At 45.0% G+C, this 500,309-nt stretch overlaps 8 protein-coding genes, 7 long non-coding RNA genes and 1 pseudogene across 42 annotated transcripts; 8 read left to right on the top strand and 8 right to left on the bottom strand.

Annotated features, from left to right (window-relative positions):
- Positions 1-4,841: 4,841 nt before the first annotated feature.
- Positions 4,842-39,321, bottom strand: MAP2K7 (mitogen-activated protein kinase kinase 7). Of its 4 annotated transcripts, XR_013836188.1 has the most exons (13): positions 39,126-39,318; positions 31,761-31,808; positions 19,880-20,030; positions 18,943-19,009; positions 18,688-18,801; positions 18,244-18,363; positions 18,016-18,123; positions 16,636-16,815; positions 15,778-15,858; positions 15,146-15,288; positions 14,178-14,223; positions 6,645-13,781; positions 4,842-6,601 (listed from the first exon to the last, which is right to left on the bottom strand). XR_013836188.1 is itself a non-coding variant. In XM_079967039.1 (12 exons), exons 1-12 carry the CDS (start codon positions 39,247-39,249, stop codon positions 13,644-13,646), a joined length of 1,320 nt encoding a protein of 439 aa, XP_079823165.1. In that variant the 5' UTR covers positions 39,250-39,318; the 3' UTR covers positions 4,842-13,643. The 4 variants fall into 4 exon arrangements, 3 of the variants coding, with proteins under 3 accessions (XP_079823165.1, XP_079823166.1, XP_079823167.1); XM_079967039.1 differs by having other exon boundaries at positions 4,842-13,781; XM_079967040.1 differs by lacking the exon at positions 31,761-31,808 and having other exon boundaries at positions 4,842-13,781; positions 39,126-39,321.
- Positions 39,322-42,600: 3,279 nt separating this feature from the next.
- Positions 42,601-49,769, bottom strand: LOC307211288 (volume-regulated anion channel subunit LRRC8D pseudogene; annotated as a pseudogene). 4 transcript variants are annotated; one of them, XR_013843966.1, is made up of 3 exons: positions 49,008-49,769; positions 47,173-47,349; positions 42,601-44,427 (listed from the first exon to the last, which is right to left on the bottom strand). The product of XR_013843966.1 is annotated as a volume-regulated anion channel subunit LRRC8D pseudogene (transcript). The 4 variants fall into 4 exon arrangements; XR_013843969.1 differs by lacking the exon at positions 49,008-49,769 and adding an exon at positions 47,788-47,819; XR_013843967.1 differs by lacking the exons at positions 47,173-47,349; positions 49,008-49,769 and adding an exon at positions 47,879-47,940 and having other exon boundaries at positions 42,601-44,298.
- On the top strand, positions 48,198-48,759 carry LOC307211290. The gene is made up of 2 exons (XR_013836374.1): positions 48,198-48,296; positions 48,440-48,759. It is a non-coding gene; the product is annotated as an uncharacterized lncRNA (long non-coding RNA).
- Positions 49,770-53,678: 3,909 nt separating the features above from the next.
- Positions 53,679-64,618, bottom strand: LOC307210610 (volume-regulated anion channel subunit LRRC8E-like). 5 transcript variants are annotated; one of them, XM_079966611.1, is made up of 3 exons: positions 64,452-64,618; positions 57,402-57,540; positions 53,679-56,239 (listed from the first exon to the last, which is right to left on the bottom strand). In XM_079966611.1, exons 2-3 carry the CDS (start codon positions 57,537-57,539, stop codon positions 53,987-53,989), a joined length of 2,391 nt encoding a protein of 796 aa, XP_079822737.1. In that variant the 5' UTR covers position 57,540; positions 64,452-64,618; the 3' UTR covers positions 53,679-53,986. The 5 variants fall into 5 exon arrangements, with proteins under 5 accessions (XP_079822737.1, XP_079822734.1, XP_079822736.1 ...); XM_079966608.1 differs by having other exon boundaries at positions 57,402-57,544; positions 64,452-64,587; XM_079966610.1 differs by lacking the exon at positions 64,452-64,618 and adding an exon at positions 64,215-64,360 and having other exon boundaries at positions 57,402-57,544.
- On the top strand, positions 58,839-59,638 carry LOC307210611. The gene is made up of 2 exons (XR_013836076.1): positions 58,839-59,336; positions 59,502-59,638. It is a non-coding gene; the product is annotated as an uncharacterized lncRNA (long non-coding RNA).
- Positions 64,619-84,259: 19,641 nt separating the features above from the next.
- Positions 84,260-93,224, top strand: LOC307211279 (CCN family member 1-like). The gene is made up of 5 exons (XM_079967769.1): positions 84,260-84,519; positions 85,360-85,576; positions 88,341-88,667; positions 91,040-91,245; positions 91,720-93,224. The coding sequence occupies exons 1-5, from the start codon at positions 84,469-84,471 to the stop codon at positions 92,026-92,028; spliced, it is 1,110 nt and encodes a 369-aa protein (XP_079823895.1). The 5' UTR covers positions 84,260-84,468; the 3' UTR covers positions 92,029-93,224.
- Positions 93,225-98,464: 5,240 nt separating this feature from the next.
- LOC307211280 lies at positions 98,465-99,931 on the bottom strand. Its single transcript, XR_013836366.1, has 2 exons — positions 99,811-99,931; positions 98,465-99,086 (listed from the first exon to the last, which is right to left on the bottom strand). It is a non-coding gene; the product is annotated as an uncharacterized lncRNA (long non-coding RNA).
- On the top strand, positions 99,084-116,572 carry PRR36 (proline rich 36). 7 transcript variants are annotated; one of them, XM_079967762.1, is made up of 6 exons: positions 99,084-99,752; positions 105,445-105,949; positions 106,467-106,548; positions 108,088-108,254; positions 109,368-112,076; positions 114,238-116,571. In XM_079967762.1, the coding sequence occupies exons 2-6, from the start codon at positions 105,529-105,531 to the stop codon at positions 114,648-114,650; spliced, it is 3,792 nt and encodes a 1,263-aa protein (XP_079823888.1). In that variant the 5' UTR covers positions 99,084-99,752; positions 105,445-105,528; the 3' UTR covers positions 114,651-116,571. The 7 variants fall into 7 exon arrangements, with proteins under 7 accessions (XP_079823888.1, XP_079823891.1, XP_079823892.1 ...); XM_079967765.1 differs by lacking the exon at positions 99,084-99,752 and adding an exon at positions 99,891-100,053 and having other exon boundaries at positions 108,088-108,170; positions 114,238-116,572; XM_079967766.1 differs by lacking the exon at positions 99,084-99,752 and adding an exon at positions 99,894-100,053 and having other exon boundaries at positions 106,467-106,521; positions 108,088-108,170.
- Positions 116,573-120,983: 4,411 nt separating this feature from the next.
- SAMD1 (sterile alpha motif domain containing 1) lies at positions 120,984-129,507 on the bottom strand. The gene is made up of 5 exons (XM_079966452.1): positions 128,612-129,507; positions 126,499-126,877; positions 125,956-126,046; positions 124,719-124,827; positions 120,984-123,589 (listed from the first exon to the last, which is right to left on the bottom strand). Exons 1-5 carry the CDS (start codon positions 129,362-129,364, stop codon positions 123,431-123,433), a joined length of 1,491 nt encoding a protein of 496 aa, XP_079822578.1. The 5' UTR covers positions 129,365-129,507; the 3' UTR covers positions 120,984-123,430.
- Positions 129,508-136,278: 6,771 nt separating this feature from the next.
- Positions 136,279-197,174, bottom strand: PRKACA (protein kinase cAMP-activated catalytic subunit alpha). Of its 5 annotated transcripts, none has more exons than XM_079966154.1 (10): positions 196,998-197,174; positions 149,966-150,027; positions 147,986-148,114; positions 147,789-147,887; positions 145,604-145,686; positions 144,318-144,444; positions 143,692-143,787; positions 143,423-143,545; positions 140,308-140,472; positions 136,279-138,330 (listed from the first exon to the last, which is right to left on the bottom strand). In XM_079966154.1, the coding sequence occupies exons 1-10, from the start codon at positions 197,041-197,043 to the stop codon at positions 138,205-138,207; spliced, it is 1,056 nt and encodes a 351-aa protein (XP_079822280.1). In that variant the 5' UTR covers positions 197,044-197,174; the 3' UTR covers positions 136,279-138,204. The 5 variants fall into 5 exon arrangements, with proteins under 5 accessions (XP_079822280.1, XP_079822283.1, XP_079822281.1 ...); XM_079966157.1 differs by lacking the exon at positions 196,998-197,174 and adding an exon at positions 183,382-183,477; XM_079966155.1 differs by lacking the exon at positions 196,998-197,174 and adding an exon at positions 183,148-183,175.
- LOC307210437 lies at positions 164,252-173,238 on the top strand. The gene is made up of 3 exons (XR_013836001.1): positions 164,252-164,372; positions 165,826-166,257; positions 168,676-173,238. It is a non-coding gene; the product is annotated as an uncharacterized lncRNA (long non-coding RNA).
- Positions 183,238-187,173, top strand: LOC307210446. The gene is made up of 3 exons (XR_013836013.1): positions 183,238-183,332; positions 184,211-185,922; positions 186,345-187,173. It is a non-coding gene; the product is annotated as an uncharacterized lncRNA (long non-coding RNA).
- Positions 197,175-208,081: 10,907 nt separating the features above from the next.
- On the bottom strand, positions 208,082-216,032 carry ASF1B (anti-silencing function 1B histone chaperone). Its single transcript, XM_079966295.1, has 4 exons — positions 215,817-216,032; positions 211,889-212,004; positions 210,263-210,439; positions 208,082-209,184 (listed from the first exon to the last, which is right to left on the bottom strand). Exons 1-4 carry the CDS (start codon positions 215,923-215,925, stop codon positions 208,987-208,989), a joined length of 600 nt encoding a protein of 199 aa, XP_079822421.1. The 5' UTR covers positions 215,926-216,032; the 3' UTR covers positions 208,082-208,986.
- A 133-nt stretch (positions 216,033-216,165) lies between these two features.
- On the top strand, positions 216,166-338,013 carry LOC307210432. Of its 3 annotated transcripts, XR_013835995.1 has the most exons (5): positions 216,166-216,503; positions 218,327-218,430; positions 241,503-241,975; positions 245,250-245,406; positions 315,407-316,042. It is a non-coding gene; the product is annotated as an uncharacterized lncRNA (long non-coding RNA). The 3 variants fall into 3 exon arrangements; XR_013835994.1 differs by lacking the exons at positions 245,250-245,406; positions 315,407-316,042 and adding an exon at positions 337,835-338,013; XR_013835996.1 differs by lacking the exons at positions 245,250-245,406; positions 315,407-316,042 and having other exon boundaries at positions 241,503-243,045.
- Positions 325,682-348,836, bottom strand: LOC307210444. Its single transcript, XR_013836011.1, has 4 exons — positions 348,623-348,836; positions 333,249-333,439; positions 328,753-328,828; positions 325,682-325,950 (listed from the first exon to the last, which is right to left on the bottom strand). It is a non-coding gene; the product is annotated as an uncharacterized lncRNA (long non-coding RNA).
- Positions 348,837-349,510: 674 nt separating this feature from the next.
- Positions 349,511-480,262, top strand: ADGRL1 (adhesion G protein-coupled receptor L1). 5 transcript variants are annotated; one of them, XM_079965876.1, is made up of 24 exons: positions 349,511-350,133; positions 413,741-413,886; positions 423,724-423,940; positions 432,322-432,431; positions 444,470-444,484; positions 452,244-453,044; positions 454,758-455,072; positions 455,600-455,703; positions 455,828-456,013; positions 457,286-457,324; positions 458,709-458,892; positions 460,875-460,997; positions 461,135-461,340; positions 461,649-461,819; positions 462,225-462,434; positions 463,059-463,279; positions 463,996-464,062; positions 464,830-464,921; positions 467,218-467,386; positions 469,435-469,563; positions 469,706-469,802; positions 470,196-470,324; positions 470,818-470,835; positions 472,592-480,262. In XM_079965876.1, the coding sequence occupies exons 2-24, from the start codon at positions 413,817-413,819 to the stop codon at positions 473,368-473,370; spliced, it is 4,452 nt and encodes a 1,483-aa protein (XP_079822002.1). In that variant the 5' UTR covers positions 349,511-350,133; positions 413,741-413,816; the 3' UTR covers positions 473,371-480,262. The 5 variants fall into 5 exon arrangements, with proteins under 5 accessions (XP_079822002.1, XP_079822001.1, XP_079822005.1 ...); XM_079965875.1 differs by having other exon boundaries at positions 444,467-444,484; XM_079965879.1 differs by having other exon boundaries at positions 444,467-444,484; positions 470,818-470,866; positions 472,592-472,807.
- The last annotated feature ends 20,047 nt before the right edge of the window (positions 480,263-500,309 follow it).

The following is a 500,309-nucleotide window of genomic DNA, read 5'->3' as shown; positions in this document are numbered from 1 at the left end:
CCCTTAGCCTGGTTATGGCGGGATATAAATAATAATAATAATTATCATCATCCCCATCATCCTACAACTGAATATAGAACATAAAACATTTTCCAGATGAGAACCTACAGTAAGTGTTGCAGACTCCTCAGACACCCAAAGTTAAGTAGCCTCATGGCTTTTCAAGACTGGCCCGAGGGTGCTCCCACAGGGGCTCACCTGATCCCTGCCACTTCAAAGGGGGTCAAAACTCCTATTAACTTTTTACTGGCCATGTCTGTTCTTGGGGGAATCACGGTATGGATTACTCCCTGAGACCTGCGGGTTTAGGGCAGTACCGGTATATAAATTTGATTAATAATAAATTCAACACCTTTAGAGAAAAGAATTTCACAGGAACTTCCTTGCCTTTGAAAACTCAGTAACCCAAAACTGGTTAGTTTGCATACAATCATTTTATATTAGACTAGAAATCCCATGTTATGATTTGTTTCACTCCCTCCCCCTCTATCTCATCCATGGAATTTCTCTCTCTCTTATAAACTTTGTTTACTACTCGTACATAAGAATGTGGCATAGTCATTTCTGGAAAGTATGTCTGAGTGAGCAGAGTTCTCTACTGCAGAGGTGTTTAATTATGGAAGATTAAACGTCAAGCCAGCCCTGCTTTTTATTATTGAGGTTCATAGCCTCTCTTCCCTCCCCCCACCCCCACCCCCAAATTGGCCATGGAGTCTCTCTATTCCTTCCTTTCTTGCAAAAACAGTTGTCAGTCCCTCCTTGCCAATGCCTGATACACTTCTGGGTCCGCGGATGGGTGGGGCTACATTGGCCTTTGCCTTTTCATTTGCATACATGGAAGGGAAGGAGGGAAGGGAAGGAGAAAATATTAAGTCAGACAGAAAGCAGAGAGTTGACCTAAATTGCTGGACAATACAGTGGTAGTGGAACAGAGGAAGTTTTGTGGCGTCTCATACAGGGTGGCATACACAGCATACATTTAAAGCACATAACTCTTCCCCCAAATAATCTTAGGAACTGCAGTTTAAGGGAACTGGGTATTGTAATAAAGGTAAAGGTAAAGGTACCCCTGCCCGTACGGGCCAGTCTTGACAGACTCTGGGGTTGTGCGCCCATCTCACTTAAGAGGCCAGGGGCCAGCGATGTCCGGAGACACTTCCGGGTCACGTGGCCAGCGTGACATCGCTGCTCTGGCGAGCCAGAGCCGCACACGGAAACGCCGTTTACCTTCCCGCTGGTAAGCGGTCCCTATTTATCTACTTGCACCCGGAGGTGCTTTCGAACTGCTAGGTTGGCAGGCGCTGGGACCGAGCAGCGGGAGCACACCCCGCCGCAGGGATTCAAACCGCCGACCTTTCGATCGGCAAGCCCTAGGCGCTGAGGCTTTAACCCACAGCGCCACCTGCGTCCCCGGGTATTGTAATACCGAGGAATAAACTAGAGTTCCCAAGATATATATGTCATATAACTAACATGCTAAGAACACAAGGCTCTGGGTCTTAAAAGTATTGTGAAGGTGTAACAAATTACTACTATATTATCTTTGATTGTAAATGGTGGAGTGCAACATGTTAACTGGACCTTTGTACCTTTGCAAAGTTATGGGCTAAACGGAGCTGCGCTCCAAGGTTATTTTTCAAAAGCAAACTTGAGAATGGGACCATCTGAACTGCTCACATGGAAGTGCACGGAAGCAGGTGTGTTCAAAGCCCAGGTACTTATTTAAAGCTCTTATTCTTAACATCTGTGTCCTGAATAACGAATCCAAGATGGTGGGAACCAAAGCAGAGTGACCAAGAAACAAGAGGGAGGTTGAGCGTGCTCGGCTGAAATCTGCAGATGTACAAAAATATCCTTTACATATAAAATCTAAAGGGGATCCCCTCTTCCCCATCAGTACTTAGCTCAGTGAGGACAAAGCGTGCTCCCTTGTTGTCAGATGGAAATGAAAAATGTGAAATATATGCGAGGAGCAAAGAAAGGCATATCCTGGAGGGAGGGCAAAGCTGACTGGCTAGCTGGAAGTGTGAACAAGAGAGCTCATGTTAGGAAGGAGAGAGCGCGCCATGTGGCACACAATCCAGAGTAAGGAGTTCTGCTTGCGCAATGGAACAGTCTCCTCTCCTCCTCCTGCCTGCTGTTCTGGAGGTTCTAGAGGAGTGGGGCAAAGCCCTGTTGTACTAGTGACAAGTCCTTGCACTGGCTTTTGCTAGCATAATTGAATCTGTATCATGTGATCAAGGTCTTCCTGTCCTGAGTCCATTCAGCCTAGCATCCTTCTGCCTACAAGAATCAGATCCTAATAAACGGATGATCTGGCTCAGTAGGGCAGCTTGTGTTGTCTTCAATAATATGTGGTTCAGACTGTTACTAAATCAGATACATTAGCCTCGCCACAAATTGTAAACGTTTTAACATACAGTACTGCATTTATGTTAAAACAGTCTTCAAAGAGCCCAGAGAGGAATTTTAGTCTAAATGGGAAAACAAACAAGGGTTTTAGCAAACCACAAGCTAAACTGGAGTCAGAGTTCAATGCAGTGGCTAAAAAGACAAGCGTTTCCAAATGGGTTGAGATTCTCTTTTTTGAAGAAAAAAACGACAAGCAAATGGATCTGTACATTGGAGGTTTATTTGTATTTTTTTTAAACCTGGGGGGATGTTGTTTTAAAATCTATTTTGTTTTTACTGTATGACTGCAAACTGCCTTGAGGCTTATCTGAAAGTAATAATGCAACCCTAGGCTGCATCAACAGGAGTTTCGGTGTCCCATTCAGGAGTAATGGCACTATTCTAGAATGCTTTGGTCAGTTCACCTGAGGAACAGGGCGCTACAATTTAAGAAAGAGGGCAATAAAGATGATGAGTGAGCCTGAGACCAAGGCTGATGAGGGAAGGTTGAAGGAGCTGGTTTAGCTGTGTGGGGCAGAGTGGACATTACGTATTTGACAGGTTGCCACATAGATGGAGCAGGTTTGTTGCTCCAGAGGGTGTGACCCAAAACAATGGGTTTAAATTACAAACATTAGGAAGAATGTCCTGAACTGTTTTGACAGTGGACTGCCTCAGAAGGTGGACTCTCATCCATTACAGAATTTAAAGCAGTTTTTACGCTATCTCAGATGCTGCTGTTGTGGGTTCCCTTCATCAGCACTAAATGCACTTTGATGCTCTTCCAGCTCTTTGATTCTAGCACCCGGTGCAGTAGGTAAAGCTGAGAAACCAATCCTTCTTGAAAGTGTTCTAAGTGAGCTTCACAGCTGAGCAGGGATTTGACTCCAAGTCAAGAACAGAAAAGAAAAAGGATAAGAGAGGAAGGCTGTGATAGGAAGACGTAGCAACTGTAAAAGGCCCAGATAGGAGAAATGAAATAACTGGCTGGTTTGAAAAGAAAGCTGAAGGATGATGGGGGAAGAAATTATAGGAGATGGGTAAAAATACTTTGAGAAGAATGTGGAGGTGGGGAGGGGAAGACATAAAATAATAAGCTTTCTGCATTTTGATTCTGATTCAGCAAATTCTGCCTAAAATGGGCAGGCTGAGTCACAAAACCTCCAGAGCAAATGTACTGAACTTGAGGAAAGATGAGCTCCTAGTCACACAAAAAATGCTTCAGCAAAGAATTTAGTCAATTTTCTAACATGGATTAGGTATCAGTAAAAACCATCACCAGTAATTATCAAACTCTGCTTCCATTTTGTGAGTGGTTCTGCTGCTGCATCACTGTTTGCCTCAGCAATTTTCAGCTGTCTCAACATAAGGCAAATTGACTATCCATGATTTTGGCTTTACGCACCATCCCCAGAACATAACCCCCATGTAAGTTGAGTCTCACCTCTATGACAATTTTAGCATTTTTACTCTACATGTTAAACAAATGCAGGGAACAGGCCAACAGGTCACCGTTTCCCAAGTTTATGACAGATGTCATGTGGCAAATGTATTCAGCACATTACATTCCAATAGTCCATTTGCATGATTTAATGTTGCACCCAGAAACTGCTACGTTAGTTTTAATTGTAAACTGCTTGGAGGCCTCTGTACAGCCCAAAGACCAAATATGATTTTCCCTCCATCTTCAAATTATGTTTCCCTTCTTCTTTGAAAGACAAAACAGATATTGCTCAAATTAATGCATTCACCATTTGCTACTCTCTTCTGCTTGTTACAAAGTTACACATTTTGTGTTTTCATATTGTAAACTGCCCTGTGATCTTTGGGTGAAGGACAGTATAGAAATTTTATTAATTAATAATAATACTTACTTATTCCAAGCTTCAAGTTTGTCAGATAACTCAGCACTTCCTACCTGTGAAATATCAGTCTTTTAGATCAGGAGTGGGAAGCCTTTATTAGCTTGTGGGTCACATCATTCCCTCCTGGGCGACCTTTGGGGATGGGCAGCAGAGACAATGGGCAGAGGCAAAATGTGGGTGGAACAACAAATGTGAACTTTACCTTTGGACAGTAGGCTAGCTTCCACATATATATGCAGCTCCTCTCTGTCCTTCATTCATGCAAGAGGGGCTATAAGAATTCAAGGACACATTTCAGACAGTCAAAAACTAGTAGAGGAGGATGAGAAGCTGGGCCGGAGTGTGTGTGGACTGGGGAGAGTCCCGAAGGCCAAAGAGGGAGACCTGGAGACTCCCCTTAGCCTCAGGTTCTCCCCTTAGCCTCAGGTTCTCCACCCATTTTAAACCATGATGGAGTCATCTCCCTTAAGGTTGCCGGGATGCCCTTCTTGTTGATTGCAAGTACAAAATGATTCATGACTTAGAAATTCATTCTGGGGAAGGAAGCTGCTTTAAAATTGTGCATGAAATGGAAAGAAACAGACATTTAGGGAAAGAGAGTTTTATTTTTAAGCTTCTATGAGGGTTTTTACAAACAGAGTAAAAAAAAAAGCTTTTCAAAAGTAAGCAAGAATGTCATTTACCTTATACTATTGTAGGTATGTTTCTAAATCCAAAAGTTCCACTAAAATGGATCAGACTGGCCTCACTGCTTGGAGGCAGGCAACTACTTCTGACAAGCTGTTTGGACTGCTGACAGGGAGGTGGGGTGCTGACTAGGAAAAGGAAAGTCTCTGCTCTAAAATTTGGTGCATGCCAAGTAGTGGGCAGTGAAATTTAGGACAGTGAAATCGCACTGAGAGGTGACTAGCAAACCATAACTGGAAATAAGTGACACTGAACTGTCCTATGTTGCTGGACTGAACCTACAAGGATGGGTCCCATAGGGCACAGAAAGGAGTGTTTCACAAAGACTCTTGAAGACACCCCAGGGAGATACTATTCTCTTATTATCTTTTAAAATCCAAGGTACAACTGATATTTTAAAAAGGGATTTCTCAGCATGTAGGGAAAGCAATGAGCTCAGCAAATTGTCCACTCACCCCCAAAACTGGCCAGAGGGCCTAGGGCACTCTAAGCCTGAAATCATTTAAATTTAAATCATAAATCAGAACATTCCTCTTCTGAGACAAACTCCAGTACTTACTTTATTGGAATTTACTCAACATGTTTATCCCTGGGATAAGCCATTTCCATGCTTTCTGAACGTCATTATAACATCTAGCATACTAAGCCACATTAAACTTTTTCTTGCCTGTGACAAATGGCTCTGGGAACAACTGCTGGTGCTGGTGGGAAAAAACCCTCCAACAAGATAAAGAGGATCCATTAACCAGACATTAAACTGGAAGTAAGTAAGGAGAGCTACTAATAAAATGGCCTGCTGTGGGGATAGGAAGGAGATGTAAAAACTCTACAAACTTCCAAACAAATAGCTGAAATACTTTGGTATATAGAGCATTACTTTCTTTTTAAAATGGTTTGGTTTACAGCACCAATGTGAAACTAGAGCCAAATTATTTTTTTTAAAAAAATTAAGAACCACTCTACAGGTAAGTATATATATATGGTGACAATTTTGTTGTTTCTAAGAAGCTCCCCTTAAGCAGGATAAACAAAACAGGACTTCTCTCCAGACCTGATCCCAAAGTTCTCAGAGATAACCATTTCTCCAAACTTCACTGTGTGAGTGTACAAACCATCTCTAAAACTAGGATGTGACAGAAACAAGTAATGTGAACTGTCTCTCCTAAGTCCCCTTCCTCTACCTACAGGCACACCCCATCAGTTCATGTCGCATGCCAATTCCTGTGCTACCATTCTGAAATATTGTGTTCTTGTATTTGGGCAAAATCCACTACAGCTACAGAGGAACAGTATTTTCTCTCTACTTGGGAATAAAACTCAATATTGGCAGGGTGTCTGCAAGTTCTCCAACTCATCTCCTGGTCAATCTTCCTATTTTACAGGGCTATAAATTCTCATGTTTTTGACTGCAACTCTTGTGAATCAGGTGTTTGGAAAATAACCTAGAACAGCTTGATCTACATTAGAAAAAAAAATTCTTAAAAGGTAACTGACTAGCATTTGTTCTAAATTAAAATTCCGAAGCCAGCAGGCAAGCATAAATATTCAACTTATCAGCTTAATTATCATTATCATTTTAAAGCAAATTTCATGAATTCTTCAACACAGAGTTTGGTCAATCTGCATAATCATGATTCTCTTGATTTCCAGCCTCAGTCCTTCTTCCAATATTACCTATGAGCAACTTCACCGACTCTTAGCCTTATGATATTGAATCCTGGGAATTTTAAAGTTACATGATTCCAAGACTTCGCGTGCCCAACCACAGCCCGAGCATTTCAAGTCCCTTAGAGAAGAATCAAGCACTGGAATTAATTTGGACTGTGGTCTGCAACCTGAAATTAAATCTGTTTGTGATGCTCCATTCCTCCACTTTGAGAAAACAGTCTACTCACCAAATACTATAAATGAAAAATACACCCTCCATAAGAAGTCAAAGAAAGGGAAGTTTTAAAAAATAAATTAAACACACACACACACAGTTCCCTGTGGGCAATAAATAAATGTGCACAAAAGTGTAGCTTTGAATACTTGGAACTAACATGAGGGAGGTTGGTTGAGCAAGCAAAGCTAAACTGCTGGCCGTCTGAAACCTTCTGACTGCTCACATGAGTACAGCATTGTCCTGGTGGATGTCCATGATACAAAGCTTCCAGGTGTTTCCATGACGCCGATTTCAGTATAACAGGTCAGCAAAGGAAGATACAGCATTGGAGAAGATACAGCAAATTGGCTACTAGTTCTATGGTGGCTGCAACTCAAGTCAATTTGGCTGCCACCACTCAGTAGCTCTGCTCTCAAACCCCTCTATGAAACTTTGGATCATGCCCTTTTTAATGAAAAGGCAGCAAAGCAAAAGTTTGGTGGCTACAAAAAACAAAATACAAAAACAAAATCAAGCAGCCCCTAAAGCTTAAGGTGTTCAGGCAGTCCTGAATCAAGACAAGTGACCAAATTTACAAGTAATCCAAAGTTAAAGTCCCTTTCTGTATAAGATAGAAGTTACTTCTATTTACTTTAACATGCAAATTTATAATATATGGTATATAGAGAATATAGTGAAATGCTAATGTCTAGAATATAACCATCTACCCAGCTAGTCTCTGCCTTACCTTTGGCATGATTTTTTTTTTTTACAGTTTTGTTTGTTTTAAAATCCCCCATTTGAATTGCATGCACCACACGCTGCACACCTGTGCCCCACCCACCCCAATATCCCCACACACTTTAAGAGCAGATGTCAGGCAGGCGATTGTAAACATTTAGCCATCCAGATTAAAAATAACATTAACAAAGATTTGTTCTAAATTAATACATTAAAAAAATAATTTAAAAAATGCAATAAAACTGCATTTTTTTCCTCAATTTTTCTTGAAAAGACATCCCGTGTTTTTGAACGTTTGAAAAAACCTTTAACGTTTCCCAAACCTATCCCACCCCTGTATGCTCCCCCCACCATGGCAAGCTAAATTATAACCTTCTTTTGAGAATGGAAAACACCCTTCCACATTTGAGAGTTAGGCAATCTCCTGATAAGAGGTTATTCTTGCTTTCTCTTGAAGTAAAGGGAAGATGAACCAGGCTCTTCAAGAGGTCAATTGTTTTTGGGTGGTCTGCCGTGTCTGAGAGCTTCAAGTCCAAAGGGAAATAGAATACTGTATCCAAACTCATTTCTTGAAAGGGACAAATGTGCAATTTTTTAAAGTGAACCCAGAAGCTTTCCGCTTCAAATGCTGAACAACAATCTAATAATTCTGAACCTGTGTAAATATTATGTTTTATAAACACTTCGGCCATGTTCTCCATCAGGATAAATTTTCAGTTCATGAAAAATATTTTCAATTTTGAATTTTAACCTTAATTGACATTTGCACAACTTCTATTTTTTTTATAACAAAAAAAATCTGATTTAGTTCTGGGACTTTACCAAGTCATTGTACTGTGTTTCATCTAATAGTCATTTTATAAATACTCAAGTACATACTTCACTATGTACTGAAGTACTTGCATGCAAACAGTCTAATTCCCTTGAAGACCCTTGCTGGTATCTTATGCCTTGCTAAGACAAGAACACAAACTCAGACACCTGGAGAAATCTCTTGGTATCTCTTCTAGCTACTGCTCTGCTGTACATATGATGAAATGTGCAGGAAAAATCTCATACGTCACATTTCCAAACATGTAGGCAAATTTATTTCACAACTTTGTGGGAGGAGCACTTCTAAACCTTGACGTCTTGAGGCACTAGAGAAAGGAGAGCCAAAAGATTTATATATTTATTTAATGGCTGGAACAAGCTTCCAGATGGAAAGTTAAAACAGCGCAAGGCTGAAGTTACTTATTTTAAGCAACTTTTTTTTTTTAAGGGCTCTTTTCTTAAATTCCAAGTTCACAAGATACAACACAAATGTTCAATAAATATCCACTAAAAAAATCAACGGACAAAATAGCTTTTCAGGAGTTACATTACAGGAGGCACTTATTCATAGGACCTGACAGTTCCATCACTTGGAATCTCAAACGGAATAAAGCTTTTAGGAGCAGCAAAGCAGATACCTACAAATTCTTAAACACCAAGAAGAAACAAAACCCAAAAGCCATCTTTAAAGAGAAAAATCTCATCGTTGCAAAGCCAATCCCATCATTAGGGGCACCTGCTTTCCATTAGCACTAGAAAACCCAGTGCTCTAATAACATTCTTGTACTCTCAACTATCTTCTTCCAACCAATGCTTCTTGATTTAAGATTTCCAGGGCCTAGCCAGCCACTAAAGATTAGGGCTGTGGTGCACGTCTAACCAATTCATGCTGGCAATGGCTAATAAAAAAGTTTTGAGAGGCTCTGTGCTCTAAAGCTAAACCATGGTTTTTAGGTCAAGCCAGAAGGTAGATCCACTCCTAGTTCCACTTTTAGATATCAGCCACTTTGGAAAGGTACCAGCGCCAGTTGTCATACTATGTATCACCAGTTCTCTGCCAACTAGTATACTTCATTTGCTAAAGTACATTTCATAGAAGTCCAATGGAAGAACAGGTTGTAGAGCCAAAAGGAGGGCACACCCAGCTTTTAGGACAAGACAATAAAACGGCTCCCATTGGACTGCTTCTACTAACCCTTTCTATTTATCTCTTTCCCACACCTTCTGTACTTCCCAGTACATTCCGCACATTAACTTGACATCCAATTTAAACACCACTTTCTTCTACACGCAGCCCAGTGCCGTTCTCAACTTGCACGTGCTGTTCTTCCACCTGGATCTCGAGTCCAACTTTTCACACTTCCAATATCTCCTCTGTTCCCTCACCTGCGCCAGCATTCTCTACCCAAGGTGCTTCACTTCCCCGACAAAACACGCCCAGACCTTTGATGACTACCAGCCTACTTTCCAAGATGAATTCTCAAAAGTGGTGATTAACTCCGCAATTGCTGGACTGTGCAAAAGCAAGCAGAAGGGTGAGGGCCTATCACTGAGATAGACGGGCCACCCTGATCATCCATGGAGAAGACTACTGCAACTGGTCCTAGTGGTCACCAGGGCTTTAGTTCTCCTATGAGTTTCTCATTATATCTTTCAGACACTCTACTCCTTCTCTAGGCAGTTCAATATTTTGACAGTGTACTGCTCTTCTTGTCATCTTGTGGAAGATGCCCTAGAAAGCATGCTTTACTCTTCTCCAAACCACTTTTTGTGTGCAAGTGACATCTCAAATCTGCATCTTTATGGGATCATTCTTGTATCAATTTGAAGTTGGGAGGCCTGAACAATTCCTAACCAAAACACATTTCTGTGGCAAAATGATCTCCTATGCCCTTCACCCCGACAGATGATATCTCCAAGTAGTCTTAATATGAGCTTTCTTGTTATTTTGCTCAAAGGAAACACAAAACTGCATTTCTACTATGTTTGTCCTCTACCCAAAGAGCTTCCAATATGGCAAAAAGATCTTGCTATTGAAAATAACAAAGTCTTTTGCCTATGCGGAACCACCCATTTATTTATTTTTTTGAAAAGCACGACTCAATATCTTGAAATCAAAACCATGTCTGGATGTACATTACTGACTCTCTAAATCAAAGTTTAGGAAGTCAGCAAACATCAGGCATGCATTCTCCTCCTTTACCCCCACCCTGTGTTGGTGCAGAGATCCTGGTTAGTTTCAGCTGCAATTCCCCATTGTGTCTGAATTGGCAAACTGTTATTTTACTAACCAGGATCAAACCATGGTTTATTATTACTGCTAGAGAACTGTAACAGCTCAGTTTACTATTTCAGATCCAATGGGAAACTGTAGTTTACTCTAACAAGATCAGATTACTAATGGGAAAGGTAAGTGTGTGAGTTTGTTGTTTGTTCCTGGTTCTCAAACTATGGTTTAGCACACTATTTTCAAGCTACTTTCAAACTGTGGCATAATGTCTTTGGAACACTCAGATTTTCTTAAAATTCTGGAGAGTTTAGGAAGACATCATAGCCAAAGTTCACAGAAGAGGCTAAATAAACATCTTGCTGAAGCCTCCACAATACTAAAGGAATTCATCTTGGAGGCTAGCATCTCTTAAACATGCACTGCAGCACCACCTTCTGTTTTTCATTAGACACCCACAGGTAAACTTCATTGCTTTTCCTACTCCACTTCCATAAAACCATTAATATTCACTCACTGTTTGGACGCATCTTAAATCAGAAACTTGCTTTCTCTGCTCACTGCCCTTTAGTTTTCACCAGCTCTTCACTTCCAACTTTCTCTCATACAGCAAATGTCTTTTCATATAATACACTCCATCCATTTTCTTTTAGGCACAAAACCACCTACTCATAAAGCCTGTGTGCAAATGAAATTGCCTTCCTTCATATTCCGAAAAATGCTGCCACATTAACAGTCACTACTGAGGTCAGCAGAATAACTGAACTTCCACAGTGTGTTGTAACGATGTCCCAGTCACAAGGAATGAAAACCTCCACCCTCTCAGGAAATGAACTCTCCGTGTCCTCCAAGCTCTTTGGTAACTTGCCTCATTTTGTTAGCAACTATCCACTCTAAAAATCTAATCAGTCACAGAAAACACCCACCTACTTCTTCACAAGTCAAGCAAGTGCACTGCCCCATTTTCAAAGGACCCTCTTGGTCTGGTCTGACTTTCTGGCAGGTTGTCCAGCACCCCCAAGCACTTTGTAGGACATGCCTGGACATGGATTATGCTATAACTGCTCCTCCCTCCACTAATTCTGCCACTGAATGTACCTAATTTTGGCTCCCCTTGGAAACATAATACAATATAGGAGATCCCCTTGGAAACAGCCAGAATATAGATGGAATCATGTCTCAAGGAGTTGTACTAAGCAGACAGCCCAGCATCATCAATGACCACAGGAGCATCTCCTTTTCAGGACATCCCAAGTACTGTTATGACTTTAGTCTAAAACTTCTGTGTGCGTGTGTGTGTGTGTGTTGGGTTTATGAAGTTGATCTATACATCTAGTATAGTATGGCATCTGACAGTGCAGTGCACCATCATGCCTGCACCACAAGTAACCACACTAACCCAAATATCCATAGGATTGAGACAAGAGCTAAGATTATGGTACTCTAACCTTTGCTAGCAAGAGAAAGCAGGAATAAGCCTCACCTTCAGGTTAACAGTCAGAGCTTCAGGACTGTGCTTTAACCTCTGGACTACCTGAAATGCAATTGTTATTGGCAGAATTGACTCAAGAAGAAAACCACAATTCATTCCCAAAGTCTCTGACCACCGCTCATTCCCAAGGCTGATGGTGGCAATTGTTGCCCCTAAAGGTTTATATGACAACTTCAGTGACCCAGAGACCTTGGTGCCTACAGCATGGCCCCAACACTTTGGGAATGCCTGTCAATTAGAGTTGACTGGAATTCTGTCCCTTCTGGCTTCTTATCCTGTTAAAAACACTAGCAGAAAAAAAGCTTTATTCTGAAAGAGTAGGATTGAGGAGGGTGCTCAGCCTTCATCCTCCAAGCCTTTTGGATAATTTAGAATCCCGCCTCTGAGATTCCATGAAGTCTGAGCATCTAGACAGACAGTGCAGATTCTAGCCCATGATTTCCAAAGAGCAAACTCTGACCAATTCTCAACTGGAGATACACACTTGTGACCAGTTAAGAATCGAGTCAATTAAGTCCACAATAGGGCATAAATGTGTTTCTATTTAAATATATTAAAGAATCCCTAAGACACAGCAATAAGAATCATTTGGGCTGAATCTTTTTTTAAAAATGGCTTTCTTGATGCCAGGATTATCTTTTAAGTTCTGCTTTTCCTTTTCTTAAATACTGGAAGAAAATGAACAAGCATTTATCCTAGCACCAAACACACACTTTGGTAAATAAAACACCACTGACAAAACTTTGTTCACGCTCAAAACAAAAGATAGGAACCCCTGAGTTCAAAAAGAATTGAAGAGGGAAAAAAATCACTTTAACTGAGCTACTCTTGGATGAGAATAATTCTCAAACCTACACTTTCCTGTCTACCTAAGCCCTAAGAAAAAATGAAACCAAGACAACAGCAACAGCTAAGCTCAGAATCTAAAGCAGCAGACGACCCATCTACGTCCAGCCCCATTCCCCCTCAGCAAATACAATCCCAAAAACACAAATGAAAAAACAAAAAACAAAAACAGACATTAATAACGCAGGGATGGGTGAATGGGTGCAGCAGGCGGCCCGCAGCACCACAAGTCCAAACTTAATAAATAAGTGGTAAAAAAAATATCTTCTTTTTCCTTTTGTGTGTTTTGTGTCTGTTCACAGTGTGTGAGCAAGGGTCACTGTTGAGCCTCCAGACAAGGTAGAGAGAGACAAGCAGGGAGCAGCTGTCACTTCGTGGCAACTCCGGATGGCAGGCGCTCTATCACAGAAAGATAACAAGCACAGGCTGGAAAAGGCCTTGTATTCTTGGGCTGCCTGGTGCCAGAAATGCCAAAGGCTCTAGAACACACCCACATTCCAGAAAGACCAGACAGCCACCCCATCTCTTCATGGCAATACTGAAGGAAAAGACAACATGGGCCAGGGTGATTTGAGCAGGTGAAGCAAACAATTCATGCCACTGAAGAGTTGCTGCTGTGAGGGCAGGTGTCTGTTGTGGTGCTCTCTCCTCTTGCCCCACCTTGCAAGCTCTGTCTGCCAAGGGGTCCTTCCTTGGCACAATAGCCACTCTACATGGCTACCTGGTGAAGAATGGCAGGTGGTGCTGGCTAAGGATGCTACTCGTGCGGGGTGACTCTGTCTTAGCCATGACATCTTTGAACCAGGACGCCACATCCACTTCCAGTGTCTCATAACGCTTGATGAAGTTATGTTCCTGCAAAGGAACAGGCAAAACGAGATGGAAAATAAGCAAGGGAGTCACACCACCTGTGTTATTTCTACAGAGCTGTGAGCAACAGTTGTCAGCTATAGCTAAGCAACAAGGAGGATACACAACAGCAACAAACATGAGCAGGGAAAAATCTGACCAAAGTCAAATAAAAAAGTAAAAGAACTTTCCCTCTCCTTTAAAGAAACTATGTGGAGAAAAGAAAGGATGTCACTTTATTAATCTCAGCTTCCGTGCCAGTTGGCACAAACTAGTTCCAGTAAATGTTACTGGTTATTTCTAAACTTTAAGGGTTGGCAGAAGCACCCACTGTGGCCTTTTTCCAAGCCCTGGGGGATTTTTTAAAATATTCACAATGAAAGAGGTGTGACCAATACTTACAAGTAGCTTGTTGTACTTTGGTCTCTTCCTGTGATCTTTAGTAAGGCTAGAAATAACATAAACACACATTCAAAACACAGGATCCAATTTATTTTATGGAGCAACCAACACAGCATGTTTCCACTACCTGATGCATAATGGATCTTTGCAAACAGAGCTCATATTGACATAGGTCTACTCTAAGTTTCAAACTCTCTCAGCCAAACAGGATGAAGTCCATTATCCTGCCGTACCAATAATCTTTCAGGGTCAACTTCCTATGCCCAGTATCCTATGGCAGTTTGCAACAATCTTACATGGGGTTGTCTGATGGAATCCAGGAGTGGCAAGTTGGACACATAAGCTCAAAGTTAACTGGAACAAAACAATCACTATCAGAAGTTGATTTTCTGTTTGAACATTTGTGGAAGTGTCAATGCCAGTTGCAAGGAGTGCAATTCATTTACAGCTGCCTAATTGTTGGAAGGAATGGAAACAAGGAAAGATGGGGAAATGTAACTAACTTACGACATGTTACTTTTTATTTCCGTGGCAATGAAGGACTTCTTACACCTTTAGAACCGGTACATCAGACACAGAAAAGAGGTAAGAGCCAGGAATGTGTAGACAATAAGAGGTCATACACAACGATGTGCTAGCCCAGAATTTAAGCACAGCTGTCCTGGAGGCAGATATGGGATTTCCTTTCTAGGTGGAAATCACCAGCACAGGTTGAGTTCTTTCTTTAGAAGAGCATGGTACCAGTTTGAACAAGCAGAACAGTTCCAATTCTCTTTTACATACGCTATTAATAGTACTGAAGATGGGGTGTCCTAGAATTAACATTAGCCAATATCTGAGAAAGCAACTGGTGTGCAAGAGTTCAGCAGGAAAGTGAGGAACCAGCTGGAACTGCAGGGCTTCCTGTCTATGTAAGAAATGTTGAAGCAGCCGCTCTACATAACATGAATTTAAGGCACTTCACTCACCAGTCTTTCACAAAGGACTGGAAATCCACAGAAAATCCCATGTTGTTTGGGAGAAGGGGAGGATCTTCCTGCAACACCTTGGTGAGGACTTCAAAATCTGTTTTACAGTTCTTGTAGGGGAACTGACCTGTAGCCAGCTCAACCTGCATTAGGGGTGGTAGAGAAATGAAAAATAAGGGATTAAAAACAGAAATAATCTAAAAAGCATAATTATCATCAGCATCTCTTCAATGATGCTTCAGTGATGTATATGCCACTATTTGCAGTTACAACAAAAGTAAATAGATAAAAATCCATACAAACAACACAATTCTAAATGATTGTACAGAAAGAGACGAGAGCAAGAAAGGGAAGAAATGTAGAACAGAATGATCACTTGGCTTATCCAGCCTCAATAGTAGAGACAAAAATGGGGTTCAGGATAGCCAGAATTCAGCCTCCTTTGAATCAGTTAACTCCATTAAAAAAAACTGAAGAAAAGAGAAGAAAAACTCACCCCAAAGCTTATTGCTGTTTATGTCATGTATTAAGGACTGCATACATTAAAGGATGATTGAGATATGATCCAGAACTTGAAGATCCCAACAAGGGTACACAAATTTCCTTAAAAATGGGGAGCAGGTTTTACTTACCAGAGAGATGCCCAGGCTCCAAACATCTGCACGGATATCATAATCTGGTTTTGAGGGATCAGGGGGATCTATTCTCTCAGGCTGGAAACAAAAAGATTATTACAAATTCAGTCAAAAATAAAACCTCTTTGCCACTGGTCTCTTTATCTGCACCTAGCAAGATTCCCCTAATTACAGAAGCCAAACCATGGGTGGAATTCAATGCAGCACGAAGTGGGTGTGGGTGTGCACAGAATGAATGCCACTCACACAGCAAGACTTCCCCCATCCTCCTAAACCTGTTCTGTGGGTTCCCTCAACCTTCCAGAGCAGATTTAGGGGGAAGCACATGGGTAAATGGGGAGAGGAGGGAGAGTCTCACTGCATGGGTGGGCCTTGTTCCGTGCACACAAAAACTTAGCTGAATCCCACTGGATGTTGCTAAGACAAAATTGCAGGCTGTTTTGATACCGTAACAGCATCTGCATAATAGTTGCCATAGAGTTTCCCAAAAGCTCAGGCCAAATCTAGTGACAACTTTCTACAGTAAAATGCAAGCGATGGAATTCTTAGTCCTGCAGAGAAGTTATCGTGACACATGGTGCATTTCAACGGCTGCAACAAAGTGGGTCTGGCCTAGAGCACTGCTAGGATGAGAGACTGCTAGGGATCATACCCAACCCATGCAAAGCAGCTTGGAGGAAGAATGACATAAAAGTTTAACAAATAAAGAGTATTTAATTAAATCATACACAAGCTATTCTGAGCAATTTGTAGGAAGAGCAACATACAATGTCACTTTTTTTTTTTTTTGCTCAGTTCCATCACAGCACAGCAAGATTCCTGCTGCTGTTCTCTCACCATCTGCCCATCTCTTACCGCCATATATGCTGCGCAACCAGCACTCCGGGTTTTGGCTTTCGAGTCCACCAGCCTCCCACTGATCCCGAAGTCACACAATTTGATTTGCCCCCTCTCATCCAACAAGATATTTGAAGGCTTCACATCTCTATGGATGACACCATGCTTCTCTTTCAGATAGTAGAGCGCTTTGACAATCTGAAAGCAACACATCGGAAACAATGCGGAAGAATTAATTGTTGCTCACTATAAGGAAAACAACTCAGAACTAGTCTAGAACTCATGATACCCTTTTATCAACGTGCCTGTAAAAACATGTTGCTGCTTAGAGAACAAAGGTTATGCACTCAGCAATCAGTCTGAGGCTTTCGTGATACTTGGAAAAGATAGTTTCAGCTATCTGGGGCAAAACGTCTTGTATACACAACAACTTGTGAGGAGACAGCGTTACAGCACAGCCCTTCAGTCATGCAGATTACCAAACAGTTTTCAGGGATACCACTGGGGGAAAAGAAAGGTGGCATGTTCATGAACTGTTGTTACTATTGAAATGCTGTTACTATTCTTGGCATCCTAAGGTGAGATATTGGGCTTCATATTTTCAGTGGGGTGTGATAATACTTCAGACTCTTCAACCGAGCCCTAGATTTTATCACAACTCATTATGCAGCATCAAGAGGGGGGACATGGCAAAAAGGAAATCAAAACAACCGCGCAGAACAGAGCGCCCAGTCCTGGGTTCCAAATTTTGCCAAAATCCGCCCAACAGTGCAGTCACTATTTAAAAAATCTTATTCCCTCTGCTGTCCACAACAGCATTTTGCTCCAAGCAGGGAAGCTTAGCTCATTTTTGTGTGCCAAAAGAGAAACAGATGTGTGAGGCTCAAGTAAATGGAGAATGGTATATAAAATAACAAATAACAAGTGGAAAATGATTGCTGTGCCTTCAAAAACTGCAGAAAATGCAGCTGAAAAAGAATAATACCTGGATGCCATATGCAGGAAGGAGTTTGAAGCACAACATATCTCCTTAAAAGCCATGATCATGGAAACCTGGAAGCAATTAATGGCTCCTCTGTGTCATAGACAAAACAAGCCAGGTTCTAGCTTGTCATGTTGTGTGGACCTGGACTCATGGCTTGTTTCCCAAGAATAAACCTTTGTTACCACTCATCAGTTTGGAGGAAACAAGCCATGAGCCCAAGTCCAGGCGACATGACAGACCAGATATATAGCTTGTTTTATCTGTGAATCTGCCACAGCTGGAGCAAGGAAGGAGTACTATTAAGTAGCCTATACCAGCATGCTATTCGTTCCATGTTTAGCATGACATGTGAACTGGGCCAATGTCTAGATGGGGGAAATGTGAGATCTAAATGTAAAAAGAAAAAACCTCACCGCCACAGTCATCTTTCCCAAGATCCTCTCAGGGATAGGCCCTTGGATTCGTTTTTTCAGCTTCTCTGCACATGTGCCCATTAGCTCCATGGCTATAAAAACATCAGTCTAAGGGATGGGGGGGGAGTAAAAAAAAAGTAAAAATTAAGGTTATTATGATGTGGCTGTTCTAAATACATTGAAAAATACAGACGGACTTGAGAAAACAGTAGCATCGTCTTCATTTACATTTGTGATGAAAGTTCCAAAGCACTGAACAATGTAAGGACAGTCATGACTCTTCAGCACCACATCCAGGTCCATCAGAATCCTCTTGTTCTCCTCTTTGTTACCAGAACGACGCATTTGCTGAACAGAGAAGAGAATGGAAATTAGGAGCAGAAGTGGAAAGAGCCAAAAGAGTCGCGGGTGATAATGCTTTGACCCACAAAGGGCCTCATGGCCCTTAACTGTTTTATGATTAATTCACACAGCATCACTACTTTCCATCAAAGAAAGTTAAGGCCCCCTTAATCCTGCCCAACTGGATTCTCTCTCAACAGCTGACACAGGAACCAAATAATCTGTGGCACCTAAGAGTTTCACCAGCAATGAACCTTCTAGAAGTCCAACTCTGCCATTTCCTTTCATCTTAAGCTATCTTCCACTCAATACCCAGTAGATCTACCTCACCTTCACAGCTATGATGTGTCCAGTCTTCTTGAAACGCATTTTCCACACCTGTCCACACGTCCCACTTCCAATCTCACCCAGATTTTCTAGGTCATTGATTTCTGCTTGGTATCTCTGTGAGAAGATGAGAACATAGAGAAGCTACTCATCAATCCATTTTATATTGAAAAGGGTAGGGAGTTGCTTTTGGTTAATTCTTAATATACATCAGGCTTCAATATATTTCGAACTGCTGCACCTCTCAAGTCAGCTCACCTGCCCTCCGATGGTCAAGTAACCCGTTTGCTTCATAATTTCCTGCAGTTTCTGATCAATCTCTATACTAGAAAGGGAAAGAGAAAAAAGGAAAAATATTGTGTTTGCTTCCATTTAGCCATGGCACACAAATATCTCAGACCCTTCTCTCTGCAGAAACGGGCTCCATCTCTATGGAGAACCACACATTCTCTTCTCAACAAGGGCATCTAGACAGCCCTACAAACTAGTAGATCTCCATCATGAGAGAATTTCTAATATGAATTCAAAGCCAGCAACTCACAAGTCAATTACATAACAAGACACCTCAATCTGCAGATCAGAACAGTGCAGGTTAAATCATGAGTTTTTATTACCTGGTGAAACCCAAAAAAGCAGCAGGTCTTCTACTAACTCCCAGGGCCATTACTGTATCTTTTTGTGTGCATGCTATAAATCACTCATTTAGCAGACAAACTTAGCACGTTAATTCACAAACAGGAGAGTTTAAACTTTGCATGGGCTGCTACTGATATTACATGATATTACAAAAAAAAAATGCAACTCAAGGCAACTAGGGGTTATGAAAGTTCCATATCTACCTAACAAAGATGGTTTGAGACAGGAGCCCTTTTCAAAAGCTCTGCCTCTTACATCAAAAGAACAGTGTGAAGCAGCTGTTTAGACTGTGGCAATAGCAATAAGCAACAAGATTAAAGTGCCTAGAGAACATTCAGTTCCCCAACACGCTATTATCCACGGCTGTACAGGCACAAGGACAGCAAACGCTTCATGTATTGTGCGCAGACCTGTCTGATCAAATGGCAAGCACAACATAAAACCTTTGCTCCAAATTGCTTCCCTTTCTCAAAACAAGTTGGTCCCTCCTGTCTCAATACAGCAGTGAAGATGAGCACAGCACACCAGAACCTGCCTCATTTGCTCTAGTTCTGCTTACCTCTCCATGCTCTTGTTCATGTGGAAGGGGGGCTGAGGAGGCAGGCCCAGAAAGTTTCGGGGGCGTGACGGATGAGTGTGATGATGCTGGGGCGAGCTGTCCAAAGAGGTGGAGCGGCTACTTCCATCGTTGGCTAAGGGAAGCTGCAATGCTGAGAGGAGAGGAGAGGAAAAGTCAGGCAGGGAGGCTTCAATGCATGGGCTCCAGGTTCAAGCTAGGTTCCTTTGCAGCCCAAGCCCACAATGTTTCTTGTCTTGAAGGCAGGGGTGCTAGAAAACCAGCCTGTGGTTCCAATAAAAAGTCAGTTGTTACCTTGACTTTTGAGGTGTCAGCTTAGCCCTACTGTACTCCCAAGGTGTTCTAAAATCCCATCTTCTCAAATCTGTGTGGAAGCCACAGCATTTAACTGCACCATCCTGGGGATAGCTCTATCTGGGCACAATGAACAGGGTCTTCCCCTGTTTTCCTGAGAGGATGGCCAGGCTTCACTCATATGAGGATCCATGCAGCAAGTTAAACTGGATTGTTGGTGCCTATGCATATATTAAAACAGTTGGCATCTGTTGACTGGGAATAAGCCATAAACTGGCATATTCATGTTACATTGGTAGGCACCAGTGACCTGCCTGGTAGGCAGATCAATGACTGTGTGGATATTATACTGGCAAGTTGTTTGCAGGCTTAATCTGGGCCTAGAACCAGGAGGGAGAGTATGTGTGGTTTAAAATTAAATCCATTTTTAGAAAGAACCTGCTTCTGGAACTAAAGATAAAGCCTAGTTTCTCTGCCCAGGGGCTTGTGCAGTGAGTGTGATGTGAGATAGCACCAAGAACTTTCTTCCTGCTTGGTCTTAGCACAAGCATATTTAGACAGAGGTCTCTGCTAAGCCTGAAGAGAGCTTTCTAAGGGCAACTATCCATTTTTGAACAAATCTAAAAGAGGGGATTCTTCAGGGCACCTAGATCAAGAAACTGCTGTATCCTGGGAATAGCACAGGCAAGCAGAAGTCATGCTGCACAGGTTTTAGAAACATCTGTTAGTAGCTGAATGGTTACATCTAATCTTTCCAGCACAATGTGTACAATTATTTGATACTGCAATTCTTCCCATAACCTTTCATATTTTACCTGGTTTCCTGTGTCTACATAGGTTTTAATCCAAAAATAGGAAGACACAGCGAGGCACACAGCCAGAGTACAACAATTCTACACAGACATCCCAACTCACCTCCACTTAGCTCAGAGGCTAAGCAGTGCATCATGAGATCAAGCAAAGTTGCAACTCATATTCTTGGTGATATGGCTTATTTCTAAAAATGGGAATAGGAGTGTCCCTTAAATCAACGAGTGAATAAGTCGTAGTGCTGGAGTGGGGAAGCTGTGACCCTCCAGAAGCCGGAATCCAACCTGCATCATCCTTGATCAATGGCCATGCTGGCGGGAGGTGGGAATTCAACAACGTCTAGCAGGACGCAAGTTCCCCACCCCGGCCTCAGTGGATTTGCTTGCTCATTTGAAAAATAAAAAGCTCAGCCACACACAACTTCCTTCATCAACACTTCTATCCCCTCCAAGGTTGCAAATATTAAGGTGGGAGAGGCAGAAAGAAAAGTGCTGCTACTGTCAGTTAGTTATGATAGGTTGCCGGTACTAAAGTGGATTCTCAAGTATCAGTTTCCTGATACTTGGGCAGAAGTGATGATTTCAGGCAGGAATTATGTTTCAGAAGAATTGTGCCAGGTTCTATACAAAATACTTAACAAGTGAACCCACTCTCAATGCTTGGGCAGCCCCCAACTTCCACTTCGAGAGCAGCTGCATCAGCCATGAATAACAGATCAACGTGCAATGCAACATGCTAGCTAGAATTCTGTCCTGGGATCTAAAGAGGTATAATAGTTCATAGCGAGGCAGTAAAATGTTTTGACTGCTTTTCTTTGAACAACTAATTCTCACAAAAGTCACAAACTGCTCTTGAAATTCTTCTCAGCTTCAAAAATAATGTCTCGTATGGCATGGGGAAAGAGAGGAGCTGCTGTTTGAAGAAAGCAAGTAAGAAGTCCCCATGGACTCTCCTGGCCTCAAGACTGAGACTGCATAAAATAGGAATACTTTTTAAAATATAAACAATGAAGCTCTATTAAGATAACAAAATGTACGTCTTCTGCTAAAAGAGCTCCCTTTATATTGCATCTATAATCCTTACAACTGTTATGTAAGGTAGATCAGTATAACAGGTGGAGAAAGGGATACTGAGGCTAGCCAAAAGAGGTCATGAAGTGAGATTGTAACAAGGGATGTCTTAACACTCAGATGAGCTTATTCTTGATATGTTTCATTGTAATGTGCAGTGCGGTCCACGCTACAAAGATTTACAGGATGACAACATCTTGGAGACAGACCCCCCCCCCAATTGAAGAGTAAGGGGTTTTAAAATTGTGGTTCATCTCAATTAGTACCAGTTCATGGAAACTACTAAAGGTGATACTTGCTTCTCTTGCAAGTGACCACAAAATGCTTGTACATAATCCCTTGGGGCAGAGAATAGGAGCAAACCAATGGAGTACAGGTCATCTGAATTCAAATCCAAAAAGGAAGCTTCCTCAGCTAGAAAATGAATTAAGGAGAGCTGACTATTTCTGAAATATGTATATATTTAAAGGCATAATCATTTTTATTGCTAAGGACAAGAGAATTCTAAAATGGCCAGTGCAGGATTTTTAAATTCCCTGAAAAGGAGCTTCTAGTTAGTATAACCTGAAAACAAAGAAAGAAAATACAGGAAATGGATGAAAATTTCTGCAAGGTTGACAAAAAGCACAAGGCGCCAGATTCAGCTAAATGATCTCACTAGCAGAAGTCCATGCAAATGCTTCCACCACACAACCGAGTTTCCCCCAATGCCCACCCAGTGGCTGGGATGGGGTGGGCTGAGATGTTCTAGAGACTCCCCAGAATGACACAGGGGGAGTGTAGAGGTTGTTTCATCAAACAAGCGGAACTGCTTGCACCGATAGAGCTCAGCGCTACCTTGAATTTCTCTAAACTTATTCAATTACCAGAAAGGCACAGATTAAAGCATTAATTACAATGTATGCAATAAATACAACATAGAGGAAATAGTATGGGTTTTATTAAGGTTTTCTGTTGCGACAGTAAAACAAATTTCTAATGAGAAGTTTGGAGGATGTGTTGGTAGGACTGGTTCTGTGGGCAAAGGAGCAAAATAATCTAATGGTGCTTCAATTTCCATCCAAGGACTGGGGTATATAGGTGGGTCCTAACTAGCTAAGTCTTAGAAGCAGCTAACTAGCTGAGGCCTAGTTTTCACAAATAGCAGATCAAGTCTGGCAGATCAATGGTAGAAATGTAAGTGTCATCATACAAACATCTGTTCTCCAGGTTGTCTCCACCTGGCAGGTATGAAAGGCATTAACCTATTTGCTTATTTTAGGGGATAAAAACTATTTAAAAGAGGTAGAAATGTTATTGCTGCAAAAATGGGTGATTCAACTCTGATGAAGTCTCAAACACTATTGAATTACATTAATTTAAGAAACCATTATTTAATGTGATATTCTTTCCTGGTCTCTCATAGTTTTCAGAAACACTGCAGTCTTGCTCATGGAACAGCTATGTTGTATTAAAGCTCAGGTTTGGCAACAATTTTTCATAAAGTTTTCAATGGCATAGGCTTTAGATTTAAAGGAGCCACACATAGCATTTCAAAAAACCTTTTTCAGCACCATAACATATCTTTGGTTTGCCCTGAGAGCTATGGAAAAGTTTCCTCAGAAACAATGTAAAGAATAAAAAAACTCATCATGAGTTTATTCCTTTAACTGGCTTTTTCATTCTTTTTATAATTTGGCTTTTCTTCCCACACCAGTGTGCATAGGTTAAATAAAGGGTATATTACTTTGCAAGTGACTTCATAAGCAAAGTGCTACAGCAATTAGTGAAGTTAACAGAATTCCGCATTGAGACGACAGCGCATCCATTTTGAAAATCAACACTACAAAAATGAACAGAGATTGGTCTTAAGCTCATTAAAAACCCATCTGGTAGGATCCATGTCATTTCAAAGTTTTCTTGGAACATATGCTGATATTCAACATTAGTCATGCTCAGAACAGACCTTCTCAAATAAATGGACTCTGGGTTGGACATAGGTGCTTATCACTATAGTATTTTAAGCCTCCGCAGTTCAAATCCGTCAAACACTTTTGACTGCCATGTAAATATGTACACCATTTCTGTAGATAGTTTCGGGCAATATTCTGTTTATAAGTTAAAGAATCAGGGACAATTTTTTGATTTAGAATTACATTTTGTATCTGTTTCTTTTACTACAACATTTTTTATGAGTACCTTAGGGTTCTGAAAGAGCAAGGGTTCTGAAAGGGGCCAAAATACCAAAAGGGTGAGTCAGGATTATGTCTACAACAAAAATGACTGCAGTTATAAGCAAATGATAATTTTCAAAGATTTTTCTGGATAGAAAATCATCATTTCACCAAGTCCCACACTGAGCAGACATTTACAAATGTCATAAGAGCTACAATCTCAAAAGTTTTCTTCTGGCTTCACTTGGTTTTTGTTTTTTTTCAGTCTTACCTCTCCAATGGTTCTCTACTGCATGCTTTTATAGAAGTGGTTTGGGGCTTCCTACTATTGGGAACACTTTGATTTGTCAAGCACAGATAGGATTGTGCCTATACCAACTGCAAGCAGTAGATTAAAGTTGCTTAAGAATCTCTATTAACAAAAGCAAGCCAGTGACCAATGAAGCAGTATAATTTAACCCTGGAGGGAGTGAAACCTATAAAGTGAAAATAATACCTTAATAAGAGTATTGTGATGGACAAACACTGCAAAGTTTATTGGCAAAGAAGCAGCAGTTTTGCCATTTAAAAATGTGTTCCAGAAGCCTCTACAGCAGCGGTAGCAAACGCAGTGCTCTCCAAATGCTGTTTGACTCAAACTCCCACCAGCCCAGCTGGCTTGGCTAATGGTCAGATAAGATGGGAATTCAAGTCCAGCAACATATGGAGGGCAACATGTTGGGTACCCCTGCTCTACAGAATTCATTGCTGTTTTCTCCTGCCTCCTTAGGAACATAATGGTTCTTATACAGTCAGTCTCATGGGACTAAACCAGTTTGGCAGTGAGTAATTCTATTTGGGAATATGGTTTGCCAAAAAACTGCATTTCAGCTGCCTTGACACACACACAATTATCTAGGCTGATACGAGTTTTTGTACCAGGCTGACTTATATCTGAATCATATGTGCCATATCTAGCACAATGCAACTGTGCTTGCTTGGCCCCTGTTAGTGGGTCTGAACTATGTGATATGCCTCTCCTGACTGAAGCAAGAGGAGTAGCATATATTAATCTGGGGGTTTGTTCATATGTCATAAGACAGACAGAAGTGGCAGCTTCCACTCCCCCCCCCCAATTCAACTGTAACTTGGGATTTGTTTATCTCTGAGATCTGCAGGTTCCACATTACTGAAGTCTTGAACTTCTTCTTATACCCTTCTATATAACATAATAAAGTGTTTTCAGAACCAGTAGCAGAATCACGTTTGTTGAAGTAAAGAGAAAGAGAGGCAGCTATCATGAAAGGACACCAGCTTCCCTCTGGTTTCGCCATCTTTAATGGACAGTCAGGATGCTTCTGCAAACAGAAAAGGGCTTAATCTTCTTGGATTAAGCACGTGCTTTCTTTGATGTGCAGTTTGAAAGGTAAGCATATGAACCAAAGTTTCAACTGAACTGCCCAGACTAGCATGGTCCCATTGGATGGGGCCCTCTGGAGAGCAGCAGAGAATTCTGCCTGGAAGCTGATGGGCATGAAGAAGGTAGAGGATTATCAATCATGCTGCACCGAACAGGATAAAGGGTATACTCTCTTAATCCTAGATATCAATATACCAATTCAGCAACCCAGAAACGTTAATGCTTGTGAAAATACTGTATGGCAAATCTAGCTGCTATTCTCCCCATCACACCCTACTGCACTGCACACCTCCCCCTTGCATCCAAATATAGTAATAGTCTGTAAAGGAGAAATCCATTCTTATAACACGCTCCCCGCTCAAGCTCTCAATCGAAGAAGCCTGCATGCTACACTACAGCTTGATCATGCAAACCTGTCAGCCTCTGTCTGCCAAAAGGAGAAAATCATGCTGCAGAAATGGTCAATCAATCCAGTACAGCACTGGAAAAGGTTACATTAAAGGGGAAGAAAACGGTTGTAGTGGGAAGAACAGGACATGGAAGAAAGCCAAAACAGAAGCAGAGCAAAGCAGGAAGGTTCAGTTGATGGGCATAAGCAGGTACTGCACACAGAATGGAAGCAGAGGAAAAGAGAAACACTAGTTAGGCTGCTGACATTGGAGTATTCACCAGATACTTCAGATGATGTGGTTTGCCAGCTATGGGGCATAACCCTACATGGCCATTTCAGACCAGCACTGACGGAATTCAACATGAACTCTACTTTGAACAACAATGGCTAGGAACAGGGAGGCAGAAGTGCAGGCAGAGCAGACTTGCACATTTTGCAAGCTTCATAAATCAGCTTAAATTACTGTAATGGTGATAGCCAAGCTAAAAGGACAACCTAGTTCCAGCTGCTGGCATGCCCATACAAGGCTTTTCTTTAAACCAGCAATTTAACCAGAGTTGAAACCAGGCTCAATGTACCAATCATATTAAATGTGATAGAAACTTGTACCAGATGTATTTGAAAAATAGATCTCTTGTGTTAAGGGCAAATTCCCAACTTATTATTTTTAGTCATGGAAATTATTATTCTTGCAAATCACCTCTAAACTGAGACTGCTGATAGAGCTTATATACCTGACTGCTCAGGAAAGGCACCTGGAGTTTCATGGCATAATAATGTTTTCTTTTGCTTAAACTTCCCACATTGCAGCTTTAAGGCATTCCCCTAAAGCCAGTTCAAATAGCTCCATTTTGTCTCTGCTTGTGAGCCACTAGTTACTTTAAACCAGGAAGCGGTGGATTTAATGTGATTTAATATTCTGATTAAGAATGCATGAAATAACCACACATGTGATAAAGGGTTAAAATTAAATTGTCATAAACTAGGAAATTAAGTCCCTGATGCTTCTAGAGAATGAGTTACAAAGTTAGTATTACTGATATGTTCTCAGTGAAATATGTCTATCTATGCAATAATAAATAAAAAGTCCTGCATTTTAGCAAAGAGATTTCCATCAAAAATTGAAACTAATGGAAATCAAATTTCTAAAGCCACAATCCTGCTGGGTTAGGTGGGGGAAATATATCTGACCTTCAGAAGTATTAGAAAGATAACTGTGAAATCTTCATATTTCCAAAAATATTTGGTTATATTTAATTATGCTCTGTGTCAGTCCCCATGCCTTTAATTTTAAAAACCCAGTCAATATTCATAGGTTTAGCACTTGTTCAAAATCTGAAGTTAAACCAAATACTTTCACCACCCTGGAAGTTCAAGGCTCACAAACCATGTAGTCACTTCTAAGATCACTTTCTCTCAAGAGATGATGAAATGAAGCCACATACAAATGTATTTCAGCTATCCAGACAAACTGGCATTCTTCTGAACATACATTCTTCATGGGCCATGGAGATAGGCTGCCTTTTTATGGAAGGTACTTTAGAGACAGTGATTTATATCCAATGTTAGTCATATCACTGAAATTAATGGATTTGACCAACTTAAGGTGACCAATTTCAATGGTTCTAAGTAAATGGATAAAACTCAATCACTTAGATCCTGTTTCTTCCTGGCATATACTGAATTAATCCTGTGCCAGGCAAATTACAGATATGATTATGAGTGAGGTTCAAGGAACGCCAACCACCCACACAGGGAATGAGAATGAAGACTAGACTTAACACTTCCTTTTAGCTTTCTATTTGAATGTGTATTTTTTTAAAAAAAAAAATTTACAAAGAAAAATAGGCCTGGCAACGGAAGTGACAAAAGGAAGAAAGCATGTTATCTCAAGGGTTGTTTTTTTTTACTTCTAGTGACTAAAAAGACCTTCATGTGGTAGCATGTGGTAGCATTGCAGAGTCACAAATACAGTGAAGCATCATTGGTCTGTTACATTTCTGCGAAGGAGTGATTTTTTGCTATATAAGGCCAAGCTGGTCTCTATATAAGCAAGTAATCTTGAATTCTGTGCTTAATTTTCTTTAAAAAATACAATCTAGAGTTCATCCCTGTGAAATAATGTATGCAAATAAAGTCAAGTGGCATAATTTGTCATCATTACTCAATTTGTATGGATTTTTTTTTTCATTTGGGGATATTTGAAATTGTTTATTCTCCAATGGTTGTGATGTGGACAGTAGGCAGGACTTCCATAACAATGGGAGGCAAAGCTTCTTTTCACACAAGGAGACTTTAAAAACAATATTGCCTAGAAGGGCCATTTTAATAATGTCTACCTCCAACCTGCCGTTCTGCTGCTGGACTGCAAGTGCTTCTCTATCTTTCCCCCCCAAAGACAAAAATCTATAGGCCTTTCATAACTCAGGCCTCTTGTGATTGAGAAGACAAGCTAAGCAGACAAAGGCCAAGACAGCATTTGAATGAAAAAGCTAACTAGAGCATGACACAGAATCATCTGTAGAGGGATAAGAGCAGTTTCAGGTTGCAGAAACTGCAAGCTGAGAAATGTGGGCCTCCGTCTTTGTGGTCTGGAAACTTTCCTTCCATAACAAAGCACAAAAATGGTTTTATTTTAATTCTAGCAGCTGCATTCTATCTTCCTAATCTCCCCATCCTCCAAAACCTGGTCATTTTTAACACCAAGCATTCTACTACCTATTCCAAATGAAATGGCTGGGAAACTCAGCCAGATGGGTGGAGTATAAATAAAATTATTATTATTATTATTATTATTATTATTATTATTATTATTATTATTAAATGCAGAATGCTGTCCCACAGAACAGAATGCAGAACTTATGGCTCTCCAGATGTTCCTGGACCACAACACCTACCATCCCTCACCACTGGCCATGCTGGTTGGGGCTCATTAGAATCCAACAAGATCCCCCAACCCTGGCTTAGAAAGTGGTTGTACAGCAGTACTTAGTGAAATAACTCAAGCCTATATTGTTGCCTGCATCCCAAAATGCATATAGCTTATATGCCTTCTCATTTCTACCTTAATGAAAAGAATAAAGATTCTGAATATCCATTTTAAAACAAATAGTCCATTAATCATTGGAGAAGTGTACCAGAGAGGAAAAGTAGCATTGCACCATTTAAACTGCAAAATGTCTCACTCACTATCCAGCAATATGATCCATGAATTCCTTTGGAATTCAAGCAGCAAGCTACCATGTTCCTCTTTGACTACATTTTCCCAGAAAGAAGACATGGAAGTGTACCATTTACAGAAAAATCCTAGGCATGTCTACTTTTAAAGTCCCAGTGGTCTCTCACATGTAGAATTTCAGGTAGCAACATGTTTTTTTGAGACACAGCTAATGTATTTTATACAGGTAGTTGCCAATCCTATATATTTGCAAGTGTCACCTAAGTTTCTCCATCTGCCAATTCAATAGACAGCTTACAAAATAATGTTTGTGGGATTGTTCTTTGCCATTAGACTTCTAGGCAATAAAATGCACAGTGGTTATATTTTCTATACAGCCACAATAGAAAAAAAACAATTCAAAGTTAAAGCTGGAATCTTCCCATTCACTCAAATATAAGAGAAATTAACTAAAATTAAGTTTTCCAATAAATAATTGAAAAAAATGAAGCCAAAAAGTTGGAGCTGAGATGGGATTTTGTGGCAGTACCTGATCAGGTGTGCAGACTCAAGTGAAACTAACCCACCTTGCTCGCAAGCTGCTCTGGTTGCATAGTTAACCTTGGTCAACAATGAGTTGCCTGTACCATGTGCACTTCAGATGGCTGCCATGAACTGGCAAGTCAAGAGTAACACATGCTTAAACCTAATAATCATACAAACTACCAATTTGCTGCTTTCAGAAGAAAGTGTTAGAATAATAACTACTTGAAAATGGAAGGGTAAGAAATTCTGCTGGATGGCAGCTGCAAAGAACAAGTGGCATAGCACAAAAGCACAGGTAAGAGCTAGTGGTAGGCAAGACTGGAAAGCATTGGAAGGTAATCTAATGAAACACATTCCCATCCTGAAAGGCTTCAAAGCACTGTAAGGCAAGCACCCACTAGATAAAATGGCAGACTGGTCTCTGTACTACTCAAAGACTGCTGCCTCTAGGGTAGAAAAACAATGCAGTAGCTATTTCACAATGCACAGCTAAAGTAGCTCAGGGTAGAAGGTGAAGAAACCCATTTGCATAAACTAAAGAAAACACTTGGCATGATAAGCTATGCCAAGGCTGTGACTTTAACATTTACAGTGCAACCCTCTTCATGTACTACCATGGACTCGTCCAATCTGCCATGGATGCTTTGGTTGAGATTCCTGCATTGCAAGGGGTTGGACGAGATAACCCTCAGGCTCCTTTCCAACTCTACAGTTTTTGATCCTATGATTCTATAAGCACCAATATGCCCAGAACCTAATTAATTCATTAATCTTAGTAAGAGATATTGCTACAGCAATATCAACAGTACAGCATCCTTTTAACTTCCAGAGCATAATTTTAACATCCAGAAGATCAAGGACAGCTCTCTGTATGAGGCAGGGAAGATTCCAGCACCATGCAACAGCAGCAACTAAAAAATGAGAAACTAGCTTTATTTCTGCTGTAGACTCCCACCCCATATCATGTAGGCTATGGCATTAGATCTGTGCTTCACTGAATTTTATTAACTGTTTAATGGATGTTCTTAAAACAATAAAATAAAGCTCTCTCTCACCTGACCTTATATTATCCAATTACAGCTTATTTAGGTAGCAATTATATATTTACAGCACACATCTCCAAAACATGTGCAATAAAAGCCCCAGTGAATTGTCTGAAATAGCTCATTTAGGTCCATCTCTGAAGCTTAGCATATTTGGGACCAATAGATACCTAGACAGGAATCTGCATGGAAAACCTGTTAATAGTAATCAAAATTATTTTGGGGGAAAGAGGCATACAAAGGTAACAAATACATATAAATATATGCCCTCCTGAGATTATATCAGAAACATAGTCTGGCACCGTTGTGGGATGCAACAGACACTACTAGGAGCTTCATAGAAATCTGAGCCCTGCTCAACTCTAAGGAAGGCTACTCTGTTCCCATCTTAAAATCCCTACAGCAGCTGCGCTTGACTAAAAGAACAGTCTTGACTTTCTGCCCTAAAGCAAACTAGTGTGCAACAGCACTGACAGTCTGCTACTGGGTTCTACCTCAGAGGCAATTGCACATCACAAAGAGCAGAGCCTGCTTAATTTTGCTGTATGCAGGTTGACATTTCGACATTGCCTTTCCACTCAGGAAAATCTAAGGAAATGTATGGCAATATGAATTTCTGCCATTTGCCACTTGAGGGCTCTGGCACATTAAAGTGGAAGGTGGAAGATAGAAAGTGGAAAATATCAGAGTGAAAATTTAATGGTTACCTGTCTTCAGAAAGTGCTTTGACATCATCAGGAAAGGAAGGTGCTAAGCAACTACTGCAGCTGTGGACAATCAAAACATGTTTTCATGCATGGCCTTACATACCGCTTTGCCTAGCCAGTCTTGGCAAGTAAGGCAAGATCAATAGCAAAGGAGAATACGAAAGTGGGGAAGGAAGCAGGGTCAGACACACACTTGGAAGAGAAGCAGACAAGTGGCAATTCTATGCAGTTGAAGGAAGCATTAAATAAATGATGCAAGAAATCCAAGCTGCGATGATAAAAAGTTCTGGTACCTGCACGTTGGGATGGAGCGGGAGCAGGGCTTAGAGTGATCACAATAACTGGATTGGGAAAAGGAAGAAAAAAACACGATAAATCACAACAGAAACAATCAAATCATCAAAATGAAAATAACTCATATTCAAATCAATTTCAGGATAAAGAGTGGAGGTGGCAAGAAACCAACAAAGGGGACAGACAAGGTGAAAATGTGATGCGTCAAACAGTAAGGAATCAATTCCACAGGTTTCACATCCCTAGCGCTTCTAACATGAAAAACAGCTATGGTTCTTGTTCTGCTAGTCAACAATTCCCTTGCACAGCAGTGTTCTGGTCAATGGCCTTCCTTCCTTCCAGAAAGCAAAACCCATTCACTATGGCGTCATCAACAATCTAGCTCAGTGCTTCACAATCATAGATATACATGAAATGTACTTAAAGTACCCAGGGGCAAAGCTCTAATTTTTCAAAGTCAGCATCAAATGTCTATGTTCCAAGATTGCACCTGGCTGACTATATTATGTGCATCAAACTCCACTTCTTTTAGGCACCAATGCCGTTCAAATATTTCATATTCCTAGATGCCTAGGAAACCTTTTATCTGTGATGTTCCAAGGTCTGATCACAGTATAAAGACTTACTTTAAAGACCATGATCTTGCTATACTCTCAAAATGACGTTTACTAACAGCATTTTAAACCATAAGAGGTGACTAGGATAATCTAATGACGATAACATAAATTATGCTCCTTGATTCTATTTATGTTAAACAGACCTCTCATAAGCAACATCTCACCTTATTCAAAACCTTATGCCCCTGCAACTCATGAAATATTTTCTACTTTAAGGTATCAAAACGTTCTAGTTTTTACCCAAGTGCTCAGATGCTAATAACTTCTCTTCATTTCCCCTTGAAAATTGCTTTCTAAAAGACTTCCACGCCAACTGATGCACGTAATTTCTTTTTTGTTATAAAATATGCCCATTCTCTAAGAAAAAATAAAAGGTAAAAAAAAATTCACAAAGTTTTTAGTTGATCCCCAAGAAGTAGAAGCAGAAATGATTGCTCCTGCTTTTGAAAGCTAAAAAACAACTTTTGAAAGTTAAAAAACAACTGATAAAAACAGTATCTTCTGCTAACAGCCTCTACCTCAGGGATGAAGGACCTGGAGTCCTCCAGAAGTTAATAGACTTCCAACTCCCATGAGACCCAGACAGCACTGCCAATTGTCAGGGGTGATGGGAACTGGATTCCAACAACCTCTGTAGGGCCTTAGGCTCCCCACCCATACTCTAGCTTATCAAAGGAAAACCACCACTCTCTGAACCATCACCTTATTTATTCTTTCATTCTGTTGGACCACCACTACATGCCCTGAAAGGGAACAAGATCTGAAACAGGATATGAACTCCTTGCTTTGGTTCATGGTAACACATGGAGGTTCATTAACTGGCTTACTGATATACATAATGTTATAAGCAATATGAACAGCAAACAAAGTACACCTGCTCATAACATCAAATCATATACATACAATGAAAAGCTCTCTGGTGTTGCTTCTTGAAGACTGAGGCATAAGACAGTGGTTTTCAATCAGTGTGCCATGGCACCCTGGGGTGCCTTGAATGATGTTCAGGGGTGCCATGGGCAATACTGGCCTCTGTCCCTCTTTCCCTCCCTTCATCTGATGCTTTCTCACATCTCTGCCTCACAAGGTCTGCACAGCTGTTTGTTGCAGCAGCCTTGGCTACAAGCTCCCAGGTGAATGGTGTGTCTGGAGCTGACCAGGGCGTGCTTCCCAGGCCCCTGTGGGACAGTGAGAGGAGGCACCTCTCTTTGGGGCAGGGGAGGCAGCTCAGAGACCAGGGGCAGCAGCTGCAGATGCCCAGAGGACTCCCATGGGGAGAAGAGAGGAGGCTGAGGGAGCCCTCCACAAGGGAGCTGCCGGCTCGGCAGGCAAGGGATGACATAACTGGGCTCCTGAGCCCCACAGGGGTATCACACAAAGAATGTAGTTGGTCAAGGGAGCCATGGACCAAAATGGTTGAAAAACTGTGCCATAAGGATTACTTGGTAGGACTTCTGTCACAATGAAATCAATTTTATAACCTACCAATGATGGCATCATTCACATTAAAAACCTAGGTGTACTTCCAAATATATTCTCTTGGACTTTTATACTCTTCAAAACCAGTTCAAGCCACCATTTATTGTGAATATTAATTGTAAATGTATAAGAAATCCCAATTTCCACTCTGTTTTTGCAAGTAAGAGCCTGAATAAACAAGAACTGATCCTCACCATCTTAATAAAATAAATCAAGAAGCCATGTCTCATCATTTTACGTTCTCCCTCATTTTAGTCATGGGTTCACTAAGAGACACTGGGAAGCAAATCTCTCTAAACTACAGCCCCTTTCTTAAAAGTGGTACATACAACTTTATAGAGTTGCTATGATCACATTATCACTGAAAAGTGTTTTTACACAAGAGCATTGTTACAAGAATTATAAGTATGAGAAGTCTATACCAATGTAGCAACTTGTCAAAATTCTACTTGCCTCATGCTAATAATTTTAAAAGATGTCTTAAATTGTCATTATTAAGTTAAAATGGATTAACATGATCTGCTTTAAAAGAGTTAATTTCAGCAAGGCAACTTTCGAACACTCCATTTTCATCATGTTCATTTACATCTGGCATATAAGCACCCAACAGCACAAACCAGAAGTCACACATATTCTACAAGAAACTACTATTAACAGCTTCTTACAAAAAGCCTGCAATTATGAAGACATGGCCACATAAGTCATTCTCAAATTTCATTCTCTAAAAGGATACCCACATGCAAGTCTATACCAATGTAGCAACTTGTCAAAATTCTACTTGCCTCATGCTAATAATTTTAAAAGATGTCTTAAATTGTCATTATTAAGTTAAAATGGATTAACATGATCTGCTTTAAAAGAGTTAATTTCAGCAAGGCAACTTTCGAACACTCCATTTTCATCATGTTCATTTACATCTGGCATATAAGCACCCAACAGCACAAACCAGAAGTCACACATATTCTACAAGAAACTACTATTAACAGCTTCTTACAAAAAGCCTGCAATTATGAAGACATGGCCACATAAGTCATTCTCAAATTTCATTCTCTAAAAGGTTACCCACATGCAAAATGAGATGTGATAGCCTGAAATGTGAATCAAAGTGCAGTGTAGAATTCAGGAGTTTTATATCAGAAGCTTGAGAGTACGGCAAAAAACATCAAGTACATAATAGCTTTTTGTTGCCTTTGTGGACTACCCAGAACAAAACAGAAAAGTCACCTTCAATAAAAACTTTTTATTCTGCATAAAGCATACTGAAAGACTCACATTACACTTAAGTTTGAGGCTAGTGTGTAAAACAAAAATCCTGGAGGTGCATCTGGATTCTCCATAAAGCATATTTGAACTTTTGTTTCTCCTTTTAATCTCTCACCTACACTACCCTTGTCTCATTCCACTAGAGAAACCAAGTGTATGTCTTGTCCTTTTTAAATGAATACAAAACCTCCTCTACCTCTACGATCTGGTAAATTAGATTTTCTCTGTTAGATAGCTATGGATCATCCGACAAAGTAGGAAGGATACAGACCTTGGTTCTAGTTCCACTATACCATATAAGAAGGTAGCATCTATTCTTACTGAAGAAATGCTTCTTAATTAGGAAAGGACCATGACTCTTGTCACTCTTGTGAAATATTTTGTAAACATTCTTAAAGTTAATGGGGTACATTATTAGGCATTCATGAACACTATCTCCCTCACACAAATGTGTGAAAAGTAAGCATACAAGATTTCAGAAAGACAGAATATGAACTAAACAGAAGTACATTGAATAAATATTTAGAAAGCCTAGATCAGAAATGGTTGTTCAACTGGGTGGGGGGGTTAGTTCAATGACTCTCCCCATGTGGTCAAAGTTAAGGAGTTTGCAGACTTTTGCCTTCCTTTCCTCCCTCCCGTTAAACCCCTCTCCTGCATTGTTAGCCAGCTGCTTTTCCGCACACCCCTCTCGTGCTCCTTGTCCCTTCTGTGTTTTTCCTTCCCTCCCCACTTAAAACGTGGTTACAAAGCACGGATCCACATGGATCCTCAGGATCTTTGCATTGGGTCACCCCAAATTCACCATCAGATCACATAGCATGTCCATGGCTACAGCCTGCACCAAAAAAATCACGCACCCACTGTTCCCTAGGGCCACAATGGTGCAAAAACGTGGTTACAAACGTGGTTACAAAGCACAGATCCACATGGGTTCTCAGGATTTTTGCATTGGGCTACCCCAAACTCACCATCAAATCACATGTCTGTGGCCACAGCATGAAGCTCAAAAATGATACATCCACTGTTTCATTCAGAATTTTTTTTTCTTGTTTTCCTCCTCTAAAAACTATGTGCGTGTTATGGTCAGGTGCGTGTTATAGAGCGAAAAATACGGTAATTACTTCCCACACCACCAGGATATGAAACAACCACATTCCAATTTCAATCTCGGCAGAGATCATGTAATACAAGGACCAGAAAACAGAAGAGAATCCCATTCTGTCTCTGGCCAGGACAGCAGGGCCACTGGGAACCTGCACCCCCTGCCTCACAGGAAGTAAGGCAAAAGGGAGACTAGTCTGGCCCCATTCATCAGCCAGAGAATGAGCAGCTGCCGGAATTTGCTTCCTCCCTCCCCCTTGCTTCTAGAAAGAACACTCAACTTCAATTGCCAGTTGCCCTGAGACTAGAGAGCTGATGAAAAGCAAGCTCTGGTCCCATCCAGCAGCTGCTAGATTGTATGTGTGAATTGGGGGTGGGGGGTTGTATTGTTACCTCCTGCTTGTAAGTTGCCTTGAAAATTGTTTGATTGAAAGGTGGGACATAAACCATCAAAATTAATAAATAAGCATCCACTCACATGATGTTTGTTTGTGCACATTATCATGGCACTGCAGGTCCAGACAGTGTTGAAATAGCTCCCATGCTCCAGAGGTAATTCAACTTTAAAAGCAGTGAGGAACAGATGAACTTCACATTTTTCCTCCTCTAACTGACTTTAAAGGGAAATCTTCTCCCATTCTCAGTGACATAGCTACTTCTGGATTCTGCTCCAGCAGCAGACAAATGCACGCAGTAGAGGCAAATGTAGGGACAGAGACATCCCAGGCAATATACTGAATGGGGCAGAGTCTACCTACCTGCACAGGTAAGAGCCCTGTGTCTGCACCAAAACTTTGAGCTGTGCATGCTTAAGTCTCAGTTGTTATAATGTTATAATTGGAGATTTGCTCCAACCATAGAATGACTATCAGAGGTACTCTGATCAACATATTAAGCCATTGGCTTGTCAGAAAAAAATTATGATTTAGATTTGTTGTTCATTTCACTCTTGCCCTGGCAATTTCACCTTGGCCACACAGGTAAGTGCCTTATTCACAGAGACAGACTATACAGCTAGAATAATCTACTGCCAAACGATTAGAAATCTGATTTTAAAATATTCTAAATCTTTTCAATGTCACTATCATTGTAATATACATTCTATGTTGCTTATGACAAACTTATACATGTTATCAACACACTTTCTAATATTTTGTCCTGTGTGCCAAGTTAACAAGTAGCAATACAATACAATTACAGGGGGAAATCCTTCAGTGGTACAAAAAATTATTAATTCCATGTTAAATTTCAGCTCTGTATCTCAAAATATGGGTCAAACAGCTATAGTAAGCATAAAAACTTGGGCTGTTGGTTGATCATGAAAATTTTAGCCTGTTCAAAACCAGTAGCTCAAGTTTGTAGGTTTTGATCCATACTCTACTCTACTGACTGAGCTTTTCTGGCTGTGAACAACCCTGACAACTTTATTAAAGGGAGGCCTATAAATATGCCAAATAAGTAAGTTCCTCCCTCAGCTCTCTTCTCAAGTGAATATATTCACATTTTGCCATCAGTGATTCCTAAACTGCATGCATGTGTCATGAGAGAGGCTGAAGTGTGTCTTGAAAGAATTAAGTCACCATATTGGATGCCTACACCTGTCTATATCCCTCAGCATATGGAGGCTACAGGTAAGTCCTTGCCATAGTCCATTGTACAACTGGCAAGTGCTTGGTCTTCCTAGAAACACCAATGAAGATAACTAAACAGAAACAGTAAACCAAGATGCACTATTAACTAGACTATGACACAAGAAGGGTCCCTGACACACATCTGAGTATAGGGTGAAAGATGCATTCAATTTTAATCCAAGATGGGGTGGGGAAACCATATGAGTTTTGGAAGCACTGCTATATACACAATATGGAACTTTCCTGTATTTAAGTTAGAACTTAATAAAGAGCACTTGTGAGCTTCTTTGTTTACAAAAAGATACTAGTCCAGCAAATGACAGGAACCTGATCTAGAGATGCATACACTTGGGGACTTTTCTGAGCACAGCATACCAATATTTCATAGTATTCCTAACCCACCCCTCCTCCCTCTCCACTGCAGGGTGTGAGCAGTTGCTTAGACTTCCCTAACTTTAAAAACATAGTTATAATGTGGCAACTGGGGGATCCTAAATCCACTTTTACTTCCTCCAGTATAACAGTTACAGCACAACTCCTTGTATATCAATTTTTCTAATCAGAATACAGTACATGGTAACTCCTCTTGGCCCCATGAAAGCAACTCTGAGCTCTAAGTACTGTCCTCATTTTTAAATAAAATCTCAAAGAACCACGGTCCACTAAAGCCATCACATCATATGCTCAACACACAGGTGGTTTCCCACCCCCAGGAAGATCGATTAACCTAAGGTCCCCAATGACCTCCTGTCGGTGCCCCCTACTGCTACACTCATTTCTTCTCCTTCCACCCTGAGTCCTCCTATAAAAACCCACACGCAGATCATGGCCCGGGCACTAGGTCCCAGGTCCCAACTCTGTTCCCTACATGTTTCTTCCTTCTCGAACTCTTCCCCGCCCCCCACGCCCACGCCTTCCTCCAAGTCCCTTCCCCACTGGATTCTTTACCTTTCCCCTGGGTCTTCTTTCTCCCTGCCCCGGTGTGTCCTGGCCTTGGGCCTCCGCCTCCCCCAGGCTCCGTGGTAAACAAGAGCCCCCTTGTTTCCGCGCCCCGGGTTTCCCGACCCCTTCGCTTCTCCGGGAGGACCTTTCCCTACCGGCCCCTCTCCGGGGCAGCTCGGCTCTTCCCATCCCCGCCCGCATCCCTCCGGCCCCGGGGCTCCTGCCCAGGCGGGCCCGTGTCAGTCGCCCAAGCGGGGGGGGGGGGGCTTCCGCGGAGCCTCCCCTGCGCCGCCGCCGCCGCCCCCGTTTCCCCCCTCAAAGCCTCCCTTACTAGGCCGAGTCCGGGCCGGACTGATGTCCAGGTTGAGGTCGATGCGCCTCCGGGCCTCCCTGTTCTCCTGCTTCAGCTTGGCCTCCAAGCGGGACAGTTTCTGCTCCAGCGAGGACGCCGCCATCTTCCCCCCCTCCCCCGGAGCCGCCGACGCTGCCGCCACCGCGCAGCCAGAATACACAAACACCGCAGTGCGCACGCGCCGAAAGGACCAACCAGGCCACCATATTATCATCCTCCTCCTCCTCCGCCCACCGCAAAGGCACGGCTTCACTTTTGCCCGCTGTGCTTGTTTTGCCTCGCGGCTTTTCCTCGCTCGCGCATGCGCGAGGGCACCAAAACGCTGCCCGAGCTCAGTATCAGCGCCGCCGCGCCGTCAATGATATTTTGGACGTTCTCCTCGCCAATATTCGTGCATCTCCACTCAGCTTTGATGGGGACTAGGGAGCATGTCTGGGAGTCATGACGGGTCGGAGGGCTGTTAGAAGATGCTGCCCGGTTGCTCAGTCAATAGAACCTGAGGCTCTTAATCTCAGGGTCCTGGGTGCAAGTTCCGCGGGGAGCAAAATATTACGGCAGGGGTTGGAGTAGATGACCCTCTGGATCGAACTCTACAGTTCTGTGATTCTATGGCACGTACCTCTCACACTTGAAGACCAGCCGGAGCTGAACTGCTCCAAATATGGAAGAGCATTTTTTCCTGCCTGCGCTTGGGTTTCCTTTGTGCTTCTTTATAATTTGTGTACTTGTTGCATTTATATGCCGCCTTTTCTCCCGTCTTTCTCTCCCCAACCCCCCGCCTGCACTATTCTGGGGTTCTCCCCACACTCCGGAGCAGGATGCATTGCACTGCAGGGCATTGCACTAGTGGGAGCTGTCGCACTGGCTTCTGCTAGGTCCGACCTGTTGAATCAAATATGAAACTAGGAAGCGCAGATACGGAACCAATGGAACCAGCTACAACCTCATGAAAGGCCGCTGGGAATCATAGTTTGCTAAGTTTTTTATAAGGTTGTCTATTTCTTGGTATTGTGGAGTACCCATAATAGAATGTTTGCAGGGACATCCAGTGTAACAGAGTACAGGTCTGGGAGTCGAAAGCGCTGGGCTTATATTCCTTAGAGTTGCTGTGGATCTGTTTCCCATCTAAAGTATGAACTGCAGACTTTTAAGGGTCTGGTGCAAACATAAGAAGAGCCTTCTGGCCCATCTAATCCAACATTCTGTTCTCACAGTGGCCACCCAGACGCCTGTTGGAAACTCACAAGGAGGACAAGGGCACTCTCCCTGCCTGTGGTTTCCAGCAGCTGGTACTGTATTCAGAAGTATTTTGTCTCCAGCAGTGGAGGCACAGCTAGTAGCCATTATGGCTAGTAGCCACTGACAGCATCCTCCATGAATCTGTCTAATCCTCTTCAAAAGCTGTCCAACATTTTGTCCATCACTGCCTCCTGTTTCATAGTTTAACTATGCACTGCATGAAGAAGTACATGGGAAAGCATGTTATGAGATAGCAGCTACCAAAGTACAGAGCAAAGCAAGCCTTTATTACATTCTCTTAGATGGTGATCAAGTTAGGGTTTAAGAAGAAAACTGCATGTATATACATGCACACACGCCTCCATCCTAAGACACACACATCTTTAATTTTAAATATATGCCTTCTACTTCAGGGGTGGGGAACCTCGGACCCTCCAGATGATGGATTCCAACTCCCATCACCATCAGCTGACATTACTAAGGATCAAGGGTGATAGGACATGTAGTCTAGAAATGTGTGGAGAAGGACCATGGGTTCCCCACACCTTACCTACTTGATTCTTACCTACATAAAAATACATATACAGATTGTATCAGAAGGAAATGTAGAATCCTTACAGACTCTTAGAATTTTTCTGTGGAAGGTGCAATGCTGGCGGGTGGGGGGGGCAAGATGCGTTAATTAGTTTTACGTACTGGTTTTCCTTTGACTTTCCTGCCATGGTCTGTCACCTCTAATTCAGATAACATCACCTGTGTGACTTTAGCTATAGTTAAGGATGTTTTGCCTTCAGCCAGAACATTCTGATAATATAGGTTTCTTCCAGCAAAATGCAAACCATAACGGGCCATTTCATTTCTATGGGAGTACAGTACTTTTTGTCTTCTGAGTTCCACTGTGTTGCTCCTTTCTATTTTTGGCATTCTTCTTTGTTTGTGTTTAAAATAAGGGACATTGTCCTGAATTGTTTTTGGAACTGGAGACACCACAGAGCTGTCTCATTTAACTAGAGACTAGTAAGATTACTTTGTGAGCTCGCTCTCCCAGCTTATCCACACTTCCTCTCATCCTGCTGCTAAAGAGCAGATTTTCAATTGGAAAGGAGCGGGGCAAGGGGGAAACTGCTTGGACCCATGCCTTGAAAGTGTGGGTCATGCAGAAATCTGCAGGAAACTACTTGGACCCATGCTTTCTATGCATGACATAAGTGAAAATGTGGACTAACCCTTTGTCAGTCTGCTTCCCAGTTAAGAAGACAACAATCCTATATCCACTCACTTTAGGAAGCCCCATTAACCACAATAGAACTTCTGCATAGGCATGTATAGGATTGTACTGTAAATCATTGTTTCTGACTGCAGGGCTACGAGGCCTCTCCTTTTTTATATAGGTTTTGGTATTTTTTATTCTTGCTGTAAGAAACACCTCTTTTCTTATGTCAGTGCCTCATTGACACATTTTTCATATATCTTTAAAGTGTCATTCCTCTAAGACAGGCAGGAAAGGGAGGTGCAGGAGGACATATCTTCTTTGTTTTGGCAGAAGGGCTTGTTGAACCCACACTTGTTTCATTAACATATGAGCGGCTTGGAAATAGAATCATAGAATTATACGGTTGGAAGGGACCTCAAGGGTCATCTAGTCCAACCTCCCGCAATGCAGGAATCCTGCCCAGAGCCGTCCCAAACTTCTGGTTAACAGCCAGGCACACTGATGGCCCATTGTGCCATCATATGACTAATATTCTCCTTTGGTTTCAGAAAGTGGATCACTTCACTACCTACAACTCCTTACACTCTTAAATTGAAACTAGAGTCCTGCAATTCTTTTTTTTACAAACGAACAAACATTGAAAAGATCATTTGGAGAAAATGTTCCAGTTCTATACATTAATTTGTATGTGCTCATATGTTTACTTTCAGCATAGCTCAGGGAAATCATGCCAGCTCAAATCTGCTTCTCTGTTAATATCCCAGGGCTAGAACAGATGTAATAAATGCTACAGCAATCCTATGCATATTTACTCAAAAGTATGTCCCTATTGGACTTATTCCCAGGTCAGTGTATTATTTGTTGTTGTTGTTGTTTTAAGCAGAAATACAGAAGAGGCTTTGGTTTCTATTGAAGTTTTCCCATTATTGGTGCCAATTCCTTGATCCCCCCCCCCAAAAAAAACACAGAGAGAGAGAGAGCGCTGTTATTTACCCCAGGGAGGAAAGTTCACAGGCAATGCAGGTACCTGTTGTTTTTATTTCAGAGCAGCTAATAAAAACTACTGCATTAAAACAGAAACGAAAGTTAAAGGATCCAGTTGTAAATTTGCCTTATCTTCAGCTCTCAGTTAATCAGAATATCAGAGGCTCCTTAAACTGGATCAGACTATTGATCTGTCTAGGTCAGTATTACTGACCGGCTGCAGTTCTCCATGGTTTCAGACAGGAGCCTTTCCTAGCCCTAACTGGAGATGCCAACAATTGAACCCAGGATCTTTTGCATACAAATCCCATGCTTAACTATTGAGCTGTACCCCTTCTTCTATATTCATATCCATATGAAATCCATATTCATAATCCCAGCCCAACAAGGACAGGTCTGAACAGTGCATCTTTCATCTTGCCAAAGTTGGTAGAGAGATACTGGTGGAGACCCCTGAGAGAGACAGACCCAGGTTGTAATGTCAGGAAATGTGATGTGGAATACTGTGGGCCTTCTTAGGTCAGTGGGGCCCATCTTGACCAATGCGGATTGAGAAAGGTTAGTATACCTATTTTTCTGGCTGGGACTGTTTGCAAGCTTCAGGACTTCCATTTCACAGAAGAGGGCCCTAGATAGCCTGGCAGCTTGTGAAGCCTTAGTTCTCTGATGCCCTTGAGTATCAATGCACATGCAGCTGCAGCGCTTCAATACTTGCCTTGTGTTCAAGGCCCACATCCAGCAAAGAGCTCTTGCTCATGGCTGAGAGGAAGATGGCAAACCGCCAGGAGTATAGTTGGTCGCACTGATCAGCCATGTGCAGGAGGAAAGCAAAGTCGTTGTAGACATCTGGGATGCCAAGAAAGTGACTGTCTTCTCGCATTTGCTTAAAGGAATACTTCTGCAGCGGCTGCCGCAGCAACCACACCAGTGGATAAGCCCCCACCACCCCATAGAGGAATACCAAGAACAGGTAGGTCACCATCAACTTCTGCAGAATGAAAGCCAAGCTATGGTTACAGAGGAAAACAGAGTAGCCGGTGAGGTTCTCTGTGTCCAGCCAGCAAACATGTTCAAAGGAGATGGCTCCTATGCAGTTGGAGGTGTAGCTCAGCACAGTTAGGATCTTGGCAACTTTGAAGATTGTTTGTCCCATGTAGACCATATAAATCAAGCTGGCACCTTCAACATGTGCCCTGAATCTGCAGATCTTCTCAAAGAGTGCCCGGCCCTGCTCCCTCTCCTTCCAGTCAAGGATAGGAGAGGATGAAGGGGAAATAAATTGTTCTTGACACCCTCTAGTATCCGTGGTTTTGGGTAGGTCTAGGGAATTCTGGCAGACCATTTCAGAGACGGCCTTGATGGTCCAAGGTGACTCGAAGCATTTCATGAGGATGGCTAAGAAGTGTTCGATCTTTGAGGACGTCTTAGGGTACCTGAACCAGAAGTTGCTGCTTGCCATTAAAATCAGTGAGTTGACAAGTGCTAGGTAAGGAAAATACTTGGAGAACCAAGGCAAAGCATTCTGATAGCAGACATGGTTTATGTACAGGTACTGCTGGTAGTCAAGGTTGATTGGGCGTCCACTGTTCTCAGTAGAAAACTCTTCACTGGTGGCACTGCCCATAGCTCCAGGCTTGAGCATAGCTGCTGTGGTCTCATTTAGCTTGTAATTCAGAGGCAAGCAGGTCATATGGTCAACAGAAATCAGCAGAGTACCTGAGAGGAGAGAGACCATCAGCATCGCTACTACCAAGTAGTCCATCAGGACATCCCACCAAGGCTTTAGAGTCTGGAACCGAGTGTGGGCATCACCGAGGAAGGTCACTTCTGTCAGGTTAAACATCACTAGAAGCAAATGGTAAGTGGGAATTGAGTAACATCCTTGGCTATTGCACTGAAACAAAGTCTGCTTGTTTAGCACATTTAGCTAGTTCTCTCTCTCTCTCTCTCTATATATATATATATACCTAAACTGTGAGCAATACAAAGTTACACGGAACAATATAAAAAGTTAAACATTAAAACTGTTCAGCGATAAATGACTAAAATACAGAACTGGTCACACTTCAAGGAAGGCTTAGTTAAACAGAAATGTGTTTGAAATTATAAAACAGAAGGCACTTGCATAATGCACATTGGGAGGGAGTTCCATCATTTTGATGCTGCCACACTGAATGCTCCTCTCCTGGTAGTTGTACAGCGGGCATTGTGTGGCACTATTGATAGCACTGTCATTGATGAACCAAGTGGTCAGGCATAACCCAAACTTAGAGACAGTACAGTTATGGCAAGGCTTTCCATACTAGGAATGGCTTGCCTTAACCTGTTGAGTTTCTGCCTGCCATACAGCTGCCAAAGACACAAGAACCTGTTTCCTGAGTGTCAACCATAAACCAAAGTCTAGGCTGCCATCCTGCACCCACTTACCTGGGTGGTAGCCCTAGTAAACACTAAGAGACCTTAGGGAAGATGCATCCTGGCTGCTACGGGGAAAAGAAGGGCAAACTAAAGAGAATCCAAAGACTAGAAATAAGACAGACAGAAACAGGAAAAGTGTGCTAAAGGACAGGGGAAAACATTAGCTCTTTAGGATCCCAGGGATTCCTAATGCCTGGTGTCTAAGCAACACATTTATCAATCACAGCTTCATTCGTTGGTTAAAAGCATTGACAGGCAGCAGCCCCCATCTTGCAGAAATCACTTAGAAGGGTACCTGTATGTTTTGCTTCATAACTTTCCTGGAAGGCTAGAGCCTTACTTTTTTAAAAAAGAAAAAGATGAAAGCTCATAATCTGTCCTCCCCCACCCAGGGACACCAATGTGGTCAGCAGGGCATCTGTGGATGCTGAGTTGGAACTGCCATTCCAATTGTGAAAAAATAATTATCTAGGGCAGGGAGGGATTTGTTGCCCTCCAGTTGTCACTGGTCTTAGGCTGGATCTAGACACATTAAAAAAGTGTTTCAGGAAAACGCGTTGTAAAACAACATAGCGGGAAAGCATGTTGGCTAAAGACAGAATTCCACAGTGCTATCTGGTGTCACAGTGTTATAACGCATATAAAACACTTTTTCCTTACTAATGTAGCTGCGTCCTCAAGCTCCTATCAACCTTTGCCACTGAGGAGTCTGCAACAACATCTGGAGAGCCACAGGTTTCCCACCCCTGACCTATGGACTATTAATTTTTTTAAAATAACCCTGCTTTTTTACTGCTATTGTGGCTTCCTTGTTATTGTTTTTAACATTGCATTTTAGTTTGTTTTTGTTATTATTTTATCCTGCATGCTGTCTTGATTATGCTTTTGGCGCAGAAAGCAGGATTTATATACCTAATTGAATAATAAGAATAATTGCAATGAGATGGAGTCGCTTGAAAAATATTCAATACGTTTTTTAAAAAAAATTCTAAGAATATAATTCATATAGCCATCTGCCGAGATGCTCACCAAGCAAGACCTATCTCCAAGTCATGAATAGCAACAACACTTCCTTACTCACAGTTTTCTCCTTAGATCCGGTAACCAGACTTCGCTTTGTGGAAAGCGGAAAGATGGAAAAATGCCTTAAGGCCATACAGAGGGTGGTTTACTCTGTGGCGTTTAGGCAAGTTTCCATTTCCCCTTCTTTGTCTTCCACGTCCTACAGTGGATCAGGCAAGTGGGAAATGGCCTAGGCTTAATGATATCCTACTCTGAGTAGATGGAAGAATTACTGTTACTTGAAGTTGAAAAGCAGAGATACCAATAAGTGATTTGCACATTTGTGCTAAAAGTTGTTTGTGAGAGGATCTAATCCTGGTGTCTCTGAAAGAAGCTGTTGCTTTAGATTCCAATTCCTTTTGGTTGTTGCTGCTGAAAATGTTGTTGTTTGTCCACGATATTCGGGGCTCCTCCAGAGAACCAGTTTATTCAACATTCATCCTGATATGCTTGCACAAAGCTTACACAATAATTGGACAATGTCTGATCTTCATTGAGCATTTGTTCTGATTTGTTTATGGGGTAGTTATACGAAAAAGAGTATTTATCTTATATTCACCCTTATTTGCGTGCAGGGTGTTTACGTGTCATTGAACCACCGTTAGACCTGCAAGTATAGGGTGTTGTACAAAATTAAATAATAATAATAATAATAATAATAATAATAATAATAATAATAATAATTCACTCATCCCACACTTTTGAATGCATTTCCCCTTCACTTTGCAAACTGCGAAAAGTCCATTGTTGTTTATTTAAAATGGATTTGTGACACTAGGATGACAGAGGGTTGCAATCCACTTTAATTGTGCAAACCTAAAGTTCCAGGATGTGTTTGTATTCCTCCCACAAAATATAAACAGTTTGGGGGCACTCTAAAACGTCCACCAACAAAACACATGCACTCCCAGACACTTAGCCTTGAAACAGAACCACTTCACTGTTGCTAGATCTGCAGCAGGCTGTCCTTAAATATCATTTAGAAGGGTGGTTTTAGCATGCACAGACACAAGCATTTTTTTGGCTGTGGTTATAACACTGGTCGTGGGTTACATGCCAACCTTCTCTCCCTCTCTGACTTCCTTATCCCATTTGGCATCAATTCCTCACCTGCAGGCGGTTCTAGAACTCTTCATGCACAACCTCTGCTCTTTTCTCTCCTGTCTGCAAGGATCTTCCTCTCCCAGACCCTCTCCTTTGCTTGTGCATTAAGCCTGCACACCACACTGTACTCAGTGCAAGAGGCTTTATTCCGTTTCCATGGCAGCTCCAGGCAGGACGAAAGGACTGGAGGAAGGAGGAGGGAAGCAAAACTCGTTGCTCGGGATTCATTTGCTTGCAAAGGGATTGCTACCAGTTGTGACAAACTCCCTCACTCACACTTCTTATTCTGTCTTCTGTAACTCACTGTGGAAAAATGTGAGAGAGGGGGGAAGGAAGGAAGGAAGGAAGGAAGGAAGGAAGGAAGGAAGGGGCGAAGCTAAGACCACTAAACCACTAGAGAACTTCTCACTTACAAAACATAGTTCCCTGCCTTCATTTTCTCTTCATAACAACCCTGTGAGGTAGGGAAGGCTGATAATAACAGCCATAAGGTCATCAGGGGTGGGTGGAGTGGCTTGAGCAAGAAATCTGTTCCCGCATTACACAACTGTGAAATAAAGAGGCTAAAAGGTTTTCAGAATGAATCAAGGACTAACTGAAACTTTGAAGAATGTGACGCACATGGAAACTCTAGCCACACAGGAGAAAGGGAAGGGCACACAAGTTGATACAGGTCAGTTTAAGATCCAGGTATCCCTGGTGTAATACCAACATGATAGCCATCACAGCATACTGGCTCTTGTAGGCTGCAAGCTCTCTGGAGGCAGAGCCCTGTTACACTGTGTGTGCATAAACCAGGATTCCCAGCAGACTGGTGTCTTAATCTCTGCAGCACCAGGACTCTGCTTTAACTGCATGTTGGGCAGGCTGAACTCTGCTTCAACTACATGTAATACTGGTCTACCTGAGCATTCAGTCAGGTGACCCTCAAAGGCCAATCCCTGCCCACTAGGCCCAATAAAGCCTTAGCCCCAGTCTGAAGGACTCTTCTCTGGTGTGATGCCTGCACCCTAAGCTACTGTCCCTGTTTTGGACCACCCACTTGTTCTTGCTCAGCTCCCTCAGCTTCTCTAGGTCCCATAACAAGACCTGAAACCTGACTGACTCATGTCTTTTGCATGTATCAGCTGGTGGGTCCCGCCCTTTCTGATGTGTGGTCAGAGTTGGCACAGATGCAATATATTTTGGTCAAGGTTTCATGTACTGTATTCCTTGATTCAGTTTTGCAAAATCTCTCATTAAAGTTGCATTATTTTTCACTTGTGCAATACAGAAATATAATCACCCACTCTACCCACATACAGCTTTGTAAGACCTGACACAGCCGAACAATGTGGTTGGTTGCAATCCCAGAAGTCTGTATGCTGTGAAGGAGGCTTAATTCCATATTAGGAATGGACAGTGCCCACCTATTTATTTATTCCCTTTAAAAATGTATAACCTTCCCTTCCAAAAGGAAGTCTGCAGCTAACTGATCGCAAAGGAGAGCAAATCGCAGTTGTGCATAGGCTGAGTCTTCAGTGGGGTTTGAAGAATCAGCTATTTGACTTATACCTGAAAAACCTTGTCTAGTAGAGTTTGAACACCCACCACTTTCACAAATAAAAGTGAATTTTATGATTGCTCTTTGAGGTGCTTGAATAATTTTAACCACTAGGTGGCATTAGGCTCCAACACACAGCCAATGAACCTAGTGACGTAGCACATAAATGTTTAAGCTGCAACAGTCTTCTGTGTTTTCCTACACAGGACCGCCATGTAATCCAAACAAGTATTTGGGGACCTATTCATTCATTCATTCCATACATTTGTATGGTGGTAGTGCTGCTGTTGTGACCCACCTTAGATCAGGCAACCTAGTAGTGCGTCCCCAATCCACCAGTTGAAGGGCCTCTGATCGAAGAGAGAATATAAATCTGTCGGGTATCCAATACTGGCACAAGTAGCTACTGGAGCAAATGATCCAGTCCGACATCTAATCCATCATGTCTGGACCCTTTCAGTCATTGCCCATATCAAAGGCAGCGGATGTACATAGTGACAATCCCAACAATTTATGACAGACTCCTCTGTGGTGCAGGGCAGTGTTTTCCCAAACTCCTTGCCTGAAACCTAAGGTGGTGTACTGCTTAGATGATAATTTATTACATTTGTATACTGCCCTTTGCCCATATATCTCAGAACAGTTCACAACCTAAAAATACAATATGAAAGCACAAAATACATGATAAAAACAAGAACAAAAAACCCCACAAACCAATAACCCCACTCACCCCCTCCCACACACAATTTTTAAAGGGGTACAAGATGTCAATCAGCCCAAGGTCTGGTTGGAGAGGAACATTTTTGCTTGGCATCTAAAGGTGTATAATGAAGGCACCAGTTGAACCTCCCAGGGGAACTTCAGACCTGGGCAGGGAGGGAGAGATGCAGGCCCTTCACACCTCTCCCTAGGCCATGCCTCCTCCTGAGGCCACACCCTTCATTGGCCCTCAGGCGTCTGGTTGGAATGTGACCTTGAACTGTGCTTCTCGCTTGCCTGGCTTACTCCCGGGTGCTGGGGTTAGGATTGCAGCCTCGTGGTGAGGCATCTAATCATAAGCCTGCATTTTTATTAAAGCTTATATGTTTAATCAGGGCCTGTATCTTAAAAAGCTTAATGATTTTCAAATATTTTATGCCAGGAGACCAGTTGCTTAAAAACCTTGGCAAGATATTTTTACTCCTAGACAAGGGGCCCCCCTGATTTATAGCAGAAAACAATTCTCAAAGTCGTAAAAACGGAATTACAGGCTGACAGCCAAGGTTACACTGACCCTACAAATTAAGGGTGGATAAATAGTAAAATGAGCCATATCTTCTTCCTAAGGTTAAAGAAGGTCAAGAGCAGTGAAAAAGCATCTAGCTGGCAGAAACAGAACATTTTCTGGGAAGACTTTTCAAAAGCTGTTTGTTTCTTAAACTAAGATCCTTTTAAGATTTCTTTTCCTTTTAAAAGGTTATTTATGTATTAAATATATTAGCTTAAATATAATTATGCAAAGGATTTAAGAAATGCTAGATTCTTATTTCATATAGTTGTAAGAGTTGTAACTATCCTGAAATTAAGTCAGGCACCAGCCCCCCCTTGCCAGACAGAAGACGCCAATCGAGCGCTCTTGATATATGGTTGTCAGGCCTTTTGTTTAGAAACCTTCAAATGAAGGAGATCTCTCAATGTTGATGTGAACTCAATCCTTGACATGCATAAGATAAAAATTCAAGATTAATTATCTGTTTTGGAAGGCAATAGGGCAAGGAGGGCAAGAGGTGAGCTGGTAATTAAGATTCCTTGTTGAGACACATGTAAGATATATTACTACTTATTTGTCATTTATAGATAGAAGAATATATAGCTTTTTGATTTCCATAAAAGGGCAAGAAGGAAATGGGTGTATCTTTTGTGATTGGCTCTAGCAAACAGCCAATAGGAATTTCAACCAGGCTGATTGGACAGAGGCAGCCACAGGAGGAGCAAGGGGGCTGGATTAAGGAAATATAAGTGCTGGCCAGAATGGCAAGAGGCCAGGCCAGAGCTTGGTAACCATATACCACTGTGCCTCATATTTATTTGTCTGACAAATAAATTACTATTTTAATTTCTCTATTGCTGCGTTGAATATTTCATTCCAGCTAAGCGTTAACCACAAGCAGGGTGCTACAGTGGTCTCTGCTCAAATGTATAGGTCATCTTCCGAGGCCCATCTCTAAGTGTTTCAACCTATTTAGGTTAGACTGGTGGTGATCAGAGAAAGGGACTTTTCAGTGGTGGCACCACATTTATGGAATGTCCTCTCTAGGAAGCCCAGCTGGCACTTTATATCCTTTTAGTACCAAGTACATGGGAACATAGGATTCTACCTTGTACCAAGTAGGGCTCTTTGTCCATCTAGCCCAGTAATGTTTACTTTGAGCAGCGGCTCAAGTAGGTGAATCTTTCCTATCACCTGTTATCCTTCACCTGGAGACTGAGGTGGCCTTTTGCATGTGCTTTACCACTAAGTTATGCCTCCTACCCAATTAACTGAAGATCTCTTACACTGACTCTGGCCTTTTACAATGTTTTACATCTGTTTTAATTCTGCTGGCATATCTTCTACCCCCCCCCCATGTTATTTAAGTATTTTAAGTACAGTGGTACCTCAGGTTAAAGACGCTTCAGGTTACTGACGCTTCAGGTTACAGACTCCGCTAACCCAGAAATAGTACCTTGAGTTAAGAACTTTGCTTCAGGTTGAGAACAGAAATCACACAACGGCGGCACGGCGGCAGTGAAAGGCCCCATTAGCTAAAGTGGTGCTTTAGGTTAAGAACAGTTTCAGGTTAAGAACGGACCTCTGAAACGAATTAAGTTCTTAACCTGAGGTACCACTGTAAATGCATTTTGCCAGGAAAACAAAAATGTGAACTGCCAAATAATTACTTTGGTGCATGCTCATGTATACACCAGGCCTCCCCCCACAGAGTTAACACCATCAGTGTTATTCGTGCCACTAAAGCATGTTCCTGCACAATAGGCCTGTTTTACAACCTTGCTGCAGAACAGCCTCTTCCAATTTCCTGGCCTCAGAAGCACTCCCAAAATGCAGCTATGTTGGTTGGTTTCTCCCAGTGAGTCACATAGCAGGTTCTCCTTCCCACCCATTGCTTCACATTCCCACCCATCTCCTCCTCCTCCTCCAACCACCATGGCATGAGAAATGAGGCCTATTGTGCCATTCCCAGGTATGAAGCATTGGCTGGCTGGTTGCCTGGTTGCCCCAGTGTAGGGCACAGCTTGCTCCTGTCAAAACCAAGGCTCAGCAGCTGAGTCCCAAGGACTGCTGCTAAGAGTGCAAATAGATATGGCTGTCTCCTTGCCACTTTTCTATTTGGTCTTATGAATGTTGACTCAAGTGCAAGTGGGATTTATTCCCGTTATATGTGCACAGGACTTCAGCCCTCGTTGTTCAGCAGGCTCTGAATTTAGGACTTCATTAACCAAAACAATAATTACCAGGGACTACTGCAACCTCTCCCTTATTGTGCAAGTTCCCTCAAGCAACTAGTTCTCAACAAATGGAAGGTAAAATCATTATCCAACCACCTCTATATATTCAATCTGGCAGAAGACATATGAACTAAACTATTTCGGACCAGATTGTGAGGTTTCTAAGGACAAAGCAACTCTATGAGCAAAGACAAGTGGGGGGTTAGGAACATTACACACACACACACACACACACACACACAAAAGAGAGAGAGAGAGAGAGAGAGAGGGAGCGCTAGCACAGCATCTGCTAAAAGTGTGCACTATTGTTTCTTATTGCCATGCATTTCAGCTCTCTTATTTTTAATAAACTTTTTCTAAACATACTTTAACTGGATATGAAGCAGTCTGCTGCCAACAGGTAGGATTCTGAGGCCAGCTTTGGGTTGCTTTGCCATTGAGGAAGCAGGGTCCCTTTTCCAATGGCTTTTACACGCCCCAAAGTGCTCTGCAATCAGGTAAAGCAGGAAGAGAAGGCCAGGCTATGGCAGGCCCAAAAGAGTCTGCTTGTGTCTCACGAGATTATAAGAGAGCTGAGACCCAAAGGGACGAAACAGAAGCAAGCCCAAGCCACCTGGGAAATCAGCTCAGCCAACGTGAACCAAAGGCGGCGGCGGCGGCGGCGGCGGCGGGGGGGGGGGGGTCCCACATCTCCTTCATGTGCTAAGCAAAAGGCACTTACCTGCCTTGATTACAGAAAATGGGTAGAAAGAATATCTGTGCTTATAGGAGAAGTGAGAAAGCGACTTCTCTAATTGAACCTATGCTACGATTGGAATATGTGGAGAACTGATTAAAGGCTCCAGGGGGAAATGAGGTGGCTTTTCATGAGTGGTAGTGAGGATGGGTTTTCACAGTGCAGTATTCCTCCTCTCTTCCATGTGTGGTGCTCACTGAAATTACATGAGAAAGTAATGAGAGAGGAAGTGAGTTCTGAAGAGGATCTGAGGTGCTGGGCTCTCCTAGCCTGAAGTGGGAAGAGATCTGAACAGCCAGAAAGTTCAGCTCTAGCACTCAAGCAGAACTGATAAACCAATGTAACCCTGACTGGCAAAAACAGAAATCAGAAGGGATTAAGGTATCCATGCATATGTACACAGACACACACAAACATAAGAAGATTCCTTACAGTCAGTGGTATGTGAAGGCATTGTGCTCTGGCCGTCCAGTGGTAAGGAACAGAGCCGTTCTTTGAACAAAGAAGTAAAGGGAATTAGGCTATTTCCCTGTCGAAGAGTTGCCTGTCCCTAATTCCCCACCCCATGATATATAGAAACTGCAGAAAAGAAAGTTTTCTAATAAGCTCAAAAGATGGGCTTTGTAAGCTACAGGCCTGCGAGCTGAACACATTGATGAGGAGAAGGGAACAGAGATAGGAGTTTTGAACAAAACAATCCCGCAAAGCCCCAGGGCATTTCACAAAGATACAACAGTACACAACACATGTACAAAAATAGCTATAATTATGATTTGGTCAGGTGTAGCTGTGCTTCCGCCCCTACCCCAATGGATAATTCCTGTGGTCTTATCCATTCAGAAAACAGGGTTGTTTATTTTTTTAAAAGTCGCTTTCTACTTTTGCTCTTTGTCTTTTCAATTCCTTTGCTCCCTTATTAGGGTGAAAAGTTCCCACTCCCTCCTTGGTTCCAGCTGAAGACAGAACTTCAGCCAGCTCCCCCATTCAGTCCATGCTTGGACTCAATGGGGCCAACACATGAGAGGACACCCCTGTCCCCTTTATCATTCTCCTCATCACTGATCCTCCATTTTCTCCCTAATTTCCAAAGGCAACGCCTCATAAAGACTGCTCTCCACCAGCAGGCCACTCCGTTTGAGCACTGGGCACTGGCCAATCTCCAAGGGAAGGGCCTGAAGGGGGTTTCCTCTCAAGTCTAGTGTGGAGAGCAAAGGCAGCCAACTCACACGGTCAGAGAGGCGATGCAGTTTGTTGTGTCCTACTTTGAGAACCCTGAGCTGCTTGCAGAAGAAGATTTCGTTTGGCAGTGCCTCTAAGGAGTTGTGAGAAATGGCAAAATGCTGAAGGCTCTGCAGGACTCCCATCCCGGGAGGGATGACCTGGATATTGTTATAGGAAAGGTCCAAAGTGTGCAGCCTAGAACACTGGAATAGTTGGGAAGGGAGGACCTCAATGCGGTTATGGCTGAGGTCAAGCTGCTCTAGGGTCTTGAGCTTGCGGAAGTGTTCAGGAATGCTAGAAATGTGGTTGTGCCAAAGTTTGAGGCACACCAGTTTGCGGCAATGCTGGAAGCTGATGATCTCCGCAATGGACTGCAACTGGTTATCCTTGAGGTCCAACTGCTGCATGTTCACCAGGCTGAAAACAGCATGGGGGATGCGTTCCAGGTTGCAGTTTATCAGCTCCACTTCTTGCACAGAGAAGAGCTTCTTGAGGTTGTTGAGGGTCACTAGCTTAGTCCCATCATTGTAGATCCTGAGCTTCTGCAGATGGGCGGCAACGTCAGACACGCTGGGTGGCAGTTTTGAGATGTTGCTGTGCAGAGTCAAGGTCTTCAGATTCCTCAGCTCACGCAGGTTCTCCAGAGTTCCTGCCCGGCCCATCTCTGGACTGAAAAGTCCCGAGATGTGCAACTCTTCCAAGCCTCTCAAGTTGTAGGTCCATAGTGGTATATCCTTAATGTCATCAAACTTCACAGTCATTACCTTCAGCTGTTCGCGGAAGAACATAAGAGAAGTGAAAGAGAGCTTGACGGGAGAGTTGATCAGTGTGAGCTCCTGGAGCTGGGCCAGCTGAGTCACTGAGGGTGGGAATGTCACATCTTTGAGGAGCTCCAGCTTCAGGGACTGCAGCTCATTCAGCTCAAAGGTGGTGTCAGGCAACCCTGGTAGCATGAAGAGATGGAGCTCCAGCCGGCCTTGGGCGTTGGTTTGCAGCTTCTGCCGCAGTTTGTCCACCGTCCACTCATGACTGAGGTTGATCTGCTTGAGTCTGAACTCGCTGACCTCGGAAAGGAAGACAGCAAAGCGCTTGGAGTAGAGGGAATCATACTGGTCAATGAGGTGGAGCATGAAAGCAAAGTCGTTCTTGACGTCAGGAATGTCACTGATGCCTGTCTCGTTGCGTGCAAATTGAAAGGAGTACTCTTTCAGCGGCCGGTGAAACAGCCAGTAGAGCGTGTAGAGACACGTCATGCCGTATATGCCAAGGAAGCAGATGTAGCAGATGGCCAGTTTGGAGAAGAGGTGGGCTTTGGTGTGGTTGCAGCAGAAATGGTCATAGCCTGTCATGTCCTCCATCCTGACAGTGCATGGCACAATGAAGCTGATATTGGAAACCAAGGCTGCATTGTAGGCAATGATGACGAGAAACTTGAAGACTTTGAGAACGGTTTGGCGGATATACATGGTGTAAAGGATGTCTCCCTTTTCAACGTGGAGCCGGAACTTCTTCACCTTTTCAAAGAGAGCCTTGGCCTGCTCCCCTTCCTTTTTGTCCAATAGGCTAACCGGGGAGGACTCTGAAACCTTCTTTTCTGACACCGATCCCCCGGGGGGGTTGAGTTCAGCTGTCTCGCTGGGAGCACTGCTTTTCCTCCTCCGGTACCCCTTCTCTAAGAATGCATTTTCCTGGTTATCCCCAGAGACTTCAGAGATGGCTCGAGTAGTCCAGGGCGAGTCAAAGCACTTGCTCAGGATGGAGATAAAATGCTCAATCTTGGAGCTGGTCCCAGGAAACTTGAACCAGAACGAGGTGCACGCCATGAAGATGAGGGTGTGGATAACCACGAGGTATGGGAAGTATTTGGCGTACCAATGGAGGGCCGTCTCATAGCACATCTGATTGATGTAGCTGTACTGTTGGAGGTCTAGGTTGTTCTTCAATCCATTCATTCGCTGGTTGGCTGAGGGTCCTATTGGCTCTGAGGCATTGGCTCTCTTTTTCGTGAAATCTTCACAAGATGCACCAGTGAAAGTTGTGCCATCAGGCACATGGTTGGGAAGGCAGATAATCTTATCTTGTGTCACCTGTCACATCAGGTTAGGAAAGAGAAGAGAGGAACATGATATAAAACAGAGGCTGGTGGCAGAATGCAACAGTTTATATCAGGTGGGGATGAACAAGGAAAGCCTTGAAGTGGCTGAATGGACTGTACCTCTTCATATAAATATATATATTTTTAAGTCCCTGCAGGTAGAAAACTAGCATAGCAAGGAGTGGGCTGGTCTAGAACAGCTCTTTCTGATGTGCTGGTTTCACTTTTAAGGAGTTTTTGTTCTACATGTTATTTAGAAAGGCATCCTCCCCCAACTGTAGTCTGAAATGATAAAGTCTAATATCTAATACTGCTTCATGTGTAGTCAAAATGGACCTAATTTAAATGAATTGATAATCTAGTCTTAATACTAAAGGGACCAAGGGGAAAATCTGCGCCTGTATAAATCTGCTAATAACTCATCTGCATGCATTTTCTATGCTGTGTCAGCTATAGGGCTGCGTTTTCAATACGGATTACGGAATGAGGGGGTTGTATGAGACATGTCTTATCTTTCCTTCTCAAGGATCTAAGGAGTGTTATGATAAAGCATTGGCAAGAGAAGGTGAAGTCATGGCACAGAGGTCCTTCCCAGCCCTACTATGGTATCTATCACCTAATACTTCATGCCCTTTCTGTAACACAGGATAGAATCTTAAAAGTTGTGGCTCCCATACCTTTCTTTTCTGTACTAGGGCTGCATGAATCCAGTGTACTCAGTACTCAATCCCTCATCTCTGCCACATTTGGAGAACAGAGCCTCCCTGCCTACATTACTGAGGCTGCACAGTGCTAGGCCACCACCCCTTACAAGTGGTTGGCTGCAGAGAATCCAGCCCCCCAGGCTGTAGACCAGAAGTCGACCATTTCTGTGCTAGTTTCGTTTCCACCCTTGCCCAGACTGCCCCCAAACATTTAGAGCCTCTTCTCTTCTCCCACAGGCAGTGGAACATCACCCCAAGATTCCAATGATTCCAAGATTCCAATTCTCCTTCCTTGGAGGTTTTTAAGCAGACGTTGGATGGCCATCTTTCATGGATGCTCTAGCTGAGACGCCTGCATTGCAAGGGTCCTTTCCAACTCTACAATTCTCTGATTCTATGACACCATGGCTGCATCTAGGCAATGCGTGGGCTCCCCCCATACTCACTCACCTGCAAAGTGCAGCCAAAAACTCCTATCATCAGCATGGCTATGGTGATGTACTCGGCCAACACATCCCACCATGGCTTGAGAACCTTGAAAGCAGGCTGCTGGTCTGTGAACTGCTTGAATTCGGCCACCGGGATCATACTGCCTGCCAAAAGACAGTGAAGGATTAGAACAGTTTAGACAGTGAAGGATTAGAACAGTCACTTCTCACTTTTAGCAATGCTCATGGGATGGCTGCAGGGCCTATAATCTCTCCCTGTTCTTGCACAACCTAGGTGTCCTTTGTCCGACATACATACACCACTGGGACAATACCATGTACATGAAGAGGGAGCTGCCTTCTAGATTGGTGCCTGCCCTAAAACACTTTAATAGCCAGTGTTTACACCGGACAGAAAACATAGCCAAATTAGGCAGATTCTGGCATCTACTGCAGTAGCATCTCTAGGCCCATAAGGACCCCTTGCAGTGCTTTGACATGCTACTTCCTCTTTCATGGGCCAGCATCCACATCTTGCAGAGAGGCAGCTTATCTCAAAGACCAAGAAAACCCATTGTTCCTATATGGCTGACACACCCAGGACCAAAGCAGGGCAAGGCAGGGCTACCTGGTCAGAAACATTGCTGCAGAGGGGACTCACCCAAGGATTCAAGAAACTGCCATTCCTCACTTGTGTTTGCTAACATATTTAAATACACAGGGAAAATAGAAAAATACAGATAGCAACGCTGGCAACCTAACAGTCTCCCAAAGTGATGATGCTTATAGATTTTATTGTGGTAGTTTGACGTACAAGCCTATGGGGAAGCAATTTTTTATTTTTAGGACAGGTTTTTTTTGTAGAGTCTGGTATTAAGAGTTGAACAAGAGAGGTATATTCATAGTTTGGACCCTGGTCTTGGGGATGGAAGGACCAGACTCAGGGCCACATGCATCTGCCTGGTATATGATGCCACTGGGAATATAATGCCCAATAGTGTCACACTGGAATAAAGGGATCAGTGTTGTCTATTCAGATGATCCCACTATGCTACCAATTATACTGCCTTCTATGCAAGATTCTCAGAGATCTAAATGCGCAGCCATGCCTTCTTCATCGAGGAGGGCAAGACCTACTCACTCACCCAAATAGAGTACTCATGGTGAAGATGGATCTGGCTTCCAACACCACCAGGAGAAAACTAATCTTTGAATGGACTGGTGTAGATATGGCAATCTCCTTGCTATAGCTTATGCAAAGTTCCTTTGTCTCCTCTCTTTTGGTTTAGGATGGGATGGCAGAGTCTGAGTCAGGAGTTACATGTGTATCTGTCCTCTGGATGACACCTTCTGCAGAAACCCTAAAAGAGCAACCTTCACAGCTACATTCCTGCCCAGCACCTAGACTCTGGCACCATAGAACAGAGCAGTCTCTGAGATTCTGGTTGCTATAGTAGTGCTCTCGCTACACTGGCCTGGCCAGAGATGTTGGAGGAGCAGCATGGAATGTGCCAAGGAGAACCAAGGACGTGGGAATGCTAATCCTGCCTCTAAAGTCTAGTGCTGCCTCAGCCCTACCAAAATCCAGAAGGAAGATACTCTTTAGCAGTTTGATCAGAGGGTGCGATCTCTTTTCATCCCCCTTTCTGTTTATCTAATGACCCCCAACATTGACTTCTCTTCTCTTGGTAAGCATGTAGGATCTGCCTCTGATGGTCCTTGATTGCTCTGTGCTAGTCATTCTATCGAAGAGGAACATAAACAGAAACTGCATGGGCAAAATTCAGAACAGCAGAGGGCAGCATGGCAGCAGACTGAGTATCCATGGAGTCTGGTGGTCCCTGAACGGCTTCATCAGTTTCATCACACATTAACTGTGTGTAGATGGCTGTGGCTTCTCAGTACAATTGCAGGTTCCCAACAAATGTGCAAACAGTGAAATGTGTATATATGAAAGGTCAGCATGAAGTTTAGGTGTTGGTTAACTAGGGGCGGGGGAACCATGTAGGGGAAACATACTGTGCTTAGTACGGTACGGAAATTTTCTATATATTTTTTTCATAACAATAATAATTGTTAATTACAATAATAATTGTGTTGTGAATCACCCTTCCTCCAACAGAGCCCAGAGTGATGTACAACAAAGGATAAACAACAGAATTACATCAATGATGAAAACAAATACAGAGTTAAAAGCAGCCAACTGATGTTTCCACCTCCATCTCCAGTTCTGAAACATTGCACTACTGTACATTGATACATATGCCTCAGATGTTTGATTTATCACCATCTACATCTCATCTTCATCAAGCAGGATTCATCCAACTTGACTGATGAAGTTATAGTTCCAAAGTAAATAACACTTTAGAAAAAGAGTGAAAAATATGCTTCTCTCTAGACTCACCCCATACCAACATTTCCTTAATCTAAATCAGACTCCCAAAGCTATGTGGTTTAAGGGATGTCAAATTGGACCAGGATAGATTGACCACTGTCATCCATGTACTGGTAACCCCCCCCCCCCGACTGGATTGCTGCAATACAGTCTCTGTAGGGCTTGACTGTTCACTGGGACCAAGACTATCACCATCATGTTATGCTACTGCAGAAAGAATTGCACTGGCTGCTGATTAGTTACTAAGATAAATTCAAACTGTTGATTTGGGTATACAGGTTGAGACTAGGATACCTAAATGATACTCTCACCTCTTGTATACCCAGCTGGTCATTGCACTCTGAAAGGGATGGGCTGTTCCATATGATAGAGGAGTCTGGCTTTTAGTATGGAGGTACCTACTCTTTGGAATTCCGTCCCATTTACACATCAGGCAGGCGCTGTCTCTATGGTATTTGCAGCGTCCATTGCAGACCTTCCTTTTATTAACAAGCCTTTTAAGTGGAGATCTTTTGTATTAGATTTGAAATCATTTTTTTTGTTTTTCTTGTGAATTTTTCCCCACTGTGAAATCACTTATCAAGAGATTTTATAGGAAACAATAAATGGAAATGAATAAATAAATGTAGTAGACTCGCTTTGACTCTACAGAGTCAGCCAAATGGTTTAACTGAGACAGGCCTGGCAGCAACTGGCAAAAAAGTCCCCCAGATCAAAGTCAATTTTGATGGTGGAAGGGCACTTCCACAAAGAGACTATTGAAAGCGAAAAAAGGTGTTGGTTTCCATTATCCTTCCCAGCCTTCCAAGAGTTGTAAAACTTGTTTTCTCACTGCTACTAACCTGTTACAAAAGATCATTGGGTGCAATTTACTAAGACGCTCCTCACGGGCAAGTGCAATGATTAACAAGAGGGGTGTTGTTATTGACTGCACCAGGGGAGACCCCAAAATCACCCCAAGGAAAGGGCAACCAGGATGACCAAGTGGCTTGGAGCAACTTCCACATGAGAAAAGCTTACAACATTTGAGGCTTTTTAGTTTCAAAAAAAGTCAAGTAAGCAGGGGACGTGCTAGATAGAATTAGATATGGAGTCGAGAAAACAGAAGTTATTCCTCCCTCTCGCATATACTAGAACCCAGAGACATTCAATGAAGCTGAATGTCAGAAGATTCAGAACAAAGGAAAGCTCTTCTTCGTGCAGTGTGTAGCTAAACTGTGGAATTTGCTCCCACAAGATTGAGGGTTGGCCACCAATTTGGATAGACAAATTTGTGGACGTTCTGCCTCCCCTGTCGAAGGCAACATGCCTCTGCATACTTGTTTGTGGGAAACACAGGCAGGGAAGTTCTCTTGCAGGATTCCCATGGGCATCTGGTTGGCCAATGTGATGCTGGGGAAGATGAATCTTTGGCCAGAACCAATATCCCTCCATGATAGATCATTGGTGCTGTTCCCCAACGTCAATTTGACTCCTTTTGCTGAGAGCTGGCTCATGCCCTTTCTTAGCTTCTTCCATAAGAACATGTCTGAACAGCTGAAACAGACACAGTCTGCATAAGGTTCTGGTTTCTATGAGCACCAAACCAGCCAGGTAATTATCTCTGAAGGTTACCATTCAGAGGAAGCAGCCAAGGGAAAAAGAAGCAGGAGGGGGTGAACAGAGGGCAAATCCAGCAATTTGAATAATCAAGCTTTTAATGGGACTTGTAAAATGTTCTGAAAGTAATGGAACTTATATAAAAGTTAATGTTATGAGTAGTAATTTTCCATAGAAAGATCTCTTGGAACAGAAATAGCTTCAGGGCGTCCTAGCTACCAGCTCTTCTGCTTCTGTCTCCGCCCAGTTTAAGGAAAAGAAGTTTTTTTAAAACAACAACAACAATATGCTTTGGTTCCCAAACTACCTGCCTTCCATGCTAATCTCAGATGGCATATACCTTCCAAAAAAAGAGAGTGGAGCACCCAGGAATTCTGCCTTCCAAATCATTTCCCATACCTGCTAATCCCTCTGCCTCCTCCTGCTCCTTTCACACGCCACCTTTCATACTCTCTCCACTAAAATACATCCCATTATTTATTTCATTTCACCTTTTTTTTTTTAAAGAAAAAAGCCCCTTGGCGTAAAGCGGGGGTGGGGAGCCTCATGCCTGCAGGCCAAATGCAACCCTTGAGCCCTCTCTATATGGCCCTTGGGACTCTATCCAGACCACACTTCTCACTATCCCTTCTTCACAGGAACGGCCTCTCCCCATATTAAACCATCCCGGACTCTGTGTTCATCATCTGAGGCCCTTCTTCGTACACCTCATCCACACATGAGGTCCAGAAGGTGGAGCAGGCCTTTTCTGCAGTGGCTCCCCGTTTGTGGAATACTCTCCCCAGGGAGGATCACCTGGGCCTTCATTACATATTTTTAGGCACCAGGAGAAAACGATACTCTTCAGCCAGGCCTTTGGCTGATTAATATCCTATAGCCTTTCAAATGTATCTGCGGGAAGGGGGTTGTTTTGGTTTAAAAATTTTTACTATGTTTTATCATGAATTTTATTATGTGAACCACCCTGAGATCTTTTGATGAAGGGAGGTATAGAAATTTATTAAAGAAATAAATAAATCACACTTTGAGGGGTTTTGCCTGGCTGGAATGTGTCCTTGAACTCTGATAATGCCTCCTGCCTGTGTGGATAAAAGGAAGGAATGGAGGGAAGGAAGGAATGGAGGGAAGGAAGGAAGGGAGGGTCTGCAGGTGCCTAGAGAGCGAGAGTAAATCAAGATGTGTTATAATTAGGGAGGTTCTGTGCCAGACTGACTGTACAAGTCCTTATCCCCCTACTTCCAGTCCAGACTAAATACTTTCTAAATTACAGTCACTCCAGCGGCTGTGTGTCTACGTATTATCTTCGTCAAAGTGGAAACAAAACAAGAGGTACATCAAGCTGTGGTTTCATTGTCTCAAGCTGCAGACATTTAAAGCACACCCACCCAGAGAATCCTAGGAAGCACACCCACCCAGAGAATCCTAGGAACTATATAATAGTTTGCTAAGGGTGCTAGGAAATGTAGCTCAGTGTAAGCTACATTTCCCATGATTCTTTTTTGTAGGGGGAGGGGTGCTTTAAATGCACGGTGTGTAAATGTGTATGCAGCCTTTGAATACACAACTGCGTGTGAATAAGCAGCTCCCAAGCTCTGTCAAATTATCTGAAGAGTCTCCCAGAAATAGGCAGGTAACACTGAAAGGAATCAGGGAGCAGGAACTGCTAGCCAACTCCCCCCTGCAATTATTTATCTTTCCTATCAACTAGTTTTCCTTGCTGTTCTCCCCACCCACTCCTTGGAAAAAACAGCATGTAAGTAGAGACAAAGCAATGAGTACCTGCTTTAGAACGCTAGAAAGTTCAAGACTATTTTTCACCCAAGGAGCATAAAATTTAGTTGGGGTTGGTGGGACCTAGTTCTCCCCTTACTCCCCTCACCCCTGCAGTTTGAGAGACAGAGAGAGAGAGCGCTCCTGTATTTAAAGATTTTGGAAAACTCTAGTTACTTTAAGCCATGGTAGTTCTAAAAGTTCCCCACCACAGGCAGCCCATTTGCAATGGTTACATTTGGGTAGAGATGCACCATAGCATATTTAAAGCACATGGCTTCCCCTGAATAATCCTGCAGACTGTTGTTTACCTCTTACAAGCTACAGTTCCCAAGAAGCTGTGTATTTTAAAAGTATGGGGCCAAAACAGTGGATACAATTAAAGAAGCATAGAATTGTCATCTAGTTCAACACAACTGGATCACACTAAAAGTCCATCTGGTCCAGCGTCCTGTTCTCACAGCCCATGGGAAGCCCACCAACAGGCGCTGGTCTCAATGCCCACCCCCCCCCCCCCTCACCCTTGCTCAATCCCTTGCTTTCAGCGATGGCTACCACCATCCCCCCAGGCTCACCAAGCCCCTTTCCAGCGCCAGGGCTCATCCCTGGAGGCTGTGATGTAATATTAAGGAAGGAAGGCCCCCTTGTGCATGCGCAGGGTGCCATTCCAGCCGGACCAAATGTAGTTTGGGGGGGGGAGCTTCCTAAACTCGGAAGCTACAAACTGAGCAAGTTGAGGAGATCTCTTCTTCCAACGTTCCTTCATTTTCGAGGAGTAGATCCCACTAGCGCCCCCCCCGCACTTTCCCACTCCATCGGACAAAAGCCTGCTAATCTTGCCCCCACAGTTTACCCGAGGGCAAAACGCGCGCTCACAGGGTAGCGCGCATGCACAGCATCTCCAGGCACCGTCGGTGCGCGCGCCAGGCTCCCGTTGCTGTCGGGGGTCTAGACTCAGGCATCGCCTCGTCGGGAATGGAAAACTCATCCACACTCTGGGAACGGCCGGGCCGCGTTAAGGCTACATACTCGCTTTCTTGCCCCCAAGGTGGGAGCGGGGGGGAGCAATACCTCTTGCGGCAAAGTCAGGGTGGGCCGCCCGCCGTAAGTGCGCTGCCTAGGAAGTTCCACGAGGAGCCATGTGGGGATCCTTCCAGGTAAGCACGCCGGCTCTGGCCGGATCTATAGTCCCCCTCCGCGGCCACACTTTCGAGGAAGTGAATGGGACACGCTTCGGTCCCTTTATGGGTCGATCCCGCCTCTCCCTAAAACCGACGTCCCAGCCTGCGTAAAGACGCGCACACTCACCGACGGTTCCCACCAGCCGCTTGCCTGGAGTTTGTAGGCTCTCGCTGGCTGCCCCGGCCGCCCGGAAGCACCTGAGCCGGCTTCCTTGTGGCCACCTGCGCTAGGAGGCAGCGGCCCTTGCTGGCTTCTCCGGCGCCGGCGGCGATGTCGGCCGGTACAAGTGGCGCCCTCCTCCAGTGTTGCCGTGCCCGTCCCTCCCCAGGCGCCCGGCGCTCCCGCCTCCCTGCCCATTCCCTTGAGCTGGCTTGGGGAAGGGAGGGAACCTCGCGCAGGGCGCCGCCGCCCAGCCAAGCACCGAGCGAGAGGAATCCGCCCCGACGGCCCACGCGAAGCGAGGAAGAGCAGCCCGAGACGGGCCCAGGCCGGGAACCACCCACTGGAGGGTTGCCATTTCCAGCTCCTCTCACGCTGCCTTGGAACCTCCCTCAAGGATCGCTGGACGTCTGAAGCAGATTCAGGATGCGGGGCGGGCGGTGTTGGGACCTGGTGGGTTCTGATGGACGGCTGACCCCAAGTGGTGACTGCCAAGTCATGTGGATGTGACAAAATGCAACAAAAGGGTTGGCTAACTCATGGCCTCTTGACTCCTTCCACAGTCAAGGAGGAAGTGAGATGACATCTCAGCAAGATCCAAAGTGCATCAGCCTGGTCACCACTTGTGGTGGTGGCTTTGCCCTTCTCTGTTTATCTCAAACCACTCTAAGACTATAGTCCTAACCACACACCCCCTCACAACCTGACTGGGATTAAACATAGCAGAACGTCTTTTGGAGTGAACACGGGGCTCGCCCACCCATGAGGCAAGGTCAGGCGATGGCCTCAGGCGGCAGGATCCACAAGCAGCAGACCTGGCCTCCCAAAAATGCATTGCCCGCTGCTGCCGCCGCCGCCGCCGCCGCCACAATGGCATCAACCACTGTGGTGCACTCCTTGGAGGATAGAACTGCAGAATCCCCAACAATAGCACATCTACATCTACAGTGGCCTTTTAGCAAACAGGAGGTGATGTTCCTGATGTTCCTGATGCAGATCTTTATTCCCATCATAGAGTTGGCAGGGGCCCTGAGTTCACCCCCTGCAATACAGGAATATGCAGCTATTTCTTATGGGGACTAAACCTGTAACCTTGGTGTTACCAGCACCACACTCTAGTCAGCTGAGCTATCCTTGTCAATGTCCACTTACTTCTTGTTCCCTTGGGGGAGGAGGCATGCCATTTTGTGGTTTGCCTCAGGTGCCAAAATGTTTTCGGCTGCCCTGATTGAACACATCTGGGATTGCTGTGCTGGAGTAGACACACAGGAGTGTAAGAGCACCTGTGTCGCTCAGCCTCTCGTGACTGGATGACCAGGCCCCTGAAAGTGTGACCAGGAATGCTAGCTTTCGATTGACGTTGGAGAAAGACTGAGTTGAGAAATAAGACCAAGGGTACATATTGATATCGGAATGTGTTAGATAAAATGTAAAGAAATATACAGTGGTACCTCAGGTTACATACACTTCAGGTTACAGACTCCACTAACCCAGAAATATTACCTTGGGTTAAGAACTTTGCTTCAGGATGAGAACAGAAATCGTGCGTCAGCGGCGGTGCGGCAGCAGCAGGAGGCCCCATTAGCTAAAGTGGTGCTTCAGGTTAAGAACAGTTTCAGATTAAGAACAGACCTCCAGAACGAATTAAGTACTTAACCCAAGGTACCACTATACAATAATAAGAGTACATTTATTTGTAAAAAAGTAATATACAACGGGATAGACAGGAAATCCAAAGTGTTGGTACATATATGATTTTGGAATAGTTTTTTTGTCCTTGTTGCTTTTCTTAGGTATATAAACTTTGTATACATGCTGAAAATTATATTATAATAAGCCTTGTGATGTAATATAATATTTACCAATGTAACATAAGAACATTATTAAATAAATAAAACTCAAAAAAAGAAAGTGTGACCAGGAGCACCGAGCAAGTTAACCGTTTCCACTAAAGAATATTGCAGCTGTGCTGATGCAGTGGTGGCTGCCAGTATTGTCTGATCTTAGGCAGTGCCTAAGTCATGAACAAAACTCATCATCCAGTGCTGCCCTCACCAAGTGATGAACTAAACTGAAATCACTCGGAGGTGATGAAAATATGTTGTCATTGTTGGAGTTTATTTCTGTTCTGCCTTTTGGCCAAAAAAGCGTGCCCCCCCCCAGCCCAGGGTTCACACACACACACACACAAATGCAAATTTTGTACCATCTCTGTGATAGTTGAAGGACTTTCCATGTGATTGTGTGATGAATGTGGCTTCACAGCAGATGCATACAATCCTTTTTCTCTGCTGTGATCCCTTTTCCCCTGTCATGAGGTGAAGCTTTGGAGGAGTCGCCTGGCACTAGAGATCCATGTAGGTATTGCTGTTGCAAAAAAAACTAGATTGCGCATTCTTTGCAAATCTCCACAATCAGGGCAGAACCAAACTAGTGTTGGCCCACAACTGTGTTGGAAGACCTTGGAAGTTGAGAGTTCTCTTTCTGGTGAGACAAATGATTGTACGAATCTAGCCTTCGGTTTCCCAGCTGGGAGATGTGCTGCTTCCATGCAGAGCACGTCAAAAAGGCCCCAGTGATCACACCATTTTAAGTCTTGTCACCATTTAAAACCAGGCCCTTGGTGTCTACCTGTGCTTCTTAGCCCCAGGCTGGAGATGCTTTTACACACCTGTGATGATATGGATCTTGGTCTCATATCTCTGCAGGTCTTTTTCTGCTTGGACAAAAAGCCTTCTCATTCAGTGCCAGCAGCATTTCCCTCCCCTGGAGCAAGGTGCTGTGCCTTAGCATACAAAGGCACCAGCCATTGAGTCATTCTGGACACAGTCTGTGGCAGGGGCTACCCAGAGATCATTCGGTGCTGCTGAAAAATGCAGCTGCCTCTGGGGTCAGGCTCCTCCGCTTCAGCCAATGTCCAAGTGGGAGGCAAGGAAAAATAATCCCCTCTCCAGCCCTTACGTAAAATGTTTGTGGCAAGCTTGTAGACAAACCCTGTGCTAAATTCTGCCCTTTGGTGAGTGGAGGAAAGCAGCCTATAAAAGGCGGTTATTATGTTCTCAAGAAAGCTGATCGTTAGGACTCTGAATGGGCTCAAAGCCTTTCATTGTCTGGGGGGAAATTCAACCGACCCTGATCTACCTCTAAACAGACGTACTCAGGTTGTCTGTGGTGTTTTGCAGCTCTGGTTGGAATAGACCATTTCTTCTTGACAGCAATATGTGTGTGGGCTGGGGAGCTGGGCCCTGTGTTGTTGCCAGTTTTCCCCTCGCAAGAGTCTAAACAGTGCAGCTGTGTATGAAGGCCTGGATCCCAGAGCCTGGAAGCAACTGGCAGGTAAATGAAAGGAAGCCAGCCTGCCACCAAAGCTCCAGAACATTGAGAAATGTGGCAGCTTGTTTCTGCTTCCTCGCTCCCTCTGTTTGGCTTTGGAATTACCGAACCTTGCCTCTTGTTTGATGCTGATCATTTTCCCAAGGAAGAAGTTTAGCACTGGGTAATTTTTCCTGCTAAGTCTGAGAGTTCCTACTGGTCTGGCATAACTCCACCACCCTGGATGGACCCGATTTGGTATAAGCAGGGGCATATCTACTAGGAATGAAGTTTAAGCTTCAGGGGCCCCCTAATCCTAGAGGGGCCCCATAAGCGTCCTTATTCATGCATGTATATAACATTTCCCTATTTTTAACCCCCCCCCCATTAACTAAAGTGGTGCTTCAGGTTAAGAACAGTTTCAGGTTAAGAACGGACCTCTAGAACAAATTAAGTTCTTACCCCGAGGGACCACTGTATTGGAGTGGGGTGGAAACTAAAGGCTGGAGGTTATAAGCATTGTCCAGAAACCATTACATATCACACCATTAGCTACAGCAGCCATCAAAGCAACATGCCAATATGCCAAGAACAATTCTGATGGAAAAGGACGGGTCACATTGGGTAGGCATACGTTGACCCAATACTGAGCCCTTGCCAGAAGTACCATTTTTTTCTGAATGACAAGCACTTGCCAAGATCTATCTGTCCATCACCAGAAATTCATTTCACAAAGGGGTGGGGAACCCTGTTAAGCCCAAGGGCTGCATTCCTGCCTGGGCAACCTTCCAGGGACCACATGCCAGCGGTGGGTGGGGCTGGGGCAAAATGGGTCAGAGCCACCAATGTAGCATTTCCCTCTGTACAGCAGGCTAGTTTCTACTCACAATCCTATGCCTTTCTTTGTCCTCCACCCAGGCAAGCAAGAGGCATTATCAGAGTTCAATGACATATCCTAGGCAGGCAAAAGCACTTGAAGTGGGAAGCAGGACAATTGGGGGGTAGGTCATAAATACAAGTGGTACCAAAGTCACATGGTCGTGATTGCCATAACTGTGGCTGAAAGTCAGGAGAAGGAATGACAACCGTTCACCCTTGCCCAAGGATATAGGCAAGGTTCCCAGGGGGCAACCTGGGCATCCTTAACTACAAACTCAGCACTGTGGGTTAAACCACAGAGCCTAGGACTTGCCAATCAGAAGGTAAGTGGTTCGAATCCCCACGACGGGGTGAGCTCCTGTTGCTCGGTCCCTGCTCCTGCCAACCTAGCAGTTCAAAAGCACGTCAAAGTGCAAGTAGATAAATAGGGAAGGTAAACGGCATTTCCGTGCGCTGCTCTGGTTCACCAGAAGCGGCTTAGTCATGCTGGCCATATGACCTGGAAGCTGTACGCCGGCTCCCTCTGCCAATAAAGCGAGATGAGCACCACAACCCCAGAGTTGGCCACGACTGGACCTAACGGTCAGGGGTCCCTTTACCCTTTACCTTTACAGGTGAATGCATGCTCCAGTGACAGGCCTCTTTGGGACTGCAAGTGATGAGATGCAGGAGATGCATGATCTGAGCCTCCTAATTTATTCATTTTTTTACCTAAAAAGAGGTGGGTCCAAATTTGATTGGAGCAGTGGTGGTGGGAGAGAGGAGCTTAAATCTGCCCCTTGTGCTTCCCTAATCAAAATTGCCCTCCCACAATGCTGTTTGCTCTGCAGAAGGAAAAGCAGGGACACCTGCATGTGCCTCTCTTTCGCTCCCCTGCTGCAGAGCTAAGACCAGCTTTGGGATGGGGGAACTTAGATCTAGGAAATGGCATGGGGGAAGGATTAACTCCTCCAGTACACTCTGTAACTGCTTTGAGGTAAGAAAAAGGGAAATGCTGGGAGACTCAGTCAAGGATCTCCAGCACCTCATTTGTTTTGGTCCTTTGTTTGACCCTCCACTGGCCTCTTGAAGTCTGCATTCATCTCCTTCTGGTTGGTTTCAGTTACACAACAGATGGATCTTGCCAACACACTTGCCTTTGCCCAAATACCGTCTGCTTAGCCTGCAGACTCCAACCTGATAAACAGTGTTGTTGTAGGTAGTAATTTCTAAGCCTGGGGCAAGTTCTCAGGCCTACACACCAGGAACTGGCACCAGGACAAGTTAAGAAACACTATGGACTTTTATGGGATATTGCAGCTGAGCTTCCAAATTTCCAACAGCTCAGACAGACTGTCCCTGTTCTGGAAAAAACCTGCAGGTCACTGCCATCCATTGTCGTGTGTCTCCAGCCACATTAGCAGGATTAGGAGCATAGCAAGTGGTCTTATATACAGTCAGACCAATGACGCATCTTGTTCAGTATTGTCTACTTTGACTAACAACAGTATGCCACAGTTTCTGACAGGAGTTCAATACTCACAATTGCCTCGTTGGGGCAAGACCTACTGGGAAGAATTGCTGTGATTACTAGGCCTGCACTGTTTTGGTTTCTTTGGCTAAAGAGTTAACAGATACCAGATGTTTTGTTGCTGAACTACTCCTAACTCGAGCTCTTGACAGCTTGGTGGACCAATAGTCCAGACTGTTGTGAGGGAGCTTCATTTGTATGTCTCAGATTGATCTAAGTGGCTACCCTCTTCCGCTGCCCCTTCTGTGTGAGGTTTCCCACATTTGTGAAAGGACGGGCACACCCTCTCCAATCAGGCTACTGAAAGTGTATGGCTGAACAGCTGCCCTGGGACAGAGACCATAGAACATACAAAGAGATTAGCAGGGCTTAATACACACTCTGAAAGGTCCTTCATTACTGGGGGTGGTGGGGTGCATTTGAAGTTGACCTCCCGTATTTTGCTCTGAGCAGGCCTAGCCTAACCACAGTCACAAATAATAATAATAATAATAATAATAATAATAATAATAATAATAATAAATTTTATTTATATCCCGCCCTCCCCAGCCGAAGCTGGGCTCAGGGTGGCTAACAACAATCAAAATAATCCAATGATTCTAAAAACATTCCATTATAAAAATTAATTAAAATCAAATTTATGGCAACCAATAAGCAAAATTCTGTGCAGATTGCCAGAGGAGGGGGGTCAGGCTGCGCCCGGACCAAAGGCCTGGTGGAACAGCTTTGTTTTTCAGGCCCTGCGGAAAGATGTCAAGTCCCGCAGGGCCCTTGTCTCTTGTGACAGAGCGTTCCACCAGGTTGGAACCGCAGCCGAAAAAGCCCTGGCTCTAGTTGAGGCCAGCCTAACCTTTCTGTGGCCTGGGACCTTTCTGTGGCCTGGGACCTTTCTGTGGCCTGGGACCTGAGATGTTTTTATTTGCAGACCGTAAGTTCCTCTGTGGGACATACCAGGAGAGGCGGTCCCGTAGGTACGAGGGTCCTAGGCCGTATAGGGCTTTAAAGGTTAAAACCAGCACCTTAAACCTGATCCTGTACTCAAAATCCTTTGGTAACCTCAGTCCACATTGGATTTGTCTGCTTCTTGCACAGTGTTTGTTTGTTTGCTTGCTTGAAATTGGCATCCTTTTTTTTTCTCCTTTGAAGAAATCCAAGCAGCTAACACCAAAAATAGAAAGTACAACAAACAACAGCATAACAGATAAGCAAAAATAAATGTGCTGCAAAAACAAAAGCAGTGAGCACAGCACTTCATGGCAGTAGAAAAAACACAGCATTCAGCCTTCCCTGGCAGCCTACCCACCCCTAAAAGTCCCCCTGCTGTATTTATGCTCTTTATCTTAAAACTATTTTATCAAGATTGTCCTGTTTTTGAGGCCTTTTAAAGCATGTGATTGATTGATTGATTGATTGATTGATTGATTGATTGACTGCTTGATTGGGTGATTCAATCAATCAACTGAAATAGTCCAGAGAAAGGAAAGCTGATTCAATCAACTAAAGCAGTCCAGTGAATGACTAGCTGTCTCTCTGGGTTGCTGTAGGGCTATTTTTTATCTTCTGAGAAACCAGCAGTGGCTTTTTTTACTGCTGTTTTCTACACAGGAGATTAGGCTCAGGATGCATCTCTACGCAGAAGGAAGTGCCATTGTGTTCAATGGAACTTACTCCTAGGAAAGTGGTTATAGGATTGCAGCCTAAAGGCCATGCTGGACATTTGCCAGTAACCATCTAGATCTGACTTCCACACTCAGCACCACTGCCAGGCACGATTTCTTGTTGCAGCCCTAAGCTCTGGCGATAACAAAATAAAAATTGCTTTGATATCATTGTTCAAAGAATTACTGTTGGAAACAACAGCACACCAAAAAGCCAGGGTTGGAGAAAGGTCAGCAGCAGTCTTGGTGTCAGACTGCTACTGTTCACAAGGGAACACGCCTGAGTCTTGCACTCCTCTCCCTCAGAAATAGTCTCCAAAAATCCTCCTTTTATCTATAAACCACATCCAACCAAGGTGGCGGAAGGAATAGCTCCCTGAAAATGTATTTATTGCTAAACTCATATGTCTGTCCTCAGATCACTTATGTAACCCTTCAGATGTTGCTAAACTACAACTCGCATCCACTCCAGTCATTAGAGTGAATGGTCAGGGGCAATGGGAGTTGTCCCAGAAAACCACAGGTTCCCTATCCCTTATGTAGCTATTGTTCACTAGAGTGAGTCAGGGAACCTTGCCTTACCTGCTAAAGGTAACCCCCCCCAAGCCCCACTACCAGTGGGAAGGTAAACAGTGTTTCTGTGCACTCTGGCACTTGTCACAGTGTTCCGTCCCTTGGCTTGAAGCAAGATGAGCACTGCACCCCATAGTCACCTTTGACTGGACTTAACCATCCATGGGTCCTTTACCTTTACCAAAGTAGAGTCTGGGATAGACAACAGTGTGTGAATGTTTCTGAATGTCCCAGAATGGCCAGCCCCTGTTCCTTTCTGGGAGCTAATCAAGAGAGGTTTCTTGATGCAAATCTCTCTGGAATGCTTGGAATGCGACAGCCATCAGAATCTGGAGAAAGTGACAAATCCCACCCTTCTCTAGTTAAAAGGAGGGGGAAGAAGGGGCAGGGGTGTGGGTGCAGGCAAGAGACGCAGACTTTGGGCACTCCGGTTTGCTGAAGCTTACTGGGAATGGTAACTCTACAGTGCCCAGGATTATTTGAGGGGGGAAATGTGCTATAAAGGTACAGTACAGGGAGTACACAGTAGTAGAAAGAGAGTTGTGAGCTGAAGACTGGAAGCATCTCTGGGGATCTGAGGCAGCAGATCGGCCTGTTAGGAGCACCTGCTGCTTGCCTCCACTTATGTTCTACTTGTACAAACCAAATATTACAAGAGCACCATAAGCCTCCAGCGTTCTTTTTGCTCTGAAGGAAACTGAAACCAATTGAGTGCTGCCCTTAGAACGCTCTCCTACTTGGGCAAGTTGGAAGCAACAAGGCACATGACTAATCCCTGCTGATCTCACCACTTTGAAGTGCATCCACGCTGTCTGCACCGCTGAGGCGCAGGGGTCAACATTGGCTCGAAAAGCAGAAGAAGAAGAGTTTGGATTTGATATCCCACTTTATCACTACCCTAAGGAGTCTCAAAGTGGCTCACAACCTCCTTTCCCTTCCTCCCCCACAACAAACACTCTGTGAGGTGAGTGGGGCTGAGATACTTCAAAGAAGTGTGACTGGCCCTAGGTCACCCAGCAGCTGCATGTGGAGGAGCGGGGAATCGAACCCAGTTCACCAGATTACGAGTCTACCGCTCTTAACTACTACACCACACTGGCTCTCGTCCATAAGAGAGGGAGCCTTTTCAGGCACAGCCCCTGTACATCTTCCAGTGTGTTTCCACTACCATGAGCTTGATTGCTTTTAAAATGCAATCAGGCAGGCAGGAGTGTTGCTAGGTACTTAAAGGACCCAGGGCCCATGATACATATTTGCATATGCTAATTTATACTCAGAGATGCCTGGTGGTAAATTAAGATAATGGCTGGCTAGGATCTCACCAGCACAGCCTTTTGCAGCATGCTCAGCTGCTCTAGAAAAAAAGTAAAAATGCTTTTTATTTCCACAGGGGATCCAGGGACCACTGCCAGAGAAGCAGAGCTCGGGTTCTCCAGGACCACCCTATAAAAGAGCTCCTGACTTCAGTTAGATGCTAGTTCCAGGTAAGGCTCCTTTGACTGGCTCATCATAGGGCTCTATTATCAGGAAATGTTGGGGCTAGAATCAGGATCTCTTTGCAGCCTTTCTAGGTGGACGGCAACTCCAACCATCACTGCTCATTGGTTATCTTGGCATCTGGAGGGCCACAGGTGCCCCAAGGCTGGACCATGGGCTTCTAGGTCTGCCCTGAGCAATAGCAGTATCTGAGCAATGGCAGGATCTGCTGGTTTGGAGTCCTGGATCCCACTCTGTGTCTGCTTGAGGGCCAGCTCTGACACCGATGCAGGCATCCCTGAGCTCCTTGGAAGATGTGTGGGATGTCAGGACAATAAATAAATACAAGAGAAGAGGAGGTTCCCCTACTTCCACATTTTCAAGACTCAACTAGGACCAAAAGACACTGTTGCTAAAATGCTGCAGACTGACTCTTTTGCAGCATCAGCAAGAATTATGCATGGCAGCGAACGAAAATAATTTGCTAGATCTTTGAAAGTGAAATGGCAGGAGAAATTGTGAGGCTTAGCAGTCTTGGCTCAGCTGACAGCTCATTAGCCCTTCAGAGAAGGAAAGGGTGGTGTGGGAACATTCAGAAGAAACGGACTGTGTTTTATGACTTATGTCAAACGGCTCTTCAATTAGTGCCAAACCAGTCTCTCCATCTGGATATATTATGACTTTACGATATTAATGGCACCTTATCCTCACTAATGGCACTTTATTATTCCTTCCTGGTTGTAGTTTTTGTATTTGTCTGTGGATTTGGTTTATCTTAATCGTCATTCCTAAGTGCAGTCTTTTTTATTTGCTTACTGTCTACATTTATATCCTACAATTCCTCCAACAAACTCAAAGTGACATCCCAAGGTTGCCATTTTATCCTCACTACAGGCCTGCGAGGCAGTTAGACTGAATGATAATGACTGACCCAAAGAAAGCTTCATGGTCTGCGATTTGAATCTCCCAGGTGGTCCTCTCCAGTTGTACCAAAAGGCCACAGTGGCCCATGGTCTTGTCTTTTCTTCCCTCCCCTCCTGTCCCCTCCCCTTGTTTCTCCCTCTCCTGTTATTTTCCCACTGCCTGATTTCAACTGGGAGCCCCTTGGGAGCAGGGACCTGTTTATATTGCCTATGTAATGCTGTAAGGCAGCCTTCCCCAGTCTGGTGCCCTAAATATGTTTTGGACTACAATTCTCATTACCCCTGACCATTAGCCATACTGGCTGGGGCTGATGGGAGTCATAGTCCAAAATATCTAGAGGGCAACAGGTATGGGTAGGCTGCTATAAGGCATCATGCAAACTGATGTCATAAATAATAACTTTTTAAAAATGTTGGCTCTTCTGGATTCTAAAATTATATTGTTATCTGTACAGTGCTCAGGTACCCTCTGAATGTAGAGCAGTTTACAAACTCTGAAATAAAATAATTATTTTATAGCATGCTCTTCTAAAAATTTGCATTTTTAAAATTGCTACTTATCCTCTGAGCCTGACTAGCTGAAGATCAACACCATTCTCTTTTTCAAAGGCACGGAAGGAGCTATCCTTGCAACCCTTGCAACCCAGAAAACAAATAAAACAATTGAGTCATTCAGCATAAGGAGCTATCCTTGTCCTCTGCTGGTAGGAATGTTGGTCAGAAGGAGAGAGAGGTTCTCAAGTGCATATACAAAAAGGTGCTCCGTTCACACTTACCTGCGAGTGATAACCTCTGCCTCAGATTAGTGTGGTCTGCATTTACTTAAAGGTAAAGGTAAAGGTACCCCTGCCCATACGGGCCAGTCTTGACAGACTCTGGGGTTGTGCGCCCATCTCACTTAAGAGGCCAGGGGCCAGCGCTGTCCGGAGACACTTCCGGGTCACGTGGCCAGCGTGACATCGCTGCTCTGGCCAGAGCCAGAGCCAGAGCCGCACACGGAAACGCCGTTTACCTTCCCGCTGGTAAGCGGTCCCTATTTATCTACTTGCACCCGGAGGTGCTTTCGAACTGCTAGGTTGGCAGGCGCTGGGACCGAGCAGCGGGAGCGCACCCCGCCGCAGGGATTCGAACCGCCGACCTTTCGATCGGCAAGCCCTAGGCACTGAGGCTTTAACCCACAGCGCCAACTGCTTAGTAGTGTGGAAAAGGCTCTCTGCTCCTACTCAGAAGAACTCATTTATTATTATGACTCAGGGCTAAGCGCTAAAAATATGTTCTGGGACAAAACAAACTGTTGTTGTTGTTGTTGATGATTTATTTACATGTGTCATTTTATCCAAATAAGGGCAAAATTAAAAATGTATCATTGTCTAGCACTGGAAGGAGGAGGAGGAGGAGAAGTCATGCAGCAGGAACACTCCCAGATGGTTTATTTAAACTTAACCAGGTGGGTAACTCTTAAGAGGCAGCTCAATATATATGTGTGGTACAATCCTTTCAAGAAAGCAAGAAAGGAATCATTCCTAAAAATGTAGAAGTTCTAAAATAACAAATTTCCCCTCATGTGGAATGCTTACACATCAAGGAAATGGACTAAGCTGGCTCCTCATGTTTCCTCCCTGCGGAGACTCATTGAAAGTGACTCTGGAGGATGGCTGGTTTGTGTGTACAAGCTCACTATGATTGTTGTCATAGGTGACTTACATTGGTGCCACTATAAATTGATGAGGGTCGATCCACATGGCAAACTGGCCCACTCAGGACTGGCTTTCTGTGTGGAGCTGCTTGCATATGGAGGAAGTTTCAAGCATGGTTTACCCAAACTTCCTGCTCCATAACAGGAAGGGCCGGTCTGAACTGGCCACTACAGTAACATGTACAAAGTACCATTCCTTTATTGCAAGCCAGTGTGGTGTAGTGGTTAAGAGCGGTAGACTCGTAATCTGGTGAACTGGGTTCGATTCCCCGCTCCTCCACATGCAGCTGCTGGGTGACCTTGGGCCAGTCACACTTCTTTGAAGTCTCTCAGCCCCACTCACCTCACAGAGTGTTTGTTGTGGGGGAGGAAGGGAAAGGAGGTTGTGAGCCGCTTTGAGACTCCTTAGGGTAGTGATAAAGTGGGATATCAAATCCAAGTCCTCCTCCTCCTCCCTTTACCATTCCCTAGGCCAGGTGTGGGGAAATCTGGCCCTCCAGGCATCATCAAACTACAACTCCCATCAGCCCCAATGGCCAGGGATTATGGGAGTTGTAGTTCAGCAACACCAGGCACGCCAATGGTTCCCCACACCTGACCTAGGCTAAAGCTGAATAGTGCAAGGAGCATTTGGAGTCAAGATTGCTGGCTTTGATCCCCAGTCTTTGCAGGAGAGCAATGCCTCATGGGTCATGGACCGAGAACCCGATATCCACTTTGGAGTGGGCAGTGAGCACTGTAGTAATTAACGTTCCAATGGACAGGGATACAGAACCTCTGAAAGGAGAGGCCCAATTCTGCCAGTGTTTGTAGTGTTGTCCCGAGTGCCACTCTGTTATTAATAGGCTGCATGTTTATCAGGGCTGTTTTGGCAGGTAGGGATCGGGTGACCAGCCTGTGCTGACTTGCTGCCTGATGCCAAGGAGCTGGTAATTAGATCCTTGGGCCAAGCTCCCAACATGCCCCATTTTTATCCTGTTCGTAGGAAACCCCCAAACACAAACACCACGTGCACTTTTAAAATAATGATTATTGGAACCCAAGCCCTCAAGGACAAAACAGAACTGGGCCCTGTGCAGTGATGCCACTAAACACTGGTGATGTGAGAATAAGCCAAACTGAACCCAATGGGAGGGATCTTTCCCTCCAAGTCTTGCTGCGTAGAAACGAGGTTACCCCTTGCTGTTGGCCCCTGGCTCCAAACTTTCACCCAATTCCTGGTCCTTGGGCATTTAAATATCTGGAATCCATTGCCACAGCATAGCTAAGGGAGGCTGGGAGCAAGAAAATGGTGCCCCTCCTGAAACCTGTCCTGCTGCTGCATCACATTTTATCAATTGAGACTATTAGTGCAAAGAGGGCAATGTCTCAGCAACTTCAGCCAGCTGCCACCTGCCTCCTGTTTTACTTGCAACCAGTCCAAAGGGTGGCCCTGGCTGTCACCTTCCTCCCCCTTAGTTTCAGTGTTACCCTTGCAGAACACAGCCGTGAGGAGGATGGAGCTCTGCCTATCATTGGCTGAGGCGCCACCTGCTGGTGGTCTTCCTGCTTTCCGCCCCCTGCCACTGCATTTTATGCTGCTTCTGGCCCTGCCTGGGTTCTGCCTCGCTGACCTTGCTGCTCCATCCTGCTGCAGCCCCCTGTGATCCAGCCTGAAGGAAGGCCTTCTCCCTGGTGTTGGCTCCCTGTGCCTCCTCACATCCTTGGGGATGCTCAGACGCCCTGCTCAAGCTGCCCAGGTCGGCGTTCTTAGTGCTGACTTGCTGCCCCTTCCATTCCGCAGGAGTGATGATGTTTGCACATAGGCGCGTGTGCACACGCACACACCACGGAGGAGGTGCCAGTGACCAGCAGGGTTGGTGGAAAGGGAATTGCTTGCACACAGGCTCCTTTGTCCAGCAGGGGCTTTTGCCACAGAGGAAGCTGCCTGAGGGTTCAGCAAGCATCCCAGGAATCTCACAGCACACATAGTCTGGTTGGTGTGTGTGTGTGTGTGTGTGTGAGAGAGAGAGAGAGTGAGAGAGAGAGAGAGAGAGATGAAATGGTGAGAGAGGATGGAGAATGCAGTTTGCTTCCTTTTTCTATAATACCTGTTTATTTTCCATGAAGCTTCATGAAAGCATCAGGCCATTTCCCCTCCTAATGTGAAGCTCTGCAACCACGTCTAAGTGTGAACTTGGGGCTCGCCACTCTCCAGATTCTAAGTGTGCAGCCTGATCAGTCCCCAGACATGGCATTCTTCTGGGAGGGCTTAAACGTAGCTGATCAATGTTGAACTCTCAGAGAGACCCCATTTGCACTCAAGGCAGATTGGCATTGGAACCCTGACCTCATCTGCCCTCCCAGAGGCAGGCAGATTTCTCTCCAGAGCCCTGCCCCAATCTCTCTCTCCAGATTCCCAGACTCCCCCAGAAATATTTTGGGACTTGCACACTGTGCAGAGGCAGGACACCCGGCATTTGCTGGTATTCTGAACCATGACAACAGCCAACACTCTGCTTGAAAGCAAAAACAGCAAAAACAACAACAACAACAACAACAACTAAATGTATCTGAAGAAGTGTGCATGAACACGAAAGCTCATACCAGTAACAAACTTAGTTGGTCTCTAAGGTGCTACTGGAAGGAATGTTTGTTTGTTTGTTTGTTTGTTTGTTTCAACTAAATGTATGTACTTGATGAGCTGCAGGGTTATTAAGGATAGAGCAGTTCCTAGAGAAGTGAAAAAGAACTGTACGTAATGAAACACAGTTTATGTCACAACACCCCAGGCACGCCTAACAGGTTTAATTTAAGGGGGTGGAATATTTCAGTGTACCTTATATACCAGACACTGTGAGAGGGATGTTGTTCGTAACTCTTGAACATCTGGTAATGCCTTTCTGCATCTTAACAAGATTAAATATTTTAACTAGACTATTAAGAGCCATCTTAACTAAAATGAATATTTATATTTCTTTTAACTTATTATGTGCCTGGTTATCTTCCCGGATAAACACCTTTCTCTCTCTTTTCTAGGATACTTTTGCCCTGTCTTCTTTAGACAATCCAGCCCTGGGTTGGGGAACCGCAGGCACAAATGCAGTCTGCCAGGCCACCCTCTCTCTCTCTCTCTCTCTCTCTCTCTCTGTGTGTGTGTGTGTGTCCCTTGGCATTCTCCGCAAATCATACTCCCTCTCCAGCCCTGCTTCATACCCTACATGCATGTTTTTGCCTGACTGGGGTGTATCCCTGAACTTTGTCGATGCCTTTTGGTTGCTTGGATGGAAGATAAGGTAAAGGGACCCTGACCATTAGGTCCAGTTGTGGCCGACTCTGGGGTTGCGGCGCTCATCTCGCTTTACTGGCCGAGGGAGCTGGCGTACAGCTTCCGGGTCATGTGGCCAGCATGACTAAGCTGCTTCTGGCGAACCAGAGCAGCACATGGAAACGCCGTGTACCTTCCCGCCGGAGCGGTACCTATTTATCTACTTGCACTTTGACGTGCTTTTGAACTGCTAGGTGGGCAGGAGCTGGGACCGAGCAACGGGAGCTCACCCCGTCGCGGGGATTCGAACCGCCGACCTTCTGATCGGCAGGCTCTGTGGTTTAACCCACAGCGCCACCTGCATCCCATGGATGGAAGATAGCAGCTAGCAAAAGTTACCTAGCAAAAGGTAAAAGTTGCATCCATTTGCATCTGGTCCTGCCCATCATTGGTATGTGGACTCCAGAAGATTGCCGTGATGGGAATGCAGCCCAACCCTGAAAAGGGTTCCCTACTCCTGCTCTAGCCTAAACCCATGTAAATTTTCAACGACTGATTTCTACCCTACATATATAATATTCATCAGAAGTACAGGCAGTACATAAGAATGGGAAGTATCAGCCTTAGGCTGTTTCTAGGTGCTGCAGTGTCTGTATGAACCAGGTATCATTACCTGCTTGAAAATCAGTATGCAGTATGGTGGCAGCAGCTCCCCTGAGCACAGTGCCAGTGTCAAACCTGGTTAGTCTGCTCTTGCACCCTAAAACCCATGCCAGCCCTGGGCTTTCCTTGGATAAGTACTTCTTTCTTCAAAACATGCACATGCCACCTTTTAGCAATGGTTTCAAAGCAGTTTGCAAACCTTAAAGCAACAAATAAAAGGACAATAAATGCATGCAAAGTAACCAGCAAACATAAACACAGTTAAAATTCAGAGCTTAAAATACTTAATATAACAAAAAGGAAATGTTTTAAAATGCTTAGGTGATTTGTTTATTTTTAATAGAAGTATTTGCTTGTGGCCTAAAAGACAGCAAAGTTGACAGCAAACATACATCTTTGGAGAGGGCATTGCATGGCTGGGGCACCATTATGCCACCTAAAACCCCACCTCCTTTTTGTCACAACCCCCATCTCTTGATGGAGGTGGTAATTGGAAAAGGGCATTGACCAAGCATCCTAGCAGGCAAGCAGATTGGTGTAAAAGGAGATCCCGCTTGAAGTACTTGAGTCCCAAACCATTTATGGCTTTGAAGGTAAGCATCCCAGGTTTAAAATGGACATGCAAGTTAATAGGTACGTATAACATTATGCAGCTGAGTGGGCAACTGCTGTAGGGTGGTCTGGTGAAAAAAGAGAACAGTCTTCCTTGCACCTTTTCATAGCTGTGTGGCAGAGGGAATTTCAGTAAGTTTACCTGGGCGCCGCAAGAAATTTCTTTTTCTATGCAACTATTAACGATGCAGAAGCCCTGTTCTCTTTTGCTTCTGGCCCCCCTCAATGGGGGAAATTCTATGAAAGGCAGGTGGGCAGAGAGAATCCGCAACACATTTCCTAGCATCAGAAGAATCCTGCTGGATCAGAACAAAGGCCCACCTTGTCCAGCATCCTGTTCCCACAGTGACCAACCATATGCCATTGCAAAAGCACTGTCCCCTGAGAAAGATGGGCAGGGAGAAAGTGACAAATAGGATTTCAGACATAGAAATGAAGCAAACACACTGATTCTAATTGGACATGGCTTTGCTTGCTTGTTGACTCCAGAAGGGAATTTTGGGTATTTTATAAGGTTAAAAACTGGCCAGGCCCTAGGTAACATGATGGTTGTAGTACTACTGGTCCATGGCAGAGACCTCCTTGTCAAGCCTTTCCCCAAAGAGTCAGACATGGCAGCTGGGACATGGAGCTGTCCAAGCAGGCTAGTGCTGGATCTTTGATCCTCTCCTTTCTCTTCTGAAGTTTGTGCCATACTCGTGGGACGTGCCTGGTGCCACCTGATAATTTTTAGAAACCATAAAATATTGTGATTTTTAAATGAATTTGTGAATTTGGACCCATCATGAGAGAAATTGGGCAATGTCACATCAAAGTCACATTTGGTGGTGATATCTCAAGAGGCAGCCGAACCTGTGCCAAGAAAGAGGTGACATCATCCCAAAGCCATGTTTTGGTCCACCACCTTGATTCAGAATGGTACCCAGCACTCATATATTGATGATGACTCCCCAATCAATCACTTTCTCTGTGATTTTTTGGCACCTTTTCAGTTTCCCAGGGTTTTAAACTGGGAGTATTTGAATCGACTGATATTTTTCCAGAGCTGTAGATCTGTTCCAAACTTTTAATGTTACTGTGTTTTTCTCTATGGTGTTTTACTCTAAGTTGCTGGTTTTTAAATGCTGGAATTCACATACTGTTTTATTGCTCTGTATTTATTAATTTGACATATTATGTTATTTTTGTAAGCTACCTGAAGAACGCTGCTATTGGCAGTGTACACCACAAGGTTAGAGTGTTGGACTATGATAACCTGGGTGACCTGGGTTTGAATTCCCACTCATCCATCAATCTCACTGGGTGACCTTGGGGTGGTCATTGCTTCTCAGCCTATCCTATACCACAGGGTTGTTGTGAGGATAAAATGGGGGGGGGGGCGTGTACACTTCCTCAAGCTCCTTGGAGGAGAAGCAGGCATATAGATGTAATAAATAAATAAATGTGCCATTAATAAAGTAATGTCAAGTTATAAGAAAGTAAGTAAGTAATGAGCACACATGTGTGAGCATGCCCTCAGACTCTCAATAGAAGGTGGAACATTGTACAGACCACATCTTAAGCTAGCAGACTTGTCGCAGTTGGAGCTCCCTGTGTTCCAGGGATTCTTACCCTGCCATCAGTTAAGTTAAAACTAGCTGGAAGGTGTATAACTCAGACCCACCCAACTGGGGCCCCTTTGTGGCTCAGCTGGGGTCCTCAGAACAGCCAGTTTTGTCATTCTAATTCTAGCCTGCCCTTTGCAGAGATATTAATGGACACCGGTTCCTGTATGTAAGTAAGGGAAAGATCAGTCAGTGGGGGTGGTTGGGGGTGGAATACCCTGTATTTGGTGCACGGAATAACTTTCAGGGCTGTGTGAATAGTTATCAGCCTGGCAGCCACAGTATGTGGCCAATAAATCTAACAGATTGTAGTGGGGGAGGTGAATTTATTGCTTTTACTTGTTTCCTTTGGGAAACGGCTCTAGTGAACTCACAACACCTTCCACGTAAGTGGAGAAGGCTTACTTCAAATCTATCAGCAGGTATAGTATGAAGATCTACCATGAAAAAATGATGGCTGGACCCTCAACATTAGAGGTAGTGGGGATCCTATCATATTATTTACAAGGATGGCTGATTTGCCCAAACTTTGGCCCCATTAATGTCTGCGAGGCACTGTTGGTTTATGGTAAGTGGAAATCACAATCTCTTATTAGCTCCAATATAGCCAGGCTCAATGATGTCAGTTTTGCCTCTGTTTCAGTAGAATGAATGTAATTTACTTGAAAGCAGATTTAGCCCCATGCAATATCAGAATCAGTTTAATATTTCAAGGTAAATCATTCATTCTCAAAACTCTTTTGCAGATCTTCAGTACTTTTGTTTAAAAAGGCAAACCAGGACATGATGCCCCAATTATAAAATGTGATAAAGGATGAAATTTAACTTACACTATTTTGCAAAGATGTTTGATTAGGTACATATCCCATCCCTTCTCTAAGGAGCTAAGGAGAGGATGCTTTCCCCGAGCCCCCCCCCCCCCCACTTTATCTTCCTCAGCCCTTATCTGGTGGTGCTTGTTTCCCTCTCTGATGCCACTTTGGTACAATTTAATGATTTTACAATTTCAGGATGAATATTGTGTGTGCCCACTCCGAAGTCTCGTTGATTTCAAAGGCGCTTACTCCCAAGTAAATGGATCACGCGCTTAGCCACATTCTGGTCCCCCAGAAAGACCCCACCCATTTGTCTCTCTCTGGTTTCGTGGGCCTTTGATCTGCCCTTGTGTCGGATCAGAGGCGGCGCTGGCCAAGCAAACGCTGGCTTCCTTCTGCTTATTTTCCTTCGCCCGTGATTTTTTCCTTCGCTCTAATTTGTTTTTTTGCATGTCAGGAATGACTGTGGCCGCGGCTGCTCCTCATACTGGTATGCCTGTGCACTGATGTGCCCTATGGGAGCAGGAGCCTTATTCAGCAGTCTCCATAAAAGCGCTACTCTGCTTAGCGGAACACCCTGGCCCGCGCGAGACTACGCGCGCATCGCCTCGGAATGCACTAGCCTTCTAATTTTATGAATGACTCTATTCATTCAGCCCCTCCCACCTTTCCAAAGCCCCTCCCCTGGAATGTTTGGAAGTGCGCCACCGTTGCTATTGGCCGGCGAGGAGGTTCCTATTGGCTCCCAGCCCGGTAGGTGGGAGGGGCCCCGGGGAAATATAAATACAGAAACAACGTAGTTGCTTTGTAGGTATTGAAAGTTGCGCAAAAAGGGGTGTGCGGAGAGCTTACAGAGCCGAAGGATCCTGGGGACAATTTTGCAGCTGCTCTGCGATCCACTGGCTGTCTCCTCCGGATCGCCCGAGAGTTAGTTTCTCGAGTCGTTTTATTTTATTTTATTTCATCTCCTTTGGTGTTTTTGCTCCCTTTCTGGCGTCTCCTCCCATCCGACAGCAATGAGGCGGGCTGTCCTGTTTAGCGCTGCTTTCCTGCTCTGTATCTCCCTGGTGAGTAGCTCTTGCTTAGCCACCTCATTCTCTTCCGCTTAGGCAAGTGAAACGTGCGCGCAAGGTTGTTGACGATGACAACAGGCAGGGGTGACCAAGCACCAGGCAGCGAGAATCATTTGGGGAGGGGGCGTTTCATCAAATGCTAGCGAGCTCTTGCTAAACTCTGGATTCCAGTTCCTTGCTGCCCCCCCCCCCCCCCCGTGTGTGAGAGACTTTCTAATGCTTAAATCTGGCGAGCCTGTCCAGAGTGGACGAGCTCAGGAATAGAACCTTACCGAGCATTAAGGTGAGTTTTTTAAATTTCCGCCCCTGTGGACTCCTGGGAGCTGCAACTCCGCCGCCGCTTTAGCCCCGGTGCCTCTGTGGCGGGGCTGCTTTGATGGTGGTGGCAGGGATTTTATTACGGAGATTTATTTGGGATGGAGGGGACGGGCACGTTGCTAGGGGAGGCCGAGAATGCCGGGACTCCGTGGCATGTAGCGCCATCTAGGAAACTATTTTGGTGTGGCCTTTAAAATAAATACATAGCAGGCGGCCAGGCGAAGGTTAAGATCCGCGCGTCCCCAAAGATCCCACAAGCGCCGCAAGCTGTAAGAGAGGAGGAGGGCCCTGATCCGGAGCTTCAGCGCCCCAACTTGCCCGCGGAGTGCTCCTCTCGGCCAGCTTCCGCCTTTTCTACCTCCCTGGGGTAGCTCAGTCGGTAGAGCAGTAGATTTTTCATCTCAGGGTCATGGATTTGAGCCCCCTGTTGGGCAAAAAGGACCCCTGCATTGCAGGGGGTTGGACTAGATGACTCTGGTGGTCCCGTCCAGTTCTAGGGTTCCTCTCTCGTTGCAGGTGGCCTCCCGCTGCCCCGCCACGTGCCGATGCCCCCCTGGCGGCCCGCCTCGCTGCCCCCCCGGAATCAGCCTGGTGCTGGACGACTGCGGCTGCTGCCAAGTGTGCGCCCGGCAGCTCAACGAGGACTGCGACCAGCTCTCGCCCTGCGACCCCCACAAGGGCCTGGAGTGCAATTTTGGGGCCGACCCCTTGGCGAATCGGGGCATCTGTTGGGGTAAGAGAGGCGAAAGGACGGAGCGGAGGAGAGCTTTGATCTGTTCGTTTGTGGGGCTGGCTGGAGTCATAATGTATCAGTGATCATAAAATGATAACTTTTGAAATGGTTTTGTAAACCTACCTTGCACTGTGAAAAAAACACAGTATGCTGCTGCTGCTGCTGCTGCTACTACTACTACTACTACTACTACTAAATAGAATTTTTTATTTTAAGTTTCTATCTGGTTTATAAATGCTTTAAATGAATGAATCAATTTATTTCGGTCACTGAACAGAGTGCATGCTTTAAATAAATACAAAATAAACCATGCTTCCTGCTACTTAATCCTTTCGATGGTCATGATGATAATTTCAGTTGAGTGTTTTTGTGCTTGCTGATTACCTTTTGTGTGTGTGTGTATTTTATGTGAACTCTGCAAGAATGTGCTTTGAAATCATTACTGCGATTTTAAGTTGATTTCATACCCAGTGTGCTGGGTGTTGACCAGCAAACAACTATGTTGGGCAGTGACATGTTATGTACTAAACTGGCACCTAATCACAAACTGGCACATAATTTAATGAAGGAGGAAGGAGCAAGGGCTTCTCCTCCAGCCTAGTCAGGCACATTCTCTCTTGGGGCTAGACTAGGAAAGGATTTCCTGTTGATGTACATATTCTGCTTTGGCAATCATATCAGGGATGACTGGTCCCCGTGTCCCAGGTGTGTTTTCTTTTAAGAGGATCAAAGTCCGGAAGGGTTGGGCAGAGCCACCGTGAGGGCTGGTGAAGGTAATTTGCAGATGTAGCAAAATACGTTCTCTCTTATCCAACCTCCCTCTAGTGACGGATGTAGTTGTGGAATCCATCGTGGCATTGCCATGACGATAGAAAGGTTAATGGAAATTGTGTGTGAAGAGGCACAAAACATTGGACAGGAGTGTGTGTGGAGAGACAGTTGCGCAAATATTTTTGTTCCTGAAGCATTTTGAGAAAGCCAGTCTCTTGATCAAGGGTTTCCTTCAGTGCTTCTTGGAAAATTTGCTTGGGGCAACGTCTGTTGCTGGTCACCTAAGTAAGGCGAGAGTTGCCCCAAGCAAAATATTTGTGCAGCTTTTTCATGCTTGTTTGTTCCTATGACTGTTTTTTATCCTCCCTCTCTCTGTGTGTGCTTGCTTTAAAATGGCATGAGCTCAAGAGTTGGAGAGAAGTGACTTTGTAATCCAGCCTTCACCAAGCTAGTGCCCTCCAGATGTTTTGAAGCACAGCTCCCATCAACACCAGCTGTAGTCTAGAACAGTGTTTCCCAACCTTGTGCCTCCAGCTGTTTTTGGACTACAGTTCCCATCATCCCTTGCCACTGGTCTTGCTAGTCAGGGATGATGGGAGTTGTAGTTCAAAAACAGCTGGAGGTACAAGGTTGGGAAACACTGGTCTAGAACATCTGCCAGGTTGGAGAAGACTGGTGTGGCCTTGCAGGCACATAAGGGGTGAAAGAGCTCTCTGAGGGCAGCTGGGCAACGATGGGACTCTTGAGTTGTGGCTCCGCTTGGTTGTTGCTCCCCTCCTCTATCTTCTCTCATGGATGTGGTGAGCATTTTTTTCAGGGTCAGCCAGCCACTCACTCTTTCTTTCCCAGTGGGATAGAAAACCAGATTTGCAGACTAGGAGGAGGGGAGTTCCTTGGCAGTTTCTACACCAGGTATTTTGCTCCCTTCTAGGTAGCAGGTTTATGATGCTCACACAAGAGCACACTTGCTTTTGGAAACATTGAAGGTCCTAGTAGATCTGTATTAGCATTCATCTTGTGGCTCCACGTATGCAAGCTACATGTTACCTCTCTCTCTCTCTCTCTGAGCTGGGAGGCGATGCTGGAGGGCAACACTGTTCCCATGAGAAAGCATGCTTTCCCCACTCCTTCCTCGAGACTACTTCAATTCTGTACATTTACCAGGGTCACGGTTGTGTCTGGGACCACCTGTTTCCCTGTATGTCTGAGCACTGCCCCTTGCTGGAAAGTGTGAGAAATAAGATCTTCGTTCAGGAGCACACATGCTAAGAAGAGAGCAAGGAGCAAGTGAAAAGTTGTCTAAATAGTTGCAGGGGAGTAAGGTGAAGGGCACATCTCTGTGGGCCAGGGGGAAGCAGGAGGCTCTCCAGGCGTGGCTCAGGCCTTTGCAACCCGATCTCAGTCCATGTGAGCTCTTCGCATCCTGTTTTCACATGGCTATTTAAAGCTCCAAACACTCTCTTCTTGTTGACGTGGCCCCTAAAAACCTAGTTCTGCAGAGGAGTGTATTTCTCTTACTTACGACGCTGGCAGGTTAAGTCCTGCTGTTTTTCACATTCACAGACTCCAGGGATGAGGCTTGCTGTTATGTAGCTCACTCCCAGGTTGGCCTGAAGTTGCAGATGAGGGAAGCAGGAAGTGATCTCAGAGTCCTCTCCCACCCTATCACCTCTTGGCTATTTTTAAAAATTATCTGGTCTCCCATCATTGATCTGTGGTAACCATGGATGCCAATCCCTAACTAGACACCAGTTTAGGTGAATGGAGGATTTTGTGTTGCTGGGATGAATGTCAGGGACCATTTGCCCTTTAGCACTTATTTCAAAGGATCTCTGAAACTGTTGCCCCCGTGCAATTCCATGATGACTTTTTGAAACCGATCCAGATTCCTGTAGCTGGGTCCTCTCTTACAGGGACCTTACAGTCAGCATCACTTTTTCATTTTTAATCCAACTTCTGAAACTGAATAACACATACCTTTCTACCTCCTCAGCAAAGCAAGAAGGCCGGACCTGCGAATACAACGGCCGCATCTACCAGAACGGGGAGAATTTCCAGCCCAGCTGCAAACACCAGTGCACTTGCATCGACGGGGCTGTGGGTTGCCAGCCGCTCTGCCCGCTAGAGCTGCCCCTGGCCTCCCTGGGCTGCCCTGGCCCCAAACTCCTAAAGGTGCCTGGCCAGTGCTGCAAGAAGTTTGTGTGCAGCAAAGGACCCAAGAAGTACGGAGGGGTCACCTTTGAGTACAACACCAATGGCGACTCCAGTGACAACGAGCTCATCTATGTGGGCAAAGGTGGACACTGGAAAAACCTACCAGGTGAGGGCAGAGCTGTTGCGACTGGAGGAGCAGGAATGTTATTCAGCTTCTGCCTGTATTTATACCGAGAGGCTTGTGGTACCTTAAAGACCTAACACGCCTGTTGTGGCATAAGTTGTCATGGACTACAGCAGGGATGAGGAGGCTCAGGCCCCAGGGCTGAATAAGCCCCGCCCCCACTCCCTTGGGACTTTCCCTAGGCCACACCCCCTTACCGAGCGCACCCCCTATCCCCAGGTGACACCACTGCTTCGCTAGCCTGGCTTTGTAAGCTTCCCGGGTCGTCTTGGCAGGCTAGTGTGTGTCTCTGAAAATGCCTCAAGCTTGCATGCGTGGACCGAGAGGAGCGTGTGAGCGAATCTAGAAACTAGTGCACTGTCTGAGTTAAATTTTGCACTGATTGCTCGGCTCCCTTTGCCTCTTGCCCCACCCACCCCTTCAACACTTGAAGGTTGTCCAGATGGGAATGTGGCCTTCCTGCTAATGCATGACGAGACTGGAGTCCACCTGGAAGGGTTTCTTTTGCAACAACAGACTAACATGGCTGCTCCTTTGGAAATCCTTAGAATGGAAGGCATCCCTTTATACTGGATGCTTTCCATTGTATTAAGTCACTCTAGTGCTTGCACAAGAATACAGAGTCTGTGTGAGGATAGTCTTGGGCACTATATTTGTGGTTCTTGCTAAATTTGGTGTGCATCGCAATTTAAACAATTGCTTTGAGAACCTGAATATATGTAGTTATGAGGTGATTTATGGCTGTAGGGAGTCTCCACCACCCCAGTTTAGAACAATAGGCACCTTTGGACCAAAAAAACCTGCTTTATGAGCTGTGCAGCAGTGTGTTTCATGTGCCCCATGGGAAATGGAGGAGCAAAGTAAGATGAAGCTTCCAGCCATTGCTAGTGAGACTGCATCTGTCAGAGGCATTCCCTTGTAGGATGATGTACTGTAGGATGTCATACCAGGATGTTTATTAGCAGGCCGCATTGCAAGGCTTGAAAGTCATCTGCTTACTGTGTGGCATTGCTCTTTGATGACAAGCTGCTCCTTAAACCTCTTTGGGGCACCATCTCACCCATGAAACCTCCTTGCACTATCAATTTCTAGGTCCGTTTCTCACACCGGCTAGTGGCGATGTAGCTACCTTCTCTGTTGACAGCAATCTAGTGGCTTTGCTACTAGCTCTCTAGTTGGAATCCTGAAATTTCCTCCTGCCTCCAAGTATCTTGGTGTCTTCCCTTCCTACTACTTGGGCCTCATGCGGTCTGTGCACCAAGGCACTGAGGGAAAGGTTGCGCCTTGAGAAGAACTGCATAAGATGCAGCTGGCCAAGTTTATAACTGTTTTGCTCCAAGGGCGGGAAATGGAAAGCTGGCACTGTGTTGTGTGGAAGCGGCATCTAAACAGGGTGGAGACACAGAACATAAATAGGGGTAAGAGTGGGAGTCAGCCTTTGCCCTTTCAGGATCTATATCTGATGCTCCCGAGGGGCAGGAAATGTGATCCTTCACTTGCATTTGCTTTGGTTCCCAGTTGCTATTTCGGCTAAGCATGGCAGTGGCTGCATAAGAGAGGGACCGAAAAGCATTAAATCTGTCTGAGAGGGATCGTTCACACAATCTCCTGTATCACTCTTGCTCCCAAGTGATGGTTGGTCGGGATGCCACTACTCCTGCATATTTTGTTTTGTGGTTTCATGGCAAAAGAGGAATGCAGGCATTTCCTTCCCAGAAGACAAGAGTTTGCACCTACTAGGAATTTATTCTACAGATGCCAGTTTAGTCTAAATGGAGTTGATGGGTTCTCAGTTGCCAGAGTCCCGAACAGCCTCCACATCCCCCCCTCCACACCCTCTTCCCTCCATTTCCCCCCCTACAAACTCATTTCCCATGTTTCTTGCCCAACATGTGGCCTTGCCTCTTTCTGTAGTTGCCATTTTGAATGGTGTGGCTGCCATGGAGGCTTACGAAGAATCCAGCTGAGTCATCTTGACTCAGCATGATGGCCAGCTAGATGCCTCTGGGAAGCTCATCTACAGGACAAGGAGACAATTGCCTTCTGCTGTTGTCCATCAATGCCTGCCTTCCATTTGTGGAAGACACAGGAAACCTGTGGCTCCCCAGGTGCTGCTGGACTCCAACTCCCATCATTCCCAGCCAGCATGGCCAGTAGCTGGGGATGATTGGAACTGTAGTCTAGTAACATCCAGAGAACAGAAAGACGTGTTCCATATCTCTTAAGGAACTTAATCCTTTTCAATCTCATTTTATGCTTGGCCAATGTGTGTAGCTGCTGGCAGTACATTGCTCACCGTTCCCTTTGGGTTCAGAATGACAGTGCAGTAACTGAGATTCCCTTCTCTTCCCCAGCATGGAGGCCATTCTTCCAAAGCCACGTGGCAAAGCAACAGCACAAGTGCTTGGCTCAGACTACGGACTGGTCGCCGTGCTCCAAGAGCTGCGGCTTCGGCATCTCCACCCGCGTCACCAGCGACAACCCAAAGTGCAAACTGATCAAAGAGACCCGGCTGTGTCAGATCAGGCCTTGCGGGAAACCTGATTTTTCCAAACTAAAGGTGAGGGTTGGGAAGGTGGGAAGAGGGCGAGCAGGGAATAGGGGAGGGCACTGCTCACCACAGAAGCCCAGCATCTGGGACACGAGAGCTGAGTCTGCCTGCACTCCCAACCATTCAAAATGGCAAGTTTTGGAGAATGGGAGAGCCTAACAGGAGGGATTAGGGCCCAAGATGGTGAGATGTTCTGCTCCAGGCTTACGTTACAGGAATGGTGTCTGTGGGGCTAAGAGGTGTGTGCTTGTTTACTAGAAAGAAGAATAGCTCAGCTGGTTACAGCATGGTGCTGATAAAGTCAGGGTTGCAAGTTTGATCCCCCATATTCCTGCAACTGTCCCATATTCCCTTCCAACTCTACAATTCTATTATTCTATTCCATGACTCTGGGTTCTCCAGCTGTATGCTTTGTGTGCATACAGCTTTCCTGGGCTGTATTCTTTTGCACACAGTGCAAATACTTTCCTCTCCTCTTTTCAGAAGGGCAAGAAGTGCTTGCGGACACACAAAGTGCGTGAGCCGGTGAGGTTCAGCTATGCCGGCTGCAAGAGCCCCCGCCGTTACCAGCCCAGCTACTGCGGGTCCTGCTTGGATGGCCGCTGCTGTGTCCCTCTGCGCACTCGCACCCTGAGCGTGCCCTTCCATTGCCCGGATGGGAGCTCCTTCTCCAAGAACGTCATGATGATCCACACTTGCCAGTGCAGCCCGGCTCATTGCCCACTCCTCAGCGAACCTGCCATGGGGCCCCGGTACCAGCTCAATGGGGATATTCACAAATTCCTGGAGTGATGGAGCCCGCTACCCTTGGGAACCGAGTCGACCCATCTCCAGTGACTCTGGATCACCCCTATGGACTTGAGGCCCCTCTGCCTGATGTCAGGAGAAAACAGGACATCCTAAACCTGCCCTGCTTCCATGAATGCAAATGCGACTAAAATTAGGAAAGGCAACATGGATTTTGGAGGTGCACTAGTTCCTCAGTATATGGGCTGATTACATTGTGCCGTGCCTGGGAGTCTGGAGATCTAGCGATTTGAGGAATGGATCTCATGTCGCTGGGTTCAATCTCTCCATTCAGCCCAGTCAGGCTCAGGCTGGAACTGGGCCTTAGGCAACCAAATGGGAGAGTCAAACAAGGAGATCTCCACATTGCAGCCACCTTTAGGGCTCCACAGTCCATGATTTGGTCACAGTGCTGGAAGGAAGGAGGAAGCACAGCCCTTGCGCACTAGGGATAGCTGTAAATTCTCTTGTTTGATTTGCCAAATCCCAAGATGGACAGCTCTGATATCCTTAAGGTCCTTTGACTGAAAAGAGCAGAGGAGGACGCAAGGCAGATAACCCACAGCTGGACTGGATTGGGGTGAGGGGGAGTCAGATCTGCCCTGGATGCCTCCCTAAGAGCCTACAGTCCTTAGATTGAAATCTGGCAATGGAGCCTCAAGACAGCCCCACAAATAATGAATTAGGAAGAGTTTCGGTACAGAGTTCAAATTAATGGTCAGTAGAGGAAGGCACGGTGGAGTGGCGGTGCTCACTTGACCTCCAGGCAACTGAGTTGCTACTATGGGTGGAGGGGGCAAGGCAGTGGGGAGGTCACCATGGTGCAAATGCAGAGGCAGACCGGTACTCCTGGTGTGTTTGCACTGCACTGACCTCCTCGCTGCCTCACCCCTCCCCTTCCAGGTAAGCAGAAGCAACTCAGCTACCCAGAGGTCAGGTGATTGCTGCCACTCTACCATGCTGGCTGCTGCTGCTGCTGATTTTGCTTTTTTAACCCTGTGAATTATTGAGAAAATGGCCAAACAAGGGTTGACAGGGACCTGCTTCCCCTTCACTGCCTGCTGTTTGCACCTGTGCTATTTCCTTCCTTGTCTGCCTCAGTTGGAAACCTTTGCTTCCCAGTCTGTCCTCCTTTGAACAGAAGGGCTGCCTTGCCTCCTGCTCACAGCACACCCTGGTGGTGAGATGGTTTCCTGGAGAGAGAAACCTGTTGGCAACGACAATGCAGAAAGCGAAGGGCATATCCGTGCACATTTGGCTTCTTGCTCCAGTTTGTGCTGTTTCCCAGCTCATCCTTCTGCATGTTGCCAAACTGTTATTCAAACTTGGATGGGGGGGGGGAATTTAAAAATTAAAATGTGGGGAAAATTAGAGTAAACACACACATTGCAGACTGGAAACAGACACCCCCCCCCCAAAAAAGAGGGAGGGCTGAGAATTGAAGGAGATTTTCTGTGTTATTTCAAAAACCAACAGACCCTGTTTATGCAGATGTGATGGTAGCAGAAGGGAAACACTTTATCAAATCACTTTCTTCCTTTGAAAATCACTTTCTTCCTTTGAAAATCAGCATCTGCTTCCAGACTAAGATATGCTGATTTATGGAACGGTCATTTGTAAAAGGCAATCCCCCATTTGGGGAGACACTCCTCTCCAGCAATTCTGTCACACCATGGCTAAGCTTAAAGAGCATCTCCTCCTAGATTTATTGAAGCACTTTTTAATGATAATTAATCATGTTCCCTATATGTTCCTGGTGAGCAGCAACAGGGATCGTCAGAGAATAAGGGGGCAATGTTGGAACAGATACAGTATTAAACTGTTAAGTCTTTCTTGTCCTGTTGAGGAAAACTATATTTATGAGCGCAGCAAAGTAGGCTTGGCTACAAATAAGGAGATTTTATTTTATTTACCTTTTTTGCATAAATATTATAGCTTCAACGCTGGTTTGGAGTGTCGGCTATTTAGCTTCATAATGAAGCCTTCCTTGCTTTGCATCTTGTAAGCAGAGCTTTGATTCCACTCTCCCTCTTGGATCTTAAAAGTTGCTAGAATGAAATGTGTGTCATTTCATTCTGGTGTTTGTGCCTCTTTCTGTTGTCTTGGAGGTTTTGGTGTAGGAAAATCATGACACTGCCCTTGCAAAAGGGCTTGATATAAAATGTTCAAGGGGTGTGTGATAGGTAACCTTGGTTGCTTTCCATTTCTGCAGCCATCACCCTTGAACTCTGTTCTTCCTAATGTAGGAGGAAATCGGATTTGCAAAACCAGCAGGACCTGACCTTAGTTGAAACTGAGGGGTTCTTGTTATTTTCAAAATGTATTCTTGGGCTCTCAGTTATGATTTTAAGGCTACAATCTCTATGCACATTTTCTTGAGAGTTTGGCTCACTGAACTGATTGGGTCTTACTTCTAAGTAAACATGCACAAGCCTTCTTCATGAGATACTAGTGACCATATTTATCACATCCTCATTATTAGCAGCTGACATATATTTATTGTTTAAGTACCAGTTGTGCCAAATGTCTTAATGGTTTCTTTTTACAGGTGAACCAATTTAGTAGATATGGGGAATGCAGTAGATTTTATATAGTTCGCCTTCAGTGTTACTTTAAACATTCTCAGCCCACTGCCATTCCACCATTTTTACCAGACACTTCAATGGAGCAACAGAAGACTATACATATACATATTACATCTGACTAAGACTGAATGGTGGGAGGCAGGGTTTCAAATACTATAGGGCAGAGGTTTTCAACCTTTTTGAGTCCACGGCTTCCTTGACCAACTACATTCTTTCTGTGGCTCCCCTGTGGGGCTCAGGAGCCCAGCCTGCAGAGCTGGCAGCCTCTCACACTTTTTCAAACATCCTCCTTTGTGGAGTGTTCCCTCAGCCTCCTCTCCCCTCTCTCCTTGGGAGTCCTCTGGGCAGCTGCTGCTGCTGTCCCTGGTCTCTGAGCTGCCCCCACTCCCCCAAAGAGAGGTGCCTCCCAGAGGCACCATTTGTCTGTGGAGCTTATAGCCTGGGCTGCTGCAACAAACAGCTGTGCAAGCCTTTGGGAGGCAGAGACACAAGAGGGCATCAGAGGAGGGTGGGAAGGAAAGAGGGGCAGAGGCCAGTGTTGTCCGTGGCACCCCTGACCATCATTCAAGGCACCCCAGGGTGCCATGGCACACTGGTTGAAAACAACTGCTATAGGGAATCAACATGAGCTGATTTACAGTAAATGGGAACAGTGGCGGATCTTGGTGTTTCAAATTTAAACGGTCAGGATCCGCCCGCTCCCCACCTCTGGCGCCACCGAACCGGTTGTGCTCTCCTAGATCTGCTTTTAATAGGAATGCTGATCTGAAAACATTCAAACCAAATTCACCAAAGGTGAATGCTAAATGCTATCCACTCCAATAACCCTACAAGGATATAAATACAAAACATCATGAAAATCACCAGCATACAACATCCCCTGAAGATATTTGGATTCTAGTAGGTCCCAAAATGAATAAGTTAGCAATATGTCATTATTTTGCAAGGGGGTGGAATGAGAAATATGCCATTAATACTCATGTTAACAGAAAGATGGTAAGATACAGATGATGCTAGCATTGTTCTGCACTGGTTAAATCTCATTTTAAGGATACAAATGAACGCCAGAAGCTTCTATACACAGAGTCAGACCACTTGGCCTTGTATTTGCTAGCTGGACTGACACCAGCTGTCCTGGATTTCAGAGAGGAGTTCATAACTGTACAACAAGCTTCAAGACCTGGGAAGAGACTTACCTTGGGTCACAGTGCCTGTAGGGCAGGAGAGGCGACCTTACAGCAGTGTGACTTTACTGCCATCTAGAGGCCACCTTCTCTGTAAAAGCCAGGCTGGCTGCCTGAACCATGCATGGAATGTGGTTTTTAGAGTAAGAGATCAAAACCTCTTACTTTTAGACCAGCTTTTACAAATAGGAGAGGGGTAAAGTAATTTAGCTATGTCTCCTCAAACAATGACAATCCAATTCTTGTCTTCTGGAATTAGCATATTCATTGACTATGTCACACAAAATCCGTGAGAAGTGTCACCTTTGGGGTTATGAATTTTCTGTTTTTAAATGTTTAAAAAGAGGTATCTTATGGGGCCAGAACCAGCAACCAGATCTCTAAAAGATGTCATGAAAATACGCTAATAATAATAATGGTTCATTGTATCCACTGCAGCACAAGTCCATTGAAACTGGGGATGGGACAGGACGGGGATGGGGATGGGTTAGGAGGGTAGAGTTTATTTTTCCGGTTTCCAACAATGGCTTGCTCCCTGCTCCAGCCTAGAAGTCTTTCCATTATGTTGTTGTACACCACCCTAATCTCCCCGTGACACTTACCCAGGGTTCGGTTTCCTTGGAGTGTGGCACAGCGGAGGCTATGGTGCATAATTGATTTACACTTCTATACAACCTAAGCCTACAATGGAGGGGTTCACAGCATTGACACCCCAAAAGGGTCTTGCTTCTCCCATAGCCACAGCCTTGGATTGCAAGAGAAATCAGGCATCACTCTGACCCTCTGCCTTACCAGCCTGCTGCCTTGCTTCCATCTTCCAACTCACATAACTTCACTCTCAACTCTGACCCTCTTCTTTAACTTCCAGCCAGTGGAGGGAGGAGACCCACCCATTTGCCCTCTGGTGCTGAGCCACTTCTGTTCCATCGGTAGCCCAGTACCTAGTCTGTCACCTCACCAGGAAGCTAGCCTAGCTTTTCCAGGAATTAGAATCCTTGATTAGATTTCAACACTTGCAGGGGCCAGGGGTTAGAAGGGCCTCGGCTTACAGCCTACCTCCTCCAAAACTCTTAACGCTATGCAACTTAGCAAACACAAGAGAGAGTGCTTAAGTCTGCAACAGCCGGCTGCTTCACTGGACTGCACTATATAATCTATGCCACCGTTTCCCAAGCTGAAAACACATAAAATAAATTGTGGGATTTGGGACAGTTGCAAATCAGTACTCAAAATGGTAATCAACAATTCTGAGTGTTATTGCCGTCCCTCATCAAAATCTCAAAGCTCTTTGGCTCATTAAAGACTTCAGTCTGTGAGTGGAAAGAGGTTGCTGTTCATTGATCTCCCTTACTGGAGTGTAATGGCTGGAGTAGGAGTGAAATGATCTGATCCAGCCTGCAGAAGAGTGTACAGCTGAATACACTGCCAATTTGCCAGCTCTATCTATGCTGATCCTTGGAGAGGCAGATTGGAGAGGAGGCAGAGGTGGTGATGAATAGATTGAGTCCAGTGTCCCTCTTCCCCAAACAAAAATTAGAGCCAGCAGGACTGGAGGAGCACTAACCATGTCGCTGGGGGGAATAGATGTGTGTATTTTTAAGCACAGCAGCACATGTGCAACTTCCTGGTGCATGCAGAAATATCTGATTCAGGCCCTGGTGCCTGGTTAGGGTGGGGTGGTGGAACCTCCATATGGCCTATAAAGAATTAACCAGGTATAGCAGCCATATGTGATGAATGTCTCTCTCCTTATCCATTATTGTTGTTGTGATTTTTCTTAAATAATCATATTAGAGCTATTTCATTGTGCAAAGTGCTTTCCAGTTCTTCTCCTCCTCTGCTGTTTCTCCCAATTCATCTAATGAATAGTGGGCTTTATTTTAAAGAGATCTATGTATTAAAATGAAAAGGTTCAGTGGTTTTGTATTTTGCAGATACATGCAAATATGGAAATCTTTGTTTGGTTTTTATAAAATTAAACAATTATTACATAAGACAAGTCTGATCCAGGCTAAGTTCTGGGGGACTAATAAAGGGACTTCAGGGTGGTGGTGATTAATGAGCACAGCTGACAGTGAAGGAGAGATTCTGGATGCAGAAAGAGCCAACACACACAGCCATTACGAGTGTTGATGAACTGAGATTCGTCTCCAGTCCTGTTGAATTCTGTACGTGGTAAACAAAAAATTAAAAAACACAGAGATTAGAGGCAAGCAAGAAGCACCCACCTCTGGAATTAGCTGCCACTCTGAAGGCCAGGACAACTCTTCCCATAATCATCCTCACTACTCCTTGTCGGCTAAGGAAAGATGGAGACCACTTCATCAGGCCTTTCTGCAATGCACCATGCAGCATCTAACTCAAGAGCTGCAGCCTGCAAATACAATCCAAATTAGTTTGTCCACCATCAGTGAAGAAGGCCCTAAGGCAAGTTGTAGGTCTGAGCAAACATGAAAGAAAGATCCTGGACATGGGGGTGGACAGTGCTAGATAATATAGTGCTATATTAAGTGTTGCGTTTTCAGCTGATTTTGGAAAGCAGCCCTCAGAAGTAGCATGATGTAAAATACAGCAGGGTGTGTAAGCCACTTGGACTCTGCTGCCACAAAGCACATAGGCTGATGACATGTTGATTAAAAGCAAAGCAAAGCAAAAAACAACAACCAGAAAAACTTGTGGCACCTTGAAGAGACTCCAATTTATTGCAGCATAAGACTTGGTGGACTAGAGCCCAGTTCATCAAACATATATTCACATATATGTCTATAGAGAAAACAATTGTGAACTGGACCAAAAGGTCATGAAATACAAGAGACCACGAGACAGAAATTCCTGATCTGAATACATAGGATTAAACTTACTGTACTCATAAATTCTAATCCAGCAATTTCACACTGGAGTCCTCGTAAAAGTTTTTGCTGTTGTTAAATGCTGTTGACTTTCAGGTCGGCAGCAGTGTGTCCTGAGAAAATGAAATATCTTCCCACTAGCTTATGCGGCCTTAAAAAAAAAATGTAAGCATTGTGCCCATTTATTCTTAACTGTGGGTCCTTGCTTATTTGTCCTATACAGACACTAGGAAGGCATTGTTGGCACAGCTGATACCATACGATATTTCAAAAAGTAAAAACCAGGACACCTCAAAAGTTGTTGAGGAAACCACCAAAATTGTTGGGCTTTTTTAAAGGAACAGTTTGGGTTGGTTCCTTTGACAAAATGTTGTGTTCAGTTGCTTTTTCTTCTAGGTCTGTCCTGTAGTAGATCACTCCAGCCTTTCCAATTTTGTCTCTTCATTCTGTGGATATTATAGTTTTTAGAACGCCTGAGGCAAATCTTTCAGATGAGATCACTGTCTGAGGAACTGGAACAAATTCTTGTTTCAGAGGGCTACAGTACAGATGATGGATGGGGAGACTGTGGCCCTCGGGAATATCCTCATGGTGCAGAAACGGGAAAGGGCAGCAGCAGGCAAGTAAAGCTGTGCAGGCCTGGCTGGTGCTCCTGTCAGTACCACTGCCAGACAGTGAGCCTGCTTGGGGATGGGGAGGGTGGGCCAGCCCGGTCTGCCAGGAGGGCCCACTAAGGGCCCCTTTGACCCAGGCAGGGCCCTGCCACCCCGGGTCGGTCCCCGCTCGAACAACTCTTTTCAGTAAAACCAGTTCACACGTTCAGGTCAGGAGGGGGATATATCCGCGCACGTGTGAACCAGCCCCGTGTGTCCTCTTCTAACAGTAGCAGGCTCGCTATCAGCGCTGCGGCAGGCGGAGGGTTAACGCTCCCCCCCCCCCCGCGGCTGAATTACTATTAACCAGCTGCCACATGGGCGGGGGCGGGGCGGGGGCCATAATAGCTGCCGGCGGCGCAGCCGAAGACACAATTGATCCGCGCAGCGCCAGCCTCTCCCCGCGAGAGTGACATCATCCCTTCCAAACCCCAACCGGCGCTGCCATTGGCTGGCCAGGTAATTGAGAGGGGCATTTCTGCTCTCCCTCCCGCCCCGCCCCTTTCCCCATGCCTACTTTGTGCGTCTCTGGCGCTGCTGCCGCCGCCGCCTCCTCCACTCCGCCTTCCTTCGCGCCCTCCGGCCACACACGCCCAGGGCAGGCGCCGCCGCCGCCGCCGGCAGCAGCACCAGCGACGCCCAGGCCAGCCGGCAGCATCCCCTGCACGGAGACAAAAGCCCCCCAGGGCTCCTTCGCCTGCTGGAGCGGCCGAGGAACGGTTGGCTCGGCTTCCCGGCGCGCCGCGAGCGAGCGAGCGAGGTAACAGCCGTCGAGGGGGCGCCGGGAGTTCCGGCGGCGGGCGGCCCCTGGCCGGAGCTTTGGGAACTGCGCGCGGAGCGGAGAGGGTCGGGGCGGCCCTCCTCTCCCCCCACGGCTGGGCAGGGCGGGTTGCTTCTCTTCTCTTCGCCCGGTTTCCCACGTGCTGGGGGGGTCAGCTTATTTGGGGGAAGCGGCGTGTGGGGCTCCGGTGCACATGGCGCCGGCAGGTGCAAAGCGGAGCGAGCGAACAGCCCTGATCTGGGGGGCGGGGCGGGGTGTTGGCTTTTTTGTTAGGCTGGGCAGTTTTTGAATGGATCCTCCCGGCCAAAGGGAAGACTGGGAGCTGGATCCCAGGCTCTGCTCTGGGCTTCGTGAAGCCTTCGGGGCAGAATCTGCTGTGTTAGCCTGTTAGCCCCGTCCGCTCTCCATCTCCGACCAACTCGTCACCCTCGGAGAGGGAAGCTGCACACTGCATTTGCTGTACCCGTTGGTGGCTATTCTTGTTGTTGCACTTTCTCTGGGTGCAGTAAGCAGGGCATTTTTTCCTTTTTTAAAAAAGGCGTGATGTGAAAGGGTTTTTCCCCAGCAAGCTGATTGAAGCGAGCTAAGGCTACAAGTGCATTAAAAGCGTCGGTACTGAAAAAGCGAGGTTTATATTATATATAAACAAACAAAAACACAAAGCCTCCATAATGTCAGGGGCCACAGGGGGAAGTGGCTCCCATCCCTAAAAAGTCTCGCATGAAACCAGGAGGGACCAATTCCTACGATGTGCAGGCCTTTTCCTTTGTTAAGGGAGGGATTTGCAGTGGTGATGAGCTACCAGCTCGTATGAACACACAGCCCCACCCTGTGCTTCTTTGTGAGAGTGAATAGGCTTTCCCTGGTATTGCTGGATGAATCCATTTAAAAGATAAAATGAAATTGAGGCTGCCTTTTTGCAGGAAAGGCAAACTGAACCAAATCTCTCTCAGCTGGTTATTGGAAGAACAAATGTCAACTATCTCACCGTTCATAGGGTCCCATGTAGTTGACAGTGGACAAAGGGGTTCCTTTCTCCCCCTCCGTCACAGTATACATTTAAAGGAGCCTGTCTCTAAAATGGAGGAAAAAAGTTTGTATTAAGGCTTTGTACTCAACAGAAATAGCCTTCCCCCCCCCCCCCGAATTAGCTCCTCTCTAGGAAAGAGGCTACCCTTCCAGGAAGAATCCCACAGGAAATAAAGTAAAAAAAATGGGGGTGGGGGAATCCAGGTGACCTAGTGACTTTTAGATGGATGGCTGAGAGATGCAGAAATGGGCTAGTCTAGAGCATAGGTTGGCAAACTAGGGGCCAGATCTGGCCCAATCGCCTTCTAAATCCAGGCTGCGGACAGTCTGGTGTGTTTTTACGTGAGTAGAATGTGTGCTTTTATTTAAAATGCATCTCTGGGTTATTTGTGGGGCATAGGAATTCGTTCATTTTTTCTAAAATATAGTCCGGCCCCCCACAAGACCTAAGGGACAGTGGACCGGCGCCCTGCTGAAAGCTTGCTGACCCCAGCTCTAGAGGAAAGGCAAAGCCTTTTTGGGATTGAGATGAATGAATAAAACCCTTTAGGGCAAGGTATATGGACCATTTGCTACTGAAAGGATGTTGCTTCAGAAGTGTGCAAAGGAAGGGCAGTGCATGAACACTGAAGGATAAGGAAAATCACTGGTGAGGTAAAGTTCTTCAGTTATAAGATGGAAATAAGTTTGGGGAGTATGCATCAAATCAGGTGAGTTTTTAAATGGGAGAGATGTCTGCTAATCTAATCACCTACCTAACCTAACAGGGACGCGGATGGCGCTGTGGGTTAAACCACAGAGCCTAGGACTTGCCGATGAGAAGGTCAGCGGTTCGAATCCCCACGACGGGGTGACCTCCCCTGCTCCTGCCAACCTAGCAGTTCAAAAGCACGTCAAAGTGCAAGTAGATAAATAGGTACTGCTCCGGCAGGAAGGTAAATGGTGTTTCCGTGCGCTGCTCTGGTTCGCCAGAAGTGGCTTAGTCATGCTGGCCTCATGACCCGGAAGCTGTACGTCGGCTCCCTCGGCCAATAAAGCGAGATGAGCGCCGCAACCCCAGAGTTGGCCATGATTGGACCTAATGGTCAGGGGTCCCTTTACCTTTACCTAACCTAACAGGAAGCAGAAGTCATGGATGATTGTGTTGGGGGGAAGATAATGGATTGGGGTAGCTAAGCAGAGGTAACTGTGTCTTTACACACTGATGCTTCTAGAGCCATCTCCCTGGTAACTTACTTTGTGTAATTAAAGCAGATCGGCAAGGTTGTAGCTGGGGAATGTAATGGCCATCTCCAAAACCAGAAGAGAAATTATAGGCTTGCTAGCAGAGCTCTTCCTCCTGGGACAATAATTGGAACAAACAAAAAAACAAAAGTGAATGGGTGACTGTTGGAATGATCTAACTCTCTTGCTTTGGGGGCAGGTGTGATGGGGGTGGAGGGGCTGCAGCTCCCTTGCACTTCTTATGGCTTCAAGGAAAGAGCAGAGGGGGGAGGGTTGAGTGTCTAATGTAGCTGGAAAGTTTGAGAGAATGTGCAGCAGCATTCAAGGGCTAGAAAAGAAGCAGGTTTTCCCATGGGCCTGCCTTGGGCTCAGATGTGGACTGAAACATATGCTTTGCAGCTTTGGGTGATGCAGAATTATAAACATGCCAGGATGTTGCGGTGGGTTATAAACAACCAAACAAGATATTTGAGACAACTGAAAGGTACTCATGGTGGGCAGTAGAAGGGTGGGGGAAAAGTGTAAATACAATTTGGGGCAGGGTGTGTGTAAGAGAGATTTCAGAGTTCAACTGTAGCATGAACAACACTTAGCTCTGCTGGGTTTTAAAATGTCAAGTTGTATTCATTAACAAAACAATATGGAAAATAAAAATTAGAGGTTGGTTATGACTTATAAGTTAAATGGCTAGCTTCTGTGATACTCCAAGGAACTGCATATGCAGTATATGCATATATAAGGGGATTTGGAGGGTACACACTTTCAGCAAGCAGAAAGTGAAACTGAAACTTGACCATGCAGGAGACAAGAAGGTCAGGAGAAACCAAAGTACAGTATTAAAACAAAATGACCTCTTAAGATAATAACAGGGTGGGAGGGCAAAAGTTTCCTATCAGAACTGTTTGGCAATAGCTGATATTGACTGGGAAGGTTATTTACATGGAGAGGTGTTGTGTCAAGTGTGACTTAAGGGGTTGGTCCCATAAAGTTCATTCTTGTTGCATTGAACAAATGTGCTTTTTGCAAATATGGTGCTGTTTGTGCATCTTTCTCTCCCACATCAAACAATGGGTTAAAAGTTAACCATTCTTTTCAGCATAGGAGTGGCTAAATGTCCTGGATGTTCAGTTAGGGCTTTAAAACAACCAGCTGAATAAGCAAATATGGGTGAAGACTCTACCCATCGCTCCCTCATTGCCTTGTGCTCTAAGAGCAGAATGGAAATGACCCTGGGAACTGCCTTTGTGATCTAATAGCTGTCAGCAGTCATTGAAGCTTTCTGCATATGGCTTCTCTAGAGTGGGCAGAAGGTAATGTGATCTGCTGGTGGACCATTGGGTGCCCTAGGATATAGGTGGAAGAGCCTCCCAAGTCAGTGGGTGACTTGAGACCTATCTAACTAAGTCAGCTCTGCCAGCTCATGGGCAGCGGGCAAAGTATTCTGTGACACTTATTGCCTGGGAAGACTGTGTAGAGGCTGCCAAGGGCCAGTTAGTCTTTTACTTCCTGCACAGGAAAATAGATCATTGGTAGTGTCAACTTTGGACCACGTGGCTTGGCAGCCCTCCCCTTGTCTTCTGCCCTCTCCCCTGGAAAGGAGTGCTATCATTTGTAGCCTCTGCAGCCACAGTTCATCACACTTCTGCTCATGTGCAAAATTACCACTGGCAACAAGGCTTGGTTGGTCCCAAACCTGCTGTGCAAACTGCATCAGGTGCACCCAAGGTTCTCATAAGGGGAACTCTCCTGACCTGGTGCCCTCCAGTTGCTTTCGGCTTCAGCTAGCGTGATGTGCTGGCAGGGGTTGATTTGTTGGCGGAGGCTGCTCTCGTCAAATCAGCCCAAGATTCAGTGCATGGCAGTTGGATTAGGCCTTCAGCTCTTTTGTATGCTACGTGCCAATCCTGGATAATCAATGTGGATAAACCTTGCATTTTAAATAGGCTCCAAGCAAGTGTGTGTAAGAGTGAGGCATTTTCTGAAACAAATTTGAATCTTCTGTTTTGCTGTTCACCTTGTCTCAGAGGCACTTCAACTTTCCCTGTAAAGTTTTGAGTCTCTCCTCAGTTTAGAGGCAGGAATTGAACTGTCTTCAACAAATCCCTTAAAAAAACAAACCCACCCTCCAATGCCAAGACATGTTTAAAATAACTTCCTCTCTTTGGTCATACTGAAAAGGGTTTCGATAGGAGATCTAATTATCTAATAGTATGGCTCTGAGCTGCCTTGGTTTTGCGGCGTAGGATTTATTGTTGAATATAAATTTCAGCTACAGTAGTGGTTGTAAATTTTGTAGTGATCTTTTAAATGCCTTGACAGTCCATTGGATGCCATCTGGGAAGGGTCCTCCTTTCAAGTTATACTCTGTCTTGGCCTGTCCCTGCCAGCTACTCTTCCACTGATAAGTCAGTTGGGGAGGCATAGGGAGCAGAGCATGGTGAGGAATATCAGGTTCTGCTTCTGCTGGTGGATTTGGTTTTCTTTCTCACCACATCCCCCAAGCTTGACTGCTCTGTGGTTTAGATGGAACACTTTTTCTTCTTTTCTTTTTTTGCTGGGAGTGACGGATCCCTTGTTGCAAAGTAGACAGCTAAAATAGTTGCCAGCCATGGGGAAATGCTGCTCTCTGGGTGGCAATGTTCCTGATTTGTCAATTTGCTCTACAAAGGGGACTGCACAGTGGCAGAAATAGGGCCAATCTAATGAACAACACAACATTGGCCTTGTGACTCTAAGGTGGATCATAGCAACGCAACTGTTGCTTGACTGATCTGACTTACCAGTAAGACAAGGCAGCTGCCACTATGACTTGGGCATCCCTAGAAAATTAGTTTCGTACTGCGTGGATTTTCATGCTTTTCCTTGCAGTCCACCAACGTAGAATCCACCTCTCTGAAAGCTTTTGGCAACAAGCTGCAGATAGCTTCACGTGACTAGATGGCCACATAAGAATGCTTTTGTTTATATAGTCAGTGCTGGCTTTTTGCATCCGAAGCAGCTAGGTTCAACTTGCTGAACTAACGGGATGTGAGAGTCATCTGCAATACTACTCACAATCCCTGCAGAGCTTCATTGGGGTGGGGTTCCACACAAAGTGTTGGTGGTCCTCTTTTTCAGGTCGCAGGTGAAAACGGAGCCCTGCACCTGGCCTAGCGGTTCAGAGAGCTACAGACAGCCTGCCCAGTGCCAGTTGGTGTGAAGATGGATGACAATGGCGCTGCTAGCGGAGACCCAGCTCCACGGCTGAATGGCGTGGCAACGGCCAGTAAAGGAGCCCGGGCTGCCTGTCCACCTGCAGCAAAGCAAACACCCAGCAGGAGCCCTCGGGCTCCAGTGCAGGTCCCTGGCAGGAAGCAGCCAGGAGCCACTACAAGTCGTCCTCCTACAGTTCCTTGCGGCGCCCCCAGAATGCTCAGCAATGGAGCAGCCAGGAAGCCCCCCGTGTTGCAGACGAAGCAGCCAGTGGCCAAGGCCAGTGCTGCCACCAACTTGTCTGCTAAGGGGGCAGTGAAAAAGGTCATGGGGGACAGACCCAGCGGGCCAAAGACTTCAGAAAGGATCGGTCAGGAGAAGGAGGTACAGCAGAAACCCACAAAAGTGGAAACGCAGGTGACGGCTTCAGGTATGGATTGCCAGCCTAACTCTTCAGCAGGGGGTTATTAAAGCTGTGCTAAGCCCCTTAAGACATTGCATGGCACCTTTGAGGCTTGTTCCTAGACATACTTGTCTAAAGAAGGCTGTGATCTGGGCCAGGTTCTCTCAAACACAGCTTAACTCAATGGTAACTTCCCATATACCCTCCCTCCCCAAATTGTGCCAAATTTTGGGAACAACATGGAACTATGCGGCTAACTGAAGGGTCCTTCCTCCCTGCCCCCACCTAAAACCCCCTAGTAATCCCTCCCCCCCCCCCAGGTTTCCACTTGTATACCTTGCAAATATGTGCACAGGCCTGGCTGTGATAATCACTCACCATATACTCAAACCTGGTAGAGAAATGAGGTTCCAGGAGCCTTCCCTGTTCTGCTGGCGACCTGATAGCTCTTTCATGCTTATCCAGCTAGGGTCTTCTGATAGTTTGTTCTGTGCTTTAATCAGCTGTTTGCTTAAGGCAAGTATCTTCTTTGCTCTTTCTGTAGCACCAAAGGCAACTTCCATGAAAGTCAAGAAACCTGAACAGACAAAGCCCCCCAGGTATGGAACGGAGGAGCGCAGGGAGCTGTGAGTCAGACCGCTAGTCCATTCACCTCAGCATTGCCAACACTGACTGGCAGCATCAGTTCAGGGTCGCAGGGAGGGATCTTTTCCAGCCCTGCCTGGAGATGCTGGGTATGGTACCTAATACAGTACGTGCAAAGCATGTACTTCTGTCCCAGAGGCAGTCCTAGGAGGCAGGCCAGGCTGAGAGGGTGACTGACCTGAGTCCAGCACTGTCCATGGGCACCACAGTAGCTATTTGTCATCCTAGTGCAGGTGTGGGCAACCTTTGGCCCTCTGGACGTTGCTGAACTACAACTCCCACCATCCCTGACCGTTGGCCATGCTCGCTGGGCCTGATGGGAGTTGTAGTTCAGCAACACTGAAGGGCCCAAAGGACTCGTGTCCTAGTGAGTGGATGCAGCCCTGCTTCTGTTAGAAGGAAGTAAGAGAACTGAGGTGCAGAGGACAGTGGGATGTGGGTCTGTAAAGTGATGAGTGATTGGCGGGGGGGGCTGCCAGCTTCTTGAACACCACCATAGCAACGACAAAAAACGTGCACCTCCCACTTAACGATGCATCCCATAGATGACCACATGTACTGTTTTTGTGGATCTGCTGTGAGTCCTACCTCTGCAGTCTCTGAATAGGGTGCACTTAGTAACAGTGCTGCACCTGAACCAACTCGACCGAAGTGTAGTTTCCATTCTGATTAAGGAAAATGTGGCCCACAATCGCCTTGTGTACAGTGCTTCCCCCACTGCACACTGGAGCAGGCAGTTCTCTGCTAAAAGCAATGGTTACTGAAGCAGTATTTTGAACTGTGCTGGCAAGTACTGCAGAGGCTGCCCTGCCTAGAGTAAATACCAGTTTTGGTGATGTGCCACACTTTACAAAAAAGGAATCAGTTTAATCATCTTCACTCTGCCACCTCTTCAGAAATGAGTGGTCCTCTTAAGGCAAATCTACAGGCAGAATTTTGCCCCATCGACTTCCTTTGGGGCAGTCTGTATGGTGTACCAGAAAGAAAGCAGTGGGCAGAGAATAGCAGTTGTAGAGGTAAATTTACCTACTTTTAATTTGCTTTTATGCATTTCCTCTTTTAATCTTGGAAATGCCTGGAGGCAAGGCCTGGAGAGTCGGGGGTGGGGATATTCTCCAGGAAGGTTCTGCGTTTCCCCAGGGCTCTGATTTGCATGTTGTAAACAAGTGGAGGAATGGGAAGCACAGCTAATTTTATGTTTCCTCTCCTCCCCCCCCCCCCCGCCCCACTTGCTTTGAGGATCTGAAGCTGCTTCAGGCCCAAGGAGCGGCTAGAACGGAAGAAGTGATCTGATTTTTGTAATCTATTTTTTATAGCTTTCTCACTGGAACACTTCTCTTGACGGCTGGCATTTGTCAGGGATAACCTTGCCACTCTAGTCACAGCTAATTGCCAAAGACTTGGAAGTGCTGGCATTTGTGCCAACGCACCAGCATGCTGGCACCAATGGCCTCTGTGAGTTCGAAAGGCTTGAGCTACAGTCTCTCTCCCCTGCATAATCTTGTTGCTTTCTGTTTCAGAACTTGGTTGCCAGGGACCAAGAATTCAACTGCATCAGCCCTAAACAGACCACCAGCCAATAGCACCGCAGCCAACGGCAAAGGTGTGGGGAAACCTAAGCAGGCAGTGCCAGCTGCTGGTCAAGCTGTAGTAGCGCAGCAGAAAAGCAGTCCGGCTACACAAAGAGGTATATGTGAAGATATGTAGGTCCTATGTGGCTTATGGGAAGCCTTCCATAGCATAATGCAGAAAGGGAAAAGTTCCACTTTCTGTGGAATCTTGGACATGTATAGTTGGGGGGTAACAAGGAATTGAGGAAATCTTCACAAGAGTACACAGCATATATGCATCTCATGAAGTGGGCTCAAGTCTATGGGCTTTTCCACACTTCCCCTTGTCCTGCTTTGTTAACCCGGGGGAAACCCCTCTTTAGCGCTGTCGGTGCAAACAGCAATCAGGTTTTCTTCAGATTGCTATTTGTTCCTATTCCAAGCTAAAGAGGGGAAACTGCTCAGACCCATGCTTTCTAGGCATGGGACAAGTAGGCATCATCACTTTTGCTGCATCAGACTAACACAGCTTCCCCTCTGGAAATTGAGACCATTTATATAGCACTTCTATACACCCGCGTAACAGTATCTAGTTTCAATCCTCTGAAGATAGGTTGGCATTTCCATGTTGCATGCCTCCAGCTGAAAGCTGCTTGCTGAAGCCCACCTAGTGAGTTCATAGCAGAAGTGATATTTTAGTTAGGGGCTTTCTGAGAGTGAGAGCTGCCACCTTAGTTGGGGGACTATACATTCCACCGGCCTTCCTCAACCTGGTGCCCTCCAGAGGTTGTTGCACTTCAACTCCCATTGGCACTAGGCAGCACAACCAGTGATCCAACACGGTGGGAGTTGCAGTTCAACATCAGATGGGCACTAGGTTGGGGAATCCTGCATTGCATATCTGCATTAAACTATAGCTAATGGTGCCTTATTTCAAAGGGGGTTTGAGGTGACCCAAATTCTGGCTCCATAAGGCAAGGGATGCAGCAGTTGGAGATCCCTTTAGGGTAGGGAGTGGTGCATAGCGAAGCATTGCTAGTGATGGTACTGTGGCTTTTATGTTGTTTGGTATGAAACCAGTTGGCAGGTATAAAATGGGTAAATGTTTATGGCTTTGGAGCAGAATTGCAGCTGCCATGAGAATCAGACCTTCGGCTGCTTAAATCTTCCAGCATGCATTGACGCATGTTGTGAGAGGCTCAGCTTTGGCAATCACTGCAATGGACTTAAAATACTATTTCTCATTCCAGATGCTTCCAGAGCTGTCGCGACCTCAAAGGCCAAGCCTTCAAGATCAAACCCTGCTGTGAAGATGCCGCCTGCCCCCTCCAGGCACCCCAAACTCCCAAGCTCCAAATCTCAGTCCGAGCAAAACCTCGGGCAAAGGAATGCGGCCGCCCTTCCGAATACCAAGCTTTCCTCGAAGAAGTTCTCGGAGTCCACTAAGCCCAGAACTCCTGCCAAGGCGGCTGGTGGGACTTTGCATCCGCCCACGCCACAAAGAGCGGCTGCCTCTGCTTCCAAGGCTTCTCCTGCCGGGGGCAGTCCAGGCAAGAAGCCCCCCAAGAAAGATGCCCTTCCTAGCCAAGAGCAGGCCCCCTCTCCAAAGAAGGTCCAGAAGGCCAAGGAAGGGCATGCCATGGTGGTCACTGGTGAAGCAGAAAGCATCTCCATAGAGGAGGCAGGGCCCATAGAGCAATTAGACCCTGCAGCAGAGGTAGAGACTGTTTCCTTGCTAGACTCCCAAGAGGCAGTGTCTGAGACCTTCAGGGTGGAAGCAGTGGCGACTGAGCAGTTGGAGCCAGGGGGCTTGGAAGGGGAAGACTGGGCTGCATATCCCAGCATGAAAGTGCTAACTCCAGCCGCTCTTGAGGCACCCCTGTCCTCGCTTGATCAGGAAGATGTGACGGTCTCTTCCACTCCCACCGAGACGCATCCAGCGGTCCTTGTGGCGCCTCTGGCTTCGTCTAGCCCACAAGATGTGACGGTCTCTTCCTCTCCCACTGAGACGCATCCAGCAGTCCTCGAGGCACCTCTGGTCTCTCTGCCTCCGCAAGATGTGTATCATGACGAGATACATGATTTGGCCGCCTCTGAGGTCCTGAATGTCCCTGGTGGCGAAATACTGGGCTTGCAGGCAGCTTGCACTTACGAACCATCCCTTCCTGTTGATTCGGGGCTTGCTTCCCAAACTTCAACGCTGGAATCTTCCCAGACTAGGCAGGCAGGCACAGACTCTGAGTACTTAGAGGAGCAAGTCTTTCCGCGCCTTGATGTTCCAGTGGCTGTTGAGCAGCCGCACTTACTGCTTGAGGCAGAAGAGCCTTGTGAAGGCATAAGCCACCTCTCGTCACCTGGCACCCAGGTGTCCACTGGGGAAGGTGTCCCCATGCCAAGCTGTGTAGAAGGATTTCATTCTCCCAGGTCCTTGGTTTCAGATTTTGGGTTGCTTGAAGAGGCCCAAACTGCCAAACCTCTGGCACAGACAGCAGAAGCCCCAGAGGTGTCTGTCCTCACAGCGGAGCAGCCCTCCTCGTTCAGCCAGGCAAGTCCTCCCCCGGAAACTATGGCAGAGCCTTGGGCAGCCGAACATGAAGTGGATGAGGTCCTAAGCCTGCCTCGTAGCCCAGAGGTGGAGCGGCAGGTGGACAGGGCCCCACTGGAGGCAGAGACTGAGAGGCTGAGGAGAAGCCCGCTAGAGCTTGCAGCTGAATGTGGTGACGTAACACAGGAAGTGGTCACTTCTCCACAGGCTCCACACACAGCTGCCATTTATACTGAAGATGAACTCCTGCAGTCTCCGCATGCAGCAGAACCTTCTGTAATTGGTGAGTTTGTTCAGGACCAGGCCCCAGTCTCTCTCCAGACCCCTGAAAGCTTGCTTCCCACAGAATTTGTTGGAGAGCCTTCTGTAGCCCACACCGACCCGTGCAGTTGTTTGGGTGGACACCCCGCAGTTGGAGGCCCTGTGGATGATGGTGGTGGTGATGATCCATTGCTCCTGGAAATGTGTGTGGGTAACCTGAACCAAGAGGAGGCTCCTGCGGGGGAAGCTCCAGGCTTCTGGCCCCATCTCTCAGGGGAGCTCTCTCCGAGCGGTGTGGCTCAGGTGTTGGTGCACAAACCCCAGACCCTGCCCCTGAAGAGCCTTGAGCTGCTGCAGGAGCCTCCCGCCCAGCTCCCCGAGCTCCCAGACTTGCTGCTGAGTAGCACAGTGCTGACCACGAGCCCGTCTCCGGAGAGGGGAGGCTCCTCTTCAAAGTCCAGCACTTTAAGTGGACCCGATTTGGCAGGCAAGAGCAGCAGCGAGACCAGCACCCCCGAGGAACTGCTGGACTATGACAGCAGCTCCGGGGTGGAGTCCAAGTCGGAGGAGAAACTGGAGCAGACCTGCCACCAGCTCCTGAGCCCCCTGGAGGACCTGCCCGGCGAGCTGGACCTGGGCATCCACATGGAGAAGGGAGACGATGAGGCGGAGACCCTGCCTGCTGACGAAGTCCTTGGCGACCCGCCCACTGAGCCCACCGTGTCCTCCGAGGAGGAAGCCGAGCTGGACGCTGATCTCCTGAAGGACCCGGGCTTCGCCAAAACAGCCGTGTGCCTGTCGACTTCTTTCCCGGGCAAGCCGTCCTTGCCCCACTCCGTGGAGGAGTCTGACGAGCCGGGCTCCGGCGACGCTGGCACTGAGACCCCGGCCTCCACCAACTCTGCCGCCTCTTGCGACGTCTTTGGCGCCTTCCACCTCCACTCCACCGACAGCTGTGGGAAGAGCCCCGGCCTCTCTTCCCTCGAGAGCGAAGAGGGCAGCAAGGACCAGCTCCCCAAAGAGACCGGCAGCAAGGCCCCCGTGGATTGGGAGCAGCATTCCTTGCAGGCCTCGCCAGCTCCCCAGAAGACGCCTGGAGGGCAGGGGGAAGAGTCATCCCAGCCTTCCGCTGCCACTTATAGCTTGGCTGCAGGTAACGTATAGAGGAAACCTGCCTTGTCTGTGTCAAAAGTGCCAACCTGTGGTATCTCAATGTGCAATAGTACCCTGTAGGGAAGGAAGACGGCCCCTCTCCTTCCATGTGCACCTGTTCCATCTGTGTTTCTAGCCAAACAGGCATACTTTTTTTTGTCTCTTTGTGTTTGATACCTCTCCCCCCCCCCAAATCTCGACAACCCCTTTTCTTCGCGGGAAACTGTGTGTATTTTAGCGTGTTTTCTGAGAAGGGTAAACTTCTTAGTCTTGATATGTTGAATAAAGCATCACTTTGTCTATCTGATCTGGCCTGTCTTGTTTTTCCAGGAGATCTGTTCCCTACCATTTTGAGGTGGGGGGGTTGGGGGCTTGGAGAGAGTGGAGAGCCCTAACTGAACGCGGCTGTAAGTGGCTTTGCTTCCGAGATCTCGCCAGGGACAGTCCACGTATTTTTCAAAGTTGCTCAGGTGTTAGGGACGCAGTGTGGAGCCCTGTCATTGAGAGCTGCCTCTTGTGTGCTCAAGTAGCCCAGAAACCTTGGTTGGTTTTGCACATGAACTGGGGCAAATCTGACTGGCATATTGGCAGCAGTGAATCATGGGAATATTTTGCAGAGCTGGGTAGAATTTTAATCCATCAAGGTCAATACACTTTCCTAGCCTTGTTCAGCAGCCCTTGAGCCTAGTAGTTGCTTCCTAGTGACCCTGGAGCCTCCCTGTTCCTTGAAGGTTATTTTCCTTTATGGGATCCCATCACTGTTTGCTTCTCTCTCATGAACTGGATGAAGCCCTGCCAAAAAAAGGCTCTGCAGAGCATTTGGTGGGTAGGGGTTATACTTATGGCAATCTTCAGACTAGTCTTGCAGGCAGCTCCCCTAAAGTGAGTCTCACCTTATCAAATATAAGAGGAATTGAAATTTGAGCAGGCCTCTTCTAATGCAGCTAGCAGGGAGGAGAGCTTTCTAGAAATGGGACTGAATACCATGGAAGAGGGAAAAACCCACTCTGCTGCTCCAGAGGCCTGGACTAGACCTAAGGCTTAAGTAACAGGAGAAACCTGTTGATGGCAAGGACCAGTTAGGCAGCTAACCCAATTATCTAGGGGGATGGAGGTCTTTGAGCAGAAGCTAGGCAGCCCTCTGCTGGAGATGTTTTAGCTCAGAAATTCCAGCATCAAGCAGGGGATTCTATGGTCCATGAGGACCCACCCCCCCACTATAGTCCTATGAAGTTGGCTAAGGCAACTGATCTAGGCAAACCAGCTTTGTTATAGTTGTAATCTTGGAATATGATACCTTAACCTTGTGACCTTCCGTAGGGTGGTAGGAAGAGCATAGGTTGATCTCTTTAGAAGCGATAGGTGTAGTGAAATGGGGGAGTGTTCAAACTAATTGCCATTCTAGAGGGAGCAAAATATGTTGAAATCCTACTGGACTAAGCAAGGTCACATGCCAAAAGATACTGTACTTGGGTCCCCAGTAAGAATGATTGGGTGTTCTGTTTTGTCAAAAGAGAATGGCAGAGCTGACTGGCAACTTAACTACAACTTCCTTGATGGATACATCTTTCTGCTGCTGGTTGGCTTTTTAAGTAAAATGGTAAACCAGGACTCGCGAAAGTATAGACGCTGTTGAGAAGAAATAACTCTGATTTAAGAACTAGCTTAAGTTTTATAAAGCCAATGAAGTTCTTAAGAATTAATTGCCCACCTGCCCAACCTGTCATCTTGAGAAACTTGGGAGTGGCTGTCTGACAGGGACCATGAGTGAATGGGGAGTTGCTTGGGAATCCCAAAAGGCAACCCTAGCCAGGTCCCCATGCAGTTCCTACAGCTGTTGTATGTCCATTAAGCTGGCCCCATATCTGGATGGGACAATACTAGAGGGAGACAAAGTAGGGGACCTGAACAAAAGGGTTCTGCACAGCCCAGGCATTGCAGTGGTGGTGGGTTCAGTCAATAGATAACGGCAACCTTTGAAGGCAGCTCTTGCCAGACTGAGAAGCATCTCAGGTTTTCTTTTTAAAAAGAAAGAAGTAAACCCAGGCTCTCTTCCCCTGCTCTCCTGTTGTGTTCTTCTTGTCTGTTACTTCCTCTTTGTTCGTCACCACCCCACCTTGAGGGCCACTCTTTCCAACCCAAGCTCCTTGCCCTGTTTGTAGGTGACAATGGGGCTGGCCTGCCCTTCCCCTGGGGACCCTGTCCGTCAGAGATCCTCTCCACTATCTATGAAGTGGAAAGTGGCGCTGAGACTCCTGGCCCGGAGGAAGAGGACGGGAGCCGCCATTTGCGCGCTGCGTCCCGAGACCAGGCTCTCCACCTAGGAAGCATCCAGGCCACAATGGTGCAGCAGCTGATCAGCCGGACACTGCTCTTCTCAGCGGAGGCCCCTTCCGGGGCAGCTGGTGGGAAGGGGGCGCTGAGCAGCGAAGCAGAGATTGGCAAGTGGACCGAACTGATCTCTCCTCTGGATGAATCGCGCGCCAGCATCACTTCTGTGACGAGCTTCTCCCCAGAGGACATGTCATCCCCGCACGGGGACTGGACTGTGGTGGAGGTGGAGACCTTCCACTGAATTTGTTTCCTTGGAAATGGAAAGTTTCCCTTGGGCATTTTGACTTGTTTCCCCACAACACCCTTCCCCTTAGGTACGATCCAGCCGTTCCTGTAGAGACTTCAGAACCTAGTGTTAGCCAACTGCGGGGGTGTTCCTCCTCCCCTTCTGATCTCTTGGGCAGCTAATGAGAAACACTATCTGAGATGATTGCTCTATTGGCTTTTACTGTAGCTTAGCCACTGTTTTTGCCACTTGCCAGAAAGTGCAAATTCACTTTTGAGCTGCTTTTAGCTCATTGGACCCCCTCTACATTTTGTTTGGGTTTTCAGTGATATGGGGCAGCTTCTACACTTGAGATAGGCCTGTGCAACTTCGCCTGGTAAGTGCTGGGGGGGGGAGACCACACCCCTCTGCTTTTGGTTGACATAGCAATACTTTCTCTACTTGCCTGGGGGCTTCCCCCAGCCATAGATAAGCAACTGTCTGATACAGCTACTGATGTGGCCTTGGAGTTCCACATGGATTTATTGGCAATTAATGGCTACAAAGGCTGGCAGACGTTTTCTAGGTTGGCAGAAAGTGTTCACGTGCCTCATTTCTCATAGCTGACTACAGATACAGGGAACCCTTCTAAAGCAAACTGCTTGCTCTTGGGAGAAAGGCATTTCTACCTCTTTCCCCTGAAAGAGCAACACATGAAATTGCCCCTCCAATGACATAAGGGGGGGGGAGCATCTACAAGTGAGGAGGAACTGCTCTGTCTTTAGGCATTTCTGTACTTTTCAGGAGCGGGTCATGCCCCAAGTTTCAAAGTGTGTGTGTTTGGTGGGAGGGCTTGTGCTGGTATGTGGTTTGCCATCTTAAGTGCCCATCAACTTGGTTTTTTTTACATAGACATCTGTACCCTGTCCAGGGGAAAGGATAATGAGAATCTCTTTGGGAATTGTTTGGTACAGGGTGTCTTCTTCCTGGGAGCTTGAACCCAAAGTTCAGCAGTATAGAGAAGTGGACAAGATTGCAATGCCAATGCCTGTGCTATCCTGTCTCTCAATATTGGCACAACAGTAGCAACCTGCAGGTTTCCTATGGTGCTTTGCCATGCCCAGGGATTTCCTTTCTTTGATGATGGACAAATGCAATTGACACTTTTTACTGTGGGACTCTGCTGTAACAGACTTTAATGGCGATGAAACACTGCATCTTTTTTTTTTTCTAGTAAAGGCCTAGCATTTGCTGGTATTAAGTGGGACAAAATTACCGCCTTTACCCCACATGCCAGTTGTGGGACACCCATGTCCCATCACAGGGATTTAAAGAATAAAAAAAATTCTCCTTCACCTCCGCATACTTGGGCACGTAGCACAGGACCACTTGCTAGAGAAACTCTTGAGCAGTGCAGAGGTAGAGATGCCTTTGACGCGTTACTTTCCTCCATTTCTGCCTGCTACAATGGAGATGGCAGAATTTAGGATTCTTGAGTCAATTACCTTGAGAGATTAGTGCTGCTTGGGAAATGTTACATGAGATGGAGAAGCTTGTTTTCTAGGTAGGGATAAGGCGCCCATGTTGGTTAGCCCTGCCTTGTGGGACTGAAAGTGCCCAGGCATTATGAATTGCTATGGCGGGAAGTAGCCCAACTGCGAAACCTATCGTCTGCATGACAATATGGTCCTTCTCTTCCATGCCTTCAGAAATGGTTTTCCTCTTGGCAACTCTTGTCCATGCAGCTACATGTGCCTTGAATGCAGGGTTTGGGGGGTATCTCTTACAACTCGATGGAACTGTAGCTTTTTGTGTAGTGATATCATTGGAAATGGAGCCTTATTAACTGTAACAAGGTGTGTGGTTTCCCGCCCCCCCTCCTGAAGTTTGCATGTGTGTGACTGCTTTTGTAATGTAGCACATTGTTGGTGATAAATTATGAGAGATTTTTCTTAGTTTCTTAAAATAAAGATGAACTTGAGTTTCCGCTGTTGTGTCCATGTTTCAAAATGGGGGGGGGGGGCTTATATGTTCAGGATGTAATATATTTATTTCCTCAAAATAGGTTTCAGTTCTAATACAATTTTGCGCTTGTGGTGAATTGCTTTCTTCATCTTCCCTAAAACTCTTTCCCTAGCAACTTCACCTTAATATTGGTGCCTAGACTGGTTCCTTGGATGACATGCTGCAATGCAGTTCCATATCAGGCCTGAATCCTGTATCCAGCTCCAAATTCTACATTTGCAGTGTACATTTAAAAGACTTGCATATACTGGACAATGGTTTGGGGTCCTGCATTATGGGTACAAATTGCTTCAAAATTAGGTACCAATTCAGGCCTGGATAAGAGATTTAACCATTTGAACTGCTAGCTCTGTACTCTTCGCCTACCCTTATGAAGCATGGGACAGGTGGCATCTTCCTTCTGTTAATGGAACGCTCTATTATTGTAACCACAACAAAATTGGTTGTCGGTAATGATGGTTAGCCGGTTCTTCTGTGTGCTCAAGTAAAACTACAAAGTAGAAGCTGCTGGCACAGTTCTGCTGTGTCTATTATGTCATCAAAAGGATATGGATAGGCTTTAAAAGATGCAGTCTGCACACAGTGGGCAACACCAATACATTCATCTCTAGCCCCTGTACCTTAAAGCTTGGCTGACAGGTGCAGCTGCAGTTTGCGTACTGAAAGAGACTTTTATTTAAGAGCTCGCAACTGTTCCTGCTGTAGTTCACAGAATGATTTGCTGTAGCAAAATGACGTAAAGGGATGCGTGTTTACCTTTTAAGTCCCAATGACTTAAGTGGCACCCTCAGGCTTTTACTCAGGAAATATTTGGTGGAAGTCAACATCACTCTTTCAGCTGTTTGGATAGAATCATTTCCCTCTCCTCCTGTGTACTATTCTTGGAGTTCTTCTGATGCACACACACCTTGCCAAAATAACCAATTTTTGGGTGTGACATGGTGTGCAGGGGCAAGCTTGTGTGGTGCTTCTGCTGAGGGGCTGGTTAGGTAAATCCCGTCCATTGAAATTTATCAACCAATCTTAGAGCACACCCATTGGAATTAATGACTGTGACTGAGTGACATGTTGGAATGGCACACTAAAGGTAAAGGTAAAGGTACCCCTGCCCGTACGGGCCAGTCTTGACAGACTCTGGGGTTGTGCGCCCATCTCACTTAAGAGGCCAGGGGCCAGCGCTGTCTGGAGACACTTCCGGGTCACGTGGCCAGCGTGACATCGCTGCTCTGGCCAGAGCCAGAGCCAGAGCAGCACACGGAAACGCCGTTTACCTTCCCGCTGGTAAGCGGTCCCTATTTATCTACTTGCACCCGGAGGTGCTTTCGAACTGCTAGGTTGGCAGGCGCTGGGCCGAGCAGCGGGAGCGCACCCCGCCGCAGGGATTCGAACCGCCGACGTTTCGATCGGCAAGCCCTAGGCGCTGAGGCTTTAACCCACAGCGCCACCTGCGCCACTAAGCGGTCTCAAAAGTGTCCTAGCAGCATATATTTTCCCTTGAGTTCCTGTGCAGATTCTCCAACCTACCTACATCCAAAGCAATATTATTAAAAATAAAAAATGCTATACCAAGTATGCAGTTCTATTTGTAAGGTGTCTATCATAGCCTGCTTTCCATAATTTGTATTTGTGCAGCTGGGCCCCCTATACCTTACCCTAAAAAAATTGGTTGTAGCAGGATTTCCCCCAGACTTAGTTCTATTTTATTTTTTTGCTTTTTTGCCATTCCCAAGACCCACACAAACTATTATTTTGTTCCAAGGAATACAGGCTTTGCCTGGGCAAGGAGTCCTGTTATGGTTGCTTGCCATGCAAAAAGTCCAGTTCAGCATCTTATAAACAGATGCAAGCTTAGTGGATTGATCAAATGGACCCTCTAATGGGAGCCAGGAGTTATTATCCTTTAAACCAAAAGCCTCTGATCTTCCCTCACCCCATTCCCATCCTCAATATGCAGTTATGTTACTGAAGTCCAGCACAAAGCGCAGCATGCAATCACTTCTAAGGAAGAACGGAATAATAATTGTGAACTCGACAGTGACCTAATCTGGAACTCCCTACAGTGGCTACCAAGTTGAAAGCAACGAAGGATCAGCACAATGGGAATTCAAAGTCCTTTACTATTTTTTACTGAAGCAGAATCTTTCCTTACACACAGTTATCAGCCACAGAGCTGTTGCTTTCATTGTAAATCTTCTTGGAGGAGGGGGGGGGGAATCAATCCTAATTTATTATCTACTCCCAAAGGTACATTGAAGTCAGAATGAGGAACATAAAGACTTCCATGGCCTCAGACAGAGTTCATCCACTTCAGCATCCTGTTTTTGAGAGTGGCTAGACTGCCAGCTGGCTGTCAGAGGTAGACTGCCTCTGAATCAGGTGTGTCCATTTAGTTTATCATGGCAAACAGCTAGTGCTAGACCCTGCACTGGGGCCAGTGGCCATCACGTCATGGTCTGTTTGTCAGGGGCGGAAGCAAGGCCTGTATGTAGGGAAGAGATGGACTCTTGCCACAACACACACAATTTATCCCTCCCCTCTTCCATTTAATTATAAAGCTTCAAGTATTTTGGCCTTTCCTCAAAGTATTTCAGATACTTCATTGCTTTGGTTGCCTTTTTGTGTGTGTTTATGCTGCAGGACAATGCATCAGGGCCCACCATTAGCCACGAGGTTAAATATTCATAGCTAAACAGGAGCAGCACATTATTGTTTTAAAAGATCAACTTCTGGTTGTAAGCACCACAAACGTTGATACTTCTAGTATGCCAGTCCTGAATGAATTTGTTCTGTAGGGATGTTCATCGTTGACAACCCAGCTGCTTTTGGGTTAGTCTCAATTTAAATGCCACATAGTGCTGAAAGTAACTAACAACCCTGTACTCAGCTGTAGGTTCTACTCACTTTGACTGAGCTTATCCCACAGTAAGCAGGTATAGAACTACAGCCTAAGGATCCTCAGAGTGTAAGAGCATCTGTAGGGCCTAAGATGCTGGTGCTGCATTACGGCTTCCATCCTTCCTGGCCATGCTGGCTGGAAGCCCAACTTCTGGAGGGCCACAGGTCCTCCATCCATTTTAAGTCAAGGCAGCACATTTGGAAACAGAACAGAGGACATCCGAGGCATCCGTACTTATAGCTCAACCACTTGTAGTCCCAAAGTTGGACAGTTGCATCCCATGTTAATCAGCAAATGCTAGTTGCAATCACTTATTCAGAGGGAAATCTGAAGAATTAATAGGAAAGCTGCAAAGTCCGTTAGAAGCATGTATTTTCTTAATTATCCTCTCTCCACTTCTTTCAGGTGGGTATGTGGGCTTGGATTGCATCACCATTTTCAAGGAGAAGCCCATGAAATATCAAGAATTTCCATGATATTTCAACCATACATCCAAGGCATCACTGACCAGCAGTTTGAGGAATGACCACTTTGCCAGAGGCCTAGTTGGTGAAATGGCCCTAGAATATTTCCCACTCCCTGCACCCGCATTCGCTTTTCACCACCTGTGACATTGTTTCTGCAGCAACATTGGGTGCTAGACCACCCCTGCACCATGATTGAAATTAGAATTTTAAGCAAGTTTAGGGAAGTGTCTGTGATTCAGTCTCTGAATAGGTTAAGTAACTGTTATGTATTCAATTCAGGTAGAGCAGAGCTTTCCAAACTCTGTGTAGCGACACCTTAGTGTGTTAATGTGTTGTGCAAACGCTCCCCGCTCTTCCCGGTGCTGGAAAAGGGTTAGTTTAACCTCTGGTTTGCTACCAAAACTAAATTACTGTGTCATGAAATGATGCATGTCTAAAAAGTGTGTCGCCAACATGAAAAGTTTGGAAAGCTCTGAGGTAGAGGGAGCCAGGTGCGAAGTCTCGCATTGAACTGGGTGCCTGTGATTCTGCAGCCCAGTCCATCCCAAACCTCCGGTTTCAGCTTCACATCCAAACTAGATTTCAAATAAAGGTTGAGATGAAACTTCGTTGGAACTGAGAGTCACCCAAAGTGATGGAGCACTTATTTGACCAGCTGTAGGATTAAAATACTATTTCTCCTCATTAGAATGGTCCAAATTAATTCCTAGCCTTTAAGTGTTTAACTTCCAGTAGCTAGATTAGCCTAGATCAACATAAAAGACTGTGCAATATGTCGTGTCCACCTTTACCAAGGAAACTTCGCCTTTGGATTTTGTAGATGTTGAATTAGTAAACACAGCACCTCAGCACAGCCTTAGCCAAGGCCATTCCCCCTGCACAAATTTCCAAAACCTGTATGTTACAACCTGGGCCCATTGCCAACCAGCTTAAGCCTAGATCCCAAAGCACAAATCTGTTGTTTTTTTTTAAAAAAAAAAAAACACACCACACAACCAGCCAGCACCTTATCTGTGTTTTCATCAGCACACGGTCATGTATATCAGCCCTTAAACTGTACTACAGTATATCTAGGAAGTTAGGATCCTAAAGCCCCTTTCCGTCTTGTCTCTTCCTTGAACTACCCTCTGCACTGACAGGCAACACAACCTTGTCCCAACCAAGCCTCAACACTGCTTGGCTTTGTCCATTCCAATCTACACCTTTCCACTGTGGATTATTAATGTCCTCTCCTCTTTCCACCCTGGCCAGTGTCAATAACAAAGAAGTAAACGGGCAGCCCAATTCTGTAGCCCTACTCTGTTCCCAAAAGGACAGCACAAAGAGTTGGAAAAATCACTCCCACTGTTGAGTCATCTAAATTGGTTCCTAAAGCATTTCACCTCCTATGGCAGCTCTTTTGACAACTGGTGGCCAATAAACAGAATACATATTAGAACCCAAAACTCTTGTTGTTTTTTTATTCCCAGCTCTGGACAAAATAGTAGGGTCTAGTGCAATAGGGGGCAACATGCAGCCGGTATGTAAGCCCCTGAGGCACTTTTGTGCTACAACATTGAGAACCTCTGCTTTCAAAGTTCAAACAATAGGTTTCTAGCCCTCATGGTTCCAAATAAAATTTTGAGAACATAAATTCAGTGTGCTCCTGTCTAGCTGTGCATTCCTTTAGGCATGCATGTTGGGTTGTGTCTCGAGCTACGTACGCTTCTCTGTTTCTGAGTCACAACTAAACAGGGTAGCTACTGTCTATCCACTGATCCTCAAACTGTACTAAGGGCCTGCCTACATTCCAAATTTAAACCAGTTTCAACCCTCATCTGCCACGGCTCTAAAACAACAAATTCTAGGAAGTGTCGTTCTGTAAAAGGGTCTAAGATACTACAAGAGTTCTCTCAGCAGCCTCACCAAAAGGTTTCCATTCCTACAGTTCTTTACAGAAAGCCGTGACAGTGAAACGAGTTTCAAACTGTTTTGTGAAACGGATACTTACTAAGCAACTGGGGTACTCAAGAGGTGTGCCCTGAAAAATCACCAAAAAAGCTCAGATTTTGTGTTTCTGCCATAGCTAGATCCTCTCCATTTGATGTGCACAAAGAGCCAATTTCACTGTAGTCTTTTTTACCACCTCCTCTTGCCTTTACAGTATACCTTTGCGGGCTTGGCCTGCTTTAACAAGAGGAGATCCTTTCTTAAGGCAACAAAACCCACCACCCCATTTTTCGTAACTGAGAACAGGGCTGCGGACCATTTCCTTTCCTTGCTCTTTTCAGTCCCCAAACTGTTTGCTCCACTTATATTATCTGCTATAGAAGCATCAGCTAAGCTACCTGGTTGTGAATATACACAGACAACGAGTCATCTGCCTCTGCCACTGCAAAGAGGCCTTCCCTAAACCCTAAGTGTTTCATTTTAGACCTCCTGGTGATGGTGCAAATGTTACCGCACTTTTTACCCCAGTTGATTATAGCATTGAAAATTGAGCCAGAACTCCAGAGTTCTGCTCCCATCCCTGGACTAGTCAGAATACATCCCATAAACTGCTTAGCAACACCACTAGGTGACATCACCACCCTCAAATAAAAAAGGAGAGAAAAAGAGAGCAGAACTTAGGACTTCCACCTCTTTTTACACATACTTTTGTCCTTTAGACACATGTTCATTTTAGGTGATCCAATACCCCTTCCAGAAGGCTAACAAGTCTGGGAATACTAAACCAATTGGGGTTTTTTCCAGTTTAAATATTTATATTTTTTTAAAAAAATGGGAAGAAAGAAATAATAAAAAGCAGTTGACTCTGGGCAACGACCATGAAAACTGGAAGAAAAGCCTACCCAAACAGAAAAGAGAATAAAAAGATATTTGATTAAAACCTCCTGACACCTTCAGCAGGCTCTATCTTTGTCTTCTTGAGAACAGCAACAAAGGGAGGGGGAGCAGGTAGGACCATCAAGTGCTACTGTGGTTGCTGTTGTTGTGGTGGTAAAGGGGAAGGGGAAAGGGGGAATGCTGAAGCACAAATTATCTCAATTAAACTGCGGCTGGGAAGAGGAACAAAAACCACATCTTTCCACCCTTTCCCAAGAACAGACAATGCACTATGGTAAGTAAAATGCTGGGGTAAGTAACACAGACAGGTTGGGAGAAGGGTGGGATTTGTTTTTTTGCAGCCCTCCCTCCCTGTCTTTCCTATCTCTGGACAATCAGGGTAGAGAAGCCGCAAAGCCTGGGTCATCATTTCTGTCCTCCCCACCATTTTCACAAAAATCTGGCCAAAGTTCTTCTTCCCCTTCCCACACAGCTGCTTCTCTTTGTTTTCATGGAGGCAGAGAAAGGCTGAAATGACTTGAGACTGTAGCGGTTGGCAGAGTCCCCGTTCACTTCTCCCCACCCAAGCTCTCCACACCCTTCGCGAGCTGTGCCCGTCCTCCTCAGCCCATGAAGGAGTCGCCCTCGTCCTCCTCAAAGTGGCACTGCTGCAGCACCTTGATGTGGTACTCGTAGATCTTGAGAGCAGGCCCCAGGCGGATGGAGAGGCCGGTCAGGACATCGGTGCGCTGCATCAGCAGAAGAGACTTCCCATCGATCTCCTGCAGCGGGAGCAACAGAGGCACAAAACATCAGGGCATTTAGGGCACAGGGACTCCCCCCATTAAGAGACGGAATATAGATCACACACACTTCTTTTAAGAAAGCAATAGTAGAGATCTGTATTAAGAAGGAATCCCCCTCCTCAGTGAACCGGGGGGGAAGAAGGAAAGTGTTCTATAAATCTGGACGAGCTTCCAGGTTGAGAAATGGATTTGATTGAATTTATGCACATTTTTTTGCCTATCTTGAATGCTTAGTCCTTCCCCATCCTTTTAACACATATTTAAGCATTATCAATTACGATTCATGCCACTGGTTTAACACCAGGCCATCAACCCATTAGGCCTCCAACACAAGTCACCAGGAAATGCCCATCCTAGGCAGAATTTCATATTTTGAAATAGTCACAAGAGTATTTTTCAGTCTTTTCTATCTGAACACAGTGCATAGGAAGCATGATGACACCACTCTCTGTTGAGCTTAGGTGGCAACAGGGCCTATGGAAAGGTGGCTTGAAGGTGCAGATGTCCATAGACAGCATGCAGCTCACAAGGTGGGATGCTTCTAGGTGCAGATCCCTGAAGAGGGAAGCCTGACTTTGGCCTTGGTTGAGCCCATTGACAGCTGTAATTGGACCAGGCAGAGAGCGTTGATTATAAGAGGAGAGAGGGCTGAAGGAGCCAAATCCCATACTAAGGGAAAGAGGCCCATGCTGGATGCTTCCTATGAACATAAACACACATTCAAATAGGATTGCTGAGCTCTAGTAACTTTATTTTTCCTTAAGCGAATAGCCAGTCGGAAGCAATGGTGGGGGGTGGGGGTGGAGTGGCAATATGGATAACTGAAACAGATCTCTAATCATTGGCAAGCACCTCTGTTATTTGCAAGGCAGGTTTTTTAGCATGCAAGAAAACCCCATGGTGACTGCTGCTTTGATGTACAATCATATGCACCCTGGCTCGTGTTTTACATTTGACAAAGAGCCCCTAAGCAACTAGGAATACATGCAAGTCCCTACCCTGTTAAACATTCAGTGCCCATGCCATTCAGGGCCTTCTATTTCACTAAGAGTTCCGCTTGAGAATTAATCCCCAAATCTTTCACTTGGTATCCCAAGGTTCTCACCTGTTCTTGAAAGGCAGATGCTTGCTCAGCAAAACCAGCTTCTGTGAAATAATCCACAACATCACTCACAGTCCATTCCACTGGGTCAGAAGGCTTCTCCTTCACTGAGCTACGAGGAGGAGAGAGAGAGAAAAGAGAATTCATATCCCAGGCATCCAATGGCCTCCTGCTCCACAATGTGAAGGGGACTTCTCACCAGGAGTTAAATAGAAGAGAGTGCATGCATGGATCCAGAATGGGCAGGGGGTGGCAGATCATAAAAAGAACCCAAATTGAGCAAGAGACAAGTTTTTCTGTACTGGGCCACCCAAACCCCACCCCAGTAATTTATTATGTGTATTTTTAAACCACCCTTCAAATATACTGCGGGAAGGGGAGGGGTTACAAGAATAAAACAAAATGTGAATAATAAAGTAAGTCAAATGCCGCAAAATGACAGAGAGCAAGAACTTCATCTCAGAAGCTTGGGTAAATAAAAAGACACCTGCTTGGAGCTGAAAGGAAAAATAGCATCTTGTCAGGGAAACATCTTTGGGCAGAAGATGTTCCATCACTTGCTGGGGATCCACCAGCAAAAATAAACTTTCTCTGGTTGCCACCCACCTCACCTCAGTCAGTGAGGCCTATCTGGAGACAGATGGCCCTTCAAGTTCCCTTTGAACAGGACCCACTAATGGAATGGAAGCCAGTGCAGCCACATAGCACAGGCAAAACATGATCCTAACCCCCAGTCCCAGGCAGCAATCAAGCAGCTGTACTCTATACGAACTGCAGCTTCTGAACAGTTTCCCAAGGCAGCTCTATAGACAGTGCATTCCAGCAGTCTATCTTGGAGGTTCCCAGAACATGGATGACAGAGGCCAGGCTAACAGGAAGCCTATCCCAGCAAACAGGAAGGCACCAGTATGGCATCATGGTCACACGAATATGGCAATGTGAAAAGCAGCCTAATGAGGACGTCTAAGTATTTCAACCCCACTGTGCCTGCTTTGGAATCTGAAAGGCAGCAGCAACTCATTTCCTCCAATGAAGGAGGGAGGCATCTGAAGAAAGCCCTTCTAGATGCAGTCAGCCTTTACTCACTGCTGAATACGTCTTGTCTGTTCCTTTTCTAGATTCCCCTAAATAGGTGGTGGCACTGATGGCAGGGGACTCAAGTGTTCTCTCCTTACAGAGGGCCATAGGTGAACTAGCTGTCATTAAACAAATGGGTTTTTAGTGCCCACTCAAAACTTACGTGCAGCTGAAGGGTCTCCCATCTGCCTGGATGCCAGGTCTCCCAGGGGATGAGGGCACAGAGGGCTCAGTACCTGCAACAGCTGGTGACACTGGGAGAAAGTAAGAGAGAGGGAGAAAAAAAACACACAAATGGGAATGGGCCTGGTTCTCTTACAAAGCAGAGCTGGTGAATGAATTTGTGTGTGTGTGTGTGTGTGCCTGGAGCCCTTCTGAGGAAGAACAAGAAGCCAGTTTTAATTCCCATGGCACAAACACCTGAGAGCCAAAGCCATCTTCCCACAATCCGACCCCCCACTCCTCATCCACCCATAATACTACTGACCTGGCCTAGGGCTCCTAGGCATAATTCTCAATAGTGAGTTGCACAACGACCCCAGGGGTCTATTTACACTGGAAAAACCTGTGCAATAATCTTATCACCATCTCCAATGGTTCCTCCATTAGGATCTTTTGCCATATCCCTCTAGGGCCTGGGTCTCCCAAGAAAAGTCAAGCTTAGCCAACTATTCCCCCGCCCTCTCGCCCACCCTATACCCTATACCTGCTCTGTCTGGCTGCTGATAGGCGCTGCCATCTTTCTTGCTGCCCCCCAGATGGTGACAGGCACTTTCTCCAGGCCAAGAGGCCTTTGTATGACATTGCTCATTTCCTTCATGGTGGGGACGCTCTGATCCTTTGTTCAAGGGCTGCTCCTCGAGGGAGCGCAGGTCTCTGGTGAGGGCACTGCTGGGTGGGATCTCTTTCCCACCATGCTTGCTGTCCTTACAGTCCCCGTTCACCTGGCCTATCCCAGGTCTGCTGTAGTTGCTGGCCTCATAATCTTGTGCCACCTCTGAACCTTCAGACATGGTGGAGGCTTCATCCTCTTCTTCCTCCTCCTCCTCTTCTTCTTCTTCACCTTTGACCTCCTCACCTGCCTTCTGCAAACATAAAAAGAATACATATATATATTTACAAATCCAGGCCCTGCTTCCACAGCACCCCAGACGAATCACCCCTGTGTCTAACTCTCCAGGCTTACTCAATGTTGGTGCCTCAAGTTCCTTGTTTCACTTTTATTGACTTTACAGTACTGTCCGACACATAATTGTTGTTAATGGTGCTTACTTCCAGGCTAAGGGTGTGGCCTTTTGCTATATCCTATGCCAACTTTTATGGGAGTTAAGTACCACTGACCTCTGTGGCTGTTACTTCTGTCTAGACATAAACAGGATTGCACACTTTGACAACTAACCCAATCTACTTCCAAGTTACAATGTAATTTTACTCAGAGCCATTTCTTGTAATCCTGCTTCAGTTTCCCTTATTTGTTCAAAATGAGTTACTGTACAGTGGTACCTCAGGTTACATACACTTCAGGTTACATATGCTTCAGGTTACAGACTCCGCTAACCCAGAAATAGTGCTTCAGGTTAAGAACTTTGCTTCAGGATGAGAACAGAAATCGTGCTCCGGCAGCGTGGCAGCAGCAGGAGGCCCCATTAGCTAAAGTGGTGCTTCAGGCTAAGTACGGACCTCCGGAACAAATTAAGTACTTAACCCGAGGTACCACTGTACTTGGAACCAGCGGTGTTGCTAGTCTTGGTAAAGGCCTCCAAAGTACTACCGCAAAATGCTCAGAGGCTCTTTGAAACACAGCAGGAGCCTTCTAATCCAAGAAGAGATGGAATCAAACTTCAGCCACACCATCCCTCCACTTGGCTTTGTTGGGCGGATCCGCCTAGATTTATGGAAATCTATTGCCATCCTTGTAGCAGAAAACTTGCCAAAAATAAGAGAGAACCAAAAGGGGCTTCTTTTTACTGGACTGTAATTGTATTCTACCCTTGATAATTGCTCTGATCCTTACTGGATTGGGTTACATTCCAGAGCTGGTCACCCTCCTGACCAACACCACATGATTTCTCCTTTTCTGCTCCCCCCTCCGCTCCCCGCTTGCATTCGCTGCCTTACTACTCCCACCACATCCCGACCTTATTTGGAGGTTACAGAACCCTTTAGGTCAAGCACAAACTGACTCTTTGTTCTGTGTTTATACGGAGCCTGGCACGGCCTGAGTTTGGCGGGGGGGGCGGCGAGGTCAGAGAAGGGGCCACTGTCCAGGGCCCGTCGTGCATCCTCAACGCCGCACAAATGTCACCGGAGGGCCAGGCGCGCAGGTGAGCGGAGCCCCTCCGCACGCCCGGGGGTGGTTCTTACCCGCTCCCCAACTCGGCCCCGCAAGTTCCCCGCGGACCAGGCGGAGTTGTGCCATCCAGCGGCGGCCTTTCCGCTCACCTTCCCACAATACTTCGGAACTGCACGGGAGAATGTCGCCCCGTCGAAGCCCAGGCACCAATCGTGGCGCCCCCTCCCGTGCCAAAGCGATTTGATTGGGCGCTGCCCATAACTCTTCCTCCCAGACACACGCACACCTGCGCGAGCGCCCGCTGACAACATTCGGGGGGCTGGGCGCCGTCTGCCCTCCCCGAAAGCGGCTCCTCTCCGGCGCCCGCCCCCCCCCCCCGCGCCCAGTATTCGGGCGCCCCCTGCGCGCGCACTCCTCCGCTAGGTCCGTTTCCGTCCTGGGGAAGCTCACCTGTTCCCCTCAGCCCGTGCGCCCCCGCCGCCCCGCCCCCACCCCTCCCCCCGCGCGCGCCGCGGCAGCCCCTCACCTTGTTCCTGTAAGCCCTGGCGCTGGGCGCCCGGGCCTGCGCGCCTCTCTCCGCCCTGGGCAAGGCGACGCTGTTGCCGCTGCCGCCCCCGCCCCCGCCGCCACCCAAGCGGGTCCTCTCCAGCCGCTCCTCTTGGAGCAGCCCCTGCGCTCGGCCTCGAGTCACTCGGCCGCCCCCCGGCGCGGCGCCGTCGCCGCCCAAGTAGCGCACAATCTCTCGCAGGCTGACGGGGGAGGGCTCCTCCGGGGCGGGGGCAGGCGGCGGCGGTCGCTCCCGGCCGGTCCGACGAGGAGGCGGCGGCTGCGGCGGTGGCGGCGGAGGTGGCGGCGGCGGCGGCGGCGCGGCTGGCTCCGCGCGGGGCGCTGCACGCTGGGAGGACCGGGGCGTCGCGGTGGCGGCGGCGGCGGCGGCGGCGGCGGGAGCGCTGGGCGGGGAAGTGCGGGCCGGCCGCTGCGGGGCCGCGGGGCTGGCGGCGGGCGTTCCGCCTCGCCGAGGCGGCTGGACCCGCGCAGCGTTGCGGTACGAGATGCTTCCCTTGTAGCTGACGCGGAGCACGGCGCGCTGCTGGATGAGCTTCTCCAGCTCGGCGCGGGTGCGCTCCGGCTCCGGGCCGTGCCGCCGGCGCACCATGCGGCAGATGCGCTCCAGGTCCGGGCGCGCCTTGCGCGAGCGCAGCGAGTCGATGGTGTCCAAGATCCACTCCTGGTAGCGCGGCGCCTCCTGGCCCGGGGGCGGCGGCGGGGGCCCGGCCATGGTGTGGCCGCCTCCCCCGGGGCTTCGCTGCCCCCGTGCGCCGCTCCGCCTTGGCCTCAGCTCTTGCCCGCGCGGCGCCAACTAGACCCTCCGCCCGGCAGGCGCTGCTGCTGCTGGAAGCGGCGGCGCGCGGGCTGGTCCGGGCAGCACGAGCTCCTCCCTCCCCTTCCCCCAGCCGCACGCGCCGCCGCCTCCACCACCGCCCGAGCGGGACCCGCAGCCGCTTAAGGAGGCGCTGTTGCCTCCCGTAGCCTCCCTACACTTGGCGGCTTAAGGTGGAGCAGGAGAATTCGCAGCGTCCCCTTAGCGGCCGCGCCGGCTGGAAAGGGCGCTCTCTGGCCGCCTCAGGCAGAAGTCAGCAGCAGGAATCCGGCGAGTACATAATTCTTTTTTAAAAAACAAAAACTCGCTGGCTGTTCCATTTATAGCAGCAGGAGTTTCAGCGGCGGATTTCAGCGGAAAGTGGAATGGAAGTTTTCCCCTCAGCCTGCAAGGCTTAGCTTTCCTCTCAAACGCCCGTCTTCATTTGCCCAATTTACGAACCTGACCTCCTCCTAGTCCACATTTATTCACTCAAAACTACAGCGGTCAGCGTCCACGCCCTTGCTTAATCCCGATCGCTGAAGGTTTGTCCGGCCTGCCCCTGTACACTTGCATTTCCTGACTACAGCAAATAAATATGAGCGCTCAAATATGGAAGGAGATCAGAACCTCTATGTTTTGCTTTGTGTTTTTTTTTAAAGGCGGCTGTAAGAGAGGAAAAATGTCCCTCCCAGCCACCACTCCTTCACTTCCTATGACATTTGCTTTTGCAGCCCTAGGCTACACCATTAAGGTTTCAGTTCTGTGCACAGAAAAGCAAGCTCCACTGAGCATAGTGAGACTTGCATCCAAGTAAATACACAGAGGTCAGACTGAACTGAACTCTTGCGGTTGTCACAACCAGTTGTCCTCTGGTCACACTAGGATGTCCTGCTGTAAACTCTCACAGTCTTGGGTACCCTCCTCCGACTTTTTCTCATACACTAGAAATGTTAGAAAGGAGGCCCTTAGATTTCACAATATGTTGCATTTTGATTACTGTACTCTTCTTTTTGGCCAGGACCCCAGAGTTTATGATGCGATGACATAACAAAACATAAGCTGCTAAAACATAGTTTAAGAGGATAAGTAGGATCAGAAAGGGGAAGCTTGTACCTGTTTCTATTATGGTTAAGCAATTAATTGTAACAGTTGGATTCCCCCCTCCCCACAGCCCCAGAAGTCAGAATCTAAGCAATGCTAGGAATACTGACTATTGAATTTCAAAAAGATGATACAGGAAATCTGCAGTAGAGTGACTGAGGCCTTGAGTATATTTTCTCTGTACTGATGTACTGTAGGGCTGTGAAATTTTCACAAGATGCCAAAGGCTAGCACACCACACTGTTCATTTATTTGTGAACACGAGTTGCACTAAAGCATATCCATAGTAAATAGTGTGGTAGTTACTGTTCACGTAAAAGTCAGCAGTGCACATCAGCACCACCAACTTAAGCTATGTCTGGTTGAAGTCAGTGCTATTGTCCATCTTCTCTACCTGCTAATTACTCAAGTCCTGACCAAGCTGGGCCAATCTTCATCACAGTCACTCTGCGGCTAAGCTACTACCACCCCTTGGGTAGTGCTAGCTTGCAGAGGAAGGGCAGTGCTGCAAAATGTTGTGTACGCTCCACTTTTCAAGCTGTAGGCCCTTGCACAAAAGGGGAGCTACTACCAGGCATAGGGGAACCCCAAGATTTGTAGCAATACAAAAAAAAAAAAAATGGTGGAAAAAACCCAATGGAAGGAAATCTCAAAGCAGACCAATGAGAACAGCATGCTCAGGAGCCAGAGACTGACTATCTGGTTTGAGGGAGGGAGTGGTTGGAATATTTAATAGCAGCACTCAGCACTGCATCATATTGTTGCAGCTCCAACTTCTATATATATTTCCAACAATACATCGCAATAGCATGGCCAAGAATTAGAATACAGAGGCTACGTAAATAGGAGCAGGCTCGGTGAGAGATGCGTTGAATGTCTATGCAGAGTGCAGCAACCTACTGAACTATATATAATAATAATAATAATAATAATTATTTATTATTTGTACCCCGCCCATCTGGCTGGGTTTCCCCAGCCACTCTGGGCGGCTTCCAACAAGGATGAAAAATACACTAAAATGTCACATATTAAAAACTTCCCTGAACAGGGCTGCCTTCAGATGTCTTCTGAATGTCAGGTAGTTGTTTATTGCTTTGACATCTGATGGGAGGGCATTTCACAGGGTGGGCGCCACTACCGAGAAGGCCCTCTGCCTGGTTCCCTGTAACTTGACCTCTCGCAGTGAGGGAACCGCCAGAAGGCCCTCGGAGCTGGACCTCAGTGTCCGGGCAGAACGATGGGGGAGGAGACGCTCCTTCAGGTATACTGGACCAAGGCCATTTAGGGCTTTAAAGGTCAGCACCAACACTTTGAATTGTGCTCGGAAACGTACTGGGAGCCAATGTAGGTCTTTCAAGACCGGTGTTATATGGTCTCGGCGGCCGCTCCCAGTCACCAGTCTAGCTGCCGCATTCTGGATTAGTTGTAGTTTCCGGGTCACCTTCAAAGGTAGCCCCACGTAGAGCGCATTGCAGTAGTCCAAGCGGGAGATAACCAGAGCATGTACCACTCTGGCGAGACAGTCCGCAGGCAGATAGGGTCTCAGCCTACGTACCAGATGGAGCTGGTAAATAGCTGCCCTGGATACAGATTTGACCTGTGCCTCCATGGACAGCTGTGAGTCCAAAATGACTCCCAGGCTGCGCACCTGGTCCTTCAGGGGCACAGTTACCCCATTCAGGACCAGGGAATCTTCCACACCTGCCCGCCTCCTGTCCCCCAAAAACAGTACTTCTGTCTTGTCAGGATTCAACCTCAATCTGTTAGCCGCCATCCATCCTCCAACCGCTTCCAGACACTCACACAGGACCTTCACCGCCCTCACTGGTTCTGATTTAAAAGAGAGGTAGAGCTGGGTATCATCTGCATACTGATGAACACCCAGCCCAAACCTCCTGATGATCTCTCCCAGTGGCTGCATGTAAATGTTGAAAAGCATGGGGGAGAGGACAGAACCCTGAGGCACCCCACAAGTGAGAGCCCAGGGGTCTGAACACTCATCCCCCACCACCACTTTCTGAACACGGCCCAGGAGGAAGGAGCGGAACCACTGTATAACAGTGCCCCCAGCTCCCAGCCCCTCAAGACGGTCCAGAAGGATGTTATGGTCGATGGTATCAAACGCCGCTGAGAGATCCAGCAGAACTAGGAAACAGCTCTCACCTTTGTCCCTAGCCCGCCGGAGATCATCAACCAGTGCGACCAAGGCAGTTTCAGTCCCATGATGAGGCCTGAATCCCGACTGGAAGGGATCCAAATGGTAGATGAGTTCCTGCAGTACACTGACCATCATAAGAGAAATACAGTAGTGATCTGCTTTATGCCTGGGGCAGGAGCCAGAAGAGGGAAAAAGTGAATAAGGGATCCTACAGAACAGAATCCCTTCCTTGTTGATTCTGGGGGAGAACAAAAGCATCTGCTTTGTATGTAGGTCCCAGATGCAATCCTTGGTGGCTTAAGGTAGGACTGGGGGGAAACCTTGCATCAAAAACCCGAGAGCCACTGCCAGCCAGTGCAGACTAAGCTGGATAGACCAATGATCTGACTCAGAATCAGGTAGCTTTCTATGGCCCCAAAAGCAAAATGGATAGTATAAATTGAACAGCCATGCTAAGTTGCCATGAGTTTTAACACTGCACTATGGACTACTTCTATAAGTTGAGGACAGCTGATAAGGATATGTTAAGATCAAGTGGGTAGCTTTCATGAGTTATATTCCTAGCTCCCACATATTGCAATTAGGGCAGAATAACAGGGTTTTGTGTCTTCATAGGCTGTACCTGTTTAACTCAATACTTTCCCCAGTGCTAATCCTGTGAGAATTTCCAGTCCACCTCAAATCATAGTTTTCCCAGTTATGGCACAGGTAGCACGATTAAGCAGTGATGTTGACTGTGGGAAGCAGTGGCTTTGATCCACCCCCATTACTGATGGGAAAGAGGCACTGGAAAGGGAAGCAATATGCCCATGTTCACAAGCTGAGTCAGTGAGAGGAAGTGGTCAGGAATGAACTGCCTTCATGCCATCTCTTTTTCAAGCCCTCCTCCCTTCCAGAGGTGGGAATAAAGCACTGTAGCTTTCAGTATGTTTTGAAACTACCAGTCCACTTTTTTACTTTAAAACTCCCAGTGTGTCAAACGAATGATCTTTTCCAAACCGAAGCATTTGTGCCCTCCAGAGAGATTTCAAGAGCAACCGCCTTGAAAAATTGCAGTAGCATTTTTGTTACTCTTAACATCTCTCATTTGTGGTTTTCCTTAAAACACCAAGGTTCAAGAATTCCAGTATTTGCTGGCAAGCAAATGCAAGGTTTCCAGGCATCCTGAACAGAGACAAGAGTATGCCAAATGTAGCATTCCTCTTGAGTATACAACTTTAACATATATACACATCAGTTATCTAAATCTTATGTAAAAAGGATATTATGCAAGTCAAATGGCCTGAAGACTGCACACATACAGATTAATCCAACTTGGAAGATACCTAAACAGCTGATACATTGAAATTGGGGTATGATTCCTTACATAGGGCAACGGAGCCTGTCTTACGTGACAGGAAAAGGGGCAAGTTGTGTTAACAAGCCTGTGTTTGAGAGATTTAACTTTGTGCTTCTGGGTTTTCAACATTCTCTAGTGTTATAGTGTCTTTTGTACCAACTTTCTTGCATAGCAGCCATGAGTTGTATGTGGACCTATTGAGAGGCCGCATGGTGTCAGACTGCTCCGAGAAGCTGCAAGAATTGTAGGCAGGCTCACTGGCCTACAACTTCTGCACCCTGTTAGCTTCAGAACGCTGGGGATCACTGTTAACCAAGTGCTACCCTCCTGAGCAAGACTTTGCTCATCACCAGATGTGGCCTCCTTGCCTGACCACATCATGAAGAGAAAAAAGTGCTCAAACAATGGAGACCAGATAGGGTATCAGAAGGCAATTTAAGAGGGAGACAGGTACGTTTGAGAGATGAAAAGTGGTTTGAGAAGGGTTTCAGTTCCCATGTGTACACACACACACATTTTCGTCCCACTGCCATCTCTGGTCAAAAAGATTTTGCAGTTTTTGAAAGTAATACCACAGCTATTAACCGGAGGTGAAAGTGGAATTCCTCTTCCAAACTGTCATCAACATTGGGGGAATGTGAAGTGAACAAACTACAGTGTATCTGGGTTTAGCTAAGAAAATTAAAAAAGGAACCAAAAAGGATCTCATAGCTGTTTTCATCTCCAAAGTCTTACCTCTATATGAACTGGGAAAGCAGCTAGCATGCTTCAAATCAAGTTGCATCCCTTTGCTGTTCAGTCCCTAATGCTTGTTATTCTCAGAATGACCCATTCACTTTTAGAACAGTTCACCCTAGTTTTCCAGTGCACCTCATTCCATCACTTCACTTGAGCAGACATCTCTTTAGAAGCCAACTTCAGTCGAACTAGAACAAGAAAGGAGTCTTGTAGCAGCATTAGAAACTGCTCTAGCATCCTAGCTAGCTAATGCAACACAAATAAGTTAGTTTGTAATGTGCCACAAGCTACTGGTAGGCTGTCACTTTTTCAAGCCAAGCCTGAAAATATGTACATAGAGAAAGCAAAATTTAAATTAAAGAAAAGAGTGACATCATAGCCAACTACAGTTGCCATGCATTTTGCTGAAAAAGTTCTTTTAACTATGGCCATAAGCAGAGACCCCAAAAGCAAAACACAAATGTCCAGAGACCTTGCAGTACCTCTGGAGATTAAGACAATTAGTTTTCTCATAGACTGTTGATAATGGTTGATCTCTTACAAGAACGGGAATGTCTGTGTACCATTAAAGTGGTTTATATTTTGTCTGCCCAACTTTCAATGGCCTTGAATGGATGGACTTTGTACAACACTATAGTTCATTACGTAACTCAACATGTGACATTTATTTCATATACAAATAGTGTATTCTTTTGTAATCTGCAGGGTAGGAGCTTTCTATGAATATCCACATTCTATGGCTACATATCTATCTATCTATCTATCTATCTATCTATCTATCTATCTATCTATCTATCATCTATCTATCTATCTTCTATCTATATATATATTAACACACAGGTCCAGTGAATCTGGCAATTGTGGAATCCTGGTGTAAACTTTAGGTAACAGACACATGATCCCATTTTCACAGCTATTTGATAATCTTAACTTTCCATCTTTAAGATGCTAGCAGAATTCCCACAAACTAAAAATTAAATAGACTCAAAATATCACTTATATTGCTATTGCATTATTGATTGGCTAGTAAGTTAAAACTAGCTAATCCATTTTGTTAGCTGACCTCCTTAAAGTTGATCAGGACAGACAATACCCTCAGTCTATGTACGGTACCTTCAGGCATGGCAATTAAACCGTAGGTAAAGAATCTCACTGTGTCAGTGGCAAATGTGAGCACACATACTGCTCTCTAAGAATATATATTCCATAACTTCCCATCCAGTGCCATCATTTAGCACCTGTCATTTCGAAGGCCAAGTACTGTCTCCTGTATTAGCGTTCAAACGTCTCAATGTCATCACAGCCCTTTCCTTTTTCCTCTTCTCCACACCACCCTGTCTTAAGTCATGCTTCAGAAATAAAAGTTCAGGTTTTTTTTAAACAAAACTTTATTGGTAATAGTTTCAAATATGTTTACAACAAAGCACACTGTTAAAGAGGAAGTAGGGTTTGTTTTTTTCTCAGTGAAACAAGTTTTGTTGGATTACATAGAAGTGTTTTTTTCTGAGGCAGGGAGCTGGTGGGTATTTTAACTCCCGCTGTCTCCCCAACCCAACATAGAAGAGGCCAATGAGCTATTGGTGGGAAGAGGACGACGAGGAGTTGGAGGGGCAAAGCTTGCCTGCTCCTGACAGCGCTTCTGTATGTGTTATATGTCATCTATCAATCTAAAGAAGACTGCTTTGCTCCCCAGCCACAGAAAGAAAACAAAAGAAAACTAAACTGGTGAATATAGAGTGTGTTTGGAGTGGGGTAGGTGAAGACAGAACACAAAGAGGCATTGCATTGGAAAGGGAGGGGGAGGAAAGAGTCGGAACAAATTAAATGGAGAGAAATGGGCTCCCCCTCCTCATCTTTGAGTCACAGCTCCCTCCGCATCCATGAGAAAAGACTCTAATAAAACAGATGCCACCTCTCATTCCCTGTCAGAACTGCAGGTCAAAATGGAATGGGCCTTCCCAACACTTTCGTTTCTGAGCCCCTACCCCACCTCCGTTTACACCGGGATTTACATTTTCCACTCCCTCCTTAGCGTCTTAACATTAAAAAAAAGCACATAGCAGGCCGATGGAGCCCTTAAGGACCGGTGCGATGGAGTTTCCACCAACAGACTGGAAACATCCTTGTATTACAAAAACAGATGTCGGAGGTTTGAGTTGGGAAGGGTAGGATCCCAGCAGCCAATGTATTTTGCCTGCGACGGTCAAGCTCTATCTACATGGACTTTCTCCCACCCTGATGGCTCACCAAATGGGAGAAGCCCCTTTGAACCATGGCAACTAGCTAGAGTCTATCTGATGTTTCACAGGGTGGACTAGATCCTGCTTGTTTCTTTTCTGTTCAGGCAGATGCTTGAAGAGTTGCCTGAAGTGGGGAAACTCATGTTGGGACATTTGGATTGGAGGGTGGTGGTGATGGGGAGACTAGGGGAGGGAGAGAGAGAGAGAGAGAGAGAAGGGGTGTGTGCACATTTAAGAAAGACAAATTGAGACAAGCTTCTTTCTCTCAGTATGCCTTTGCCAGCTGGCAACCAGTCACTGCTCCCTCCTACAGGTGTGAAAACTATTGCCCCCTTCTTTCCCCCAAAATAGGGAGACAAAGATTGGAAATAAAGTGTTTTTCTATCCAAAAAACACACACAAATTCTTCATGCTAAAACTCAGTTGTTTTTACAGAGTTAAAATTCTGGCTGAATTTAATTTAACGGTGCGGGAGACAGAGCGTATAAAAAAGCACTGTGCCCTGCCTAGACTTTTAAAACCCTTTTTTATAAAGCCAGTCAACTATTTCTTTAAACTTTTTATTTAAAGATAATAAAAGGGGCCTGGAAAGGGGGGGGGACTGATAAAAGGACAGGAGTTGTCCCATAGGGGAAGGCGAGAGGGTGGGGCCATTAACCTGTTCAGTGCTGGTCTAAACACCAAAGTGCTGTGTGGATGTGGTTATTTCTTGCCCTAACCACCCCCCCTTCCAGAAATTCTTGCAATGCCCCATGAACCAGACCTTTCATAGGGGGTGATGAATGGCAGATATATCCCCTTTCCCCTAAAAAAATAAAAATAAAATAAAGCCACCAATAAACCAGGGACTGTCCAATTAGGGTTTGTGTGTGGTAGTGGTGGGGAGGGGGGTTGGAGTCAATATGAGGAGGAAGGGAATTTGTTTAAAACCTGCCTGAGAGTGGCTGGGAGCCACCTTACAGCTTTCAGTGGGAGGTGGATGGATGGCACTCTGACTGCTGCCTTTTCCACAGCTTCAAAATGAACTCCCCCTTTCTCTCTTCTGCCCAAACAGATTCAGGTGAACCCCAACACTCTCCCACCTCCCCAAATTAACATATAGGCAAGGAACTCTGGCCCTTGGGGCTGATCAAATCCAGCCCTTCCTTTTCCTGGGCACACAAAGCAAGGGGGACTGGCCCTAAAATTCTGCAAACTCCTTGGCGCACTTCTCACTGATGGACACCCGGATCTCCTCTTCCTCGTAGTCGTCAAAGTTACTTGTGTCGCCGGGGCCTTTGCACTTTGGTATAAAGGGAGCTTCCACCTGTGGAGGGGACAAAGCGAGGAGTTATTAGGGGTCGTGTCTGCATGGGTTTAGGAGAGAGAAATGATACCATTCGCTGTGAAATTGGGCTCCCTGCAGGGTTATTGGTTTAAGCCTTCTCAGTTTAACCAGAAACAAAAATAGGTGGGCAAATATATATATAGAGAGAGAACACATGTCATACAGGGGAACCTCAGGGTTGGGGGGCAAATGTACTCCTCTCTGACCTGTGGGACCCTTCACAGACCACACACACCTCCCTGGCCCCACTTGCCTGACTGGAATAGGGCCTTGGGCTCTGGTAATACCTCTTGCTTGCCTGGATGGAAGGCAGAGGGTGTGTGGGTGTGTGCGCGCAAGCATCTGTAGAAAGGAGCCTATTGCACGATAAAATTCACATCCACTGCTTTGCTCACTTTGGCTTCTGGCTTCACCCACCATCAGCATGTGGTCCCTGGAAGGCTGCCCAAAAGGGAATGTGGCCCTTGGGTACAGCTGAGCCTATTCCACAGGCAAGGAGAGGAACATGAGCTCTTCCTCACTCATAGCTTGAGCCCGCTAAAGGGCAAGCCAGATATGCCTGTGCATTTTAATCAGGTCCTTGACTGCTTATCTCTCAGGTGGGGCTGAAATCTACTTTCTGAGTATCAAAAATGAGTTGGCAGGAGAGGGGAACAAAACTTTCCCCTTCTTTACCTTGCCACACTTGGGTTACTTTAATCTCCTTTCCCTTTATCCCACTCTACTTCCAATACTGGAACTGGTTTGGGGGGAAATAATCTCAAAGCAGCATTATACACCTATAGGCGTGAGGCAAAAATGTTCCTTTTTAACCAGGCCTTTGATTGATTTGATTGACATCCTATGCCCTTTTAAAATGTGGTATTTTTTTGTTTCGTTGGGGTGTGTTTATTGGGTTGTTGTTTTTATTTTGCTAATGTGTTTTGTGAACCACCCTGAGACCTCTGGATATAGGGCGGTATATAAATTCAATAAATAATAAAAAATTATAATTATAATAAAACAAAAAGGAAAAGGGTGGATGGAGTAGCCCTTGATTCCCTTCCTTGTATGCCCACCCTGACATAAAACATGGCTCTCTCCACACCTGCATGTTACAGGCAAATGGGCAGGTACAGACTGAACAAAAACACACGTCTTGTTTGGCCCTGAATCAGGCCCACCCAAAATGGAAGCTGTACCTACTGACCCCTGCCTTGCTGCTCAGCTTCCTCCTCTCAGCAGAGATGCATTTAATTGGGCCTGCTATTTTCCCCCAGTTTAGGAGGAACTGAAACTTATAACCTTCATCTCCAGAATATTTGCAAATTAGGTAGGCAGCAGAACTAAGAGTGAACACGGTCAACGACATCATCCTATCCTGCCTCCCTTCAGCTTTTTCATACAAAGGGGTTTCTCAGGCTTGCCCGCTCCTCATGTTCTATGGGCAATTACTTTCATTTGGCCATTAGCAGATCCTATACCAGGAGTGGCACTCCAAACTGTGCTGGATTCAAACTCCTGACCAGCAAGGTGGGAACTGGAGTCTGACAACATCTGGAAGGCTGCAGGCTTATACCAAGGAAAGAGAAGACATGATGATTTCCAACGCAGCTGCAACAGTGGATTTAACTAGATCCTGGGATCTTTTCACAGATAACTAATAATCACAATATATCCCGAGATCCCATATCATTAATATTGGGCCTGCAAGTTCCACTGAAGTGTAAGAACTGCTTCACCAGGAGGTGAGATAAGCTTTGTGGGGGGGGGGCTCTCTTGTTCGTGAGCTATACGCTTCAAAAAGGTGATACATGTGTTCGGATGGCTTTGTGTACCAGCACTACACACCCACAGTGAGTTGGCATTACTTCTCTGGCAGTGTGATAGTGGAAACCTTTGCTTTGGAAATAAGGCTGTGGGCTGCTACCACAAGCCGCCCCCCTCTTCTGACTGCACCCTCCTACTTCTCCTTACCTTCCGTTGGTAGATGGCAATCCAATCGGTAGTAGCAAACCACTTGTGGTTCTTGATGTCATTGACTCCATTTTTGAGGTTGCCAAAGCGTTTGGTGAGGTCTACCTGGAGCAAGTTACGCAACAGGTCCTTCAGGTCTGAGCTGAAGTGAGACGGGAAGCGAACCTGGGTGCAAGGAGGCAGAAGCCAAGAGCAGGTTAATCTCTCTGCCTTCCAGGAGAAATCTGACAGCCGCAGGGAAAGGGCAGGAAGTGAGATTCATTGTGCTCTGCAGCCAAAGCACTAATTCACCATATGTCTGCAATTGCAACATCTACCACAAAACTGGGGCCTTGGGAAGTTGCACCCATGCCCTGCTTGAGGACTTCCCATATGAATCTGGTTGGCCCCTGTGAGAACAGAATCTAGCAGGCTCTTCTTATGTCCTTAAATGTTAACACTGCACATTCCCACAAATCCTAGAATTTATTCTAACAAGAACTTCTAGCTGCCACAGAGACAGAGATGTGCATATTCTTCTGGAAACACTCTAAACACAAGAGGGACAGAAGGAGGGCTTTTACTAACACACTTGGAACGCTTGCCTCTCTCTCTCTTTAAACTGATTTATAACTTCTGAATTTTAAAAAAATTGTCTGACTGGCTTGGCACAGGAACTGCTGAAAGAGAGAAATTCACATGCACACACAAATGTACAAGTGATGCAATGTCCCCTGGACTACTTTTTAAAAACTGAAAACAATTTAAGAAGCAGTTTGGCAAAAGAAGTTGACAGCAAGAAAACCCTTAAAAACAATACAGGTGCTCTTTGTGCTTGCTTCTCAACAATGTATCTCACCTAAATGAAATTCAGGGTAGCTAGTGGGTTTGAAGATCTTCAATCAGAACCCCTAGGAGCAAATGCCCTAAGAAAAAAGCACTGGCAAAGTGGCTATATTTATTTTATTTGTGTATTAAATTTGTATACCACCCTTCATCCAAAGATCTCAGGGCATATATGTGGTTACTGTAACCTACATTTTGTTCTACCACAGAAAGATATTAGATAGATAAAAAGGTAGAATGTTATCAGGCAGAGATTAGTAGGGATGTGGTGCTATGTTATGCACATATTTACACCATAGTTTTTAAAGGGGCTTAAGGCATTAGGCAATGTGATTCTATGAAGCAATGAGGATCCCCAAGCAATGCTCTTAGGGTGGTGGAAACAGATGAATCAGTTTGAAAAAATCTGGCTCAAATCTGTAGTGTAGACGTGCCCTATATTTAAGTACATTTAATGTACCAGTTTAAATGTAAGAGTAGAATTTTATACAAGCTTCACCAAGATCAAATGTAAGTATCACAGAGTCTGGCTTAGCCTCTTCTCTTAGTATTGTGAAAGGAGCTACTTCTACCCAGATTCCCTTTCTCTTTTAAGCAGAGCACCTAATCTTGATTAATGGTTACTTGCTATTCATTCTGCTGAGATCTGTGCTAGACTGTCATCATGACCAACCATGTTTAACTCTCAGTCATTATTACTTGGATGACTTATCTAAGTAAAAGCCCACCTCACAGAGGTGCACAAGTATCGTCAGTTTCTTTTGCAGAGAACCAAACCTGATCAAGCGCATAACATTTTGACTATGTTTTTTATATGCAACCTTAGCTGAGCTGTCCTGATGCAATAACCTATCACAAACAAGGTTCTGGGAGCTTTTATATTAATTCAACTAGTTAATAGTAATGCCTCATGTCCAACTGTGATACTAAGTGCTAATAATAGTAATAATGATGATGATGATGATGATGATGATGATGATAATAATAATAATAATAATAATAATAATAGTATCACAGCAATCTTAACAAGGACAAATCATTTGCTGAAGGACATTGTGGGGATCCATAACACACCTGCACAAATTTCAAATCCAAAGTAAACTGCGGTCAGTGCCATAGAATAACTGTTATCCACAATGCATGTTTATTCGTCAACAATTAGTTGACTCAATAGAAGATCTTAGGTGTTACTGAGAAAGGCCGGGTCAGTACAGCTCCTGGCCTAATAGCCTGACTCAAACGGCAACTTAATACTGATTATTTTAGCATTAACCACCTGAGAAATCAAAGTTGGCAAGTAGGGCCCAGTGAAAATTCTTAGGATAAATGGCAGGGAAGGGATAAAAGGACAGCTGGACTCAAAGAGAGCATGCATGTTCTGGAGCAGCAGAACAAGAGCAAGCCCCAGCCATCTGAAAGCTAGCATGCACATATATCCACTGATCTCCATTACTTTCGTTTAGTTTTCTTGGGTGGGGGAGATGTTCCTTTGACATCACACATTTTCCTGCAAAGCTCTTCCAACACTGCCCTGCTACACCTCACTCCTTTAGGCCATGTTACAAATTCTAAGAGCAATATTCTGACAACTCACAGCATTGCAGTTACAGAGAGCTTGAGTTGCATGTCTCCCCCTTTCTGCAGTTTTACTCTGTTTAACTTATAAAACTCCACTTTGTGCTTTTCTGATCTTTTTTGTGCTGCTTAGTCTCACATTACTCTAGGAGTCTCACCTGGGAGAACTGCCAAGTATTACAGACACTAGAATTCTAGACTCAGAAAATCCATATTCCACTTAGCCTGTAGAATTCTTCAACTAATTTCTTCTTCACACTGAAGACTAGAGCCTTACGTTTGTTTAAAGTATACGAAATTTGAGACTCAGTATTCAAATGAAGCCAACAGATCTGCCCCTTTCCTCAAAATAAGGTCAGACTATGAATATAACTGCAGCCATCTAGATTTCCAGACATTTGTTCCTGTGGTGAAAGCTGCAAGCAGCACCAAAAAATAGCTGGAAGATTTGCCAAGAAAATACAGAGGGGGTTTCCGTTCACAGTCTGCTGAATTCCACCTACTCCAACATTTATTTGGCAGGTAAACACAGCAGGTCCATGCTTCACCGAACATTATAAATGTATGCACTGTATACTGTGAGCTATTTGGAAATTTCTAACACGCCTTCTAGGGAAGTACTGCATTCCCTCCATGGGCAAGATGGTCTACATATTGTAATATATATTTGTAATATCCTGTACCCAGCATGCAAGCCTCTATGCTGAAATATTACCTTCCCAGAGACAATCTTCTCATATATCTGAATGGGCTGGTCTGCAAAAAATGGGGGGTAGCCGGCTGCCATTTCATAGATGAGGACACCCAGGGCCCACCAGTCCACAGCTTTGTTATAACCCTGAAACAGGAAAGCAGGCTCAGATCACAAACACCAAGGATGATCGGCACTTAATTGCAGTGTACTGCAAGATATTGAGATGAACACAGTCTTCTTTCTGGGCTGAACGAGGCCCAAAACACTGTTCCTGAGTACAGGTGTCTCACCTTGCTCAGAATGATTTCAGGAGCCAGGTATTCTGGAGTCCCACAAAGGGTCCATGTTCGGCCTTTCACTCGTTTGGCAAAGCCAAAATCTGTCACCTGGGGGTAAGAGAAAATTAACAAAGCTGAGTTCTCCACACCAATAGGGTCAGCAGCACAAAGGAAGTGATGGAGGCTTGCACAAACCCCAGCACATGGAGAGGTGATGTTTCGGGTGGAATAAGAGAGAAGATTTTGTTTCCAAAGGTAAGTATTACTTTCTAAACAGCAACTGCTCGTAATGAATGTTTTCTAACATGCTCCCCACTCGCCACCAAAATAGGAAAAGTGCATCTGGTGGTTTGGAGCACATTTGTTTGAGCAGGTACCACGGGGGGACGGGGGACGGGGGGGACTTCCTGATATTCAAAGAACAAATGATAGAAAGAGGTGCACCTTTAGATTTTATGTCAACTTCAAAATTTCCTAAGAAGTTACTTATGCTTGTCAAAATTCAGTCCTTTCTTAAAAAAACTAATTGTTGCAGATATTTGGGGAAAGAAACAGTATTCTTAGACATACTGACAAGGAGAGGAATTCTCAAAATGCTGTGCGGCAGAATCTCACAGAATGGATGGAAGCAGCATTACCTCAATGTAGCCCTGCTGGTCGATGAGGAGGTTCTCAGGCTTCAAGTCTCGATAGATGAGATCTAGTGAGTGCAGGTACTCAAAAGTCAGCACTATCTGAGCGGCATAAAACCGGGCATGAGGTTCACTGCAACAAAAGGGGCAAGAGCTTTTTCATAGGCCACCTCCAAGACATGCCAGCTGAGTCTTCACCTTCACTGATCCCCATAAACCAGGGATGGAGAACCTGTGGCCCTCCAGAGCACTGCTGGGTTGGGCTCCAACTCCCATCAGCCCCAACCAGCTCAGTCAGGGATGATGGGAGCTGTACTCTCAGCAAAAGGGCTCAGGTTTCCACCCCTGTCACAAACCAATACTATAAGACCAGATCTCTCCCCTGTTCCCCGTTCAACAGGACCTTGAGTCTTCAGCTGGAAGTTATCTCACATATTTCACTCATGCTCTCCCTGCCCCACCTATGGCTGAACACATGCAGAATCTCTTCCCTTATTCTGACCATGTTCTTATGTAGGTGTAATCATTGCAACAATCCTGGAAGGTAAGTCATTACTATTTACTCTCCGTGTTGCAGATGGTGGGGCTGAGGCTGTGAGACAGAACTTTGCGTAATGCCATGTAGTTGAGTTCATGGCAGAGGCACCATTCGGACTGGGGGCTTCCTGGTCCGTCGCTCAGTCTCAGTGCTATGCCAGTTCTAGACTGTTCTACAAGATGGCAGCTTATCTGAAGCACACATAACTACAGAGTTAAATGAGAGCATGTTAACAAGCATCCCGCTTTCCATACAGTAAATGGATACAAAGCAAGATAGAAGCATGTTCTATGGTGGTAGCTTCTATACTGAAGTCTCCGCTAACAATCCTCTGATGAAAAGCACTCCGCTCATATGGTCCTGTCAAGCCAGGTCACCCCTTGCCCCTTAGTGTTAAAGAGAATAATCAGGAACTCAGTGTCATTGCCACCACACTCTGATAGGAATGATCTGCTCTTTGCAAGTCACCAGCTTCACATCCAGGAGGATGGGAATTAATGTCAAAGCAAATGCAGCTTCTGTCCTATCATTAGACTTTTTTCTAAACTGCATATTCTTTACCCCAGAAGTTAGGGCTTGCTGGAAGGGGAAGATATCCTCCACTCAACTTTAAAGTGCAGAACAAGAGAAACCTAGTTCTTTCCTGGTTCCTTTCCCCTGTTCTAACCCAGGAAGCCCACCCAACTCTCAGCTCTTCTGTTCCCACAACTGAGAGCATCATCCCAACCTTACAAGGACAGGGGAGCACACTCACCTGAACCTGCCAATCCGTCGTAGGTGGGAGAACATCTCACCACCTGGGATGTATTCCATCACCATGTACAGATTTGAGTTATCCTGTAATCAAGGGCAGAAACAACTCAGGGTCCTGGCCAGCACTGCTTTGCACCCACCCCAACCTTGTATGTTCAGGGCCACAGCTCTCCAATTTATTTACTTCTATTGCCTTTCTGCAGTGATGCTTGCACCAGCGTACTCACACATCCATAGGAGCACTCTAGAACAGGAACTGGGTTTGCTGTTGGGCTGGGAGAAAGGACTATATACACCACAGAATTCAAGTTCCTGCCAATTTCCTTTAAAAAAAATGAAGTATCTTGCCCTTGCAGTTGCAGATAAAAAACCAAAATGTTGATACAGTGCCTACAGACTAGATGGTGGTGAAGGAACAGGTCACAGCATTTCAGATCAGTACTTCATTCCTTCACATGGCTACACTTTCCTAACTGCCCCCAATTCCAATCTTCACGTTTGTTCCCTAGTCCATCGCTCTCTACCACCATTGCCTTGCTTCCCGCTCAATAAATGCAAGTTCTTTAAAATCTGAATGTATACAAGTTCCTTGTCCTCTAGTCCCCATTCATTTGCACAACTTATTTGCACAACGATCATATAGTTTTGCTTGGTGCAAAACTGTTTCTATAGCAGAGTGTTTTGGTTTTAGTGCTATGTTCTGTTCAGAGTCTTTTCCTGCCATCACCTTAAAAAAAAAGGCAACAACTTCAAAAGTAGCTGTTACTAAGGTGAACTCAAACCTCTTTGTACCTGGTCATGTAGGATAGGACTAATAATGACCGCTAGTCATGATAACTATAGTAACTCCACTATGGGGTTCATAAACAAAAGAATGTTGTGCTCAGATCCTGTTTGTGGCTCCCCATAGGCACCTGGTTGGCTAGTATGGACTGTTGGGCAGAATGCTGGACTAGATGGGCTTTTGGGCTGATCCAGCAAGGATCTTCTTGTAGACTTACAGAATTACTCTCACTACCAAGGGAATGAATTATACACACAGTCTAACACCAACCAACTTGGAAGCAAGTCCTACTAACATCAATGGGACTTACTGCCGAGGAAATAGTATTTAGAATTAAGATACTTTTTTTTTTAAAACCCCCAAAGTCTGCAGCTGAAACAATCTCTGCAAGGTAGCATGAATGTATTTATTCAGGCTTTATTCTGATTGAGAGGTAAGCTTTTGACACGGCATTGTCAAAGGCTGCTATAGCAGAGGGGAAATGGGAAGGAACCTATGAGACAGCAGTAGAGGCCTCCTCTTCTGGTTGAGCTTTCAAACAGCCACTGTGTCCATGGTTTTAGGTTACAGCCACAAAGGGTATATAAACATGCATATTTCCTTCAAAGCAGATTTTTTAAAAATGGTTCTGCCCTTTGTGGCAATAGGTAGGACTCAATGGCTTTTTATATCCTTTCTATGTAGCTGAGGTGAACGGAAGCCTGCAAAACCTTGATTTAGAGCTGCATTAATAGACAAGGCACAGTTGCCTTGTCACATAGTCCAGACTTACATGCTCCCTATAGCACTTTCACCTTGACTTAAAAGTAAATCCTGAATTCAACGAGGCTTACTTCTAGGTAAGTGGTGTTAGGATTGCAGCCTTACTTACTGTATTTATATGAGGCAACCCAGTAAGATTGTTCTCTGGGTAACTCAAACACAAAATGATAAAATACTGTTGGCTTTATTAAACATTTTGTATGCTTATAGTGCCCACTTGTTTACTTGCCCAAAACTCCACCAACACCAGAAAGAGCTAGGACAAAACAAAATATTGAAGGCCTATCATAAGGAAGAGTTTTGAGGGCCTATCATGACAACGTGTGCTCTAGCCCAGGAGATCCACCTACCCAGGCTGCTCCCAAAGGGGAAGCACACTGTACCTACTGTACCAGCACAGAAAGTATCCAGCCAGCTGGGCTTGCCTGCAATGGTGGATGCTCAGCTAGCCACAAGCCCAGACAGGGGCAAAAAGATTAGCTGGGTGCTATGGTAAAGTGGTTAGCTTCCCTTAAGTATCTGGTTGGCCACTGTGTGCCTTTGATCTGATGCAGCAGAGCAAGTATCCAAAGGACCAGAAAGCAAGAGAATGAATATTTAGGCAGGGGGTGGGGAGAGAGAGTGCAAAGACATCCTTTACCTTAAAAGAATACTCTAGCCTGACAAGGAATGGGAAGTTCACAGCCTGGAGAATGCGCTTTTCATTGAGGGTGTGCTCGATCTGCTTCAGCTTAACAACCTGCGAGACAGAAAGGAAGTCAACCAGAGTCAGTTGGGCCTCCCTCTTGCCAACCTCAGGCACCAACTCCCAGAACTCAACGACAGGCTCAAACTCACTTTCTGCTTGTCAAGGATCTTCATGGCAAAGTAATTCCCGGTCTCCTTGTGCTTCACGAGCATCACCCGCCCAAAAGAGCCTGTACCCAGGGTCTTGAGCCGGTCGAAGTGATCCAGGCTGGACGTATTCTGAAGAAGGATTTTGAAAATAATAATATAAAAAGCAGAGGAAGACAATCTGTCAAGGACACCAGGCTCTAGTCATCAGATTTTGGGGACCCTTAAGTGGCCGTGAGAGTTCAAAATGATGGCTTACTAGTTTCATTTTAAAGATAACCCTTCAGGCAGTACCATGTCTTCCCATGCCATATTAAAGCAGCAACTGTTATTGAAGAGGATCATCCCTGTAGCGTGCCAACTCTTCTCCCTGAAACTTGCAGCGTTCTTGGGGTTTGAGACACAGATAGCTTTTTACCACAAGAGGGCGCAAAAGGCAAGAGTTTTTAGAGAGAAAGACATACAATCCTCCTGCATACTGAACAGCAAGAAAATCAAACTCAATCCACAAAAAGGACTGTACATACACCCAACACTCACTACACTATCTGTAATAACCTAGAAACTAGCAGCAACAGGTTAAGCCTTAGAGCCTGACAAAAAAAACAGTAATATCCCCAAATATCACACTTATTGCAAAATACAACCAGATGTAATGACACCTTTATGTAGGGGGCAGCAAATGGAACAAGCCAAAACAGCGAGAGCATCCAAATTTCCGGGCCAATTTACACAGTCATTTTATTGCCATGAAGCAGTTATTTTGGCAGTCACCTTCTGGGAGTTATTTGCTGAAAAGCTAAAGCATCAGACCTGTTAGTTGAGCAGTGAGGTATTCATCAGATATTGCAGGGAAGAAAATACCTTATTCAGCTAGAGGGAGATTGCATTCCCCTTTCTGTAATATGGTCTGCTAACACCAAAGAGTATATGTGATAGGTGAAGGGCTTCTGAGCCTTGCTTAGTAATTTGGAAAGATCTTGACTATTTGTTCCTTGTCATGCAAGCAACCCGGGCACTGGCAAACCTTACTGTCAGACACATCTTCCAAAGTGTCTTAGAACTACAAAAGGTAAACTAATGCAAAGCTGACTCTCTTCCTGTGTTTCCATCTTGGACACCTCACTCTCCCCCTGTATTGTACCCCTGCAAAATTATTCCTAGAAAAGGGGCAATTCCAGAATAACCTGGGGACTGAAACACCTGTCTCAGCGCCTATTTCTTCAGCAGGATAATTTAGGATGCCCACCAGCATCAAGACTTTTGCCTTTGGTGTAACTAGCAATAACAAAGGTTTGGCAAGATCCTTCCAAAGCCTTGTTTTAAAAAGTTACACTGGTCACATTTTATACACATAAAAAACAAGTGAATGCAGACCTAAATGGGCTTCCACACAGTCAGTACAGGAGAGCCAGAGTGATCAGAGTGTCAGACCTGGACCCAGCACACCAGGGTTCATATCCCCACTCAGCCATGAAGCTCAATGGGCCAGTTGCAGTTTCTCAGCCTAACCTACCTTACAGGACTGCTGTGAGGATAAAATGGGGAGAACTATGGACTAATGAATTTAATATAAAGGCAGTCGTTTCAATGCATGCAGCACACTATAGCATTCAAGTTAGGCAGTGTATCCCTTACTTAAATGCAACACCAGTTGTGTGAAACGGTACACACATATTCTGAGCTTAAACTGTACACATGTATTGTGTGAAACTGTACACATGTATTCTTGAAACCCTGGTCTGTTTTCTTTCCAGCACATCAAAAGGAGGCAGGGTACACGGGAGCGATTTAAACCGTGTGCACCAACACACATGCACATTCCTGCGAAGCCATAAGTTGTCTAACTCTGGCTGATGGCTGCATGCAAACCAGGTCAGTTTCAAATCAGGCCTAAGAGCTTAGAAGCAACAAGACCCAGGCTGCTATGGCTAGATAAAGGAAGGAAGGCAAAATATCAAGACGAGAAGAGAGGTGTCATACCTGCAACGGGTTCTCCCATTTCTTGAGGAACTCTTCTTTGGCTTTGGCAAGAAACTCCTTCACTGTAAGTAAGCAGAGGCAGAGAAAGAGCATTGACAAGAGAGCATGTTGCCTGAAGGCTTGAGCTGCTGAACACTCCTTAGGAGTCAAAGAGGCTATGTTGGGAAACAGGAGTCCCCTTCAAGTCTGCCAGCTCTCATTTCTTTGATGGGTCTATTTGCTGAATCACCAGGAACGGAGGATGCATTCCCAGCAGGAAGGCCAGAAAGGGGAAGACAACACCTTTCAACAAGTCGGATTCCCAAGGAGCAAACATTCCCTGGAGGGCAGAGAGCAGACACACAGCCCCCTCTTTTAGGCTCAGCCATGAGACTCTAGATGAGAAATGGCCAACTGCTGGCCTGTGGAAATATGCACAATCAATATCTGAGAAGTCTGTGTTACCACTGGAGCCCTAAATCCAGCCTGGAGAATACAGTAGCAACCGGTCACCTCTGCTAAAGATCACGGCTGCTCAGCTTTAGCTCTGTCACCATGTTGCTTATTTTGGGGGCCAACCTGTGCCCAATCCTTGCAAGTCACAGACAACTTTGGGCCACATTGGGACCTCCAGCCTTTTAAAGCAAGAGCAGGGAATAAGTAAACCCATGAAAAAGGAAGGCAGGCCCCACTCTCTCCACATCCATGCCACTCATTTGCAAGGCTTTTGAGGAGTCATACAGATGTGAAATTCAATGCTGCACCATGACAAACGCTCTGCCTATACAAGGATTTCCACTTGCCAGATGGAACCATCTCCCTCCCTCTCCTCCATGCTGTTCTGGGGGTACCCCAACCTTTTCGAGACAATTTCAGGGTGCATGTGGGAGAGGGGGAAGCCCTGTTGCACATACAGAAGCCATTGTGCAGAAATAATACCTCGGGTTAAGAACTTTGCTTCAGGATGAGAACAGAAATCGTGCTCCGGCGGTGCAGCAGCAGCAGGAGGCCCCATTAGCTAAAGTGGTCTTCAGGTTAAGGACAGTTTCAGGTTAAGAACGGACCTCCGGAACGAATTAAGTACTTAACCCGAGGTACCACTGTATGTCCCATCTGTTTGCATGCACACATTTTCTCCTCAGTTTCCAACTCAGAAGGTGCTCTGCAAGTTTCAAAAATACACACACACCACTAGAGACTTTTAAGACTGGCAGTTCCATGTACTGGCAGCTTCTCCCCTTCTTAGCAGCTTCTCCCCTTCAAAAAGGTTCTCATGCCACAACCCCCAAACTTATTTTTGAAAGAGACATTTAGGAGCTGTGGAATGAAATTCTGAGAAGAATCTGGGGAAGCATGGGCCCTTCTGGATTTCAGCCAATAATGTCAATCATGAGAGGTAAAGTGGAATCATTCAAGACTCAGAGACTCTAAAGTTTCCCAGTCACAGGTGAGCTACTCATGGTTAAAGCACCTGCCATGTGCTGAGACAGTGACTGAAACATGGGGGAGAGGGGACCTGTGGCCCTCCAGATGCTGCTGGACTGCAATTCCCACCTTCTCACTAGCTGAAGCTGGAATAGACATTTAGAGAGCCACACATCCACCAGCACTGAACTAAGGGCTCCCAATATCATCCTGACTACAAACCAACTGATGACCTGTATGCAGACACCAGCAGCCATGGCATGGACACTGCATACCTTGTGTTCTATAATGTACAAAAGATCAGATCCAACCTGGAAGGTAGTCTTGTGTCTAAGAGAAACTACCTGGTGCTCCAACACATTCCATGTATCCAAAGCAGGAAGGCTACCACGTAGATAGTTGTACACTCTCTAAATTGCATAATCAGGTTTTTTGAAGCTACGGGTATGTAATGGCACCAAGCACAATGACAAAGAGGGTTCTTGAGAGCAGAAAATTCACAGAACCAAGGAAATGCTCCATGTCCAAACAGGTTTGGGGCTGAAAAACCCATCTACTGCCGACAGAAACATGTCAAATATAGCTGCAGATGAGAACACCCAACTGGACGTGACTGCCTCAAATTAGACAGTTTCTAGCAGTCATGGCCACAAAGGAAAGATAAAGCTTAGGAAGGTGGATTCAATGTCTTCTAAAGGATCTAGAGGTAAACAGGTAAATGAGAGAGAGAATTACCCTTAACTCATCCTAATCATTCACCTGTATCCCATGAACCCCATCCTTTTCTCTCTACTCCAGCTGCACAATAGAAATAATACCCCATGCTGTTACCACTTGTGCGGGTTCTGAAGACAATTGGAGTCATAATCTAATCAGTTAATTAAATAAATTTGGCTGATTAAAAGTGATCAAATAATTATATGCTAATTCTGTGTATTATGCAAGCTGAACATCATCCAAGTTTAGTTTTGGTTTTTTTTGTCATGATATAAACTAGAGTTTTGGGGACTCTGGCAGAGGATATTTCCAGAAGTAGCTCAGGGCTGGGCTTTAGAAAGCAGAATTGGCATACTAAACTCCCTCTTCCAGCTTCTCCATCTATGTAACACAGCGTTCTGCCAACACCAAAAGGTTGTGTTCACTGGCAAAGCAGTACTGCTTGATTAACTAGGAAGGGGCTGGGTGCATTCTTAGACTGGTACCCCTTGCTGAGCTGGGAAGGAACCCCAAACAATTTTCACACCCCCACTTTCTAAAGGGTTGCCTCGCTCCTGGAATGTTTTCTGAGAGGGGCAACCATGATGATGAAGAGCCTGGAAACCAAACCCTTTGGGGGAAGGTTGAAGGAGTCAGTGAATTTTACATCCTGGAGAACAGACTACCAAGAGGCAATGCAATAGCCCTCTGTTACATAGATGGAGCAACTTTGTTTTCTGTTGTTCCAGAAGATAGCACCTGAATTAATGGGTTTAGATTACAAGAAAAAGGATTTGATTTAGACCAAACATCAGGAAGAACTTCCTGATGGCATAACATGTTCAACAGTAAAGCAGACTGCTTTGGAAGGGGTAGATGACTTTCATTAAGGCCTTTTCAGTGGTGGCTCCCTGTTGTGAAATGCTATCCCCAGGGAGGCATGCATGGTGCCATCTTTATCTATATTTAGACTTTTCTCTTCACCCAGGCTTTGGGTCCTTAAAATGGGGGGGGGGGGATTGTGGCCTCTTTTCATGTTGGCTGGGAATCTATCAGACCTGCCTTTTAATTGTATTGCTGTGTTTTTTGTTATTGTTTTCAATGGAAGTTTCTTCGGGTCACTCTGTGAGAAAAACAACTAAATATCAGCATCAAGAACAGTAGGCTGGCTGGCCACCTATCAACAATACTGCAGTTGGCAGTTGCCACCTCTATGAGTCTATGAAACAACAACCTTACAAACTAAGCCCTCAAGATCCCATCATCCACTGGGGCCAAGCACAGCATATACAGCCATACATTGGAAGCCAAACGGAATCCATTCCGGAAGTCCGTTCAACTTCCAAAACACTCAACAACCAAGGCGCGGCTTCCGATTAGCTGCAGGAGCTTCCTGCACGCAATCGGAACCCGCGGAACCTACATCAGATGTTCGGCTTCCTAAGAACATTCGCAAACCAGAAGACTCACTTCCGGGTTTGCAGGGTTCGGGAGCCAAAAGATTCGAGTTTCAAAGCATTTGGGATCCAAGGTACGACTGTATCTGCATAAAGCAAAGAGAAGCAGAAAAGGCCGAGCAAGCACTCCTCAGCCAGGGTAAATTTGCTGAACAGTTCGCTACCATCTAAAGAAATGGAGCCTGACTACAGATTCCAGGGATCCTGGCTCCCAGTTCAGAATGTGAAGTCTGCCCCTGCATCCACCAGAAAAAGCTCATTTTCAGTTCCCCCCTCCCATCATGGAGATGCAGCTTCTCCTGGCATGAGATCAGAAGACAGTAAAATGGAGGAGCCCCTGAAACAAGGTTGCTTTGCACCAGCCTCTTATTTCCTACAGGAGAGGTACCTGACACAAAGGGAACATGGCCAGGCGCGGTCTGGGGATGCTTTCATAGCATCCTCCCACTCCAAACCTTCACAGCAATCCTCCCACCCAATTCCTTCATGCTGCAGCACAGAGCGGCTGGATTTCCCCGAGACACGCACACAAACAGACGTGGAGCTGCAGCTCAGCCTGTCTGACCTACTTTCCCTTTGTCTCCTGCTTTATCCACATTACTTACAGAGCGCCACCAGCTTACACCTTCCTGCACAGATCCCAGCCCCCTCCCCACTCCTCAAGGAGATTTCTTTTGCCACGTAAGAAAATTCTGGCAGCTCTTCCCCCCTTCCTAGGGCCATCTCAGCATTCTATTTTAGCTCCATGGGCCCCCCTCCAAAAAGGGGCAGCAATCACCCCTCCCCATCTCCAGAACACTGACCTCTTCCATAAGCCATGAGGGACCCCCGACAGCGACAGAGCACCACAGGCCTTAAGGCCAGGCTGAGCACTATGATCTCATCTAACCTCAGGCCGTCAGTCGCTCCTGCGTCATGCCCAAGAGCCTCCAACTGCACTCTAAACCATCAACCCTGTCTTGAGGTCTAGGCAAAGGGAGGGAACAATTCTGCATTCTTGATGGCTGCTCTGTTCTCCAGACAGAGGCCTGGTTCACACAGAACACTAAACCATGGTTTGTTAAAACAAGCCATGAGTTGTCTCACAGATGAGCAAGCAAACCATGGCTTGTTTTTCTCCAAAGTTTGGTTCAATTTTCAGCTGCTCTCAACTCATGCCTTTGTAGTTCAGTGAGCATCTGGGGTGGGGAGGCCAAACAAACCATGGTTAAGGAAGGGTGTTTGGCTTGGTGAGAGTTGCAAAACTTAATTACAACAAACTAAGGGTCATAAACCAGCAACGAACCACAGCTTCAGATCATGGTTTGTTAGCAGTAAACAAACCATAGTCAAGCCACTAGGCCGACTTTGCACAAAACACTAAGCCGTGGTTTCATAAACCATAGTTTAATAAACCTTGGTTTAGTGTTAGGTTCAGAGTGTGGTTTAGGGGCTGGGAGTTTATTTTGCCTGAAAGTGAGCCCTGAACGTTCGCCTGGCTCCATAATGAAGCTGATATCCCCTAGCAATATGGGCTTCCAAGTTATGGCACACAAAACTCAAGACATTGCATTGCAATTCAAACATGTGCATTTACATGCCAAATCAGAGAAAGATGCAATACTGTCTCATCAATATGTATATTTCAAATAAGAGAAACTGTGGTTTAAAAAACCACTTTGGCTAAAATTTAGATAGGCCACCAGGAACAGGAAAAAAATTCCTTAAGACAACCTCTCATTCTTGGGTTACCAGATGGTGTTGGACCACATGTCTCATCATCACTGGCTGCTGTACAATTTCTTGCCCAGTGAACTTGCATCATTCCTCAAGGGCCTCAAGGGCCATGCGTAGGCAAACTAAGGCCCGGGGGCCAGATCCGGCCCAATCGCCTTCTAAATCCGGCCCACGGACAGTCCAGGAATCAGTGTGTTTTTACAGGAGTAGAATGTGTCCTTTTATTTAAAATGTATCTCTGGGTTATTTGTGGGGGCCTGCCTGGTGTTTTTACAGGAGTACAATGTGTGCTTTTATTTAAAATGCATCTTTGGGTTATTTGTGGGGCATAGGAATTCACACAAGCAACATAACTTAATTCACAAGGCTGCTGGGAGGAAAAAACTGATAATCCCACATACGTTACCTTGAGTTCCTTGGAAAAACGTAATACAAGTGTGAAAGTGCAAGTAATTGTTTGTTCCTCTTGTTGGATGTTGGCAACAATAATCTTGCAGGATCAGAATTCTAGGTTCATCAAGTATAGTATATGGTCTCTAACCAGGACCAACCACATACCCCTGGAAAATTGATAACTAGGACATGATTTCAATAATCATCCTCTGTCTGTTCGCTGCCTCTGGTAAGGAAAGATATAGTGCATCTGCAAACCATGACCTACAGCCATTGATAGACCCATCTATGGGAACTAAACCTATTCCAGTTGACAGTGACAATGACAGTGTTAGTGGCCTTCCAAACTGTGGGATGAATTCCATAAGTTGAAAACAGTGCTTGCTTTAATTTGTCCTGAACTTGCTGTCAAAGTATTAGAGAACTTCAAACTCCATTGTTTTGGTTTCTTTCAAACCATTCCTAATTTTGTGAACTAAATAAGTGTGCGGCCTAAACCTCTCTTCGAAGGAAGTCCCACCCACCTGAATATCTTTAGCCACCCATTTCTTTACTTTCCTCCCCTTCTGTGATCTCTTGTTCAAAACCAGGCCACTAGAACTCCATTGGCATTCCAAGCACAGCCATACCAGAGTCTCATCCTGGCGTACTTGCCATTTCATTTTCAGCCCCTTTTTATAGTAATTCCCAGTATCAGATTTGCTTTTCCTCCACTGTGCCAGCACACTGAGATGACGTCACTGCGCTTTCTACCATGACCCCAAGACCTCGCTGGCAGTAGTGACAGCTCATTTAGATCCCATCAGTGTCTGTGCAGGAGTTTGTGTATCCCAATGTGGAACACGAGGCGCTCGCTCACTCTGAAGCTCACCTGCCATTCTGCAGTGCTTCTGAATCATCCAGCTTGAAGAGTGCCTTTGAAGAAATGCTCACACCATTTTGTAGATTTCTTTTTTTAAGAAACAAAAAGTTATTGGGAGTCTGAGCACTCCCCTACAGTACAAGGCAGGCGTGGGCATGTTCAGCTAGCCCTATTTTTAACCCAACAAGCTCTACCCACATTTTCTTCATCTCCCACACTAATGGCCCCTATCATTTCATGAAATTTCGTCTAGCGGCTTATTTGATAGATTTGCTTTAAACCATTATTTGAACTCCATGCAGCGGAGGCCTTCTGTGCTGGAACGCACATCTAATAAATGTTTTCTAAGTAGTAGAAGCTGTCTTGTGCCAAAATCAGCCCACTGGCCCATCTTGCTCAGCAATGCCTGCAACACTTGACTGCCAGCAACTCCACAGGGTGGCAGGTGAGACACTTTTTCAACCTTGCTAGCGGTACAAGCAATTGAATTTGGGACCTTCAATGCAGAAAGAAGTATATGCTCTGCCACTGAGCTATGGCCCTTTCCAAAGACAGCTGTTCCCTCCCCCTCTATTACAGACCCAACACGAAGAACTGTATTCTGTGGCCATGGTACCTGTCAGGGAACTGCCATCGGAGCCAGAGGGAGAGGGAGGGCTCCGGAGGGATTCCGGAGAGCGCCCCAGGAGGGAGAGAAGCAGCCCATCTTCTGGGGAAGGAAATCAGCGTAGCACCAGTGGAGAAGGGGGGCAGATGGGGGAATCGGCGAGGTGGCTTCATGACTCCTCACCGGGGACCGGCGAGGAGAGCATGGGTCCTCCGCTGCCCACGCCCTCCCTGCGCAGGAGGCTTCCGCGCAGGGAGAGTAGGCAGAGATTAGGCGTCAAAGAGCTTCTTTGCTGGAAGAAGTTCAAGAAACGCCCACTGACGGATTCTGCCAGCGATTGAGACAGCCACGGGTGAGTGGCTGTCCGGACAGAAAGGGTTCACTCAGGCAACCCAGCCAGGTGTGGAGCCGATTTACACACGAGCAACCCCTAGAACCATCACAGTACCCAAAGCCTGAGTTGAGAAGGCTGGGGAAGAGCAGATTCAGCTTTCCTTTCTGAAGCACTCTCACTGACCAGAATGCTTTGAAGCAGGTTTGCAAAAGGCAGCAGCATTCTGGTAAGTTTTGTGGCCCTCCAGGTGTCCCTAGGCTCCAGTTCCCATAAGCCTGAGCCAGAATGGTCAGGAACAGTCAAGAATGATGGGAGATGTAGGTCAGCATTTTACAATCTTTTTGCTAGATCTGAAAAACAAAGGAATGGGCTTCACCTTTTCTCAATTTTAATGTATCTGGCACGCCTTTGGATTTAATTCAGCTACTTGGGCATCCAGAAAAAATAATTCTAAATGTTCAGGGTTCCACATACCCTGAAACAGGAGGCCAGCAATACTATTCAAGATTCACATATTTTTGCTTTCCCACATGTTATAAACATTCCCTGAGCCTGCTATAAAATGCTAACTTGCCCAGGGTTCAGGGCTGGTTGCCAGTCCTGAATCCAAGCGTTTATTGAAATCTATGTATGCATGTGTGTATATATTGCTTCTGGGAGGACAGCACTCACAAATATGGAGTGCAGGCACCTTTTGCTGCCAAGGCAGCCATTTGGTGCTGGTACCCACAGCACTTTTATCAAGAAATGAGTACGAGCACCTTTTTTAGATTATTATTACCAAAATAGAGGAATATATAGGGTGAAAATATTTTAGCCTCATGGCATGCATCCCCCAACCTCCCCCTCTGTTTGCCACTTTTAACTGACACCATCATTCTATGGCTCAACAGCCTGCAGCCATAGACATAATTGCTAGACTAACACAGCATGCCCAACTTCCAATCTGACCCACTTTTTCCATCCTCCAGGGCAGAACTAAGAGCTGCTCACATAAAACAATGAAGGAAACCCAGGATTTTAACATTGCTGTAAATGGACAGCAACAGCAGCACGGACCCCACCCTGGCTCCCAACCCCCTCCCAGAAGAGGCTAGCAGCAAAAAGACAGCACCTCTTACTTTTGGGGTGCAACATGAACCTAGAATTTCCCTCTTCAGACAGAGATGAACTGCACCAGTAAATAGTCTATTTTTCTGTTTGTCACTGACATTCCAAAGGTCTTAAAATGCCCACAATGCTTTTTTCTCTTTTCAAAAAGTTGTTCTCTCTTTCAGCTCACAAACTTACACACCTCTGCATGTCTCCCAGAGAGTCCTCTGAGTATGCAGAAATCATTACTTTATTTTTGGGTGCCCCTTGCTTCCTTTAAGAGGGTTCCCTTCATGAGATCTGGAGTGCATACTGAGGGGCTGCGGAATCAGTTAAAGTGGGCCATTCATAAGCCTCAGCCAATATGGTTAATGGTCTGGGATTATGGGAGTTAGAGTCCAGCAACTTCTGGGGGACACAGGCTCCCCAGCCCAGCTTTAGGGCTTCAGAAAATTTCTGTTGCAGATTAAGATACCCAATATATGTGTGAAAACATCCTTTCTATGACCACTAGAGGGCTCTTCTACCTTTCTTGTAATAGGTTTCTTACGCTAGCTGCTGTGAGAGACAGTATACTGTATACAAGACTGGGTTGGCTCAAGGGGGTTGGATTCTCCAGCCATTTCCCTTCCTAATTATGCTCCCCTCCCCACACATCTTCAACCACTGCTGCAGCCAGAATTGCAGATGACAACCGAACAAGAAAATGGTTGGCTGAACAGAAGCAACAAGGGGGAAAGAGCAGAAACACACCATTTGCCTCATTACGACAAAGCCCCAGGTGTTAAAAGCATCTCTTGCCACAGAAATAACTCTCCATTACACCATTTGAGCTGAGAGCACCCCTTAAACAGTGAACCCGATGAAGGCATTTTCTATTCACATTGGCTTGGTCAGACTCCATGAATCCAGCTTATGGAACTAATCGACCATGTCCAATTGCACAAGAGCCTCACAGACTGACCTGTGCCAAGATAAACACCAGAGCATAGGGGACTAATAGAGATGCAGCCCTAGTAATCTTTCAAAGCCTCCGGTATCTCCTTCTTCTCCCACTGTATCCAAAACACAACTACTAGGCTGCATTGCTGGCAGATAAACTGAGCACAGGGCACTCAAGCAACATGGGCAGGCACTCTGTTTAACAGCGCCGATCTCCACCATGCACGCTTTCGTCCTCAAAGAGTTTTCCCATCAGGCTTATTCACCACGCAGAAGCTGCTCTCACTAGACACACAAATTCACCTCTTTTCTCTCTGCACTTTGGAGATCAGCAAAGCAACAGCCAAGGTGGAGCACCTTCTCCGACAGAGGGGCACCTCGAGAAAAGCTGCAGGAGCTGAAAGTTCAGTGCTAATCCACATGAAATACAATTTGCATATGATTTTCATGAGCATGGCAAATTAGAGCATCGTATGATGGACGTGCTGTATTTATTTTTTTAAAAAAAAAACTTATTTTGTGCTTCCTATGGAGAAGGCCACCTCCAAATGCTATTTTAGCTGCTCTGCAGCTTAGGTCGCAGTCCTCTCACAAAATACTTGGTGGAAATGCTTATGATTAAGCTGCATATAAACGCCTTAAGAATAAACAAATGGAAGGGAATACAAAAGAAAATCTGCACTAGGGAATAAAAGCCCCAGTGTTATTTACGGAACGCATTTTGTGGAACCACACATGCTTCAAATAATTGTTGGTATGACACCATTTGCATTCCCAGGCAGATGGTATCTTCTGCATGGAATAAAAACAAGGTCCAGGCTGCTCAAGGAGATGAACTGCACTCCCTATCAGAAGGGAAGCTGAAGTAACTGTAGGTTACTAGGCATTCTGGCCATACAAGGGGGAAAGACTACAGGCAATAAACGTGTGCACAAATGCATATACATGCAGTGCCAGGAAATAAATAAAAAAATTCAAAGCAGGAAATAGTGGGAGAGAGCTGAACAGTCCTTGTTGCTTGTGAGGAGACCCTCCCCAGAGCCTGAAAAAGACATCAGTGACGGCGGAGGAAGCCCCAAAGAGACCCGAGCACACAGCCTCCCTCCCTAACAGCTGATGGGTGGGGTACTGCAGCCGCCAACACCACCACTACTTGCCTGCGTGTCCTCCAGCCTCCAACCAGCCCCAGAGCTGATATTTCAGTCTACATTGTAGAGAGAGCTGGAGAGCAGGGAAAAGCAGGCGTTCAGAGGCTTTTTAGAGGGTGCTCCCCACTTACACGATTTTTGCTTATGTCTGTGGGCCCTGAAACATAATCCCTGCCTAAGGGGGGGACGGGACACCTGTATAGCAAGAGGGCACATGCGACTGAGAAACCTCTGGGCCTCCAGATATTGCTCACCTCCAGCTCCCATTGTCCCTTACCATTGGCCATGCTGGCTGGGGCTGATGCGAGTCAAAAGTCCAAGAACAGCTGGAGGGCCCCAGGTTCCCCACCCCTGCTTTACATGCAGAAGGCTCCAGGCTCAATCTCTAGTATCTCCAAGTAGGTTGAGAAAGGCCTGTCTGAAATCCTGGAAAGGTGCTCCCAGTCAGTATAGACTAGAGATGGGAACCTGTGGACATCCATGTTGTTGGGCTACAACTCTCATCATCCCTGGTCATTGGTCATGCCAGCTGGGACTGATGGAAGATGGAGTCCAACATCTAGAGGGCCAGAGGGACTCCATCCCTAAATTAGATTGACCAATTGTCTGCTTTGGTGGAAGGTAGCTACCTGTGTTCCTGACACACATACACTAGCCTCCCATTAGGAACTTCTGGTTGGGCCCAGACAAAAATCCCCATCTTCCAGAAGTTAAATTTCAATTGGAAGGGGTAGGACCTTTCCAGCAGGTTTGGAATGAGTTCCCAGAAGAAGTGTGGCAATGATTTTCACGGTTACATTTTAGAAATGCAAGGAAAACATCTTTTTGCAGGACTGTTGGGAAGCAGTCTGCGTGGGATTCTTATTTGTACTGATCTGCTGCATCTGAACATTGCCACCTCAATGTTCCTCATTTAATGTTTTACTGGTTTTGTTTCACCACTTTATCACTCTGGGTCTTTTCAGCATTAATTTAGATATGAAATTAGAATTTAATCTCGCTCCTGCACTGCTAGCAACTGGAGACGGAAACCAATATATTCTCCAACACAAGGGGCCTCCCTCCTCACAAGGTTTCCAAAACAACAACAAAAAAGCATCATCATTTGGCTAACAAGTCTCTTGAGGGGCAAGTGTTGGCTTTGGTGCGTAACTTGTATGTTATCTCAGAGGGATCTTAAACATCCTAAGAGCCTTGGCCATAGGCAAGCACAGGCCAGCCAGATGTTATCAATACACTGCCTTGCATTCTCCTGTCTTTTTCAGTGGCTATACAGGAACAGACGCCATTGTAATCTCTCTACTATAGAAAACAAGTCAGCAAAAGGATGGGATACAGACTAGCAGATTTAGGGCAGATCCATGCCATACCCTTGAAGAACAACCAACACACAGTTAAAGCACATAACTTCCTCCGAGGAATCCTGGAATATGTAGTTGAAGGTACTGGGGGGGGGGGAGAAACAGAGTTCCCATGATTCTTTCGGGAAAGTCATGTGCTTTAAATATGTGTTGGGATGTATGGTGTGCATGTGGCCTTAATTTCAAGGCCAAGTGCAGGTAATCTGGTTCCATAACCTCACCCCCTCAACCCTTCTAAGAAATATCCTATGACCAGTAAACCAATGCCTGCAATTGGAATCAACCATGGGACAGATTTATGCAAATTTCATTTTGGTTGTGATACTCTTGAGGATGTGAAATATTTATTTTTTTATTTCTTATTACATTTATATCTCACTCTTCTTCCAAGGAGCTCAGGGCATCATACGCAATTCTATTATCCCACTTCCTCCAATTATACTAACATAAGTTGTGAGCAGATTAGGCCAAGAGTCACTGATCCAAGGGCACCCAGTGGGTTTCATAGCTGAGTGGGGATTAGAACCCAGGGTCTGCCCAGTCGAAGTTCAATACAGTAACACTACATCACAATGACTCTATTTTTTATTGGGGGCTGAAACAGGAAGTCTCATGACATCTCAGCTCAGCCATGACATCTGTGAACATGGTCCTAATAAGTGACAGGACAGTGTTTCTGAGAAAAAGCATGGTGCAGTTTATTCACCAATAGGCTGCCCCTCACCCTATAACTGAGACTGTAGTGACCAGGTCAGAAGGTGTAACAACAGATATTAATAGGGGGAGAAAGAAAGGCCTCTAGAGAAGACCAGTGGTCAAAGTGAGCAGGCATAGGTTTCCAGGGGAAAATGTTTTTACCTGCCATTTGTCACTGAAAGCCAAATTAGATGTAACACTTAAATGCACCATTAGGAAGCCAGTCAGTTAAAAAAAAATATAGAGGGAAGTTTAACCTTTTCCTCCTACCCCACAAATGATGAGCCTTCTTCACCCTTGCCATTCCCATGAGTTTGGAATACTGATAAAATGTTAGAATTCCAGGAAACAAGAAAATCTGCTTCATGACAGCAGAAGACTCATCCATATCCTTAGTGTTTAGCAGAATCTAAACAGCTATTTCTGATACTTCATCACAACCTTGAGGGCTAGACATTTTATTTAAATACAATCATGCCCAATGGACTGGGTGAAAGTTATCAGAATGTGCTTTAGATGGCTTGTCAGCAAGGAGACATTCTTGAGCATGTTGATCCTTAGATTTCTCCTAATTGACCCTCCTTACTCTTTATGATGCCAACACCTTTGATTTTTGAGGCTTTGAATCTACTACTTAGAATAAACTGGCAGATTCTTCCTTCATATAAGCATTTAAAACAGCAATTAGGATGGTAATAGCAGCAAGAAAGCTCAGCTCAAACTATGACGTGCTGCAAATTCATAAAGCAAAAATGGTACCCTTAGAGAGAAAACAGCAGCTCTGAGCATCTTTTGTTCAACGCTCAAGGTTCTTTAACTGGAAATAAAAGGGGATAAATTCTGGAGTTAGTGGAAACATAATTCATCAGGAATAACTCCCCCAAGGCTAACCATTTAAATAGTTTCTACATATGTCTATGACAGTCAGAGCTGATTTGTTGTAGGGGCTGCATGTGAGTACAAACCCATCTGCTCAAAAATTTACTGTGCCACATTCAGCGTCACAGATAGATCCATGTGTGTCTTTGTCTTTAGAGCCCTTTTCTCACCATACATTCCTTGAAAGAAGCAGCTGTCTACTAAACACAGGGAGCGAGGGAGAAAGCAGACAGCAGTCCGTTCACCCACCCAGGACCCCGTGGTTCCTTACCATCCATTCGGTGGCCCTCAACCCCAAGGGTCCACCTGGTGACCTGGCTGTTTCCGTAGCTGCAACCATACAGTTAAAAGGTCAAAACGGGTGGCGGGGAAGGGCTGACCCGACGGCTCATGGGGGACTTTGCCCCCGGTGGCAAAAGCAAACACGGCCCCCGCCTGGAGCTCAACTTCTCCTGGAAGCGAAAAAGAGTCCCCAGCCAGCAAAGGGCTGAGCGCAGCTCCAGGGCACGCCTGTTTCGCCTTCTCTCCCTTTCCTTCGACTGCATCAGTGTAGGCCACCGTTATAGCCAGCAGGAGTGATCTACCATAGCACCTGGAAAGGCTCCTCTGGAACACCTGCTGCTTATTCAGACACAGCAGGCTCCGCCTTCAAGATCCACCATACACGGAGCTCCTGAGATTCCAAGTGGAGCAGCGAGGCTTGAACTAGACCATGCCAACGTGGCCTCTGCCTAGAGATGAGGTCGAGTCATCACAGATGCTGTGCAAACCATTTCCCCCCCAGTGTAACACTTCCCCGAAGTCCAGAAACAACTGTTCTGTAAGTGGGACAGCTGGTTACGAAACAATGCTGGGGGGGGGGAGAAGGGGGGCAGAGGATCACATGATGGCAATGCAAAGAGAAAGAGAGGAGGAGGTGGCGAGGAAGATACTGCCAGTCACCAAAGGCAGCTCATTCACAAGCCTATCACAAAAGGCTGCCGTAGATCCTCCCCCCATGCCCTGCAAACTGACCCAAGCCAAGACCAGCCTGCATTATTAGGCAACTTGTGTTTTTGCTTGTTTTCAAGTGGTGCCTATACATCTCTTTTCTATTCCTCAAGAGGGGCAAGGAAGCAGAGAAAGTAAAAGCCCAGGTCTCCAGCTGGTGCCGAGAGAAACCCTTTCTTTTGTTCCCTCGGAATGAAAACATTTTATCAGCCCAGCCGTAAGATTTTCATTCTGCCATTAGTGATCTCAGTTCCACCTTGAGCTCCTGCTTCACTCACCCTCATTACTTGTTAGGTTTTTACTTTGATGTGTGTGAGTGAAGTGCCATGCGGCTGCTGAAAAAGAGAGGAAGCCCCAAAGATTGAAAAGGAATCGCTTCTTAACCCAGCCACCCCAGAGCAGATCCTAAAAACAAACAAACACCAGAACAGAAAGCAAGTTCAAGCACATGCTTGCCAAGAACAGATAGCCCTGTGTCTCTTTTCATTAATAGAAACAGGTTAACACAGGCTTAAAGTAACCTATACAAGAGCAGCTCCTAATCCGAAATAAAATACCAAGGGATGAGAGGAGAGTGGCTTGTTTACATGGCCTGCAGGTGATGACCAGTGAGATAATAAGGCATGACAGCTACACCGCAATTGCCAATTTACTAGAAGATTAAGCATATGCAGCTATCCAGCACAGGACTCTCTCGAGGTGGTGGCCCAACAGAAGTAGCTAGAGATAAGTAGCAGGACTCACGTGGAAATACGAAGTAGAATGAAATCTACAACATAGACACACACACATATATATTTGAGGGGATAAAAGGAGTCCTATCCTGCACAAGTACAATGAAATGCCAGAAGGCCCAAGGCTTCACATTGCTCCCTCAAGTCAGAGCTGGACTAATTTCTCAAGAGAAAAGCAGTACAGTGATTTCAGAAGGAATGACAGCCCGGTAGCTGAGCTAAAGATAACCTCCATACAGAGGATGCTCAAAGATCAGCCCAACCTTCTCAGAGCGTCTCATAAGCAAGAATGGATCAAAAGCAACCCCCCCCCCCCAGCTTTTGCTTTTCGGGCATCAGCTGGCTGAGTCTGCCTCAGAATTTTGTAATAGCCCCTGTGAAGAGCATCCAATGGTTTCTGGCAGCATATGGGAGGGAGGCTCTGTCTGAAAGTGCCAGGTTGTGAATGTGTCTGAAGGAATGATGGCCAGCAGGCTCCGAGAATACTGGAAGGGAGGGAGATACCGTCAAACAACTGATGGCGTCAGTCCTTGGTTTTCTTCATTTCAGGAGCACTTCTTACTGAAGTCTGTTCAATGGGAAGGTGACTACCCAACTGGACAATTTTTAATTTATATATTTCTACTGCATCAGACCAACACTTACCTGAATCTAGAACCATGGAAGGCACCACATTAAGCCGCATGAAATGCAAATCCATCAACCTCACAAGGTATCTGAAGAAGTCTGCATGCACATGAAAGCTCATACCAAGAACAAACTTAGTTGGTCTCTAAGGTGCTACTGGACAATTTTTTTATTTTTTAAATATATTTCTACCCCACTTTCAGACATGGCAAACATCCTCCCAACCTTCAGACGCACATGGAAATGTTTCACCTGTAAAGTAGTGCAAAGGACTACAGTTGGAGGCAAAACAGCATGGTATACTTCTTGATGGATCAGACTACCCTAGAAGGCCAATTACCAACAGGTTCCAAGGTGAGTAATGGTTTCCTTTAGTGCTGCAGGCACAGTTACATATTTTTTAAACCTATTTGGTCTGAAATTGTTTGAGCCCTACATGCCATCTTTTTTAGATCTTATGATCTCCAAAAGGGGGGGGGGAATCATGACCATGCCTACCATGTAACAAGGTAGAGTTCTGCTGTATGTGGCACCAAAGGGACAGTGATGAAGAGATGGATGAAGGCAAGAATCTGTGCCTGAATAGGTGGCAAAGACATTTTAAAATGCTGACCCTAGTAGACATAATTCGGGCTCTACTTGAGGCAGCAAAATGCCTAGGGGTGGCACAAAAGAGATTCCCAGAAGACCCCAAGAATGCCACACCAAATGATGACTTGCAATCATGGAGAACACAGGTGTTCCAGACAGCTGCATATCTCATAACAGAACTCCCTTTCTCTAAGGGTCAGAGAGTAGAAGCAATGCAAGATGTCCCCATTTGCACCATCAGTCAGAGGCAGATATTAAGGTAGGTTGACTTCCTTTCAACTTTGTTTTGGAGGTCCCATTTCCTGCCCTGATCATATTAGGAAAGAACATCAGGCTTTGATTGCTATCATAGATTCTCCTTTCAAAACATTTTTCCAGCCAACACTTTTCAAAAAGCTAATGCTCTTTTTGAAGCTTTCAGCTGTTAAACATTCATTGCTATTCTGCTGCCCTTCCTCTTCCTATTTCAGGATCATGGACTTCAGCAGTTCATAGTTACTTTCTTTTACATAGCCAACTGTTTTCACAGACTCCAACATTTCCTTCCTATTAGTCAGATTCTGATCTAAAAATAGCATGTCCCTCATTGTTTCCTCAACTTTCTGAAGGAGAAGTTTGTTGAGAACAAGTAGGAACCCTGTTTATGTATTCCATTTAAAATATGGCAAAAGTGCTTTTGTACTTCTACTTGATATGGAATTTTTTTGCTAGTGCAGTCCAGTCCTGGGAGCAGCCAACGTGGAAGCTTACATGCTCAGTGGAGGAATCTGGAGTTTTGCTGTGGCTCTCGTTGTCTTGATTCTCTCCTCTCAGCAGCCACCAAACCCTTTCTATCATAATACTGCTCCCTTTCTCACTTAAGATTGGACACTGTTTTTTCCTCGTGAATTTCATTCTCTTGCATTTCCAAAATCTATGGCTCTTGGGCAGGTGTATCAATAAGAAACAATGACACCATTCAACACTGGCATTCAAGCTGCCAGTCCCTGGCTCACTTCCAGAATAGTCACCAGTTGGCGTTCTATGCACACAGATCCCATTCTGTGCTTGTGGGCAGTGGCAGGGGGCAGAGTCTCCACAAAGCACATTCACTGCTTTAGCACTGGCTATGATCATCTGCTTGTATGCAGCTCATTAAAAAAATAATAATAATAATAGAGCCCATAGAGCACAAGTCTCTTGTTAGGGCCCTTCAATTTTTTTTTTAATGCAACGAGTATGCAGTTGCAACTCATGTCATGTGCAGTTGAGATGCCTTTCTCAGAAGCTGCGCTTCTGTTCCAAGAGTTACTGCACTTTGCCAGTGATGGCACTTACTATTTATGCCTGGGAAAAGCAATTCTTCCCGTGCATAGGAGTCTTTGGTGCTATTACTACTGTGTGCAATGGGGCTGAGCAAATGCTACCAGCACCTGCCACTGGATAGGTGCAGTGTTGTAAGTGACCATTCCATTCCTACCTCCCACCCAGTCCCGCTATAATATTCCTACCTTTATGGCTGAAAGATTTCTGCCATACAGTTGCTTTTAAATTATACTCCATTTTTCAAGGAAGGCCAGGGAGTAGCATATATGGTTCTCCCTGCTCCCTCAGCTTTTATCCTCCTAAGTACCCTGTAAGGTAAGTTAAGCAGGAAGAGCTACTGTCTCAGGACAACCCATTGAGCTTCATGGTTCAGCAGTGACTTGAACCTGGGTCTTGTTCCCTCCTGAGCAGCTTTCCAAGAGCTGTATTCCAGAGAGGAAGCAGGACCAGAAGCAATAAGTAGGTGGAGCGACAGATGCAGCCCTTACTACCTTTGTATAGTAGGTTGCATTCTGACCATGCAGAAGCCACATCATGCAGAAGCTGACCATGCAAAAGTACACATCTCTCCATCCCAACGAGGAAGTGGGATCATCACAGTTCAAGGATGCATTCCAGCCAACAAAAGCACTTAAGAAAGGCGTGAAGCAGGGCTGGTGAGATGTGTGGACTGAGAAGGAGAGGCAAGGGGTTTGAGAGGGTGGTGGCTTCTCAAATCTAGCTAATCAATCTTTCTTCTGGCCAAGTTTTGCTACCAATGCTGTTTTGGTCACCATAAAGAATTTGTGTGAGAGAGAGGAGGGAGGTGTGGGGTAGCTTTGATTATATATTTTTATAGTAATATACTTAATTATATCCCACTCTTTTTCCTGACAGGACTCAAGGTGGCTTACAGGTTAAAAACAAGAACCACTGATACTCCTGGACATCTCACTGGCTCTTCATACCATCTCTCTTGGTATACTTCTAGATCTGTTATCGGACATGTGATAAGAGATACCACTCTCTTCTAGTTCTTTTTCCACTTGACTGGCTGATTCCAGAAGATGTTGGAGGATCCTTCTTGTTTCTCGTGCTGTTTAACATCTAAATGGCATAGCTGAGGAAAATCATCCAGGAATTTGGAGTCAGGTGCCATCAAAATGCTGAAAACACCTAGTTATTTTTCTCCTTTTAAATCTATTCCAGTGAAGTAGTAGATGTTGTGAGCAGCTGCCTGACGGACGAATAAAATGTAGCCCAATTCAAAAAAGACAAAAGTTTTGTTGGTAGGTGGTACAATGATCAAAGAGTTTGTAATTTGCCCTTTTGCAATACTACCTCAAAGATGAGGTTCAAAGACAGGCAATGTTAAGTGCTCAAGTCCTCAACTAGGCAGGCAAAAATTATTGACAGTAGCAAATGCAGTCCAGGGAAGTTGCTTTAGGAAGTAGGTGACAAAAGTGGATGACAACAGACTGCCCCTCTATTGCTGTGCTTATAAGACCCTAAAGCAAAGCATCAAAATTACAAAATTAAGGCAAGAAGCTCATTGGGAACATCTTCCACTAAGTTATATGTGCAGAATGAAGACATTTTAGATACTGGAGGAGGTACCTTGAGACATATTGCAAGAACAAAAAGTATCAAAGCAGAAAGGAGCGAGCGCAATTTCTGCTGAATTCTTCAGTGCCTTCAAAACAGAATTATGTAATAATTATGAGTGTACAGGTGCAGTCAGAATAATTTAACACAGCACCCAGAGAAAAAAGGTTGAGCACTCATCTCTCTTTAATTCTGAAGCCTTTATCTCAGCTACAGGTTGCTTTAATACCAGTCTGTCAGGTTCTGTAAGAGGCCCACCTACAGGAGAGAGACACTGGTTTTCTACCCTTCAACCACAATGCCCCAGTGGTCTAGAAGATGAAGGACAAAGTAGTTTTGCCAGAGGCCCAGAACACAGTGACCCTAATCAATTTCCCTGGTAATAGATTGAATAGCCAGTCACGTCCCTAACACGGCTGCGCTCAATAGGAAACTGCAGCCGATTCAGGCCAAGAACCAAAATTAGCAGGCAAGCAGTGAGTCAAACAGCACCTCCCACCAGCTATTGTTTAGCGCTTGCCCATCAGCTATTGCAGAGCCGAGGGTGCCAGCCCAACTTAGGCTTCAAAGTGGCATTCTATTCCACAGTGTTGTGAACTTGCCATAGCATAAGATAAGGAAGGTACAAAGGAAAGGGGGCGGGGAGAGGGAGAGAAAAAGCAGCAATGCCTTCTTGCACTGTGATTTAACGAGATAACCATTCAATGCATGTACCAATCACATTTCTCCTGCAACACTAGATGCACAATTGCCATGAGAATAATATGCAGTCCTTGCATCAACCAGGCCACACGGAGAAGTGGGGTTGCTGCTGCTTTATGCCTTGTCTTCAAGAGAGGCGAACTAATCTTTCAAGTTGTCCTAGAGCCTAAAGCACAGTGAGAGAAATCAATATTCTTAAATCAACAGTACCAAGACCTAGGAAGCAAAGGACCAGACCACTTGAACATATTTACACTTGGGAACATAATTCATCTCACTGAATGCGTACATCACAAATCTTGCAGGAATTTCTCATAAACAGCTCTACCTAGCTGCCAACCTTTCCAAGTCTGCACTGGTTTTAACTATGCATCTGACTGTTACTGAGGGAAGGGAATCCCTGGGAATAGAGACAACATGTGCTGCCCAAATTACAAGTCCCTTTGACATCTGTTCTATATAACTGGCATGGGAAGGCTTTGGTGGGCTTTAGGAGACCTGGAGAAGCAACTGGTCCTGCTAACACTAAGCTTGCAGGAGTGATCAACATAGGAAGTCTGCCACGTTTCAGCCAGGAGTACCAATAACTCATAGTCGATCCTTGTTTAAATGAAATTGGCCAGCCAAACTAGCTCTAAGGGTGCAGATGCTTAAGGCCTAAAATTTCACTGACAGATGCACTCTATGCATCTTCCCCAGTGGGTGGATGCCAGGTGGTTGACAAGTAACATACTTGTTTATTGTTGCTTAGGCATTTAGGGTTGCCAAGCTAATATAAGCTCAAAGACAGTCACATTTAAACCTGGATTTGAAAAGGGCAAGGTAGGCAAGCAAATCCAGTCAACAGTTCTGGAGAAGATGACACAAATCTAGAGGACACCTTGTTTGAAAGGACATCTCTGAAAAACAGAAACAAATTTTTCAGTGCTTAGCAGGGTAGACAAAACCCACCCTGATTTAACTAGCATGCTTTCTTTATGAGGATTTAATAAACATGAAATACAGGGATCACTGAGAGATCCAGAGAAATCTAATCCTACTGCAGAGTTGCTTAATTAGTTAATTCAAATGAAACTATGCAGGAAGCTAAATAGCCACCAATCATTCATGACGTTACCCTGTATTTTTATACTCTAGGCCAGGGGTGGGCTGGAGATACTCTACTAACAGATCCCCAAGGGATTTATAGTAGATTATTAAAAAACTAAGGATTAGAAATCCTTGCCAATGGCAGCAACAAAATGACCCCCTACTGTCTTACATTATACTGTTGAAATGAACTGCTCCAATTGGCTTGTCAATTTTGGAAACATCGGAGGAGATCGGAAGCACTTCACATTTCCCAAGTGCTCTGATCTTGAAATAAATAAAAAACCAAAAGAAGACAGAGCTGATGGCAGATGCGCATTACAGGTAATGGCCTTGCTGTGTGTTAGATTGGGTGGATTGGCTGATGCAAAGGGACCAGCCCTGCAGTGACCTTCTGGTCTTCAGGAACCCAGAGAGTTGTGCAGTGTTAGCTGGAGTTCTGATTTATTATCTGCCTGGCTAAAAAGAGGCAGGGTGTTGTGTGGTGAGCACCCTCTCTGGAGCAGGCCGAACTCTGGCAAAAGCCTGGGGTTCCTCACAAGAGGGTTCAAGGCAACTGAGCATGAAAACTAATCAGCAGCTAGTGAAAATCATGTAGAATCAGCATTCATATACATTCATTACAGATTCAAAGTGCCTTGCATTCTGGCAGCAACTAATTGAGGTTTCCAAACACTTTTGAAAGGCAGCCCCACATAAACAGTTAGAGCACTATCATCTAAAGGTCACTAGAGGAGGATGAATGACTGTGGCAAGATTCCCCTGTGTCAGGGAGGATGGTAGCTGTTGCACCTGGTGATACCGGGAAAAGGCACCCCCTCACCAACTGCAGAAACAGGACCCAGAGCATCCCCAAACTAAGCACCTGCACTTTCACACTTTCCACTCATAACAGGCTGCAAAACCAATCTCATATCACATGGTCCAACTACCAACAGTACCTCTTCTGTCTGAATTATGTTTCCCCTCATTGCACCCTATCCAGTCCATCACAGATATCAGACAGCGATTCAGCCTTTCAACTATCTTACAGGAACAAATGAAAATGAGAGACAGGTGGCTGTCATCTGCATACTGATAACTCCACAGCCAAAATCTACAAATGACCTCTGTCAGCAGTTTCATGTAAATGTTGAACAGAATCTACATGTGTATTGTATATGATAAATAGTTCCAAAATGTGCTACTGGTGGTTTTGAACACTCTCCTTCATGTGCAACACACTCAGATGCAGTATGGAGGAGGTGTCAATGCCAAAAGATTAAAGGGGCCAAAGAAGAATCTGGCATCAGATGTTCTACAAGCTTCTATTTTAGACCAAGCAGCATTGCCAAAACATTGTGACAGTTTTGTTTAAACATACTTGAGGATCCAAGAAAAGACTGCATTCACTCCCTTTTGCCTTAGATGAAGGAGTAATGTGTGGTCCAGACAGAACAATAGAAGACCTACCATCTATTTACAACCCATCACCCTAGAGGTAGACAACACCATGAATTAAGATACAGCCAGTGACAGAAATAGAATATGACATCACATCAAGTCAACAACAAAAGCTACAATCCTGACTGGTAGTGGCAGCAAAGAGGAAAAAGCAACAATCATCAGCCCATGACTTTCACTCACAACTCTGTCAACCTCAGACTGAAATTCCCTATGTCAACAACTCTGACCACACATTTTAACCAAAACAGCTAAAGTGACAACATCAGTTGGAGAGGCCAGAGGAAAAACTGTCAAAATGGGAAGAAAGTTTTGAAACACACACAGGCAAAGAGAATTTGCTTCTTAATAATGACCTTTGCCAACAACTTCCCAAAAAGTTGCAATTCTTCCCCCAAAATGTGGGAGAACATCCAGGAACGCTCCAGCTATCCTTTCTCTAGGTCAGGGATGGGGAACTTGTGCCCCGCCAACGTTACTAGACTACAACTCACATCATCCCTTCCTACTGGCTATTTGGGCCAGGGTTGATAGAAGCAGAAGCCCAACGACTTTGGGAGAGTTACAGGCTCCCCACCTCTACTCTGTGCAATAGTCACTTGCAGAGTTAGAGCTTGTAAAGATGATAACAAATAGTAAGAAGTTGCAGTGGGCTTTTGAGAACCGATGGGGCTTCTCTAAGGCCAAAATCAAAGCCACACACCAAGCAGCTGTGGCCTCATTAAAGTTGAGCACCCTAAACTTTAGCTTAGCCTGAGGAAAGAGGTAGTCAACAGTCATAGCCAGAATGGCTGTCAGAGCTAAGGCTATAGCCACTTGCAGGCTTCTCTGAAAAATATCAGAGCCCTATTTCAGATTCCAGTTACACACTTAACCACAAGCATACGCATGCACCAAGAGGCACAGAACAGCAGCAGTTCTGGAGCAGAGCCTCGGGGGAACCCACCGATTCTGGCACCCCTGGAAACCGTGCTCCCTTGTCAACTCACTCTGCTCATTCCAGGCTGCCGTGTGCTCAGATTCATAGGCTGCCTCCCCAACGTTCGGTGCCCCAGCATCACTCCGTGGCCCCCAGTAAAAGATCCGCCCTGCCAGACTCTCCAGTTTCTGTAGCGCCGACATCTTACACCCTTTGTCCTTGCTGGAGTTTTGAGAGTTCACCTCAGCTCCATGGCTCATGTTTCTCTTTTATTTTATCACCCGTTCTTTTCCTCTGCCCCAGCTCTGCTCTTGGAGCAAACACAGCCAAGCAGCTCAATCAGGATCCAGGAGGGCACTCTCTTCAGTCATTGCTATTTGCCAACAGGTAGAGGCAGCGGCACTGCTTTTCCTGTCCCGCCACAGGAAGAGAGGGGTAAAGGCAGCAACTGGAGAACAGACACAGTCCCAGATTCAGCAGAGCTCTTAACATTCCCCTCCAACTGATTTACACAGGCATTTGGCTTGAGCCGACTGCTCTCGACTTCCATCAAACCCACCTCCCTGGACCATAGCATTCATGTCAGTTCAGCAACAAGTCTGGGGCAGCCATCCATATCAGGTTTTCCCAAGCCCCCACGCTAAGGTTCAGAAAGGCTCCAAGACAGTTCATTCCATATTCTCTCTGTTTAGAAAGAAATACAGGGAGCCTGGTCACTTACACAGCTGATCAGAGGGTGAACAGCAGGCAGATTTGATTAATACAGAGGGAGGAAGGCCTGCCAGATCAGCAGTAGCAAGGACTATGCAATGAGGCTTAAAATAGCTCACAAATTCTCCGAATCTCTTTTGCCCTCAGGGCTGAAGGTAGGGCAAATAAGGAAATTGTCAGGTAGGGAAGCCCTATTATCTTCCAAAACAAGGTGATTCTTTAACAGAAAGAAGAAACAACTGAAGGAGAGAGGGAGACTGAGATAGAATCATAGAATTGTAGAGTTGGAAGGGACCAAGATGTTCAGATAACTTGATGAAACTAGAGCACGCCAAAGCAAACCTCTGATGCTGTAGATGGAATAAGACAAGGTGTGGCCCCCCAAAACTCAAAGTAGGATCTCATTCAAGCCCATATCCCCTTGGATGCTCCATGTTCTGGAGATAGAAATCACTCTTTCTAAGCACTAATACAACATTCCAAGGGTGAACATTCATTTGCAGAATGGCAGTCCTCATAACTTCTGGATTCTATTGCTAAGCAGCCCCCAAAAGCTCATATTCTCTGAATGAAGCAAAAGATTACTGCACAGTCCAGAGTGTGTGGATAAACATGGGAAGAGAAACCAGAAATCTTGCTTCTAAAACTTTGTCCTTCTCTCAAGGTTAAGAAGCCTTTCTTAGGCAAGGCCATCCAGAACAGAGAAGAATGGAGGTAAGGAAAAGGAAAGAAGAAAAAATACAGGGTGATGTCTCTTCCTCATAGGACTGCTTGCCAAAGAGCTTTAAAAATATTAGATGTCACAGTGGATCTCCAAAGAACAACCAAGTCATAAGGGACAGGAAGGAGTTATTGCTTTAGCCCCCCAAAGCTACGCAGGACGTAAGTGACCAACCGGCCAACCAAGTGCATCCACAGAAAAAGCTGGGTCCAAAACTGGAAGCTGAATTCAGAGTCGCCTTCCCACATACTCTGAGGACTACGGGGTTCAGTTTCCATATCGTTGTTTCCAGACGACAGCCTTGTTCTCTACGCCTTCAGCACAGATCCAGACTCAGGCTGCATAGTTCATTCTGCCTGTGCTGCAACTCTCCATTGTCCCTCAAAGCAGAGCTGGCTCTTGATTCAGAGACTGTCTGCAGGGCAAGCAGAGCAAGCAGTGTGGCAGGGTAGCTTGCGGTATTGTTTCAGGAAAAGCCCCAAAGGAACAGCCTTGAAGTGGGAAGAAGAAGAGAAGAGGCTGGGCATGGTGCCAGCTTTGTACAAAGTCCTTAAAGGAGCAGGCTACCAACTTTGCATCTTCTGCACTAATGTTCAGCAAAACATGCACACAAAGGTTGTCCATGAGGAAACTACCCTCCACCTTTGTCCATTCTCTTTGCTGAAACTGCTGAGATGCACCAGCTTAAGGACTGAAACTCTGAACTATTAACTAAGAATGCAAAGAGGATCTGCATTTCATAAAAGTTCAGAAAGCCTCTCTGCAGGCCAACACTTTATCATCATACAGATCACAAAGCAAGAACATAGTCACTTCCTCTGAGAGCAGTCAGATTTGACTACTGCCAAAGACAGCTTACTGAACTAGGTAGACTAATGATGCACCCAGGAAGAACAACTTCTCACATGGCTGGAAAATGCTTCAAACTGAGTATTAAGCATGCCATTTTTTGAAATCCAAACAATTATTCTAGACCCGACTTACAGAAAAGACAAAAGTTCACAACAACTACTGTTCATACTGCAAATCCATTGGGTGCATGTTAACGCATCTCTAGCAGAAAAACAAAGGAAATAATGACTCTTCTTCACAGTACAACAATTCAGCTGAATCAATCCAGATCAAATACATCAGTGTGATATGTAGCAGAAGTAGAGCAAACAATTTCCTTCCTAGACTGACTTGTAGGCAGTAGTAGAAACCAAGTACTTAGAGCAGGGTAGACCTACTAACTGCAGACAAGTTGCCAGGTTTCCAAGCTCTCAAGAAGTTAAGAATCTTAATTTGTGGCATTAAAAAACAAACAGGTTCTCACCTTTGAAGACACAGAAAGGGTTAAACATTGTGCAGGTGAGGCTTCATTAGATCAGGTGATTTTTATTTATTTATTTATTTGTCATCCCAGGAGGCAAATCTCTGATGGCTTCAGCACAAAAGCTTAAAATATTTTTTAATGAGCATGCTGGAATAAATGCAACCAGCCACAGCAGCAGAAAGCAATGGTTGTGTAAGACATGGAATGGCACACCAAGAGGACAGGTGGAAGAGTCCTTGAGGTGCTCTGCCCTCCTCAGCAATTTCCGTGCCTCTGACTTAGCAGGGTTACCCTTCAATACTACAAGCAGATATGCAACCAGATGAAGAAGACCTACTGTATTTTTCCATGTATAAGACTAGGTTTCCCCCCCAAAAAAAATAATGTCAAAAATTAGGGGGCGTCTTATACTGTACACAGATACATCTCCCCCCATTTTCTTAAATCTGAGTCCCCCAAAATAGGGGGCATCTTATACATGGGGCGTCTTATAGACGGAAAAATACTGTAACTGGAAAGGCTAAGTGAATGGACAGTTTAGGATGACAGCAAGTGGTCTGTACAAGTAAATTCTGTGCCCATAATACCTTTACCATAATACTGCTACATCAAAGTTCTCATCAGTTTTTGCCACATACAATTGTGCGAAGGGGAGAAAGGTGCTGTATCCTACCTCCAGGATCAGAGGTGGCACACCTCTGTATACCAGTTGCTGGAGGGCACATATCCTACCTCCTCCCAATATCTGGTATCTGGTTGGCCATGGTGGGAAACAAGATGCTAAATCATATCAGCTTTTGATTGGATCAAGCAGGGCTCTTCTTATATCATTAGCTACTTGGGGGTCAACCCCTGCCCCCCCCCCCAATTTGGCAGAACTATTGTAGCGTAATATAAACTACCAACTAAAGGACAATTAATGCCTTCTTAATTACACACATTTTGAAGCCCAAAGAGAACATTTAGATGCTGGTACAGATAGATGTGCCATTAAAATTAGGGCTGTACAAGATGCCTTTCACACAGTTAGCAATTGCATTAATGGCCCTTTTAAAATAGGAACTTAGTAGGCTCAGGGATTCAGTATGAATTGGCAGGAGAACAGGGAGCTTTAACCTCTTACTGCTGCTGCAATCCTTATCTGGATTGGGAGTTCCACACCTGCCATTTGCAGTGGAAGAAAAGCTTCCAGATTACACATGGACAAGTCTTCAGTTGCTCAGAGGTGGCCACTGGCAAGCAAAATTCAGGATACTACTTCATAGACTCTGAACATGGGGTCAACCTGTCCTGGGGCAATGCACCTTGGGAACAAGCAAAATCAAACTGTGCTACCATCAGCTTTGTTTCTCAGAAATGGAACACGTCTTTCTTTTGAAGTCTGAATATATCACCTCATCACTATATATCTTTCAAATGTACCAAATTGATAGGTAATGGAACCAATTTTCTCATTATGTAAACTCAATACCAGAATGTACTTAGTGGCATCCTCTTCCAACTGCACCTATTGGACTGTCACAACACTCTTTAGAACTGGATCTCAGAACTTGCGAGTAAGATACAGAAGCCCTCCCCCCCCCCTTTTCAGAAAGGAAAGTGAATATTTGGGACTTGAGGATATTTCAGACTTTTCTTTCTTGGCACACTCTGCCAGCAGATTCTTTTGACAGAGCTCTTTCTGTTCTTTGCTACCTTACAATGAACCCAATTTCGTATGTCAGATATTGGGAGTGTATAATCGGTTAAGCTGACTCCCTGGGAACTTGGGTCACCCTAATTGGCTGAAAGAATCATCTGGTACGATACGACTCCCTGCCATTCCAAGCAGCCTGGAATACTTCACTAAGAATGAAAGTGGTTAGAAACATGAAGCTCCGACACAGAAGCTACAAACGAAACACTGAGGAATGCTTCTCAGTTAAAACATGCCAGGCAATATTATTTAATTTGACATATTTAACACTGCCTCTTAACTAGAATGATTCATAAGAGGGCTCACAATGTGCAAAAGTCATGCATTAAAGCCACAGTAAAGAGCAATAGGTAGCAAATAAAAACCAGATAATGACCTGCATCAGAATTAGTTAAAACAAAGATGGTTGGGGAAGCTGAATCTTTTAATTTCTGCTAACAGACTGTGGTTAACTACTGGCCATTCCTTTCCCTACATTTCAGTAATTGCTGGTGGTGTAAACTGATGTAAATCAATTAGGTAGCACTGACCACCTGAATTTTGATGTGTGAGTTGTACCACTCACCAGATAGAGTGAGATATGCAACAATTAGTGCTTTTAGAGGGCGGGCTTCTGCACATTTGTTATTATTTATAAAATACTAGTAGATGGAGTCCTCCATTAATTGGTAAGCACAAAATATAAGTGGTTACCAATGGAGGTTGCAGAAATGGCAAGAGCGGAAACATGCTTATACATGCTGTGCACATTATTATACTTAACTAAAATGTGAAAGTCAGCTATGTCCCTTTAGTTCATTATCCATTCCCAGCACTTTAACAAGTTTGCTGCCGAGAGCCACAGTTTTCACCGTAAAATCCTCCAGTTATGTTTGTCTGCATATTTTCTGTCTTATGTATTTTCATAAACAAGTCTTAAATCACACCTGAAAACTTTAATGAGAGAAAGGAAGGAGAATTGGTGAATAGTCTTTGTTTTTAAAACAAATGCAATAAAGCATTGCAATAATGTTTTAAAAATGGCTTTTGAATTCAAAATGCCAAACCACTACCAAATAATGAGTTATGCTCACTGGAAAATATTGTTTAGAAACTATTGGCAGAGTTTTATCCTGATGTTTGCAGCATCAGTGTATCAATGTTTAGAATGAGACATCAAGAGATATACCATCAAGCCAAAGAGCAACACTTTAGAATTGGAGCACCACACTTAGAGAGTTCCATACCCGCTAATGTAACATGATATCAGGGTTTGCATAGTTAATGCAAGCTTGCCAGTAAGCCCAAGCTACTCAGGAAAGCTAGGCTTTGTCTGTGTGAAGTCTCCAAACAGCTTTTTTTTAAAAAATAAATGTCAGAATTTTAATTCCCCCCCTCCTCCGTTTGCTGACAGCAATGTAATCAAGAGGTATTCTGTGAAAAATAAGGGCCTCTCAGACTCATCCAACACAAGGCACAGAACAACACTGAACTACAACAACCCTGATAGCAGATCACAAAGGGTGGTGATCCCATTACACACCTTCCCCACAAAAAAAGGCAAAACTTCACAGCAACATCATTTTTTTCTTCCACAAATCTGAACCCCACAATGAGGATATCACACATTCTCACGCACATTTTCCACAGCCAGGCTGGACAAGTTGGTTTCATTCTCAATACAGCTGGCAGGTATAAAGCATAAAATAGTAGTATTGTCAACCAGCAGCTAAATTCACCAATGCTGTCCATCCTTCTGACTGTTCCCTGTTCCAAAATGCTGAACCCAGCATACCAGTCTAAAGCAGGACTACAACTCCCATCTTTGCCGACCACAGGTCATGCTGACTGCAGCAGATGGGAGTCCAACAAAAGGTGGTAGACCAGAAATCAACTTGACCTAAAGGCTTTGTGTAACAAAACAGTACAGCTCAGTGCAATATGGTGACCTCTACACAACAAGTACAAGTCAGAATAAGCTGCACCTTAGGTACTCACACCGGGTGACGCTGTGGGTAAAACCTCAGTGCCTAGGACTTGCCGATCGCATGGTCGGCAGTTCGAATCCCCGCGGCGGGGTGAGCTCCCGTCTTTTGGTCCCAGCTCCTGCCCACCTAGCAGTTCAAAAGCACACCTAAGTGCAAGTAGATAAATAGGTACCGCTTTATAGCGGGAAGGTAAACGGCGTTTCCAGTGCTGCACTGGTGCTGGCTCGCCAGAGCAGCTTCGTCACACTGGCCACGTGACCCGGAAGTGTCTCCGGACAGCGCTGGCCCCTGGCCTCTTAAGTGAGATGAGTGCACAACCCTAGAGTCTGTCAAGACTGGCCCGTACGGGCAGGGGTACCTTTACCTTTACCTTTTACCTTAGGTACTCACACATCTACATGTAATGGGGCCTGGATGTATATTGTTTTCACAATGTGTATACACACACATATGCCCCCCCACACACACTTCCTATAGATAGTGCTTTAGGTATGAAGAAGAGCAAGAAAAGACATGGCCATTATGTTTGCTGGCTGATCAGCTGAAATCCATTCCTCTCTCAAAGTGGCTCCTTGCTCTGTGAACAGGATTGCAAAGGAGAGAATGAAGATACCAATATAGCTCTTGCAACTATCAGTTGGGATTTGAAAGTGATCCTTCTTTGCAGCCTCAACCTTACATGGCTTTGTAAAGTTTATCTAGATGTAAACTGGAAGATTTATCTACATGTTAAGGATTTCTCATTGCATCAAGCAGGCTTACTTCCAAAGTACACATTGTTAGGATCTGACTGTTTGCGATATTTTAGCACCTCGCTACACATAATGCATTGCTAATGAGTGTTCCACTTTCTGAAACCTTATTCCCTTATATGTACCTCACACCCTCTCTCGCCATATACCGTAGCTCTAAAGCCACAGGTTTGCTCTCAAGAGGCACATGTATGTGCTAAGAGCTTTGCAAAAGGAGATCTCCAACAACATGACTATTTTCTGGCATAGTAACACATATTACAACTCCAACATTAGCACTTCCACACATTCTAGCACACTGAGGCAACTTCTGAGATTACCCGCATCTCTTATGCTCGTGTCTTTTGTGATTAATGCAGAAACAGATAATCTTATCTGCAAAAGGTATCATCAACCATTTTCTCTTTCCCAAACCAAGTAATAACTGAACAAAGAGCACAGAGCACAAACGGTACACTTTGCCAACAATTACAAGTGGCATACACACCCCATGGTTCTTCTCATTAATTGGTAACAAGAGATGCTCGAATCATACATTCTGAAACTGGCAAACCAATCAGCATTATACCGTCTTTAGAAACCATGTGCAACACCCCCCTCTGGTGGCTGGACCACAGGGAATGGTGCTGGGCCACATCTCTCTCTCAAAACTCTTTTCTGTGGCCAAGTGTCCCTTGAACTTTTCCATTCATCTGAAGTACTTCGCAGATGGTGGATCAGATCACGAACTGGAAGCAGCACAGTTGGAATTAAGTAATGCTTCTCAACCTTTTACCTCTCAACCTATGTTAAAAAGAATAAAGAGTAAGCACTGAAGGGTGCATAAAGCCTTCCACTCAGCACTCTATTCATACGTTGGCTGTTGGAAGCTGAATGCACACCAAGCCAAGCAATACAGCTGCATCACAAGGTACCCATTCATTTGAAGTGAACCCCGATGAGTCTGCTTCTGAAAGCAAACAAGTACATCACATGGAAAGTTACATGAGTGGGTCACATATACTCTACTGCAGTTAAGCCTGTAAAAGCAAAATTCAGTTAGCTGGTGACTCTTCCATGTAATGATCATCTGCTACAAACAATACAAGTATGACTGACTGGTGACCCCAGTTAAAGATTTTCAGTATGGCCCTGATGCTGAACAAAATCAAGAATTTTGCTTGTGTGATCTTTTGGGTTCTCTCCTGGCCATTAAAAAAATAAATAAATCTCCACACTGCACAACCATAGCAAAGGAGCTGAGATTAAGATGTATAACAAAAAGAAAAAAAACTTATGAAAGTCTGACTTTCCAGAAGTATTCCACCTTTATATAATTTTGTTTGCTTTGTTTTTTCTTTGCACACATCCTAAACAAAACTCACTAGAAGATAAAATGGATTCCTTTTTCAAGAGTAACAGCACTTTCCCTATTTTCACTGCTTGCATCATAAACGATCTATTCCTTCATTTATATAACCTTCATGCCTTCCCAAGATTCCCATTCCAGTCTGCCAAAGACACCACTAACATTATTTTCCATTCTAGAAAAGCCTAATTCTACATTACACACATCATCGGAACAGAGCTCAAACTTCACAGCCTACTTCTGCATAGCACCAGAGTACTACTTTCCCTATATGGAGAATTAGCAAAGTATTCTATGCTTAACGTAAGAAACACTGAACTTCTCCAGTTCCCCCCAATTCTTAGAAAAGGCATCCCTCTCAACAGCATTTTAACTATAACACACCTACCTCTTTGTAGCATCTCAATATGAAGTTTGGGTTTCAATCAGAACATTTATGTACAATCATAATTTAATCAATAAGCTCTGGGACCATCAACCAGCCCTAACAAATAATGCTCTCTCTTAATAATTCAACATAGGAATCCAAAGTGTGGACATTCCCTCTGTTAGCCACTTGCCACGCTCCACTCTAAAGAACTCAGTCCCACAGTAACCACAGATTTTTAGGGCCTTGTACAAACTGTCCCAACAGAAATAAAAATCCTCTTCCTCAAGGAACGTAAACCTGAATTACTACCAGTTCTGACCTGCAGCAGTGCAAACCTGCAAGAGGCCAAGACAGGGAAAGATGACCAGATGGGATTATGTTAAGTTAAGACCGAACAGCATGTTATAATCAAAGGGCCTACCTTTTCTTAAATTATCAGCCTGCAGAAGCCAGACGGTACAGCTAAGTACATCAAAGCCATTCTTCACCTTCCCAAGTCCCTCAATCGGGCCCAAACGAAAGCCACCTCACATTAAGAGTGGGAAATCTCTCTACTTCTCAGCTCCACCGATCCTGTCACATTCCCCCCCCTCCGCCCGGGGTGAAGACCGGGGCTGCCTGTCCCTAGACAAAACCACAACACCTCCTCCTTGGACCCCCGAGAGGGCTGGCATCATAGACTCAGAGCCTCTTCTTCTCCCCGGGCTACCCAGCCTATTACTCCCCCTCACCTCCGACCTCCATCTTGCCAGTCTGGAGTGTGGCTTCTCTTCCCCTATGGCTCCCCAGAAGGCCCAATCCATACTACAGCTTTGCCAGCTCTCTGGGAGACCGGCTCCAAGGGGCAGAGAGAGAGGGGGGTGGAGTGAAACAGCCCACTTAAAAGACCTAAAGCCAGACCCTGTAAAGAACAAGAGTAAGGATCAAACCCTTCCGAGGCCCAGGAGCCTGCCTTTGGCACATACTTTTAAGAAACGCAAACGGAGCACATCAGGCCCCGGGCCTGCCTGGTCTGATCTCCAGTGATCTCCTGTAGAACTGGGAGGGCGTGGCCAGAGCAGAACCCTCAGCACACAGGCCTGCTGCCCCGCGCCCGATTGGCTGTTTCGCTTCGTTCAAGTTTGTATAACAAATCAAAACTAGGTGACAGAACACAGTTATAATAATAATACTTTATTATTCATACCCTGTCTGTCTGGCTGGGTTTCCCCAGCCACTCTGGGATGCTCCCAACAGAATATTAAAAACACGATAAAAGATCAAACACCGAAAACTTCCCTAAACAGGGCTGCCTTCAGATGTCTTCTAAACGTCAGAGAATTGTTTATTCCCTTGACATTTTGATGAGAGTGTGTTCCACAGGGCGGGCGCCACTACCGAGAAGGCGCTCTGCCTGGTTCCCTGTAACCTTACTTCTTGCAGTGAGGGAACCGACAGAAGGCCCTCGAAGCTGGACCTCAGTGTCCAGTCTGAACAATGGGGGTGGAGACGCTCCTTCAGGTATACTTCAGTTATAATGGCCCTCCGTACTCCCCAACTTCACCAGCTTCCGGGCAGTGGACTAGGGGGACTAGGCTAGTCCCCTAAATGTTCCCGGTAAATTAGAGTATTAAAGCATTCAAGTCTGGTGCCTCCTCCTCAAAGCCCAGGAGACTTCTGCCCCCCCCCCCCCGGCAACCATCCTCACAAGGTGGTGTTTCTGATCCAAAGTGTTCCCCTACAAAAAAATGTCACTTCACGTCACTGCTTCCTTGTTTAGAATTCATGTCTTTATAAAACTCATTCTTCTTTTAGTTTTTCTCTACAGGATTCTCTTATGTTGTTCCATCAGGGTATGGGAGCCTCCATCCACAGCAAGGTCATCTTCTCCAGCTGAAGTACAAAGAAGTATGCATGGCCACAACACCCAGTTTTGTAGAGATGCAGTGGATAACATTATTTTGTAGACCCTTTTCACTAGTGTAGGAAATAAATGGCCACCAAATGGCACAAAAAACATCCATTTTTTTCCTTTTCGTTCAGCACCATTAAACTACAGTATATGTTATTGTGTCAGCTATAGCTAAACTCCACGCTATGTTTGGGCAATGGACAGTGTAGTGTAATGGTTAGAATGTCCAGGCTACAGAAACCTAAGTTCAAACCCCCATTCAGCCATGAAGCTTGATGAGTGACCTTGGGCTAGTGACCAAGTTGTTGTGAAGATAACAGGGAGGGCTGGGTAAAGAAAGGAGGACTATGTACATTGTTTTGAGCTCCTTAGAGAAGTAGAAAATAAATGTAATAAATAAATACAACAGCAAAGCTCTTAATGGGGGTAGATTGCTGACAATATATTACATCCGTTTTCAAACATTTGCATGCATTGCCAGTGTGCTTCTAAGCACACATCAAAGTATATATTTGATATTTAAAGCCCTGAACCAAAGTTATCAGAGGCATACCACCACTATTATGTGCATGGGGACACTGGAAAAGCAATGTTTAACAGTTCCCTTGTTTGTGGCAGGAGGATGAGGGGTACGCTTTGGAACACTATTCCTAAGGAATGCATTTAATGAACTCTTGCATCAGCTTTCAAAAGTATAATGTTTAAGATCCTTTTAGGAGGGTGTTTGGGTTAGAGGCATGTCCAATGGTTGCATTTTCTCTTTGCTCTTAATGATTTGTGTTTTCTTTTTCTTTTTTTAAAATTCTGTCAACTGAAATGACTTTTGAAGTCTAAACAAGCAAGGCTAAAAGCTGCTAAATAAATAGCAAACACACAAGACCGGGTACTGTATTTGTAGTTTCCAATCTTCCATGTACGAGAAATTCATCAGGAAAGAGCCAAAACCCAATCACTGTATCGTGCTACAATAAGGCTCTGGCCTGTAAGTCTTATCTAACCTGATCAATACAATTATTAGCCATTACTCCTTTGCAAAAACGTTACAAGTGGAATGGCTCACAACACAATCCCACACTTGAACCACAGGGCAACAGAAGGTTAAACTTCAAGTTTGTTCTCCTAACTAGAATTGCCAGAAAACATTCCACAGGCCAGGCACTGATAGTCTTAAATGCATCATGGCTGAAGAACGTGCCTGATCTGGTCTGTGGATGCCCAAACCACTCTCCTATTCCTGCCAAAACTACAAATGCACTAATTTGTAATACTCCCTCACTTATCCACCAAGGTTTACAGCATGCTACAAGTTAGCAAGAGGCAGTAGTCACTCAAGCCAGCTTGTCATTGTCATTTAGACAGCTTCTGTCTCCATTTAAACATAATAGGGTTCTCTTGAGCAATATGTCCAATCTCCCCCCCCCCTTTTTTGTAATTTAGTAGACAGACCCCTTTACTGTCTTCGGTCTAAAATCACCTCTTGATTAACCTACTAACAAACAGAACAGGTTGATCAGGAAACGAATCATTCTGGTCAATGATTTCAGTACTCAGGGTCAATGCTCAGTTTTACACATTAAAACTGGAAGGGAAGGGACGTTGCTACTGCAGCCACCAGGTTTAAAATAATCATGAGAATATAATGTAAGTAACATCATACACCTGTACATTTGTCTTCCTCTGCATCCTAAAGAAGCTAGGAACAAACATTTCTCACCTCCTTTGCACCCCTTTCAAAGCAACCTAACAAAAATCAAACTGGTAGATGTTTGCTACCAGAGAATATAACAGTTAACAGTTATTGGGTGCTCTTGCCTACAGTGCAATTTAAGCTGGTCCAAAAATTTGACCAGAATGTTTTAGGGGTGTCCTAGGCCACTTTGGGGACATCCATAGAGCCTAGTATGGGCCTCAAACCTTATGCTTGACCCCTTGCTTTAGTTGGCACTGCGAATCAAACAGTTACAGAGAAAGGCTCACAGAGTCACCAAGTCATGGCACTGCTAATTGTACATGAACCTCTACAGTGACCCACAGCAGCATATGAGAAAATAAGCAAGCTAGATCTTCTTGAAATTTCAGTTTATTTTGCTGCCTTCCTAATTCAAAAGCCAGCAACAAGGGCAGGGCTAAGAGATATAGAAAGCAACTGCAGGAAATGTTCCGTGTTTCTGTTCCATACATTTTAAAATATAATCTAAAATACTTGGAGCAACTAACAAATCAGGATAAGATCTAGCTGATATAAGAATAAGAAGAGTTCTGCTGGATCAGACCACAGACCTATCTAGTCCAGCATCCTATTCTCAAAGGGGCCACTCAGACCTACAGGAAGTCAACAACCAGGTCATGATCCTAACAGCAATTTCTCCCCTCGTGCTTCCTGACAAACAGTATTCAGAAGCACATCACCTCTGACACGTGAGATTATACACAGCCACCATGACCAGGAGCCTTAAAGTTGGTGACCATCACATTTGTGACAGCATGTAGTTTAACTATGCCCTGCATGAAGATATACTTCCTTTTGTGTGCCCTGGCACTTCCAACATTCAACATCTAGTTCTATTTTTATGAAGGGGAGGAAAACTTCTCTATCAATTTTCTCCACATCGTACTGTTAGATCAGTTTACAGATAGATACAGATTGTGGAAATTTGATGGATGCTCCCTCTGCACCAAGACCACAAGGCAACAGGATTAGGTCCATGCCTGAGAAAAAAAGATAAAAGGAGCTTGGCATGGAGGCAGTGGAAGAGTCAAGCGTGTCTCTTAGGCAGTCAACCCAGGAGAAAGGGAGCATGAAGCTAGTAGCACAAAGACAAAAAACATTTCCCAAATCAGAAGCAGGACTTATAAACTGTATAACTCCACCCCATTGCCAACCCTCTCATTTTACACCTCTCCCACACCCAACCCCTCACAACTGGCTCAACCCCCACCCACAAAATTGCCAAAAAAACGCCAAAGAAACTTCCCCCTATCTCCCTACTTCTGCTTCATTTGCAGATTTCCTTCCGGCAGCAGCAGGGAGAGGGCCTCTTCATTCTCCTGCCCTGCCGCCTTTGCAGATGGTAACAGAGGGAGCTCAGCAAGGCCTGCCTGGGTGGCCAACTCTGCCAAATTTACCTGCCTGGGCCGCTGACCTGTTTCCTCTACACACACCCATATTGTGGTAGCAATGACAGAGCGTGTAGGAAGGCTTGCCTGGGCTGCCCACCTGCCCATTTCACTGGTCTGCTTGCTCGTGCTGCAGGCCTGAGCTGCTGGCTTTCTGCCTTCCCTCCACCCCAGGATGGCAGTGGCAACAACAGTGGGAGCACAGGAAGGCCTGCCTGTGGTATGTGAATGCCTGTACTCGTCTGTGTGATAAGGGATGAGTGCAAATATAGTAGAGAGAGATGTGGCAGGTTGTTGCATTTACTGATCCTTGGAAATTACCCACCTGGTGACTAACCTGTCTGCAACACTTCAGAAAGCAACACAGAATCTTGGAGGAAGTGACAAGGAGAACAGCACTTAAGGGCTTGGGCTACCAAATCTTGAAGGAGCCCCTACGCCCCTTAACGGCAGCAATCCAAACAGAAACTCAGCAGGTGACTCCAGCAAGATTCCGCTGCTGGATACCCGCTTGTCACAGTCATTAAAGCCATAGGAATCCTGCCAGAAACACGTGCTGACTACCCTACACAGGAGAATGAAATGGGCAGCACTTTGCTTTTAAGACGTTTCAAGCAACTTAAGAGCTGGCTAATATCTAAATGCTATGTATTATGAAGCATTTGCACACTAAAAAAATCAAAGCCAATTAAGTGTGAAATCATCCCTGGATTCTACAAAGGAATGTACAAAAGGTTGCTCAGCGTTCATACTCCAGTTTTTTAAGGCAGTAAATTACTCTTTAAACACATTTTAAACCAGCCATCTTGATTGCAAAGAGTGGATTTTTACACTGATCAATGAGTGCTTACAGGTGCAGCAGGGACCCAATTCATGTAAGCAATTTGAATTCTGACTTACGGGGTTGTAGTAATTTCTTGATGCTTTTGAATTATGGTGCTGGAGGAGACTCTTGAGAGTCCCATGGACTGCAAGAAGATCAAACCTATCCATTCTGAAGGAAATCAGCCCTGAGTGCTCACTGGAAGGACAGATCGTGAAGCTGAGGCTCCAATACTTTGGCCACCTCATGAGAAGAGAAGACTCCCTGGAAAAGACCCTGATTTGGGAAAGATGGAGGGCACAAGGAGAAGGGGACGACAGAGGACGAGATGGTTGGATAGTGTCTTCGAAGCTACAAACATGAGTCGGACCAAACTGCGGGAGGCAGTGGAAGACAGAAGTGCCTGGCGTGCTCTGGTCCATGGGGTCACGAAGAGTCGGACACGACTAAACGACTAAACAACAACAACAGTAATTTCTTGAAGATCATTCATGATCTACACATGATGGACACATTGTGTGAAACAGCTACATGCACCTATGCACATGGGAAGGAACGGCCTTGGTTGACTCCCCAGATGTGTACATGCTATGAAACAGATGCTTAGACACTTCAAAATTATGTAGCCAAAGTTCCACCACTTGAACCTTTACTCTGTGAGGTATGAAGTGTTCCCGACACTGTGCTACTCATACAAATGAACAGTTGTTGCTTCCTTATTAGCCTTTACCTACCATACCACCTCTTCATAAAAAATAACCCCCCTTGGCATATTTGCCACCCCACCCTTCAGCTCCAAAGCGCACAAAACTTTCAAAGTCCATTATTGGCTTTGTAAGCTCAGGTTTGACCTCATTTTACCAAAAGTTCCTGCTAGTTTACTCTGATCTTTAATAGAGTTCCAATTTCTCATCTTAATCATCAGTGCGAGCTCACACTTTTAACCTACCAAGAACCCTAAAACATCTGGGATCTCATGCACATCAAACTCTTCCTTGAAGACAGCTTCAGTCACATAACTGGGAGAACCTAATGAGGAGAGCAAGAACTGCTTGGGCTTGTTCGAAACCTTGGAAGAACGGAGTGCCAATTACATGGGCAAGGAAACAGTTTCATATTTTTATAGTGTACACAGATAAAGGTTTCTTACATTTTCCTCTCCTGTCTGCATCTTCTGAAGAAACTTCTTACGGTAATCACAGCTTACTCCTAACACCTTTCCCCAACTCCAGGGAGTTCTTTTGCTACTTGCTGCGGTTACAGCCAGCAGTGGATTTGATTTCTTGGCTGATCTTAAATTATCTCTGGTTTTATAATTTGTTTTATTGTCACTTGAAGGTTGCAGCAGGCCCCGGAGGCCCTTTTGAGGGTGAGAAGACATATAAGTAAACAAAATTTAACCACAAAACCAATGCATATTCTCTAAGTTTTAGTATGTTTTCAGGTGTTCATATTCTTCACCCAAACTGCAGGCTCCCTAGAAGCAAAAGAAGTTTTTTGTGTTGTTTTTTAAAAAATCAGATTAACACATGCTGATAGGAGTTTTTTTCACTGGGTTGGAAGCCCCAACTCCCTCCACTTTATATATGGTAGAGAGATCATAGGCAAATCAAATCACTTTCACAAAAGCCAAGTCACACATCTGCAGAGTGAGATGAACCAACTCAATTTCTAATACCAGCTAGATTTTAAGCCTTTGCCAACCTGGTGCCCTCCAGATGTTTGGGGCTACAATTCACAACAGCTTCTGCCAGTATAGCCAATGCTGGAAGCTATAGTTCGAAATACCTGGATGGCACCAGGTTGGAAAAAAGCTGCTTTAAACAACTAAGCTGTCAATCAGCAGTTCTGCCTTTAGTGTAGTTATGCGGAACGAACAGGAAAGTGCAGCTTTTAAAAGGGGGCTTAGATTTCCCCAGACTAGAAGTTAAGGAACCTACTTTTAATATAGTCCCATCAGTGTTGATGGCAACGAACAGAATAATGAGCAGAAAACAGATCCCAGCCCCAAGGACCTTACAGCCTAACAGAAAGATGAGAGACAGAAGAGGAAACCTACCTTTAACTGTGGACATACCTCACGGCTGCTTGTACTGCCCTCTGCAGTCCCCAGCGCCTGCCCTGGAGGCCCCTTGGAACAGCATAGCAGATGCAGGAGGAAGTACGAATTTACAAAAAAAATAATCACCTCACCACCTTTCTGATCAAATAAAGCAGACTCCTCCATTGCCCCAGAGGCTGAACTGGATACAACCCTGTTTATTGGAAGCCCAGATGATCTACGTCTGCCACCATTCTCCAGCAGAAATGTTTCTGAATCACAATTACTATTATCTGTACTGTATTAACAGACTGCACCAAAAACATATGGCTTTGTGTTTGGAGAAACTAAGATGCAACTAGATTCAGGTAGGTAGCCGTGTTGGTCTGACACAGTCAAAATAAATAAAAAAAATTAAAAAATAATCCAGTAGCACCTTAGAGACCAACTAAGTTTGTTCTGGGTATAAGCTTTCGTGTGCATGCACACTTCTTCAGATACCAAGAAGTGTGCATGCACACGAAAGCTTATACCCAGAACAAACTTAGTTGGTCTCTAAGGTGCTACGCGGGGACGCAGGTGGCGCTGTGGGTTAAAGCCTCAGCGCCTAGGACTTGCCGATCAAAAGGTCGGCGGTTCAAATCCCTGCGGCGGGGTGCGCTCCCGCTGCTCGGTCCCAGCGCCTGCCAACCTAGCAGTTCGAAAGCACCTCCGGGTGCAAGTAGATAAATAGGGACCGCTTACCAGCGGGAAAGTAAACGGCGTTTCCGTGTGCGGCTCTGGCTCGCCAGAGCAGCGATGTCACGCTGGCCACGTGACCCGGAAGTGTCTCCGGACAGCGCTGGCCCCTGGCCTCTTAAGTGAGATGGGCGCACAACCCCAGAGTCTGTCAAGACTGGCCCGTACGGGCAGGGGTACCTTTACCTTTACCTTTAAGGTGCTACTGGACTATTTTTTAAGATGCAACTAAAAGAGTTCAGTTTACCAATCCATGGGTTCTCCGTACATTTCATTTATATTTACTTACCATACCAACAGCGTGTCAGCCACAGCTTTGATGCCCATATAGCCACATTTTCTTTGACCAAAAAATTGACAAGCGTTTTGGACCAGAATACCTCAAGTATTCTGTAAGTATTTGTCTGTAAGTAACCCCTATTGCACTCCAATCCACATTTGAGAGCCGTCTCAGGAAGCCAAGTCAACTCACGTTTGGCAGGTGGCTACAAACAGCAGGGCCTATTTGCATTTTTCCAGATCTGTTGGCTAGCCTCTTAAAATCCATTCATCATTTGCACTGAATGATTAATTCAGAAAGGTGAAGCTGACAGGAATTGGCGTCCAACAAGATATGGATGTCCACACCTAAGGCACCTCTGTTTTAAACAGACAGTTGCAGAGCTGGAAAGAACCTCCATGTAATGTTGCACAATCCCTACTCAGTCACCAAGTTCCCTGGGCTTGGGCACTGCCTCTCAACTTAAACCTACCTCACAAGGTTGTTGTGAGGACAAACTGAGAAGGGGAAGAATCAGGTACTCCACCTTGAACTTATTGGAGGAAAGGTAGGCTGTAGTAGTTGTTATCTAGTTTCAACTTTAAAACCGCCAATGAAAGAGAATCACAATAATTAAGTCATCAGGTTTTTTTAAAAAGGCTACATAAATACAAGAATTGTTCCCCTTCTGAGTTCATTGGAGTAGGCAGGAAGTTTACTTGACCCATCTATCTTCCAGAAACGCCATAATAGACATTTTACACAGAGCCTAGCAGCCAAGCACAGGCATCTGGATGTCCCATTTAATAAAAAGAAACAGTGCTTCTATTAAGTGCACTTCACATAAAAGCTTCACATACATTATATTGGATTAATTGTTTAATTAAAGCTGTGCTCTGTTTAATTGAAGTCGTGCTTTGTTTTCCTTTTTAATCCTGCCAGAAATGAGAGCTGGGAGTAAAATTTATCAGCACAGTTTCTTTGTGGATCAAACAACAAATCTGCAAAGAAGTTCCATGCATCAGCAATAGAGGCACAGGTCTAATGTTGCGTCTGCTCCTCAGATCTGTTGAAAGCAACAAAAGGGGACAGATTGGACTAGAAAGCTGCAAGGGAGCCCACCTCCAACTGCTGCACATATACCAGGAGAGCTGCAGGCAGAAGCAGATGCAAAGTCCCACTACTTAAACCTTACTGCTTGGATATCATGTGGATAGTGTGCTAAAGTTCCTATTTAACAATTAATAATTACTATTTGTTCCCTTTAAATTTCTTTCATTTGCTAAGTGGATTATTCTCTGCAGAAAATAATGATCCACAGAGCATATTTCTACAACAAGCATGTGTTCAGGAGCCTTGAAGTTTTTTTTACCTAATGGAGCTCATATAATGCATGCTGTTACTTGAGAAAATGGCCTTTGTAATATTTAATAACTGCCAATAAATCATTTGTTGCAAAGGCTAGGAAATAGCTTTTTGACTAGATGACAACTAAGGGATTGGATCTTCTGGACAGAACCCAGAAGGGACCTACAACTAATTAGAAACACAAAATTTCCCCCTTGGTACTTACTCTTGAAAAAAGAGCATTTTAGAGCCAGTATCTGAAATTTCACCAGTTTCCTTAAATGTCTTTATTGAGCTGCGTTTCCAAGTGATGCCCAAAACAGTCTTGGATGGCAACTACAACAAGGTCTTGTATACAGACTTTGTATTTATGGTCAGGTGGGAGACATCACTTATTATCTGTTAGCCTGCCCCTTATAGAGAGGGCCAAGAGATGGCTTTCTGAAACCTTTGTTCACACAAGCAAGCAGGCACACACTGTTGTTTCTTTTGAGTGACAATAATAGCTCCATAACATGCAGAATGGCCCTCTATACACTGGCTGCAAAAAAAAAAGGGGGAGAAAAAAGGAGTTAAGATAAAATTGCTATAAATTGTGGTGGTGCTTCAGACGTGTAATCTGAAATCAAGCTGGATTTGAGGTTGTTTGTGTATCTGGGAACTTGTCTTTCTTACATGATGGATGCTGGTAAATTGGATTTTTAAAAGGCAAAATATTAGAATTGGAGTTCTGAGAGAGATACAAGGGAAACTCTGTGTTTCAGGAACTTGGCAGTCTTTTTGTATTATGAATATATGTTCTGTATTATTGCATGAATACTATCATGGGCTTTGGCTACAGCCATCAATTTATGAACTTGAACTTTATTAGATGACATGCATGCATGCATGTGATGATCAGGCTAAACTTTTGAAGGATGTTTAGAATTCAATCACAGCTACTCAAGACAATTTTAAGGAAAGTGTCCTTAAATTTTCCCTATCTTGACTTAAAAAACTCCACTTCGAAGTACCATGATCACAATAGAAGGGCAAGGTATACATTTACCTAAATAAAAATAACTTAAGAGTCAGAACTATGCATGATTCCACATACTCCAATATGGTGTAGTATTTCGATTGCTGATAAATCCACGTTTTAAATATATAACAGTAGGTTTCAGTCCTTCAGTTAATATTTACAAATGTGCTTTTGAAAGAACCAGTGATCATCGAAGCCATGTACAAGTACCTATGAATCTTGCACTTCATGTTACCCTATGTCACTCATGTCACTCATTTACCTGTGCTTCCCTTCCAGGATATATTCTAAATTCCACAAAATAATATAAATATATTTAGAATCAAACATAAATATAGACATATTTCTACAAGATAAGTGTATCTGCACAAAATATTAATTTGCACAACTTATTTTTAATACACAATGTTGAGTTCTCTTGCTTTGGCAATAGCTATCTTTGTGGTTAATAAAAACAGAATCAGGCTTTTGATGTTCAGGAAGTCCAAAATACTGGTCCATCTCATTCTTAGTACAGAGTCCCTAAATTTCTGGATACTTTTTTTAATGTATTTTTTATTAAAGGTTTCTTGGTTTACAAAAGTATGTGCAACGTCTCTTTTTTCAAGTTACATTTTCTACAGATCAGTTTCATTTGTTGCGACATTAGTGTTACATTAGGAAGAAAAAGGGGGAAGAGGTGGAGGGGACCATGGAGGGTGGGGATGGGGTCAGGTGGCGATGTTTCTATTTAATTTAATGTATGTGTGGGGTTTTGTGTCAGCGTCGCTTGTGTGGGTTCTCTTTACTATTCACTTGTGTTCCTCTAGTGGTGAGAGGTTGGGGTTGCCCTAGGGTGTGGTTGTTTGTTTGTGATTGGTTGTGGTGAACTTTGTTTGCATGTATGAGTGGGGTGGGTGTTTTTGGATCAGGTTAGTTATATTGCTTCGTAGGCTGTTGGTGGATTCTTGTCGTTGTCTTGTTGGGCAATCCCTGGATACTGTTAACAGCTGTTAACAGACAATGAATGAAGTGCTGAGAACAATGAATACAATGGTGCCGCAAGTTTGTTCGTCTTGTGATTTTTTCATCTTGCGAAGCACGGACTTTGGAAAAGCTTCAAAAATCACCAAAGTCTTCAAAAACCTCAAAAAAGGCTACCACACCCCGTGCTATGAGTTGCTCCTTGAAGTGAATGCAGTTTTAAGAAAAAGGAAACAAACTTGCAAGACAAAGGAAACCAACTTGCAAGACGTTTTCGTCTTGCGAAGCAAGACCATAGGGAAATCCGTCTTGCGAAGCAACTCAAAAAATGAAAAACTCTTTCGTTTTGCGAGTTTTTCGTCTTACGAGGCATTCGTCTTGCGAGGTACCACTGTACATTAAAACACTGTAAGGCAGTGATGCAGGAGTAGGAATTAGTACACTTGCTATGTGCCCTGCCCTTTCCTCTTTCTACAGGGATCATTAAAAGCCACAGATATAATCCTGCCATACTGCTACTAAGTGTAATAATCTCTTTGGGAAAGGGTCAGCCTCAGTCTAAACAGTAATGGGATTTTGATCACAGAGTAAAACAAGCTGGGAAGGGAAGAGAGTAATAATGGGCAAGAAGTCAAGGTTCCTGAATCCTATCCACAACTCTGGGAAGGGATTTGTGAGTACATGCTGGGACAAGGACTGAGTCCACACAGAGCAGAAGTCTGAGAGCTCTCTTATAACCTTCTGTGTCAAGCCCTGGCACTTCCTTTGCAATTTTCATACATCCCCCCCCCTATACTTTCTCTGTCTTTTGAGGGAGCCTTTAAGGATCGACAATTCCATGTTCAAAAAATAATACTAGCACCTAAAAATCCTGAGTCCTGCAGTGTAACTTTGATTCATATTTTTTATCTGTAACTGAGCTTGGCCAAGTCCAGCTGTTAAAGATGCTGGTATACAAAACAAGGCTGTGAGATGCATTAGTCCCAAAGAAACATGACCTGAATTCTCCAGTGCAGAAGAAAAGGCCGAGTTTTGCACACCCACTGCTTGGATGCAATGTGGCAGGTAAAACTCACACTTAATTGAACAGGCTTGCATGCCACAAGCTCCCAAAGAAGACAGGTAAAATGAAAGAACCCCCAAGGGGTGTGTGTGTGTAGTTTTAAATAGTTTTCATGAGGTCCTATTCCAGCATTAATTCTTTGACTGTTCTGCAAGTCTGCCGCCAGCTACAAAATCCTGCCTTCCACTTCCTCGAAAGCAATCCAAGCAGACCTCTCTGTTTTCCATCTAGGTACGCTACAAACATACTTCCTGCTTTGTTGCTAGTCTTTCCATCTGAGGCCCTGCCTGACCAGTTTGCAGTTCCATTCTGCAGCTTCCTTTGGGGGGTGGGGCGTAGCGGACACATCCGTCTGTCTCTGCTGAATTAAGTAGCCTTCCATTTGTGTTTTAACAGGGCGAGCTGTCTATTGAACAGGAACCTGTCATACCTGCCTAAAAGCAATAGCAAAGTGTTAGCTTCATTGCACATATTCGGTACCAGCCACTGTTAACTAAGCAGCCTCAGATAAAAGAGAAAATGCTACGCTTCATATTTAAATCTGTTTGATATATCTGGGGAGGATAACTAACCTACAAGTTACAAACAAAGTCAACACAAACTGGTTTTTAGTGCACAGGCACGACCAGAGGCAGTGTTGCCAGAGGCAGAAAACCCCAACTCGCCAATTTATCTATTTTTTAAAAAACCCGGTTTTCCATGCTAGAAACCCTCTTCCCCGAATAAACACACACGTGGACCCAAATCGGACAAAGCGCTAAAAGTAATGCTCATGGGAGGGGAAGGCGAACGGGAAGAATGGGTTGTGCTGGGAAGCCAGGACAAGGGGACACACTCCATGTGGAGGCAGCGCACTCGCAGGCTCCCAGGGGAAGCAGGGCGGGGGCGCCGGAGAGCGCGGCAGGCAGACCGGCCGGATCGGCCCCCAAGTCCCCCGGCAGCACCGGCCAGCCAGGTGTCCCACAAACGAGGCACGGAGGGGCCGGCCGCCACCCCGCACTCCGGATAAGCCTGGCACGGCAGGCTGAGGCAAAGGCCTGGCTGGGGAAACACCCCCCCCCCTCCCGGCCCGGGGTACCTGGTGTGAAGGCAGGGGGGGCAAGGCGGTGTCCTGCCCCGCGAGCGGGCTTCACGGGCGGCGACGCCCCCGCTGCTCCTCCACTCTCCGGAACCGGCTGCCCGCAAACCCCAGAACACTCCCCGCTCCGGGAGGGAAGAGGGAGGTCCGGCGCCAATTCCTGCCTCGGCTTCTCCCAGACTGCGGCCCCCGCTCCCCACACCCGGCTTCCTCCCGCCGCCGCCGCCGCCGCGCACTCACCGCTCTCAATCTCGCCGCCCTTCTTGGCCGTGGCCGCGTTGCCCATGGCCAGGCGGGGGCCGGGCTGGGGCTTGGGCTGGGCCCGCGGGGAGGGGGCGCTCTCCCCGCTCGCTCGGTGCAGGCGGCAGGAGGCTCCGGCTGGGCCCAGCCAGGCCCAATCCCCCCCTCCCCTGCCAGACCGGGGTCGCCTCCGCCCCCTTCTCCCCTGGCGGCAGTAGCAGCGGCGGCGGCGGCGGCGGCGCCACCTCCCCGCGCGTGCGCCATTGGCTAGCCTGCGCGGCTGCCGCCAGCCGATTGGTCCCGTCGCCGAAGCCCCGGTCGCAATTGGCCCGCGGACCGTGACGGCTTCCTCTCGCGCGCCCGCCCTCCTTCTTGCGCAAAAAGTGTCGGGTTGAAGCCGAAGGCTTTCACCGGCTTCTGTGATTGGCTAACGGAAGATTTATAGTCCCACCCTTCTGGTGTGGATCCGCTAATTGGCTAGGCCAGGAGATGGGGCTCAGGGTTCTATTATTAGAATATTTAGATTTTCCTAATTCCGAAGGTCCATTGTAAAGGGAGGAGGAGGAGGAGCAGCAGTAAAACGCGTCTCCGGAGGAAGCGGGGAGAGCGCGAAAACCGGGCGCGGGGTTTGATGCTTCCAGTGGGAATTTAAAAGAGAAATAAATAATAGAGGGATTCCATTGTGCAGCGAGCATAGGGGTTCGCTGTTGCGCAAAGCTATTGTCCTCGGTTGACCAGTATGGAATAAATTCATTTTTGAGGGGCGGGAGCCTGACAAAGCGATGCTCGGATAAGAATGGGCGTTCAGCTGAGCTTGTGCTCACCAGCTTGCTTTGTGTACCTAGACTAACGTTTGACAGTCCTTGACTACCCCTTTGTTCATGCACTTCGGTTAATGTATGAATATAGACTGACTGACTGCCATCTTTTGAATGAATGGAGACGTTTATGCTTGTTATTGATTAACCCGGAGCGCTCTCTGATGTCGGCTGCTTACCACGCCCATAAACTCGGACTGGAGGGTGGGAGGAAACAGTGCATTTGTGCCTTCTATGTCTCTAGCTACGTGAGCGTGTAAAACAATGGCTGGGTAAAGTGAATTCAGAGGGTTCTCCGTCTAGTTTGGCCCTAATTTATCTACATTTCCGTAGGATGACAGGATTTTCCAAATCTTGGCTGAAGTTGCGGGGGGGGGGGCTCAGAGCTTATATAACGAGCTGAACTTATGTAATAAATCTGATGCCCGAAGTATTATTGATAGTTGTTCATTTTGTGACATACACAGTCTGCGGGTTTTTCCTGGGTTTTTCCGGAGCACGTTGTGTAACCAACGTAAACGTTATGAAGAGTCTAGGCTACATTTCCACTTCACTGTTTGTTTGGCAATTGTTAACAGCCCTGGAGGCAATGTAGGACATGGCTGTCACCATGACAAATGCTTCTTAAATACTAATACAGTTATTATTTATTATGATAGCCTTAAAATGCCACAAGATTCTTCTTTGTTTTTGCTGCAATAAACTATCCCATCTCTCTCTCTGGAAGTTACAATAGACAGTTAACACAGTACTGTACCACTAAACTGCTAGGCATTATCCAGACTGCAGAAGAGCACATAACCTAAGAACCTCAGAGATTTTACAGGGCTTTACTATTCACTAAGGGTATGTGTATGTTAAAGACTGGTACTGGAAGATGAAAAAGCAAGACAAATACAAGGCACAATAATTTTCTGTTCTTTTTAAGTGCCTTTAAGGTAAAGGTAAAGAGACCCCTGACCATTAGGTCCAGTTGTGGCCGACTCTGGGGTTGCGGCGCTCATCTCGCTTTATTGGCCAAGGGAGCCAGCATACAGCTTCCAGGTCATGTGGCCAGCATGACTAAGCTGCTTCTGGCGAACCAGAGCAGCACACGAAAACGCCATTTACCTTCCCGCTGGAGCGGTACCTATTTATCTACTTGCACTTTGACGTTCTTTTGAACTGCTAGTTGGGCAGGAGCAGGGATTGAGCAACGGGAGCTCACCCCGTCGTGGGGATTCGAACCGCTGACCTTCTGATCGGCAAGTCCTAGGCTCTGTGGTTTAACCCTTTAAGTGTCTCTAAGAGTGAACTATTACTGTTTCAAGTGTCTCAGTAGCAATAACTAATACAGTAGTCATGACCAATACTTTTTCATGTTTTACTCAATTTCTCCTTAATGCTTTACCCTGATACACACATATTAAAATCATACTTGGTTGGAAGGGATGTCAAAGTTCACTTTGTCCAAGACAACCAGGCCAAACCAGTAAGGAAATCCACCTTCATAGTATCCCTGATAGTTGACCTACCTCAGCTTAAAAACTTCTTACTAGATTTCCTTATACAGCAAAGTTATTCTCTCCAGGACGTGACTGACAACTGGACGCTCAAAAGTAGCAGTTTTATCAACTCTTATGAAAGGGATAAAATATGGCATTTAATTTTAGCTATTTTGGCTGCATGAGCATAGGCCTTATTAGTTTGATTTTGAGCACAAAGACAGAGATCAGATTAGGTCAATAATGAACACATCTGAAATCTGAACACTGAAAACCAATCACGTTTTAACAAATTAGTGCATTTCAAGTACTTATGAATATACAGCATTTTCAAATAGGATGCTAATTTCAAATTTGAAGCTACCAGTTCAAATTAATAAAATTAATCAAACGCTACTATTAAAAATGTGAATAGCTTTAAGTATTTGTCTCAGCTTTGCATTTTTGTACTTCTTCCAACCTCTCCTCTGCTGGGTAAACATGAGGACTGTGTCAAATATTACATTTCTTTTTTTAAAAAAATTATATTTATTACTTTTAAAGCTTACAAAAAAGAAAGAAAAGAAAAAAGACCGGAGAAATAAAACAAGAAAATGAGAATACAATACAATATATAAACAATACAAAACACAACCTTAACACATTAAACTAAACACAATAAACAAAACAAAACAAAAACAATTTAAAAGCATACATCATACGTTTTCCATACGCTATCTTTCATTCCCTTGTTTCATCGACCTCCTCTCACCTCCCTTTTTGTATTCCACTTCTATTAATTGTTTCAGCAATTCCTTTCCATCTTCTCTATTTTCTGTCATATAAATGTCTTAACATATTTTTAATCTTATTTCCATTAAAACTAATATACATATTTAAGCTTAACTCCTTGTAACATTTCTACTAAGGCCATAAAATTTCAGTCCAACATTTTTCTATCACTCATTAATTTTACAGTATTTCTATATACAGACTTTAAATTTTTCAATCCTCTTCCACCATCTCCTCTCCCCGGTCTCGGACTCTGCCAGTCACTTCCGTCAACTTCATACAGTCCATCAACCTGGAGATCTTATGTCCGAGGCTCTTAACTCTTTTCCAAGTCCCTTCTGCAGGTCTTCTTCATATTCTTTGATGCTATAGAGCAGATCTCGGGGAAACTCCAGCCTAACAATATTTTTATTCCTTCTTGACAGATCAGCCAGATTTCCATAGTTAAAGCTAAGATCCATAAAGTATTTCAGGACATGTTTCAAGATTCCTCCAAGTCCAAAGGCCCCCAGAACTCCAGTCTCCTCCTGACCCAAGTCCATGTCCCAAAAGTCAGTTAATCCCTGCATGGAGGGATTTTCCAGCTTTCCTTCTCCAGTCCAGGCCGGGCTCCAATCCTCAAAATCTGACTTTTTCTAGGTTCAATCATAAAAGGCCTCAACTTATAGTCCTCAATTTGCCTCTGTAAGGCTGAGGCTCCCACTTGTATTACTTTAGGTTCGACACCACAACTTTCTTCTTCTCCTTCTCCACAATTTGTTCTGCTGAAGTAAATCCCTGTACCAAATCCTGAATAATTTCTGTATTGGTGCTCACTTTTTGTCCTAGATTAATCACTTTTTGTCCCAAGTTATCAATTTTAGTAGTCATAACATCAGTCTTCTTGTGAAGCTGTTCCAACAAATAGCTTATCTTACAAAATGCATTCACTAAGGCTTCTCCTGTCAACATTCTTAAATGATCCAAGGTCAATCCCTGATTCTCACAGTTCTTATCCTGCAGCTGGAGATTCCCCAGCTCCACTCTTGTAACAGTTTCCAAAGCTCCCTCTAGAGGGAAACAGTCTCCACTTGTATCAATCCTTTCAAGCACAGTTCAAAAAATAAAGTTAGTTTCAATTTTCAGTTACTTTTCCTCCTTTTTAAACGCAGAAGAGGACAATGGAAACAATATATTTCTCTTATTTAACTAACTGTCAACATGTTTTATTCACAGTCAATGAACTCTCCCAAAACGTCAATCTACTGGCATTCCGTTTCCAGGTTCAGAGCAGTGGTAATTTAATTTTTATCACTCTCTCCTGCAGGCTTACACGATCCAAAATTTCCCCCCTCTTCTCCTGCTTCCAAGGGGGGTTTAATGATTTTAATCGATGGAAGTTTAATCCTTTACATAAGGGTTTCCAAGACCTTAGCTTGCAACTTCTTTGCTTCAATCTATTTACAAAAGGGGAAGGCAGACTTCCTGTTTGAAACCTTCCCGTTTCGGTACCAAATTAAGACTTTTGTAAATCCAATTTTCCGTTCTACTCACGGGTAGCTGTTTAAAGTCAAATTGTCCACAGGAAAAAGTCAGCGCTCTCCGGCAACAGCAATGCGGCCGTGAAAAAAGCAGTCAATTCGAAGCACCACGCCACTCACCCCACGTCGCTCCGGATCCCCAAAACTGGGTTTCCCCACGAGCAGGGGAGGCGCAAAGGGTGCCAGCCGAATCCCACGTTCACAAGCTTCTCCCGCCTGTGATTTTAGTGGGTCTCCGCCTTCACCGTGGCGGTCAGACCCTGATTTCCACGGAGCAAGTTCCTCCCGATCGGAGGAACTCCGCCATTGCCGGAGGCGCCAACCCGGAAGTCCAAATATTACATTTCCATGGTGGGGGTGGGCGTGAGTGGGGGAAGACCAACAGTAGGTAGAGCCAGAATCCATGACAGGCAGAGCAAACTACTGTAGTTATAATTCTGCCCTCTTCCTCCTCCCTACTGAGTTGTCCAAGAGTAATGCTGAAACTAAGGCAGAGGAAGCCCACCAGCAGTGCCACCCCCTGGCAGCGGTGCCCCAGCAGCAGTGCCCCATTTGCCCTAATAGATAAGCTTCTACTACTCAAATTTTAAAAATGTGTGCAGGGAAACAGTAAGAAAATAGCTTCAGGTAGTGTATTTGAAATACTGGAAGAGTTTGGTACCTGTTTGAGGTGGGTGAATTTCAGAGTGCAGTTCTACACACTACAGATTCAAATCAGTTTCCATACCTATTTAGCACTGATTTTTTCTCATTAGGAAACTCTCAGTGGGTTTGGAGAGCTCTAACAAAGGGTCCCCAACACACTCACTGGGGTGCAATCCTCCAGATTATTTGCAGGGGCTCACGATAGTTACACTGGATGCAAACTGATTTGTAGTGTTTAGAGAGCCATACCAAGTATTACCCAAACCTTACTGCTTTGATTTTACAAACACATGTATTGTTGGTTCACGGGGGTGGGGGAGAGGTATCAATGGAGAATTTCTGGATGCCAATATCCAAGTTTGGGGAAAATACTGTTTGGTGAGAGAAATTCGGCAGAGATTTAAAATCACAGAATATGCAGCAAACTAAAGCATGGAAATAGAGGCTATAAAACTTTAAAAGTGCATTCCAAAAAATTCGCCTTGAAAAGTTTATTTCCAAAGTTTCCCTCTTCCCCTGGCGTAGGAAAAATACCATGCATTTGGTAAATTAAAAAATGGTTTACTTACAAATTATTCAAAGGTCAGATTCATGTGCTTCAGAAAGGGTTGCACAGGCAGAAAAACTTGTCTTAGTCACAAAGTGGTGAAAGTTCCTAAATTATTGGTATAGAAACTCCATAATGGCTTGTGAGAGCTATGCAGTCTGAGCTGGAGCAGCCAGCTCAAACTTCTTTACATGCTGAGCTTCTCAGGTCAACTGGAGAATAATACGCTTGATTACCCAAAGTAAGGGAAGTGGGCATGGCTAAGCCTGGCAGGACAGCTTACTCTATGGTATTAACCCATTCATGCATTAATTAGACTTAAACATATTGGTTATAACAGGCTGGTTATCCTACTTGTATAACATAAATAGCACCCCAGAGAACTTCACAAGCAGCACGCGATGTTATAATTTCTGCTTTCCTTTTGCCTACCTACATCAATAACTGTGCATATATTATGGAATCTTAAGGGTGAAGAGTGTCTGATGAGCAAATGGAGCCCAGATGGTAATAAACAGGCCAGTCTGGCTAGATCTCCTCTTTGAGCTCACATGATGATTTCTCCTTGTAATATGATGTCAAAGAGAGAAAAACGAGGCAGAGTTTGCTTAGAAGAAGATGTGGCTCCTGCCGTGGACTCTGCCAAAGAGCAGATGAAGCAAATTGCAGTGGTGGGGCCATGCACTGATGTAGTAAATAAGCATCTGATTAAAAGGGAGAAGGATGTACCTTCAGCCCACAGCAGACTATGAAACTTGGATTGGTGCCACCAGCTTTATTTCCCTGTGGACAGGAGATTAAACAAAGCACAACAAAGGCAGCTATTGTGCAGCTGTAAGGTTCCCTTCTGTTGTTGTGAAATATCTGGATCGTGGAGCAGTATACGTGTTATGTGAACAGTTGGTGCCAGGAAGTGAGGACAGTATTTGAGTTTGGGGTATTTCTGAGACCACAGGGAACCTTCCAGCCTCAAATTCAGTGCAGCACAGCACAAGCACAGAACAGCACAGCAGGAAGAAACAGCTCTGGTTAATGCTCCCCTTCAAGGGCTAGGGGTTACCTTCAGAAGGGCACATGGAAATATAAGTAAAAGCTGTTCAAACCTGCTTTGCCACCCTTTTCAAGGGGAGGGCAGCCTATGCAGCTGAAATGACTCCAAGATGTATCTACAGCATTATTACAATTTCTAGAGGAGTAGATGCATGCATCTGTTGCAGCAAGAGTAGCAGGGAGTCCTGTGGCACCTTAGAGACGCAGTTATTACGAAATAAACTTTCATGGTCTACAGTCCACTTCAGATACATGAAGGGTCATCCTGAGTTGCAAGCACATATATATGGCTGAGGTTGGTGGGGGTGGTGCAGTGAAATCAGAAGAAAACACAGAAAAATGCAGTGTATGTAACAGCAACAATCAACCACACACAAAAAGTCATGTTGGTAACATCCTGGCATTGGTAAACCAATCACATGCTGTGTGATAAAAAACCAGTCCACAACTGATAGTGCCAAACCTCTTGACGTATTGTAATGCAGTGCTTATATGTTGCAGTCTCCCTTGAGTTCAGATACAATGCACCCTTGGGAGTTTGAACTGTTCCCCCAAAGGGGGAAACATCTGCAATCTACTCAAGTTCAAGGAGATTGGGTCTTAGTAAGCCTGCTAGGGTTACTAAACATCAAAAAAAGGAAGAGAAGAGTCCAGATTCCCACAGGTCACCTGGCTGCATATTTGCCCATCAGAGAAAACCACATCATCCCTGTCCTTAAGCACTATTAGGGCTGAACATTACTTGGCTTTTTCTTGGTATTGTGGTTGCAGCTGATAGACTGGAGTAAGTATGCAAAATAAGTTTATTTGCAATAAGCTCTCAATGCTCCCCTCCACATCTTCCTCAACCTCATCCCAACATGCAACTGGAATAGTACTTTTTCATATATAGTTTTCAAATCCTCTTGTGCCAAGAGGGGAGTTTCATTTAGACACAGCTTAAAGCAAAGGTGACCTTGAAAAGGATTTTAAAGATCCCTTTCTCCTTTTCTTTGACAAGGAAAGAAGGTATGATAAGAGTGTTTCTTGCTGAGGTTCTTATCCCTCAGGAGAACACAAATATAGGGAAAGCCCCCACGCCTTTTCTGTTGTCAAGACTATTGGCAAGGCTGAGCTCGTTCTGCCTCCCCCTCCAGGACTGAGAACAGTATTTGAGTTACATTGGCACAGAATATTAAAACTATAAGTAGTGCAAATCAAGAAATCCCTGTTATGTATCAGAAGGCAACCTAAAGGAGTATTTTTGCACTGTTTCCTAAAGAAAAATCAGGAAACTAAGGGGTTCCAAAGTTGTGGGTCTCCATCAGGCCCAACTCATATACAGTGGAACCTTGGTTGTCGAACGTCTCCATTGACAAACGTTTCAGCTTTCGAACGCCGAAAACCTGGAAGTAACTGCTTCAGTTTTCGAATGATTTTTGGAAGCCGAACGTGCCACGCAGCTTCTGTTTTGAGTTTCCCTATTGTACTGAGGCTTCTGCTTTCAGTTTTTGGTTTTCGAACGTTTTGGAAGTTGAACGGTCTTCCGGAACAGATTACATTCAAAAACCGAGGTTCCACTATATATTCTTTAATGAGGTTCTTGTATGGGGACTGTTGACATCTGTCTTTCTGAAGAGACAATGGCAGAGTGGGCCATGGGGGTAAATTTAAGCCATTGGAGAGTTATAGTGCCTGCTATGGCTAGAGAGATCAATACAGCAGAGACATGTTTATTGAAGGTGTCTGGTTTTGCTGGTGCAGATGCACCATGGCGTTCTTTCTCTCTGCACTCCTCCCAGCGGTTATCTCTTCTCTGGTCATTGCTGTGGACACATGCCCTGTCTTTGTGTCCAGGCACTGCGGTCATCTGCAAGGGATGGGGACTACACTGCCTCATTTTCACATAGGAACAGCACCAATATGCAGTTGTGTGAAGTTCCGTATTACAAGGATGGTCCAGTTTCTTAAAAACTTAATTTGATGTCTCTGGGCAGAAAATATAGCCTTAACAGGTAGGCGGATAATGTAATTATATAAGGTTTCCCCCCCCCCCCACCTACAACGGGCAGCTGGAATGTTTAGGCAAAGCTGAGAGCTGTACACTACCCATTTGTACTGAATAAAGGGGGAGAGCTCCATGCAAGCTCTTATTCCTCTTTAGCTTGCGTTCTTGGATTTCATGCCTTCCAAGGAACCTTCCAAGGACTGTGCCAGCTTACCTGAGCAAGATCCACCAGTCAATACTTTTTTATTGCTTTGACAAAAACTAAACCACTTCCATCCTTCACATAGGAAACCTTGCTGTTGTGATGCCTAGGAACACTCAGGTCCCAGGTTTACTGAGCTTTGTTATACTCAGCTTCTTGAATCGCATCCAACAGCAAATTGAAGTCACCCCACACTGCAGTGCACAAGTAAAATTGGTTTTCTATACCCAGCTTTAGCAACTGAGCAGATTGCCTTTTAGATTAGCTGAAGTTTATAAATGAGCTAAAATTAACTCGAGTTTTGAAGCTGTGAGAGTAGTGGCAGGCAAGAGGGATCCTTGAATCTGTGCAAGAGGTAACATTCCTGCCATGTTTGGCCCAAGAATTTGAGAAAGGACCACAGATACAAGCTCCTTAAAATGGAGGTTGTACTGGTGGCCAGAAGCAGGAAATAGAATATGAAATGGAACACACAATATTAGGGAAATAACAGACTGGGGGGAAAGTGACACGAAAAAGCGACAGCACATTTTAAGCAGCAGCATTATTAACACTTTTTTTTGCAGGATTTGTACTGGCAGTCTATCTGCTGCAGGACCATTTTCAAGGTTCTGGTTATCAGCATTTCACCCCCCCCCTTTTTTTGCAGTTTTAAAGATATGTTGTAAATCACCTGGACACACATGTAAAAGGTGTTTAATAAACAAAGTGCAGCCAGCTTTACAAGAATGGGTTGGGGCAAGTGAAGGGTCCTCCGGGAAAATCCTGGAACGTCTATGGCCCAGAGTGTTTACACAGAGAGATTCTTCAAGGATCAGTCTCATTCTTCTAACCTAAGCACCCCAGCTCGCACATTTGTTTTCATCTAAGTTTTGATCCGTGAATAATTATTGCTTATGTAACTCCCTGCAGAAAGCAGCGTGACTAAGATAAGTTTCCACCAATTGCCACAACTGTAGTGGTGCCAAAAAAAAAAAAAAACCTTTAACTGAACTTCATAGTATTGGTGCAGCACCACTGGTTCACAAGCTACTTTTAACCACACTGCCACAGACATATACATGCTGAGTAATGATCACGTTGAAAACCTTTCAGCAGTGAAAAATGAATGTATTTAAATCAGTTAAAATGAGTCAACCAACCCTAAAAATTCCAACTTCAGTCTACTTGATAATCCATTGACTTGAGGTAAGCCAATTACCCTGATCTGGAATTTGGGAACACCGGGCATGTTTTACTTGACACACAAGAGAATCTCTGCAGTTCAATGGCTACTCATATTTCAAGCCATTCTGAAAGGGGTGCTTTGTAGCAGGTACTTTCTTTATGAGGCAAGATCTAGTGGTGGTCCAGGGCAGGACACTGTAGTGTTTTGCTTATATTTAAGTATGCCATTATAACATTTGAGCGAACATTTTATTCTGGCACTTTTCCCCTGGAGTGATACTTTTGTCATCTTTGCATTACTATCTTTTACATGCTATATTACCGTTTTACTGTTTTTCTATTTTCTGGGGCATTGGTTTGAGTCTCCTTGGGCAGGGAGGACTCACTCACACACTAGAATATGGTTTGGCATCATATCTGATCTAAACCTACCACAAGTTATTTTATAAAATAAAAAAATTGATACTAACCTATGACACTATATTAACTGAAAATAGTAATCTGGTTGTGTCGATCATCAGGGGTGGTATCCAACTTGCTCTTTCCATCAGCATAAAGATTTACACTTGCACAAGTGTTGTGCCCTGCACCCTCCCTAATTCTGGTCCAGAGGATCAGGGAAACCCCCAGGACAGATTTAGGGGGCATGACGTGGTGTATTGCAGTAGGTTGGACTAGATGACCCTCAGGATCTATTCCAACTCTACAATTCTAAGTCTTACAGATCTTTAACACTGCATACAACTATATTTTGCCACTCCTGCTTTAAGGAAGCAAATTCTACCTACATATTCTTTTAACCTCGCCAAAATGAGTAGTCTCTTGCAGTAAAATCTTTAATAAGGTTCTCTCGGTATTCAACCAACTATATACCACTTAAGAATTCACAAAACAGTTTATTCCAAAAAGTTTTATTGGTCAGACATACAACGCAAAAATGTTTTAAACACCTATATGCTGTGTTCATCTCTAAAATACCAGGGAGAGAAATAGAGAGATCAAGTATCAGGGCAGGTAATAACAGAAAAGAAGGGTGTGCGACTGGAGGCAGGCCAGGAAAAAAAACAACAAGTGCAGGCCTTTTGAAGAAAGGCATGTTTCTTCTGTGGAGGGATTTGTAAACTTAGCCACTGTCTAAAGGAGTTGATGCAATTCCTGCTCACTGTGGCCTTGGGCAGATTTTGGGTAAGTGGTAGAAAGAAGGCCAACTGGTGCAAGCTAAAAGAGGGAGCTCTTAAAAGCAGTGCTGGGACCCTTGTGCAAATAGGTAAATTGTACAGCTTAAATCTCATCATCCATCACCTTTTACTAAGCACAGATTGTAAAATTGGGACAGGCTTATCAACTCCTGAGAGGCATCAAGACCTGACTGTAATTGCTAGCTATTCTGCCAGCAGCAACTCATCAAGACTTAGCTGTGTCGCAACAGAAAACTGTCCTGAAAAGAATGTACCCACTATGCTAGATTCCCAGGAAATGGGTGCTCAAAATAACAAGGAAGCTCCCATTGCTCAGCCTTCTGGAGACCTGGAACAAAGGAGGGAAACACAGGGTTCTTGTTTATGCAGCTAGACTAGGTCAAGGGTTAGTGGCAGGAGGATCCAAGTATCAATGAAGAAATACTATGACAGAACAGACCTGTAGATCTGTTACAAACCCCAACACGAAAAGGACTCTGAATTGTCAATCTCCATAGACATATCAGTTGCTTCATTATCCCAAATCCCTCCTACATTTCCCACAAAAACTTATCAGCTGCTCTTCACTGCGCAGGGTCCTCAACATTATTGTGTTTGGATCACATACAGTCCATGGAATTCTCTGGTTGCAGACCCATGGAATGGACCAAGCCTTTGATGTAGACACAGCTAGGAGGCAGGAAGCTATCAGGTTCTGGGTCTACATTTTCAATATTGTCCATCTGGTCTCTAGGACCATCCCAATTGATGTGGAAACGGGTGACTCTGGGGTTGGATGCCAAGATATTCCTCTGTAGCTGGAAGTAAGAAAAACAGGGGCCAAAGTTACATAGGTTTATGTTTGGATCAACTTTCTAGGCTGACAGCTACTCAATTCCTGCAGCAATATCAAGAAAGGAGAGGAGTAACAGAAGTAAAAAATGGTTTTAAAAGTTAACACTATTTTATTTTATGACAACATGGAGAGAAAATTTATATCTGGGTGTAATCCTTCCAATTCTATTTCACATTGGTAATCCTTACTTTTTGACATGTACAGGGGACCTACTTACCTTGCACATTGGGTTTCAAAATGGCAAACAAGACTTGAACCAAACTCTATAGTCCGTAGGCTCTTAGAATCTGCTGCTGTGACTCAGTAACCCCAATTTTCTTTCAATGCTTTGAATCCCTTTGTCAGAGCACAAACCTTCCCAGGAGGGAATCATCAATGTCCCCTCAACTCACGGAGCCGAGTAGGTACCTCACTAAACATATTAATCTTCTTTTTGAGATTTAAAGCTCCCTCAAACTACTCTGCTGCAGCCACATCAATCAGCACATAATATGATGAAGATGCAATTACAAACAAGGTTTTACCTGTAGCAGGCCATTATCACTACTGTATTCTACAATAGTGTATTTAAGTTGTGTTATAACCCCTAGAAAAAAATCAAAGCTCCATTCTATATCCCAAGGGCTGCCCACTTCACAGCTTTCTGGTCAAAATGCACTGTCTTATTCAGAATGCAGGCAATAAATTAATACTGAGCTGAACTCATTGTATAAATTTCTGCTTCATATTGTCATCCCAAAAAAAATCTACCCTCCCCCAGTATAGCATTTTCCAACACTGCAAAGTGACTGGGTCTCAAAGGCTACTACTCTGGCCTTGCAAGGATTTTGTACTGCCCAAAAGAAATGGGAACCGCCAGACTGGGGGCCAAATACAACCCCCCCTGTCTCTCTATCTGGACTCTCCCCAAGCCACACCCCTCACTTGCCTTGCTTTGCATCCTGTTAAGGGTTCCCCAATCCAAATTCCCAAGGCAAGGACATGGCCTTCATGAAGGCCAAGAAGATGGACAAGCTGCTTTTATCAGATCAGTGTCTCACCTGGGAGAAGTCTGGCTTGAGGGGTGGGTTTTCTCTTAGCTCAGGATCCATATATTCATTGTTGACATAGTATCCAATGCGGATGAATTCTTGGCCCAGATAGGTACAAGTGATAAGTATTACTGTAACTCCCACAGCATCACTTTCAGGGATTAGATCAGGGTTGGGGGCATTGGCCTGCAGAGAAAACGGCAAAACAAGGTAAGTGACATTTTCATCTTGCCTGTCTTTAAAAGAAAACTCAGGACAGCATGCTTGAGGCATTTCCATTTCATCCTCATTGCAATTCTTGAAGAATATTAAAACTTTAAATTACCCATTCAGTTTCTGGGCTGAGTGGAGATTTGAACCTAGGTCTGCCTGGTCCAATCTTGAATGACAATACTACAGAGTCCTCATTCAAGATCCACTGAAGTGTATATAACCAGGAATGGGCTTATGTTGGTGAAACAAAGTGATACAGTTATAGAAGAAATGCCAACAGACTGGAGTTCATAATCAAGGCTTTTTTTATTTCTCTCGGTGTTGTGCAACAACAAAGACAAGCAACAAAAATATGTAGTCTCAGAAAACCAAGCAAAAGATTCAGGTAATTATCCTCATGTCAGTTCACCATGATTGTAAAATTATTTTGGAGAAAGAAAGCTAGACTACAGGTGGTAGAAAGGCCAAGGATGGAGTTATACTTCAGCACAAATTGAAAGCAAGTAAGCAATGCAGTTGCAGTTCCAAAGCCAGTGAACTGGGCCACTAATTTAATCAACCTCCATCTTAGTTTCGTGTTCTAACAAGAATTGCTATCCTGAAAGCACTGGCTAACTATGTCGTTAAGAGTTGTACCATCCCAGAATGCAGCAATGCCCTGTAATTACTACAGTAATGTTATCAGCACAGGTCAAAGAGCCACATTTTTTTTTTCTTGAGCAAAAAGGATTTGAGACTTTGATATTAACACATTTATGTGTTTATATCAGGAGCAGCAATTCATTTTCAATAATCACTGTTTTCCCCTAAAGGGTGGAAAAGCATTTAATCATCACCTCCACCAAAATGAAACAGCCTTCTCAAGCTGCAATTCCCCGCAAACACCAAGTAACACTGGAATACACTGCAGGGCTGTCATATGCCACTCTCTCTCCATCTCCTCATATTAGTATAGCAACACCAGGTGACTTTTCATGACTAATGTAGCCCATGTTTTCTCAACCTAAATAACACTCTAGCCACACACAATATGGATATGCTAATGATGGACTTTATTTGCATGGTGCTTTAAAAAAATGTTGACATACTCAGAAAAGCATCATTTAAAAAAAAAAAGAACTTAATTCAAAGTTAGAACACAAACTCCTCTACTTTACAGCTACCTTTTAATTTTGGTGGACATGCTATTGCCCAGTTATAGGTAACTGAGAAATCCAGATTTTAGTGCATTTTTTCCAGGTAACAATCACTTCTCTATTAGGGAAAATGAAAATTAAAAAAGCTTAAAAATGAAACAGGAGGTCCCTTTCCAATGAATCTGTCAATCTTTCTCCATTGTCTGACTTTAAAGAGAAAAATCTAGAGATTGGAGCCTTAGGCTGATCTTTCCTATCCTTCTCCAAGAGATAGCTCTAAACTTACTTCAAACACAAACATATGCCTCCCAGCTGGAACAGGTCCCACCAGCACTGAGTCAAGAACTTGGTCATATTCCTCACTCTCTGCAGAGCCCACATAGATGATCTTCCACTCCAAATCTGAAAGGTAAAAGCAACAAGGATCAGTTGGCAAGAGTGTGGGCACCAGAATCCTAGACGTATTGAGGCAAATTTCCCTTCATCTTCAGAAAGCCAATTGAAATACACCATTAGCACCAGTGTTTAGAGAATGTGTACACCAGTTCAAGCGCAGGGCTGAATAACCTCTATTGTTTTCCAGTGTCTCAAAAAAACCTTTTTATATCCACAATTCATATTGTTAAACAATGATGGGAAAATTTTGGGTGAATATTGATGTAATGTTTGCAAAGCAATGGGCTCAATCTGGAAGCACTCTCACAGCATTCAGTACAGATGCCTCTCTCTCTCCAGGTCAAGGTCTGCAAATCTGCCATTTAAGTCAGCAGTGGGCATCACTCATAATCGCATCAAGATTCCTCACCACAATCCTTGGAGCAGCTTAGTAAAAAGTTTATTTTACATTGTTTCTTTTCTTTTTTTAAAAGAGGTGCAGATGCAATTAAATGCAAATATACAAATAGAGTTTTAAATTCTTTTTCTTTAGAAAAGCCAGATAGCTTTCCTGCATAGGGGAGGAGCAAACTGCAAAGGTTCCCACCATGGGTGAAGAATCTGCTATGCAAAATCAGCTGTAACTTCCAGTTAGCTATTATGTCTGTCTTGAAACTTTATGGATCATCTCATTAGACAAAAGTCAGAAAATATTGTGCACAATCTGCTATGATAGACCACTGGTGCAGCTATGAAGGCTAGTAGTTCTCTCACATGGAACAGTAATGCTAATTAACAAGAACTTGTATCCAATGATGTGAGGTCATGAATAAATAAAGTCCACTGTTCCACATTTTTGTGCCAAAAACAATGCAAGTCAAAAGGGATGTTAGCAAACGGAGCAATCATCAGGAGCAACAACAAACTATAGGGAGCTGTGAGGAATGTGCAAAAGTATCCCCATTTGCTCACCAGAAATCCCTCTTTGCTGTCCTGGCTTCTTGCTAAGAAAGAACTCTTAACAGGAGATTAGAATCTGAAATAGGAAGTTGAGCCTATGCTGCAGCTCACTCTCATGTGTCTTCTTCTACAAACTTTACTACTTTGCAGGTAGCGCTTTTTTGGCATCTGTCCACAAAGGTTATTAAATTTAGAAAACTTGCAGCTGCTCCTAAGTTGGAAAGGCCATACACATCCTGCCCCAAAGTAAAGGATCTCACTGTGATTTTCTGTACCTCCATTTCTCCCCAATCTCAACACTCTTAAGAGAAGTCTGGTCTTAATAATGTATGTGAAGGCCCTATGCTTTATTTTAAAAAAGCAATGACAAAACTTTGCATGATGTATAAGTTACGTGAAACTTATCCCTGAGGGAACCAGGACAGTCAACATCCCCCACTACAGCCCTGACATTAAAACATGCCCCTCTGCCAATCCTGCTCTGCTCAGCTGACTCCCTGCTTGCAACTTCTGAAGCTTCACCAAGCACTGCCCAAACACTTTCAAATATATCTTTTCCAGCTGTAAGGCTAGACATTCAGTTTTTCTAATAAAAACTGCAATTCCCAGAATACTGAACTATGCACCCAATACCAAATTTCATGGTTGTACAGAAAAACAGTGGAATCAAAATAACAGCATGTGAAATGATAAGAAAGGTGAGAATAAGATGCTCACCTATATTTTATGGCAGTGTTCCCCTTCTTGAATGCTATTCCCCAAGTTTATGCATCATTTCTGCATGATACGCTACTCTATTTTAAAAGCCTGACTTACAATTTTTCTCTGTGGAGAGGGCCATAATTTAGTAAGCTCTTGATTTGCACTTGTGCCTGCTGCTCATAAGAAAATCAGTAGCCTAAAAGTAAGGTTAAGGAAATGACACACCTTGTTAACCTGATTTCTCACAATGTCCCACAATGAAATTTTTAGCCCACTCCTACCCTGGGACAGAAGCAGCAACTTTCCATCAAAACCATCCTGAATCAAGTCAAACTTGCTTCACACAATCCAATGTAGTGGAAGATCACCAAGGAGTAGAAGTCAGGAAGGCAGTGATTTTCAATTTAACAATCCAGAATCCACAATAAAAAGGAATAGTAGGGGAAGAGACTGGTATGGTCCTAAGGAGTTGGCAGAATGATACCACAGAGTAAAGGGACTTTGGCATTCTCTCAGAAGAACAGTTGATAGGGCCAGAGCCAATGACAGGTAGTCAACTTATTCTAGTTTTGCCCCCATGTTCATCCTTGTTGAGTACTGAAATGGTAACAGATTAAGGAGGAGCAAGATGATAACCAATGCCACTGCCTGGATAGGATGTAAGTGGCAGGTGGGGGTTAGCTGAGGGCAGGTTGAGTTTAGTGGGCCACTGCCCCATTTGACCTAACAGACCAGCCTTCATGATTTTCCACTAGACCACTGCAGCATCTAGTGAAGAATTATTAAACACCATAAGAAATTGATGAGAACAATAAACATTCAACTGAAATTGAAAGAATTCAGATAGGAAGTTACCAACTCTATAGAGTACAACTCCTAGTTTTGCTATGTTACTGACTGCCAATGAATGCCTACGAAGGCATAGCTTTTAACCATGTGCATCTCCCAGGCTTACTATTGGCTAATGACCAGCTGTATTCCCACTATGGCATTCAAGAAAATCTTCCTATAGGAACAAATAGAGAGCCTATGATTTATTGGAGAGAAAGATTATGGGCACTCATTCCAGAGCGCTCTGCTGATCTCAACAAGCAGCTACATCATTGAGGTCAGGACATGGCTTGTGCTGGGGCTTCCAACAGTGTATAACAACCCCCACCCCAAAACAGCCAATGCGGCAACCTAAGGCTCATGGGCCGGATGCGGCCCAATTGCCTTCTAAATACGGCCCGTGGATGGTCTGGGAATCAGCGTGTTTTTACATGAGTAGAATGTGTGCTTTTATTTAAAATGCATCTCTGGGTTATTTGTGGGGCACAGGAATTCGTTCATTTCCCCCTACAAAAAAACATTCTGGCACACATGTTCTGAGGGACGGTGGACAGGCCCATGGCTGAAAAAGGTTGATGACCCCCGATTTAAATCCTACCTTTACCCCAAGGAGCTAAATGAGACATGAATAGCTTTCCCCCTCAACCCACTTCTAAAAACCCTGTGATGTAGGTTAGATGCCAAGCTCAAGGTCACCCAGGGAGCTGCCTGGCTGAGTAAGGATTTGAACCGTGGTCTCCTCAGCCCAAACCCCCACCCAGCCCAAACCCCCACCCCACAATGGCTCTTTGCCCAGACCAACAATATTGCCGGCTGGGGCTTCCTGGCAGAGGCCAAGGCCTCATTCAGCAGAATGGTCAGAAGGACACCCCACATCCGGTGGCATTTTGAAGCGTGCGTGTGTGTGTGTATTTATATGGGTGTATACACACACACACAAATATACACACACACACAAATATACACACACACACAACATCTCAAGAGCAGCCTCTCCCCAATTAAGCTGCTAAGTCTCTGCAGGCCAAAAACTTAAGGCACCAAGTTCATAAAAGCTGTATTTTTATTTTTAAAGGTAGTTAGAAGGTATAGCGCCCACGTAGCAGCCCCTGTGTGGAGAGCCGGGTCCAGGCTGGCAAAATAAAGCCATAGCGGAAGCCCCGGGAGGGGAGGCGCGCGTGCGGGGGGGGGGCACAGCCCTGCCATGCTGGGCGGAGGGGAGGGGGCTCCCGGGCGTCGGTTGCGGGCGACCGCCCCGTGCGCCGGAACCTGCCTCGGGCTGAGGGTCGGTTGGGGAACGAGGCTCCTGGCGCGGGAGCTTCTCCCCCCCCCCCCCGCGTACTCACCGTGAGGCAACGCCTCCCCGCACTCGAATTGGACCTGGAAGCGGAGCGGGTGGCCGAAGGGGCTCGGGTTCTCCAGCAACGAAACTCCCAGGACAGACACCCGCGCCATGACAGAGCTCTTCTTTTTCCCCCGCCCGCCTTGCCTGCTTCCTTCTCCCTCTCAAGCCCAAACGCCGAAAGCCCACTCCCCGCGCGCAGCCGGCTTAACGACGGAACGGCCGAGCCACCAATCCCCGCGCGGCGATCGGAGGCGCCTCAGCCAACCCCGGAGCTTCGCGCCTCGGCTCCCCCGCCTACTCCTCGCGCGCGGCCACGCCCACCACTCCCTCCGCCAATCCGCCTTCCCGACTCTGTCCCTGGCGGGAGCTAAATCTAAACAATAAGCGTTCGAGTCTTCCTCCCTCCGCTCCCCTCCCCTCGCGCGCGCTGACCTTCGTCGCCCACCGCCAATCAGCGCGCGTTCTGCCTGTTCCGTTCTGCGCGCTCAAAATGCGCAGGCGGCCAATTGGTGCCTTCTGGCGAGCTATTAAGGGACCAGAGCCAACGAGGAATTCGAAAGACGGGCGAGGAAACGTTATTTGGCAAGCCTAAAAGTCTCACGTCACGTGCAGATCAGTTTTAACGTTGTACACTGGCTTAATAAATGAAATCCCTGCAGAGTTTCGAAGAACGTTCAGCAAATCTGAGGTGAAGCTTCTGCAACTAGCTTCTGTCTCCCTCTTTTCGTCTAGACAGAACAGGAAGGCCCCTAGGTGGAAGAACTTAGTCGACAGAAGGAATGTTACATTTAAAGTACATGGCTTCCCGCAGAGAATCCTGAGAGCTGTAGTTTCCCCCATTAAAACAAAAAGTAAAGGTAAAGGATCCCTGACAGTTATGTCCAGTTGCGAACGACTCTGAGGTTGCGGCGCTCATCTCGCTTTACTGGCCGGCGTTTGTCTGCAAAGTTTTTCCGGGTCATGTGGCCAGCATGACTAAGCCACCTTTAGTCATGGCGCAATAGAACACCAAAACCAGAGCAGCACACTGAAGTGCCGTTTACCTTTCCCTCCGGACAAGTACCTGTTTATCTACTTGCACTTTTTGGCGTGCTTTCGAACTGCTAGGTTGGCAGGAGCTGGGACACAGTGGCAAGCCCTAGGCTCAGTGATTTAGACCACAGCACCACCCATGTCCCTTAGTTTTCCCCATTACAGATATACAGTTCCCAGCATCCGTAAACTACAGTTCCCAGAATTCTTTGAAGAAAGCCATAGATCTTAAATGTATGATGTGGAGTGGCCCCCGGGGGAAGGCGGGATATGCTACCCTAAAACAAGGCAAGGTAACATCTTTATAAGCTGCTCTGCTTCTTTATCAGTATATGAGCAGCACCATTTCTCTGGCTGTATCTTCACTGCCACCAGTGCCCCCCACGACTTATTGTTAACCCTCAACTTTTCCTTAACCCTTGTCTTTTCAGTAATTGCAATACCTTTTTTTTTTTTTGCAGAATCGCATCATATCTGTGTTAGGCACAGCCGCTGCTAGTACCAAATATACACAAAATTGCTGTGCAGCATATTTATAAATGGCATATACAATATTTTGATGAGAAATAGCTCGGTAGCCACAAGTTGATTATCACGGTTATGGACTGTCTGGATGCAGAGGAGGGGTGGGAGGTGCCACCAGCTGGGGAGCTCCCAAAGGAACCCCCATGCGAAGAAAGCTCAGAGCCAGGGGATTGGTGGTGGGATGATGATGAGTGGTCAGAGGGAGAAGAGGGGGCAGTCTGGGAGATGTCAGAAACTGAAGAGGCAACAGGGTTTGGTGAGCAGGAAGAAGCTATGGCAGAGGGCAGTCCAGAATCAGAGGCAGAATTAGAGGCTGGAGAGGAGTGGGGACAGGCTGAAGAAGCCAGGGGGTCTCTCCCTTCTGCTGTGACCGGCTCACCTTCCCGCTGGTTTCCCAGAACACGCAGAGAAATGAAGAGGGCAGAGCAAAGAGAGACAAGACAATCCTGAGATTGCTTGGGAGGGATCTGGGGGAGGAAGATTCTTAGGGAATGGTGGGGAGGCGGGGACCCGCAGTCCTTGCAACTACCTCATTGGGGCAAGATCTCAGAGCCGTAGCTAGGTGATCTTGCGCCCCTGGCAGAACTGTCCAGATTGCGCCCCCAGCCACTGACAAATTGCTCTTCTTTCCGCCCCTCCTCCAACCCACCTACCCCATTCAATTCACCCTTGCGGGGCCCCACCTTGCCACCCCCTAGCTATGGCCCTGCAAGACCTACTGGAGTTGCTGTGATCGCTAGGCCAACACTGTTTTGGTTTCTTTGAATAAAGAGTTAATTTCACTGACACTGGGTGTTTTATTGCTGATCTGTTCCTGACAAGTATAGCAAGTTTGTATTTAAGTTTGTTGGTAGTACAAACTTAACATTGCCTTGCTATACTTGATAGTTAACTTATGGCTGTTGAATTATTAGTTTAAGGCTGTGTACACATTAATGTTTGCTCTGATTCTAGTGAGCTCCCATGGCTGACATTTGAAGCTACAATGTGTGTCGCAGGTGTGAAGCAACCAAGCTGATAATGTGCATCAGGTGACGACAATCCCCACCCTCTCTCTGGTATGTACAGCAACATAAAATGTGACTTAAACTGTGAGGTGTATGTGTGATCTCACTATGTTTTAAGATACTAATGTGTATATAGCCTAAGTCAGGGGTAGAGAACCTGTGCCCCTCCAAATCAGCCCCTACTAGCATGGACAATGGTCAGGGATAATGGGAGTTGTAGTCCAACAGCACGTGGCAGGCCACAGATTTCTTCACCTATGGTTCAAACGATGGTTTGGGATTTCGGGATTGCACTTGCGAGTTCTTGTTAGCCAGGAATGAAGTGATTATGCAAGGCCACTGAGTATGTTGCTTTCCTTGACTTCAATGTTAGTTTGAGGTACAAAAGTGTCCCTCAGAAATACCGAAAACCCTCCAAACAGTGTGTACATGCCTAGATGGCATAGACAGTGGCAAAGGTGCTAGGGTTGTCAACTGTCACCCATATGGGGTTGCTATAGCTAATTCCACAAAGGGTGGAATTGCAGCATAGCTCTAAAGCAATTGTTCTGTCATTGCAAGAATTTCTGTTTGTGCAATGGAAGATTCTCTCATGGGCCCTCTAAATCTATGCTAGGGGTTCTCCCAACTCTCTAGAGCAAAAATCCTTGTGCTGGTGTAACTCAGTGTATTCTTAAGCCTTACGGGTTGTATTCTACTATCTGCATCATTTTATGAAAAAGCTGGCTGCTTTTCAGCTGTAGATGGACTTTATGTGGGACATGGAGACAAAACATGGTCTTGTGAAATTACACAGCCCAACATCAGATTCATTTGGGTTGCTGTCCCCTGCGTTCACAGTATCAGAGCACCAAGACATTCTGATCTGGGTGCTTACCGTAGTGGCACACTAGCACGGCAAAAGTCAGTACAGGGGAACCTGACTTAAAGGTGACAGCACCCATCTGCTGTAACTGTAAGGACAGATTTAAATCAGGCCTAAGAAAGAGCAGTTTAATCTCAAAACGCAACTACACCTCAACAAGATATGAGGTCTGCTTGTGCAGTGTGGGTCACTGTCTGCTGCCTAAATTCCCTGATCAGCATTTGGACAAATCACTATGAATCCCTCATCCCCTTCTTTGCACCAACAGTTGCATTTCTGGCTAGAAGCATGCAGTACAATATAGCAATATTACAGTTTTGCTAGCAAAACAGATTTGTAGATAAAGGTCTATGGAGCCTATGGAGTTAAATGTATATACAGTGGTACCTCAGGTTACAGATGCTTCAGGTTGCAGTCTCTGCTAACTCAGAAATAGTACCTCGGATTAAGAACTTTGCTTCAGGATAGGACCAGAAATCGTGCTTCAGCGGCGTGGCGGCGGTGGGAGGCCCCATTAGCTAAAATGGTACCTCAGGTTAAGAGCAGTTTCAAGTTAAGAATGGACCTCCAGAACGAATTAAGTTCTTAACCCGAGGTACCACTGTATTGTATACAAATGGGGTTTGGGCCTCCTTACCACTTAATCTGATGTTCAGTTGAGTACATCCATGAGCGTTGATTTCAGTGGGCATAAATACAGTATGCCTGTGTGCATATGATTCAACCCTGGAGGTTTTAATAGACCAACAGCTGCACATGGCCTTGTGCTCAGGCACTCTATACCTTCTTAATCCCAGCTGCAGCTTCACTCTCAAGCTCCATCTGCCGACATTCAAACATGGAGGGAGATCAACACTTATCCATACTAGGTTTGCCAACTTCTGTGCTATGCAGGTGGGGAGGAATTGTTCAGGACAACCTATGTATTTGTGTTCTACCCCCTGCCCCCAGATCTGCCTTTTACCATAATGTAGGGCTGTTGAGAGGCATTCTTGCAAGTTTTAGCCTACACCTATCCCTGTTTTCTCCAAAACAAGTTAAAGTGATCTCAATTAGATTTCCTTCCAGGTAAGTAAGCTAAGGAAATCTATTCACCATCATCCATCATCCCTTATGTCCCTGATGGGTTAACACACTTATTGCATCTCAGCTGTCAAACCTGCCAGAGCCAATGCTTTGGCTCCCAGCTACTGGCTGGTTGGAATGGCAATGAAGTCAGTATCCTGGTCCCACCAGCAGAGAGCAGGAGTCATCCTTATCTGAGCTGCAGTACTTATGCTGATGAATCTGGGCTGGGAGTGACTTGGTTAGGGGGCAGAACAGTGGAAGGGCTCCCAGAAGTTCCCAGTTGGCTCAGATTAAGATCGACCTAGCATAAGACATGTGGCAACCGATATCCATCCACATATACAGAAACCTTTGTGTATGCATACATGTGTATTGCCACGTGCATTAAAAATGCAACTATGCAGCAGAGAAAAGTAAGCCTTTCCTCTGGGTACCCCAGCAGATTATTTTTGCTGCACACCCACACAGTTCCACACATGCACGCCCAAAGGAAACAGCATGAAAATAAGCCTCCCATATGCACAAACCCTTTCTCTCACCGAGACATTTGCATCCTCCCATGGTGTGCTCCTATTATATTAATGGTAGAAATAATCACGCTTATCTCTAGAGTAACCTTGAGATTCCAGTGTAGTGTTTGTCATAGTAATGATCATAATTGTTATGTTATTTATATAGCCCCCCACCTATGCCAATTGGTGCCTGGGGAGCTTAATATCAAAATTCAACAATAAAATACAACAAGGCCACACTAGAAATCTATATTTTTATATATAAAAACGTTTTTGGGGTTTTTTTTAATAAAGAGAGAGCATGTGACGAGACATATGGTTCAAATCCCTCACATCCCTGCAAAGCTGCTTGTGGCTAAAAGCCCGTCAAGAGAGAGAAACCACAGGCTTGTAATGTCTGCAGGTAAGTGGTTAGATAGCAGATGGTCTACACCAATTAATATCTGACCACAAACGAGAGAGTAGCATGTTAGGAAGCTCCTAGGCATCCGTGCATCCCCCCCACATGCCCAGTACAGCTACATAAAGCACTCCCACCCCAGCACACTTGAACAGCAGAATATTAAAGCACACATCTTGAAGGCTGAAGCTGCAATCCAGTACAGAGCTGAGTGTTCTCAAGGTGTGCCTAAATTGTGACCCATGTGACTCTGCCTACCTCCAGCAAGTCGTATCTCGGCTACCAGTAAGAGAAGTAACAGGGGTTCCTGCTTGTGTGTGCTAGATGTTGTGTGGTGCAAGTCAGACTTCCTTAGCAACATCCACTATAGTGCTGGAGACTAGAGAAAGGGGAAGAAAGAGTGGGAGAGGGTAAGGAAGGAACTAATGGAAGGGAGGCTGAGGAAGTAACAGCATAAAGAATGTGACAAAGAGCTGGAGAGGAATGTGCATGGGGGAGGTCTCTCTCTGCAAAAACATGGCATTAGACTAAAAGTAGAACAGAAGCTATGTTCCTTGGAATTCACAGCTCTCTGGCAGCAAGCAACAGAAAACCCCTAATTCTCAGAGTATTAAGTAAACAAGGAAAATAACAATGAAAGTCCTTGGAAGGAATCCATCCCAATATGATGGATTAATAGAGGTCTTGGAGGAGAGATGTTTTCCCTTCCCAGTTACTGATCCCTACCCCATCATTTAATATGTACATTTAAGATAGGCACTCACCATGGGCATTGCTAACTGACCAATCACTGACCAATCACATCGGTTCTGTCCCCCTAACAAAATTTCTGGCTACGCCCAAGGCACTCACCAAAGGCACATTAACTGCCGTACAAACCCTCAAATCTACAAGTGGCAGGACATGCAGACAAGGCGTCAAGGAAACACCAAGAAATAGTCACGTACAGTGCTTCAGGGTTTCAAGTACTTTGGAACTGCAAGAAAGAGATGTCTGAAGCAATTTGGAAAGAACTGATTGAATTTTCATTCTGCAATGGAATTGAAATATAGCAAAAGGGACTGTGAAGTGAAAGATGAAACCCAAAGCCCAGCTCTTCCCAGACTACAGTCCAACTTGTCCTTGCTCAGAAGCACAGCGTTCCCACACCTTGGCAGAGGCCCCTTTATGTGGTATAATTAGCCACAGCCTTGCAACACAATCAGATTGTTGGTTTCACTAATAGCCTGGAATTATGTCAATTTGGAGCCATTTCGGAAAGATCCGTGAGAGCAGGGGAAATGTTAATAAGGAGCCTGCACTGTTGCTAATGGACTACAGGGGGGAGGGCTGTGTGATGGCCCATCTACATCTGGGACTTGATAACATGCAATGTTCTTGGTGGTGAAAACTAGAAGCACAGGCCCATCAGGTGACCTAGGAATCTCCCAATATGTTAATGAAGATTTATGAATAAACAGAATCCTTGTACGGTGGTACCTTGGTTCTCAAACTTAATCTGTTCCGGAATTCTGTTCCAAAACCAAAGCATTCCAAAACCAAGGCGTGCTTTCCCATAGAAAGTAATGCAAAATGGATTAATCTATTCCAGACTTTTAAAAACAACCCCTAAAACAGCAGTTTAACATGAATTTTACTAACGAGTCCATTGAGCCATAAAATGAAAGCAATAAACAATGTACTGCAGTCACACTATCAGTAGCTAAACTGGGTTCCACACTGTCAAAAAAACAAAACAAAGAAGCCGCAAAAACGCAAAATAAATAGCAAAAGTAGACAGACCTCAGCGTAACACTCAAAACGGAGCACATTCGGCTTCCAAAAAAAGTTCGCAAACCGGAACATTTACTTCTGGGTTTGCAGTGTTTGGGTTCCAAGTTGTTTGAGTACCAAGGCGTTTGAGAACCACGGTACCACTGTATGAATCTTTCCCAGCAGAAGCACCACCTAGGAGAGGCTCAGTGAGAAGCACTACCTCGGAGAGGGGTGACCAACAAGGCGTTATCTGGATGTCCCATCATCCCTCACCATTGGTCACACTGCCTGGGACAGATGGGACTTGGAGTCCAACAGGCTCTAGAGTGCCCTGCATTAGCTACCCTATCTTAGAAAACAAGGTTCACTTGAAAGTTGCCCCAGCCCAGGGTGGACTTCATTTGGCCTCAATGAACCTCATGGAGAAGCGCTTTTAGCCAACCTTTAAGAAACAGAGGCGAGCAGCTGTGGATTGTATCCTGCAGACTTGGTTCCAAACCCTTTCACCAAGCAGCTAGAACCAGTTCACCACCAGAACATGGAACATTCCCCGTCCTCTTTCCAGACGAGTAGCAATTGCTGCATGAAGATAAACATTTCCTCTCGGGGTGCCCAGTGCTCTGAACAAACAGAAATGACCACTGATCTAGTTGGTTGTAAAAAGGCACCAGAACCCAGCACCAGCCTTTCAGTTGCTGTTCCAATGCCATCTAATCTCCTGCGATTCCATCTTCGGGCTGCCAGTTCCAGCTCATTGATGCCCTTGCCTTCTGCAGATGAGCCCAGCAGTGTGTCTCCAAGCTACAAGTCCCCACCTACAATCTTCCTGACATCTCAGCCATGGCCTCGCTAGATTCCTGCGAGATCTGGCAGTGTCGAAGGGAGAAAAATATCCTCAGATAGCCTGTTATTAGGAGAGGACCATTACACTGCAGCAAGAAGCAGAAATGAATTTAATGAGATGGGGCTGTTGCTACAGCTGTGCAGGATCCCACTTTTTAGGCTGCGTCTCCAGTCTATGGGCACCAGATGACAGCGCTCTGCCACAGCCCCAGCTCCTTGGCTGACACGGACTCTTCTCTCCTTGATGTGCTAAAATCTCAGAAGGGGCACTTGATTCAGGAGGTCTTCAGGTTTCACATTTCAGACTTGGGTGCACCCCTTTAGATGTTTGGTGGCAGCTGTATTTGACCGGGTTTCTCCTTGACTGTTCTTGCTGATGTAAAAAGTCGAAGCATAAGAAGCTCCTGGGGCAACCGATGAAGAGGCAAAACCCAGTTTCCATGGTCGAACACAAGAGGGTGCTGCTGAGACACTCTGGGAAACAAGGAGACGGGTGGGAGGAAAGCATCTCTCCATATCAATTTATTTATTTATTTTTTAGTGAAAGCCTCCGCTTTGTGGTCTTCTTATTGAGAAATTACCACGTTTCCTGTGGGAAATTGGAAGATGGGCGAAGATTTTCTTTATTTCACACACCAGGGCTGTTTTCCAATAATAAACTTGCAGACTTGGAAGACAATCAACGCTCTCCCCGCCCCCCCATTCCTTCCACTTTAATAATTCTTGCTATATTCCTTTAATTTTGATGTTTTAAATGTGTAACTGAATCCCCGCTGAGCGCTCTCTGCACAATATTTAAAATATATATCACTAAGCGCCAACATGGAGGCTCACATTGCATAATGACGAACAGTCACCCATATTATCAGCACACACCATATACATCCAGCAGGGCAGATCTTTGCCAGGGGCACATCCAGCACATGGGAAAGGTCATGGCTTCCTCCAAAGAATACTTTGTTTAGGGTGCTAAAAAGTGCACCTCAGTGGGGGTAAACTACAGTTCCCAATATTCTTTGCGGCGGGGTGTGTGCTTTAAATCTATGGTGTGGGTGTGGCCATAAGGAACTGCTGTGTGTATGTGACCTCTGGGTATGAGGTGCCTTCCCCACCATTGCCCCAGCTTCATTTTACGTCAATTGGTTCTCCTTCCTCTGTTCCTGTGCTCTTCTTTGTGCCGTCTGAAACAGGTATAGACAACAGACAAAAGGCATATATGGGGTGTTATCTCTGTGAGGAAATCTGCAGGAACTTCATGGGGTCCAGTCTTCTGTGTGCCTGTCTGTTTACTTATCCTCACAAGGAAGTGCCTCAGCCTGCTCTTTGAAGGGGGCAAACCTGCAAGTACAATGGTTCTCCTCATGTCACAAGAAACATTCCCTTTCATGGGGGACTGAGGGCCAAAGAATCCTGTGATACTTTCTCAACAAGGTTTTCAATCAGTCAGTCAAACAAACAAACAAACAAAAAAACAAATAGCAGAGGCTGCATCCGCACCATACATTTAAAGCCCATTGCTTCACTGAAAGAATCCTGGGGACTGTATTTCACTCCTCACAGAGCTGCAATTCCCAGCACCCTTCACAAGCTACAGTTGCCAGGATTCTTTGGGAGAAGCCGCATGCTTTAAATATGCTTCAAGTGTGCTTTAAATGTTGGGTGAGGTTGGTTACAGAGTCCCCAGTTCAAATCTGACCCTTATCATGAACTCAGCAGGTGGTCTTCTGCAAAATACTATCTGTCATCCTCATCACTTTCTATAATGCAGGGATAATAATCCCAGTTTACTTTTCAAGGTTGACCTAAGCCTTACTGAGATAATATATGTGAAGCATTGTCAGCCTTCCAAAATGCTATATAAATGCTAGGTATTATTGTTAGTAGTAGTCATATATCTTGGGAAGTACCAGATATAGGCAGTACCTTAGGCCTCCTGAAGCCTAGAATGACCCTCCAGACATGAAACAGTACGTGTGCTTGGCTCGTGGTCATTGCTCCATACTTTGTTGACAGAAGTAACAGGCTGGGTTTTTGAAAATGGGCCAAGCACCATATGGTGGTGCTGCTGCTTCAATCTGGGCCAGGACCAATATTTTTCTTCCAGATTGCTGGCTCAGTGGATTTTTTCTAAGCAGGGTGCACCAGCTACTCGGTATACCTTGCATGTCCCTGAATTTGTTGTCAGCTTTGGAGGGCAACCAGGCTGCGATCCTATACCTGCTTACCTAGGACTTAACTTCTGAGAAGACACGCTTAGGATTGTGCTGTCATTGTGAAGTGTGGTGCACCTCCTCTCCTCTATCTTATATGCAGTTGTGAAGGCAATTTGGGGCAATGGTCTAGCATAAGGCAAACAAACATTAAAATGAAATTGCTATTTTATCTCTCATGGAGACATGAGACTGAGTTGCACAGAGCTTTGAAGCAATGCATCCGGCAGCTCTTAGATGCTCACCAAAAGGGTTCCATTAAGAAACGTAGCCCACTTTATGAGGTGCGGCACCTGTGCACATCACTCTACAAGAAGGCTGGGCTTGAGGGACATCTCCTTGGGGCAAAGAGAACCCGGAAAGGCAAGATGGTGCTCCTAAGGAGTCGGGTGGAGGGAGGGAGAACAAGGACTTGCACCGTCTGTGCCTTAATGCTGTGCTCTAGCCCCTAGGCCATCCCACCATTTTCATCAGATAATAGCAGCAGTGACTTATTCCCCGTCTGACAGAAGATTGACCCTTTCAGCTCAGCCTCCCCGTGGGTTTAACTCCTTCCAAATAGCCCACGGCCAGGCTCGCTCCGTAGGCAGCGGGGGATGCCCCCCTCCCCTCTGCTATGCAGACGGGTGTGCGGGAATTGGCTGCACAGCTGCCTGGCAGGGAAGGAGCCAGCTCGTCTGGCATCGATTAGGTTTCATGTGAAGCTTTCAGACCCTGGGTAACTTCCCGGGGAGCTGGGAGGAAAGAAGGGGAGACCATGGTTCTGGGGGGGGGGGTTAGCTGGGGTTTAGGCTGGAGAGAATCCCAGAATTCGGGTGGGGGGGAGGAGGAATGGGGCAGGATAGGGCAGGGTGGGAAATACCCCGTGGAAGTGCCAGCTGACAAAGGAGGGAATTAAACCAGTCAAAACAGTTCAAGTGCCAGATCACAGAAGACCAAGTCCAGAGTGGGGACTTACTAGGAACAGGGGCAACGTACCACAAAGATACCTGGCTCATTTTTGGTTTATTCCAGCATCTTTTGTAAGGGGTCGGGGCTTAGGCCTGGGTGGAACACACACACACACCCCACACACTCGGGCCCCCACACATTGGAAGCCCCTCTTACCACATGAAAACAGCCCTTCCTTTCAGAATTGAGAGGAAGGCAATCCATACATTCAGTGGCACTTCTTGCCATCTTTTAAGTCTAGCACTGAAAATAAATCCTGAGGCAGATTCCCGGCAAAAATGAAGTGCTCTTTAGTACCCTGGCCTGTCTTTGAGCCTGCTTAATTCATGATTTGGTGCCAGGCAGCTCTGTAGAACTCATGTATCTCCTAAAGCCTCCATTTTCAGCATCCACCTGGTTTGTTACAACCTTTTTAATGAGACAATTTATACAGTTCCTGCACAGCTGAGGGAAACCTCTCCTAATTTTCAGACCACAGAGCACCTCTTTATGTCAAACCCAGACAAGATGGCTTTGCCGTAGCTCCCTTTTCTCATTTACCCTTTCTCTTTGTTTCCTTTTGGGGGTTGGTTAAAGTGTGGCAGGACGCTGCCACTGGTTTGTACTTTTCACTGCATAAGGTTGGTTGAAATATTTTGAGTCGGGATTGGGAATTGCCCAGATTATTGCTGACTTCAGTTTTCTCTTCTTCCTCTCTCATAAGAACTTTCCAATCAGTTGAAAATGCATGAGTCTTTTTATATATATATATATATATATATATATATATTAATTACTATATCCATACTACCTCTAGACCAGCTCTATATCTTATCTTTATAAGCATCATTGTGATAGGGTTTCCATATTTCAAACAGTGAAAATCCAGACAGAAAAGTTTTTGAGGGTTTTTTTGGGCAAAGTTGTTGATATGGGGGAAAGGGCAAAGGGTTTTTTTTTTTTTTTTTTTTGAGTTTTGCCCAAAGCTGTTGTCATGAGCTGCCATACATCCAGATTTTCCTGGACATTTTGCCGATTTCCACACAGACACTGCTAGAGACAGTAGTATTCCGGATATGTCTGGGAAATTCCAAATGGCAACCCTACATTGTGAGAGGATGGCCATATTCCTCTTCTGTGCTTTACTTTGTTTTGAAAACATGAATGCGCCCCTCTGCTGGAAAGACACATTGCCTCCTAAGACCCAAAATAATTAATTAAATAATTTCTATATATTTCCAATATTGAACGAATGAACAAGTTTACAACATGGTAAGGGCATCATGGAAAAGGCAAGAGGCACTAGAGATGACGCAAACTAGATTCCATAGACGCCCACCATGACATTTGAATAACCACCTTCCATGCAGCAGTTACAATCGAGTGGATGTGTTGGTTGGAAGTGGGGGGGAAGCCATATTTTCATACTAATCAGACATTGACATTTGCATGCTGTGAATATGCATTTTGTCTGCAACAGAAGCACTACTTTGAGGGAAGACATTTAGATCTCAGGCACCAAATGAGACTAACAACTGTCTATTTACTGAGCAAAATAAAGACTGGCTGGGATTACTCCCAGTGACTATCATTCAGTTTGGATTGTTGTCTCTGCTTTGTTAGGAGATTGCTTGACCTCGGCAACTCTTGGGTTCCAAAGGATGACAGACCAATTTGCATTCCACCTCTCCTCTGTCAGGAGTCTTTGGGTCACACAGGAGAGTTGACTGGCAATATCGGACCCTGTGCCCATTCCAGCTGCCAGCTGGCAGGGAATGGCCAGTGGAGACTGGGCAGATGCTTCAGCTAGCCACCCCCTTGTGGTCCCCATTCAATTTGTAGCTCCTTGGCAAGTGTGCAGATGTTTTTCTAAGCAATAATGTCACGGAAACCTTCAAACACCTGGATCCACAAGTGCACAAGGAGCTTCATGATCTGTTAGTCATTAGCAGTTCATCTCTTGGGCTGGCCTTCACATGGTTTAATATTGTGAAGTTGTTGGCATTTTCAGAAAGCTCCAATTTTTCAACTTAGAGGTGCTGATATCTTAAAGAAGGCTGCATTACAACACTGAAAATCTATTGACAACTCAAGCAACAGTTCTTGATCATTGACACTATGTGGGTCCTTGTGATAGTTTTTTCTCATGCTAACTGTGCTGTAACAACATCTCTTTACTACCAGTCGACACAAACTGCCTCTAGTAGTTCCCTTCAATGAATGGTCCAATCTGTGGAAATGCAATAGTCTTGCCTAGATTATTTGACCTGTGGGCCCCCCCCCCCCCGACACCTGAACAGGGCCAAGAGCTCAGAACCAACTTTACAACTCAGTGGGACTTACTTCTGATTAAACCTGTTAAACCAGGTAGCAAAGCCCAGTCTGTGCACCCACATTTTATTTTATGCTTCCTTTCCACAGTTCAAACCATGCTCAAGACAGCTTATAATATGAAAAAATACATAGCCGCAACATAACAAAAATAGTCCTAAACAATAAATTAAATAGCAAAAAAATACACAACCGTATTAAACAATTTCCATGTAAGCCACAAGGTCTAAAATAACAATACATAAAACCAACAGCAATAACAGCAACCCCACCACCACTGCCCCCCCCAAACAAAACCCCAGCCCATGTTGTTCCCTAGGATTCTCATACAAAGCATCTCTAATTTAGCAGTTCATATGAACTCAGCACCTCCAGTGCAGCACGTAAACCAATCACAATGCAATTAAAAATGTACATTTATTTCTAAATGTCCTGGAGATTCTAAGTGGAAACAAAGGAGACAACAGGAAGCAAAGACGTCATAAAGAGTGTATCTTTTCCAAATATAATTGTATCTAAGTTTACTCCCATATTGATTTCAATGGTAACTATTTCACCTTTGATTCATTTACATTTCCAATCCAATGTAATTACGCCTGATTTGCATTGCTTTCATCTTCCCTGCATTTCATGCCGGTAAAAGATGTTGCAGTTTACTAACACTCCATTGACCCTCACTATCTATTTTTACTGCAGTTGTGCAAATCTGTGTGGCTTCTTGTGGCAAGAAGATATCTTCATTAGATGATATTCCCATGGAAAAAGAAACCTCCTGGGGAATCACAAAATCTCCATAAGGCCCCAGAGCAGGTTACAGCAATTTAAGAATATTAAAAACAGTTTAGATGGCTCAGATGGCTTTAAAGGGGGGTTATTTTGACAAATTCATGGAGGGCATGGCTACTAGCCATCACAACTGCTCTGTATTAGCTCAAGTATCGGAGGCAGTAGTCCTCTGAGCATCAGTGCTGCAGATCATGTGTGAGAGAACAATATTGCCCTCTTGTCCTATTTATGAGCTTCCCATAGGGATCTCCACTTGGCCAGTGCTGGAAGCAGGACAATGGAATAGATGGGCATTTGGCTTGATCCAGCAGCTAGGCTCTTCTTAAATTCTTACATTAAAAACTTATTGTTGGCAGCACACAGTTTATGCCCAACAGAGCTGCTGGATTTTCTATGAACCCACCCAGTTTCTGAAATCTGGTAGAGAAACCCTCTTAACAGCCCCATGTCCACCTAGTGTGTGATATGTGTTAACATGAGAGAAGGTATTAGCAATCACAGCACCCCATGGATTGCCTCTTCAGAGATTTGGCTGGTGCCAACCCTGCTGGGCTTTTAGATGCCTATTGAAGGCCTATTTATTTATCCAAGCCATTGGTTAAGATTGAACATTGAGGAGACCCCAGTATTCTGCAGTTTTCCAGTGGTTAGTTTTATATCTAGGATTTTTAATGAAGAGCAAGCCAAAAGTGCTTGAAATAACCACCATTTATGCTACAGCTGATAGCAGCGAACTACTTGATAAATGGTCACTCAGGAGTCATTTTCTATACTGTATCTAGGATTGCACCCTTAGTCCCTACTTGTAGGGTTTGTCCCCTACTGTGTGTAGTCCTACTGTGCAGAGCGGAGTCAGGTGAACTGCCCTATCTATTGCTGCCAGCGCAAGGATTAGCACGACAAGTTAAAACTCTAGTTTATGGATGATACCGAACTCCCAAAGCTTTCGTTTTCTACAGACATCCTTATCAGTGTCTAAAGCAACCCAGCTTATTTCTTCTCGTGGTTACTTCAGCGTTCAGGTTCTCCTAGGCTTCTATCAGCTAAATTGCAGTTGAAAACCAGAATAATTGAAATGAAAGCCTAGAAGGAACTTGCATTTATCGGGACTTCTAGACTTGCTCCTTGGTATGCATCAATTAAACAGCGAGATTGCTGGGAGGAAAATCTAACAGAAGTAGGCCAAAGTAATGCCAGAAGGACATTTACTGCCCTACGCTACTAAATAAGACCATCTATGCCTTTGGAGGGACAGTATTCAGAAAAGCCATACACCCAGAAACCCTTTGTATTTGTGGTGCTAATTGTACCGAAGATTTACCACTTAGCGCTGCAGCACCATTTTGATCAGAAAAGGCTTCCTTGAGCCAATTCTATGTTAAACCCTGTACTCGGGAAAAAATAAAGTTACAGTTGCATGGAAGAGAGCGTACATTCTAATTGTTACAAACTGGTACCGACTCAATGTTGGGATTTAACAAACATTTTCACACATACCTGAAAAACATCCCCTTCGCCCTTTCTGGCAATTTTTCACACTCCTTTGCAAACGAATGTAAAACCTCTCCCTTGGTCCACGCAGGATGTGCCCTTGGAGGAAATTCTAACATAACCCTCACAGAAGAGCAGTGTTGCATGGTTCAAGGTGTGGTATGCCGTATCACTAGGACAGATGAACACAAACATATTCTTACCACAGGTAGTGGGTGCCCCTTGGTGTGTTCAGGCACTGCAAGACTTACTCAAGGGCCAAGAGGGTCCACTGGCAGAGAGGTCAACTGTAGATGGAGCCAGAGCCAATGGCAGGCAGAGTCAACTATTTCTGGTTGGGCCCCCATCCTCCCACTTGCTGAATTCTATAATGGCAAGACTGAGAGTAAGGAGAAGCAAGGTGATAGCCAGTGCTACCTTTTGGGCAGGATCTAAGTAAGAAAGCAGGCAGGAAGGCAGGCAGGCGGGGATTGGCTAAGGGCAGAATGAGTTGGGTGGGGCAGTGCCCCATTTGCCCCAATAGACCAACCTTCATTGGTCATGAGGAACTGCCCAATAAGGGAGCTCAAGTGAAGTTGCATGGGCTTTATGAACATAGTTACATGCTCTGTTCATGGTAGATGTACTAAAGGAAAGGCAGAAATAAGCTGGTGAGGTATGAGGCTGGACTGATAAGGTATTTAGTGCTGGACCAGCTGCTGTGTGCTTTTGCTTCTGTGGCTTGTACCTGTACAACATTCTAGGAAAAGGTAAGAAGCAACATGGCAGGTTCAAGGGACATGGAGGCAAGGAAGAGGAAGTGCAGAATTCCAGGGCGATGTAGAAGGCAAATAAATGAATCCAACAGGTTCTCGAGTGGTGGGAGGTGGGCAAAGCCAAACCCGATTGACGACACTTTATAAACCAGCCCTAAGACAGGGGTATTGGCTATACAGCTGCAAATAAAATGTTTAAAGTGTGTTTTAAGTGCAATATACAATGTGACACTAGATGGTGATGGTGAGCCTTACTGAAAATTCAATGTGTTTTTAAAAACGCTTTAAAAAAGCATTTTCAGAACGGTTTTTATATGTGTGTAGATTCCACCAGGGTGATATGACAGATAACCCCACACATCACAGAGAAAATGTTTCACTCTGCATCACAGAATTGTAGTCAGAAGAGACCCTAAGAGTGAGCTAGTCCAACCCCTGCCATGCAGGAATAAAGGAGGAGTGTTTTGTGTAACATAATCGGATGTCCATCAACAATGTTGTAACCGATGTATTGCTAACGTATTGTATTATTTGTGTAATAAAATGCAAAATGTGTGATAAAGCTGTAATGCAGATGCAGTTAAAATATAATTTAATTAGAGTGCAGCTCCGATCCATTCAAATCAGTGGCGGTTTCATCATTCACTCCAGCAAGATGTGGGTTGCTCTCCTTTTTTGACAAACAGTGCCCCCAGTCTTTTCCCGCATTTCCCCCCATGGATGGGCCAAGTTCTATGATCCAGCGATTAAGTGGTTGATGGGTCTGGCTTCCCTCTCCTACTGTCATTCCATCTCATTTCTCTCCCCCCCCCCCCATTTAGATATTCCTTTCTTCAAGAAACCTTGACTCTCAGCAGGAAAAAAATAGCAAAGCAAAAGCAGCATCCCCTCAGCAGAAGCGTTTAATGACAGCCTGCATTGTGCGTAATGAACCACCCTGCCTGTCTTCCTACTTTGCCCATTTGTGCACACTCTTATTTGGGAGTGGGGGAGGGGGGAGAACTACCAGGAATGGCAAGCCACAAATCATGTTTTTAAAAACCCTGAAATTCTGGGGGTGGGGGGGGGAAGCAGAAATAGGTTTTTGGATGGCCCATAAACATATATTTTCTAGTTTTCTACTGCAACTTTACATAGAAAACATCAAAAACCAAGCAGGGGGGAAAACCCTGAGAAGAAAACTCCTAAATTTTATCTATGTGATGCTGGTGATTTTAGGCATCATAAAATCTCAATAGTTCCATGCACACATTGTATACATTATTATTATTATAACTATTAATATATATACCACATTATTATTATTAGTTTATATACCACTTCCAATCAGTTTGCAAGTTCATAAACCAGTTGCACAAATGTTAAAATAGAAACACCCATAATTTAAACAAACAATAGAACAATACCATTACAACCATTAAAACCATGTATAATTTCATCAGCTCCATTCTGGGCAAGCTGATCAGAGGCTTTAGGCGCAGCAACTACTTATGGTGCTTGTTAAGACACTGTTGTGCCCTGCTAAAAGCACAAGAAGTACCCAGGCAACTTTCTCCCAAGGATACCCCTGTGCTAACTGCTTGGCTTAGTCCAGTCTCATGATTATCCCTGCTGCCAGAATAGTAATTAACCTTTACACCCTTGGCAACGGTGTATTACATTGACAAGTGCACGGAATGGACAGTATCCCATACAACCTAATTCCTTAATGCAGCAGTGTAAGGGGAAAATAATACAGGAATGTGCATCATGTAGTATTGTGCAGTTCATATTAAAGACTTATATACCTTCACTCTTGGGAACGGTGTATGTACGTTCTCAATGCACAGACATACACTCTTGCAATGGCACATGCAAATGTGCATTTTGTATTATGCTTTGTGCAAATACTTCATTTGGTGCTTTGTAGATAGATTGTGTCAAGAGACAGCAAACAAAGAAACACTATATGGAAAATTACATATTCAAGAACATTTATTCCGTACATAAAACACTTTCTGACACATAATTACTCTTACTTTGTACGCACAAAGTATAGCTCATGGCATATGTGCGTGTGCACACACACACACAACAAAATATGCCATTGCTGATCAATACAAGCACACATACACAAATAATAACTAGGATACATGTAGTTACAGATAAAATATTCAGCTGTACAGGCATGGTATGCCCAGAGTACACAGGAATAAATGCACATGGTAAAATATAAAACACAGCTCTGCCAACAGATGCATATACCCTGGCTGTGTACTACATAGCTACTTCATCTCCCCTTCATCTCTCTCCACTCCAACGCAGTTGTCCCAGAAATGGTGAGGTGTAGATAAATATTTTATCTTTCTTTTTGTTTGACAGCTGAGTAGGAATTTGTCAAAGTTTGAATTTTAATGTGAAAAGAATATTCTGAAATGCATCTAATTTAAAGAGGCAGCTTCAGGTGTAGGTGGCAACAGAACCCAGGAGCTTAGATTCACAGGGGCTAAGCTACAATGTGTGTGTGCGTGTGTGCGTGTGTGTGTGTGTGTGTGTGCGTGCATTACACACATACACACATGCAAACACACACAGGTCAGTAGAACGCTTATCACAGATGTAACAGAACATCATGTAACAGAACCATTTTCACTTTAAGAGAAACTGTCCCAAGCATTCAGTCTAGGAGTTTATCCATTTATGCCCCAGAATAATCGCACAGCAACAGGTGAGTCACTAGGAAAAATTCACATCCACTCAGTCAAGGGATGCAGTAGTTGCTACTTCATTGCAATAACATGAGTAAAGAGCAAAGCAGCTTCTCATCAAATGTACATTCAGTGACCACGTGCACGAAGATGAAATTAAATAGAGCAGCCCAAACCTTTTGAAGGGAAGAACAGCTTTGAAGAACACACAATGAAGAAATAACAACAACAAGCAATTATAATTAATTGATTGATTAATAAAAACTGCAAGTGATCAACGAACAGTTGGCGGGAGTGGGTAAAGCCAAGAATTCGCTCTGTTCTCAGGGAGAAGCAGGCGGCTGGAATGCCTGCTTTACAATCTGTGTGAATTGTGAGGGACTGGTTGGAGGAACAGGGGGTGCTGAGCCAGGATCCCCAACCATAGTCATTAAAGGGACATCCTCACTTTTTGCTTTTTCTGGGGCTGCAAGTGACCCATAAAGTAAGTGGTGGCAGAATCTACCAGATAGGAAAACACTGCAGGTCTGTTGCAGTGGGGCAAGGAAGTGGGAGAGAGTCTCTTTCTTGAGCATTCCCACTTCTATACAATCCCTACCTGACTCTGCACAAAATAAAGAGGGCACTGCACTGCAACCTTCTGCCAAATAAGGAAGGAGATAGCATGCTAAAACCCAGGGGACTGAACCTGAGATTCACAGCATGTGATTCCATTCCTTGCAACGTACACCTGGTCATATTTTGCGGGAACACCTTTTATAATTTCCACTCTCGTGATGTTGGGATGGTGGCCTTGGTACAGAATTTTGCATTGCCTTGTTATGACCTTGTAAATCCACAGCTAAGCTTCTCAGGTCGGAATGATCATCTAGCTAAGAATCAGAGATCACAATTTAGTAGCAGTGTTGTTTTTTTAAAAAAGGTTGAAGTGCGGAAGATACTTGTCTAAGGAAAATATTTGTACTAAGCTAATAACAGTTCCTTTGTTCTTTGAGACAAGAAGTTTGCCAGCTACAGCAGAAGCTAGAAAGCATAAAAACCCAGACTCTTCGCTTGTGTACATGTTAAGTTCCCATAATGGGTCAAACAGGAGCTATAGGTGAAATTTTCACTGTGTGTGTATGTGTGAGTGAGTGAGTGAGTGAGTGAGTGAGTGAGTGAGTGAGTGAGTGACGGGACAGTGCTGGAAGTAAGGGGGGTCACCTCCCTGCTTCCCCATGCTTCAGTCTCTTGAGTCTGAATTTAAGGGATGGTGAGGCTATTATATGCTAAATTCTTAATGCGGGTAGTCAGACCAGGGAGCTCCAGTGTCACACCTAATTGAGTAATCAGTGTGAAATGCATTTCACAATTCTCATCTGAGTACTGTGGTTTACTATTGCATTTTTTATTGGTATACAAAGTCTGTGGCTTTTGTGACTTCCATTCTTTAATTGCTGAAAACCAAATTTGCCACCTTAGTGATCTCACTGTGTTGGCCTATTGTGACATGGGACCCAACATTGCCATGATATATTTGCAGCACGATTCTCTGTCACAAATAGAATGAAGTAGCCATTATAAAGCAATGGAAGTTCTTTCCCTGTCCTGCTAATCTTTTACCTGAAATCTGGAGTGCTACAGAGAGCAGTCACTCTGCTTTTTATGCTGAGCAGCTACCAATATTTTAAAATGTCTCTACAACTGGGAACAATGCCACAATTCTCTTGTCATGTGGTCAAGGAACAGTCACTGAGAAGAATTTTAAAGGGCCCCACACAGACCCATTCTCTACACAGAAATAATTGCATTCCAGTAGAGACCCACTATGGTGGGGACATTACTCAGTAACGTAAGCAGCATAATGATTAATTCAGTTCTGGCTTAGTGTGCAACAAATTTCCTTGTGAATTCTCAAGAAATCAATTGATTTTGCTGTATGCTAAAATATATACAAATATAGTTCCCTAAAGAAGAATTGCACTATCTGAGAATAGCAGATTGCTTGTTGGCCAACATCAACTTATTAATAGAGTAGCAGCAACCATCAAAACTAACCACCTAACGACTAGGGATGGTGGTGATAGTCAATTCAGTTTGCATTAAAGGTAAACCTTCCTAATCTGCACTTGGGCCAGGTTTTAACTCAGTTGTTGCATGTATGGAACGAGGTCCATTCACTCAACCATATTCCCCAAATCTGTTCTGGAGGGTTTGGGGAAACCCCTGAACAGGTTTAGGGGGCAGGCAGGGGACATGTGAGCGGTGGGGGAAGGTCTTGCTGCATGAGCAGACCTCGTTCTGTGCATGTATACCCCACTTAGTTCTACACTGAGTTCCACCCCAAACACAGCCATTCTTCAAAACTTGAAATGCTCCTTATTTTGCAATGCAGTTTTCCACCCAAGTAATGTGTACAGAAATGTATAGACTAAGTATGCATAAAAATGCACAGTGAAAATAACATATGTACAAAAAATTAGGGGAACTGGTTTGCAATTTCCCCCAAAATTATATTAGACAAATTGTATTATATTAGACAAATTATATTATATTAGACAAATTATATTATATTAGACAAATTATATTATATTAGACAAATTATATTATATTATATTAGACAAAATTCCATTAAAAATGTGTAGGTTAGGAGAAATTTTCAGTAAAATGCTGATGAATTCTCATGAAAATTCTCATTTAGAAAAATGCAAACTGATATGGAAAAGTGGGGACCTGAACTTAAGAGTGAAAAAATGATAAACTGAAAGAAGCTGAAGTTGATAGGAGTTGGCTCCTATGGAGCAGGGAAATAGGGGTTCAGATGGTCCCTAAGATATGCTGGACCTAAGTTGTTCAGGGCTTTGTAAATTAATTCAAGGACCTTGAACCTGGCTCAGTAGTAAATGGGTGACCTTGAACCTGGCTCAGTAGTGTGCAGATATTCTACACTAGCTGAAGCTTCTGCACTGGCCTCAAGGGCAGCCGTACATAGAGCACATTGCAGTAATCTAATCTCTCAGCCTGGTCTAAGGTAAAGTATAGGATACTTCAGTTAAACTCTTGAAATGCATCAGATTTCTATACATATCTGAGTTTCACAAATTGCCTTAACATTTTCCCCTCTGGCAAAGAGATCTATTCTTCACTTAATCCAGGAATGACAAACTTGTGGCCCTATAAGGCTTTAAATGTACCAATTTTGAAAAGGGTGTTATTAATTGAAAGATTCAGGCTGTCTGATTATTATAAGATTAATAGAATTAATAAAAGCTAATGCTGAATAGGTAACAGGGCATAAGCTGACAATGGAAGATTCCTGGAATTATTAAGAGCTGATATCTATAGCATCACAGTTGTTCAGAAAGAAGTGAGAAATTGCCCAGTACAAAAATTGGAAAGAATTGCTTGTCAGAGGGTTCTGATTTTTGGACAAGACGTAGGACATTTTATTTTAAGTGACCCAGTTGAAAAGGGTGGTGGTTCTGAAAAGGCATGCTAAAACATGAAAATAGGTGATAGCTAGTTTTGGACCATCAGTAGACTCCTGGTGGATCATGAAAGAAAGGTTTACACCAGGGGTTGTCAACCTGGTCCCTACCGTCCACTAGTGGGCGTTTCAGGATTCTAGGTGGGCAGTAGGGGGTTCTACGGCACAAGCTGAATCCTCCTTCCATTGAGCACTGGTGGGCGGTAAGGAAATTTTACCATCAAGAAAGATGCGTTAGTGGGCAGTAGGCATAAAAACGTTGACTACCCCTGGTTTACACGGTATCATAGATATGAATTGTCCAAGCATGAAACATAAAAACTTGGCATCATTGAAACTGGACCTAAATTAGTTTTTTGAAACTACCTTTTTGAAACCTTTTTAAAACTACCGTATAAAGGCTATACTATTCTCTTCTAATTGAGGAGCCCCACCTCCAGGGGTGTAAAATAGGGCTGCCATATGTCCAGATTTTCCCGGATATTGCTGGGATTTCAAAGGATTTCAACAACTTTTGGGGTGTCCTGGTTTTTACCTTTTGAAATATGGCAACCCTGGAAATATTCTTCTGACTGAGGGAAGTCCCACCTTCAGAGCTGTCTTCCTCAACTTTCAAGCTTTGAGACAGGTTTGGGGTGTTGCTTTCAGGGAGCACCAAGGGGGCACTAAGGGGGAAGAAGGGGGTAAGCCCTTTTGTGCAAGCGGAAGGTCTCACACAGGGCTTGTGCTGATGGGGTTCCTTAAATGAATCCCACCCAATAGCTTTAATCCCTGACAACCCTCCAGATGTTGTTTGGTTCTGGCTCCTATTGTCCTCAGCCAGCATGGCCAGTCCTCAGGGATGAATGGAGCTGTAGTCCAGGAACATCTGCAAGGCCACAGGTCTCTCAATCCCACTTTAATCCATTCTGGTATATAAACATTTCTTACTCCATTAATAATTTGATTATTTCAAAGTGCTAGAAAGAGCAGTGCTAAGCTGTTCAGTGCCATTTTCAGGGCTCAGAGGTGCCATTATTTTCACTTCTACTGTCAAGTAATTTACTACGTGGAGGGGAAACAACAACATAACATGAGTCAATGTGAAAACACAACATAAATGTCAAGCTATGCAGTAAGCTCTGGTATTACAGTTTGCAGTCATTAAGCTACAAATCACATATCAACACTGTGTTTTATGCATCTTTGTTTCACTACAATTATATGTCCTGGGAAGCAACTGACAAGATTGAGCATACTGCAAAATAACAGGTGTGCAGTCCTCACACATGACAATTTACATACCAATAGCTTGTTTCCCTGTATGGAAGTGCCAGGGTCAGTATCACAATGCTGTTGGAATCAGGATTGGATTGGCAGGTGGTGACACAAGAGTAAGAAGAAGAAATTGGGGTGGGGGCTAAATGGTGGGAACCTGAGTCAGAGGAATGGGGAATATTCCCTTTTCACCCTAACTTCAGCCACTTCAGAAGGGGGAGTGGGGGTGCTGGCTCTGCTCCCCTCCACACTTTCCTGCCCAGCAGAGAGCCTCAGAGGAGGCTAGGGAGGGCTTGGAACAGCCAAGGGAAGAGGAGGATCTGGAGGCAGCAGTAACTAAACAGGAGCCTGAAAAGGGAGGTTCAGTTTTGTCACCTTGGACCAGTGACTGCCTTCTCAGATGGGAGCAGACTCCCCTCCCCTCAAAGGCGTGTGCATTTGCAATCCTGACATTTGCACAAAGTCAGCGAGTTTCACATCTAGGCACACCACATCTTTAAAAGCTGTTGGAACTTCTTCATTGTTTCCATCCAGTTCTGAACTTCTGGCCCCTGTTCTTCACCTCCTAAACCAAGACGCCTGAGCCTTGTGTCTGCTACTGAGCATGTACCATGATTTGCCCGAATAAATATCTATTTCTTACTTACAAGTAAAAGTCTCTGCTTGTGTGTTTGGGTTGGGAAAGATACCTGTTTTTCGGTTTGCAGATTGTTTCAAGGAGTGTGAATTAGATAGTTTCTCATTAAAATGCAAACAAAATTGAATTTCTCCTCCATCCCTACATCCATGGGGTGTATGGCAACTTCAGGTGGGTTTCTGGACCTATCCTTTGAACTACGGTATTTATTCTGAAGAGGGACATGATCAAGGGAGCTGACACAGCTTCTTACAATGGGAGAAGGTACCTGCCATGAATAAGCCCCCAGCTCCACTGTGCCAGAGGTCCATCGGGACTGCTTTGAATATTTTACAACTTCCTTGAATTATTAACTATACGTTACTGACTTAATTGAGGGGGGAGTGGCTACGGTACCCTCAGGACATGTTGGTGGGGGGTCTTGAAGACAGCTAATGTGTCTGAGGCCCATGAATAAAGGATGGCAGTGCTGTGTGATGAGGTGTTGGTGATGGCCCCACTTCCCCCATGCTAGGAGGGAATTGGGACAGGGAACCAAAAGGGCAAGGAGACACCAGCTGCTGTGACAGAGGAGAATGGAGCTATATCAAGCCATCTGCTTCCTCCCTCTTTCTGTGATGCAATTAGATATTTGGTTCAATGGTGGGGAAGGGAGAGAACTCCTGAATATGTTAGCTGATGGATTTGAAATGGTGGTGAGGTGCATATGTGTGTGTGTTTGTGAAGAGAGGAACCAAAGCGCACCACAGGAGGCCATTGTCCTTTGTTTCAACTTTGGTATTGTGCTTCACCTCTCAGATGTGAGTTCGATGCTCAGTTTGGGGAAATGAAGGAGGCACAGCTTGAGTCTTGCAGTCTATGGAGAGTCGTGGATTTTGTCCCTCAGAGACACTTTCGCTTCATGGTTTCATCACAGAGAGGGAATATATATCTGTGCCTATCTGCCCCAATGAATCACTTTTGGGGTTCTAAGTGCTGAGGGGGTGGGTGGGTCTTGAATGACAGCCTCCTTAATCTCTTGCATCACAAGCATTCTGGGCCTTTATCCAGTCAGTCAGGCTAGGCTCCATGCCGCAAGGGTGACCTCTACACTGCAGCGCTGTCTTGAGTACTCTCTGCTTGCCCCACAGCCTGAAGATTGTCTGCTGACCTCCCAAAGCAATGGAGAGGCACCGTGCCCTATAAATCCCTTCCCTTTGGTTTGGGCTAGTCCGGCAGCCTGAGCAGCTTGTCGTACTGAGTAGCAATGCAGGACCCCCTCAAAGACGCCTCATCACACCTCTCCAGACTGGTATTTGACCTCCAGCCTGCCCGTAACTATGTCTTCTGCTCCCTCCAGCCCTTAGTTTCCTGATAACCTTGTCCGGTTCGTGACCTTCAGCCTATTCAGGATTAGGCCTTCCTCCTCTGGCTCATGTGGCCTCTGTCAGAACCTTTCCCTGTGGCAGCCTGTCACAAGCTAGGCCTCAAGCCTGACATTTCCCAGTTCCTGGATGCGACAGCTGATGAAGAAGCACACTTTTAACCCAATAACATCTACTGACTTTTCTCCCAGAGAAGATTTAATAAGAGATTTGATCCGGTTTTACAAGGACCAAAGCGGGTGAGTACGAGAGGAAGCTTCTGCTGGAAGATGGCTCTGCGACATGGGTGGGAGAATCCATTGGCTGGGGAGAATTGGCTGCTCGACAGAGGGGAATTAACCAGACCAGTTCTGAAATGTCAGAACAAACTCTCTGTTCAACGTCTGGAAGATTAGTATTGTGCAAATGAATAGGTGGATTTTGCAAACTTTGCCACGAAAGGTGGAAGGTCCTCCATCTTTACCGAAAAGAGATGGTATTGAAATTTCTGCCTTGGATCTTTCTTTCTTTCTTTCTTTCTTTCTTTCTTTCTTTCTTTCTTTCTTTCTTTCTTATAGGAAGGCAGGATAGAATTGTCAAAAATAACTGCAATGTGTTATATATTGGTGGGTGGGGGGTAAGGAAAACAAATGTATGAATACAAAATAAGGAGGGCTGTTTAAGCTGTAGTTCTGTTCTACTAAAAACAACAACACAAAAACCTCTAAGGGGTTACAGCGGATCATAAGAGCATCTCTCCACTACCCTGCGGCCACCCTGGAGCTCCTGAAACTTCACTGCCACCACGCTGCACCATCCCAGTCCCTGCGAGCCCAGCACCACTTCTGCTGGGAAGACATCAGTGATTGCCCCCCTCCCAGCTACTGCTGTGTTTCAGACATAGGGAAATAAATTGCAATAGACTTGAAGAGTATGCAAAGGTAATACAGAAATGTTTCGGAATGCATGATATCCAAGGAAATGCTGAGGGAATATGGCATTTTTGGCTTAGGAACAATACTTCAAATACTTCAGGGTGCTCAATGGATTCCATGTACATTATGCTAGCAATCATTCTCTGCATTCAAACAGAGTTCTCAATTGTCTCCAACAGGGATGCATGAGAACTTCAGTTTGGTCTACGTACTATTCTTTGAAATTCATACTTCTCCAGATTTTGTGATGCAACTTTCCAACCAAAATATGCACGAATATGCATATGTGAAAGTGTGTATGTTAGTGGAAATAACATACAAAAATGCATTATATTTGGGGAGAGAAATTGCTTGCAAAAATGTTTATATTAGGAAAAATGCATACAAAATGTATATATTGGGAGAAATGCTCGATAAAATGCTGATGAACTTTTGTAAGAACTTTAAAAGAAATCAATTGATGTGGAAGTGTGGTGGACTGAAGATAGGAAAAATAAGAAACCAACTCTAATGCATTCACCCCTAGTAGTCTGCTTAAGAAAATAAAATTATTATATTTATTATTCAAGGTCAACAGCAGCCAGAGCATGTGTGCTGTGAAGTAATTACGGCAACGTGCGGTACTGATTTTGGGCACCCACAGTGGGGGGCCCAAATTGGCACCCCTGCCTGGGACACAGTGCCCTGTAAAGCTAGAGGCAAGACCAAGGCCACATCCACACCATACATTTAAAGCACAATTATACCTCCTTAACAAGTGTGGCATCCCCAAAAGAATCCTAGGAACTAGTTAGTTAAGGGTGCTGAGAGATGTTAGGAGACCCAGTTCCCCTCACAATAGGGGTTTCCTAACACCTCTGATCACCCTTAACAAACTTCCGTTCTTAGGGTTCCTTGAGGAAAACTATGACTGTGGTATAATAGTGTTTTATATTTATATATGGTGTTTTATATGGTGCAGATGTAGCCTGACTAATAGGTAGGGTCTAAGTCAAATATCAAATGACTGGATGGCTCCAATATCAGCCTGAAGTCTACTGAGAGCTGAAATATTGCCATCTGGATGTATGTACTGTAGCCTCGACCTCCCTGGATTTGATCAGCCTCTGCTTTTGAGCAAGGCTGGCATCCCTGCTACTGCCTCAGAATCTGGCATGGTGGTGAACACAGGATGCCCAGAACTAAAGGAATTTCCATAGAGGATTCATCTACATTTTGGTTGTTGGCAATATAACATTATCGGAACAGGAGGTAGAGAAGACATGGCTCCTTGGAATTTATCCTCTCCTCCTCTATGTCTGAGAAAGTTTTTGTAACAGGGGTTGCTTCTGTGGCTGCTTCCTGAGATGGCCCAGTGAGAGGATCCCCCTTATTATGATGGTCCCTGATGTCCTAGGATTCCTCTTCTGATGCAGATGCAACATGATGACAAGATTCTGGAAGACAAGATGAAAGCAAGTGCTCCCCAGTTGCATTTTGTGCACAGCCACCAGCCAGGAGAATGCATCATGACATTTGGCTGTTAATATGCAATAAAACAATCTTTGTAAATTTCATTAAAATTGGGTTAAGATAAAAATATGCCAGACAGAACACAGCCAATAGAACCTTAATTGGCTCCTTCCCAGAGGAGAGCTGTGCTCCATTTTCAGTGTTTTTGCCACCAGGACCTACAGAAACAACCACAGTTCTTGTGGCTCCAGAGAAGAACTGTGGCCATGGAGACCCTCCCAAAGGCCACCCCCACAAACACCTCCTGTCCTGAAGCCAATGAAACTTGGCTGCTTATGTATCCATTTTGAAAGCCTATCAATATCTTCCACTGGCCTAGAATGGTTGGTTGTTTATCAGGAAAACTGAAAAATCCATCCTGACAACTGTAATGTTTACACATCTGCTCCAGGTCATCTGGTTGTGTGTTTTATTATATTTTTCATTAGAGGAGAGTAAGAAGGGAGGGACTTTTCATGGAAACTTCAGACAGTAGAAAAACATTCCACTTTCATCAACTAAAGGGGGGTGTTTGCCCATTCAGAGTGAGGACAGTATTGATCCAGGAAGGATTGTTGTTTGGCTTTCTGAGATCATCATTTAGCCAAATCTGATTGGCTGTAGAGCATTTTAATATCATATTCGCCATGTGGTCCCTGATTGGTTGGGATTGCCCATATGACTATTCCTAGCAAGAAGACCCCCCACAAAATGGTGCTGAAATAGCAATAGGCTGTGAAAGCAGCACAGTGCACAAGGTGCATATTTGCTTCATTTGGGTGTTTCCCCCTAAGAAAATGTTTTATGTCCCTGTAATCACCACTCTGCTCTGGAGAATGAAACAGCTTAACATCTGGCTGAGCCCTGTTTTTAATATGCCATAATCTAGAGCCATTCTAGATCATATGTTAGCAATCGCTCAATCTCTCTCTAGCTATAGGCAGGGTCTTGCCATGAAACAATGCAAGATGCTGGTTGACTCCGGTCTACATTTATAATTAGTGCTGGACCTTTTTTCATTAAAACCTATGCATTTCCATTGACTACCTCTCTGAATCTTCCTGGGTCCATGAGGTACGCATAACCAACCCAAATCTCTTTTGCCCAGGGGGAAGAAAAGTGTCGCTAGCTATGCCCTTGTTTGCCAAGTCCCTCCACATGGCCAGTTCATTTCTTAAACTGTGGTAAAGGCGGATGGAGAAAAACACAACTGAGGACAGTAGAGAAGAACTATATCCTATGTATTGGATATGATGTGATACCAGGTAAGCCAAAAGAGCCTTTTGTCTTTTTGAACTTGCACATCACACTGTTATTTCATATTTAGTCTGTGATCCGCTGTCCTCAGTAGCACTGATATTCCCCAAATGAGGTCAACACACTGTTCTGGCAGGCGCTGCAGACAAAAGGTGAGAGACAATCTCTGCCTCAAAGAGCTTTCTGAGCCTGTGTAGAGACAGACGGGAAAAGAGCTAGGGATTGAGCCCAGGTGACCTACCTGTCAGCTCAATAACTGGTGGGTGAGGAGGAGAGACTGAAGGAAAGTCAGGTGCAAGAGGGAAGGTCCCCTGCAAGGAGAGTCGATGGCCAAGAAGAAGAAGAGAAAACACTCGGCAAACACATAACAGCATTTTAAGGCATGCGCCTGTTTTGGCTTCAGGTATAATATTGTCAGTCCAGAGTGTGGCTTCCTGCTGGCTAAAAAGAGATAAAGAGAGGCTCTCCAGCTGCTTGATCCTGCCATGCCAGCCCGGAGAATTTTTATTTTTAAAAAATCACATCATAAGCCACTATTAAAATCATTCAAATGGAATAATACTAAAAATGGGCTGCTTTCCTTGGCTTCAGAGAGCTGCATAAATACGGAGCAAAATCCAGACTAAGTTCAGCGTGTTTCAGTCCTGTTGATTTTAATGAGAGAAGATTTTAATGAGAGAAGAGCATATTCTTGACTTTGTCCTATTGAAATCAGTAGACTTTTAAGTGCCTAACTATTGTGCTAGTTTTAGCTGTGTTCATTCTCATGCATTTGCTCAGACAACTGGACACTTTAAACTCTCACCTAGGAAAGGGACTACAGATTGAAGCTATGCAGGTTGCACTGAGGAATTAAAAAGAGAGGTGGTGTGATTTACATTTGGAGTTTGGCAACTTCAGGGCTGCTTCCAGAGATAGAGGGTGTGTTGGCTAGGGTGGGAGGAAAAAATCAGCATAGTGCACATTTGAATGGGAATCTACCTAATCCACATTTTCTGGAAACAACTCACAAACTAAAATGCAACTGTTCTTTGAAATCTGCACTACTCTGAATTTTGCAATGCAGTTTTCCAACGGAAACATGTGTACATAAATAAATATATTAGAGAAAAGTGTGCATGGGGGTTGTTTTTAAACGATGATGATAATAATGAAAGATTTAATACAGAAATGTTGCAAACTGAGTAAGACAGAGAAATCAGAAACTGAGAAAAACCAGAATTGATAGATTCATCTATCCTGAGTGTTGGTCATTATTGATGGCACAGTCCCAAAGAGGGCCATTTTTGCAACACCTTAAGTCACTTTTGCTTCACATAGTTTAAGATTATTCACTTCTATAATCTCCGCATCTCCTGAATCATTCCCTGATATATGAATTCCAAGGTAGAGTGCCATATTGAAGCACAGTATGAATGGGGCAGAGCAGAGATGGGGAAAGTGTGCCTTGTCTCCAGATGCCATTGGATTCCAAGTCCCAATAAGCCCCAAGCAACATGGTCCAGAGGAATGGTGGGAGTTGCATTCCAACAATTTATAGAAGGTTACAGTTTCCCCAACCCTTGATTATACAGTGGGATTTATAATATTTTGCAAGGCCAAACAACACTATTTGCCACAGAGAAAGAAAGCAGGGAAGGCATGAGCAGGAACATAAGAGGACCCTGCTGGATTAGGCCAGTGACCCACCTAGTCCAGCATCTTGTCTTCGCTGTGGCCCCCCAGATGCCAGTGGGAAATAGACAAGAAGCATTACTGCCTCTGACTGTGGAGGCAGAGCGTAGCCATCGTGTCTAGTTGCAGTGGAGGCATGGAAGGAGGGGACAGGAGGCATTGAGACATTTCTTCATTTGCTCTGGCAACAATTATTTGCCAGCAGCCTTGCTTTCACCATTAGCCATTGAGATTCCTTCAGATGCCAATGATGAGAAGGTGGTCTTCAGTGACTTGTATAGTGCAACAAAAGTGGGACAAAAAATTAAACGGGAACATATGTCCACCCTGAAACTTTTGCAGCTGCAAACAGGGTTGAAAGGGAATTATGCATAACCACTCCAGTACAACCATGAATGCACAATAAACAGGATGTATCGAGGGACCATTAGTATTTATTATATGATTCTTGTTTTTTAGATGAGCTTCCCATGTGTTATTTAACCAATATTATAGCAGCTCTTTAAAGTAGGCAACTATTATTATCCCTTGGACTGCTAAGGCTGGGAGCAAGTGGTTCGCCTGAGGCCACCCTCTGAGCAAATGGCAGAGATGAAGCTCAAAGTAGAGACTGCCCAGCACACAGCTCGATTTCGTAACCACAACACCTTCCCACTGATGTGGACAGTGCTAAATTAGAATAACAAAATGATTTTTGTATGTGTCCACCACAGGCAGGCCCCTTGTGCAGCAGTATGTGGTTGAGTCTCCGCCACTCGGAACAGATCGTGAGTGTGTGGAGGAAAGCTAAATCCCTTCTGTGACTCACTTCTTTAGTCTCAAGAAGGATCGGAATGGGTTGAAAGCTTTTAATTGAATTGGCTTTCTGACACAGGAGTGTTTGCATGATGGACATCATGAGTACCTAATGTCCAAGTGCTAAAAGTTCTGCTGTTGTTCTGAGGGTGGAACTGGGCATTACACACAGACACACACCCATGTAATGAAAGCCAAAACTTCTTATGGAAAAGCAGGGGCAGGGGATCAGGTAGGAGGGGAGAAGGAAGAGGAGATGCTTAATCCATTCCTCACCTGTTACTTCTCACAGCTCTTGATCACTTGCCTCTTGCCTCACAGGGTTGCGAAAGTATGTTTGCGGAGGCAGTTTTGGAGTCCTGCATCTAATGAAGAGCAACTAGGGGAGAAGGATATGGGCACGGAAATGATTAAGCATTTACATATAGGCTGCTTCTTTACAACTTTTTGTTTTTTGTTCCATGCATTAGTGGTTGCATGCGCCCTAAGGCTGCAGTCTGAAGCACATTACCTAGGAGGAGTAAACTCCAGTAAACACACCAGGACAAAGTATGGTGACTTTGCTGCCAAGTAAACATGCATTTGTTTGCATTGCAATGTTCACATTAAGTCCCAGTTGCTCAGCTTACATAGAAATCAGTGGGCCTGCTGGCTTCATTACCAAAAGGTGCAAACACTGATTTTCACAGCAGCAACAGAATGTACTCTAAGTGTGCCTCTGATGTAGGTGGGTTTCATCCCTCCCTTTCAAAACTGCTCCTTTCTGACTGATGTAAGCTGCTATGTAACATTCCCTAAAGTGGGAGTCACCAACCTTCATTGGTGCCCCCATGCAGGTTCAGTCCCTGTCATTTCCATGTAGGGCCGGGGAATACCATTGTCTGGAAACCCTGGATAGCCACTGTCAGTCAGTGTAGACAATAAGAAAGTAAGAAGAGCCTGCTGGATCAGACCAGTGGCCCATCTAGACCAGCATCCTGTAGCCATCCAGATGCCTGTGGGAAACCCTCAGGCAAACCCAAGCTCAGGAGCACTGTCCCCTCCTGCAGTTTACAGCAACTGATATGCAGAGGGATACTACACTAGATGGACCAATAATCTGGCTTGGAATGAAGCAGCTTCCAATATTCATATGAAGCAATTTCTGGCACATCAGAAGGCCAGGAGCAGGGTTTTGGTGTCTCCGATCTTTGATCATCTGAGAGCTGCCAGCCCCTTCTTTTGCATTATTTCAGACTAGCAAAGCAGCTAGAATATTCTCTGCACTGACAGCTGCCTATGTATTTTTTCATATCATTTTTGGATCTGTTTGTCCCACTCCTTGTTTTCAGTAGCCGGTTGTGCTTTCGGGGAGAGTCTGGTAAAGTTTTGGCATCACACTGCAGCAATTGACCGCCTATTCTTTCTCATGGGCATTTACCCATCATATTGCATTGTTGACATAGTGTAAATCTGTTACCCGTGGGATATTGTAGCATTGTGTGAAGGCGAGTGTGTGTGTAAAATACAAATCAGTGTATTCCGGGGGATGTGGAATATGAGAGAGAGAGAGAGAGAGAGAGAGAGAGAGAGAGAGAGAGAGAGACCAGTTTAATATAGACACTGTGGTTTCAGGGACAATTTTCACCTTCCTCTGCCCAATCTGTCTGAGCTGTGGTTGCTAAGCATCACAAAGTATGGAATCCCCAGGATCCGTTTTTGTCGAAATCTTCTCCCCAGGATGCTGAGACCTGCCTGACAGCTGAGAAGGCAGGCTGGATTTCTGCTCTCTGCTTGCAGTGCCTTTTTTTTTTTGGGGGGGGGGGGTCTGGCAGGATGAAGCAGGTTGGTGGGAAGGCTAAAGAGAGCAGCAACGTCTTTCAGCAGAGCCACAGATGGCTGCTGTGCTTCCCTTTAGCTGCTCCAGGCCCTCCTAGGAAGCTGAGTCCAGGACATGATTATTTATCATTTATTGAATGCTGTCAGTGCTGCAGAGCCCTAGAGAGAGACAGTCTCTGCCCCAAGGAGGTTGCTGTCTGGATCAGACAGGCAGGGCAAGGAGGAAGGTGGCAAGGGAGGGTGTGGAGGCCAGGCTTGCTGACAGATGCTTGGCTGGACTTGAGGAATCACTTTGGCTGAGAGCATACAGGGCCAGCTGAAGACAGAGAGCACAAGGGAAAGGGATGGGAGTATTTGGGCTACTGTAGCTCTAAGTGTGAGAGAAAATAAGGGGAAGGACCATAGCTCAGTGGTATAGCATTTGCCTTGCATGCAGAAGGTATCAGGTTCAATCCCCAGCATCTCTAAGTATGACTGGCAAAGGCTGCTGCCTGAAATCCTGAAAGCCACTACCAGTCCATATAACCAATGCTGAGCTAGATAGACCAATGGTCTGACTCAGTATAAGGAAGCTTCCTAATAAAGGTATGTAAGAAGGAGAGGCAAGGATTGTGTCTGCAAATGGATGGAAACCAGGAGTGCTATCTCACCCTCAGGATTGTGGGTGCCAGCCCCTGCAGCGCAGGCATGTGACATCGCATGCAGATGCCTGCATGTGTGCATGTGATATTGCATGTCCATGTTGTAATGGTGGCCGCTGGTGACTCCTCTTCCTCCTCCTATCCCCTGCTAGCAAGGCACCCTTTCCCATGGGGAGCGGCTCTGACTCAGAAGCAGAGATACTTCTCTGCATCTGAGCTCCACCCCCTGGAAAAGGGTGCCTCGCTGGCTGGCTGTGGAGGGCAGAACTGAACTTCTTTTCTCTTGAAGGAAGCACTGCTGCTGCTTGCCAGCTTTTTTCATTGACTTTGTGGGTTCCCAGCCCCACAATTATATTATTGTGGGTGCCCAACCTAGAGTTGGTTCCTATGATGGAAACCAAGAGTAGGGATGGAGAAGGAATTCAATTCAATTCACATTTAAAGGTGAACCTGTCTCATTCACACTTCCTGGAACAATATGCAAAACGAAGCCTTTTGTTGAAATTTGACTTTGAATTTTGCAGTGTAGTTCACCGGCCAAGTGATGTGTAGAGAAATGCATATGCTAGGGTAAATTGTGCATACAAATGCTTATATTAACAAAAATAACATGCCAATATGTGCAATAGTAGAGGAAAATGCATGCATGTATGTATGGGAAATTTGCACCAAAATGCTGATGAATTTTCATGAACAAATCTAATGCAGAAATGCAAAGGACTGAACACTGGAAAAATAAGAAACAAAGAAACCATCCATCCTTGTCCACGGGTGGGCAGAAGGTAGACAAGAGCCCTACAGCTAGGGGGGCAGTGGGTAGACCGTGTGGGCAGGCCCCGCAGTGAGTGCTGTCCAGCATTTTGTCACTCCCCTCAGTGGTGACACCCAGGGCCGTCCGCACCCACTGCACCCCCCTTCCTTCACCCCTGCCCCATAGTTCCCTGTGAAGGGGGATTGATTGTTAAACCACTCTGGAAATTGTAGCTCTGGAAGGGGGTCAGCACCCTTAACTACAGCTCCCAGAATTCTTTGGGGGAAGCCATGACAATTTAAAGCGGTATGATACTGCTTTAAATGTGTGGTGTGAATGTGGCTTAAGGTACAGTAGATTGGCAAGATCTCCCAATTGTTCAGCAACAACAAAATTATTCTCCTCCACCTTAACCCCCCCCACCATATTGCCCAAAATGAAGAAGACTTTCCTAAGAACGTAGTTTCACACTGAAGGACCATGAGCTCAACTCAAAACAAATTCCTGTGCTCACTCAGCAGCTGCTCAGAGGCAGCATATTCTTCACATTCCTAAGTAATGTAGGCTCTAGTCTGTGGGCCCTGGCTCCAGTCAGTGGGTCTGAGGGCTCTAATGCACACAAAGTGGACCCACAAGCCTGAAATCTGCTTTTTCTTACAATCAGCACAGCTGGGAACTGTGATGCCAGTGATGAGCTGGACTTACTAGGTCATCCCTACATTGTTGATGGGGGTGCTGTCATCTTCTCTGCTGCCTACGTAATGCCCCATGCACAGATGATCACTTGGAACTAAATAAATGCCTTAATTAGAGGAGGGCATTTTATGATAGTCCCTTAGCTGCTGTTTTAGGCAGGTGGGGGGATACATGTGATTTATCTCTCCTGCCCCACATGTTTCCCAGTCTCTCTGCAGCTCTGTGCCTGGCTAAGGAGGGCAGTAAGAGCTGTGGGCACACACTAGGGTGTTAATGTGCACATGAATCTCTGTTTCCATGTGAGCTCCAGCTTTGCATTGCTTTTCTTACTCGGGCTATTTCATTTTTTATTTAAAATATTTATATACTGCCTTTCTCATTATATATTTCTACACTGCCTTTTTCAGGGTGGTTCACAATGACATAAACATAACAATACCCAGATCCACTCATGCTGTGTCCCATGGGAACTCTCTTTAGCTACCTGCTTGGCTCCTTCTCTCCCTGATGCACTTGGTTTGGTTAGATACTCCCTGCTGTCAATCAGAGTGTTCTGCCACCTTCCAAGGGGCCCAGCAATCATGAATTATATGTATTCTGGCTGATAGGACTTTCAAGCCAAGTGGAATAGCCTCACTAAGGGCCTCTCCAGACTGGTGGGTTTTTGTGTGTGGATGTTTTCTGCAACGGATCATTGTCGCAATAATAGTGCATTAGTGCTGAATTTATGCTGGATTTTCCACACACCATTCTGCTTTACTAGTTGTTCTGTGATGCTTCCCCAGTGTTACTACACTGCTGCTGCCTGGACACTCCTGCACTGTCCTGCCTCAAGAGCAGGGCAAAAAATAAACTACAACATTTGTGGTATGAAAAGTGACAATATTTCAGGAGGGAGTTACAGAACATGCACTGATCAGAAACAAAGTAGTACGTCTGCCTTAAAACATTCGCAGGGGAAAGCAGTATTGAAAGCAGGATCATGTACAACTGCTTGGATGCTGCCATGAGTGCAAATAATCTGAATGCACAATAGAAAGGATGTCTGGAGAGGCATCAACACTGGTACTCAAACTTTTTTCTCTGGGCCACACTTTCCGAATAAAATTTTTGCTTGTGCCACACCGAATTTTTTATTAAGAAATACATTGGAAAAGGAAAAGAAACAACTAGCACTGCTTGATTTATAACATAGAACAAAACTGTTTTATAATATGATCATGGGACATCTATAAAGTATAAAACAATGCAGCTAAAATTTCTGCCAAAAAATAATATTTTGATACTATACTGTACTGCACTGAAATGTTTAGATGTTTCTTTGATTGCCCTTGAATCTTTCTGCCACACTTGCCATCCTTTCCTGCCATACCAGTGTGGTATGCCACACCCTTTGAGAACCACTGTGTTTATACCTTTAAAACTCATTTGGTACCTGGGCCCTAGATGCAAGATGAGTTTTAAAGCAATGTCAGGATCCAAAAGAACCCTCGTTCCAAGGTGAGCTCAAGGTGAACAGAGGAATGAACAGGAGAGGGCTGGGAAGAATCCAGCTTGCTCAGCCACTATGACCCACACAGAGGAAGGTTGGATTCTGCACTTAGGCCTAGCTAGCCTCTTTGCTTTGGGACAATCAAGAACTGGAACAAAGCAAAGAACAAATCGGTGAAAATTTCCTTATGGAATTAAAAGGGATGGCAGAAGGATAGGTTCCTTCCCAAAGTAGGCTGAGGCTCCCATGACTGTTACGCCCCTGCCCACCTGCTCCTCTTCCAATGATCACCATATACCTCACCTCTCTTGGAGGCTTCAGTAAGGAAGGACAGTGCAGAGCACCAGCCTCAGTTTCCTTTTGCAGTGGCCATGCCATTCCTCACTCCCTGCTTGCTCTCAGCATCTCATGGCTCCTTCATTTATCACCCCCAAGTCAATAGCAGCCATCTGTCATGCCTGACATGCCTTTCTCCTGAGGCTGCTCCTGAGTTGGAACGGCTTCCATGCCTTGGATCTGCCCAGTTCTTTCAACAGCCTAATGTTCAGATTTCTCACAAAGCCTTCTCCTTGCTCCTCCACCATCCCATACCCATAGGTTCATGCTGCTTTCCAGAACTCCAGCTTGCTCACGTGAGACCTATTGTTATGAGCAGCAGCAAGCCACCCAAGCCAAATGTTTTGCTCTAGACTGGGAGTAGCCAGGCTGGGGCACTTCAGATGTTCTTGGACTCCAACTCCCATCAGCGCCAGCCAACATGACCAGCGGGCAGGGATGATGGGAGTTGTAATCCAGCAACATCTGGAAGGTACTGCATCGACTACCTCTGCTCTAGAAACTAGGCCTCAGTTGCCCTGCCTACTGAAGAATTACCTGATATGGCTCATTCACTCCACGTGCAGCTGCTAGAGAGGTAATATGTAGGATTGCCATTTTGGGGGAGGATGAATTTGCATGCAAATGCAGGTGAATGCTCACAGCATGAGAATGTACATGTAGATCTGACTGCTGCTGGCTGTGTCGGCTGTGGCATATGCAGCACTTCAGTCTCAGTACTTGAGCCACTGGGTAAGCCAGCTCATTCACATATTGCCTTTTTGCTAATTTGATGCTGAATAACACACAGGAAGTAGCCCAGGCAGTGAGCGAGAAGATAATGGGATCAACCTGGCATCCCAGTTGGCGATCAGAATCCCCAGCCAGTGTAAACCAGACCTAAAGCCAGTAGATAATTCTAAGCAAAGTTGGGCTTAGCTCTAGCAGCCCCTCAAGACCCAGAGAGTGGCAGGTGTCAAGTGAAGGCAGTAGGGGGACAGGGGCTGCCACATGCTGAGATGGCGCATTGCATGGGGCCTGGAACTGATCCCAGCAGCCTGACTTCTTGTCTAGCAGGCGGCTGTTCCACCTGTTCCATTTGGAGTCTCCCCACACTGCATGTGTGTCTGTACAGGAAGGAGGGTGGTTGGGGCCGAAGAAGCTGGTGAGGCCAGATCTTCCCAGCAAGAGCCATGTCCCTGTCCTGCTATTACCATATTTATGAGGCTCAGCAGAGCGTAAGCATCCTAACCTGCTGCCGACCTCCCCCTTCGCAGCGTCCTTCCCCTTCACCAGCAAGGGTGCCATGAGATATTCATGAGCAGCCTCGTTCCTGTCGAGCTGGGGCCTAAGGCTGGCTGGCAGCGAGTGCATTTTTTATTAATGGGCTTCTGGAGTAAGGGGTATGCAGATGTGTGTGCATGCGTGCGCGTGCATAGAGCCCAGAACTGCCAGCACGCTAGAGCGAGTCACAGGGAGAGACAGATGCACGCTGCAATCGTGGATCGCCCTAATATCCATGCTGTACATATGGGTGCACCCATGCTGTGCATATACATGCATTAATATGTACATGCCTAGCCCTGGTAGGCAGTTGCCACATATATACAAATACACATCCCACAGAAACACAAAATACAGACGGGACATCCCAAGTGCCTGTCCGTTCCTTGTAGCAGTTCCCAACATTTACAGCACATTTGCATTATTCCCGCTCTGGATTTAATGTGAGAGGCTCCTGGTTTGGTGGTGTGGCAATCTGGCAGCAAGCAGAACTCAAACACACCACATAGCAAGCACAGAAACATATGTGCATATACCCTGAGTAGCATTGTGGGGTGGGGGTAACACATGCTTGATGCAACATTGTCTAACTTCACTGCAAACAAATCAGAATGAATGCTCAGTAAATAGCTGATGTTGTCTAACCTCCCTGCAAACTTTGTGCTCAATAAACATGTCATCAGGAAGATGAGAGAGAAGCTAGTTCCCCATCATCACTGTCAGCTGGGATTGTGAGAGCAGTGTTGTTTTTTGTTTGCTTGCTTGCTTTCCTTTTCTACCCTAAGAATAGTCATAGTGGCTGAGTACTGCTACCAACATTAGGCCCCATGGATACCAATAATTGCAGCATGTGCTTTGTAGAGCATAGGGTGGCTCTGCAGAAACATGTAGGTTGAGTCTCCAGTCCTGCCCCACTAATCTTGTACTGAAAGCTGGAAGCTGTGTGTCTTATTGTCCTACAGAAACAAATGAGTAGGTAACAAGAATAGTGCTTCGCTTATCTCCTTGCACAAAGACCGCTCAGGCCTTCATTGTGTGACATTTGGGGCTGTTTTCCCGCCACTTTTCTTTTGACACAAGTGTGTTACATACAATTCCCTGGAGCAGTAGGGACATTTAGGGCACTGATTGCTTTCAGACAGTGCGGAGGGCGGAAACATAGACTTGTATTCAACTAAGTTCCACTCAGAGTAGACCCGCAGAAATTCATGAACTTAAGCTAGTTATGACCATTAATTTCAGTGGGTTTACTCTGAGTAGGACTAACACTGGATACAAGCCATTCGTACCAAGGGTGCAATCCTACGCACGTTACTTGGGAAGAACTGCAACTGAACTCGGTGAAGCTTAAATTGAACATGTAAGGCTGTAAGGTTATTGCAGAGGGATGCATTACCAATTTTAGTGATGCACATTTGTTACGTGTACATTTTATTGAATTCTTTTATTGCTGAACCTTTCCTGTGTCTATGTTTCTTCTCCAACAGTAGCAGCAACAAATATTTAAGGTTTTGATCTCTTAGCCTCATCCGGAGAAAAATGGCTTTTAAAATGCAGCTGTTTAGCACTACCCTCCTGCCCACCTCTAATGCACCTTAAATCACTCTCACCTTTCACATTATAGCCATTTGGCAGCAGTCCTGACCCGGATGCTTGTTCTGCTGCCATGTGCTTTGGCCCTTGTTTTTGACCTATACTCCTCTGCATGGCTGCTCTAGTCTGCTTCTCCTGTTCTCCTTCTCCAGCCTAACTCGATGTTCCTTTCTCCTATCCTGCTGCACCTGCATGCCCATTTTCCTCCTTCTTAGAAATCCCAAGGAGCCCAGCTGCTGCCTCCATGAGCTGATCTCCCTCGCTATGATGTGTGTCCTGCACTATACTACCTTGAGGGATATTCACTTCCCTCCTGGATCCCTGCTTGGATGCAGCAACCCTATAATCCAGCGTTAACTTCATCTTGGACTCTGTCCAGCAAAGACCACACATGCCTGGTTTGCAGCATTTGCTGCCTGATCTATGTATATTTACTCTGAAAAAAGTCCTGATACTTAGGACACTTCAACACAGCAGTTTATTGTGGACTTGATCCTGCTCATGTGAGCAAGTTTAGTGCAGCATCCTCATGAAAACGCTGCCCTGTATTATTTCCCCATTTAATCTGGATTTAGCATTTTTGGTAGAACGGTTTGATGAGAATCAAGGTTGCTTTTTAATAATATTTTTCCTGTATATCAGTATACATAGGAATATTACACACTAATATTTCCATCTTTAGAGAGTTGTTGCCTAAGTTTCACTAATGTTTCACTCTTTAAAAGTGATGTCTCCAAAAGTGCTTTTAGGCAATCCTAAAGTGCAATGCTTCAAAGACTGAGGTGTGTACACAGACCATTGGCCCATCTATTTCTATATTCCCCACAGTGACTGGCACCAGGTCTGTGGGGTTTCATACTGGGGGCATTCCCGGCTCTACCTGGAGATTCCAAGGATTGACCAGGATTGACTAAGGGAGTTGGACTAGATAATTTCTGTGGTCCAAGGAAATTATGGCTAAACATATTGTTTGCATGTAGAGCAAGAGGGAGGAATGTCTAGAATTAACTCTTCTTTATTAAAGTGAACTTGTGTATAGTTTTAAACAAGCTCCTGCCTCTGGTGTTTCCTAGGGCTAGTCCTTGGGCAGTCCATCCCTCAGTCTGGATTTTCTCATACCAGAGATACTCCGGAAAAGAAAATATATGAGAAAATCTAGACTGAGGGAGAGGAAAGAGTGGCCGTGATTTGGAAGGGAACATCATATGGACATCAGAGAATTAATGGAGGCACAGAGAGCTTACTGTCCACATTAAACAACAGCATAGATGAATCCAGAGTGAAACCACTGGTCCACCTAGTTCAGTATTGTCTATACTCACTGGCAGTAGCTTTCCAGGGCTTCAGGCACAAGGTTTCCCCAGCCCCACCTAGAGATACCATGAACTGGGACCTCCTGTGCTCTATTGCTCAGCTACAGTCCTTCAGCAAAGGTATAGCTCCCCTTCACCTTTCAGCAAGGAAACCACCGGTGGTGAGACTCTTACAACCAGTAGCTAGTTGCACAAGGGACAGGATGCTATTGCCTGGTTTCATCTAGGAAGACTGGCTCAGAGTTCTATAGACCTCTGATCATTACAGTAGATCACCTTTGGTTGTCTGTTCACATGCAGAGGTGGAGAAACCCAGAGGAAGTCCTCAAACACAAGCAACTGCTTCCTACTTCTTATGCTGTTTGGACTAATAGGCATTCTGAAAAGTGGGAGCATGGACCATCCTTTCCTTTTGAGTTGCATGCAGAGAATCCCATTAGTAGTAGCAACAGAACTAAAGGTGGAACTGGAGAAACTCCTAGCTAATAAGAATGACTTTAAGAAATGGCAAGTTCTGTACTTGAGGGTTGCAAGGTCATAACCTTGGAAACAGCAAGCTGGAATTTCTACTTTTATGCAAATGTAGTAAGATTTGGATTATTCCAGTGGTGGAAGTTGGTTATGGATGGCGGTTATGGAAACTGGTTTTGTATTATGCAGGGCAGGATTCAGAATTATGTTAAGTCAGCTTTAGTGTAAGATATGGTGTCATCTGGAGAACACACCTTTGTCTGTAAATGTAGTGGGGGAAATTGCTGCAGAAGTACTTCCCACTTCTTTCCTTTCCAGACACCATTGCTCATTTTCCTTACTCCTCTGTTGAAGCAGGTGGGGCTTCAGTTTTGCCCTGTAGCAGATGGGTGAGGTAGGTAAGCAGTAGGACCCAAGAAGCAATGAGATGAGAGATCAGTAGCAGCAACCTCTCCCAGTATAGGCACTGCATTCATTGTAAAGTTGCGCTCTCCAGGCTGAATCCTCGCAACTTTACCTCCTCTGCAGCATCTTTAGCACAACTGTAAATCCTGCCCTGCCTAATCCCAAACCACCTGACATCACACATGAGTAGAAACTTGTTTGCCCATTAACAATCATGAACCCTTAGCTAGAAGAAGGTCACAACAGCACCACCTGGTGATCCCTGTCACAACAACCTCAGTCACTACAGGTGTTAATAATGATTACCAACACATACAATTATGGATTATCATAATTAATTGGCATAGAAGAAAGTGGTAATTATTCTCATTGTGCATATAGTTATCGGCAATCTTACATATTTCCGTAATAGCCAATTACAATTATTAATCAATTCCTGGGGTTTAGTAAAAAATGATGAGTGTTAGCAGCCCTGCCATAAATGGTCACTGATGTTGAAAATATAGGCTATCTGCCATCATTGGTCTGCTCAGTAATTATTGCTATTTGTTATTAATTATTATGATTGTGTTTTAACAGTCTCATTCCCGTTGAAAGCACAATGGTGTGTGAATTTGTCCTTGAGGGACTTTGCCAAGAGTAAAAATCTCATTAAGGGGCTTGAGGTTCTTTTTATTTTATTTAAAAAAATAGATTAGGATTTCTGCGTTGTGTTTTTTCCCTGCCTATTTGATTTGAATTAGTGAGATAATGAGCTCCCAGAGGTGTGAGATGCCGACAATTCCCAATCAAAGCACAGGAGAGGAATTAAAGGGAGAGAGTGAGAGAGAAAAAGTAAAGGCCTTCCTATGCTCCAAAAGATCTAAAACATCATTTTCAGAAATGGAACCAATTGCTCCTTCTGTGCCTTGTGAGCCATATAGTTTACTATGAGAACCAGGATGGGCTCATCAGTAGTTGCTAAATCGCGCCTTTGCAGCCCTTTGCTCAGGTCTGTTTATGGCAGCATCCAATAAAAACCTCCCTTTCTGCTGCTACTGGAAAGTGGCATATCTGAGTGTGGGAACTGATTGCATGCATAGGATATTTGATTTCTCTGTTTATTATTAATTTCACCTCATCAGCAAGAGCTACACCAGGAGGGCAGCATCTGAGGTGGAGTGAGGTGGAGCTGCTCACACAATTGCTCGCAGGGCATGACTTTACTTGGCAAGAATAATAAGGCTGGGTGGATAGTTTAGCAGGGACCGGCTGCCATCAGTGCATCAGAGACTGCCCAGCAGTAACGTATCTGTTGTCTTTTTGGTGGCTACTGAAAACCTTCCTCTTGCAACAAGTCTTGTACGTAAATATCTTTTTTAAAATAATATTTATTAAAATTTTGAAAGTTACAGAAAGGAAAAAGAAAAAAGTTAAACATAACAAAACCATACAATACAATATAGAAACAAAAATATTACATATGCATAAAACAAAAACAAAAAAACCAAAAAAACAAAAAACACATAACCTATACTTTCAATTATTAACTTTCTTTTACTTGTTTCAGCGACCTCCTCACACTTCCTTTTTTGTATTCCACTTCGATTAATTGTTTCAGCAAATCCTTTCCATCTTCCTCAAACTTCTGTCCTATCATTTAACTTAACCAATTCTAACATTATTTTTTCCTTTAATCCAATTACAATCTATTATACTTAATTCTTTATAACATTTCTGCTAAGGCCATGTAACTTCATTCCAGCATCCTTCTAACATTCATTAATTTTACAATGTTTCTGTAAGTAGTCTTTAAATTTCTTCCAATCTTCCTCCACCGACTCTTCTCCCTGGTCTCGGATTCTGCCAGTCATTTCCGCCAGTTCCATGTAGTCCATCACCTTCATCTGCCATTCTTCCCGGGTGGGTAGATCTTGTGTCTTCCAATACTTTGCAATAAGTATTCTTGCTGCTGTTGTAGCGTACATAAAGAAAGTTTTATCCTTCTTTGACACCAATTGGCCGACCATGCCCAGGAGAAAGGCCTCTGGTTTCTTCAGAAAGGTATATTTAAATACCTTTTTCATTTCATTATAGATCATCTCCCAGAAAGTCTTAATCCTAGGGCATGTCCACCAAAGGTGAAAGAATGTACCTTCCGTCTCTTTACATTTCCAACATTTATTATCGGGCAAATGATAAATTTTTGCAAGCTTGATTGGTGTCATGTACCACCTGTAAATCATTTTCATTAAATTCTCTCTTAGGGCATTGCATGCCGTAAATTTCATACCTGCGGTCCATAACTGTTCCCAGTCAGCCATCATAATATTATGTCCGACATCTTGTGCCCATTTAATCATAGCAGATTTCACCGTTTCATCCTGAGTATTCCATTTCAACAGCAAGTTATACATTCTTGACAAGTTCTTAATTTTAGGATCTAACAGTTCCGTTTCCAATTTTGATTTTTCCACCTGGAAGCCAATTTTCTTGTCCAAATTGTAAGCCTCCATTATTTGATAATAATGAAGCTAGTCTCGCACTTTGTTTTTTAGTTTTTCAAAACTCTGCAGTTTTAATCTATCTCCCTCTTGCTCCAAAATTTCCCAATATTTCGGCCATTTGGCCTCCATATAGAGCTTTTTCTGAGCCTTCGCTTCCATTGGTGACAACCACCTTGGAGTTTTGTTTTCAAGCAAATCCTTATATCTTATCCAGACATTAAACAGTGCTTTCCTAACAATATGGTTTTTAAACGCTTTATGTGCTTTGACCTTATCATACCACAAATATGCATGCCACCCAAATACGTTATTGAAACCTTCTAAGTCCAGAATGTCAGTGTTTTCAAGAAGCAGCCATTCTCTCAGCCAACAAAATGCAGCTGATTCATAATAAAGCTTAAGGTCTGGCAGGGCAAATCCACCTCTTTCTTTGGCATCAGGTTAATATCTTAAATTTTATTCGAGGCTTCTTGCCCTGCCAGACAAATCTGGAAATATCTCTCCTCCACTTCTTGAAACATTCCATTTTATCCAAAATTTGCAATGTTTGGAACAAAAACAGCATCCTTGGCAATACATTCATTTTTATGACAGCAATTCGGCCTAGCAATGATAACTTCAAATTTGACCATATTTCTAAATCCTTTTTCACTTCCACCCAACATTTTTCATAATTGTCTTTAAATAAATTCACATTCTTAGCAGTCATATTAACCCCTAGGTATTTCACTTTCTTGACCAGTGTTAATCCTGTCTCCTTCTGAAACCTCTCTCTCTCAGTCACTGTTAGGTTATTCTCTAAAACCTTAGTTTTCATCTTGTTCAACTTAAAACCCGCTACCTGACCAAATTCTTGAATTAGTTCCAATACTCTTTTATTACTAGAATCTGGCTCCTGTAATGTCAATACCAGATCATCAGCAAATGCTTTCAATTTGTACTGTTTAGCTCCGACTTGTATACCTTTAACCAATTGGTCCCTTCTAATCATGTTTAAAAGGACCTCCAGGACCGATATAAAAAGCAATGGGGAGATTGGGCACCCTTGTCGTGTTCCTTTCTCTATCTTAAATTCTTCCGTCACTACATTGTTCACAATTAATTTTGCCTTTTGTTCTGAATAAATTGCACCTATACCATTTTCGAACCTTTGACCCACCCCCATCCCTTGTAAATTTTTCTTCATAAAACTCCAAGAAATATTGTCAAAGGCTTTCTCGGCGTCCACAAATATCAAAACTGCTTTGGTGTTAATATTCACTTGTAGTTTTTCTAAAATGTTAATTATGTTCCTCGTATTGTCAGACAAATGTCTGCCCGGGAGAAAGCCCGCTTGATCTTTATGAATTTCTTCTACTAGTACCTTTTTTAATCTTTTTGCCAGAATATCTGCAAAAAAATTGTAATCCACATTAAGCAAAGAAATGGGGCAGTAGTTCTTAAGCTGCATCTTCTCAGACTCTATTTTCGGTATAAGTGTGATATAAGCATCCTTCCACGACTCTGGTGCCCTTTTCCCTTCCAATATTTCATTACAGACTTCCTTTAAAGGCTGTACTAACCATTCTTTCAGGGATCTATAATATCTTGAAGTCAAACCATCCGGTCCTGGAGATTTACCTAGTTGCATGTTCTGAATGGCCCCTTCTACCTCCTGTTCCGTTATTTTGTAATTCAACATTAGCTTATTTTCTTGAGAGATTTTTTGTAGTCCATTTGTTTTCAAAAAACAGTCAATGTCCATTTCTTTCTGCGTCTCCTGTGTATATAACTGTTTAAAATACCTCTGGAAGCACTTTCTAATCTCTACTGGATTCTGTATATTCTTTCCTTCCACTTCCAGATTCGTAATGGTATTAAGTTTTTGTCTTTTTTTCATTTGCCAAGCCAGCAGTTTTCCGCATTTATTTGCCGATTCAAATGTCTTTTGTCTCATCTGTTTGATTTTCCATTCTATTTCCTGGTTCATCATTTTCATATATTGTACTTGATATAACTTTATCTCTTTCAGAATCTCCTGCGACTTTGGTTTCAGTCTCAGTTTCTTTTCTCCTTCCTTTATTTTCTCCAAAATCTTATCTTTTTTTTCATTTTGAGCTCTCTTCTTAATTGCGTTCTGTTGTATCAAAAATCCTCTCATAACTGCTTTACTTGCGTCCCAGATTACTCTTTTTTCAACAGTGGTGTTCATATTTGTCTCAAAATAGTCTCTCAAGGTTTTTTGGGCCTTTTTAGTCACTTCTTCATTCCTAAACAAAGTGTCATTCATCCTCCATCTAAAGGAACCAATTGGTGTTAGTTTCATTTCCATCCTCACAGCATTATGGTCGGAGCAAGTTTTAGGGCAGATTTCCACTTTTCTAGTCTTCGGAGCCAGCCCTCTAGTTACCCAAATTTGGTCAATTCTTGTCCATGTCATTTTGGCCTCAGAGAAGAAAGTTCCCTCTCTTCCCAAGGGGTTCTTCATTCTCCAGATATCAACTAAGTCCATATTGTCAGTCATGTCAAAAAAAGTTTTTGGTAATCTACCATCCTTAGTAACTACCTGTCTCTGTGCCTTGTCCATATTTGTAGACACCACTCCATTCATGTCCCCCAACAAAATCATATTGTATTCCATATAATCCAACAGAGTCTCATGTAATTTCTTTTAAAAATCCGATTTGGTGCATAGATGCCTACTATCAAAAATTTCTCTCCTTGTGATTGAATTTCAATTGCAACAAATCTTCCTTGGTCATCTTTAAATATTAATTTCGGTGATAGGCTCCCCTTTGCATAAATTACTACTCCTCTTTTTTTAACTTTGTCTGATGAAATAAATTCATGGCCCAATCATTTATTACTTTTTTTTTTTTTAATAAATATTTATTAGCATTTCAATAATACACATAGACACATACACACACAAAAAAAGAAAAAATAACAAAAAATACAAAAATTTAGAAAAAGAAAACAATTAAAAACAAATGAAATTTCAATTGCTTATTTTCATATAACTTCTTTCTTAGACCTCCTCTCCCCTCCCCTTCTTGTCTTCTTGTATTCCAGTTCAAGTTATTAGTCCTGCAAATCCTTATTACTTAATTCTCAACCTTAAACTTAATAATTTTAACATACTGTAATTTTACCTTTCCTCATTCTTCCATAAAATTATTATTGCATTCCTCATTTTCATTTCATTTTAACCATTTTAGACACCAATTTTAGCTTATCTAATCTTAAACATCTTATACATCATTTCTTATTCTTTAACATATTTCTTAAAGTCAATATTTCCCTTCCATGGCTTTCCCAACTTCCATACAAATATCAAAACAAATTAAAAGTAAGTAATTAAGAATTCTGTACCCTTTGGATTACCAAACTCCAACCCCCCTTTCCCGGTTTGGTCCCCAATAAATGTTCATCAATCAATACTGTTTAACCTGGAGATCTCATGTCCGAGGCTTTCAAGTCACCCTCAGTTCCTCTCTGCCGGCCTCTTGGATAGTCCTTTAGGTTAAGCCCCAAGGCTCGAAGGGGCTCTGACCCAACAAGATCCATGATTTTTCCAGTTGGCCCTCCATATTTAAGATTAATGCTAATGAGGTGCTCCACTCTCAAATTTGCAATTTCCAGCTCAGTCCAAACTTTCCACCTCAAATTTTTATTCTCCTTTGTTGTCTGCATGCCAGGCCCCAAACTGTAATTCTCCCTTGACATCTGCAAAATTACCAGTCCACCTTCCTTTTCCTCAAAATCCACAGTCTCATGGCTCTCAAATTCCTCTTGTTGTTGATGTATATAAACTTCCTGCCTCCACTCCCTGTCAGCTTCAACAATGTTGTTTACTGCCAGGGCCAGAGTGTTCGCATTTGTAGTCAAAACATCTGTCTGATCTTGTAACTTTCCCAGGAGAGCCAGTATTTTGTTGAGTTTAGTCTGATTATTGCTTCTTTCAGCCATTTTTGCAGTGTCTCTCAGTTTAAAAAAACAGTCAGTAAGTTAATTTGTAGCTGCTCTCCCTTATTTTCTAGAAGTTGCAACAAATATAGCCAGCAGATGCAACAAAGACAAAGTTCCCTTTATCCTTTCCTTCTGACAGCTATTTTGACAGCTGTCAAAATCTTCAATAGTTCCTCAACAGGTTCTCTCACGGGGCGCCCCCGGGTTCTGGGGGGGTGAAACTTTAGCTCCAAACGTTAAGTTTATCCTCCAGTAAAGTTTATAGCGTCAAGCCATGAAGGTTGTTTTTTTTTTTTTTTTAAAAAAAAGAGTTCTCTCGACCTTAAGTTGCAAGCTCTTTGCGTTAGAATATCTACTCAAAGGGGGGGGGGCGACTTCCTTTTTGACCCTTCCCCGCTCGTTCCCAATTCAGAAAAAAATTGTTTAAGATCCAAATTCCATATTTACTCACGGGTTCTTGTTTTTAAGTCCGAATGTTCCAAGGAAAAAGTCAGCGCTTCTCCGACAATGGCATGCGGCTTCGCTCCGCAGAAGGAGCAATCGACTCACAGCACCGCGCCGTCCCCCGTCCCCGTTCCTGAGCCTTTAAAAAGGCTCCTTCGCGGTTTGGGGGGGCGCAAATGGTGCCCGCCGAGTCACCACGTTCACAGGCATCAGCGCCTGTGATTTTTAAGGGTCCCCGCGTCGCCGGCGCGGACAAGACCCGATCCTGCGGAGCCGATTCCCTCCGGAGCTCGGAGGGAATCCACCATTAATCGGCAGCGCTAACCCGGAAGCCCCAATCATTTATTACTAAATACCTTCCTATGTAGCCTTATCACATGTGTTTCTTGTAGGCAAATCAAGTCCAATTGTTCTTTTTTTAATAAATGAAAGACTCTTTTCCTTTTTTGCGGGGAGTTCAGTCCATTAACATTCCAGCTTAATACTTGCAGTGCCATGATGTAGTTACTCTGCTTCTCCTCCAACAGCACCCAATGCTTGTTCTTGTTCTGTCGGTGGTGTTGGTATTACTTTCTCTGGACTGTCCAGTCCAAAAGGTAGTCTTGCTATGTCCAGTATTCCTCTTTTTGGTGATATTCTGCCCAGTGCTTTTTGTTCTAGTCCTCTCTCTGGTGACTTTCTGTCCCTTGTACATAAAGATCTTTCCCTGTCTGGTATTGGAATTGTGTTAGGTTGTAGGTGAACATATCAGACGACACAGCGATTCTTCAAACAGCTCTTGTTTATTCACAGGCCAGGACAGAACTGAACTGAAGGGTTCAGTCAGCCTGCTTATATAGAGCTCCAGTACAATGTAACTGTAACAATTTTCTAAAACTATCCAATCACTGAACGTCACTTTCGATCCCTTATTTGCATAACTATCTACAGTATCCCCCTGCTGGCCCAGGGTGAGAACTTCAGTACATAACAAATTGTTTTTCATATGCTTTTATTTTTTTATTGCCTGTTGTTTGCTACTCCAAGCCCCTACTCCAGGCTTAGGAACAGAGGCGGGGGGAATATACATTTAAATAAAAGTAATCCTTATCCTCATCTCACATCCTGTTACCTTTGCTGTAAAACTGAAATTAACTGTCTGAGTGGGAGGGGGTACCCATAATTATAAACCTTTATGGAACCAACAGGGATACATGCACTTCAAGCTAATTTCATAAGAGAATTGATTGAGCAATGCAATGAGACCCTAGTGTGTAGGAGCTCTCTGACTCGTTCGAAAGAGAGGAAGAGGAAGAGAGTGGTTTTGTATATGCTCTCACCATCTATTCTGATCTCTAGGAAAGCTTTTTTGGTATTATTGTTCCAGATCACATGACCAAAGCAGCAAAGCTGTGCCTGGGATTTTAGCCACTGTCTGCCTAGGCTCTCCAGGGTCAAGCTTTTCCCCAGTCCCGCTGCCTGGAGATGCTTGGACTGAACCTGGTCCATCTGTGTGCAAGAATATGCTGAGTTCTGGCCCTGCCTTCTTTGAAGGGGCTTCAGGAGCCAAATAGGCCACCTTCTCAAAGCATGGATACATGCACCCAGACTTTCACTGTTTAGGTTTGCAAAATTAAAGTGGATTATAGTGCTTTGTCCCAAAGTACAACAAATGCACTTTTAAAAACACAACAGACTTTTTGCAGTTAGAAAAGTGACAGGGAAATGCATTGAAAGTAGATCAAGATGAATGCTGATAAAGACCAGACATAAACTAGCCTCTGTCTAAGCTTTGTGCAAGCAAATCAGGATGAATGCTCAAGAAATAGGTTGTCTGGAAGTAGCCCCAAGACTGTAGGAGGGCAAAGGTGTCAGGAAATGTGTTTTTATGAAAGAGATATTCCAGGATAAGATGAGATCACATATCAGTATGGTTTTTAGAATCAGCTTCCAGGTTTTTGTTTTGTTTTTAAATCAGGACATTCTCATCAAAGTTTAGCGTGAACCAGCGGAGAGGTCAATGGATTAGCACTTATTAGGTCAGGTCTGGTGGTCATTTGCTACTTCCCAGCAAAGGGGGACATAATCTTTGCAAGTTGTTATGAATTTGTGCCACCTGGAAAGCAGGAAGCTTAACCTGAGCTAAAGATGTAGCAGGCAGGGCAGAAATGTTGCATTCACCTTGGTGCTCAGGCCAAATAAATCAAAGCATACTTCTACTCTGAATGCAGCTTATACCAGACTATGTCTTATATATTAACCAGACCTGTGAGCCCAGGGCTCTTAATCTTTCCACCCAAACCTTCCCTGCTCCTACACTTGTCTGGCACAGCTGGAGATACTGTTATCCACCCACTTGCAACCTTGGGGTCATCTTTGACTTTACTTTGTCATTTTCTCACATTCAAGTGGTCGCAAATCCTGCTACTTCTCCCTTTTCAGCCACTCCATGAACAGCCTTTTTCTTTCTTTCTAGAGCTAGTGGTTAAACCTTGTCTATGCTCCAGTCACGTCTTATCTATATTACAGTAACCTCCTCCTTGCTGGTCTGGCTGCCAAGTCTCCCCACCTCTCCTGTTCTGCTAAATTCATTGTTCTCTCCTGCTCCTATGCTGTAGGTCTCTGCACTGTCTACATCAGTTCCAAGCATCTAGCCCTTACATTTATAGCTTTTATTCACCCTGATTATATGTTATGGCTTATCTTCCTTTACCATACCAGCTGCTCCCTGCTTCTTCAGACCTGAGCCCTGCACCTTCTATGCTGCTCTGATCACTCCTTCCTTTCTGCAAAGTTCATCTGCTCTCGCTGTCCCTCCCGCTAGAAAGCAGGTGCACACATAGCCCCATATGGAGTTCGCAGGCTTCCTTAAACTCTTTGGGGTGAACAACGGACAATGGCACAGAACCACACAGATAAACTTGCTTGACAGATGCCGTAGAACTAACACTGACCTCATGCCTCCATATTGCCCTGTGGAGCTGTCAACCCCACTTTAGCAAATTCCTATAGAACAGATCATCATTGGCCCCACAGAGCTTGATTCAGTGTTCATGCATCATTCACACACACACACACACACACACATGCAGTTGTCATTTGCTAAGGCTTAGCCTGGTTCCTTCCTCCCCGCCTTCGGCACCTGTGCACCGTGTGCTGGGGGATTAGGGGCTTTGCTGGCTCTGAGCTATGCTGGGCCCTCCCTGCTCTGGTTATTTCCCCAGGGATGGGGGATGTTTGCTCAAGGTAAACACTGTCTGGGGGATGAAGCTGGTACAGCATTCTGCTTTCTCTTCCACTCTTCCATGCTAGCCTTGTGCTACAATTTGTCCTTGTTTACTTCCAACCTCTGCCCCTCCCAAGCCCAAGCAGATCCAATGCTGCAAATGCTCTCCAAGCCAGCTGCTCCCCACGATTCCAGACCTGAATCCCTCCCCCTTATTTTCCTTTATCCAGCTGAAGCCTCCCTGCCTTGCGATCTACGCTCTGGACTTCCTGTAGATCTGCTAATGCCTTTCAGTCTTGACATGCACACAAGCTCTGCATTAGTTCAGCTCTGGACTGCCCTTCCACATTTTTTGGTCCGAAATGTGACCAAGACACTTTTCAGCAAATCATGGGACCTTGTCGCCCTTGGTTCCAGGTACTGTTTTACTCACACCAGAGCAGTGTAGCAAGGCGAAGCGACTTCCTTCCAGAGGCACCATGAAAGGGTGGTGGTGAGGAGGGAATTACTGTAATGAAACCAAGAATTGGTGTCTGCATGGTGCAGTGAGACTTTTTAAAGCCATTCCCCTTAAATCCCACTCCCCATTCCTTGTAGGGGTGGGGAGTGGTATTTAAGAACTTCAGAAGAGCCCTGCTAGATTAGACCAAAGACCTATCCAGTCCAGTACTCTATTCTCACAGGGGTCAACCTGATGCCTATGGGAAGCTCACACACAATTTGGGCTCCAACACTGGCCCACCCAGTCAGAGTACAAAGAATGGATAGTTTCTGCCCTTGCCAATCCATGTGAGAATGTAAGACCAAGGTCTGAGAAGCCTTGTGAGTTCCACAGAACAAAAACAACAGATGAAGGTTGCTTCCAGGCAATCTGTTTATTGAGCATTTGTTCTTGTTTTCACAAAGTGTGCAGGAAGGTCAGATGGCAATGGTTATATATTGAACAGTCATTCTGATTTGTTTACAGCGTGGAGCTCAAGGTTGCTTGCATGGGTTTTCATCCACCCCATTTTAACCTCATGACAACCCTGTGAGGTAGGTTAGACTAAGAGACAGTGGCTAGCCCATGCTCACCCACTGAACTTCATGACCGAGTGGGGATTTGAACCCTGGCCTCCCAGGTCCTAGTCCAGCTCTGTAACCATCCTTCACCATACTAGCCGATGTTATATGATGTTGCGTCAAAGCAATTGCTATCCCACATGAGGGGTGTGGGAGAAAATTGATTCAGTTCACGCTTTAAGGTGATTGTATCAGATTTGCACTTTCTGAAACAGTATGAGAAGTGAAACACAGCCTTCCTTTCAAATTTACGCAAATCCAAATGTTGTGATGCAGTTCCGCAACCAAATTTTTTACAAAAATGCATATATTAGGGGAAGTGGACATAAAAAGTATATTTTTAGTGAAAATAACATGCAAAAATGCATCATATTGGGAAACTTGCTCATAATAAAAATAAAATCACATTCAAAAATGTGTTATTAGGAGAAATTCACACTCAGATGGTGATTAATTTTCATGAGGGTTTCTTTTTTTAATTATAACTTGCTGCAGAAATGTGGAGAACAGAATTGAATATTGGCAAAAAAGCCTTCCACCCCTGTCCCACTCTCCTGTGTGTTTCCCTGTCAATTTTCTTACTGTAAAAAGTCTGATTTTGAGGAGAGGGGAAACAGATTTGTTGCACAAAAGTGCCAGATAAATTGTGCAACCCGAATTACCCAGTACGTGACTGAATCTACCTGAAAATAGTGACAGTCTGGAAATGCCCCATGTTAGATTGTGCCACTTGCTGGAATAACTGATGTTCAAGAGCAAAATTTCACACAGAACTCTTCTACCAGGGTTGCCATATGTCCAATATTTCCTGGACATAGCCGGAATACTGCATTCAGAAGCAGTGCCTGGGTGGAAATCGCTGAAATGTCTGGGAACATCCGGACATATGGCAACTGATGTCGGAAGTCTAGATTTTGGCAAATTTCTTTAAAAATAGCTCAGAAACATCTCTTTTTTTGAGCTAAACGACTTTCGCCAAAACTAAAAAAGCTCAACAACTCCCCCCCCCCAGCTTTTTGAAATATGGCAACCCTACTTCAAGGGGTTGGGGTGAAACCAGCAACCCTAAAGTGATGTTGTCACATAACAAGCAGTGTTAACCTGGTGAGATTTGGTGTTGTATAAATAAATAGGTGGCCCATAAGGTTTTGAGGAGGATCCATGCATTGCATTCAAGAATGGAAAACCCTATTCTTTCACTTATGGATAGCCAAGGTGGTGGCCATCCAGATGTTCTTAGACTCCAGCTCTCTAGCCAGCATGGTCAATGGTAGCACAAGGTTAGGAGTTGTAGCATTTTATTTATTTATTTATTTATTTATAAAAAATATTTGTATGGCTCCGTACCATAAAAATCTATCACAGCAGTTTACAACATAAAACCAGAAAATGGAATCATATTAAGTTAAGAACAAGTTAAAAACAAGAAGAAATAAAAAGCAAACATCAGTAGACCATTGTAGGGGATGTCCTTTTAATTGCCTGTATAGGTCACGGTCTGGCGGAGCAGAGAAGTTTTCAGCAGGCATTTAAAAGTTGGCACAGAAGGCACCCGCTGAATCTTTGTTGTTGTTGTTGTTGTTATTGTTGTTGTTACGTTTACCCATTGCTTACTACAAAAATGTCTCAAAATGATTTACAATCATAAATGCATGCACATTAAAAAAATGCAAAAGACATCAACAAAATAAAAAGAACATTAATTGACCCATTGTGCTAACTCTGCAATAACATAAAAAGGACAAATCCTATGCTACCTTTGCAGATTATAAAACATCTGCACTGGCTGCTCATCCACTACTGAGCAAGGGTATATTAATTTACAAAGCCCTGAGGAACTTAGGTACAGGGTACTTTATGGACAGCTTACAGTCTCATATCCCAATTTGATAAGTGAGAACATCAGCAGGAGCACTGTTGGTCGCCCCCCGACTTGGCGAGGCTCATCTGACAGCAGCAAGAAACTGAGCCTTTAGTGTCATCACCCCAGTCCTGTGGAATGCTCTGCCAATTGAGATTCAGCAGGCGCCTTCTGTTTTAGTCTGTAAATGCCTGCTGCTAAATTTTCTATGCCAGCAAGCTTATGCAGGCAATTAAGAAAATATCTATCTGTAATTGATAGTTGATCTCTGATTTTAAATTTGTACATGGCTTTTTTATTGTATATAAGTAGGTTTGCTGCAGATTGCTTTGATATTTTTATTACTAGTAATATACACATATTTAAATTTTTTAAAAAGTAAAATATTGGTTCTAAGAACACATTTGCAACAGAGAGAATTAGCTGTAAGAGTATTCTTTTCAAACTCTGCCTTAAGAAATATTTCACTCCTCATTCTGAAAGAGAAAATGTTTTATACAACAGTTTTCTCACCCCAAGTTCTGAGTTTTTCCATCTCACACCTTGGACAAATATTTTCATCCCATCCCCCCTCCATCCCCTCTCAGGCCTTCATATCTCTCGCACCAAATCACATGATGGGCCTCTCCGAATATCACTTCATAGAGAGGCCATTTTTGGCAACATCTGCCGAGCAAAACTAAAATAAAAGTTGGTCCTTGGTTAAATGGAACACACACAAAATAGCAGGAAATCACTATATTACTTGAGAGTGCAACATTTCTCAGATCTCCATCCTCCAAGTATCTGTCCTCAATGCTCAACTGATGGAGAGCCAGACCCCCTACTTTGTGAAATGACTCCCTTAGCTATGGTTTTGAAGTCTGGTGGGGGTGGGGAGATTATTTGGCTAAATCGAGTGAAGTCATGGGCTTGGCTTGTGAATTTCATGAACAGCTCTTCCTTTTCCCTCTCCAGTCCTAGCACTTTCTGGCTTATGCAAAAAACATTGCACAAATACTGCTTAAAATACAGCGGGGGGGGGGGGAGTGGGGAATAACCCTGCTGCGTTTTAAGCTGCTAATGTGGACATACTCTTAGCTCGGCCATTCTCTCCATTTTGAAAGGAGTTTTCCCACTAGTGGTCAGTAAAATCAGTAACTTGGCGATGACTCTGAATGTATTTTCTGCACATGTTTCTAATTTTAAAGGGAGAGTTTTCCTTTAAACATTTACCTGAGCAGAGCAGCACTAGGCAACCAATAACATGCTCCTGGCAGGCCAACGACTTCCTGCGTATTCACAGAACAGACATTTTCTCTCAAGCAAAGAGTTTGTTTACAATAGGCAGGAAAGCTTTTGGGGCAGGAAAACAAAGGACTCTTTAATTTAAAACACATCTCTAGCTAACTTAATCTTGCTTGCCCTTAATATTACTAGAATAGGCTACTTTAACACTTGCTTCGTTGCGTTGTCATAGGAGAAGCTCTTTGCTCCCAGTGGCGTAGCGTGGGGGGTGCAGGGGGGGCCGGCCGCACCGGGCGCAACATCTGGGGGTTAGGGAAATCCACGGGTTAGGGGGCGCAAATCCATGGGTTAGGGGGCGCAAATTACTTGCCTTGCCCCGGGTGCTGATAACCCACGCTACGCCACTGTTTGCTCCCAGAACTGGCACAACTGCCTGTGGCCAGGCCAACCTCAGCTACAGTCCTCCCTTAGACGAAGGAGGCATCCATTTGAGCCAGCAGGACAGGAGGGACCCAGAAGCAGATCATAGTTCAACCCCACATCTAAGGGACCTGAAAGAGTGTGTGTGTGTGTGTGTGTGTGTGTGTGTGTGTTTAGCAAGATTATTCCTCTCCCCTCATTTCTCTAGAATTCCAACATGACATCCTTTCTAAGAACCAATAGTTCTTGGGCAATCTCTTATGCAAATGTGGTCTCAGTGTGGAACTGAAAATATGTGGGAAACCACAGTTTGCAAAGCTCCCAATGGGAGAGTAACTGCTTGCACAAGCAATGCACATGACATAACTGTGAATGAGAACCACAAATTGCTCCCATGAAGGAACTTAACCAGCTTAGCCAACCAACTAAATCTGTGTTTGCACTGGCCTTGCAACATTGACTGTAGGAAGATAGGTGAAGGGAACAGAAGGGAAGATTACCCCCCCCCCTTATATAGTCAACATGGCTTTTTTGTATAGTTAACAGAAGCAAGTTATTAATAACATCGTGAACATGAGCTACATCATAATGAGCTACAAGCAAGTTTTGTGGATGGCCAATTTGCATGACATATTTTCACACATATGAAATCATGATTGCAGTCATGCCAGAAGTCAGTCAACCGGTAGCTGCTGGAACTGGTCTAAAAGCAACAGTAGGTGCTTTCGTGTATAATGGCAATACTATTATAGTTTACTCCCCTGCTCCAGCCACTTCCTAGGATGCTGGTGGGGTGGAAAATGTGCTTTAAATGTATGGTGTGTTTGCAGCCAATGTACTGACAGAATGGGTGTCTAAGTAAGTGTTTTGGTACTAGTAACTATCTCTGTGTGATTAGCGTACCAGAAGCAAGCAGAGATTGGTTGTCAGTTTCTTAGTGCCAACCCACTGCATCTTGCAGCGACAAGCTTCTGTGAACAGGAGGAGCAGGGTGGAAATTGTTCTTGGATGTGGATGCAGACAATGATCCAAAGAACGATCCATTATAGGCCTAAATGATGAACAATCTAAATTAAAATCCAGAGTTGATTTTTTAATCCAAATTTCAAGGCAAATCTTTCATCTCTTTATAGCATCCTCTCTGCACAGCTACCAAACTAATTGCTTTTAAAAAAATAGTTGTGTGTCAAAATAGACACTCGCTGTTCCCAGTTAGTGGGCCCCCAGTAAGTATGATCGGGACACATAATGTTAATATAATGAAATGGAGGAAAATAATGATTTCAAATATGAAATGAATAGTAATATATTTAAGCATACCATTTTAGTAACATTCTCACACACAAAAAAACATTTAAAGTGAAGTGGACTGGCTTTATTTCAAACACTGTTAGTAGTTGTATACCAACTATTATTATTATTTATTAAAATTATATACTGCCCTTCATCCAAAGATCATAGGATGATTTACAGTATAAAAACATAATATAACAACAAGAACAACTTACTAAGTATATCAGCAGTAAAAACTATACAGTGGTACCTCTGGTTACGTACTTAATTCGTTCTGGAGGTCTGTTCTTAACCTGAAACTATTATTAACCTGAAGCACCACTTTAGCTAATGGGGCCTCCCGCTGATGCTGCGCTGCCGGAGCACAATTTCTGTTCTCATCCTGAAGCAAAGTTCTTAACCCGAGGTACTATTTCTGGGTTAGTGGAGTCTGTAACCTGAAGCGTCTGTAACCTGAAGCATATGTAACCCGAGGTACCACTGTACAAAAATGTGTTCATTAATACAATGGGTGGGTAGTGGATTTGGATGAATCTCAAATCTTAAACCAAAGTGGATGGTTTGAAGAGATTGTGCATTTGTCAGGGGCAAAGAGGGAATGGTCTGAGGCACCCCCAAACCGAAGCAGGAACTCATGAAGTGCTTTGTGGTTGCATTGTGGGTGGACAGTGGACTTCCTGTTTCAATTTCTTTTAAAATGGCAAGAGAGATACAGAAGTGCTATTATCATAGAATCCAGAACTACTAGGGGAACATCCAGTGCTGCCCTCTCCAGAAGCCAAGCCCATTCACCAACTCCCCACCGACAAGCAGTGGCTGGATATAGATTGTGATCTAGAAACAGGGTTATATTTCCTTCCAGGTCCAGATTCAAATTTGCATGCAGATATTTTCTCCTTCTGCTGCTTTTCCATCTTTAACACTGTAATTCACAAGCAGCCTTGAAAGAGGCGAAACCTGCCAAGGCTGCTAAGCAACAAAGCACAAAGGAAAATGGAAGCTGTTGCCACAAGCTTTTGGCGCGCACACACTTGAGCCTTTGCCCTTCTTTGGTTTTGCAGAGCATGTACCTATCCCCAGCAGGGGCAGAGAGAGGAGATGCTTGGATCATCTGCCCAGGTAGAGATCGAGTGGTGAATTTTAACATCTGTTGATTGCCTGCAGTCTCTACCTGTGGTACATTTGCAGGGCAGTTTGGCTTTGCCAAAGAGCTTGGATTCCTGGAGGGGCCAACCAGGCCTGTGGAACAGTGAGCTGGTGAGAGGATGGAATCCATTCATGAAGCTGGGTGGGTGGTAAATAATGCGAGGGTGGGTTGGACTTGTCACTGGAGTCTCAAGCAGCTCCTGTGACTTGGAGTGCTTATGCCCAGCTCAGGCTGGTTCCCCATCTACAGCCATCCCTGGACTGGGATAGCCTGACTTCAGTTGCCCATGCTCTAGTGACTTCCTGCCCAGACTACTGTAATGTGCGCCATGTGGAACTGCCCTTGAAGGTGGCCTGCTAAGTGGGGCAGCCCGATGGGACCATGTGACACCAGTCCTGAAAGCCCTGCAAAGCCTGCCAGTGAGCTACCAGACCCAATCAAAGTGTTAGTACTAGCATATATATTTATTTAATAGCTTGGGACCCAAGTACATAAAAGAGGACCTTTCCTAATATCGGCCATTTTGGTCTCTACGGCCAGCAGGTGAGCTGATGTTGGTGCTGCTGCTACCAGGGACTGTCCAGTTGGTGGCAGGGTCTTTTCAGTGGTGGTCCCCAGTTGTGGGATGTCCTCCTTAGCAAGGTGGATCCATCTCCATCATGATTAGCTTTCAGGAGGAATGTGAAAACTTTCCTGTGTACCATTTGGTGGCTGAAGAATACTGGCCCTGGCAAGCAGTGCTGGATTTATGTATATGCTAAGTAGGCTGAAGCCTGGGGCCTTGCCAGCCCGCCAGCCTGCTCCCCAGCAGGCAGTCTCCCCTCTCCCAAAATTGCAAACCCAAGACTTCATGCGAGGGCAGGGCAGCTCAGGCCCAGCAACTATGAGACTCAGGGCTAGTCAGTGGGGCCCAATTTGAAGCAGTGGGGCACAACTTGAATTTTTTTTTTAGGGCCCCAGTTCACAGCCAAAGTCTGCAAAATCTTTTTTTAAAAAAAAATATATGGAACGCTTCACGAATTTGCGTGTCATCCTTGTGCAGGGGCCATGCTAATCTTCTCTGTATCGTTCCAATTTTAGTATATGTGCTGCCGAAGCGAGCACCAAAGTCTGCAAAATCTTATAGATATAAATAAAATCCATCTAGATTGCCCTGGTGCAGAGGCCCCCTTTGGGTGGTCTACGGGGCCCAATTTGGCCCAATTGCTCCAATTGCCTTAAGGTCAGCACTGATGAGACTGTGCAGGGGTTGGACTGACAAGCCCTGCACCTTCTAGGTCCCTGGTGTCACTATTCAGAGTATGGACTCAAGGACTTGTTATGGACATGGGGGGGGCACCTATTGCAAATCAGTTTTGTCACTTCTTCCCCACCCCAAACCCCGAGACAATGAGCCCAGCCACCTTTTATTCACAGTCTCATAAGCACTATACTGCAGCATGGCCATAAACCTGTATGTTCAACTGCTGAAATATACGCCCAATATGTAGCAATGGAGATGTATGTTACTGCTTTTGAATGAACACTGTGTTTTATGAATGGACTCCGTATTTTGTGAATTACCTAAGAGCCACCAATAGGGAGTTCTAGAATCTGACAGCTAACCAATTGCGTACTACCAAACAGCGACCTCTATTGCTGAAAGCAGGTAACCAGCAGGGAATGCTTCAGTTCAGCCTTTGCACTATTGACTGCACACCCCCTGCTGTGCAGATAATGGAGAAAGCTTATAAATTGTATCCCTTCTGGCATCCTGGCCATCTCTATTACGCTGGTGTAAACCCTGGTGCACCAGAATCCCAGAATAACAGCAAATAAAATCCGCTCATACGTCAGCGACTGATAAGACTTGCCAACCAGTTTTTCCAAAGTCTTCCTAAATTATAAAGCTCCAAAATACAGGCCAAAAGAGAACAGGTCTGGGAAGAGCAAGGCATATAATGGGCACCACCAGTGAAAAGGCCCTGCTCCGTGTAGCTACTGCCCTGTCATTTGATAGGGTGCCCACTTGCCCTCCTTCTTGACATGGAATACTCTCTATTGGAGTCTCCAGGTCCATTACTTCTGAGTTAGCGGAGTCTGTAACCCAAAGCGTTTGTAACCTGAGATACCGCTGTAGTTGGTTAATTGGTTCAGCAACTTCCATGCACATGATGTGTGATGCTAACTATTTCCTCAAAGAGTTAAATGATAACTAATCAGAGGCAGCTACAGTTGCAAATGGCAACAAAATATCTGTGAAAGGAAGAGGAGCAGGTTTGCTCAAGTGTGTGGCAGGTAGAAATACTGTTTGTAATGAAGTGAGAGCAGTAGTTTACTTGCTTGAATTAACAAATAAGAAATTTTTGAGAATATAAATTCTAGGTTAAAATTGATTACTTAATTGAAAAGGGGATTGTAACAAAAACACTGGGGTCTAATTTGAATAGTAGAGTGCCTGGTATCTGGTGGGCAATCTCATCCTTTATTTCCACACTGTGGCTGCAGACCAAATGATCTGTCAGGAGAATTATGAGATTCAGGTGAGGGTCATATGCCTTGTCAATCCCAGCAGGTATATAAGAGGCCTTTGCCCTGGCCAGGCCTTCCTTTTTTTTAAAGAATAACATTACAATTTCATTTTCCTAAAAAATAATGCTTATTTCACAAAAGGTTTGCAAAGTTCACTTATTGCAAAAGTTTTTCAGTGTTAATTTTATGCATTTTTAAAAATCACCATGGTATTTAACAATAATATCTTATGTCCTTTAGAGGAGAAATTGTGAATTGCAGAATTTTAAATACCTGTCATTACTCTTGGCTTCACTCAATTTTGTTTATAACACTCTGCCATTTTCTTCTAGTTGTGAGGGTGGGGGATGGGGAGGGACCTCACAAGTGGAGTAGCCTAGGACCTCTCTTCATCTAAGTCCTGCCCTGGTGGCAAGCCTGAGATCACTGGGTGAAATAATGTTTTTAACTACAAATGAGAATGCCTTTAAACAAAAACCCATTGTGTATGTGTTTGGCGTCCTGAGCAACTTTGGAAGGAAAGGTGGGATATAAATTTAATAAATACATCAATGTCCACCCAGCCTTGTCCATCCCTACCTCCCTCACCTCTGCAAAGGGCAATATATCAGCAAATATGCTTCTACCTAAATACAAATCCAGGCACCCCTGACTTTGGCACCATTTTAGCCTATACACTCCATCTTCACCTCCTCACCCTGACCCACTATTCTGTCTTGCATGTCATAATGGCACCTGGAGACAACAGATTGGCAGGGAACCTGCAAAAGTCACATTTGGAGCACAAATCCAAACTGCTGTCAGTCCCAGTGTTTTCGAAATGGTTGGCCCCAGGAACTTTGAGGGTGGGTTGTCAGGCTGTTGGCAGTCAGCAATGAGGACAGTAAGCTACAAAGGACTGAGGCTGCGCGTAGCAGCTAGCTTTTCAAAGAGCTGGAGGCGGTGTTGTAGAGGTGTCATTGCCCACGGCACACATGCTCATTTTTTGTGTGTCCTCCCATGATCTTTGGTCAAATCAGTTATGTAGGTTTTCTCGCTGCTTCAATCTGTCCTTTGGAAAAGCTGGCCTTCAGCTGATGTTGTAGCAGGCCTGTACACATTTCACTGTGAGGGTCATCCACTTGGATAGTGCCCATCACAAGTTCTAAAAATATATATGCCCTGTCCTGAGAGGGTTGGTTTTAACAGTTGCTGCTTTAAAAAAGAATGAGAAGCAAAAAGACGGGTGCTTATCTGCATGTCCTTCTATAAAGGGGTGGTGGGGTGATGAATCAGTTCAAGGTTATTTGCAACTTCTCTGCAATCTTCTGCCATGCAAAAACATTCTTGTCTCTTCCTCCACCCCGTTAGGCAGGGCTGTTGGCCTAATATTGGGGAGAGGTCTCTCATGAGATTGGGGCTCAGATTTTTCAGTAGGCATGCAAGTTTCTTATGCATCTCTTCTGTTCTCCTCAACCCTGGCATGTCCCCAGGGCCTCCAAGTCCATCTAAGGTCATGCTTTCATTTTGCATTGGGAGGAAAAGATATTTTTGCATGCTGTTTTCAGTCTGGCAGACACCCCTGCCGAAGTTTGGGGCACCTGGGTACTCCCAGGGGCCTTTGGGCACATTTTAAATTCACAGTGTGGGATAACCACCCTTGTATAACCAACATGCTTGTCAAATTAATGTATGAAGGGGTTAAGACCATAGAGTAAGCTGTCCTGCCGGACTTACCTCACCTTCCAAGGAACTAGGTAATCAGACCTATTGTTATTCCTCTTTGGTCTACCTGAGAAGCTCAGCATGTAAAGAAGTCTGAGCTGGTTGCTCCAAGCTCAGACCGCATGGCTCTAACAAGGCTTTCTTGTGTTCCTATGCCAATAATTTAGGAACCTTTACCACTGTAACTAAGCCAGGTTTCACTGCCTATGTTACCTGACTGGTGTGTGGAAAATCACAGGAACCTGCCCTTTGAAGCGTTTGTAAGTAAACCAATGCTGAACTTACCAAATATGTGGCCTTTTCCTGTGCTAGGGGAAGAGGGGAGCTTTGGAAGGAACACTTAGAAGGACATATTTTAAATGGCTGACAGTCTATACTTCCATGCTTTACTTTGCTGCATATTTTGCGATTTTAAATCTCTGCTAGGGTTCTCTCACCAAATAGTGCTTGCCACAAACCTGGATCTTGGTATCCAGAGAATTCTCCTTTTATACAACCTATTTTTCCCTTGCCACCTCCCCCTCTGAAGAGTTTGGGACACCTGGGTACCCCCAGAGGCCTTTGGGCAACTTTTTACTTCACAACCCCCTTGCTCTGCACAGCTCCTTTGCTTAAGATTGCTAACATCTGATACCTTGTAACATCCTCAGACCAGGGGAACAGAGCAAGGAGGAGAGACTTGCAGCCCAAGGACCACATTTCCTTCTGGGCAACCTTCTGGGGGCCACATGCCAATGGCAGGTGGGGTCAGAGGCAAAAGTGGGCAGAGCCAGAAATGCAAATTTTACCTCTGAGCAGTTGGCTAGACACCCCTCTCTCTCCTCCATCCAGATGAGCAAGAGGCATATTCCAGGACATATTCCAGCCAGGCAAAAACACTTGAGGTGCAAAGCAGAGCCAGCGAGTGGCGTGGCCTGGGGAGTCTTCCAAGGGCCAATAGAGGCCTGGAGAGTCATAATTGATCCCCAGGCCTGCAGTTCCCCAACCCTGCCCTAGCAGATACAGTGAGCTGAGCATGTGTGTGTTGCATAGTAGAGTTGCATAGGGAAGTACGTGCATCAGTAATCCCTACAGCTGCCATTGCCAAGTTGCTGTTTGGTATGCCACCATCCCCTGGTCCTGCTTTGTTCCAGTGAGTCTGTGGGGTCAGTTATGGAGGAGGCACACTCATACGTTCTGCCGTCTGTCATGTGAAGTGGTGTGCTTGGGCTTGAGCTCAGCTGTCTAGCTCCTTAGTGCTCATACTCGGGTCACTCCGTTCAAGCATGCATGTTAAATGCAATCCTGCTGATTTTTATTCAAAATATTCTGGCAGTGAACCCAAACTTCTGGCTTTTGCACAAAAAATTCTGGCAGCTGGCCCAGAGACAAAAAAAGGGGGGGGGGGGAGAAGCAGCTGATAGTTTAATATTCCTGGTTGGTAACCCTACCCTCACTGGTGGGTGCTTTGGCTGTTGTTTCTGGTTGACCTCTCTTGGGAAACTGCATCCTTTAGGGAGAAATGGACGACACTGGTGATCCTATGGGTTAGTCAGTTTCACCAGTCCATTGGCTTTCAGCTGTAGGAAATAATTAGAGCAAGGCAATCAGATTAGGAAAATGGACCTTACATGCTGCACTGTCCTCTTATTATTTTCCAAAGACTAAAGTTAATTGATTGGTCAACTCAAGCACAAACAAGTTTGACAAACGGGTATATCCCATCTGTTTGTTCAGCTACACATACTTTCTCTCTCTTCTCAGCTATCACATCAGGCTCTCTGGAAATGCAAGTGTTTATTTTCTTCCCAAACCACTGCTTATGTTTATATTTATTAATTTGTTTGCTTGCTTGTTCAAAAGCATTTTTAAACTGCATAATATTTTTAAAAATTTCTAAGCAGTGTACAATATGTTGTTAAAATTTGTTAGTGACCTTATCTTGCCCAGGGCAACACAAAGCGACTTAGAACCAGACAACCAACCAGACAATAAACCCCACATAAATACATTAAAACCAAGAGGAAATAAATACATTAAAACATCCCGCCCACTTCTAAAAGGCTGCAGATAGTTAAAGGACAAATAATATCATTCAAACAAAAAAGACAGCCTAAAGCAAATAAAGCAGCAGTATAAAAGGCATATAAAAACAAAGAAAAGAGGAATTCAGGGCATTAAAATACATCAAACAGGGTCGGATCTTATGGGTCAGGAAAAGTCCAGGTAAAAATATATTTACAAGGCAGTTGAAGAAACTGATGGTTGCTGATTTATATATATGGCAGAGGGAAGGATATTCCATAATACAGGGGCAATACCAGAAAATGCCCATATTCGGGTCACCACCCAATGATATTCTGTAGGGTATGGTATGTTCCCTGGACAATCTAAGTGATCTTACAGGTCTATACAGGGGCAGATGATCTTTCAGCTCTGAGTTATTCAGGGCTTTATATGTTAACAAGACCTTTAACATGGCCCAGTAACCATGCTATGCTATTTAGATTGCTATTATGTGCTGGCTCTGTTATTTGGCTGGTGACTACAGACATTTTGAAAGAGAAAATGGAACAAAGTTCTGGAGACAAAGAAGTGAGAAAAGAACTTGGTCTTTCATCACAGATACTTCTTGGAAATCTCAGAAACCTTAGTACTTTCCAAATAATCAGCCAAGTCCATCCAGCAAATTTGTGCCAGCAAATGTCAGATTGTGCAACAAAACGGGCAAAAGTGTTTCCCATTAGTAGTGTTTACATGGACAATAGTGAACTTCTGGTCTTGTTAACAACATTGTATCACCTCTGTAGGAATTATTTAGGAACGAGCACCTGCCTAATTTCTGTAGCTGTCATAGTCACTATGTACATTGCATGCCCTGCTTTCTCTCAAGAAAGAATCAAGTTTGCTATAGCCATGTGGGCCACCAATTGGCAACCACTGCTCTATTGCATTTTACTATAATTCCTTGTCAGCCCTCAGTATGGAAGAGGGTTTCAACATAGGACTTACTGGCATTTTTGGTACTGAATTGAACTGGGAGTCACTCTCATTCCCAATGCCAGGTGTGTAGAACTTTAATACTATTATTATTACTAATTCAATTTATACCCTACCCAAGGGAGCCCATGAGAGATGCAGGGGCAGAATAATGACTGTGGCCATACAGTTTAATGGCCTGTAGCCAGTCCTTTCCCCCACCAGTCTGTATTTCCCTTACCTAAAGAAACACCAACAATTATCTCTCCGCTTCATGTGTCCTTTGAGTTTTTGGGTTGTTAACTAGGGCTTTCAAATCTCTCTGTCTCTTTCTCTCTCACTCTCACGCACACACCTGGCAACATTGTGCCTGTTTTAGATTCCCACCAAACATAAAAATTGCTCCTCACAAAACACACCTCAGGTTTTAGCAAATTGCCCCTTCAAAGGGCTTTTGAAGCTCCCACACAGAATCCAAATCCAGCAGACACTGCACGCACCATTCGCTGGTAGGCAGGTGTCTTGCACTTTTGGCTTTCACAAAGTGTAAAATGAACATTCCAAATCAAGCCGGAAGCTGGGAACTGTGTGCGACTGTTGTCTTCCTAGTTCTGTGACCACACTGGAGTAAGATGTCCCTCTCTGAGCCCAGTCTGGGTAAAAATATTGTTTGTGTGAAGCAAGCGCAAGAAGCCCACTTCCACAGCAGGCTCATAAATTTTGTATATCTGCAAACACCCTAGCACACATGCATACATACAAACACACACACACACACACACACACACCAGAAAAGGAAGGAAAGCAGACTCTAAGATTTCCTTAAAGTAAAGTGATTTATTTGTTCATGCGAAGCTGGCTGCAGATTCTTGCTGATTCCAGAATTAGTGGAATTCTGGAAAGTGGAGGGTCTTTGTCAGTTCAGAAAAGAGTTCTGAAGAAGTAGGTGGAAGGGATACAGGGACAGATACTTTCCCCCTGCTCGCTTGTGACTGTGGCTTGCCTGGGACCCAAATTAAAATATATTAAAGAGATGTCCCCCATTTAAGGGTGAGCCATCAGGCAGTCCTGTCCTGTCTTGTCCTGGGACTCTTGGCAGAGGCAACAGGATTTCAGACTCACCCTATGGTTGGCAGAGTTCATATTAGCAATAATCACCTGCTTACCCTTTTATTGTATAAAAAAAACCTGTTTACATATTGTATCCGATCCTTTGCTTTATACTTTTTGTTCATTTTTGTTACATACATAAATGCTTAGATGAAGAACAGTTTAAGATTAAAACAACAATCAATGATTTACATAATTTGATAGTATCTCATCTATCTGACTTTAAAAAAGAACCTTTCTCAAACTCTAATTGCCGAACTGCCTAGGTAACTTCATTACAGCATCCACAGCCTGTATTTTTACAAGCTGCAAATGTATAAGGGACAACTGAGTTTCTTTCCAGTATTTTGGCATCTTGTGTTTTTGCAGCTGCCAGTAAACAATAGACAGTTTCTCTCGAGTTTGTCTCTCTTGAAGTAACAGACATAAAAGGGTTACTTGCAGATCCAAAACAGAAGCAAAATGTTTGACAGCTTATTAATATGAGTATTCTTTGCCAAACCCTTCTGAAACAGGTGAGGGTGAGCTCATCTCTACCTACCCCTGGCAGTGGGCTGGAGCAATGACAGGGCCGCATCACGGGTTAGGGATGAGCAGCCCTGGCTGAGTCAGCTCTGCCTCTCCTGCAGGCATGATGGAAGGAGGAAAGGTCTTTGGCAAGTCTCTCCCACAGCAGCCATCTGTCCCCTTGAGGCATGACCCTCTCTCCCTCTGGGGATGGAAGAACTGCATTGCTCAAAAGGCAAAGGAGGCAGGGTCTGTAAACTCCCTGTCTTCACACACACACACACACACACACACACACGCATACACCCTCTTGCGTGTCAAGCTGCTTGTGGCAGATGCCCCTCCTTCTCTGTTCTCGGCACACATTGCCCGGGAACAGAGTGAGATCATTGCATCACTGTCAGAGTCATTTGTTTGCAGTGTCGCCACGCGGCGTCTTCCGAGTGTTGTGCTTGCTCCCAGATGCAAGGAGCATGGCTCATGGCTGGCCTCTGTCTGACCTCACACACAGCTGACACTCTCAACAGCTGGCTAGTGGGCTACCCTGAGCATAGAAGAGAGGGAGTCGCAAAGGAGGCATTGGGAGGAGACCGACTGCGGCATCAACTCTCTCTCTCTGTCTCTCTCTCTCTCTCTCTCTCTCTCTCTCTCTCTCTCTCTCTCTCTGTATTATATTAGGTGGGAAGGGTGGGGGATATGAAGCCAAAGCCCCAAGCTCTGAGAGGGTTATCTCTCGATTAGGAGAGGGTCTAAGACCCAGGAGTCTGCACTTGGTGACAGCAGTGGAGGAAGCCGCTCGGGCACCTGGGGGCCACCTGGGGGCCACGCAGGGGCGGTGCAAGCCACCCATAGGAGTGGGGCGCACCACGGGGCCTCCAGAGTCTGCCTGCCTCCTCCCACCCAGCCGCCCTCAGCTTGGGGGAGAGGTAGTGGGTGGACTGTTTGGGCAGTGCAGAGGCTGTGTGTGCCTAAGCCGCCACGTCTCTCCCAGAAGAGACGTGTGGCTCGGGTGCGTTGCAGACCCTGTGGTGAGTGCCGCCTGGCATTTTGTCACCTCCCCTCAGTGGGGTGGTCCCAGGGTGGTCCGCACTCACCACACACCCCTTCCTCTGTCCCTGCTTGGTGATGCTCCCAGAAGATATACGTAACTCTTGGGTTTTGGGTGCTCTCCTTGGAACCATTTGACACCCCCAGCTCTCCACCCACCTCTTCCGTTTCTCCTTTTCACCTGTCCTGGAGCCCACTCATAGATTGCTTCCAGATGACTTGTTTATTGAGCACCCAGCCTGGTTTGTTTGCAAGGAGGTTAGATGACACCAGTTATGTATTGAGCATTTGTTCTGATTTGATTGCAGAGGGGTTAGATGAAGTTCTGTCAAGCCACACTTCCCAGTGCATTTTCCTGTCACTGTTCTTATTGCTAAAAGTCCAATCTTCTGGGGAAGTAGCTTTGATTGTTTAAGCTGAATTTACTGGGATATGATTGAATCCCACCCTGAAATAGCAACGGAGTCTGCACCAGAGTCACCAATTTTCTCCACTCTCTCCCCTTCCTCCGCTGCCTCCGACCCCACAGAATCTGCTGGCGGTTAGCTATTCACAGTCAAGGCTGGTTCCTAGGACAAACGTTTCATGAGAATCTGGGCAGCATTAGCTGGCAGGAGTCTCTCTCCAATCTCCCCGCTCACCGCTTCTTTACAGAGCAGCACCCTACCAGCCACATGCCAAGTGCTGATTGTTACAGGTCTGGGGCCCTGGCTGATCTGGAACAGTCATGATTAGTGGGCTGGAAAATTGAGAGGGGTGACTCTCTGAGAAGAGGTCAATTGGCTGTGGCCTGCTATAGGATTGGCTAAGTCCTGTATATAGCGGGGTGGGGAAGGGAGTCAGTGAAGAGAGAAGGAGACAAACAGGAAAAGCAAAATTTATCCAGGATTGGCTTCTTTTCCCCTTAGAGGAATTTAGAGAGAACAGGACTCAGCTCCCCTCTTTCCCTTCAGAGCTCACTCCCATAGCCCAGCAGATGTAAGTCTGAAATCCTCAAGACCATTTGGGACTCTCTGCTCTGTGCACCATAGCCCTTCGAAAGCAGAACTGACCCTTCTATTTCTCTAGAACTCCTGCACTATTCCCTGATGGTTTCCTACTTCTCTGTGTCCATGGATAAGATTCTATGGAAGATGCTAGATGATTTTCAGGCTCTCAATTTATTGACAATGTGAGGTTTTTCCTCCACTACTGGTCTCTGAGTTCATGCGGGTCTCCTTTTTGTTACTAGTACAACACACATGTATACTGTGGGCTATCAGGCTAACACAAATAAAACCACAATCCAAGAGCACTGACACATTGATTAACCTACTGACCCATTGTTTTTTGGGGGGTGGATTCACACAACTACTTGTTTGCATCACAAGTGATTTCTTGTAATTGCCTTGTGGTTCTGGTTGAGATCTTTCTATTAGACTGCAAAAAGTCACACGTGGTACAAACAAATGGTTGTGTAAATCTACCCAGAAAAACCAAGCATGAAGTCATCTGTGAAATAGTTTTTGACCCTGCTGAGGGGCAGAAGGAGAGAAGGAGATGGGATTACCTTTCCCACTGCTTGTGCATGCGCAAACACACACAGAGAGTAAATGCAACCCTTGGCAGAAAAAAAGGTTCACCACTCCTAGAAATCTCTTACCTTGCCCGTCTCCCGGATCTAAGATTACCTGGAAATAAACATTATGTAGAAGGGGAATCCTTCAGACCTCCCCCCCCCCCCCCCAGAACAGAAGCAAGCTAAATGACATATCGGAAACAAATTACCAATAGTCAAGTAGGGAGTGGAAGAGAGAGTGGGCTTCAAGTCATAACCCTTGGATTGGTGGTTTAGTGTACTGTGTGTGTGTGTGTGTGTGTGTGTGTGTGAGAGAGAGAGAGAGAGAGAGAGAGAGAGAGAGAGAGAGAGAGAGAGCATGCACCGCAAGCCAGGGATGGTAATTCCTGGCAGTCACCAGAGGGAGACAGGGCATGCCCTAACAGCAGGAGAGTCCCTTCTAGGCCAGTTCTCTAAGGGATTAATAACATGGCACAGCAGGAGGGCAGCGTTTTTTAGCCCCAGCCCCTGTGCTAATATGTCTAATTGATGCATTAATGAGGGTTCTAATTCCTTGCTAACATGATGAGATCACCCGCAATGAAGGGTTACAACAGCCCAGTGTCCCACCCACTCCCACCTCCTCTCGCTCCACGGTTGCCTCTGTCTCCACTCTTTTCACCCCTTGCCCATCCATCTGCATTTGCCTCTCTCCACTCCGCCCTCCTGAACAGGCTGGCGCCTGGGGCTTCCTTGGCAGCCCATTAACTCAGCAGGCCCCTGCACACTGACAGCTACCCTGTCTGTGATTCAATGGGATTAACACAGCCTTTATATCCTAATCATCCATGCTGGCATTGTGCAGCCTCACCACTCAGAGCCATGTGCCATAGGCTTGTTACTAACAGAATGGCTATGTGTTTGCCATATTGGCCCCCTCTTTCCCAGCCTTTGAGAGATGAGTGAACCCAGGAATCCTGGCTGGTACCCTCTTCCAGTTTAATCTATCCCTCCTAATTATCCTTTGTTGGTGACCTATCACCAACATGACACATGCAGGCACCAGTGTATCCACCAGTGCCTCCTAAGGTGTCCATGAAAAAGCTCAGCAAATATCCCCTAAAATTCCAGACTGCATGAGTGACTGTTTGCTTTTTCTGCCCATTTCCTGCTTGCATTGGCTCAGCCTCTCCTACACTGATTTTACCCCCTTAAACTTGCCCAGATTTCATTGGATGACAGGACCAGATACCCTTCCTCCCTTCTGATAAGAAGTGAAAATACATTCTCTTTGAGAGGGCACAAAGGAAGCTGATATAGGTGTCTTGTTTATATTGATGGGAGGGCATGGCCACACCATTCTGTGGCCCTGTCTTTTTTCTGCTATTTTAAATGTGGCAGCCATTTTATGTTATGTAGCACCCCCACAGCAGCCATTTTCTGACAGGTGCTACTGCACCTTATCAAAATCCCAAATGTATCCACTGATCCAAAAATAGTTAGTGACTCCTGAACTTGGGGGAGGGAAGTGAATCCCTGGAATTCCTTCTTAGAATTTATAGATATTGACCTTCAGTTGTGGATTTGGATCCACAAGTGTGGTTTGTCTCAACATCTAAGGTGGGTTAGTGGTACACAGCATTGCTATCAACCCCACCACTAAGGCAACAGTAAGTTAAATGGGGATTTTCCAAATTGCAAGCTGGGTAGAAGGTGTATCCCATGTCAGACAGACTGGAAACCATTGCAATAGATTATGGGTGCAGGGAGCTGAACTTCAGTCAGAGAAGACTTTGCCCATTTTTGAATCTGTCTGTTTATACTTTGACACTGATGGCATAATTTTATCTGACATGTTTATTTAAACCTGGCTTCCAGCATCTCCCACCCACCAAGCCTTTTATGACCCTCTCAGAATGACATGCCCTTTACAGCATTTCACCCATCTCATCTCTTAAAACAGTGACATCCAGAAAGCCCAATCTTGTACATTTGGATGCAGGCAAGAGACCTGTGTGATCTGCTCCCAGTTTATCGAGGAAACCCTGCTGTATTCCCTTCATTAGCTGGGCAGTTGTACATTCTGATCACAGCAACACAAGTAGACTTTCCTGCCTACCCCATTGAAAGGGCTGCTGGTGCCCATTCTAGCATCAGCCAGCATCCTGAGGGATGATCTGAACCCATAACCTCAGAACCCAGAGGCTCCTGGGCTGCCAGCTGAGCCACATCACCAGGGCATGAGGCATTCTCAAAAAATTGAGAGATTGGACAGTCAAAGCACATAAATCCCACCCTTGGGCATGATGCATTGTTCAGACACAACCCCTCCGCCTTCTGCATTCCAGCCAACCTAACCTAAAGTCTCATTTGCTGCTAGGAAAGGGCTATGTAAAAATGTCCTTCGTCCAGGGCATTAAAGGAAAATGCCATGCCCTTTCCCTTCCCAGGAGGCACTGTTGCCTTGAGCAGCTCTGGCTAGATGAACATTTGTCCCCTTTTCCCTTTCCTCCTCCTATAATATTTGGTTTCACACTGATTTTGTTTCCCTAACTAGATATTACTGAGCAATGCTTTACCTAGCATGCAGCAAATTCAAGATGATGGAAGGGTGTGTGCACTGTTGGGGGTCAGAGGGACTGGGAATTAAAAGTTGTTGATGTGAGGTGGAGTCATGCAAATAACTCTGCAGTCAAAAATGTAGGAAGGGTGCAAGCAAGCAATACTAATTTACAAATAAGTGCACATAATTAGTGTTTGTCGCAGGACTGCAAGGATGGCCAATCTTTAAGTATTAGGGCAGTGCTTTTAATAGTTGTGCAGAAGAGGGAACGTAGGAGGAGGCTGCCTCAGTGTTTAGCTCAGTGTTGTCAACACACTGACTGGCAGGGCTGCAGGCAGGGAGTCTCTCCCAACCCAACTGGAGATGCCAGGGATTATTATGAAGGTTTCTTAATTGCCTACCATCCGTGTCTCAAGGCTATGTACAAAATACAATAAGAACAGCTAAAAATAAAACAGGTAATAGCAGCTTCCCCCCTAAATCAAGTAAATAAATAAAAATACTTTACTAACTGACCAATCACAGAGAGCTCTGTTCTGCCCCCCCCCCCCAATCCAGGGAAAAAGCTCACACCTCTCATTAAGTTTGTATACATACTTAAAGTACATACGTAAGAGGTTCGTTTTTAATTATATTTTGGGAATGATTCATGTTCTTTTGTAGCTACATTGTTTTATACTTTCTGGATGTCCCATGATCATATTATAAAATAGTTGTGTTCTGTGTTATAAATCAAGCACTGTTAGGAGTTGTTTCTTTTTCTTTCCCAACATACGTATTTCGTATCAATAAAAATTCAGTGTGTTGCAAGCAAATTTTTATTCTGAAAGTGTGGCTCAGAGAAAAAAGTTTGAGAACCACTGGTCTAGACGAACTTTTGTCCTGATCCAGAAGGACTTGTCATATATTCCTCTAGATCCAATCTGCACACTATCCAATTGGAAGAGTAAGACGAGTGGAGGCTGCTGCCCCTTCTCCTTGGTGGTCCTATCACTGCTCACTCACTGAGAGAGGGCAGGTGATCAGGCAGCAACAGTAAGGAGTAGCAGCAAGGTTGGGAGACTCTGGGGATGGGTCTCCTCGTAGTGAGCGGGTCTCAGCAGGTGGCTGATGATGCTGACCTCTGAGAATCCCCTATATGTGCAAACCACAAAAAGCAAGATGCATCAACCATTCAGTTTTGTTGTTGTTGGGGTGCAGACTGCATGCTAAAGCAGCCTGCCATGCTCACTGGTTAAATTCCTGTATCAGTACGATTGCAGGCTATCCTACATGGAAGTTTTGACATGAGTGATATGGTGATAATGCAATCCTGTGCACTTTGGCACTTGTACAGAACGGGCTGGTCATAATCAGGTTGCCAGTGTTTGTGGCAATTTCAGGTAGGTTTCCATCTGCCCAGTGGGGGTCTGAACTGGCCTTAAGATTTTGGTTGTGCAGCCAAATTCTAGTCATTTCTAATCTCCAAAAGGGCTGCTGAAAAGCATGGGTCAGAACTGTGGCATTGCGGGGGGGGGGGGGGGAGATGTGTTGCTAAATAAAGTACCACCAACGTGCTGCAGCTTCAGGGATGGGGCATAAGAGTCCCTTCAAAGCTCCACAATATTGCTGCCTGTGCATTTGGGAAGGGAATAAAGAAGGCCCCAGTGCTGCAAGTCAGCCTTCCAGTCCTCTTTACAAAGCCTCTAGCCTCAGGCTGCAAGGACCGCTTCTAACTGAAAGTAGAAAAATCTTTAGCACATCATTTCCCCCGCTAGAAGTCTGAAGAGGGAGGCACGATCAGACCTTGGTGTGCGCAAGCAGCACTGCCTAATGAGACCATATGCAATTACTGCAATATGCCGCCATCACTTTCTGTCACACACAGCCGGGTATCACAGCCTCCTGAAACCAGTCCGGCAGACAGACCAAACAATAAACAAGTGGTGTAACCACAAACTGCACACCAATTGAGCGGGCAAGGGTGGGGATGAGAGGCTGGGAGTGCAGGAAGGGGGAGGACAAGTGCATGCATGGGGAAAGCAGCTCTTTAGCAGGAATGAAAAACAATATGCACACAAATGCGTATTATCCATCGACAAACACAAGGCCAATTTTAGTACAATGTTTTCAATTGTAACAGCTCGCACAGAGGGAAAACATTACATCAGAGACACCTAGATTAGAATAAAAAATCTATATTACGATGTAATCAAGATAAGACTATTGCCTGTTTGGATTTCTGCCCACTCCTGCTCACAGATTTTGTTTTCCTGGGGGGAGCTAGGGAAATCCATGGTGGATTTTGTCTTCAAACACGATGTTGTTCGTACACATTTCTCCACAGATACATGTTCATCATCCTTAGCATCATTTATTGTTTCGAGAGCACTTAACATGTACTAAGCATTTTACAATAAATCAAAAATATTGGCCTGTAATGGATGGGGGAGGGAAGCTACACTTCTCTGGGTTATGGCATGATCAGAATTAAAACCATTAAGGCAAAACCTTTGCCTCCTGTGCCTCTGCATAACTCATATGAGTTTTTAGCATGTGTATTTGTCAACTGGAAGAAAAGTGCTATGTCAGAATCGCCACACAGAGCCATTCACAGCCTGCTTGTTCACACTTGGTGAAAACACATTTTTGGTTGAATTGTGCTTGTTGTGACTGCTAATGAAGGAGCCCTATTTCTTGATTTTTAAATTTTATTTAAGTGGTATTCATTTGTTAGTATAGCTCTCTCTCTCTCACCTCCTCGCCCACAAATACCTCTTCGCAAACGCCCAATTGTGAGACTGCTGCATGAGAGGATTAGACCACAAAAGGGGTCGAGAAGCCTCCTTCTCATCTCCTTTTTTGCAGCGTCTGCCCGGATCCTGGCCGCGAGGTTTGGGGTGCAAACAGTTGCATCGAGTTACGTTCCCTAATCCTAATCTATATATTCCGGGCAGGAAAGGTATATAATAATTCTACCCTTTGCATCCAGCCCTTTGCATCCGTTTCGGTGAAATGTTTGTCATCCTCCCCAGCCCCTCCCCGCGACAGAAATACAGCTGTGGGGAGCGCGCGGGGGGGGGGAACACACACGAGGCGGCAGCTCCAAAGCCCCTGGGCTTGGCGTGTGCCCACACACCACCCGCCAGCCGTCATGCTCCTGCTGATGATGGATGAGACACAGTGAACGACACCTCCTGGAGGGGGTGGGGGGAGGCGGGAAGAGGAGCTGAAATTCATTTCCAAAGAGAAATAAATAAACTTGCCCACCCTGGGGCGGCCGTCACCGCTGTATTAGCCAGGCTTTAATTTCGTTTTTGATTTGATATGATTTCATTGCAACTCAGGTTTTTTTGTGTGTGGAGGGGGGGTTGTGTGTGTGTGTTTTTGGCGGGTGGGGAGGGGAGAGAAGGAAATATCATTGGGAGAAACGCAACTGAATCTGGTTGTGTTGAATGTGAGAAGAGCGGCAAGTCCCGGACTCACTCACTCACTCACTCTCTCTCTCTCTCTCTCTCTCAGTCGGAGGGAAGAGGCTGGAGCGGGAGAGGCGAGGGAGGAGCCAGGAGGAGTCCGGCAGTTCTGGGAGTGAAGCCGAGAGGCAAGAAGCCCGGAAATCTAGAAGCTTCTTTTGGCTGCTGTGCAACGTTAGGCCTTCCTTCACTCTTGACCTCGTGCATCCATCCTCAGTGGGTTAGGACAGCTGACCTACAAGTAGTGAATCCACTTATTTGCTTTCTCTGGTTAAAACAGAGCAAAGTGCCTTGGATGTCCTATATGTGAGTGATGAAGTGCCTCAGGCCATCATGGATGAATATTAGGGCCAGACTGCTTTCCTGGTGGAATTTTCCAGCTCTGCTTCCCATCTGTTCCTCTAAGGGCCCTTGAGGTCCCAAGACTTACTCTATATTTTACACAAAGAGCTTTAAAAAAATCTTCTCTCCTGGTTTTAATAAATCGAGGGATTGAATGTCAGAAGATTCAGGACTGATAAAAGAAAGCACATCTTCACACAGAATATAGTTAAAAACTTTGGAACAATGGAGGAGGCAATGTTGGCTGCCAGCCTAGATGGCTTTAAAAGAGGATTAGACCAATTCATGGAGGAAAGGGCCTTTAAAGGTTACTAGCCGTGATGGCTATGCTCTCTCCCCACAGTTAGAGGCAGCCATGCTTCCACATACCAGTGGCTGGAAATCACAAGAGTTCTGTCGTGCTCAAATTTCGCTTGTGGGTTTTCCACAGGCGTCTGGTTGGCAACTTGTGAGAATAAGATCAGAGGTTGATTTAGGAGAGCATGACCGGTTTGCCCGCACTGGGCACTGAGCCAAGGGGGCGCCACTTGCAAATCGTGTTGGGGTGTCCCATCTTTCCCCCTGGCAAACATCCTGTGCCATCAACAGCTGAGCAGATGGGGACCAAGCACAGCTTTCCTGGCACGGAGCTACAGCTGTTAAAAGCACTGATCCTTGGAAATGTGTGTGTGTGTGGCCAGAGTGGCAACTGAAGCCCACAGAGAGTGGAAGGGTTTGGTGTGGTCCACAGTCATCCATGGAGCTCTCTTCGGTTAAGCAAAAAATAGAACTTGGTGAAAGTGTGCAAGGAAAGAAGGAACTCCAAGTTGTGTCAATCCCATTGTTCTCCCAGGTGATAAGCTTTCGCTGCAGAAAGTCAAACCTGACTATGACTGCTTCAGTTCCAACTTCTGACCAGTAGTGGGCATAGTAGGAATCCAGTGGCAGCATCTGATATGAGGTGATTTCAAACACTAATCTCTGGCTCACGTCCTTTCCATGGGAGGATTTTCTGAGCTAACAACCCAGAAAGTCCACTTCCCCCTGCTGTCATCAACAAGCCACTATATAAAGAGTTTTCAAAGAGAATAGAGGGCATCATATTATAATCTGTAGGGATGGAATTACCTGAGAACTACAGAATGTCCTTATTTGTGTGTAGCAGAGGGGGGTGGGGAGAGAGACATCAGAGTCCTTCGCAGCAGTGATTGATTTCATTTATTTGTAAAAGTATTTGTATACTGCAGTTTCATAAAATATCAAAGTAATGTACAACAATGATAGTACAATAAAAACTACACAAAAATTAAAACAGATCACTAGCTGAATATTTCAGAAAATGTTTTTCTTAATTGTCTGCATAAGCTTGGTGGCAAGGGAAATTTTTCAGCAAATGTTCAAAGGCTCAAACAGAATGTGCCTGCTGAAGAGCATTCCATTGGAGTGGGCCAATAACACAGAGGGCTCAGTTTTGTGTCAATGTCAGATGAGCTTCACCAACTTGGGCAGCAACCAGGGATATTCCCACAGATAATCTCAGTGATCCAGCTGAGATATGAGGGTTCAGGTGGTCCCTAAGGCACCCTGGATATAAGTTGTTAGGGCTTTGTAATTTCATACAAGGACCTTTATTTGCCAGAGGCTATGCTGTGGTCTCAGTGGTGCCATCAATGCAGAACTTTGTGGCAGAAATCCAAGGTACCATTCAGCAAGTACTTGTTATTAGAGAGGGCCTGGAGTATTTTGCAGCAGGTCCCAGATATGCCCCTTCCTCTCCTTTAAAAACTTTTTATTTTTACTTTGCTTAAAAGCAACTGGGTGCCGTTCTCATGAGACCCCAGCTTCCTACCTTTTTAATTTCCTAGAGGCATTCACAAAGATTAAAAAGCATATCCAAATTCATTCAAGTTTGTTTCATGGGCCTGTGCCTTGAGTCCCTTAAATACCTAGTAATGTTACTGAGCAAGGGGATCCCTCTAATGCAGCAGGGTTGGCTTTCCATATTTTAAATACACATTAACATGTAAAGAGCACTCCCACGAGCACCCCCTGCCATACACAGTAAAAGCAGAGCCTAATTATCTAACAGTACTACTGTACTCTGCAGGGAGAAGATTCCCACTGTAAGCTCACCTCAGCATGGTTGTGCGAACATTTCCTAGCACTCTAAAGGCCTGTCTGCAAAGGACTCGCCACTCCTCAGTCCTTGGCTCATTTGTGAACAGAAATCTTTGCAGCCACCCAGCAACCGTGCATTGATTGCTCCAATCTCCTGCCCATCCACAAGACAGATGCAGAGAACTGTGATCTCTGCACAGGTGGCACAGCCCATGTGAGGGAATGAATGATATTGATGTGCCAAATCCTCAAAGACAACATGCCTTCTTTTCTGACACCCTGGGCGCTTCCAGACTGTTGCTATTTTCAGGTGGGATTTAATCACATCCCAGCAAATTCAGGTCCAGCAATTACAGTTGTTTGGGATGTCTTGCACAGTGAACACACCACTCCACTTCCAAATTGGACTTTTTGCCTTAAGGAAAGTGATGGGGAAATGCACAGGAAAGTGTGAGATATCACTTGCTTTGATGCAACACATGTAACTTCTTCACAAATCAGAAAGAATGCTCATTAAATAGCTAACATCATCTAATCTTCCTGCAACCAAATCAGGATCAATGCTCAATAAGGAGGTCAACTGAAAGGGCCGGATTTCCTACACCTGGATATGCACTTAAGTGCCAAACTGCGAGCACAGGAAGATGTATGTGCAGGTGTACCTACAATTATTCTAGTACACACTGAGAGTCCCTCCAGACAGGCTGGATGAGGATGATGGGGCAGTGCCCCATTCACCCTAAAGGACCTGTCTCTGCTGATTTACTCATTGAATGTGTTGAAGGGGGTCCTGAATGATTTTGGGGAAGGATACCAGCATACCAAGCTATAACTCAGTAAGGCCCTAATGTTTCACAGTATGATCCATTGAGAAAGGCAGCCATGCCCTTCACATCATTACACAGAGTGCTACACAGTATGCTGCTCTGCCAAGGAGTCTGGATCTCCCTGGTTCAGAGGGAAACAATGAGGAACTAGTAAGGGACTAGACACAGGCGGCAGCAGCAACAACAAGAGGATGCCTCATCCCGCCTTGCCCCGGTGTCTGTCTGTGTTTCCCTCTTGGTGATGTCTTCATGAAGCTGCCAGCTGCACAGCTGTCAGGGCCAAGGGGCTGCATTCAACTCCCACTATTCAGTGCTTTTAAAAAAAGAGGAGGCCTGCCAGGCTCAGTTGAAGCCCCTTGAGCCCCCGCCCTTGGCACCTGATCGATGGGTTGAGTGACGGGTTTGTGGGGCTGGTGTGAGAAAACCTCCCATAGCTGTTCAAGCATGCAGCTGCTGTACCTGGCCCTCACCCCATCTATCAGCAAGGGTGGCAGGCAGCCAATCCTTTCCCCTCTCTCACACACACCCCACACCCGACACACACACATATATGCAGAATCATAAGACAAGACAGACTCGCTCAGTCACTCTGGGGCTCCCCATATAGTATGAAGATGCAGTATGTAGCAGGGGGAAAGAGTGACATAGTTAGATAATTTTAGACCCTGGATTTAATGGACTTATTTCAAAATGTGGTCATCCAGCCTTTCTACATTTGGGACACACACACACACACACACACACACACACACACACACAGCATTCCCCCTCCTCATTCTGCTGAACTTGGCCCTAGACTCCTGCCCCCAAGTCCTTCCTGCCCTGATGGCACCATTGGGTGAAAAGGTGGGGATCTGGGTCATGCTCATCAGTGCACAGCACTCTTCAGATTAATTAAACCAGAATAACTGGCACCTTCTTGCCCTGCTGTCACAGTCACTAATGTGGGTTAGAATCACCATTGCACGTGTTTGTTCAATGCAACAGCAGGCAGAGGGCTCACCCTTTTGTGACTTTTCCTGTTTATGTTGACCAAAAAAGGGCTAACAACTCAACCCAAATGGTTCCTGACAATGTGCTCCAATGTGCTCTCAAGCATCAAGAAGATCCCATCAAACTGTCACAGGTCTCAGCACAGAGCAAAAGAAAGCAGCTCTGGAAAATCCCCAGCAATGCAGATATATGTGGCATTATCATGTTACAGAGCCTTCTGCTTCTGGGTATGGAGGATGCTGGTAAGGAACAAGAATAGAAAGCAAGGGAACCCAAACTTGCAGGGAGTGGTGATCTGTGAATTGTACCTACTCTCAGAGCAGGGATGAATCTGTCGCCCTCCAAGGGTTGTTGCTTTACCACAATGCCTTAGTCTTTAATGTGAGCTACCGTATTTGCCATATTTGGGGTGGGTGGGAAGACATATGTTACCCCCCATATGCTCCATATATATGCAGCCAGGACAGTTAGATGCCATCATTATTTGTCCTAATCAGCATTTCTTGAAGTCCAAATGGATGCCAGTATGGTTAAAGAACAAAGTCACTGAGGCTGTAAAAGGCAACCAGATATCCATTAAAGAAAAGTCTTGTCTGAAGAGGGGGGAAATGAAAGAGCCAAGCTCTGTCACATCATTTATGATAAGACAAGGCAAGCCAAGAATAAATCAGGGAAGAAAATCACTAAACAAATTAAACTAATAATAAACATGTATTTAAATGCACAATGACCAGGAAACCAGCTAGAGGCAATAGAATCCTTGGAAGATAAAGGTGTAAGAGGAATATTAAAGGAAGATGGGGAAATTGCAGGGAAGTTAACTGAATTATCTGCATCAGTCTTCACTGCAGAATGTGTTAAAGAGATCCCCACACCTAGAACTTTGTTTTGAAGTATTATGTCAAACAGGTGTGTGAGAAGAGGATGGTTTATGTAGGCGTGGGGAACCTGCCACATGCTATTGGACTCCAAATCCCACAGGCCTAGCCAGTGCTTCTTATTCCATCAGTCACTTTGTTGGAGAGCAGGAAGGATTTAAGTACAATACTTAAACAGAAGGAACAACCTACTCTGCCTGTATGTTCGTTTACTTATTTCATTCCTTCCTTTGCAAAATGATTTGTTAAGTTCTGCAGTGGGGCATTGCTGGCAATTTTTTCATTTTCTGGACTGAACCAAGTCACTGCTCTGCCTAAACATTTGCCTCATGACTAGGTGAAATGGCAAGACATGGTCCTGCACCACAAAGCTCACAGTATGAAATCAAGGGTGGCAGGAGGGAAATTGGAAGACTAGAGGGGACAAGATGATGCAGAAGTTGTCTGGCTCGAGACAAATGCCACTCCAGTGTGGTTTAGCTAGCAAGGCGTTACCGAGCAGAGCAGTGTGTCTGCACAGAGGGAATTTGAGGACACATTGCCACTGCCTATAGAGGCAAGGATTGGATTGTTCAAGGACCGGGCCAGATTCACAGGACACCAACAACATTGTTGACAAATTATTTTCCTTTCTTCCCTGCTCACCTCCTGGACTGAATGGTGATCAGGAGCCATTTTTGTTGTGAAGATATTTTTTTATTTTTGCAATGCATATGTCACCCATCTGAAACCTGACCACTCATATAGAAACAATTCACAAATAATTCTATAGACAAAACCGCTAAGCTCAAGGAGAGCCAAGGAATTTTACTTTGGAGATCTCTCCATTCAGCTCACAATGTCAGTTTCAAACCTTCCTATTTGCCCTCTCTTTACCCCACCCAGGTGAGTAAGCAGTAAAGATCTTTGCAGAAGGCTAAAAATTAAAGGGGGTTGTGCTTTGCAACTTCAGGTGTGATATTGTCAGCCCAGCATGTATCCATTAGTCTGGTGGCTTTAACTTTTCAAAATGTGTTTTGGGGACCTGTGAGTTTCTGGGCAGCTTATTGGTGTTGGGATACTGCCAGGGAGATAAAGCCCATCATGGCCCCCACGTCGCCTCCGGACGATCCATCAATCTCCCATAGATACAGTATCAGCAATTAGCGACACGAGCTCCAGAAAATAGCTTGCCACATTCCAGAGCTGATGCACGCTCTATCAGCAGAAATCGTACAGCGAAAGATGCACGCAGGAGAGCATTATTTAGAAGTTTATTCAGCGTTGGTCAGAACAAAGGAAAAAACATGACTGCCTGCTTGCGTGTTCAGGCACAGAGAGAAAACGAAAGCATAGACACAACAGAAACATCCTGTGAACAGGAAACACGCAGGCTGTGACACAAACATCCTGCTCCCTTTTAAGGTGGAACGGAAATATCCTAACAATTGGTTGTTCCTCAATGAGAAACTCCAGTAATGACAGACAAAATTCCTTGAAAGGCAGCATTTGGTTCACACGCAGCCCAAGAAAGAAGCTCAGTAAGAATGGCCAGGGACAGGTATATTGGGGGAGTGTGTCTACAAATTCATGTATTAATGAAAATGACACATGCAAATGCATTATATTAGGGGAAATTGCATGCTAAAAGGTGCGCATTAGGAGCAATGCACTCTAAAAAATGCTGAGGAATTTAGGGGTGACATATTTTTTTAAGTTGTAGACATGTGGTGAACTATGATTGGAATAATTAGAAAAAGAGAGACCTAAAGGGGAAGATTTGCTCACTCCCAGCTGAGGGTACATCTTAGATTAGAACACACCCTAGAATCCTCTGTGATATCCAAAGGTTCTGGGTTAGGCAGCAGTGTGAAAAGTTCCCCCGAAAGATAGAAGGCTTGAAATATTGAAAAGGCTGAAGACCAGAAAACAGAGGGAGCCTTCTGGGACAGATGGGTTGGGGAAGTCCACTATCTGCACACTCTGCCCCAGAGAGCAGTCAATTTCCCATTCAGAGTAGTGAGTTAGGAATAAGATACTGTACTGTAAATCTGGTTTTGATTCCAAACACTGCCTACTCTAACCCAGGGGAATCTACTGGTAGATTTCAGGGTGGTTTGCAGTAGAACAGCAAGAGTTTCTGACTTCCGGGTTGGCGCCATCGCCGAATGGCGGACTCCCTCCGAGCTCTGGAGGGAGCCTGCTCGGCAGGGGCTGGGTTCTACCGCGCCGGCGACACGGGGACCCTCAAAAACCATGGGCGCTGAAACCCATGGGCATGGTGACTCGGCGGGCACCGTTTGCGTCCCCCCCGACCCGCAAAGGAGCCTTTTTAAAGGCTGCGGAGCGGGTGACGGGGGGGTGGTAGTGCTGTGAGTCCTCTGCTTCCCCTGCCGAGCGAAGCCGCATGCCATTTGACGGAGAGCGCTGACTTCTTCCATTGAAAATTTGGACTTTAAAAGAATAACCCGTGAGTAATTGGAACTTGGATTAAAAAAGGGGAATTTTTTTTTTTTAAATTCGGAGCAAGCGGGGGAGGTGCAAAAAGGAAGTCAGCCTCCCCCCTGTTGTAGAGGAGCTAAAGCAAAGGATTTGACAACTAAGATCGAGTGCAACCTTTTTTTGATAAAATTATTAACTTCGCGATGGAAAATTATAAGACTGGACTGGAGGAGAAAAGTGGAATGTGAATTAAAAGGCAACCCCCCCCCCCGGAAACCCCGGGAGCGATCCGTAAGAGCGCCGGGAGAGGAGAAATAGAGGTTTTGACAGCTGTCAAAGGAGCTGTCAAAGCGGAAGAACAAAAAGAGAACTTTGTTACGAGGACTTTGCTGGTCACATTTGTTACAAATTGGATATAAATTGTTTAAAACAAGGAATAATAAGTTACTTTGACTGTTGGGTGTGATCAGGAAGGAAACTGAGTTACTATAATCCCTCTAGAGGAGCTGTGGGACACTACAAGTATTGTTGGCATCGAATTTGAATAGGACTTTTTATCTCCTGGGAAACTGCAGAAATGGAACACTATTTTGTCTACAGAGGTCTACACACTAAAGGAGACAATAGATTTATCTATTGAAGAATGGAAGGGACTTGACGTAATGTTTTGTTCCTGAATAACAAAGCCTCTGCAGAGGAATTAGAAGCTTTTTGGAATTAGAACATTTGTGCAGGAGAGCAGGGAAAAAAAAAAAAGAGGAGGAGAGAGAACAACAAGAACAACAAGAATAACAAGAACTGGACAAAGTTGGAAGATAGACTCCTTCCAAGATTGGACATGTGAAATCAAAGATGACCAAAAGACGGCAAAGACTAATAAAAAGACGGCAAAGCGGACTGGTGAAGGACTGTGGTTTAGATGTGGGAGCTCCAGGATGACAGTAGATATTGACGGACATTGGGAACGCAACCGGGAAAGGGGGGAGGGAAATTTGGAATCCAAAGGGTGTTAAATTACATTTTATTCTTTTTTCTATTTTTCTGTTTATTTTAATCTGTATTGTATATTAAAGAGGGGAACTCATGGAAGGGAACAGGTCAATTTTAGGGGATGGGAAAATATTTTTTAAATTGGGTCAATGATAAATAATTTTAAAATTTGGGGTAAGAATTTGTTGAATCTATTTGAAAGAATTGGAATACAAGAGGGGGAGGGGAGGGGAAGTCCTGGAAGGATGCCAATGAAAATTAGGTTTTAAATTTGGATGTTTTTCTTTTTCTGTTATATTTGAAAATCTTTAATAAATATTATTTTTTAAAAAAAAAGATCAGCAAGAGTTTCTGACTCTCACTTATTGAACAATAGTAACACCACACTGAGAGTCCACCCCACCAACCAAAACAAGCAAATCAAAAAGAAAAGCAAGCTGCTGAAGCCAAAAGGCTTGCAGGGGTAGGGGAAGCACAAAGGTTTTAGAGCACCACCACACCAGGGGACATGAAGGGGTAGAGATGTCTTTACCCTATGCAAAGGTGTTCACACCTTGGCTAGGGATGAATTAGGAATGCCTTAAGGACTCCAGTCAATGTAAAGCTGGTTTGAGAAACAAGACACCAAACAGTAGTATCCTATAACAAAGTACAGGATATACCATTTTTTTGCTCTATAAGACTCACTTTTTCCCTCCTAAAAAGTAAGGGGAAATGTGTGTGCGTTTTATGGAGTGAATACAGGCTGTGCAGCTATCACAGAAGCCAGAACAGCAAGAGGGATTGCTGCTTTCGCTGCGCAGTGATCCCTCTTGCTGTTCTGGCTTCTGAGATTCAGAATATTTTTTTCTTGTTTTCCTCTTCCAAAAACTAGGTGCGTCTTGTGGTCTGGTGCGTCTTATAGAGTGAAAAATACGGTATATGCATTTTGGAAAATGCATACGATTAACATTAAGAACTCAGCACTGGAAACGCCATGAGTGCACAGGAAACGGGAATGCAAACACAAGCGTATGTGAAAGAATTGTGTGAGGCTCAGTTCTAGCACAGGAAACAAATTCCTGGACTTGCGTGCTCAGACATACTCTGTTCCTTTGTTCGATCCCACCAGCTTGGATTGTGCACACCTTGTAGGTCACTTTTTGCATCCCTTCCAGCAAGAAAATAGATGGGAGAGATGGTTAGAGCAGTCCTTTCTCTTGGAACTAGGGAAACTTCTTTGACACAAAAAAGTAGCTATCACACTATCCAGGCAGATTTCAGTTCTGCTGCCACCTCTCATTTCATAGTTTGACAGGTTCTAAAGGGCCCACTTTTATATTCTGGTGCAAAACAGGAAGGAGCAGAAGAGCCAGTGTCTGAAAAAAAGAAGAAGATACCTTGTTATGCAGAGAGAGTGTGTCTCCTTTCCCCATTACGGGTCTGCATGATTCTGAAACTGTGCAATGCAGATGACTGGGGAATCAGGGTGTGTGTGTGTGTGTGTGTGTGTGTGTGTGCTGCCTATGCAAGGATTGGATGCTATGAATCAGTCACATAAGCACACCCCCACCCTAACCCTGCACTCCTGACATCAAAGAAACGTGGGACAGACACTTTCAGAAAAACCTGCTTGTTCTAGAACTGCCTAAACAATATGAGCTTGTCAAGAATACATTCTTCCGATTTCCCTCCATGCGTCATTACCAGGAACTGCATTTGCTGCACCATGTGCCACAGATAGCTACATCATCCAAGTCCAATTAATTGTGTGCAGTTATAGCAAGTGGGCTTCTTGCTAGCTCAAGCATTTTCTCCAGTTCAGTTTGCCAGTTATCCCTCTATCAGTGTGAATCCTTAGAAGCATTTCTGTCATCAGGGATCTAATCTCTCATACATAGCTGCCAATGGCCATTCACCTCTACTCTCCTAGCCTTGGGCCACTAATCTCCCTTGGTTGATTTTACCTCCAAATCCTAATCCCCAGTCCTCTGATGTTCCATCCTCAGATAGTCAATGAATTACCTAGGTGCTTTCACACATTACCTAAGAAGCACCTTTGAGACCCTCTCACACTATTCTGCACATGTGTGTATGTTGTTAATGAGAGGCAGAAAGCAGAGCAGAACCTCTCTTTCAAGCAAATGGACACCTACCCAAATGAGGTTTTACATTCTCATTACTGGAAATGCAAAGCTCCATTCAATCATAATATATGGTTGTGAACGTAGATCCCACCCCACCCCATGCCCCCTTTTTTTTGCTGAAGTCCTGGATGTTGCTGGGGGCTCGCAAGTCAGAACATGTGACACAATTTTGCACCAGTGTGTTTCCAGACCCAATCCAATATTGACCCTGAATAATCCTACTTTAAGATCAGCTTCTGAGGTCCTGCTGGTATGCCTGTCTGTAAGATCAATTTGGCTGGCAGAGACAAGGGACAGGGCCATCTTGATGGGGGTCCAATGGTTATTGAACTCCCTTATGAATTCTTGGCCTCTATGGTATAGTCTTACAAATGGGCCACTTCTTGTTTGCCATGCTCCCTTTCCCAGATAGTTTTCCTGTGCATCTGGCTTTATGATTCTGAGTTGTTTATATTTGTTTATTGGCATCCTTATGTTATTATCTAGATATAAAATAAGGTATTCCACTCTGATGTCTAATGCATCTGTTCTTCTGTGGCAGCTGCTCTGTGAAGCAGCCTGCAAATATATCCAGAAAATAAAGAATACCACCAAGACCTCTTTGACTCCTTGAACTTCCCTAAAAAGCTCACAGGGACACACAGACAGGATTACACTCTTTACTCCAGATTAATTAATCCGCCCAGAGACTTCCCCTGCTTGTTCTTGACAGCCCACATACTATAGCAAGTGCCATAAGAAGTACTAGCTAAGGAACAAGTTGGCTTTAGGCAGAAACAGATCCCCACCCCCAGCCCTTGATGGCAGGCACCAGATAGCAGGAGATTATTCGCTGTGAAATTAGTTGTAGGACAAAGAGGAAACAGATCCTCTTCAGTGCCCCTTAATTTCAACACTTTCCCCATCCTCCACACCTAGTTTTACCAGCACATCTTTGGTTCTGTACTGTTACAGTCCCTCACAGCTCTTGCAAATTCTCCTTCTTGCAATCATAGCTCTTGGGCTTTATCCTTCACACACACACACACACACACACACACACACACACACACACACACACACTTAGTTCATAGCTTTTATAAATGCCATCTGCTAGGGAAACTAATGCTGGGCTGCTGTAATCCCTCCCTATCCACTGAGCAAATGCCAGTGTCAGGCAGCTGCCATGTGTGGCATTCATTGAAGCAGGTTTTGTGCTGGCAGCCCAGTCTGGTCAGCTGTGCCTGCTACACCCACATTAGGGGCAAGAGGCACTGAGGAGAGAAAGGAAGCAGGCACTGTCCCTTTACAGTAGCTCACACCTCAGGAAATGGTGGGTGGAAACTGGAGAAATACAGTGGTGCCTCGCAAGACGAAATTAATCTGTTCCGTGAGGCTCTTCGTCTAGCGGTTTTTTCGTCTTGCGAAGCAAGCCCATTGACAGCTTAGCGGATTAGCGCTATTAGCGGTTTAACGGCTTTTAGCGGATCAGCTGATAAGCGGCTTAGGGCTTAGGAAAAGGGGGGGGGGAGGAAAAAAACCCCGCAGGAACTCACAAGACATTTTCGTCTTGCGAAGCAAGCCCATAGGGAAATTCGTTTTGCGAAGCGCCTCCAAAACGGAAAACCCTTTCGTCTAGCGGGTTTTCCGTCTTGCGAGGCGTTCGTCCTGCGGGGCACCACTGTAATAAACAGGGAGCATGACTCCTTCCAATCCATGAAGCACCTTCCTTTGCTTCTTCCTTCCTGGAAAACCAGGTACTCCCTACTTGCCCATTCAGACTTTCCCTGGGCCACACCTCTTCTCTCCTAGCCACACCTCTCCCAGGCCCTACTGCAGGCCCTCAAATGCTTTGGCCTGGCTGGAACGAATCTTTGAACTGTGAGAATACCTCTTGCTTGGCTGGTGGAAAGGGTAGGCACGCATGCAGTTGCTGGTTTTTGTCTGACTGGAATATATAGCCTATAAGGTAAGAGTCACATCCCACGTTCAGGCCATGTTTCCCTCCTACCACTCCCATGTGGCCATTGGAAGGTTTCTCACAAGGAAATGCAACCCTCAAGGTGAAAAGGGTTCCCTAGTCCTGAGGAGGAGGAATCAAGGAACAGCTTGCCTGCCTTCTAGGCAGGTGGATGGATCATGCTGTTGGGGAGGCAGCAGGATTCAGGGAACACCAACGGGAGTAAGTGGCTTGAGGGTTTGATGAGGATGTGGAGTAGGCATTAGAGTTGCCAAGTGACCAGAGGTTAACAAAAAGCATCCTGGCCTGCTATGTGCATTAAGAGCAACTGGATGCAGATAAATAAGCAAGCAAAAGTTTGTTTCATGGCACGAGGGTAAACGTTTTCACTCGTTACTGTCTGCAAGTTAAGCTGCTGTTAAAGTCATAGCTGCAGAAGTCAGCTGAAAAGCTGGCAACCATAGTAGCAATGGAATATTAGGTGTTGGCAAACAAGCTCTGTTATTCCTTGCCTCCCTTTTGTTCCAGCCTCAGACTCTTACTCTCTGGTGCTCTTCTAGAGAGCAAAAGGTGGAAGAGTGTGTGTGTGTGTGTGTAGGTCCCAACCAGTCCAGAAGTAAGCCTCTTTAGCTTCACACTTGCACAGTCTTGGTTACCACAGTAGCAATGCCTTAGCTGCCTCTGGCCCTTTAAGTCTAGGCAGAGGGTTATATATATATTTCCCACCTTTTTGTCTTTTTCCCCCTTTTATAAAGGAATCAAGGTATCGAGCGGCGCCTTGGGGGGGCTCACAGCTGCTGTTGCTGTGGCAACCAGCCTTACTAACCTGTAATTGGTACAGAAAAGCAACCTGGTTTAAAGTTATTACAATGAAGGCAGACCAGATTTCTAGCCGATTAGAAACCTCCCCAGGTGCTGGTATAAATAGAAATGGAGAGAGGGGCATGGGGATGACTCCATGCAGGGCACAGAAGCTCAATAGGGGGCACTCTCCTCTTTCAGTCATTGTTAGTCTTGTCTGGCACAGGAGGAGAGCAGGGGAAGGCTTGGCTACCCCCTAGGAAACTGTTGTGCCACACCTCTAGGGCAGGGGGCGCTGTACTGCAGAGAACGCCGTAGGTGGCCTCTTCTTAGTCAAATTAAGATGCGTCAGGATTCAAATCTAGATTTAGATTGAGGGAGGCTGCAGGAAAATGTTCTTGTTTTGTTTTTGTTTTAGTGCCAGCTCTTGTCCTTGGGTAGTCTTAGGGTTTTATTCATATCATTAATTTTATAATTGATGCCCCACTTGGAGAATCTTTTTGATTGAAAACTGGGCTATAGTTTCTTAATAAATAATAATAATAAAAAAACACAAAATGTTTCAGTGTGGAATGGTTTTGTTCATGTTCTAGTCATTCGGCTTCCCCTCCCCTTACTTCTCTCTCCCCACAACTCAGTACTCCATGCCCAGTGAACATGCACATTGGGACATTTGGGTCTTCTCTCTCCATTTGGTGCTTCTTATCCTTTTCGTTTCTTTTTTTCTTTGAAGGGGGAGAGATGGAATAGAAGGTCTGGTCCCTGTTACATTAAATTATTTGATTTCTCCATTGATGCCTTTGGGTAGCTTTCTCTTCCATCCCAGGGGACACTGAAAAATAGCTTGTCAGTGTGAATCAGGAACTGACCTATCCAGACAACAATATAGTTCTTTCTGTCACACATCCACACACTCACACACACCTGTGTTTCTATTGCAGACATTCCCTTCTATTCCTCCTCTTACCCACTTCTCAGGGCTTTTTCTCTCTCTTCCAGTCTCCTAAAATTGCATGTCAGCGAGTTATTATGAGGCTGTTTAGGGGTTCACCTTCCTAGGATTTTCCCTTCAGTTTTTTTTTAATTTGTGCATACCTTGATGTTACCCCAAATCTGCTGTTCTCTCTTGGGCATCATTATTATGTTTTGGCTACGTAAGCATAAAATACTTGAATTGGTATTATTAGTATATAGAGATTTGGCACAGCAAGGTATACATGTGCCACTACAGTGTGTGCTAGGGAAAATCCTACATGTTTTTACTGTGTGTTGTTGTTTAAAACAGAAGTAGCTGAGGGAGGCACCTCTGAAATGTCAGAAGGGCCTGTTAGAAGTGTGAAATCCATTTTGTAGGTCTCTCTGGAAACTTCTCTGGACTTCATGGTCTCTCATTCACTAGTCCCCTGAGTTATTTTCTAGCCACTTTCCTGTATACAGTTGAAAAATGCAAAGAGGGGGCAGGCATCAGATACAAACCTCGTAGGCCACTGTCACAAGGATCAAATGCACATCTGGTTTGAATTTGAGCACACCCACCCAAATTATGCTGGTGTTCAGCTTGTCCTGGTCTCCTGGTTGGTCAGCATTATGGAGAAAGGGAAATTGTTGAAACCTGTAAGGGTGGAGGAAGAGAAAAACGAGAAGTTGGAGGAGGCGGCAATACTGATACCGTCTGCTATAGTTACAGATAGGTAGCCGTGTTGGTCTGCCATAGTCAAAATAAAATAAAAAAAATTCTTCCAGTAGCACCTTAAAGACCAACTAAGTTAGTTCTTGGTATGAGCTTTTGTGTGCATGCACACTTCTTCAGATACCTTCTTCAGATACCTTCTTCAGGTATCTGAAGAAGTGTGCATGCACACGAAAGCTCATACCAAGAACTAACTTAGTTGGTCTTTAAGGTGCTACTGGAAGGAATTTTTTTATTTTATTTTGACCGTCTGTTATGTTCTTCAAAATGTCAGCTTGCATTCTTGCATTTTCCTCAATTGCGCTTGGAGCACAATATATCTCTCACCCTCTTTCCTGCCATGCGGCCTCTACCCTCATTCCTTTTTGGTGCTTTCTTATTTCAAAGCCCAATTTGTGGCGTGCCTTTGATGATGTTGCAGAACAGAAGGGGGCACTAGGGGGCACTGTGCTGCAGGGAGTAAGATAGGTGTCTCCGTTTGAGTATTGTGCCAGGGATATAGGTGCTTCAGGTGGCAGGGAACCTGTATCTGTTAGTGGTTGGTGAGAAACTCCCACCTTCCAAAAGAAAAAGAAAAAAGCAGTAGGAAGCAAGCTCTGAGACTCTGGAGGACCACTGCCAGCCAGAGCAGACAATCCTGGGATAGTTGGATAGACAGTCTCACTTGCTATAAGGCGGCTTCCTATGTTCCTAACCACGTACATACATACCCAGCTGCTCTGTTTCTGAAGAAAAGCATATTCCATCTTTTTACAGAAAAAGCTCATTTGAATGAGTGAAACACTGGAGGTGGCTGGTATTTTGCTTACAGTTTTTCTGGTTCCTGTTTTCATCCCATCATTTTCATTTACGAAAGACAAGTCAGGTTTGACTTTTACATTTCAGGCTACATTTTAGTTGGACTTGCACCTCTGATCTACTAGCAGCTGTGATCCTGGTTCCTCTGAGTCTGTTTAGAGAGGTCATGCCCATCAGTCCTAGCTTGAATGAAGGTCTTGGTCTATCTGTGGGGAGGGGTGTTATGGGCTGTTTTTTCCTACTTTGCAGAAGGGAGATGTGGCAAAAAAGGCCAGCGTGCAGGAAAGAACCATGGCTTTCAGGGAAATGATTGAGCACGGCCAGCTCATTGGATCAAGCAGTCTAGAATCCTTTCCCTAAGGTTCCCCAGTACTGAATGCAGTGCTCCATGTGGGTAAAAACCACCCCTGTCCTGGCTCTCACTAGTAGACACAGTACTTGGACTCTCAATGCAGTGTTTGCCAAAGGTTTTCATGCATAGAACACTGTGGTACAGAGGTTGCACAGCACATCGGTCAAGTTAAGATACATGGCAAACCACAAGCTAAGACATAGTCCCAACACTTGACATGCCCCCAAGGCTCTCCTTTTGAAGAGCAGGGTGGGCACAGTCATTTGCCTGGTTGGCAAGCAAGTGGGCACTGCTTTGAATAGGCTGGGTTTGCTGAGTCTCTTTGCATCAGCACAATCATCTTCACATTCTTGGCACTGGAGGTGGAGTTGATGAGGCTGGCTTGCTGTCTGATCTATCTGCAGGCTTTGAAACATGATTTTTGTGTGTGCAAAAGTGGCATACAAATAAAATACATGAATGAATGGCAGTCCATTTGGTCTCTCTCTGGGGTCTGAATCATCATCCCGCACCCCGCTGGGGTCCAATTCCTGCAGGTCCCCATTCCCCCCCTTCTCCTTCCTGTAAGACCACTCCCACCAATATATCTCCACAAGGCTTGTGACAATCCACTTGAAGCCAGGCCAAAGAGATCCAAGTGTGGGCAAGTTCTTCCTTATGCTGCCTTATATAGCCTATGATGTGCAAGAAATAGCAAACCTGAGCCATGATAATACATGCATGCTCTTTCTAGGGTGGTTGGCCAATCTGTCTCTGGTTGAGATTCTACAGAGATGTCTTCCACTCTGCTCTTACAAGGTCCTGATAGAGGTGGAAGGGACACCACACCCGGGACTTCTAGGAAGTTATCTTCTCAGCCCTCATTCTATTCTAGTTACAAGGCTGATTGGAAAGCCAAAAGAATGTGAGGGCCATTGACTCTGCTGGGGATTGGGTATGTTCTTTTCTTGACAAAATGGAAGCCTAGCAGTGGCGAAACATCCCATCTGAATTGTTCATCTTGAGCATCTTAAAACCAGTGGCAGATAAATAAACTGGGAAAGACTGCAAATGTGTGGGTGGACTTGCGCAGATGATCTTGATGAAGTGGAGAACTGAGCTGAAAATGGCAAAATAAAAGCTGAACAAAGACTAATGTGCAGTGTGTTAACCAGATGCAAGGAAACACAAATGCACAAATATACAAGGGGGAGAACAGCTGCTAAGAACAGCGAAATAGGATAGGGGGCTGCAGTGGTTCTCAGACCATGTGGTCCATAGAATGTAAGAGTCTTGGGAGGTGAGGAATATCTAAGAGGGGCAAGGAAACCTTTTTTCAACCCAAGAGCTGCATTCCCTTTTGGGCAACCTTGCAGGGGCTACATCCAGTTGTGGGGGGAGGCAGAGGCAAAAGTGGGCAGAGCAATGAATGTGCTTTTCAGCTTCCTATGGTAGGCTACTTTTCAGCCATAGAAAGGTCATAGATGTCTGCACACACCCACACTGTCCATTTAAAGCACATGGCTTCCCCCAAATATGAGAATGGTAGTTTACTCCCTTACAGAGCTACATAACTGTCAGCTCATTTGACAAACCTCTGTCCCCAGGATTTTTTTTATTTTTGGGTGGAGGAGTGTATGGGACAGGACACCATGTGCTTTACCTGGATGGTGGGCCTGTGATCACAGTCTCTCTATTTTCCATCCAGGCAATCAGCACACAGATCAAGGGCACATTCGAGCCAGGCAAAAGCAGTCCAGGTCTGGTGCAGGATGTAGTCTTTGCATCATTTGCATGCAAAGAATGTATTCTATCTCTGTCCCCATCATGCTTGCTGAACTCAGTTCATTCTTGGCCTCGTATTTTATTTTATGTTGCCTTTCTCCTCTAGAAGGGGCCTTATAAGTTCTGACCTCCAGCAGTCCAGTATCATACTGGTTCCTGGAACTTGGCCCTAACCCTAAAAGCATAAACCACCTGTAAGCAACAGTGGATGCTTTTATGAGTCTAGGTTTATATAACATGGTCTGTTTTCCTATATTATGCCTTGGCAGGGGTCCTCCCCCAAAGTGGCCTATAAATAAATTAATCGATAAAACTCAGTCCACAACAGGACCCTCTTTCTGTTTGCCAGCCCTTCGTACGGTAAGCACTCAGATACATGACATAATGTTTACACGTGCTATATGGGAGATCCCTACACTACATCTAGGTGCAATGATCCTACAGGACTCTCTGCACACTTTATTTAGCTTTCTGTGGGGTTCATGATTACTGTTATGGCAGTGCTTAGCACACAGTCTGTCTTGACATATGCAACACTACAAAAACAAAGGGAAAAACCTCCGGCTTCACTCTAATAATGAATCAGCACCTGGAGCCCAACCACAACAGACTGGTCCTTTAAGTCCATGGAAACACAGTAGTGTGCCTTGTCTAATAAATTAATCTTTGCAACCCTCAAATAACAAGCAAGTGTTTGTACCTTAGCCATGGCTGAGCAGCATGCTCAGGTGTACAGGGATCCAAATACTCTGGCTGACACCTAAGGGTGCACCTGCCTTTGCTGGCTCCTGTTTGGTCGTGGAAATGCACATATTCTTCCTTTTCTGGTGCCAAGGTGGGGGCAGACCCTTGCCTTGGCTCAAACAAAGCAGGAAGGTCAGGGACAGGAAAGGAATGGGCAGGGAACAATGGCTCAGAATTGAGAAGCTGAGGCCGTCTCAGTGAATGGTCCATTGTGCCACTGACACCAGCTGTTTGCCTTTCACCAGCAGGCGGCAGGGGACAGAACTTCCTCTTTCTACCAGGGAAATTTTTTTAAATAGCTAAAGTGGAAGAATTGACTGTCTCCCTGGCTTCCTCCAGAGCTTTTCAGAGACAGGTGTGAATGAGTTTCAAAGCACCCACTGAAGTAGAAGCCAGACAAACAAGAGTACAGAAGGGAAGGGGCACTCTTCTATGAGGAAATTGAGGCAAAGAGAAATAAAGACCCCCAGGCAGGCATCAACAGAGCGCAGAGTGGAAATAAGGCATTCCCCTAAGCCTTCTAGGTACAACAAGGGTGACCTGAAATAAATTGTTGAAGTGTCTCCTCACCTCCCAGCAGGATGGCTCCTGCTCAAGTTTCCAGACAACCATACTTTCCTCCATAATACTATAAAATGTGAGGAGCTTCAGCAGGACATTTCACTGCCTCCCCCCTGCCCACTATAAGCCCAAATTTTCTCTTTTTGTTTTCCAGTTGATGCTGAATATCCCAAGCTGTTTTTTGCCCCCTTGGTCATGTTTTTGAAAGCATGGGTTCCCCTTCCCATATTTCTGAAAACCTCAGGGTTTACTTGCTTTACTTGTATGGTGTGGATGTGCGGCAGCCAGCTGACTTTCCTGAGAAGGCTTTCAGCCTCTAGCTGGGCCTTCCTCAGAAGCAATACTGCCGCAGGCTTGGGTGCTTACTAATGTGTAGGCCTTTTGGTAGATGGGAGCTTTGTCACTTGTGCTGATTGGCACCTTCAACATGTGGCTTATGGGTGGCTAGTGCTGTGATTCAGAGTGCCAGTCACTCACAAAATACATTACATCTGTAAGTGTCCTAAAGGGGCAGTTGAAGGGATTTAGGAGGACAACAGGAAACTGCCTTAGAGCAAATGACTGCATCAGGCCAACACGGCTACCTACCTGAATCTAGTGCCTTAGAGTAGGTTCCAGCTCAGCATTGTCTGCACTGATTGTCTGCTGTTTTCCAGGGTTTCAGGCAAGAATCTCTCCCACCTGAAGATACCTGGGATGTTTTGCATATAAAGCAGCCCTTCCCCAAAGAATTGCCTGGGGTGGCTGAGCTTTAGAGTATACATGCTTGCAGGTGATGGAGGAGTGATGCATTCCCTTCCCCTTCTCAATGCAGATTCCATACCACAGTCTATGAGTCGGGTGCTCCATGTGGATGCCTCTGTCTTTTTGGAGGAGAGACAGCAAACTATGGAGCTATGAATGTGTTTTCTTTACTGTGCATTTTGAATCCGAGTGGTGCCAAACCTGTCTGAAATGTGTGCAAACTTCCCCTCCCGTCTTCTTCTTGGAACCAAGGGCTGCTGAAAAAATTAGCGTCTTGATCCAATGACAACTGTATGCTGGAAACCAAAGTTGTGTAAATCAAATGTTCATAAGCTGTTTAATTTGCATAAAGTATTTTGCTTATAGCAAGCCTGCAGACTTCAGCTTTCCTGAGTGCGCAAATCTTTGATTTTGACCTGCAGTCAACACAGATCACACTGAGTATTTATGTAGTTATGAATCCTGTGCTCTTAAAAGCACTTGACTGGGAGATAGAAGGATTTAATGACTCATGTGGTTGGAATTAAACCCAGACCCTACAGGAACTTTTCATGGTTTGTGATGAATGCCCTTCAGACTGTGGCAGACCCAGTCTTGGAAAATAGGGAGCTGCCTTATTATACCAGGCAAGTTCAATGGTCCAACTAGCTCAGTATTGCCTATGCAAATCAGCAGTGGCTCTAAATGGTTTCAGACAGGGTCTTCCCTAGCTCTACCTGGAGATGCCGGGATTGAACCTGGAACGTTCTGCATGCAAGGTCTGTGTTCTGCCACTGAGCTATGACTAGTCTGTCTTTCAAAAGATGGTAAGAGAGCACCAGAGGAGTATGTCTGGGTCTACTATGGGTTATCCACACAAACCCGACTCTCCTTCCATGGTTAGATTCCAGGACCCTTGGCATTCAAATCCCCTAGTGTTAACCATTAGACCTCCCTCTCTCTCTCTCTCTCCTTAGAGATGGGAAATTTAGACTTCCCAACCGTCTCCTCTAAGTCTACAAAACCCAACACTCCTCCAGAAGAGTGAGCTGTTAATGTTTTGTTTTGAACCCAGGCAGTCTCAGAAGCCCCACATTTATAGCACTGGAAGGAATCACTGCAGACCCTGTGTCCTAGCTGTCACTATGACTGTCCCCCTTTGTCTTCTCTCCTTCCCGATCCAGAAGGAGGTTCTCTCAAGACGGCAGATTAATGTTGCAAAATTAAATTTTCTCTGCTTCCTAGCAACGGTCGTCACGGTGCCAGGGTGGGGGTGGGAGGGACACATCAGGGTATCACATCCCTTTTTTCCCCTGCCTCCCTGTGTCTCGTGTTATTCATACTGTGTTGACATCATTAGAATCCAATTCCTATTTCCTAGGGGAGCCTCTGCCATCGACAGCCATGCATTCTTGTGTGATGGTTGAGGGCGTGACACACATACCGTTCCTGCACATGGAAACAAACTCTGCTCCCTTGTACATATATACACAGAGGAGGCTGCCAGGCAAAGAAGCTCGCCATGTGCACAAGGTTGCATATACAAGCTTACGAATATGCAAATACAAACCCCATCACAAAGGCAGGCGTGCACACAGTCTTTAAAACTGGCAAATCCAAGGATGCACATGTTTCTGCACACAGATGCTCAAGAGCAGCACACAGTTATACAAAAAATGAGGGCGCACACATGCATTGTCACATCCACATGCACAAACAGTTGCACACCCATGCCTACTCAGAACAGAACCCATCTGTTTACATGCCAGAGCAGGTGAACACACAGATGCTATCTTGCTAAGAACATCAGTGCAGCTCAAGAACAGCCAGAGTTTGAGAAGATTGGGCTTCTCTGTGCCAAAGGGAGTGACGTGTTTGAATGACATGTTAGATGCGTGTGCAAGACTCCTCATTTCTCTTGATACCTGTATGGTATCAGGGTGATTAAAAATATATACCTATATATATTAAAAGCCCGCCCATAAATGCTAAAGGCGGCTTACAAAAACATAAAATAGCTGATGATATAAATAGTACACAGCATAACAAAAGCAACAGCAACCATAAAACATTAGCAGCACAAATTCCTTTCCTTCTCACAGGTAGCACTATTAGATCATTTTCACCTGTTCAATTCCCCCAAGCTTGCTTGAATAAATAAGATTTAGAAAGCTCTCTGTATAGCTTAACAGGGAGGCATACTGACTCACCTCCACTTGCAATTCTTTCCAGAGCCTTGGAGCTATTTGGGGAAAGGTCCAGAGTCTTCCTGCCACCATCAAAATCTCTGAGAGTGGAACCCTGAGAGGTGTGAGGATGCTAGGTCTTGAAGGGCCTTTAAAGGTCAAAAACGACACCTTTGGTTTTGAAGCTCAGGATTCTTTGAAACCTATGGATTTCATGCCCTCCTGTTGTCATAGCAGGGACTGGTGGGGATTTAGGGTTCCTGGACTTGTAAGGGGCCTGCTGGGCTCCTGCTGTCTTTGCAAAAGGATGACACTGAGCTATGGTCAGCTCATTCCCTCCGTTGCTTCTAGCAACGGGGGCAGAAGCCTGGAGTTAATGTGGATTCAGATTCAAGATGGTCTGATCCTGCAAAACAGATGGTTTGCATCTATTTCCAGTTGTGCATTATGCAAACATCACAGGTGCATGTTAAGTTCACCTCAACAGGAGAGCATTTCAAACAGACAAAGAGCTTAGAGTTATCTAGACTGAGGAATGAGTCACTAGGCCAAGCAACCCATATGGATCCACTTTATTCTGAGGCAGACTCATGGTCTACCTAGCAACTACTTGTTGGAACACCTTGCTCCTCAGGGTCTGCACAGCGCTGTTTTTGTTGGTCTTCACTGCTTTTTTCTGCCAAGGGCTATGTTCACTCAGGAGTAATTGGTTTGGGAGACACATGCAGATGTAAAGTGGGCCTCTCCGCCTGTATGAATTTGGGGTGCACTATAGTCTGAAAGGGGACGCGGGTGGCGCTGTGGGTTAAACCACAGAGCCTAGGACTTGCCAGTTAGAAGGTCAGCGGTTCGAATCCCCACGATGGGGTGAGCTCCCGTTGCTCAGTCCCTGCTCCTGCCAACCTATCAGTTTGAAAGCACGTCAAAGTGCAAGTAGATAAATAGGTACCACTCCAGCGGGAAGGTAAACGGCATTTCCATGCGCTGCTCTGGTTCACCAGAAGCAGCTTAGTCATGCTGGCCACATCACCTGGAAGCTTTATGCCGGCTCCCTTGGCCAATAAAGCGAGATGAGTGCCACAACCCCAGAGTCAGTCACGACTGGACCTAACGGTCAGGGGCCCCTTTACCTTTACCTATAGTCTGAAAGACATTTTGTTGCAGTGAGCCATTGGTCCCCCTTCAGTGAGGTGTTTTTTTTTTAAGTTGCTTTCTTTGATGTACTACTTTATTGATTGCCACTGTTTTGTTGCTTTTGTGATTGCTTTATTGTTTATGTGTTGTTGTTGTCTTTAAAAAGATGTTTGCTGCCTTAAAAAAAAATCCCACAATAAAAACAACATCTGACTGGCTCTGGATTTCAGAGGTCTCAGGCAGAAAGGGGCTGCTTCCCCAGTCCTGGTTCCTGTGGTCCTCCTCCCCACCACAGCTGAAGGTGCTGAGGCCGAAACTGGGGCCTTGTGTGTGCCAAACGATTGCTCTGTCACAGAGCTATGGGTCCTTGTCCATCAACAGCAGCACATTAAGTTGAAGTACTCGCACGTAATTCTCTTTTTTTGTGTCAGAGAACGCAGACTTTCTCTTTGAAATAAAAGCATCCTGTTTCCTGATCCCATTTTCTACATTTTTCACAACCCAATTAGATTTTGCTGGGGTGGTTGCATCCTGAAAATAGCTGGCAGTTTTAGAATCATTACAAAACCTCCACACTCCTTTATCCTGCCTTTCTAGCACAGCCAGATACCACTAGTAGCTACCATTTTTGCACTTTGCTTGTGTTTAAAATGTATCATCCCCTACATTCTTGTCTGGGCTAGAGATAGTTGCACCTCTGCAAAAAATTATTCATTATCTTGTAAACCACATTGAGGTTTTTGTTTTAACAATCAAGCGGTGTAATAAATTTTATTAAAGAAATAAATAAATAAGTAACTGGACTTCTAAGCAACTTACCTTTCTCTCCGTGAGGAATCCTCCATTTCACCTGCAGTTCTATATTTTTAGGCCCTTGGGCACCTTGGGGTTTGTAAGCAAGTACTGTGGTCATCTTCTCCAGAACAACCTCCACTCCAAAGACACAGAAAGAAAGTGTGCACCCACTTTACCTTCCTAAGGTATCTGTGTAAAACTAAGATCCAGCAGAATTTATCTCAGCCTTGAAAAGGCCTTGGAAGTGAAAAACGAAGTAGGAAAGAGCATCACTCTTCCCACTTCTTCCTTCAGCTCTTATGTACTTCTTGAAGAAAAAAGGTAATCACCCTCGCGACCAAGATCACAATGAGTGAGGGGGCTCAAGAGGCTTTGTTGACATCAGGGGAAGATCTCAAGGGTGTCACTGCTCCTGCAGGTGTCATATTGGCAACTGTTCCTTTATACAATATTATAGTCTCATATCTATATGTGATGATGTCATACTATCGTAAGTTCTCTAACCTCTTCATGCTAAAACTCAATGCAAATAGAGTTCTGTATGAGCAGTGGGCCTTCCGCATGGCTGCCTCTGTTCATCATATCAGCAAGTTGCAGCCTTTGCAAACAATGTATTCCATGGCAGAGCTGCTTGTGTAAACTTGGCCTTTAAACCTGGTATTTCTGCCTCTTAATAGATGTTGTTGGAGGGCTCAGTTGCTTATTCTGCTGCCTTGAGTGGTGTCCGGTCTTCTTTTCATCAGCAGAGCCACCTGTTTGCGAAATCATCTCAAAATGAAATTGATGAGCTTGAGCTTCCCAAACTATTTTTGCCACCATGCATAATGGTGTGCCTCTAGATACAACAGCTGTGAGTTCCTGAGTTCTCCTTCAGCCTTTATGAAATGATTATTATTTTTTTAAGACTAAAAAAAAAAAAAACCTCACCAGCTGTCATAGCCTCAGCAGATCTCCATGAAAAGTGTTAGTTCACAAGAGGGATGGGGGGAGAGACATGTGGCCCTCCAGATGTGGTTGAACGTCAGCTCCCATCAGCCCCAGTCAACATGGCCAACTATTAGGGATGATGGAAGTTGTAGCCTAACAACATCTGCAGGGCCCCATCCCTGGATTATAATGGCTCATCATTTCCTTTCATTCCCAGCCTTATTGTCAAAATTCATGTTACACATGAGCCTTCTAAGTGTCCCGTATCCCTTCCTGAATTATATTCTCTAATGAGGTTAGTTATCTATCCCATTTTTGCATCCTTTCCCGCTAATCAAACTGGCTACTTTGTAGCTGTGTCACTAGGAAGATGGCAGCTACAGTAGAACCTCGTGTTACGTACCGTCTCCCTTGTGAACGCTGCAGGTTACAAGCTCTGCTAACCCAGAAGTAGATGCTCCTGGTTGCGACCTTTGCCCCATAATGCAAGTGGAATTCGCATGCCAGCAGCGCAGCAGCAGCGGGAGGCGCCATTAGCAAAAGCGTGCCTCATGTTACGAGCGGTTTCGGGTTGAGAACGGACCTCCGGAACAAATTAAGTTCGTAACCAGAGGTACCACTGTATACGGAAAGAACAGACCTTTCTCTAGGACTGTAGCTGAATCCAAGGGTGGGGAAATGGTGGCCCTCTTGATGCCACTGGAGTACAACTCCTGTCAGCCCTGACTTTTGGCCATGCTGCCTGGGGTTAGTAAGGGTTGGGAGGGCCACATTCCCCACCCCGGCTTAACCAGACTCTCTGATAATGCTTCGAAAATTACCGTGTGATATGGCATTCAGGGCTTTCCTGTTGTTCTCCGATCATTGGATGCAGCTTGTGGGAGATGGGAAAATGCTGGCTGTGATGGTGACATATCATACACACATTCCTGTTACTACTTGTTATAACAGAGAGGCACATGAGGAGATAGGCTCCTCCACGCTGTACAGCCCTGTTGTGCCTCCTGATGCGATGCGTGGTAGTAGACCAAGAACTAAGAGCACCAGCCATGCGTATCCTGGGATGCAGCAGCCTGGATGAGTCATGTTGAGGGGAATGATGATATACAGCAGGAGGTTAGAATGTCTCCAGGGAATCAGAATGCCTGAAACTGCCCTAGACGAAGACTCAGTTGAGTACAGTGGTACCTCGGGTTAAGAACTTAATTCGTTCTGGAGGTCCGTTCTTAACCTGAAACTGTTCTTAACCTGAAGCACCACTTTAGCTAATGGGGCCTCCTGCTGCCGCCGTGCCGCCACCGGGCGATTTCTGTTCTCACTCTGAAGCAAAGTTCTTAACCCGAGGTACTATTTCTGGGTTAGCGGAGTCTGTAAGCTGAAGCATCTGTAACCTGAAGCGTAACCACTGTAGTCCACTTTGAGGAGAGGTGGCACTTAAGAATAAAGCAGCTCATGCTCTTCTCTTCTGTTCAGTAAGACATTCAGCCTGCCACTGGTTCCTTACAATGCCTTTGTGAACACAGCAGCACAGGGAATGCTGTTTGTGGAATCAAGTGTCCAAAAGAGACCCTTAAGCCCAGAGAATTCTTAGCTGCTCCTGGCCAGCACTGCTTCTTGTTTCTTGTGCCACTCATTGTTTGTTTTTAATTTTATTTCAGCTCTTAAAATACCATTTAATCACCAAAGTTTCTAAGCATAAAAATTACAAAAAGCATATGGTGGATAAAATCAATTAAAATTAATCATAAAAGCAGAAAAACAGTCTGGAAAACAGAAAGACTGACTGCTCTAATAGTCATTCCATCTCCCCCAGGGAAGTCAGGCAACTGTATTCTGTGATGGGGCTAGAGATCTAAATAAACAATAATTAAAAAAGAAAAAGAAAAAGTGCTCCACTACACTCCCTTACCAGACTACCATTCCCAGGATTCTTTGGGGGGGGGGGTAAGCCTTGATAATTCAACTGATACAAAGCCAATATATATTTGTAGTTTAGTAATGCTCATAGCCTGAAGACTCTTCTCTTAGATTAATTACAATATCTCCTTCTTCACGTCTCTTCCAGAATACCCAGCAGCTTCTCCTCCATAACTGACCAGCCGCACAGTTCTGGGGGAACTGGAATAGATTTTTATTTTTATTATTAAATTTAAATACCACTTTTAATCAAAAGATCACAGGGCAGTTTACAACATAAAAATACAAAATGAGAACACAAAATACATAATAAAACAGAAACAATAGTCCCCTCCCACAAACACATTTAACAGGACAGAAAATGTTAATCAGTCAAAGGCCTGGTTATAGAAAAACGTTTTCATCTGTCACCTAAATATATGTAATGCAGTTGCAGGCAGACGATCCTCAAGGGGGAGAGCATTCCACAAATGGGGAGCCACCACAGAAAAGGCCCATTCTTGTGTTGCCACCCTCCAGACCTCTCATGGAGGAGGCACATGAACAAGAGCCTCAGGGTCCAGGTTGGTTTATATGGGCAGAGGCAGTCCTTGAGGTATGGTGGTCCTGAGCCATTTAAGTAGGATCAGTGTAATATGCTCACACTGTCTTGTCCCAATCAGCAAGCTGGCCACTGAATTCTGCACCAGCTGCAGTTTCCGAACCATCTTCAGAGGGAGCCTGAATATAATGCATTGCAGTAATCTAATCTAGAGGTTACCAGATTAACTCTAGGGAATAAATAAATATGCAATTTGAATGGTATATTCCACTCATTTGAAAATATCTGAATTCTAAACAACAAAAGAAACACAATTCCCAAAATTGTACTTTTAAAACATTTATGCTGGGTAGCAGTGCTCCAATTGATTTTCAGTTTATTCACATTTGAGTTATTTGCTTTCTATTCAAAATGTTTCCTTTCTTTCATTATTGTCATTTTCCCCCCTGTTGGGTTTCTCTTAGCTGTAACAATGGTCCGTTCATTTTCATAACTGGTGATGAAACCATTGTTGCTGATGATGGAGGACCATAATAGGCTTCTAGTTCTCTTCCTGCCTCCCTTTGGCTTTAGCTACTAGCCTGGTCTCTCGGGCTGCCAAGATCGAGTGGGGAAGACCTAGCTATGAAAGGCAATGTCCTAGAAACAGAAGAGTCCAGTTGTGTTGGGTTGACGGCCATACCTTCCTTGGCCTGATCTTTCCCTGGTTACCACCACCCCTATCAGCATATGCCACTGGAAGCCTTAATCAAGCAGAGGCAGCGGCTGTGCAACGCAGGGAACCCAGGCGGCTTTGTTACAAGGGCATGGGGTACATAGCATTGGCAGGAATCTATTTAGCAATAACCCAGAGGCAATGACAGCTGCTTGGCTCCAATCCTGGCTTCACAGGTGGCTGCCACAGCTCCAGGATGAAGCTGGCAGCAGCATGGACCTCCTTGACTGTAGATCTGTGTGAATTGCTGCTTACCTGGAGACATATCCAAAGGAGATGTGTCCCATTCCTGCTTTCAGGACTTCAGGAATGTTGAGCACCAAGCAACGTTTCACCAAGGAAGGATGGGAAGGTCATATCTGTAAATATCGTGGGGCCAATAACTGGCAACAAATGCCATTCAAATGTATTATATATTTATATATTAATGGAAGAGGTGCCTGAATATTTTCTCCCTCAAGAACTCAAATTTCCACAGTCCTTTAGCAATCTAGGTACAGGACTTCTTAACAAACTGAGCTAATTTTAACCTGCCAAATCCAAATCTCAAAATAAAGTTTACTCTGAGAAAAAGTCCTTGTGTTTGTGTGTGTGTGTGTGTGTGCTGTTAAACTCAGTGGGGAGGAAGGTCGGACCTGATGGGGTTTTTCCTTCTTTCCCCTCCCCTTGAGGATGGGAGTTTTGTTTCAATACTTTGTAACCTTTCACCTTCACATTTGCCTTGAGAGAAATGGATTTCCATGAGAAATGATGGTATGAAGAGTAATTAAGAAGGGTGTTGGAGATATGAGGAAAGATGGCGCCTGGTGCTAAGTAATGTGAGATGTGAAAGCTAAGTGCCCTGGTGCCTTCCAAAGATGTCCTTGGAATGAAAGAATGTAGGTCAGAGTCTCGGAAGAGTTTGCGGTTCCCTTGAAATCAGGGAGGGTCTCGGTGCATTGCTGGAAGTGCCCTGCAGTGGGAAGAGGAGAGGGCTGTGTCTGGCCCATGGGAGTCTATGAAACTGGAGCTGAAGGAAAGACCTTCAAAGAAATGGATGGACTACATCTTATGAGTCTGTGGAGCTCTGGGTGCCTCTTCTAAGACTCCCCCTCCCCCTGCAAGAGAACATTCATTTGAGGCTAGATGGATTTGTGGCGCAAGCAATCTGAACCACTATGGAACTGGGGTTTGTCTGTACTGGGGAAGGAGACACATCCTATATTTCTCTGCCCGCTTTCCACCAGTAAGGCATCAGCCCAAAAATGCTGTTTTCTGAGGGGTTTGGTGCAGCCATGCTGTTGAAGCAGCTGTTTTCTCAGTGCATTTCTTCCTTATGTCCTCTCTTTTCAGCTTCCTTCAAATCACTATTTAGCCAGCATAAATAGTTTGCCATTACAGTGGCCATTGAGTCCTGGCCTCAATAGGTTATTATGGGATTGTCTGATGAGTTTTGCACAAACACAGTGATTTCTCAGCTCGGTTACTTACCATAGAAGTTACTTAAAAGAGGAGACTGCTTCCCTTATTTACAGTTGTGCTAGGGTTAGACTCTGGGGCAGTGAGAATTATCTGCCAGCTAGCTGAGGTAACAATGACAACTGAATCACTGGGTTAATGATTGGGATCTACAGTTAAGTAGAGACTGCGGGAGGGGAGAGACTCTGCGGAAGGGGAGAGTCTCTTTTTATATCACAAGAATCTCTCACTCTCTTAATGCTGCAAGGGATCTTTTTGTGATGTAAAAAGAGAGAGTTACAACTAAATTCTCAGCATGTTAGAAGTAAGTCCTCTCCACTCCTGCTCAGTTCAGTGGGATGTATCAGGGTGGAGGAAGTTGTTCAGCCCCCAGGCTGTTTCCTCATTGACAACCTTTCAGGAGCTGCATATCAGTGGGGTGTGTGGGGAGGGGGGTGGCAGGAGCAAAAGTGGGTGGAGCAGCAGGTGTGACTAGTGAGATCCACACCTTACATTTGAAGCACATCCAACACACATTGAAAGCACAGTACTTCCCACAAAGAATCCTGGGAGCTGTAGTTTCCCCCCTCACAGAGAAAGAATTCCCAGCATCCTTAACAAACTACAGTTTCCAGGATTCTTTGGGGAAAGTAACATGCTTTAAATATGCACTGGATTTGCTTCCAATGCACAGTATGGATCTGCTCTTAGTTCAATTGCCTACATTCCAAGCATACAATCCTAGAAATTGCTAATGAACAAACAGACCCCCCACTTCTCCAGGCAGGCAAGCGAGAGCTCAAGGAAACATTTCAGCCAGGCACAAGCACTCAAGGAGGGTGAGGAGCAGGACCTGGAGGAGGGTGACCTTCCTTGCATATCTTGCTTGTATCCTCTCCTTTCCACTTACTACAACCCCCGCCACCCCACTGCCTAGGCCAGTTCTTTCCCACCCTTGGGATATACAACCAGGCAAACATGCCTACAGTTGTGGCAATGGCATTAGTTGGAGATGGTGAGAGAAGACATTGTGCAGGGAAATAGTGTTAGTTGGTTACAGCAGAAAATAAGGAGGAAATGGGTTTAGTAGCTTAGAACAGGGGTGGGCACACTTTAGAGCACAAGAAGAACCTGCCAGATCAGACCAATGGCCCATCTTGTTAAGCATCCTGTTCTCATGGGGGCCAACTAGATGCCTGTGGGAAACAGCAAGCAGAACCTGAGCTCAAGCAGACTTTCCCCTCCTGCAGTTTCCAGCAACTGGTGTCAGATCTCTGGGTAGTTTCCAGTAGATTGTTGCTGTTTAGTCGTGTCCAACTCTTCGTGACCCCATGGACCAGAGCACGCCAGGCACTCCTGTCTTCCACTGCCTCCCGCAGTTTGGTCAAACTCATGCTGGTAGTTTCGAGAACACTGTCCAGCCATCTCGTCCTCTGTCATCCCCTTCTCCTTGTGCCCTCCATCTTTCCCAACATCAGGGTCTTTTCCAGGGAGTCTTCTCTTCTCATGAGGTGGCCAAAGTATTGGAGCCTCCAGTAGACTAGCAACAACATAAATATGTGTGTGTGTGTCCCCTAAATTAGGCTGCTGAATCAAATAAAGCTTGGGGAGGGGCACCAGGAGTGGATATTTATGTGAAAAGACTGTGAGCTCAATTCTAGTACTAAAAACAGTTTCCTGGTCTGGGCTCAGAGGCACCCCATTTTTTAATTCTACAGCTCAGTTTGTTAGAGCATGGTGCTGATAACACCAAGGTTGCGGGTTTGAATGCCATATGGGACAGCTGCATATTCCTGCATTGCAGGGGGTTAGACTAGATGAACCTCGGGGTCCCTTCCAACTTTAAATTCTATGATTCTATGATTCTATCTGCTCCTTGCCTGCTACACTACTGTAGCATTGTTTGGGCGTAGTACAAAATCAACGGCTGAAGTCTGCTCATCGCTGGCATAGGAGAAGGGAGCTTCTGGGGTGGGCAGGCACCTGGTGCCTCCTTGTTTCTGCCCCCACCTCAGGAAAGAAAACTGAGCCGAGCTAGTCTAATCAAAGTGGGACCTGGGACTCCTATTCAGGGCTGGTGCCATTGTGTGTCAGCTGTGAGCCTCTTTGAGAACTGTGCAGAGAAACGGGGTCAGGAGCCAGGAAGACAGTTCAAACACAGAAACCAATGCAAGAGGGGGAGCCAAAGTCAGAGTCAAGCAAAGCCAAGGTCACAGCCAAGGAGTCTGTCAAGCGGAGCAGAAAGCAGGGAGTAGCAATGAAGCTAGAGACAGGCAGGTCAGAGGAACAGAGAGACCGGGAAGTGGAGATCAGGAATTCAAGCACACACTGACGGATAAAGCCAATGCAAAGCCACTCGGGACTTCAGGCGGCGTTTGTGTTTACCAGGGAGTGCAGGCCTTGCCCTTTCAAAATGATTGTGGCCACCGCCTCTCCGAAACGAGTTTCCCCAGGTGGCATCGGCCCCCTAAGAAACAACTGCCTCCTCCTATGGTTCTTAAGGCTGTCGCCACACCAGATACCTTTGGCAAACCAATGCTGCCCCCGTTCCAGTAGCCAATGCCACCTGCACCTGCCAGTGGGATTAATATGCCAGAGGAGGTCTTTGGGAAAGGAGGCCACCATTTCTGTTTGTCTCCTCCTTCATGCTGCTTCTGGGAGCCAGTGTGGTGTAGTGTTTAAGAGCGGTAGTCTCGTAATCTGGTGAACCGGGTTCGCTTCCCTGCTCCTCCACATGCAGCTGCTGGGTGACCTTGGGCTAGTCACAATTCTATGAAGTCTCTCAGCCTCACTCACCTCACAGAATGTTTGTTGTGGGGGAGGAACGGAAAGGAGAAGGTTAGCCACTTTGAGACTCCTTAGGGTAGTAATAAAGCAGGATATCAAATCCAAACTCTTCTTCTTCTTCTCTTCTTCCTAACTGCTGGTCCGTGATGTGCATGGGGCATCCGCTACTAATGGATCACCGAGGATGAAAGCAGACTGTTCTTATATTGCACTTCTGGAAAACAGAGGGCGGTATCAAAACGCTGATTGAGAAGTGATTGAGAAGGATGGGAGGCAGGTATGGGCAATGCATGCCACAACCTGGCCAGGGCATCCAGGAGCTTTTGATGCTTCAGACCTGTAATCAGAGAAATATATTGCAGGGCATTTTCCTACAGCCAGAGGACTTGGGACACACTCAGGCTGAGGATGATGTGCTTAGAGGAGGGGTCTTTGGACCTACAAGCCCATTTGCCCCTCTCCTCTTGCCAGAGACAGGGGCAGCGAGATATTCCACAAGTGCAGAAGATCTAGGAAATGTATTTCTTCTCCTCTCACCTCCCCCACCCGCCACGCTCCCCAGGAAGATTAAAGCCCCATTGTTCTCTTGCCAATTTTAGCCCATTAAGTGAGCTAATCACAAGGAAAGGCCATTATTAGCTGAACAACACGGTGTAAATTATTAATGCAAAAAGCAGGATTGCATCCCTGGAGAGACATCCTGGGCTTCAGCCATCAGGGATAGCCCTGGTTCAGGGAGCCCTTCGAAGAGAGAGAGAGAGAGAGAGAGAGAGAGAGAGAGAGAGAGAGAAGGCAGTTTTCTGCAGAAGGTAGCACTCATCACCTGCGCCAGCAGGGAAAAGGGAAGGCGTGCAAGACGTCCATATCCAGGAGGAGGAGCGATGCAGCTGAAGCCCTGCATGTGAAGGAGACAGTAGTGGCTGTCTTAAAAGATGCAGGAGTCTCCAGAGGGAGTCTTGGATCCAGTCCAGACCTCTGTAATCCTGGGGATCAGGTGTGCTGGTTCATTGCTCCCAGTCAGGCTTTCCACTGGGCTGAGAGGGACCTAAGCATGCTTGCAGTCTCCACCATGAATCCCAACAAACCCTATTCAGGATGGGTTTCAGCTTTCAGAGATGCCTGATCTCTAGTCGGCTTAGTATTCAAACACAGGCAGGAAACAGGCTACGGTGAGCCAGGCCATTGCTTCTCCCTGCCTGCTTACTGGCAGCTGCCTCAGGCAGGGCTTTTTTCCTGCTCTGCTCCCTTTAACTCAGGGATGAGGGACCTTTCTCAGCCTGAGGGCAGCTGCATTCCCTTCTGAGCAACCTTCCAGAGGCCACATGCCAGGGGTGGGCAGGGCCAGGGGCAAAAGTGTGTGGAGGAATGACCGTCATATAGCAAGCTAGTTTCTACACACCTCTATCCTTCATCTAGGCAAGCAAGAGACATGATTGGAATTCAGGGACACATTCCAGCCAGGCAAAAATACCCAAGGAGTGTGCGAAGCAGGGCAGTGAGGGGGGTGCAGCCTGGGGAGAAGGGGAGTGTCCTGGGAAAGGGGGAGAGTTCTGGGTCAGTTAGAGAGGCCTGGGGAACCACATTCAGCCCCCCAAGTCTTAGATCTCCCCACCTTAACTGGAGATGTGGATGAAACCTGGGACCCTCTATGTTTAAAGCCAGTTGTATGCCACTGAGTTATGCCTCCCCACCCTCCATGCTTTATAGAGCATTACATTTTTATTTCACTTTTCCTCCAAGGAGTCTAGGGTGGATGCACATGGTCCTCCCACGCTCCCACCCAATTCTGTATTCACAACAAACCTGTGAGGAAGGCTAATCGGAGAGGCTTGTGAGCTTCATGGCTGAGTGGGTGAGATTTGAACCTGTGTCTACTGGCTGTGCCCTACCTTTGTGCTTCCTCTGGTGGCAAACAATTGATGGATGCGTTGTGAGTCAGCGGGGCAGCTCCAGAGGCAGGAGAGAAACAAGAGAATATGAAGGGCTCTCAGCCGAGAAAGGCACACTAGCTCCTCCTCATGCCCACAGGTGGCAGAACCTTGTCTCAAGGATGGACAGTTTCCTGCCCTGCAGTGGGCTGTGTTTGTGCAGACGTGCAGCGCATTCCCAGGGGCCTCGGTTCTCTGAGCTGGAGGGAGCATCATCCTACATGAGAGCACCAGGGAGGGAGCCCTGACGCGAATCTCAGCTCTGCAATGTCTCCTTTATGCTTGCCAAGAGAGGAGGAGTCTCTGTTTGTCACCCTCTGCATCTTTTGCCTCCACTGATGCTTTAAGATAAATGTGTCTCCATGGGAGTGAATGAGCAATTAAGAACGGAGCTGAAGAAACGGGGGCAGCTTGTGAAATCTGTGTCTCTGTCCTAGCAGCTCAACGGTGCAAGGCACCACCTATATGTTAAGAGTGCCTTTCAGGAGAGAAGCAAGCACTTGGGGCAGAAGGGAACTTGCCTGCCGCCTTGTTGTCGTGTTTTTTGTTTGTTTGCTTGCTTGCTTGCATGCATGCAGGATTCCCCTTCTGCTCCTGTCTCAGACAGATGGGCGGGATGGAAGGAATGCTGGACCTGATGCCACTGCTCAGTTTTCTCTGCTGCTGCAGAGCTTGTGGCTGCTGCTGCTGCTGCTACTGCTACTGCTGCTGCTGCGTTTGGCCAACCAGTCCCCTGCCCTCCGCACTCGACCTTCTTTCTGGGAAGCTGCACCCTCTGGGCTCCCCCCTGGCCTGGCACCGGCGCCATTCTCTCAGCCAATGTGGTACCCGACTCTCCTGCCAGACTGGAATTGGCGTTGCCTTCTCGTAAATCATGCTCTGAGCAGCGTGGGCTGGGAAATATAGTTGTAGGAGGGGAGAGTGGCAAAACCCAGAGGTGGGGCGGCAGGGAGAGTTATAACAGGGAAGGGCCTGCAAGGCCATTAGTAAGGCAGGGAGGGAAACACTAATGGAAGAGCCTTGGGAGTAGGGAAAAGGGAAAGGGGGGGTTGATTGAAGAGTTTAATTAAAAAGAAATAGAGGCTGCTTCTCGTGGATTTGCCTCCCCTCCCCGAATCTGCAGGGTCTGCAAGGCTGCATTTCTGGCTCTCTGCAAACAGTACATCTGTGTGCGATATTAATTCATTAAAGTCATAAGCAAAAGGCAATACCTGAACTAGATACACTTCTGCAAAGCCTTGCAATTTTTTCCATATCGTTTTATTCAAACATTTGTATCTCATCCTCCTGGTGTAAAACAAAAACAAAAAAACATAACTCAGGGCACTTTGCCGCATACATGACATTACAGTTGTGTTAAACAATATAAAACAATTACCAAAAAGGAGACAGATCAGCAGTTTTTAAACAAAATAAAAATAAAGAACACTGTCATGAAATAAAAGTCTGTTGGAAGGGGGAAATGTTCATAGATATACCTGGTGGAGAATAGCAAGGGAGAGGGTCATTCTTCTGAAACTGGGTAATGTCATCTAACATACATCGCACCTCCGTGGAATGTCACCTACCCACCATCCTGCATCTTTAAGCAATGCAACATTTACAGGTACTGTACTACATGCATCTGCACACCTGTGCACAAGGAAACATGTGCCTCCCAGTCATATTGCAGGTTTCCTAGGGTGCTTCTGGGTAGGTGTTTATTGTGGGAGCAGTACTCCTCATGCCTGATAGTTTTTGCAGTGTACACATGACGTCATTGACATCAAGACACCAGCCTGTATTCCACCCCCGCCACCCCCACTCTAATCTGGATTTACCCTCTCCAGAGGAAATTCAGTCAGTGAAAAAAGTCTGCTGCCAACAAAGCATTTGCAATATCTCAATGTCTCATTTGCAACTTAAGCCCTCCCCATCCCCACCCCCGTCCTGAAGCATCCCATGTCATGTTGCATACCTCCACATCATCACCTTGTAGGTGCAACACAAACGCAAAGCCATAAAGTGAGTTCTCATATCCTAATAGTGAGTTGCGATTTCAGTTAAGGAGGTGGAAGCAAATCTTTACTAATTAATCTTTACTGATCTGTTTCAATCTATGCAGGGGAGGTGGGCGTGAGGGAGAAACCAGTGAAACTTAACATTAAGCAACCATGACATATCACCCCCTCCTTTTCCTCCTGAGAGCGGAACTTTCACTCCACAAATATTCTAAACTGTATATTGCGGCGGGTGGGGTGGGGGTGGGGAAATAGACCAGGGATGTGATTGTATTATTACAATCTCCTCGCTTAGGAAAGGTCAAAGCTATTATTTATTTATTTCATTTTTGAGTCACTTCCCATGATGCATCCTGAAGCGATTTACAATATAATCGGTGTATATATATATAAAACAGTTACATATATAAAAACAGTTAAAACAACCTTTAAAATAAAAAAGCCTTTCCATATAAATAGCTGGGAAATAACAACAGCACACATATAAAATCAATTCAAATCCACTGCAGATATTAGCTGAATCATAAATGGTATGCTTTTAATGCTGAAGGTCTCAGGTTTGATCCTCACCATCTCTAGGTAGGGCTAGGGAAGACTCCTGCTTGAAACCCTGGTCGGATTCAGCATAAGGCAGAAAGAGGTTTCAGGGACAGCACGACAGATTTGGATGAGAGAATAAAGGCAATTTCTGATGTCTTTGTAATATTTGTTTTATCTACAAATAATATTAGCAGCACCTACTGGAAGCAAGCAAACGCCTAAAAATAGGCAGCAGATCCAGAGAAACAGTGGGAAGCTGCACCACTGCCTGTGGAGAGGTGCAGAGAAAGCTCATCTCATACCCCACCTGTGAAATGGAATTGCTTATTCAGGAGACCATCCACAATCATTAAAGAACATTAACATTCCTTTATCAAGGACTTGACCACTCATTCACAGTGATCAAGCCAGCTGAGCTCACAACAGTATATTTGAGAGTACTGGAGAGAAAAATACATGATAAGCTACTAAGGGCAAATGTGTTTCCCTAATATGTCTCTTAAAGTGAATCATAGTCCATTATTCGCCATGTGGTTTCTCACATTACTGATCTATAAAGGTGCACAACCACTCCCATCACGGCATGTGGGACAGATGAGAAGGGAAGTGTTCTCTTTCTCCCCTACCCTTTTTGCTTGGTCTCAAGCCTCGTGTAGCCATTGCAGAACTGGGGAAGTTCATTTTAAAAAGGAACTCGTTCTAGTTCCAGGTTGACATGTCCCAAAAGGAACTAATTCCAATTCACTTTTGTTCCTTTATAAAATAAACTGGTTCAGTTCACATTCAGTTCGCAGTTCGATTCAAATTGTTTCAAATGATTCTTCGCATCTCTCCCTGCACCCAGACTTCAGAATGTTACAAGCTACTGTGCTGAAGTATAAACTATATTTAAAGTCTATAGTTAAGACTAAGGAAGCATCAAGGCACGCACACACAGTGGAATGTGAATTGTTTGGTTTATTTCCCCTACCAATTCCTATCTTTAAGCTTAAAGGCCCCCCAAAGTCAAAAACACATGCAAGAGAATGAACTTGATGATGAACTAGAAATAATTCAGTGAACTTAATTCATGCTCTGCGCACTGGACAATTATGGGGACTATTTTCAGGTGTAGTTCAGAGATTTTGAGCTAATTCAGTGAATTTTGCTAAACCAAACCAGTTCATTCCAAGCACATCTTTTTCTTAAAAATTGATATATTATTGCTGGATCCATCCTGCCCTCAGAGGACTTGGTTTTAATTGTTTAATTCATGCTGTGGAAATGCTCACTTACAACAAAAACACTTTAGTGAGCACTTTAATGTTACAGCAGTGGGGAAAACCAGACGTGGAAGTCAGTTGTCATGAAACCACAAAGGAAATTAATCTCCAGGCGATGCCTTACAGCCACAAAACAAATGCTGTGTACCTTACATGCAACACCCCACCCTGCCCAAAAAAGTCCTAAGAATCCAGCAACTCAGACGCTTATTTGTCTGCCTTGGTTATCTTTAGCTAAATACAAATGATAATTTGAAAGATTTGTGCTTGAGACTCTGGAGAACTGCTGCCATACTGGACTAGATGGGCAAATAGCCTGACATGGTGTAAAGCAGCTTCCTATGTGGGTTCTGACAACATGGAGGGAGACAAGGCCCTTGGGGCATGCAGGAGAGCTTGCTGAGGGGGGAGCCTGTTTGCCTCCATCCTAAAATAAAAGTAGGTCATAAAGTGCACATCCAAGAAAGAAAGAAAGAAAGAAAGAAAGAAAGAAAGAAAGAAAGAATAAGGAAAAAAGCTTCTTCAGAGTGGAGCACAGGGGCTGGGGTGGTTGATGTTTGCTACTTTTAGAGAGCAAGATGAACTTGCATACAGGATATCACCCTTTCCAAAATTAAATAGGAGCCCTCCCTTCAAATCTTGAAAATAACATGATTATTGTAGAGTGGGGAGGGATTCAAAGTTGACACCAGCGATGCCTGTGTTAGCCATCCCTTTTAGAAAGGGGAGCTTTGCCATCAGTGGAAGCGAAGGCTGTCTTTCTCACAAGGTGGGGCTGCCACCTTTCTGAGGAGTTTCAAAGAAGCCTATAGAAAACCAATTATTTCCTTAAAACCAACAGAGACATCAGTAGCCATGTGGCCAAGCTCAAATGCTGATGTGTAGGGCTGTGTATGCCATGCCAAAAAAGAGGGCAAAGAAGGACAAAGGTTTGCATCAAATTTACATTTGGTCATTTATAGGCATTGATTCAAATTTATAAATAATTCTTTTTTTAAAAAAAAAATATTTATTCAAAATTTTGAAAGTTACAAAAAGAAGAAAAAAGAAAAAAGAAAAATAAAAAAGACAGAAAAAAATACAATCATTTAAAAAAGAAAAAGAACAAGTTAAACCTTTACATAGTTTTCTTCCTTTACTTATTTCCTTGACCTCCTCACACCTCCCATTTTTGTATTCTAGTTCAAGTTATTATTTCAGCAAATCCTTCCAACCTTATTTTTATCTTAATAATTTGTTTTAATATACTGTAATTTTACGTTCTCTCTTTCATCAATTCATTTTTACTTAATCCTTTATATCATTTCTGCCAAAACCACATAATTTCCTTTTTCTAACATCTTTCTAACAATCCTTAATTTTATAATATTTTTGAAGATAAACTTTAAATTTTTTCCAATCTTCTTCCACCGACTCTTCTCCTTGGTCCCAGATTCTGCCAGTCATCTCAGCCAGTTCCATATATTCCATCACCTTCGTCTGCCATTCTTCCCGGGTGGGTAGATCTTGTGATTTCCAATACTTTGCAATAAGTACTCTTGCTGCTGTTGTAGCGTACATAAAAAAAGTTCTATCCTCTCTTCGCACCAATTGGCCGACCATGCCCAAGAGAAAGGCCTCTGGTTTCTTCTGGAAGGTATATTTAAATACCTTTTTCATTTCATTGTATATCATCTCCCAGAAGGTCTTAATCTTTGGGCATGTCCACCAAAGGTGAAAGAATGTGCCCTCAATCTCTTTACATTTCCAAGATTTATTATCGTGCAAATGATAAATTTTTGCAAGCTTGACTGGTGTTAAGTACCACCTATAAATTATTTTCATTATGTTCTCTCTTAAGGCATTACATGCCGTCAAATTTATAAATAATTCTTACAGTTTAAGTAGAAAAACAATAAATCTCACCATCGTGGGGGAAGGCCATGGCCTGTGTGTGGCTGTTCAGTCTGCTGTTCAGGTCTTTGCTGTCCTTGGGCAGCATCAAGTCCCTTCCTGGTCCTCTCCCTCTAGCTTTAAACCAGATTTGGACAGGAGAGGGCCTTCACCTGACAGTTCTTCAGAATTGAGGACCATCCTCTGTAGAGTAGGTCTAGAAACTGGTAGGATGAGAAACAGTTTTAGTTACATGCGATGTGTTTGTTTTAGTTCAGAGGTTTTTGCCTAAACTGAACATCTTCCTTAAATAAGGAAACATCTTTTGAAAAGGACAGATTTTACAGGTGAGTTTAAAACAGAGAATCAACCACAAACACCTTGATCTCAATAACTGGTGCATTTTTCATAAGAATTAAGGATGTTAACTGTATGCAATGAACAAAAGGCAACAGAAGATTTAAAATAAGCACAAGCTTACACTGTACCTAAGAAGTGAAAAAATAGCTGCAATATGTTCTTTAAAGAAAAACAAAACAGTTTCATCTTGCACTGCACACCGATACAAAAGAAGGGTCAAGAAACAGAGTGAGGATGCAATCCAACCAAAGTCAAGCACTTTCACATCTTCAAAGGGAGACTGATGCTGAGCACGTGCTTCATTTTCCTGTTGAAATCAATGAGCCTTCTTTCGCAATTTGCCGATCAGATTTTTTTTATTTTTTGGTCTGGTAAAGCAAAGACAAGCTTCCTGTTGCTGTGAGCACATTCTGGAAGATCAGGAGAGACAACGTTCGGGCATGTGGTTCACTCTGGGAGTGCTCACAATCCCCCATGAAGCCAGGGGATGTGGGGCTCTACTTGCAGTGGGGTGCCTGCCAGTCAGCCTTTCCTCTCCCTCTTCTGGGCAGGACTCCTCCTTTCGTTCCCTTTATCAAGAGGGTGGCAAAGGAGTTTCCAGCCCTGAAAAGGAAGGGGAGGAGCTGCTGACTCCTGCCTGCTGCATCTGCCTACAACAGGTGCATACAATCCAGATCACTCCGAGGGAGACATTGACATTTCCTGATTAACGCAAGGGGCCCACATCACCACAGTAATTGCCGGGAATTATTTTTGCTACATTTTTAATGTTTTCTTTTTAACCTATTCTCTGTCTCCCCACCACCACTGCCAAGCCCATTTCTTTCTGTACCTCATAGCATATTACAGTGGTACCTTGGGTTAAGTACTTAATCTGTTCCGGAGTTCCGTACTTAACCTGAAACTGTTCTTAACCTGAAGCACCACTTTAGCTAATGGGGCCTCCTGCTGCTGCCGCGCCGCCAGAGCAAAATTTCTGTTCTCATCCTGAAGCAAAGTTCTTAACCTGAAGCACTATTTCTGGGTTAACGGAGTCTGTAACCTGAAGCGTATGTAACCTGAAGCGTATGTAACCCGAGGTACCACTGTATTTATTTTTGCCCTGTTCTTTTTGGCACCAGGTCTCTGTTGCCCTCTTTTTTCTCCTCTGCACACACCCAAGTATTATTTTCTCTCTTTGTGCTGTTAGAGGTCTCTCTATTCCTTCTGTTATCCCAGGCATAGGTTCTTCTGAACCCTTCTTTTCATCTGCACCCCATAGCACTCTCCTCTCCCTGCATCACCATCATAACGTTGCACCCCCATATCTCTTACCTTTCCCTTTTCTCTCTTTTGGTCTGTCCTCCCATTTTGCACTTTCTCTGTCACCTCCACTTCTCTGTTTCTCCACCCTACTGGGGTCTGTCTACCCCAAATTTCAAGTTATCACTATTTTTCTTCCCTTTGTTCCCTGTCTCTGTTTGTTCTTACTGAGCTCAGCAGCAGCAACAGCACACAAGGCTTTTACTCCCCCAGCAATTCACAGCAGTAAAGGAGAAACTGGTAGGCCATGCGGTGAGCCTGCTTGGATGTAACAGAGTGGAAAAATACAGAGTATTGTACTGTCCTTAAACATGGAAGTTGCATTTCTATGGTAGGCGTGTTCTCCGTGAACAATATGAACATAGGGCTAGCTTGTTTAGAAAATGGGGGGGAAAGAACATCTCGAAGCACTTTAAACAAATCAGAACACACACCAAAAAAAAGACGATTAAATTGAATATGTGATTCAAATTAAAGTAATGGGGGAAATAACAGATGCCACACGCTTCCGCAGAAAGAGAATGTGCTGACAGGTATGAGCTAACTGTCCATTCTCTGTCTGCACAACGTATGACCTGGATTATTCCACTGGCTCAGTTATCTTGCCAGGTGCCACTATCAATTTGTCCTTAGTAGCATTATGCAAGGGTTTATTGGAGACCAGACTCAATTTTCCTGGCCTTTTTATCATAGCCAGATTTATGTGCTTTATTTCCCCAACCTTCAGGTTACCCAGTTCTGTTCCACATTGTCATGAGCTACAGTGGTAGCTATTAGAAGACTCTAATACATGCATCGCATATGTGAGCCTTGTGTTCACTAACAACTCTGCATCCTTTTAGTAGTATAATACTAGTAGTAGTGGTAGTAGGAGTCGTCGTCTACACAGGGATGCTAGGGGCAGAGCTCCCAGGCTCAGGCACCTCCTATATGTGGTTTGTGTGCCCCCTCACATAGAACCATAGAATCTTAAGAGATGGATGTGACCCCCAAGGTCCTCTTGTTCAACCCCCTGCAACGCAGGAATCTCAGCTAAAGCATCCATGGCAGACGGCCACCCAATCTCTGCTTAAAAACCTCCAAGGAAGGAGAGTCCACCACCTCTTACTGTCAGAAAGTTTTTCCAAATGTTTAGTCAGAATCTCATTTCTTGTAGCTTGAAGCCATAGGTTCAAGTCCTACCTTCCAGAGCAGGAGAAAACAAGCATGCTCCCTCATCCATCCTTAAGATATTTGAAGATGGCTATCATATCTCCTCTCGGTCTCCTCTTTTCCAGGCTAAACATACCCAGCTCCTTCAAGCGCTCCTCATAAGACTTCGTTTCTGGACCCTTGATAATCTTGGTTGCCCTCCTCTGTACATGTTCCAGCTTGTTAGCATCCTTCTTAAATTGTGGTGCCCAGAGCTGGACACAGTATTCCAAGTGTGGTCTGACTAAGGCAGACCCCTGACAGCTAAGTCCAGTCACGAATGACTCTGGGGATGCGGCTCTCCTCTCGCTTTACAGGTCGAGGGAGACGACGTTTGTCCACAGACAGGTTTTCCAGGTCATGTGGCCAGCATGACTAAGCCACTTCTGGCAAAACCAGAGCAGCGCACGGAAACGCCGCTTACCTTCCTGCCAGAGCAGTTCCTATTTATCTTTTTTTAAAAAAATAAAAAATAAAATTTTTATTAATTTCCAAATTTTTTAACATAAACAAAAACAACATAAAAACAAACACAACAAATCATATTTTCTTAACCTTATTTCCATAACCCTCTTTTCCCGGACTTCCCCATACCTTTCCCTTTTTGCATCCTTAATTTTAAACCATTATTCAGCAACCCTTCTTCCTATTTATCCACTTGCACTTTGACGTGCTTTCAAACTGCTAGGTTGGCAGGAGCAGGGACCGAGCAACGGGAGCTCACCCCGTTGCGGGGATTCGAACCGCGACCTTCTGATCAGCAAGCCGTAGGCTCAGTACTTCCCTTGATCTGGACACTATAATTCTTTTGATGCAGTCTAGAATAGCATTAGTGGGTTTTTTGCTGCTGCATCACACTGTTGACTCACGCTAAGCTTGTGGTCCACTAAGAGATTCTTTAAACACCTGAACAGGTTCATTTCTGTCCAGTCCCCTGAATGGCATGAACTTCATGGAGCCTCACCAGCTAACCCTCAACTGCAGCACTTCAAAGCACCTGGCTTGATTAGGCATTTGAAGATCTTTGCCTGTGAAATTAATACAGTGGCTAATTTGCTTCAGGATGTTGGTGTGTGTGTGGGGGGGGTGAAACAAAGGTCAATCCTGATTGGCCACTCCGGAGGAAGACAGGAATGAGGACAAGGCAGGAAGGAATACTGAGGTCTGGGTAGCACAAAAGATCAAAGCCAACCTCATAACTCCCTAAAATTCCTAACTTTTAACCCCTGGCTTCTCAGCACTTAAGGGACAGGGGACATCTCTCCTTCCCGCACCCTGCCTAGCCAGCTTCAACTCAAGGGATTCTCAGACATTAACAGAGGTAAGGGGGAAAGGAGGCATGTCCTTCTGTTCCAAGTCACACACCCCCCCACATTTCTCTGGAAACTACAAAGGGCCTTATTCAATCCATGCTTTGGACTTGAGCTTCCACTTTGGCCAGTTCTGTCCAATGTGTTGCTCTCACTTTGTCACTTCTCTGTTCCAAGGAAGGAGAGGGTGAGAGAGAGAGAGAGAATTTATACATGCAGAGTTGTAAACTATACATTCTGTGTTCTCATTCTAAAAATAACCCCTCTCCCAAAACACAGAAGGAAGCATGTGCACACACACATATAGTAAAGTGTGTCTGGTAACTCACAAACCTGTCAGCTGCTATGTGGCAAAATGGCAGCCTCCTTCTAGATACTGGGGACTGCTGATTGGTGTGCAATTTAGTGTGCTCCATATAGGACTGCTTTTCTGCTCACGCACCTTTTCTTTTAGAGATGGTGAAGTGGGGCCAGGGACGAGGTCACTGCCAGGAGGAGCATCTGGCATAAAGCAGTGACTCGTGCACGTGCCCTGGCTGCAGCAGAGTAGCCCTGCTTATTGATGATCATCCCTGTGGACTCAAAAAGTGTGCTGTATCCTGAATTGGAGGGTGAAGAGGTATCTGGGTCACTCTGTCATTGTAAGCCTATTAATGGATTATTATTTTTTAAGAAATAAGCATTTTTATGCATGTGTTGGGGAGGGAGCGGGAACAAGTGAATTGCTCAGTTTGCATTCTAATAAGGAATGTTGCAAAGCCTACATTTTTGCTGAGGCAGGTGGAGGGTCAGTGTGCCCATTTTATCATCGATTTTTAGAGGGTTTGTTATCATTGATGAAGTGCTTGGGTGAGATTCAGGGAGAGGCTTGTGCATTCCAGCGCAGGTTTGCAACAGAAGATGACCACAGGAGGAGGAGGAGGAGGAGGAGGAAGCCTAGGTTAAGGTACCAGAGTCTGCTCTTTGTGCGTCACATGCAAATTCACAGGACTTCTCCATGGTGCCTTTTCACACCAAATAACCATTTTGTCCATTCTTAACCATTAAAAACCAGATGGAAAAGGCATCCTGGGGTTCCAACGACAGTCAAGAGTAAATGTGATGAAGAGTTATGCAGACTCTCATGTTCAGCTCTTGTGGAATCCCAACTATACTGTTAAACCCCCATTTATGCTCAGAACTAACATACTGTAGTTCCCAACCGCTTTTGTGGGTATCAGTGTTTCTGTAGGATAGGAAAAAACCACGTTAAACAAAATTAAGCTTTATTTAGAAAGAAGGGGGGAGGTAAAGTGGCTTATGTGCCATAAATTAATGGTGCACAGAGGGCTAGTCATCTTGATCCTATCCATGATTACTTTGAAGCAAACATTGTTAATTTCAGTGCAAATTATTTCAAAGTAAGTGCACATAGGATTACAGCATCTCAGTACAAGCTGTTAAATACCACATACTAAAGCAAAACTGGAATTGGAGTTATAGTACCTGATCATTCTTCTAGAAAGAAATATCTGTTCCCTGGACCCATATGGACATAAAGGTCCTGATCAGTTGGTTATGCCAAACTTATTTCCTTGTTAAAGGACCTTGTTAATGTATAATTGTGTGATAAGTCCATCAGTCACCGGCAATACGTAAATATGTGATCAGCCTTACTGAAAACCACTCTTGGAACAGTGCGTTAGAGAACGTAGTTTTGGGCTGAATGCTTTTACTTTAGCTTTTATGCACCTGACCTCTTTCAAGCAAATCTATCCTCTATATAAGCTGCTACAGACAGACTTATAAACTAGCAGAACAGCAGTACAAGTCAAACAGCAATAGACAGAATGCAGGGCATTGGCATAATATTCTCATAAATGCAGGTCTCCAGCCATATTCATAGTGCCGATTCAAAACAGATAAGACACCCTCAACTCTTAAGAGGGGTGTGTGCAAAGTCCCTCCATAGAGCTGAGTTACTGCTCCCATGACCACTGTCAATTGGTTCAAACTCAACAAATAGTATTTTGTGGCACCTTCAGCATACCCTCCAACATTTTTTCTATGAAAATGGTGACGTCCCATTCCATAATGATAATTTTACTATTTATACCTCACACAACTTACTGAGCTGCCCCAGCCAATCTTGGCAGCTTCCAACATATATAAAAACATAATAAAACATTAAACATTTTTTAATAAAACCCTTCTCTTTATAGGATTGCCTTCAGATGGCTCGGGGTTTGGATAACACCATACCCTCCAATATTTCTCCAATGAAAATAGAGGCATCCTAAGGAAAAGTGGGACATTCTGGGATCAAATCAGAAATTCTGATGGCTTCTCTAAATCAGGTAAGGTAAAGGTAAAGGGACCCCTGACTGTTAAGCCTAGTCGCAAACGACTCTGGGGTTGTGGCGCTCATCTCGCTTTACTGGCCAAGGGAGCCGGTGTTTGTCTGCAGACAGCTTCCGGGTCATGTGGGCAGCATGACTAAGCCACTTATGGCGAACCAGAGCAGCGCACGGAAATGCCATTTACCTTCCCACCGGAACGGTACCTATTTATCTACTTGCATTTTGACATGCTTTCGAACTGCTAGGTTGGCAGGAGCAGGAACCAAGCAACGGGAGCTCACCCCATTATGGGGATTTGAGGCGCCGACCTTCCAATCAGCAAGCCCTAGGCTCTGTGGTTTAGACCACAGCGCCACCCACATCCTTCTAAATCAGGTACGTCCTTGGAAAATAGGGACACTTGGAGGGTCTGCTTCAGGTGGGATTCTACTAACAACTCCCACTAGTACAAGCTTGCACAAGGACTTCCACTCACACAACAAGGCTTGCTCTCCTCTGTCCCGCCCTGCCCATGCCCCCCAAATTGGCTCTGGAGTGGGGTTGGGAGAACCCCCAGAACCACACACAGCGGGGAGGAGGATTGAACCTTCTGGCAAGCTAAAATGTTTGCACTGACAGAACGATTGCCATAGCGCCATGCTGAAATCCGCCCTGAACAAATAACAGTTTTATGATGACATGCAATTTAGTGGACTAGAGTCCAGTACATCAGATGCATCTGATGAAGTGGACTCTCGTCCATTAAAGCTTGTGCCATAATAAAATTGTTAGTCTTTTAGGTGTCACCAGAATGCTTTTTAATTTTATTTTTTTGCAACAGACCAATATGCCTGCCTCTCCGGAAATTGGTTCAAGTTGCTGTTGTTGCCACCACCACCGATTAACTGGTTAACTGAATACTCAATTAAAAACTCAATACTCCATCATTTCAGCACACCCCCTGGGACTCCATCCAAAGAGGAATTGCTTTTCCAGTCCTGGAGGGATTCTACATGCTCATAGGGAGGCAGTCACCCACCCAACATAAACAGCTCCATCTATATCCGACAGTTCCTGCTACGTAACTTATACCCTGTACAGCTTTCTGCACCACAATGCAAGAGAAACCCCAACTGGGAATACAATCACTTTTGCCTGTAGTTTTGGCCCTCTCCTCTGCCTCCATCCACTTCATGGGCACTCAAGACTGGTAGGAGTGTTTTCCCCAGTATGAATCATCTCGAACCCTGTGATCAGCGGGTGAGGCCTTGTTGGTGGCACTGCCATTGGAGGCTGCCCTGGTTGGCTATAACTCACTTTTCAGTGGCAGTTCCCCATTTGTAGAATGTTCTCCCTAGTGGGGTGTGCATGTATCCCTCATTATTAACTTTCAGGAGGAATTTAAAAACATTACTGTTTATTCAGGCATTTGATGGCTGAAAGACACTGTTCCTGGCAACCTTGAGGTCACTGGTTGAGATCAGGTTTTTAGCTCTTCTTAGAATGTTTTAAAACTTTTTATATTATTATTTGGGGCTCCCCCTCCCCCGTTAATGGGCATGGCAATTCAGATAGTGCATGCACGCTATATCTTGTGATTGATTACGCGGGTGGGGCTTACCTGAGTTCCCCCAATATTTTATTCAAGTTGGCACCCCTGGTAGCCAACAATCAAGCTTTTGAAGTCACAATTATACTGGCCAGGTCTCAGCAATGGCAAAGAGCAAGGCTGTGATACACTGTAATATATTTCTTCAGGTGGTTAATCTAAGTTAATTACAGTAGCAGATCTTTGCTTTCTGTCCTAGTTGATTCTGTTACTGAAGTCACACATGGCGGGTCCCCCCGGCTATATTTCGGGGGCCCTGTGCTTTGCCCAACTCCTTTGGCCTCAGATGAGAAAGTAGAGATTCACCATCTTCCTCCTCCTCCTGTCCACAAGTTCCCTTTTTTCAAGGTGGGGATTATGAAATTATGACACTTTTATATTTGGTTCAGCAACTACGAAAATCTGATGTTGTAGCCAGCTAAATCATTGCATCATTGCAGGCATGGAACAGCTTCCATGAGTGAAACAGAAATTACCATTCCTCTTTCCTCTGCTTGGATTTCCACCCACCTTCCAGAGCAGATTGGTGGGGCGGGGGGCATGGGTGGGAGGAGGAGTTCCCTTGCACTTGTGGAACTCATTCTGCTTGCACGGGGACTTAATTGAATCCAGCCCCTGGTGTTAACACCAAGGAAATAAGAATGGAGGCAATGTTCACACATAATGAACATTCAGATTAAGAATGTGAAAATAGTGCTCATCAGGTCTTCCATAGGTTCATAAGACAATCTTGGCTATTAGATTCACGCCTTTTCTCTGAGACCCCCTTTCTGTTTGGCCCTTCACCCTTACGCAAGAATTGCTCTAGTCTCATAAGACCATATCTCACGTGGTGCATTTGCTCATTTCCTACCTGAATGTTCTCTCCCCAAATTTCCAGACTGTTGCTGTGTAGTAGCCACCCCTGGATCTCTTACCAGCACCCTTTCAGTCTCCACATTTCTAAGGCAGTCACTGTGCCACATCAATACTTTCCAGTGTTTTAAGACTTATAATTAGGGCTGTCAGCCTGTTAGAGAACTGTTAGTTCATTACAATAATCAGACCTTTACCCGATCAGTTAATTAATTGATCGAATTTAAATAAATGTGCATATTACCAAAAAACCTCAATACAGATGTTTTTGAGATATTGACAGAAGCATGAGAGAGGTAACAATTGAATAAACAAAGATTGCGAGAAGGAAAGGTCATCATTTATGTCCCCCACCCTTTACATTTCCAGAGGGGTAGCCATGTGAGTTCGCTGCAGCAAAAAACAACCAGGAGGCTAACATGCAGATCATGGAACAAGCTTACATTTATTTATGTATTTTTATTTGCAAAAAAATAAAATCATTCTATGCACCCTCAAGATTAAGAAAATAAATTGTCATGGCAGTGAACAGTATCAGATCAACAGTCATAGAACAAAGACAAAATATATCACCAGTCAGTAGATCAGACTGATAGATTCACATAGCTGGATCACCTCCCTCCAGGGTAAACTGACCATACCCTGCTGGCTACATTCAATTAGCCAGGAGGGACAGTTATCAGGAGAGCAAATAATAGAGCACATTTACTGCAAGCATCTTCTGATGATATCAGGTCACATAAACCAATCCTACATAACAAGGAAAGATGTGATATTGCATGCCTTGCTAGGCACTGCCAAAGCCATGGTGTCAAGATTGCTCCAAAGGTGAGCCATTGTACCTTCAAACTCTTACACAAATATGTGTCATAGTGCGCCTTCAGGGGTCCAGTAGTGTGTCTTCCAGGGACAACCACCTCCAGATCACCCTCAAGGATGCAACAAAGTATGTCTTCTTTGCTATCCTCACTGTCACATGATGATGCAATTACAAGCTCTAACCAGTGTTCGGTCAGTCTCAGAACAAGATTTCCACCACCTATGCTCTGGTTGCAATCCAGGCTGTTTTATTACCTTAATAAATCATACCATAATAAATTTGTTAGCCAAGAGACTCTTATTTTTTCTTTATAAGTTGCGCTAAGACACCAGAACCAAAATAGCATAACGTCTGTGCTCCCCTTCCCACTCCCCCCTGTGTTCTCAGCTCACATTCTGCTAATTAAAACTTGCCCCACCAGTTAACCATTTTAAACTTTACACTCTGATCCATGTTTGATAATCCAAATTGCACCGAGGAACCGGCATCAAGTGTTTGATACTTGGTTGGAAAGGTTAAGGAAAGGCTAAGCAAAGGTGTGGCTTATGGAAAACTAGTATTGTATTCCAGGATTAATGAAAGGTATAAAGGTAAAGGACCCCTGGATGGTTAAGTCCAGTCAAAAGTGACTATGGGGTGTGGCGCTTATCTTGCTTCAGGCCAAGGGAGTCAGCGTTTGTTCACAGACAGCTTTCTGGGTCATGTGACCCGTATGACTAAACCACTTCTGGTACAATGGAACACCGTGACAGAAGCCAGAGCGCAAGGAAACATCGCTTACCTTCCCTCCACAGTGGTACCTATTTATCTGCTTGCACTGGTGTGCTTTTGAACTGCTAGGTTGGCAGAAGCTGGAACAAAGCAATGGGATCTCACCCTGTCATGTGAATTTGAACTGCCAACCTTCCAATCAGCAGGTCCAAGAGGCTCAGTGGTTTAGACCCCAGTGCCACCCGCATCCCCTCAAGGATGAATAAAGTGTTAATGAACATGTATGCACCCCAAGAGCCCTCTTAAAAGTCCATGAGAAAACAGAGGGATAATGATCTGCAAAAACAACCCAGCTTAAGCAACACTTAAGCAACACTATGGAATGCTGTTCCTGGCTTTGAAGGTATTTGGTGAAGGAAAAAATTAAAGTGCATATTTACTTGTTTTCAGCTTTTAGTTTGATTTTGTGATGAATTTCTGCTGCTTTATTCTCCACATGGTTTATGTACACTGCTTAGAAATACTAATGATTAAGTGTTATATAAATGCCTTAAATAAATGATCAAAATGTTCATTTAATCCATCTGCTTTACATTGCTGGAAGATTTGTTTAGAGGGTTGTTCAACAACATGGACTTGGCAGAAGAGCAGCTTGGCCCTTTGGTAGAAGCTCAAGTTCAGCAGGCAAGGGCAGAAACCAATCAACAGAAGGATACTAAGTTTGAGAAATGAATGTAGAAGTGTTGAGAAATCCAAATATTTGTTTAAAAACCAAGGAGGACACAAACTCACCCAGTCCTTCGGCATCATTCTTAAAAACATTGGGCAAGATTCTCCTAATGAGCCCCATCAGCGGATGCCTTGCACAAGGACTTCCACTTGGGAAACCCCCAGAACAGCATACGGGGGGAGCAGAGAGATAGGATCATTCCATCTGGCAAGCAGAGATGTTTGTGCAGATGGAAAGACTGAAGGAACACAACATTGAACTCCATCCAACATGTTCTATTGTAACAACATTCTTTGAGTAACTTGAGTGGTAACAGCTGTGACAAATGAAAGGTGGAGATCATGCATTATGCATCTGTAGAGGCAGCCCGCCCCTAGGACGGGTGGGGAACCTCAGGCTTAGGGGCCAAATAGTCCCCCAGGCCTCTCTAGCTCATCCTCCTCTAAGCCCCCCTTGAGTGCTTTTGGTCTAACTGGGATGTGCTTTTGAACCATTTGCCTCTTGTTTGCCCAGATGTAGAGACCTCTGACTTTTGCAGGCCCAGAATTTAGCCTACTCTACAAAGGCAAGAGCCCCATCTATTGTTCTGCCCACTTTTGCCTCTGGGAGGAATTCAACATAGTACTCAGGAGACTGTCTAGTCAGCACAAGCATTTCAGCTTGCCAGACAAAATGATCTTCCCTCTCCCCCCCACCTCACATGCTCTTCTGGGTTCCCCCCCCAACACACACACACACCAGCCAATTGGAGAGAGGCATGAGAGGAAGGGACAAAAATCCCCATTGCACCAGCAGAAGACCTTGAAGACCTCTGGTTCCACCCACCATAAACATGCAACTCCCATAAGGGAATGTGACCTGTGGTCTCAAAATGTTTCTCCACTCCTGCCCTAGATTGAGGGATGCGTGTGAAGAGACTGTCCCAAAAGCCAAAGAGAATTCTGGAAGCTGGAGAGAGGCATGTTGAGGGGGTGGGAAAGAGACAGAGAGGAAGGAGGAATTATTCCGAGAATGGGTGTGTGACAAGGGTTAGAGAGGCCTTATGTTTTGCAATCCAGGGTTGACAAAACACTCCTTCTCCCCTCTGAATGGACCAGTCATCTCTAAGGAGTGATCTGCTTGGCTGAGCCACTGCAATAGCCTGCAAAGTGATACCACACAGCCAACATGTACTGCCAATAACTTATTCCCTTCAAAGGCTGTGGCATATTTACTCACATTGGCCTTACTCATCAATGCACTCTGCCTGTCGATCTGCAAAATAGGAAAGCCTTTGAGGATCAGGGTAGATTGTCAATAAAGCTCCTGTCCCTTCTTCCCACTATAGAAGACGCTGCAACAGTGTTCCCTCAGCAGAAACCTTACAAGACTACAGAAGTAACATCTGGATTCCACTGGTGAATTTCCCCTGGAAACAGCCACCAACTACATCTTGGGAAGAAAAGGGTAAGTTGAAACCAGTGGCACATGTCACAATAGCTCCCTCCTTGGCCAAAGCAGTAGCAGGGCTGGATTTGCTAGGGCTTCCAGGTAATGGCACATACAGCTGTTGTGCATTCTCCTTTCCTTCTCCAGATTATACTACAGATGTGTTGCATCTTCCTTTAGCAAACCTGGTATTTATTCTGGGAAATACTAGCATAGAAGAATTGATTCCCCAAGACTACATAACCATGACTTAGCCCAGATCTTTGGAGGACAAAGTGTATTATGTGAGCATCTCGGATTCATTTTTTAAACAAAATGAATTTCTAACCCTTGTGGCAGCAGAGAAAAGCTTGAAAAGGTGAATCCAAATGACACAAAAAGGGATTGGTTTAGTGGAAAACCTGGACCGGATTTGTAAGCACTGGACCATAGAGAGAAAAGGACTTTGCCTCCAGCAAGCAGGAGGGAAAAAATGGTCTGGTTTTCACTTGGCGGGAATGAACAACGATGATGATAAAAAAACCGGAATCATTTAGGTTGGCAAGGGAATTACAGGCAGCCCCAGTCCTGTACATGTTTACTCAGAAGCAAATCATAGTGAGTTCAATTAGACATACTCCCAAGTAAATGTGCATGGGACTGTAGTCTTAAAGTGGAGATAATAAATGTTTTCAGACATTTTAGTTTTGGAAAGCATGTAAGAGAGATGGGCTGTCTGATCTTTCATTTAGTTGTGCTCTTGGATGGAACATTTAAAAAAGGATTTTGTGCCTGTGTGTGTGTGTGTGTGTGTGTGTGTGTGTGTGTGTGTGCTGCATGTGGGCAGGGTTAAATGGGTTTTACAAACACAAAGAGCTGCCTCAGAAAACCAGATTCAGCTTCCATATGCCACTTCTTTGTAGAGGTTTGCTGAGACTTCTAAAGCAGATAAGCCCTGATTAGAAACACAAGTAAAATGCCTCGAAACAATATTGGTGGAGGGGAAAAAAGAGAGATAATAAGTCGCACTATCCAAGACAGGGAGATGGATAGTGGTGTTGATTTTAAAATTCTCCCTATTTTGTCATCTTCTAGTTACAAATAATAATATTTCTTACAACTCATTTATGTGAGATGACGCTTAGCCCTCGGAAACTACCTCGCCCTTTTCACTTCCTTGCTTCTAATTCTGCAACCCTGCGGAGATATACCTGGGAACATACACAATGGGACTTCTTTCCACATAAATAGGCATAGTGTGGTGGCTTTGTTTTCTAATACAGGGATGGGGAGCCTGTGGCCCTCTAGATGGCGTTGGACTCTCAACTCCTATCAACCCCAGACAGCACGGGCAGTGGTCAGGGATAATGGGAATTCTAGTCCAACAACATCTGGTGAGTCACACCTCTTCTAATGTTGTTGCTGCTCCCACCACCACGCCATTTGCTCCAGCCAAAATGACTCGAGGCATTTTCCTGAGTAAATGGCAAGTAAGACATGCCCAGTGGTGGAGCATGTGCCTCAGATGCAGACTCACTCCTCAGCATTGCCAGTTTAAGTAGCCCTGGAGGCAGAACTGGGATAGCTACGCAATTGCTGCTGGGGGTACCTTTACTTTTTTATGGCAGATACAATAGCTCCTGCCTGTCAGTTGGACTGCAGCATATTTCCCCACAAAAATTACTAGTTACGTGTTTCTCAAATCTGTGCTTTATCTTGAGAGAGGCAATTTATAAAAGGGCAGGTAAGATACTCACTTCACACTCAGAGGTTAATAACTTCACCTTTCTCAGAGAGCTCCTGGGAGCATCTTGTTTTGTCACTTGGTATCAACAATGTATACAAAATGGCACTGAATATGCCAGGGATTGAACTCTGGGACTCTGCATGCTATGAGATACATAGCACCTTCCCATTTCTGTCCAGAGGATTTAAGGTTTGGGGAGCCAGTGCCCCCACAAGCATTGTTTAATGCGAGTTTCCATAAACTCCAGTCAGCATGGACAACGGTCCGGAATGACAGGAAATGAAATCCAACAAGATCTAGAGGGACCACAAATTCCCTTCCCCTGATATAGAGGGACTATCAGGGATGGACTTGCGAAACATGCAAGCAACCACCAAAACTATAATGTATTTAAAAATGGCAAGCTAAGCCACAAGTTTCTGCGGTGGTGATACCTTTGTGCAGGAATTAAGAAGCTGTGAGTCTAGCTTTAGGCCAAACACCTTTGGGTTCATGGTGAGAAGTGTGGAACATGGAATTCTTCCTTTGGTCTGCCAGCGCTCCTGTTCTGCTGACAAGCAGGCACAATATGCACCAACCCTCCACTAGCTGCCATGCAATACTGCAGCACAAAGCAATTTGGAGAGGGTTTTCCTTTGTCCCTGCCTCTCACTCAAAGTCCCACAGCTTGTGAATCGGGAACAGGCCTTTCATTCTCTTGTTACCTACTTGGGTGTTTCAGCCAGGTAAAGGAACAAGCCCAGACCATATTTTGAACCTGCCACCTTCTCCGCCAAGCACATTTTCCTGAGTGTCCTCTAAGTCTAGCCAGGGTAAACCCAGTTCTTATGATCTGCTAGAAGTTGGCTCCAGTCCTAAAGAGAAAGTCCGTTTCTCTCTTTTCCCCGCCCCCCCTTTTAAATCCTGAAAGTCCAGTGTCATGGTGCCAGCCCACTCTGGCTCTCCCGCTTCACACCTGACCTGAGCCACGGTCCCTTCGCGGGTGGCGCGAGGTGGAAGCCCACTTTCCCCTCTCCTCCCTCCCCCGCTCCCTTCCCGCTTCCATACCTCTCCAGTGCCGCGTTTTTGGCCTGGCTGGGCTTATCCCTCCTCATCCCTGCAGCGGACCTTCCCTCCGCTCCCCCATCTCTTTGCCCTGTTCTCCGGGCTTCCTCCCCTCCCCGCCGCGCCATTGCCGGCTGGATCTCCTCAAGATCTTTCCTTCTCCTCTGAATCCCCCCTCCTCGGTTCCGCTCCAGATTTTCCTCCCTGTGCGATGCGTGCGTGTGCACCTCCCCTCGGCCTCCCAGGTGTATCCGTCCCTTCTGGAACCCGCTCCGCTTTTCCGTTCCTGCCTTCCCCAGCTCGGAGTGGAACTGGCTGGCCCGTCGCCGCCGCCGCCGCCGCGTGCGCAAAGTAGCAAGCTTCTCCCGCCACCCCCGGGGCATTCTCGCTGGAGGCTCGTGGCTCTGAGGCCCAGCATCTAGCCGAGGGCGCCGGACTAAGGAAGGGGGCTCGCCGCCGCGGAGCGCCTTTGCGCGCCTTCACCTTCCTTTGGCGAGCGAGTCTGCCGGGAGGGGGCGCCCCAGCCAGAGGAGAGCGAACGGTTCCTTTGGCGAAGGGGAATCCGGCGGCAGGCGAGGCAGCCGAAGCCCTCACGCCGCCGAGAGGCACCGGGGGCCGCTGGGACGCTCGAGGGCGCAAGGCAAGGCCCGGCGGCCCGACCTCCTGAGGAGCAATCGAGTCCCCCCCCCCACCGCCCGGGGTTGGCGGGGAGCGCGCGTGTGCCTGTTTGTGTGCACCGAGGCGGGGGAAGCGCAGGAGAGGAGCGACGAGCAGGCAGACGGAGCCCCCACCCCGCCGCCGCCGCCGCCAGCGCGCGCGCGCGCGCCTGTGTGTGTGTGTGTGAGAGAGAGAGAGAGAGATCGGGGGTGGGGGTGGCTCTCGCTTCGCTTGCCTCCACCGTCTCCAAAATGCCCGGACTGCTTTCCACGGATGGATATATTTTAAGACTTCCTTTCGCATTGCTAGGCGAGGCGGTTCGCCGGCTGGAGGCGTCCGCCAGTGACATCTCATCGGGGGAAGGAGGGCTTTGATTTGGCCCCTTCTCTGCCCGCCTGCCTCCCTCCTCCTCCTCCCCCCTCCCTTCTGCTATTTTGGGAGGGGGCGGCTGCAAACAAAAAAAAAATTAAACCCCACCAAAAAAAAAAGCCGACAAAAAGGGACGGCGCTTGATTTATAACAGAACGCCCCATCTCTCTCCCCTTGTCCCTGCTCTTTAACTCGCCGTTCCTCCAGGGGCAAAACAATCCGAGATCAGGACGCGTCGTGTTTTTTTTTTTTTGTGTGTGTATGTGTGTGAGTGTGGGGTGTGTGTGTGCGCGCCCCCCCCCTTTCCACGTTTCTCTGAAATCGACGCCCCAAGGGGGAGCAATCGGAAGAAGATCGAGATCGCGCATCACGCATCCGATCGCCTCGTGTTTCCGAATACCTGAGGGGGCTCAAGCCCTGCCGTCCTGGCGGCGGGATGGATTAGGGATCCCTGAATGGAGGAACCCGACGGGGCTGGATCTCAGAAGGTAAAGACGAGGCTTGTCTTCTCAGGGGATTGCGCGTGGGGTTGGCGTGCTGGTGGGGGGGGGGGGACTGGGCTGGCGAGCCTTGCCTATCTCCACCCCCACCCCCCGGTTTCTCATCGATGACCCTTGCTGGCTTCGGACACCTGGCTAAATCGGACTGATGGCGAGGCTTTATTTGAGAGGCGGGAGGTGCTGGTGGCTTTGGCACAGGTTTCATTTTAAATTGGGGTGGTGGTGGTGGTGTGAGAGAGGAAGTAGGAGGTGCAATCTTTTTTTATTATTTGTTTGGAAACCTGAGCGGTCCTCGCCTTGAGATCTGCCCGCTCCCGGGTGGTTTGGGTCTATGTTGGTGGACCTGATGTTTGGTTAGCGTTTCTCACAGACAGGCTTTCTTTGCGCTACAGAGACTTGGACGGGGGAGGGGGGTGTGTGATGCTGACTGGACTACGAGGCTGGGAGGAAGGGACCATTTCCTCCTCTCTCTCCCCCCCTCCGCATTTTCTCCGGAGATTTTGTGATCGGACAGGCTCTGCAAATGCGGAGGTCCTTTTTCCGCCCACGGATGAGGCGGCCGCTTGTCCTCCGCTGGGTCTGCGTATTGCTCAAGACAAAGCCATCTGCAAAAATAAAATTAAAAAAAAAACACCCCTTCCCTTCCCCTCGTCGCGGTTACTGCGGTATTCCTCCCCCAGCCACACAACAGCACGCCTTTTGTATATATGTGGCGGGGGTGGAGTTGGGGGGTTGAGAAAAAGAGCCATTACCCTCCAAATACCGTAATGCACAAAGAGGAGGGAAGGGCTTTTTCTCCAGATCTTGTCTCTGTTCTTATCCTTGCCTCCCCACCCCTCCACTCTGGTCAATTTTGCTGCAGGAGGGGGGGGGGGAGCCGGAACCAGGACAGGTTCGTGGTAGTAGCTGCCCCTTTGCCGTCCCCTGTAATGTTTTTCCCCTCCTCCAAATTTCCCTGATACGTGTCTTTATGTAACAGACACGCTTTATAGGAGGCGGAGGAGGAGGTGGCGGACACACATACACACACGTGCGCGCGCGCGCATATCCTTTTTCCCACGTACAGTTTCAAGATGGGAGGAGGATGCAGGCGGAATGGTTAATCAGGCGGGGGGGGGCGCGCATTGGCTTGCTGCGATGGCTCTTGGGCTTTGCCATCCACCCCCCTCGATGCCCACCCCGCCCCCGCAGCCGACGAGCATCTTGCTCTGGGGGCGGGCTGATGTGCCCCTTACTTCACCTCAGGCCAGGCCCTTCTGGAAGCAGCCCACCTTCCGGGCGGCTGGCGGGTCCCCTGAGCTGGGAATTTGTCTGGGAGTCCGATTCTGTGGCACCCGGGGCCCTGATCTCATTTTGCTCCCTCTAGTCAGGATGTTCTCTGAATCAATGGGCACCTTGTATAATGTCTCCCCCATTCCCATTGACCCATGTAAAGGAAAGAGCCGCCAGAGAATTCAGGGAGGGAGATAATTGAGAAGAAATGTACCTGATATTCTTAAATTACTGCATCCACAATCATATAACCCCCCCCCCAACCATTCTCCCTGAGTGTTGGTTATTCACATCTTTCCCTGCCAATAGCTTTCTGGTCTAAGGCTGCCTCCTATTTCAGAAGGACAGGAGATTCTTTTAAACTAGCATTATTTCCCCAAACCAGTATGGTGGAAAAAGCAGAATGGTTAGATTGATGATTGCTGCAAACCCAGTTAGATTTCAAATTCTTCCAAAGGGGTGGAAGGTGGAGGGAGGTGAACAGGTCCAGCCTTATTATGATAGGATGCTGGGAGCTCTTCCCTCAGTTGGGAAATAAACAGGCTGGGGAAAGATTTATTTATTTATTTATTTATTTACCATTGGGAAATAAGATGGATTGAGAAGGGGCTCTCTCTGTGTGTGTAGACACAGAACGATTAGCAAAAGGCGAGTGAGAAGAGATTGACAGATACAGACGTGGAAAGGGGGGGATGGGGGGAAGAGATGAAGGATGAACAGATGGATGGATGAAGGGGGAATGGATGATCAGATAAAGAACCTGTTAGTAATCGCTCCATCCTCCTCTCTTTTCTGCCTCTCCCCAAATTTATTGTCCATAAGGCCCTCCCTCCCGGACCAATTTCCTGTGGTTGCTTTCTGCTTTCAGCAGTGATTGAATGGTATATTCCCCCCCCCCCCCCCGAATGTCTCTTCACAGTGCTGTCTCTCTTGGCAAAGGTGAGTCAAACGAGGAGCTGTAAAACATCTTTGGGGATAACAGAATATGAGGGTTGTGTTGAAAGGAAGGAATTGCCAGCAGGAGACAGAAGTTGGCCTGGCTTGACGAAACCCTCTCATTTTGGCACTTGGAGAGGAAGAAAGGCAAGGTTGTTCAGCGCACTGCTAAAGGTTTTAATTCTGCTCTGATTTTCCACCCCCGCTTTTTTTCCCCCTTTTTTTTTTGCCTGGGGAAGAGCCATAGTTCAGTGGTAGAGCATCTGCCATGCATGCAGAAGGCCTCTGGTTCAGTCTGTGGCATTTCCAGGTAGGAGAAACCCCAGAGAACTCCTGCCAGCCAGTGTAGACAGTACTGAGCAGGATGAACCCCCCCCAATGGTCTGACTCGGTCCTCCGTTTCCAGTCTTGCTCCTCATCTTTAATCATCTCTTCACAAAACAAGGAAATCATTGCTTGGACCAATAGAGGGTACTTGCAAGTCTCCACCTGCAAGTCTCCGGTTTGAGAGCATCTCACAACATATTGTATATCAAATATCCACGCAGCTGAACCCCTGAGAATATTGGTAAAGAAAGGCACCAGTTCACTGCTATTTGAGCAATCCTAGGGTAGTTAGAGGCAATGCAGTTCAGGAGATGCTTTAGAAGCTTTCAGAACATTTGTGTAACAAAACAACAAACAAACAAACAAAAAATCCAGGGGAAAACAAAGACAAACACCCCTTCTAAAACCCTTCTGGAACAAGAATGATCATGGGCTAGGCTTCACTGGTTGGATGACATCTGTCAGTCTCGAAAGACATATTGAGAAAAATTGTGGAATGTTCGTTTGGGTTTGGGAGATTTGGAATCCAGAACACCTGGGCTCCTTTTGAATCTCTTAACAGGCAGGCTGTCGCTATTGCCAATCTTTAATTGCAAACATCAGATGCGCTGGGATTTAAGTGTACCTGAGAGTTGTGACTCCTAACCTGGAAGTTCTTCCCTCTAGTGTGATTCGATTGGCTGTATGGAGTCCCTGTGGGGTGAGGGAAAGTTATTACATTTTTAATAAGATCCAGAGGTTCACCCTGCATTATTGAAAACTGGTTAAATCCTGAGCTCTATGATGTTGTATGTGGGGTGGGGCATGTTTTTGGAACAAAGGCTTGGGAAGTATTTTGCAAGTCCCAAACACTGAGTGAGCATCAAGAGGAAAACTATATTAATGGGTACCAGTCATTGCAGGTTCAGAGGCAGCATGCTCTGAAAACTAGAGCTGGAGTGGGCTATTGCTCTCATGTCCTCCTTGCGGTTATTATGGGACACAGGAAACTGGAGTAGATGGGCCTTTGGTCTGATGCAGCACAGCTTTCTTCTTATGTTCTTGTGGGAATGAGACCTTCATTCTAGGTGCCCCCCAAATAGTAACAGGGTTTGGTTTTTTACCTCCCCCTTTGGATGTTAGGCTGCTGAGCTGCTTTTCTTTACCCATGTCTTGCTTGCATTGGCCTGATTTAAGAAAGTGATGGGACAGAGAGGTAGGATCATATTATTTTTGTTATTTATTTAATTTCTAACTGCTCTTCACCACAGGGCAAATTACAATATGAAAACACAAAAATACACATCATAGTAATACAAACATGCATACCATAATAACAAACAAAACAACACCCCCCCCCATTTAAAAGGGCATAATTGTTTAATTAGCCAAAGGCCTAGGAGAAGAGGAATATTTTTGCCTGACATCTCAAGATTTGTAATGAAAGTGCCAGGCAAGCCTCCCTAGGAAGAACATTCCACACTGCAGAAAAAGCTCATTCTCATGTTACCACCTTCTGGGCCTCTCATGGAGGGGGTACACAAAGAAGGGCCTCAGATGATGATCACAGGTTGGTTCATATGGGGAGGGGTGGTCCTTGAGGTATTGCGGTCCTGAGCTGATGACTTGTCCTATATACCCGGAGACCTTTTGGGGCAGGAATGCCAATCTGAATTGGGATGGGTAGTTCCAGCCATGAATTCCATGCCATGGGCCTGTAAGGCTCTACAGTGCCAGCCGTTATTCATGTTCAGTGACTCCGATAAGCTAGAGGGGCAAAATTTTAGGTTGGGCCTCATTATGTCAGAAAATATCTGTAATTGATATAAAATTGGTCATATTTCCTTTCCTTCTTTTCCCCTCTACTCAGGATGTATATTCCTTGAGATCAAAGATGGTCTCTTGCTGTGATAATATGGCACCAATTGGAAAGATAATCTAGGTGCAACTGAAATTCAAGTAATAATCCTAGCCCTTTTCGTATCTGCAAACTCATTGAAAGCAGCCGATAAACATCCTAGTATGATGAGAGGAAGGGAGATTGTTTATACCTTTACAGTGTTTTTGGGAGCACATCCCTGGTTTTTGGAAGCCCCATGTATTTATCAGCTGCCTATAAAGCACATAGTACTTTTTACCCACCAGAAAACTAATGGAGGAAGATGAGTGAATCTCTTTTGTCCTGTAATATGCGCAAGCATATGCCCACCCTCCTTAAAAACCACAGAGTGTCGTGCATGGCTTTAATTCCTGCATTTGCCATGGCTTAATTGTACCCCAAGTACTGCAGCTACTTTTTTTTTTTTTACTGCAGCTACTTTTGAAGGTGCTTTGCTGGGCATAGGCCCCATTCTGTCAAATGAGTCCAGGGGGCTGTGTGTAAAGGGCCCTAAATGCAGGATTCTGTTGTTTGCATGGAGGATGAGGATATTTGGGCCCATATTATAAATTTTTAAATTCAGCTAGGATGTATCCTGCATCTAGTGGATAATACGTGCTATGTGCTTTGGAGACAAACAATAAATACATGAAAAATGATATTTTTAGATAGACTCTTTCCAGTGATAAGCATCCAACTTAGCATCCAGAGGCCAGGAAGATTTCATTTCCCCCCTTTAATATTGTAACACTGGAGGGTGTTTCCATGGATGCTATTTATTTCCCCTGGAGGTGTACAGTTTCTTTTTGGAATTGAAAATAATGTTTGGATTGTGGAAAACAAGTCCTTTCCAAAGCCCCTATTTGCTAACTCCCATCTGGAAAGCAGCAAATTCTTTCACTTTTAGTAATATGGTCCAAAAATGGATTCCCCCAAGATTTCCTTTGTTCTAGTAGGGAGGAGTTCCCTAACCCAAATATATGAAGGAGGGTGGGGGGTGAGAAAAATGCAGGCCTGAAGTAAGTGTCCTCTTCCATCTGATGCATGGATCCATTTTGCCCTCTGAAAACCGTGCCTCCGTTTTCGTTGCAGCTGTGGAGTGTGCTGTATGTGGTAGGTTACAAGTACAGTTCGTTTTGTAGATTGGTGCAAATGGACCCTGGCCCCAGTTTGGTGTGAGTTGGCTTCCCTTTTCAGGAGCCAATAAAGCTGGGTCCCCCCGGCCGATATAAATCAGCATTGCCTCTCTTAAATGAATGGAAACGGTGCTGATGAACGCCAGCTGGAGGTGTGTAGCCTTTTGCCAAGCACCTTTGTGCTGCAGCCCCTGTGACAGGGCCTTCGCTTACGTGAGCCTGTGGCATTTGCCTGGAGCCAGTATCCTGTTATTTTTAAAGAAGGCCATCTTCTGAAACTGACATTGCAGCACAAAAATGCCTCTGAGCAGGGAGCTCTTCAACCAAATCTAAATCAGCATCTCCCTGCATAGGCACAACCTTCCCTGAGAAACCTCACCAGCTCCTATAAGCCCAGGGGGTTGTGTGTGTGTGTCCCTGTCCAGAGCGACTGATGTGACAAGAAGAATTCCCTTCCATGCCTGATCATGTGGGATGCAGATTCCTACAGAGATGTCAGCCATTTGCAAGCCACCAAGTGTTTCCTTTGAGTTAAGGAGTTTGACTTTCCAAGAGAACAGAGGCAGCAGTCTGGCATCTGATGGCTTGTTGTGCAGACAGACCATGGGATGCAGGCAGGGGAGGGGGAGGGAGCAATTATTTAAATAATAATAAAGTATTTTCTCTTCCTCCGTTCCTACAATGTGTGGGTGGCTTTTTCTTAGATTGTATATAGAAGAGGTTTTTATTTTAATGATTATTATTTAGCTGGGGAGCGTGTGGGCGTCTGCAGCCAATTTCTGAAGCTGCGCTACCTGTCTCGTGTTCAGCATGGGGGGATATTTCCCCCGAGGGCCTTCTGCAGTGGCACTGAATATATTAGTGACTGCTCACACACATGCCTACATGATTGTGTGTGAGCACACGCACACACAAAAATGTGCAACTCCACCCATGTTCTCTTCAGCATGCATGTGCTTGTGTACATGCCCTCCATCACTCACGTGTATACACTGTCTCTTTTGTCATGCACTTTCCTGTGATCAGCACAGCAGAGGAGTCTTTCCTTTTTTTCCCGTGTCGGCAAGTGCTTGGGGATTAGAATAATATGCTGGGGATGATTAAGGGATGGAGGTGATGCAGACAAATGGGAGGGAGGGGATAGCCTCATCCTCCTCTCCTCCCCTGTCCTGTCTGTTATCACCAGACAGTATCTAAGACCAACCTATCCATAGCCAGATCATCTGTTCTCATATAGTCTTCATTTTTAGTCTTCTCTCGTAGTTTTCAACCATTTCGGTAGTGTGCTCCAAACTCCCCTTCTTTGGTTCCACACCCCAGATCTTTCAGCAGGACTGGTGTTGTCTTCTGGCACCCTCGGGTAGCTGCTGGAAAAGTCCCATGCCCTGGCAGGGCCCACCATGGACCTTTGTACTCCACAAAAACAATAACAACTCCAATCCTTTTTTTTTTTTTGTAGGCTTGAGTCAACTATTTTAATTTCCTGCAATGTACCAGTGTAACACCACGTCGGGGGCATTTTGGGAAATTTAAATGGAAGCAGCTGCCGGCAATGCTGTTCAGAGTATTGGGGGGGGGTAGCTCTTGACCATGACTGCCTGCCCTGGAGCAGAACTGCAGCAAAAGTCTTCTGGAAGGAGAAGTGGTGGTGAGGTAATGGTGCCACCCGTGATCTGTTTCTCACCCATGGCCCCCTCAGACCAGGAGGGGGCCTTCTCAAAGACACTCATAAATGCCTACCTGAACCTTAAGATGCTCTTTCGATCTCTAGTCTGGGTGCCCCCACCAAGTTAAATGGAGGAGGGCTGTCAGGGAGCAATAGCCCCCTAGCTATGGAATATTCTCCTCAGAGAGGCTCACTTGGTACCTTCTTTATGGTGAAAAATACATTTTTATTCACCCAATAATTTTCATTGCATTTTGAATCTGAACTGTTTCTTGCTGGCCCTATTGCAATGAAAGTTTTTTTTAACTCGTCTTTTGTTTTGTAATGTTTATTTTAATTCTTATATATTGTATTTTTAACATTGATTTGTAAGTCACCCAGCGAATATTTATTGACGGGCTGCTATATAAATGCAACAAATAAATGAAAACAGAGAGGGGGGGAGAGAGTGTCTGTTACCTTCCTACAACAATGCATTTCACTGTGTCAGGTACCACTAAAGATATTTATGGCAGGCCATGGAAAGGATAGTGGTTAAGTTAGATCTTCCACTTCACTGCTTGACACATTGGTTAGGCTCTACATTCAAATGAATAAGGCTTCTGTAGTACTTTCTATCCCATATTTACACTTTTTATCATAGCAATGATATTCACACATAAGTACAAGGAGCATGAGAGAGTTTCAATATGTGCTTTTGGTGTCAGTTTCCCTTTTGGCAAACCCAGTCTGCCAATACCTATGTATCTTTGCATCTCTTCAGGCAAGCAAGAGGTTAACTTTCTGCAAAAGGATGATTAGTTAAGGTTGTTATTGCTCTAAGAAGAAGAAGAAAAGAATTATACTATTGCTTATTTGCATGTGTTGATTATCATGCATGCAAATGTGAAATTGCTTATCGCCTAGCAGTGATATTGAGTTTAAAAATGCACCTGGTTCAGCTGATTCAAAACTGGCCTGGTGAAGGCCCCTAATGATGACTGAGCTGTAGGATATGGGTGAAACCTATTTAGAGTGGAATTATAAATTCAGTCCTTCCTGCTTGCTTTGGGATCTCCATGAAAAAGAAGGGGAGAGGGAATAGTGATGGATGCCCTGGAGTTGTAGAAATGGTTTGATGCAGTCGTTCAAAGGAGAAGAAGAGGCAGAATAGAGGGATATGGTACCTATGGTCATTGCTGATCCAAGATGATCCTAGGGAGTGTTGTGCTACAAGTAGCCTTGGAGAATGCTTGGAGATGGTCTCAAAAGTTGCTATCTGTCACAAGCTGTTTCTAGACTGTAGGACAGTATGGTGAAGCTGCCTTCCTTGTTGTAGGAAGCACTGCAGCCAGTTGGCCCACTGACATACCAAAGAAATGGAGCATAATAGAAGAGATACTTAAATATAAGGCCAATGAAAAATTACTGTAAGCCTACCAAACTTGTGACTTTCATGGTATGGTCTGAAGGCAGATGAGGCTCCCATCTTGCTGAAGCTAAGCAAGCCTGGGTCTAGCCTGTACTTAGGTGGGAGATCACCAAGGAGCTACATGTATACCATCTTGGAGGAAGAAACAAGGAATATAAAGTGTTAGGAAATCAATACAATGTGAATGTGATAATGAACATGAGACACCTGGATCAGACCAAAGGCCTCCTGGTCTAGCTTTCCCTCCTGTGGGAAATTAGGATTATCTTTTTGTCTCCTCTATTTAGCAGATTTATACACCACTTTGGGAGGAAATCTCTTGCCACAGTATTGTCCCAACAACACATTTACACTAAGTCACATGGAACCACATTTGCCATGTTATTGCCCATTCACTCGTTTTGGAGAGAGACATTTGGAGCTAATCACATCCTAAATGATCTGGTTTCATCAGTAAACTTGGCCACCTCGCTGCTCACTCCTAACTTCAGAACGTTTAGGAACAAGATGAAATGCACCAGCTCTAATACAGATCCTTGGGGGGCTCTTATTTCTTACACTATTCCACAGTGGGAAATAACAATCTATTCCTACCTTCTGCTTCCTGTTCTTTACTCAGTTGCCAATTCCTAAGAGGACTTCTCTTATTCCACAACTACAGTGGTACCTCGGTTTACGAACTTAATCTGTTCTGGAAGTCTGTTCTTAAACCAAAGCCATTCTTAAACTGAGCCACGCTTTCCCTAATGAGGAATCCCGCCACTGGTGCCCTTCCACCATTCGGCTTCCATTCGTAGACCAAGGTAAAGTTCGCCAACTGGAACACTACTTCCAGTTTTGCAGAGTTCGAATTCCGAATAGTTCGTAAACAGCGCTGTTCTTAAACCAAGGTACCACTGCACTAAGTTTGGACACTGGATCAGTCCTGTCTTATGAACCTCTTACATCACCTCACCATGTGGCACAAAATTGCAATAAGCTGATGTGTTACGTGAGGAAGAATTAGTTGTCCCTCAAATTTACTGGGTAACCCCAAGCATGAGTCAGTCATGAGGAATAAACATAGTTTATAAAACACAAAGTTGACTTGGTAGGATTGCAGTATTATATAAGTGAACAATATAAATACCGGTAATTGTCTTAAAAGAGCTTTCCTTTAAGAACCGAACACTTTAAATTTCAAATTGTCTGTTCTACCTTGGCTTGCAGATTAATCCTATGCATGTTTACTCTCTTAAATCACTGGGTAATGGTTGAGGGCAGGGAGGAAAAGAGCGTTGGGCCACGCAGCTCACCTTTTCTAACAGATAGGAAAGCAGAGTGAGGAGCTGGCATCAACTTAGGTTTTTTTCTGAGTGATAGGAAGCCACTCCAGTTTGTTCACAGTCACTCAGCAGCCAATTTCTCCTTGCCACTCTCTCCCTTGGCTTGAGTGAGACTTAAGACTTTTTGCCCTGGAGCTGAAGTAAGGGGGGGGGGACCAGGCCAGCTGAGCCTAGCGGAGTCCAGCTCTGTTGCAGCTTGTAGCCACACAATGAAAGGGGGACGTGACAGTCCAGCTCATGGGTAGGTAAACTAAGGCCCGGGGGCCGGATCCGGCCCAACTGCTTTCTAAATCTGGCTCGCAGACGGTCCAGGAATCAGCGTGTTTTTACATGAGTAGAATGTGTCCTTTTAATTAAAATGCATCTCTGGGTTATTTGTGGGTCATAGGAATTCATTCATTCCCCCCCCCCAAAAAAAAATATATATTCCGGCCCCTCAAGGTCTGAGGGACAGTGGACCGGCCCCCTGCTGAAAAAGTTTGCTGACCCCTGGTCCAGCTCATTTACACCTGGAGCTGCATGCTCAGCAGCACTGACACTGACAGCAGCTCAATCACTCGTGGGTGGATATGGGAGAGAGAGAGACAGTGAGTATGTGCAAAAACTCACTGTCTGTCTGAGACTGGTGGCTCACCTCGCCTAATGGTAGGGCTGGATCTGAACTCAAAGAGCCCAACAAAGATGGTGGCAACAGGATTAGCTTTTTCAGAAGCCATGCTGATTTTTCTCCAGCATGACTATATGCTTAATAATTTTTCCTTTATTAATGATTTCCACCAGGGAAGGCATTGAGCTAACTGGCCTGTAATTTCAGAGACTCACACTTTTCCTTTACTTCTCACTAGCCCCACTACCTACCCAAGTCCCCCTGTTACACTGACTTTACAGGCATAGAAAGTGCAAGGTCAGCCTTGTCATTAAGCAGAGTGATGGACACAGGTGGAGTTGGGGGGTGGCACAACATATTTGTGAGTGTGGTGTGGCCTTCCCTGCACCTTATAAGTTGGTCTGCTGCCCTGAGGTACAGTGGAGGATGTTATCTCATTGTCAATGAGATTCCACTGCCAGTCTAGTTGACTTCTGTATGTAGAATAGGGGAGGCCATCTTGCCCTTTGCCTCAGGCAGCTAAGTGTCTTGGTATAGGCCTGAGACAGTGAGATCACATTCCCAACTCTTTGCCGTTGTTCCACAATCTGCCTTGGGATGACACAATCTTTGGAGCTCAAATGGGCTCATATCATGGTTAAGGGATTGTCTTTCAACATACTGTATTGCTCTTTTTTTTCCCCAGTGTCTTATGGTGAGTAATGGAAAAGAGACTTACTATACCCTGAGATGTCCCTTAGCTGAGGAAAGAGGGCTCCCTGCAGAGTGAGGGGTCCTGTTTCCCTCGTACCCTAGCAGCAGGCAGGAATATTTTTCGGTATTTACATTTTTCTTTCAGCTCTCTTGCTTTCCCCAGGCTTGGGATAGCTCAGCTGAGCAGACATGCATGGCACTTTAGCAAAGGACCTGTTCTGCTGCCAAAGAAATGTTTGGGGACAGTAGCCACATACTTCTAGCCAGTACACAGTGGCAGTGCTAGTACTGAGAGGTCACTGTGGCAGCTATGGACCTTACTCAGGCTGGTTTCAGCTGGACAAACTGCTCAACGTGGCCAGTAGTTCCACTCTTCAGAACAGAGGTGGGAAACCCATGGCCCACCAGACCTTGTTGAACTCCAGCTCCCATCAACCCCAGCTAGCATGACCAATAGTGCGGGATGATGGTTGTTGAAGTACTGCTTTTAGATTTGCCTTGAACATCTAAAGTCTGGGCATATGAAGGCACCTTTCCATCTTTCAGTGAAGACTCCCTTATAGCAATAAGATACTGTACATTCCAGAATTCTTCCTCTGTATCTCTGGCCCTTTTTTAGATGAAGGGAAGATATATTTCCGAGTCTGTATTTTTTAAAATGATTGAGCTTTTAAGAACTCTTCATGAATAGGGACTGAAAGTAAAATAAAAATAAAAAATAGAAATACACAGGGTTTTAGGAAAAAGGAACCAATATCTTGATCCTCCCACTGCGCCCCAAATTGGCATCTTATAAAAATGTTTAGTATCTTATTTGCAGGTAAAGTGGTAAGTGGATGTGTAACCTTCTACCTCGTGAAGGTTGTGTGCTGGTAATCTTATTAACCAACCATGTTTTTAAACAGTCTTTTGATAGCCATAGGAATTGCAGGCAAGCAGAAGAGCAAGGCTGGTTGACGGAGGAGGAATGGAGCCCTCTGTCCCTCTTCTGCATCCAGGATAGAAACCATGCAGGCAGTGAGAGGATGGAAGCCCCCTCCTGCTTGCACAGCCCAGTCATACAGTGGGCCATTGCAGGAGAGATGGAGCTCTATCCCTCCTTTGCCAGCCCACAGCAGGCTAAAAGCGTTTCTTTGCAGGCCAGTAACTTCTGGACTAGAGGGACGCAGGTGGCGCTGTGGGTTAAAGCCTCAGCGCCTAGGACTTGCCGATTGAAAGGTCGGCAGTTCGAATCCCTGCGGCGGGGTGCGCTCCCGCTGCTCGGTCCCAGCGCCTGCCAACCTAGCAGTTCGAAAGCACCTCCGGGTGCAAGTAGATAAATACGGACCGCTTACCAGCGGGAAGGTAAACGGCGTTTCCGTGTGCGGCTCTGGCTCGCCAGAGCAGCGATGTCACGCTGACCACGTGACCCGGAAGTGTCTCTGGACAGCGCTGGCCCCTGGCCTCTTAAGTGAGATGGGCGCACAACCCCAGAGTCTGTCAAGACTGGCCCGTACGGGCAGGGGTACCTTTACCTTTACCTTTAACTTCTGAACTTACTCACAAGGCTGTAGTTAACAGCCTCTATTTATGCCATGGAGGTGGTGGGAAGGCACATTCCTCCATAGCAGCGGGAAGGGAGATAAAAAGTGCACAGAGCAATAAATGCAACTTTTGCTTTTGCACTGTAGGGTAAATTCCAGCCATGCAAAAGTTAGAGGTTTCCACACATACCCTCCATCTTACACAGTATTTTTATCCAGGCAAGCACCAGGCATTATCTCAGTTAAAGGAAACCTGTCAGCCAGGCAAAAGCAGTCAAGGAGGGCACAGAGCAGGACCAGTGAAGGATGTGGCCTGGGGATGGTGTGTGTGTCTGTATGGAGAGGCCTTCAGGGCTGCAAATGTCCCCCAGCCCTCAAGTTCCCCCCTCCTGAATTAGGCCAACCCATTCCTTTGTTTTAGGGAAGACTCTACTGCTTTTATTCCCCCCTTCTTTCAAGCAGCACATATGGTCATTGCCACACTGTGTTATCATCACAACTCTGCGAGTTAAGTTAGGCTGAGGAGAGGGGGCAGGCCAGGTAATTTTGACATCTGAGTGAGGATTTGAACCTGGGTCTCCTTGTTCCTAGTCCAGCACTCTAACCACTACACCACACCACATCCCTAGTTCACTGCATCAACCTCAGCTCAGAGAAGTGACTTAATTCATTTTTATTAAAAAAAAATTGCTTTGTGTCAAAGCTCTGCCCCTAAAAGAGCTCTGCCTATCTCAGAATCTTATATCCAGCACTTTGGTCATTAGTTAGCTCAAGAAACATGTTCTTCTGGTTTAGGCTATCTCTGTATTTTAATATACAAATGAGTGTGACTAGAGAACAAAAGTTGCCAGTATAAATTCCTCCAAGGCAGATAGATGCCCATCAGGGTTCCGTGGGTTCTTTTGTATAAATACCTGCCCCAATCACACAGCATGACAGTGGCATCTTAGTAGCGATGCTGACAACTGTAAAGCCAATCTGATAGCTAATTACTGAAAAACACAAACAATTGCTTCTCATTTACCTTTTTCCCCCTTGTTCTCTTCCCCCTCTCCACCTAACTTTTCCACCTTCCTTCCAATCCATCCCTTTCTCTTCCTCAGCAATCTTCCCATCCATAGCTCCCACCCGCTTCTCTGCAAAGGCTGCGGCTAATTGATAGGATAACTGGGCGCAGACGTGATTATGGCGATAATTGGTTGGAGCCAAGCTGGGGAGAAGAGCTCCAGTTTAATTTGGTCAGGGGCTCAGAGCGTTTGGTGGGGGGGAAGTGTCCTAATTGAGTTTCTGACAAAGCAGCACATTCCCTTCCTGCTACTGGGGGCGGGAAGACAAGGATGAGCATACTTGTTGTGTGATGTACACCAACTTTCTTTTGTCCTAGAAGGGTGTAAGTTGGAGCAAGAACAACAGAGCTGGAAACTCAGCTCTTTACCACTTTGATACCTTGTGATGCAACTGTAGGTTTGTTTGTTTTTTTTTTGCAGGGTTTGCCAATATTTTGCTCCTCAGATTGTGCTGGACTCTGGCTCCCATCAGCGAATAGGAGGATGGGAGCCGTAGCACAAAACAAGTCTGGAAGGCCTAACCTATGGCTGAACAGTTTACAGCTGGCACCATTAGTTGCCAGTCTATAAAGAAGAGAGCCACTATTTTCCTGCAGGCCTACCTTTGAGAAACGGGGGTGGGGGATCGACCTGCCATCCTGAAAATGGCCTGTCCATGAAGCCACTTGCTGTATGGGGAGCTTGCCCCCCACAGTACCCCCATGCCACATGGCATCATGGATCGTAAGACCCAGGAGCCTTGGCTTCCTTGCCCATTGCCCCTCAGTGCTGGCCCGTCAGTGAACAGAGCCTTGCCTCCCCATCACCAGGACTGCAGGTGACACATACACATTTCACTCCACTCGCACATGTGAGGCTGAGAGGGTCATTGACTGAAAACTGTAAAGCCAAGCTGTAAACATTGACTAAGTGCTCCCAGGACCGGTCCCTGCAGGAGCCATGTGGATTAATGAGCATTAATTAGCTCCTGCTTGCCTGTCACCAGGGGATCCCAACTCACCTTGCAGACAGGGCTGAATGTGCTCAGAGAGGCAGAGCGGAAAAGAGAACCTTTCAGCCGAGGCTCTGAGTTCTTTGCTTTCCTAGCCCCTCTCCACCTCCCACTGCTAACCTCCCACAGAGTGGCCTTGGCTTTCAGGACTTCTTAACTCCCTTGCCCCAGCTGCTATCTGTGGTTAGGAATTTGCTCCAGAGCAATAGGTTCTGTTTCAAGCATACTATTTGATCTACTCTTAATTACAGTAGCTACCTAGCTTCAACTTGGACTTTTCACTAATTTTGTTGTACAGCAAGCTTCTGATCATGGCAAGATTGCTGGGAACATACTAAGTGCTAAACGTATTTCTGCAGTTGGTTTCTCCTAACTCCACTATGTTGGGCTGTGACCGAAGAATAATCTCTAATGCAAACTACCTCAAATGGGTGAGCACTGCAAGAAATCACAGGCTGCTTTGGCAAGTAATGATCTCTTTTTTTCATTAGTATGATATTTAGAAGAGGAGGAGGAGGAGATAGGACCTTAAGTCAGCATGTGCTCCTTTGCATGCAGGTCCCAGGTTCAATCACTGGCATCTGGATAGAAGCATCAAGAAGCTCCTGATATGCAAGCCCTGGGGAGCTGCTGCTTCTACTCAAGAGTGGAGAAGGTTGGTCTAGGGCAAGTGTTGGGAACTTTGGACCCTCCAAATGCTGCTGAGCAACAGCTCCCATCAGTCCCACCAGCAACCATAGCCCAAGGCTGTGGATGATGGGAGCTGTAGTTCAGCAACACATAGAGGGCCAAAGTTTCCCCACACCTGGGATGGTGAATAAATCATCCATCTTGCTATGTCCAGCTCCCTGTTTTGAATGAGAGTTTTCAGTCTTGAGGCATGGTCTTAAACTACAGAAGGATGCCATACCTTTTCTGATAGAGAAAGTTTTTGGTCTTTGTCATCCTAGCCTTTTGTCTTCAAACAAGACTTGCAAACGTAACTCTGGTTGCATATGTATGTTTGTGTGGGAGCAGCATCTTGTGACTAGCGTAAAGTCCTTACCAAAAAGACATAGTGAACTAATGTCCTCCATATCTGAAGTTTAAAGGTAAAGGTAAAGGGACCCCTGATCATTAGGTCCAGTCGTGACCGACTCTGGGGTTGCGGCGCTCATTTCGCTTTATTGGCCAAGGGAGCCGGCGTACAGCTTCCGGGTCATGTGGCCAGCATGACTAAGCCGCTTCTGGCAAACCAGAGCAGCGCACAGAAACGCCGTTTACCTTCCCGCCGGAGCGGTACCTATTTATCTACTTGCACTTTGACGTGCTTTCGAACTGCTAGGTTGGCAAGAGCAGGGACCGAGCAACGGGAGCTCACCCTGTCGCGAGGATTTGAACCGCCAACCTTCTGATCAGCAGGCCCTAGGCTCTGTGGTTTAACCCACAGTGCCACCCGCGTCCCTGAAGTTTGCAAACATATAAATGGGGAGGTGAGCCTTGAGGAAGCAATGGTGCTAGCAGTGTAAGAGCTTCAACTTTCCACATGTGTTCCTCTGACTCCTCCCAGCAACAGGGGAAAGGGATGGAAAGCCATGTGCTTGCAGGACTGCATGCTCCCATAGAGTCAAGCCAGTCTAAGACATTGCTCTCACACCACTTCTTCCCATCTCAGTCCTGTGCCAAGATGTGCTGCCTCTTTCCGTTTCTTCTCCTAAGTGGTTTGCCAGTTGAGCTGACCCTGAGAAAGGGTTCCTTTGGGCATACAACAGAAGCTGGGGTTTGAGCAAGCCAATGTTGTTGTTTCCCTGGTGTAAGGTGCAGATCTTGCAGTGAATATCAGTTTTCTCATCCTTGGGTTAACCTTTCCAGAGATGGACACTTTCCAAGGCTTGGGTTTTGCAAACTGATTTAGCCTGTTGGGCCACAGTGCCAGACTCTTTGGCTGTATCTGTCACAAAAGGCTGGAACTCTGCAGATGTGCAGCTATTTTCCAGCTTGCTTGGACTTTGGCTGGATATCAGAGAGGGCAATTCTGGGAAGAGTCTGTTGCAATGCGTTCCTGACTTTCAATGGGATCCTTTCACTCTTAATAAGTTCACCCCCTTACTGTCAATAATATCATTCACTGCCGAGGCACAAGCAGAAGCAGAGAGGTCATCTCTTCCAGCCCACTCCCCAGTGAAATAATATTTCAGGGAAGTGATATTCCACAGCGATAGGAAAGTCTGAGGGCTAATTTGGACGAAGAACATATTTAATTGGGGCACAGATGACAGTTACAGCTAAATTCTTCTTAATGAAAAGGCGGGGGGGGGGAGTTTTCACTTTTCTCTTGCTTAGCAAAGAGTTGTGATCTGCTACCACACATCCCCATAATCTCTCAGAAAAGAAGCCTCCTCTTTAAGCTGGCTGTGTATAGATAAAAAAACTCTCGATCTGCTGGCTTAAACCCCCCTTTGGTGCTTTGGAAAGCACCATAGCTCACAGGTGGAGTATCTGCTTTGCATGCAAAAGATCTCTGTTCAGTCCTCAGCACCTCCAGGTAGGGCTTGGGAGGAAAACTTTCCTGGAATGCCATTACCATACAATGTTGGCAGTACAGAGCTAGATGCACCAATGGTATGACTCTGCATAAGGCAGTTTCCTATGTTCCTTTGTAAGTTGAGAGAAAGGAACGGGTATCGGCAGAAGCATAGCGTGTGTGGGGCTATTGGCCTGGATGCAAAAAAATTTAGGGATACCACTGCAACTGCCATCCCAGCCGGAGGTGCTCCCCATCCCGCATGCCTCACCTGAGCAGCATGCCAAGCAGCAGCTGGGAGAGGGCGAGCTCTTACATCCCTCGGCCGTGCAAAATCCCCAACCAGTGGGAGACGCGGGTAGACAGCAAGCCTTGTGGTGGAGCCCCAGCCCAAGGAGGTGCACATGCAGGTCCTGCTGCTCTTCCGCAGCTCCGTCCGGCAGTATGGAGTTAGGGGGGGAGCAGAATACTTTCCTTGCCCTGGGTGCTGGCATCCCATGCTATACTACTGGGTCTCAGGAACAGGGTTATACAGGGGAGAACCAGCTGTGGGTTGTAGCTTGGAGGCAGCCCCCAGGCTGCTGAGTGAAAGCAGCTGGGTTAGTTAAATCTTCCCAGTCTGTTGATGGTTGGAGCGCGTTACGCTTTGCTGTGGTTTACTTTCTCACATATACCAACAATCCACAAACAATTACTTTTAAATTAAATTATACCCTGCTGTTGCCCCACGGCAAAGGAGTTGCTCAAAGCAGCTTACAAATGCAAACATAATATTTCGGCCAGACTCGTGATACTTTAGCCATGCATTGTTTGGGCAGCTTGTGCAAGATGCTGGGTAGGTAATGGCAGAGCTTTCACACACACTTGTGATGCCCGGTGGATGATGTAAGGCTCATGGCTTCCTCCTTCCTAGCTGGACTGCCAACCCATCCTCCCCAAGCATGCAGGGCAGCTTTAAATGAAAGTGTCTCCTTCTGTCCACTGCAGAGCTTTCAAACAGTATTGACCTTCTGTTCCACTTTATTGGCACTTCACTCCTGCTCTTTGGGGGCCAGGCGCTATGCAGGTTAAAGAAGCAACTGCCTCTGGCCCCAAGTCAGCTGGATTATAAAAGAAGGAAGGGGAATGATTTTTGTGCATGGTTACGGCCAGAGCGTGGAACAGAATCACAGATCATTAAAATATGCTGTATGTTCTATGAAGTTTACAAGCAATGCTCTACAACGTGTACCAATGGGCTCTTGGGTCATTTATAGCTACCAGTTGCCCGCCTCAATCCCCAACTGGTTTTCGATGAATCAGAGCACCCAACAACCATTGCCTTTTCATTCTGACACAAAGCAGTGAGCAGGAAGTGCATCTCTGGCAAAAGTCATGGTTGGAAAGCCAGTGGCAACAAAGGAAATTCTCATACGTTCTGTGTCATGAAATTCCTGATAAAAGGGCCTTCGTTAGATTGTGCGCTGCTTCAGCAGAGACCTGCTATTTTTATTTTTGTTTTAAAAAGGGTTGGTGGAGTAGGAGGTTTGGTGGTACATAAATCATAAATGACCCTAACTCTCCCCCAAGTGAAAACGCTCCGATAGTTACAACAAGCCAGCGCTTGCAGCTTTCCACTACGGAGAGATGTAAACAAGGTTTGTAGTTAGGCTTGTCAATCAGTTTGTAGTTGTCTTTACTTGAGCATAAAAAAGGACATTTGTCACAAAGCTAGGAATGCTGTGTGTGTGTGTGTGTGTGTGTATGAGAGAGAGAGAGAGAGAGAGAGAGAAAGAAAGACAGAAAGAGAATGAGAGAATGAATAACACTCTCTCTGCCCCTTTTCATCATGTACCCCATAGGCCAGAGCTACAAATCATGTGACTGTGCATTAATGTAGAGCGACACAGAACTGGAAAACAACCTACTGCTGTTGGCAATTGGTACAGCAGCTCCTGAAGCTAGCTAGCGGGCAAAGAGTTTGAATCTTACCATTGACCTAAATATGCCAGGGCAGTTGTGGTTACAGAGCCTTCAGATATGATGGCACCATTCACTAATTAGAGTCTCCTCAACAAGCAACAAAGGAACAAGAACCCAAAGCTCTGGATGTTTCCCCATTGCAACCCCCCACCCCCCAATAATGAATTCGTTATTTAAAAGCAAGAAAGCAACCCTCATTATCATATCTAGAAAATTACCCCCGCTCCCCTGAACCGGCAATTTGCCTGCCATGCGGCTCCGCTCCGACTTGCCCATTAATTACAGGGATGAAAAATCATTTAGAAGCCAGGAAAGGAAACTAATTGGATCTTCCCCCCAGTAAGAATTAATGAGAGGCAGAGAAGATATAACAAGGTGGGATCCAGAATCCATAGTCATTGGAGAGGTTCAAGGTCTGGTTTACCCTGGATTCTTGCCTCCCTCCCATCTTTTTTTTTGTGTGCTTCCTCTCTTACCAGACTTTGGGCTATAATTTCCCTGCCCTTATAGTTCTAACAATGATTCCCCCTCCTTTTGTCCTGTGATCTTTACTAGCTGGGTCTCTCTCTCCTGTGCATTCACCATTTAGCTACACCTGACACAAGTGTGGTTCTAGTTGTGTTCTCTCTGGAAAACAGTGGAGTGTTTAGGAACCTCAGAAACATCTCTGGAAGCCGTTTTATGTAGGAGTCTGGGCTCCTGGTTTGACCCCCCCAATGCTAGGAGGAGGGAGTCTGCTCCAGTGGGGTGGAGTGCCACGCTGTCAGAGTCTTGTGTCTTAATTGTATGCACGTGCGGCTAATCCTGCTCCTCACCCTGCTGAGATGACGCCTTGCATGTAAGGGGCTGCTTGCTCTGGGTATCTGGGTCTGTCATTTGTCTGCACCAGAAGGAAATGGCTCCAGAGAGCCAGGTTATTCCCATTGTCTTCTCAGAGGCTTTGTTAGCCTCGTCCCCACACAAAAAGCCAGTGTAGCATGATGGGTAAAATGCCTGAATGGTGAACTGGCAGGCCCCCCAGTTCAAAACTCACCCCTGCTATTAACTCGGCAGGGTGCTCTTAGGCAAGCCATTCTCTCTCTCCTGCTCCTGTCAGCCCTGTCTGCAGTAAGTGGATAACTATACTGACCTGCCTTATAGGGCTGGTGCAAGATAATGCTCTCCAAAGTCCTTTGAACATTTGAAAGTGCTATATAAAGCATGTGAAGCACTGTTATTACTATAGGCTAGGCTGGAGATGCATCATCAGACCTCAGAGCAAAGCAGCCTTCATGAGAATGTGACCGGGTGGCATCGGATAACTTTTGCTGCTTTGGAGCCCTGAGACCAAGGCATCACTATGAAAAGGCTGTGGTTCTGGGCCATGCTGCCCCATGGATCTGTGAGCAGGTTTTTCTTTTAGATCAGCCTTCCCCAACATGGCGCCCTCCACTTGTTTTCAAACTACTGCTTCCATCATCCCCAGATGGCAGGGCCATTGGCCATGATGGCTAGGAGTTGTGGGAGTTCTCAAAATTATATTGGAGAAAGTTGGGGAAGTGTGTTTTGGATCTAAGCAACTCCGAAGCAGCTCAGTTACAATTGGAGGTGCAGTGCCGTGGCTCAGGGTATTGTTGTTAAGGCATTATACCTCTTTGTTTGTCTTAGAGGGAGCGATTTAAGTTGGCATTGCAGAAGGGTTGCCTCTTCCAGTTCTGCAGCCCTGAGCCAAACTGGGGCCCCCATGGCTGCTTCTAAGTTTCAAACCAAAGGCTCAGTAGGTCTCCCTGCTGATGAATATCTCACGTGATGCCCAATTTGGCCTGCCAGATGGAGTTGGGATAGGAGATGGTTGCCCAAGATTTGGGCAGGGAACCATTACCTGCAAGGAGAGCTGCCACCTCTCCCTCTGTTCTGATTGCTGCCCTGTGCCCAGATCAGGTCAATGCATTAGAGGTGGCGCAGCTCCCAGCTGTGTCCTGACCTTCATTGACAGGAAAGTGCTGATGAGTGGGAATCTGACACTGGGATCTCGGGGGGACAAGATTCATTTCACAGTCCATGCAGCCAGGCTATCTAATTTCCTTTGCCCTGTGCATCTCTTAAGTTGCTCCTTGGGGACCACTGGCTCCACGAGCCTGCAAGTCTGGGGCTTTCTGCTACCAGGCACCGTGGCCGGGCCTATGGACAGGTAAGCCATAGCAGAGAATAATCCAGCTCCTATGAAAAACAGCAGTGACTCAATCACGGAAGAGGCAGTGTGTGTGTGAGAGCACATGTAACACTATGAATAGTGTTCTGATTCAGCTAGACGGACACAGGCCTCCCACATACAAAGGCAGGCAGGCAGGCAGGCAGGCATGTGACCATGCTCACAAATTAAAATACACACAGACTTTGCGAGCACTTCAGTTAATTTCAAAATGGATGCACTCGCCTGTATTGTTTGTGTCTGATCTGGAGATATTTCTGTGTGAGCATGCTTGCTATTTGGTTTTCTCTGCTTGGGTGCACGTGTGATGATATCGGTGATGTGGTAATTTGCGCACTTCCCAGCTTACGAGGCGTGTGCGTGTGTATGGGGCGGGGGCGGGGAATGCAAGCTTCTTTATATGTCTGTTGCTGATCAGAATTATAGGCAGCGGCCTTATACCAAGTCAGATTCTTGATCCACCTAGCTCACTATTGACTGACTGGCAGTGGCTCTGTAGGGTTTCAGATATGGAACATTCCCATCCCATCCCTACCTGGAGATGCCAGGGGTTGAACCTAGAACCTTCTGCACTCCAAGCAGATGCTCTACCACTGAGCTGTGGCTCTTTCCCTAAAGGATGAATGTGAGAAGTACAACTTGTCAGCCCAAAGGTGTATAAATGTGTGTCTGTGTGAGATTATGATAGGATCCTAAGTGTGACAAGCTGCATGAAGATGGATACAGGGAAAGAGGCACTTACCAGGTGTGTGGTTGAAGTATATTAGTATCATTGGGGGCTGTATGTATAAAAAACAAAGTAGGAGCATAAGAGAATCTTACTTTGTGTCTAGTTGCATACGTGAAGGTGTGTGTGAGACATTGAAGGTGTGCCCAGTGGTCAGGGCATGCATTAATGGAGTCTGAGCAAGGCAAATTTATACTAAGCACACACATATGTGTGCTTTATGAAGCAGCTCATCGACCTGTGGGTTGCTCTTCCAGCGTGAAACCGTTCCATCATTACAACCTCTGTAAATCTCTTATGATGGCAGCTGACACCTACCCCGTCACATTAGGGTGATCAGAAGTGTACTACAAGGCCCAAACCAGAAGCCCTGAGTGGGGAGAAAAAGATAATGTGGCAAAGGCCTTGTCTTGGTCTCTGAGGTTGTGTTCATAGCCCCTGCTTGTGCCCTAGCAGCTATATCTGCCTTGGTTTGGAAAACTAGGACCACCTCTATGGCACGGATTACCACACAGTGTCATTCCAGCAGATGACCACTAAACTAGGCAGATTTCTTTCTGCTTGGAATCCAAATCAATCCATTCCAGACCTTTGTAGAATTTGGAACATAGGAAGCTTCCTTGTACCAAACCAGGCCTCTGATCCATCTAGGTGGGTCCTGTCTGCATTGACCAGCAGCAACTCTGCAGGGATTGAGGCACAGTATGTTCCCCATCCTACCCAGAGATCAAACCTGGGACCTTCTGCATGCAGATACTCTACCACTGAGCTACAGTTCTTCCCCTTGCTCCTTGTCACAGTAATGGTCTAAAGCTCAAAGCAAGGTAAATGTAAGTCCTAGCCAAAACCCTCTCCCCTTGGGGCTCTTGCCTAGAAGAGCTGCTAGCTGGATGCATCCGTTTTGCCTGCCTGTGGGGTTTTAGATGGCAAGGAGTGAAGACTATAAACAAAATGCCTCTTCCCTTCCTCTCCAAATACTAGGACTGTTGCCCACTTCTGGAAACATTAGTTGATTAATCACGGATTGACCAGTTAAATTTGCATGTGAGTTAAGGAATTGCCCCAAAGCAAACAAACAAACAAAATGCAAATCCTTAGTGCTTGTTAGACGTATATGTATATGTTGTATATGTATATGTCGTATCAGGTGTCATTTTTTAAAAAGAGGCATTCCTTCATGCATTCATGGCTGGTGGGGCAGTGCAGGTGTGGGGCTGTGTTGTTCTCCTGGCTTCTCAACAGTACAAGTCACTGCTGCTTACCAGGAAGGAGAGGGGCAAGGCAGTGCGTAGCTTGGCCAACCCAATAGTCCTGCTGCTGCACTGTTACCATGCTGTGTTCCCCATTGCTTTGTCCTTCCCATTGTCTTGTCAGCTGCTGCTTCCTTCCTGTATGGGGAACGGGGATGATACATATAAATGTGTGTGTGTGTGTGTAGTGTGTGTGATGCTACTCACCTGCATGTCTTATAATTACATTCAATTAAAAAGAAACATGTTGGTTGCGTGTGGTTTTTTAATTTAACCCCCCCTCCACTTGCCTGATTAATCAGGGCATCTTTTTAGTCAATCAAAATAGTTTTAAATCAATTAAACGCTGCAACCCTACTGCTAGCATGTCATCACCAGCACCTGCCACAGGTATAGTCATGGAGAGAGAAAGAGGAAGGGCAACTCCCAGGAATGACTGGATAACACACAGGAAGGAAGGGCCTGTGCCCACCCAGTTTCCTTTGAGCAGGTGCCGATTCCCATTTCCTTTCCACAGAAAAACCGAAGAACAGCTTGACATGCCACACAGACAAAAGGAGATCCACAGACAACCTCCCGACTCACCACAAGTGTGTCACTCACATGAAGTTGCCTTATAGGGACTTTGGCCATCTGCCCATCTACTTAGTACTCCACAACAGCAATGGCCAGTGCGGTGCGGGCAAATCTGTGGAGCTGCCCTCCTGACACAGGTGTCTACAGCTTACCTGGATGTGGATGGGGCACGATGGCAGCCACACAATCTATTGCTCCCATAATGCATCCATGCTGCCCCAGTCCCATCCAAATGGGGTGCAGTGACACTGGTCTTGGGAGGGCAGTTCCGCTTCTCTGCCGCACCGCACCAGCCCCTACTGCTCCAGGGACAATGTCCTCCAGATATTGTTGGACTGCATCTCTTGTGAGCCCCAGCCAACATGGCTAGTGGTCAGGGATGACGGGAGCTGTAGCCCAACCACCTTTGGAGGCCACCTTGTTGGCATTCATCTGTCTCGGGAGACGATGGAGGAGTGCGCCTTTGATGGTTGAAGTCAAACAGTTGGAGAATTACAGCACCTGCTGTGGCTGTATAGACAGATACGGGAGAGACATGTTTTGTTGCAACTGGGGCAGGAGAAGACGTCTGGTTGTGCTGCTGCAGGTGTAGCATGGTGTTTTTTCTTCTCTATGCTCCTCCCAGGAGGATGGAGGGCATCGCACAGGCTGTTTCTGCTCTACTCAGGCTGCCAGTAACTCCACAACGCCTTAGGCAGAGATCTTCCCCAGCACTGCTACTTGAGATCGTTCCGGGGGTGAACCAAGGACCTAAGGCACACGAAAAGCCTGTGCCGTGCCACTGAGCTATAGTCTCCAAGCAGTCGCACTTAAAAAAATAATCATCATGCAACTGTTCAGATTATTTCTGTTCCCTTGTTTCTGAGCCTGCAGAATGACAGTATTCCAGCTTTTCTCCACAGCTAGTGGGGCTTGAACACTAAAGTACCAGATGACAAAATTATGAGAATTAACACCCCAGTGGGAGTAAGCTTAGTCCTGCTGATAAAATGCCTTTGAATTTGAGAGTGAAGCACTGAAATCTGTTGCCTTTATTGAGAAGTGAAATTTTATACAAGTGTTTTCAAAGAATGATAGGTTCTATGGGTAAGGTTATATTTGTGCCAGCTATTTTTCAATGCTTACTTGTTTTCGCCGACTCCCACGCATGCGTGGCGAGAGCCTTAGAGGGTTTTGCACACACTGCACCGGTGAGGTAGTCTGATTCTACAGTATTAAATGATGGCACCGATTTGTTTCTTCTTCTTCTTCTTCCAGTGCTTCATTGCTTTCATATGGAACAATTATCTATTGCTCTTTGCTTCCTCTTTCCTACTGTAGGTCTGCAAATCAGTGGTGTGCTTCAAAAGCCTCACTGGGTCTCTGTAAAGGGCAGAATTGTGTGTGCAGCATAATCAGGCAGGTCATTAAAGCAGCTTGACCGGCACAGACAATAGCTATTTTTTTTCTGTCTAGGAAATTGAGCCAACAACGGTTTTTCAGAAGTCTTCTTTCACCTTTTCCCCAAAACGAGGACATTCCTCTTCTAGTTTCAGTTGCAGCCCCCATGTATCCAGAGGCTAACTCGATAATACAACTCGGAAATAACAAAGCAGTTTATTGTGTGTGTGTGTGTGTGTGTGTGTGTTTTAAAAAGGTTCTTAAGTAGCAGCAAAGCTAAGAAAAGATGTAAATTCCTAATAACAGCTAAGGCAAAACAGCTATCAATCACTTTGCTGAAAGAAACCATTCATAGGGCATACTCCCACAGCTGGCAGAGCACTAAGATAGCTATCATCGGATGATACTTTCTGAAGCCTCATTTTGGTGATTCTTTGAAAAGCGAAGCAGGGGGAGGAATTTGCAAACACATCCAGCTAGATTTTATAACCAGAGTGGCAAAATGAATATGCAAATACACAAGAGTAGTCAATAATTTGCTTCTGTAATACATTTGTAGGTCTTGTGGGCATATCCAAGCATTAACAGCATCCCCAGTGCTATGTTACCAGGTAAAAGTCAGCTTGGACCAATAAGTTATTGTGGGTTTCTATGTCTGTGCACCAGCTGTCCGTATTCTGTATTCCAGCTCATCTCCCTGGTAAAACTCTGACCTTCTTAAAAAAAATAAATCTTTATTTTCCCTTTCAAGAGTGTTGTTAGTGATGTCTTTAAAAAAGCCAGTGTGTGCATGCAGGTACCATAATCCTGTTAGGTCTCTCAGCTCCCTTCTCTGTGTCTCTAGACATTAAATATCTGAGTGGGGATCAATGTATCTTGATTCTTCTCTTCATTGAAGTCAATGCACAAAATTCCTCTGCACTGCTTCCCTTCTGTTCTTCGGTGTAATCTCATACCAAGAGAGTAAATGCTGCTCAATGCGTTTGAGTTTTGGGTATTCCATGATAAGCACAGGCAAAAGAACCATTGTGAGATTCTTTTTCTTGTTGTTTTAAAAAAGGCAGTACTTATTTCTGGTCACTTTACTAACACACCTGCTTCAGAAACCAAGGCAAGGCAGGTTACGGCAGAGTCCATGAACACACCATATAGGAAGCAGAAGCAAACCTCCAGCAATGTGTAATGAGAAGGCAGAGTAGGACTAAGGCTATTGGCCATTAGTGGGAGAACAGGGATGTTTCATGGACACAAAAATATACTCGTTTGCATTTGTGAAATACTATAGGGTATGTGTAGGTAAACTCTGGGGGAGTTGGGGAAGGTGGGTGGGAGTGGTGGCTGCAGATGGGGGAGTGGGATTGTGGGTAGCAGGAGGCCTTTCCTCTGATTTCCACCTGAAGGTTGTGTATTGGACACAGAAGTAGAATCTTGGTGGGGACGTACTACCAGTAGCACATAACTCCAGTGCTTAAATACTTGCACAGGTTGCCTATAAGATACTGGCCCAAGTTCAAGGTTCTTGTGTTAATTTACACGGCCCTTATATTATACAAGGGATTCCTTTGGCTGGTTTGCTTACCTTCCTTCCCTCTCACAGGCTACAGCCCCTGTTGTCGCAACCTGAATTCCTGGTGCAGGGATGGGATACTTGTGGGCCCCCAGATGTTGACAGCTGCCATATTCCCTGTTCATTGGCCTTGCTGATTGGGTTGGATGGGAGTTGGAGGCACATGTTACCATCCCCTGTTGTAATGGTCACCTGGGCCATGTCTTTGAGATAGTGGGAATAATATAGTTTAATGTGATGGGCATAGAAGGTACCAGGTCCAGTCTCTGACATACCTGGTTAAAAGTATCTCAGGTAGCAAAAGAGTTTAGAAAACTGCAGTTGGTCAGAGTAATAGTAAATGCTGAGTTAGGTGAGCCTGGCAGTACAGGGCACGAGTGTCATCTATCCACAGCCTCCTTGCCAATTAAAACTGAAAGGCAGGTTATGCATATTTTAAAGTAAATTAACAGAGCACTGTTTGTTTATCTTGTTATTATTATTTTGAAATTTTAAAATTGTGGTGCAGGTAGACAGATATAGAGTTAGACAGAAAGATACAGAGTTATTTATTTTTGTGTTGCTTCAGTGTGCACCTTATGGGTTAAAGTCCCTTCATGACCAAAATCTCCTGGAAAGGAGAAGTCTGATGGATGTCTATTGAACTGAGACTAGGTTTGGACCTGGGGTTGTTTGGGACATTTTTATGCTTTAAGCATGAACTCAGCTGGGAAACACCGGACAATCTACTCTTAGGCACATAGAATCATAGAACTGTAGAGTTGGAAGGGACATAGAGAGCCCCCTAGTCCAACCCCCTGCAGTGCAGTCGGCTCTGTTCCAGTAAACTGGGAATAAAAGCACACAGCCCTCATATGGTTGTATGCCACCTGTTGTATGCTACTCTGGAATCAATTTGGAAGAAGGGCAATTCAGAAATATTTTAAGTAAATAAATGAAATGGTTTTTGTGAGAATGAGCTAATAATAATAATAATAATAATAATAATAATAATGTACTCTACATGCTTACAGTCAAATAGAAGTGATTACTAATAAATTGGTGGTTCTTCCTCCAGGGTTTTGGACTGAGTAATTTTGGTTCCTTCCCAGCCTGTTAGCAAAGGTGTTACAAATAGGAGATTTTCCTTAGCCTCAACTGGTTTCTCATTATGGCACTATTTTTAGCTCCATAATGAGGCATACATGGCATTAAAAATACAATTGCAAAGTTGCCAAGCCAGGATCCCCCACCAAAGACTGACAGTCCTATGATGGCTCCCTCATACTGGGGGAATAATCCACACAAATGTCTCCTTATGCTATCATACGTACTAACACCTGATTTATTCTGACATAATTATGTTTCTACGTCTTCAAATATAGTTCTCAGGAGATGGGAGCGATTTTGTTTTTGTTTTTGTTTTTGAGTGAAAGAGCAGCTGGGGGAGGGTAGTGCTGACTCCTCTCCACTCCTGTTTCCCCCTGCAGCCCTCCCCTGTTGCTTTTCTCTAAGGAGAGCACATTTCCAGTCATGAGGGCTATATCCAGTGCTCCATGCCTGTAGTTCTGCTGGCACAATAGGAATTACATATGCTCTGTTCCAGAGGGGCCCCCAACCCACCCCCCTGAGCCATTTTTCAGCTCAAAACAATCATCTCCCGCACCTATTACTTTACATGTGTTTTTTGCAGCAATCTGTATTTTAAGAAACGGATCTACTGCCATCAGGTCAAGGGTGGTTTGTAGGGTGGAGTTGGCCTCCCAACCGTGGCCACACTGCTGCTTACTGGGATGGTGTGGAGGTGCATCAGCGAGGTAGGAGCAACATGGGCACATCATTGGGATTGCCATCTTGGGTGCACCTGTGTCACTCTGACCTCACCGTCACTATGCTATCCCGGTGAGGAGCAGCGATCCCGCAGCACTGCTGTACCCCACCAACAGCTGCTGCATCAAGTGCCATCTTGCCCTAATTCCCAGCAGTAAGTGGTAATGGATTCTTTGGAAGGGTCAGCCAGAGACGGATGGGAGACTTGTAGCTTGTTTTTCAAGGCTGGCAATCATGCATTCAGGAAGCCTGACTGGCTGCCCTTGTGTAGGCTTTCCTAAGAGGCAAGATGGACTGAACCACTTCAGACAGCAAATGGAGGGGTGGAATATGGGTGCTCAACAAAGCACCCAACAATGAGTAAAAAACAAGAACAAAGCAAAATGAAAAACCCATCCTTTCAGCATGTTAGCCTCTAGCCTTCCTTTGGACACATTAATTTAGCATGTACAGCAAGGTTTAATTTACATCAGGGAGGGGGATTCTCAATTCCTCACTCGCTGCCTGAAATGGTACAATCCAGAAACAGTGATGTGGTAGAGCTGCCAATGGTTTGTTTTGCCTCTCATGTCTGGTTCAACAAGAAGTTGGGAGCCAGTTTGCGCAAAAGCTTTGCTTGCAGGGAGTGGTCTGCTCATTGGAGCTGGTGCGCCATGACAGTGAAGGTATGCAAGATCCTGTGCCCCTCCTTCTGTTATCCAATAAATTTCAAGTTGCCATTCTCCATTTCACAGAAGGTGAGTCAACGATCTCATCTCGGTTCATGCATGGCACTGCTCATGCAAACCGATTGCTCATGAGCAGAGCTTTTGTGCAAGTTGGCCTCCAGCACCTCACTGGAATCAACTTTAGAGCTGCTGTCCTAAACATGCTTACCTTGGGGAGTAAGCCCCATTAAGCTCAGAGGGACTTAACATTTCAATCAACATTCATAGGATTATGCTGTAAGTCTTTTCTGGACCCTGTTTTAAGAGCTGTTTCGCACATTGCGCCAATGAAGCACCAGCTTTGCCAGAATGTACACTCAGAAGTAAGGAGCTACAGCCAGTCCTGGCTTGCTGGTGAGTGTGCCTGGGTGATATACAAGATCACCATCTTCATCTTTTAAAATTTCAAGTGTCTGTTTGAAACACCATATAATCACAATTTCAAAAAAATAGTGCATGAGGCGGCTCTTTCCATTTCAGAGGGGTTGTTGTGTTCACCTGCCACTCTCCATCTGCACATACCTTCTTCCTGAGCTTGGAAGCTGTGCTCAGGTTCATGTCTGATTGCCCCTCCATGATAAGAGGCTGACTGGGTGTCCTGACACTGTCCGGTGGCAACTTGGCAGAGCAGAATTGAAGGTACCGTGGAAACTGCATGGTTAGGAATGCCAGATATCTTGAGGAATGTCAGATCAGGAAAGATACTGTGCAAAGGGAAAAGCAGGGGCTCTTCAGGGGTGGCAGCTGCATTGTAATGGATGCTAATTTTAAGGTTTGAGAGCAAGCCCTACAGTTCGAAATATTTGCATGCAGCGGCGGGGGACGTAAAAACAAAATGCATCTTGATTAATCTCTGTGTTGGAAAACCGAGAGCCACAAATGTGTTGCAGCTGCAAAGAGGGCGCTAGCATCAGTTGGCTATATTTGGGCAGGGTCTGCCCAATAGGGATAGCTTAAGGGAGTCTTCTGGCCTTTGACAAGGCACTGGGTGAAGCCCACATACAGCATATTGTTTCTTGATCACCTATGTACAAGAAGGGATGAATTCACAGTAGAAAAAGTGCAAAGGTAAGCAATTGCTGTGATTACAGGAATGGATCGTTTATCTTATGTGGGGAGATTAAAGAGCTTGCCCTGTTTGACTTAGAAAAAAGAAAGAACGGCTCAGTGAATATATAATAGTAACTTTTCTGTAATTATTTGGAAGGCTGCGCTGCGAAATTTTGTTGCCATCTAGTTATTGCTTCAGGTGCAGCTCATGCCTTCTCCCAAGGCCTCCCTTCTTTCCCTGAACATTGCAATTGTAGAACTAGAGCCATGCTTTCAGGAAACTCCCCAAAGTTTCCAGGGAGCTAACTGACCGTGTCATATTTGTGGTTAGGAAGAAGCTTTCTCCTAAGCAAGACGGGCTTGTGGGTTGGCCCCGGAGAAGCTGCTTCTCCTTGCAGCACGTAGCCTGGTTCAGCCACTTGGATTCCACAGACCTGTTTGCATTTCCACAATCCGTCCTGCAGGGTTCCTGGTTTCTGTTAGTGGTGCACAGCAACCCAGAGTGTGTAGGCTTATTTGTGAGGACCTGGTGGTTGGGTGGCTATGGCGAGGGAACGTGATTTAGGCTTTTGTTTCTTTCCATCTAGGAACATAGGGAGCTACCTTATATCATGCCAGACTGTTTATTCATCTAGTACAGGATTGTTTTATTCTATTGGCAGCGGATCTCCAGGGGCTCAGGCATAGGTTTTGCTCCCTGCTCACATGGCAAGGATTGAATCTTCTGCATGGAAAGCCACTGAGCTTGTGGCCCCTCTCCTGTCATTCTGTGGTCTGCTGCAGGGATGGGGGTCAGGAATGATTGGAGTTGTTGTCCAACCACACCTGGAGGGCCCCAGGTTAGCCACCCCTGTTTCAGTCATTAATATTTGTACATTTTTGCTCTTTTTCTGTCTCGGAACATTTTGCCCTTGCCATCCATCACACCTTTCCTGCTGCAGGAGTCTCTCACACATGTACGCTGTGCTCCAGTAAACTGGGCATCAGAGGCGAGGACTCTGTGAGTTCTTTCTCATAGCAGCCAGACACAGGAAGTATTTTTCATTCTTTAGTTTCTCTCGAGAGCTGGTGGACTTGGCCTTCCCTATGTTCCCAGGCATGACAGGAATACAATGCTCTGCTGAGAATCTAGAGCCCTTTGACTTCAGCCTCCTCTCAAAGAAATAATACAGTGTGCCGTCAACCCAGACTCAGACTCACACTCAAAGAACAGCAGACCTTGAAATAATGTAGAAAGGTCTGTGTTGAGGCTTAAGGAGGACTGTACACAAGGTTGGCGAACATCAGCTGAGCTGAGGAAAACCTCCTAGTCGTCGTCACCCTCCTCCTCCTCCTCCTCCTCCTCCTCCTCCTCCTCCTCCTCCTCCCCTGCCCATCTGACTGTGTCGCCCCAGCACTACACATTAAAAAGTGTACCAATACAGGGCTGCCTTCAGTTGTCTGTGAAAGGTGGTATAATTATCTCTTTGACATCTGACTGGAGGACGTTCCATAAGGCGGGCATGACTACCAAGAAGGCCCTTTGCTGTTTCCCCCGTAACTTCACTTCCCACAATAAGGGAACTGCCAGAAGGCCTTCAGAGCTGCACCTCAGTATCCAGGCTGAATGATGGGGGCAGAGACGCTCCTTCAGGCATACTGAGCCAAAGCTGTTCAGGGCTTTAAAGGTCAGCACCAACACTTTGAATTGTGCTTGGAAACATACTGGGAGCCAATGTAGCTCTTTTAGGAACAAAAGAAGCTTCCTGGTCCACCTAGCTCGGCCTTTCTTAACCTTGGTCCCCAGATGTTGTTGGACCACAACTCCCATCATCCCTGACGACTGGCCCTGCTAGCTAGGGATGAAGGGAGTTGTAGTCCAACGAGATCTGGGGTTGAGAAAGGCTGATCTAGCTCAATATTGTCTGTGCTGACAGCAGCTCTCCAGGGTTTCAGACATTCTGCATGCATTGAGCTATGGCCCTTCCCCTTGGAGAGCTCTGTAACGAGGATATTATAAGAACTGGAAAAATGATGGTAAGCACGATTGTATCTGGAGTGACTTGAGCACTTTAAGAGATGCATTATGCTGCTGCTTCCTACCTGGCCCTCACTCTGTATGCAGAGTATGTTTCAAGCAAAGAGAATACCATCCCCCCATCCTGCCACCCCTTTCCCAGACAGTGCCAGATCACTCAGTTCCAGCTTTCAGGGAGCTGTAGGTCTTCTGTGGATTTATGATTCTAGTGCCTCCACGCAAATGAGCTATGAGCAAATGCCTTTTCTTGGCGCAAGAACTAATCTGCGGTAGCACCATATCACCCACAACAATGGTACCACCGAGCTGACAAGGAAATTTAGCATCTGTTGTGTCCCAGCTCCATTTCGGCCTGTTAGTGAGAAACACTCCTTCAGGCAGTGGTTCCAGCAAACATAAAATCAGCCTTCATGAGTGCCACAGAAAATGGAGAGGCTGCAGAACTGAAACGTGCAAGGAAATAGACCTGGCCCTGCCTTATTTTAAGCCTGAGCCCCTGGCTTCTGGCGCCCTCCTGCTATTGCCAGTGAACAACATTTTTTTTAAAGTGTCTTCAGTGAGCTGAGGATGTAAGCAGTCATAATCTTCGCGTTTATAACCTACGTGAGGCAGGATGGTGGGATGCGAGAGAAAAGTAAGGGATATGATAAATAAATAAGCTTTCAGGTGTTCAGTCCCCCCCCCCCCATGTGATTCACACTGTATGAGGGAGAGAGCATGGATGTGCTGGCTGCCCCCCCATCATGTCCCCACACCTGGCCATGCTGCCCTCCACACATTGGAAGACAAATGCCTGCAGTGAAGAGCCGTGCTGCATTTGGGGACGCTCCCAGTGTAATTTAGGCTTCCAGTGCATGGAGGTCAGCAGGGCTAGGCAGCAGGATAACTAGGGAAGGGAAGGGGCCATCCCTACTCTGTCCCTACTCTCCCTCATGCAATTCTAATTGTTGAGGGGACTGACTGTCCCAATAGGCCTGTGGTGGAAATGGAGTTAAGCAGAGGAGAGGCACTGGAGTGTGCAAGCGGCAGGAGTCTTAAGGCGGTTCAGTAAAAGGCATTGCTGGGTTTTGAGGAGCTACTTGAAAGAGGATCGGGAAGTGGACTGATGAAGAGGAAAAGGGAGGGAGGCCTGTTTCTGGCAGAGGAAGCAATGTGGGCAGGAAGGCACCCAGCGCCCCCACATAAAGTGTTGCCACAGTGTGTGCAGTTCTGGTCACTCCATCTTGAAAAGGATATCAGAGAGCTGGGAAAGTGGCAATTCAATAAATCAGTCAAGGCTTTGGAATACCCATTCTCCGAGGAAAGGCTAAAGAGTCTGGGGCTTTTTAGTTTTTGCTTTAGTTAAAAAAGAAAAAGAAAAAGATGACTGAGCATGGACTTGACATTATATAATTATGAATGGTTTGGAGAGAGTAGCCCCCATCTTCCTCTCTCATAATATTAGGACAGACAAAATGAAGTACTTCACCCAGTGCATAATTAACTTATGAATTCCACTACACAAGATGTGATGGTGGTCATTATCTTAGATTGTTTTTTAAAAAAATATAGACAAATCCACCAGTGATGGTTCTTTTAACAGCTATTACCTATGTTATTTAAACCAAACCTCTTGTGCATTATTATTCTTATTAATTACTATTACTATTATTTTTCTAGTGTTCTTTGGGAGTATAGCTTTGGGCACTGGGTGCTGGGGACAAACAACATTACATTAAAGGGGCTATCCATCCCCTTCATGACTGATCCCACGGTCATAGGCATGCATACTCAGAAGTAAACCCTAAGTCATTCAGTTTGGTTTCCTCCCATGTAAAGGGTGCTTAGGATTGCACCCTTACAGAGCCAGAGAAGATGGGAGTGCTGAAGTCGCTGCCACGTCCCAAGACCTGCTAGCTCTTGCTAGTCAGGACAGAAGGAGATGGGGCAGGGTTGTTGTTGTTTTAGTTTCCATTTTACACTCTGCCAGCTCCAGGGCTAGCACAGCAGAAGGCCTCAGGAGATCTACCAGTGTTAGAAATTCAGATATATAAGCTAGGCACCAAATGGCTCCTTAAACCAAGGTTACAATTGCCAAAACAGTATGTTCAGTTGCCATTTTTGAGCAAGACAGCCCTAAAGCCTTATTTTTCAAATGTTCAGATGACAACCTTCATCTGGGTTAAAAACTTTGAGAACTTAAAGAAGAAAAGTCACTCTATTGAGGGAAAGTCCACATATATATGTGGCCTATTCCCACAGCATGTGATATTAGTGTGTGTGAACACAGTCCAGATCCAAGGATCCCCTGGCATGCACCTCCAGATGTTGGAGATGACAGACACCACCTTGGCACCGAGACATCTTCACTTGGTTCCAAGTGGCCGATAATCAGGTGCAGAATGTGCCTTGTGTCTGACTAGTTTTTGAACACTGCCAGCGCTCTGCCCTGAAATGCTGTCTTTCAAGACTTTAAAGTCTGTGGGAGACCCACTGGGAGAAGCTTCCCACTCGCTTAAACAGAGCTTGGGTCTCTGTCAAAGTGAAGATCACCTTCCCTCCATCAGTGGTGCTCCTCTCTGCTAGCTGCGGCTAGAGCTCCTGGAGGTGTCTGGGTGTCTGCTGCTGGAAGCAAAATCCCAAAGGAGGAGGAATTCCATTTTTGTAGAAATGGAAAGGAGAAAAAGAGTTAAAGTGGGCTTGGAAACATTTGGGGTTTGTACAGAGAGTGTATATTGGGAGTGAGTAGGGACAGGAGTGGGTAGGGAGGCAGGTGGCGCTGTGGGTTAAAGCCTCAGCGCCTAGGACTTGCCGATCGAAAGGTCGGCGGTTCGAATCCCTGCGGCGGGGTGCGCTCCCGCTGCTCGGTCCCAGCGCCTGCCAACCTAGCAGTTCGAAAGCACCTCCGGGTGCAAGTAGATAAATAGGGACCGCTTACCAGCGGGAAGGTAAACGGCGTTTCCGTGTGCGGCTCTGGCTCGCCAGAGCAGCGATGTCACGCTGGCCACGTGACCCGGAAGTGTCTCCGGACAGCGCTGGCCCCTGGCCTCTTAAGTGAGATGGGCGCACAACCCCAGAGTCTGTCAAGACTGGCCCGTACGGGCAGGGGTACCTTTACCTTTACCTTAGGGACAGGAGTGGAGGCTTGGACAGCTTTCAGCATAAGGACTAGAAATGTGGGGTTCATGCAGAGAGTTATAGAGACTCTAAAGAAGGCATATAGAAAGAAGTGGTAGAGGCGAACAGCAATAAGCTTCACCCTCACTTTGTAACTTTGCAAGCATCCTGTCCTGTCCCCGCCCAGTCCCACCCAACCACCTACTGCCTCTGCCCCCCAATTTCTACCTGCAGCGCCACTGCCGTCTTAGCTCCCATACTGGCACTCCTAAATCCTGACCTGCTGGAGCCATTTTTAAGCCTGGGGTTAATTGATTTGAGACCATCCCTCTCTTTTGTCCTTTATTTACTACCTAAAATCTCATTAAAAATAAACACAATGGAAGCGGAAAGGAAAAGCTCAAGGGGCAAAGTAGCAACACCAGGCATTATGAAGCAGTGGATTAAAAAGAACACAGCAAAACAATTTCCTGATTCTTATGTAGCAGAGCAGAGCTGCAAAGCTTCTACCTAGGAGGGGAGCCATCCCAGTGTGAGACGCTGTTGCAATGACACCACAGCCTGCGCTTGAAGAGAGACCGAGACAATGGCGACTTCAAACCTTGCCCACAGACTGCAATTAAATCTCCAGATTCCCTTTCTGGATCTCAGTGTGTGTGAATTTCCCAACGCAAATGTCTGCCAGGAAGGGCCCTTCATGTATCTCAGAGGGACCGTGAGTCACTCAGCTCCCATGCATGTGGGCAAGATTACTTTTATCTCCTGGGCTGCCTTTAAACAAAATCCCATTCTGCTTGCTGCAGGGAGGCAGCCATTTGTTATATTTTATTTATTTTAAACCACTTCTGCACCGCCTTTCTCCTTTAACAAAAGCACTCACGGGAGCTAACAAAATTAAAAGTCAGATATAAACATAAAATCAACAATTGAACCACTAACATTAAAGCAACAACTACGATAGCAGCAAGAGCTTAAATACCCAAAATCAGCAAGGAGGCACAGGAGGAGGAGGAGGAGAAAAAAAACCTAACAGCATCAGAATCCGGCTAAGAGCCCCACCTCAAATACAAGAAGAGGAGAGGAGAAGCAATGAGGTGACTACCTTCCTGAGGAAGAACCTCCAGAGCTGGGGTGGGGAATGTATATCCACACACCCTGATGTTGCTGGACAATAACTCCCACCGTTCCTGACTGTTGGCCCTGCTGGCTGGAGACTCATGGGAGTCCTACAGCATCTGGAGGGCAACAAGTCACCCATCTCTACTCCAGAGGCTGGGTACCATGATTGAAAAGGCTGTGGTTCACTTCACGTCGGATGGTGGGTGAATACCAAGCAGGGCCTCAACAGAAGGCCAGAGGGAACAGGTGGGTTTGTATGGGAGGAGATGGTCCTTAAGAAAACTTGAACCCAGGTCACTGAAGCAGGGGTGCCAACTTGAATAAAATATTGGGGGGCCCAGGTAGGCCTCGCCTTGCATAATCGATCACATGATGTGGTTGGTGCACATGCTCCACTTGAATGGTAATGACCATCAACTTTTGGGGGGGCCTGGTCCCTTCAAATATTTTATTGGGAGGGGGTGAAGCCCCCTTAGCCCCTAGGAGTTGGCTCCTATGAACTAAAGGTAAAAGCCAGCACCTTGAATTGGCCGTGGAAGCAACTAGGAAGCTGAATTGAAATAATAATAATAATAATAATAATAATAATAATAATAATAATAATAATAATAATACGACAAACCTTGAGTGGAAGGGACATCTCTTACAGATCGAACTGCTATATATGGACTTGCATTAGCTCCCCTTGTTGGAGGAGCCTGCTTTTCTCCCAGTTGTGCCTTTGCCTCTGGATAGGCTCTAGCTTAGAGAAAGGGCTGCTCTCTGCGTCTGCAAAGGTTCTGGTTGCTGTGGCCCAGGGGTGGAGAATCCTTTCTCTGCCCAAGGGTGACATTCCCTCCTGGGCAACCTTTTAGGGGCCAGATCTCAGTGTTGGGCAAGGCCAGAGGCAAAAATTTAACAAGGTTAAATTTATGCCCATTGCTCTGCCCACTTTTGCCTCTAGAGTAGGCTAGTTTCTGCGTGCACGCCATGCAGGACCGCAAAATGCATTATTGGGGTTCGGGGACATGTAGGCCAGGCAAAAATGTGCAAGGAGGGTAGTCAGAATTCTGAGAGCCAGAATTTCCATCCTTCCTCTAACCCAGCAAAGCACTAATCCATAATGGATCAAACATTGCCTGTGTATGATTCCTATGCCCCCCCCCTCTGCCCACGAGCCACTTGGACTGGCATTACCAGAGCCAAGACAGATCCATGCCAGTGGTCTGATCTCCTCAGTGCAATGTTAAAAAGCACCCTTTGGATCACCCAAGCCACTTCACACCTTGTGGGTGAAAGAAGCACCTCTCATCATCAGGGAAATGCCTTGTTAGTTTCTTGGGGATAGGATAAAAATCCACATTCTAAGAAGGGCAGGACATACAAACATGCAAGCTAGTGTGGTGTAGCAGTTAGAGTTTTGACTAGGACCTGGGAAACCAGGGTTCAAATCCCCACTTAGTCATGAAGCTCCCTGGGTCACTGGCTCTCAGCCGACCTCGCAGGGTTGTTGTGGGGACTAAATGAAGAAGCGGGGATGACGCATCTTGAGCTCCCTGGAGAAAAAGGTGGGATATAAATGCAATATATAAAGAAATAAGTCACACACTCCATGCAAGGGCTAAGAATCCAGCCTCCCTTCTCCACTAGCCCTCAAATATTTTCCCCAACCCACCTGCCCACCTACAGAAAATTCAGGGGAAATCCTGACTCTCGGTCTCCTCATGCTCAGCCAGGTTGTGCCTCTCCCACTCTGATCCAGCCCTTGAGATGGTTTTTAACATGCCAATAGGCTAATCAGTATTTATGCTGTCATTGCTGGAGTCGCAGCTACTGTTTATGCCAACAGCTCTGTCAGTGGACCTGCTACCCAATTGCCCCATGCTTAATTTTAATTTCAGGTAGGAATAGCTGGTTGATGCAAACGTGGCACCTGCAAGCAGGATGAAGACTACATAGCTGACTTCTAATTTTACATGTTGTGGCTCTCCAATGTCCATCTTCCTAATGGCTTATTATTTAAATAAAACAGAACCAAGTAGTTTGGGTTTTCTGAGTAACGAACGGCAAACATTTTTTATATTTAAAAATGGAATTTTTTTTAGAGAAAAGGGAACAGAACACTGAGTCAAGCATATATGAAGAATACAAAATAGCAAGATTGCTTAGCTGAAGCTCTGATTTAGCTGCAGGTGGAAAGTGCTATTGAATCAAAGCAAGGTACTTGCATGACGATGTTTTTATTTGTTTGCTTTTTGGGGCAATCCATTCTCATGGAGCAGTAGTTCTTCTCCAAGAACAAGTTACAGTTTCTTTGAGGGGGGATACTGCATCATCCTCCCAAGCTGCTGCCATCAGCAAGAAAAACGACAACCCATAACCCGGATAGTGGAGTTTGTGTATGTATATATAGCCTCTTTGTGCACTTGATTGTAGTTCCATTGTTGATGTGGCTGTTCATACTTCGCATCTTACACTTTCATTATTTTGCCATGAAATGAAATGAGTATCTCATTTACTGCTCTTCCTTTATCACACAATCAAAAGAAAACATGAAGAGCAACAATTGGAGAAGCCCATATTTTTACGCTGTGTTTTCCTCTCCCCGTTCCTCTAGCCACTCGTGGCTTGCAAAAATTGCATATTGCTGCTCTGTGATTCTCACCCTGTCGGTTGTTCTCAATGGATGATACTACCAGCATTAAAATGCTGCACTTTACACTTATTTCTGACCAGATTAATACATCCACTTATGAGTTGGCAAACCTTCACCGGAGCTTGGCTACACATCCTGCTTTCTGGGATTACATCTTTCCCACTCATCTATCTTTTTATTTTTGTGCTCCTGGTACACATAGACTGTTCCTGGGCTGTTGTAATGAAGATGTTATTTGTTCTAGAATTAGAATTAGCACATTTTGATAGCTGTATTTGCACAGCGCATGCCAAACCTGTGCTTAAGGTTTGGCATATATTGTGCCAGGGAGCCGTCAAAATGAGATGTGAACAACACCAAACAGCGCACTTGCGTTCCAATCCTTGGCCATTGCCAGTCAGGCGTGTTTCTCTTGATGCCTAGAGCTGTTTGTTCAAATGAACTGTTAGCACTGGTTCAACAACTTATAAGTCCCTAGCAGGGGAGTAATACCCTCATTGCTGTCCTCTTTCCTCATGTGAACATTCATATGGAAGGAGGGTCCATTCTCCCCACTCACAGAAGTGCCTCTGTTCTTGGTACAGAGGGTATGCCTACTTCCTCTGAGGGAATCTCTGGGATATGCGACTTCACTGAAAGCTGTCCTACTTAGGAAAAAAATACCATACTCCCTAATACTGTGTACGGCTATTCTTAAAACATGTATGAGCAGTACCATAGTAATATATTCATGTCTGTTTGATAGCCTCGAGGGCAGAGATGGCCAGTGTGGTGCCCTCGGTCCCATCAGTCCCACACAGCGTGGTCAATGGTCAAGGATGATGGAAACTGCAGTCCAGCAAGATCTGAAGCGCACCATAAGGAGAATTGCTTGACACCATTTCGGCTATATTATTGTGATTGCATTCACAGGAGGCAATGGCTATTGTTTTCTCAGGTGTTTAGTTTAAGGTGCATTGTGCATGTTCACACTCCTGTCTCAGTGACGCCTATGCTGACTTGGTCATGTCGGCAGGATGGAAGATTGCAGGATCCCCAAGGACATGCTCTGCAGGGAGCTGGTTTCTGGCACCAGGCCCACTGGAGGACCAACTCTGTGTTACAAAAATGTCTGAAAATGTCATGTGAAGGCTGGCGACATCAACCATGCCTAGAGGCAGACAGGTCATGCATCCATAACAGTGACCAGAAGAGGAATGACCACTGGAAGGAGTGCAGAGATGCAGGAGTGCAGACACACCATGATACATCTGCAGCAGCAGAACCGGACACCTTCAGCTGCCCCAGCTGCAACAAAGCATGTCTCTCCCGTATTGGTCTCTGCAACCACAACAGGCATTCCAACACTTTGACTTCACCCGCAAAGGCACATTCCTTCATTGTCCCCTGAGACAGACGGATGCCAACCCAGCCGTCCAACCCAGCTGTGCAACAAGAAGTCTCAGGAGTATATCATGGCTGCTCAAACCATGCCTGTATTCCCACAACAACCTCATTTTGAAGGCTTAGTTTTCCTTGACTTTGTTCCAGCATGTCTTTCCTTAGCACCAAGAATCAAACAAGTGCCTCTCATGTGATCACAACGCTATGCTGAATGAAGACGTCTACATATGAACTACTAATGTAGTTTCCACATCAGTAAAAATAAAAGCAACCCGCAGATAGTTTTGGCAGGAAATAAATTTGGTGAGAAAATAGGAGGAAAAACTCCAGGTGTTTGGGGGAAAAGGGTTTATTACAGGCCCCAAGCATTTCAGAATGATCCTTCCTCGAGGGTAGGTTTTAAGTAGCAATTCTCACCAAGTTCATAAACCATTATAGCAACTAATTTACCAAATGAGTTACTGTAGTGGTTTATGTACTTGGTGAGAATTCCTACTTAAAACCTGCCCCCGAGGAAGGATCATTATGAAAGACGTAGAACCTGTAACATCCCCTTTTTCAAGCACCTGGGGTTTTTGTTCTCTTTTCCTCCTTCTTAGTGGTGTCTTCCTGGTGTACAGGTGGTTTTTCCATAATTTTTTGGGACCTGGACACATTTCTGTATTAAAGTTGAGTATGCAACAAGCCATCGTTAAAGTTGATGTCAGAGCAGATAGCGTTTCTAGAGGATAAATGATGATCTCTGTCCCCAACATGCCAAGACAGGATCAGCTTGACTGCTGTCGTACAAATGCCTAAATCCTACACTCAGTTAGGCATGTTTAAGCCCACTGAATATAATGAGCTTAAGCGTGCCTAAGATGGTGTTGGATCAGGGCCAATGACTCCAGGACAATGTCCGTATCCAAACTTGCTGAGTTTGTTGCACTTCTGCCATCTCGCCTTGCAGTTCTTCTGTCATCACAAGCAAGACCCTGAAGGGCTGGCAGAAATCTTGAGTCAGAAACAAAAGCCAGGCATTTTCCACCTAGTACCTCTTAGAAATTCCTTCTGTGTTGTTGGCATAAGCCATAGCCTGTTGGCTCTCTTGCTGCAAAATCTGCGAGCTAATAAAACACCTCGACAAGATTTTTCCACCTGTTCTAAACAAAAGATGGAAGAGCAGCCGTGCTGAGCACAACAGGTATCCATCCTTGATGTGGCTGCCCTATCAGTTTGTGCTTGTATAAACACAAACACACACGCTTCTTGGTGTCAGCATGTGTAAACATTGGAATTATGGCAGGACCTGCCTGCTTATCAAAAAAGCCCTTGAGGAGCTGTATGGATAGATTGGATATGCCTCCTGCATTGCATGCAATAGCTAACTATCATGACATATAGCACTACTGGTGTAATTAAGTAAATATTCGTATGTTAAAGGGGTTGTTGCAACTGCAAGGAACTGGAGGAGTGATTTGGTTCTACCTCCAGTGCAGTCCATAGGTGAAGAAGGAGGAGGTCTAGTAGCCCCAAGGAGAAGCATTCCGAGCCTGAGACGAAACTGGTCGCTCATCACAGCATCTCGCATTGGGTGGCCTACCTTACTGAGAACACTTCTCTATTTGAAGAACTGATAGTCCTCTCTTTGAATGCATCCTCTGTCTGGAAGGCAGTCCTGCCCCAATCCATTTTAAACAACTCTTAAGAGAGAGCAACAGGGCCCCGAAGAGTCATATCAGCAGTTAGGACACGAGCAGCAGACTGAGGTCATCTGGTCACAAACTCCTACACTATGGTGAGATGCTGGTTTCTGTTTAGATTATGGTAATTAGTTCTGCGTTTGCATCAATAGAAACCAGCCTGTGGACATTGGATGTAAGTCATGCTCCGGTGATGCATTTTCTCTTTTCTGGCAATGCATAAATAAGTGGCCATCCTAAATCTCACAGTCAAGAGATCATCTGCTCTACATTGACTGTGTGTGAATTCCTCCGTGTTCATGGGAGTCACCAAAGACAATAAAAGAACCACACAACACACACCTTGGCAAACGATCTGATCAGGTGACCATATAAAGCGACCTTCACTCCTTTTAATTTCCCTAAGGAGCCTGCTTTCACAGGGAAAGTGTCTAGATTCCAAGAGGAATCAGCAGTGTGCATGTGAGCAAATGAATTATCCAGGGACAGAATAATTCATGCTGATGAACCCTGAGCACAGTGATAAATCATCATGCTTGAGGGCACAGATGGTAATTGACGGTCAAAGGCCCTCTATCCCATACAAAAACTCATGCTCAAACCAATTAGGGTCACTTCACAAATAACTTTTAAAAACACACACACAGAGACCTCATTGTCTGGAAACAAGTTTATACCTTTGTAAACTACTATGTGAGTTGCACATCTGTATGTCTTCTCTGATTATATATTTTTGGAAGCCACATTGCTTTCCACATGTGCATAAATGTGCATAATTGTGCTTAGCTAAATTGTATTTAGTTATTTAGACTATTGCTATAGTTCTCCAGGGCAGTGTATATGGAGGTTCTGGACTGCCCAGACAACAGAATCACCCCTCTTGGCTGCAGGAATTGCCGGAAGGAGGCATACAAAATATCCTTCTTCTCCCAGATGGGCTACCTTTCCAGGTTGATGAACCCCATCTGCCCCTCATTTCCCTCTACAGCACATGCAGTGACTGCCTTATTGACTGTTGGTCCCACTATTGGTCCACCCTCCATTATACAAGTGATCACAAGGTGGTTTCCAACATGATATGAAAACAGTATAAACAACAATTAAAGCACAATCAGCAATAGAACCAGTCATCATGAAGCAGATCAGCATCAAATAAGACATGGTCATTGACAATCTCAATTAGTTTCCTCCAAAAGCCCAGGAGAATAGATAGTGTTTTATTTGGCAATGGAATGCCAACAAAAATGTCATCTTCCACAGGTGGGGCACCACAACAGTAGGCCTTGCCTCAGAAAGCTATGCTTACTGGAGGGACAATGAGCAGGGCCCCAGGATCTGGGCAAGCAGATGTGGGAGGAGGTGCTCTGACAAATAGCTGGGCCCCAGACCTTTTAAGTCTTTAAAAATTTACACTGACTTCTTAAATTGAGTCTAGTGCAGGCAACAAATGCAGATCCCATAAAATGACTTCCTGCTGAAGCACCTGTCAAAGCAACAGCAATCTTCACTGGATGCAGTTTCTGGGCTGTCTTCAAGGGAAACCCCATGTAGGGCACATTACAGTTATCTAGTCCCTAGGTGCAAAGACTGTCCTGTACCAGAAATAACCAAAGCTAGTGCACCAGCTAGAGATGGTCAAAGAGACTCTTTGACAGCAAAACCAGCTCTGCAGGAGTATCCTCAAACTAGGAATCATAGAATCATAGAATCATAGAGTTGGAAGAGACCACAAGGGCCATCGAGTCCAACCCCCTGCCAAGCAGGAAACACCATCAGAGCACTCCTGACATATGGTTGTCAAGCCTCTGCTTAAAGACCTCCAAAGAAGGAGACTCCACCACACTCCTTGGCAGCAAACTCCACTGTCAAACAGCTCTTACTGTCAGGAAGTTCTTCCTAATGTTTAGGTGGAATATTCTTTCTTGTAGTTTGGATCCATTGCTCCGTGTCCGCTTCTCTGGAGCAGCAGAAAACAACCTTTCTCCCTCCTCTATGTGACATCCTTTTATATATTTGAACCTGGCTATCATATCTCCCCTTAACCTCCTCTTCTCCAGGCTAAACATGCCCAACTCCCTTAGCCGTTCCTCATAAGGCATCGTTTCCAGGCCTTTGACCATTTTGGTTGCCCTCCTCTGGACACGTTCCAGTTTGTCAGTGTCCTTCTTGAACTGTGGTGCCCAGAACTGGACACAGTACTCCAGGTGAGGTCTGACCAGAGCAGAATACAGTGGCACTATTACTTCCCTTGATCTAGATGCTATACTCCTATTGATGCAGCCCAGAATTGCATTGGCTTTTTTAGCTGCCGCGTCACACTGTTGGCTCATGTCAAGTTTGCGGTCAACCAAGACTCCTAGATCCTTTTCACATGTACTGCTCTCAAGCCAGGTGTCACCCATCTTGTATTTGTGCCTCTCTTTTTTTTTGCCCAAGTGCAATACTTTACATTTCTCCCTGTTAAAATTCATCTTGTTTGTTTTGGCCCAGTTCTCTAATCTGTCAAGGTCGTTTTGAAGTGTGATCCTGTCCTCTGGGGTGTTAGCCACCCCTCCCAGTTTGGTGTCATCTGCAAATTTGATCAGGATGCCCTTGAGTCCATCATCCAAGTCATTGATAAAGATGTTGAATAAGACCGGGCCCAAGACAGAACCCTGTGGCACCCCACTAGTCACTCTTCTCCAGGATGAAGAGGAACCATTGATGAGCACCCTTTGGGTTCGGTCAGTCAGCCAGTTACAAATCCACTGAGTGGTAGCATAGTCAAGTCCACATTTTACCAGCTTCTTTACAAGAATATCATGGGGCACCTTGTCAAATGCCTTGCTGAAATCAAGGTAGGCTACATCCACTGCGTTCCCTTCATCTACCAGGCTTGTAATTCTGTCAAAAAATGAGATCAGGTTAGTCTGACATGACTTATTTTTCAGAAATCCATGCTGACTATTGGTGATCGCAGTATTCCTTTCTAGGTGCTCACAGATTGTTTGCTTAATGATCTGCTCCAGAATCTTCCCTGGTATTGATGTCAGACTGACTGGGCGGTAATTATTTGGGTCCTCTCTTTTCCCCTTTTTGAAAATAGGGACAACATTTGCCTTCTTCCAGTCTGCCGGGACTTCGCCTGTTCTCCAGGAATTCTCAAAGATGACTGCCAGTGGTTCTGAGATCACATCTGCCAGTGATCCACTCCTTCAAGCCATACACGCAGTTTCTAAATATGAAAGCCACTCATTAACATGCCTCTATTTTGTTAGCAGACCTTGTAGCCTGGGTGAATTAGATTGGAATAATGATTTACAGTTTCTGGAGTTCAAAGGCTTTATTCATGCAGAAACTACTTACAGGGTATTGGGAGTTTAGCCCAACAACATTTGGAGGGGGCCACACTAGTCTGAATTCAGGATTAGGAATGTAATGTAATCTAAGTGTTAAACTAGGAGTTATATTTTCCTTGTGTGTGTTTTGTAGACCTTTTGCTTTCCTTTTGCTCCAGCATATTCCAGGTCTTCTTTTGTAAACAGCATCCTTATTTTGCAGTAAATTGGTTTCTTAAAATGCTTCATCTGAAGCAAGCAAGCTATTCCTAAGGGCCCTGAGTACTCAGATTGAATGAATCCTAAATACTTTGGATGGATCTCAAGGAGTTCAGTGTTTAAGGTGCATTCCTCATTTCATCTGTCAGGCAACTCTACTAGTGGCAAAAGAGAAGCCTGATGGGCGGATTGACTGGATCAGAGTTCTGGCAGCCAGGTTTAATTGCATAGGCTTCAATGATCAAGGAAGCCACACTTTGGGTTCTGATTTCTCAAGAAAACATTGCAGGGCTCATAGTGTCATTTGCCTGTCAGAACAAGACCTGGGGCAGTTTATATATAAATTGCCACATAAGGGATCTTCAGTCTTGCCCCTAAAGATTTTGGGTCCAGTGTACATGTAGGTGCATGTGTGCGCCAGTCTGCCACCATTTCACATTATCTCTTCCAGGGTGGATTACAAAGTGAGAACAATTAAAAGAATAAAATAAATAATGCAACTAACCACAATAAAATTGCAGAGCTGTAAAAACATAAACCTGCAGCACGTAGCAGATAAAAGCCAAATGCAGCAGAGATGTTAAAAGGCATGGCTTATCTTTGACTTGTGCCAAAAAGACATAAGAGTTGATGCCAGGGAAACAGTTGTGCCCACTGAGACTGGTAGGGCAGAAGGCAGGGCAGGCAACAGTAGGTGGAGCCAATGACAGGTGGAGCCAGCAAATTCTCATTTTGTCGCATTCCCTTCTGAGTTCTACAAGGGCAAACCTGAGACTGGAGGAAGAAGCTGGCAGTGCCCTGTTGGCTCTAATGAACCGGTACCAGGAAAGTACCACAACCGAGAAGGTCCTCTCTCTGTTAGTTCACCAGCAGACCCCACCTAATAATCACTGAAGGTGAGTTAGCCAGAAAAGAGCCACCAAATGTGATCTTAGCATGTGGGCAGATTGATGTGGTCCCCATATCCTAAGCCATATAAATCTAGGTAAGAACCAGGATTTTGAATTTAGCTTGGAAATGCACCATCAGTCAGTGGAGTGGTTTTACAACTCCTGTTGATAACCTGACTATTGCATTCTGCACCAAGTGCCATTTCTAAGCAGTCTTCAAAGGCATCCCCACATACAAAACATTGCAGAAATCTAATGTGGATGTTATGAGCAAGAAGAAACCGAGGCCAGACTAGGTGCGTCCACCAAGTACGTTAACATAGCCATCAATGTTCACAGTCTTTGCTCCACCACGTCTAAATTTCAACCAAGGGAGTAAGAACCATGGGAGGAGATAGTGACAGAGCCAAGCGTAACTGGAGGAAACGTGCAAGGGCGATTGCACTTGCTTAGGGTTAGTTTTATTGGGAGACGAAAGCTAAAGGGATGAACTAACACTGGCTTCCCCCATACTGATGCCCTCCAGCCCCAGCCATTGACAGGAAATTGTACTCCAAAACATCTGAAGTTGGGGAAAGGCTGAGCTAATGACTTCTATGGAAGAGGAATGTTTTAAAGAGGGATTTGAATCCATGGTGTGTGGAGGGAGAGAGGCATTAAATAATTGGGTGCTGGGATAGGTGAACCAAAGCACTCCCAGATGTTATAGAGTGTATGTAGGAAACCATGTGGGGCAATTGGGGACTCTCTTGATGTCAGAGTCCCCCCCATAATGATAACCACAAACCTAGAAGTGAACCTGTGAAGACCTAATTTTTAAAAAAAGAATACCCTTGATCATGAGTTTTTGGGCTGCTGTAGGTTTATTCTTACATTTTATAATCCTCTGTGATGCCTAGAAAACTTATTTTCTAGGGCGCCTCATAAATATATTGGACAAATGAATAAATTGCTCTTCCATTAGGCTTTGTTTTCTCCACAATTGATACGATAGAGCCTGATGGGAAAGGGTTAAGCAACTCTCTCTCTCTCTCTCTCTCTCCACCCCCTATCCACTCCTGTGTCTCCTGATCACAGCCTCAGAGGCTCCTTTTCCTTTTTTAAAAAAAATAAATAAATCCAATCCATTAGGGGGAAGAGAAGTGCAACTTCATTTCATGTCTAGTTTGGTCCTTACAAGACTTGAGTCCCAGTATGTAAAGTTAGGAACAACAAGAACAAATTATCTCCCACCCTATTGGGCTTCTTAATGAGCTATCGGTATTCAATGAATAGATCTTGGAATAATTTCCATAACGTGGTAGCATTGCACAATGTGTTTTTTTCACCAAAATGGGAAATAGAGTTTTAGGGCTTGTGTTAATAAAAATGGGCTAGAAAACAATACAGAAAATATTCTTATTGCTTTGATCCAGCTCTGGCCATTAGCCTCACTCAAAACCTAGTGATCCTGGATACGGATGTCTATTCCTGTCCACATCCAGTGGGGCCCAACTGAGCACTGCAGTAGATTTTAAAATATGCATCCAAATGTGGATCTGTGCCTGCATCAGCTGTATAGATGTGTCCCTGCTGTGCTATGTGGTTATATCTTGCTGAATTGGAGTATTTTGAGATGGTGCACAACTCAGCCGCTCTGCTTGAAAAAATGAAAGAAAAATGGTGTAACAGAATTGGGAAAAGATCAGGCAAGAGCAGTAAATATATATGCTCACACCAAGAAGTGAAAGCTAAAGGACACCCCTTTTGTTTAGAATAGAGACAACTAAGCTTGTAGGAGATTTTGGTGACATACATATAACATTATTCATGGAACTGAGTGGTTTCCTTTTTCATTTAATATCTATCCAGCAGATATGGTGACAGGCAATTGTATAATTGGTTAAAAAGGGGCCAAGACAGAGTTGTGGAAGATGGTATCAGCAGCTATTAACTACGATGGTTAGGCCACTCATTTTGTTGCAGATGCTGACCCTAAACATTAGGCTGTCAGAAGCTGCCATTGATTGATAAAGACTTAACAATTCTGTTAGTATCCTTTGCTGTCAGGGGTGCCAGCTTGGTTCTCTGGAACCAGTACACTGAATGTGGATTGGGCCCTCTGACCCACTCACAAACGAGGACACAAAAGATTTGCATAACATTTGCATGTGCTGTGTCATATGCAAATTTGAATTCTCTTTTGCAGGTGAGTGGAGGGTCCAAAAATAAATCAGTGGCCATGCACATAATAAAATGTCTTGACAAGCAGAATGAGGATAGGGGAGGCTTTCCCCCATAATTATATTCCCATATTAGTCTTAAGCTGTTGAATTTCTGCCTGCCACACAGCTGTTAAGGTCACAAGAACCCTCCTTTCCCCCAATGCCAACCCAAAGCCTAGGCTGCAGTTCTGTAACCACTTACCTGGAAGCAATCCCCACCTAACATGAAGCTTCTGTGTAGACATGTATGTTAACTGCACAGTGAATTCTTAATGGATGTCTGCACAGCAGGAAATATGCCTAAGCCTCTATGCAAAGTTTTCGCATTTCGCATTTGCTATTGGAAAGGGCTAATATTTTAACACCCACACCCACCTATTGTGTAGTAGTATTTGCAGATAGTAACTTACAGGGAGTGCTTGATCTCAGACGAACCCATCCTGATTGCTAGGGGGAGAAGAAGGGCAAACTATGGAGATACCATGGACTACTTGAATATAAGAATGAAACAGGAAAAGTGCACTAAACGGGAGGGGAAAACAGTAGCTTTCGAGGATCCCAAGAATTCCTATGGCCTGCTGTCCAAACAACTCACTTGTCAATCACACTTCTGACTTCACTCATTGGCTAAAACCATTGACTGGCAGGAACAGCCAAGCTGGTTTATGTCACAAGAATTGTTTAGAAGGTTACCTGTACATTTTGCTTCATAACTTTCTTTCTAGGAGGGCTAGAGAATTGCCCTTAAAAAAAGAAAGCTCAGAGTCTTACCTTTCTGTTGGCTGAGAGTCCAGTATATCAGTACCCCTTGTACCAGATTACTGGCAACCCTATTTTCTGCTATACACCTGTTTAAGTATGAGGCATGTTAGAGATAAAAATGAGGCTAGAGAGACCATTAGCCTGACACAGTAAGTGTGTGTGTATTCCAGCAATAATTATTCATGAATGGTCCAAGAGAAGACTCAGCCTGAACTCTTCACTTTTGCCCAGGTATTTCAGTCTGTCAGTTGACTGGCAAAATGCAAGAATTTAGGGTATCTTGTTATTTGCATTCTGATTTCTAAGCTCCCTCCCTTCATATTGGCATAAAATCTAGCTTTCATCCAGAACAATGATGATTTTAACCAAGCTGCATGTTGATTCTGCTCTCTGATCAAGGTTAGGCAGCAGAGCACACATTGTGTACATACTTGCGCATTCTGTGGAATCCTAGTAAAAATAAAAACATACAGCTCTCATTGACACACATTGCAGTGGGTGGGGTGGGGGAGACCTTTCTCCATATACCCTGATGTCAGTGTCCCTATTCTATCGACAGGTAACAACTAAGAGCTAAGCTCTGGCCTGCTTGTTTTCCTCTTGCTCCCTTGTATTGCCCAGTGAAATCCAGCAAGGCTGGAAAGCACAGCTTGAGGAAACCCAGTACTCTGTGGATGACAACTGTTGGTGGTTGATTCTCTGATCTGCCTTTACTTTGAAGCCTTATCTCCTTTCTAAAGGCTTGATGACCTGCATCCAATTTCAGACCTACATGCCAGGTAGATAAAGGGTTACACCTTAGCCGTGGCTCTAAGCTGTGTGAGGATAATTTATCAGCTGGCAAGTGCATTGGCTTATATTGATCCATGCACAGCCCCGTGCAAATAGAGTCAGAAGGAGCGAGAATTAGTCCCAGCATGATGGTGACATTACTGTTTCTATTACAGAGCAACCCTGTTTGTGCTCAGGGCCCTGCTGTGCTAGGCAGTGAGCAAATGCAGAACCAAAGGTAGTCTCTGCCCCAAAGTTCTCCCAATCCAGGTAGTCGAGGACAAAAACACCTTCTTAGGGTCACCGTGTTTCCACTGTGGCAGAGAATGGAGAGAGGCTAGAGTTTTTCAGCAACATGGACATCTCTCTGAACTGGGTGTTTGTGTGGTTATCTCTTAGAGAGACAGTCCAATTAGTTCCTGGTGCAGACTATCCCAAATGAATCTGTATTTCCCCCCTCAGCTAAGCTTCTGTGAATATTCCCCTCAATACATTTTATATAAAATTATATTCAAATATTTTCAAATGTGGATTTTAGGTTCCTCTCTGCCCCCCTCCTCGGTTGTCACATTTTTTCCTATTCCCTTCTGTGCTTTGTGCTTCTCAATTACAATTTGTAAATACTGAATCTGGTAGGTAAAAGGTAAAGGGACCCCTGACCATTAGGTGCAGTCATGGCCGACTCTGGGGTTGCGGCGCTCATCTCGCTTTATTGGCCGAGGGAGCCGGCGTACAGCCAGAGCAGCACACAGAAACGCCATTTACCTTCCCGCCAGAGCGGTACCTATTTATCTACTTGAACTTTGTGCTTTCAAACTGCTAGGTTGGCAGGAGCTGGGACCGAGCAACGGGCGCTCACCCCGTTGCGGGGATTCGAACTGCTGACCTTCTGATCAGCAAGTCCTAGGCTCTGTGGTTTAACCCACAGCACCACCCACATCCCTAATCTGGTAGGAGCCTGCCTTAATTGCTTATTTCAGGGATGAGGAACCCGAGGCCCTCCAGATGTTAGAGGGCCTCCGTTGGTTCGGTATGGCCAATGGTCAGAGATGGTGGGACTTGTGGTCCAGCAACTAGAGAACCACAGATTCCTTGCTCCTGTCTTACTGTTCTGAAGCCACAATACTCTTCAATATTCAGGAAGCACCCATATTGTTCCTAGATCTGTCCCCAAACACATTTTGTTAAAATTGGCTCTAGGGCACGACCTGCTTTCAGGGAATGAATGAAGGGCTGGGGGTGGGATGAGATACTTTTCTAGTAATCACTCTACTTTGAGATAAAAAGGCAGCTTTATATCTCTCCATCAGGTGAGAGGCACATGTCCCATCTGTGAGACTCTGGGGACAATCCAGGGTCCCAATGTGGGGGAGACAAAACTGTAATCAAGTGAGAGGAAATATAGAGAAGTTGCCAAAAATGATTAAAGGGTTTTAGAGGATTTAAATAAGTGTGATTAAAAGAGCTCAGTTTGTCTAGAGCAGGAAGACTGGATATGCAGAGAGGCAGCCTGGGATCATTGTAGTATGCAAACTTAACAGGTGAGTAGATGAATGGGGTTTTTAAATTTCTTTTTTCTTTTGCATAGAAAGGGTGGAGAATGTATCGTGTGATGTGGGGAAAACAACACTTCCCTGCCCTGAAGGGACTCTATAGGAGTACAAAATGTCACTACTCTTGTGGGAGGGGAAGAAGGAGAGAGCATCTGCAGCCACTGCTCATTTGCATAGGCTCATCTATTTAAATATAGACAGTGGCTGTATTTTCTCCACTGCCATCCGCAAAAGCACTCACCAACAATGCCATGGTGACTTCCCCTCCTTGTTCTGCCAAGTGCCCCTTCCTAATGGATAACACAAGGCTGAGACAAGCTTTGGAGTTAGTTTGCCATTTTGTCTGAATCATCAAACTATCACTTATCCTCTCCTTGCTGCAAACCAGGATCAACCCCTGATTTCTAATCCTGGTTTCCAGGGCAAGCTCAATTTGCTGGTTTGGACAAAATGGCAGACTATAAGAACATAAAAAGTGTGTGTGTGTACTTCAACCACGGAACCTTACATTTGCAGAACCTTACATTTGTCCCTATTAAAATTCATTTTGTTAGTTTGGGCCCAGTTCTCCAATCTGTTTAGGTCATCTTGAATCCTGATTCTGCCTTCTGCTGCGGCATAAGCTGCTGCTCCCAGTTTGATGTCATTTGCAAATTTGATGTGCAAATCCTGCCCATCTAAGAAGTTGGGGCTGAGTACATGCCTGCCCCACAGTTTTATCCTCATAGCTAAGTGGAGATGCGAGCTTAGGCTTCCTTGGTCCTCATCCCAGCGTTCTACCCACTGCAGTCATTATGTGAGCTTAGTGCAGAATGAGGTTGCCTGAAAATCATGGACACCTGCTGGGTTCAGGTTGTGACATGTGTCCTGACTCTCTACCTCACAGCTGAAATTATTTCATATATCCTTTAGGCTGAACATTCTCCAGCTGCTCCCATGGCCTGGGAGCTTTTCTGTTACTCCTGAAAAGCAAAGAACAAATTTGTGCTGACCATCAATGTTGTCCTTTATTGCAATGTTCTGCTATTTGGAAATACAGCTTTGTCTTAATCCTAATTTTGTTGTCAATCACCCTATTCTTGTGCTGAAGCGTGTATCTCCCTTTGCTTGGGGGGGGGGGAGATTCCCCCTCCCGACCCCACAATTATTGCCACCTACACTATGGATAAAGCACTGCTGTTGCCGAAACAATAGCACTTGGGGTGGTGCTGGCCAACCCAGTGATGTGCTGGGCAGGAGGCAAGAGTCAGGTAGAGGCTTCCACTGGGAGAGGAGCCAGTGCTCTTTCTGGCAAGAGATGATGCAAGATGGCCGTGGAGTCAGGGGGAGGCCAAAGTCACAGTGTGCAGGACTGCGGACTGGCTAAGAGCATCCAGGCTGGTCATGGGCACTGACAGCAGCTGGTGCAGAGCACTGCTACCCAGTCGGCAGCTATTTACATTTTTAAAATAGTTTTAAATAATGAATGAATGAATGAGTAAGTGAAGCATGTGGAGTGCTGCCCCACCCCTGCAGCCTTGCATCTCGCACGTGATGGTGGGTCCTCGCAAGTCGCAGTGGCCTGTTACCTCCCAGCACACCTCTGCACCAGCTGCTGTTGGCAGCAGTAAGTATAAAATGTGGGGGTTTCAATCATCTTGAAAGGCCCCTGGTGTCATTTCGGAAAGTGGCCTCAGATGCTGAACGGCGAGGTGAATTGAATGAGTTGCAAGCTGAGGAAATAGCCATGTATTGCAGCAAGAATACACGCGCCGTACTGTACCAGTTTCTCCTGTTTTTCTTCCGCAGCTGGGGAGGGAATGCAGAAACCCTGAGTTCTGTGCCAGCTGTCTGTCCGTGAGGGCTCTGTATTTCCTCCTAATAAAAACTGTGATTCTCCTTATGCAAAGCACAGGACACACCGAGGGGGAAGCAGCTTAATGCCAGGAGTTGCCAGGGCACCTTTGTATTTGGAAGAGGAATCCAGACTTCTGAATGCCAATAAATCCACTGGAGCTGGCCTCAGCTAGCATTCCAGAGGACTGTCTTTTTCTCTCTCTTTTTTCTGCAGCTCTTTGCTCGGGCCATTGTGAGTTGCTGTTGTTCTAAAGTAGACTATAAGGGGGAGGTGAGACTTGACAGAATGGGGAAAATATTGTCCCCCTGTTAAATGACTTTAAGGGTGCTTAATAATTAGTTTGTTGTATCTTTCCCCATTTTCCCCAAATTAGAAACGTAATGCAGCCATTTGAAGAATCAAATATGACAGCTGAGTTAACTTGCTGCTTCTAAGCATAGTCCTAAAACAATGCTAGCCATAGAACCACAATATATCAGTGCTTTTATGGTAGCAGGTTGATATTTAAAACATGAATATCCTCTACTGCCAGGTTTTGCTTTCAAAATGGAGCCATTCTGTGCACAAAATAGTTTCCAGCTTGAATAAATAGGTTGAAGGTAGGACTTTGATCAGTTTATTCCACAACCAATGTGCAGTGGTAGTTCATTTGATACACAGAACACAACTATCTTCCTACTGGGAAGCAGCTTTCTTTCAAGGATAATACATTTTATTGGAGCTCCATTTGCAGGGAAACCAAAATGCTTGTTTACAAAGCTATTGTACTACCAACCTCACTGTATGCTTGTGAAACATGGACCACTTATAAACACCATCTCCAACTCCTCAAAAGATTCCATCAATGGTGTCTCTGAAAATTTTTTATATATCGCTTGGGAAGACAGGCAAACAAATGTCAGTGTACTGGAAGAAGCAAAGATCACTAGCGTCGAAGCAATGATTCTTCAACATCAACTTCGTTGGACTGGTCATGTTTTTCGGATGCCTAATTATCGTCTTCCAAAGCAACTACTCTATTCCAAACTTAATGCTGGTGGTCAACAAAAGAGGTTTAAAGACTCCCTCAAGGCAAATCTTTAAAATTGTAGTATAAACACCAACAGTGGGGAAACTGACCTGCGAGCGCTCCAATTGGAGAACAGCCTTTACCAAAGCTGACATGGACTTTGAAGAAGCACAAACTCAGGATGAAAAGGAGAAACAAGCTAAGAGGAAGGCAAACCCTTACCATGATCAACTCCTGCCTGGAAACCTATGTCCCCACCGTGGAAGGACGTGTGGATCCAGAATTGGCCCCCACAGTCACTTACAGACTCACTGTTATGACCATGTTCATGGAAGACAATCTTATTAGTCTATGAGGGATCACCAAAAAAGAAAGAAGATTTTCTTGCAGCTCCAAAGTTGCAGGGGAAATGCAGTTCTTTGCTTGGGTTGTGGGTCACTGCTGCAGTTTGGAGCAATGAAATGTGATTGTACCTATGGCGAGCACATGTGATATTTATCTCCTGCTTTTCTTCCATGATGGAGTAAATCAAGGCAGTGTGCACAGGCACCAAAGTACTGAACAGTTTCAAGAGCTGCTTAGCTTCAGCAAGGTAACTGTATCACGAGCCTTGGGATCTACTCCCGATAAGCAGCACAACTCAGCTCCCCCACATTGACTGCACCGTATTGTGACTCTAGCATGGCCTGCATAGGAGATTTTTCATTAAAATGGAAATTGATTGACCTCGTGGCAAAGTGTGGAGAAGCCACCCAGCATTATCGCCACCTTTTATTTAGACAACGTGGGCAATTGACCTAACAGGTGATCAGTGGTAGGCTCATGACTAGATTGCAGAGGCACCAAGTCACATAGAATTATAGTGCTGGAAGAGGCTGGGGAGGACATCTACTCCAGCCCATTCCTCAGCACAGGACCTGCAGTGCAGGGAGCTGCTACAGTATCCATGACAGGTGGCTGTCCAGCCTCTGCTTAAATACCCCCACTGAAGTTAGATTGGATAAGGGATGTAAAAAGAGAGGATGCTAATCCTTTGTGGAAATAGGTATTGGGCTAGACAGGTGCTCCAAACATGGTAGCTGAGGCTGAGCTGCCAACCAAGCTGGAGAGAGAGGCCAACTGAATTCCTGTTCTGGGACCCTTTGCTGCCTACAGAGCTGTCTAAGAACTTGAGACTTGAAAGCAAAGAGGTCTCTTCACATGCTGCTGCCTTTTCAGTCATGCTTTGGAACATAAGCCCCTGCCTTTAAAAATATTTGCCCATCTAGGCCAGCGTTGTCTGCTTTGAACGGCAGCAGCTCTCAGGGGTCCCGGTCAAAGGCCTTTTTGATCATCTGCTACCTAGTCCTCTTTACTTTGTTCTTTGCCTGGGATTGGGACCTTCTATGTGCAAAGCATGTGCTCTGTCACTGAGCTATGCTTTCCCCCTCTCCTCCCAGGGACTTCCTTGCAAGGGCTGTATCATGGAAAGCAAATGGCTTGAGCCTGCTGTCTGCAAGATGGGGAGAGAGAAGGCTTTCCTAATGGTCATGCAGCAATAAACAGGCATCGCATCCGTAGGTCCATCTTCCTACCGAGCCTTTTTCTGCTTTCTCCATCCAGACCCTACTCATCTTCCAAATCTGAGAATTAAAGGCCCATTGTTTTTGTTCCAACTCCAGTGTTCAGTCACTGGATCACACTGCGCCAGCTACAGACACGCTACAAATGCCCTTTTGCTTCCCTTGTGTAATAATCTCTTCCAGGCCTACATCTGGCTGCTGTCTCACCCTGGTGTACATTACAGAGATATGTACATCGCCGCCCTCTTGGGGGTAATGCAATAATTTGGCAGTTTTAGATGTAATTAGGCAGTTTCTTAAGAAGCGGCGTCTTTTCCCAAGAGAGAAAGAGTGAGAGAGCAGCCTTGTGGAGAGATGATAAATCCATAATTAGGGAGGGTTTTTGAAGTGTCTTTAATGCACACAGCCCTGCCTGGGGAAGCGTACTCCTGGCCCTGCTTCACAAAGCCCAGAGCAAACAAGGTGAAGTGCTGCAGGACAAAGACATGGGACCCTGCTGAGGCTGGAGTTGGACAGCATTCTCTCAATAGTGGGAAGGGGCAACATGGGGGCATCTTTCAGCCTGCTTGTTAAATCTCTAGCTTAAACTGGGATTCTTTGGGTCAGTTTGCATGGTGAAGCAGGAAATTAACATGAAAGGCTCTGCAGGGGATAATCTCTCCCATCAGTTTGTGCTGACACAATTGCTGGGGAGTATTGTGTTGCAAGAAGCAAGGGAATGATGATGTGAGGTAGGGAAAAGGGGGACCAGGCCTGAGAGAGGCACGAACCAGATGCAGCTGCAGGTATTTTCCTTATTGATTGTATATTCAAATGGGAGTGAACAAAAAAGTTTATAAAGTGCTCTGCACTTTAATAAAAGTGCTGCACAAATTGTGGCCATCATGATGATCAATAATACTTCTTTCCAGAGTAGTAAATTGGGTAAGTGCTAACTCCACATGGTACATGGTCATAAGAATGCTAACAGTTATTGAATACTGATGACAATCAGAGTCACTGGTTGGTTGTGGACACGCTCCCTTACAGGAATAAATACCAGTAAGCATGGTTACATGGTGCTCTTCTGTCAACACTGATAGTATGTGAACCAATTTGATCACAGAAACACTGTTCTACACCATGCAGCTAACCTTTTTTTAGCCTGAGGGCCACGTTCATCCTGGACCAAACCTCCTGGAGGCTGCGCACCAATGGTTGGTGTGGCCCCCTCACACCTCATATGTAGTTCATTTTGTATCTTCTCTGCCTACCAGATTTCTGTGCCCGCTTTAATTGTCTCCCCCTTTTTTTGCCACTGCCAAAATTTGTGCAGAAGTTAGCCAACTCTGCCATACAGGTTATAACTATTGTACCTACAATCCTGATAAGAAGGTAGCCCCACCCATGGTGTATTACCAGTCTTACAGAGTAAAAATCTATATGAGTATATGAGGCCTCAGTCAAGAGACTGTTTGGGAAACAGGGAGAGTGGTGGGCATTCTCATCCATTGCATAATTTTAAAAAGATGTAGTCTCCTGTGGGCAAGGTGTAGTAGAATACATTGTGCTGCAAAAGTTTAGCTTGAGCTTCTGTATTGTATATTTTGCACAGTTGTTGTTAATGAATGCTTGTTTTTGTATGGTCCTGCCTCCTTGAGCCTCCGTTGTGCCCCTTCATAGCAGGCTTTCTCAGGCTGGAGACCCATTTGCAGTTTTATTAGTCCAAGATGTTATTAGTCACTGCAATGGAGTATGGAAGGTGCCACTGAAGTGGGGATTATTTTTGCATCAGCCGTTGCTCTGCCTGCATCCCATATTAAATTTGGGCAGTGTAGGGAACATGGAGAGAATGGCTCTTGTTCAGGACACAGTGTTCCCTGGCTGTGATATATATGGTCCTATTTCACCCCATCTCTTGTCCTGCTCTGAGCTAAAGCCATACTCTTTTATTCTATGAGGAAATTTACAACTGCTTGCTCATGTTGTGCCCTCAGCTTCCATGGGGAATCACTGTCTCGTTGCCAGAGACCCAGGCAAGGAAGCCAAGAGTGGGACAGCTGTATCTCTCTTCCCTCTGTGCAGTAGCTGTCAGCAGCCCCTTCCAAGTTGGGGAAACTTGCAGGAGTCAAAATGCTCAGGGGGAAACACTCCTCCTGCTGTGATTGCAAGCACCCATCTGCAGCACTAGGGAGAATTCAACAGCAGGGGGCATGGGAGGCAGGGACTACTGGAAACAGCACTTTTATTTTATGTTTTCTTGTTCCCTTGCATTTCATTTAAAATGCAGAGTCCTTCATTGTGGCTCCCTCTGGAAAAGTGACATGCTTTTTCATATCACATATGCAGAACACAAAACACAGAGGGTGTGTGCAGACAACTTGGGATGGGCCGGGTCTGGTGTATAGACCCCAGGAGTCCTGACATCTCCTATCCCCACTTCTCTGAAATCTGGTTCCCAAGCCTTTTCCCTGACACTCCCACAAGATGTCATTCCTCTTTCAGGTCAAGCTGTGCAAACCAAAAATTCCTGTACAAGGCAGTGGATATTTTTCTTAGCTTGGCAATACAGTGTACACATTCCCATTATGAGTGGACATTTCCTTGTCCTTAACCTACAAATGAAATTGGCATTGTGGGTCAGAGCACAGGGGGTGGGCCAGAAGATGGAGAAGCTATTGTGTTTAATTCAGCAAAGGCCCCATTGTAGCTCAGCTGGGGGGCGAGTAGCAGCTGTCAGAGCATCTGTCTGCCAGCAGGGGCCTGTTATCAGGTTTGGCTATGGGGATTATGGCTGGGGAGTGGGTTGTTGTTTCTTCTGTGTCAAAAATACTTAATCCCATGTTTACACCCTTCTTTTGGTAAATAGAGACTACAGGACAGCCCAATAATGGAGCAAAACATCTCTCTATATGCCATTCCCCCCAGAGCTGGAACACGCCTGGTTCCTGCCCTCTGTTATCACCACACATTGAATTTCACATCCCAGGGGTATGGGGCAGGAGAAATATATGAGCCTTGGGTAGGCACTGATCAAGTGTCACTTTAATATTTCCCTTTGACTGAAACAGCACCAGAAAGGCCTTCTGGCTGTGGGCACACTGGATTTCAGGCCCGTTTCCATGGCAACGTAGGTAGCCAAGTGGCCAGAGCAATATCCACCTCACATGAGATTTAGACTCACAGCCTTTGATGAAAGAGGACCACTGTTCAGTATTCATGCAAGAAAGTGTGAGCTGGGGCTTCTGATTTCTGTCTCCAACTTATTAGCGTGGAGGGTGATGAACATTTCTTCCTTTATTTCAGTATGACCTCAGTACTTCCAAGGATAATGCATGCTAGGCTCACTCTATACTCAGTGCTCTCCAGTGCTGACTTATCCCACTGGGTTATGTGCTAGTTATGAGGGGAAAGATAACCATGCATAGTAAGTTTAAAGCGTTTGCTGCCATTGCTGAATTCTGTATTAAGATTGGGCCTGCAGAGCATAAGGCCGCAAGGCCAGAATGTGGCCCTGGGGGAGATTCCAAAAGCCTGTTTGAGGCCTATGGAAGCAACCATGGCCTATGCAGGCCCACCACTGGTGGTGATGGGAGAATGCACAGATCATATTTTGTGTTGCTGTTCTCCTCCCTGGATTCAGAGCCACATGATGGAATTGGTACCACTTTTTCCATCATGTTGCAGTCCTGCATGGCTCAGCCTGCCTGCGTCTGATGTTCCCTCAATGTGTGAATTGCTAGCAGTATATATTGTTACAACAAAACTCAACAAGGAGTAGAAAAGTAGGGGAAGTTGACAGAAACACAACAACAGATGCTCAATGAAAAAAGGAGTTACAGATATGGTGCAGAATGTGTACTTTGGGGTGCAGGGAAAAAAAAGGGGGATTTCAACCTTCCAAAAATTATCTGGAGTCACAAGTGAGGTAGCAACCATGGAATATACCAAATTATTCAGGATGGTAGGATCCCAGACAGACTGAGGGGGTGGAGAATCCAAAAGGATGTCTCTAAACTGGGTGGATGGACATTGGCATGTAACACTGAATATAAGTTAATGAAAAGTTATGCACAATGGGATTAAAAAAAATCCTAGTCCTTTACAACACATGAACTAACCATGACTTTGCAGGAAAGAGAAACATAAACTTAAGCTGCACCAATTGTGAAAAAGGCAAATTCCATATTGGAAATTACAAGGAAAAGAGATTGAAAATAAAATAGCAAGTATCATAATGTCTAAATCTGTGGTACTGTCAAACTTGAAATACTGTGCTTACTTCTGGTCATTCGTCTCAAACAAAGATAATGGAACTGAAAATGAAAAGCCAAATGACCAAGGGATCAGAACCTCTTTCCTATGATAGCTCAAGTGTCTGGGGTTGTTTGGTTTTTTCCGTTTAGAAAAAAGAAAAAAGATGACGAAGGGGGACCTTATAGAAGTTTAGAAAATTATGGTGTGGCGAAAGTAATAGGTTTCCACATCATAGTTGAATTTGGGAGTCACCCAATGAAATTGATTGGCGGGAGATTCAGAACAGATAAAAGGAAGTGTTTGTTCAATTAACCTGTGAGGTTCACAGCCGCAAGTTGTGATGGATGCCATTATCTTAGATAGCTTTAAAAAGAATTTAGACATAGTTCATGGAGGATGATAGAAGCCCTCCCCCCCCAAAAAAAGAGTGATTTAAAAATGGGTACTGTGATTTCTGAGTTTGGACTCATCACAGCAAAAATCAGGCGAACTCATGCCCAAGTCACATTTTGGTCCACCATCTTGATTCAAAATGGCACCCTGCGTCCAAACTATGATGAAGACAGCTGCTCTTATCTTGGGAACCCTCATGCCAAGTTTGGCGATTATATCTCAAGAGGTGTCCAAACAAATAAGATAACAAACAAACAAACAAACAAACAGGTAGACAAACCATTTCATAAAATCTAGAACAGATGAACAACAGTTATAATGTAAGTCTCTTTGGGTCACCTTTGTGAGGAAAGTGACAAATAAATAGCAATAGAAGAAATAATGAAGCTTCTGCACACAGAAGTGTATCTCCATATTCCATGGAGGGGGGTGGGGGGAACGCTTCCTGGAAGCACTGTTGTTTTGTCCAGGGACGCAAATTTTCAGAAGGAGTGCAGAGAGAGGGTTGAGGAACAAGAGGACTGAGCATAGCTTTGAGAGGGAGCGGCAGAGAGACAGACAGGCAGACAGAGACAAAGTCATGTTAGAGGAAAAAGAAAGCACTGTTGGGCACAAAAAGAAGGGCTGCAGTGTTCCAAGAGAAAACAAGTTGATAGAGAATAGGCTTGGAAAACACTGTATTAAAATTAGTAACAAAAATGCCTTTTTATGGTTAACAAGGCAGTGTTATTTTCCTGAACTAGTAAGAATGTAAGTGTAGCTGTCAGGGTGATTTGAATTGTGCCCCCCGCTTTAAACACTGCCCTGATGGGCCTAGTGGTCATTAACCTCCTCCTGCCCTGGCTCCAATGATCACTCATTGGGTCCAGTGTTTTAGGCCCGGGTGGGGAACCTCAGGCCCTCTCTAGCCAGTCCTCTGAACTCTCCTGAAGCCATACCTCCTTCCCAAGGCATACCCCCTCTAGATAGGCCACCCCTTTCATGTTGCAATCATAAACTTCCATTGGTTCTTTACTGTTCCTGTGCAGCTCTTTGCATGTTCACGCCAAGTATTTGTGCTTCCCTTTCTTGGACTGAAAGGGTTGTACTGTATGTAGGCTTGTGTAACTTTGCAGCAAGGCTGGCTTTAATACAAAGTTTTTGAAGCCATTACTTTGGAAAATTCCAGAAAGGGCATCATATTTCTGTCTCCATCTCTCTGTTGTCTTGGTTTAAATGAGCCCCAGTTCATAGTGGACGTCATTGTTGCTCGTGTGGGAAAGTGTACATGGCTTTGCAGACATTGCAAGCATAGAGAGGCGGGCTGCAGCTGCAGGGTAAGTGGGGCTCTGAGAAAAGTAGGGTAGGATTAGAGTGGAGGATGCCTTCACATCTATATGGTTGGGAGCCATTTCAGCAAGGGCACTGAGAATGATGCACCACCAAAGTGGTTGTACTTTTCATGCATGATGAAACAGCTGCTACTATGCTGCAGTCAGTGGCGTAGCGTGGGGGGTGCAGGGGGGGCCGGCCGCACCGGGCGCAACATCTGGGGGTTAGGGTTAGGGGGCGCAAATCCACGGGTTAGGGGGCGCAAATTACTTGCCTTGCCCCGGGTGCTGACAACCCACGCTACGCCACTGGCTGCAGTCGGTGTTTTTTTTTTTTTTTTTTTGTGTGTGTGTGTGTGTGTGTGTGTGTGTGTGTGTGTGTGTGTGTTTACCAGCTCCTAAAATTAGTGGGGGTAAGGGGAGTACCTGAACAGAGCCTGGGTATGGAGGACTCTGGGTTTTAAGGTACAGCGCAGAACAGGAATAGGGACACAGCTTTGGGCAGGTCTGTTTTGCAGCTCCTGTTGCATGCCAAAAATGAACCTATTTACCCTGGCCTTTGACAGTTAAAAGTATTTTGTTTTGTGAGACCCACCTCTTTTGGTTTTGACTGGAACAGTTTTACTTAGTTGCAATTCTTTTCAAAGAAAAAAAAACTTTTGTTTTTATAACTGTATATTCTGTTGTTTCCTGTTCTGGGGCCTTACAGTGAAGGGCAGATAATAACTGATATATAAATAATTCCCTTCCTTTAAAATTTAAATGATTTATACTTTTTGAGGGAAGTGACAACTTCATCACCTTATGCCCCTTTCTGTTAGAACCCCCTCTTCTAGAGAAAAGGCTTCCATGATTGTATGGGCATAGGTAGATGAGTTGAGCTGTAGGGGCTTCCTAGGAAATACACTGAGTGGTGGTGGGCTGATTGGGACAACAACATATGGGTCCTAGAGCAGGGAAGACAATGCAGAAGAGTTGTGACTTTTACTTGGGGCAAAGTAAGGGCAGAGGGTAAACTGCTTCTGCTGCTAACCAGACTCAAGACTCCTCTTCTTTCTTCCACCAGGCCTGCTGTTGTGTCCTCCACTCTGGGATGACCAGAGTGGCTCCAGGTTGCTGACAGCTCCAGCATCGAGTGCAGCATGGCCCGGCTCATCCATGCCCTCTGGAGTCTCTGCATCACCACTGTCCTTGTCACCTCAGCTACCCAAGGTAAGGGGAGCCCTTGGAAGGCAAGGCTTCTTCCTTAGTGAGTCCAGGCCTTGTGATTAATTGAGTCATAAGCTTTTGTCTTGCTGCCACAGCAAGGCCAGGAGAAAACAACCAGAACTCTCATTTGATACAAAATAGAAGTGAGCAATCCTGCAGTTCCCAGAATAAAACTTTTATTTTTTTCCAGAATAAGCAGTAAGATAATTTTTAGAACAGTATTTAACTGCTTCTGTTGAGCATGTCAAAATATTTTCTAATTAAGTACTGGAAACAGAAGTACTTTATTTAGAAATGTACGGTGCTTTGCAATTACAATTCCTGGCCTTGTCATAGATATATATTGGTGCGTAACCAAAAAGTGCTTCATGTTAAACCTTCCCAATAAGTAGAGGGCAATGCCCCTGAAAGTGCAGAAGGAACCCTGGGATTATGACTGGCTATATTTTGGTGTGCTTGTGAATCTTGATCGGATTCTTCCTGAAGTTTTGGAGTAGGACATGATATGAACAAGTTAAAATTAGGAACCATGTAAAACAGGGGGTCGAATGTGGCCCTCCAGCAATCTCTATGAGCCTCAAGTCTCTCCTCAAGCCTTAGCCCTTCCTCAAGCCACACCTGCACTACATTCGTCTTGAGGGCCTTTTCCTGGCAGGAATGCATCCTTGAAAGGTGAAATTGCCTCTTCCTTGTCTGGATGGAGAGCAATGTGGGCTGTATAGAAGTCTCAGACTTTTATGTGGCTGGAATATGGCCTACTGTACATAGGTAAAGAGACACGACCTTTGCTCCGCCCACTTTTTGCCTCTGTCCCAACCCACCAGTGGGCATGTTTCTCCCCAGAAGTTTGCCTATAAAGGAAGGCAGCCCTCAGGCTGAAAAAGGTTCACCACCTGACACACATAATCTGAAGCTGCTACAGCTTTTGTCGGAGAGCTGTCACTGTAGTGTGGCTACTTACCCATTGCAAAAGGAAGTGGGGGAGAGAAAATTCATATGCATATTAAATGCAGATTTCAAAATATCTGTCATAATTTATGAAATACAATGCATCTCACTAAAGGTGACCCACCTGTCTGCTCTGTCTTCAGAGCAGCTGCTAAATGTTGATAAGCAGCATCTCAGCAAATCGTGCCTCTCCCTTTTCCCTAGTCAAGGGTCAGAGTATCTTGGAACATCACCTGAATTGCCTTTTAGGGAACATTTTATTTCTGATCATCAGGCGGATCAAACATAATCCACACTACTAAGCCGTCTGCCTCTAGAGGGTCAAATATATGGGCCTCCAAAACACAAACTGAGGCAAGTCTAAATATAAGTGGAAGTGGGGTTATTGATCGGTTTTGCTCTTGTTTTATTATGTATTTTGTGTTTGCATTTTGTATTTTTATCTTGTGAACCACCCTGTGATCTTCAGATGAAGGGCTGTATACAAATTTAAATTTTTTAAAAATTAAGTATTTGCCATAAGCTACTGTCTGTCCTGTGGGGAGGTTGCATGCTTTGCCCTCCCTGCACTTTGGGGTTTTTGGGGAGGTTTTTTGTTGCATTTACCCATGAGCAATTACTTGTGCATCCTGATCCTAAATGCATCTTACTGGTGCAGCCATCTTGAATTGTAAGTGGTACATAAAGTAATAAATAATAATAAAATTCACCACCATCTTATACATGCTATTGCCTCAAAAGCAAGTGCCACCAATTTCAATGTGACTTGCTGTCCAGCTGTGTCACAAGTACAAAGCAAGAACACTTGGGGTCTCAAAGCAAGTCAATTCCCCAGACCAAATAAATCCGTAGTTTCCACTCCCACCCCAATTTTCTTAATTTCCTTCAACAATATCCCACATAACTCCTACCTTCAAAAGCCTCCCCCAGTTACTTTGTAATATATTTACATTTTCAAGCAATCTTACCCCCAGTCAGAAACCGAGTGAGCCACTTCTTCCTTTCATTTCCTTTCCCTTGCCTTGTTCAGTGCATAGCTTGGCTTACTTGCTTGAATTGTCATGAGCTATTTGTTCTGCAAGCACATGGTTCGTGACAGGAGTGGGGAGCCTTTGCGGGGCAGCTTTGACAGGGGCAACCCACCTGTCAATCACATTACATAATTATAACATCATATAAAGGCCACCTGTCAAAACCTGAAGATTGAGAACCTCTGCACAAGGGGTGTTGCCAGCCATATGCTTTGCAAGCCTCCTTGTGCTTCTCCTTTCTACCTCAGATGTTGGAGGTGGAAAGAAGTTGCTGCACAGAGCAGTGTTGGGAGGGATATGACCTCCAGCAAAGGAACTATCAGGAAGCTTCTTTAAGCTCCCAGTTGTTCCTTTGCAGGATCATGTTTTGCCTGCGGGCTGGAGGTTCCCCACCCCTGGTCTGTGGGGTTCACTAGCTATTGCTTTGTAGGGCACCATTCAGAGCAGAATGATAGGAATGAGACTGGGGCACGTAGATAGAAGTTCCTGCATTTGGGCAGAATGTTGGGACTATATAGCCTTTTTTACCTTTCCAGCTTTCTGATTCCATATATCTTTCGGTCATAGACACTCAGCCACAGCATTCTATGCAGTGAAACCATTTGCCTCTTAACCCTTTGGGTATATGGTTGCATTCCTGGCATAAATTTGTCAGCCTCAGCTTGTCCTGTTTAGTTTTGCTGGACAGGAAATGTTGACTGTAGGTGCAGCCCAGGAGGAAGAAGAATTTGTTAACAGGGACTGGTCACATGTGAATTAGCATTGAAGGTGGTCAGTTCATTTTTAAAAACAGAACGTTCATCATTTTCTTTGAGAATGGAATGCTCCAGAATCACAGATGTGCCTTTTAAAAAGGGACAAGTTGCAACCCTCTTTGGAGATTTTGCAGATGTAACATTAGTTCTAAGAAACCATTTCCAGCCAGTGTACAAGATGTTAGTACCAATTTTATACAATGCCAGGAACTAATGACTTATCCCCACCCCCTTGAGAGCAGATGTCTCCCAATACTTTGCCACCTCTAAGGGGTTTTTTGGGGGGCGGGTAAGGGGATGGACTTTTTTTTTTAAGCGGATCCATACAGCGCCATCTGTCCCACATTCTGATTTTAGTCTGGGTGAATCTGACATGGAAGAAAATGGTGTTGGTTGGAGGTCTTGAGTCTCTTGCATTAGAGGCAATTTTGATATGCAATGAAAGGGTGTGCTTAGCTTTGGCCTTTCACTAGTCTTTCAGATCCAAGTATCTCCTTCACCAAGGAAAAACACTGGGGTTTCATAGACTGTTAGCCTACCAGGCTGCATCCCAAGGGAAGACACAAAACTGCCAGCTTCCTTTTTGGTTTGACCTGATATTTTGGTTGGCAGGCAGATGGGCAATTGAGTACTGCCTATTGTACCCACTAGAAGGCAGCTGTACTTAGGCACAGCTATCTACACTCATGTGAGAATAGCACGACCACACCCATAATCTCTCAACTAATCTATGTATCCTACCATAGGCCACCTTAAACTCAAATGTGCAAAGCCCTAGCACATATAAACAGTGCTTAAAAATGCAAAGAAATTTAAAGAAGTCTTTCTGAAGAAGCTCAAACTAATGCTGCGACAAAGGTACAGGGAAGAGTTTAAAAATTCGTGAGGGGAAGGCCAAAATTTTGTATATTCTATGCTTTTTTAAAAAAGAAAAGATTGCAAAAAATGCACAAATACAATCTGAATCCTATGAGGATCTATATGGATTGTGCAAATTTGCACATATTTGCTTGCTCCACATTCTTTTCTTCTGCTCCTCATGACTTACATAAATTGCCTTTGCCAACTAGCCTTGCACTACAGTGCATTTGGATGTAGTCAAGAAATGAAGAGGATTGTGGGAAGTGAAGTGACCTTGTTTTATGTAACTAAGGTGATTGCCTATAGTTCTGTGGCCTGGATCCTAGATCATACTAAGCTCTTGGGTCTCTGTTCAACCTGAATGTTATAAGTTTATCAGTGGTGGGAGCTCATACACATAAATCAACGATTTGATTTAGACTCAGCTTCCTTATTCATGCCTGGGTGCATTTATCTTACCACCCCTGGGTTTGGAGAGAGTAGACTCTGCTAAAATAGCTCTTGATCTCTGTAACTTGGAGATTGTGAACATGCTGGCATTTGAGTTCAGCAGCAATATCTGTGCCTGGACAGTGCAGTTGCAAAATGTGGAATATTCACAAGCTATGGGTCTGCTTTTCTACATGCCTTTGCTGTCTAGCCTCAGCCTTTTGATGGCGAACTCAAGGAAGCATTATTTTTTTATCTTAATGCCCATTGTAGAGAATTTGGCCTTTTACATATGATAGGCACAATTTGTTAAGGCCGTTCCAAGATCTGTTGAAGTCTTTTAGATCACGTTGTTGTTGTTGTTGATCTATCCATCTTCCCAAAAGATGAAAGCACTTCAGTTTGAGGTCTCTGTATATTCATAATTTCTACCTACCTAGAGCCTTCCAGGCACAGGTAACTAAATAATGAAATCATAAATGTGTAGAAAAATACTTCTGAAGCACTGTAAGACTGCAGAGAACATGTTAACACTGGTACACTTAATATCCAACCAGGGTTCTTGTTCCTCACATTCATCCCCACATTTTCTACCCATGCCCACATTGTACCTGGCCATACTATTGGAGATTGCTGTATGAGAGGAGTGTTTGATCTCCCTCCTTCTTTCAGCAGGAAGCTCTAGCAGTCAAAGTCACTGGTGAATCTCCCATAATGCACCTGGCCTCTCTTTAATCAGTGCTTTTCTGTCCCATGCTTCCCACTTCAAGGCACTATTGTGGCTGCTGCTTCTGGCGTTTCATCTCTCAGGCCCCTTTGTGTTCCCTTCCTAGGGCAACTGCATAGCACTTGGGTCCAGCTTCAAAGCATCAGCCACATGGGTTTCAATAGGCAGGGGGTGGCTTTAAACAAAGCCAGTTTTCTGCACTAACCCATGGTTCATTGTATGGCTGAGCTTGACAGTTTGGGTAGGGAGGGCCTAATGCCCATCATGATGCCCATCAGTAGACAGCCATATATTCATGTTCCTGCTTACGTGGTTAGAGCCAGGATGAAGAGGCCACTGGTACCCCAGGAGGAGCACTGGGCTGGTCATTCTGAAACATATTGAAAAGAAATCTTTTCATTCCCATTATTTTATTCTTTTATCCTGCTAAATTCCAAATTGCTTCTGCCATCCAGTGCTGCCTGCCTGGTATACCTGTTTGCAAGATTCCTGTAATCCACCATTGAGAATCAGTGGGCATAGTAGCTGATAATTGCCCATTGTAAGAGCATCTCCTTCAGTCTGAGTAGGAGGTTTATGCTTTAGGTGTTAAATATTTTACCCCTGATAATTGCAGTTTCTCCACCATCCCCTCTGCCCAGTTCCACTAGGGACACATGTCCCTTGGTCCCTTCCTTCGTGTTGAGGCAAGGAAGAAGGGCTACCCCTATGCTATTCAGGGGAAGTTATCAGAAATCAATATATTCATATATGCTCACACATAATCAGGGCTTACAGTATTTTATAATCCATTTTGAATCAAAGGGAAGCTGTGCCTTAGCTAACTGCATACTGCTTCAAACAGCAAAATTAGGAGCCGACCTTTCCCCTGCAAACATCCGTGTACCCTGGACAAGGGGAAGACGTGAATCAGAGATTCTGGTACAAAATCCCCTCAGATACAGGCTAAATTAATCCACAGAACAGGAAGAGCAAAACCACAAAATCTCCAAACTCCCTGTCCTGTCATAACTAGGGGAGAGGTTAGACAGAGCGTCACTGCAAGCATCGGAAAACAGAACTAGAACTCAGTGCTTGACCAGTGCTTGACCAGGAGCTGGAAGCATGGCAAGAAGCTTGCTAATTGGCTAATTTTCGCTGGCAATATCGTGACTGTCTCATGGTTGTCTCATGATCTATGATTTGCTGTGATCTGCTCAGGTATAAAGACCTCTGGATTTCTGTCAATCGGGGTCCCAGTTCCTTTTGGAAGAGATTCCAAACTGGGTCCTTATTGCCTGGCAATAAACTTCACCTTATTCTCCATTGCTGAGTCTGCCTGATCCTTATTTAACACCAAGCGAGTACCTGCTCACGTTCACGTGCTTCAGTGTGTCCACATACAAGGAATCTGTCTTGGTACTTTCCAAAGTAAACTTACCTCCTCAGTCCCAAGAATAGCCAGGTTTGCCCAGCTGCTAAAGTGGAGTGGTGTGTGGAGGAGCAGACAGACCGACAACTGATAAAAGGGCATAGAGGGGATATAATGTCATTGTCCTCTTCAGACCCTATTGAGAAGAAGCAAGAGGTTGGGAGCTGTGGCAGCTAATAAAATAAGGAGCTGGAAGCAAAGCTTTCCCCCGCAACTCTGTGCCCCTGTGAATTACTCAATATGTTTAGGAAAGTCGGATCACACCTACAATTAGCTGCAACCAGCTGTCTGCCCTGAAACCAAATAGGTGCCATAGCCCCAGCTCGTTGCAAACACATCCAGGTGCAGCTGGGAGACTCTTGGGGCTTTGTTCATGAGCCTATCCTGAGGCTGCCAGTGTGGGAAATCCATGGCTTTTGGCAGCCGTATTTTGGTTTCTACAATACTTACTGCCAAGGTCTGCTGTCCCTTCTACATTTGCTGTCCTCCATTCACATATCCACTCTCGGCTGCCCTTTCTTGCTCTCTCAGCTCGTACCTTCTGTTGTCTGCTGGGCTCCCCCACCAACACCGCCTGAAACAACCACCAGCACTCGGGCTGTTACTAGTTAGTTACTCAGCTAATGGTTTAATTACAGACTCCCTCCACAGGGTCCTTCCATTAACCCAGCAAGGGGGAAGGAAAAATTACACAAAGAGCAGCTATGACATGCTTGCTTCCCAGTCCCCTCTCTAGCCTGCCTTTAAAGCCCTGAGTGCCACTAATGTATGTTCCCCACTAGGGGCTCTGACTCTTGCCCTTTGCAGCTGAAGGTACAGGTCTCTTGGCTGATTAGCTGCGACAAGCTAAGAGGCTATGTGAAGCCCGCAAGGAAGGCTTAGGTGTACCCACACATACAACCGAGCGACTCCCCTTACAGTTTTCTTCTAGCAGTGTACATTGGGTGTACATCCTCCCCACTGTCCCCATTTGGGAGAGGCAAAGCTGATGTGCTACCCAATGTCACACAGATTATAATGGCAGAAAGAACACGTCAAAGCAAATGGAACACAGGCCAAATTGAACGTTTGTCTCAGGGCATTGTTCCTGAAAGGCATGCCAGACAGCCTGAACATAGTTGCCAGTTCACACCTATGCTGTCCAGGTATGTGGCTGCTGTTTCACTGCCATCTTGGTCCTTCTGTCAGGTTCCAGGCCCTGCTACTTCAGCCCCTTGGTTAATAGTGAATGAGGGGTGTGGTGCTGCTGCTGCTTCTATTGCAGGCATTGCTCCTAGAAAATGAGGGGGGCATTTCTTCCCAGTTTAGCATGAGGAGGGAGCCATGTGGATAGATAAATGCAGTGGTTGGGAGTGGGGCAGAGACAGCAGTAGGCCATTAAGTATGCATTTTTCAGCCAGCTCAAATTGTAGCTGGGGAACATACTACTAGGGTTGTAGGAAACCATAATGCAGTCGTTGCAGGTAGCTGTCCTTCCCAAACTGATGTTTGTAGCATGCAGTGACCATAAACAGTCACATCACTATTCTTCAATCTCAAAGACTCAGCTGTAGGGAAGCCTGGCCCTAAGACTTTTTTGTCTCAGGTGGCGAATCATCAAAGACAGCTGACTGGCACAGACACCCCACCGTCTCCTTCTGCTCACTCCTGCCACTGGGTTTCCTGCCCTTGTTTTCTGTCTACCTAGTTTCCTGTTTCCTACCATTCCCTCCAACTCACTTGCTGGTACTCCTGCTGTTCCCTCCACAGTAGAAAGCTTAGTCCAGGATGGGGCAGGATCCTTCATAGGAGGCGGAGCATGTGGAAGCCCCATTCCATGTAAGCGGGTGATGAGGAGAGGCCAGGATAGAGCACAGAGCAGCTTCCTGATTCCCTCCAGCCTCCTTTACATTCACTCCCCTCACAGCTGTGCTCAGTTAACCACTCTGAGCTTTTGAGCATTTGCCAGGGAAACAAGCCCCCATCCATGCCTTGACTTCGCCAACATGGAACTGCCAACACTGAGGTGGAAAAGCTGAGGGAGATGAAGCCCTGCCCCTTCTACAGCCAGTATGTTAAGAGGTTTGAGGGAACTTTCTTTTGGAATAGCATCATTTTTAATTGAAGGAGTGGAAAGAGTGTGTTTTCTTTAGTGAGGTGTGAGATTTCTGAGGAGACACCATGCACACTGCAACTCAGTCTTTATGCTAGTTTGAAAGGAGAAGGAGGATCCTCTTGGACTGTTAGAGCAACTATTTTTTTAAAAATGAGACAATTTAGGCTCAATTGAATTCAACAGGGTTTACATCTGAGTAGAGGATTGTGTTGTTAGGCCGCAATCTTAAATAAATGCACAGGCCACGGTTGCAATCCAGCACCTCCTTACCTAGGCGTAAGCTCCACTGAACTCCTGAGTGGGCATGTAAAGTATTGTGCTGTAACTTCCATTGAGTTCAGTGGGATTTGCATCTGGTTAAACATGCTTAGATTTGCACTGCTAAAGACGGATAGGTTAATTTGTACCCACTGTACTGACTCTACCATTAGATAGAATGAGTGGGCTGTTTCAGGCTGCTGATTTAGGATGTCATGAAAAGGCAGCAAATTGTTAGTTATTTAATGCATAATAATAATAATAATAATAATAATAATAATAATATTTTTTACTGGTAGGGAGGGGGACGGGGAGATGTGCATGTGGGATTTTCTGCCTCAGATGCCAAAATGCCCTTGACTAGCGGGGGTGAGGCATTTACTGCTTTGCCTCAGGCAGTAAAATGTTGGTGGCTGGCCCTGGCTGTGTGGATGGATCCCAGTTGTCCTTTTTCTCCTTCTCATCCTTGTTCAGAGGGATCCAGGAGCCTGAGCTCTCAGTCCGGCAATCGTGCAATATCCTTCCCATAATAGAAATGAGCAGAAAGCTCAACCATGAATCTTTCTAGAAACCTCCCTAATATCCATGTTCAGATCTCAGTTGGTCCCCCCCCCCCCCCTGTTTACTTCCCATCTCCACCTCTCCAGTCTTGCAAAACCTTGCAGGATTCAAAAGGATTGCAAAGAATTTTTCTCAGCACATTTCCCAGACCCTTTCCTCAGCTGCTGTCTCTAAAGTGGGTCACGGGTGGTGCAGGGAGCCAAGAGCTTTATGAAAAACATGTCTGGGTTTTTAAAGGCACATCTGCCTAAGTCTGTAGAGCTTACTCTGAATATGCAGCTCAGCTCAGCAAAGGGGGGGAGGGCAGATCTCTCTCTCTCTCTCTCTCTCTCTCTCTCTCTCTCTCTCTCTCTCCTCTTCTTGGGTAGTGTCCGGACAAGCACCCTTCCACATACAAAACATACACCAGACATGCCACAGTGGAGGTAGAAGGGAACCCAGAATCCCTGCTGCTGTTCTCCAATGATTGACATGGAAAACAGAGACTCAGAAGTAGATAAACATGTTATAGGTCTTGCAGCATGTGTTGAAAATGCAACAGAAAAACAAGAAATCCTGATTTACTAGGTTCTCTTTGTACAAGACTACAGAGTTGGAAAAACAACCCTGGAGTCCTGCTTTCCATGCTTTAGTCTCATGGTGTGTGCTGTGCATACCTAAGGATTGGTAGGAAATTGCGGTAGTCCATCAGGAGATAAACTGGAATTGCTTGATCGAGTGGCATAATAAGCCTGTAGCCCTGACCCTCTCATCTCCTATCTCAGCAGGTCTAAGCCGTGCTGGCTTACCCTTTGGTCTGGTTCGGCGGGAACTGGCATGTGAGGGCTACCCCATTGAGCTACGCTGCCCAGGCAGTGATGTTATCATGGTGGAAAATGCCAACTATGGGCGTACGGACGACAAGATCTGTGATGCTGATCCCTTCCAGATGGAGAATGTCCAGTGCTATCTTCCAGATGCCTTCAAAATCATGTCCCAAAGGTAAGAGACTCTGTATTTCAGTGGGGGGTTGAGGACGCATTTTCCTTCCCTAATTTCCTTCACCTTCAAATTGCTCCCAGGCCTGTTGTGTGGGTTTTTTTTGGGGGGGGGGGAATAAGGAACAAAAATTTTATTTCACCCCCAGGCGCGGGGCTGGGGCGGGGGAAGCCCGAGCTTCCCCTGACCCCAGCCCCCAGAACAGGCAGCTCTCCGCAAAGGGGTGGGAGAGCTGCGCGAAGCCCGAAGCCTGGGGGACGCTGAGCTCAGCGCCCCCAGGCTTCTGGGTCCAGGCAGCTCTCCGCAAGCGGTGGGAGAGCTGCGCGACTTCGCGCAGCTCTCCCACCGCTTGCGGAGAGCTTCCTGAAGCCTGGAGAGCGAGAGGGGTCGGTGCACACCGACCCTTCTCGCTCTCCAGGCTTCAGCGAAAGCCTGCATTCGCCCCATAGGACGCACACACATTTCCCCTTCATTTTTGGAGGGGAAAAAGTGCATCCTATAGGGCAAAAAATACAGTAATTACTAGCTGTCCCAATCTGCATCTGGCTCAGATTACCATCCAGCAGTCTACTGTCTGGTTCGTTCTTTCCTCATCAACAACTCCCTTGAGACTTCCAGAAGCAGCTTGCCTGGTGGGGCAGAGCCACAGAAGTGGCCTCCCCTTTACCGCAGGGGAGGAGGGATAAGACAGCAGCCGTATCAGGGCCATGTGGGTGCATTGGCAGGAGTGCGACATTCACTCTGCCAGTATGCCCATTCAGCCCTGGCCTCGCTGCTGCCTCATCCCTCCCAGTAAGCAGCATCCATGTTGCTGTCAGGCGGGTAATACCAGCAGCTCTACCCCATTGGATGAGCGTATTCTGAAGTTTTTCTTAATAATAATAATAAAATAATAAAATTTTATTTATATCCCGCCCTCCCCAGCCAAAGCCGGGCTCAGAGCAGCTAACAACAGTAAAATAATTACAACATTCTAAAATCATTTCATTATAAAATTAATTCAAATCAAATTAATGGCAACCATTGGGCTAGAGTTCTGTGAGGATTGCCAAAGGAGGGGGTAACAATAAAATTTTATTTAATTTAATCTTAGTGTGTGCAAACCACACTGACATCCAGGGGAGTCTTTCCATCTAAAGATTTGCACTGGAATGCATAGGGAATGTATTTCCCAATATAACATTCATGTCACAGCCTGAGCTTAATGTTATGTCACAGAACTGAGAAGCTTAGACTGAGTATTCTTCAAACCTTTTCACAGCGGTCATCCCTGAGTCTAGAAAATCTCTCTCTATCCCTTCCCAAATACGACTAAAACAGAGGCACCATTTACCTAACTGAGTTGCCGTATTTTGCTGGTCTCCAGGCCATTTACTGCTGTGTTACAGACAGGAATTCAAAAGGTGAAGTTTTTTCCAAACTTGAAAGAAATAGTGTTGAAACCCTTACCCCAGAATCTTTTGGATAAGCAGTATAATACCTGAGATTTAACATGAATCATACTTTCACTTCAACCAACCCAGCAAAAATACATTTGCTGAATAAGCACCACCCAGGAAAGGTTGGGTTGTAGTTGTTGTTACTTTGTGCTAAAGTCACCTTGAAAGAAGGCAGGCTTGGTTCCTTGGTAGTCCATCCCACCCATAGGATTCATCCCTCACTTTTGCCTAGTGTGCCATGCGCTCCTGCAAATTTTACTTCCCTGCTGAGCAGGATTGGTTACCTGAATTATTTAAAGTTCTAATAGCAGTACTGTCACTAGCCATTTAAAAAATGATTTCATTTATTGTTAGTTAGTAGGATATAGTAAATAATGTTACTCAAGCACTTAGAATACAATTAAGTGCATCTACAGGCAGTTTTTCAGGCACTCTACCGCTGTGACACCCCAGCGAGGAGGTGCCACTGTTTGCAGTGCATTCCATGACTGTTTAATGCAGCTGAAATGCAAGGCTGGCAACTTGTCATGAGACAAGTGAGAAACGAATTGGGCTGCATTTGTCATTCATTTTGCCTCCACAAAAACAAAGGGTAGTTTGGAACTGGTTGCAAAGTGTAGCCTTGGGTGTAGACTCATTTGCTGTGGAACTCTGAGAATCTGCTCTTTTATTTTTTATTTCTTTTACACAGTTTTACTGAAGTCCTCATGTTGTTATTTTTAAAAAACCTTGCATGTGGAGCATTTTTGCTAAATATGGATGCTGCTTCCGTTAGGGCAGCAACAGGTGCATCCTTCATTTGATATGATTCTTAGCTTCTCGTTTTGAGTAGGAAGCCATTTGTGGCTTATGTGTTGCTCCTTCCTAAGGGAAACTGTTACCAGTGTGCGTGCAAAAGAAACACGCATGTCCCTTAAAACAGCCCTTGCACCAGTCCACCAAAGTACTTTCTAAGCCGAGAATTTAGGATGCAGTTTAGGAGTTCTGGTGGGCCACCCATAGAAACCCTCAAAAAATTGGGGTAGCAGTGTGAGTGTTGTGCTCTTGTCTGACCCTCTGGGATTGCAGCCTAAGTGCAGGAGCAGATAAACTCCATGTGAAATGTACATGTAGAGACTTGGTAAGTACTGTATGTAAAACAGAAGAATAACAGAGAATAGGGTGTGATATAAACCAGATTGTTACCTTTGAAGGGGGTGGGGTTAGAAGTTGCAATAAACACACATAATTCTACAATGACATGATATGGAATCTATTCATTTTTCCCTCCACTCTTGTAAAAGCTTGCTGGGGACATTTGCCAAAAACCAAAGACAAGAGCTAGTGAAAGCACACTACATTCCTCAGGTACTGATTCATACAATGCTTTTAGGGGGCTTGCTTCATAGTGGCATGTGTAATAATATATATATATATATATATATATATATATATATATATATATACCCTGCCCATCTGGCTGGGTTTCCCCAGCCACTCCCAACAGAAAATTAAAAGCACAATAAAATGTCGAACATTAAAAACTTCCCTAAACAGGGCTGCCTTCAGATGTCTTCTAAAAGTCAGATAGTTGTTTATTTCCTTGACATCTGATGGGAGGGCGTTCCACAGGGTGGGCGCCACTACCGAGAAGGTTTTTATTTTGCTTAGCCTGCTTTGAATTAACAAGTTGTGACTGCTCATGCGCACAGGTTTGCCACTCACTTAGTGTAACATTTTGCACAGAATTGTGTCTAGACAATCTGGGCATGTGGTAAACTGGTCTGCAAAACCAGTCAATTAATACATAGGTTTTTCTCCAAAAAGGGTTTTTCATGGCTTAATCTAAGCCATATTTCATTAGGGTTCAGTTCCAAAAAACATGTTTTTGGAGCCAGGGTTCAGCCATGGAGCAAATATAGTCATTATAACATGGAAAACAGTGACTCTGAGCATGTGCTCTCTACACATTTGGGAGTATGGTCCTGGCTTTCAGGCAGCTTGATGCCTGGTATCTCTGTATTTAGAAGGTAAACACTGGGGTGGTCTTCATGGTTTTGGAATGAAGAAGAATGAAGAATAAAGAATGCTTGATTTGTTATCCCCACATTAATCACCAGTTCTGGTGCGGTATCTTGTTTGATTTTTACCTGTATGCCTTACACAGAAACATCTGCCTCTCTTTCACACACATACATTATTTGACTTAAGCAGCTGTGGCCTCTTGAACATCCCACTCCAAAAAATTCCATCTCACCTATTTTCACACAGCTCTTCACCTTTCTAGATTGGCAGAGACCCTGTAGGCTGGTGAGTGGCTTCCTTTACTCCTACTCACTTTTGCTAGTGACTGGCTGCTCGCTAAGTTATTTCTCCTTTTTTGTGCTTCTATCAAAATCCATTGGTGAGTTTCTTCAACAGCAGCAGCAGTGGGCAATCAAGAATCCCCGAGAGCTTTGAGGATTGCTAGCAGATTTTTTAAATGCAAGCTAAATCTAATTGCCCTTAGCCGCAAAACTCACTAATGTTTTAAACAATATTCAATGTTTAATTTGTTACCAATACCATTAGCAAGGCATTTACATGCTGTTTGGATTTTCATTTCTGTTACCAAATATTATCTACTAATTATACAAGCAGAGTTTCTGCTGCTAAGCAGCTATATCTGCTGCCTAAACACCCATCTACAATCCATTTACACCACAGAGGAGACCTGTTGAAGTCAACAAATGAGTTGTAAACCGGGGGGGGGGGGGGGCGGCTCATAGGTGGTACAGACCTGAACCCAGGGCATTTTAACCCCTGACTGAAACAAGGCCCTCAAGCAATGCCTGATGGATCAGACAGCTGTTCCATCCAGACCAGCACTGTTCCCTGCTGTGGCCAACAAGATACCTCTGGGAAGCCCCAAAGCAGTTGTCCTTGTGTTCTGCTTATGAGCTTCCCAGTGCCATCTAGTTGGCCACTCTAGGAAGCAGGATGTTGGATTAGATGGACTGTTACTCTGATCCAGCAGGGCTCTTCTTAAGAATTTATATCAAGCGTTTATGTCAAGATAAACCACCCATTTGTTGTGGTCTACATGTATGTCAGTCCTATAGCTTTTGTTCCCAGGAAAGCAGCAAAAGCAGGAAATTTAATGAGCCTCCCTGGTAGGTTGTCATGTATGGCTGGGGAGTCATGTTTTCTTTGACAGGCTAATAGTTGTCCAGCCCCGGCTTAGTCCTATAAATTCCTTTCAGTGCCTTGGAACAAGTGGAGTAATAAGAAAAAATATTTGAATATGTACCTTTTTGCTATCCCTAATTATGGAGCAACCACAGCCAGGGACCATGCAGCTAAGATTCAAAACCAAACTAATTGTTCAGAATTACCATATGATATGTTTCTTCCTAGCCTGTACCACTTCAAATTGTGGGTTGGCAATTACATGCTTGAATGCTCCAACATTATTGTTTTTTAAAACCCTTTCACATAGAAAATAAATGCATGAGGCAAAAGCCTGGCCTGGAATTCTTTTCCTTGGTGTGCCATCCTTCTCCATGTGTGGAATTTTTGTTATGGGGAAACAGCCAAACTTGCCGTTCCTCTTCCCCTTTCCTCTCTCTACATTCTGAAATGGCACAGTCCAAGGGGTGCTGTCAAAAGTAGTACAGTCCATGCTAGATGAACTTTTGTAGGAAGGTCTTGCAGGTCAGAGGGTGTGACTTCTAAGCAGGTTTAAGCCTTTGCACACTTAATGAATAAATGCATGATTATACAATAAAAGGATGAAACCCCCCCGTTATGTTTAACACAATGAAGATTTGATCTGGTAGATGCCATGTTCCTAAATTACTAGCATTTTGAGGTTTCTATGTTGATATTGAACTACCATATTTACTTGAATCCAATGCTCACCTTTCTTGGCCAAATTATATTGCAAAAATTAAGGTGCACATTAGATTTGATGGAACATTTACATTCACCAGCAAATCCTTTTTTGTTTGTTTCAAGGTTCTGAAAATTGAGATGTGCATTAGATTCAATGGCGCATTAGACTTGAGTAAATACAGTAATTTATATATGGATTAAACAATGAGAATGTGGCAGAAAAGAGTGTGTTCAAAGAGTGTGCTAAAATCTTTTTAGCACAATTAGCCAAGTCTCTAGGTTTTTGGATGTGATATTTGCCATGAAGCCAGCTAAGAGTTTGAAAGGAGAGTTATAGAACAGGTAACAAGGACAGCTCAGGCAGGTTAGCATAATAAACATAATAAACATGTTCATCTTATGCTGCAATTATTTTACTTTCTCTCTCTTCAGAAGCTGAGCCATACTAAGTTGATAGGCAATTTTTCTGCCATTTCCAGTGCTAAGGAGAATACACTCTTTGCAGTGCAATAGAAGTGAAAATTCCCAATTGGGATTGGTTTGATATGGTTAGCTTCATTCCTCTAATCTTACCTCAAATTCTATCACACATTGGGTTAGTTGAGTGATAATGGCCATTCATGCCGGACATTGTCCGTAAGCACAACCCATGCTTACAAAACATTTTTTTTTTGTTCACTGTTCCCCATGTCATGCTGGTGTTTAGACAGCTGAAGTTTCCTTGTTTTTGAGGATTCATAGTCTTCTGTTTCATGGGCGCAACATTCTGTGAGCCAAAAGATGAACCCAAAGTATCTATATTGCTGCTTAAGATTTCAGAAACCTTTAAGTGGTGCCAAAGGTACTACTGTATATATTTTAATGAAGGTACTGGATGCACAGTAGGTAAATGCCAAAAAAAGAAGGTTAGGTAGATGTGAAAGGTGCTGCTAGACAAACACCAAACAAATGTAGCTTGGATAAGACTTCAAGATAGGACCTTTTTTGTTCAGATCAACATATGAAACCTCCCACTCCTGAGCTTTTTGGCCTTTCCTGCCTGACAGTTTCCTAGTCTCCAGTGTTCCCTCCCTTTCATTTTTTAACCTGCCAACAGCATGATGTTTTGCCTGTCTCTAAATCCTGGGTGCAGTTTTCTCCTTTGTTCGTTTCCTTTCCCTTTGTATCTCCTCTGCCTCTTACCTGCATTAGTCTCTGTGTGTGCCTCCCCTGACCCCTTTCTCTCCCATTCTTGCTCGTCTGCCCACTGCCTGCTTTGTCTCCTTCATCCTTCAGCCATTGTACTTTAGGGCTCTCTTAACTCCCCAAATCTCAGCCTCCCTGCCTGCCCAACAAATACCGCCTGCTTTTCCTTTCCTGTCAACAGCATGTGTTCATTTGTTTTTGTTTTTCTTACCAGATTGTACCCAAAGTTGCTTGCATTATAGCAAATGAATAATAGTAAATACAAGAATCCAAAACATAATGGGTGGTGTCTGCGCATAATGCTAAGCCAAACTATGGCTCCTCTCCCAGTCCTCTTGCTACTGTGAGCAAAGTTATGGTTTGGCTTAGTGTGCTGAATGGACACGAGCACATGCCACAAATTCAAGAGCAAACCTTGGTTGCAGCTCCTGGTTTGTCTGGAGTGAGACAAGCCCTGAGCCCGGGCTCAGATAACATGCTAAGCCAAACCATAGCTGAGTTCACAGCACAGCAGCAGGGGGACCCGGCAAGGAGCACAGGAGCCACAACTTTCTTTGAGCGCATAGCACAAAGATAAGCCATGCAGTGGATGGGCATTCTGCACAGCACCATCTGAGAAAGTGACTAGCTATGGGTGGGGCTCTACAAAGCTGGAAGCGCCAGCACCTCAACTCTCATCCATCCCACTTTGCTGACAAACTCCGCTTCAGTGAAGCAGGTGGTGGCTGTCCTGCCCCAGGGGCCTGAGTTGATACCGGCTCCAGTTGCTTTGGCAGCCGACAGCCCCTGGGAGTCCCCCTTCCAACCTCCCTTGCCTGTTGCATCAGCCTTTCAAGGGAGAGCAGGTGGCAGGAGCTAACGAAGTGGGAAATGGGGGGCAGTGCTTCTTAGCTCTACCTCTGGACCTAAGCAAGGGTGAGAGGCTAACAATTCTGCAACTGGCTGTTGAGAGGACTGTCTGATTAATCTGCCAGATGTGATCTGGGTCAGTATGCTAAGAGAACATAAAAATAACCACCACATAGGGATTTCTGATTATGCAGGGGCCAGGTTATAATATTATCTCTCCCCCGCCACACACCCAAGGATTGACTCGCAGTGGTGGGCAAGTGCAAGTTTTCTTCCAGGATGGGGTGTTACTGGGCACCATTACCTGGTGCTGGGGGGCGGGTGGCAGAACCACGTCTCACTGCTGCAAGACCGCATCCAGGTCTGAAGGTCTGTAAATCCTCAGTGATTATACGGGAGTTGTCACCTTGGGCGCTTGCACAAAAATGTATTTGATGTCGCCTTTGGACAAACAGAGGAATATGGTTCACACTCACATTGGTGTCTGCAGACACTCATAAGGTTATGGACATGTACGAAAACTGCAGGTTGTGAGTTTAGTTTGAATTTGAGGAGCCACAATTGCACATAAATAAGTCTGTCGGGTTAAAAGTCCCTAGGTTAAAAGAGTACTATAAAAAATAATACAATATACTGTAATAAAAAATATAAAGATACTGATATATACTGATACTGTAATATAATACAGTATCACAACAATCAAATGTTGGTGACAGTTTTTGGCCGCATAACCAGAGCTAACACAGGCACAGAGCTGTGTCTGACATCCAGCAAGTCTTCTGCGGACAAATCCTGGAATGGGGTTAGTAAAGGGCTTCCTGTCCCTGTATTTGGATTATCCGACTAGTAGTTGTGCCTGCTCACTGCTTGCATCAGCTTCATACACCTGAGATTATAATCTGCATCCCAAACAAAATAGTGGTGCAGCAGTTTTTCAAAGATTCTAGGAAGTATTTGCAATACAGTACTAAGTATCAATCAGTGCCACCTAGTGGTTTCATTTAAAACTGCAGCTTGTGTCAGTAGCTTAACAACCTGCCCTTCTTTCTTCTCTTTCAGGTGCAATAATCGGACACAGTGTGTCGTAGTGGCTGGCTCAGATGCTTTTCCAGACCCTTGCCCTGGCACCTACAAGTACCTGGAGGTCCAGTATGACTGTGTCCCCTACAGTGAGTCCATTTCTCATTGAACTCTGATGCTTCATCTTATTTCAGTTATTGCTCCAAATAAGATTCCCACCTGACCCAGGAAGGTGAGAGACTCCACAGACTGGCCCCCTAATACACACCCAGACATGGGAATAGGATGCACTTAGAGGAGACACCACCTAGACCAAGAACTAACAGAGAACCCTGACATTTTTGTCTCTTGTGCTGGAGAGGGGTTTCCAATGGCTAGAGTAGAAGTGGACTAAAATGCCAGGGTTCTGAGAAAAGAATTAATTCAAGTGGTTTGGGCCTTGATAACTGGGCAGAATGATTCCTGGTTTGTAGTTCTGTCTCTAACTCGCCATGTTTGGCTGATCATTGCCTTAGTTTCTCTTTCTTTTCTTTCTGTACCTGAGCCCTAAGGAAAGAGGACCCCAAAAAGGCACAAGCTGGACCAACCATAACCTTCCTCCATTTCAGCACCTGATGCTGATTTTAGCCAGGGTAGCTGCACCAGTAACAGGACTATTTCAGCATCTCTCCTCAACAACAACCAAAATCCTTGAAATTTTGAGCAATACAAAACCTCCACAGTAGCACAGACCCTCAGGAGAGATACTATCACTGTGTGTTTGAACCCCCACATGATGGTGTATGCAAGGTGTCAGTGCTTGAAATACATGCTATTTGTGTGCACTGTGTGTTTGCTTGTTTGTGATTGATGAGGATATGTGTGATTCTATAGCATTTGGCTCATCCTTAGTATATGTACATACTCGGTGCATCAAATGTGGACAATAGACATGTATATTAGTACTTAACATGTCCTGGGTATATATGCATTGCGTCTGTGCATATATGGTCTGTATATCCATATGAATGGCACAGTGTATTTGTATGCACACTCAGATGTATGACCATCTTCATGCTTGTGTGCAGTGCATATGCACAAACTCGTGTGTGTGTACACATGCATGTTTCAGTGCCCTGAAATGTGCTTTGGGGTGGTTCTGTGAGCCTTTGCATCAGGCAGTTGGTAGCAGAGTTGATATCTCTTCTCAGCAAAAAGCACAGCATTCTAAAAGCTGTGGCTATTATTACAGGGCTAGGGCAACAATTCATGTTTCAAATGTTTGTGGGTAGGTCTTGTATGTAGACTGGTATGATTGATTTTGTGTGTGTGTGTGTGTGTGTGTGTGTGTGTGTGTGTGTGTGTACACCTCTGTTATAGAAGTATCTTTATGAATGCTCACATGGTATGGATGAATTCATGAGCACAGGGATATAGATGGCTCTGTCCTTAAGTGCGTGCATGTTTTTTGAGTGTGGGCATGTGCGTTCTGAATGTGCTTGTGCCACAATTCCCATGTTTTTAAGCACAAACCCATCTGCATCCATACCAAGGCACCTGAAATGGAGTTTAGCACCAGCATTATTCCTTGGAAAGAAGGAAAATGGCATGTGGTGGGAGATAATCCTAAGAAAACTTCTCCGAAGAAAGCAGTTGATATGCAATTATTTTTCTCAAAACAATATGTGAATTTGTTTGTTCAAGTCTTCGGTTCATAAACTGAATGCAGCACTGAATTTGATTTTTCTGGCTTCTGAGATGAACACTAGGAGTTGGTCACTACAGAGTACAAGTAGCAGGAAAATTGTTAACGTGATGAAAGCCCTTTATCTCCTGGAGCCAATCTGCTTCATTCCTGTTGATGGAACAAGCCTGGTGCTATGGCTGCCACTCCCTAATCTGGTTCCGTATGTTAGCAAACTGCCATGTTAGGGGGGTTGCAAAGGTGTCTGTTATTTACAATTACAGCCCTTATTCGAAAAGATTACTCCCCATTTCCAAACAGCCCCACAAATCATAACTGAAATCCCTTATTGATGGCACCACTTAGCAATAGTATTTTGATCTGCAATCTACTGAAGGGCTAGGTTTGTGGTGTCTCTCCTCCCTGGGTCAGCAGCTCATATGCCCTCCTCCTTTCCTTCTCTTGTGTTGCTTGGAGTGTTTGGGAAGTTTGTTCCTTGCCTTTGGTGTCCTGCACACTCTCTGCTGGGTCTAGGGTCCATGTGGGTGGGTCAGCCTCACAGGGTGTGTCCCCTTCCCCTCTCCGCTAATGCCCCTTTGGTTTCTCCTCACAGACGAAGTGGAGCAGAGCAGGGCAGGCGTGGCCTCTTAACCTTTTAACCTTCATTCCTGCCCCTTTTCCTTCTAGCTACCAGGTGGCTTCGAAACAAATCAACACTCATCTCAGGGTGCAACCAGTCCTGACCCCTCACAGTTTAACAGCACTGGGGATACCCCAAAACAGCAAAGGGCACTAAAAGGCTGACCAGGATATCACCTGCATCGTGAAAGTGTCTGGGGGGAGGGGGAGGCAGGGATGGCATGGAGGATGTTGGGATCAGCTATTAGGGCAAATGGCCCGGAAGTGTAACTGACTATGGCAGAGCTGTTGACACTGAGGGTGTCCCTCTCAGTACAGGTTGCATATCAGCACATTGGCAAGCTCATTATTACGTTCCCATAGACATACACATGCACATGCTGATCCTCAGAACCATGTGAAAAGCTATGGACTTCCATGTCTGCATGTTTGACTAGTTTTGCAGGTGAGCATCCTCCTGCACCTGCGCATTGTCCCTCTTCCTCTCTCACACAATTATATATACATGTGTGGATGTATGTGTGCATGTACATATATTACTCACATGCACATATATATGGTTGCAGTCAAACATAGGTGAACAAAACACCGCTCATGCAATGTGGCTTTCTTGGCACTCTCTCGCCCCCCCCCCCTCCGCCCCATCTCTTGAAAAGCTTCTCCTGAGGACTGAGGGACCTTCTGGAAGGGTACATGATGGAGTATTGTTGTAGATGGGGAAATTAGAAGAATTTAACAGGGCTGCCTTGCACAAGCAGAAATGCCTTTTCTATTCTCAACAAGGCATCTCTGGATCCAAGCCGGGAGGACATTTGTATACATTGCCAGATACGCAAGCAGAGTTTGTGCTTGCTTGCATACTCTGTATTAACATACCCAGCTATATTTGTTCATATATATGCAGTCATACATGTAAACCCTCTTTCCCGGACTCATAAGAACTTTCATTGGTCACATCCTGCCATTCACCCATGGTTTCATAAGCCATGGTTTGTGAATCTATGGATGGGTGCTATGGTCACTCACTCCTACCCTACCCTTGTCTCTTCAAGTAATGGCTTTGGTGTGGGAATCCTGGCTTGCATTAAGCCGTAATTCCCGGTTATGTCCAATACAGGGAACTCTGGTTTAATGTTCAGTAAACAACTAGGCTAATAAGCCAGGATGGAGAAGTGCTTGTCCACAGTGAAGAAGGAGGACACATTCACAGTGCTTGTGTGCAGCTTTGTAAACCATGAAACTGTGGACAAATGTCTGAGCAAAGCCATTATGTCTTCACTTAAAATCCAGGATCATTTTCACTATTCATTATATGCATAGCTGAGATAAGAATGCTTTTCTGTCAGTGTGATAGGAGAGTTAAGCCCACAGTGTCTCCTATATCCTTTTGATTCAAATCTACTAAGGCTACATTCTCTTCCCAGCTTATTTGCATAGCTTCTTTCTTCTCCAGAAGAGACAGAAACCTTCTTTCTAGCTTTACCACACATTAAGAAATACATTATTTCCTCAACACTAGTAAATATTTGACATCAGTCTTAGTTACATCCAATGCTCTCCCTGCTCCTCGAGTCAGGACTCCTGGGTTTCAGTATGCAGGTGAAATGGAGCCAGAAGCAGGAAACAGTTAGCCCATTCTCAAATTGGCAATGGCTGAACTGAGGAGGAATTTTCAGCAGTTCTCACCCTTAATTAGCACAGACATGTTCCCAACTCACATCAGATAGGAGAAAGCATCACCCGTCCTGGATGTATCCTGCTTTAATGCTGAACCAGGGTGGCAGTCATGATATCCATGGTTGGACCTCTTTCATTGAAAAGTATCATGGCTGGGCATTTCATCCACAATGGTTTGTGCTGGATATGTAGCAGAACCTGAACTCAGCTCTTGCTACAATCATACCTCACTCTGCCTCTGTGTTTCTGCTGCTCCCTGTTGGCTGCCCTACCATGCTTCTTTAAGCAGGAGAGTGGTTTGATCCAGTGCTGTTGTCCTTGGGGGTCAGGGCTGGAGCAGGTGATGGAAGGGGAAAGCACAGGAAGCTGGAGACCCATGGGGAGAGGGGTGGATGACAGCGGGATGACAGAGGTGGGAGGGGCCTATGTTGCCAGACCCTTTTGCTTCCTTCCTTTGCAGCTGCCTCCACTCTAACCAGACACTGATCTTCCTTCCTCAGGGTCCAATCTGACATGTGGAAAAACAAAACAATTCATTTAATGTGTCTGATTTTTGGTTTTGGATTTTTTAAAGTGAATTGTTATTATTGTGTCAATATTTTTCAAAACGCAACCTCCCTCTCCCCTCTCTTCTGCCAGCTCCTTTCCCCAGCTTTCCCTTCTCTTCTTTCACTCTGTTTTCTGCTGCTTGCTCTCTTTGCTTTTTCTTAGGCCAGGGTTGTTCTTGTTACCAGGGGTATCACTACTCACACTGGGAAATGGTTGCTTTTAGTGCCTGGATTCTCTCCTAAGAGTGAGTGGAGTTTAATGGGCTTTGCCAGGCAAACACATTTGGAAATCAGGCAAAGTAGTGGGGACATAGGCAGACCAGTCACTTGATGAATCTGAGTGTAGGTGCTTGAATGGAAACTCCAAAATACAAACAGATATTTGGGGGCCAAGTCTTAGCCAGTCCCCCAAGCCTGACTGCAGCCTAAATAGATCTTACTAACTATATCCATGCTGTGCAGATTTAGTTTGTACAGATTTAGAAAAGGCCCACACTGTCAGCACTTATACACTATGAGGTTGGAAACAAGACAGGTCATTTTTAGGGTGAAGCTAAGATATAATTTTTAAAGAGAAATCATAGGAGGTTCTTTATCCTTGAGGTGAGCTTAGGTTCCTCCTCATTTGTCAGTTTGCATAAGAGACATATATTCTATCAAGCCAAATGGTGTATCCTTATCCTCTTGTCATGCTTTAGTCAGATTCCCCATTTTTTAAAAAAGTACCATAAGCACATGTATGTGTTTGGTTTGCTTTGCTTTGTTTTTAATTGCAAAACGTCCCTGAGGGGTTGGGGTAGAAGCCTTGGTGAAATTATGCCAATCAGTACTGTCCACCACTGACTTTGGCAGGTTGGTTTGAGACAGTTATTGCTTCCTCTGTTGTGCACTTATTTCTTGTGCCACTAGTCAGGCAGGTTTTGCAGGTCTCCAAAACAATACAAAAGTGCAAAACCTTTCATATAGCTGTCAGGGGGGAAACTGTTGGCTGCTGACTAGCCCAGTGCAAACTAGTTTGGGATCAGATTCTTAAACAGTTTTAATCATCATGACTTATCTCACAGCGACTTTGGGAAATGTCATCCCTTTATAAGGTTGCTGAGAATGCCTTGTTAGAAGCTCCCCATCATTTTGGAGAGCTGCATTTCTGAAGATTTCTTGGTTGGAAGCCATGAAGTTTGAACAGGCTTGAAACTGGTTTAAATACAGAGGTGTAGATAGAGATGCCCATAGATATCGCTGGGCACAGCCAGGGGGAAACAGCAAGTCATTAGTGCTGCAAAACCATACTGAGGCATTGTATAGTTTGGCACTGATTAGGCTACGGCAAGAAATCTGTGTTCCATTTTGGGTGCTATTTTGAAAGGAAGATGAGGGAAAAAAGAGAAGCTGTTCAGCATCCAAGGAGAATAATAAAGAGTAGAGTTATAAGGAAGTGCGAAGGAGCTGCATATAGCAGCCGCAAGAAGAAAAGATTAAATGGAACATTCTTAACAGTCTTCAAATATTTAAATTCAAGATGTCAAATAGCAGTTGCTACTGCCAGTGTGGGTAGGCCAGAAATGAATGGTTCTAAGGAGGGCAGTAGAGCAGCTAAGCGTTGGAATAAATTTCAAAAGGAAGATATAGAGTCTCTTTCCTTGGGAGTGTTACAGAGTGGCTACATAAACATACATGGGCAACAATTTGGCACTCAATGAATACTACTCTATTTAAAGAGTTTTTGTCTTTGTTTATATGATAAACGTTTATTCAAACTTCAGTATTTTTTCCTCTGCCCACCTTCAGTGTTGGCATAATTGGAGGCCCTAGCTGTTCCTGCCCACGTTGCTGTGGCCCTGTTTCCTTGACTACATTCATCATCTTTTGTGGATGTGGTCCCTCTTTTCCCTTGGTTTCCACCCCACTCTTTCTCCTCCATCTCCTCTGCTGACTACGCTTCCAACTAGGGAGCCAGGGTGGCGTATGGCCTCCTGGGAAGTGGCTCTCAAAGAGCAGCCTCTGGGCCCAGCTAGCTTGAAAATTCTCTTGCTGACAGGGCCAGCAAACTACCTGGGGCATCGTCACTGATTCTGCAACTCACATAAGACAAGATGCATGTGTGGACCTCAGTTTCCCCCCAATTCTAAATGAAGAGAGCCTCTCGTGCACACAGGAGACTGGTCTGTTTGTTCATTTGTATGAATTTGTGTGCTTCATATGCAGCTAATTCCAGAGTTGTTCATTCATTTGGGGGAAGAATGCTTAAAAATGCAGTAGAATGGTGTCCCCCCTTTTCTTTTCTATTTGCTTGGATTAAATTTGTGCACAGCTTGTTTCACCCTTATCCTAGGTTTGCATGGTGGGACAGGCCCCATTCTTTAACTGGGACATCCAGTTAAAGAAGGTTAGGATTCTGAAACATATTTTCTCTTAGATGATTTAAGAGACCACAAACCTAGCCAAACATCAACTGAAGTGCAGTGGATTCCTTTCTTTTTAAACAGACCTTTATTTTATTTCCCACTCGTTTCCTAGGCCCTTGTGTTATACAGGCCTGACATGGACAATCTGTTTTCAAATTAGTCCAGAAAAAAGCCTGTCTGGCATCCATGACCCTGCTTGCTTCAGTTTCTCAATAAATCATAGCCTTATAAAGATTCATTTTTATACATACCCCCTAAAGCAATCCAGAGCCGTTATCTCCTTTACATACATGGAGAGCTCAAGTCCACATATGCTCATAAATGATGGTTATATGGTGACACTCTGGTAAATCATGAAATGAAGTTCTGGTCTTCTGAGCCACAAAACGGCTTGTCTATTTAATTTTTCATTCCTTTACTCAGTCCAAATTATGTACAAGTCAGCACAAATCTAGTATCACTTGTATGTTTATTCTGACTCCTGGCATCAACTCCTTTTCTAACTTTCCAGGGCCTCACTGACCCGGACAAGAAAAATATTCTGTCTCGGTTCATTTTAATGTTAAGATGTCACCAAAGTCACAAAGTCCTTCAGAAACTGAATAAAATCCTCAAATCACAAATTTGTTTAAAACATTTTAAGGATTTTAAATAATACATTTTTATTTCTTAGCTGCTGGGTATCATTTAATGGTAACCCTGAGTGTGAGAAATCCTCTGCTTCCCTGCAAATGGAAGATGAAGTTAACCCTTCATAATGAATACACACAACACCCTCAAAAGAGGATCAGGGAGGCAGAGTTTGAGGATACCATGAGAGTCAAATAGTCTATCCTCTTTATATCTCTTTTCCAGTCTTCTGGGTCCATGCAGTGTTCCCTGAAGTTTCCAATATAAAACACCACATATAAAATCCTGAGTTTTCTTCAATGTTCTAAGATGGACTCATCAAAGAACCATAACAGGAAATTATCAATAGCAAAATAATAGTAAGGATGTTGATTACTTTGCTTACCTCTGATGACTGGTTGGTGGACTGTGTGCACACAGTAAAATTTGTATTAATGTACAAGGAAGTTATTGGAATGCTCTTTTGTGCACTGGGCAATCATTCCATTTCCTTCCAGGGCTGTGCCAATTTTTCTGATCTTATCAAAGTTTGCTTTTTTTCATGAATTCTGAGGAAAATTTCAACTAGGATTCTATGATTCTTTTCTAAATCAGCCTCCAACAATCCTGCCCACTTGTACTACTATTGTTAACTCTTTGCCTTCCCAAATCAGCAGGAGCTCCACTATAATATTCTTACATAAGAGCATAAGCAGAGACCTGAAGGAATATAGGGAGGAATTCAACACTGTGCTTTTCTGACCATCCATCAGTGCAAGCGCTTATGCTTTCCAGATGAAATTATTCCCCCCTCTCCTCCCCCCATGTGGTGCTCTGAGGGTTCTCCTGACCCCCCCCCCATTTGGGGAAAAGCGTGGAGGGGTAATAATAATAATTATTATTATTATTATTATTATTATTATTATTATTATTAAAAATATTTATACCCTGCCAATCTGGCTGGGCTTCCCCAGCCACTCTGGGCGGCTTCCAATCAAATATTAAAAATACAATAAAACATCAAACAGGAGAGGAGGGAAGCCTCAATGCACTAGCAGAATCTCTTCTGCTGCTTTCTGCTAGTATGCCAGGTTAGTTAAGTCCAGGCCAGACCAATGTTCCATTTAGTCTACCATCCTAAAGCATTTTCTACTTAGGCCAGATGCTACCAGAATGCCCATAAGGGCTTGAAGGCAACAGTTCTTTGCCTGGCAATTTGTACTTGGTGGCTCACCACCACTGAACCTGAAGATTTATTTTAGTTATGATGGCCAATAGCCATTTATTTATCCTCCATGAATTTCTGTAATCTTCTAAAGCCATATTTACATCTGACATACTTTTATACCCCTTCTCAGGCTAGCTTACTGGAGCAAACCCATGTTACCCGTTCTACACAACAATGCACAGCTGTTCCATACAATCTGGATTGCAGTATGAGCCAGTTGTGTGTTGGCAACCGATAGATCACTGGTGGTTAGTATGATTGTTGTGCCTGCAGCTGCACAGGTTTGGGAACAGTATGCTTTCACATCCTTCATTTTGCTTCTTATTTTGTGTTTGTGTTGTAACAATTGCTGCAGAGAGTGGAGGCATGTTGTTTCTAACATCTCCTTTTTTGTGCCTCTGCCAAATTTTGTTCATATAGTATTACCATGACACAATGTGGAAGACTATGGAAGAACATTCAAAGTTACTGGGATCAGCAGAGCTTCTGTTTAAATTATCAATCAGTCGATCCCTCAGTCTCTACCACTTTTGGCCGGTTCTAGTAGCTCTGTCTAGTCCCACCAAAGCTTGATTTTCGCTCATAGAAAGCATCCTGATCCTTCCAGTCACATATATGACGTAAATCCTGATCATGTCTGATCCCTGGAAAGTTCCTAAGAGCTGCCTGGAATATTTTATTTTTGCTTCTCTAAATTCCACTAGAATTCCAATAATGTAGCCAGTGTGGTGCTCTTCAGATATTTGTTGGACTACAGCTCCCATCATCCCTGACCATTGGCCATGCTGACTGGGACTGAGGAGAGTTGTTCAACAGCATCTAGAAGACATAGTATTGGCTACCCCTGCAGCAAGATACAGGCTTAGAAGTGCAATTTGTTGAGGAAATTTGTGGAGGAAAAGTAGAGTCTGTGGAGGAAAGTAGAGTCTGCCTTCTATCTTGGGCTCCTTGAGACAACTGGTATCCTGGACTCTATAATGGATAATGAAGGAGAATGCCTGCTCCAATTTTATCAACAAAATTGTGCAGTACCAAGCTAGACTGGAGTGATGAGATGGGAGGGTTGCTGTGGTTCAGCAGTTTATTCTCCATTACCAAAACCCCCCTCTTCTTTGGAGCAGAACTGTGAGAGGCCTGAATTTGGTGCTGGGCCAAAGAGACAGAACAGGAATGGTGTTATTTTGCCACTCCCCTGCTGCCCAGCAGCCTCCCTGACTGGGCTGGCCAATGTGGTCATTGGTGACTTCAACATTAGGATTGCCATATTTCAACAAATGGAAATCCGGACTGGGTTTCCCCTGACATTTTAACAGGTTTCCGAAAATTCTGCCCAGATGCCATTTTTGAAGGGCAAATCCTGACTATGTCCAGGAAATTCCTATAACATCCATGCTGAGGATGTCTTGGGTCCAGCTCAGGATTTTGTGGTCTTCATGGCAACCATGGGACTGTCTCCAATAGTCATAAGTCTAACACACAGCAGGACATACCCTTTCCTCCAAATTGGGAGGGAGATTGTCAAGTATTCCCGTCTGCAATGATGAGGGACCATATGATCTGTCCTCAGAGGTTGGTGGATCCTGAATGATTTTTTTATGGCTCTGGGGGATTTGCCAATGGATAGAGCATTGCTTCACTGTGGAATGGTTGGAAGACTTGGGTCATCAACATGATAACTCCCAACACCTTCCCATTCCCTGGCGATGTACAGATTTTAACTGTTAAAAAACTTGTAGACAGTGTTGCAGAGCTGTATACGTCAGTTTTTGTGCTTCACCATGGTCCCTAGTCAAACCAGCTTTGCAGGTTTTGAAAGCACTTTAAAATGTATCCTAAAATAATAAAGATAACCATAACAACACCCACAACAATAAGTAATAATAATAATAATAATGAAAAAAAGATGACTAATGGTTAAAAAGATGACTATGGTTAAAAAGGAATAAAAGGGCAATATACTTTAGGGGTAAAATTGACTAGACCAAAAACTTTGCAACATGGTCTAGTTCAGGCATAGGCAAGCTCGGCCCTACAGATGTTTTGGGACTACAACTCCCATCACCCGTAGCTAACAGGACCAGTGGTCAGGGATGATGGGAATTGTAGTTTCAAAACATCTGGAGGACCAAGTTTGCCTATGCCTAGTCTAGCTGATTTCACTATTTGGGATTTGAATGGGATGTAGGGGAACTTGCTGTAAGAAACAGGAAAAATTGACTCCCGCTCTGCTTCTCTTCATGGTATTTGTATAGTTGTAAAGATACCGGTTTTGGATCAGGACTAGTGGCATAGTAAAGGAAAAGACACTCATTTTGTTCCATATAAATAACTGGACACACCCAGAGAGAGCAAAGCAAAGGACTACTTCCAGTGTCTTAAATAGTGGCATATTTTATTTTTGAAGAAGACGATGTGATTTGAAAAGCTATCTAATTGGGGATATAATCTGCTTGTAATAACAGTGGGGTCAGAGTTCATGATTTGTTCTGTATTCATAAAGTTCTAGGGGTCCAGTCCTTGAAGTCCCTGGTTTTTAGCACTCGAATTGACTTTTTCCCCTTAAGTGGCCCTGCAGAGCTGCTGTTAGTCAGTGTTGGACTGGCTCTGTTTAATGCAGCACCTTATACATCAGCATTGACATTAACAGCTGCAAGTTACGTAATTACTAGGGGTAGTAACTACTACTAGAAGGTAGTGAGATAAGGATATGTGTATTTATGAATATAGTACACAGTAATTATGAGTTGGAGCAAAGGAATAGAAACATGGGAGGATTTACAGATAGATAAATAGGCTGATTGATGTGGGAGTGAACTGGATAGGCAATGCATTTATGGTCAAGATAGGTCAAGCCTTTCTTAGGGGGGAAAAGGTATTCTGGGATATTTTTCTTTTCAAACTCTTGCTCTTTTCCTTTCTCCCTTTTCTGCTTGCTCTCCCTGATCCTACCTTTCCCCCAACCCCACCTTCCTCCCTGCCAAAATGCTTTGAGCCAGCAACCAAACCCCTTTTGTGTTTTGTTCCTTTGTCGTCCTTTCTGGTTGGTTTTGATTTCTGACTTTTCTTCTGAAGGGCAATGTCGCCAGCACAAAATTAAAACAACAACAACAAAAAACCCTCCAAAAACTGTAAACCTCAAACTGATCAGACGAAAAAAGAAATGAAAAAGTACAACTGCCACCACCAAACCCAACACGCTCTCTGCCTTGAAATGATTCCAAAGCGGGAGGGGCTGGTGTTTGTTGGGCTGGTGAGGGGAGGGGAGGGGAGATTTACAGTTTAAGAAAGAAAGAAAAAATGGTTTCTTTAGGGTGCGGGGAGAAACAAAAGCAATTTAATCTCTTTTCTCTTTTTTTTCCTTCTTGCACCTTTTTTTTTCAATATATTTTTCTTCTCTCCCTTCCGATGCATAAAGTAGAAGTGGAACAGAAAGGTAAACAACAACATTACCACTGACCCCACCCCTAACCCAGCACCTTGTTTTTTCTCTGTGGCCATATTTAATGTGACCTTCCTTTACCTTTTCTCCTCAATCCTCCTCCTCCTAACCTCCCACCTCCCCTCCCCTTGGTTTCCCCACCTCTTCTCTCTTTGGTCTCACTAATTCCAATTGGCATCCCCCTCCCTGTCCAGAAACAAAGCTTCCAATAACTAAACAGCACTCAGCAAATAAAGGATATAAAGTAACCCATCTAACAACTGCCCTTCCAAACCTTTTCCATTTCTCCTTGCTCACATGTGGAGTGGAAGCACCATTAATGTCTGGGTCCTCTCTCTGGTTTTGCTTCCTTCAGGGGAAATACACTTTTTCCAACCCGTTCTCTGCGTCTTTTATCATTCAACTGATTCTCTCTGCTCCTTTCTTCGTGTTTCCATGGCAACCAACTGGGTACCTTGGCCTACCTCAACCACAACTTCTCTCTTTCTTTTTCTTTTTCTTTTTTTCTAATCCCAATTCCTGATTTTTAAAAAATAAATGCTTGAAATTTTATGGGATTTACATATAAAAATTTGCCACAGTACAGAAGAACAATGGGGAGGGTGTGTTTTTATTTTTTAAAAAATTATTTTATTTTGGGCACTTTCAAATGATACTTCCAGGCCTTCCTCCACATTTTTTGAGATTGTTACATACTTAGAACTTTGTTTTAATTTTTATCAAGGCGACATTCTGGCTTTAAGCAGCCTGTAAGATTGCAGTGGAAATGTACATCTTAGATCCTATACACTGCAATCAGTGGGGCTCCCCTCCCCCGCCACTCCCAAAGCTATCTGTTCAGGATCAGGATGTAAGGCACAGAACAAAACACTTTTTTTCTCAGTTATTGAATAGAGCAGGGGTCCTCTTTTGAGCCTCTCACCATATTTAATACATTATTGTTTGTGGACTCACTTTTATGTGAGGAACATTCAATTGTACATGCTGAGTGGTGCCACTTTTAACCAGGGTACCTTTGTTATCTACTACTGTCTGAAAATCAAAGTGAAACAAATGTGTGGATAAAACTGAGCATCAGTTATTCCACTTGTGATCCATCTTTTAGTGGGAATTTTACCCTAAGCTTAGGCACTTCTTTGGAGAGAATCCCCCAGCTATTTTTTTCAGTTGAGTCATTCCACACACACCCAACCTCCAAGTAATGTTCTGACATGTCTTGAAGGGCCTATTTCTCTTTTCTTAACTTTTTCTCTGCTCTACTATCATGATAATGTGAGAATCAGATAAACCCATAGAAAATAACATTTTCTAGAATACATATACATTAATTATACCAATATACTAACCACTTTGATGTGGGAATTTTAAATTTTCTTGCTTACTGTTTCTTTTTCTTTCTTTTCTTTTTAAATTCCTGATCAATCCTGGGTGATTTTATTTGTGGATCTTTCCCCTCTTTTCTGCCTGTTTTTTTTTTTTTTTTAAAAGAAAGCTGCAGTCATGATCATTGACTATCTGTCTGTTATTGGGGGAAGATGGGGGTGGTGCATGAAAGAAGTGGGGGTCAGTCAATGTATTTTTAATTTGAATGTCTTGGCTAGATCTGAAGGTTATATACCTAATGTAAGTATCAGGACTCACAACTGCAATGAGCCTGTCTTAACAAGGGACAAGCTGTCAGGTTAGCGCTAGGAATCGAGCAAATTAATTAATTTCAAAGTAGTAAAACTCAAAAGCCAGGCTTGATTCCACCCAACCCATGTCTCTCTCTTTTTCTTTCTTTCTCTCTCTCTCTCTTTCTCTCTGTTTAGTTTGTTCTAAAAGCACTGTTGATTTTTTTTTTCCTGCATTGGTTTGGAATTTTTTCCCAAGATTGGGGATGGAGGCATATACTTATACTTTTCTTTTCCACAGGTTTCCATGGTTTTGGATGTGGATTTTTACTGATTGTTTCCTTCTCTGTTTCTGACATCTTCTCCCCCAACCCCAGAGCACAGTTGCCCCCATCCCGACTTAGAAGGCTGAGTCGACACTGCCCCATCCATGAGGGATCGGAACCAGTTAACGCTTTGTGCTGTCCCCCCCTCGCCAGCGCTTCATTCTTTAATGGTGTGTTTCTCCTCCCCGCTGCCAGGAGTCATCCATCCCACCCCACCAACCCAGATGGGAAGCTGGGCTGAGCCGAACCTGTGAGACTCCATGAAGCTGCTTTGTAGTGACATTGTCAGGCAAGGTGTTCAGAGCAGGCAGGCGTTAGGCAGGATTAGAAATCTGAAATCTCTTGGATTTTGCTCCCATCCAGCTGCCCATCTGTGTCCTCAGTTCGTCATACGTAGGCAAGAGAGGGTGGCATGTGCATAAAAATAGCACAGAGGTGTATTTGTGCAATGTAAACCATAGAGACACACAAATCACACAGCAGTAACAGTCACCCAAGGAACCGAAAGTAATGCATAGAAAAGTCCACATGAACACAGCCATATTGATAGCTCTACATTCAGAAAAAGAGAGAGATATATGATTAAACACATGCACTTGATAGCACAGATGCATTTAACACACATTCAGGAGCAAACAAATGCCATCTACACACATACAAATCCATAAGACAACACTAACCACCTTGAGTGCTTCAGCAGTCTGCTAGATAGTACCATTTAAAACAAAGTTCACATGCTCCTGAAAGCATCTACAGAATTAGGAATGTGGATCCATCTCCATGAGCACATCCTGGGTGTCCACTGACTAGGCCTTCACCCTTTGGCAACTCTACATGCAGCCGCTGGGCACATACACTGAATTATGGCAAACATTGCTGTTTCCATTCTGGAGACTTCCTCTCTCTTGCCATGCCACTGCTGTCCTTAACTGGTCCTAAGAGTACACTTTGAGGAAGCTAATCAGAGAGTGGCTCCAGACAGCCTATTCACTCTAATGCTGCTCCTTCCCAACCAAAGCAATAGAAAGCTTGACCTTGAGAGAGAAATGAGAAAACTCTGCAATTCATGGCACAGTTTGTAGGTGAGCTACATCTAGGTTACTGGAATGGTGGTTGCATCCCCTGTATTTTCCACTCAGGTGGATATCTATAGATAGAGACTAGATAGAAAGAACCATAGAGGGCTTTAGGAAGTGAAAGAATAAGCTGACAAACCATGATTCTAGATTCAGGTAGGTAGCTATGTTGGTCTGACGCAGTCGAAATAAATAAATAAAAATTAAAAAATTGTCCAGTGGCACCTTAGAGACCAACTAAGTTTGTTCTGAGTATAAGCTTTTGTGTGCATGCACACTTCTTCAGATACCCAGCTTATACCCAGAACAAACTTAGTTGGTCTCTAAGGTGCTACTGGACATTTTTTTGTTATTTTTTTTACTGACAAACCATGACTGCCAGAGCTCACAGGTTCAGGCTCCACACCCTGGCTTGATGATGATGACTTTTTCAGTTCCGAGCTGTTTCCCTGAAGCATGACCATCAATTTGCAGGGAGAATTGGATGGGTATGGGCATGATATAAGATGGGTCCCTGGCCATGTGGCAGCTTTGATCCCCCGGGAAATAGGGAGGGGAGCTCTACTGACCTGGGGATTCAAACACTTCCTCTTCCCAGTAAGGAAAAGGAATGACCTTCCTTTCTGAAGGAAAAGAAATGATGGGTCATGATAAGAGAGTGATAAAGTTAGCAGGCCAGCCACTTTGACCAACTTGGTCAAATCCTCTCTTTTCCCAGCATTGATCTGGAGGTTCCTTCACACCCATGGGCAGCTTGTTCAACAGTACTGTATTTCACTCCAGCCATAGACCATCTCCTGGCCTCAAGTCCCACAAAAGCCAACAACTTTGCCCTGTTATTGGCTTGTGGGATGTGGCCTTTGGAAAGGTGCAGAAACAGGTGTGTGTTGTGTGTGAGGGAGGATACAGGTGTCACAAACATGAAAGTGACATGTGCATCCAGCCACTGTGAAGTGACACTGGCACAGTCTTAAGAGCTACGGCTTGAGACCGGTGCCAATAAAAATAAAACCTTTGAGGCGGCCACTTAGTGAGTCTTGAACGCTTTTTATTTTGACTTGAAAGAGACTCACTATGACAAAGTTTGAGAACTACGGACTAGACAGAGATAAATAGCTAACACAAGGGACACCTTGCAGCACTACAAAATCCAACTGCTCCACATTAAGCTGTTCTTGTCTGATGAGTCACACCAGAAAACACTACAGGGATCTTTAACAGACCTTGTCATTAACATTTAGGCTAGGCAGCTCCCCTTCCCCCTGACTCGCTGTCATTCACTAGTGAACCCATCCATCACTTTACATCCCTCTGCACCACAGACCATATCAGATAGCCGTACTGTTTTATGCAAGGGGACTAAATAGATGATCTCTGCACACCTAGTATACTAGGATTGATAAGCTCTCTTTCTTCCTAATTAAGGGGGGAAAGACAAGTAATTTACAACCCGTCTTCCTTAGCCTATTTCATCCATGCATTCTTTAAAACAAGTTACCGGTAAAGGAGGGAAGGCTAGGCAGCTCCTTGCATTACAGCCCCATAGAGGAACATATGAGGACAAAAAAAAAAAAAAGACCTCCAAGCTTTTCAGAGGTTAGGGTTTTATCAGATACTCAGTTTGGATCTGTAAGCTGCACCACTAAAATTGTAATGTGAAATGCAATCCTCAAAGGACTTCTGTCTCTCTGAGCCAGGATTCCTGAGTTCTGCCTCTAGCTCTCAAGAGGACAAATAATGTCCATTAGTTAGAAGGTGTTTGGAAGCAAAGAACTCCTGGCTTCCAGACCAACAATTGTCCATCTCTGTGAATCATCTCTTATCCCTTCCATGTGCCAGTACTCCCCCATCACCACGAAAGTTAGAATGTAGAATTTTCCAACAATGATAATAAATCAGTTGTTTATTATTGCTAAGAAGGATGCAACATGCCATCTCCATGGAGACCAAAACACTGTGAATAAGAGTGAACTCCTCAGGTTGCTGACTCAGCCCTGCTTTCTCCCTCTGAGGTTACCCAAGGACTGTGACCATTGGAAACAATGGGAGCAATCTAGCATACACTTAAGCCCACATAAATCCCACTGGTTTCTATGGGACTTAAGCTTGCTTAACTGTAGTGTAGATTGTGCCAGAGTCATGAGACCCAAGATTGCCTTGTCCTCTCCCTTCACTTAAGCAAAAGTGGATGAGAAACACATGTCTGGCCACTTGTACTGGTATGGCAGCATAAAGGCTCTGTCTGGATCTGGGAGAGCAGGGGGGGTTATTAATAAATGCTCCGTGGGGGCTTGGCATTGCAAAAAGTGCTGTTCTCCTCCCCCATGGCTGGTGCCAGACAATTCCCGTCCTCCTGATTTGCCATTAATTTTGGAACCCTTGGCACACCTCATCCACTTCCAGGTGTGTTGTGACAGGGTTTGATGGTACTGACCCCAGCCCAAGGGAGCAGTCTCTAAATTATGCCCATCCCCAATAAGCTTCAGTGCAAGCTGTGTCCAGAGTCATGTGGCACATCATAGCAACTGTGCGTTATTTAGTAAAGCCAGAGCAGAGAATTCACTTCTGCATTCACAGAATATCCCAGACATTCTGGAGTTGATACAAGGCCCAAGTAAAACCCTGCTGACACTTCGGTGCGAAGTATATTTGATCCCACATGCAGAAGCAGTAAGCCAGCCCCCAGCAGAAACTGGGTTGCTTGGGATCAGGTTCCACCCCACCCCGCTGGCCCTTGTACTATGACAGCAAACCCAATTTACTGGCCTCTATATCATGAGGTGTGGTTAACAAGCACACTGTGCAGCCCTTTAAAGCCCACAGCCTGGATTTAGTGTGATGGCTCCTATGGCTCCTCTATGGCCGCTCAGTAACACTGTTCTGTAATAGACAAGGTGAATTCTCTGCTATGATGCTGCTCTCCTCACCCCACCCCACCTGCTCCTTCCACCACTAAATGCTTTTTTTCTCCCAGCCTTGCTCCAGCTAACCGGAGGCAGACACTTGCAGAATGCCTAGCCTGATTTGTCTTCCTTTCAAACTTTTTCCTCCCGGCTTTTCCCAAGATTCCAGGCTGCCAACTGGGTGGTTGTGGGTGGAAGGGAGGGCTTTCCTTTCCCATCTGCCCAGGTCTCCCTCCCACTGTCACATCACTCCTTCCACCCCCTGCCATGTGCACTAGTCTCATGTCCTTTGCTGATGTGAATCAAACCTGGCTGATAAGTTGCTCCAGTGGCACTCAGGATATGGGGGAAGCAGAAGCTGTTGGTTACTTCATCCTTCTGCTACAATACCTTTAGTTCTTCTTTTCAGAAGGGATCCAATCCCTCAGCTAATCTACAGCTCTCTGTCCCCAGGGATTGAAAAATAGTCTCTTTCAGCAGGAAGAGGAAACACCCAATCTTTCATATTCAGGGGGATTTTAACTGGCCAAACATTGGATCTTTCTTATGCTTGTTTTTCATTCCCCAACGTCCCATTGAACAGTGTTTTGATATCAGTAGAGGAAATTTAGGGCTGGAAGCCCCTCACCTTTTCCACCCCCCTCTCCATGGGAAGGCATTCCCACAAAGCTGTTCTAAAGTTGCAAAAAAAAGTCTAATCCATTCCATGAAAGTTGGAAGGGTTGAAACAGCTATTTCAAGAACACTTTAAGTTTCTAAAATTGAATTAGAAATCCCTGAGAGAAATTAGAACTATAAGAGTCAGATGCAAAAATAGGGACCAATTTCCATTTGTCTCAGTGCTAACACAACTGGAATTTAAGTGTTGCATGGCGGCTGGCATAAATTAGCCTTGATCCATAGTGAAACAGTAATTCCCTTTGAACATGGAACAGGATAGCTTTTGGATCATTTTACCAGCCTTAAAGGTACTCCTTTGCAGCTCTAAAGGAGCTCCATAAGACAAGCAACCCCAGCTGCTTCTAGAGCAAGTAGAACAGAAACTCTGTGGGAGTCCAGTTGAGTAAACAACAAACATGTCCCTCCTCTAGAGAGACTCATAGAATACTCTGCTCCACCAGCCCCTCAGACCAGATAAGCATACACTACTCAATGGATCCCATAGGACAAACAGCCTCACAGCTCCATACTGAGCCCTTCATTTTTGAAAATCTGATTTCCATAGCATTAGGTGGTATGGCCCCATTTGCTCCAATGTAGAGCATCTGATTTAGATGATGCAGGGTTTAGCTGGTGCCAATTGCTTTCCCATAGCTGTTAAACTGTTGCTGTGTTGACTTCTAGAAGGTGATGCAGAACATGCAACCAGAGAGTAGGGGCTAGAATTGTCAGTTCAGCAACACTCCTGCTCAGATTCATGGGTTTCCCAGATGCTGCCACTCAGATCTCTGCAGGGAAACAATCTGACATCCTCTGCTTAATGCCAGAGAATGTAGCAAAAGAAAGGGAGGGAAGGTTTGGAACCCCTAAATTCCCTTTTTAATTTGATCCGGAGAAATTGTTTCTTTCCTCTGATGCTCCCCTGCCCCCAGTATTTATTTAACTTGTCACTGAGCCGTCTCTGCTCAATAACAGATAAAAGTCTCATGATTGCAGCTGCTCTCAAAACTCAGCGCGGATTTCACTTCTCCTGCCAACAGCCTTTTACAAATTTATCCTTTCTTCTCTCTTTCTCTTTCTCTTTCTTTTTTTTTTACCTCTTGCTCTATCACATTCTTTCTGGATTTCCCCCCTTTTACCCAATCACCCTTTCCTCCCTTACATCCCCTCCCTAGTATTCGTTTGCCCGGGGACACTGCACAAGATCCTGGAACCTACCTCGGCTCATGAATCAGAGCATCAGTCTGGAGCCTGGTGCAAGGACCCTCTGCAAGCCGGAGACAGAATATACGTCATGCCATGGATCCCATACCGGACAGACACACTGACAGAGTATGCCTCGTGGGAGGATTATGTGGGTGCCCGGCACACCACCACTTACCGCCTGCCCAACAGGGTTGACGGCACAGGTTTTGTGGTATACGATGGAGCAGTCTTCTACAACAAGGAGCGGACGCGCAACATTATCAAGTATGATCTGCGGACGCGCATTAAGAGCGGAGAGACAGTCATCAACACAGCCAACTACCATGACACCTCGCCCTACCGTTGGGGCGGCAAGACTGACATTGACCTGGCAGTGGATGAAAATGGGCTATGGGTCATCTATGCCACTGAAGGCAACAATGGCCGGTTAGTGGTGAGCCAACTGAATCCTTACACGCTGCGCTTTGAGGGCACGTGGGAGACCGGCTATGACAAACGCTCAGCATCCAATGCCTTCATGGTGTGCGGAGTCCTCTATGTGGTGCGGACAGTTTACGTGGACGATGACAGCGAAGCAGCTGGTAACCGTGTTGACTATGCGTTCAACACCAATATGAACCGGGAGGAACCCATCTCGTTGACCTTCCCAAACCCCTACCAGTTCATCTCCTCCATTGACTACAACCCTCGTGACAACCAACTTTATGTGTGGAACAACTACTTTGTCCTGCGCTACTCACTTGAGTTTGGCCCACCTGACCCAAGTACTGGTGAGACATAATCCTTGCACCTGAACATGGGGTGGGGTAGAGAAATCGTCACTGACTTGAAATCATGGGCCCTTGGCTTCTCCTCCCATTTTCCATTGGGTTGTCATATACATTAGGGGACAAAAAAAGCCGTGTTCATTTGCTTAATGCCTATTTTTAATTGTACATTTCTGCAAATACAGCATTCACTTGAAATTACTTCTTAAATACATGTATATTTAAAATATATACATTATACTAAAGATTATGTATAGGCAATCCCAAATGTACTGCTTAAGAGTGATACATTTTCACTTGAGCTAACCACCAACACACACTCTTAAGGTACTCGGTGAGCAATCTCAAATTATTGAGCCATTGTCTCTCCCAACTTCTACTGTTCAATATCTCTGCCATCCTCTGCCATCCATCACATTTCAGGAAACATCCAACTATATAATGGCAAGGTCATCTTACAAAGCAAGGCTTCAGTCCCAAAGCTGGCTTTTGAAAATATATTTCATTTTTGCCATTTTGCCACAAGCAGGTCTTTTAGTTCCAGTCATACAGTAAGCATCAGAGAATCTGCTCAGTTCAATTCAAACTCTCTGTGACCCCAAAAGAATTAATGTGTGCCTGAAATTCTGACAGTTAGCATCACGTGGAGTTTAAATTGACAGAGATGGATTGTCTGAAGTGCAATATTTGGCAGAAGCCTGGGGTCTACGAAAACTAATTCCTTGAAGCTGGACTGAAGGGGGGGAAATCTGTGCTTATTTTGAATACAGGAAATTCAAGATCAGTCATGCTCAGGTGCAATGGCAGATTCAGATTTGTTTAGCGCAATATGCAGCTAATTTGTTTCTCCGTTCGCCCCCATTGCACAGCTGCTGCCTGTGCAACACTAACGGTTAAACTTGAATAAGGTTACATTTGCATGTACAGGTTACTTGCAGGGTTGGGGTGGGGAAGAGCGAAATGTAGCCTTCTTTTACCCTGATCACCAGATGTTGCCCTTTAAACCTGGGGTTGTAGCAAAAGAAACGCAGTCACAGCTCCTGCCACCCACCCCCTCCTTAGACCTGCTTCCTGGCCCCTTCAAACAGGTCTCCAGGTGCGCCAGGAAGCACAATGGATGCTGGAGTGTGTATGCACAACAGGGCTCTGGAGTAGAATAGTTAGGAGAAGCTGCATCTGCCTTTTCTTCCACTTTAGCTGGATATTTAAAGAGTTTGGCCAAGGTACCAATCCTGGTCAGGTTAAAGAGAACAAAAGGTGATTACTTTCAGAGTGAACAGAATTTTGCTAAACTTCCCAGATAGAAACAATTCCATTGAAATTGAGCATTTGGTTAATTAAAAATACTTGGTTCTGAGGAAATGTCATTCAGCATCATGCTCATGAATACTTCTTTTAACATTTAAAATGGCAAGTGAGGATTTAGCCCTTTGTGTCCCATCCCTTCAGGAAGGACCTGGCAGATATATACTTTCAGAGATGTGAAGAATTTAGTAGGGACTTGTCAAGCTAACTGGTTAGAGACCTTTGCTTTAATGCAAATTAAAAACCAATGCTACCTAAGAGCTTGGAACCTGCCTAATAGTGCGTCCAACTCTTTGGTTTTTCTACCTCAGATAAGAAAAGGTACTTTTACTCTGTGTGCAGCATGTGGTGGCTGAACCTGTGGGGATATTTTGTACGTGGGTGGAAATCTATTTGCCTTTCTACCCACAGGCCCTGTCACCTCGACACCCCTCAGCACTACAACCACCGTTCGTCCCACCACCATCACCAGCACAGTCTCACCTGCCGCTACAACAACAACACGGCAGGTGCCCCTCACCACCCACCCCATAGGTGCCATAAACCAGAAGGGTACAGAGCTTCACCCAGTCACCGCCATAATGCCCAGCACCCGGCGTCCACCAGCAAACAATCAGCATGTCTCTCCAGAGCTCTTCTGCGAGGCCAAGGAGGTGCGGCGTGTCCAGTGGCCAGCCACACAGCAAGGCATGCTGGTCGAAAGGCCTTGCCCTAAGGGCACACGAGGTAATGAGCTGGCTTCATTTGAGTCCTAGAGGCATCAAGATGCACCCAGTTTCAAATGGGAGAAGCTGGGACTCTGGCAGAGTGTATTCCCGCCAATGGTGCAAGGAGCAAATGGGGCTTACAGGATATTGCCTGTGACCCCACAGCACTCAGCTCAAGGAAAGTGTGACAGCTTGAACTGTTGCTATGACTTAATTCATTCACACAACTTTCTGCAATGTGAACTCAGAGCTGGCAATTCTCAGTGGGATGAATTGGTTCTGCCATCCCCTGCTAACAGAACTCATCTTGTTATTGCCACAGTACTAAGCCATTTATCCCCACTCTGTACTCCTTGCTATATTAGTTAGATGTGAGAACTGGACTGTCCAGGAAGAGAGCTCTTCATTCACTACTAAGGTTATGATTGCTCTCTGCTCTCTGAGACCCTTAATCTCTGGTCTAGTTTTGGGATAAGGTGGGGGTGGAAGGGGGAAACCAAGCAGCTGGAAGCTGACTGAATTCTCCCCCTGTTTTTCCATGCACAGGTATTGCTTCCTTCCAGTGTCTTGCTTCGGAGGGAAACTGGAACCCACGGGGGCCTGATCTGAGCAACTGCACAAGTCCTTGGGTCAACCAAGTGGCACAGAAGGTATTGCTTTCCCCTTCACATTACAGTGGTCTTCACTCAGACAGTTCACATTTGGGCTTCATGCATGCACAGCTCCTTTTACCTGCCTGAGGCCAGTCTGCATTCCTTTCCCCTCCTTTGGCAGATCAAGAGTGGAGAGAATGCAGCCAATATTGCCAGTGAGCTAGCCCGGCATACGCGTGGTGCCATCTACGCCGGAGATGTCAGCTCCTCTGTCAAACTAATGGAGCAGCTCCTGGACATTCTGGATGCACAACTTCAAGCGCTACGCCCTATTGAGAGAGAGTCAGCTGGCAAGAACTACAACAAGGTGCATAGTAGTTTAATGGCTTAGATCAGAAGTTTTCAACCTTTTTAAGTCCCACTGGCCAGCCCCAGAGGAACCATTCGCCTGGGGAGCTTGTAGTCAGGGCTGCTGCAACAAACAGCTGTGCAAGACTTTGAGAGGCAGACACAAGAGGGCATCAGAGGAGGGAGGGGAGAAAAGAGGGGCAGAGGCCAGTGTTGCCTGTGACATCCCTGACCATCATTCAAGGCACCCCAGGGTGCCACGGCACACTGGTTGAAAGCCACTGGCTTAGATAGTGGTTCTAGGGCTGGCAGGCAGGGAGCCTGACCCCAGTTCAAGCAAAAAAATTGGTCTTGGGAGGGGGGATAGCAATTCATCAAGTAAAGCTTTTTGCATGGTGAAGGTGTCACTGGTTGGATTTCTGCTTGTTGCACAGCTTTTAAAAGTACAAGAGTCGAATAGGAAAAAAGATGGCAACATGGTGTTGGGGGACAAGGAGTGATAAAGGAGGATTGGTGCTTATAGGCATTGGGAGCAATGCATGTTGAGGCAGAAGGATGCCACTGAGAGTGAAGGGTTGGAGCTACAAACCATGAACCTGCATTCAGGTTTTACAATAACCATGGGAGCTAGAAATGAAAGCTGACATCTTTGAGCTTAGTGAAAGATTCTAGTTCTGTAATGGATGCCCTATTTCAGGGGTCGCCAACTCCCAAGAGACTGCAATCTACTCACAGAGTTAAAAACTGGCAGTGATCTACCCCCTTTTTGGGGTTCAGGTCAAAGTTGTTGAGCTTTTTTAGGGGGAGCCAGTTATCTGCCACAGACGTCCAGTGATCTACCAGTAGATCACAATCTACCTGTTGGACGTCCTTGCCCTATTTTATTATGCTGTGTGATGCAATCCTAATAACAAAGTTCCCTATACCCACTTCTTAATAAATAGTCTGATGTGAGACTATTCAGCTTATGCTGAAAATGGCTACTTTTGAGGTGCAGTCCACCAAATGCTGCTGCTGTACAGCCACTCAAACAGTCTTTCTAGCAGATGTAAATAAATCTTATCTAAATGTCCAATAAGGTGTTGCTTTGGATCCACACTTTCATTCAGGATATGCCTTCATTATCTCTGCCTGTTGATGAGTGAGTTCATGGCCAGAGCAAATGTGCTTAAGATCCCCATTGAACCTATCCCTGTGGACCCTTCTTGCAGAAATTACGTTCTAATCATTTGCTCTCTCTTTGTCCACCTGAACCATTGCTTACTTTGGGCATGGCTGTATCACCCTGCAGATGCACAAGAGAGAAAGGACATGTAAGGACTATATTAAGGTGAGTGTGATTAACAGGTCCTGTGGTTGAAACCCAGATAGGAGCTGCTACCCAAGAAGCAAAGTTTTTCTCACAGAGAATCTCACAGAGCAATCCAGGTCCTCAGTCAAACATGCTTGAGTGGAGCAGAGCTGTCCCCATGGGCAAGGCATGTCCCAAAGCCCCTGTCCAGATGATGGGTGGGCTGGTATTAACCAGTGGAAACTCCCCAAACACAGATGGGGCAGGACCTCAACAGAAATGGGCCCAATCTGGGCCTCTTTAATGCATCAGCATGGGAGCTGTCACAACATAGGGCCATTTTAGAGTATGGATTCATCCAGACTACATTATTAGGCACAAGTCTGCACTTTAAAGTTCCGTGTCTGAGCATTTTTTTATTTTTTGGTCCTAACATTTTCCCTGGGAAAACCCACCTCCACCTTCCTTTAAAAATCATGACAGATGCCCATTCCATAAGTGGAGGCAGGGGAGGAAGAGAAAACACATAGATTCAAAGAATATAACAAAACAATATTTATTTTTTATTTTACTCTAAGAACACCACATAAAGACAACTCTCATAATACTAAAGGAAATTATGGTACATTATCATTATATTTCTGGTTCCAATAATGTACAAATAATAGCAGTTTTCAACAGTTGTTGGTTTTTCTTTTACTCTGATATAATTGGATAGCTTCATCATTTCAGCTGTTTTCCATAACTTCCCTAAATAGTCATCAAGTACATAATAAATTCAGCTACATTTTAAAAAGGAAAAGCACGAAATGACAGGGCATTTCTGTGGGCACATGGGCGATAAATACGTGCTCTAGTGAAAAAATAATACAATGGAGAAGTGTTCAGACTCTAAAATGTGAAGGGAGAAAAGCAACCTAAAACAGTTATAAATGGCATAGACATTTAGATACGGGATTGTTCTGCTCATCATTGAGCTCAACAAAGGCAATTTCTAGTAGGTTCCTGTGCAATACACATAACTGCATTACCAAAGGCAGTTGATTGCAATGCCTGTGCTGTTCAGGGGAAGAATTGCTTTTTCCCAGCTATGGAATATTTGGAAAATACTATACCCCCTTACAATGGAAGGGCTGCTTGGAGGGAGAATGTCTAATTCCTATACAACAAAGGAGTAACAAATACGTGGTTCATGCACAATTTTTTATTTTATTTTTTAAATCCCAATACTACTTGTAAAATTATACTCAAAGCAGCCTGGAAAGAATTGTCCAGTGGTGACAGCAATGCCACCACACAAAGACACAGGAATGTTTTCTCTCTGTGAGAGGAGGCATCTGTAGCTGGTTTATTATACAATGGGAAGCTAGAAGAAGCGGGGGGGGGTGCTTCCATCCTCTCTCAGAGCTCTATGTCATTCTAGGCTGTGGTGGAGACGGTGGACAACCTGCTGCGACCTGAAGCTCTAGAGTCATGGAAGGACATGAATGCCACAGAGCAAGTGCACACAGCCACAATGCTCCTTGACATCCTGGAGGAGGGAGCCTTCCTACTGGCTGACAATGTCAAAGAGCCAGCCCGTTTTGTCACTGCCAAGACTAATGTGGGTAAGTCTTTGATGCTGGGCTCACATAGAAGAACTAAAGGGGGAGGCTGTTATCCCTACTCAGAGACCCCAATATTTTGCTTCAAAATTTTGCATTGAATGGAGCAGACACAGTGCCTGAGCCTTCTAAATGTAGAGAGGGAGAAATATCAAATACTGGTAGTAAAGGGAAGAGCTGTCATTTAAGTATGGAAAAAGTCCTTATTTATAAGCACTGGGGTTGTCCTTAAAGCACGTCTACTGCTACCATGCAAATGTACCATGGAAATCTGTTGTGTAGTGCATTGGACAAATTTCTTACTTAAACATTGCTGCCATTTAGAAAGTTGCACAGATTCTGATTCCTTAGGAGTTCCTATATGTCCAGTAAGAGGTATGTGTGCATTAGTTACTGAGGACAATGTATATGCAGGGTGCACACACCATTTCCCTTGTGAAAGCAATGTCTTTAAGAGAAATTGGCTGGCTGTGGTGGCCACGGATGATAAAAGCTGGAGTCCAATAACATCTGGAGAACCATATATTCCCAATCCTTTCTCCTTGCCTGCTGTGACGACACCAAACCATACTGTTGTACCTGGAGAACCTTCAAGAGGGCAGAGCTTCACTGAAGAAACCCAACCCTAGTGCTACACTGAAGACAGTTCTCCTGGGCAGCAGAGTGAAGAGGTGCAGTTTGAGGTGCTGAAGCAAGTAGAGAAGAAAAGGGCAGGAGGAGCTGGAGCATATGGAGGGAAGAGAAGGCTGGAATTAGGGGAGGCAAAAAGAGATAGAGTATACGGGCAAAAGGGCGAGTAATGCGAGGAGGGAGAGATGGATGTCCTCTCCGCCCCCCACCCGCTAAATTCCTAGTGCATTTCCCTGCACACATTTATATAAGTCTTGTGTGGGTCTCTTGTTCCTGCTGGATTTCCAATGCAGCTCTCTTCTATGGCTGTGCACACACTGAAAGTCCCACATACCGACAGGCACTGTACTGCTTAATAATACATGTCAGTATCTGTTGATGTTCACTCTAAATTGTTTGGCTCTTGCACAAGAAGAAGGAACTGCTTATGGCAGAAGGTAAGGCTGAGGCAAAAACTATAAAATTACATCAGGGAACCAATTAAGCATGTTAGCCTGCACTATTGAAGGAGGAAAAGCCCACCCATGTTTTATGCCTTGGATAACCACTAATGAGATAGAATCCATTAGTACAACTATTGCCAAACCTTTCAAGAGCATCATCCAAACCGTTTTATTACAAGTGAGCATTCTACCAGGTGTTACTAGCTTGGTCAGAACTGTCAAAGAATCTAGACAATTATGGTTGTGCAAGCCAATTCTCTTTTTGTGCAGACAATTCTAGTAGTCATATTCTTCAGCACTATAAACTGACAGCTTTCTCAAGCATCTTCGGGGGGGGGGAGGACTTTCATTTCTGGTAGGAAACCTAACCCAAAGCTCTTAAAACAAAACATTAAAGCCGAGTCTTCTGAAAATCCTCTCTTGTATGTCACTGCTGCTTGGATTAAGTGACCCCAGAGCAGCAGTGCAAGCAATAAAATTCCAAAATAGCTCAGGCTATTTAGACAAAGAAAGAGAACAGCAATTCATAAGTGAGTGGAAATAACAAATCAAAGGAAGAAACAGGCAGAAGTGGTACAGATGCCTGCACAGAATTTTTGCATTTAGCACATTACTTCACCATAGAGATGTGGGCAAAACAAAACAAAAACTATCGCCAAATATAGTATTAGCAGCCACAAAATAGGGATGGCAATTTGGTGTCCACAGAGCATTTCGAGGACAGATGTATAATTTGAAACAGGCTCGCTCCATGTCTGCTCAGGTAGTCCAGAGATGTGGTAACATGTGAAAGGTATATGCTCCGCTTATGGGGCGGGGAATCAAATTAAAAAGAGGATAATTAAAAATTGTTCTGAATATTGTGCCTATGTTTCCTGCTTGTATTCATCTCGCTCTTCCTCCTCATTGCAGTGCTGGAGGTGTCAGTGTTGAATACAGAGGGGCAAGTGCCAGATATTGTTTTCCCACATGAGTATACCACCAAGAATTCCATCCAACTCTCAGCCAACACTATCAAGCAAAACAGTCGTAATGGTGAGCGGGGAACGAAATGCGGGGAGGAAAAGGGACGCCAGGATCTCAAAGACCTTTTCTCTAATGTGATGAGAACCACATTTGCCTCTTTTTGTGGTGCAATATCATGGCCCTGATTCCCTTTCATCTCTCTTCAGGGGTGGTCAAGGTTGTCTTCATTCTCTACAAAAATTTGGGGTTTTTCCTCTCTACCGAGAATGCCACCATCAAGCTGGGTAGTGAGGTTGGTTCAATCAGCCCCTCACTTGTTGTCAACTCACAAGTTATTGCTGCCTCCATCAACAAGGAATCTAGCCGTGTCTTCCTGATGGACCCCGTCATCTTTACCCTCTCCCACCTGGAGGTGAGACTTGCGTGACATCTGGAACCAGTGTGCTCATTCCCCCATTTTTAGCACATCCTAGGGCATGCCCCACTATGGCACTTGGTGGCTTGTATCCTATTTCTGCACACATACGCCCAACATTGGAAACTCTATGCTTTGTAAGTGCATAGATGCTGATGTTTTGATTGTGTACCAATTCACTCCCATTCTCTCCAGAATGAACCATTTTCCTGTATCCCAACTTCTCAAAGCCTAGGGCCCCTCTACTGCTCTGGCTTCACCCCACGTAATTGACGATTCTTACAGGCATATTTTTTTCCATGCAGGAGAAGAACCACTTCAATGCCAATTGCTCTTTCTGGAACTACTCAGAGCGCTCTATGATGGGTTACTGGTCCACGCAGGGCTGTCGGCTGGTGGAGACCAACACGACCCACACCACCTGTGCATGCAGCCATCTCACCAACTTTGCTGTGCTCATGGCACACCGTGAAATTGTAAGAATATCATTCCCACTGATGGGGGCTGAGGGAAGATGCTCCAGAATGGTTGGGGGGCAGAGAGAACTGGTTTTCTGCCACTGTCAAGGTCCCCCTTCCAGTTCATTATGCACCCGGTATCTTCTTGTCCATACGGGTAACCCAGAAAATCAGGGTGGTCATTATTATTACATGAAACACTGGAAGTTGGTTCTTTCCCTGTTCGTAATAAAGATGCACTGGATTAACAATTACTTGGAGGGTGGCAATTTATTAGATGGAGACAGTCCATTGGCAGAGGACGGTAAATTAAGTGCTACCAGTATTACAGTCAACCTAAAATTTCAACTCTACAACAGGGGAGAGTACATAACAGGAGAGGAAAGCTGTGCACATCTAGCCTCATTCCGCTTTTCCTTTCAGTACCAGGGCCGCATCAATGGGCTGCTGTTGTCTGTCATCACGTGGGTGGGCATTGTGATTTCCCTGGTCTGCTTGGCCATTTGCATCTCCACTTTCTGCTTCCTGCGTGGGCTGCAGACTGACCGTAACACCATCCACAAGAACCTCTGCATAAATCTCTTCATCACTGAACTCCTCTTTCTCATCGGCATTGATAAGACACAGTATGAGGTGCGTGACAATCTCCCCTCAGAGCAACACCAAAATCACCACGGCATATTCCTCTGCATGGAGGGAGTTGAGAGAGTCACCAAGGGGCATGTGGTACAATAGGACAGGATGGAGATCCCACTGGGGAACATTTGACTTTGCCAAGTCAGTGCAGCCACAGAGGGGAGGGGGTAACAGGAAGGGGATATCTGCAGGAAGTTTCAGCTCACTCTAGAGCAGGCTCAGTTTACCAGGCATGGGCATGTGCTTGTTTTATGACAGAAGCAACACCTGGGAAGAGGACAGTTAACACAATTGTTCCCTCTGCTTAAGTCACCACTGCTGCCGGGAACAGCCAGGTGTCATAGGCATGTCCAGTTGTCATGAGAAGGTACTGCAGACCCAGGGACGAAATTGTGTGCGTTTGCAGGGTACAAGGGTGGGCATTTTCCCCTTGCGGTCACTACACAACTTTTAAAAGTGCAGCACCTTTTCCAATCATCACTGCCTTAAAAAAATAAAATTGTGTGCTTTTTTTTTTTATTAGACAGAAAAACAGGATATTTTAAATTAATTCAATAAATGCATTACAAAACGAGGCATTGTGCTGATGGGATTTTTTCTGTCTCTCCCCTTCCATCCCAGATTGCCTGCCCCATCTTTGCAGGGCTGCTGCACTACTTCTTCCTGGCAGCGTTCTCCTGGATGTGCCTGGAAGCGATCCACCTTTACCTCATGCTGGTTGAGGTTTTTGAAAGCGAATACTCCCGCAAGAAGTACTACTACTTGGGGGGCTATTGCTTCCCTGCGCTGGTAGTGGGTATTGCTGCCGCCATTGACTACCGCAGTTATGGCACCGAGAAAGCGTGAGTACATGGAAGGCCAAAGGGAGAGGCTAGTGGAGGGTGCATGGCAATGATAAAAACAGGAGGTTGGGGGGGAGGCTAGTACACTGCACACATAACTCTACGCTAACTGTGGGAGGAGGAGCGCCACAGCAGAGGTTGCCAATGTGACATTCTTCCCCTGACACCCATGAAGCTTCTGAGCTGCCTGCCCCCTTGATCATGAGGTGGTGAGGATGATTACCTTCTTCTCTCTTGAAAAGTACATAGTAGGAAGTTGGAAGAGTGACAGTCTCTCCCCCTTCCTCTTTTAGTTCTATGCTCTTTTTCAGGCTTATATTTTCTACTGTAGCTGACTTACCCAGACTTCCTCTCTCTCTCTTGGGGGAGGCAGAGCAGGGCAGGGCAGGGAGTGAGGAGAGATGTGGCCAGAGTGGATGGTGCCCATAGCACTTGCTCAGAAACCCAAATTTGCCCATGAGCCTGAAAAGGTTGGCAACAGAACTGGCAGAACAAGATTAGAGGTGGGTTTGGGTGACTTGAAAGATACGGGATGAGAAGTCCTTTAATGGATGTTATGACAGAGGGGCAGGGCAGAAGAATGAGCAGAGAACAGGCAAGGTTTTGACAGCACATTTCTGGGTGAGTGTCATCTCGTGCCAATAAGCACTCAGGCAATCAAGCCTTGAGGTGTTTTTCCTGCTTCCATCTGACACTTCCCTGCTCTCTTTTGGCAGATGTTGGCTTCGAGTTGATAACTACTTCATCTGGACCTTCATTGGGCCTGTCTCTTCTGTCATTGTGGTGAGTCACTAGGGATTGTTAAGGAATAGACACTCAAGGATTTCCCTTATCAGTCAAAGAATCAGAGTCCCAAAGTTGAGGAAAGAACCGGAGCCCTTGCTCTCCTCCTCAACCCATCATTAGACCTCCCTTTTTCTTCCCAGAGTTAAGAAGAGTGCCTGGGTGTAGGGCGTGTTTTCAACTTTCAAATTCCAAATATGAGAGGTGCTTAAAAGTTGCAACATGACTTGGGACTTCAAAAGATATTTTGGTTACATAAATATAATTTAGGTTTTCTTGGTAAGCAGAATGTGTGTAAATTTGTGTAGAAATCATTGAAAGTGGTTGCCAAGTACTTGCAGTATTATTATTATTATTGTTGTTGTTGTTGTTGTTATTTATATTACCTGACATTTTCAGAAGGTAAAATTAAAATTCTTTGGTTTTCTGAAAGCAGTTTATTTGCTTCTTCACCAAGTGTAGTCTTGCCAAGCTGAATGTTGTCCAATCACAAAAATAATAGCAGATTTGAATTCCTCACACCCCAAAGCTTATTTTTAAGGCCCCTCGCTGAAGAAATTTGCAAAAATTAAGTTTCATCTCCTAAAATGGCATGTCCTAGCCTGGGATGTCATGTTGCTCATTCCTTCCCATCACACACAGACACGGACACTGACAAACCCTTTCCCCTGCATCTGGGGAAAGCTACTAGCAGGGGAAAGTGGGAGGTGCTTTTTTGCAGAGGACTCCCTTTCCCCTGCTCACATCCATCTGTACACATCCTCCAGATCAACCTGGTGTTCCTCATGATCACTCTGCACAAGATGATCCGCAACACGTCGGTCCTCAAGCCTGACTCCAGCCGACTGGACAACATCAAGTGAGTTTATGTTTGGATTCCTTTTCATCCTCTGGCTTAGATCCAAATTTCTCCCTACCTTAATAGCACACCTCCAGTGCCTTCAGATTCCTGTGGTGCCTTGTATTTGGTTCCTCTAAAACAGCTTAGTGGGACAAAGCCAGAGCAGAGAAAACAGACAACTTGGGGTTTAAAGGGACCGGACTCTTGCCCAGACCATGATATCGAGGACCCCATCTGTCTCAGCAGTGTCTCACTCAGCTGAGTGACCTACAGCTGGGAGTAAACAGGCTAGAGGCCAAAGCATAGTGCTTTATGGGCTCAGATCATCCTTTCAGAATGCTGGGATATGGGTTGACTCACTCAGCTTACACTGGGTAACATTATGAAGCTTTTGTTTGATCACTTCACCAAAGGCTTTGGACTGCTGGCCATCTTTATGTCGAGTAGATCTTTCTTTTCCTCACGACCCACCACGCTGCAAAGGGTCCTGTGAAACCAGCATTCTCTCGTTTTAAGAGAGTGTCCTTATATTCAGGAAAGGAATTGTCACCCTCTCAGATGAATAGAGTGAGGCTGCTTCATTCAGTCAGCACAGTGGAGCTGTCTGAGTCAAGCAGCAAATGAGGTTAGAGTTCTGACACTTTGAGGGAATTTGTCAAGCTCAGTGCTGCAAATAGCCTGCAAATGCCAGTCTGTCAAAAGCCGTGTGTTACTCACAAGTTCACATCTTCTTACACTCATTCATACAAAATAATCTAGAGGTGGGGAGAACACCCTGGTTAATGCTGAGTTAAGGTTAAAAAAAAATACTCATAGCTTAAAGTCTACTAAGCGGAGAAATGCAGTTCAGCTAATCCTAACAGCTTTATAAACTACCTTTACCTTACCCAAGTGACCCAGAACAATACTTAACCCAAGTAGCTGGAGCAAGTGCTGTGGACAGAGGAGGCTGCTGAACCTCTCAAGGATCTAGAGGAGCCCAGTAAAAAATAAAAAAGAGAGAGCTGGGAAGCTCAAACATTAATGAAAACTGAACTAAGAAAGTATGAACCTCATGGAACCAAGGAAGGGGGGAAAGGGTAGATCACACTTTCTCTGTGCTATTGCCCTGATCCAAATCACACAGCCCTCTGTATGCACATGCACACAAATGGTTGCTCTTTGTTAAAAAGAAAAATTAAAGTAACAGAACTCCAAGTCAGATGTATTTTGATCCTAATTTGCAGGTTACCTCTTACAAAATTTATTAGAGCCTAACTATGTAAACATGGAGTAAGCCTTACTGATTTAAGTTGGCTATATTTCAAAATAACCATATTTTTGATTGCAGCCTTAATTTTGCTAATTAACACTGTTACCGGCAATATAACCATTACTTCTATCTGCCAGCCCAGTTTTTACATGCTTGCTTGTCCTGCTCTTTTTAGTTCATTTACCAAAGAGTTCCAGTGCATTTGTTTACTGCTGGTGTGGTTTTGCAGCCTGCTTCCTGCCGTCTTTCTGTGTTTCTTTTAGTTGCCAAATCTCAGTCAGAAATAAACACAGCAACACTTTGTGGTTTTAGTTTTGTCTTTTTCATACAAAGTACAAATAGACAGTTGATCACTTCTTTCCACTCAAAGAGCAAAGATTGGGAGAACTGACAGTAAGAGGATACTCCTGAGCCAATCCTAACCATGTTTGCTTGGAAGTAAGTCTAGCGTCCGTCTCTTGGGCACCTACTAGAGAGTGCCTTTGATCTCACGGCTGACGAGTGACAAATATATGGCCATGCCATTTCACAGCCTTTCATTTTGAAAAGCCCCTTTAGAGTCTGAGCACACTCAAGTGTGGAAGTGCTTATGAAGCTTTAAGAGAGAGAAAACAAAAAACAAGCAAACGAATGGTTGAGCGACCACCAAACTAACATTTGGGACTATGGTGTGTTGTTAGGAAATGGCAGGTAGTACACAAGTCCCATGATTTGTGTTTGTATTCCGCAAATGGAAGCCGTTTGTAACAACAAAGGTTAGGTGTAAAGGAGGCAGTTTGGTCAACATTTCTGGGCCAAGAATAACTGGAGGTCTGTAGTAACAATTTGGCTGGTAATTCTTAGACATACAACTCCCTCACTAGCAAACTATGGGAGAATCTCCCACATGCTGACTTCCTTGCCCATCTTTCTCTCTCCATCCCCCTAACATTGTCTCACTGTTTCTTTGGTGCCAGAAGTTGTACAGAGGCATCTATAGCATAACAGCAGGGAGATGTGAGACTAGTTTTGCTCTGGTGAGGACTCCCAATTCCCTGAACTCACTAGTGTCTCCTTCTACAGGTCTTGGGCACTCGGGGCAATCACTCTCCTTTTTCTCCTGGGCCTCACCTGGGCATTTGGTCTCCTCTTCATCAACAAGGAGTCTGTTGTCATGGCCTATCTCTTCACCACCTTCAATGCTTTCCAGGGCATGTTCATCTTCGTGTTTCATTGTGCACTTCAGAAAAAGGTGAGTACAGTGGTACCTCGGGTTACATACGCTTCAGGTTACATACGCTTCAGGTTACAGACTCCGTTAACCCAGAAATATTACCTCGGGTTAAGAACTTCGCTTCAGGATGAGAACAGAAATCAGGCTCCAGCGGCCCAACGGCAGCAGGAGGCCCCATTAGCTAAAGTGGTGCTTCAGGTTAAGTACAGTTTCAGGTTAAGGACAGACCTCCGGAACGAATTAAGTACTTAACCCGAGGTACCACTGTATCTGTAGTCCAGAACTGAAGGACAACACTTTTTGCTTAAAGTTGTGGAGAACAATGGGAGTGAAGCAAGTGAACATGAGCAGGTACTCACTGGGTGCTTCTCCTCCCTTCCAGCTTCTCCTCCCTTCCCTTTTGGGATCCTTTCCCCTTTACCGGGAGGTTACTGGTGGATCGCTCAGAGTGGTGATCAGGCACTCATTTTTTTCTTTACTCACCGTGAGCTCTTTTTGTGGCGCGCCTTTCCTGTTGGCTCATGTTCAGATTCTCCCTCGGTCGTTGCCTTCGCCCTGACGGGAGCCCACGCCAAAGGCGGTTGCCTCTCTCCTTCGGAAATGATGTCCGATTGGCGCCGGGAGTTGAAACAAGGTCCCCCCGACGTGTTCCCCCGCCAAAGAGCTAAGCAAGGCTCTTTTTGGGTAAAAAAAAATACCCTACTGGCCTGTATGATCCGAGCACGGCACCAAATGAAGCAAGTGAACGTGAGCAGGTACTCACTGGGTGCTAAATAAGGATCGGGCTGACTCAGCAATGGAGAATTGAAGGTGAAGTTTATTGCCAGGCAATAAGGACCCAGTTTGGAATCTCTTCCAAAAGGAACTGGGACCCCGATTGACAGAAATCCAGAGGTCTTTATACCTGAGTAGATCACAGCAAATCATAGATCATGAGACAACCATGAGACAGTCACGATATTGCCAGTGAAAATTCAGCCAATCAGCAAGCTTCTTGCCATGCTTCCAGCTCCTGGTCAAGCACTGGTCAAGCACTGAGTTCTAGTTCTGCTTTCCGATGCTTGCAGTGACGCTCTGTCTAACCTCTCCCCTAGTTATGACAGGACAGGGAGTTTGGAGATTTTGTGGTTTTGCTCTTCCTGTTCTGTGGATTAATTTAGCCTGTATCTGAGGGGATTTTGTACCAGAATCTCTGATTCACGTCTTCCCCTTGTCCAGGGTACACTGATGTTTGTAGGGGAAAGGTCGGCTCCTAATTTTTCTGTTTCAAGCAGTATGCAGTTAGCTAAGGCACAGCTTCCCTTTGATTCAAAATGAATTATAAAATACTGTAAGCCCTGATTATGTGTGAGCATATATGAATATATTGATTTCTGACAACTGATTATATGAATAGCATAGGGGTAGCCCTTCTTCCTTGCCTCAGGAGCTGGTATTCTGAGGTCTGGCTGAGGGACTTAGGAGACCCAGGGTCATTGGGCAGAGCTGTCAACCTTGCTTGCATGTTGGGGGTGCAGGGGCCTTAAAGAGAACCATTGACTCTGCAAAGGACTTTGGGTCCAAATTGAAAGGAGTTGCATAGGACAATTGCCTGATTAAAAAACAAGAAACACTGAGTCAGTTAAACAAGTTTTAGTCCATTAATTAGTTAATTAATCAATTAAGTTTGCATAAAAGTAAAGAAAATAGTTTCAGAAGGAAGATGGGTCTTTGTCTTCGTTTGTAAATAATATACCCATGTATCATAGCAGGCATCATCTTAGAAGAATCATTCCCTCCTGTGCGTGAGAGAAAAGGGGGGAGTGCCCCTTTAAGATGATGCTTGCCATCTGCAGTTTTTAATAAGTATTTGTATCTTTAGAAAATATCTGCCTGATTAATTGTGACCCTTTTTAAGTAAATGTTTTAAACTCATAAATTTAAGTAATTAATTGATGGAACATTGCTGTAAAGATTGTGACAAAAAGGCTTAGCTAAGAGGCAGAACCAGCCTGAATGACCATGTTGTAGCCAAGACAATTCATGCCTTTCCCCCTTCCTTGACTCTCCTCCCTACAATGCGCCAGGTTCACCGGGAATTCAGCAAATGCCTGCGACACGCATCCTGTTGCCTACGGAGTCCACCAGGGGCCACACTGGGCTCCCTCAAGACCTCAGCCATCCGCAGCAACAACCGTTACTATACTGGGACACAGGTACCATTGGGCAGACTGGGCTGGGGGTGTGTGCTGCTGTTACTGGTCTAGAGAACAGGAGAGGCTGGGGCATATTCTTAGGCCACAATACCCCTGGGGGTCTAGTTGCCCTACTGAATCCAGAGTGGGGCTGTCTTTTCAGAGCCGAATCCGGAGAATGTGGAATGATACTGTAAGGAAGCAAACTGAGTCCAGCTTTATGGCGGGTGATCTCAACAGCACTCCCACCCTTAATCGAGGTGAGCAGTCACTCTGTATTTTCCATCACTTCCTGCAACTCCTTTGTGAGCCAGAGGGCAGGCCTGTACCCACACACCTGACTAAGAGGTTCCTGCCCCACCCTTAAAGCTGCTCCCCGGCCCCACTCTCTACAACCAAGCAGATGAAAGAGATCCCTACCAAACACCACTCCGTATCAGTTTCTCCCAGAGAGTCACCTTTTCTCCTCGGCTATCTCTGGTGGCCTCCAATGTAGTTCTGCTCACATGGCCATGACTCTTTCCCCCCCCCCCCGAACCAAGCTACTCAGTCTCCTCTCCATCTCCAGCCTTTCCTCCAACCCCAGATGTAGAGGCTCAAGTCACTTTCTACCTCCATGGTGCTAACACCTTTGCCTATACTACTTTTTGCAGGCACAATGGGGAACCACCTGCTGACCAACCCCGTGCTGCAGACACGGGGCGGGACCAGTCCTTACAACACACTCATTGCTGAGTCCGTGGGCTTCAACCCTGCCTCACCACCTGTCTTCAACTCCCCAGGTAAGGGCATCGTCACCCAGGATAACATACTTTCCCCTCTAGACTAATGCCCCAGACTGAATTAGGGTTCCATTTGCACACACAAACACATTTTCCCTATTGAAAACGAGGGTAGGTTGAAAGCAAAAAGAACACCTGAGATTTCTGCTTTTGAATCTGGTGAAAAAGTAATTCCTCAAGCCTCGGGCGCTGGGAGGAATGGGTCAGGAGAAGTGGCAGTGGAGGAGCTCCTCCTTTATTCTCCCGGTGCATAAGAGCCTGCCTTGTACTGAGACAGACCATTGGTCAGTATTATCTACACTGATTGGCTGTGGCTCGCCAGAGTCCCAGCCATACCCAGAGATGCCAGGGAGCAAACAGCTGGTGCTGTGCCACTGAGCTATGGCCACAGGGAGGATTTGGGCCATGTCTTATTTTGAATTACTGGCCCCAGCCACCTGGATAACCCTCTTTCTCTCTTTTCTCTTCCTCTCCCAACTGTTGCTGCCTGCAGGGAGCTTCCGAGAGTCCAGTACGTCCCTCCTTTCCAGTTCCATTTCGCAGTAATGTTTCCTTCATTGCTAGTTTGACTGGCAGGCTGGGGGTGGGTGCAGCACAGACGTGAGCCAAGTAGCGGGTGTGTAGGGAGAATAGGAAGGAGTGCTGGCTTTTTGGAGGGAACTCCTCCCTTACTCATGTTCCCATTTCTCGGAGGGTGGTGGTGCAGCATGGTTTGCGCAATTCTGGCTGTGGGCACTAGATGGAGCTAAATGCATCTGCAGAGCTCAGCAATACCCAACCTTCCCATCCCTGCATGCTGGGTTGAAACCATGGGCCCGTTAACCTAGTGTGCACCCCGTGCTCTAATGGGCTGACTGTACCGTCTCTGACAAATGGTCCCTCCAGCCCCAGAGGCCACCTTTGCTGGGGGGAGACCGCAGGCTTCTTCCATTGGCAGATCAGATAACTTGCGTGCTCCGTGTTATGCATGTGGCTGTGTGCGGCTCAGCAGCCATGCCAACATGGCTATTCCCTCTCACGTCACCTTAGAGGTTATGCCTTAGTTGCACTCTTGCTTTCTTACTCAACAAACCACATTCCTCTTTCCCACACGAGTATCAGTACTTTCACACATGCATACCTAACTCACATGTAGTTGAATCCTGCGCTTATTTCCACACTAGACAATAAAAAAGAGAAGTGAACTGCAATCTGATGCTTGTTGGAAAAAAAGATTAAATTTAACAGAAGAGTATCCCAAAGATCATCAACAAATACATCTTATTCAAGGACAATAGTTCTATATGTTCTTTTTAAAACAAACAAACCCCAAACCGAAGCCACATCTTACCATGTGCATCAGAGTCCTCCTATGCTTCCTATGTAGAAAGGAGCAGTGTCTGGTTAACCCTGTACTGACAAGAAGAGGAGAAGGAAGATAAGTAGCTGTTGCTGCTGCTGCTGCTGCTGCACAAGCAGCCCTGCCCCATTCTGGCTGGCTGTGCTATCCTGCTGGCAAAGGCAAATGCTAGAATTCTGTATATAGCTGTGGCGCCTTCATCTGCTCCCTGGAGAAGAGCTAAAGCTTGAAGAGCAGCTCAGTTAGTGGCCAATTGCTGGGAGCCTGCCTTCTTGATCTGAACTGGGCCCTGGTGGAAAAGGCTCTGCCTCCCTTCCCCGGGATTCCGAAATGAAGGAATGAAAGGGATTTCTGATGCACGTGGTCATTGCCTTGTTACTGTTATTATTTCATTTTTATTAGATTTCTATACCGCCCTTCATCAGAGGATGAGGATGGGGTGGTTTACAATATAAAAACACAAAAATACATAACATAGTAGCAAACCGAAACAATAGCTCATCCCACAGTTATTATTTGTGTGAATCAAGTCTTGGAGAGTACCTTGTCAATATAGGAACTCTCAGAGAAGCCGTACTTGCTTGAAATGTGCACTGACCCTTTCAATTCAGTTAAATAAATTACCCACTCATGCAGCCTCAGCTTCAGGTTCATCTCTCTTAGCTTCTTACCTCCATTTTTGTTGCTGCTATCGTTTCCCATACACACAAGCCAGTTCTCCCCGTGTAACAACCCTACATTTTTCTTACACACACTTCTTATCTGCTCTCTTCCTCGCCACACACACATACCACTTGAGCAGACCGCCTGCCCAAGTGGAACTTAGTTCCCAAGTGATGGCTTCTGCTCCGTGGCCTAAACATTAGTTGCTCATGACCTCCCTCCCGCCTCCTCCCACTAATACCCATCTATGTGCCCACCTTTACAGAGCACCCCCTGAACAACAGCCGAGACGCCTGTGGCATGGACACCCTCCCGCTCAATGGCAACTTCAATAACAGCTACTCCCTCCGCAGTGGCGACTTCCCGACCGATGGCACCAAGATGGCCGACTGCCGACGCAACCTGAGTGATGCCGCCGCCTTTGAAAAAATGATCATCTCCGAGTTGGTGCATAACAACTTGAGAGGGGGAGGCAGTGGCGTGGTCAAGGGGGGTGGGGGTTCTGCCGAGACCTCCAACCCCCCTGGGCCCCCTCCCCCTCCCAACGTAGTTGCAGGGGGAGGGGGTACCAACAATGAGGATGACGCCATTGTGCCTGACGCCCCTTCCTTGACCCATGAGGAGAACATGGAAATTGAACTCATGTATAAGGCCTTAGAGGAGCCGCTCTTGCTTCAGAGGGCACAGTCCATCCTCTACCAGAGTGACCTGGAGGAGTCGGAGAGCTGCACAGCTGACCTGACAGAGGGGGGCGATGGCCAAGCCCCTTCCCCCAACAGGGACTCTTTATACACCAGTATGACCAACCTGAGGGACTCCCCATACCCGGACAGCAGCCCTGAGGCAGTTGGGGAAGTGCTTCCTCATGCCCAAGCCATCAATGAAATCTACTATACCAATCGGCCAGCCTTGGTGCCGCGCAACCAGCTCCAGGCCTACTACCAAGTCCGGAGACCCAGCAATGATGGCTACTTGGTCCCAGGAAGCTTAGAAAACCCAGCAGTGGAGGGAGATGGCCAAATGCAGCTGGTGACCAGTCTCTGAGGGGCTGAGAAGGGACTGAGGGACCATAACACCCCCCAAAAAAACCCCCAATGCGGCACTGTTGCCGTGACCTGAACATTTTAATTTTTTCCTGGAAGAAAGGGTGGGGAAGAAGAGAATGGCACAGGGCTGGGGAATGAATAGAGGAGAGAAGGTGGAAGAAAGAGCTGAGTGAGGCAGAGGGCTTCTCCGAGGAGAAGGGAGGGGCAGCCATTTTGTCCGTCTTTCCTTCCATCCAACTAGATTTCCAGACAGAAAGTGGCACGTGGCCTATCTGGTTATGTCCGTTTTCCTTCTCCAGGCAAATAAATGCAGTGGAGGAAAGAGAGCTGAATCTAGGCAAAAGGATCAGACTTATTTTAACAATACCTTCTAGACAATTGGGGGGGGGGCCAAGAAATTAGGGTGGGAAAGTTAAAAAGCTGACATAATAATATTTTTTTTTAATGTTACGAAAATCAAAGCCATGAGGGTTCCACATGCAGAGACTGGGGCACCTGGGGAAATGCCCTGCCCTGCGCCCTGGCTCAGAGCCTGCTCCCCACCCCTCGCCTCCCATAGCTTAAGAGTATGAGGGACAAACAGGGCCATGTGGCACTCGGCCTAGTCGGGGTTTAGATTCAACCGTTGCCAAAAAAGAGAGGCAAAAGACAGAGAAAGGTATGAGGGTGGGGGGAGAGGAAGGAGCTGTTCAGGTAACGCTATGCTGAGAACCTGCCTTCCAGTATTTGTTGGCTGTCACCGTTTATCAACAGGGTTTGCATCAAGTTCTTCAGCTCTTTCAGATTGGCAGGAAAGCTTTGCTTTGATTCTTTCCTCTCTCTCTTTTTTATTTCTTAAACTTAAAGCCCACATAGGAATGTTTGAAATGCACCATTGCTTCTGGGGAAGGAGGAAGTAGCACTGAGGTGTGGCTGTCCTTAGATTTTTTTTTTTTTTCATTTGTATGGCCACACATGGTGGCCTTTCCCCCTCCTAGTTGCTTTAGGGCCACCGAGCCTGACGTAAAATTGCACAATAAGTAAGAGATGATGAGGGGTGGGGTGGTGGTAGCGGAGGGGGCATTTCTTCCCGTTTCACTCAGTTCCACCAGTCGCCCCCACGGCCTGCTAAGTTCCAGCTCCAGACATTTAGAAAGTGATGCAAGACTGCTCTCACCTTCCTTCTGTTTCATTCCTGCCCACGAAGACGCAAACGTCAGGAGTATCCTGCAATGCAAATATGGCTGCCGTCAGAACACATTTGGGACTACATGGGAGAAAGTAGGAGTGTTGAACTCTCCCCCGCCCCCCAGTCTGGATGGATTGTCCTTCAGAAAAATGACAAACAGAACAAACAAACAAAAAACAGCAACAAAAACAATAACCCAGACTGCACTTTTTTCCACCCAAAGGAAAAAGAAATAGCAAATCTCCCTCTTCAAGCACAACTCCGACTTTTCTCACCAACTCTCGGCCTGGGAGAGTTGGGGAAGCAACCAGTCTCACCTAGAGGCACCATATTTCCGGGGCGGGCGGCGGGCGGGGTCCAAATGGGTTGGGAAGCGGGGGATGTGATACCAATTGAAATGCTGTAAATATGAAAACCTAAAAACAAATCAGAGAATTGATTTACTCACTTGAAAAAAGGAAAAACAAACCAAGGAACTTTTCTGTCTGGGTTTTAAATATATCTATATCTATATAATATATATAGATATATGGTACTCAGCTCTGCTCTGGCCCCATGTGTGGTATGGGAGCATGGAAGGGAAAATGGGGGGAAATATCCCTTCTTTGACAAAGACAACTGGGGGAAACCCGCCGAGAGCAGATTTTTACAATCAAAAAAAGAGGGAAAAAACATTTTGGCACAATTTTTATGTAATATATAACATATACTGCGTCATTTCTGTGACCTTGAAGCATTTCCCCTTTCCTGCCAGATGAGGTACCTTTTTCATACATCTCCACATGAAGTTGGTTATTTTCTCATTAACTGCCACTTTGGAATTGTGGGTGGGGGAAAAAACACTTTTACTGCAAGACCCAAAGATGCTGTAATGCTGTAGGTTACAGAAAAATCCTTCGCTTTTAAGAATTTTAAGAGGGGACAGAGTAGTTTCATTTCATCATCATCATTATTTTTAAGCAGCCATGTCTTACCTATTTAGAAATTCCCAGGCTAGATGTCACGTTATATCAAAAAGGGAAATGGTGTGTGGTTTTGCCACTTGGAGCCTTGAAATGTTTGTTCTCCTGCTTTTATTTTATTTTGTTTTTATTATTATTATTGCATCTTTTGTCCTCTCCCAGTTAATGGAATTGCTAAGAGACTTGGTCAAAAGCAGAAGGCGAGGGTTTGGCATTCTTAGAAGTGTACCTTCCTTGGAATAGGCAGGGGCTTCCTTTCTCTGTGCCATATTGTGGCAGGAAAGAAGAGCCATCGTCACTCCTTGTTGCCTGCTTACATCTCTTACCCCAGTGCCACAAGCTAAGACCCAAGGAGCCAATATTAAATTGCCCTGTACAGTGGCAGCACAATCAATCAAGTCCTCCTGTTCCATCAGGAGACAGCACTAACTCTGATGACAGTGAGCTTTCTTCTTTCTTTCGGTTTCTTGCTCCACATTCGCCTGTGTTATCATTGTGCAAGGCCTGTTCATATGGTCGCTTCCCCTAGTAACTGCATGTTTGCAGCATCCAAGAATGCCCCTTGATCATGTTTGGTAAAGAGAAGCTTGTCGTGTGCCCATATGGATATTTTCTGCAAAGAACCCAGTTAAAGGCTGGCCACAAAGAAAGAGAAGAACACACGTTGTGTAACCCTAATACCCAATACAGCTGTAGCTCACAAAGCTTGATCTGACATCATTTAGATCTAGGGACATGGCATAGACTTTTTCACCTAGAGCCATCTCCCCCTCCACCCAACCTAATGTAATTATACTTGATTCAGAGATAGGGACTAATGATTTTCAGAAGCATTTTGTTTTATATCCGAGTCATACTTTCAAAGGGCACAGGGAATTGGGTTGTGGGGCTTTTGACGCCCTTGTTGCTGTTTCCACAGGTTTGGGTTGTATTCTTCATTAGGATCTCATTGCATGAAAGTTGGAAGGTTAGTGTGACAAATCCATATTGGCTCAAACTCCTTCCTGCTGCTCTTTCGATCTTGGTCCAGAACCAACTTGCTCACTCTCTTAGATGGACAGCTTACCCTTGTGAGGACAAGGCCCCACTCCCGTTTACCTGATTCTATCACCAAACCATGGTTCTGATCAATCCTCTCCCCAATACCAAATGGCCTTATTCACCCCACTTGCATTTGCTGCATTGGCCCAAGGAAGGCCCTGTGTTCAGGAACTGCCTTGGCATGATCACCAAGAGGTACCTCCATTTGGAAACCTCACGTGGAAAACGAAAACAAAAAAACCAAAGACATATCTGCCCTCATCCATCCTGTTGGAGCGAAGCGGTAGAGACTTGAGTCTCTAGCAGCCCAACCTCAAGGCTTTGCGCTTTCCAGCTTCATGTTAGCTATGAGTAGTCCACACTGTACTTGAGATTTGGACTTTAATTGAAATGAAAAGATTGACATGATTATGAAGTTATATCAGTGTTACGGCATGTTCCGTCCTGGCACAAGAGGAAGGGGGCGCTAACACTATTGAAGTAACCGCTGTAAGAATAGTCTTGGAAACCAGCCACTAGAATCAGCCCGGGTGCTGGGTAGTTAGTGGCAGCCAGAATCCATATGTGTTGAAGGCGTGTTCATGCTAGTTGCACTTTGCCATTGCCCTATTTCTTTTATTCCTGCTTATCTTGGTGCAAGGAAAAATCTTGGAAAGAGCTCTGTAGAGGCACACCCCTGTTTTAACTTGGACTACAGGTATAGGCCAAGAAGAGTCCTGCAGCCATTACTGCCACTGAGGAGAGAGGTATGCTCACTTGTGTGTTGGTATGCAATAAGGCCAGCCCTAGATATGAGGGGGCCCTTGGCAGACCACCTTCTGGTGAGCCCCCCCCCCAACTGGAGACCCCTTACAAGCTCACCCACTGGTAGTGGTGCCGGCAGAACTTCTGATCAGTGGTGTGTTGTCCCCAGCTGGGGAGCTCTGAGATCTGCCACAAGGGGTCCCAGCAGCTATCCAAGGATACTGTATGTGGAAGCTGAGACTGTCCTCTTTTAATAGTGTACTCCCTCACCTGTTGTCAATTATAGTTCACCATTATCATACCCACCTCTGACAATAGAGTGTGCATCCAGAGAAAGTATAGCTGTCCAGCCCAAACTTGAGAAGTAAAGCTATCACTGGGATAGAAGGGGGCTGCCCCCTCCAGTTACAAAAATATATATTTAAAAAAATACCCTGACTGGGCTATAATTATTTTGAAAGGTTATTTGTGCTCTTCACATACCTTCATGGTTTCATAAATCTCTTCCCCTAACTCATCTTTTTGTTTCCTTTGTGGGGAAGATGCTCCAACCCTCTGGTTTTAGCTGCCCATTTTAACCTATTTTCAACAACTTCCCTTGTTAGACGAGAGTTGCATATTGTATTCTACGTATGGGTGTGCCATAGATATCAAGAATGCTGTAGCGCTAATTGCTGGTTTGTTTTTAATCCTTCTCCTAACATGGAATTTATCTCTCTTCTTTTTAACTCTCATGATATCATTGCACTTTCCATTTTGACTCCCAAGATTATATTCTTGTGTCATTTGCTACCCCTTTAACCAGTTTTAGCGTTTCGGTAGGGAACTGTAAGTTCCCCTCATATCCAACAGTGATAAAAACAGGCTTTTCTCAATCCACAACTTGAAGGAAATGCCCTATTAGCTTAGAGCAAGAATTCAGAAACTGTGACCCTTCTGATGCTATGGGACAGCCCACAGCCCATCCTAGATTTGGAGGGTAGCAGTATGTTCTGTACATTTTTCTTTGGGTCTGCATGGTGCAGATGCTCCAGCAGCACCCACTGCAGAGTCCAGATATTTTGGCATTGTCATTCTAGGGTGGAATGGTGGGCAAGGCTGCACATGTCTGCTCTAGGCCTTGCACAGATTGACTTCTACTGAACTTTTGTACAGAATTCATCTTGTTTTATATCATTGAAGTCTCAATCTGTGGGTTACAGAAAGGAATGAAAGGTATCAAAAGTTTGAATGTGAAATCTGTAGGATAGTAAAAAAAAAACCTAGGATGCATCACATTTATCGTGAAGCTTCAGGAGCCAACAGGTGCCACTCATTTTGTATGGCCAGAGGGGGCTCAAGCTTCCCCTCCTCAGCTTCCTAAACAACTCCTGCTGACTCCTCCAGCCATCCTGGGCATATCCAGAAGCCCTCTTTGCTTGCACCCCCATTAAGCCGAGGCACCTGGCCTGTCGTTCTTTTTCTCTACCCATCCATCTAAGACTTATGCAAACCCATGAGCTCAACTCACTTTAGCAAAGTACTCCGCTTGACTTCTCCAGAGTTACATCTCCTTGGCCCAATGAGAGCAGGTGGGCAAGCTAGCCCAAGCTTACTCCCTCTTCAGCCTTCAAACCAGAATAGCACGGAGAGCAGGATAAAATCTAGGACAAGAATATGGCCCATGATTCCTGTGCCATGAAGCTAGTTGGGCAAATTAGCCTCTCTGCCTCACTTAAGTATACTGTACTCTGTTCATCTAGGCCATCTTTGTCTTCTCTATAATTGGCTGTCTACAAGCCAACATGAGGGGCATTTATGCATAAGCTAGTTCAGGACAGCACTACCTCTAGGGCAACATTTAATCTCCAAATCTGCTGCTCTAAATGCCACTCTGAGCTTAATCCTCTGAAGCAGTGGCAAACATGCCCTGCTCCCCCCATGTTGGGGGAGTGAAAGACACTCCCTTCTTTGCCAGGAACTCTCTCAGGCTGCCTCCAAACTCCTCAAGCGTGGTTCTTTTGCAGAGTCCGTGAAAGGACAGATATATCGCCTGAACTAGCAACCAGCAGAGCTCAGAAGCGGAGAATCGCCCATCTTCCCCAAACTGCATGACCAAGGGGTGTGCTCCAATGCAATGGGGCCTCCCAGTTTGTGGGGAGTGAGTTTTTGCATTGGGCTCCCTGCCAGCTAAGGCTGCCATACAGGGACTGCTTATACCAGCAGCTCCTTGCTTGGCACAGGCCTCCACAAGGCAGCCCTGTGCCCTAGATTGGGTCTCCCCACTTCCGTGGGCAGTGGTGGCCTTGAAGGGGTTGGAACAACATCTGTAGGGCCACCTAGTACCAACTGGTGGGCCCAGACACCAATTATTTTCACTCCGTCATTCCAGTGAAGGTTTGAGCACCAATATGCCACGCCCAGCAAAGGTAGAGAGCGAATGAGAAAGACTTGTGCTGGAACAGGAAGCGGATGCAAAAAGGGAAAGGGATGGCTAGCAGCGTAACGGCAAATGGCAGCCTGCTTTCCATAGCTGCTAGCTGGTTCCCTAGTCAAGCCACACTGCCTCCTTGAAGCTGACCCTCCCTGCTCTCCCATCCTCATTCCCAGCTCCCTCCAGGTTTAGCAGTGAAGCTGTGCCTTTCGAATGGCAGCATGAAGGCCTGAGCCCAGGAACCCAGGGCCTGCTGGGAAGGTTTGAGATTCATTCTCTCCCTTGGCCCCTCAATGTCCCCCTCCTACAGGTTGGTGCTGATCCATTTCAATCTCCACACCATTGCTTTTGCCCACTTTGCCTCCCCCCCTCCTCTTTTCCATTTCTCTTGTCTTTCAGTCCCCTTCCCCTCCTTTCAACATGCCAAACCAATTTTGGGTCGAGTGCATTAAACAGAAAAAAAAAATTATAATAATGAAAATTTTAAAAATATTTAAAAAAAATGGAAACTTGTTGAGTTACAAAAAAAATAAAACAATAAAGAAAATACAATTTCTTGGAACTGCTGGTAGTTACGAATATTTCTTTGTGGCCAAGATGTACAGGGGGCATAAAGCGAAAACACAGCCATGGAAAGGGCCTGATGTGAAAAATCATCCCAGGCACTTTGAAGACTGTCCATGGAGTTAGCTTCTCTGTAACCAGCCACTGCATTTTCCTTTACTTATTTACTTTCACAAAATTGAGTAAAACTGTGTAATAAGCATAAAATTCCTGATTCTCCTCATCCTATCTCCTACATGGGGAGGAGCAGAGCTAAACTGAGCAACGAGGGGAACCATCCCCACATCCAGCTTAGCTTGCATCAGCTAAGGCAGAAGGTGTGGAGGTCGATTTCCTCCCATTTTCTTTGCCATGTGAGCTCTAGGCCCAGATCAGGCCCATTACTAGCAGTTGGATCCACTTAGGAACCAGCTAAGATTGGTCTCTTCCCTGTCTTAGACAGGCCCATTTTAGATACCGCTGACAGCTTCCACCCTGTGTCTTCAGCAGGTACAGTGGCAATGTCCACAGTGATGGAGCTCCACCTGCCCACCCCTCTCAGCGGACCTCTGACACTTCCCAATTCCACACAGACAAAACAGATTGGTTCTGTTTCATGGAGCAATTATAGCTCCTAAAGAAAAATTATGGAAACAAAATTCTGAATCTCTCAGAAAAGATAATACCACACTCCTTTAATTTTTTTTTTTTTTTAATTCCCATAACATCAATGGCTACAGATAGAAAAGGTACATTCTTCACAGTTGTGTGTTTTATCTTGTGCACCAGCAGAGATTACCATCTCCTAGGTGGACCTTATTCATATGTCTCGTGAAGATATATATAACCCAAATAATATTCTCTCAGAACTTTAGACAAAGAACAGCATGTAGTAATATGTGCAAGATAGTCTGCTTAAGATGCTTTAAACCACTAGGACAGGCACACTCTGAATACGACCTGTCTTGCATCTTCTAAAAAAGCAAAATGCATCACACTTAACTGAGCTAGTAAAGGCCATCCTATCGCTGAATTTTAGCAAGTCCTTTAAACAACAAAAGGAATGTAAGGGAAATTCTTATATTGTGCTATTTTAGAAACAGATAAGAGTTGTTTTATCCATCTGGAGGGATAAGTCAAGCAGTCTTTGCCTCAAGCTTCACAGCAAACTCTAAACTATACAGGATACAAAAAAAGCCTAATTTCACTACCAGAGATAATACAAACACTTCCCTAGTGTGATTGTTCATTTCCTCAAAGGCTATCCTAAGAGGGCAGCAAGGCTCACTGAAGATAATTTTAGCCATTAGTTTCACACAATCTTCACACAAACTGTTTGTATTGCTGCTGTAGCCATTTCAGCTCTACATAAAGCAGTCAGTGTGGGCGGCGGGGTGGGCGTGCGCGCTAATAATAATCACAAAAGTCTGCTGTGAACTGTCTCCAGTGGACTTAAAATTCTCAGAGGCTCCACCTGGGCTCCATAAAGACATTGCAGGGCCACCTAACTTCCATAAATAAATAAATAAATAAATAAATAATAGCAGTACCAGCCCAGGACACATCCTTGGTGAAGAAAGTAACAACCCTTTGTGATCCTGATAGAATCAGATAAATTTTCCATGAATGCCTACCTTAGCTGCTGCCAGTCAGTGTGCAGACAGTTGGTCTCACTTGTCATAAAGCTGCTTTCTACAATACTGAGGTGTGTGGGTAGGAAGGAAGTTGGACTAGTGGAATTAATCCAGCAGCAGAGGCGCTGAGTTGCATCCAACATTGGGGGGCATCGTGCACAATGTGCGTTGGGAGGAGGCCAATAATAGGAGGCCACCGGCGTGAGGCCTGCTACCACCACTACGAGGCCTGGTGCCACAAGGCCCAGAGAGGCCAACCGCCACAAGGCCCAGCACCTCAAGATTGGGGGGGCAGGGCTGAAAACACCTCAGCTCTATAGAGCTGGCACCTTCGTCCAGCAGGACTCTTTCTATGTTCTTAAACAGGCCCAAGCATGCTATGAAGGGAAGAAGAGCAGTATCTAATATCCAGAGAGGTAGCAGAATAACTCAGGCCTGCGTGAGACGCTTGTCACCTGCTTTGCAATTCTCAGAAATAAGTCTCAGTATATTATTTGGACCTTACGGCCCTGTAAGTATGCCTAGGACTGCAGCTGAATGTGTAGGCTGCAGTTTCCTCAGCAACTGTAAGTGACTAGGAGTGCTTTCCTTAAGCAGGAGAAACATGTCAGAGTGCTGCATTTGCATTAATTAGAGGGTGCTATTTGGGTGTATCTGGTATTGAAGCTGAAACATATAATTGTGCCCTAGACCTGTGTGCAGAATGTAAATAGCAGTCGTGGGTGGGAGCTGGGAAATATTGCAGGAAGGGAGAGTGTAAAAACATATATTTATTACATTTATATCCCGCCTTGGGTTTACTGGAAGAAAGGCTGGGATAGAAACATAATAAATCTTCCAGTGAACTCAAGATGGAATGCATAGCTCTCCCCAAACAGCACCTTTTATCCTCGCAACAATCCTGAGAATTAGGTTAGACAGAGATGGCAATTGGCCCAAGGTCACCCAGTAAGCATCATGTCTGAAAGCGATTTGAACCAAGATCTCTCTAGCCCAACGCTCTGACCACTACACCACACTAGCTTCCCACTAACTTCCTTTGTGGCACAGAGAGCATTCAGGTTGCCTAAGCTGCTGTTTAGTCTAAATCTTTATGCAGTTGGAGATCTGGTCATTATGCTGCTTCCCCCCACCCTGGCTTTGGATAAGGAAACCAACTACTCTTTTTCTATATTGAAGAATGTCAAGGAAGCTCAATTCAGGAGGGGAAATGAGCATGTTCATCACCTGGCAAAATCCAAAGCAGTTGAATCAAATCCATACGCCCCCTTCTCCCAATTTGGTTGTAGGCAGTGGGGTGCGGTGGCAAGACTCACATGACCTGCAGTCAGTCATGTAGAGGAGTGTGAACCCCCCAGTGGAGACAATCTGCTGCTCCTGCTGGCATGTTTGCACCACACCAACCACACCACCACCTTGCCCCCCCCCTTCTACCTGTGAGTAAGCAGCAGCAACCGACTGGTGGCCAGGTGAGTACTGCTGCTTCACCACAGCACCATAGCTACTGATTGTAGACCTACTTTGGCCCGTAATAATTTGGCGTCATCATAATTCAATGAGCTCTGACAGAATGAAAGTCTCAAAAACCAAGAGGGAGATTATATTTTGCTAGGACAGATAGAAAACGACACACTTGCAGGGAGGTGGAGGAGAGATTTAGAGCAAAGGAGGATTAGAGATGGTTTTATCTTAAAGCTGGAGGGGGGAACTTAGAGAATTCTGGAATGAAACAAGAGAGCACGGGTCAAAGGATTCTTAGATCCTGAATCTCTGAGTTCTGCTCTCCGTTTTGGTAGAATATAGTTTTGGAGGCACATCTGATTAAACAGTGTGCCTTGTCATCTCATTCTCTGCCTTTCTACTCCCAGTAGAGCAGTTTTAGGCATAGCGAATCAAAACAACAGCATACAAAACTAAGGCTGCACATGAGTGGCTTGAAACACAGCCAGGTCATCCCCTCCCACTGCGTTTTACATTGCTGTAATACTGTATGCAGGGACGCGGATGGCGCTGTGGGTTAAACCACAGGGCCTAGGACTTGCCGATCATAAGTTTGGTGGTTCGAATCCCCGCGATGGGGTGAGCTCCTGTTGCTCAGTCGCAGCTCCTGCAAACCTAGCAGTTTGAAAGCACGTCAAAGTGCAAGTAGCTAAATAGGTACCGCTCCAGCGGGAAGGTAAACGGAGTTTCCGTGTGCTGCTCTGGTTCGCCGGAAGTGGCTTAGTCATGCTGGCCACATGACCCGGAAGCTGTACGCCGGCTCCCTCGGCCAATAAAGCAAGATGAGCGCCGCAACCCCAGAGTCGGTCACGACTGGACCTAATGGTCAGGGCTCCCTTTACCTTTACCTAATACTGTATGCACCAGAGAGGGGCAGGCGTGTCTCTACCCAGTGCACACTGCCTGAAGTGATTCACCATGCCTACAACCCCTCCCACTCCAAACTCCTCTTCCATTAAACCGCACATGTGCAATGGGTGTCTGACATGTACACATCTCCGTTTAATCACACTTTCAACTCAGATGGAAGCTCATTTGAGGGGAAAGTGCATCAAACAGTGATTTCTTTAAAAAACCATGCACAACCTATTAGATACATATGAATTGTGGCTAATGTATGTGTGCTTGGCTTCAGTCACCAGTGGTGGAAGCACACTGGAGTCAGGGTAAATGGTGATGTGTAGTCATCCTAGGGAATCTGGTTACAAGGGCATCTCCAGAGGCTGGAGTTGGAGGGAAAGGAATAAGGTTTACAGTGGAGTTCTGTGCATGTCTGCTTAGAAGTAATCAGTTGCATTCAGCTCAGTGGCTCTTGCCCCAGAGTTCCAGGTAACTGTGCATTGAACCAAGCCTTAGTGATGCTCCTGATCTCCACTTCCCCCTTTCATGGCTCCTTGTGAGGAAAATACCAAGTTACGGAAGTGACCAGGATTGAACAGCTGAAATTGTTTCCCTCTAGAAAACCAAGAGAGTCTTTCTTGTTCGTTATTATTTAGAGAAGGCACACAAACATGCTGAATTCCTCTCAGCCTTTGGATTCTATGATAAACATCAGTTACCCTCTCCAGAATGCAAAAACAATGCGAAGCCATGGGGTGAAGCACACAGTCCACTGAGCACATTTTCTCTGCGACTTCTGCATTGGAACACTGAACTCCTTTCTTAAATTAGCGCCGTCATTTTTCATGGGGTTTAAAAATAAGCAGGTGGCATGTGCTGCGTTGCTGGCCGCACGCATTCAAACATCATGACAGATGGTCTTTGGAAGCAGGAGATGGGCTTGAAGTTATTTTTAATTAGTGAAATTTGGCTCTTTGTTTGGCTGAGCATGTGGGATCTCAGTTCCGCAAAGAGGCTGAGCCATTGAACAACTGGGAAAACTTGTAAGGCTTTGGGGGAGTCTGGAGCCTTGAGAGTCAAGTGATGGCTTTAATTAAGCTTTCTTCCAGATACAAATTACCTACAGGTGCTACTCGGCTGTCTCTCAACAGATGCTTTTCTCGACCTTCATCAAGCCTTGGATTTTCTTAGTCAATTTTCTTGTTAAAAAAAAAAATTCAAGTGCTGTAAGATGCTCCAATTTTGAGAGAAGCAGTGGTACTTCAATTGTATTTCAATTGAAGCTGAAGCAGAGAAAGGGATTTTTAACCGGCCTGCATCTCTCATCACTGTATGTGCATTCTGCTTTCCAAATCTAGAAGGTAAATGCAACTGAAACTCCCCCAAGCCCTGCAGTGGGGGGGGGGGGATCAAGGCATTCTACATGTACCAGTGTCTTTTCCACTGTGGGGCCAATTGAGCTGGGGGCGGGGGGGCGGAATTAGGTCTAGAAAATAGTGCACACTGGAGCACTCATGGATATTTTAAAGTTTTGTTTTTTAAAAAAGGTATTAGTAGATCTGATAATGAGACTTGGGCATCACATATGGGTTATGCCTCAGATCCTTGCCAAATCTGTATCAAACAATTATTTATGGGGCTAGAATTAACCTAAAGGTCATCCAGTCCAATTCTGCATTCAAGGTTGGAAGACTCGGATCATTCCTTCCAATCTCCCCATCCTAAGCTGTCGGCTCAGCATGACACCCTACAAATGTCACAAGAATTCAGAGATCTTAGGACTTGCGCCTCCAGTCTTGCTCTATGATGTTACATGAATCTGGTTTGTGCTGAGTATAAGGAAGAAAAATGGGGGGAAATGCCATCTCTAACCTTTGACTAGGCATATTAAAGGTAAAGGGACCCTGACCATTAGGCCCAGTTGCGGCCGACTCTGGGGTTGCAGCGCTCATCTCGCTTTATTGGCCGAGGGAGCCAGCGTACAGCTTCCAGGTCATGTGGCCAGCATGACTAAGCCTCTTCTGGCGAACCAGAGCAGTGCATGGAAACGCCGTTTACCTTCCCGCCGGAGCGGTACCTATTTAGCTACTTGCACTTTGAAGTGCTTTCAAACTGCTAGGTGGGCAGGAGCAGGGACCGAGCAATGGGAGCTCACCCCATCACAGGGATTCAAACCACCGACCTTCTGATTGGCAAGTCTTAGGCTCAGTGGTTTAACCCACAGCGCCACCTGCGTCCTCAACTAGGCATGTTAGGATCTAGTTAAAGTGGGTTTCTAAAGAGAGGGGTGAGGTTCCAATATCTACTGACCAGCCCCCCTGTGTCACATTTCATTCCACCCCTACTCTACACTATCATGACAAAGGTGCTCTTGTGGTTTTTATTTCTGCATTACATTTGCATTCAGTAAATCAGGATGAGATAACATGGGATGTTTATCCCATTTTCATACAGCAAACTGTGAAATAGCTTAAGCAGACAGATAATGACTGGCTCAAGCTTTATAAAGGAGCAGGGATCCGAAACAGATGCAGTGTTGCTCAACTACAGCTTCCATCATCCCTGACCATTGGCCATGTTGACTTAAAATCACAGAATTGGAGAGTTGGAAGGGACCACAAGGCTCATCTAGTCCAGTATTCCTGTAGTGCAGGAATATTTTGTCCAACATGGGGCTCGAAACCACAACCCTGAGATTAAGAGCCTCATGCTCTACCTACTGAGCTATCCACTAAGGCTGCTAGGGGTTGGGAGTCCAATAATATCGTTGGCTTCAAAAGGAGTTTAGGCAACTTCACTCCCATTGTGACAGCTTTGTAGCCAAAAGCACAAGAGGCAGGAGCCTGCAAGGTCAGTTTCAGGCTCTGCACCATGCCATCACTGCCATTTGAAAAATCTCTTACTAAAGAGCTGCCTCAACACCGCAGATTTTGAAACTGCACAGATCTGTATACAAACTGTTGTTCTTCTCAATGTGTTTTTTCTTCTAGAACTGTCAGAAATTGCACTATAAATAGCTAGGTCACTTTGTGGCAAAGCCACTGTGAAGGTCCACAGTGTTAGGAAAGTTTGAAGTAAACAAGGCACATATCACAGCTCATCCTGGGAAATCTAAATGCCACCTACTTTCATTCCCACTATATAATCAAGCCCTTCTATATTGGCAGGCAGAACACAACAACCATCAAGAGGCCCTGTGCCACAACTGGCATAAATGGATACAAGGACAATTTTTGGAAGCAAGCTGCCTAACCTGTCTGATCAACAGCTTGTACAGGGGCCATAGAATAATAGATTCCTAGAACTGTAGAGTTGAAAGGGACCATGGGGTCATATTTTTATTGCAAAGCATGTGCTCTATCAGTGAGTCACAGCCAAATATTCCCACCTCTTCAAAAAATTGTCTGGAAGTACATTGTGCACTCAGAAAGCTGTCACTGGAGGTAAAGGCAATGCTTAATTGGGGGTGTTGCATAGGAGGGCAACCATTTTCCCTGGGGGGAAGGCCCATACCTTGATTCTAAGTGGGTGGGGGCAGGAAAGGTACTTTTGTATATGCTTGGTATCCCTAATCACCCAGATCTTTTTTATATTTGTAAAAATAGAATTTACAGGTTAATTTATAGTGATAAATGGGCAGTGCTAAAGAAAGGAAAGATAGCAATAGAACACAGACTGTGCCAGCAGAATTTTTCCCCTTCTGCTTACACTACTGCCTTATATAGATTATTAGAGACATTTCAGAGAGCTGCAGTTCCCTTGTAGGAATTCCACAGAAGCTCCTGCTCTTTTGGTATTTTGCTTGTTTGGGGGAATTTTGATGCAACAATCTGAGCCACAATTGCAGCTCTGCAGAAAGGTAGTTCCTCCCAGGAGTGGGGCTGCATTGCTGACTTTGCTGCAAGGCAGATTTTTATAGTGGGCGAGTACAGTAGCATCCCATATGAGGGCAGCAGAGGATAATGGAGCTCCAGGCCAGAGTGCTGTAGCTGTAGAAAGGATTTGTGGTGTTAAGAGTGGCATGTTCCCCTTCAGGCCCCAAGGAGGCCCTCTGCTCACTAAAATCAGTTTCACTCAGGCTCTGCTGGATTATTTGGTAGCAGTTCCTGCCCTTGGGTGGCTGTGCAATCGCTTCAAAATGGGCAAAACCTATTGGTGCTGCCTGTGTGATTGATCAGTCCTCTTTATATGCCACTAGTGGGGATGTGAGCATAAGAATGGCTGCCTCAATGCTCTAAAAGCACAATGTGTATGATAGACAGATGGATAGACAGGCACACAGGGAGCTACCTTATACTGAATCAGACCATTGCTCCATCTAACTGAGTAATGCCTGCACTGACTGGCAGCAGCTCTCCAGGGTTTCAAGCAGGGAACCCTACCTGGAGATACAGGGGATTGAACCAGGTGCCTTTGGCATGCAAGGCCGATTCTCTACCACTAAGCTACAGTTCAGTTATATAGAGTATTCTCTTCTCTATCCCTCCAGTGAAAGGTGAATTCGAGATCCCCTTAGACGCCACACATACAGGCTGAAGCTTTTCCAGCTGGCCTCTCCTCCTTGGGCTCCTCAGTCCTGCCCCACTTCACAGCCCCACTCATCATGTCTGAGGGAAAGTTGTCATTGGGATCACACTTTGTGAGGGAGAAGAGATGGTTCATGTTCAAAGGAGCCGTGTGATTCTTTCGTTGAATCCTGGATTCCAGTCAGGCGTCGCTTTAAGCAAAACTGTATTGACCTGACCCATTTAACTTATTCGAAAGCAGTATTATTCCTTTCAGGTTTCAGGCCTGAGCACGAAGGGAGCCCTTCTAGGTGCTACCCGGAGTCTAAAGTAAGAGTGAGGGATTGGAAAGAATAGGAGGCCTGTTGCAAAATGGGCCTCATTGTTGCCTTTCCTGCCTTTCTTCTGTACTTCATGCCTTTGGGATGGAAACGAGCCTGGTGTTATTAAACAGGAAATAGTTTGGATTTAGTTCTGACTACTAACAGCTATTAATGGCATAGGGTTCTGCTTTTAATTATAGTGAGGCCCAGCTTAAACCACACGGACCCTGATGCCCTCCAGCTTCAACATATCCATTTATGAACATGTAAATCTGGGCCATTAAGTAGACAACCAAAACTAATCTCCTCTTAAAACCTATATGTTACTTGGGCTGACACACAAAAGCTGTTTGCCCCACCAAAAAAATCATCATCATCATGTGTGTGTCATAACTATCAGAGCTGCTGCCACCTGATGCCTACATGTTTGTGGCACCGGCTGCAATTTGTGACTTTCTGCGTCTTCCTCTGGCTTTATAAACACTTCTATTTTCTACCTTCCTCCTTTCTAGCTGGGGGCCACCCCCAGCTTGGAGCAAGCTGGCGCCATGCAAAAGGAGAAGTACACAGTGTCCATGCTTGAGAAAGATGTATGAATAATATCTAAGCGCAAAATCCACATGGTGTGGAACACACACACATATATGTATGTTTTTTGGCTGTGGGAGGTTTGAGACCCATACAAATGCAGGCAAGGGGCAGCCAGAAAATGATCACATACCTCAGTTGTGTTTGCATTAAAGAACACCCTCCCAAAAAGAAATACATACATGGGCACATTGCATCTGATGCGGTGTGCATCTGTTTTGAATGTGGGTATCGTACCCAAATACAAAAATTGGAGTAGTTCTAAGCATGTGGGAGAGAGGTTACCCGCTGGGAAGAGACACTCAGCACATGCTCAGAGGCACTCCTTCCTCATTAATATATTTCAGGACTCATTCCTGATATAAAAACCAGATTCCAGAGCTGGTTCCAAAGCATCAGTTATATCCCAACCGATTCCATCACAAATAGGCTATAAACAATGCAAGCAGAAGCTCTTGGGCTGGTACAGAAACTTGCAAGAGAAAACACCACTTGGAAAGACACACTGTACTGCAAGCAGCACATAGAAAACAGGCAGGGAAAATGTGTGAAAACAGATCAGAAGTCCCTGGTCTAGGGAGCAATTTCACTGAACACCAAACATTGTGAATGGACTAAAAAAAGAAGAGGTTCCCAGGAGATCATGGTGCAGGCTTGAAAAGTGTCACTCACCCCTGCCCACTCTGTTCCTGGGTTGGTCAACAGATGCCCTGTCCCAACAGAGTCCTAAGTAGCCTGACTTTCTTCAGTCTGTAGGGACTTCTGCCCAAAAGCAGCATGCAACTCAGTTGGCTGATCTTCCCACCCCATGATTCTTTCACTCTTTCAGTGAGTTCCAGCCTCAGCCGTTGCTTTGTTAAAAGCAAAGACACAGTTATGACATAACCCATCCTGTCAAAGCCCCCGTTGTACTTTCTCTGGAGCCTTCCAATGTGAGGCAAGAGGCCAGGGATCCTCTTCATAAGGGGAGTGAACTATAAATAGATTTGTTTGTTTTTTTAATATATATTATAAGCTTTTCTGCCGTTAAAACCAGCTGAGATCACCCACAAATCCCCAACTGTCAAGGCCCATTTGTGTGTACTCTTGGCTCCCGTAAGTCTGATGAAAGAGGAAGCCAGAGGGGAAAGGTTGTGGCACAGATTGAGCTGCAGCAATGGCATGACCGGGACGGCCTGGTCACGGCAGTGCTCCCGAGTCACTTATTGCAGCCACACCTGTCTGTGGAGAACTGTGCACCAGTGCGCATTCAGTGCGCTGCTGCTTCGGAGAGCTGAATTAGTTCTGATGCAGCCTTGGAAGGACACGGAGGTCATCTGCAGACCTATAAGCAGTGCTTTTTTAAGGGGGCACACAGTACCGGCACCTCTTCTTTGGTGTTAAAAAGTGTGACACTTACTGTAACAACTTCATGGTTAGCACCGGCACCTACTTTTCTAGAAAAAAAGCAGTGTCTTTGGGTATTGTTGTGTCCACCCCAATCTCCGAGCAACAAGAGACTCCAGGGGTGCCCATGCTTATCCAGGGTTCCTTGGAAGGAAGGCTAATGGAGACTGTGGTTTCCTTAGGATATATCATTTTATTTATACGTATATAGCAGGCATGTCCAACCAGTAGATTGTGATCTACTGGTAGATCCCCGGCTGATCCTGGTAGATCGCTGGATCCTTATCTATCACGGGCTTAAACAAAGTGTACAAAAAGTTAATTAAATAAAAAGCTCAAAAACTCTGTGGAATCCTCCCATTCCACGCACGCTCCTCGTCCCTCCAAAGGCAATTGGTAGATCACTGCCAGATTTGTTATACTGGGAGTAGATCACAGTCTCTTGGGAATTGGATGTGCCTGATATATACCATAGAATGGAAGGGCTCACCACATTAACACCCCTACAGTTGTTGCTTCCCCATCAGGTTTCCTCTGCCTCCTCAGCTGCTAGAGCTTCAGCCAAACTCTCCCTCCATCACTCAGGCCACCACCCCCCTGGCCTATTGTTGTTCCTCCTCCTGGGATGACTTGGGATCCAGACAGGCAAGCTGGGAAACGGCTTTCTGGTTTTTCTCCACGGCAGCATAGCTCACTCTTTTTGATGCTGACACTTTGAGATGTACTTAACTGGCCAGCTAGGGTCATTGCCTTAACCAAAGGAACCACACAAGTTACCTCAGAGTCACAGGATCACAGATTTGGAAGGGATCCATAGGTATCATCCAGGCCTTCCCCCTCCCCCCAGAAAACACCCCTATAACACCATATAAAATCCTTTCTGCCACCAACACTGTCAGAAACAGCCTGGCCATCCCGGACCCTGAAGGGGTTGTACAAAGGAGCAGGATATAACTATTATCAGTGTCAGAAAGGTTATTCGGGAAGAGAAGGTGGTAGCTGGAAAAATCACTTGCTGCTTAGCTTGGTATTAAATATTCCAGATGTGAGATTTACAAATAGGGTCAGCATGTAGGAGGGCCATCCCACTCTTTTCTAACCCTGCTAGGCTCAAAACTGGAAAGAGAACATGGGAATACTGTTCCATCCCAGCAGAACTTGGTGTTTCCTTTCTCTCCCTTTTTCCCAAGCTTAAGTGATGGTTTCCTGTCACCAGAGTGGGAGTTTTCAGCTTACCCTATTTTTTCTGCTTGCTGAGTCTCAGGGGAGGGTTATGGCCAGATTGGAGACTCTGAGGAAGCAGCAATAAATGAAAGCAATTAGACAGGGATATGCCTGTCAGCCAGTCAGTGAAGGATCTATGAAACAGAACGTAGGAATTCTGGGCGCTGTCATTCCTTAAGTGGTCTTGGGAATTGTAACTCTGTGGGAGTAAACCACAGTGCCCAGAATTCTGTGAGGGAAATAATGTGCTTCAGATGTGCTTTAAAGGTGAAGGTGTGTGGGGGGTGTACTGTACACAGCCTCGAGTCAGATCATTGGCTCCTTTACCTCAGTAATGTCAACACAGAGCATTTGTTTTACTGTTTTGGGGTGGGTGGGTCATTCATCATGGACAGCTATGCCCCTCCCATGCCCTCCCCTTCCTCAGTGCTTTCATTTCTTTTCCAGCCATGCTCATAACACTTTCTGGTGTAAACAGAAAACTGCACAAGCAGAACACATAAAATGTCTTCACCAGATAATGAGCAGCAACATCAGTCTGAAAAGTTTCCTAAGAATGTGTGTATGTTGTTGTTGTTTTACTTATGATCAGTCAGATTTGCATAATCCCAGATTTTTAATGTGTTTTCCCAGAAGCAAAACACATTACAATTGTGTGCTGAGAATTTACAATTGCCTGGCTGTTTGCTTTTGTGCACTTTGGGGTGGGTTGTTTTGTTTTTCTAAAATACAGCATATGGTTATGTAAGACAATTCCACTAGTACGATCTCCCTCTCCCACATAGGCCTAGATGGAACTGATGCCTCTCGCTTCTCAGTAGGAAGGGAACAACACTGAGCCTGTGAAATTTTTGAAAAATGTTCCTTCAGCATTTCCCCATAAGTTGACAGAGAACATAAGTGTCAGTCACAATCTCACCCACATCACATGGCAGGTGAACTTCTGTAAACTCCTGGCTGTAGTTGACAAAAGGACAAGAGGCCTATAAGCCACAAAGTACGGTATTGACTGGTGGGATAATTAATTGGTATCCTTCACTGGTTGCTGAGGTTTTTTTGGGAGGGGTCCCTCTGTCCTATCTATAATACTTTTTTGTATCCTTCCCTCAAAGTATTCAGAGCATAGTTTTAGCTTCACAACAATCCTGTGAGGTAAATTAGACCAAAAGTGCCTCCAAACTGTCACTACTTTCAGGTGCAGGTAGGTAGCTGTCGAAATACAGTAAATAAATAAATAAATAAAAATAGTCTAGTAGCACCTTAGAGACCAACTAAGTTTGTTCTGTGTATGAGCTTTTGTAAGTGTGCATGCACACGAAAGCTCATACCTAGAACAAACTTAGCTGGTCTCTAAGGTGCTACTAGACTTTTATTTACTTACTTACTTACTTACTTACTTACTTTCAGGTGGGATTCCATCACATACCAGCAAATTCAGTTGGTCAATTGTAGCTGATTGGGAGGTCTTGCACAACCAACCTATTTCCTTAAAAGACTGGATTTCTTGTAATGAGGAAAGTGGTGAGAAATGCAGTGGAATAACCCTTGCTTTGAGGCAATGTCATCCAGCCTCCCAACAAACAAGCTGGAGTGAAAGATGCTCATTAAACAGCCACTGGCAAATCAGGATGGATGCTCTATAACCATGTTGTTTGGAAGCACTCTAAAAGACTTGCTCAAGGGCCATCCAGTATGCTTCATGGCTGAGCATGGATTTTAACCTGGTATTCACTACCGGAACCAGAACTCAATCTGTATAGCACTACTACATCACAATGTTTTGGGGAGTCTGAAATCCTCCCTTCAAAGAATCACAGAATTGTAGAGTTGGAAGGGACTCTGAGGATCATCTAATCCAACTCCCTACAATGCAGGAATATGCAGCCATCCCAAATGGGGATTGAACCTGCAACCTTGGCATTATCGGCACCACACTCTCACTAACTGAGTCCATTAACTGATCCGGAGATTCATTCCATCCTCCCCCAACTCTTCCTGGGAGCTCAACTCTTTCAATTCAGCAACACACAGACTGGGCAGGTCAGTCTCTGCTGTGTGGTTTTGTGTGTTTTTTAAAAAAAGTGTATACGCAGAATTTTGCATGATTTAGGATAGACTGATACAAACAAAGATAGCTAGATAGAGACAGATGATAGAGATAGGTAGGTAGATGATAGATCATCAGGCAGGCAGGCAGATACACTAGATGGATACTGAGCTTGAGGGTAAACTCCAAAATCTTCAGCACAAATGAGTCTAAGTCTGTCCCTGTTTTCTCTCTTGCCTCCTTTAGGAGGTGGTTCTTTAAGCATCCTAGTCCTATTTAGGACTTTAAAAGTAATAACCAGCATTTTGAATCATACATGGAAATGAGCAAGTAGCCAGTAAAGTTAGTATAGCAATGGGGTAATAAAATAGCAGCACCATGGAGCCATCCTCACAACACTGGCATTGCTGCATCATACATAGACAGCAATGGGGCAGGAGGGTGGTGAGTGGGGCTCCATGGAGGCACCAGCAGAGCCAATCAGGTGCTCCTGTCAGTGTCTTCGCACAGCCCTGACCTGCCTCTATCACATCAGCCTCTGCTGCTCTTTCTAGGCTCAGTCTTTGATGGAGGCTAATGAGCACATATAGACAATTTGCCTTTTCTTTCTCTAAAGCCACACGGGACTGAGCCACAATCATTTGTAGAGTACCTCCCTCCACTGTTCCCACTAAAGTAGCAAGAGGTTGAAGGAAATCACCACGAAAACTACAGAGACGCTATACTCTTCACTGTGGTAAACTGATCAAGGCACAAGGTTGACGACAGCACCGCAGAAACCAGAACATAAGCCTGTGGCCAAGGGAACTTTCGTCATTTTCAGGAAATATATGATATAGCCCAAGAACTTGTGGTGAGCTAGTTTGGTGTTGCCAAGAGATTGTTGTGCGCTTGCTATGCTTATGAAATTGTGTGAGGAAATTAACCTTATAGTATTATTTGAGGACAAGGCTTGCTCTACTGATGTCCACTGAATCAGTCTGAAGCAGGTGCATGAAAAACCAAGTTCCTTTTGTTGGTCACAAGGACACTTTTGGACCCCACAGCCAGTGAGCAAGGGAGTCATGATTGGTCACTAAAGCAGGGATCTAACACAGATAAACAAGTACGCAGACTGCTGTCAGATTTTCTAAAAGTGAAATTCACTTCAGACTGCAAACTTAAACTTTCTTGCTAAGAAGTAAGTCCCATAGTTCTAAGTTAATGTGTTTAGGATTGATCTATAAGAATAGCCCCTTTCAGAGAAGCCACTCACACATTCAACAAAGCTGTGAATTTCACTACAGTGCCAGATTACCAAATAGGCAGAGTAGGCATCGGCCTATGGGCCCCACACCTTTTAGGGGCCCCACGACAATGGATCGAAACAATATTGAAAAAAAATTACAAAAAAGTAATAGGATATAATTGGCATGGTCCGCCCCCCACCCTGAGCTTTCTTTTTTCTTTCTTTTTTTTTAATAATATTTATTGAACATTTTCAAATATAACAGAAAAAAGAAAAGAAATAAAACATTCATTTTATAACCTTATTTCCATTGGCATCTTTCCAGGACTTCCCCACCCCCTCTTGTATTCCAATTCCTTCAAATAGATTCAACAAGTTCTTACCCCAAATTTTAAACTTATTATAATTAACCCAATGTTAAAAATGTTTTTCCATCCCCTAAAATCGACCCCGCTCCCTTCCACGAGTTCCCCTCTTTAATATGCAGAACAGATTAAAATAAAAGAAAATAGAAAATAGAATAAAATATAATTTAACACCCTTTGGATTCCAAATTTCCCTCCCCCCTTTCCCGGTTGCGTTCCCCAATGTCCATCAATGCCTGTTGTCATCCTGGAGATCCCACATCTAGGCCGAAATCCTTCACAAGTCCACTTTGCCGTCTTTTTAATAGTCTTTGCCGTCTTTTTAATCATCTTTAGTTTCGAGCGTCCAATCTCAGAAAAACTCTATCTCAAAAAGGTCCATTTTTTCCATCCAGATCTCTGTATTTAAGAGTAAAACTCCAATTTTGTTTCTTTAAACCTTTCAAATCTGGATGTCCCAAATGTTCCCACTTCCAACTTTACCCAATTCTTGTTCATGTTGTTCTTATTATTCTCTCTCCTCACTTTCCTCTAGTTTCTATTCCTGCTCTCCTGCAAAAATGTTCCAATTCCAAAAGCTTCTAAATCCCCTACAGAGACTTTGTTATTCAGGAACAAAACTTTACGTCAAGTCCCTTCCATTCTTCAATAGATAAATCTATTGTCTCCTTTAGTGTAGAGACCTCTGTAGACAAAATAGTGTTCCATTTCTGCAGTTTCCCAGGAGATAAAAAGTCCAATTCAAATTCCATGCCAACAATACTTGTAGTGTCCCACAGCCCCTCTAGAGGGATTATAGTAACTCAGTTTCCTTCCAGATCGCACCCAACAGTCAAAGTAACTTGTTATTCCTTGTTTTAAACAGTTTATATCTAATTTGTAACAAATGTAACCGGCAAAGTCCTCATAACAAAATTCTCTTTTTATTCTTCAGCTTTGACAGCTCCTTTGACAGCTGTCAAAGCCTCTGTTTCTCCTCTCCCGGCGCTCTCGCAGATCGCTCCCGGTTCCCGGAGGGGGGGTTGCATTTTAGCTCACGTTCTACTTTTCTCCTCCAGCCCAGTCTTATAATTTTCCATCGTGAAATTAGTAACTTTATCAAACCAAGGTAGCACTCAATCTTAGTTGTTAAATCCTTTGCATTAAATCCTCTACGACAGGGGGGAGACGGACTTCCTCTTTGCACCTCCCCCGCTCGCTCCGAATTTAAATTTTTTTCCCTTTTTAAGTCCAGTTTCCAATTACTCACGGGTTATTCTTTTTAATCCGAATTTTCAATGGAAGAATTCAGCGCTCTCCGCCAAATGGCATGCGGCTTCGCTCGGCAGGGGAAGCGGAGGACTCATAGCACCACAACCCCCCTGGCACCCGCTCCGTAGCCTTTAAAAAGGCTCCTTCGCGGGTCGGGGGGGCGCAAACAGTGCCCGCCGAGTCACCATGCCCATGGGTTTCAGCGCCCATGGTTTTTGAGGGTCCCCGCGACGCCGACGCGGTAGAACCCAACCCCTGCCGAGCAGGCTCCCTCCGGAGCTCGGAGGGAGTCCGCCATTCGGCGATGGCGCCAACCCGGAAGTCCTCCCCCCACCCTGAGCTTTCGACTACTTAGGGGCTTCCACAGGGTTTAATCCAGCACTGCTTCACTGCCCTGGCTAACCATGCCCCCAACATTCCCCTCTGGTCACACCCAGCGTCCACACATTCAGTTGAACACATGTAAGGGGCCCTCTATAATGTGAAGCTCTATGTGCACTGAAGGTTCTCATGAATGCACAGTCTTTAAGGAGTGCACCACTTCGTGTATGGAGGATAACCTCATGTGCTAATTATAAAAAGGGAGAAGTCACAAAAGCTACAATGCCAGAGTAATAATGGATTGGTTAAAGTGACTCTTGAACTTAAGGGGAAAGTTAGACATCTCAGGCTGGTGCACAGGGCTACACTTTCTCAAAACCATAAATTATTGCTTCTTACTGCAGCGAGGTCTGGGAAGACTGGTCTTCAATTTATTCCTAAGTGGGACGCAGGAACAGATCCAAGATGTAAATATAGCTGCATTTCAAGGAAATAGATACCATAATGGTCAAAATCCAAAATGTGTAGACAAGGAGACTCAAAGGGGTGGGGGGTGCAGGGGACATTCTACTTAACAGTTAACTTTCCACTCAAAGGGAACAATGCAAAAATGAGGACACTAATTAGAAGACAATGTGAAGGAATAGTTTATAAGGGAATAAATCCCTCAGGAATGCACGAGTAGTGTTTATAAAGATCAATATGACCATATATAAATTCCAGACAGCAGAAAAGGGATACTGGAGTTGTTAAATAGTGCAGTAAAAGAAGCTATTAAAAGCAGACTTTAAAAGAAAAAAATCAAAGTCTATTCCAAATGAGGGCAGAAATCCTGGACATTTAGTGAAACAAGGCAAAGATGTGGAAACTCAAGTGATATTTTGAAAGTTTAGGAAAGATATCAAGAACAATGTGAAGAATGCATTTGAATGTAGAGACTTTAGTTTGATTTGTTTGTTCTATCCTCCCCATATATTTATGACTCAAGACGGATTATAGTATTTTGAAAAAATATTTTTATACTCAGCTCCTTGCAAAATGTCATGAGCTACTTTTCATTTTTTAAAAAAATATGTTGGCGCTTTATTTTATTTATTTGCATTTCATATTAAGCTTGTCCGTGAGCAATTCTGAATTATTCAATGTTTCCATATGAAACTTCAAAAAGCACATGCCTTCTTTGGAACTCCAACCAGCCCCATCAGCAGAGCCCCTATGCAAGAGCTTCCACTTGTGCAATGGGGCTTGCTTTCTCCCCTCCCCTCCTGCAATTGGCTCTTGGAGGGATCAGGAGAACCCCCAGAACAGCACATGGTATGGTGGGAGGAGAGAGGAAATCATTCCATCTGGGAAGCTGGAATGCTTGTGGAGATGGAACAATCAGAAAAAAGCAACACTGAATTCAATCCCTTGAGTCTTGTACATGTGCAGAAATGCTCACACAATCAGGCAATATGGCTCCACAGCACTGTATGCAAGGGAAGGGAGAAGAATCTTGAGAGAGGTTTGCATAAGCGAAATCCCCTCCCACTGCACCAACCTCTCCTGTTGCTAAGTCCATACCCTCTTCTACAGCTCCGCCCCACCTACTCAGTGTTGGTTCAAGGGGGAAAACACATGGAAAGGAGAATTCCCTGGATGCAAAGATCAAGTTTGCGGCAAGGACTCTTTGGTGAGAGAACCCCAACAAAGATTTCAAATCACAAAATATGCAGCAAAGTGCAGCAATATTGGCTCTTAGACCTTTAAAATATGTTCTTGTGAGTTCCAAAACTTCTATCCTCTCTCAGCATAGGAAAAGAAGGCAGGTTTGGTAAGTTAAAAGTTGGTTTACTTACATGCTCTCCAAAGGTCCTGTTCGGGTGCTTTTCCATACATCAGTCAGAAAAGTTGTACTGGCAGTAAGATGTAGTTTAGTTCCAAAGTGGTGAAAGTTCCTAAATTATTGGTATAGGAACACAATAACGGCTTGTGAGCAACCAGCTTAGCCTCTTCACATGCTAAGCTATCAGGTTGACTGAAGGAGAACCATAAGCTTGATTACCTAGTTCCTCCCAAGGTGAGGGGAAGTGGACATAGCTAAGCCTTGCTGGATAGATTACTCTATGGTATTAACCTCTTCATGCATTAATTAGGCTTAGCATGTTGGTTATATGAGGCTGGTTATCCCACACTCGGCATACTGGGAATATTAATATATCATTGAAGTGTTGCTTCCCTCCTAATTCACAGACTAGCTTCAGCTAACGAGCATTTCCTTTGATGCAACTCTCCATGTAGCAACCCCTTCCAACTGGAGATGCACTGAGGGACAGCCCTGCCAGGTGCAGCTCATAGCATAAGCATTGTGAAGGAGAAGATGCAGCACCTGAGGAAAAATCTCTCTCTGATGTAAGTCTTTTTAAAAAGTGGGTGGAAGTGGGATTTGAGCTGTGAATGGAACTCAGAGGCAGAGCATCTGCATTGCATGAAAAATGTCCCAGGTTCAATCCCAAAATTTCTCCAGGTAGGCAAAGCTCTGGGGTGTCACTACTAATCAGTGTAGACTAGGGGTGACAGTGGAAGGTATCTGGATGGTTTGAAGTAAAGCAGGATGGAGTTGGGGCTCTCAATTGTTTAACAGTGACAACAGAATAAATCCCACCCAACACACGCTAACTCTGAAATGAAGGTACAGGGAGAATCAGAAGTGGATATTTGGCTTGGAAGGACTGAGCTCAAAAAACAACAACCCTGGATTGAGAATATGTTAATCCTAAATTAAAACCATTTCCACCTGACTGTAAAACACAAAATAGATCCCACAAGCCTAAAGTCTGTCCATCCCTACTGGAGGAAATATTGAGCTAGCTGA

This window comes from Podarcis cretensis (genome assembly GCF_951804945.1).
Source record: "Podarcis cretensis genome assembly, chromosome: 2".
NCBI lineage: Eukaryota > Metazoa > Chordata > Lepidosauria > Squamata > Lacertidae > Podarcis > Podarcis cretensis.
This window is presented reverse-complemented; position numbering and strand designations above follow the sequence as displayed.

Bases quoted from the DNA above. Each gene is read 5' to 3' on its own strand.
- PRR36 (XM_079967762.1), top strand. From the start codon at position 105,529: ATGGATGACAATGGCGCTGCTAGCGGAGACCCAGCTCCACGGCTGAAT. The intron at 105,950-106,466 runs GTATGGATTGCC...CTCTTTCTGTAG, and splicing joins AACGCAGGTGACGGCTTCAG to CACCAAAGGCAACTTCCATG. The intron at 108,255-109,367 runs GTATATGTGAAG...TTCTCATTCCAG, and splicing joins CAGTCCGGCTACACAAAGAG to ATGCTTCCAGAGCTGTCGCG.
- ASF1B (XM_079966295.1), bottom strand. From the start codon at position 215,925: ATGGCGCGGGTGTCTGTCCTGGGAGTTTCGTTGCTGGAGAACCCGAGC. The intron at 212,005-215,816 runs GTGAGTACGCGG...TTTACCTTTCAG, and splicing joins CGGGGAGGCGTTGCCTCACG to ATTTGGAGTGGAAGATCATC. The intron at 209,185-210,262 runs GTGAGACACTGA...TCTTACTTCCAG, and splicing joins TCAAGCCAGACTTCTCCCAG to CTACAGAGGAATATCTTGGC.
- MAP2K7 (XM_079967039.1), bottom strand. From the start codon at position 39,249: ATGGCGGCGTCCTCGCTGGAGCAGAAACTGTCCCGCTTGGAGGCCAAG. The intron at 31,809-39,125 runs GTAAGGGAGGCT...TTCCCAATCCAG, and splicing joins TCCGGCCCGGACTCGGCCTA to TTATTGTGATCACTCTAAGC. The intron at 18,124-18,243 runs GTAAATGAAGAC...CCCATCCCTTAG, and splicing joins TTGGAACTTTCATCACAAAT to ACTGATGTTTTTATAGCCAT.
- SAMD1 (XM_079966452.1), bottom strand. From the start codon at position 129,364: ATGGCCGGGCCCCCGCCGCCGCCCCCGGGCCAGGAGGCGCCGCGCTAC. The intron at 126,878-128,611 runs GTGAGGGGCTGC...TTATGTTTGCAG, and splicing joins CCAGGGCTTACAGGAACAAG to AAGGCAGGTGAGGAGGTCAA. The intron at 126,047-126,498 runs GTATAGGGTATA...ACTTTCTCCCAG, and splicing joins TCAGCAGCCAGACAGAGCAG to TGTCACCAGCTGTTGCAGGT.
- PRKACA (XM_079966153.1), bottom strand. From the start codon at position 173,796: ATGAGCCATGGAGCTGAGGTGAACTCTCAAAACTCCAGCAAGGACAAA. The intron at 147,888-147,985 runs GTGAGTTTGAGC...TCTGTCTCGCAG, and splicing joins AGATCCTTGACAAGCAGAAA to GTTGTTAAGCTGAAGCAGAT. The intron at 145,687-147,788 runs GTAAAGGATGTC...CCTTGATTACAG, and splicing joins GGCTAGAGTATTCTTTTAAG to GATAACTCAAATCTGTACAT.
- LOC307211279 (XM_079967769.1), top strand. From the start codon at position 84,469: ATGAGGCGGGCTGTCCTGTTTAGCGCTGCTTTCCTGCTCTGTATCTCC. The intron at 84,520-85,359 runs GTGAGTAGCTCT...CTCTCGTTGCAG, and splicing joins TCCTGCTCTGTATCTCCCTG to GTGGCCTCCCGCTGCCCCGC. The intron at 85,577-88,340 runs GTAAGAGAGGCG...CTACCTCCTCAG, and splicing joins GAATCGGGGCATCTGTTGGG to CAAAGCAAGAAGGCCGGACC.
- LOC307210610 (XM_079966607.1), bottom strand. The intron at 56,240-57,401 runs GTGAGTGAGTAT...CTGATGTGACAG, and splicing joins TTTTTGGCTGCACTTTGCAG to GTGACACAAGATAAGATTAT.
- ADGRL1 (XM_079965875.1), top strand. From the start codon at position 413,817: ATGGCCCGGCTCATCCATGCCCTCTGGAGTCTCTGCATCACCACTGTC. The intron at 464,063-464,829 runs GTGAGTCACTAG...CACATCCTCCAG, and splicing joins CTGTCTCTTCTGTCATTGTG to ATCAACCTGGTGTTCCTCAT. The intron at 469,564-469,705 runs GTACCATTGGGC...CTGTCTTTTCAG, and splicing joins GTTACTATACTGGGACACAG to AGCCGAATCCGGAGAATGTG.